The sequence below is a fragment of the Macrotis lagotis genome, chromosome 5 (assembly GCF_037893015.1).
Source record: "Macrotis lagotis isolate mMagLag1 chromosome 5, bilby.v1.9.chrom.fasta, whole genome shotgun sequence".
Lineage (NCBI taxonomy): Eukaryota > Metazoa > Chordata > Mammalia > Peramelemorphia > Peramelidae > Macrotis > Macrotis lagotis.
In genome coordinates, this window is record NC_133662.1 from 112,738,946 (window position 1) to 113,315,661 (window position 576,716).

General features: G+C 35.4%; 3 protein-coding genes and 2 pseudogenes across 6 annotated transcripts; 2 read left to right on the forward strand and 3 right to left on the reverse strand.

The window, feature by feature from the left end:
* The first annotated feature begins 25,975 nt into the window (after positions 1-25,975).
* Positions 25,976-169,963, forward strand: SLC16A10 (solute carrier family 16 member 10). 2 transcript variants are annotated; one of them, XM_074187372.1, is made up of 6 exons: positions 25,976-26,279; positions 101,679-101,823; positions 110,401-110,863; positions 144,731-144,874; positions 165,251-165,479; positions 168,618-169,963. In XM_074187372.1, the coding sequence occupies exons 1-6, from the start codon at positions 25,991-25,993 to the stop codon at positions 168,845-168,847; spliced, it is 1,500 nt and encodes a 499-aa protein (XP_074043473.1). In that variant the 5' UTR covers positions 25,976-25,990; the 3' UTR covers positions 168,848-169,963. The 2 variants fall into 2 exon arrangements, with proteins under 2 accessions (XP_074043473.1, XP_074043474.1); XM_074187373.1 differs by lacking the exon at positions 144,731-144,874.
* LOC141487856 (mitochondrial tRNA methylthiotransferase CDK5RAP1 pseudogene) lies at positions 61,980-75,629 on the reverse strand (annotated as a pseudogene).
* Positions 169,964-183,872: 13,909 nt separating the features above from the next.
* On the forward strand, positions 183,873-196,003 carry MFSD4B (major facilitator superfamily domain containing 4B). Its single transcript, XM_074187374.1, has 4 exons — positions 183,873-183,941; positions 187,546-187,714; positions 190,916-191,032; positions 192,463-196,003. Exons 2-4 carry the CDS (start codon positions 187,693-187,695, stop codon positions 193,728-193,730), a joined length of 1,407 nt encoding a protein of 468 aa, XP_074043475.1. The 5' UTR covers positions 183,873-183,941; positions 187,546-187,692; the 3' UTR covers positions 193,731-196,003.
* Positions 196,004-212,310: 16,307 nt separating this feature from the next.
* On the reverse strand, positions 212,311-456,452 carry REV3L (REV3 like, DNA directed polymerase zeta catalytic subunit). 3 transcript variants are annotated; one of them, XM_074187375.1, is made up of 32 exons: positions 456,314-456,452; positions 366,102-366,291; positions 357,162-357,236; positions 353,984-354,144; positions 348,994-349,090; positions 341,759-341,853; positions 340,233-340,337; positions 338,982-339,066; positions 338,745-338,896; positions 337,975-338,103; positions 332,249-332,486; positions 325,680-325,822; positions 319,750-323,947; positions 310,375-311,318; positions 305,516-305,598; positions 304,105-304,230; positions 296,319-296,511; positions 295,365-295,476; positions 286,209-286,324; positions 283,330-283,448; positions 277,566-277,684; positions 266,423-266,564; positions 260,940-261,184; positions 259,667-259,775; positions 256,984-257,190; positions 250,747-250,856; positions 241,795-241,909; positions 239,346-239,483; positions 237,696-237,886; positions 235,321-235,567; positions 233,515-233,724; positions 212,311-213,987 (listed from the first exon to the last, which is right to left on the reverse strand). In XM_074187375.1, the coding sequence occupies exons 1-32, from the start codon at positions 456,450-456,452 to the stop codon at positions 213,847-213,849; spliced, it is 9,474 nt and encodes a 3,157-aa protein (XP_074043476.1). In that variant the 3' UTR covers positions 212,311-213,846. The 3 variants fall into 3 exon arrangements, with proteins under 3 accessions (XP_074043476.1, XP_074043477.1, XP_074043478.1); XM_074187376.1 differs by having other exon boundaries at positions 212,312-213,987; positions 338,745-338,893; XM_074187377.1 differs by lacking the exon at positions 456,314-456,452 and adding an exon at positions 455,154-455,852 and having other exon boundaries at positions 212,313-213,987.
* Positions 412,891-417,477, reverse strand: LOC141487816 (ganglioside GM2 activator pseudogene; annotated as a pseudogene).
* Positions 456,453-576,716: the final 120,264 nt, after the last annotated feature.

Below are 576,716 nucleotides of genomic sequence, written 5' to 3' on the forward strand. Positions count from 1 at the left end.
TTAGTAGGTAGGGCACACTGAAGTGCACAGAGATGAGAAAACTAATTATACATTCTTGAGGGGCCCCCTGATGAATATGTAGTAGTTATCAATGAGTTCAGAAAGAAGGATGTTAATATTCCTTCCACAACTAGGAAGGAATGAAATGGTTCAGAAAATCTATTTCAATGTATTTCATTTCCATAACCATCTTTCCCTGAAGGTTTCTGAAACAGTGCCTTTGGGGTCTTGGTACTACTCTTCTCTACTCAGGAGACCTGATTATAGAGTCACAGAAACATATGATGTTAGAACAAGTTGAAAGGATCCTTAGAACCATCTAGTACAATGACTCCATTTTATAAATGAAGTAACTTAATCTGAGGAGTGTTTCCTCTAAGTCCTTTAGCTAGTTAATGGCTGGGTGGGGATTAGTTTCAGATTTTTCTGTCTTTGAGTCCAGGGTTTTTTTATCCTGGCTGTCTCCTGGGCAAGCCGATGATGCCCCAATCCACCACATAAATCTCTAGCCCCTCTGGAAGTCCAATGTAGAGTATGCTGAAGGGACCTGATCCAGGGTGTAAAAAAGTAGTGGGGAAAAGCATGCACGATATACTTTAATCTTCATTAACTCTTTCTCCTTTACTTTAAGTCAAAAAAAAATCAACAAAAAAAATAAATCCAAGCCTAGATTTGGTATCATCTTCCCACACTGAAAATTTGACATTTGACTCTATTAGTAGTATGAGTTGGCTCCAGTGTACTATTATCTGAAAGGTATTATTTAATCCAAAATATCTGTTTTTCTTCACTGACTCCTTTGACAATCTGCTAAAACTTCTGAACAACTTCTCAAAATAATGTTTTTAATATCAATGGTCAAAATTTTTCTGAAAATACCTGTTGGAAATTAATTCAATCTCCTAAGTATTGTCTTATTTAAATTTATGATTACATAATATGTTTGTTTCAACCCAGAACCCTTTGGTATTCTGGTGAAGTAAATGGAGCCTTTTCATGATACTGTTTTCATTTGCATAAAATAATATATATGATGGCAAATGAAAGTAATTATGTTTAAATAAAAAATATATAGATTTTTTTCCCCTATCCAATTTCTCAGGTCCATGGACATTAGATTAATGTTAATCACTGATTTTATCTAACCTTTCATTTAGGCTTGATATTAAAGTGACTGTACCTAGTATGTAACAGAACTGACTTTTGACTCTAAATCCAAGATTTTTCCACTCTTCCACATGATTTTGGAATTTATCTGTCTTCAAGGTATCCTGCAGGATATGGATGGACACCTCCATTCCACCCCTTCCATTCCACCATTACTACCTGTAGAGATAAGGAGGTTCCCAATATTCAGATTTTTTAAAAATGTATTTGTTAGTTATGCTGACTTTTTTTCAGTTCTTTTTTGTGTTTCTTAAAATACTATTTACTACATAAGATAACACTTTAGGGAGCAAAAAGCATACTGGGAAGAAACTATGGTGATGCTAAAAAAAAAAGACATCAAAAACTTTAAAAAACCAAACAACACAAAGTAACCTCTAGACTAGCAATAAGCTAAGTCTAATAACTCTTAGTTAAGTTAAATCCCATATGGCTTAAGCATTATCCTGCTTCAACTTAGCTAAATAAGTCTCCTTCTTTGCCCAGCAACTGCAATTTTATTATTTTGCTAGGGTGACTTTGATCTGTTTTAAAAGTCACCTGGTTCTGGATTATACAGTATTACCACAAATTCCAGATGGAGATGTTTGTTTTCCTTATGGATAGATGGAGTGGGCCAGGTGTCATGTTGAAGAGTAGGTAGTACTTTAATTTTTAAAAATAATAAAATAAACAAAATTCTATCCCTTTTCCTGAGCATACCAAATTGTCAGAGGTACATATGCCAATTCCCTTTTCCTGTGCAGAGGGAGTTTTATATATTTCCAGCAGAATCTGGCAGATAAGTAGTTACTTGGGGAGACCAAGTGTATGGGCGAAGAAAGTCTAGATGATGCTTAAAAAAAAGTACCAACTGAGGTTCATAAATTTGAGTGTATTTCCTCCAGCTTATAGAATCAGTTTCACTCATTTAAAGTTACACTATATGCATACCACTCTTATTAGCTTAAAATGATGTTAGCTCAAAACCCAATCCACCCCTACATAAAAGGAGAACTGTCTCATCCTTTATATTATATACACCTCATGCCACCTTTTCTTGTTCAGACTAGATTTTAATCCAGATGCTAAAATGACCTTGAACAAATGACATAAACTATTAGGACCTCAGTTTCCTCATTTGTAAAATTGTGAGATTAGACTGAAAAATTCCTAAAGTCTTTTCCAGCTGCAACATTCTCTAAATTTACCTTAAAATTGAAAGATATTGATAACTGCCATTCATATAAAACTTTAAATCCTGCAGGATGTTTTCCCTACATGATCTCATTTGATCCTAAAAACAACCCCATAAAGTAGTAATGAAGATATTATCACTCCCTCTTACAGATATGATGGCTAAGATTTAGAGAGGCAAGAACTGATTTGCCTTAGGTCATACAACTAATAAATTGACCAGCAAAGGATATGCAAAGGCAATTTGATGAGGAGATCAAAGCAATCCATAGTCATGTGAAAAATTGCTCTAAATCAATATTTATTAGAGAAATTCAAATTAAAGCTTCTTTGAGGTACCACCTCACACCTCTCAGACTGGCCAATATGACCAGAAAGGACAATGATCATTGTTGGAAGGGTTGTGGGAAATCTGGGACACTATTACATTGTTGGTGGAGCTGTGAATTCATCCAACCTTTTTGGAGAGCAATTTGGAACTATGCTCAAAGGGACAAAAATGTGCATACCCTTTGATCCAGCAATATCACTACTAGGTCTATAACCTGAAGAGATGATAAAGGGTTAAAAACATCACTTGTACAAAAATATTCCTAGCAGCCCTGTTTGTGGTGGCAAAGATTTGGAAATCAAGTAAATATCCTTTAATTGGGGAATGGCTTAGCAAACTGTGATATATGTATGTCATGGAACACTATTGTTCTAATAGAATCCAAGAGGGATGGGAATTCAGGGAAGCCTGGAGGAATTTGCATGAACTGATGCTGAGTGAGATGAGCAGAATCAGAAAAACACTGTACACCCTAACAGCAACATGGGGTCGATGATCAACCTTGATGGACTCGCTCATTCCATCAGTGCAACAATCAGGGACAATTTGGGGCTGTCTGCAATAGAGAATACCATCTGTATACAGATAAAGAACCGGGGAGTTTGAACAAGGACTAACTTTAATTTAGAAAAAAAAAACCTGTTATCTTATTGTCTGATCTTGCTATCTCTTATACTTCATGTTTCTTCCTTAAGGATATGATTTCCTCTCTCATCACATTCAATTTGGATCAGTGCATACCATGGAAACAATGTAATGACTGGCAAATTGCCTTCTGTTTCTGAGATTAGGGGAACAATTGTAAAACTCAAAATAAATAAAATCTTTAAAAAAAATAAATTGAAAAAAAATAAATTGACCAGGCAGAGACTCAAGCCCAGATCTCCTGACTTGAAATCAAGGTCTCTTTCCATAGTAAAATACTGCTATAAATAAATAATTATATTAACAATTCACATTTGTCTTCTCTCTTAAGGTTTATGCAGCATTTTCCTCAAATTCAATTGTGAAGCAGAGCAGGTGAAGTAAGGATCGCATTTTATAGATAATAGAAACAGCCTATGAGAGGTTGTGTGATGAGGGGGAAAGAATACATGTTCTGTGGACAGAGTATCTGTGTTCAAATCCTACCTCTGATGAGACTAACTCCCTGCGTGACTCTAGACAAGTCTCTTAGCCTCCTTGGGTCTCAGCTTCCTCAACTTTAAATTGAGGGAATTGGATTAAATGTTCTCTCAGTTTCCTTCTAACTCTAGATCTATTACTTACTTTTTCTCATCCCAATCCTAGGAAGAAAATTAAAAAAAAACCAAGAAACAAATTTTAAAAAGTGAAAATAGTATGCTTAGATCAGAGAGCCTGGATAAAAACCCAGGTTTTCTGACTCCAGGTTCCAAATTATGCCTTGCTACCTATAGTACTCAACATTAAAACAGATACCAGACTAAAGTGTCATTCTGGGAAGCAAATCAACCAACAAGCATGTATTTAAAATCTACTATATATGCTTGGTATTGTGTTGGTGCTAAGGACATGAAGATAAAAAGTGAAACAATCATTTCTTTCCCTCCAGGAACATATAATCTATCAGGGAAACATGTTCACATACATATATATATATATATACATGTATATGTATATATATATGTCTATATATAGGAAATAGAAGGTAATTTTTTTGGGGGGAGGGATCTCTGCAGGTGTGGTAGGGACAAGGCTCAAGAAAAGTTTCATAGAAGTGGGCATTTGAGCTGAGCTTTAAAATGTTTTTTTGGGGAGTATTTATTTGAATATTTATACTATTCAAGATATTTTGATTTCTCCTTCTGGTTTTCCTTTTTTGTTTCTAATGTCTTTTAGTTTTGTTTGGCAATAATTTCTGGTATATGCTCTATTCCTCAGATATACCCCAGAAATCAAACCCTCCCTTATGACAAAGATTTCCTATTCTTCTTTCTCTTGCATTTGCTACATTTTGAAACCTCTCCTTTCATGGTAAGTTGGAACCCATACTTTGCTCTTTGGATAGCATATCAATGGGTATGGCAGATATAAAGCTAATTCTTGAAAAGATTTAGAAAGTTTGAGCAATATGGAAATTATTGATAGGCTTATTTCACTATCTTTGAATCTGATGGATAGCTTGATAGATATATTTTTATTTTTAAAAAATTAATTTATTTTTTCCAATTATACGTAAGATAGTCTTCAACATTCATTTTTGTAAAGTTTTCTCCTTTCCACACTCCCCTCTGCTACCCTAAGAAAACACGTAATTTATATAGGTTATAGATATACAATCATGATACACATATTTCCATACTAGTCAATTTGTAAAAGAAGAATTAGAACAAAAGGGGGAAACCATGAGAAAGAAAAAACAAAAAAGTAAATTTTTAAAAGAGAAAATAGTATGCTTAGATCTGCATTCAGACTTCATGGTTTTGTCTCTGGATGTGGATGGCATTTTCCATCAAGTCTTTTAGAATTGTCTTTGACAGGTCACAAAAAAGGGTAAAAACCCACATGTACAAAAAATATTTATAGTAGTTCTTTTCATAGTGGCAAAGAATTGGAAATTGAGGGAATGCCCATCAATTGGGGAATGGCTGAACAAATTGTAACATATAAATGTGATGGAACACTATTGTTCTATAAGAAATCATGACGGGGGTGGCTAGGTGTCGAAGTGGATAGAGCACCCACCCTGGAGCCAGGAGTACCTGAGTTCAAATCCAGCCTGTGACACTTAATAATTACCTAGCTGTGTGGCCTTGGGCAAGCCACTTAACTCCATTGCCTTGCAAAAAAAACCAACTAAAAAAAAGAAGACTTTCATATTCTGATACTGAGTGAAGTGAGCAGAACCAGAACACTGTACACTCTAAAAGCAACATTGGATAATGATCAACCATGACATATTTGTTCATTTCAGCAGTACAATAATCAAAGACAATTCTAAAAGACTTGGGACGGAAAATATCATCCATATTCAGAGTAGGAACCATGGAGTTTAAATGCAGACCAAAACTTGCTAGCTTCAATTTTCAAAAATTGTTTCATATATTACGTTTTTTTCCCATTTCTATTTGATTCTTCTTTCACATCCCAATTAATGTAGATTTTGTTTTACACTGTTATACAAGTATAACCTATATTAGATTGCCTTCTGTCAGGGAAAAGGGGAAGGGAAGGTGGGGAGGGAGAAAAATGTGAAACTCAAAACCTTGCAAAAAATGATTATTGAAAACAATCTACATGGGGCAGCTAGGTGGTGCAGTGGATAGAGCACTGGCCCTGGAGTCAGGAGAACCTGGGTTCAAATCCAGCCTGAGACACTTAATAATTACCTAGCTGTGTGGCCTTAGGCAAGCCACTTAACCCCATTGCCTTGCAAAAACCTAAAAAAAACCCCCAATCTACGCATGTAGTTGGAAAAATAAATAAAATATTAAAATTTTAAAAATTGTCTTTGTTCACTGTATTGCTGAGAAGAGCCAAGTCATAGTTGATCATTACATAGTGTTGCTGTTACTGTGTACAATGTTCTCCTGTTTTTGCTAACTTCACTCAGCATCAATTCATGTCTTTACAGTTTTGGTGTGTTTTAGATGCTTTAGGACTATGTCTATTTTTTTCTGCCACTGAGATGCGTCTATATTTTTATTATGATATCTAACTGAATGAATACTTTCCCTTAGTTTCTAACTTCTACTTTGTTTTATGGAGTTTCTCTTAAAAAGCAAGAAAAAAAATTCTAGTAACAGCTAATGTATGACTCCAGTGGTAAATATTTCCTGCTAGAAACCATGGAGGAGGGGAGTAATGCAGGCTATATACCATAAGCAAATAAAACTGATTTTTCATGATGTAGTCAAGTCAGAGATCATTCTGAGAGTCAGAGCCAAGAACACTTAATTCACTCACACTCTGGCAAGGGCAAGATCCTTAACCAAGAAGCAGAGAGTTAATGTGTCTCAGGGGAACAAATCTGTTTTCAAAAGCAGGTGCAGGAGGAGACTAAGACTGCACTAAGGTTCCTACGGGAATCAGGAACACGTGTGACTGCACAAAGATGAGGAAATAGAAACTAGGTCCATTGAGGTGGGGGGTGGGGGACTCAGGAGGTCTGGCGCAGGATATGAGAAGGAAGAAGAGGGGAAGTCAGAATGAATACTGAAGATACCATAGAAACAACAAAAAATCTGTGACTAGAGATCTGGAGCTTGATCTGAAAAGAGGGGGGTGGGGAATATCTCTGAGATCTTTGGTGAGTTCCCCAAAAAGGTCAGATCTGAATCAGGAATCCATCTCCAGATTAAGACTAGATACTTAAAGTTGTTAAAGTTCCAATTCCAGCCCAGTAGTTCCCCGTGTGACCTTGGGCAACTTAATCTCTTTATGGTTAAATGGAATACTGTAACACTATCACTAGACGTCCACATCTGGATACAAGTTACTCTTTATATGGAGACTGTCACCCTGAAACATGGCTGTATTGCCATAATAGATACAAATTCCCAATTGCAAAGTACCTCAAAATCCCTCTAGGGAGAAAATAGATAATAGTGTTGAACAAACATTCCCTTTTTGTGGAGAATGTTGTCATCACAAATGAGAGCCACTAGTTAAATTATAACTATATACTCTGATGCTTACTTAGCCATGGTCACATGGGTCTCAGGACGGTACTGCTTCTCTTCCCCACTCTCCCCCTCACCCCACATCCTGTTTTCTACTTGTTCAGCAGTGGTAGCTATTAAACAGCGAATTCGTAGTTCAATTCATTACCTTGGGTGTCCCAAGAAGCTAAAGATAATCACAACAAATCTAAGCTCCATATCTGATGTCAGAGAACCTGACTGAGTCTGAACCTGAGTTCAGATACTACTCTTCTGTCTACTGTGTGACTTTTTAACTTTTTAGCCTCCCCAGTTTCCTCATCTGTTAAATGAGGGAGCTGAATTATAGGAGGGTTTCTTAAGAATTTATATGTAATGGTAATCTTTGGTAATCTCATAAATTTTATGGATCCTTTCTCAGGATAATAGTTTTAAATTCACAAAATAAAGTACATTGCCAATTATTTTGAAGCAACTATCCATAAATCTTAAATAACTAAATAAATTTACACATCCCAGTTTAAGAACCCTTGAACAAGGTGCTCTTGGGTCTCTTCTGTTCTGAATCCTATGAACTCCATCAGTTCTGACCATCATAAAGTGACTAATAAAATGAGCAAGTTCAACTAAGAAGAATTTTTTAAAAAGCCCTTCACTTGGTTTAGCGAATTCTTTACTACTGGCTAAGTCAAGTCAGAAATCTCAGATTGAGACGTAGACAAAAACCAAGGTTCAGAAGAATTTGTCAATTTCCTCAAGTCAGTAAAGAGGCAACATTTTATTTTTAAGGTGTTCATGTGACCATAATCTTATTATGATTATAACTGTTGTTCAGACCTAATAAGGGCTAGTGTTTCAATAATTTATCTGTATGAAACAAGGAGTACCTTAAGGTTTCCAAAATCTATATTCTCTATATATTTAAAAAAAAACTAATTTTAGGGTAAATGCAACTTGTTTTTTTCTCTCTTCTTTTAAAAGAGTAATTTTCTGGCACTAAGGGCATAATTTCCATTTTCAGAGACAGTATTCTTTCTAATTAAGATTGTAGAGTTAGGAGAGGGTCATTATTATTGTGGGATCTTAGATGTAGAGCTGGAAGGGAGCTTAGAGATCATTTAGTCTGCCCATACTCCCCCTCCCCCCATTTAAGACAAAAGCCAAGAGAAGTTAAATCATCTAAATGTTTTTATTTTGCAGATCAGAAAACTGAAGCCCAGAGAGGAAAGTAAATTCCTGATGTCACACTGGTTGCAAATGGCAGAGTCACGATTCACATCCTGGTCCAGTGATTCCTGAATGAGAACTCTTTTCCCCAATTTCCTGTTTCTCTATGTGTAGCATTCAACACAGGACATTCAACACAGGACAAGTATACCCAGAGGAGGCAGAGAATAAATGTTTGTTGAATGACTAAAGATATTTTTCAGTGTCACCTATCATTTGAAAGAGCTAACTCAAAATATTGCACTCAAAAAGAGGCCAAAGTTCACTTCTCTTGTCTTTAATCCTTGCAAATATGGGAAGTTTGGATTTTTTTTAGCAGCTCATGCATCAGTGTCTCTGAAATTACTTTGGATCTACTTTCAAAAAGTGTAACCTTAAAAAATTAGGAAATTTGGATAAAATTTCCAACAAACTGGAGCTATTTTCAGTTTAGAATAAGCCAGATAGTGCAATTGGTTAGGCTATGGTATTGGCTTCCTTCAGTGGAAAAATCTGTTCCATAGACGTTGGGTGAACATTTATCCCTGTTTGTTGAATCCATTCCACATCCTCTTTTTCCTCAAGGGGAAATAAAAGAGTAAGATGGTTTGGCATAAATAAGTCCTCACAACTGGAAAAACAGTATAGAATGCTAGAACATAAATCTTGGAAAGGACCATAGAGAAAATTGTCACATTTTATAGGTAAGAAAATAGGAGCACAAAGTGGTAAAGTGACCTGTCCAAAGTTACCCAGCTAATTAGTGAAAGAATCAGAATAAGAAACTCAGGTGTCTTAGCTTTCCATGACACTACAATGTAGATCCTAATCCCTTATACTACAGTTGTTTAATGCCCTTTATCCTACTTGCTTTTTCAATCATGTCTGACTGACATCATTTGGGGGGTTTTTTGGACAAAGATACTGGAGTGGTTTCCATTTCCTTTCCCAATTCATTTTACAGATGAGGAACTCAGGGAGACAAGGTTAAATGACTTGCCCAAGGTCATACAGCTAGTAAGTGTCTGATGCTAGATTTGAACTCATGAGGATGTCTTCCTGTCTCCAGGGCCAGCCCTCTATCAGCTAAGCTACCTAGCTGCCACCCCCCAACCCTTTTTTTTCTACAATGGGTCAATTACTTTCAATTTTATAGATGAAGAATAGCATATTTTTTAAGCTCCCATCAACATGAAAATGAAATACATGCATTTTTTCCTTTCTTAAAAAATTTCTAGTCTATTATTTCTCTTTATGACATTTTAGAGAGAAAGGAAAAGACCCTCTGTAATGTAGCCTTCTGAGCAGAATGTTCAAATATGTTGCATGGGGGAAACTTTATCTGTGCACTTAGAAGGTTTTAATATTATTATTACCTCATTTAGACATAAGCCTATGCTCATCTATTATTTAAGAGGGTTGACAATGCTGTTTGCTGGTGAGATGAGAATGATATTATCTTCCCAGCAATGATTTTAGCCTCTAATAGAATCCCTTCTACAACAGATGGTTTAGAATCAATCCATCAGCAAGTATTTATTGAGTGTCTCTCATGTGCTCAAGAGATTATTTATAAGTGATAAGAGGGAGTTCCAACCCCAAAGTAACATTTCAAATTAAAGACCATAGGATCAGAGATTTAAGAGTTGAAAGAGATGCTAGAGGATACCTAGTGCAACATATTAATTTTATAACTAGGGAAACAGGTTTAGAAAGATTAAGTGATTTTCTAGCTTGCCTAAAGGTACATGATCTTGTAACTATCAGAAGCTGGATTTCCCCCAAAGCAGTCTATCCACTCTGCTTCATATTTTCAAAATCCTTGGAATGAGCACTGAGCTAGGAACCAAGAAACCTAGATTCAAGTCTTGATTCTGTCACAAATTAAACATGTGACCTTGGGCAATTTAACAGATCCTGTATCTTTAGATGATGGGGTTGCATTGGACATTTGTGTGTCATCTTCAGGCTCTAAAAAAGCTAATATTGTCTTATAGGTAAAGGAGGATACATTCTTCAAAAAAGTTCATCTTTTAAAATTTTATTTTCAGTTTGAAGTTCTTTCCCCTTTCTCTCCTTGTCCCATTCATTAAGATGTCAAGAAATATGATGCTCATAATATATGGGGTTTTTTTTTGCAAGGCAAATAGGGTTAAGTAGCTTGCCCAAGGCCACACAGCTAGGTAATTATTAAGTGTCTGAGACTGGATTTGAACCCAGGTACTCCTGACTCCAGGGCCGGTGTTTTATCCACTGCGACACCTAGCTGCTCCTGATGCTCATAATATATGAAGTCATGCAATACACATTTCTGCATTAGCCACTATCCAAAAAAGCAAGGAAAATAAAGGAAATAAAAATTTGTTTCAATCAATACTCTGCTATACTCTAAAACCATCAGTTTTGTTTCTGGAGTTGGCTAGCATTTTACATCATGAATCCTTTAAATTGTGTGGATTACTGTATAGATCAGAGTTAACAACAGTTGATTAGCTTTATGCTATTTCTGTTGCTATGTAGATTATTCTCCTGGTTCTGCTCATTTCACTTTTTCATTAGTTCAGGAAAGTTTTCCTAGTTGTTTTTTTTTTTCTGAAATCATCTCTGTCATCATTTCAATACATTAATACAAGTATTCCATCACATTTATAAATCAAAATGTGTTTAATCATTCCCTAATTGACAAGTATCCTCCTCAGTTCCCCCCCCCTAAAAATAATGCTGCAACTATTTTTGTTACACATGGGTCCTTTTTTGCATTTCTTTGATCTCCTTGGGATACAGATCTAGCAAAGGTATTGCTGGGTCAAAGAGTATGCACAGTTTTATAATTCTTTGGGCATGGTTCCAAATAGTCATCCAGAATGGCTGGACTAGTTCACAGCTCTATCAATAGTGCATTAGTATACCTATTTTTCCATATCCCCCTCAGCACTGGTAGTTTTCCTTTTTGACATCTAGGCCAATATAATGGGTGTGAGGTGGTACCTCAGAATTGTTTTAATTAACATTTCTCTATTAGTTATTTTTCTTTAGGTTTTTTGTTTTTGTTTTTGCAAAGCAATGGGGTTAAGTGGCTTGCCCAAGGCCTCACAGCTAGGTAATTATTAAGTGTCTGAGGTCAAATTTGAACTAAAGTCCTCCTGACTCTAGGGCTGGTGCTCTATCTATTGTACCACCTAGCCACCCCTCTACTAGTTATTTAGAACATATTTTATACAACTGCTATTAGCTTTGGTTTTGGTTTCTTCCTCTGGAAACTGCCCATTCATATCCTTTGATCATTTATCACTTGGGGTATGGCTCAAACTTTTATTAATTTGACTAGGGGAATGTATTCTTAATGGTCCCAGCATGATGCAAGGGGAAAGTTCTAGATTTGGTTTCTGAGGACTTGGACTCAAATCCTTTCTCTTCTACTAGCTTTGTCTTCTTGAGTTTCATCTACCTTCTCCTGATATTTTTTCCTCATATATATTATGAGAGGGACTGGATGATTTCTAAGGTTTCTTACAATTCTAAATCAATGATCTTGTGATTTGATTTCACTTATTCACTAAATAAACATATTGTCTAAAGTTATTCCCCCTAAAAATAAGGGAAAAAATATGTCTGTGCACTCCAGACAGGAAAATCAGAATCAGTTATCTGCAAAATACTAAGTAACAAAGTTTGGTCTTAGATTTTCCTTTCCTTCCATGATTGTTGTTCAGTCATTTTTTGGTTGTGTTCGACTCTTCATGACTATAGGTTTTTCTTGGCAAAGATAATAAAATGGTTTATCATTTTCTTTTCCAGCTTATCTTATAGGCGAGAAAACTGAGGAAAATAGAGTTAACTGATTTAGGATTACACAGCTAATACATGTCCGAGGTCAGATTTGGACTCCAGGCCCAGTATTCTATTCACCACACCATCTAGCTGCCCTTTACTCTATTAGTTTACCCTATAACCATATGCCCCATTCTCATTCTGATTCCTATTGTTTCAAGGGAAAATTTTTTTTAAGTCTTCGTAAATAGTCCTATTTTTCACATTTTAATTGACAACTATCATGTTTGATTCATTTTTACCCTATTTCTGATCTGTTCTTTTTTGTTTTTTTTTTCTTTTCACTTTGTCATAGTAAGTTAGTAGCAAAACAGAGATTAGAACCCAGGTCAGGGGCAGCTAGGTGGCACAGTGGATAGAGCACCAGCCCTGGAGTCAGGAGTATTTGAGTTCAAATCCGGCCTCAGACACTTAATAATTACCTAGTTGTGTGGCCTTGGGCAAGCCACTTAACCCCATTGCCATGCAAAAAAAAAAAAAAAAAAACTAAAAAAAGAAAAGAAAAAAAGAACCCAGGTCACTACTTTTCATATTTATATGTTATTGTACTTTACATAGGAAATAAAGAATAAAGATCTAGATTATCATCTCAAGATTGACAAGAAGTATTACCACTTGTGTTAAATTCTGACATATTTTAAGAGGAAAGAGTAATATGTCCAGAGAAGGGTTAGAATGCGTGTAAGGAATCTGAACATCATCTCATTTGAAAAAATGGTGGAGAAACTAATAACATTTAGAAAGAAGTAGTAGAAAAGGAAGATCATTTTAGGTAGTTATCTTAAAAATATGAAAAACGAATTATTTTACTCAGTAGTGTTCAGAAGACAGAATTAGTATCCAAGTGTGGAAGTTATAAGAAGACATATTGTAGCTTAACATGAAAAAAAAATAAATCCTAAACCTTTTTTTTAATCAAGTAGGGTTCCCCACCAATGAAATGGGCTATCTAGGTAAAAAGTGAACATCCTTTCAGTGGAGATATTTAAGGAGGCCACCTTTAAGGTTACTGTGAGAAGAATTAGGGCATTGGTTCTGAGATCGGATTAGATGACATCTGAGGTTCTTTGGACTTTAAGATTTTTATGAAGAATAAGGGAATGTGGAAAAATATAACCATGGGCTAAAGACCAGAAACGGTTTTAATTCTTGGCAATGAAAATAAAATGTCAAATCTCTTGTCATGATGGATCTGATGATACGAGCTCTATTTTTGTAAAAAAGTCATGGTTTTGATAATCAGATAAGATAATATTTGTAAAGCAATTAGCAAAGAGCTAATTTTTTTTTTATGTTTTTGCAAGGCAATGGGATTAAGTGACTTGCCCAAGGTCACAGCTAGGTAATTATTAAGTGTCTGAGGTCGGATTTGAACTCAGATCTTCCTGACCTCAGGACTAGTGCTCTATCCACTGCCCCACCTAACTACCCCTATATAGTAGATTTTTTAAAGGTTTTTTGGCAAGGCGAACAGGGTTAAGTGCCTTGCCCAAGGCCACACAGCTAGGTAATTATTAAGTGTCTGAGACCAGATTTGAACCCAGGTATTCCTGACTCCAAGGCTGGTGCTTTATCCAGTATGCCACCTATATAGTAGATTTTTAATAAATGCGTGTCTTTCCTACCTTCAACCCCCCTGCTTTTTTTTTTTTGGCAAGGCAATGGGATTAAATGACTTGCCCAGGGTCACAGTTAGGTAATTATTAAGTGTCTGAGGCTGGATTTGAACTCAGATCCTCCCAACTCCAGGGCCAGTGCTCTATCCACTGCGCCACCCCACTGCTTTTTTTAAAGTGCTTGGTATAAACAAAGTACAGGATGATACACGTTCCAAAGAATAAATCTAATAATATTCATAGGAATTCAGACAATATAACTTTCTGGAACTGCAGGTCTTAAAAAATGTTCATCAAATCAAAAAAACAAAACAAAACATTGGTCCTATTTCCAGTCTGGCCCCCACAGCCATCAGCTAGGCAAGCAGTTTCTATGAAGAAAGGGCTAGTTTACTAACTACCAGCCTATTTCTACTCAAAGGGCTTTGGCAAACCAATCTCACTGGGAAAGTGAGGTACCTTGAAGGAAGGGGAGGAGGCAGAATGTGTTGGGCAATCAAACCACCCACAACTATCCTTGACCACTGTCTCTCCTCAGTCCTTGACAGAGGCATAATTAGACCTTGATCCCAAGAGCCATGGAGATAGCAGTGTTCCCCAAATCACCAGTCCTGCTTCCAACCTGCTGTCTCCAGCCCAACATCATTGAGAGAAGAAAACTTTGTACAGACAGGGTCTACTTTCCTTACTATCACCAGCAACAACTGCTGGTTAACTGCTACCAACAGATAGATAAGCATAAGAGCTCTGGGAAGAGTAGCACACTCTCATCCATATCAGTTCATGCAGCCATCATTTGGGCAAGCAAATTCTGTTGACAAGGTGTCAATCATATCTATCAACTGCCAAGCAAGTGGGAGTCAAGCTAGCCTGGTTAAAGCAGCAAAGTACCCTGAGGGAGAGACAGGAAGCAGCACATGCCAGAAAAGTCACACTACTATTACCTTGGCCACCATTTTTCCTTGGATCCTAATGAAGATAGTCCAAGATTCTGAGCCCAAGAATTTTGAGAATAATAACCTTTCTAGCCCAGTGATCTTAGCCTTCATCCTGGGAAGCAACCTCCCTGAAAAGAGACCTTATCTGTCTCTGCAGGTGTTACAACCACATCTATTGACGACCCAGAAAAGAAAGTTCTTGCAAATAAAGTATGTGGCACTGTTATATGGTCCAATGTCAGACACTGATACAATTTTATCAGTGGAAATTATGTTACATAGTATATTAGTATGCTTGTCCTTCTGTAATCCCTTCCAACACTAACTATTCCCATCCCATATTTTGACATTTTTTTTCAAATTTCTGGGTGGGAGGTGAAACCTCAGAGTTGTAAAGAATATCTAGCCAAAGCTAAAGTGAAATAAGTATAAAATGGCATTGTCATAACAGAAATATAGGGGGGTGAGTGTCTGCATGGAATCTAGAAAGTAAAGTATGCAAAGGCAAGAACTGTTTAGTGTTTATCTAATGCCATTCAGGGGATTATAACCCTTCTTTGATGGATTTGATGGGTTAAGAAATTGAGGTCCAGAGAGATTAAATCATTTATTCAACATCATTTAGGAAGTCACAAAGCTAGAATTTGAGTTTTGGTCAACATAAAAGAGTAACCTGACTTATTCTACATTAGACAAGTCACTTGAATATCTTTGGGCCATAGTTTACCTTTCTCTAAACTAAAGGCACCATAGTTGATAAAGGTTCTTTGTAGCTCTCACAATCTGTGATCCAGTATTTTAGAGGGCAGGTATCCCTGCCATTATCCTCCATTAGAGGGATATGTTGTCATAGCTTGATTGTTACGTTATTACATATGACTCCCTCGATACAACCATACTGACCTTGCTGCTCCTCACACACAGCACCTCAGCTATCCCCCATGCCTGAAAAGTTGTCCTTATCTCTCTGCCTCTAGAAAACCCAGGTTTTCCCCTCAAGATTCAGTTCAAGTATCCCTCTTCTGGTTCCAAGATGTTAGTATTTTCCTCTCCAAGGTTACTTTGCATCCATTTTGTTTATAGCTACATGAACACATATTGTTTTCTTCATGAGAATGTGAGCTCCTTGAATGAAGATAGGAACTATTTTTCTTTTGTCTTTGTATCTGCAATGCCCAACACAGTTCCTGGCGCATGTTCTTTTTCATTTTTTCAGTTGTGTTTGACTCTTAATGACCTATTTGGGTTTTTTTTTGGCAAAAATACTGGAATGATTCTCCATTTCCTTCTCCAGCTAATTTTATATATGTGGAAACTGAGGCAAATAGTTTAAGTGGCTTGCCCTAGGTCACACACCTAATAAATATCTGAGGCCAGATTTGAACCCATGAAAATTAGTCTTTCTGAATTCAGGCCTGGCACTTTATCCACAGTGTCACCGAAGTGCCTAGTAAACAGTTTTTGACTAATTAATTGACTGACTTTTGATGTGATCTGCTTCCTTTGCTCTGCCCTCAGGCTAACCAAATTAACTTCTGAAATTAATTTGATTTACCAATTCTCAGTTCCTTCTTCTGTATACAGGTTATACAATCACTTAAATCATTTGGAAGTTTTATTTCTCATGTAAATAAATTGTTATTCTGGGTTATTAATCACTCTTCTATTAACTTGAATTGGGTTAATGAGTTCCCTCAAATATTGATCAGCTTTGGGTAAAAAGTTCTTGAACTTGCAAAACTAAGATCTAAATTATTGTTCTTTAAGGAACTTTAGTCCAAACCTCTCATTTTATAGAAGGGAAACATGAGGTTCAGAGAGCTAAATCAATTTTCTTAAAGTCTCACATATAAGTAGGGAAGGCTGGGATTTAAAACCAAGTATTTTGACTCCAAATTCAGTGCTTTTCCTATCCTAACATGTTGCTTCCTTTGCCAAAGTAAAGATACCCAACCAGCTGATCTCTTACTTTTTTTTTCGTAATGCATACAAACTATAACATTTGGCACCAAAATGATGATGGAGAAACACACAGCAAAAGAACTGCGAACAATAATTTTTCAAGAAAAAAAAAGACCATTTTTCTGAGATACAAATTGTTTCAGTCTTTGAGGCTGATTAATTTGCTTGATATCTGTAGTTAGAAATGCTAACTGGGTAATGAATTGAAGGAATACCAATCAATTGAGGATTGCCTGAACAAGTTGTAGTATATGATTGTGATGGAATACTATTGTGCTATAAGAAACAATGAGAAAAGATTTACATGTACTGATGCAAAGTGAAATGAGTAGAAATAGAACATTGTACACAGTAACAGCAATACTGTAAAATAATCAACTGTGAAAGACTTAGCTATTCTTAGCAATTCAATGATTCCAGATAACTCTGGACTTATGATGAAAAAAATGCTATCCATCCTGAGAGAGTCTGAATATAGACTGAATTATACTTTTTAAATTTTATTTTTCTTGGGGCTTTTTTTAACCACGATTACTTTGGAAATATGTTTTTCATGACTACACATGTATAACCTATAGTAAATTGCATGCCTTCTCAGTGAGATTAGGAGGGATTTGGAATTCAAGATTTAAAAATTTAATGTCGAAAATGTTTTTATATGTAATTGGTGAAAAATAAAACACCAAATAAAAGGAAAAAAGAAATGCTAAAAGTAAAAGAATAAGACTGGTATCAAAATTGTAATCCAGGGATTGGTTGATGCAATGACAAACTTTTCTGGAGTTCTTTAAAATCATAATTTCATTCTCTTGGGATGGTTTAGGTTTAAATACTCCTAAAAGCTAAAGGAACTCATCTTTCAGTCTTATGAAAGAAAATAATAGTTAGTCTTTTGGCAGCAGCCATTTGAATTCTGAGGGAAGCTCTCATAGTTAACATCTCTCAATTGTAGTATTTTCTTTTAAAAGCGTGTTTTTTCCCATTTAACAAATATTCTCTGTATAAAGTCCTACTATTGGGTCTCCTTTTGACATGGAAGTGACCCTGGGCTTTCACGATTTATATCAGTGGAGCATAAGCTCTGAAAGTTTCCTAAGGGCTAGAAAATCTTCAAGTATTATACTGACGAGACTGCTCTCTAAAAAAAAAAAAAAATTGAAGCATAACGAGGCCCATCATCAAAAGGTTGGTCTGCTGTTGGTTAATTCTTAACTAAAGTAATTTGTAACTCAAAGAAAAATACAAAATGTCTCTTAGTCATATATGGGCCCCTTCCATCACTAAATTGTGACAGTGGCAGAAAAGTGGAAATTGGGCTCTTCTAAGAATTACTCAATTTCTAGACTTTCTTTTAAAGATCAAGTTGACTTTTAAATCTTTACTCAATTGATCAGTGAGTATATATTCTACTGGAAGAATGAAATTATAACAATCTTGACATTTGCTCTATATATGAAACCAGAAGCTATAAAGAAGTTGCAGCTAAACGGAAGGATGCCTCACAAATTTTCCTTGGTAAAGAAAATAAAGGAATTGGTATTATTTTGAGTTCAAAGGCAAGAATAAACAACCATTTTAAGGGGGCACTAGTTTATATTGTATCATAGTATTCATAATAAGCATTTAAGGAGGTAGGTACATCCTACCTCCAGCCCATCCCCAATCTTGAAGATCATTGAAGTTTGTGTAAGAATAGCTATTTCAGCAGATGAAGAAAAAGTTGGGAGATTGTATGAATTCAGTAATTCTTCCAAATTAAATTAACATTTACTTTAAAGTTCAGTGATAGAAGGGGTGGCTAGTTGGCATAGTGGATAAAGCACCAGCCCTGGAGTCAGTAGTACCTGGGTTCAAATCAGGTCTCAGACACTTAATAATTACCCAGCTGTGTGGCCTTGGGCAAGCCACTTAACTCCGCTTGCCTTGCAAAAACCTAAAAAATAAAATAAAGTTCAGTGATAGTGCAAATGTGGGCAAAAGTGAGAACAAAAATATTGGAAAATTTGGTTTAGGAGTAAGAAAAGGGACAGGTCAAATGCTTGTAGATGATAGAGAAGACTTTATGAATGCATCATTCAAGATGAGAGAAGAATCACTGAATAACATTACTCCAAAATTAGTTTTATTTTAGTAGACAAGAAATGTCTAGTAACTGCTCTGAATTAGCCATCTTTACAGGATCAGATCTTTGACTTAGAGCAAAAATTCACTTTAATTCAAACTAATACCACCCTGGAGGAAAGAATACAATTAAGAAGCTATATCAATTAAGAACCTTCAACCTGATATAATTAAGTATAATGTTGACACAGAAAAATGAGAATTTAACCAAAGATTAGATTTCAATACAGACTATGACCATTTTTAAAGGAAGCTTAACATATGCAAATCAAACATTTTTACAAAGCCTAAAAACTGCCATTAGCGAGTAGATATATGAGCTTGATAAACAAATGTGGTAGCCAAAGGCAGCACTGGTTTAAAATATAAACTTAATTTGTAAAGTCTTAAGGAGAAAGATTGTGGAATATTATAAAGAGTATTGCTTCTTTTTTTTTTTTGCAAGGCAATGGGGTTAAGTGACTTGCCCAAGGTCATATAGTTAGGTAAATATTATGTATCTGAATCCAATTTTGAACTCAGTGGTTCTCTATCCACTGTATCACCTAGCTGCCCCAATGGTAATGCCTCTTAAATCTATGAGAAGCAGTAGTTGGGAAAAAAAATGTATAGAAAGTTTAGTGAGTAACCCTTTTAAGTAAGGTAATTAAAAGGACAAAATAAACAAACATTGTAAAAGATCTGTGAAAATTTCTATAATAAATTTTCCCCCCATCAATGATAATGGAGTCACTAGATCATAGTCTCATATTTTTACATAAGGAAATAGAAATGATACTAAAATAATAAGATAGGAATGGTGCATGGATAAGATCAAATAGATACAGAGGAAGTCTGTGCTGGAGCTGTCACAATTTTGAGTGTTTTAAGGGAATCAATTCTCAATGTATCTTAAAAGAAGAGAGAATACCAAATACTTAGGAAGAAAATGTTGAGGAAAAAAGATAACATTATCAATAAGTATATAGGTACCTACTTTCCTATCTGTACAGAATTTTATTAGAATAATCACAGATCAAATATAGAACAAAAATAAGGAGTGAAAATTGTTTCCAGATAGCATTCTTTTGATGATGACATATTATATGAACTAAAAATACTCATTTTGTTTTTTACAGGGTTAAAGAGTTTGCACTTCATTCATATTTCAATATCCTATGAAGAAAGTTGGTAGGATTATACCAGTTTGTAAACTGATAAACTGAGATGTATTTTTTATAAACTTCCAAATTTGTCAGTTCCCACAAATCAATAGCAAGCCTAAGATCTCAAGATATACCCCCATTCCAAGGAGAAAAGTTATGGATTATACTGGTATATTATTTTAAAAACATAAGTTCTTTTCTAAAAAAAAAATAAGTTCTTTCTCTTCTACTTCCCTACCTCCCCCCCCCCAATTCTAACTACAATGTTAAATGTAGGAAAACTAAGATATATTTAATTAAAAGTACAACCACAGCAGACTACAGACTGGATTGGTTAAAGCTTTGCCAGTCAATTGATAAATGGTCAAAGGTTTGAACAGTTTTCTGACAAAGATATCAATGCTATCTATAGCTGCATGAAAAAGTGCTCTAAATCACAGTTTAAATCAAATTACAACAACTCTGAGATGATGAAAAAGGGTAAAAACATCACTTGTACAAAAATATCCATAGCAGCCCTGTTTGTGGTGGCAAAGAATTGGAAAGCAAGTAAATGTCCTTCAATTGGGGAATGGCTTAGCAAACTGTGATATATGTATGTCATGGAACACTATTGTTTTATTAGAAGCCAGGAGGGATGGGAATTCAGGGAAGCCTGGAGGGATTTGCATGAACTGATGCTGAGCAAGATGAGCAGAACCAGAAAAACATTGTACACCCTAACATGGGGGAGATGCTCAACCTTGATGGACTTGCTCATTCCATCAGTGCAACAATCAGGAACAATTTTGGGCTGTCTGCAATGGAGAATACCATTGGTATCCAGAGAAAGAGCCATGGAGTTTGAGCAAAGTTGAAGGACTATTCCCTTTAATTTAGAAAAAAAACCCAGATATTTTATTGTCTGATCTTTTTATCTCTTATACTTTTTTTGTTTCTTCCTTAAGGATGTGATTTCTCTCTCATCACACTCAGTTTGGATGTACAACATGGAAACAAAATAAAGACTGACAGATTGCTTTCCGTGGGGGTGGGGTAGGGGGAGGGAAGATTGGGAGAAAAATTGTTAAACAAAATCTTTAAAAATAAAAAAATTTAAAAAAAACAACTCTGAGATACTGCCTCACACTTCTCAGTTTAGCTAATATGACAAGAAAGGAAAATTATAAATCTTAGAGGGGATATGGGAAAACTGGGATTCTAATGCATTATTAGCAGAGTAGTGAATTGATCTAACCATTGTGGAGAGTAATTTGGACTTGTACCCAAAGGGCTCTAAAACTGTACATACCCTTTGATAAAAGAGATTAAAAAAGGGGGGGAAGGACCTTTTTTTGGCAGGGAAATGAGTTAAGTGACTTACCCAAGGTCACACAGGTAATTATTAAGCATCTGAGGCTGAACTTGAACTCAGGTCCTCCTGAATCCAGGGCACTCTATCTACTGCACCTCCTAGTTACCCCAAAAGGACCTATTTGTACAAAAATATTTATAACAGATCTTTTTGTGGTGATTATGGATTGGAAATCAAGGGGATGACCATTAATTGGGGAATGGCTGAACAAATTGTGGTATATGATTGAGATGGTATATTATTGTTTCTACCTATCATTTTTTGGTTTTGAATTTTACAATTTCCCCACACACTCCCTTCCCTTCCCTCTCCCACCAAAAGATGTTACATTATTGTAATATAAGAAATGATAAGCAGGATGATTTCAGAAAAACCTGGAAAGACTTACATGAACTGATGCAAAGTGAAGTGAGCAGAACCAGAACAATATTTACCATGAAGAACTGTGAATCAGTTATTATCAACAATACAATAATCCAAGAAAATCCCAAAGGACTCATGATAAAAAATAGTGTCCAATTTCAGGAAAAGAACTGATATTATCTGAATACAAACTGAAGAATTCTATTTTTCATTTTCTTTCTTTACTGTTGTTGCTTTTGTTTGAATCTTCTTGTACAAAAGGAATAATATGGAAAAGTTTTATAAAATTGCATATGTATAACTTCTATCAGATTGATTACCATATAAGAGGGGAAGGAACAATGTTAAAATTATTTTAACATATAAGTGGAGAAAAAATATTATTAAAAATAAAGACTTTCCAGTCTTCCTGACTTATGATTAGACATATAGTACTGTTATAGAAGTTCTGAAACTCTATTCAAGTGGACTAGAATGGGAGAATTTCTCCTCAAGAAATTTTCTCAGTCTCCAAGTAGAAAATAGTTAATATTTAGCTAGATGTAGATTGTCCTAAATAGGAACATTTGGCATATCTCAGTAAAAAGTCAACTAAGGATCTTTTAGTTAATAAATAATAAGATTAATATAAACTCTAGATGAAAAGATCTATATAAAGTATCATTGGCATTCAGAATAGATAATTATACTTATTTGTATTTCTATAAAACCTTTTATAAGATGCTCTTAAAGAAGTTTATGAAAAGACTCATTATTGTACACTCACATTGAGGTAGATAGATGAATATCTTCAGACTTTCAGATGAAGAGACAGGAGATGAACTAGTGGCCGGTATGGAAAAGATCTGTATTTTCTTTTTTTTTTATTTTGTAAGGCAATCAGGGTTAAGTGGCTTGCCTAAGGCCACACAGCTAGGTAATTATTAAGTGTCTGAGACCAGATTTGAACCCAGGTACTCCTGACTCCAGGGCCAGTGCTTTATCCACTATGCCACCTAGCCACCCCAATCTGTATTTTCTTGACAGCCAGATCCCACCATCCCCTTTTTTTCATTAATGTCAATAGTTAACTGAGATTTAGAAGGAAATGTATTTTTTTCATCAAAACACTGAAAATAAGAAATTCACTTTTATTTCGGTGTTTTTCCTCTTGTACACCAGAATCAGAAAAAATTAAAAATATAAATTTGTACAACTTTACTGTAAGTTATTACCAAGAACCAAATAGCATAGAAATCCATAGCATTTTCTATTTTCCAACTAAGATCTTTGAGGATATTTGAGGAAATAGGTAAAGCTAGAGAAGTCTAATTTTAAAACATCATTACTAGAAAAATGTATATTTATATAAATATATACATTATATATATTTATATATACTTTTTCTTTAGACTGGGACCTAGGCCTAGAGTAGCTTGCTCTAGAGGAATTTAACCTTACCAGTTCAAATTACAAAAGCTAGAGAGACTTTGTATCAGGTTTTGGTGAAGTGGTATCTGTTTCTAGCCCTAATCACTACTTAGAGAAAATGTATTGGAGAAATAAATAAAATTTATCATAAGGGATAAACATATAAAAATTGACCCTCAAAGAGTTATGTATTTTTTCTTAACTGAGAGTTTTGTGTTTACACAAATGATGGAATTTCATGTGTTAGAAGCAAGCTAGACAGTTTTGTTGGACCACAGAGTGAGCCTCATGGGGGAATAGTGTATAATTCTGAATGTTTGGAACCATTGTGAATAAGAAGAATAATATATATTAAATGACTCTAATAGGTTGAAATTATGTGAAGAGTTTTAAGTGCCAAGCAGAGGAGTTCATATTTGACCTTAAAGGTAGTAAGAGTCATTGGAGTTTATTGAATCATCAGTGGTAGGTATGGTCAGTCTTGTGCTTTAGCAGTATTATTTTGGCAGTTATTTAGACAATGAATTGGAGAAGGATTGGTGATTAGTGATATTGGCTATCTGGTGGTGATGAGCTTTTCCAAACTCAGCTAGGCTGAGTCCTTGGAAAACAAGCACATGATTCATTGCTACACCTATACTCAAAGCTTTTTGAGTTCGGCAGGACATGCCAAACACTGTGCTTAGCTGGCATAACTTTTGAGATCCCAGGATGACCTTCATGCCATAATGAGGCAACCCAGTTTGAAAATAAAGCATAATAAATTATAAAGATTGGGATCAAAGTTTACCTGTAAAAAAGAAAAAAAAGTTTGACAGTAGAATCTTTTTTTAAAATGATTATACAGAAATAATGTTTTGTAGTCTTAGAATAAACATGTTAAATATATGAAAATGAAACTTTATATATGTCAATATTATCACATTGATGCAGGTTAAGCTCTTTGTGAATTAATTTTTTCTATATATTAATACATTTTTCCTATAGTATATTCTGCAATTCAAGTCCTAAAAGTTATAGAATATTGCATCTAGAACTGATCTAATAGTTCAACTCCTTTATATAAGATAAAGAAACTGAGGTTTGGTGAGGTCTAATGACTTTCCCATATGCCATGTTTTTGGGGTTTTTTTTTAGGTTTTTGCAAGGCAATGGGGTTAAGTGGCTTGCCCAAGGCCACACAGCTAGACAACTATTAAATGTCTGAGGTCGGATTTGAACTCAGGTACTCCTGATTCTGGGGTGTGCTCTATCCACTGTGCCACCTAGCCGTCCCCCATCCTTTGTTTCTGAAGAACAACAATGACATCCTGAAAGTAATGTCTTGATTTTTTGAACAAATTCGATTTTGGTGAGGCAGAACTTCACAAAGCTGTCAGTCTTACTTTATTTTTCAGATTAATCGAGGTCCAGTGACAAGACAAAAGTTAAGATGACTGGTGATGGCCCAGAATGCAGTGAATGACCTTGTCCTTGATCTGATTTAGAGAATTCTGAGATGGAAAGAAAAGTGAAGTTCAGTACAACTCTTTCGGTCTTAAACCTGTTTAAAAAAACAAACTAAAAAGTTGTTCATTGAACCCTATAATTTTAACCTTGGAGATCATCTCAGCCAATGTTTCCTTCCGTATTCAATTAATCTTTTTTGTCGATCGGTAACATTTATGGAGCATTAGTTCTGAACTGATCGTTGCTGTAGCATCTGCTTGGTTACACCTATGTATCTGTTAAACTTGCTCTCTTCAATGCACCGGTGGGACTGATGTTTATTCACATTACACTTGAGCAGAAGGCAGCTGAATAAAGCACTTACTCAAGTGCAAAGCTTTCATCCTCACCTCCTCCCTATTTAGTAGACAGGTGGCATAACTGTCATTTTTACGCATTCTTATTAGTATAATTCAGTGAGTGCTCACCCCCCCCCAAATAAACCCATAAGCAAACCAAAACCAACCCACACCATCCCGTCAGAAAATAGTACTGGAACACTGTGTAGGTAGGTAACCTTTAGTCAAAGGGCCAGGAGAACACTGCTACTTAATGTTGCGGACGGTAAGTCATCCCTGGATCAAAGGTCATCCTGCTGACCTTATGCTCGCATGCCCGGGGCGCCTTTTTTGGGGTTTTTTGAAACGGACTAAGAAGTACATTCTGCGTCCCCCCTAATTTTCCCCGGCTGTGAGACTTGCCCGTGTCTGTCGGGGGTCGGGTGTCTCTGGTCGGCGGGTTGGGCTCGGGAAGGCGGCTCGAGGTGGCAGGGGGGCGTGCCGGAGGGGGCGGAGGTGGCACTGTCAGGGCGAGGCGGGGGGAGGGGTGCGTTCGCGCGCGCTTTTCGCCGCGGGTGGCCGGGGAGCGCGCCCCTTCCCCTGCGTGTGCGCGTGTGTGTGTGTGTCTGACCCTCGCTCGGCCACGCGCCCCCCCCCCCCGGCGGCAGGCCCCCTCGCGCCCGGCGGCCCAATCACAGAGCAGCACCGGGGGGCCCGCCTGGGCAGGGCCCCGCCCCCGGGGGGAGGGGCGCGCTGCCTATTAGAGGGCTGGCACTGGGGCGCAGGGCGCTGCAGCCGGAGCCGGGGCAGCATGGGGGGGGCCGCGCAGCAGCCGGGGCCGCAGCGCTGAGGGGCGCCGTCGCCTCCTCCCTCCGTCCCCGCGGGGCGCCCCGCCTCGGCCTCTGCCCGCCCGCCCGCCCGCCGCGGGGTCCCAGCCTCCGCCCGGGCCCCCCGAGCTCGCGCCTCCCCGCGCGCCGGGGCCATGGAGCCGGCCCAGGAGGAGCCCTCGCCGCGGCCCGGGCTGGAGGACGGCGCCCGGCCTCCGGGGGGCGTCTCCGCGCAGCCCGCCGAGGGCCCCGAGGCGCCGGGCGAGCCGGAGGCGGCGGCGGCGGCCGAGCCCCCCGAGGGCGGCTGGGGCTGGCTGGTGATGCTGGCCGCCATGTGGTGCAACGGGTCCGTGTTCGGCATCCAGAACGCCTGCGGGGTGCTCTTCGTGTCCATGCTGGAGACCTTCGGCTCCCAGAACGACAAGGCGATGGTGTTCAAGACAGGTGAGGCGCCCGCGGGAGCGCGTGTGCGCCGCGGGGTGCGGGGCGGGCGGGGCGGGGCCGCCTTTGTATGCGCCTCGCTCCGCCCGCCCGGACGGCCGCCCCACGCGCGGGCGCGGGCAGTGGGAGCCGGCGGGCCCCGCGGCGCCGCCGCACGCGCACTTTCCCTCCCTGCAGAGGGGGCGTGGAAGAGCGTCACCCTCAGAACCAACCGCAAAGAGTCTTTGCAGTTTTGGGGAAAAAAAAGAAAAAAAAAACCCGCACCACCTTGCAGCCAGCATCTCCCACCTCCTCTAGCTAGGGGTCACCGCAGACGTCGTCCTGCGCGTGGGGAGCTGGGGCGCCCGGATCCAAGGTCACGGCCAGTGCCGAAGCCAGAAGTACAGGGCGGGCGCTGGAGGAGCTGGCCGTAAACTGCGAAGAAAAAAGGAAGGCAGCTTTGCCCTTTGACCCTCCTTCCACCCCTATTCTTTTTATCATTTAATAACGCTAATGAAAATTATGTGGCTTCGGCCAAAAGAAAAAAATTTCTGTGAGCAAGTCGTTGCCCAGTGACTTAACTCGCTTGAGCAAAAGATGTGCAGAAAATATTTTTGCCTTAATCTCGACAGTTTTTCCCGGTTGAATTTTAATATCTCTGCCTTCAGGGCACATAAGTGCCAAAGTGAAGAAATGAGATAAAATGTCTTGGCACTGAGGTAAACTTTGAATCTGTCGTCATCCAGCAGTAGCTGTAGTGTGGGGTTGTTTCTAAGAGTTTTGCATGGGTCTTGAAACTGTACAAATATCTGCTTACTAAAGAATAGGCAGAGTAGGTCAGCTATGCATGTAAAAATAGGAATATTATACACAAGAATGATCCATTTTTTTTTTCTCTCTCTCTCTCTTTATAAAAAAGAGTAAGGAAAAGAACAAGGAAAGAAGTAAATTGTTGTTTGGGAATAGTTGTTTGCAGGGCTGGAGTTTCAATATTAGGATAAAGAGTTGAATTACAGAGACTACAAAGCCAACGTGATAGCATTCAATCCAATAACCTTTTGTGGGGCTCTTCCCTAACTCAGTTAAATAAAGTCCTCTGTCTTAAGGCAGTAGTCTGTGCCTGGGAACTAGAGAGAAGGATGCTTTTCAATGCAAATTCCTCCTAGAACAGGATAAGGAAAGGAGCCTGATTTAGTTCCATTTTAATCTGACACCCTACCCCTTCTAGTTATGACCAACATTTGCCTGTCAAATTTTTCTTTCAGTTCCATTTGTGTACATATATGTGAATACCTATCATACCTACACAAACCTAGAAACTTAACTATTTATATTGATATTTATGGGTTAAGAGCTCCTTTTTTTACTTAAAATAGATTTTTAAGTTCCATGAGGACAAGGATCTTGCTTTTATGTTCTTCACTTTTGATTCATAATACTCAGTACACTGCCAGACAGTTGTTTGTCCTTCATTCTCAAAGAAGACCATGACATCAGGGAGGTGATACCATTTCAAACAAATAAATTGAATTTAACTAATTGAATTTAACTTTGCTGTGCAAAGTCACCAGCTTCACTTTCTCCTCCAGACCCATTTGTTATAAAGTAGTAAATATTAATCAAATGCCAGAAAATACTGGTTAAGCTCAGCAAGTCATGAAGCAGCGATAGAATGTAACTTTTAAGTAACTGCTGTTAATGCCATATTCCATAGTGTTTCTTGCAGCACTTCATAACAGTAACTCAAAAAGTCTGATGATATGACCAAGTTGAGCTTTGAAATAGCTAAGTTTTTTTCCTTTTCATAGTGTGATGCTGAGTTCTTTCTGACTGAACATTTTGCTTCCTTCGGCTACCTTTCAAACAATAATATCTAGCAGAGAACTCAGTAAGTTTGCTTTGAATATAAGTATACAGATTACACATTTAGGAGGTAAATGAAATTTCCTAAAAGGAAAGAAATTTTTCACAAAGAAAAGGGAAAGCAGCTTGTTACCAAATGGGATATTTATTTGGAGTTCCCAACCTGTGGAGTGTCTAAAGATCTTCTGGAAAGTCTTAAAGTCTTCCTGAACACCTTTGACCTGCACACTTCCAGGGTCATGTATTCAGTCAAGTCAAAGGCCTTGTAGCTTTTGTCTTTGCCTATTCCATAGCTGTCCTCTTCCCTTTATGTATAGCAAAGTATGACTGAACTTGAAGACACTCCAATTTGTACCCATTGCCGGCTAAGTAAAATGGTAGTAGTTGATATTGTGGATGGTTTCTTTTCAAGTTATTGTGATAGGAAATTTACGTGCGAGTGTACACACACACACACACACACACACACACACACACACACGAAGAACAGAATGTGCTTCTGTAAACTTGAAATCCTAGACAACACTGGCACTAAACTTTCTCAGTTATATTACTTTCCTCCCCCTGGGCTTCTCTTCAGACACTTGAAGACCTTTTGACCTTTTCCCTAAAATAGTTCACTACTGCCTTACAAAAAACTATTGATAGCTTAAGGTGTTAACTTCACAAACCTAAATTTTAACTACATTTTAATAGGGTTCAGTTATATAATTAGCATTTATTTTAGCTACCTTTTGTAACAGGAGCCTGCTAGGCATTCAAAGAAAGGAACAAACAAGCCATACTTCCTACCCTCAAGGAGCTAACATTTTATTTTAATGGTTTATAACATGTAAATAACTTTGACTTACTGGATAAATACATTTATACAGTGTTAATGCAATGTAATCTCAGAGAATAAAAATCTAATGCAATGTAATCTCAGAGAATAGACATCTGCTGGGTGGGAAGCAGACAGTAGAATTAGAGTCCCAACTTGAGGGAAACTAGGAGTAGGCAGTGGGTTCTTAAGCTATTACAGCTGAATAAGGAGGGAGAGTGGGAGGTGGGGCGGAAAGATAGCACTAGCTTGGATTGGTAAGAACTCTGAAATCACCAGCAGCTTTCTTCACCTAATTTTTAAGGATAATTTATTTTGTATTTCTTCAGTCTGTATTTTATCGTTACAAGGGTGAGGAAAAAAAGGTAGGATAACAAGTAGCAGAAAGTCAGAAAAACCACATAAGGGAATGGAGAGGTACCATAGCTATGATATAAAACAGTCTGAACCCCAGCCGTTGCTGATGTGATGCTCTGTAATGAATGAACTTCAGGCACCTCCACCTGAGCATGAATAATTGAGAAGCATCTGAGGTAATGTGTAGAATCTTGGACTTGGCACCAAGAAACCTGGGTTCCCGATTTTTATTTCCTTAGGTGCCTTATCATAAGAAAGGTACAACCTCTTAGATTCTTAGTTTTTTCATCTGCAAAATGAGATAGTAATGATTTATGCTGCCCTAAATCAATGTAAATGTGCTATTTATTAATTTTTAGTACATTTTGAAATTATTATTCCATGACTTTTATAAAAGAAGTAATAGCAAAATAGAAATTTTTGTGGGTGAAAAAGATAATAAAAGTTTCTACATAACAAAAATTTACTTTTCTTTAGAAATTAAAAATTATCACAGCTGTTCTGGCCAGTACACAACTTCCTCTCTAATGAAATGAAAAACTTGGTTGTGTCTATTGCTTTTCTTCATAACACTTTCCCATGAACAATCCTTAGTATTTTACTAAACCAGTTTAGTACTCCTACCTGCTTTCTTCCAGGAACTTTGAAAAGTGGGAAATTTTGTTTTCTGAATGTTTTGTTTTCTCTGTCCTTTCTCTCTCCTCCTCCCACCTCCAAAAATTATGAAAATCATTTAGGACCATTTATGAATTACAATTTAAAGTAACTTTTAAGAAAAATATAAAATATGCCTTTTTTGATCCAGAGTTATCAGGCCAAGTACTATGCTTAATGGAGTTGTCCAAGACTTCGGAAATCAGTAAGTCTTTCATATAGGAAAAGTACTAGCAATTCATGAGAGCTGTAATACTTCAAGGACTCATTTTCATCACTGTGGATATTCCTTTTATACTTCCTCCTTGTATTATTAGTATTTATGAGTTATGACTGAAAAAATAATTGTCACCATGTAGCCAAACTTCTGGTGATAAATCTTACCAGAGAGGCAGCATAAAAGTCATGGAAAGAACACTAGTCTTCTTGTCAGAAGTTTGAGTTCTAATTTCTTCACTTAGTAGTCATGTGATCACACACTAATATCTCTGAACTTCAGTTTCCTTACTTGAAAATGGGACTGTTGATACTTGTATCACCTATAGGATATATGATCATTAAATCTTTCATGCTTTTCTATCTATTCTTTTCTATTCCCACTGTTAACATCCTAGGACAGGTTCACATGAACTTCCATCTATACTGTTATACTAACTTCCTGAATTCTTCCAAACTCTATACTTTCCTGCCTCTAGTCCATCTTTATATTGCTGCTAGATTATTTTTCCTCAGTCCAAGTCTGATCTCATTACTTGTCTGCTCAAAAACTTTCAGTGACTTCCTATTGCCTGTTGAATAAAATCCAGTTTTCCTTTAGCCTCCCATCCAAGGATTTCTACCATCTGGCAGTATCCTATTTCTTTATATTTGCTTTTCTCCATATTAGCTACACTTGAGCCAAACTGGACCCAACTCAACACCTGTCCCAAGAAGTCTTCTTTAATCTCTATTAGAAATTCATTCCTTGGACTTGGCATAACATTTACTTATACCTCTCTTGGATCTCTTATGTATTTTATTACTGCAGACCCTTAATTTCATGAGGATGGATATATATATATATATATATATATATATATATATATATATATATATATATTTCCTTCTCTGTTGTAAATCAAATCTTAGGGTCATTGATCTAGAACTAGAGAATCTTTGAGTCTAACCCACTTTCCCTTTTTTTTTTTCAGATGAGAAAATAGGCCCAGGAACCTTAGATTACTTAGCCAATACTGAATTAAGTCAGCTTATGTAGATGACTACCATATTCCATACAAGGGTGGTTTCCATCTCACCAGGTCTCACCTTCCTTTTCAATCAAATAAATGATTTCATTTATTTTAAAGGGACCTTTGAGGAAATTCTCTCCACCAATGAAGATCAACAACTATTCTATAACTTGGTTTTAATTGTAGACTAGTCTATTTCATTCAGACCACTAAGATGATTTGCTCAGGGTCACATATTCAGTATGGAAACAGGACTTGAACCCTTCTTCAAAATTATAGTTTATCTTTGAGAATCGCTCTGGCAAATATAAATCATGTGATAGAATTGTAGATTTAGAATAAAGTACCTTAGGGATCCTCTAATTCAACTTCTTCATTTAATAGGTTAGGAGATTAAGGATCAGAGAAGTGAACTGTTTGAATTCACAGTTACTAAATTGCAATCAAGGATTTCAACCTTATCCTCAGACTTCAATGTGGTATTCTTTCCTCAGGAGTCATGGTTGCTAATCTGAAGTCTCTCTCCAAATTTAGCTGACTTGGACCTTGGATGACAGATATGCAATCCATCATCAGGCCCTTAGTATTCATACATTTTTTTTTTGCAAGGCAAATGGGGTTAAGTGGCTTGCCCAAGGCCACACAGCTAGGTAATTAAGTGTCTGAGACCGGATTTGAACCCAGGTACTCCTGACTCCAAGGCCGGTGCTTTATCTACTGCGCCACCCAGCCACCCCTATTCATACCTTTTTTGAGTATCTACCTATCACTTTCCAGCTTGGTAGAGCTGTTTTGGAATATGTTAGAAGGAGGGCTGTTGTGGCAGAGACTTTGCTGTCTGTTCTACAAGAAGACAGAAAACTTAAGACCCTAGTTATATACCTTGCTTATGCACTTATAATATTTTTTGTATTATAACCAGAGGCAGTTAGATGTGCATTGGATAGTTATGGACTTGAATCAGGAAGACTTTAATTCTCATCCCACTTCAGATATTTTAATTTACAAGCTGTAGGATTGTGTGCTCACTTAACCCTTTCTTATCCTCACTTCCCTCTTCTGTAAAATTGGAATAATAGTAATGCCTACCTCCTAGGATTATTATGGGGATCAAATGAGATAATGAATATCTTTGCAAACCACAAAACTGTACTTTGTTATTCAGTCATCTCCAACTTTTTATGACCCCATTTGGGGTTTTTTGGCAAAGATACAGGAATGATTTGTCATTTATTTCACTAACTCATTTTACAAAAGAGTAAACTGAGGCTAACAGAATTAAGTGACTTGGCCAGAGTCACACAATTAGCAAGTGTCTGAGGCCAGATTTGAATTTATGAAGATGAATCTTCCTGACTCTAGGTTCAGAGCTTTATTACACTTTGCCATCTAGCAGCCCTCAAAACTATATTATAAATGGCATATTATCATTATTATTACTAGTTGGACTACTAATATAGTTATTTATATCTGCTTCTCACTTCTAAATGATAGCTCCTTGAAAGCAATGATTGGTTTAATCTTTTTGATATAGAAAGTTCCCAATGCCCAGTCTACTAGTTCATAAGTGAGTTGCTGCCTTGTTACACATTTACTAAGTAGTATAGTCAGGATTAAATTTCATATCTCTCTAATTCTTGGAGAGAGGAAGTATCTTTGTTTTTTTTAATTATAAAGATTTTATTTATTTTGAGTTTTAACAATTTCCCCCTAATATTACTTCCCTCCCCCACCCCTGAAGGCAAATTGCTAGTCTTTACATTGTTTCCATTGTATACATTGATCCAAATTGAGTGTGATGAGAAGAAAATCATATCCTTAAGGAAGAAACATAAAGTATAAGAGATAGCAAGATCAAACAATAACATATTGGGTTGTTTTTCCTAAATTAAAGGGAATAGTCCTTGGTCTTTGTTCAAACTCCAAAGTTCTTTCTCTGGAGACAGATGGTATTCTCCATTGCAGACAGTCCCAAATCGTCCCAGATTGTTACACTGATGGAATGTACAAGTGCAATCGAGGTTATCATCATCCCCCCCCCCCGCCCCCCCCCCCCCCCCCCCCCCCCCCCCCCCCCCGCCATGTTGCTGTTAGAATGTACAATGTTTTTCTGGTTCTGCCCATCTCACTCAGCATCAGTTCATGCAAATCCCTCCAGGCTTCTCTGAATTCCCATCCCTCCTGGTTTCTAATAGAACAATAGTGTTCCATGACATACATATGCCACAGTTTGCTAAGCCATTTCCTAATTGAAGGACATTTACTTGATTTCCAATTCTTTGCCACCTCAAACAGGGCTGCTATGAATATTTTTGTACAAGTGATGTTTTTACCCTTTTTCATAGACCCAGTAGTGGTATTGCTGGATCAAAGGGAATGCATTTTTGTTGCCCTTTGGGTGTAGTTCCAAATTGCTCTCCAGAAAGGTTGGATGAGTTCACAGCTCCACCAACAATGTAATAGTGTCCATATTTCCCACAACCCTTCCAACAATAATCATTATCCTTTCTGGTTATATTGGTTAGTCTGAGAGGTGGGAGGTGGTACCTCAGAGAAGCTTTAATTTGCATTTCTCTATAATTTCTCTAAGCACTTTTTGTTATAACTATGGATTGCTTTGATCTCCTCATCTATAAATTGCCTTTGCATATCCTTTGACCATTTGTCAGTTGGGGAATGGATTTTTTTTTAAATTTGACTCAGTTCTCTGTATATTTTAGAAATGAGTCCTTTGTTAGAAACATTAGTTGTAAAGGTTGTTTCCCAGTTTACTACTTTTCTTTTGATTTTGGTTACAGTGGTTTTTGTGTGTGCAAAAGCTTTTAAATTTAATGTAATCAAAATCATCTGGTTTGTTTTTGGTGATGTTCTCCATCTCTTCCTTAGTCATAAATTGCTTCCCTTTCCATAGATCTGACAGGTAAACTAGGACCTTCTAGTTTGCTTATAGTATTGTTTTTTATGCCTAAATCCTATATCTATTTGGATCTTTTCTTGGTATAGGGTGTGAAGTGTTGATCTAATCCAAGTTTCTTACATACTAACTGAGGAAGTGTCCTTGTGTAGATAAGCATAAATGTAAAGTTTCTTCTTTTAGGAGGTGCTAACTTCTCACCCTTTCAGAAAAATTAACACGAATTTATTAAAAGTTAACTATGTTCCAAGATTTGACTACAAAGAAAAAACAAAACAAAGCAAAAAAAAAACAAACCCTAGTTCCTTCCCTCAAGGAACTTACATTCTAAAGAGGGAAAAGTGATTGGATTGATGCTAACTTGTTTACTTTCCAAATAGTTTCTGTTAACTGTTCCTGTCCAATCTACAGGAGCTAGAACTGGCACTGACACTGAAATCCCTGAGCCAGCTAAGAAACTCAACAATGCAAAACCTGCCAGGGGACAGTTCAAGTACAAGCCTGTCAGGTAGGGCCAAGAAAGCAGTGTCATCTGAGGCCCCTGTACCTTTAGTTATAGATAGGCTGTCCTGGAGAGACAGTTATGAGCCCACTGCAGGACTATAAGAAGCAGCAGTCACCAGCAGTTCAATAATCATTTAGAGATCAAGTCATACCACATCAGCTGTTTTTTTGTTTGTTTTTTTTTTATGTTTTTGCAAGGTAAATGAGGTTAAGTGGCTTGCCTAAGGCAAGCCTTGTCTGAGGCTGAATTCTATTCCTTTAATCTTTTTTTTTAAGGTTTTTTTTGAGAGGCAATGGAGTTAAGTGGCTTGCCCAAGGCCACACAGCTAGGTAATTATTAAATGTCTGAGGCCGAATTTGAACTCAGGTAGTCCTGACTCCAGGGCTGGTGCTCTATCCATTGTGCCACCTAGCCACCCCTTACACCAGCTGTTTTTAAATGTTTTTTTTCCCCTAGCTTCTGCTAATCCGTTTTTCGTGGGGGGGTGGGAGTGGGGAGAAGATCACTGAGTTGAACTATTTTAAAAAAAGTTTTTATGATTCCTTTTTTTGATTTTGCTTTGTTTTTATGTCAGTCATTTCCAGATACACCCCCAACTCAATGACTCCCAGCAGTAATAACAAATAAAAATAACTAAGTTACATACACTGAAACAGGAACCACATCTGAAAGCATGTACAACATTCCACATCCACAGTTCTCCAAGTTTCCAAGGAAAGGAAGGATGTTATTTCTTCATCTCTTCTTGGAAACTGATTGATTTTACTGCCTTTCACTATGTTATTGTAGTCATTGTTTATATATGTTAATTTTTTATTCTGCATCAGTTCACACAAATTTTGCCATATTTCTTTGACTTCCTAATTTCTTATTTCTTACAGCACAATAATATTTCATTACCTTTGTGAAACACAATTTGCTTTTTGTTGTTGTGGCTGATCTGTTGTTTATCATGTCTGAGTTTTTGTGACCCCATATGGGGTTTTCTTAGCAAAGATACTAGAGTGGTCTGTCATTTTCTTCTTCAGCTTATTTTATAGATGAAGAAACTAAAGCAAACAGGGTTAAATGATACAGGGTTACATAATAAATATCTGAGACTGGGTTTGAATTCAGATCTTCCTGATCCTTCCCAAGTTGAGGGACATCTGTTTTTGTTTCTATTTTTTTTTTTAGGTTTTTTTTTTTTATAAGGCAAATGGAGTTAAGTGGCCTGCCCAAGGCCACACAGCTAGGTAATTATTAAATGTCTGAGACCAGATTTGAACCCAGGTACTCCTGACTCCAAGGGTGGTGCTTTATCCATTGTGCCACCTAGCCACCCCTTGTTTCTATTTTTTTAACCACAAAAAGTAAAGCTCTAATCTGTAAAGCCAGTAGGAAAATGTATTTCATGAAAACATTCAGGTTATTTGAACAAATATTTGGATTAGAATTAGTATCATTCCAGCATATTCACTTTGATATTTTGCTTCAGTTATCTATCAATGTGTAATATTTTTATTCATAAACGACAGGTCTAGCCATGTTGCTCCCATGTTCCAGAAACTTGAGTGCTCTTTCTTGCCTCTAGGATTTAGTCAAACAGTAAACAAGTACAATGTGCCAGACACTGCCCTAAGAGCTGGGGGTACAAAGAAAGAAAAAATGCAACAATTGGGAACAATTTTGGGCTGTCTGCAAAGGAGAGTGCCATCTGTATCCAGATAAGGAGCTGTGGAATTTGAACAAAGTGCAAGGACTATTCCCTTTAATTTAGAAAAAAAACATATCTTATTGTCTGATCTTGTTACCTCTTAAACTTCTCTTCTTTAAGGCTATGATTTCTCTCTCATCACACCCAATTTGGATCAAGGTACAACATGGAAACAAAGTAAAGTCTGACAGAGTGCTTTCTGTGGGGGGTGGGGTGGGGGGGAGGGAAGCAAGATGGGGCGAAAATTGTAAAACTCAAATAATATCTTTAATAAAAATAAATTAAAAAAAACAAAGGAAGAAAAAAAGACAAGTGATCTTGAAAGTGAACTGCAGAGGGAATGCACTAGGGGGATCAGGAAAGATTTCTTGTAAGAAGGTGGCACTTGGAGGAAGCCAGCGGGTCGGGATGAAGAAGGAGAGACTTCCAAGCTATGGAGAGAATGGAGAAAAAAGCCTAGGATTTTGGATATGGAATGAAGAACAGTAGTGTCAATAGATTACAGAGATTGAAATAGAGATGGGAGTGCAAGAGGGAAAATCCTAGAAAGTTGGGGAGGGAGGCAAATCAAAGCCCTTCTTAAACAAGAAAGAGTAGATTTTATATTTGATCCTGGAGATGATAGGGAATCACTGGAGTTTGAGAGGGGTAGACATGGTCAAAGCTGCCATTAAGGAAGATCTCTGTAATGGTAAGAATGTGGAAGATGGACTTGAATGGGTTGAGATTTTTGACAGTCAGACCAACCAGCAATCTATGGTAGTGTCCAGGCAGGAAGTGATGATGACTTGCATCAGGATGGTGACAATGTCAGAGGAAGGGGAGGGATATATGAGGAGATTTACAAAGGTAAAATTAACAGATCTTCGCAACAGAATAGATAGAAGGGTGGGTGGTGGATGGGAAGAGATTGTGGAGCCAAGGATAACACCTAAATTTTGAACCTGGGGAATTGGGAGGATACAGTAATAGGGAGGTATAGTAAAAGGGAAATTAGGAAGAAATCTTTGGGGAAAGTTAAGTTTTGGACATGTTGAGCTTAAGATATCTTAGGGATATTCAGTTTGAGATATTCAGTAGACCCTAGATTGGATGAGTAAATTCAGAATTGTCAGTACAGAGATGATAACTGAATCCATGGAAGATAATAGAAATCATCAAATGAAATATACACATATTTGAACATCCTTTATTTTAAAAAATTATCAATAATGATGTCTTGACTTACATTTTAATTGGATTTAAGTGAGGCAGAGTTGCACAGTCTTCACCCTCTCACTCTATCTTCTTGAGTCTTGGAAGTCCAGTGACAGAACAAAAGTCAAGAAGACTGGTGATGACCCAGGATCCAGTGGTTTTACCTATTCAAGCCCAAAGAGCACCACAGCACCAGTTTCAGGCACTGTCATGCCCATTGCAACAACTTGTTCTTATCAGCCCATTCCATTGGGGAAAGCCAGCCTTCACATGCTTAGGGTAGATGTCTCCCAACACCCAGATGAATTTGAGATTGGTGGGCTTACCTCAACCTGATTTAACCTGTCTGCACAGGTAGTTTTACTAGTTTTACAGTGGCCACTGTGCATATCACAGCTTCTTGGAGCCACAGGTGACAGTTGGGTGAAAGGACGGACACCAAAGATGAATAAGCAGCTCTGAAAAGGGCTTGGTAAGTCCTCACCCCAGAGGATGACACCCCATACAACCCTCCCCCAACACATTTATATGTAGAGAGGGAGCAAAGTGGGGAGGAGAGAGTTGGTGTCCCTTTAGTATCCCCCACTGTTAGTGGATGAGACATAGATAAAGATGCAGCAAAAGAAGCAGAAAGGAAACAGTCATACCAGGATAGAGTAGTGTCCTAGAAAAAGGGAAAATTATATCAAGGAGAAGAAAGTGATTGTGGCAAAGACTATAGAGAGGTCAAGAGGAATGAAGATTAAGGAAAGGACATTAGATGTGGCAATTAAGAGATCACTAGAAACTTTGGAAAAACCAGTTTCTATTGAACAAGGTCAGAACCCAGATTGCAAAGAGTTGAGACTGAGATGAAGTGGAGGCACCTATTGTTTATGCATTCTTTTTAAAAAATTTTTTTTATTTATTTAAGGCAATGGGGTTAGTTGACTTGCCCAATAATTGCAATTATTAAGTGTCTGAGGTCAAATTTGAACTCAGGTCCTCCTGACTCCAGGACTGGCACACCACCTAACTATCCTGTGTTTATGCATTCTTAAGAAATGCAGACTCCTCTTTTATAGCCCTTCACAATATGGCTCCAACTTATTATTTCAGGCCCATCTTGAATTACTCTCTTCCTCACATAAAGTCTCTGTTCCAGTCACATTGGCTTCCTAGGTTTTTTTTTTTTCCCCTTCTGTGTCATCCCATCTCCTGTAGCTGTGGCATAATAAAAGCAACTTAATCTCATTCTTGGAATGCTCTCCTATTTCTCCACTATCTAAATTACTTTGTGTTTACTTGTATATATACTTTGTATATATCCTGTAATTGTTTCATCTGTCAGTTTGTAAGCATGAGAGGAAACTTCAGTTTTGTTTTGATATTCATATCTTTTGATTAGTGTTGTGGAATAGTCTTTGCGGTAGAAAGTTTGCAATTCTTTTCTCCTGTTCATCTCCATTGACCACTTATTTGTTAGGGAGTGTCTTTGGTTCTTATATATTGAGTTAGTTTGATATCTGGTTTGGATATCAGACTTTTATCAGATATAAGATACAAAGATTTTCCTCCCAAATGACAGTTTCCCCTTTTTTTACCTTAACTTCTTAATTTTAGGTAATAAGACTATCTCTTTTTTCTTTTTAGGATCTCATCCATCCTTCTCTGAAGGACCTTGTCTTCTGTTGCATCCAGAAAGCAGGAAATACAAAAATTTCATTTAGCACAATACTCAATGATACATACATGATATATACACATTGCATTTGTTTCTGGCTTCATATAAGTTCTTAACTCATGTTGCTAGTTCATAAGCTAAGGATATTTTTTGATGAGTAAGTTTTGTAGTGAGAAAATCACAGGATGGGGGCAAAAAATCCCAAGATTTTTATAAATAAAGATTCTATATGATAGTAACATTTACTTCTTAGAGGGTGTTCATAATAATTTTGCTTTGTTTGGGTGAATTTTCCTCAACAAAATTTTTACAACAAACCTTGTAAGAATCATTCTCAAAGAATCAAGGAAGGTCAACTATGGAAGGCATGGACTTCTGAATTCATTTCTTTCACCCCTTCATTTTAGAATTGAAGATACTGAGGTCCAAGCAGATGAAATATAACTTGTTCACTTTCACAGCTTCTAAAAAAAAGTACATTATTGTTTGCAATCTAGGTGGAGTGAGGAAGAGAGCTTAACTTAAATAGGATTTATACTTTGTGTAATTTTAAGTGAACCTGACTGTAATACATAGTAGAAAATGGAAAATGTCATGTACCGTCTGTTCCTTCAAAACTTGGGCCTTTTGGTATTTTATGTTGGTTTATGGTAAAAGAATTAAATCGAGGTCATCTTGGGTATTTGAGGTAAGAAGAAATAAGCAAGTTGAAAGCAATGATGGCTACTTTGAAAGTTTAGGCATTTTTTCTTCAGATTCCCTCATCATTTATTATTAAAGTTCTCTACCTCCTCTCATCTGTATACATTTTTTTATTTTTCTCTCTCCTCCTCTTAGAATATAAGGTCCCTGAGATAGATTTTTTTTTTATCTTTATATCCCCTAGCACATTGCCTAGTTCATTGTAAGCACTACTACATCTGAGTTGAATCAAATAGAATTGATAGATAAAGAAGTGTGGATTTCAGGTATGGAAGGAACCTAAGAGTTCATCTAGTCTCATCCTTTCCTTTTGCAGATGAGGAAAGTAAGACCTAGGGAATTAAGGGAAATTGCTCAAGTTCATAAATAATTAAAAACTAAAATAGAAGAATTAACTAAAATAAAACATCATTTTGGAGCATTTTGAAATATTCTTATAATTGCAAAATATGCATTATCCATGGGTACTCTTAAAGTTTTCTTTGAGACTTTAGAATTACTTTTTCTGTATCCTGCTACATTGACAAACTTTATAGCAGTTTTTCTAGTTGAACTAAAGAAGTCTTTTCAGAAATGAATTGCTTGTGTTCATCTGAATATATCTTGTCTTTCCAACATTGTAAACTCCATGAAGGCAAGAACAGTGGTAGTGACTCAGTTACTGTTATTGTTCATTTTTTCCACTCCTGGGAATTGTTATCCCCTTCTTTCTTATAACTGATGCAATTGATCCAACTTATAATTGATGCAGTTACCATAAGAGTATGTTAGAATTTGTTTTGAGAATGAACTCAAGGTCAATTGGTCCTCAACTTTGGTAGTAACAGAATGAAAATGATATAACTATCTTTAAAATGCTAATTTTGGGGGTATCCTTTTTTCAATTTCAAATGATGAGTTGTAATGTTTATACTCAACTTCAAAATCACCATCTTTCTAACTTTTTATAAAAGTTTGCACTTAATGCTAAAATTGACCCTCAAATAGAATAAATACTTTGACTTTCTCTGGAGCTTGTTTCTACATACCTAGCTATTGGACAGCCTAAACTCTGTCTCTTTTCTAGAGTCATCCAAGATAAAGTAGTATTAGGATAGAATCCCCTTTGGACTTAATGGAATAAAGCTAGAAAATTACATTCGAACTAAAATAAAACAGTCTTTAGTAATTTGCCTGTCATGGCTCAAGGCCATTCTCTGGAATAGTGCCCATGCATATATGAACTCTCTTAATATTAATTGCTGCTGATTCATAACAAGAACTCTATTGTCTGCTGTACTGTGTTGCCAGAAATAAAACTAAAACCCTAAATCCCATATCCATGATATCAAAGAAATTTTTGGCTATACATTTGGTAAGAAGACATCATATTCAGATGAAGGCACTTAAATGTTGATGATTCTGTAATAAAGCATCTGGAAACAAAAGTACATTTTTTTCTCTTTGTATACAGGAAAAAGGAAAACTGAGAAGTACTAAGAAGAAAATTACTGCCTAAGGCCAAATCCCAAAGCCAGATTTTTTCCCTTACAATAAATGTCTATGGCAAAACTAATTGTTTACTTTTAATTTTTATTTGTAACATTAAATGTGACTAATGGCAAATGCTAATTTGGAATAATGTGTAACTGACCAAGTTCTTATTAATTTCAAATGTTTCCTTTTATGATAGTTGTAACACTTGTTTATGTTAGACTTTATTCTATAGACTATTCCTCATCCTTTTTCCTATCTCTGTCCACCAGACTAATACTTGACTGAATAAGCCTAGTGAAATCAAAGGAGTCTGATTTTCCTTGGAACCCCTACAGAACTTCTATTTCTCCCTTCTACCCTCCCCACCTCCCCCAGCCCCTACAGTATACCTGACTTCTGACTAAAACAGAACTCAAGATTTGGTCAGTATTTCAGTAGGATTATTATCTTCTTTGGTCTAAATATTGGATTTTTTTAATTTTTAAAAATTTATTTAAGGCAATGGGGTTAAGTGATTTGCCCAAGGTCACACAGCTAGGCAATTATTGTCTGAGACTGAATTTGAACTCAAGTCCTCTCAACTCCAGGGCCAGTACTCTATCTACTTTGCCACCTAGCTGCCCCTAAACATTGGATTTCTTATTCAGTTAATTACTTGCACTAGCTTCTTATTTGGTTTATTTGTGTTATATTGTTGATATATATTGAGTTTTAGTCCACAAACTCTTTGCTATATAGCAGATATTTTTGAACCTAAGAGACTTAAAATTTAATAGAGATAAATATAAGCTTGTTCATTTTAGTATATTAATCTAGCTTGTAGAGAAATTTCTGACCCATATTATGATTTCATTTGGTTTTAGTTATGCACTTTGAACTATGTCTCCCAGTTTGACCAATATGCTAGCTATAGCTTCCAGTTAATTGAATAGAAAGAGAAGGTGGAATCCACTAGGGAACAGTCCATTAGAGAAATTTCCCTAGGTTGCCTTGGATTTTTAGCCAACATCTTTTGGATATAACTGTCCAACCAGTTATGAATCTGGGATAATTAATTGTAGCTAAATTCATTAGCAATGTTTGGCAATACTAGTACAGAATCTGCCAAACAGAACTAATTTGACTATATTTTGATCTGTCATGATTAATAGGATGTGAATATTATTTTCCTATAGTTTGTATCAAGGATGTGAAGGAGAACCAAGAGATGCCAAACCTGATGACAATTTCCTACCTATGATGCTTTATGAGGAGACTTATTAGCTAGTGTCAAAAGGAGCCGAAAAAGCATTATTAGGGATTTTGAAATTTTTTTTTTTGTTTTGCAAGGCAATGGGGGCTAAGTGACTTGCTCAAGGTCTCACAGTGCCTGAGACTGGGATTTGAACTCAGGTCCTCCTGACTCCAGGGCAAAGGGATTTTGAAATACTGAACAATAAACTGAATATTTTAGGCCTTGTTATATTCTCAATCACTGTTGCCAGTAGAGTTTAGAAGGAGGTTCAGAGATGAAAGGCAAATTAGGGAAGTGATTAATTAGATGGTTAAGAATCTAAATGGGGTTACTGTTTTAAAACTAAATCAAGATATCTATCTAGCTTGAGAAAAAAAAGACATTTGCCTGAATGGTTATGAAGCTCATCATGATTGCTTTAAAGTAAAAATAAAAAGTGAAGGAAACCTTATACCCACAGAGTAGCAGGTATATTTCACATAGATATTTCACTTGATTTTTGTAATAACCAGTTGGGTGAAGCAGTTTTTTTCAAACCAAAGAAAGTGAAACTTAAGGAGTTTAAATGACTTACCCAGGCCCTGGAGTCAGGAGTACCTAGGTTCAAATCGGTCTCAGACACTTAATAATTACCTAGCTGTGTGGCCTTGGGCAAGCCATTTAACCCAATTTGCCTCGCAGAAACTTAAAAAAAAATAAAATAAATGACTTACCCAAAGTCACACATCCTTCCAAATGAAAAATAAATTGTCAACAAGATGAGCAGAAGTCAAGAAAAGATTGACAGTTTTTGAAGATGATACATTTTTTGCAAATTGCACCAATAACTTTCCAAAAAGACATAGTAGATAGGATCTTACTGTAGCAACAAAAAAGAAAGACATTTGATATGAAACTAATTGTGTTGAGGCTATTGAAGTTTGTTAATGTGGATAAATTTAATTCAATTTCATTTTTTTGGTCTGGTGACAGATTTTTTTCCCCTTAACATTTAAAATTTCATGCTGTTTTAAATACTCTTTCCATTAGCTTTGTTTGCAATTGCAATTTTAAATGGCAAAAGTTCAAAGGATTCACATTTATTAATGGTTATTTGAGCAAAGGCATTCCACAAAGGGAATTAAAATTTTAGTGCCCATGGGGGGCAGAGGATGCCTGTGTTTATTCTACAGCATTTTTATACTACTCTATTTCAGAAAGGATAAATTCTAAAAACAACTTCTTGGAGCTATTGGTACATTTAGAAAGTATATATTTACTATTCTTTTAATTCCAATATTCTTTAATAATGGAATATTAATCTTAATTCTGCCTAAGAAAGCAGAATGATTTGTAGGAGTTGTTGGAAAGGAATTTTGGGTGTGGATAGTGTTGAATGTCATCTGTCAGTTCTACAAATGATTTGGGTCCAGTTGAGAGAGAGAGAGAGAGAGAGAGAGAGAGAGAGATGCTCGACTCGTTATTTATTACAATAGCAGGTGTAAGTGACCAAGTCTCATGTTGGCCAAGGCAATTCAGAGCTGTCCATATTTACAGAGGTATGGGAATGTCTTATCAAACAACAGACAAAGCTGACTTACTGCTCCCTCTGGGAAATTACTCCTCAGGAGTGAAAGCCACAGACTTTATGGAAAGGATAAAGGATCAACCCATTAAGACTATTGGCAAGGCCAGATCATGGCTCCTCTTAGTCAAAGTCAAGTGAGTTTCCCTATCCTGCTCACCAGTCAGCCTCAGTGACCAAACTATATGATCTGGTCTGCTCTGGCTACAGTTGACTGATCAGTGGACAAAGTCGCAGGTTTTTATAAAATTTTAAACTGTGTGTAAGGGGAGGGGTAAAAGGTTTATCTGTAATGTACACAGGGTGAACTCAGCCCAGTGCCACACTCCCAGCTGAGCTTATCTATTTGAAACTTATGCCTATCAGAGTGTGATAATGCTAAATTTATTTGCTTCTTTATAGTAAATGTAAGATACCTTGTAGCTACATACACACATAATATGGGGGTTTTAGGAAAGTAAGTTGTGAAAATAGCTGACATGGCAATGGTCTCTGCTGAACCCATTTTCCTACTCTTCATCTCCATAGTCCCAGCCTCATAGATATTTTCTTGTCATGCTTGGTTGTTGATAATTTTATTGAGGGAGGGTTCTGGATTTCACAATGGTTATACTCTGCTTCTACTTCTCTCTCTTTAAAAACTGCAACCAGAAGGTGAAAACATTCCTCTCTCGGCACTGTCATTGACTCTCCATACTTTTCTACACTTCAGGAGCCTTCCCATCCTGGTATATCCTGATTGCCCTATCTTATGATTGGCGAGTTCCTTCTGGAATTTCTATTTTGAGGAGATTCTACTCCTATTTTCTGTTTGTTCTTTCAGCTCCTTCATGGTGTCAGTAATGTGGGTACCTTTTCCCCATCTTTTCATATCCTTAGAAAGTAAGCTTCTTAAAGATGGGGACAGTGCATAGGACAGTGATACATAGTAAATTATTAATCAATGCTTGTCAACTTGACAGTGTATTAAAGAAAACATATTAGTACTATTAGTACTATACTCTGCATTGTAGGCACAATTTTTTTTGCAAGGTAAATGAGTTAAGTGGCTTGTCCAAGGCCACACAGCTAGGTAATTATTAAGTGTCTGAGGTCGGATTTGAATTCATGTACTCCTGACTCCAGGGCTGGTGCTCTATCCACTGCGCCACCTAGCTGCCCCTAAAATTCTTACTAATAATGTGTTTTCCTAAATCTGGGCATCTCTAATTTAGAGAAACATCCAAACTAGTACAGAGAACCTCCTAACACCAAAACCCTATGCCCTTAGACATCTCTCTAGCAAAATAATTTGAAATAACATGTATAGGAATCTTGAATGTTTTTGGTTTTTGTCCTTCGTTTACAAAGAAGACCATATCATTGGGGAGGTGACAAGCACATGAATATTGCATTTGAGTAAGGAGAGTGCTGTGCTAAGTCACCAGCTAAACTTTCTCCTCCAGAGCCATCTGAGTCCAGTGGCCAAATATGAATCAGGACAACTGGAGATGGCCCTGGATGTAAGGAAAATGACAAAATACTTTTTGGATTAACATTCTACTCCATCTAATAGAGCAATAATCATTTAATATTAAGTTATTCATGTCTTTTTTTTTACCAAAGGGATGTCTCTCTCAGTTATGTTATCATCCTTTTATAATGGGGAAAATGAGTATTCTCATTAGATTCTATTCTATCTATTTATCTATATAGAATAGTAAATATATGTATATATATATTTTCTATTTACTATTCCAATCCTTTTTGTTCTGTCTTTTTTTTTTCAACTGCATCCTACTCTTCATAACCCTATTTGGCTTTCCTTGGCAAAAATACTGGTGTGGTTTGCAGTTTCCTAACCCCAGCTACAGATGAAGAAACTGAGGCAAATGGGGTTAAGTGATTTGCTCAGGTCACACAGCTAGTAAGCACTTGAGACCATATTTGAATTGAGGAAGATGAGTCTTCCTGACTTAAGGTCTGCTGCGGTTCAGCCTACCTAATTCTTCAGTGCATATAAAAGACTGTAATCTTATTTGGATTTGAGTTGTTTTTTTTTTCTGGTTTTGTTTTGTTTTTGTTTTTTTCTGACTTTGGTTACAATCCTGCATTCATTTCCCCTGCTCTTAGCTTTTATTCTTGACTTTTTTTTAGGTGCTTTTCTAAAAGAAAATGTAAAAGAAAAAATGTTCATTTCTTAATATTGGAAGCAGCTAGGTAGTATAGTGAATAGAGCACCAGCCCTAGAGCCAGAAGGACCTGAGTTCAAATCCAGCCTCAGACACTTGACATTTACAAGCTGTGCGACCTAGGGCAAGTCACTTAACCCCAATTGTCTTGCAAAAAATAAAAATAAATTTAAAATATTTTCAGTTGAACAAAAATAGAGGTTTTTTAATATGCTTTCACAAATAGAAAAAGCTTAAACTGGAGTCTGTAGACCTGGGCTCTAGCCTAACTTTATCAATTGTGTGACCCTGAGTAAATCATTTAACATCACTAGGTTTCATTCTCCTTATCTGTAAAATGAGGAGATTAGGTTAAAAGACTACTGAAGTACCTCTTAGCTATTGGTCTCTGATCTATATTCTTTGAGGAATAAATTGAAATATACATTTGGTTTAGTGCAAGTAATAGAACATGTGAAATTTTTTTGGTATTAAAGATTTTATTTATTTTGAGTTTTACAATTTTTCCCCCAATCTTACTTCCCTCCCCCCACCCCCCAACAGAAAGCAATTTGTCAGTCTTTACTTTGTTTCCATGTTGTACATTGATCCAAATTGAGTGTGATGAGAGAGAAATTTTATCCCTAAGGAAGAAACAAAAAGTATAAGAGATAAAAAGATCAGACAATAAGATAATCTGTTTCCCCCCCCCTCCAAATTAAAGGGAATAGTCTTTGAACTTTGTTCAAACTCCACAGTTCTTTATCTGGATACAGATGGTATTCTCCATTGCAGAGAGCCCCAAATTGTCCCTGATTGTTGCACTGATGGAATGAGCAAGCCCATCAAGATTGATCATTACCCCCATGTAGCTGTTAGGGTGTACAGTATTTTTCTGGTTCTGCTCATCTCACTCAGCATCAGTTCATGTAAATCCCTCCAGGCTTCCCTGAATTTTCCTTCCTCCTGGTTCCTAATAGAATAGTAGATCATATTAAACTTAAGAGGATATGCTTTCATGTCTAGTATTTTAAAAATAACAAGATATTGAATATAGTCATTGAAAATTCAAAACAGGCATTGAGGAACTAGACAAATATAAAATTTTCAAAATCAAATGGAATTGCCATCAACTATAAGAGATTATAGGTTTAGAAAACTACAAAGTTGTTTAGGAAATTTCAAATCTTGAATAAGTAATTTCACTTTAAAAATCCTCACATCATGGTGGTCTTTAGTGTTGATCATGTTAGTGGGACCATAGTCTCAGAATCACCTCCCCCCCCATTATTACTACTTGCCACCAAGAAAGCAAAATCCTCAGAAGTATTATTTAACCTCATGTTTTTAAGGAAAAAACATTGATAAACTGGAGAGTATTAGAAATGGGGATGAAAATGATGAAGGGACTCAAGTTTATGCCACACATGAAGTTTGGTTGAAGGTAATTGGGATGCTTAGAACAGAAAAGTTTTATGGTGGATATAATTGCTGTGTACAAGAACTAGAAAGGTTGTTCTGTGGAATGTGGATGAGATATTACAGGGAGGCAAATTTATGCATGATGTCAAGAAAACCTGAAAGAATTAGAGTTATCCTAATTAGAATGGATAGCTTTGGACTATAATAGGTTTTCCTTTTCACTAGAGTTCTTCAAGTGAAAGATGGACAACCACTTTGGACAATTAGAGGTAATACTTTTTCAGGTATGGATTGAATTGGATCTCTACAATGCTGTAATTTTGAAGATCTGGCTGAATAGACAAAAAAATGCTAAGGCTTGGAGACAACTAGGTGGAACAGTGGATAGAGTCCTGGCCCTTAATAATTACTTAGTTGTGTGATCTTGGATGAGTCACTTAACCCCATTGCCTTGTAAAAAACAAAAAAAAGAAACAAAAATGCTGAGGCTATGCTAATTTTTTTGTTCTTAAAATTTAGTTACAATGTTAATTGAAACCTCTAATATAAATACAATAATGTAGAATCTAAATAAATTTAAAAACCTATAGTGCAAAATTTTCTGTGAGTCTTATATTTTAGGTTAGCCTGAGGGTCATTTTATGCTTTGAATCACAGTTAAAGAACTATTTTCCTTTATTGTTTTAAGAAAGAATAAATGAGGGGCTGCTAGGTGGCATGGTAGATAGAACACTGGCCCTGGAGTCAGGAGTGCCTGAGTTCAAATCCGGCCTCAGGCACTTATAATTACCTAGCTGTGTGGCCTTGGGCAAACCACTTAACCCCATTGCCTTGCAAAAAACCTAAAAAAAAAAAGAATGAATAAATGGATGCTAAAAAAAGATTCAAATATACAAAAATATCTATAGCAGCACTTTTTGTGGTGGCAAAGAATTGGAAATTGAGGGAATGTCTATTAGGGAATGACTGAACATGTTGTATTTGAATGTAAAGGAATATTATTGTTCTATAAGAAATGATGAGCAGGTGAATTTCAGAAAAATCTGGAAACATACATGAAGTGATGCTGAGTGAAATGAGCAGAATCAGGAGAACAAACAGCAACACTATGTGTCAGTCAACCATGATAGACTGAGCTCTTCTCAGCAATACAATGATCAAAGACAATTTAAAAAGATTTATGATGGAAATGCTATCTGTGTTTAGAGAAAGAACTGTAGAGTTTGATTACAGATCAAAGCACACATACTATTTTCACATTTTTAAATTTGTTTTTTCTTTCACGTGATTTTTTTCCTTTTGTTCTGATTCTTCTTTCACAGCATGACTAATATGGAAATATTGTGCATGTATACCCCATGTCAGATTATTTGTTATCTTGGGGGGGGGGAAGGGAGGGAGAAAACTTTACAAAAGTAAATGTTGAAAATTATCTTTACATATAATTATAAAAATAAAGAAATAAAAATTAAAATTAGAATCTATTACTGCCAGAAAGAAGATGAATGAATAAGACAGTTATTAAGTGCTTACTGTATGTACTGTGCTAAGCACTGAGAATACAAATAGAAAAGCAAGAGACTGCTTTCAAGGAGCTCACATTCTAATGGTGGAGACATCAGTCACATGGAAACTTTGAACAGAAAGTCTATTAGGAAGGTTTCATACTCCTTAGAGCAAAGCAACAAAGCAGATGGTAATACCTCTTTAATATAGTTTCCACTGAGAAAGTGATATGAGTTCCTGATGTTGATGTTTTACAATGTTAAAGATGTTAATGAGAAGAACTTTCTTTTTCTAGGTTTTAAATAAATGTGGCTGTTACATTTGCAAGAGCAGTGGCCAGCTGGAAGCATAGTTATTTCCAGGCTCTTGGGTTGTGTCCATCAAGGTCTAAGGGGAGATGGTGGTCAGGGTGGGAATAGTGGTTTGACTTGCCTGGTACATGCTGCTTCCTTTATTTCTCTCACAGTGCCTTGCCGCTTCAGCTAGGTTGCTTGTTTGTCCTGTAAATAGAGTTGGTTGGCAGTTGGTGGGGATAACTGGCTCCCTTCCAAAAGAGTTGCTTCCTTGGTTGTTGGGCATGAGGGCTTGGCAGGAAGCAGCATTGGTGGTCTGAGCAATACTGCTATTCCCAGTATTTTTGTGCCCATTGACTGTTAGTTGTCACTAGTAGCAATTGATGCTGCTATGATGAGGAAAGATGGACCCCTTCTTCACAATGATGAAAAGTGATGATTATAACAAAAGTTAATACTCTATAAATAGGCTAGATAATACTTAAGCCAGAAATTAAGTTGGAAAGGATAGAAAATAATTTTGCAGAATAGAAATGAAATCTTCTAAAAGTCATTAAGTGAATCAGTAAGACAATAAGAATAAGGCCTTGAAAACTTAAATTCCACTGATTTGGAATGATTTACCATAAGTTTGAATTAAAGTTTACTGTTACATCATATTGTTGGTGATGGGGAAAAGATAGGATGGAAAAAATATTTCCTAAACAAATAATAATATAAGGAAAATTATTTAAGGTGAATGTTTAATCAACTTAAGGGACAAAAGTTTTCCAAATACTAGGAACAACAGTTGCTAATTATAACAGTAATGTCACTTAAAGAGAGATGAATTTCAGTGATATATCTTCTTGTAATAAAGGAATAATTTCATTACCAGAGATAGAAATAAGATAGAAGATACAGAGAGGTCTTCCAGGCAGGCATTTTCTTTCCTTTTAGGCAAGGCAGACTTCTTACTCTCTTAGCCCACAGAGAAGGGGCTGCCTTGAGCAGTAACTTCCTGTCCTGGAAACAATTACCCTGGTTTTTTCTAGTCTTATTATAGGATTTAGAGCTGGAAGGAACCTTTAAATATGATCTTCTAGTCCTGTCCCATCATTCTACAGTTACAAAAGTGGAGAAGTGATTTGGGGTGGCCCAGTCTGGAGTCAGGAAAACTCTTCCTGGGTTCAAACCTTGGCCTCAGATACTGGACAAGTTACTTGACCCTGTTTGCCTCAGTTTTCTCATTTGAAAATGAGTTAGAGAAGTAAATGGCAAACCATTCCAGTATCTTTACCAAGAAGACCCCAAATAGGGTCCCAAAGAGTCAAACATGACTGAACTACGACAACAAAGTATTATCTGTTAGAACAAGAATTCAAATCCATAGTTTCCCCACCCATACTTGTCATTGTCCCCAAAAGCAGGTAGAACAGAGTTCTCAAAATTCTGAAATTATAGAACTGGAATACAACCAACCTATTTTACTTGAGGACCCCCATTCTTTTATCCTACCTACTCCCCCCCAAGACAGCTCTCTGGAGCCCCCTTCTGGTTTTTCATTGCCACCATTAAAACTGAATTTCCCATTGTAGATGTGGAAAAGAATTTTTCTTTTTATCCATGCCTTACTATGAGCACTTTAGGGGAAATTTGTGAGGGTTTATCAAGAGAAAAATTTGGATTCAGAAATTTTAAGTTATTCCTGGTTCAATATTCAGGTAGCTATTATTTATTAATTACCTTTTATATTTTAGTCACTGGCCTAAGCACCTTAGATACAAAGAAAGTTCAAAACAAAACAAAAAAAAGTCGTTTCATAGATCAGTCTTTTCATGTTAAATAAGTGAATCAACTTCTTCATATAAACACATTTAAACTAATTAACCCTTTAAAATGTATAATTTGCTGTTCTATTCATTTTAATTATCCAAGAAAAGAGACAAAGTGTAATGAAGGTCTCTATGTGGACCCAGTGAGGAAGACTAAAATGCATTAGGAAAGATGATGCAGTCCATACATCATAGATTTAGATCAGATAAGAAGACAAACCTAGAGAGGCACGTAGAACAGACCCTAGCCTATAATAAATTTTTAGCAAGTTCTTGTGGATTGCTTGACCCTTTTCTGTGTCTTGGTTGTCTACTTCTCTTACAGGGCTTTTGTGAGATCCAGATTAGGATTAATGTATCCCTAAGAAAGTATTATCCTGGAGAAAGCTTTTTTTTTATAAGTTTTTATTATTGACAGGGGAAAAGTCCTTAGTTATACTCTCTCTCTCTCTCTCTCTCTCTCTCTCTCTCTCTTTCTCTCTCACACACACGCACACATGTGCACACACACACACACACACACACACATACACATACTCGTTTGTTCTTACCATGAGTTATCAGAACTTTCTGTTCCAAATTGCCCTCATGTGATTGAAGTCCAACCAAAGGTGCTGAAAGTTTAGTGACCTTTTACAAAATGAACCAGTAAATGCAGGGGGTGGATGAGAGGGAAATGGAAATTTTGCAAGGAAAGTAGGTGTGTAATTCCTTTTTTTAAAAAAAACTTGCTGGATGATTGTTTGACCATTATAAATTCTGTAGTCGACCATATTTAATTTTAAAATATTTCCCCATTAACATGTGTAATGCAATGAATTGACACAGTTTGGGCAAATCTAACTGTTAACAAGATTTTGGAGGCACTCCCACTCCCCTAATATACTTACATAAGAATGAAAGGAGCATGAGTTTTTTTAGAAAAACTGAATTTCGAAACTTTTTGGATACACCAGTGGTGAGTTTTTATTGACTTATTATTTTCTCAGGATAAGTAGAGTAAAATAGAAATAAAATTGGATTTGCAATCAGAAGACCTGGATTTAAATCCTGGTTCTATTACTGACTACCTATGTGACCTTGGATAAATCAGGTTAACTTCTACAGGCCTCAGTTTTCTCATCTGTAGAATGAGGGGATTGCTAGATGACTTCTCAAAGCTCTTCTATAATCTTTTATTTTTTTTTTTGCTCTTCTGTAATCCTAAGCAATATTTTAGTAACATGTAAGCTCACTGAGAGCAGAAGCTGATTCACTGTCTTATAATATACAGCATGTGAAGACTTCCCTAGTGGAATGGGTGGATAAGAACAGTTTGTTTCAGTGATCATGAAGGTAGCAGAGTCAGATGTGATGGAGTACTTGGAGTTTGATCAGAAGCAGACACCAAGGTCACCCACCATCTCCCGGGTCATCTTTAGTCATTTTCACTTGTCTTACCACTGGAATTCCATGACTCTAGAAGAGAGAGTAAAGCTCATGACTTTAGGCAACTGTCCCTCAACTTAAGTGCAATTCACACATGAGACAAGGCATTATCCTGTGATGTCATTACTCATCTTCGAAAATGAACTAACAACAGCTATAATTTAGGTTGTCACACAGCAATAATCTAATACTTATTTAATTGAATTAAATTTCATTGTACTTCACCAACAAGGCAACTCAGTGTCAAAGTGGCTAGAGCAGTGAGCCTGGAGTCAGGAAGACTTCATTTCAAATCCAGCTTCAGACACTAATTGGGTAAGTTACTTTACTCTATTTGAAAGAAATGTCAAATTATTCCAGTATCTCTGCCAAGAAAATTCCAAAAGGCTGGTCTCAAAGAGTCATACAGGTCTGAAAAATGACTGAATAATAACAATATACACTTGCAACAAATTGATTTTATAGGTAATTTATCAGTACCTTTACTCAAATATCATAAGTTTTCTTTTACTTGAATTTAGGGAATAGAAAACTAAGTCTCTTAAATCCTTATAAAGGGTTTCTCTTTTGCTAGGAAGGAAATCTGACAAAAGTAATTCTTAATCCAGTCAGAATATCTTCTTTCTCTAATTTGTCATGATGACCAATTGTCTAGCAGGAACTGGGAATAATGATCTTTGAGAAAAAAATCAAGGTGATCTAATCCGCATTATTTATGGTCACTTAAGAGGATGAATGAATCATTGGTCATTAATCTTTGATTACTCCTTTATTACTCCTTTGAGCTGGAAATCTCCTTAGCCCTTCTTAGTTCTCAGTTCTTAGAATTGCTTTCTAGAACTGTCAAAACTGATACATTATATTGTAAGCTTAATTATACGTGATTGGAATTGCCTTCAACTTTTGTTTTCTTTCTTATATATTTTGGAAAGCCTTCAACTTTTGTTTTCTTTCTTATATATTTTCTTAAGTCTGGAGCAAAAGGGATACACATATTAGGTGTTCTTACTTAAGACAATGAACAAGTACAACTTGGGCAAGGCTTTTAGTAAAGCCCTCTGACTTTGAACAAAAGTGCATTTTGTGTGTGTGTGTGTGTGTGTGTGTGTGTGTGTGCGTGTGTGTGTGTGTGTGTATTTAGTTACTAAAAGTGGATAACATAAAATTCATTTGAATATGTGCAATAGACAAGTCCCTTAGTAGACTGGGGAAATCCTTTGACTTTTCTGCTTAAATTTCATTCCACCAACAACTATTTATTAAAAACTAGTAAAGGGTAACTGAATTTGGAATAGAGGTCCTGATTTTGAGCCTCTGCTCTACCATTTCTCTTAGATCCTCAGTTTCTTCATCGAAAATGAGAGGATCAAATCTTTGAAGTCTCTTTTTTAAAACTGTAAATCTGTGAGCCTATTATACTGTGTGCTTAGAACCAGTTAATGTTTTAGGAAATGATGAGAAAGAGAGGTCAATATAAAGAAGATAAAGTTATGCCCTCAAGGACCTTACAGTCATTTCTAATTTTCATGAGGTTAAAACATTTATGGAAGATCAACCAACATTTTGGTTGATTAAAAGTATTTACATTATTGAAGGAATAAGAGGGATGCTGTGGACCTCAGAGAAATTCCTTATTCAAAAAGGTGCTTTGCTTTTAATAAGAGTAACTAAAATTGTGCCATCTTAAAAAAAAAAGCAGGGGCTACAGCTCTCTGTTATCTCACATGGAATGATATATCTCCTTGACAAGGTCTTTGGAAGCAATACAGAATTTCTCAACCTTCAGTTTAAAGCCAATCGAAAAGAATCTTTGGTCATTACACAGAAGAGGCAGAATCTGGAGACATAAATAGGACACTGATCTCCTTATAGCTCAAATCTGAGCTAGATTTTTGTGGTTTTGAGAAAAAGGCAGAACCGAACTTGCTTATTTTTTTTATCTTGTACTTGCATTTAAAATTGGTGAAGCACTTACCCCCTTTCAAGAAGCTAATAAATCTCTCAACTTGGGATGGAGGGGGGCAGGAAATATGTTAGTCAAGGTTAATGCTTGGTGCCAAAATTTGAAACAGACAGTTCACAGATACCTGGCAAATGCTGGCAACTGATAAGCTATTTATTTGTTCGTTTTTGGTCTTTGAAGACATCAATTTCTTCCCTTACCCTCCCCTGGCAGGAAGGCTATATAAACAAGAATAGGTTATCAGCAGACTGTTTGTTTGCAAAGGACTTCAGGTATAATATAATGAACTGCTGGATCAGTTTCACACAGCTTTTCCTCTGGTCAGATGTTCTAAAGGATAACTATTCCTCTTTGTTATGATCTGGAATAAATATCAATATATAAACAATAACTCTTAATCGAAAAATTCTTGAATTTTAAAGATTAGCTGGTTTTGTCTTAAGTATCAAGGCATGTTATGAAAAAAGTTCCTAGGAAAAGAATGAGAAGATACCAGAACAAGGTTCTTGGAATGAGAAGAGCTTTACTCTCTAGAAAGGAGTAATTTTTTGGCAATCAGAATTACTGAGAATAAAAATATCTAGGTCATTTAAACTAAATAGAGTGTCCCTTCAAATTTGTCCTATTCCTCTGATATTTCTGTGATGACTGTCAAATAAGACATTTGTAAAGCATTTCATACGGTGCCTAGCACATGTATTTATGATCCATATGTAGTGGAAATTGCCACATGTGTACCTCTGATGTCATTTCCCACCTTGGAGATACTGAGTAGCCTGTTTCTGGGATAGTATGATGAAAATGCCTTGAAGACACATTGAAGCATGCATAGATATTATGTAACTGATTCTCATCTGTAACCCTATGACTGGAGAAACTTTTTGTATTGGCTATATAGTTAGATTTTGGGGGAGTCTTTGAAACAACTTATATGAATTTCCTGAGCATTCATTCTGTTTGACTGCTTGCTCTTGTGGATCTCCTTGACGCCTTCATTCATGTCTCCAGGGAGAGCCAGAGGCCACACACCCTCCTCCTTCATAGGTTTTATGATCCTATGATCCCAGACCTGGATTCTTCCTTTTCTTGGCCCCCCCACCCCCCTTAACTGAAGGGAGAGTAGTGTCAGAGTTTTGTAGACAATTCAGAACTGATGCCCTGAGGAACTAAAAGTGACTCTGGGGAACCAGTCCAGCAGTAACTGAGTCAAAGAATTATCTGTCTGTGATGTTGCATTTAGACCTGAACTTGGAGGAACCAATACTATTGAGAAGCTGAGCTAAATTTGAGTTTGCCTGCCTCAGAGACTGAAATGGGTTAGGGAAGAAAACAGTCTTTGAGGGCAATCTGGATTTTTAAAATTAATTTTTCTTCAAAGTAAACAATCCTTTAAAAAAGTTTATTGATGTTAAGTGGTTAATTGGATCTGGGGAGTTAGTCACTGGCACCTGATTGAATGAGACTCACTCAGTTCCTGATTAAAGCAGTGACATTAGAGAATAAATAACCTCAGTTTCTCAAGATACCTTAGAACTCTGTGGGGAGGAAGATTCTAGTTGTGGGATAAGGGGCCAGAATGTGTATGTATATTCATGTGTGATATTCTTAATTGAGTAACTCAAGCGAAGAAAGGTAATAAGGGGAAAATTTTTGAATCTGTCAAATTCTCTCAATGTCCATATTGAAGAGGCACAAATAGGCATTTTTTGAGGCAAAAAAGTAAGAGGGGTGTGTGTGTGTGTGTGTGTGTGTGTGTATGCTTTTCTTCTGGAAAGTAAGAAAATGATTAGTAGTTTATAGCAAGCTTAATTTTGATATTGCCTTAAAGATTGTCTTGATTTTTAACAAACAGCTCTTTCAATCAAGAGCCTTTATTATATATTTAGCCAGTTTAAAAGAACTGAAAATTCTTTTAAAAGAAATGTTTGATAAATTTATACCAGTTAGCCAGTAAACGATTTTTTATATTGCAATGAAGAAGAGAATTTATTTTACTAGTCTTTCTGATTGGGATTATATGAAATAAGGTTAATTCAGATTATAGAAGCATGTCACATTCCCAGTGTGCAGTTAATTAGTAGGAATACAAAGTTGGCAGAAGTTACATATAAAGTTTAGAAGCTGTTAGGCAATTAGATTAACTTGATAGAAAGTGAATTAATCAAATTTGAGGCATGAAAGAATTTTAAACTAATTTATGTTCAAATTTCCTTTACTTTTCCTGTATTGGCACATAATAGTAATAATTTGCTTAGGAATCCTTGGGCCAAGGTGGGTTTTATAATCATGTATTAGTATTTGGGGGAAAAACAGAAAATAATTTAATACCAGTTTTTTAATCTTAAGTATATTTCCATATGTTTAAAAACAGCGTATTATTTTAAAAAAAAACAAACAACCTACTGGCTGTTGAATACTATGCTTATCTTAAGGATTGAGTCTAAATTTTCCTTAGTGTTGGAATGAATAATACCTTATATTTGTGAAGTTTTCAAAATTTTCAGTAAATACTCAAGGAATGAAGGTATACATTTAGTGTCAAATGAGTGGCCTTACACCAATTCTGTGAAATGGATGTTATTAGTATTACTTGCCTTAATTTCTATATATAAGGAAACCAAGGTTCAGAAATTTGTTTCCAATTTAACAATTTGTCAGAGCTGAGATCTATATACAAGTTTCTTGCAGTACTAAGAAAATATATCTTTCCACTATAGCTCTATCTCAGAATAAAGCTACATGTTCAGACAAATGTCAGTATGTCACACTGATTTAAGAATTTTTACCCTTCTCAAGTGCAGCATATTCTCTTAGATTGTGTGTCCATTAGTCCTCTTAACAGAAATATTAGAAAAGTATAAGTTGTTCTCCTTAGTTGTAAAATCAACAACTATCTAGTCAGAATCAGCTTGATAGTATGGTCATAGAAGAGATAAAATGTTCCAAATGTCTTTTCCTCCCTTCTTTGCAAAAAAAAGTGAGATACCATAGGTGTGGAATCTATTCAGCCTGAGTTTCCTCACTAACCCCACCTTCTACTCCCCCCCTTTTAAAAAACAATTGTTTTGAGGGATGACTTGTTGGCCTGGAGTTACATAGCTGGAAATGAAGGTGTAAAACCCAAGGATATCATTTTAAAATTAAGAATTTCATTCTAATATTTTCCCTTTGCGTTCAAGAATTAAGTAAATAATTGGCATTAAATTAGGAAATTTAACTGTATGAAAAGATTTTTTTTGAATTCCAGGTAACTGGAGTTTCAGTAATGTGAGTATCTCATATTTTGGCTAGGCTATCTCCAAGTTCTTTTAAGATATATAACCTTTCATTGATAATTCTTATATCAGACAATTGAGAGCTTGCATGAAAATAGGGAAGTCTTTTTAAAAAAATTATTTTTATTTTTTATTCTTGTAAGGGTTAAGTGACTTGCCCAAGGTCACACAGCTAGGTAATTATTAAGTGTCTGAGGCCACATTTGAACTCGGGTCCTCCTGACTCCAGGGCTGGTGCTGTATCTACTGCTCCATCTAGCTGCCCCAGAAAGTCTTCTAAAAACATTTAAAAACATTTTTTTTCCATTTTTTTAATTTTAGAAAGGTTTTATTTTTGAGTTTTACAATTTTTCCCCCAATCTTGCTTCCCCCCCGAAGGCAATTTGTTAGTCTTTATGTCATTCCCATAGTATGTATTGATCTAAGTTGAATGTGATGAGAGAGAAATCATATCCTTAAGGAAGAAACATATAGTATGAGATAATAGCAGACTTATGTAATAAGATAACATTTTTTTAAAAAAAATTAAAGGTAATAATCTTTGGTCTTTGTTTAAACTGCACAATTCTTTCTCTAGCTACAGATGGAATTCTCCATCGCAGATATCCCAAAATTGTGCCTGATTGTTACCCTGTCGATATGAACAAGTCCATTAAGGTTGATCACTTCCATGTTGCTGTTAGGGCATACAATGTTCTTCTGGTTCTGCTCATCTTGCTCAGTATCAGTTCATGCAAATCCTTCCCAGGCTTCCCTGGATTCCTGTCTCCTGGTTTCTAATAGAACAATAGTGTTCCATCACATACACAGTTCCATACACATACACCATTCCCCAATTGATGGACATTCCCTCAGTTTCCATTTTTTTGCCACCACAAAGTTGGTTCAATATTAGGAAAACTGTCAGTATAATTAATTATATCAATAACAAACCTATCAGAAATCATATGATTATATCAATAGATGTGGAAAAATACAAAATGCAGCACCCATTCCTACTAAAAACACTAGAGAGTGTAGGAATAAATGAATTGTTCCTTAGAATAATAATCATGTACTGTTTATTATTGAATTATATGCAATGGGCTTAGGCTAGAGGTATTGTTTTTACCCCAGCTACATGCAAAAGCAAATCTCAGCATTTACTTTCAAAACCTTGAGTTTCAAATTCTCTCCCTTCTTCCCACTCCACTCAGCCCATTGAAGAAGTGAATTGCTTGGTTTGGCTAAAAATGTGTAGCTGTGAAAAACATTACTATAATAATCATGTTGTAAAAGTAAATGTACCCCCCCCCATCAAGAGAAACCTCAAGTAAAATAAAGTTGGGGGGGGGAAGAGTGTGCTTCAGTCAGCGTTCAGACACTATCAGCTCTTTCTTTGGGGGCAAATAGCATTCTTTATCATAAGAACATCAGAGAAATTTCTTCAATATTTTTTCCCAATAGTTGCTATTGCTAGCTGTATTTCCCTCCATCCTATTCCCCCTCTCACCCCCATTTATTCTATTCTCTCTCTCTCTCTCTCTCTCTCTCTCTCTCTCTGTGTGTGTGTGTGTGTGTGTGTGTGTGTCTGTCTGTCTGTCTCTCTGTCTCTCTCTCCTTTTACCCTGTCCGTCCTCAAAAGTGTGTTGCATTTGACTTAACCTTCTCTCATGATCTTCCCTCTCTTCTATCACCTACACCCCACCCACTTCTGTACCCTTTCTCCCATCCCTTTCCTCTCCTATTTTCCTCTATGGTAAGATAGATTTCTATACCTAATTGAGTATGAATGTTATTTCCTCTCTGAGTCACCTCTTCTTCACCCTCTTCTACTCCTTTGCAAAAGCTTTTTTCTTGCTTCTTTTATGTGAAATAACTTATCCCATTCTACCTCTTCCTTTCCCTTTCTCCCAGTACATTCCTTTCTCACCCATTAACTCAATCTTTTTAATATATTATACTTTCAAATTAAACTCCCTCCTGTGCCTTGTCTATATATGCTCCTTCTAACTGCCCTAATAAACAAGGTTAATGTGAGTTATTAGTATTATCTTCCCATGCAGGAATACATGCATTTCAATACCATTAAGTCCCTCATAATTTACCCTTCCTGTTCACCCCTCTCTATGCTTCACCTGAGTCCTGTACTTGAAGACCAAACTTTGTGTTCAGCTCTGATTATTTCATCAGTAAAGTTTGCAAGTCCTCTAGACACAACCAGGAATTCTGATGAAGGTCTATAATTTCTAAAATATATAGAGAATTGCATCAAATTTATGAGATCACAAATCCTTTCCCAGTTGATAAATGGTCAAATGATGTGAAATAGACAGTTTTCAAATGAAGAAATTAAAGCTATATATATATATTATCATATAAAAATTATCCAAATCAATATTGATTAGAGAAATGCAAATTAAAACAACATTGAGGTATCACCTCATACCTATTAGATTAACCAAGATGAGAAAAAGGGAAGATGATCAATGTTGGAGAGATTGTGGGAGGATTGGGACATTGATGCATTGCTGGTGGAATTGTGAATGGATCTAACCATTCTGGAGAGCAATATGGAACTATGCCCAAAGAGCAATAAAACTGTTCATACCCTTTGACCCAGCAATTCCAATTCTAGCTCTATATCCAGAAGAAATGATAAGAAAATGGGACAAGTCCTACATGTTCCAAAATATTCATAGCAGCTCTTTTTGTAGTGGCAAAGAATTGGAAACTGAGGGGATGCCCATCAATTGGGGAATGGCTAAACAAGTTATGGTACGTGAATAAGATGGAATATTATTGTTCTATAAGAAACCATAAATAGTCAGAGTCTAGAGAAGCATGGCATGACTTATGGGATCTGATGCTGACCAAAGGGAGGAGAACCAAGAGAACAATATACACATCAATAACAACATTATGAGATGAACAGTCTTGTTGGAAGCAGCTCCTCTCAGAAGTCCAGAGACCTAGGACAACTGTATTTGACTGGCTATGGACTATATTATCCCCAACTAGAAGAAGAAAAACAAAACAAAATATATAGGGGAAAAAACCCCCTTCAAAATCTGATGAACACTTTCTAAAAATTATCTCTTATGTATCTCTTTCCCTTAATCCTAATTCCTCATGCCAAAAATTACTACTTTGTAAACATGTTTAACAAAATATGCATGTAAAATGCTAACTTGATGGTTCCCTGCTGAGGGGAGGGGGTAGGGTGGATAGAGAGAAATTTTGTAACTTGAAAGTATGCATGTACATATGGATGAAAATAAATTTTTTAAAAAAGCCCCTAGAAGTCTTAGAAGACACATATCTTAAATTTACTTTTTTTTTTTGGAGGGGTGAGGGTTTGTAAGGCTAAGTGACTTGTATCAAAGGCCACATTTGAACACAGGTCCTTCTGACTTTAGGACCCTATGTGCTCTATCCACTAAGCCACCTAGCTGCCCCTTTAAATTCACTTTCTGTCCTCACTGTACTCCTCCCCACTCCAGCAGTTTCTCTGTTGTCCTAAAAGGATATAATTTAAAAAAATCTTTTAAAAATATTTTTATTGATGTCTTTGCCCCCTTATATTCCTTCCCTTTCCTATCCCAGAAAGCCGTATCATAATAATTTTTTTAAAAAGGAAAAAACAGCAAAATCAATATGTTTTTAATGTATTTTTGTAAAATATATTCAATGTTCTATATATGTGGACATCCTATTCCCCCAAACTCAGCAAAAGAGATGGGGGAGGTGTTCTCATATCTTTTTTTAAGGGGCAAGTTTGATTTTTTTTGTGATTTGGCAATATCCATTTTCAATTGTTTTGTGCTTGCTATTTTTTTTATACTTAAATTTTTGAAGTCATTGACTATTGCTTTCTTGGCTCTACTTATTTCACTTTACATCAGTCTTATCAGTTTTTTCATGTCTCTGCATTCATCATATTATTTCTTTGAAAATTATTTTATCTTTTCCAATTACATGTAGAGATAGTTTTCTACATTCATCGTTCATAGCTTTTGAGTTCCCCATTTTTCTACCTCCTTTCTTTCCCTCCTCCCTGTCCATGACAGTGATTAATCTGATTTAGTTTATTCATGTACAATCATGCTTTATGGAAGAAGCAAAACTAAAGGGGGGGGGAATCACAAGAGGGGAAAAAAATGGGTTTTTAAAAAATGAAAAATAGTATGATTGGTTTGCATTCAGACTCCAAAGTTTTTTCTCTGAATTTGGATGGCATTTTCCATCACAAGTCTTTTAGAGTTGTCATTGATTACTGAACTGCTGAGAGGAGCTAAATCCATCATAGTTAATCATCACACAGTGATACTGATAATGTGTATAATGTTCTTCTGGTTCTATTCATATCACTCAGGATCAGTTGATGCAGGTCTTCCCAGGCTTTTCTGAAGTCTTCCTGCTCATGATTTCTTACAGAACAATAAGTATTCCATCACATTCATATACCACAATATGTTCAGCCATTCTCTGATTGATGGACATCTTCTCAATTTCCAGTTCTTTGCCCCTAAAAAAGGAATTGCTATAAATATTTTTGGACATGTAAATTTTTTCCACTTTTTTATGATCTCTTTGGGACACAAAATAGTAGTGGTATTGTTGAATCAAAGGGTATGAGTAGATTTATCATCATAATATTTCTTACAGCACAATATAATTCCATTATATCTACTTTGTTACCAAGTCTTTGCTGCTACAAAATACCACAAATGTTTTCATATATGTAGGAAGTGGGAACAATTGTTGGTTTCTCTGTTACCATATTTAATATTTAAGTAACTTTACCACTGAATATAATAAGTTGAGACAGGATCTTATTCTAAATAATAGCTGATATTGATACTTCACATTTACAAAAATTTACAAAATTTTTCCTTATGTAACTAATTCCTGATGTAACTAATTCTCTAGAGAGTCATGTATAATGGCTACTTTTTTCCCTACAGAGAGATGTACCTTGCCAAATTTCAAAATTGTATCTGATCTTAATTATTCCAGTATCTTCAGGTATCAGTAATATATGTATTTAGAAAGATCAACATTTCAGAAGGAATTAGGGTTTCCTTTATAAGATCATAGATCATGTTTCTTTAGGTTGGTCCCTGAATCTCCTTTCATGTATTTGTCTGATCTTCATTTCTAGCCTAGTTTTTGTCCTGATAAAGGGTTAGACCCTTTCTTTCTAGTATATTGGCTTTTTGTTGCCTTAGTTAATATCAAATAAATCAAATTTTGTCAATTTTGAATGTCAGCTAGAAGATATTTGAGTTTTTATATCTTCTACTGAATTATACTGTTTCCTTTCCTTTGTATTTCTGCCCTAAAGTTTCATCCACTTTTTCAAAGTTTGCTTGTCACAGGGATCTTAAATCTAGTACTAGAAGGGACCTCTGGCTGACTAATCTATATAATTTTATTAGTGTAGGAAGTGAGATCCCTTGAGTGAACCAAGTAATTTGTTCAAGATCATACAATAAATGGCAGAGGTGGAATTTGAATCTAGGTTTTCTGATTAGAGTCACCGCTTTTGCCAAAGATTATATATAATAACTTTCCAGTTGCTGATGGAAAATGAAATGATATTTGTTCTATTGGGGCCAGTGTTTCTAACTGTACCTTCTACCTATTGTTCAAACAAAGGAGACTTTTATGATATATGTGGGGTTCTCTTGGCAAAGACACTGGAATGGGTTGCCATTTCCTTCTCCAGTGGATTAAGGCAAACAGAGGTTAAACAATTTGCCTAGTTTCAAACAGCTAGCAAGTGTCAGAAACTGGATTTGAATTGTTCTTCCCAACTCCAGACCCAGTGCTGTATACAGTGAGCCACCTAGTTGCCTCCTATTGGCAATGTGTGTATTGATTATATGTTCTGCCTGGTAGAAAAAGTTACTTTAGTACAATTACCCAGAAATCTGAAGTAAGACTGGTAGGAGGATCAAAGCCAGAGCAACTTGATTGGCTTAAACTTTTGTACAACTGGATAAATAAAAGCTTTAGACTGCTCTTAGTTTTGTAAATATTTGATTTGTTTATTTTAAAGATATTTGTTTGTAATATATGCCATTAACATCTTTTACAGAGCCAAAGGGACTTTCTGACCCTAACCTAATAGAATCTTAATTATCATTCAGATAGAGGACTACTTGTTGTTGTTCAGTTCTATCCAACTCTTTATGATCCTATTTGGGGTTTCTTTGGCAAAGATACTGGAGTGGTTTGCTTTTCCTTCTCCAGGTCATTTGACAGATAAGGAAACTCAGGCAATCAGGGCTAAGTGAATTGTTCAGGGTCACAAAGCTAATAAGTGTCTTAATCTGGATTTGAACTCAGGTCTCCCTGATTCCAAGGTCAGGAGCTCTTATATACCATGCCATTTAGCTGCTCAGAGAACTACCCCTTAACTTCTAATTTTTGACTGTTGTTCACTTTTTTCATTTTTAAAAATTAAGGCCATGGGGTCAAGTGACTTGCCCAAGGTCACACAGCTAGACTATTATTATTGTTATTATAATAATTATTATTATTATTCTTTAGGTTTTTGCAAGGCAATGGGGTTAAGTGGGTTGCCCAAGGCCATACAGCTAGGCAATTATTAAGTGTCTGAGGCCAAATTTGAATTCAGGTCCTTCTGACTCCAGGGCTTGTGCTCTATCAAATGTACCACCTAGCTGCCTTCTCATTCTTCACCTTTAATAGTTGTAAGGGTTTTAGAATGGCTTGGAACCTTAAGGTTATTTGATTCAACAGCCTTCTTTTACAAATAAGAAAATTTGAAGACTAGAGAGAGATTTGTTCAGCTGGTTAAGTTTTGGCTAATGAAGTACCAAGATTTGTTTTATGTCAATGTAGAATTTGGATTGAAGTTCTTAAATCTCAAGATAATTATAGGGGGACCTGTGAATAAGTAAAGGGAGAAGGGAGATATGGACAAGAAAAGAGGGGGCAAAAAAGGAATAAGGAAGAAATAAAACCCAATGAGGGAGATTTCTAGTACTACCTTGTTAGGAAGAGCAAGAAGTCAAATTTGATGGATGTTTAATGTTAACAGAAACTAAAAATAGACTTGTTCTGATTAACTCCATAGGTCAGAACAATGAGTACTGGATGGAAATTGCAGAAGTGGATTTAGGCTTGATATAAGGGAAAAGCTCCCAATAATTTTAGCTTTTCCCAAAATAAAAATGGGCTATCTTGAAAGGTAATGGCCTTTCCTCTCACCAGAAGTTTTCAAGGATAATTGGATGACTACTTCTGGAGAATGTTGTAAAGGTGATTCTTTTTCAAGTCCAGATTAAATTAGGTCTCCTCTCCTCTAAAATCCCTTCTCTTTTTGAGATTTCTGTGATTCTATCAGCAGAAATGTCTTTACTTAAGGCTTGGAAGAAATATTTCTTTTTCTTCCATTTCTCTCATCTGGATCACACCATAGAATGGTGAAGAGAAATATTTTTTGGTTTGGTTTCTGCCTACAGGCCTTGGGTCACTGAACCCTGTTTTAGGGCAATGTTTTCAACCTATGCCTATGCCTATGCCTCTGTTGATTGGGCACATTGAATTGAGAACTTTCTACCACTGAAGAAGTTCAGAATTGGGATGACCAGTTGCTAGTAGAAGGGATTTTTGTATGGGGTGGGGGGAGGTTAAGCATAGTGACCCATTCCTGTCTTCCAAGTCTTACCTTGCTTTCAGTGATACTGGGCTATTTGAAGCCCTTCAAACCTGACCATCTCATTTCCCTTTTCTACATCTTAATATTAGTCAGTCAGTCAAATGACCATTTATTAAGCACTACTAGATACTGTGCTAAATCCTGGGGAATATGAAGAAAGACAAAAGACAATCTTATCTCCCAGGAACTTATTACCTAGTGGGACAAATATGCAAATATGTACAAATAAGCTATATGCAAGATAAATAGGAAATAATCAACAGAGAATGGGAAGTAAAAATGAGAGGAATTGGGAAAGGCTTTCTAGGGAAGATGGGATTTTAGTTGAGATTTGAAGGAAGCTAGGGAAGAAAGAGATAAGGAGGGGAAGCACTTAATGCATGGAGAACAGTCAGAGAAAATACCTAGAGTTGAGAAATGGAATGTCTTGTTCATGAAACAGCCAGGAGATCAATGTCACTGGACTGAGCAGGTGGTAGGATAGAAAGGTAACAATAGTGGAGGCCTTGGTTATCAAGGACTTTGAAAATCAAAAACAGAATTTTTTTTTTGGATTTGATTCTGAGTGAGATGGAACCTTTGGATTTTATTGAGTAGAGGAGTGATGGGACTCAACCTATCTTTAGGAAAATTACTTTGATGACTGACTTTCAGATCATGGCTAAAGTGAGGAAAGATTTGTGGTAGGTAGACTCCCTAAGCACTTGGTATCCCTTGGGCCTGAAATACTCTATTCCATCAATTCCCTCATCAGAATACGTGCTCCTTCAGAACAGAGATTATTTTGGGGTTTCTTTGTTTTTCCAGGGATTAGCACAAAATGAGTGTAATACAGTACTAGTCCTCTGAGACTTGATTACAACAGTTATCTATTCCACAAAATGACTTTCCTCATTACAATTTTGATATATCATGGGTTGGCAAAGTAAATGAGAATTTTTTGGGAGTTTTGCAGAAACTGTAGGTCACCCACAAAGATCAGCAAATACACAGAGCCTGAGACCAAATACTTATCCCAATTTTTGCAATAAGATACTCTAGGGTGACTAGGTGGTGCAGTGGATAGAGCACTGGCCCTGGAGCCAGGAATGCTTGAGTTCAAATCCAAACTCAGATACTTAATAATTACCGAGCTGTGTGGCCTTGGGCTAGCCATTTAACCATATTGCCTTGCAAAAACCTAAAAAAAAAAAAAAAATAAAAATTCAAACTTCTTTGACATGAAGGGAGGGCCAAAATCTTAACATGGATTTGAGGGCATTGCACCCCTAAGATCTGTGATATAGAAAGGAAAACTGGTTGATATTCTGCCATTAATTAATTCACAATTGTAACAAGTCTTTTCAGCTGTTTATTTTACTATGCTTATCTATAAAAAAGGAATATTAGTCCTTGGTAAAAATACTTTATGAAAGCAAAAGACTAATCCCATGAATTCAAGATATACACAACTATATTTGTGTGTGTGTTAATGAAATTCAAAACAAGTTCAATTTTTTAAATCCCACAGTATTCTTCTCTTTTGATACTTTGTTACTGTGTTACTACTACTCATCTATCAAATGCAACAAGATACTGATTAAACATCAGGATCTTAGTTTGTTAGAACAAGAAGATGTCTTAAAGATATTCAGTTCAGTTTTCTCATTCTATACTTTGTCAGGCTATACAAATGAACATTTTATTTCATACTGAATTCTTTTTATTCCGAATTTAGAACTGGGGGGGATTATCAGAGGCCATCTATCTGGTCCAACTTCTACTTTTTACAGACTATTTCATGGAGACAAAATGTCTTAGGTCTAAGCAGAAGAAGCTAGATTGGAACCCAAATTTTTCTTATTAAACTGTTAGCATATTTTCGCTTCCACTTGTCTGATTCCCATCATTAATCTTGGACAGCAGTTACTTGCTATCCTTTTCTCAAAATAATTTCACTCTCTGCTTGTGAATTTCTTGTACAAATGGCTTACGTTAAAAAGAAAAACCCATCGTTCACCCATGACAATTGAAGGGCTTATTCATTACTTTAAAAAAAAAAAGAGGAAGAAGACAGTAGCTGCTTTGTTTACCCACTAAACAAATGATGATTTTCAAAGAATCAGAGTAAGAAAAAAAATGAGTCAAGTGTAAAAAAAGATATAGAAACTTGCCACTAAAGAATAGTGGGTTTTTTCCTTTTTCTTTCAAACCTCCCTGGCCCAAAGCACCTGTTTTTAACCTTAAATGGAGTAAGTTTCTTATGTTTCATCTGGTTATCAGAATTGGGTAGTTAACTCATTCAGACCCCTCAGGAACTTAATGCATTAGAATCATCACAATCAACTTCAATTATCAATTTAATTGTAAATTTAGAAGTTGCAGGAAATTAGGGCTAAAACTGTCAACCCAAAAGCCTCATTTAAAAAAATGTTTCATTGATGTTTATTTTCTTATTGAATAAATCATTTGCTTTATTGTTGCCTCCTTTGCATACATATAGAGCTTAGACTAGATAATATAATTATGACTATCACTAACTCCTATCAAAAGCACCCCCCCCCCTTTTTTGAGTTTAACTGATTTGGCTAGAGCTAGTTGGTAGCTGAGATGGCACTAAAATTCAGGCCTGACTTAGGTCAGAGCTATTTCCATTATACCACATTATCTTCCCATTCATTAATTGGTTTAGATCTAGTTTATTTAGCCTTCTTTGTTAAAATAAGTCTGTGTCATTAGTGTCTTAGTCACAGTAATATCTATGGTACCAACATGTGCATTTTGCATGAAACGGAATAGTTTACAGAAATATAATTCTTTATTACACAACTAAATGTATTGAGCATCCATTAGTGACAGATTTAATAACAATATTTATGGAACAAGTTTTTAAAATATAATACCTATATGTCAATGAAACAGAGAAAACAGCTTCAATCTTGTAAATTCATCCATAGTAAAGTCTTTATAGGGCTTTTTGTCTCTGGGTCAGAATTTGACTTTTTTCTTGGATTTTCAAGTCATCTCATCTACAAGCAAACTAGTAATTCTCTATGTTTTATGAGCCACATCTTATCCCTGATATGCCTGAAGTTGGATCTAAACTAATTAATGGGAAGATTATATGGTATAATGAAATGAGTCCTGACCTGAATTAGACCTGAAATTTAGTCCCAGTTCAGCTAACTAGTTCTAATGTATCAGTTAAACTCATTGAGCCTGTTTCTTGATTTGTAAAAAAATATATAATAGAAAAAGATATTCTTTCTGTTCCCTTCTAGACCAAATATGATTTTAAGAATTAAGGGTCAGTTCCCTACAGGGCTATATGCATTTTTAACATAGCCATTTTAATGAAAAGTGTTACTTACTCTTGCTAGGTATAGTCACTATGTTGGTTGCTTTTTGCTAACTTTCTTTGTTCTAAGGTAGAGCATTATAAGAAAAGAAGCACACCAGGAAATGACTGGTATGAAAATGCTACAAAGGGCATCCATAAAGCTTATCAAAGAAAAGGCATCCACTTTAAGTTAATATGTAGAGAAACATCATTAGTAGACTGGTGGGAGTTCTTCTCTGGGATGTCCCTGACTTTGAAGTTTAGAGGAAAGAGGAAATAAAAAGAATAAAGGATCACAAAGAAGAAACAGATAATAGATAAAATTACCATAAGTGACTGTGTTATTGCTATATATTTTAGAATAAAAGCAGATTGATCTACTTTTAAATTCTCCATGGCAGAGTGGAAAGACACTGTAAATTTGTCTGGCTTTGAGTTACAAATATACTTCACATATTCACTTGTTTAATGTTGGCCAAGTTCTCCTTGTCCTCTGCCCCACAGCTTTCCCATTTTTTGCTTTGTTGTTTTCTTTTTATTATTAACTTAATCACAAACATTTAAATATACAAAGATAAAACAATTGAACCAAACTTCTGTTGTAGTTTGTTTTTTGCGGAAAGTGTATATTACATTTAATATTAAGGTAATAACAAAATTGTCCATTCTGAACTTTTTTTCAGTATATTTAAAAATTTTTTTGCTGTTCTTCTTAAACAAATTTTGTATCTCTATCAATTGTAATTGCCATTGCATAGAAGCCCTTTCCCCTGCCTTTCTGTTTTAATTGTAGTTGAATCATCCAGTAGTAATTCTTAGAGATTCTTTCATCTAGCAAGTGAATCCAAAAGATTTATTTTCCAGTTACCATAAACTTACTTCCTTTTCTGATAACTCTTTCCCAACAAAGAAATATCACTGCTATAACCAGTCACTTCTCCTTTTCTCTTTGGCAAAATCTACATTAGTGCCATTTTATCACATAATTTCAGAGCTGGAAATGACCTCAAGGAGTATCTAATCCAATCTGTAGCTATACAAGAATCTTCTCACAACTTCATTAACAAGTGGGCATCCAGAAGAACTTTTTATTTAAGTCAGCAATGTGCTAGGTACTCATGCAGAGATGTTTAGCAAAAAAGCAGCTGCTCTCAGGCTCTGGGAGTCAGAAGAAACAACCTTCACTAATACATGATCTCTTGACTGGACTAATATTAGGCTCCAAAAGTTAGTGTCATTTTCCATCTCTATGTCAGGGAAGATCACTTTGATATTTTCATTATCCTTCCATATAATCCAGTGGTAGAGTGCTTACTGTGCCCCTTCACAAAGATAAAGTGCGCGTGGCCAACCACAGCTATACTGGCTTCTGCAATACTTTTTTTTCAGAAGGCAGCAATAAGTGCTAGAACATCATCCTGTAACCTGTGACATATTCATATTTTCTATCTCATTTTTTTTGAAGAGGAAAAAATCTTTATTTTACTCCACTAAAAATGTCATTTAGCACCTATGTATGGGGGTAAGCTTCTCTCTAAAGTAAACTAATTGGAGCTGCCCCTGGGGTACCATTCCTGGGCAAGCTCTCCCTCCCAGGCTCTTATTCAGGAATCCTTGAACTCAGGTGCTCCCATATCTGTATTGCCATTAACCAGCCACTCAACAATCTGTGATTGAGAGCCATCTTTCCCCTATTCTGCTCCCATCCTCACCCCACACAACTACAATGCCAAAGCAAATATAATCATAACTTGTGAAAAGCAAGTAGTCTAGGTAATTCGATGTAACAACTGGGACTTTGGGGGTCTAGTTATTTCCTTTCTTCTTCCTCCTGTACCCACTGCCACCTGTCTTTGTTATACCTTACCTTAGGGTGATCCTTTTCTTTCTCTGAAATCCCCTGCTAGAAAGTCCAGAAGGGTTCCCAAACTGACACTGGTTTTATTGTCATTTTTGAGTCTGATTCTGATTTCACTTTTGCAACATTCACTCCCTTCTCTCTTCTGATTAGACTGTTAGAATAGCTGGTGGGGAAAAGGGGGAGTCTGCCTTCCTCAGTTCTCTCCCCACCCTATCACAGGTCTGATCATGTCACTCCATTCCTCAATAAACTCCAGTGGTTCCCTATTGCCTCCAGGATCAAATACAAAATGCTGTTTGGCCTTCAAAGTCCTTATAATCTAGCTCTTTCCAGTCTTCTTATACCTTATTCTGCAACATGTGACTCCCTTCTTCCTCCTCAATTTTGCCTATTGACTTCCCTGCCTTCCTCTAAGTACCAGATAAAATCCCACCAGAAACCTTTCCCAACCTGTAATTCCAATGCCTTCCTGCTGTTAATTATTTCCTCTTTATCCCGCATGTGGCTGACTTTGTATATTTTGACTGGCATGTGGTCTTCTCCATTAGATTGTAAGGACCTTGAAGGCAGGGACTCTTTTGCCTTTATTTGTATTTCCACCACTTCCAATAGTCCCTGACTGTGTAATCCAGTTCAAGTACTGTTTGTCTCAAGAAGCCCAAGGAGACACCATAAGAACAAAGTCTTGACTCCTAAATAAAATGTATTTCATGAGGTGGAGATGCACAAAGTCAGAAGTCTTACCATCTCTTCCAGAGTCACTGAAGTCCAGTAGCAGGAAAAAGGTCAGGACAGGATACAGTGGATGCCTTGGAAGTCTGACCAAGCTCCAAGAGCTTCAACAGCTTTCATTGTCCTTGAAACAATTAATTCTCTTCTGCCCATTCTGCCAAGAAAATTCTTCATAATATTTGTCCTGGGGGCTTTCCCTGGCCCTGGTGGCTCTTCATTTCTCTCTGTCCCCCTGCTCACTGCTCTCCCCAGGCATCATGCCCCTGAAGTGGCTTCACAAAGCAGAGCCTAGGTCAGGGAAGAGTGAGGCCAGAGGCCCTATCTATCTCATATTGTAGGCAAAAAGGAAATCCACATTATGGTGGATTTCTTGAAGCAAGGACATTGCCTAGAGATGATCTTCTTTAATTTCTCCACAGAATCCAGTAAAGAAATCATTGAAATTTTCTGGACAGGCATAATGTCGATATAGGTAGCCTTTAGTGGAAGCAAAAAATTAGCAGATTGCTGCTCAGAGTCATCTAAAGTCAGCAGCCAAGGAAAATCCTTGTTAAGCATCTGGTTCAGCCACAACATCCAATGATTTTTCCCCATGCAGCATCTCCTACTTCAATCTTTTGGCCATACCTAGAATCACAATTCAAAGAGGAACCTATGATTTGAGATGTTTGGACTTTACATATTTAAGTCTATTGAAATGATTCCAGATAGCTTTTTTAGTCTTCTCCATGATTGAACATGTGATAAGAATCACATCAGCTTCATGGAGGTTTCATCTCATCCATTATCTTCAGAATGGATCAAGCAATCTCTGCATCATTAAAATTCATTTAACATCCATAACTCTCAAATATACTTTTCTCCTTCCTACAAGGGCTTTTGCAGTAAAGATAGGGGGCTGGATCTTCTACTACTCTAGACAGTTTCTTCTCCCCTCAATTACATGTAAAGACGATTTTTTTAACATTCATTTAAAAAAAATTTTGAGTTCCAAATTTTCTCCCTTCCATCCTCACATCCCCCCCTCCCTGAGGGAGAAAGCAATTTGATACAGGTCATATATATATATATATATATATATATATATATATATATATGTATATAATATATTATATATAATATGTATATAAAATCATGCAAAACAGTACTGTTAGTGATGTTGTAAAAGAAGATACCTACTCAAAGAAAAAAATGATCTGCATTCAGACTCATCAGTTGTCTTCAATTTCCAATTCTTTAATACAACAAAAAGAACTTCTATAAATATTTTGGTACAATATAAGTCCTCTTCCCCCATCTTTCCCCACCCTTTTTTTTATTTATCTGCTAAGTCTGGCATACAGACTTAGCAGAATTGTTGCTAGATCAAAGGGTGTGCATGATTTGTTTACCCTTCAGGCATATGTACAAATTGATCTCTGGAGTTGTTAGATCAGTTCACAAGTCCACTTACAGTGTATTAGTGTCCCAATTTTCCTAGTCCTCTTTAATATTTATTATTTTCCTTTTCTTTCAGATAAATCAATGTGGCCCTTCAAAGTTGCTTTAACTTGCATTTCAAGAATTCATTAATTTTCAATTCAATAAGCAGTTATGACTTAGATAATTTTTAAATGACTATAGATGACCTGAAGCATTTTTTTACCTCCAGAGTATTTTCTTTTTTTTAAATTTTTATTAAAGATTTTATTTATTTTGAGTTTTACAGTTTTCCCCCTAATCTTACTTACCTCCCCCAATCTCACCTCCCTCCCCCCATTCCCCCACAGAAGGCAATTTGTCTGTCTTTACATTGTTTCCATGCTATACATTGATCCAAATTGAGTGTGATGAGAAATCATATCCTTAAAGAAGAAGCATAAAGTATAAGAGATAACAAGATCAGACAATATCAGTTTTTTTTTCTAAATTAAAGGTAATAGTCCTTGGTCTTTGTTCAAACTCTACAATTCTTTCTCTGGATACAGATGGTATTCTCCAGTGCAGACAGCCCCAAATTGTCCCTGATCATTGCACTGATGAAATGAGGAGTCCATCAAGGTTGATCATCACCCCCATGTTGCTGTTAAGGTATACAGTGTTTTTCTGGTTCTGTTCATCTCACTCAGCATCAGTTCATGCAAATCCGTCCAGGCTTCCCTGAATTCCCATCCCTCCTGGTTTCTAATAGAATAGTGCCTGAAGCATTTCTTTAAAAGTACTAGTTGATCTATCAGTCTGGAGCCAAATAGCATCTGTACTCTATCATCTTGCTGTTTCTCTAACTCTGAATATACTTTGCATTAACATGACTTGTTCTATGGATCCTGAGATCAGCTGGATTACTGAGGACGCTGGATTCTGCCTCAGAATCTGACTGGTTTCCAATGCATATTTTAAAGTTCACATGTTGGGAGCAAGGGATCAAAGAAAACCTGCAAAGACTTCCTGGCTTTATTTCTATTTATTTATTTTAGGTTTTTGCAAGGCAATGGGGTTAAGTGGCTTGCCCAAGGCCACACAGCTAGGTAATTATTAAGTGTTATGAAATTAAGTGTCTGAGTTCCGGTTTGAACTCAGGGACTCCTGACTCCAGGGCCAGTGCTCTATCCACTGCGCCACCTAGCTACCCCTCTTATTATCTCTTGCCAGAGAGGTGATAAACTAGAAGTAAGGTATAGGTCAATCTTGTGAAGCCTTGACTGTGGTCATTGCATTTGAATTAGGGTTTTGAAGTTTTTCAAAGTTGTTTTCCTTTACATTATTTTCTCCACTGATTTCTTTGGGATAATACTCATGGAACTTAGCCTAATGTCTGTCTCCTAGGAGTATTGTGGAGGTTTCACTTAATGAGTGTCAGAAAGGATAAGAGGGATTTATGGTTTCATAATATTCCTTTCTTTTTTTCTATTCTTTGCATATGGAAATACGAAATCTTTCTTTCCTTGTTTCATTATCACCCCTCATTTCTTTCTTTTTTTTTTTTTTTTTTTTTTTTTTTTTTTAAGGTTTTTGCAAGGTACATGGGGTTAAGTGGCTTGCCCAAGCCACACAGCTAGGTAATTATTAAGTGTCTGAGACTGAATTTGAACCCAGGTACTCCTGACTCCAGGGGTGGTGCTTTATCCACTGCGCCACCTAGCCACCCCCATCACCCCTCATTTCAAAACACTTCCAACTTCATCCCTGGTACATCAGAAACCCTTCTGAAAGACCACAGTTTTTTTGAGTTGCCCAACTTTCAATTAGACATTCCCAAGATTTAATAAGGTTGGGGAGAGACCCCCACCCTTGAGAACACTTGAATATTACTGTGGTAACCTGCTGAAGCTTCTTAATTAACCAAAGTGTGTGGGAATGATTCACATACCTCAAAGTATAGGTTTCCTTTCTTTATGCATCAGATCACTATTAGGATTGTATGAGGGAAAATGAAGGGGAAAAATAAGGTTTATTACAAGAATTGTATGAGGGAAAATGAGGTCATGATATCACTTTTCCTTTTCCTTATTCTACTTTTATGGATGAACTAACTCTTGCTGCCAGTTTAAGCCATCCATCAGGGTTCAATCTCTCCCTAGGCTCTCATATTGCATTGGAGTGATATGGTATGCAGAAAGGAAGGTCAGCCCAGGCCAGTCTCCCTCATCAAAATGGCTATTAATCAAGTAAAACAAGACAATATTTGTTTTAGAGACACCAAAGATTTACTTCATCAACAACCATTTTCAACCTGTGTTTCCTTGAGCTATCTCTGAGGATTTCTTGAAAGTGTGATATTGGGGGTGGCTAGGTGGCGCAGTGGATAAAACACCAGCCTTAGAGTCAGGAGTACCTGGATTCAAATCTGGTCTTAGACACTTAATTATTACCTAGCTGTGTGGCCTTGGGCAAGCCACTTAACCCCATTGCCTTGCAAAAAAAAGTGTGATATTGGCAACATATTTAATATTTGTCAGGCATATCATATCTCCTTTCATCATGAACACCTGCCATGATATTACCCAATCTTAGAACATACCCAAAGATACCTGAGGGCCTCACAGAAGCAAGCATCAGGAGGCTTTTCCTTGTACCAGCCTCCATTGCTCAGTTTCCGCCAGGTTTTAGAGGTCCCCTCCTAGTTGGATGCTGACTACACCTTTATCTCACTCTTCTTTGAGGTAACCCAGAATCCTCTTGAGCCTACAACCCCCCCACCACCACCACCAATAGTTGTTGGTCAGGAACCTTCTCTGCCATTCCTCCCAAAGGTCCACAGAGCCTTGCCATGGATACCTTAACCTTTGCCCTCTAGAATTTTGGGCATTTCCATTCCCTCTGAAATGGAATCCTTGTTGTCTTCCCTGATTAGAATATGAACTCCTTGAAAACGAGGACCTTTACACTTTTCTATTTAAATCAGCAGCTATTAGCACAGTATTTGACATATATTAAAAAGCTTATTAATTTCTTTCCATTTGCTTCCAGTCTTTGCTGGGTGAAAATGGGGTGGGGGGAGGGATAGGAATTTAGAACATGAAAAAAAAACAGTGAAAAGGATTCTATAAACTTAAGCTTTTGGAAACCTCAGTACTAACAAAGTTCCCTGATTGCTTTGGTTAAATTGAGGAATCACAGAATGTTGGAATCAAGAAGGGAAAAGAGGCAACCTCATGTAGTAGAAAACACAATGATTTTGAAGTTAAAACAAAGACCAAAATTCTGCTCCCACTTTTCCTTCTGTCTTTCTCTTCAGAAGTCACGGAGTACAGTAGATTTGCACCAGTCTTAGTACTTTGTATGAACAAATGCGTCTAACCAACTCTTATCCCCAGCATCTGTCCTTACAGACATTGCTATTTCCCTACCCCTTTTCATCTTTTGTCTTAGTTGGTATTTACCCTTATCTTATGGTTATTCATATGCAACCACATTGCTCCTGGTTCTAACTTTATGGAAAAGTTACCATGAGGGAGAACTGTAAATCTGAGTTCAGGTCCAGGTTCTCTTGCCCTTTATTTTTGGCAGTAGTTGAAAAATGTTCCCTATTGTCTTTCCTTCTGCCAATCTCATACCAGTCCTGATAACAAGTTATCAACCTTTAGGATATAGGTTCATCCTTATTTGAATGAGGTTTGAGGAGGAAGCAAAAAAATCGACTTTACTGCTTCCTTTAAACCACAGTTGCATTATCATACTTAATGTCCTTGGACCTGAGCCAGATCTGGCCCAGACCCTATCAACCTAAACCACAGCCATGCTATTCCCTTGGCCACCATAACATCACATGTTAACTAGCCATGTGATCCTTGGGCAAAGTTTTTGGGTCTTCAGAATTCTCCCTAAGGATTTTAGGCTTAAATCATCTTTAAAGTCTCTTCTAGCACCAGCATCCTCTTATCAGTTCTGTCTTGTAAATCAGTTAATACTGTACTTCCCCACCTAATATAAGTCTTGGAACAAACTGATAGAACACTTAAATGCTGGTCCAGATACATGAGGCTATACAATTTTGCTAGATTAAAGAAAATTGGGAGTAAAAATTATTTTTGTAATGGAAGATTGTTATACAATGTGCATTTTGACAGATATATAATTTCCTCTTTAAAATATTGGGAAGAAAAATATTACTAACATAATTTATTCCCTTTATAGATGAGAAAACCTTGAAATTCAGAGAAGTTACATTTTTTTGCCCACATGGTTAATAATTAGCAAAGTTAGAGTGACTAGAATCTAGATCTCTTGATTCCTAAGCTACAGTACTTTCTTCTATACCAAGAAAAAAAACAAACAAAAAAGTTCCCAAATCAGCCTTGAGTTTTTCTGGGTTTTGAACCCTTTTACAGTGAATGAAAATAATAATGCTCAACTAATGATCTACTGCTATAAACCACTAAGTTTGTTTAAACTAACAGAGTATTTGAAGTTAGTAGTAATAGAAATAAACTGTGAAATAAGGAATAAAGACTAAGCAGAAAAATAACTGTAGGTTGCAAGGAGTATAATTGTTCTTATTTTAAGAAGCTTATTTTGGGGATAGCAAGCTGGATTAGTGAGAGAGCACTGGCCCTGGAGTCAGGAGTATCTGAGTTCAAATCCAGCCTCAGACACTTAATAATTACCTAGCTGTGTGGCCTTGGACAAGTCACTTAAACCCATTGCCTCAAATAAATAATTTTTTTTAAAAAAGCTTATTCTGATAATTCAGAGACTTTCAAAGGGAATCTTGCTTCTGTGGCTTGCACTGCTGCTCTTGCAACATCCTAATCTTAGATTTTGTAAAGTATTTCCTCCTTTTTATGTTGATGATGTTTGCTTTAGATTACTGAAAATGAGCAAAGCAATCTCTTTTATGTATATACATGTAGATATATAAGCATATGGGATAAAAATGCTCTCAAGTATTTTTTAAATTAGGATAATCACAGGTAAATAAGCAAAATAATTACAGGAACCAGTTCCAGTTCTTCTTATTTGGCACCAGATTTGACATTCCTGCTTATGAATTTAATTTCCTTTGAGGATTGGGTGCTTTGAGGACTCTTTTCATGTTTGAAATAGACTTTTTTTCATATATAAGGAAGATTGATTCTGTAGCACAAGACTTAGTTTCTTTTCTTGGCCATCTTCTATCAGAAGAGTTAGAAAGCAGCAGGACCTATATATTATTTAGCAGCTTAAAATAAAGATCTCACATTATAGTGTTAATTATTAATATTTATACAAGTATATTTTATTGTAGAAATGTCACTGTAAATCATATCCTAATGTATGACACCTCCTGCTTACTTGAGTCAATTGTAAATCAAATACAATGTGTTCATTACTACCGCCAAATGTAAGACAGGTCTATTATGACATCAAGTCTAAGTTAGAGCAATTCTGTTATGATTATGCCAAATGTAAGCCCTTATCTAATTGAGGGTAGCAGGATTTTCAAATAAATCTTATTCTTGTTGCTTTGCAGGTTCTTTAGTCAGAGAGACCAAAGCAGTGCTGAGGAGGCTTAGAGAGATATACCTTATATATCTTTTTATTGTACACCTTTGGAAACTGTAGGGCCAAGTTCACACTTAAATCTATCTGCATAGCCCAGGTTTGCCTATCAGTTTCATTAGTTACTATTCGGCTTCTCCTGCTGTCTCCTCTCTGTCTGCCATTGCCTGCTCCACTTCAAAAGATCTGCTATCCATTCAACCTGTAAGCTCCTATCTTCATGGTCTGCTATGTCTAGGGACATAGAACAAAGCTGGCATCATGTCAAATTTAGGACATATATATAAGTATTACCAAGTATGAACTTATATAATGATAGCTGCTTCCAGCTTTCCCCCAAATAAGGACTATGCATCTAGACTAAGTGACTATCTAAATATGGACTTATCTGGTCAAGCTGAACCACTGTGATTAATGGAAATTAATATCCCAACTCAGGCCAAATGGTTTAACCTTGACATTTCATCTTAATAGATAAGAGACCTATGTAAATTTAGTTAATGTGAATCCTTTAAATAAATGATTTAAAATAAGTAGTTTTCTATCTTTCCTAATGCAAGATCCTGAAACAACATTTACTATATTTTAGTTATATTTTCCCATGAAGTCTTCTTTGACTTGACTATAAAGTGCCAGAAGTTTAGAAAAGTAGGTTAAAGTCAGGTTATGAAGGGCTTTAAATGCCAAATGGGAATTTTTATTTAATCTTAGAGGTGAAAGGAAACCTGGGGTATGAGTAGTGAGGTGACAGGATCAGACTTGTCCTCTGGGGAAAAACCAATTAAGAGACCTTTTAAGTGAGAATTGATGGGGATGTGAATTGGGGGTAGGTGGCCATATGAGTAGCGAGAAGTGAACAGGTAGGAGAGAGGTTATAGAGATAAAATTAGCAAGATTTAGCAACTTTTTAGATATGTAGGTTGAGGAAATGTGAAGAATCAAGGATAAAATACTTAAAATGACCACCTGTGGGGCTGAGGTAGGGTACTGTGGAGTGCAGGAATTAGAGTTGTCAACAAGGGAAAAGAAAGGTTTAGGAGAGTGCTCACTTTCTATAGCTCCATAGAAAGTGATGGAGTAATAGGAAGTTTTGGTCAGCTATTGGTATATTAGAGCTAGAAACTTGATATTTTTAAGAAGAAAAATATCGTCAACCATGTACTGATGCCTATGATGGATGAGATACAAAGTTTAGATAAAATATTGTGCTTGCCCTCAAGAAGTTTATACTCTGTTATTTGGGGATAAGATTTATTATAACTGATCCAGTTATAATATAGTGTTCCATGAGTGCATCAGAGAGTTTCCCAAAACAGTACTGTGGAAGAAAGCTGATAACAAATAGGTGCATGTGGTGAAGAATTTGATTTTTATTTGTTAAATAATGAGGAGCATGTAAGGATTTTGAGCAGATGAATAACTTGGATCATACTCATACCTAAAGAAAATTAATCTGGCAGCTATTTGTAGGTTGAATTGGAGGAATCAAGGCTGGAGTTGGAATCTGGTTAGGAAGCTATTGTGATAACCCTTGGTAGAAGGTAAGGAGGGGACTGTGCTGGGGTGGTTGTCAGTGGAAATAGAAGAGAACAGATGAGAACATTATTAAAGACTTGGAAACTAATAGGATATAGGAAGAATCTCTTGTTAACATCTGAGAGATACTGGTTTAGATTCCTGTATCAACATTGTACCAATAAAATGATCATGAGGGGTGGCTAGGTGGTGTAGTGGATAAAGCACCGGCCCTTGAGCCAGGAGTACCTGGGTTCAAATCCGGTCTCAGACACTTAATAATGACCTAGCTGTGTGGCCTTGGGCAAGCCACTTAACCCTGTTTGCCTTGCAAAACCTAAAATAAATAAATAAAAATAAAAATAAAATGATCATGAGGAAAGATCACAAAAGAAGTGCAGAACATAGGCAGAGGTGGAAGAATGGAATTTTCTCCACTTCATTATCTTCCTTATGTGATATTATCGTTGTCATTTAGTTTTTTACTTAATTCTTCTCATTACTAGAAAATTATTTTCTCTTCCCTTTCCTACTGAGGAAAAAAAAAACCCTTATAATAAATTTTGAAAGTCTAGCAAAGCTAATTCCTGCATTGACTGTATCCAAAAAGTATGTCTCAATTTGCACCTTCATTATCTTTTTTAAAAAACTGCACAAGCGCTTTGAAGTCCTAGGAAAAAAGTGCTATGAAAATAAAAGATTCTTTCACAAGATTTAATACAGACAGGAGCACAGAATAGAAATGTCCCTTTGCTTCATAGTTGCCAAGAATTAAGTGCTTGTAAACTTCAGGTGATGAAGTTTGGCTATGGGAGCTTAGTGGATCTTGCCAGTATAAATTTAGAGGCTTTCATTATAGCACCTTATTCTTGCTGAATAGTGCCTTTGTAAAGAATTTATTTATTTTGAAAGCAAAACATTCAAAACAAATGAACAGTATCCTTTTTGGGTGGTGGCTGGGAAGTGTGGGAGTTCGTATCAGACTTTTGATTAGAAAGAAACTCAGGGAAGAACCTCAATCTCTTTATAATTGAGATCCTTTGAAAATAGTGCAGTTCAGACTTTTTACCTTTATATTTTTTTGGCTCAGTTTAGTGAGAAAGTAGTAATAACTTTTAGTATGAATTTTCCCAAGATGCATAAATGTCTTTGCAAAACCCTCAAATAGGAAATATTCCTTTTGGAGCAACTGAAGGAAAAACAAATATTTACCAAAGTGCCTATCATTGTTTGTTCTTCCTACCTCTGTATTTCCATTAATAACTGTCAAAGGTTCCATTCAATGACTCAAGCAGACTTTGGAGTTCTCTATTAATTAGTAAGATCTTGAATTGGACTGCTGAAGCCTGTGTGGTCAGGTTTTTTGGAAGAAGCACATAATTTATTTTAATGCTGCTCTACCAATAATAGTGAAAGCTAATTAATGAGGCATAGTCATTAAAAAAAAATCTGCACCTGTTGTTTTAGTCTGAAAACTTTATTTTGGCTGCTGTTTTTAAATGGATTTTTCTAAGGGTATTTTGGTTTCCTTAATTTTCCATCCTCAAATTTATCAGCACTAAAAATAATGAAGTTTACACCAGTATTTTGATTTAATTTATCACATAATTAATTCCTGGGGTGGGCAGCTGTTTGAGATAGGGTCCCACAGAAGTGGAATTCTAGGAGCTGCCTTCTCTTTCTCTGAGACTGCTGAATTAAAGATAACTGGAAATCCAGAAACTGTTTGGGGTGAGCTGTTTATAATTGAAGCTCTCATTTTGGGATGCTTTGAGTAAGTACATTAACAACTATTTTGACCCTTTGTCCCTTAAGCTGCATTTCCAAGGCTTACCCTTCCTTCCTTCTATTGCTGTCAAACTGACTCTAAAGTTTTAATTCTCCTGTGAATTCCATCTAACCCCACTAGATCAAGGCTTACCCCTATAGTACTTTAGCTATACATGTGAGCTCCCAAATTAAATTTCCTCTTTACCTGATTCTCTAGCCATAAATGAAATACCTTGCTTTATGTACTCTTCTAAGTAAGCTTCCTACTCACAGAATCATAAAACTTCAAAAGGAATATACCCTATCTAGCAAAGATCTCTGCCATATAGAGTGCAGTCATCTGCCTTAGCTTGAAATCCTCCAATGCCTCAGAACTTCCTAAGGCATTCTATCTGACTTTGGCTAGGTCTGATTGTTAAGAAAGTTGTTTTTTTTTTAACCGTAGGTTTAAATTTGCCTCTTCTGCACTCCTAGTTGTGCCTTCTAGAGCCAAGCAAAATATGTTTAATCTTTTTACATAGAACCTCCCCCTTTTTTGTCCTTTTTTCCCCCTGCTCCATATATTTTGTTTTTAAAAAATAAAATGAATTCAAAGTTAGAGATAATTTATGCTATCAATTTACATAAGGACAGGATAGTTAATTCACTCACTATGTGCCTAAGACATTTAAATCTACACCTTTGTTAGAGGTAATATAGGGTATATAGTAGTATAGATTTAGGGTACCTTATTGGTCACTTAGTTTTATAGATCAAGAAACTGTGGTCCAAGTCTCTGCCTTGAGGCAAACAGCTAGTAAGTGTCTGGCCAGATTGTATTCAGGAAGATGAGTCTTCCTGACTCCAGACCTGGCACTCTATCCACTGAGCCACCTAACACTTCCCTGGAGTCAGGAGATCTAAGTTCAAATTCAGCCTTAGCTGTTTACTAGCTGTGTGATTCAGGGAAAGTTACTTAATCTTGTTTGTCACAGTTTCTTCATCTGTAGAAAGAGCTGGAGAAGGAAATGGCAGATCACTCCAGTATCTTTGTCAGGAAAATCACAAATGGGGTCACAAAGAGTTGAATGTGACTGACATATGAACATTATGTGTGTGTGTGTGTGTGTGTGTGTGTGTGTATATATGTTGCTTTGAGATGAAAGCTTGAATTGTGCTTAAGTAAATATTTATTTTTAAAATAGTTTTTATAAAAGATTTTTAAATGTCATTTTTTATCTCCTCTTTCAGAGTAGTATTCCTTACAAAAAGGAATTTTTAAAAAAGGGTAAAATTCAGTTATATGCACTGAATTAAAGGCATAATTACCCCACCCCTGCAAAGAAGGACAGGGGAAGGGAGAAGAATGAGATTAAAGAAGGCACCTTATACCTCACTCTCTTGAAGTAATGAGAGTATAACCATACTTTCATAGAGGAGCAGATTATTAAAAATAGACTGCTTTTGATTAATATGAGCTTAAAGCTAAGCAGGAATTCCTCTTATTAAGAATTCTGACTAGCACAGGAGATTATAAGAGTTATTTAGCTGATTAGCCTGATTGTTAGCAGCTGAACTGCATCAAAGTTAAAACTGGCCTTGGAGTGGCAGCTGCATTCTCTTTCAAGGCTGTAAAGGTGAAGTCTAAGGGAAAATGGAAAAAAAAGTATTATTTTTCAATTGATAAGAATTGACTGAACTGTTGAACTTGGTGTCAGAAAAGCAGAAATCAATATTTGATTTTAGTGACTAGGCAAGAAATCAGCATAAATAAGTGCAATTTCAATGTTTCAGATAATAAAATGGAAAATTATGAAAGTTGAGAGTGCAGGTATAAAGTACTTGCATAGCAAACTTTCTGTGATAAAACAGTGTTTACATTAACTTTTCAAGCTTAAAAGGCTTTTAAAGTTTCAAATCAGAAAAGAAGCATATTAATGTGATATTTATTAACATTTTTGTTTCTGGACAATGAATACAATCAGGGTCCTATGTAAGGATCAATATCTCTTTGGGTCTCTTGATCCTAAAGAGTCTGCCCCAGTGGGTCTACCAGAGTACTTCGAATTTCCTGATTATCTTAATTTTAGAAAAAAAGGGAATAAAGAAAGCCATGTGGAAATGTAGATAAATGTAGATGTTACCTGAAAAGGATAATACATAAAGCAATTATTATCATTTTAATTCAAATTAATCATACATATTGTTAATCAGAATTTTGAGGGATTGGAAATGGATACATTTTGACAATAAAGTATCAGAAAAATTTGGAGTACAGGAACCACATCGATTGGGAAAGGGATCCTTAAGCATCAGGATGTTGAGGATTTAGAAATGATGTGGAGATTAATGATAGGGCATAGGTCTTTGAAAAGAAATATTTTTTTTTGGTTTATATGTGTCCAGATCCTAGGTATTAGCTGAGAAGAATAGATGGATATGTTTCTGAAGACGCAAACTTATTTTTGCACAATGCATTTGATGATTGCCCTACATTTATTTTCTTTTTCTTTTTTCTTTTTTGCAAGGCAATGGGGTTAAGTGGCTTGCCCAAGACCACACAGCTAGGTAATTATTAAGTGTCTGAGGTCGGATTTGAACTCAGGTCCTCCTGACTCCAGGGCTGGTGCTCTATCCACTGTGCCACTTAGCCACCCCGATTGTCCTACATTTTCAAAGGTGACATGGGGGGGGGGTGATACCTTGACAAGCACACATGAATTGGATATTTGAATGAGAGGGTGCTGTGCTAAGGTCACCAGTCTCACTTTCTCTTCCAAAGTCATCTGGGTTCATGAATCAGGATGGATGACTGGAGACAGCCCTGGATGCAAGGCAATCAGGGTTATGTGACTTGCCCAAAGTCACATAGCTTGTAGGTGTCAATTGTCTGAGGCTGGATTCGAACTCCTGTTCTGACTCCCAAAGCCTGTACTCTATCCACTGTACCACCTAGCTGCCCCCATGATGCATTTAGGATAACAGGGAGCCATGGAGTAATGTTTATCATGTACTAACACAGGGATGCCAGCAGATCCTAGTGACTAGGGCCCCATTCTGAACTCTTCATCAGATGGACTAAACAGGAATGATTGGGGACAAATTTATCCTATTATAATTACACAACTTTTAAAATTCTGCTTGTGAGAGCAAAAATTTCAGAGAACCATTAGTTAACTATAAAAATATCTCTTGACAGGATTACTTTTTGAGTCTATCAGAAACTACCTCTCCTGATATATATATATAGTTAAGATGACTAAAATGCCTTTTCTCCCCTTAAATATTAAGTAACTTGTTTTTGAAACAAAGGGTTTTATTTGATTTAAGAGTTCCTACATTTAAAGTGGGTATGGCTAAATTTTAGAGTATCAATTGTTTGAATAAAGTCAAGTAACCTAATTTTCCCTATAAGATGCAAAATACCTCTAACAGAAACATTCATTTTCATTTCTTTAAGTGTTATGTTAAAGTCTTAGTATACTTCTTGAATACAAATTGCTGATGCAACATTTTCAATCACATGATGTATTTTCAAAGAACAAATTCAGTTGGTATCTATATTTTTAAAAAAGATTATTCCCTGAAAGAGCTGTCCCCATAAACACAGTGCATAGTATAGTAGATAAAAAGCTGACCTCAGAAAGACCTGGGTTCAAGTTCTACCTTATTATACATACTGAATGTGTGCCACTCACCAAGACACTCAACCTCTCATTGCAACTCTTAAATTGCAGAGCAACTATCACTCTGCTTTTGTAGAAAGTTTTTTTCCCCAGCAGTTCTCTTTAAAAAAGACATCATAAATTTGATTTAAAAATATTGTACTATCTTTGAATAGATTGTAACAAACCTAAAAATTAACATAGAAATTTAGTAGCTTATCATTTCAGGAAAATTTACTTCATGATTAGAAAGTTAGTTTGCTTGAGTCTGAATTCTTTGCTCAAGTCAAAAGTTGTATTGGAGTGTATCATCAGAAAATCAGAAACAGTAGTGATTTATGTAAAGTGCTTTGAGCTCTATAGATGAAAGCAATGTTGACATGTGACTTTTCAAGAGTTACACCAGATCGAGTTAGTCAGTCAGTGTTTATCTTTTTTAAAAAATTGTCTTAAACCTCTAAAAGAATTTATACAAACTAGGCTTCTAGTCTTTGTTTTACACAGTCTCACAAGCCTAGTGCAAGTTATAGGATGTAATAGTTTATTACAAATTAAGAGCTCTAATCATTAATCATACTAGTCATTCTTTGTGCCAGCTTTTAAAAACAATTTTCCTTGATATTCTAAGTTTCTTTTTTCTGTTGCCCATCAGAACTAAGATATTTGGCATACCTTGGAGTTTCACCATAATTAGTTCCTTAGGATCAATGTCTGTGTTACAAATTATGAAGCATGCATGATATGATTTCTCATGGGAGAAGATTCTCTCCTGTTATAGCATACCAGCATTAAAGATACACTTTCCATCGTAAGTGCTTATTTGGCAGTAGTTTGGCAGTTGAAACAGTCTTGGTCATCTATGTTCACTGATTTGGCACAGTTTAGTTTGTTGATATTCATAAAAATTGCTTGTTGAACCTTTTTTTTCCCCCTAGGTGGAACTTTTCCTTCTCCTTTTGTTAATGATGTTCCTCTATTCTCATTCTTCATTCCCCTGGCTATTGTTACATTGTAGATGTGATATTATCTTATACCTGATTAGTTGTTTCATAGCAGAACAAAAACAGGCTCCTAGCATAATAGAGTAGAGGAGACTGAGGGCTCCTTAAACAGATGAGTTCTATGTCCTGTATTTTAGTTAGTCATCTTCTATACTTTCCCCTAGCCTCCTAGCATAATAGAGTAGAGGAGACTGAGGGCTCCTTAAACAGATGAGTTCTATGTCCTGTATTTTAGTTAGTCATCTTCTATACTTTCCCCTAGCCTCCTTTGAAATGGACCCTAAATGTTGCCAATAAAGTAGGTATTATTATCTTAATTTCTCCATATAATTATATTAAGTTCTCCAAGTTCTGTTTTTAGTGTCTTCTCTAAATCTTCCACCTTCACTTGTCCCTATCCTAGTCCCTTAGAGTTATGAAAAAAAATTTTTCATTAGATTTTTGAAGAGGAATCTAGCAATGTGGAAGGAACTGTACGTTTTGTTTAACTCAGCAGTCTCATTTCTGAGACCATAGTCTAACTCTGTAAATAAAAAATATTTTTAGCTACTTTATTTGTTCTAATACTGCCTAAATTGTTGGCTGTTGTTACCAACTCTTGCCTTCCTTGCATCTCATATCAATCAGTCATATCCTTTTTAGTTCTGCCTCTATAACAGTTTTCTCAGCTTTATTCTTTCAACATAAATGGTCATCACTGTTTTCCAAACCCTCATCACCTCTCATCTGAAATATTTCATTTGCTTCTCCCTACTCCCAGTCTATCTCCTCTTGAGTATCTCCTCATAACTGCCAAAATTATAGTGCTCCCTTACTTGGCTAATGGCAATGGTTCCCTCTTGCCTCTGAGATTACATATAGAGGCTTTCACAATTTGATCAGCCTACCTTTCCAGTCTTATTGTATGTTATTCTTCTTTTTTAAATTTTATTTTATTTTTCCAATTACATGTTAGGAAACTTTTTCAACATTCATCCACTTCCATATTTATAAGTTATACATTTTCATCCTCCCTCCCTTCCCACCTTTCTCCCATCATCAGGGATTTAGTTTGATAAAAGTTGTGCTTGCACATTTGGGTTTTACATGTTTACATATTGCTCATTTGTGTATGAGGAATTAGAACTAAGGGAAATGAAAGAAAATCATGGGATAGGAAGAAAAAACACAAGAATAATTTTTGAAAAGTAAGTATAATATTCATTCAGATTCTGTTGAGGTTTTTGTTGTATTGTTTTCTGCTTTTCCCCCCTCCGGATATGGATAGTATTGTCTATATCACCGATCACTTTACTTTTCTTTCCACACTTGATGTTTCAGTCAAACTGGACCTGCCCCTATCACATGACATTCCCATCTTTTTACCTCTGCATGGGCAATCCCCTTTAAGTAGAATGTTCTCCTTTCTTATCTGTCCCTTAAGAGAATTCTAGTTTCCTCCAAAACTCAGCTGAAATACCACTTTTTATACTAGGAATCCCTCTTCCTCTCCTCAGTTGCTATTCCCTTCTCCCAGAAAAGACTTTTTGTATCACATTTAATTTTCTTCATAGATGTTTTTTTCCCTAAATAGAATGTGATCTCTTTTAGGGTATTTTCATTTTTGTCTTGGTGTTCTCAGTTACTTAGCATGATTCTTGCATATAGTTGGAGCTTAATAGATGCTTATTGAATTGCATACATTTTGGAATATAGATATATGAAAATATTATTGATTAATATAATCTCATATTGAGATATCTGAGGTCAGATTTGAACTCAGGTCCTTCTGACTCCAGGGCCTGTGTGCTACCCATTGTGCCACCTAGCTGCCCCGGCAATAAAACTTTAAAGTACACAAATAGATTTAGGAAGGCCATAGAACAAAAACATGCTGTTTTGTCAGCATTTTATATTGTTTTCTATAAAAGTGTAAATAGTTTAGATTTAAATATTTTATTTGGGGATTTATTTCATACTTTAATTATATTTCATTTAATCAATAAACATTTATTATATGCCAACTTAATATATGCCAGACTCTATACTAAGTGCTACAATTTTTTGAGTATTATTAAGATTATTTTTTATCAGACCTGTGATTTTCATAGGGAATATCTGCTAACACAAATCAGTACCTGCTCTGCTTTGTTACCCTCTTAGAGAGTTTCCTTGAGAACAGAGAAATTAAGTGAGTTGGTCAGGTCCAGTAGCCAGTTTGTGTAAGAGACAAAAACTCTTAACAAGTCTTCTAATTCCCATGACTGACTTTATTTCCACTATGATATATTATCTCTCATTATAAGGATTATAATAATAGTTGTTTCTGCATTAACATTTTAAATGAATGCTATTATTACTTCCCAGCTTTGGATCCTAGGAAAATTTGTTGCATTGGAGGGCATGTGAGTCAGCTAGGAGCTGATGTTAGGAAAAAATACTGTCCTAAGAGAATGGGTATAGCCATTCCTACAGCTGGATTTGAGGGAACTTGAAATGTGACGGGAGAGGTAGGTCCTTTAATTCCAGCTGACTAAAAAAATTGAATTGTGATATATTCTACATGGTATTTTCCTTGCTTTTAATAAAATCTTATTTCTTGTGACTTGCAGGTTGATTTTTGGGAACTAGAAAAACTAACAATTAAGAAAACAGTTTTTTTTTCTTCTTCTGATGAAGAAGGTGAGGGCAATACTGCTGCAAGTCATTGTTATCCTTAGCTTACTTTTTCACAGAATCACCAACTAGATGTAACATTTTTATTTTGGTTTATTCTGGCTTCATTAGAATAATAATAATAACTAGCATTTATATATGTATGGTACCACATAGTCTGGGAAAATCTATTATTATAAACTTTGAAGAGCATTTTACAAATACAATCTCATTTTATTCTCACAACAGCCCTGGTTGTTTGGTTTTTTTAAATCAGTGGAAGGTACTTTTATTATCCCTATTTTATAGAAGAAAAAATTGGAGTAAATGGAGGTAAGATCAACTTGCTGAGGGTGACAGAGTAGTTGTCTGAGACTGGATATGAACTCAAGTCTCCCTGATTTCATTTTGAACACTCTTTGTACTGTACCACCTAACTCTCTAAAAATTTCTGCTGTCCTTGGGGTATTGGAAAAAACATCTACAGCTCAGTGATACCACAAGAATAGAGGGACTTATCAAAGTTACCCATTATAATTAGATAGAATCTTGGAAAAGACTTTAGCTATCTAATCTTATCATCCTGTGTGCATGAATATACACTAAAAACGACTGAGAGTGATTAACTTCTGCTTGAAGAGATGGACGAATGCATCTTTTGATACAACTCAGTTCATTTTGGGGTACTTCTAATTTATATTGGACTAAATTTTTTGAGATCTCTATATTGCCTTGAAATCTGCTTTTCTGTTATTTATATACTCCTTGATACTAGTTTTTCCTTTTTTAACTTCACAAAAATAAGTATATTCTGCTGCAAAACTTCATCAGGTTTTATTATTTTTGGAGATGTAGTTAATGTCCATTCTATGTCTTCTTTTGTCTTGGCTATCTCTGGTTCTTTCAACTGATCTTCACAGGACCTGGTTCCAAGACTCCTCATCATCCTAGCCTCTTTCCTGGATCCTGTGAATATTCGTTCTGAAGGTCTCTTTTTAAAATGAGGAATCTGGAATTGAACACAAGAGTCCAGGTGGGATCTGACCAGGGCATGATAGTGTGGGATTATAATCTCCTGTGTCTGGAAAAGAAAGATGCATTTCGAGACAAGTTGGTTCATTTGCCCAACGCCAGCAGATATTTCTCAAGACCTTTCTAGTCATTATTTTACTGGTTATTTTTGAAGGCAATAATAGCCAAATTTCTGTCCAAGTTCTGGACTGCAAAGTGTCCTTGTAGTCAGTCTTTTTTTTCGTTGCACCAAAGTTCAGACCCAAATGTCACTGAATATCTGAAATGGATAAAGTTTGACCCAAATCTTGGAAAAGCTGAATATAGACAAACATATCGTAAACTTCATTGCTTTTTTTTTTGCATTAAACTTTTTTACTTTGATGCTCTTAAACTTTATGTATTCACATATTGTAATATTTGAAGACTTTCCCTTCTGCCAAGATAACATGTTACTCCTTTTTATAATAATGGATATTCATAATTTAATTATGATTTTTAAATTTGAATAAAATGGCATAGATAATTTTAGTTTGACCAGAGGCCCAATTTTCCTTCCTATCCCCCAGGCTTCTCTTCCCCTACCCTTCTGGTATTAGGGAGAGATGAGAAAACTACTTCTGGTAGCTTTTGTAGCCTGTCCTAACCATCTTCTGTCACTCTTAACTTCTGTAATTTTTGTAATATTTGATAACATGAATATTGTTGGAGAGATCAAGTCTATTGTTTCTGTATATTCCTCAGTGGCTATCCATGATATGTACACAATAAATTCTGAATGAATATTTGAATGGTCAAATTTTCATATTATCTGATATCAAAATGGGGAGAGGGAAGGGAGGTTTACATATTTGCCCTAAGTTCTTTAATTTGTTATTTGTAATTCTGCATGTATTACATTCACTCTATCTTAACAGCTTTAACTTTATCTGCTAGTTTCCTTCTACCCTGTAGTAAATAATTCCTTGGCAAAATTACTTTTTAAAGCACTGGCCCTGGAGTCAGGAGTACCTGGGTTCAAATCCAGTCTCAGACACTTAATAATTACCTAGCTGTGTGGCCTTGGGCAAGCTACTTAACTCCATTTGCCTTGGGAAAAAAAAAAAAAACCTTAAAAAATTACCTTTAATAAGAATTGCTGATATCAAAAGCATCTTTGTTTAGTTGGTGCATATAGTGCAGAAGGATTGTAGCTAGTTAGAAAGGCAGTAATTAATATGCGGAAGGCATTGGCTTCATTATGATAGAAATCTGTTTGTTAGGTGGAAACTTGACTGTGTAGGCTGATATTTTCTTGCAATATAAAGACTTGTTTGTGCCTGACATGTTTAGGATTAGGTTAGGTTCTGGACCACTTCTTGTTTCCATTCTAGGATCATTCAGAAGTTTGTGAGGAATAGGATGGGTATTTACTCTCTTTTTGGTTTAATATTTTAACCTGTACCTATGCTAACATTATTAGTTCTAAAGGTTTTTAGACTGCTCAAATATGCTGCCAAACTTTTAACAAGTTCTTATCAATCCAGGACCAAAACACACAAGCAAAGCACTATATAGCATTATTATGAGGGTCTTTTTTTATAAGAATTTTTGTTCAATTTAGCAGAGATTCTTGTAGGGAAAGTTAACCAATGTGAAAATAAATGTGTTTGCCAGTTCCAGTGGTAGCAACACATGGAAATCAATGGCAAAACTTTCCATAAAGTTAGTTCTAGATATGCCTTAAAGTATTTAAATCCAAACCAGTTCCATTGAATGGAAATTTAGTGATTTTTTTTTTTAGGTTGATTTTTTTTGGCCCATGAAGGGTGTAGGGGCAGGGTGTGGCCTCAGGAACTCTTTCTGTCACTCCCTAACCACTGGCTTGGATTTTTAAGTGTCTAAGGAAAATATAAACTTTAAAAAATTTTAGGGAACAGAGAATAACATTGGTAAGTAGATTCACAGCTAAATAAAAATTGTAAAAGATAAAAAGATATTCAAATATTAATAAAACTACTTTTTAAACCAAAGCTATTTTTAAATCAAATAATAATAAAGGGCATTTTAAAATCAATGTCTGACTCTCTTTGGTCTGGTCTTTATTTAGTCACATGGGAATCATTTATTTTGAATGAATGAATAATGAAGCAGCAATTAGAACTCTTTATTTAGCTTCTTCTGGCCAGTAAGAAAGGGGGAAAATTGGTTGCCTTTGTAACTGTTCCAAATCCAATGTTTCAGGACTCCCTAATTTCACCTACTTTTTTCTCAAATCTTTGAATAATCTCATGTTTTAAAGAGATTAAACAAAGACTCTTTTGTGATTTTAAGGGGTAAGGTAACCTTACAAGTTAAGGGCTAAACCAGTGAGAACCCTTCCAGAGCTACTTTCCTCAACTCCTACTTGTACTGGGAGGTTGAATCTTCAGAAAGCAGGCAACTGTTATTGTTTAACCCTCTTGGCTTGCCTCAGTTCTTCAACCTATACTTTCTTTGGTTTCTGATTGGTACCAAGAGTACATCTCTGAACCCTAACCCAGAATTTTAGACTCTAGTATTGAGATATAGAAAGAAGTCCAGATACAGACAGAACCAGGGACCAGACATTCAAAGTTACTGCCCTATGTAAATTGAACCTTTTTTTGTCCAAATAGCATTGATTTAATTTATTATTGTTTGCTTTGAAAATATAATTTGAATTCAAAATATTTTTTGAAAATACCTTTTGGAAATATTTTTGCAGGTATCCATGAACTTTCCTCTAGAAACTCCTAAAGGAATAGGTACTTCATTTTAGAGTCCCTGGTTTCTTTCAACATTTAGTTCACGTGCCATTTCTTACACAAGGTCTTTTTTGATTTCTCCTCCCCCCTTTCCCATTTTGTATTTTTAAAAATATATTTTGTATTATTTGTGTACATATTCTCTCCCCTGACAGAATATAATCTCCTTTTCATTTTTATGTCCCCAGTTCCTGGCTCAGATGCCTATAGGCTGATTGAATCTTACAGACTTAAAGATCAACAGTTTTCTATGAAATAGATCCTTTTAGTTAGATTTCCCATTATGAAATCAAATTATTTTGCCTTGGAAAAAAGTTACCTTATGCAGGTAATAAAATTTCATGTGAATCTTTAAGGTTCTATAATTTCAGAAATTCCATCATTGGTCTTTGACTTAATAATTCACTAGCTAGTCAAAACCACACCTCTTTATTTTACCAGTTCTCTTAAAAAAAAAAGAACAACAAGATAAATCTTGGAGAGGTGCCTAAGGCACATCAAAATCAGGAGATCTGCCCAGAGTGAAGAGCCAGAAAGTGACAGAAATGGATTTACACCCAAATCTTCTGGCAACAAGCCTGATACTCTGTACATTATGCCAAAATCTCTTTTTAACATTTTATTTAAGAATAGATTATATAGGATTAATCTGTTTTTTTAGAGTCATAGAGAAGCAATTCAATTAAGTAACATAGCCTGTAGATGTTTCTGGGGGAGCAAGGTCTAGACAGGAGCTAGCTAGAGAGCAGTATGAGATCAGGCAGAAAAATGTAGTTTTATGTGAAACTGATAAATTTCAGTTAAGTTACAATTAGAGACTGTTAATATATCAAACTGGGTAGATTGATGTCAACAGACAGATAACTTCCCCCCGGAGTAAGGAAGAATCAGAATTCAAATCTAACTTCAGATTTACCAACTCTGTGCCTTAATTTCCTCATCTGTAAAAAAGAAAATAGCAAACTACTCCATTATCTTTGCCAAAAATACCTCTAATGGAGTCATAAAGAGTTGGGCATGATTGAAACAACTGAACAACATTACATCAAACAGATATTGATCCTGACAGAGTTGTTGGGTTTTTTGGTTTTTCCAAGGCAATGGGTTAAGTGACTTGCCCAAGGTCATATAGCTAGGTAATTATTTAGGGTCTATGGCTGTATTTGAACTCAGATCCTCCTGACTCCAGGACTGATGCTCTATCCACTGTGCTATTTAGTTTCCCCCTGACAGTTTTGATGTTGGATTTTAACTGATTATGGGAATTCAGTTATCCAATTCTTTAAGCTCCTAATTTTTTCCTGTGAATTTTATGTTGTGAGATATACCTGTTAATTGTGAGTATACTGGACTGTCTTCTAATTCTATTTCACTTGGAAAGCTAATCATCTTTCTTGGATTCAGCTGTCATCTTTATGTAGATAATCCTTGGATTTTTATCCACCTCTAACCTTTTCAGCTGCCTATAGGACATCTCAAACTAGATGTTCTGTAGATATCTTAAAGTCAGCATGTCTAAAACTGAACTTGTTAGATTTTATCTTCCTTTCTTCTTAACTTTCCTATTATGCCAAGGGTTCCACCATCTTCACACCACCCAGGTTTGCTACCTTAGTGTCATTGATTCCTTACTTTTTTTGCTATCCCTCATATTAAATTTGTTGTGAAGGACTGTTGATTCTATCTTCCTAACCTTTGTCATATACACTCTTTTCTCTTCTTTATCACTGTCACACCTCTCTCTCTCCCCTTCACCCAAGGCTCCCATTACCTCATGCCTGGACTATTGCAATAATCTGCCAACTGGTCTCTCTGCCACCAGTCTCTCCACTCCAATCTCTTCTCCACTCTGTTGACAAAGAGATCTTCTTATGATGCTAGTCTAACCATGTCACCTCTGCAATTTAATAAATTCCACTGCCCTTCATAACCTGTCCTTTCCATCCTTCCATACACTTTAAATTCACCACAGACACTCTTCTGTTCTTTGTTCAAAATATTCCATCTTCTGAATCAGAACATTTACTGTAACTATCCCCCATGCCAGTATTGCTCTCCTTTCTTATCTCTGCCTCCTGATTTCTTTCAAGTTCCAGTTAATATCCTACCTTTGAAATGAAGTCTTTTCTGATCCTCCTTAATTCTAGTGCCTTTACTGATTATCTCCAATTTATCCTGTTTAAAGTTTGTTTTTACTTAATTGTTTGTATTTTATCTCTTCCATTTAACTGTTTCTTGAGCTGGGTCTATTTTATGCCTCTTTTGTATTCCCAGCACTTAGTACAGACTATAGCAAACAGTAGACACTTGATAAATATTTATTGACTGATAATGTAGATTTCTTTGATATTCACCACTATCCCATCCTGCCTCCAACTTCAACCTGTAAAATAGTTTACAAATAGTAGTTACTTGATAGTCTTATTGACTGTTAGACTTCCTAAATAAAAGAAATGTTAAAAATGAAATGTTCTCTTAAAAACTATCAAGAAACCCAATAGAAAAAATTTTTTTGTTCAAGTACTGAGATTTTTTGAGGTATTTGATAAAAAAGATTTGCCTTAAATAATATAAAGAATGTGATCAAAAGATTAAATTGTGACTGGATTAAGTTATTCAACATTAATTTAATACTGTCTGTCTTTTAAGTTTTTAATCTCTTGTAATTGTGTGGTATTACATGCTTGCTCTTAGGCCAAGCCATTTTTAATTTCATCTTTGAAGTGGTAAGAGGATAGATATTCTTTTCTTCCTTCTTCCCCTCCCTCCCTCCACCTTCCTTCTTTCTCATTTTTTCTTTCTTTCTGTTATGTTCAATGTAGAAGGGAAAATAGACTTCAAGATCTTTTTATTCTCCCTTGAGATCCAAAAGAGAACTTTGAATTGTAAATTGACAGTTGCCAACTATTACCTATAAATCATTCCTAAGGTTAAGATTTGTATTTTCCTTTGTTTTTACTTATGATAAGATTTTAGATCTAGAGTTAGAAAAGAAACCTCAGAATTCATCTAGTCCAGCTTTCTTATGTTACACATAAGTAATTGAGGTCCAAGGAAGGACAATCCAAAGTAGTAACAGAGGTAGAATTTGAACTCGGGTCCTCTGACTCCAAATCCCTCTTTCATTCCCTGCCTCATACTACTTCCCATTATTATGATTATCCTGTAAACTTGATATCTAAAATATGATTGCTTGGGTTGTTGTACCTCTTTGTTTTGTTGCAGGTGCTTTCACATCCATTGTGAAAATCTATTGAGATAGGGAGATAATTCAGTGGATGGAGTGCTGTTGCTGGAGTTAAGCTCCAGACACTAGTTGTGTGTTCTTGGTCAAGTCCCTTAATACCTGTCTTAATTTTCTTAACTGTAAACTAGGAATAATAACAGAACCTGCCTTCTCAAGTTATTATGGAGGTAAAATCAGATTAAATTTGTAAAGCATTTTGTAAATATCATATAAATATGAGCTATCTAGTGTTTCTATTATTACCATTTTCTCATTTGTTCCTGAAAACAGTGTAAAGTAGGTAGAACAAGCATTGCTTTCTCCATTATAAAGATGACTAAGCTGAGATACTGAGGTTAAATTTGAAACTATATCGCTTGTTAGTGTTAGAACTGAGGCAAAAATTAATATTGTAACACACTCCTATATCTGGGAGTATTTGAAGACATCTATAGGACAGGAAAACAATCTACAATATAATAATAAATAATAATAAACTAATAGATAATTCTGAATTAAGATAATTCATTACTTTGTCATCTAAGACTTTATATTGTTCATTCATTTATTCAATCAACAAATAACCTACTGCTTGCCTAGCTTCAATAATTGAGTATTACCATATTGATTGCAAGATTATGTAGTACAGAGTCCCTTAAGGAGCTAACAGTCTTGTGAATCATTGTCTTGTTCTACAAGTTTTTGATATTGTGTTGAAATCTGCCACCCTACAACTCTGACCCATAGATTACAGTTCTGCCCTCTGGAGCTACACAGACTGGTGGAAAAGAGATCATGTGGTATAATTGGATTGGGGTTGAAGAGCTAATTTGTGACTTTGGGCAAGTCAATTAACCTCTCTCAGTAAGTTTTCTCGTCTGTAATAGCCTTCTATTTTTGGAGCAGGTCTCTTTTAGGTTAAACAATCAGTTAAAATTATGCTATCTCCTTCCTTTTCTATGAGATAACTCCTGCTATTACATTTTTGTTAAAAAATTAAATGACTGACAGTAGCTAGTTAGTTGAGTTTTGCCATGAAAAACTGCGGAGGTAGTGCTCTAGCTGAAGAAGTAATAAGAGAAGATGGAAGGCTGGACTTTATAGGGCATTAAAAAACATGCATTCCCGCCCCCTCCCAGTAACTATGAGTAGTGAATTAAGGACTCTTTCTAGTTCAATGGCCACTTATTTATCCTGTAGTAAACTATTGAAGCCTAAATCTCAGATCTCATCACTTAAGCTTTTTGTGGTTATTCTCTTGTCCTTTCAGCTCCACTACCCACATTCTTAGATTTAAGTCTTGAATTGATTGTACCCTCCCCCAAAAAAACACAATTCTTCCTAATGGACAGGTCTGAATAGAATACAAACTGCTTAGCCTGGCATTCAAGGCCCTCTGCTATCTGGCTTTCACCCACCTTTCTAGCAGTTTCATATTACTCCCCTTCATATGCTGCATGCTGTCCAATTTGATCACTCATCTATTCTTCAAGCTTAATATGCAGTCATATATTTACACAAGCTCATCTTTGCCCATTGTAATTCTTCTTAATACAATATCATAAATCAATGACTGGAAGGGATCTGAAAGATCATCTACTTCAACCACCTTGTTTTGCATATGAGGAAACTAAATGCCCAAGTAGGTAAAATGATTTGCCTAAGTTCACATTGCTTAACTGTGGGACCTTGGGCAAGTCACTTAACCCTATTGCCTTTTTAATTTTTGTTTTTTTAATGAGGCATTGGGGTTATGTGACTTGCCCAAGGTCACACAGCTAGGTGATTATTAAGTGTCTGAGGTTGGATTTGCACTCGGGTCCTCCTGACTACAGGGCCAGTGCTCTATCCAGTGCACCACTTAGCTGCCCCCAAGAAATAATTAAAAAAAAAGAATTAGAACCCTGGTTCTCTGACCTCAAAAACAATGGTTTTGCATTGAGACTTACCTATCAGGAAGATTAGAGGAGTTCTAAAAGGACAGACAACGTCATGGATGTTTGGCAAAGGTGTTTTGGAAAGGGGAATCCCCTAAGCTAAATTAAAAATTTTGCCATTGCCATTTGTCATTAAAAAAAAACCCAAAACAACATAGCAACAACTCCCCTCCCAAAAACTGTTCCCTTTGAGTAGAGAATGGTTGGTTGTTACAGTATTCAAATATGAATGAAATATTTTTTTTACTCCTTTTTGATATTTTCCCTTTAAGTCAGGCCACTTCCATTATCAAAAAAAAGTAATATTTGGAAAGAATTTTATTTTACTTTATATAATTTCAGTATAAAGGTTTCCCACTAGTTGAATTTCCCACCTGATATAAATACCACTTCTGTACCATGTGTTTTTCCTATGTCTAGGTTGGATGGAGGAGAGGTTAGAAAATGTCTGGTTTTGGTTTACTTTCTGGTGCTTTCCATTAGAGACTGTTGTGAATGGGAGGTTAGAAGCAAAAAAAATCACATCATCTTCATTTGTTTTCTTTGGCAATTGTAAAGGTGAAAATAGCAGACTCAGCAATGGAGATAGGTGCGACTTGTTGACAGTTTTCACAGAATGTTTAAATATTGCCATCCTTATGGGGGGGAGGGGAGCCATCACTGCTACCACCCTGTAGTGTCTAAAAACTCTCGTTACTCTTTGTGTGTATGTGTGTATGACAACTTAGTATCCTTTTCAAAATCTTTGAAATGACAACCACGACATTCTAGAAAGATTTATTTAATCCTTCCATATGAGCAGCTTCCTGTGGCAAAATAATTGATCCTTAGAAATGTTACTGTTGAGAGAAAACTGAGGTCCATGGTGTGGAGAGAGTTTGGAAAGAGTTCATGGATACAAGTCCTCATATGTTAACCAGGTATTACCATTCTTTTTTTTTCCTAAAATGATGGCTTAAAAAAAACAGGTTTATTGGCATACTGAACTATGGGATTGAACCTATTTTTTTTTGCCAAGTACAGTCATAACCATGGTATTACCTGAGTGGTAAACCGAAATGGGAGCATGGGTTGGTGACACTTCTGGTCTTAGCCAAAAAAAAAGAAAAATCGCTCAGCTCCTCAGTATTATCAGTTTAGGAGTACAGTACTAGGCTTAGAAGGTGGCTTCTTTTTAGTTTGAAGATTTTAAAAGTGTCACTGTTCTTACAGAAATTGAAAATATATTCTGGGTCCTGAGTATGTAAGAGGTGATGATAATGATTTTGCAATATTTTAGAGGGGTTTTTTGTTTTTGTTTTTGTTTTTGCAAGGCAGTGGGGTTAAGTGGTTTGTCCAAGGCCATACAGCTAGGTAATTATTAAGTGTCTGAGGCTGGATTTGAACTCAGGTACTCCTGACTCCAGGACCAGTGCTCTATCTACTGGCTACCTAGCCACCCCGATTTTGCAGTATTTTAAATAGATCTTTATGATAAAATAAATTGGCATTGAAGGGAAGAAAATTTTGAAATATTTCCTATGTTTGATCTATTTTACATTTATTTTTGATTAACAAGACCTTAGCAACATCTTACAAAAAGAAATATTTACTTTTTTCCCCCCAAGGCAATATGATTAAGTGATTTGCCCAAAGTCACACAGCTATGGAAATATTAAGTGTCTGAGATCTGATTTGGTCTGGACTCTTCCTGACTACGGGGACAGTACTCTATTATTCACTGTGCCACCTAGCTGCCCCCCAAATACTTACATTTTAAGTGCTAGTCTCCTTAGAGTGAATTTCCACTCATAAATTAATGTTAGTGAAATCTGAATGTTAACATCTAACATTTTCAAATGTTATAAATGGCTGGAGAATACTGAGACCAGAGTGATTAAAATGGTTTTTATTGAGATATCTTAACAAATTGACACACCTCTCTCATGGTGGGAGAGAGGGGCAGAGAAATCCCAACATACAAGCTCTTTTATGCTCTTTGAAAGACCTTGTTCCTGCCCCTTCATGCCAATCATAGGCAGGGATCACAAATCTTAATTGATACATTGGTTCCTATATATTTCCCCACCCTGCTCATTATACTAATGAGCAAGAACAGATAGATCTCTTTGAGCATGTACAAAGGAGAAGACTCTAGGTTACTGTTGACCAGTTAAAGACTAGTTTCTTCTAATCTAGTTTGTCATTTTTGGAATAGGATTAGAACTCTCCCAGTTTTGTTATGACTGGGGCCATTCCTTCATTGTAATGGATTTCAAAGGGGCCCCCTTCACACCCTGTGAAGACCAACTGTGCCCTTCATTCCTCACACAAAAATGTGAATTGGATTTATCCAGAGAGTAGTATCCGGGTCTACTAATGGAGCTGCCTTCCATCCTCTGATTTATCCTACCTCACTGTCTTCTCCTTATCAACAACAGTTAAAGAAGAAGAGTGAGGTCATTATAGTGGAGCTGACATCATATTTTGTACTCTCATTTCTGTCTGCCCTTTCAGGTTTTACTTGCCCTTCATTTTTTTCCCCCTTTCTGTTGGGGCAGAAATAGAGTTTAAAGTATGATTGTTTGAATAAATGTATAGTTTAAGAAGAAAATATTTACTTGGAAAAAATATAAAATGTTAAAAAAAAATTAGGGGCATGCTAAACCCCCTTAATTTGGTTCTAATAATTGGAAATTTTTTGACTGTATGCAAGGATATAATCAAAAATTTAGCATTACTAAAGAAAATTTTTATTAATTCATAAATAATAAGATTCAGAACTTGTGAAGAGATCGAGAAGTAATTTAATCCAATCTCTTCACTTTACAAAATGGGTAAAATGAGTTCATCCAGGCTCAATTTCTATGTTCTCAGAATAAAATTTACAGTTAAGAGCCAGTGAAAACCTTTTTTTTTCACCAATTACCCTGAATTTAATTTCCTTTTTTTTTGGTTCTATTTTTTTAGATCCCTTTGCACAGATTTGTATTTGTTATCAACAGTTATGGGGGTGAATGAAGAGCAAATTTGACTTTGTCCCAAGTTGCCAAATTCAAAGGGTACTTAGAGCACTTGCAATCTTTCAGCAGAATGGAAACTATTGAGCTTAGCAATTAAAATAGGAAGCTGCCAGATGGCAGATTGTGGGTAGCCACACTGCTGCCCTGTCCTACCTCAGCTTTGCACTCTACCCCAATGACTGTTTGCAGCACCCATCTACTAGTGTTTGAAAATCTGTCTCCTCTACCCTACTTGAGCCAGTGTAGCTTTCTGCCCTACTTCCCCTAAAGAAGTATCTTTTTCTGCTGCTTGTCTTGTGTGTGAAAACCTCTAATAAGGACTCTGGCTATCAAAAACAGTGTAGGTTAGTACTCTTAATATTCCAGGGAGAATGCTTAACTTACACAAGAAAATAAATTTTTTAAGAAACCTATGTTTATAGAAACAATTGATTGCTATGCTAACAGTTAAACATTTCTGTAACAATTTTACTATTAGGTCACACTTTGTTATCTGTGATTTAGTTATTTTCATTGATTCAGTTTAGTGTCCCTTCTAAACAGGCTGAATTAGAAAGAATTGTCCATATTATATTTTACTGCATATGCTGAAATATTTGGTGAATACTATTGACTTATTTTGTTGCCATCTTTTTTCTCTCTTTTACAGCTTGGGTGAGTTCTCTGTCCATGGGAATGATCTTTTTCTGCTGTCCTATAGTGAGTGTATTCACAGATATATTTGGATGTCGCAGAACAGCTGTTGCTGGGGCTGCTGTGGGGCTCATTGGACTTATGTCTAGTTCTTTTGTAAGGTAAGGAACCAATCTTCTCATATTTGATTGTCAATAACTGTTTGATATCCTAAAGTCACTCATTTATCCTCAGCAACTGCAAATCCGTTTTGGAATTTTGGATTTCATTTTTTTCTTGTACACAGAAGGCAGCAAAAACATGTTGTTATCCTGATTTTCTAATTCAATCAATTAGAATTGAGTAAAGCAAATAATGAAAGGTGTTTGGAGTCTAAGCTTTTTTTCTAAAAATAGCAATTTACTAAGGCAGTAGTTCTTTGAATTCTTATTAATTCTTATTAACATAAACTAGAGTGCATACTTGGGAAACTGCTATAATAATGGGAGGATTATTCATTTTAAGGAGTGACAAAGCAAAGTAGAATTTTTAGCATTTTGCAAAGCAAATGGGGTTAAGTGGCTTGCCCAAGGCCACACAGCTAGGTAATAATATTAAGTGTCTGAGGCAAGATTTGAACCCAGGTACTCCTGACTCCAGGGCTAGTGCTCTATCCACTGCGCCACCTAGCTGCCCCTAAAGTAGAATTCTTAAAAGTCTTATCATTATGCTCATAAATTATTTAATATTTTCATCAATGGTATAGAAAGTATGTGGAAGTTCATTAGTTACTCCAATCCCAAATGGGATGATGTTGAACCTTGGTTGAAGGATCTGGACTTGGTCAATAGGTACATTGAAGAAATTCATGCTAAGAAGGGGGAAAAATAGTAAGAAGAAAATATCCAGGGAGCATTGAATTAGAATCAGTCAGTAGGGTGTGGCTAGGTGGCCAAGTGGATAAAGCACAGGCCCTGGAGTCAGGAGTACCTGGGTTCAAATCCAGTCTCAGACACTTAATAATTACCTAGCTGTGTGGCCTTGAGCAAGCCACTTAACCCCATTTGCCTTGCAAAAAACTAAAAATAAAAAAGGAATACTTTATTGAAATAAATCTAAGAACCATAAGACAATCTTTGCATTTTTTTGTAGCAATGCTTTTCCCCTCATGAAGGTTACTTTTTTAAATTGGAAGTTTCATATAATAATAATAACAATGATGATGATAAATAATAATAATGCCTCAGAGAGGCATGACAGTGGTTCTGAGTTCTCATAGACAATATCAGCAGAGCAGAAGTTCTGGCAGATCTTGTTTATTTGGAAAGGCTCTGGGTAATGGACTGTTGCATCAGTCATCCAGTATAGAAAAGTTTGTTTTGGGGTTATTTTGACTATACATAATGATGAATTTTATCAGCTTCAACCATACATGAAGATAATCTACTAAGATATATAACAAAAGTGTAGTCTGTATTAATAGATGGGAAAGGCTCAGAATTGCTAATCATGGATCTTTGACCTATTAAAATAATGGAGGAAAAACTATAGGTTTCCATGTATGAACAAAGCTGGGTAACAAGTACATTTTAATTGAGCCAGTGAAATTAATAATAGCATGAAATCTGATTTAAGAGAAATTACTGGTAATTGAATCCCCAATAAGAGGAGACAAAGTCAATGAATTTAGAATGGAACCCTTTTACTAGAGTATTGAGTTCAGTTCTGAGCTACACAATTGAAGAATGTAGAAAACTTGGAAAGGTTTCAGAGGAGAGCCATAAAAATTGTTAAAGGTTGGTGGGAAAGACCTATGTGGAAGGTGCAAAACTGGACAAGCATATAGATGCCATTGGCTAGATTTTAAAATTAAAACTTCTGTGTATTATTGTTTCCTAGAGGCTTTGAGCTATCCAGGTGATTTGACTTAGTAGAAAATCCCTGTGTATCATGGAGAGAATTCTTTTTCGCATTTAAAATATGTACATTTGGGGTGGCTAGGTGGCCCAGTGGATAAAGCACCAGCCCTGGAGTCAGGAGTACCTGAATTCAAATCCAGTCTCAGACACTTACTAATTACCTAGCTGTGTGGCCCTGGGCAAGCCACTTAACCCCATTTGCCTTGCAAAAAACCTAAAGCAAAAAAACAAACAATAAAATATGTACATTTGCAATAAGTTACATTAAAAAGGCTTGTGCTTTTCTGTGTATTGTATCCTTGGTCACTACCTACCAGTTTGTCTTGCCTTTCCCTATCCTGTTTTGATTCTGGGAAGGGATAATTGAAATTTAATTATTGAGAGAAAACTGAGAGGAGATGTAAAAGTTAAGTATGTAAGAAGAATCACTGTGAATAATAGGTTATTATAATGTATGTGGGCAAATACCTGAATTGTTTTTATGGTGTTAAAACAAGATACATGTCTGAGAAATAGAATAATACCAGGTATCTTGGATTTAGATAGCATTTTTCTTTCAAATTCCTCAGCTCATACAAGATTCCTAAAAATTCAATTTGGAAATAAATATTAAGCACTTATTATCTGCTAGGCATTGTGCCAAATAAAAAATATGAAGCAACTTCTACTCTCAAGGAATATTCTAAACATCTAAACAGATGTCTCCATTAAAGGTCATATTTCTTCTGTTTAAAGTACAATGTTAGGGGTGGCTAGGTGGCTCAGTGGATAGAGCACGGGCCCTGGAGTCAGGAGTACCTGAGTTCAAATCCGGCCTCAGACACTTAATAATTACCTATCTGTGTGGCCTTGGGCAAGCCACTTAACCCCATTGCCTTGCAAAAAACAAACAAAAAAAAAGAACCCTAAAGTATATTGTTCATATGTAAGATGATGAGAATGTGACTAAGGTGATGGTTTATTTCATTTATTGCCATATACTATTCTGGGTTCTGGGGATGTAAAAACAAAATTTAAAAACCTGAAATTATCTCTACTTTCAAAGAGCTTTCATTCTATTAGAGGAGACAGCATCTAAATATTTGTTATACATGGAATAAATTTTTAATAAATATAAAGTAGCTAATGAAGAACACTAACAGTTAAGGAATATCGAGAAAGATAAAAGGAAAGAAAGGCTTAGTATAGAATGTGCTTCTTATCTCTGAGGTACCACCTCACACCTCTCAGACTGGCCAATTGACCAGAAAGGACAATGATCAATGTTGGAAGGAATGTGGGAAATCTGGGACACTAATACATTGTTGGTGGAGCTGTGAACTCATCCAACCTTTGAAGAGCAATTTGGAATTATGCCCAAAGGGCAATAAAAATGTGCATACTTTTTTATCCAGCAATAGCACTACTGGGTCTGTACCCTGATGAGATCATGAAAAAGGATAAAAACATCACTTGTTTAAAAATATTCATTGCAATTCTGTTTGTGGTGGCAAAGAATTAGAAATTGAGTGAATGTCCATAACTTGGGAAATGGCTGAACAAATTGTGGTATAAGTATGTCGTGGAACACTATTATTCTATTAGAAACCAGGAGGGATAGGAATACAGGGAAGGGGGGGGGGGTTGCATGAACTGATGTTGAGCAAGTTGAGCAGAACCAGAAGAACATTGTATTCCTTATTAGCAATATGGGGTTGATGATCAATCTTAATGGACTTGCTCATTCCATCAGTGCAACAATCAGGGACAATTTTGGGGTATCTGCAGTGGAGAATACCATCTTATTCTGAGCAAGAATTATGGGGTTTGAACAAAAACCAAAGACTGTTACCTTTAATTTTAAAAAAAAACTTATCTTGTTATATAATTTTGCTATCTCTTATATTTTATTTTTTTTTCCTTAAGGATATGATTTCTCTCTCAAAAATTCAACTTAGATCAGTGTACAGCATGGAAACAATGTAAAGACTAACAGACTGCCTTCTTGGGGGGGGTTGGGGAGAGGGAAGTGAAATTGGGGGAAAATTGTAAAATTCAAAAATAAGTTAAAAATGAGATTCTGTAAGGTGAAATAAGCAGAAATAAAAAAAGTTGAAAGAAGGAAATCTTTGGAAGAAACATGAGTTCTGTTTTGAACATGCTGAGTTTAAGATGCCTCTGAGGCATTCAATTTGAAATGGCTAATGGGAAGTTGGTGATATGGGACTGAAAGCTCAGGATGAAGACTGGGGCTGGTTATGTAGATCTGTGAGTCATCTGGGTAAAGATTGTAATTACACTATTGGAGCTAAGTAGGGTGACAAGAATGCCTGAGGATAAAAGCATTTGAGAATAACCACAATTATGAAGGGTGATATCAAATTGATGAGCTATCAAAGGAGACTGAGTTGACCAGATGATGAGGAAAATCAGAAGAGAGTAATGTTCCAAAGTCCCAAAGAAAGTATTCAGGAAGAAAGATGATCAACAGTGGCAAATGCAGCAGAATAGTAAAGAAGAATTCAGAATGAGAAAAAGAAATAGCCCACCAAATTTGTCAGTTAAGAGATTCTTGTTTACTTTGGAGAGAGTATTTTCAGTTGAGTAATGCCAGAAGTTAGGTTGCAAAGTGATGGAATAATAAAAGTGGAAGCAAATATGCTGGACCCCTTTTCCTAGAAGTTTGACTGACAAAGGGAAGAAAGAAAAAAGATGATAGTTTGAGAGAATGGTAAGATCTGGTGAAAGTATTTTAAGTGTGGAGAAGACTTGGGCATGCTTTAAGGCACTAGAAAAAGAACCTGTAGTTAGTAAATGATTAAAGATTTTAGAGAGGGAATTATAGTTGAGGGGGCAGTCTGCTAAATGAAGACAAGGTGGGATAGGATTAAGGGCACAAATAGAAGGGGTGACCTTGACAAGGAGAAAGGCTATCAGTGTTATTAGAGACTAGAGGAAAGTAAGAGACAATAGATGATTGTGTCAGGGAGCTTTGAAATAAAGAGAAGGGGAAAAGAAATTCCTTAACAAATGACCTTAATTTTTAATAGGATAAGAGAAATAAGAAGGATGGGAGGCTTTATGAAGGAAAAGGAAGTTTAGAACAGCTTTTGTTGGAAATGGGATAGGGAGACAGTTATTTAAGAAGAAAGGATTATCATTTTACTTTTTGTAAGATGCATGTGATTCTGGGTAAATCACTTAATCTATTTTTGCCTCTGTTTCCTCAGCTGTAAAAATGGGGATAATAAATAATTTATCTTGCTAAGTTGTTGTAAAAATCAAATGATATAGTAATTATAAAGAACACAGTAATTGTAAAGAGCATAGTAAATACTATATAAATATTGCCAATTTTATTATTGTCATTTCTAATGCTACTACCTTTGTTGCAGTGAGGAACTAATCAAGGTGAGATATTTTAAATTTTCATATTTTTGGAGAAGGAACCATCATTCTAGCATTCACATCACTTTATATGCTAAGCCTTTCTTGAATGCTAGTGCCCTCACTTATATGTAGTGCTCCCATTCAGCAAAGATGTATGACTTTCTCAAACATCTCTACAGCAACAAGTGAGTAGGAAGGGGAAAAAAGTGAATGTTGAGAGTAATTCAGACTAGGATTTTGTCCAGGGGTATGCAACAGTAGGATTTAGGAATTAGAGATTCAAGAGAAGAGGGCAGTGTAGAATTGTATTATTATAGGTTTGAGATTGGGAAGAGAGGAAAGTGAAATGGGAGCAGGGCTCATAGGCTGAATTCTGTAGGGCAGAGGAATTGGAGGTCACAGAAAGGCCTAAGAATGGAGGGATAAGATATGGGGAGAAATGAAATTATAGATTGTAGATCCAAACAATTCTCTGAGATAAATAATTGTGCAAATATATCAATCACTTTTCTAACAATTTTTCCTATTCCTAATTCTCTTTAACAAATAGAAGCATGTTTCTATACAAAAGACAAGATTCTGTCTTTATAGCACTTCATTTTTATTTGTCATATGCTGTTTAACTGTGTTCATTGATCTTTTTCTTTGTAGTTTTCTATTTGCATTATTTTTTGATGACCTTAACTCAAATATATATGACATATCAGTATATATGGCATGCATAGCTGTATTAAGGGCTTTGGAAAAGTGCGAATGTAAAACAATTCAGCTTTATTATCTGTTTAGGCAAGCAACTTATGTAGTCAAGCAAGTCAGATCAATATAATTTCATATAAAGTAAATTGGTAAGTGCTAAATAATAATAGTTAAGATTTATATAGGGCCTTCTATGTATCAGACAACAATCTTATGAGATAGATCCTCTTATTCCCATTTTTACGGTTGAAGAAACTGAGGTAGACAAAGATTAAGTGACTTGCCTAGGGTCATTTAGCTTGTGTTTGAGGCTACATTTGAACTCGGATCTTTCTGACTTCAGACCTGGTGCTGTATATACTGAATATACTGAGCCTTACTATGTGTGCTTCTGTACTAATCCAAACACAAAATTTCCTCTAAATTTCTTAATTTAGGAAACACATAATTGCATTTTAGTTTTATAGTTTAGTAATTCATTTTTATAAGTCATTTAACTATTGGATTTTTTTTTTTTTTAGGTTTTTGCAAGGCAAACAGGGTTAAGTGGCTTGCCCAAGGCCACACAGCTAGGTGATTATTAAGTGTCTGAGACCGGATTTGAACCCAGGTACTCCTGACTCCAGGGCCGGTGCTTTATCCACTGCGCCACCTAGCTGCCTCTTAACTATTGGATTTCAATAGCAGCCATCTAGAATTCTAACTACAGATCTTGATGTATTTTTCTTATTTCCCCTCCCAACCTTGTCAAGAAAAGTTGTTAAAAACTCCTTGAGTTTTATTGAAAGGTTATTAATGTAAGAATCTTGATTCAGTAAGCTTTATGATATAAGAGACAGTGGGGGGGTTCTGCTAGAGAAGTACAGCAAAAGGCACAGCTCTGTTACAGTAATAGTAAAAGTAGAGACACTTGACAATTGATATTCATAATGATAACTTGTAGTGACTCAGAAAATATATACTGTATTCAATGTTTTTGCTTAAGAAAGCTAGGAGAACATTTTAAAAGTTATTGCCTTTTGATGACCTTAACTCAGATTAATTGCAATTCACCAGGCATGTGAGTACATATAGCATGTATAGCTAAAATGACTTGGAAAAAAATCAGCATCTAAGAATCTCAAGTCAGATGAATTCACAGAGATGGATAGCTTATTCTCTAATGCTAAATTAATGGGGTATTCCCATAAAAGTATTTTGTAGTTGTCTTAGTTTTATTTCATTAATGAAATTTTTAACTTCTTGAAACCAAGCAATATCTTTTTAAAAAATATTTCTTTTTGGGGCGGCTAGGTGGCATAGTGGATAAAGCACCGGCCCTGGAGTCAAGGGTACTTGCTTTCAAATCCGGTCTCAGACACTTAATAATCACCTAGCTGTGTGGCCTTGGGCAAGCCACTTAACCCCATTGCCTAGCAAAAAAAAAAATTATTTTTGTTTCCTGGAGGAATGGTTTGCTCACTAAATATTTGTTGTATGAACAAATAGCACAAAGTAAAGGAATGACTATTGTAGGGTAAGCTATATTAGGAAAAGTTTGTGGAAGCAAGGTTTTGAAGGGACTTGAAAGTACTTGAGAATGGACATGGTAAAAAGACTTGGCCACATGTATTTGTTGCTTTTGGAGAGCCTTCTGAAGTATTGATCAGCCCAGTACTTTGACATTCTTGTCTTTAGTCTTTCCATTTTGCTAGGAACTTGACCTAACAATTCCTCACATATAATAGGTGTCAGTAAATGCTTATTGAGTAGAATTGAATAATTAACGTCAGCCTCTAAGGTTTCTAACATATTCTCTGCTTTTGTTGCTTTTAAAATGAACTTTTTTAAAGTCTAAATAAATGCTGTTCACTAGCTTCTTTTTATTCTTGATCTATTCTTTTTATTCAAAGAATTCAATAAATTTTAAGCATTTTACTTTTTTATAAAATAAATGCTTACTTGGGCCAGTCTGCCATTACTATAAATACTTTATGATTCTTTAACCATCTTTATGGATTCAGGGCTAATAAACAAGAGCTATTTTATCTTAGTACTGTTGTATTATTTGCACAACCAACAGTAACATAAAGGTAGGGCAAAGTTTGATCCATAGAGCTTAGGTTAGGAAAAATAAGTCCTGTTTGCTAATGTTCTGGAAGTATATTAATAAAGGGAAATGCAATGAAATTTCTCTGTCAGACTATTTTAATATAGTGGATATTTGTTTATATAGTAGTAACATCAATGTTGAAATCTTTTCCCTCAGTGTGTTTTAATAAATGAAATCTAATCTGATTGTTTCACTGAATTTATTTGAAAAAAACCCAAATCATTCTTGACTCTATTAAACCTGATTCTATTTTTTCATTTTATTATATTTACAAATTATCAAAACCCCTCATGATTTCAAGTGAACTATTATAGTCTTCCTGAGTTCATGAAATCACTCTTAAGTCTTAAACTTTTATAACCATGACAAAAGACATTTATATACCTTCAGATTGTTTTTAGTGTAAAAATTCTACCTAAGAATAGTGGATTTTTCTTCCTTTTCTCTCTCTCCTTCTCCTTTCCAAACTTCCTTTTCTTTTCTCTTTCCTTTTCTTTTTTTCTTCCCTTCCCCTCCCCTCAGTAGTACTTATGGATAATATACATTGATTTTAGCATCAACAATTTTGAGGAAACAATATAATGGAAATTAATTAAATTTAATTTAATTAAAAATGGGCCAATCTCAGTCATTACAATAATCAATAGTGAAAATTATTTTCCTTTTCTTTCATTTTCATACAGCTCCATCGAGCCTCTGTATCTCACTTATGGAATTATATTCGCCTGTGGGTGCTCATTTGCATACCAGCCATCGTTGGTCATTTTGGGACATTATTTCAAGAAACGCCTGGGACTGGTAAATGGAATCGTCACTGCTGGCAGCAGCGTTTTCACAATATTACTCCCTTTACTTTTAAGGGTACTGATTGATAAACTGGGCCTGTTTGATACACTCAGAGTCCTGTGCATCTTCATGTTTGTTCTTTTTCTGGCTGGCTTTACCTACAAACCCTTTCTCTACCAGGAAAAATATAAAGAAAGTGGGAAGAAAGGAGAGAAGAAATTCTTTCTTTTTTCCAGGAGAAAGTTTAGTCCTCCAAAAAAGATTTTTAATTTCTCCATCTTCAAGATTACAAGTTATTCAGTCTGGGCTTTTGGAATTCCTCTTGCACTTTTTGGATATTTTGTGCCTTATGTTCACTTGGTAAGTGTGGTTCTTTGGCTTATTTTGCCATGTTCTGTTAATACTTTATAGGTGAAAAATCTTGGTGGATGAAACAAATAATATATTCATCTGAAGTTGATTTGGAACACTTTCCTGGTTATACTCCATGACCTCTTCTAATGAGAAATATCTGAGCTCAAGGCCAAATAACCATTCAATTGTTTTGGGGTTAAATTAGACCATCTCTAAATTCCCTTCCAGCTTTAAAATTCTATGATCCTAGGAACTGGGAAATACATCACTAATCATTTTTGGGCTAATGACCTATCTTCCTGCCAGATAAAGTAAACCATGGGATAAACTGGATATTGGAGTATGGAACAAGACTACAATATCATTGACTTTGTTTACCAAGATGATGGTTTTATTAATGACTTAACCTTGTTCAGGAATTTTTTAACTGAATCAAATGAAAGAACACATGACCTGTGGCATAGATGTAACAAATTGCCATATCCTGATCTCAACTATTCTCTTAAATTTGGTATTGCTTCAAGTGATCTAATACAGCGTCTTTGAAGAACTGGTCAGGAAAAAAGATGCCTCAACAGCAACATCTTCTTTAATTTCAGAATAAAACCTGAGAACTTCCATCCTCTCCTCTTAGATGGAGAATAAGATTACTTTATTTCTGCTTCTTTGAAATATATATGAAGAAATCTGCATCTAAGCCTTAAAAATACAAAATAACAAATTCTATGCTCAGTAACTACAATACTGTCAATAATATTAATGTGCAAAAAACAAATACTGGTCAAATACAGTGGTTAATTTTAGAATATCAGGGATTGATTTATTGGAGTGTCCATATATCATTCAGTCAATAGGCATTGATTAAGCACTAGCTACAGGTTCAGTGCCAGGGAATACAAAGTAAAGCAAAAGACAGTCCCTGTTCTCAGTTCATCATCTAATGGAGGGAAACAACTTTATACAAACAAAAGATACACAGAATAAATCAGAGGTAGTCAGCAAAGGAAAGGCACTTGTTTTTAATTATAACTATCATTTACATTTCATTTTTTTGTTCTATTTTGTTTTTGTTTTTGCAAGGCAGTGGGGTTGAGTGACTTGTCTAAGATCACACAAGTGTCTAAGGTCAAATTTGAACTCAGTTCCTCCTGACTCCAGGGCCAGTGCTCTATCCACTGCTCCACCAGCTGCCCCGGAAAGGCACTAGTTTTAAAGAATATTGGGACAAATTTCCTGTAGATGGTGCGATTTTAAACTAGTACTTGAAGGAATCTAGGGAAGCCAGAAGACAGAGAAAGGAGAGAACTGAAGGCATACCCAGAGTTAGGAGATGGAGATGTCTTCTGTTAATAATAGCAAAGAGGCTAATGCCATTTACTTTTTTTTTTTTTTTTTTTTTGGCAAAGCAATGGGGTTTAGTGGCTTGCCCAAGGCCACACAGCTAGGTAATTGTTAAGTGTCTGAGGCCGGATTTGAACTCAGGTACTCCTGACTTTAGGACTGATGCTTTATCCATTGCATCACCTAGCTGCCCTGTAATGTCATTTACTTACAGAAATTATGTAGTTTGGACAGGGCATGTAAGGTGTAAAAGAAGGGTCAGGTTATGAAGGACTTTGAACGCCAAATAGAGGGTTTTATACTTGATCCTACAGGTGATAGGGAACCATTGGAGTTTATGGAGAAAGTCAACATGATTAGACTTTTGCTTTAGGAAGAATTCTTTGATAGATGAGTGTAGAATGGACTGAAGCAGAGAGATTTTAGTCAGTGAAACCAATTAGCAAGCTATTGCATATTGTCTAGGCTGAAGGAAACATCCCTTTTTTAAGCACTGTCAGTTGGCAAATCAATTACTTTTCAGAAAATATACTTTGTGAATCAATTTGTCTGGCTAGATAATTCTTAGGAAGTATCTGCTAGGTAAAAATAAAATGTATTTTTAAAAAGTACCAGATATCCATTATTATGAAGGGATTGTTTCTTTTTGTAGGATTTGGGCATGGACAGTGAGACAACATTATCCCATAATGTGTGACAATATATAGTTTTAGTGTGCTGATAAATTTTATTGTCTTCTTTGGGAAAAAAATACTGCTTCTGGAGAAATTGAAGCATAAATTATCTTTTTTTAAGATAAAAAGTATCTTCAGTTTGCAAACTTTATATTCCCCAAATCTTATGAGCTCATGATAATATAATAAATTGATAGTTCTTTAATAAAATTTTGTCTAAGAATATAACTGTGCCACATAGCCTCCCCTAAATCCTACTTTTTAAAAAAAGAAATATATTCTATATTCTAATGATATATTATATTTTAAGATCTAAATTAGGAAGAGGAATTTGTCCTGATTTAATTGCAGTCTTTTCTCTGCCATTTCCTTACACTTCTTTCTTTCCTCAAGGACAAGTAGCTATGTAGAACATAAGGCTTCACATTTAAAACACCAGCAAACTACTGTAGAAACATAGTTCCAATCCCCCCTACCACCACCACAAGTTGGCATTCTTTCTCATAATACTCATAATAGCTCCTTCTTATTTTTCCTAACTGCTGCTCTATTTCAACCCAATGTATGCCTTGGCAACTCTATCCTTGGTGGTATTGTTCCAGAAGTTTTTCTGAAGGGAGATAACTGCTTCACCTCATCCTCAACAAGTCTAGGCATTGAATTTCTGTGCCCAGTCTATACTCCAACTATATTCTAATATTTATCCTACATATGATTCAAAAATATCACTCTGTACACTTATGCTAATTTGTTCTACATCTATATGATGAGGTTATGGATTAGATCTCTGTTATTATTCAATTTTTTAATATCTTGTGCTGAGAAGTCCATGAGCAGAAAATAGATTTTATAGATCAACAGGTTCTATTAAAAAAAAAGATTAAAAAGATCTGCTTAAGTTACATGAGAGCTAAAAAAGGACAATGAAGTATGTCAGAAAGAGCTCTGGGTTTGGAATCAAAGGACTTGGGTAAATTACCCCCTATTAAATCACATTACCCCTATTAGAGGGGATTCAGTTCCCTCATCTATAAAATTAGGTGTGGGATGGACTCATTGTTCTCTCAGTTTTAACTGATTTGTAGAGTTGATTTTGGGGGTGGATCTGACATCTCTTATAAATACTTTTATACTACAGTCTTAAATTTTTATTGATAACTCATCAGAGGCCAGTAGATTTTCTATAAATTGTGCTAAAAGGGTTAACTTCTAGGGCTTTTATAGAGCCCACTACCACTGTCTCAATTCAACAAAAACTGCTTTCCTCTATAAGCTCTTTTTAATTTTATTCTAAAGGATTAGGGGAAAACTTTTATAATCATGCTTTTATTTTGCTTTATTCACCACACATATGCAGTTCCTGAAACATATTAACAATAAAACAATGATTCATTTCTTGGAATCAGTGATACATATTTTATTGTCATGTTTTCAAAGAACAAGTCTTGATAATAAGCTTGAGGGGTGTTGCTTTTGTGGCAGATGGAAGTTGCCTACTCAGGAGAAACTTTGACCTGATAGAAAAAATATCATGATCTTGATTTTGTAACTAAAGAATATACATTTTAGCTGCTGACAAGGCAAAGCTAGTAGATGGATTGATTGCAATTTCAGTGGTCAGGAGCAGAGTTCATAGTATCTTAGAATCTAATTTGAAAAGCATCCCTGAGTCCATTTAGTCCAACCAGTATCTAAACAACTCCCTCTTCCATTTCCCTAATAAGTGATTAATCAGCCTTTGTTTAAAGATCCGCCCCCCCCCCCATGAGGATGAGTTAAGTGCCTTTGAAGGAAGCCATTGTATCGTTTTGTTAGAGATCTTAATTATTAGGAAATCCTTTCTTACACCAAGTCTTAATTTGCCTCTTTGTAAAGTCCGTCTATTGAATCCTAGTTTCTGCCTTCTGGGGCCAAGCCAAACAAGTAATTTCCTCTTCAATGTAACTGCTCATCAAACTGTCCATGATAGCCATCTTGTTCCATTTAAGATCTATAGTGATGTAGAAGTTCATAATTTACTGAAGCAATCGGTTCATTTTTTCAGTTACTCTTACTGATAGAGAAATTCTTCTTAAAATAGATTTCCTTAAATTGACTGGTCCCAATTTTGCTTCCTAGGGCCTTAAAGAATGCTTTAACCCTCTTTCAGTGACATCTCTTTGAATATTTGAAGACAGCTATCATTTTAGTTGTATTTTAAAATGAGAAACAGATTCTGATAGAAACAATAGAAAATTTGACCTATGGCCTAAGTGTTTACTACTCTATATAACATAAAATATTCCTGAATATAGCTGTCACCTTGTACCATTTCTTCTCACTTCCACACTCAGGCACAATAAGAACTATTAACAGGATATTGGTTGTCTCAGTTTATAGTCACTAAAACTTTGAGAGCACAGACCTTTTTCTGAAGTCTTGAGCATCTCCTACAGCAATTAGCAGGTGGCAATGACCGATCCATCATTTTTTCCTCTGGAAACAATATATTTTTACTATTTCTTCTTGAATTTAGGACAAGTATGAAGTGTCACTTCCCAATTGACCTCTGCAAACCCTACTCCACCCTCCTTAACTAGAATGGAAAGTTTTCCTGGGGATACTTCCTTATTGTCTCTAAAGACAGCAGCAGTTTTGAATAAATTCAATTCCAAGTGTTCTTTCAGTATGTTTTGATAGAAAAAAGCACTGCATTTGAAGTTGAAATCTTTAGGTTCAAATTCCAGTTTTGCCATTTATTGCCATTGTGACTTTGAACAGGTCATTTTTTTCCTTCTTTTCTTTTTTATTAAAGATTTTATTTGAGTTTTTGAGTTTTACAATTTCCCCCGATCTTACTTCCCTCCCCTCCCCCTCCACAGAAAGCAATCTGTCAGTTTTTACTTTGTTTCCATGTTGTAAATTGATCCAAATTGAGCGTGATGAGAGAGAAATCATATCCTTAAGGAAGAAACAAAAAAGTCTTAGAGATAATAAGATCAGACAATAAGATATCTCTCTTTTTTTTTCTAAATTAAAGGGAATGGTCCTTGAACTTTGTTCAAACTCCACAGCTCTTTATCTGGATACAGATGGTATTCTCCATTGCAGACAGCCCAAAATTATTGTTGCACTGATGGAATGAGCAAGTCCATCAAGGTTGATTATCACCCCCATGTTGCTGTTAGGGTGTACAGTGTTTTTCTGGTTCAGCCACCATAAACAGGGCTGCTGTGAATATTTTTGTACAGGTGATGTTTTTACCCTTTTTCATCATCTCTTCAGGGTGTAGACCCAGTAGTGGTATTGCTGGATCAAAGGGTATGCACATTTTTGTTGCCCTTTGGACTCAGTTCCAAATTTCTCTCCAGAAGAACAAATCATTTTTCTTAGTCTTGGTTTCCTTAACAGAAAAGAGAAGGAGTTAGACTAGATGCCATTTCTTTTTTTTCTTTTTTTTTAGGTTTTTGCAAGGCAAATGGGGTTAAGTGGCTTGCCCAAAGCCACACAGCTAGGTAATTATTATTAGGTGTCTGAGGTCAGATTTGAACCCAGGTACTCCTGACTCCAAGGCCAGTGCTCTATCCACTGAGCAACCTAGCCGCCCCCAGATGCCATTTCTAAATATGATCCTATTGTCCTGACTGTGGGAGTATCTCTCATTATAACATCTATTTTTGTCTGCAATTAGGGTTAAGAGCAAAAATAACTAGGATTATTTTTCAAAAAGGATGGGGCAGTATGGGTACAAGTTAGTCCTATATCTATTCTCTACTTTCTCACATGTCTGACTTTTTACTTCATGGCTTATGAATGTGAATGAATATTAGTGCAAGGGTGTCTCTGTCAATCTGGCCATTGTGAAATATTCCTGCTCTTTCCCTTCTACTCCTTTTCTGCTTGAATATGATTTTCCTTACCACAGTATGGGTTATAGTTCTTACTGTCAGTCAGGCTCCTGATTCAGCAGTATGTAAAAGGCATGCCAGAAAACTAAAATTTTATAAAAAAGAAATGGATAAATTTATCCCAAGATCTGCTCTATACTAATTTCCATGGAGGCAGCAAGGTCAAGTAAATGATGCTGTAGGCTTATAGTCAGGAAGACCTGGGTATGAAATTCTACCTTACATTTATTAACTGTTTGACTCTGGGCAAGAAACTTAACCTCTTTTAGTTTCCTTCTTTGTAAAATAAGGAAAAACAATAATAACATTTCCCTCACAGGAGAGCTATGAGTCTAAAATGAGATAGTGGCTGTAAAACAATTTGCTAATATCAGATAAAATAAATAGTAACAATTTAGGTAAATTGAAGTTGTTTCTATTTATTTTCTTGGAAGTGAGAAGGAAGTAAACTGTTCACACTTAGGAGTCTTGAGATATTGATGTATTGGTAGTTTAATGTTTCATTCACTTTAACTGTTAATTTGTAAAAACTGTTAACTTTATATTATATAGGAGTTTTATTTGAATAAAAATTTAGTTTAGAAGAATTTAGGTAAAATGTAGCCAAACAATATTAGTTACTTTCCATTTCTTTACCAGGTTCATAAACCTGCACAAATGGCTATGTCTGCAAATCTAGAACTTCAGTTTAACATCTTGATGCTTCCACACATCTGATATTTCATCAGATAGTTATTTCTTCTACTGGTACCTTATTTTGCCTCCTTATTCTGTTTAATCCTTGTTCATATCCTTCCAAAGAGGTTCTACCCAGTATGCTAGATGTTATTTTTTTTTTGTGGGTGGTTCAATGTCACTAGGAAAGTACATGAGATCATTATTTTTCTTTAATCTCTTGTCATTACTATCTCCTGAAAATACACCTCCTTTTTTGATCATACATTTCTTGGATTATACCTTTTTTTTTTTTACTACTTCTTTTGTGATCTTCAGTTTAAAATATATTGTAGCCTACTTAAATTTGCCATCTTTTCATTTGAACTCATGAAGCAAAATCAAGAAGATTCATTGCAAATGAACCTTGATATTGCTTTCAAGTGGCTATTTCTTCAAGTTAAGGGAAACTATCTAATCCAATAAATATTTATTAAGTGACTGGTACTGTGCTAAGTGAAAAGAATACAATTAAAAAAAAAAAGAAAGGCATTCCTTGTACACAAGGATTGTGGGCTAGACAGCACACAAAAGAAGATAGGAAGGGTTGGGAGGGATTAGTAGCAGGAACTTGACCTGGAACCATCTTGTTTCACAAAGTTGAAACAAGACTGTAGCCACTGGCTACTTGAGTTTGGATCTGCCAATGAAGAATAGGGTGGAAATAAAACAAAAATTTATTAAAAGAAGTTACAACACATAGGAAGGGCTAGGGGGAGAGAGAGAGAGAGACAGAGAGACAGAGAGACAGAGACACAAGACAGAGAGAAAGACACAGAGAGAGACACAGAGAGAGAGACACAGACAGAGAGAGAGTCTGTCACCACTAAAGTCCAACCCAGGTTTTTATGTTTTTGCCTCTCATCCAGAGGGCAAAAGGTGAACTCCCTTTCCCTTGCAGGTCCTGGGATTAGGTAGAAGGTGAAGCCTAAGGAGATCAGGATGCTAATTTTACATTAAAAATGGGGAATCTGGGCAGCTAAGTGGCTAAGTGGATAAAGCACCGGCCCTGGAGTCAGGAGTACCTGGGTTCAAATCCGGTCTCAGACACTTAATGATTACCTAGCTGTGTGACCTTGGGCAAGCCACTTAACCCTATTTGCCTTGCAAAAACCTAAAAAAAAGGGGGGGAGTCTCCACCCAATTTGACAAGATTAGTAGCCTTTAAGTTTACAAATTTTGTTTTGTTACAATCATAATTCTCTATATCTTTTCCATGGTAGTCAATTTACATCTCCTCCAATTTCTATATTCACAATTCTCTTCATCTTTTCCCTGCATCAAGATAAATTAGCAGATGCTAAGTGGAGTGAACTCAAAATTCATTTTCTATGCTCCATAAAGTAAAACATTGGGAGGGAGGAGTAGAAGTAGGGTCTCTAGAAATAAGGGTAGTTTTCTTACCTCCAAACTCTGGGGGTGGCGGGGGGGGGGGGGGGGGGGGGGGGGGGTGGGAGAAGAAGATGAGAGAGGTAGTTAAGATTGATTAAGCTTTGAGTTAGCAACCCAGTGATGTGTTTATCATGGGAGGAGAATCTTATTGCCTGGTGAAATAAAGCAAAGCATCAGATGCAAAGTAGACACTAAAAATATTCTTAGGAAATTAAACTCTTGGAGGAGAATTTTTATATTTTTATATCACTAATAATATTAATGAATAAAGCTTATTAAAATGAGTATTAACTGAACGTCATATTTGTGAGGACAATGAGAACCTGATGTAAAACAGGCTGAATTTCATCACTGCTGAAACTTAAATTTGTGGGAGCCAGAAGCAGATATTGTAAAGTTACTTTCTCTCTTAATGTAACTCTGGTCAACTAAAAGTGTTAGCTTTTTAACTATTTCATTTTGATAGATTTTTGGTACTGCTTGTTTCTTGAGAGATATCAGCAATTATTGCAACAGTTTTACTCTATTTCTTCACTGGATTTATTGGGAACCTCATTTTCAGGTTTATTGCTAGGTAGTTTTCCAAGGAAATATAAATTTAGGGTAACTTTATTGTGTTTTAACAGGAATGTTTTTTAGTCAGTAATGAGGTGTGATTATCTTGATGACTATATTTTTTATATAATTCATTGTAAGATTCTTACTAAGTATAGGTTCCTAATGAGAAATATTGTGCATTCTTAATGAGAAGTGAAGTTGTAACTATTGTTAAGTTGCTATTTAGAAACAATTTTTTAAAATGAAATGGGGAAAAGTTTTATGATTTGGCAATGGATTACTCTAATTATTACTATATAAATTAATCAAAAGATTTATAACTTAGTATGGAATAAGAAAATGTATATATGTTCTGTGTGTGTGTGTGTTTGGACTTTAACATATTCGAATTATCATTATTACTGTGCTGATTATTACTTCAGTAATTATTAAATGTTAAGAATATGGGCTGTACACCATCTTAACAATAATTAATCCTATTACCTTACTCTTACCTACACAGATTTTCTAATACAGATTTTTTCCTAATTTTGTTTTTAAATTAAATGGATGATTTGACTCTAGAAGACCAATATTACAGAGCTGTTTTTACACTTTCACTGTTGGGAATTTTTTCTGGTCTACTATTTCCAGACATTTGTAGTAATAGTAATCAGCAGTGCCTTTTAAAAGGCAAATACTGATTCTGAAATGAATACAAATTTATAACTTGAGCAGTATTGAATAATTATTAATTATATTATTAAAATAGAATCTGTGAAAAATAACTTCAGACTTTAAGAAATTTAGACATAGATCCAAAGTTTATAAAAAATATTTTCATTAAAATTTTTTTGAAGGACCATCATTTTTAGATATAAATAAATCTCATTTGATCCTCACAATAATCCCATGTGAAGTTGGTGCCTAGTATACTGTCTGTACCAACAGGGAAACTGAAGATGAGAGAGATTAACTGCTTTGTCCAGGATCACAGAGTTTCTGAGGTGGCATTGAAACAAGTATTTTTCCCTCCCAAGTCCAAAAAGTCATCATGTTACAGCTGGTAGAAGGTAGGAGACTACAGGTATGGAATACATGGGAAGATTTGATAGCTATTCTAGTTAGATTTGTTTAACTGCATTTTTTCCTTTATTATTCTTTGTTATGAGGGATGACTTACTGTTTAGAGGAGAAGAAAGGGATATATTAGGAAATAAAAATGATATAAAATGATATCAATAAAATTAGGCAAAAAACCCCACAAGTACAAAAGTAATAATGTGCGGGGGAATTAATCATATAAATAGCATTGTATTTTTTCAGCTTTAATTTTTATAGAATCAAAGATAGTAATTAAATTTATGTATATATATATATATATATATATATATATATATATATATATATATATATATATATATATGAAAAGGACTGATAGGTGTTACAGTGGAGTTCTTGGCCTGAAATCAATGACTCCTCTTGAGTTCCTACCCAGCCTCAGACACTTATAAGTTGTATGACCCACCTGTTTGCCTCAGTTTCATCATCTGTAAAATGAACTGGCAAACTATTCTGGTTTCTTTGCCAAGAAAACTCCAAATGGGATCATGAAGATTCATTCACAATTATAAAAAGACTCAAAATATAGGAAATGATTAATATTATTTAGATTATAACTAGATCATAAGCTTATAGCTGGATTTTTTTTTTAATTATCTTGTCCAATCCTATTTGATACAAAGCAGCAAAGTTGAGATTTGAATCTGTGTTCTGTGACTCCTAAGCCAGTACTTTTTCCAAGTAAAATGTTATTTTTCAAAACTGGCTTAATATTTTTGAGAAATAGGAGTTTAATTTTGAATATAAGTAACTCTATCTTGATTTTAATCAATTAATGAACTACTTTAGTTTTCTGGGAAAACAGAATTAAGCATTGATGTGTGAAGAACTCGAGACCCTTATACACTCTTTTTTAAAAATTAATATTTTATTTGTTTTCCAGTTATATACAATAGTAGTTTTTACCTAATTTCTACCTTTCTTACCTTCTGTAAGTTTTAAAGTTTTGCATTTTACAATTTTTCCTCCACCTCCCTTCCCTCCCCCCATCCCCCCACAGAAGACAGTCTGATAAACTTTACATTGTTTCCATGCTATACATTGGTCAAAATTGAATGTGGTGGGAGAGAAATCATATCCTTGAGGAGAAAATAAAATATTAGAGATAGCAAAATTATGTAGTAAGTATATAACACACTTTTTTAAAAAATTGAAGGTAGTAGACTTTGGTCTTTGTTTAAACTCCACAGTTCTTTCTCTGGGTACAGATGGTATTCTCCATCACAGGTGCTCTAAAATTGTCCCTGATTATTGCATTGATGGAATGAGCAAGTTCATTAAGGTTGATCATCACCCCCATGTTGCTGTTAGGGTGTACAGTGTTCTTCTGGTTCTGCTTATCTTGCTCAATGTACTTTCATGCATGTCTTTCCAGGTTTCTCTGAAATCCCTTCCCTCTTGGTTTCTAATAGAACAATAGTATTCCATAACATACATATACCACAATTTGTTCAGACATTCCCCATTTGATGGACATTCGCTCGATTTCCAATTCTTTGCTACCCCAAAAAGGGATGCTATGATACTTTTGTACAAATGATGTTTTACCCCTTTTTCATGATCACTTCAGGGTATAGACCCTGTAGTGGTATTTCTGAATCAAAGGGTATGCAAATTTTATTGCCTTTTGGGTATAATTCCAAATTGCTCTCCAGAAAGGTTGGATGAGTTTGCAGTTCCACCAACAATGTATTAGTGTCCCAGATTTCCCATATCCCCTCCAACATTGAACATTGTCCTTTCTGGTCATATTGGCTAATCTGATAGGTGTGAGATGGTAACCTTAGAGCTGCTTTAATTTGCATTTCTTTAATAAGTAGTGATTTAAAACAATTTTTTGCATGACTATGGATTGCTTTAATTTGCATTTCTCTAATCAGTAATGATTTAGAGTAATTTTTCATGACTATAGGTAGCTTTGATTTCCTCATCTAAAAATTGCCTTTGACCATTTGTCAATTGGGGAATTTTTTTTTAAATTTAACTCAGTTTTGTATATATTTTAGAAATGAGTCCTTTGTCAGAAATACTGGTAGTAAAAATTGTTTCCCAATTTTACTATTTTTTTTAATCTTGGTTACAGTGGTTTTGTTTGTGCAAAGGCTTTTTAATTTAATGTAATCAAAATTTTATCTGGTTTGTTTTTAATGATGTTCTCTATCTCTTTCTTGGTCACAAACTGCTTCCCTTTCCATAGATCTGACAAGTAAACTATTCCTTGATCTCCTAGTTTGCTTATAATATTGTCATGTCTAAATCCTGTACCCATTTTGATCTTACCTTGGTATAGGGTGTGAGATGTTGGTCTAATCCAAGTTTCTACCAAGTTAACTTCCAATTTTCCTAACAGTTTTTATCAAAGAGAGTGTTCTTATCCCAGAAGCTGGACACTTTGAATTTATCAAACAGAAGATTACTATAATCATTTCTTACTATCTCTTTTGTACCTAATCTATGCCACTGATCCACCACTTTATTTTTTAGCCAATACCAGGCAGTTTTGATAACTGATGCTTTATAATATAATTTTAGATCTGGTAAGGCTAAGCCACCTTCTTTTGTACTTTTTTTCATTAAATCCCTGGATATTCTTGACTTTTTGTTTTTCCATATGAATTTAGTTACAGTTTTTTTTCTAGCCCATTAAAGTAATTTTTTGGAAGTTTGGTAAGGCATTAAATAAGTAGATTAATTTAGGTAGAATTGTCATTTTTATTATATTAGCTTGGCCTATCCATGAGCAGTTGATATTTACCCAGTTATTTAAATCTGATTTTATTTGTGTGAAAAGTGTTTTATAGTTGTTTTCAATAGAGTTTCTGATTGGCCTTGGCAGGTAGATTCCTAAGTATTTTATATTATCTGAAGTTACTTTTGAGTGGAATTTCTCTTTCTAGCTCTTGTTGCCATATCTTGCTATTAATATATAGATATGCTGAGGGTTTATGAGGATTTATTTTATGTCCTGTGATTCTGCTAAAGTTGCTAATGGTTTCTAGTAGTTTTTAAGATGATATTTTAGGATTCTCTAGGTATACCCTCATGTCATCTGCAAAGAATGAAAGTTTTGTTTCTTCCTTCCCAATTCTGATTTCTTCAATTTCTTTTTCTTCTCTTATTGCTGAACCCTATATACTCTTAAATATAGCTGATATCTCCAAAGAGCTTTGTATATGAATCTTATATTTATTATGACAAACTCAAACCAATTACTTTAAAAATATTTGTTTTAAGTTAATAATAATATTAACAAATACAAACCCAGTTACATTAATATGAATAATATATTTTAATTAAAAACTAGTTTCAGAACAAAAATCAGAATAGTGGCATTGTATTACATATTTTTGTAAATCTCTTTATTGTTTGGCTTAATAGATGGCAGCTGGATTCTCATCTGCTTTTGCCTTCAATATCTTGAGATATTTTGGTTGAAGTATATAAAGAAAATCTGACCTTATATGCATGTGAAAGTAGAAAAGGATTTTTTCATTTAATAGGAAAATGGTAACAATGTTATTATTAAAATAATTTTTGAAATGTTTGAGAGAGTCTTAGGGACTCAACTTCTAGGGGTACTGGGACCATATTTGAGAATCACAACTAAAGTCATGTTTGAATAAATGTTCTTAACAATAGGTTAACCTGTAATAGACATCATCTATATTCTACTTTAATGAGCATGACAGCTGCTATAGAACATAAAGACTGACTTTTTCATGGGAAGTGTTTTTGACATTTCATAGTAATAATAATAATAATGATAATAATAATAATAACCATATTCTAGGGTTTTTATTTTGTTTTGTTTTTAGAGGTTAGCTCTTTTGAGTTTAGGCCTCATGTAATATAGTACCTTTATTGGAATCTATTCATTTTTGGGGTTTGTCCCTCAGTTTTTCAAATTTGGAAATTGAATGATTTCAGACAGAGCAATCAGACTAATTTTTGAATCAGTATTCCAAAAACTTCATTTGCCTATTCAACCATTCATTCTACCATTTTTATTACCATTGGTCAGTGAATCCCTTTTCTTTAGGATCTTGCTAGCTAGAAGGCCAAATGAAAAATCAAGATAGTAGAACAAAATAATTGTAATGTTGGAATAATAATGATGATATAATAGTAATAATAATGAAACAAGGGGTGGCTAGGTGGCACAGTGGATAGAACACCAGTCCTGGAGTCAGGAGTACCTGAGTTCAAATCCGGCCTCAGACACTTAATAATTACCTAGCCATGTGACTTTGGGCAAGCCACTTAACCCCATTGCCTTGCAAAAACCTAAAATAAAAAAATAATAATGAAACTTCTTTAGAATTTGCAAAAAAATTCTACATATTTGATCTTTACATACATACATACACACACACACACACATTTATCATGTTTGGAAGGCTGTGGTGGGATTTGGATTCAAAACTCTGGATTTCAGAAGTCCCTGCTCTGTCATTATGTGATCTTGAGGAAGCCTTTTTAGGTCTTGAGGAAAACTTTTTAGACCTAAGTTTTCTTAGTTGAAAAATAAGGGGGCTGGACTAGATGGCCTCTGAGGTCCCTTTTAGCTCTGAGTTGGTGAACATAAATCTGGAAGAAAATTGAGGAAGAGTATCATCTGGTAATAACTCATTTTTTTCATAGTTCCTTATCCTGGTAGGTTCCTGGCTTTTCCTACAAGTCAGAAGACAGTTGTTAAATACTTCCTTAAAACACTTCCCTGTTGTTCTGTCAGCACTACTTTATTATGTTCTTTTACTTGTTTAGAGATAGAAAACAGTCCAAGAGGGAATTGAGCCATTTTTGTTTTACTTGAAAACCATTTAGTGCTTATTCAAACCAAGTGGAATTTAGCTATTAGGGTTACTGAATAGATGAAATAATAGCGCTACTTATACCTTTTATTTTAGTTGTTTTTTTTTTTTTTTTTTTTTGCAGGCAAACGGGGTTAAGTGGCTTGCCCAAGGCCACACAGCTAGGTAATTATTAAGTGTCTGAGACTGGATTTGAACCCAGGTACTCCTGACTCCTGGACTGGTGCTTTATCCATTACCCCACCTAGCTGCCCCCTAGAGCTACTTATAAAACCTAATTATTTAAAAAACAAAAATCACCTATTAAAACAACCAGAAAACAGTAACAATAAAACTTGCAACTTTCCTTTCATATTTCAAGGTGAATCCTATCTAGGTGAATTCAAGGTGAATCCTTCCAAAAAAGTCAAGCATTAGTTTATTTAACCCTCTGTTATGTTTATGCTCATTTTAGAAGACTTTCACACAGTTTAAAAATGATATTGTACTTGGTGATTTGGTAAACTGTATGCACATCTTTTACTATAATGAATTCTAGCTGAGATATATTAGCTCCTAATTTGATTCGGTGATTTATTTAATCTTGAAACCAAATCAAAAATGAATGATCAAAGAAAGCAATCACTTATTTCTTCCACTTTGTTCTTCTCTATTTTTTTTTTAGGTTTTTGTAAGGCAAATGGGGTTAAGTAGCTTGCCCAAGGCCACACAGCTAGGTAATTATTAAGTATCTGAGACCGTATTTGAACCCAGGTACTCCTGACTCCAGGGCCTGGTGCTTTATCCACTGTGCCACCTAGCTGCCCCCTATGGAAACCTAAAGTTAAAAGTTTTCACCTCATTAAAACAGTATTACTAGAAGGGAAAGTTGGCTATTAAATACAAATCCTAGAATTACAGAATCACAGAATGTTAAAGCTAGAAGAGACCCTTAAAGTTATCTAGTCCAAGCTTATCATCTTAAGATAAAGAAACTCAGGCCTCAAGTGAGAAAGTAAGTTTGATTAAACTTTGATTAAAGAATTATGCCCTACTTACTCAGCCACTGAGTCTGAGAATGTTAAATAAATAAATATAAAATCTTATTAACTAATAATTGTCTGCTTCAATATAATCCCTTAAAATAACTAAATTTTCTTTTCTTACTTTTCACCATTAAGTATTAGAAATGATATTTCTAAAACTCCAGGTGTCAATAGAATTCCTTCCAAGGGAAATAAATTTTTCTACTGCCTCCTATTTTTTCTGGAGGAATATCTTAAGAATACTTTCACTCCCAGAATTAAGCAATATGCTTTTCTAGCTGTCCTACTGAAGGAAGGTATTTTCAGTATTGGAAAGACAATCTTACTTTTTAAAAAAAAAATTAAAATATATGTGCTGATTTCATACATAATAATAAATTATTCCTTTTGTTTTAGGATGTTGTGGTCTATATGGAATCACTTTTACTATGAATGGGAAATGAGATAATATATCAATGCATTTGGAATTGCATTATTCCAATTTAAATTGCTATATAAATGTTGATATTATTGATAAATTACTATATAAATGTCTGTTGCTATTGTTGAACCAGTAAAGGACCCATTATGACAGTAGACTATATAAATAGTAATAGAAGAATTTAGCTTATTTTTTATCATTTCAATCAACATTGTGGAAATAGGCAACAACCTATTAGTTTCTTAGAATGAAATTTGACATTTCAGAGACTCTACATTTTCCTAGACCTGTTTTCTCCTTGTTATAATGCCAGTAATTTGGATAGTTGCCATTAGGTAGAAAGTGATGCACATGTTTGGAACCTTAGAATTCAAATATCTGGGTTCCCTTAGCCTGGATGATTGAACCCTGGATTGTAGCTCATGAGATACATCAGCTCTGTCACTAACTAGTAGTGCAACCATAGGTAAGTCACTTAATTTTTCTCTTTCTCAGTTTCCTCATCTGCAAATTGAAAAGGTTGAAGCTGATATTTTCTTTAGTTTAGCTCAAAATTTCATGCTAATATAATATGTGATTGTATTAGCCACATCAATAATTAATTAAATCAAAAGAATACTGTTCAGAATCATCACCTCAGGAGGCTTATATAATTATTTCAAAAATACTACTTCTGGGGCAGCTAGGTGATGCACCTAGTTCAAATCCAATTTCAGATTCCTAATAATTGCTTAGCTATGTGACCGTGGACAAGTCACTCTTAATCTCATTGCCTTAAATAAAATTTAAAAAAATACTACCACTGCTTAAAACATTTTTTCAATCACTTCTTTGGCATTAGTTAGAGCCACTTTATAAACAACACAAGAAAACATAATATTTTTACAACCTGTTTTTAAACAAATTATAAATTAGATTTTAAAAATCTTATTAGCCAGCTTGATAATCAGAGTGGCTTCAATTTTTTTTTTTTGAGTATTTCTAAAAAATCAAATCTGTATTCAAAGAGAGAACACTTTCTATCCCTGAAGGTAGTTACAAGGGGATGTTTCAGTATCTGAAGGCAAGTGCAAAAAATGTATCAAATCATAGTAGTATCTTTGGCATATATATATATATATATATATATATATATATATTCTGCAAGGAAATAAATTGAAGGACAACATTGCATTTATTTGGAGATATGTTTTAATAAAAATATTTGTGTATATTATTATGTAATATATATTATATGTATATGTATACATATAATTTTGATCAGTTAATTATATAAATTCACACTTCTCAATCATGCCTTACCATCCAATGACTCATTAAAAAAATTTAAAGTCTCAGTTGCAATTATTAAAAATAAAATAACATACAAGTAAAACAAACAAAACTGCCATCTGGTATTTTTCTGATTAATTTTCAACCATTAACAATAACTATTTCGCTGGGAGATCTGTCTTTTAGTCATGTTTTGCCTATAATTAGCTTCACAGTTTTGGTAAGTAACCTATCTGAACTCAGTCACTAAAACTATAACATAGAATTTGGACTAAATGACGTCTGAGGTCTCTTCCATATCTGACTCCAGGGCCGGTGCTTTATCTACTACACCACCTAGCTGCCCCCTATTCATTCTTTTTTTTAAAAAAATTTTTATTTATATGTTTTCTAACAACATGCAACAGTAGTTTTCACCAATCACTTTTTGGTAGGGTTTTGAGTTTTACATTTTTCTCTCTCCCTCCCTTCCCTCCCCCTTCCCCCTGACAGAAATATGGGTGCTGCATGTTGTCTAATCTAATATTATTTCATTTGGAAGTAATATTTCTGATCTATATGTTTCTGATCCAAAATCTAGTTTTTTTATCCTTTAACTAATAGTTATAAAATTTCAGCATGTAAAAATGTCAATTGGTTATGTAAGGCCTGTCTCCTGCGACCCAAATGTTGACTTGATCTGTGTCAGCATTGCCTTGAAAACTCAATGATAGCATCATTAAATTGCTTTACTGGATCAACAAACCTCAAAATAAGAGACATCTTGGATTAGAAGAGAGCAAGCCTATTGTTATTTGTAAACATGTATTCTCTAGCTTAAGTGGAATTCTTGTCAATAGGAATTTTAAGCAAATACTATAAGATATGAGAGGATCATATAATAAAATCATGTGATCTATGTGAAATCTCACTGGTTACTTAACTCAGTTTCTATTATTCTTTGCCCTCTCTGTATAAAATACCTCCAAAATTTTGTACTAGGATTGGTATTTTTAAGGATGCCATCCATCCATCTATGGGTTTTTGGTAAGATCCTAGAGAATAAAATTAACTTCGTTATTTCCTTTTTAGTCTAAGAAATTGTTTAACATGTGTAATTATACTAAATATAGATTCATATTAATCTTGTTGGGAAAGAAGGATCAAATCCAAATGGAAGGAAAAAACATTAGAGAGAAAAAAAATAACTATATAAAACAACTTTTAAAAATTGAAGATAGCAAACTTTGATTTATTGATTAAACTCCAAAGTTTCCCCTCTGAATATGGATGGTATTTTCCATCACAAGTCTTTTAGAATTGTCTTTGATTATTGTACTGTTGAATTGAACAAGTCCATCATAGTTGATCATCACCCAATGTTGTTGTTGGTATGTATAATATTCTTCTGGTTCTGCTGTTTTCATGAGCAGTTCACATAAGTCCTTTCAGACTTTTCTGAAATCCCATCCCTCATGATTGCTTATAGAACAATAGTGTTCCATCACATTCATATGCCACAGTTTTATTACCCTTTGGGCATAATTCCAAATTGCCCTCCAGAAAGAGTGAATCAATTCACAGTCCACCAATTATGCATTAATGTCTCAGTTTTCCCACATTCTCTCCAACATTGATCATTTTCTGTTTTGGTCATATTGGTCAATTTGATAGATGTGAGATGAAATCTCAAAGTTATTTTATTTTGCATTTCCCTAATCGATAATGATTTAGCAAGATTTGTCATATTACTATAGATAACTTTAATTTTTTCATCTGAGAATTGCCTTTCCATATCCTTTGACCATTTATCAATTGGAGACTGACTTGTTTTCTTATAAATTTGATTCAGTTCTCTTTTTTAGAAATGTATATTTTATCAGAAACACTAGTTGTAAAAGTTGTTTCCAATATAATACATTTCTTTTAATCTTGGATGCATTGGTTTTTTTAAGTGTAAAAATTGTTCAATTTAATGTAATCACAATTATCCATTTTGTCTTTTATAATGTTCTCTCATCTTTTCTTTGATCATAAACTGCTCCTCTTTCCATAGATAAGACAGATAAACTATTCTTTGTTCTCCTAATTGGGTTCTGCTATCACCTTTTATGTCTAAATCTATTACCAATTTCTACCTTTTCTTAGTATAGGGTTTGAAATGTTGGTCTGTGATTGAAATGTTGGTCTGTGATTAGCTTCTACCATAATATATTCCAGTTTTCCCACCAGTTTTTTTAAAATCAAAGTATGAGCTTTTTTATCCCAGAAACTAGAATCTTTGGTTTATCAAACAGCAGATTTCTATAGTCATTTACTGCCATTTCTTTTGTACTTAGTCTCTTCTACTCTACCACTCTATTTTTTGTTTTTGTTTTTGTTTTGTTTTTTTAGTTTAGTTTTTTTTTTTTTTTTTTGCAAGGCAAATGGGGTTGAGTGGCTTGCCCAAGGCCACACAGCTAGGTAATTATTAAGTGTCTGAGACCTTATTTGAACCCAAGTACTCCTGACTCCAAGGCCGGTGCTTTATCCACTATGCCACCTATCCGCCCCTACCACTCTATTTTTTAGTCAATACAAAACAGTTTTGATTGACTGATGCTTTATAATATAATTTTAGATCTATTATGGCTAGACCACTCTCCTTTGCAATTTTTTTCATTAATTGCCTTGATATTCCTAACCTTTTGTTCCTCCATATAATTACTAATTCCTAGCTCAATAAAGTAATTTTTGGAAGTTTGATTGGTATGGCACTGATTACATAATTTGATCTAGGTAGAATTGTTATTTTTATTATATTAACTCAACCTACCCATGAGCAATTGACATTTGCCCAGTTATTTAGATCTGATTACATTTGTGTTTTCTAGTTGTTTTCATATAATTTCTGAATCTAGGAAAGTATTTTATGTTGTCTACTATTACTTTAGATCCCTGATTAGTTCTCTGCTTCACCCTGTTGTCTGTGTGCTGGCTCTCTGATCTCTGCTCAGGGGACACCCATGCTGCCTCCCACAACAGACCTCTGAGAAAATGTTTCACTTTGATCTTGGTGTGTTCTGCCACTGCAAAATATGTTGAGAGACTTGATTAATGTTGGTTCTGAGCAGTGGTGGGATTCAAATAAATTACCAACTGGTTCTCTTCCCTAATGACCATTTTAGGTATACAAAAAGATATACTGAAAGGTAGTTTAATATTTCGTGCATTTACTACTTAAATAAGAACAATAAAAGAGGCACACAAAACTAGATTACGCTATATTAGTCACAGTAAGCAAATGTATCCTTATGGAACAAAAGCAGCCAGGTGATCACAGCAACCAATGTGGAACATTTGTAGAACCAAAACTCATTCCATCTTTTTTTTTTTTAACTTCATGACTTCTGATATAGCAAATCTGATAAGATAACCCTTGAAATCTATTTCCTTTGATTCATTGTGCCCCGGTTTCCTATTGGTTTCACCTTTCAGGGAACATCAGTGTATTCATAATATCTCAGGAAATTTTGGGCATAACACTAGTGGAAACAAGTGACAACTTGTCACCCTCTGGTTGTTTGGCACTTTTTCTCTTTATATTATATATTTATTTATTTAAGTAACAAAAACAAGGGAATTAAAATGTAATATTTCATCAAAGGTATAATGAGTTTTAAGAAATGGATAAATATTATAAGCAAAGTTCTATCAATTCTTTTTCACTTTTTGGATTGAATGAACATTACTATGGGCACCTAGAAAATACTGTTGTGCAGATGAATGTTAAAAAAGAAAAGGGAATATAAATTTGTGATTTCTAAATTGGGCAGCTGCCCAGGCACCCACCTGAGAGAGGATCCTGATTACAAGTGTCATTTTAGCAACTAGTTCACTGAACTTAAAATATAAAATTAGGTTATTGGATTTGCTGAACTAGTGTGAACTGACTGAATCCCACCACTGGTTTTCAGGGAAACTCAGGAGCGCTTAAAAGAACTACTGTTTTCTCTCCACCATCTTGATCAAAAGGTTCTCCTTTATTCTTCTTCTTTTTTTTTAGGTTTTTTTTGCAAGGCAGTGGGGTTAAGTGGCTTGCCCAAGGCCACACAGCTAGGTAATTTATTACGTGTCTGAGGTCAGATTTGAACTCAGGTATTCCTGACTCCAGGGCCAGTGCTCTATCCACTGTGCCACCTAGCCACCCCTCTATCCCACTGCATCACCTAGCCGCCCCTCTCTCCTTCATTCTTTTTTTTTTTTTTTTTTTTTTTTTTTTTTTTTTTTTTTTAGGTTTTTGCAAGGCAAATGGGGTTAAGTAGCTTGCCCAAGGCCACACAGCTAGGTAATTATTAAGTGTCTGAGACTGGATTTGAACCGAGGTACTCCTGACTCCAAGGCCAGTGCTCTATCCACTACGCCACCTAGCCACCCCTCTCTCCTTCATTCTTGAAGAAGATCATGACATTAGGGAGGTGCCATGACAAGCACATGAATTAGATTGAATGAGGAGATGCTGTGCTTAGTCACTAGCCTCACTTTTTCCTCCAAAGCCATCCAGTGGCCAGATATGGATCAGGTTGAGATTGTCCTGGATGTGGGGCAGTCAGGGTTAAAGTGACTTGCCCAAGATCACACAGCTAGTAAATGTCAAGAGTTTGAGACTGAATTCAAATTTCCCTCCTCCTGACTCCAAGGCCAGTTCTCTAGCCATTGGGCTACCTAGCTGCCACATAATAGATTTAGAGGTAGAAAGAATACCAGAGGTTATTTCAGCTAACCTCCTAATTTTATAGATGAGGAAACCGAGGCCTAACACTGTGAAACATATTTGTGGTCACACAGCAACAGAGATGGGTTCATGATTCCAAATTCAGCATTCTTTCCACAATTGAACATGAACTTTTTTTTAGGGTTTTTTTTTTTGGAGGGCAAAAAAAGAGAGAGTTATAAGTCTGATCCTACCACATTATAATTCCAGAGTAATTTACTGCAAGAAATCCACTGAGGCAATATTCTTTCCCATTTTTTAATCTTTTCTCTATATTAGTTGGTACTTCACTCCTACACAAACTACTTTCTCAAGTGCAAAGTCCCATGTGTTCTGATATTACTTCTTTTTCTCCTTTTGAAAAAGGAAAGAAGAAAAATCATAACTCTCGGGCAAAAATTCCTAAATAATCTCTTTCTAATTCTCCTTAACCCCAGCTTTCTGAGCTTTGAGCCAGACCAATAGACAAAAATCTTAATTTACAGCCTGTGCTCAAGATTAACCATTAACCTTCCTGCTGGCTGTTACCATGTTTCCAAAGCATTTCTTTTTTTTTCTTTTTTAAGGAAGTTAGATCTTTTTTACATTCTGAACTTGATTTTGTAAAAAAAAATAGATTTCAAAAAGAAAGATATAGTAAGTATATAGGGTATAAAGAATTTATTGCTAGAAATTACATTCCATGTTTAAAGAAGAGATAAAACAGTCAGTGCTTAATCTCTGTGTAATGAATGATTTGTAAAAAGAATGTCCAGAACTCAGCACGAATGGGGGAAAGTGGAGCTATCACGTACATGGTCTTTTTTTTTTTTTTTTGCAGTACTTGTCCTTTTCTTGCAGTCTTTAACCTGTCTGTGAATTGTGTTGTTTCCTTTAACTATAGAATGTTTCAGTATCTGTAGAGTTCTTTTCTATATTAGAGAGTAATGAGATATTTTGAATTATATATGTTGGACTTTTTTAAACTAGCAAAACACCTCTAAAAATAACAGCATAGGGGTTTTACCTTTTTTATTTACAACTAAAATCAGCTTTGTTTCATTGTATGACATGTGGAGTATTCTAATGGGATATGTTTGGATGGAGAACAGGAGTAAAGCTGAAAGCTGCTTTCAAGGCAAGATCACCCCCCCCCCCCCCCCCCCCCCCCCCGACCAAGCTCAGCTTTCAAATTCCTCCATTCTTATCTGACTTGCAGTGTGCATGACAACCAGGTTTTTTCTTTTGAGGCAAGGATCAGAAAGAATTTCTTGAATAGGACTACTTTCTTTAAATTTAACTAGAACAATCAATAAAGCACTTTAATAATAAAATGCCAGCTATGATATACAGGTAACTTTCTTTTTCAAACCCTTTCTTTGTGTTTTATCATGCTACTAATACTGCATTTATAGTGTCACTTCATTAATCTGGTGCTTAGGATGGTGACTTGGTAGACAAAGCCAACTATCCAGAATACCCCTGAGAACTAGAAAGTAAGCAAAAGTGATACCATTAGCTCTGAATACCTTAATTGCAGGAAAGGCCAACAGAGCCCCACGAGAGCTTCTTAGTTACAGTTGGTTCTAATAAGCTTGGTTTTTAACCCTACTGCGGATTAGATGTTCCATATTTAGAAGTTAAGAAGTATTATTAGAGGAAGTACACACTGATCATTGCAAAGAGTGACAGATAAATGATAGATCAGCTGAATTCTTCTAATGTTCCCCTCCAAACAACTTTAAAAATAACACTTCAAATAAAATTCTAGAGTGGCAGAGCCAAAAAAGGTCAGGGTGTGATATTCTTTATAAAGAGAATCTGTGTCATGGGGAGGAGGCTGGCATGTATCAATAAAAGAAAAAGAGCATATCAGTGAATTGAGCATGCAACTTTAAAAATTAGCGAAAGAATAAATTAAAAATCCCCAATTAAATACCAGAATGGAAATCTTGAAAAATCAAAGGAGAGACTAATAAATTTGAAAGTAAAATAATTGAACTAATAAACAAAACTGGGAGTTATGGAAAAAATTTAGTAAACTAGATAAAATATTAATTTAATTTTTTTAAAAGAAGAAAATCACTAGTATCAGAAGTGAAAAAGATGAATCTTATCTTCACTTAAGATGAAATTAAAGCAATTGTTAGGAGTTATTTTGTTCAATTAAGTGCCAGTAAAACTTATAATCTAAGTGAAATGAGTGAATATTTACAAAAATGTCTACTGCCCAGATTAACAAAAGAGGAAATAAAATACGTAAATATCATCTCTTAGCAAAAGAAATTGAACTAACCATATTTGATCCTCCCCAAGGGGGAAAAAAAACCCCAAGACCAGATGGATTCACAAGTGAATTCTAGTAAATGTTTAAGGAACAATTAATTCTAATACTATATAAACTATTTGAAAATTAGATAAAGGAGTCCTAGCAAATTCCTTTTATGATGTAAATAAGGTTCTGATACCTAACGGGAGAGAAAAATAGAGGAAAAAAACTATAAACTAATTCCTTAATGACTATTGAAAAAATAATTAGTTTTTGCAAGGCGACGGGGTTAAGTGGCTTGCCCAGGGCCACACAGCTAGCTAATTATTAAGTGTCTGAGGCTGGATTTGAACTCAGGTACTCCTGACTTCAGGGCCAGTGCTCTATCCACTGCGCCACCTAGCCTCCCTGAAAGAATAATTTAAAATAAAATGTTAGGAAATTACAGTACTATATCACAAAGACAATGCATTATAACCAGAGTGCAGACTGACTCAGTATTAGGGAACTATCAGCAAAATCGACCAAAACAATGACAAACAGATTAAATCATATGATTGATTACATCAATAGATGAAGAAAAACCTTTTTGATAAGATAGAATGCTCATTCCTATTAGAAATATTAGAAAATATGGGATACAATGGAATCTTTCTTAAAATGATAAATAATATCCATAACCAATAGTAAGTGTTATCTGTGAAGAGAATACACTTGAAGCCTTCCCCATAAGATTAGGAGAGAAGCAAGTATATCCATTAGAATCACTGTTGTTACTCAATATTGCATTAGAAAGGCCAGCTACATAATAAAACAAGAAAAGGAAATTGAAGGGAAAAAACAGGCAATGAGGAAATAAAACTATCATCTTTTGCAGATGATACAATGGTTCAGAGAATCTTTGAGAATCAACTAAAAACTAGTTGAAACAAGTAACAATTTTAGCAGTTGCCAGATATAAAATAAACCCATATAAATCTTTAGCATTTCTGTATATTGTCAGCAAAACCCAACAAGAAAAGAAGAGAAATTCCATTAGAAAAACTACAGATGATACAACATGCTTGGGAATATACCTGCCAAGACAAAGCAAGGGATTATATAAACATAATTACAAAACACTTCATACAAACAAAGATCTAAAAAACTGGACGTATAATAATTGTTGATGTGTAGGCAGAGTAATTATAATTAAAATGACAATTCTGCCTAAGTTAATTTACTTATTCAGTGCCCTAGCTATCAAATAGCCAAAGAATTATTTTATGAAGCTAGGGGAAAATAGTAACAAAATTAATCTGGAAGAATAAAAGGTCAAGAATATCAAGGAAATGAATTTTAAAATGTTAAGAAAAGTGGTCTAGCAGTTCCATGTTTCAAAACACATTACAAAGTGTTAATCATCAAAACTATCTAGTACTGGCTAGGAAATAGAGTGATGGTAGCTCAGTGAAATAGTTCAAATATACAATATGAAGTTGTAAACGACCCTAGTATTCTAGTATTTGATACTTTAAGAGGTCAACATTTGACAAAAATTGATGGGAAAACTGGAAAGTAGTTTCGCATGAACCTGACATAGACCAGCATATACCAAGATCAGATCAAAAATGGATAAATGATTTAGACATAAAGAGTATATCCTAAATAAATTTGGTGAACAAGGCAAAATGTACCTGACAGATAGGGGAAGGATTTCTGATCAAACAAAGGTAGAGGACATTATGGGAAGAAAAATAGACAATTTGATTATGTGAAATATTTTTGATAAATATTTTAATTAAGTTTAAATGCATCATGAGAAAAGAAAACAAATGCCATTTACACAGCAGAACATAAGAGACTATTCAATATAAAACAATAAATTTCCATTTACAGAAAATCTATATGATAAATACTACATGTTGTTTTCAAAACTCCCCAACTTTTCTTGTCTTCCCTGTAGGTTTTCTTTTGTTCTGTGCTATGTACTTTTTTCTCCACCCTAAAGAAGACTATAATTAAGTGTGTATATTTACATATAAATATGTATACACACACACACACACACACACACACACGTATCTATAAATATGCACATTTATCAGGGCAGCTAGGTGGCGGCGCAGTGGATAGAGCACTGGCCCTGGAGTCAGGAGTACCTGAGTTCAAATCTGACCTCAGTCACTTAATAATTACCTAGCTGTGTGGCCTTGGCCAAGCCACTTAACCCCATTTACCTTGCAAAAAAAACCCCTAAAATAAAAGTATATATATATTTATACACTATATATATATATATACATTTATACACTATATATACATATACATGTATGTATAAATGTAAATATATATACTTAAACACATAAATGTATACATACTTATATACATTCACATGTGTATTTGTAAGAGCATATTGTGCTTATTTGCATTTGTCATCTGTTTCTCTGAAGTGAATAATGTCTTCCTTCATAAGTCCAAGTCTTTCCATGTTCTTTTAAATCAACCAACTCATTTTCCATATCATAGCAATATTTAATCTCAGTTACGTCTTATCTGAGAGATTGTTTAAGAAAGTTTCCCCCCAGTTGTCTGCATTCCTTCTATTCTTGGCTACATAGGTTTTATTTATAAAAGAAATTATAAATTTAAAATAATCAAATTTATCTATTTTATACTTGAATAACATCCTCATTTTATAATGTATTTTAAGATACTGCTTATATAGTTTATAGTTTAATATAGTTTTTTATAGTTTAAAATTCTAAGATACTAATACTGCTGAATCTTCCTTTGTACCTTTTTTTCCCTGGTTTCTTTGAAGTTCCTGACCCTTTGTTCTTCCAAATGAACTTTGTTATTATTTTACCAGCTCAGTAAGTTAATTTTTTTTTTTAGTAATTTAATTGGGATGACATTGAATAAATAGGCAAATTATCATTTTAAAAATTATATTGGCTTTCCCTACTCATGAATAATAAATATTACTTCCATTATTTAGATCTGATTTTATTTATATAAAAAGTGTTTTATGTTTATATAATTTCTGTTTGGGTAGTATTTTATACTGCTAGTTATTTTAATATTTTATTTTTCCAATTATATGTAATGTTAGTTTTTAAGCATTTTTGGTAAGGTTTTGAGTTTTACATTTTTCTTTCTCCTTCCCCTCCCCACAGAGAGCAATCTAATATAGGCTATTCATGTATAGCCATGCTAAAACATAGATCCATATTAATCTTGTTGTGAAAGAAGAATCAAATCAAATGGGGAAAAAACACTAAAGAGGGGAAAATACCCATAATACCTAAGACAATTTATAAAAATTGAAGATAGGAGACTTTGGTCTTCATTTAAACTCCACAATTCCTTCTCTGGCTATGGATGCTGTTTATTTTCTTCCTATTTTCCCTCACTATCCTTCTCATCCTATGTGTCCTATCCCTCCTCCTTCTTCAAATTTACTCCTGCTACCTTTATGTCTGTCCTTTAACCTATCCAGCCTTGTAAGAGTCCCTACCTTATCCTCCCTCACCCATCCTATCACCTTGCCTTCTTATTTCTTTCTGAATTTAGAAAACTTATAGACATACATATACATATATATATACACGAGTGTGTTTGTGTGTTTGTATATATCTGTGTATATATCGTGTGTGTGTGTGTGTGTGTGACTTGCATTTCAGTCAGAAAGGAGGGTGAAAAGAGAAGGTGGCATAAGTAAGTCTCAGGTAGAACAGCACTTAACTTTTCTTGTGCTATTATAGTCAATTGTTTCTCAAATCCCATTGTCCAGATTCTGCATTCTAAAGATTCTCAGGTCTTACATATTTCTTAATTTGTACACCCCCCCCAACAAACTAAAAACCTGTTTCCTTCCGCTGAAGGACTTCATTTAATCATACAAGTCTATATTCTTTTTTGAGGGCAACAATTGGTTTTCATTTAAACATAATTTGTTGGCAATCCTTCATGTTCTCTTAATGTAGGAACTTAGCGTAAAATTGGATCACCAGTGAAAGATACTTTCCAAAGTTTATGAAGTAGAGCAGGTGAAAAATCAACCACTAATAGAAGGTAATTATTTTTCAAATAACAGTTTGGCAGCCAGGTGCTCCTAGTCACATCAAAGGAATGAATAGTAATTCAGTCTGTTGCCAACATTGAAGAATGTCTATTAAAAACTTAAGAGAATACATACTGTGAGTGCTCCCAGAGGTGGATTAACACATTAAATGGAGTTAGGATTTAAATTCCAAATAAATTCTCTGAGTCCATAAAATTACATCCCACATCCCTCCTTTTTAGGTATTTATGGTTTGTCTGGAGCCTTTTCCATTCATGCCCATATCCTCTGAAACAGTAGTAAATCCATTACTCAGTGGAAATAATTCAATCCTGAGCACCAATGGTTGTAACTGCCACAACTCTTTAGCCCTGGGTTTTCACTTGAATGCATTTGATATAAGAATTATTCAACATATAATTGAATTAAATTAATTTGTTTGATATCTTGGTAGCACAAACCATGACACAATCAACAGACTGATATAAATAACTTATGGTGTTTCTTTCTATTGGCATTTGCCCTTCTTTTCTGTGCCTGATTTTACTGCCACCAACTACAATGTTTGCTGTACCACCAGACATTTTATTCAACCTATACCTGCAACTTCTTCAAGTCTGCAATCTTCTACTATACTTGGAATAAAAAATGCTGATTCAAATCTTAGCACTGATACTTAACATGTGACCATTAGACAAACCAGGGCTTCAGTTCCCTTATCTGCAAAATGTGGAGTTTGAACTAGATGATTACTAAGATTGCTTCTATCTATAATTCTGTACTTTTGTAATTCTCTCTCTGGATTATGTTTTCACTTTCTTATTAAACTGCTTTATTAGTCCATGACATACCTTTTGCTGATTACTTCCCAATTTGCCTTTATCTTCTGTTAACAAACTACTGACATTGCTCTTTGTGTGCTCTATATGGGCCTATGTGACTAATAGGCAATTGTAAATTCTTAGAGCATTTATTAACTACTTATTTCTTACTGTAGGGCAGCCCTATACTAAGTACTAGAGATATAAATATAATAAAACTATTCCTAGTCTCAGGGAATTCCTAGTCTTTCAGTCTAAAGAGAAGACAAAATATACAAGGAAACTGAAAAAGTGAGAGAGAAAAGAGGTACCCTGAGGGGAAAGCCAAGTTGCAGGTTAGAAAGTAATCTGGAAGTTTCTTATTTAATAACTTTGGATATTGTAAATAGTAAGATAGGAATATTGTAAATAGTAAGATAGGAATATTGTAAATAGTAAGATAGGAAAAAAGAGGGATCAGTAAGACATGGTTCCTGCCCTCAATAAGTTTATGATTTAGCTATGGAGAAAATGTATCAGCACAGAAATTTAAGTAACACTATAATCCAAAGCTGGCCAAAGTACCTATTAAGATAGTTTCTATGGATCCTAGGAAGTGAAGTTGTCATTTCATCATCATTAACAATTATACTGGGGAAAAGTGGAGGCTCAGAGATGATTAGAAATGATCTCTTGGGATGAATAGTAATGGTAATGAGAGAGAAGATAGATTTTTTTTTTAGATTTTTTTGCAAGGCAAATGGGGTTAAGTGGCTTGCCCAAGGCCACACAGCTAGGCAATTATTAGTGTCTGAGGCCGGATTTGAACTCAAGGTCCTCCTGACTCCAGGACTGGTGCTCTATCCACTGTACCACCTAGCTGCCCCAAGCTAGATTTTCTTAAGACTTTTTTTCACTTTTATTTTTGTTCCTGTAGTCTTCCTGTTACCCTTCCCAGATAACTATCTCATATAACAAAGAATTTTTTTAAAAAAAGAAGAAGAGGAAAGTGAAAATACCCCCAGCGAAACCAGTCAAAATATAGAATTTTTTTTTTACTATATGCAGTGTACCATACCTGTGAACCATTCCATCCCCACTCCAACTCCTGCAAAATGATAAAAGGGAATGTCTTCTCCTCTTTGGGACCAAAATTGATCTTTTGTAATTTTGCAACATTAAATTAGAAAATATATTTCTATGAATGACTTGGATGAAAGCATACTTAGCAAATTGGCAGATGACACAAAGCAGGAGGGATGGTTAAAATGGCTAAATCTAATAAAATGCAATTCATAGGGTTAACTAGAAAATTTTAATCTTGAATTCAATACAAGATGGGAGAAGCATTTTTAGAGAGACATTCCATGTTGGGCTTTTAGTATCTTGAAAACTCAGTGTAAATCAGCAGTGTGACATGACAACTAAAAAATTCAATGGTCTCTTAGACAGCATTGAGAGAGAGAGAAAAAAGGTCAAAGATCAGGTCACATGATTATGGGACCACACATCCTCTATTATGTTCAACTCTGGATATTGGTAATCTGGAGAACATCTAATGGAAAGCAAGCTAGGATGGTGAAAGAACCCTTGAGATCCTACAAAAGGGGAAATGATGTAAGGAACTGCCAATATCTGCTGATTTCACCTTTATAACATCTCTAGAATTCTTCGCCTTCTTTTTTTCCTCTGTTTCTACCAATACTGGTGTAGGCCCTATCACCTCATACCTAGACTATTGCAATAATCTGCTAGTGAGTCTGCCTGCCACAAATTTTCCCCTCAACTCCATCCAACTTCCATCCATCTTCTTCCAGTCTAAATGTCACTCCCCTGCCATATCCATTGCCTCTAGGATTAAATACAAAAATCTCCTTGATATTCCAAGTTCTTTATAACCCAACTTCAGCCTACCTTTCTAGTCTTTTTGCACCTTACTCCTTTGCCACATGTTCTTCAATTCAGTGACTGTTCTTCAAATGTACCAAGAAAAAGATGCTCCATATTATGACTTAGGTCATTTTCTCTGACTGTTGCCCATGAGAGCATATTCCCTCTTTCCTCTGCACCTACTGGCTTTCCTGGCTTCCTTCAAATCCCAAGTAAAATTCCAATTTCTACAGTAAGCCTTCCCTAATGCCTCTTCATTCCAGTGCTTTCCTTCTCTTAATTATTTCCTACTTTTCCTGTATTCTGGAGCAGCTAGGTGGTGCTGTGGATTGAGTACCAGTCCTTGGGAGGATCTAGGTTAAAATCCAGCCTCAGATACTTGAGACTAACTTTATGTCCTTGGGCAAGTCACTTAACCTTCACATCTAGAGCCATTCCCATTCATCCTGATTTCATATATGGCCAGTGGACCTAGGTGACTCTGAAAAAGAAAGTGAGACTGGAGACTCAACATCATCCCCCCCCCCCCCCCCAAGTTCAAATCCAATTCATGTGCTTGGCCTTCTCTGAGAATGAAGGACAAGCATCATCATCCCCATCCTCATCCTTTCGCTTTTTGTTTGCATGTTGTCTTAACCCATTAGACTGTAAGTTCCTTGAGGGGAGGGTTGCATCTCTTTTTTGTGTCCCCAGGATTCAGTATAGTGCTAGCTAGCTAGCACTGTGGTTTACTTAATTATGTTTATTGATTGATAATTAGCTTAGAAAGAAGAGAAGACTTAGTAGTGTGCATGCTAATTCTTTTCAAGTATTTGAAAAGTTATCTTGGAAGTAGCAATGGATTTGTTCGGTATAGTTCTAATAGGCAAAATGATGAGCAATAGTTGGAGGAAATTTAGGCATCATATAAGGGGAAAACTTCAAAATAATTTTTTCTAATAGAATAGAAGCTCTACTTGAAGAAATTGTTTTATTTTTGCCCTTGAATCCCTAGAACCTAACATAGTATATTGCACATAACAGGCACTTACATTCATATGTCAAATTAGATTTGACCAAAAATAGAATGGGCTGCCACAGGAGATGGTAGGTTCCTTAGTTTTCTTTTCCTTTTCCTTGATGGAAGTACAGTAGTTATTTATGGTTCTATCTTACTAATAATTCACAGAGCTTTGCTCTGCTCAGGTTTTAAACTGGACCAGTTTGTCCCTTGTTGGGCATCCTGGTAGCCATAGGGACCCCACCATATTGATTCTAAACTTAGTGAAGATACCTGATTGGTCATAGTCATATGAAAAAATGCTCTAAATCATTAATTATTAGAGAAATGCAAATTAAAGTTTCTCTGAGGTACCACTTCACACCTCTCAGACTGGCCAATATGACCAGAAAGGATAATGATCGTTGTTGGAAGGGTTGTGGGAAATCTGGGACACTGTTACACTGTTGGTGGAGCTGTGAACTCATCCAACCTTTCTGGAGAGAAATTTGGAACTATGCCCAAAGGGCAACAAAAATGAGCATACCCTTTGACCCAGCAATAGAACTACTGGGTCTATACCTGAAGAGATCATGAAAAAGGGTAAAAATATCACTTGTACAAAAATATTTATAGCAGCCCTGTTTGTGGTGGCAAAGAATTGGAAATTAAGTGAATGTCCTTCAATTGGGGAATGACTTAGCAAACTGTGGTATATGTATGTCATGGAACACTATTGCTCTATTAGAAACCAGGAGGGACGGGATTTCAGGGAAGCCTGGAGGGATTTGCATGAGCTGATGCTGAGTGAGATGAGCAGAACCAGAAAAACACTGTATACCCTAACAGCAACATGGGAGTGATGTTCAACCTTGAAGGACTCGCTCATTCCATCAGTGCAACAATCGGGAACAATTTTGGGCTGTCTGCAAAGGAGAGTGCCATCTGTATCCAGATAAAGAGCCATGGAGTTTGAACAAAGTTCAAGGACTATTCCCTCTAATTTAGGGGAAAAAAACATCTTATTGATGGATCTTGTTATTTCTTAGACTTTTTGTCTCTTTCTTAAGGATATGAGTTCTCTCTCATCACACTCAATTTGGATCAATGTACAACATGGAAACAAAGTAAAGACTGACAGATTGCTTTCAGTGAGCGGGGGAGAGAAGTAAGATTGGGGGGGAATTGTAAAACTCAAATAATATCTTTAATAAAAATAAATTTAAAAAAAAAAGAAGATACCTGATTAGTATAGACCAGTACTACTCTGAACTCCTGAGGTTAAGAGATTCCCCCATCTCATCTTCCTTGGTAGCAGGAATTATGGACATAGAACACCACATCCAGCCTCTCTTGGGATTTTAAGGAAAAACTTGGCGACTGCTTATTAAGTATAATATACAAGAGCTTCTTATTCCAGTATACAGTAAACTAGGGTATCCACTAAGGTCTCTTCTAATTCTGAGGTTCTGTGAGATTGAGAATGAGCTAGATCTCCTCTTAGTCATAGTTTGGGAGGGAATTCATGAGTCTTACTGCCTCTTCTTCAATTTTTGTTATCATATGGGCTATCTTTCATGTATATGCTTGTGGAATAATAATAGTTAACATTTATTGTAGCACCTCCTCTCTGACAGGCACTATACAAAGCATCTTCAAGTTATTGTCCCATTTGATACAACAATCCCAAGAGGTAGGTGCATTATTACCCCCAATTGTTTGGCAAAACCAAACAATTCTTCTCCTTTGTCTGAGGAAAGGTTAAATGACTTGCCCAGGGGTACACAACTGGGAAGTGTTTAAGATCAAATTTGAACTCCAATCTTCCCATCTCCAGGCCTTGCCTTTACTCTATTTTTCCACTATGGAAATAATTGAATTTGAAGGAGTACATGTAACAGTCTGAACAAATAACATGTGCAATGGCACACTCACAGAGGATTTCCTGAATTTATTGACTGATGTTTTTTTTTGTACCTATAGATAAACCATATAAAAGAAAGATTTGCAGAAGAATCAAATAAAGAAATAGTCCTCATGTGCATTGGGATCACTTCAGGAGTTGGACGACTGCTCTTTGGCAGAATTGCAGACTTTGTTCCTGGTGTTAAAAAAGTTTACTTACAGGTATCTTATTTTTTATTACTCACAAAAACAAAATTATCCTTTTTGGTCAATATTTAGCAAAATGCCATGTTTTTCTATCACTATTAAAATGTTATTTTGAAAAATTTAAAGTTCTGCAGACTTTGGAGATAGCTTACAGAAACTTAGTTTTGGTTTTTTTTTTTCAAACTTACATGGTTTTTTCCATGGACAAATCAACTTAGAAGTTAAAAGATCAAACAACATTCTCCTTTTCTCCCAGCTAAAAATACTTCAGAAACAAAATGCTGTCTTTGCTTTATGATTTTTCAGGAAAGGGTAGTTTATTTGACCTGATTTTTAATATCTTGTATAGATCCTGTGCTTTTTACCTTATGAGTTGCTTCTAGTAGTGTTAATGGTTGGATGAGAACTCTTGGGGAGTAAATGGCTAGTTTTGGGTTCATTATTGATCTCTAGTCCATAGAAATTCACATGAATTAATTCAGCTTCTTGAAAGCATAGGTTCTTACACACAGTAGTTACTTAGCATATGTTTGTTAAATTGAATTTTAATTTGATTCTTGAATCACAAAAATCCCTGGTAACCCACCATTAAGCAACTTCACAGAGCCAGAAAGACTGGGTTTGAGTCCCAGCTCCCCTGCCTTCTCTGCTTATTACATGTGTAATAATGGGCAAATTATTTAGTTTTCATAGTTCTCAGTTTTCCTTAATATTTGATTTTTATTAACTATTAATTAACTATTGTTAATTAAGCATTTATATAGAGGTTCAAAGTTTTTGCTAAGTGTTTTAACATATATTTTCTCATTGGACCCTCATAAAAACTGGTAGGTAGGTGCAATTATTTTTTCCACTCTACATAGGAGAAAACAGACTAAAATAGATTAAGTGATTTATCCAGTCAGGATTTGAATTTAGGTTTTCCCTGACTTCCTGAGTTTATTGTAATATAAAGTTCAAAAGATACAGTAATCATTTAGAAACCATAAAGTGCTATAATTAATCATTTGAGATAAACGTTTTATCCACATATTTTTGCTAACTATCTGTTAGGAATAGATTCATATATCAGTGACCACACTTACATGTATTTTAGCCATTTAACCAATAGCAAGGGAGACCTCTAATGGTCATTTATAATTGTGCATACATTATGCTTGCAGATGGTTAGTTACCTGCCTCTCCCAATAGAATTGTAGACATTTCAATGGATTAGAATGTCTTTTGACTAACTTACAGTGTATTTTAGAGTTTTAAAAATTGAATTTTATTTCTTTTCATTTAACAAAAACACTGGCTTTTTTACAACTATTTTGCAATGATCATGATAATTTAAATTTTTTCTTTTTTAAAATTTTTTGTCACCTTAATTTTTGAACATGTGTCTCTCCTCTATCATCCCAAGGAAACTATCCCTGGTATCAAAGAATAAAAAAGGAGGGGGAGTGGTTTGGCAAAACCAAACAATTCTTCACCTTTGATAACATCCTGTAAACTTTGTAAAGAAGGAAGGGGAGGTCTGTTTTTTCAATTTTTCTGGAGCCAAGATTATCCTTTGTAATAGTGCCCTACTCAATTTGATTATTTTGATCTGTTTTAATTTGCTTTTCTTTAATTATATTTGTTGGTTCTTAGTGTAATAACAGTACATTACATTCATGTGGTCAAGGCAAAAAACAATAATGCACCAAAATTTGTTTAGCCTTTCCTCTATCAATGGCCTCTTCTTTGCTTCCCAGTTTTTAACTACAAAAAAAGGAGCTGCCATAAATATTTAGATATTTATATTTATATGGGACCTTTTTTCTGTCTTTGACCTCCATATTGCTGAACAGTATAATCCTTAGGTGTTTAAAAAATACTAGTGAAACTAGGGGTAGCTAGATGGCCTAGTAGATAGTGGGCTGGACCTAGAATCAAGGAGGACTGAATTCAGATTTGGCTTCAGGTAGTTACTAGTTATGTGACCCTGAGCAAATCACTTAATCTTTGTTTACTCCAATTTCCACATCTATAAAATGGGAATAATAATAATAGTAATAATAATAACACCTACTTCTCAGGGCTTTTAAAGGATCAAATGAAATAATAATTGTAAAGTGCTTACCATAGTCCCTTGTACAGAAATGCTTTTATTTATTATTATTGTTATTATTAGTCTCAGATATCTTCCCAAGACCTTCCATACTTGATCAGTAGTAAATAGAGAACTACTCTATACTGTATGTTTAATTTTGGCTAAAATTGTTACTCTCAGCCTTAACTTCCTTCACTAATTTCTGATGAACCATGCATAAGATTTTTAGACTACATACTGAGCCATGAAAAGATTTCACATAAGCCAGAGCATTTTTTCATATTTATTAAAGATTTTATTTATTTTGAGTTTTACAATTTTTCCCCATCTTACTTCCCTCCCCCTCACAGAAAGCAATTTATCAGTCTTTACATTGTTTCCATGTTGTACATTGATCCAAATTGAGTGTGATGAGAGAGAAATCATATCCTTAAGGAAGAAATAAAAAGTATAAGAGATAACAAGATCAGACAATAAGATATCAGGTTTTTTCCTAAGTTAAAGGTAATAGTCTTTGGTGTTTGTTCAAACTCCACAATTCTTTCTCTGGATACAGATGGTATTCTCCATTGCAGATAGCCCAAAATTGTCCCTGATTGTTGCACTGATGGAATGAGCAAGTCCATCAAGGTTGATCATTGCCCCCATGTTGCTGTTGGTTCTGCTCATCTCACTCAGCACCAGTTCATGCAAATCCCTCCAGGCTTCCCTGAATTCCTGTTTCTCCTGGTTTCTAATAGAGCAATAGTGTTCCATGACATACATATACCACAGTTTAAGCCATTCCCCAATTGAAGGACATTCACTTAATTTCCAATTCTTTGCCACCACAAACAGGGCTGCTATGAATATTTTTGTACAAGTGATGTTTTTACCCTTTTTCATGATCTCTTCAGGGTATAGACCCAGTAGTGGTATTGCTGGATCAAAGGGTATGCACATTTTTGTTGCCCTTTGGGCATAGTTCCAAATTTTTCTCCAGAAAAGCTGGATGAATTCACAGCTCTATCAACAGTATAATAGTGTCCCAGATTTCCCACAACCCTTCCAACAATGATCATTATCCTTTCTGGTCATATTAGCCAGTCTGAGAGGTGTGAGGTGGTACCTCAGAGAAGCTTTAATTTGCATTTCTCTAATAATTAATGATTTAGAGCAATTTTTCATATGACTATGGATTGTTTCGATCTCCTCATCTGTAAATTGCCTTTGCATATCCTTTGACCGTTTGTCAACTGGGCATTTTTTAAAGGCCCTCTTCAACATGCCTAGGCTTAAAATGGATATGTTTAACTTACTTTTTTTTTACTAGTAGAAAAAAATTTTTTGACCCTGAGTAAGTCACTTAACCCTGTTTGCTTCAGTTTCCTCATCTGTGAAATGAGCTGGAGAAGGAAATGGGAAACCACTCCAGTTTCTCTGGAAACCCCAAATGGAGCCACAAAGAATACAACATGACTAAGTACACCTGAATACTATTTAGTATGCTTATCAAAGAATTGGCATTCCCAACCAATAGAGATAGTGTAGCTCATGGAGGACTTGACTTTGATCATCATTATGATTGTCATGCTATTCATCTGAACAATAAGGGGGTCAGACTAGATGGCCTCTGACTTTTCATTGACTCTAAATCTGACCTTATGAAAAGGGAAGAGGATGGGAAAGGAATAAATATTTGTAGCAACTACTAAATACTTAAAGCACTGTACTAAATGCTTTTTACAAAGATCATATTATAAACAAATAATAAAATCAAATATAAGCTAAAAATTTTCCCTTCACTAAAGGGCCTTAGCACTTGTTGAGTATTATATAGAGAGAATTCTTCTTAATCTGTGTGTTGGATTAGGTGTGACCTCTGAGGACTCCTCCAATTCTAAGATTATTGAAATTTTTTGATTTTTTTTGTGAACTCTTTAACTGAAATTTCAATATTAACATTTTTATTTAATAGACTCTTACACTGGTTGTATAATCTTGGACAAGTCACTAATGACATGTCAGGTCTGGATCAGAAAAAAGGGGGAAAAACATTAATGTGCATTTAATAAAATTAAAATAAAGCAAAAAATGCTTTATGTTACTTTCCAAAATGATGTATATAGGCTTATTTCATTCCTTTTGTCATTATTTCTATGTGTTTATACACATGTGACTATCAGTTTTTATGCTATTTTCTTCTGACTGCATTTTACATAAATTTATATTGCCTTTCATATTACTCTTGCTCATATTTAATAATAATAATAGCTAATATTTATGTAGCACTGTTATATGCCAGGTACTTTGCTAAGCTATTTACATTTATTACTCATTTGATTCTCATAATCATCCCGGGAGATAGATGTCATTATTATATTCTTTTTACCAATGAGGAAATTGAGACAAACAGAGGTTACATGATTTGTCCAGGGTCATGGAGCTAATAAATATCTGAGGCAAGATTTGAACTTAGCTCATTCTGATTCCAGGCTTGGAATTTTATCTATTGTGACACATACTTGCCAGTATATATTAAATTGCATTAACAATAGCAATAATTATATGTATTAAATTTAATTTTTTTTGTTTTAAATCATGGCACATATAGGCTTAAACAGTCCATATTCACTCTTCTCTATGATATAATCTCTCTTTGGTTCATTTTTCCATCCTAAGAATTTCTGAGAACCTCAGAATATAGTCCATGTTTTAAGTCTTAAAAATGTAAAGGGAATCACTTCAGTGTAAATATTCAAAATAACTATCCAATCTGTGGCCAAGGCCTATTTTGCCTTTGTAACATTTCTTTGCACACACACACACATGCACACGTGCACACCGTGTGTGTGTCTGTGTGTGTGTGTGTGTGTGTGTGTGTGTGTGTGTGTGTGTGTCCCCTTCTGTCTTCAAACTGTTGAATAGTTTCAGTTGTGTCCTGCTCTTGTGACTTCAGTTAGGGCAAAGATACTGGAGTGGTTTACCATTTCCTTCTCCACTCCCCTGATACTTCCAGTACTCTGTTGAAAGTTGTTATCCTCATGTCTAGACTATCAGTTTCATTGCCACAGGCCTTTTTTTTAAGGTTTTTTTTTTGCAAGGCAATGGGGTTAAGTGGCTTGCCCAAGGCCACACAGCTAGGTAATTATTAAGTGTCTAAGGTCAAATTTGAAAGCAGGTACTCCTGACTCCAGGGCCGGTGCTCTATCCACTATAGCCGCCCCTACAGGAATCTTTCTCTGCTCCAATTCATCCTTCACGCCACTGTCATTCAAAGTGATTTTCTAGCTAGCCACATCATTATTCTACTCATCCAGTGGCTCCCTAGAACCTCCAGAAACAAATACTCTGTCCTCTGGCATTCGGAACCTTCCATAATTTACCCCTACCCATCCACTTTTCCAATAATTTTAAACCTTACTCCCACACCCCCACCGCCGTATATTCTATGATTCAGTGACATCTCTTTGTTCTTTCTCCCCCTAAGATAGTCTATTGCTGATGGGCATTTTCACCCCCATGATCTCTCTCCTTATCTTTGCCTCCTGGCTTCCAGCTCAAAGCCTACCTTTGAAAGAATACTTTTCTTAATACCCTTTAATTCTAGTGTCTTGCATCTCGATTATTTCTAATTTATTCTATATTTAATTAATTTGTACACACTTGTTTATAGTTTGTCTCTCCCTTTAGATTGTGAACTCCTTTCTCCATTCCCAGAGCTTAGCTCAGTTTCTTACACCTAGTAGGTGTTTAACAAATGCCAATCAATTGATTGGTATTGCATAAAATTTCTTTTATCCCACAGAAAAACAACATAAAGATCTGAGAGCCAGTATGCTGTGGTGGATAGAAAGCCATTCTCTGTATCTATAAAACCTGGGTTCAGGTCCTGCTTCTGACTTTGTAGCTACAGGGTCTAAAATTGTATGACTCATGGTAATATTTTAACTTTTCTGTACTGCAGGTGACTGCCTTAAACTATAAATTGCATATCAGTCCAGACCTGATTTTTGCTATTGATGTTATGATTTGTTTTTGGGATAGGGTCTCCCTAACTTTCTGCCTAAGCTGGAAATGCAGCAACCATTCATAGTAGGCTTGATTGCAGATTTGATTGGGAAACTTTAACTTATTCCATTTTTTTCTGATCTGAATCTCTTTGCCCTTTCCTTAGGTAGCCATACTGTTGCCAGAGTAATGTGGATTCCCAGTCAGGGGATTTAACACTGCTATAGCTTAGAATTTCCAGATTCAAGTGATCCACCTGCCTTAGTCTTTCTAACACCAGGGACTATATTGTGGACCCTACTATTCAGACTAGGACCAGTGTTTTTTTAAAAAAGTGCCATCTTTTAAGTCCGGAGCTTTACAGTACTACCCTGAAGGTTTGGCACCCCTTTCTGCCTCCCCCCCACCACCTTAAGTTTTCCTTTCTAGGAAGGCAACTCTTTGTCATTTTGGTGTTTTGCATCTTTACCACAGGAAGCTATACAAAGCCTCTAGTCTTTTAGAATTACTCTAAATACACATAGAGTCTAAGGGGTTAGGGAAAGATTAAAACGAATGAACTTGGGGTTGCTAGAATGTTAACCCCCTTTCCCATCATCTGTACCATAAGAATAATTCAAAATAGGTCTGAATAGCAAAATCCAGTGTTTTGTGCCTTTATATGGTTTCTCTATCTCTTGCTACTTACTCCAAGAAGCCTATACTGCTCACCTATACTACTCCCCCTTTCTCTAGGACTTGCATCCAGAACTTTCCAGGAGCTGGGAGGTATTGCTCAGGAAATCCATTTTTTAGTCAGGATTCTAAATAACGTGACTTCATCCTTTCCTGAGTCTCTGTGGTTGAGAGCCTCTTATTGCCCCCCTCCTGGATTATGAGCAAGAGCATGCGTGACCCTATGTGCTTCCTATAAGAAACTAGGAATGAAGCACCATTCTTACCTCCTTACCCCTTAGAAACATGGCACTTGATGGGTGAACTTCTCCATCTGCCTGTAAACATGTCCCCTAATCCCATTTTGAAGTCCTTCCATCTCCATCAACTATCATCCTATCTTTTTTTGTCTATTGAAGCTAAGCTTCTTAAAAAGGCCACCAACTGGAGCTGTGAACTCATCCAACCTTTCTGGAGAGAAATTTGGAACTACACCCAATGGGCAAGAAATATGTGCATACCCTTTGATCCAGCAATACCACTACTGGGTCTATACCCTGAAGAGATGATGAAAAAGGGTAAAAACATCACTTGTACACACATTATTAATAGCAGCCCTGTTTGTGGTGGCAAAGAATTGGAAATCAAGTAAATGTCCTTCATTTGGGGAATGGCTTAGCAAACTGTGGTATATGTATGTTATGGAACACTGTTGTTCTATTAGAAACCAGGAGGGATGGGAATTCAGGGAAGCCTGGAGGGATTTGCATGAACTGATGCTGAGTGAGATGAGCAGAACCAGAAAAAGACTGTACACCCTAACAGCAACATGGGGGTGATGACCAACCTTGATGGACTCGCTCATTCCATCAGTGCAACAATCAGGGACAATTTTGGGCTGTCTGCAATGGAGAATAACAGCTGTATCCAGAGAAGGAACTGTGGAGTTTGAACAAAGTCCAAGGACTATTCCCTTTAATTTAGGGGAAAAAAAAGCTGATATCTCATTGTCTGATCTTGTTATCTCTTATACTTTATGTTTCTTCCTTAAAGGATATGATTTCTCTCTCATCACAATTAATTTGAATCAATGTACAATATGGAAACAATGTAAAGACTGATAAATTACCTTCTGTGGGGGGAGGGAAGTAAGATTAGGGGAAAAATTGTAAAACTCAAATAAAATCTTTAATAAAAATTTTTATAAAAGTAAAAAAATGGCCACCAACATTAGATGCCTCCACTTTCATTCCTCACACCCTCTTTTTGATCCCTTACAATCTGACATTCAACTCATCATTCTACTGAAATTGTTTTCTCTAATTACCAGTGATCTCTTAGTTGCAGATCCATTAGACTTTTCTCAGTCCTCATTCTCCTTGACCTTTCTGTAGCATCTGATACTTTTGATTCTTTCCTTTTTGATACTCTCTTTGTAGGTCTTCAGGACACTACTTTCTCCTGCTTCTCCTCCTATCTATCTGGACCCCTCCTTCTGTTTTCTTTTCTGGATCTTCCTCCAGATCACACTCTCTAATTGCTGATGTCTCCCAGGGTTCCATCCTGAGCTCCCTTTTCTTCTCCCTCTCTACTATTTCACTTGATAATCTCCAGGGATTAAATTAGCACCCCTATGCTGATGATGTCTCAATTTCTCTGCTGACCTCTAATTTCCATCTCCAGTTGCCTTTCAGATTTCTTAAATTGACTATCCAGTAGACATCTTAATCTCACTATGTCCAAAACAGATATTTCCCTTAAACTATCCTCCTTTCCTACCTTTCCTAGTGCTATAGAGGATAAAATCATCCTCCCCGTTTCTCACTACTTAGGAGTTATCTTGACTTCTTCACCATCTCTCACTCCCTCCCTGCTTCCATGACCCAATCTATTGATAGATTAGTAAAAATTATCAATATCATCTTTACAGCAACGATGGACCATGGGGCATATAAGATCTGTGAAATCATTTGGGCTGGTGCTTCCATGGCAACTTCAGGCAGGACTGAAAATTCAATGAATCTAGCTCTTTCTAGGGGTGAATTAATTAAATGTTTGACTAAATATAACAGGCTAATTCTTAAATTGATAATTTTGTTTGGTCCATAAAAGATATTATAATTATTCAAATGACCCTTGACAGAAAAAAAGGTTCCATATTCTTGCTTTATAGTATCTATTGAAAATTACCCCTTCTCTCTGACACTACCATCACTCCAGAGCAGACCCTCATTACCTAACTGAATTAGTGCTATTTAGCCTATTTGTGGGTCTGCCTGCCTCAAGTCATTACCTACTCCAATCCATCTTCTATTCATATGCTAAAGTGATTTCCCAAAAGCATAGGTTCAATCATTAATAAACTCCAGTGGCTTGCTCTTACTTCCTGGATTAAATTAAAAGATGCTCTGTTTGACATTCACAGCCCTTCAATCTAACCTTTTCTACTTTTCCAGTTTTCTTGCACTTTACTCTGTCATGCTCTTTGACCTAATTATACTGGTCTACTGGCTATTTTTTTTTGCAAGGCAGTCAGGCTAAGTGACTTGTCCAAAGTCACACAACTAGGTAATTATTAAGTGTCTGAGGTCGAATTTGAACTCAGGTTCTCCTGACTTCAGGGCCAGTGCTCCATCCACTGTACCACCTAGCTGCCCCTACTGGCTATTTCACAAACAAGATAATCCCTTTCTTAGTTCCTGATATTTTCTCTAACTATCTTCTATGCCTGGAATGTTCTTCCTCCTCTACTCCAACTACTGACCTTCTTGACTTTCTTCAGAGCTCAACTAGAGTCCCCACTTTTCTACAGGAAGCTTTTCCAGTGCCTCTGTATTTCATTTATTTAATTTTTAATTATTTTCTATTTATCTTGTATATAGTTTGCTCTGCATATATTTGCTTGCATGTTGTCTCCTCCTCCTCCATTAGACTGTAACTCCACAAGGGCAGGGACTGTCTTTTTTTCTTTTTTTTTTCTCAGCACTTAGTGTTTCTGAAACAGTATAGGTGCTTAATAAATGTTTATTGATTGATCTTGCTGGGAACCAGATCTCCCATCTCATTTCTTAGGCATCTTTAAGCATGCTACCATTTGGATCCTCCCTACCTTCCAGTTCCCCTCTGTATATTGTCTTCCTTCCTTAGAATGTAAGCCCTCTGAAGTCAGGAAATATCTTGCATTTTGTGTGTGTATAAACATATACATATATATGTATATATATATATATATTTATACATATATATATAATATGACATGCCATGTAGTACATAGGAAATATATTTTTCATATATGCATTCATATATATATATATATATATATATATATATATATATATATATATATTCCCAAAATTTAGGGTAGTGCCTGGTACATAATGTGCCCATAGTAAATACTTTCTAATAAATAGTCTTCAATTTATGCTTGAGATACCAAAAGAAAACAGATTTGGGATTCTGATTTGGTCTTAGCTGTAGTACAATTCTTTCTTTCTTGTCGTCATTATGTGCTTGTTCTCTCATTGAACATTCCTAGATACTGACACTTAATCACTTATTATTTATTTCAAAGTGTGAATAGGTCAAAAAGTATCCAGATTGACATGTCCTCATTCTTCTCAATAAGGTGTTAATGGACATGTCTCAAAGAGAGATTATCAAAGTAATCCAAATAATGCTCCTATCATTAACTTCATTCATTCAAGGTTTCCTTAATCAAACTTTTATATATTGTGCCAAAATATTTTTATATTTTTTATGAAATATTTATATATTGTAAAAAACCCTTCCCTTTATAAAACTTGAAAAAGTTTTAGTGAAGTGAGCAGAACCAGAACACTGTATATAGTAATAGCAATATTATGCAATGATAAACTATGAATAATTTAACCATTCTCAGCAGTAAAATGATCTAAGACAATTCCAAAGGACTGATGGTGAAAAATACTATATTTTTCACTTACTTTTTCATGTTTTTTTTTTTGGAAGGGTGATCTGTGTTTTGTTTTATAACATGACTAAATATGGATATATGTTGCATAATTGCATATGTATAATCAGCATCAAATTGCTTACTCTCTCAGGAAGGGGAGAGAGAAGAGAGGAAGAGAATTTGGATGAATGTTAAAAAATTTCTCCAAAGAGAATTCCAAAAAAAAGTCCAAATTTCTATAATACTAAAATTTTCTTAGAAATATTTTTAATTTCTTTTTTCTACTTTTAAATATATATAAAATTTTGTTTTATATTTATTTTATTTTATTTTTTCCAACTATATGTAAAAAAATTTTAAACATTTTAAAAAATTTGAGTTCCAAATTTTCTTGGGAAGGGCTATTTTATTTTATTATATTTTTGTTTATTTTATATTATTACATTAATTTTGTTATGAGAGTAAACATAAACCCCACTCCCCCTCCCAAGAAGACGAGAAACTCAAGAATAATGAGAGGAAAAAATGTACTTCTGTCTGTGTTCAGATTCCAATGGCTCTGTTTCTGGGATGAGTTGCCTTCTTTCTCTTTAAGTCCATCAAAGAAGTTGCTTCAATATTTTTCCCACAGTTGCTATTACTGGCTGTATTTCCCTCTAGTCTTTTCCTTCCCACTCTGATTTCTTCTATTCTCTCTCTCCTTTCACCCTGTCCCTGTTCAAAAGTATGTTGTATCTGAGTACCCTCTCCCACAACCCTCCCTCTCAGCTCTGGTTGTTTCAGTAGGAAAGTTTGAAAGTCCATCTTTTTCCCTGAAAGAGGATGTCCAGATTTGCTGGGTAGTTGATTCTTGGTTGTACACCAATATCTTTTGCCTTCCAGAATATTATATTCCAAGTCCTAAGAGCCCTCAATGTAGATGCTGCCAGATCCTATGTAATCCTGAATATAGAACCACAGTAGTTAAATTGTTTCTGGCAGCTTTTAATATTTTCTCTTTGACTTGGGAGTTTTGGAATTTGGCTATAATATTCCTGGAAGTTTTTCTTTTGGGATCTCTTTCAGGGGGTGAGAGATGAATTCCCTTAATTTCTATTTTACCTTCTGCTTCTAGGATCTCAGGGCAGTTTTGCTGTATTATTTCTTGAAAAATGAAGTCTGGTCTTTTATCCTGGTTGTGACTTTTAGGTAGCACAATAATTTTTAAATTATCTGTTCTGGATCTGTTTTTCGAGGTCAGTTGTTTTTCCAATGAAATATTTCACATTTTTTTTCTGATTTTTGATTTTTTTTAGAATAGCTTTATTTCTTATTGATTTCTTGTAAAGTCATCAGCTTCCTTTAGTTCATTCTGCATTTAAAGAAGTTATTTTCTCAGAGAGCTTTTTTTATCTCCTTTTCTAGCTGGCTAATTCTACTTTTTATTTGTTTTTGTTTTTGTCTTTTTGGCAAGGCAGTGGGGTTCAGTGACTTGCTCAAGGCCACACAGGTAGGTAATTATTAAGTGTCTGTGGTCATATTTGAACTTGGATCCTCCTGATTCCAGGGCCAGTGCTCTATCCACTGCGCCACCTAGCTGCCCCCAATTCAGCTTTTTAAGGCATTCTTTTCATCATTTGCCTTTTGTGTTCCTTTTTCCATTGACCTAAACTGGTTTTTAACATATTATTTTTATTAACATATATAATATTAACATATTATTTTCTTCAGTATTTTTTTATATTTTTTTCACCAAGTTGCTGATTTGGTTTTCATGGTTTATCTGCATCTCTTTCATTTCTCCTCCCAATTTTTCCTCTACTTCCCTTAATTGCTTTTCAAAGTCTTTTTTGTGCTTATCTATAGCCTGAGCCCATTTTCTATTTCTCTTGGAGGTTTTTGATACAGAAGCTTCGACTTTGTCATCTTCTGAATCCTCCATGGGACCAAAGTAATTTTCTGTGGTCAGATTCTTCTTTTCCTTTCGTTTGCACATTTCCTCAGCCTAAGACTGATTTACCACACTTCTAAGGCTTTGGGGGGGGGGGCACCACACTGGGACTTTAATTCCTCTAAGGTCTTATGAGAAGTTCTGACTGCTCTCTTGCCTGTGCTTGGTATGTGGATGACACAGGCCCTCCCCTCTGCCCTGGAGCTGTGAGGAGAGTTCCTGCTCCACTATGGTGGTGTTGTGAGGGCCTAGACTGTAATCTGGATTTGGGTGTGGGCAATTGGCTGAGTCTTGCCCCAGGGAGAGCAGAGGGACTTCTGCAGTCTCCCCTGACCCCCTTACTGTCTGTGGACTTCACTTTGGAAGTGCAGGCCAAGTTCCCCGATTCCCACTGCAGGTTTTCATGATCTGGGGGCCAGGAGGTCTGAAAACCACCACCCCCCCTCCACAGACCTAGGTGCCTCCAGGGATCTAGGTACTTGGCCCAGCTGTGCTGCAGCTATGAGCTTTTTCCAACCCCCAGTCCCAGTGAAACAGACCTTTCCCACAGAACTTCTAAGTTGTCTTGGACTGGGAAATTGTATCACTTAGTCTTTATGTGATTCTGCCCCTCCAAATTTTGGCTAGAGTCATAATTTGTCAGCTTTCAGAATTTTGGGGGGAACGAGTTTCTGGGAATTCCTGCCTTCATGCTGCCATCTTGGCTGTACCTCTAGAAGGCAATATTTTTAATTTCTAAAATAAGCCCTTATACTTTGTCTGTCCTTTTTGGTGGTTATGTATAGCTCACTACCTATTCTATCTTCTCTTCATTTTATCTTTTGATAGTAAAGCAAGAGAAGGTTGAAGGCATCTAGCATTGAGGCTGCACGTGAGGACATGCAAGAGATAGAAGTAATTGCTGCTTTTCCATCAAAATCAATCAGATTTTCCCTGCTTTGGTATTTTTCCCAGTTTTCTCCAGTCAGTTTGATACCCAGATTTCCTCTCTATTTCCTTCTCTTTTAAGTATTTGTCTCTGGTATTGTCATCCCAACCCCACTGTCCACCTTCCCATAATGAGACTTAAAATATTAAATCAATAAACCTCTGTTCCTCCATAAGCATTTTAATTCTCTTGAAGCCAGTTCCTGAGCCAGTAGTAGTGGAAGAATTGGCATTTAAAAACCCTCACCGGATTCTACCATCCCATATCTCCATCCACGTCTTGAGAAAGCTACCTATTCTTAGTGTTTCCACTTTCATCATTTGATTAAAATTCCACTTGCAAAGTTACCAATGATCTAACAGCCATCTCAATCCTCATCATACTCGATTTCTTTGTATTTGATATTACTGATCACTTTCTCTAGGTTTTCTCAACATTGCTCTTTGCTAGTTCTCCTCCTATTTGTCAGATTTCTCCTACTTGGCATCCTTTGCTGGATCATCATTCATGTCATAACCATTAACTTTGTGTCCTGGAAGAATATTTTTCCCCTTTATATTATCTCACTTGGTGATCTCATCAACTCAAGGATTCAAATATCTCAACATACATTTTCTAAATCTATGTATCTAACTCTAGTCTCTTTCCTGAGCCATAGTTCTACATATCACCAATGTTTTTAGAACATCTCGATCTAAATTTCTATAGGGATATGAAATTTATCCAACTAGAACTAATATTTTCCCTCAATCCTTTTTATTTTCCAAGCATTCATGTTACTTTGGATGATACCACCATTCTTCCAGAACCCAGGTTCACAAATTTGGTATCATCTTTGATTCCTCACTTCTGTTCAACCCACATATCCAATAAGCTGCTGAATCTTGCATCTACTTTCACCACATCTCCCGTATCCACCCCTCATTCTCTACCAACACAACCACAAACCTAGTTTAGGACCATCATCACTTCTTACTTGGACTGTTGCATTAATTGTTCTCCTTTCCCCAAATCTTTCCCCACTCCAACATCCACACAGCTTGCCAAAGTTACTTTTCCATAGCAAAATTCTTCCCAGTTCATTCTCCATGGCTTTCTTATAGTCTCTAGGATCAAGAATAAAGTCTTTTGTTTGTCATTTAAAGTTTTTCACACTCTAGCTTCTTATTACTTTTTCAGTCTTGTTATAGTTCCCTTCTATATATCCTATAATCCAGCTTACTACTTCTCTTCTTCTTCTTCCACCTCCCTTCTCTACTATCCTTTTTCCCCTTCCTCCCTATTCCTCCTTCCCCCTCCCCCCCTTTCTTCCCCACTCTCCCTTCCTCCCTCTTCCCCATTATGGGAGGGTAGAGAGTAGGGTTGGGAGTGATGGTGCCAGAGACAATATTCTTAAAAGAGAAGGAAAAAAGAGAGGAAACCTGGCAATTTTATAATTGTAGGGATAGTAAGAATCTGCCAGAAGTTAAGAAGTTCAAGGTCTGTTGTTATCTGAGTTTAACTTAGAAAAGCACTGTCCTATTATCCTGTGTCTTCTACTGCAGAGTCATGGACTCAGAGACTCTAGTAATATAATGAAAATGAAGAAGCTCATAAGAACATTAGCATCTAATGAACATCACTTTTCCAGATCTGTTTACCTCATGAAATGTGTGTTTCTTGCTCATAGCCAGGTGAATTATCTGTGTTTTTTTCTTAAATTATAATCAAGCCTCTGGGCAAGATTTAAGACTGACTGACTTCCTTCCAAGAAGTGTCTGTTCTCTGTGATAGAAGTAGAAAAGTCAATAATAAAAAAAATATTTTTATTCTTGGCTCTAGAAACTGACTCCAAGGTGGTCATTTTCCCAGAACCTGAAAAATATTATGACTGGAGATCTTGGCATTCATGGTTTAGGAAACTGGAAACTAAGACAATCTTATTTTTATCCTCCCAAGCTGTTCTATATTCTCCATGATGTACTTTTGGAAAAAATCTATTCAAAATTTTCTGGAATGCAAGAAATCAATATTTAAGGGATTAGTATTTTCCTTATTGCTCATTTTTTGACTTCTCAATATAAAATAGCTTATAAAAATCTTTTCATAAGAGAGTTTGTGCCAAAGTAAGCAGTTCTGTGTACTGCATGTAGGAATAATTGTGCTACAAGGAAAGTGAATCTTGGCTTAGCTAGATTTTATACAGTAATGTCTACAAGTAAAGAAAAATTGCTTTGCCCACAAAACAAGTGAGGATAAGATAGCTAGAAGCTAGTTCCTTCCTCAAAAGTGATAAAGAAATGGAACTGAATATTTACATGGCATTCAGATTTCATCAATTCAGTATGGCATAAAACAGAAGTGGAAACATTTTCTCTCTTTTTTTAAAGAAAAGATTATGCTGCATGAGGGAGATTAAACATTTCCTTATTAAGGTAACATGGATAAATCCTAGTGATGTGATTGGAAATAATCTGGTTCATATCATATGACTGACCTATCACAAGATTTCCTGAACAAAGTCAAAATTTTCAAGTCTTGGTGGATTTTGTGGACAAAAGCAGTTTTAACAGTTAAAATTTTGAATATATTTTTATAATTGTAAGGCTAGTAAGACTCTGCCAAAAGTTAAGAACTTAAGGGTCTATTGTGGCTATGTGGGCTATGAAAATTATAATCTCTGATTCACATACATATAGTTTTTAAAAATTTACATGTTCACATGGGTTCTCTATATTATCCATTTTTATTCTAATGCCCCATTTTGCAGATGAGAGGACCAAGAGTAGGTGTTTTTCCTCAGACCCACACAATGAATTATTTCCAGACTGAAGACTAGAACCTAGGATACCCGACTTCCAGCTTTTGTTTTCTTTCCATTACATCATCTTAACAATACCAAATGTGGATTAAATATCTTGAGGCAACTTTGGCTAAGAAATAGTGAATGTATTTCTTTTCTTAAAAAAATTATGAGCTTACCTAAGTTTACATCAAGCATCATTTTCAAAACTTTACAATAAGAAATATACAATAGATGATAACATGAACCATTTCCTCTAAATCCCCTTTTGATGATTTACTAAACATCTATATATAAGTAACAATATTATTTACTAACAGGTCAGCTAGGTGGCACAGTGGAAAGAGTACTGGAGTGCCAACCTTGGAGTCAGAAGGAACTGAGTTCAAATCTGGCCTCACATAGTCATGTAGCTATGTGATGCTGAACAAGTCGCTTAATCCTGTTTGCCTCAGTTCCTCATTTGTAAAATGAAGAGAAAGAATTGGCAAATCACTTCAGTATCTTTGCCAAGAAAACCCCAACTAAACAACTGAATTAAATTAATTTTTTAATGTAATTAGAGACTATGTGTATATTTGTCCTTCTAGTTCAGTATCTGTCGGATTCTGTATTTCCACATTTTTTTATCCTTCATTTGACATTCTTAATGATGCTTGATGATGCTATGGTTGTTTTATATGCATGTTACAACTATATTTGCATAGAGAGCCGTTTGCTGTGTACGGTCAGTAAAGAACTGAATCTGGAGTCAGGAAGAAAGCAATTCAAATCCACATTCAGACACTTACTAGCTGGGTGTGATCCTGACCAAGATATTTCTGCCTAACTCAATATTTTCAACTACATAATGAGTATAATATAGCCACTACTTAAGGTTTTTGTGAGAATCAAATAGGATAATATCAAACATTTAATTTAATTCATTGCCTGGTACATATAAAAGATAATATTTATCATTGCCTGGTACATAGTTGATACTATTCAAATGATTGCCTTTTCCCTTCCATTTCTTTTAAATTATTGGGGAGCATATTTTCTGATAATGGAATCATAGGATCAAAAAAAGGAATAATCAATTTGATGATGTTTCTTGTGTATTGTTTTCAGAAAGATTTTATTAATTTGTATTGTGGAATTTTTTAAAAAAAATTTGTTATCTTTTTTGTTGCCTAAAAATTTCTCCTGTGTCCCTCCTCCTATTCTTCTCTTCCAGAGAGACATTCTTTTTGATTTTTTAAAAAGAAAAACAATTGGCAAAACTAACTGATACAGGAACAGCTAGGTGATGCAGTGGATAGAGCACCAGCCCTGAAGTCAGGAGTACCTGAGTTCAAATCCAGCCTCAGACACCTAATAATTACCTAGCTGTGTGGCCTTGGGCAACTCACTTAATCACATTGCCTTGCAAAAATCTAAAAGAACCCCAAAAAACTAATTGATAACATCAAATAATATGAAAATATATACACTATATTTCTTGTTTGTCAGCCTTCCACATCTCTAATGTAATGGGAGAAGTGGGGGGACAGTTTCATCTTGTTATCTCTTCTTTCCAACTATGCATGTTTTTTGTAATTTTGCAACATTTATTTATTTATTGTGATAATTGTTCTTTTCATTAATATTAACAGAGTTGTGCCTATTGTTTTCTTGGTTCTGACTTATATTGCTTCATGCAAATTTTTTCATGTTTCTCTGTTTTCATCATACTTGCTGCTTCCAACAGTACAGTAATATTTTATTATCCATTCAAGAGTCACGAATTTAGCTATTCATCAATCAATCAACCAACATCCACTTTATTTCTTGTTCTTTGCTAACACAAATAGTACTCCTATAAATATCTTGTAGGTGGAGACTTTCTTTTAAATCAGTGACTTCCTTATAGTATCTCTCTGCCAAGTAGCATCTTTAAGTCAAACGATATGGATATTTTAGTCCCTTTTTTTCCAAATGGTTATACTGATTCAGTTTCACCAGCAATGCATTAGAATGCCTATCTTTCCATAACCATTCCAGCATTGACCATTCCCATCTATTGTCATCTTTGCCAATTTGCAGGGTACATGGTAAAACCTCAGGGTTATTTTAACTTTCATTTTTCTTACTATTAATGTCTTAAACCATTCTTTCATATAGCTGTTAATAGTTTGCAGTTCTTTGGAGAACTTTATTCCTATTCTTTAATCACTTGTTTATTAAGGGATGATTTTTAGTCATGTTTCTTCTAGATGTTTCTACATTTTGGTTAATAAGCCCTCATAAAAATATATTTTATACAGAAATTGTTTTCCCAGTTAATCACTTTCCTGGAGGTATTAATTTGGTTTACATAAAACCTTTTCAATTTGACATGGTAAAAATTACCTATGTTATTTTTAAAAAATTGCTTCTATTCTTTTGGTTAAGAAATTTGGAATTACCCCCAAAAGGTAACAAAAACATGTATACCCTTTGATCCAACAATACCACTACTAGGTCTATATCCTGAAGAGATGATGAAAAAGGGTAAAAACATTACTTGTACAAAAATATTCATAGCAGCCCTGTTTGTGGTGGCAAAGAATTAGAAATCAAGTAAATGTCCTTCATTTGGGGGAATGGCTTAGCAAACTGTGATATATATATATATATATATATATATATATATACACACACACACATATATGTATATGTCATAGAACACTGTTGGTCTATTAGAAACCAGGAGGGATGGGAATTCAGGGAAGCCTGGAGGGATTTGCATGAATTGATGCTGAGCGAGATGAGCAGAACCAGAAAAACACTGTAACACCATAACAGCAACATGGAGGCGATGATTAACCTTGATGGACTCGCTCATTCCATCAGTGCAACAATCAGGGATGATTTTGGGCTGTCTGCAATGGAGAATACCATCTGTATTCAGAGAAAGAATTGTGGAGTTTGAAAAAAGACCAAAGAATATTACCTTTAATTTAGAAAAAACAAAACCAAACCCTGTTGTCTTACTATGTAATTCTGCTATCTCTTATACTTTATTTTTCTTCCTTAAGGTTATAATTTCTCTCTCACCACATTCAACTTAAATCAGTGTATGCCATGGAAATATTGTGAAGACGGACAAATTGCCTTCTGGGGGGGGGGAAGCAAGATTGGGGGGAAAATTTTAAAACTCAAAATAAATTAAATAAAATAAATTAATATTAAAAAAAGAAGAATGTACTCCCTAGGAGCAGCTAGGTGGCTCAGTGGATAAAGCACTGGCCTTGGAGTCAGTAGTAACTGAGTTCAAATCCAGCCTTAGACAATAATTACCTAGCTATGTGACCTTGGGCAAGTCACTTAACCCCATTGCCTTAAATTAGGAAAAAAAATGTGCTCCCTATCTCTAGTTGTAAAATGTACATAATCTACAACATTTTTATGGCCTGGTTTTTAATATTCAAGTATTTTTAAATTAATTCATTGGAAATATGTTGTAAGGTATTGGTCTAAGTCTAATTTCTGCCAGATTACTTTCTAGTTTTCCTTGTAGGTTTTATAATTATGACATTTTCATGTTTGGAGGATTATTAAACAGTGTTATTGAATTTTATTGTTTTTGATATTTTCCTCTCTAGTCTGTCCCATTCATTTTCACTTTATTTTAATAAATACAAAATGTTTTTGATGAATACTGCTTATAATAAAGTTTGAGAACTGAAAGTATAACAATTGTAGTACAGATGTACTTGAAGAATTTTTTAAAAAATCCTTACTGAGGTGGAACTGAAAAATATTTAATTCAAGAAAAGATGGAGGGGGGCAGCTAGGTGGTACAGTGGATAGAGCACTGGCCATGGAGTCAGGAGGACCTGAGTTCAAATCCAGCCCCAGACACTTAGCAATTACCTAGCAGTATGACCTTGGGAAAATCATTTAACCCCATTGCCTTGAATAAATAAATAAATAAATAAATAAAGAAGAGATGGAATAGTAAGGACAAATCAAAGACATAATCTTTTGGAATGTCATTATGAATGTTCATCTGTATTTCCAGGATTTAAAGCTACTCCTTGAAGATAATATTTTCTCATTCTTGTAATTACCAGTGACATTCTGTTTTTGTTCCTAGGTTATCTCCTTTTTATTCATTGGCCTGATGTCTATGATGATTCCACTGTGTAGTGTCTTTGGAGCACTCATAGCTGTCTGTCTCTTCATGGGTCTCTTTGATGGATGCTTCATTTCTATCATGGCTCCCATTGCCTTTGAGTTAGTTGGTGCCCAGGATGTTTCCCAAGCCATAGGATTTCTGCTTGGATTCATGTCTATACCTATGACTGTGGGCCCACCCATTGCAGGTAAATTTAACATGGTATTTATTTATCTTTAGAAAATGATTTTCTATTTTTTCCTCTCTGCTAACATCAATATTTTTCTTTTGTTTGCCATTATCTTAATACTCTTAGAAGGACTAGAAATAGAGACAGATAAATTTTAGTTTTGCTCATAATCCCCTAGACATATTCTAGTGGAATAGGAGAGGAGAGACTCTTAAGGATTCAGGGGAAGCAGAGCCACAATAAATTTTTGAGACCCCTAGTCATAATAAGTAATTATTATTACATGTAATACCTGAAAGTAATTGAAAACAATATGACATCAAAAAAGTGTTCTGTAATTCACAAATGCTTTTCCAGTCCTTTTCTGTGTAATGCACTAGTTATTGATGAAAATATGGATTTTAAATAATGTCATAATTGCCAAGGAAAGTTCGCAAGCATTTATTAAGGATTTAATATGTCCTTGATTGGGCAGCTAGACTATACAATGGATAGAACATTGGTCTTGGATTCAGGAGGATGGGAGTTCAAATCCAACCTCAGATACTTGCTTCTTACTAGCTGTGAGACCTTGGGCAAATCACTTAACCCTGATTGCCCCACATTCAGGGCTATCTCCGTCATCCTGATTCATATCTGGCCACTGGACCAAATGGTTCTGGAGGAGAAAGTAAGGCTGATGACCCCTCCTCACTCAAATCCAATTCATGTGCTTGTCTTGGCATCACCTCCCCTGATTTCATGGTCTTCTTTGAAAAATGAAGGACAAAACATCAAACTATGTCCTGGGCATGTGCTAAGCAGTAGGGATACAAAACAAAACTTTCCCTCTAGAAGCTCATAGTCTGAGGAGGCGGGTAACCCATAAACACTTGTATATAGATAAAAGGTGTATTTTTATATGTATGTGCATATATATATATGCACAAATAGACATCTATATACATGTATACATGCATAAAGTATGTAATATTAAATATAATAAAATAATTTTTCAAAACTATTATGTCCTATAATTTTTTAAAAAAATTTTGGTCCAAGTCAGTATAAGGAAGTCTTAAATTGGGAAACTTATTTTCCCAATGCAAATCAGCAAATGCTATAGGACATTGAGAAATTAAGTGATTTGCCTTTAGTCAGATAACCAAGAATTCAGGGTCAGGACTTGAACCAGGATTGTTTTTGAACTCAAACCATCAAAGACTGATATTTAGTAGTCCCTACTATGCCACGCTGACCTCTTGATAATTTTTTACCTGCTAAATTTCAGGAGATCTTTGAGCTTGAAGGCCAGGTCAAACAGCCTTCCACAGTAATTTATCCTATTAGGGGAGATCTTACTTATTGTTTCATTCTTGAAAGATGAGTATTTTGAAAAGTAAAAAATATCCTTCATTTAAAAAAACAGAAATATCTCATTGACAAGGACATATTTAGTGTGTTTGAAAAGTATAATTTAGCTCAATATGTTGCAATTCCATAAGTTGAAGGTTTTGTTCTATTTTGAACAAAATAGTTTTCATGTGATGCTACTTTAAAGGCAAAGTAGAATAATATCTCATTTAACAATAGATAGTGAAGTTTAACTAACTAAACACTGCTAAGGACCAGTAAGTAACCAAGAAGAGGCCTTTCATAAATTAAAGTCTTCTTCACAAAAAAGTACACTCAAAAATTTATGTATCTTACTTATGGGAGAACACTTCATGATCTTACTCAAAAAATATTAAATCCTATTTTAAATCACAATTTTAAGTCCACAGAAGATTACAAAGCAAATAATACAACAGGGCAGATATTCTATAAGTACATCATGAGAAATTATGAATGAGATATTGAAAAGAAGGGAGAAGATAGAAAACCTATAATACAGAGTGAAAGAAGGTAGGAGAGAATTTGTAACCAAAAATGAAAATTAAAGATAATAAAAATTCTATAAAATGTAGAAGCAAGAATTCAAGAAGTACTTATGGTTGGGGCACATGTAGTTTAGGTATAAATAGCACTGTATATATGAATGGGTTCTGTGGGGGCTTATCATGTACAGTACAATAATAGGAAAAAAGAACAGGACCTACAAGCTATGGACTAGGGAAGATAACTTTAATACTTGACAAAAGTCCAAAAAATAGTTTGGAAATATATGGAAAACGAAAGATGGATGACAGCCCTTTTATGTGACAGCCCTTCAAATACTTGATCTTAGTCATGCCAGACTAAACTTATTTCCTTTTTGACTGAGTTGCTGAACTGATAAGGGGATTGTGGAGATGGGTTATTCAGGTTGAATGTCATTATTTTGGGAGACATATAGTTCTCAGAATTGACCTTTTTGCATATTTTAAAACCTTAGAATATTCCTTTATTTTTGTTTCTTTTTCTCTCCTTCCCATAACACTTTCAACTCCTATAATTGCTTCTACCATGATATTTAGAGTAAAGAGATTACACAGTAAAAAATAATTCCTTTCCTTGAAAATGGAATTATAGGGGCAGCTAGGTGGTGCAGTGGATAGAGCACTGGCCCTGGAGTCAGGAGTACCTGAGTTCAAATCTAGCCTCATACACTTAATAATTACCTAGCTGTGTGGCCTTAGGCAAGGCATTTAACCCCAATGCCTTGCAAAAACCTAAAAAAAAAGAAATTGAAAATGGAATTATAAGATATAATGGACTGAAGAAATGCATTAATATTTCTTGGATGTATTTTTTTTTTAATCACATAAAAAGTGAAACTGTATGTGATATGCAAAATAAAGTTGGCATGTTCTTAGTCTATAGGCAGGGGTTTCTTATGATATTCTACTATCATGGCTATATCAGCTACAGGCACTTTTTACATAGTGAAAAGGCCAAGTTCCTGAAAATTCAAGATATAAGACTTTTATGACAGAAAGATAACAGATTTTTTCCCCTTTCTTATATCAGTTAAGACTTTGCAGTTCACAATCTCTTCTCAAAAAGGTGTTGTATTTGATTGAAAGTCTTTTGAGGGCAAGAAAGAATAAATGAAAATTTAAATTATCACCAAGATATTAAGATTTGAATCCTTCCCTAAAAGCTACAGTGAGAGATGTCTGGACTAGATGACTCTAAGGTCCCTCCTAACTCAAGTTGAAAGATCTATTTCTTGATGAGAACCTCTTTTCTTCCTAGGTTTACTCCGAGACAACCTAGGTTCCTATGATGTGGCCTTTTACCTCGCTGGGGTCCCACCTCTACTGGGAGGAGCTGTACTTTGTTTAGTCCCATGGATCCATGAAAAATGGAAACAAAAAGAAATAAGCACCGCAGGGGAGAAGCTGGAGAAAATGTTGGAGAACCAGGCCACCCTGCTCCCGGGTCCATCTGGGATCATTAAGAAAGACTCTGATCCTGTTATTTAATGCTCCGGGCTTCTGCCAGACTGGACTTGCTTTCCAAAGTTACAGCAAGTTTTCTTTTTTATGAATTGGAAGTTTATTTGTTTTTTTTTAAATAACATTATAGGAATAGCACTAGAATGGTAAAACAAGATCATTACCAAGACAGAACCCTTTCTTATCACTGAATAGCTTTCTGACATTTCAATGCCTGAGGATAGGGGCTTTGGTACTAGAAAAACATGACTTGAAATCAAATCACACTTGCCTATGAGAGAAAAATCCTAGACTTCACAAGAAAACCAAATTCTGGAAATTGTGAAAGTTATTTAGCATGTGTAAAGATTATAAAATACCTCAAGCTACACTGAAAGGGTTGTAGTCTGATTAGGACTGAAAATGTTGCTTGGTTTATAAACCATGATCAGTTCTAGTATCTCTGTTTTTAATTTCTTATGCTATGTTAAATAAATTTTTTAAAAAAATAAAACATAGATCTTAGACTTCCCCTTAAATTCTATGCTTTGCTGCTGATAAGTTATGAAATGTGTTCCCATAATATCCTGAACTTGTTCCAGTATGGATTCCTGTTTTTAAGCCAAAAGAGGCCTTTCCTTAGGCAGGCGCTGAAATGTATGCACATTAAATATGTGTGAGACAAATGTCTCCCATGCTCCTAGGAGCAGAGCAGTACAGAATTCAGCCGTTTCTTCCATTTTATATTCCCCCACGGTGGGCCTACAGTGTGTTTTAACACTTGGAATAGCCTGTAATTTGCAGGGTCTAAAAAAACAAACATACCCAATCTAAATTAATTAAAGACTTTGAATCAAAATTCTAAAGTATACTAGAATACATTAGAACTTGATTACTTATATTTTAAATTCTTTTGCTGTTCTGGGTCTGTTAGATCCAAAAAGCTAATTTTTTTTTTAAGATGCATGTTAGGCATGCACCAAGCTGCAGTTATACGCACAAATAGATAAAAATCTTGTATTCATGTAGACAGTCTCCATTTCAAATAGAACTAGTTGCTTAAACTCTTCTCTATGAATGTAACAAGTCTGCTGTGACTCCAAATCATGTATCAAACAATCTCATATATCCTTAGTGTCTGGGAAAAATATATTCATAATTATTTGTTGTTGTGATTCCCTTTCTGTTAACATTCCTATCACTTCTGTCCTAAAAATAAAACTCCAACTAATTCATCAGTATTCCCATTAAAAACAGAAACTTCCCCTCAACTTCAGAATTATTCTATATTTTTGTTTTTGTTCCAGTTGTTGCAAATTAATGTACCTAAATTCCAACTCTGTATGCAAATAATCTTGGATATATATTAAGATCTTCCATAGAGATAGCTTTTGCACACCTGGAGAGATTGCTTCTGTATGTTAGATGTCTTTCTTCCATTTCCAAGTACCATTTGGCTCTTTCTCTTTCTAAATATTTCCCAAATCTTTTGTCCATCTTGGGACTGAAGGAGAGGTTAGGAAGGGAAAAAGTAAGATAGGACAGAGGGAGTCAGAAAAGTGAAAATGGCTCCAATTTTTCTTGCTTCTCAACCTAGGTACTAAGAAGGTATGTTGATACTAGAAAAACATGGCATGAAATCAAATCAAACTTGTCTATGACAGAAGATATATTATTATATCCTCACTCTGCTTCTGGCTAGGAGAATTATCTGAGAGAATGATAATTTGTATGTGTGATTCGTTTTTGGGGGGGAGGGGGGAAGGGGTGTGGTTGCAAGTTGAAGTTTTATGAAAAATCCAGTAGTTTTCTTTTTTCTTTTGTTTTTTTTTTTGCAGTAGTTTACTTGCTATTTGGCAACTTGAAAATTCATAGTGTGCCTATTAAATATGATGCTTTGTTTCATTAGGATTTTAAATAATTTACAAGGTAATAACATTCTCTTAGTTGTTTAAGTTGAAACTTTCATTCCTATTATATAATTATTTAGTTATATAATTTGTCTATGCAAAATTCTGTTAAATATCCTGGTTTATTTCTCTTTTTCTCTAGGTCTTTATATTTCAGTTAAAAAACAACCAACCAAACATGCTTTGGTCATACTGCCCTTTGATACTTATAGATAGATATTTTTTCATAATTACACTTAATTGCATAATAATGAACAATCTTTTTATTCATATCTTGTTAGGTTTCTTTGGCAATATGAAGTGATACTTTTTTATTAAAGAAATGTTTTTGAGAGGTCTATAAAACCACACACATGATCAAGACAAACTGTATGGGTTGCCAATGTAAACCTTATTTTACAATTACCATAAGATTTGAGCACAATCCAAAAAAGTTTTTTATGAAGCAAGAGTTCTTTCTGGTCAGTTTTTACAAAGTAATTCAGTATCTGCAAAATAGAAAATTCACTCCATTAGAGCTTCAAAACCTTTTATTATTTTACAATTTGACTGGTTTTGGAGATATAGTGATTAAAATCTGAAAAATGGACTTTTATTTTTTTGCCATTTTCCATATTATAAAACAAACTAAATGATTTAAATGTTCATAATAAAAATAATAAATTTTCAGCAATGTCGTGTGTTTGTGTGTATATTGCATATATGTAGTTTTTGATATCATGGCATTAACTAAAATGGAAGTATAACATTAATAAACTCTAGGTATTTTTAAGTTATTGCTATCAGTGTATAATAAAAGTTATTGTTCATTAAAGAACAAAAGCCACTTTTATATCATTTTAAGGACTGCTAAATTCTACAAGGAACAACTTAGTGAAAGAATATGTAGAAAGCAGACTCAAGGTCTCATGGTCCAAGATGCAAGGACTAAAAAAGTTAAAGGCTATGACAAATGGAGATAAATTCTTTATGAAAGTTTCAAACTAAGAGATATTATTTTAGGATTTCCCTCAAAACAAATGCTTTTTAATTTCTAAAGTGGGGCAGAATAACGCATTGCATCAAGATGACCTGCTGTGGCCTGGTTTGTTTTGTTTTATCCAGAAACAGTTTTATTTAGGAAAAGGTCCAATACTAGAATGCTTTACTGTTTTGTTCTTTCCTTCCAACTCTGATAGGGTAGCTCAAATGTTCAAAGCATATTGGGAGGTGGAGAAAAGAAATTCTTTGATTTTACTCAACAATAACTTTGAGTCCAGGTTCAGGATGGTAGAAGTCAAAGGAATATCAAAATTCTTTTACTGGATTAGAATTTTGTTTTCATGATATCTTCAGAAATAGAGACATGAATTTATCCAATTTAATTTCCATTCATCACAAAAAATGATTCACATGTTGTTTTGTGTTCACATGTATAATCCTACAGATAAAAGGTTTCTTCAAGTTTGTAGTTAGGTTTAACACCACTCACAACCATAAGGGTTTGTGTATTAACTTTGACCTAAGCCAAATATGGTTGGGAATTAAAATGTCTTTCTCAGTAATAAAAATATGCCTTTTTAAGCCTGAAAATTACTGATATAAAATATCAGTAATGATTTATTTTTCTAGGGTATGTGTATGTATGTTTTTTTCCTATTTTACTCTGAGAAATGAAAGGAGGCTTGGCATATTGCTGACCTCAAAGCCAGGAAGATATGGGTTCATGGCTGCCTCTAAACATAGGAGATATGCAATCCTGGACAATTTAACTTAAACCTTTTGGTACTTTAGGCAACTCTTTAAAAAAAATTTATTTTCCCCCAATTACATGTAAAAACAATTTTTAACATTCATTCATTAAAAGTTTTGTGTTCCAAATTCTCAACCTACCTCTCTCCTTTTCTTCTTCTTCTTTCTGCTTCCTACATTGAGAAAACAATTCGATATATGTTTTGCATATTAGACAACTGTTTTAACAGTATAAATTATAGAAAAGGGACTGACTTTCATTGATAGAGTCCCCTAAACTATTGAAATCACAGGTCTAGTCCCTATCCTCAGAAACACCTCCATATTTATATTTCAAATTTACCATTGATAGAATATTTTCATATTTCATCTAGTTTTGAATAAATGTAACTTTAAAAAAATGTTTAAACAAAGTTCATATGTTTTTTTTTCTGAAGCAGTTTCCCCATTTAGCCTGTAAATGAGGCAGAATGTTATCATGGGAAGTATGACTAGATCTGAATGTTCCAAGGAGCTAAGTTTCAATCCCAGTTTGGCTGATTTCCTTCTCTCTGGGTAACCTCAGGCAGTCATTTTACCTCTCTGGTCCCTCACTTTGTCATTCAGGAAATGAGAGGATTGGATCAGGTGTTCATTATTTGTTTTTAAAAAATATTTTCCAACCTCCAATATAATTGATTTTCTTTGTACTCTGATGTGTATTATTTTGTTCACTTAAAGACATTAATCTGATGTTGTATCCAGAGGTTTCAACAGTCTGCCAGAAGGGGTCATGATACACCAAAGATTTAGAATTCTTGTTCTAAATATTCTCCAAGGTTTCTTCCATCTCTAAATCCTAGTGATGATGCTGTGAATCTCTATATATTATTCCCTTTGTCAATATTCCATTTCCTACACTTATATATCCTATTAATAATAATAATACTAGCTCCTTGGAAAGTTGAGTTGTTGTTTTTTTAATTGAGTAGACTTAATTTTAGGCACCCTGTAGTAGTGAAGCTGCTGATGGTACACTTTTTACCATGCATACCTCTCTTTCCTCCTTTCTTCTGTTGATAAGTGAGCATTGCTTATTCTCCATTACTAAAAACTCAAATTTTGAGGTTTCTAAGCTTGCCTTGGATTACCTAATCATGATAGAGTTTGCTAGAGGATTTCAAAATTTAACTTACAGAGATTTGAAATCAATAAGAAAAACTGATCTCTATGTAAACTGGTCTTATTATCAGAGAAGCTCTAATATTAAACCATGAAACTGTCTGGGGGAAGGAAAGACTGAGATTGTGTTAACATTTTTTGTTGACCATATAAGATAGGAATTTTATTAATTTTTGAAAAGTTTCAATATTACATGGTTTCAGCATTTCATTTAGTGAGAGAATATATTCCCATTGTACTTTTTTTGCTTTTTGTAGCCTCAATGCAGCCTGGTATAGCAGGAAGCTAGGTGCATAGTGTATAGAACCCCAGAGTTTGAGTCAGGAAGACTTGAGTTTCAGTCATACCTCATGTATTTATTAACCATGTGACCCTGGGCAAGTCATTTAATCTCTGTTTCCCTCAGGTTCCTCATCTGTAAAATGTACCTACCCAGTAATTGTGAGGATAAAAAGAGATAATATTTGTGAAGTGCTTTGCAAGCCTTCAGTATTATTATATATCATTGCATTCTCATTGTGAGAAGTTGCCTGCTTTTATCAGAAATCAGAGGTGTGTGGGGCCCACGGTTAAATCTGGGTTCTACTACTTGTTACACCTAGGTGACCTTGAGCATTGCATCACTTAAACTTTTGCACCTTTATTTTTTAATCTGTAAAATGAAAGATCTGGTCCAAATTCCATAGCCTATAACCTTGCCTTCTTCATGCTTGACATGGGAATACCTTAGAATAGATTTTGACTGTATCAGTAACTATGTTTGAATGGAATCCCAGATGGGTGGAGCTTATGCTAAATTTTATTCCAGAGTGAATGGATGTCTTAGTGTATCATTAATATCAACTCATTTATTTTTCTTTTTTTAAATGTTTTATTTAAGGCAATGAGGTGTTAAGAATGACTTGCCTAAGGTCACACAGCTAGACAATTATTAAATGTCTGAATCCAGATTTGAACTCAGGTCCTCCTGACACCAGGGCCAGTGCTCTATTCACTGTGCCACCTAGCTGCCCCATCATTTATTTTTCTGAAGAACAAATTATGAATGATCAACTTGACTTAAGATTTTAGCAATTCTTGCATAATAGAAAAATAAAATTAAATAAAGCTTTAAGTTACTTTGAATTTTAAAAAGAAATATGGTAATTTGTAACACTTGAATCTTCAGTATTATTGGTATTCAAATTAGAAGGCAATTTTGTTATCTTAGAATTGTATTTTTGAAGAAGAGAAGGGTGTGGACTTTGTTTTTCTTGTGTTCTCAATTAGGGCTGGTGTGGGAAATTGAAAAGGTAGATCTTGGTTGATTAAAACAAAATACTTTTCAAAAAAGGAGTTTTAAATTATAATTTGAAAGAATCAGAAAGACTATATTAGAGTTACCAACCAATTTGAGAGTTTCCTCCAAAGTAGTACTGACAACAAAAAAGCATCATCTTCATTTGTTTAAAATTCATATAGTATAGTGCTCAATTCTAGGAAGAAAATTTCACTACATTACTTGTTTGGTAATTATTTACAAACATTATTTTTGGATTAACAGGTGTATTGGTAAAGATGATTTTTTGAATAGCCAGTAGCCAAAATTTTAGAATAGTTTTGGCATACAAAAATAGTGATTGATAGCAGTGACTGGTACTATTTGATTTGCAATTGTATTCATCTCTGACAGAAATAGTGCACATTCCTTGCCATTTTATATTATTATATTAGAGGTTAATGTTTTGTGGGAAACTAGGTCAAAGAAAATGTTGCTTTGCCTTATAATTTTCAGCAACAAAAGTGAATATTCATAGGTATTTCCACTGCTGACATGCAAATTACATAATCATACAATGACAGATGCTAGACAATTCTTTCTGAGAAAATATTCAGTGTTACACTTTTATAGCATAAATTTGATTTAAAACTTGGTTGTTAGAAAAATAAAACATAAGCTTTGGTTTTACAAAGAACATGGAAAACTTGCTATTTTTAGAAGCATGTGGTTTTATGGTAGTAGGAAAAAATACATTCAGGGATTCTAATTCATCCCTTTTTATAGTCTCATATACTTCACCTCTGGAGACAGTTCTTTTTTTGGAAAAATTGCCTTAGGTTTAGCATTTTAAAGACTAACATTAGAAAAGAGTAAAAATTTACCTCATTTCTGAAAGTTGACCTAGTGCATTAGAATGCTATTTTTTATCCATTTAGAAAGCCATTGGGACTTAAATGTAATCTTTTCTCAGCATTTAATCACTGACAATCATTAGCGACTACTTCAGCTTACAGAATCAAGCTGACACTATTTCATAAGATTTGACTTCATTAGAAGAGATTCTTAAAGAGTTTTGCATTTTGTTGGACAATTTAAGAAATGTGGAACAAGGGTATTGCATGCCCTTATTGTCACCCAGTATTCTTTGTTTTATGAGTGTTTGTGACTGACCCATTTTTGGTAAATGAAAATAGGGGTCAGGAAAGGAATATAAACTACCATGGCCCTTGAAATTAACTGAAAGAGAAAGCTAATCAATGAAGGTAATGTATTAGTGGCTCATTAATAAAACATGTATTGCCAATGAGAAAATTGTAAATGCCAGACTATGCTTGGCAATTTGTTATCCTTTGTTAGGAGATTAGAAAGGAAGTGACAATGGTTGTGCCTTATTGATATTTTGGGGTCTCCCTTTAGGAAGCAAGCACCCCCTTTCTCTAGGTGGGCCAGGAATCATGAATGTCTTTAATCCTGGTGCCTTTTTTTTTAAAATAACTATTAGAAAGCATGTTGTATTTGGGCAGGTGGTGGGAGTCCCCATTACTCAATTAATTAAGGAATTCTCATCTTTCTATATAAATGGGATAAGAAAAATAAAAGTTTCTTTAAAGTTCTGAAATTTAGTAAGAATCTTTAGTATTAGAATGAGAATAAAAATTTGCTTACAATCAAATTAGTTCCAAATATCTCAGAGCATCTAATGAATGATTCTTAGATGATATGATATAAAGAGGGTTTCTGTTAAGTATTTGTAAATGTATTAAAATACTTAAAAATCTTATGTACTTCTCTGATACATGTGCTAACATGTCAGTGATGGATCCAAATAACACCTTTCCAATACAGTTGGTATTAACTTACTTCAGGGAACAAAGGTTTATTATAGTATTATATTTTGACTAAAGAATTTCTCTGCAAAAGCAGAACGAAAATTTAATCATGTTCTCACTGTATGTTTGGCATATGAATGATCAAATTTTTTTTCACCAAAGAAGGATTCAATTAAGTTTGGTGCTGAACTTAAATGTTCCTTTTTAAATGTTTTACTTTGTATAATAGCACAGAATTAAGCATATGAGGTAAAAATACAATTCTAACCAAGTATATAATCTTTGTATTGTATTTATTGTATATTCCCACCTATAACAGACTTGAAGGAAGCTTCAACTACAAATTATTACTTATTTTTAGATTTATGTAGATTCCTATGTAATTTTCATTGGTTTTAAACTATGACATAGATTCACTAGGTGGACATTTTTAAAAATGATGTATGAACTTTCCTTGTGGTCAAATTGTGCTCAAATGAATGTCAAGAAAAAAATCTTGTGCCAGAATAATAACTAAAATTGGTAAAGTGTTGGTACAAATTTGACATTTTAGTGTGATAAAAGTTGAAAAAAAGGTACTCTGTGTGGGCTCATGAAATGACTTTTTGGCTTTCTATATCCCTTTAAAAATATATATTTCCAAGAAGGAATTAAAAATACTTTAGTATTTATTCCCCAAATTTGAACAATTGTGTTTTTTCTCATGAGACTAGAGGAATATTGTTATAATTACAATGTCCCTATTGATGGTGTCATTTGTTACCTGTCCTTTGACCCTTTGATTAGTGGTAACTACATCAAGTTAAGGATGATGGTCAACAGCTTTCGGGTTAGTGATCACTAAGATCTGTTGCTGGCTGTTTCACCCCCACTGACAATTGTTGATGTCAGTCTAATTCCTTGGGTTGCCTCAAAAACCTTTAAGGTCAATCAATAAGCATTTATTAAACATCTACTGTGTTCACCCTGTGCTAGGCTCTGGGGAAACAAAGAAAAGCAAAAAACAGTCCCTGCCCTAACAAATGCCTAAGTGAAAGATGTGTATACATTCCATATTCTCCATATTCCCAGGCATAGAAAGGGCAAATCCTCCAAATTTGGGCCTCCATGTTTTAGCTTAACTAGTTACTATAGTAGTAGTAACTAGTAGTAACACTGTATGTGGAAGGGAAAAACAAGACTTCTCAACCTCATGATGCTAATGACACCAAACACTACAACTTCTAAATGTATAACAGCATAGAACATGCTTGGATGAAAGTGTATTTTTGTAGTTCTGCCTCTTTAACTCAAAGGCTAAAGCTAGAATAAATAGAAACTGCAGTATTAATTAAAAATAGCTTTGCCTTTAAATGTTTATTTTAGATTATTTGTACAATGCAAAATTTTCATATTGGTTATCTTCCTGTTTTGTTATATTATCTGAGAATTTATTTTTTTTCTGTCTTCAAATTAATCAGAAAATTTGACCATAGGAAGTCATCAAAGACTAATATTCCAGATACACATGCTGTCGTTGGCAGTACAGCCCAACTTCTCTCACTGCCTATATAGGATGTTATTTTGGGCTTAATTGTTTAAATATAGATCACTATGCTCAATTATATGCTGGATTTGATCCTAAATTACTCAGTAGTTTAATATTTGCTAGTTTACATTTTTAATAATTTTTTTAAGGATATGATTTGTAACCAATTTTATATGCAATTGAATGTAGATTTGCAACTTTTTAAAACAATAAACTTTTTAACAATTTGAAGGTTAATGTACTTCAGAGGAAAAATGTGAAGCTTTTCGGTCAATGCAATAAAATGTTTTAAAATTAAGTTGTCTCAAAACTGTGAATTTGTTTATAAATTCCCTCGGAGAACAAAGAAGTGGAGCTTAAATAAAGGAAATAATCATATGTTGCACAAAAGACATAAAATTGTCCTTTATGAGACATATATTCCAAATACGTTCAGGTAAAACTGTTTCTCAAAGGAAGAGCATGATAATGCAGATCAACACAAAGTATTGGATAAAAAAGCACTTATGTTCTGCTTTATGAACATTTTGATTTTCATTGTTGCAGATTTACCTTCCTGATTTATTATTGATAATGCCAAAAGGAACTTGTGGAGCCACTGTGAAAACAAATCAACTAACAGCTGGGAGAGGGGACCAAGTGCTGAAATTTAAAACTGATTTGTGGATTAGCAAGAGCTTTTTCATTTTCCATATGTTCACCTAGTTTCATTCTTCAGTTGCATTAGGATGACTTTGAATTCCACTGTCATAGAGGAATCTAGTGCAGGGTCCAAGTTGAAGAGGAATTCCTTATACATTGTGAAATCCTCCAGATGAGTCAGAATTGTAACAAGCCCGAGGCACAGCCTAGTGAGCTGCAACACTTTTTTATGCAGTGTGAACGAAATGCAAGGAAGGCCCCAACATGTTGGGTGGACCCAAAAATCACAAAGGATAGGCAGGCATGAAAAGATTGTGATCTGAAGAAAATCCCACCTCAATTAAATCAGCAGAATTCATTATACAAGAGTATTGGAAATATTTTCCTAGCTTTCAAAATGTTTTCACATCTATTATCTCATTTAATTCTCATAGAAGTCCTATGAAGTGGTTAGTACAAATAATATTACACTATGCCTTTTATAGGAATCACCCTCAATGTAAGAAAACTGAAGTTCAGAGAGGTGAAGTCCATTTTGCCCAAAGTCACACTCTTAACTGAACTGAATATAAAGAATATATAAAGAAATGAAATAAAACTTGGGTCTTCTGCCTCTTATTCCAGTATTCATTAGCATTACCCTTTATTGCTATTTCTGACATCTCTTCTAAAATACATTCCCCAGTTCACTCATGTGTATGTGTGTTATGGCTTAGCAGGCCAGATTGGGCAATAGAGCCAAATAACTGCTTGCCCTGCCCCTTGATATAAAGCCTATGGAAATACATCACTTCAATTCTGTCACATAATCTAAGATATCAGATGAAACACACTTCAGTTACCATGAGGGAACAAAAAGCAAATGTGCTAAATAAACAGATAAATTATAGGATTTAGAGTTAATAGGGCTCTGGGAGATTATCTAGCCAAAGCATTCATCTTATAGTTAATATCAGTAACTTTAAAAAAACATTTTAGGGTCACATTGGGAGCAGGATTCATTTGTTTTTGGGTCTCATACAATTACATCTGCAGGAATAACTACCTCTAAGTCAACAGTCCTCTATTATTATTATCAGGCATGTCACAAAATAGGGAGCCGTATACTGCCAAAGGTAAAGTTCTTAACATTTTAAACAACGTTCTTATACAAGGTGTACCAAAAAAATCTTAGTGCAGTTTCAAACTCTTGATGGCAGAACAGCAAGTCCTCCAGTCGTTGAGAAGTAAGTAGAACATAAAGAAATATCAACTGGAGGCAAGCAACATCAGTGGAGGGCTGATCTCTCTGGGATTCCTCTGACAGGTTCCCTTCAGTGACTTATAGGAAACAGTTTTCACCTTGGGTCTGAAATACCCATGATACTGAGTCTGAGACCTGGGGGAATAGGGGTTTGTACAATTTATGTACATGTGTGGATTTATTGATTCTTCTTTTCTTGAATTAAAACTTTAAATACGTGGCTCCAAAACCTTAGCATTATCTTCCTTTAATGCTCCCTTAATGTGTATCCACTTATTCACTCAGCACTTAGCCTAGTCTAGTCCTTTGCATGTGTAAAACTATTAAAAAGTCATTTCTACCTCCAAACTCTCATAAAGACCCTCCTCCCCACCTTTCTCTCTAAACCCAGAGCCTTCTAAAAAGTAATTCCATTTCTGTATCCTCAGTTTTTCAGTTGCTCTCTCTGCCATATAAAGTTAAAATTTTCAGAAGCATCGGAAGGGACCTCGGAAGCTTTCCAGGAGAACCAAGGCTAATTTAAATAAGAATTCCCTCTAGAACATGTCTAATAAATTTCTGCTTGAAGACTTCCATGAGGTGGAGTCCACTAACTCCTTAGGCAACCTTAAGTCACTTAGAAACTTAGTCCTCAAAATAAGTCACTTTTGGATATGACAGTGACATAGTCATGTTGGGGAAACCCTATTTATTAGGAAATTCTTCCTTACAAATCAAAATTTTCTGCTTTGCCAAGTCATCAACAAGCATTTATTTAGTGTCTACTGTGTGCCAGTTAACATACTAAGTGATGGGCATATAAAAGCAAAAACTATCCTTACCCTCAAGATCAGTTTAATGAAACAATGTGAAAACAACTATGAAAGAGGTATATTTTGGTTCCAAGGGAACCATTAAGATTAAAGATTACTCTTTGTTCCCTGTATATGCCTCATTACTTCTTTGCCTTTATCCTATTACCTATGTCTGGAATATTCTCCTTTCCCTTTTTTGTCTTTTAGGATATCCTACCAATGAAAGCCAACTTAAATGCTATAGACTCCATGAAACCATTTCCCCTTGGAAGTCATATAGCACTTTTATTTTTTTTATAAATCTCTAATCATCATTTGTGTATCTTTTGTCCCAAGTTTATCTTTCCTTATCTGTAAGCAGAGATCTCTGAATATATTAGGACTTATGAAATGCTTATTGAATTGACTTGTAGAGGACAGATGATGCCAACTTCTAGGCTGTCAAGACTGTTTCCCAGGTTTCAGGGCAAAGGTTTGAGTTGAAGAGATATATGCCCCCCAAATTATCTGGGCTCTGTGGGCCATGACATCTCTGATGGACTGACACATTAGTGGTGATATTTTTATGTATAGGACTTGGTTCCAATTCCAAACTTCTCTCATGCATGGTCTGTGTAGAGAAATTACCCAAGAGGACCTTTGCCAAAAATAAGGGAGCCTTCATATAAAGCCTGTCATCTTCTCTCAACAAACTCCACTTGTTAAAAGTTCCAAACAAATTCTTTGAACTAGGGATTCTTTTTTTTTTTTTAAGATTTTGCAAGGCAATGGGGTTAAGTGGCTTGCCCAAGGCCACAATTATTAAGTGTCTGAGGTCCGATTTGAACCCGAGTACTCCTGACTCCAAGGCTGGTGCTCTATCCACTGTGCCACCTAGCTGCCCCCTGAACTAGGGATTCTTTTACCTTATTTGTAGAGGCACATTCTGACCTGGGGAAAAAAATGATTCAAATTCTGATGTTCTGAGGGAAAGGTTGGGTGGTAATCATTATTCAATTGAGATTTGTGAGACAGGATCGATTCTGTACAAATCTAGACACTCAAGTCTTTAGTTTTGATTTTTGAAATCATAGTTGGTTCTGTCTAGGTCAAGATCCAGAAGACAGGGAGAAGTGAGGTATGTGAGATATTGTTGGACCCAGAGTTAAAGACCTAGGTTTGAAACATGGTCTTGGTATTAATCTCTATTAACTTTGATTTCATTGTTTGTAAAATGAAGAGAATAATATTTATACATTTCACAAGATTGTTTTCAATCTTTTTTTTTTTTTCCTGAGAAAACTGAGCTTCAGTGTAATATTACCAGTAAAACCTTCATAGGGTCAATATTCCTAATGAAGTCCTCTGTATTAAGAAAAACCATCTATTATTATTGGACTCTGGAGAAGCTCATGAGCCACCTGCTTTCTGATAAGACTATTTTTGCAAACTGGGAGGACAGTCTAACCATGGACATTACTTCATTACCTCACCTTCTGATGGCAAAATTATCATGAAAACATTTTTTTTTCCCTCTTTGCCTATTGCTGGTGGAGATTTTCCTCCAATCACATTGTGCCTATGCAGACCCAGCCAGTGGGTGACAGGAGAAGGTGGTTAGAGAGGGGGGCCCAGCTTCGGACCTATATAATCTTGACTGCCCTTTAGGGTGAAGCTCTTTGATCCTGTCTATCCTTCTCTCAAGAAAAGCAAATTCTTTTGCTCAGAGTAGTCTCTGAAAATTTTCTTTAGTGTATTTTTATCACACACACACACACACACACACACACACACACAAGCATGTTTAAATGATTGCCCAATCTCATACCTAAGACTGGCTTCTCTTGGGTAGACTACTATAATGTAAAGACCTTTTATCTGTCAACATGAACATCATCCAGCACATACTACATTCCAGATCCAGCTGTTATGGGAGAAGAAATCTCTTTGTGATAATGTTTTAGTGACAGTGAAAATGATAGAACCATAATTTGAGCCCAGTCATGACTCTATATAAAAACCCCATTTCCCAGAGGAAGCCTTTCCTCGCCCCCTCTTTTAATTACTTCCTATTTATCCCATCTATAGCTTTGTAGATATTTGTTTGAACCTTGGCCCCCCCATTGGACTATAAGGTTCTTTTTTAGGTTTGTTCTTTTTGTTTTTTTGGTAAGGCAATGGGGTTAAGTGGCTTGGCCAAGGCCACATGGCTCGGGTGCTCCTGACTCCAGGGCCGGTGCTCTGTCCACTGCCGCCTGGCCGCCCCGGCTATAAGGTCCTCGGGGTAGGGGCTGTCTTTTGGCTGTTTTCCTGTCCGCACATGGGAGGAAGCCGTCTGGTCCAGGGGGTCAGGCCTCCCATTTTATAGAGTGGTTTGGTTCCAGTCCTCCAGGACGAGAGGGGGGTGAGCCTGCACCCCAGCTGTGTCCCTGGGCATCAAAGCTCAACCCTTCGGGCCTGACTCCAAATTGCATGCCTCAAGGCGGAGCTTTAAGAAATCGGCTGGGTGGCGCAGTGGATAGAGCCCCGGCCCTGGAGTCAGGAGGACATGGGTTCAAATCCGGCCTCAGACACTTAATAATGACCTGTGTGGCCTTGGGCAAGCCGCTTAACCCCGTAGACTAGCAAAAACCTAAAAAAAAAACAACCCAAATAAATAAAAAGAAATGTTCCTTCCATGGAATTGGGTCGGGAATGCACGGTTCTCACCTCGGGCCGCGCATGTCCGCCTCCTCCGCCCGCCGCGCCCACGCGGGCCGGGGCTCTCCCGCCACCCTCGGCTTCCGGTAAGGGCGGGGCGGCAGCGCGGCGCCTGCGCCTGCGCCGTGGGCCCGCGGGCCGAGGGGCGGCCCGGGCGGCCGGGCTTCCCGCGGAGGCGGCGGCTCGGCGTCGGGGCGGCCGCTTCCCGCGCGCGGCAGACCTGGAGGGGCTGGAGCCGGAGGGCGGCGGGGCTGCGGCCCGGGCCGGCCGGCGGCTGCTCGGGGCGGGGCGCCGCGCGGCTCCGGGCGGCGGCGGGCTCCGCTGCTTCACCTCCCTGCTGCTGTACGCCGGCTTCCTGGGGCTGGTGAGAGCCGGGCGGGCGGGCGGGCGGGCGGGCGGGCGGGCGGCCGCGAGCCGGGGAGGCTGCGCCCGGGACGGCCCGCCGCCGGGCTTCCTCCGCGGGAGCCCTAAGGGCGGACGCTCCGCTTCTCAAAAGCCACCTTTTAGAAGCCTTTTTGGTAAAGTGATCGTTTTTCATCGGTATTGGATATCGATGAAGTGGGGGGTTTTGGGCTAAAGTATTACTGAGAGCAGCTCCGAGCAGCATGGTTCGTGCTTTTTGAGTCAAGGGAAAAAATGTATCTTTTCTGGTTAAAAAATAATCTTTCAGTGACCCAGAGCAAGATTTTCTGCGTACAATAGATGGGAATAGAGCCCGAGAAGGCCCGCAGCGGCCGCTTGACAGGTGAGGAGGTGCGGGAGCCGAGGCTCAGGAAGGACCCGGCCCCAGGGCGGCCCAAGCGGGCTGCTGACCCAGGCCCCGCGCCCACATCAGTGCCGCCTCCCTGGCATGGTGCCGACTCCCCAAATGATGCTGCCCTTCAGAAATACAGCAGGATCCGAGACCGCGGCCAGCCTTTCTGGAGAGCGGTTTAGAACTATGCCCAAAGGGCAGCAAACATGTGCCTACCCTTTGATCCAGCAATACCACCCCGGAGAGATGATGAAAAAGGGGAAAAACATCATCACTTGTACAAAAATATTCATAGCGGCCCTGTTTGTGGTGGCAAAGAATTGGAAATTGAGTGAATGTCTATCTTTTGGGGAATGGCTGAGGAAACTGTGGTATATGTATGTCATGGAACACTATTGTTCCATTAGAAACCCGGAGGGGCGGGAATTCAGGGAAGCCTGGGGGGATTTGCATGAACTGATGCTGAGTGAGATGAGCAGAACCAGAAAAACACTGTACCCCCTAACAGCAACATGGGGGTGATGAGCAACCTTGATGGACTCCCTCATTCCATCAGTGCAACAATCAGGGACAATTTGGGGGTAGCCACAATGGAGAATATCTGTATCCAGAGAAAGAATTGTGGAGTTTGAACATAGACCAAAGACTATGACCTTTTATTTTTTTTAAAAACCGTTATGTAATTTTGCTATCTCTTATACTTCATTTTTTTCCCCTTAAAGATATGATTTCTCTCATCACATTCAACTTGGATCAGTGTATACCATGGAAACTACCTAAGACCAACAGACTGCCTTAAGATTAGGGGAAAAATTGTAAAATTCAAAATTAATAATCTTTAAAAATATATGTATATAAAGTAATACAGAAGTATCTGTGGTAAAGCATTTATTCATACAAATGATTATTTATTTTAAATTTTTTTTTATTTTTTAATGTGAATATTATTTATTTTTTCCACCCAAATGTAAAGATAATTTTCAACATTCATTTTTCATAAGATTTTGAATTCCAACAAAGTAAAGACTGACAGATTGCTTTCCGTGGGGGGGTGGGGGGAGGGAAGTAAGATTGGGGGGAAAATTGCAAAACTCAATATCTTTAATAAAAATTCATTTAAAAAACGATTTTGAGTTCCAAATTTTTCTTCCTCCATTCTCTTCCCTAAGATGGAAAAATATCAGGTTATACATGTATAGTCATGTAATGCATAATTCCATGTTTTTAATGTTGTGAAAGAAAAACTTCAAAGTGGAAAAATTTTGTATAAAAGAATATGAAGGGGCAGCTAGGTGGTGTAGTGGATAAAGCACTGGCCTTGGAGTCAGGAGTACCTGGGTTCAAATCCAGTCTCAGACACTTAATAATTACCTAGCTGTGTGGCCTTGGGCAAGCCACTTAAACCCCATTTGCCTTGCAAAAACCTAAAAAAAAAAAGAAAAAAGAATATGAAAAGAGTTTGTTTCCATCTGCATTCAGACTCTAGTTCTTTCTCTGGATGTAGGTAACATTTTCTGAGTCCTTTGGTATTGTTGTGAACCATTGTAACTTTTTTTTTTATCCAAATAGTATTTTATTTTTTTCCAATTACTCTCTTCAGTCTCCAAGGCAACTGATATAGGTTGTATGTGCACAATCATGTTAAGCATATTTCTGTATTAGTCATGTTGTGAAAGAAGAATCAGAACAAAAGGGAAAAACCATGAGGAAGAAAAAACAAAAACTGTTTAAAAAGTGAAAATAGTGTGCTTTGATCTGCATTCAGACCACATAGTTATTTCTCAAGAAGAGAATGGTATTTTTTCATGAATCTTTTGGAATTATATTGAATCATTGTATTTCTGAGAATAGTTTAAATCAATCATAATTACAAATACAGTATTGTTATTATGTACAATGTTCTTCTAGATCTGCTCAGTTTACTCAGCATTAGTTCATGTGAGTCTTTCTAAATTTTTCGGAAATGTTTACTCATCATTTCTTATAGCACAGTAGAATTCTGTAACAATCATATACCAGACTACCTTCAATTTTTAAAAAATTATGTACTACATAATTTTGCTATCTCTAATTTTTTTTCTCAAGGATATGATTTTTCTCTTAACACATTCAAATTTGATCAGTATATAGCATGAAAACAACATAAAAATTAACAGACTGCCTTTTCTGGGGGGATGGGGGAGAGAAGGGAGGTTGGGGGAAAAATTGCAAAATTCAAAACATTACAAAAAATAATAGGTGGAAATAATCATATACCATAAAACTTGTTCAGCCATTCCTCAATTGATGGGCATCCTCCTCAATTTCCAATTCTTTGCCACAAGCTTCTATAAATATTTTTGTACATGTAGGTTCAGGATTAACAGTTTAATAATAATACTAAAACTAAAATTTTATTTTTTATTTTATATATACATGTGTGTATATATATATACACACAACTGCATACACACACAGTTATCACATGATCCTAATTTTTAAAAACTTAAATCATTGAGAGAAGTAAAAAAAAATGTTAGTTGAGTCCTAACCTGTAGTAGAACTTTCCTTTGAAAACAAGAAATTCTAACTTAAAGAGTTTCCTGGGACACTGAGAGGTTGTAACTTTGCACCATGATCTTTTGGCTAACGTTATCAGAGATTTCAAAGGCCAGGCTCCTGTACTCTACACTAGCTGTTTTAAAATTAATGAGCAGCCTGCCCTGCAGCTCAGTCAGTATTAGAACTCTTAGAAAAGTTTTAATAGAGATTTTCATTTTTAAGTACAGTACTATTGTTTATATGTATATGGAAGTGTTTGCTTTATATTTCTCTTTGTATCTCTAGTGCTTCATACAATGCTTTGAACATAACTTAAATGCTCAGAAAAAACTTTTTTATTCATTCAAATAAATAAATATATATATATATATATATGTATATACATATATATATATACATATATATATATATATATATATATATATATATATATTCTGAAAGACCAGCTCAGTGGGCATCATCCATTTGCATAATATGGTTTTCGAGAAGAGGAACATTATTCTATTTAGGAACTTCCTACATAGGATTCACAATCACTCCAAAGAGGTCATCCTAACAATTCTCATACAAAAAGTCTAGTAGTGAAAAAATGGTGATTGTCCAGACTGCACAAGTATACGTTAATTTAATGATGGTAAAGTTTCATATTTTATTGTTTTTTTTTAATTCCTAGGGTCTGAGTATTGCTATAGTAGGACCCACATTGCCAGACTTGGCTATAAATGTGAACCAGAACATCAGTGATATCTCTTATATCTTTGTGGGCCGTGCTTGTGGGTATCTAAGTGGTTCTGTGATTGGTGGATTTCTCGTTGACCACATGGATTATAATTTAATTTTGGGTAAGTAGAGTATCTCAAATAGGTTATGTTGTGATGTTTCATTAGATAAAACATTTGTATTAATACCTTTTAAGACAGCCTCAGTCAATATGACCTTGGTTCAGCCCTGTCTCTGACACCTGCAGATTGTGTGACCATAACATTAAACTCAGAGCCCAGGAAGCTCTCTTAAGGCCATAAATTGCAGAGCTGAACTCAGTTGGTAGAGGTAGTTTTCTCATTTGGAGTTCCCTATACCAGTGAAACAACAGATCCAATAGAAAAATATGAAATTTTTAACATAGGAATTGATAGTTATCTCTGAATATATATGTATAGTATTAAGGAATTGTGTTCATTTATTTAGCAGTTAATGAGTAGCTTCTGTGATTCCAGCATATCTACCCAGAAACCCTCTTTTACCCTGGGTACTATGTAGAATTCAAAATCTTTTAAACCAGGACTATACAGCTTCTTAGAATCAGAAGGCATTTCAGAGATTATCTAGTGTGAGTTAGAAGACCTGGACATGATTTGGCTCAGTGGTGTCCCCAACAGGTTCCTACCCAGCTTCCACTTGAAGATACCTCATATTAATCTACAAACTTGTGCTGTAGCAGTCTGTTATATTTCTGGACAGCCCTAGTTGTTAGAAAGTCTGGTTTTCTGCACCATTTACCCATTATTCCTAGTTCTGCCTTTTTGGGACTACGCAAAGCAAAGTTTTAATTCGTTTTTCACTTAATAGCCATTCAAGAATTAAAGTCAGCTATCTTGTTCTCCATAAGTCTTCTTCGGGCTAAATAGGTTGATATGGTGGATTGCTTTAGATCTAAAGAAACACCTGGATGCCCATTCTGGCTCAGACCACAGGGCTGGCTCAGCAGTGGATTGTATTTGGGGACTGATGCACTTAGCTGTGATAAAAGATGCATGGGCTTACTTCTTTCCATAATATTTCATCTGTTTTTATAAAATCAGACTTTTTTTTTCCACCTTTGAAATTTGTGGTGAAACCTTTTTAATTTAGTAGATGATGCATACTTCATATTTTATGGGGAATTTTAGTTCTGATAAATCTACAGCAAAATGGTAAGGTACTGTCTATTGAATTTAACAGTTAAAACAAAATAGAAATTCCTTTTATTGAGGTTAAGACCAATTTTTCTTCCTAACTGATAAAAAATATTTGAAAGTTAAAGAAAATCCTATTAAATTTTTTTTTTCGGTTTTTGCAAGGCAAATGGGGTTAAGTGGCCTGCCCAAGGCCACACGGCTAGGTAATTATTAAATGTCTGAGACCGGATTTGAACCCAGGTACTCCTGACTCCAGGGCCAGTGCTTTATCCACTACACCACCTAGCCGCCCCTCTATTAAATTATTTTTAACCAAAATTAATTTTAAAAGTCATAATTTTCCCAGAGATGACTGTTACTGTAGAGTCAGGACTGATTGAAGACTATGGTGCTTTTATGCCCAAGTTTATCCTTGGCCTTTTGAGTGAAGCTGAATAGGTCACTTAGCCTTTTTTTTCCCCTCCTAGTAAAATGTGGAGGCTGAAATAGTTCACCTTTTTAAGTATCTTGCAGCTCAAATTCTATAATCCTAAACAATCTCCAGTACTATTATGAAGTCTAGTTTTTGTGACCTTAACAGTAATTCTTTAGTTGGGGGGGGTGTGGAAGAATTTATTGCTTTTTTTTGATTGATTGATTGATTTTTTTTTCCAAAAAAAGAAGTAAAAGATATAAAATTGAATGAAAAAGGTTGAATGGATTTAAAACAAATTGTGAAATTTCCTCTTCTGTTAAACAATATTACTTATAAAGCTCTATTACATGTTCTATGATTATGAACAGTAGAAGTATACATGTTTGGATGATTTTATATTTTATAACTCATGAAGATTAAGAAATAGTATTTTAATGAAAATAACCCCTTTTGTTGAATTTTGGGTCATAAAAGTTAATAGAATCAAATCTTCGAATTAAAGTGACCTCAGACATCATTTAGTCCAACTCTTATTCAAAATGTTCAGTCTACAATGTTTCTGATGGATTGGTCATTAGTATTTTGCTTAAGGTTTTTCATTAAGGACTAGCTCACTACCTAGTCCATTCCAAATTTGGACATTTCTAAGTGTTAGTTCTTCCTTATGCTAAACTGAAATCCTACTCTCTAGAATTTCTCCCATTGGTCCAGTTTTGCTCTTTTGGGGCCAAGAAGAATAGGTCTGACAACTTTTTCAATATTTGGCTAATAATGGTAGTTCATATTTATGAAGAGCTTTACATATTTCATTTGAATCTTCACAATAACCTTGGTAAGGTTCTTACTGGTATTATTTCCTTTTTATAGATGGGCCTCACAATTATTAAGTGTCAGAGGCATGATTCAGGTTCTTAATTGTCTTGACTTAAGTTCACTGCTCCAACCACTATGAAATTTCTCCTCTAGGCTGAGCAACCCCATTTCTTTCAAATGGTCTTCATGCTGCAGTTTGAATTCCCTTTGTCATTCTGAAGTTGCCCTCCAGATTATTAATATGACAAGATATATGGGATCTGAACAGGGCTCCCAAGCCTGTGTTTTAATTAATGGAGCCTTGATCTTGTGATGCCTGTTAGTATTCCCTGTATTATCTATTCAGATTGTGAACAGAATTTGTTTCTGCTAGTGAATTTTCTTGAATTAATTTTTTGAAGCCTCTTGACATGTATTATAATAACTGTATATCGAATTAGGATTCAGGGCTTGCCTCATAATTTTAATACTCTTCTTTCACCTCACCCCAAGTCTCCCTCTATTTTATACATTCTTTTCTGCTTTATTTTTGTTCTTATTATTTCTCTAGCTTCATGTGTATCTTCTCTGCTCTCTGTGTTCATACACACGACCTTTTCCAAGTTCTTTTCTCAAACAATTAGAATTATTTATTCTTTATTTTATTTTATTTTTTAGGTTTTTGCAAGGCAGTGGGGGTTAAGTGACTTGCCCAAGGCCACATAGCTAGGTAATTATTAAGTGTCTGAGGCTGGATTTGAACTCAGGTACTCCTGACTCCAGGGCCAGTGCTCTATCCACTGCGCCACCTAGCTGCCCCATTATTCTTTATTTTATAGAACAGTTCACTTTGACCTAATTTAGGGATTTTATATGAGATTGTTTTTATGATGACCTATGCAAAGGTATTTTGTATCTAATTTTTACCTTTCTTTCAGGTCTGTCAATGCTGGGGACATCTATTGGTCTCTACCTTATCCCCTTTTGCAAGAAAGCTATATTACTGGTTATTATGATGGCAGTCATGGGTATTTGTACTGGAATTTTAGACACAGGTGAGTGAATAATTTATCATAATTCCTGAAAAGAAGAAAGGAAGGAGGGAAGTGAAGATTGCTTCTTTTAGAAAACAGCAAACTCTGTTTTTTAAATTGTCAATTAGTTTACTCTCCCATATGGCACTTGTGGCAGTAATCTTTGCCAGGTATGATGGGGTTGAGTATGGGGCTACTGTTTGTGACTTGTTACTACCCTGCTTCTTAAGCAATAGGTGTTAGGATCCTCTAGGGAGGGAACTCTTTGACAATAGTTAACACAACAGAATGTCAACTTTCATTTGGTAGTAAATCTTAATTACTATGTTATAGAGTGATTATTCAAAACCCAAACCAAATTTGGACCTAGAGCAGATTAGATTTAGTGACTATTTCCAGATTATTATTTAATTTGCCTATTATGTTCAAGGTAGGTATTGAATACTTGTATTGGAAGGGATGAAAAAAGTTATGCGAGCTAAATTGAAATCTATTCCTTGCTCTGCCTATCATTTTTTTTTTCCTTTTCTCTGAGATTCCTGTGTTCTTTCACTAAATTGCCATTTAAGGTTGTATGTTTATAAACATATATACAAATATATATATATATATATATATATATATATATATATATATATATATCCTCAAATGTACATGCACACTCACAAAATTCTTTTGGGGTTGTTAACCTTTGAATGGTTGTAGTTTTTGATGGGTTGTTATCAGCACAGCAGTAAAGGCTTGAGACATTTACTTCCTTTTGTCTCCCTCTGTGACCAACCCACATCCTTTTTCTGATCGTATATGTGTTTGACTATGTCTTTGATGCCACTTCTTGTGGATCAGTTGTTGGCTACACACTTCAGACTACTGCTACCCATTCTCTGTCTCTCCATTGTCCTTTGGGTAATTTGGTCACTATGATTCTTTAAGGTGTAATTTTATAATTACATAGGTTCACTGAGGAAAATATTGAGATTTACTATGTATGTAGAATTCATTTCCAAAACTTACATGATACAAAAGTGCTCCTTAACTTTCAGATTCCCTGAGTTTGAACGTAGGTTAGCAGTATTTGATTACTTAGCCTTTTATGAGGTAAAGGGTGGCACGAGGTGAATGTTGACCTGTGGTTTCATTGGTACAATAAATCTTAAATGCATATTAATGACTATTGTGCAACATAAAAGTCTCAGAGTGCTGCCCAGGTCCACATGACCAGTTTGTGTCAGAGACAGGACTTGAACCCAGATCTTTTGAACTCCCAAACTGGTTTTCTGGCTTCTATGCTAGATTTCTCTTGGCTTAGTAAATTATAGTTTATATATACATCTTCTATACTATTTCTGATACCTAAACCTCTTCTGAAGATAATTTCTACATTGACTTTCAAGATATCAATGGCATGCAGAATTTTTAATACAAAAATTTATTTCTTTTTATATTTGTAGGTGGCAATGTCCTCATCCTGCATATATGGAAAGGTAAAGCAGCCTCACACCTTCAGGCCTTGCATTTCACTTTTGCCTTGGGGGCCTTCTTGGCTCCCTTGCTGGCCAAGTTGGCCTTTGGCAATACTGTGCCCTCTGAAAATCAGGTGACAGCTGACATGTCAAACCAGTCTGAGCTAGCTGACATGTCAAACCAGTCTGAGCTCACACCACCTGCAGCTGACTTAGAAGTCATATTTGGAGTACCTGCTAATGAGAATTTGCTCTTGGCTTATGTTGTTATAGGAACTTATAGTTTGGTGATATTTTCCTTCTTTATTGTTTTATTTTTCAAAAAAAATCCAAATCAAGAGAAAACAAAAGAAGCTCCTCAGAGATCTCGCACTGCAAAATATCAGGTTGCCCTTCTTGTTCTCCTTTTTATATTCTTCTTTTTTTATGTAGGAGCAGAGGTCACATATGGCTCTTACATTTTCTCTTTTGCAACGGCCCATGCTGGCATGAGTGACAGTCAAGCAGCAGGTTTGAACTCTGCCTTCTGGGGGACATTTGCCATTTGCAGGGGCCTGGCAATTTTTTTTGCTGTATGTCTGAGGCCTGGGGCCATGATTGTGATAAGCAATGTGGGCAGCTTGATTTCCTCCCTGCTTCTTGTGATTTTTAGTAAGAACCACATTTGTCTATGGGTGGCAACTGCGGTGTATGGGGCCTCAATGGCTACCACATTTCCCAGTGGCGTTTCTTGGATTGAACAGTACATGACCATTAAAGGCAAATCGGCTGCTTTATTTGTAGTTGGTGCTGCCCTGGGAGAAATGATCATTCCTGTGGTAGTTGGATCTCTTCAAGGAAAATACCCACATCTTCCTGGGATTCTGTATGTTTCATTGGGGTCAGCTATTGCCACAGGCGTTTTGTTTCCTATCATGTACAAACTGGCCACCGCACCTCTTGATAGCAAGATTCAGGAAAGAAAGAGTGAAGACCAGAAAGCACTACTCTCTACTTCTAGATTTAATGAGGAGGATGAAGATGATTATGGAGAAGATGGTGCTGAAGAAGAATGGAACAAAATCGACTTTGAAATGATTGAAATGAATGATACTATGAGGAATTCAGTAATAGAAACATCTAGGAAAATTTTGAGGGAATCTCCCATAGAAATCTCTAGTCAGTTATTGTCCAATAGCATACCATTCAGTTCCTCTTTAGTTATTACTAGCAACTCCTCTGTGAAGCCCCTTACTCTAGACAGGGAAAAAGAATGACAGAGTAAAAGATGAATTAATTATTGATTCCCTGAAGCAAGCAATTGGCTTTAAGGAGGCAAATCAGAGTAGATCATTAACATCTTTAAATAGGATTTGGCACTTCTAACTCTGATTATCACAAATTGAAAATTCTGGTGTGTCATGTCAGCCTAGCATGTTTGACAGCAAAAGGTGAGTTCAGGTGTGGCTAGTAAAGTGTGAAGTAACCCTAGGCCTACATTTACAGGATGCAAAGATGGCATAGATACTTAAGATGTTTTCTATTAGCAGAAGTCACATAAAAGAGTGATGATGAAAGGAATAAATTAACAGAATTCAAGAAACTACTGGTAAAATTAGTAAATAGCCAACTCTACTTGGTATGAGTTGGTAAAGCCTCACGAAAGAGTCTTCTTCCTTCAGAATGCTTCTTTAATCCGGACAGCAATTGTACAGACTCTTTCTTGGAGCAAATCATGATAGCTTCTGATTTCTGATTCAAAGTATTTTTCTGATAATAATGAGAAAATATGATGTCATAGAAAGAACCTTGGGAGTCAGGACACTGGTTCCAGTTACAACTTTTACCACAAATTGACTCCATGATATTGCCTAGATCATTTAATTTCTCTCTTTTAGTTTTCTTACTTATAAAAATGAGAGTAATTTGACTTTGATTGTTAAGATCTTTTCTAATTCTTAAATTCTTTGTATGGTAATGAAATATTTTCCAAAGAGTAAAATGCACTGACTTGAGTTATATGGGTTGTTAATAAAGGCTGTTCCCTTTTTCCAAGAAAGAAGGAAGATTGTGAAAAAAAGAAGTAGTGGAAAGAAATGAGATAGCAAGGACAAAATCTCTTTTAAAACCATACTTTTTTTGGTTTGTTTTTGCAAGGCAATGGGGTTAAGTGACATGCTCAAGGTCACATAGCTAGGTAAATATTATGTGTCTGAGGCCAGATTTGAACTCAGGTCTTCCTGACTCCAGGGCCAGTGCTTCATCCATTGCGCCACTTAACTGCCCCTAAAACCCTACTTTTGATAATGAATTTGGTGACCTGAAAATTCCTTACACTTTGAATACTTTTGAGTCATCGTCTCAAGAGGACATCCTTAGAGGAGTTTATACTTAAAAGAAAAAAAAACTACTGTTGCTTATCATTTTTCCCTTTTAAGTTTGATGGGGGCATTTATATATCTAAATTTTTGGTAGTTAGACCAATAGACAGTGACCCTTCTAAACATCCTTTACTTATACAAATTCGTTTCTAGGCTTTGCAAGGCTAGAAACTCAGTTATAGCTATCTATTCACCTAAATTTTGGTTGATTGCCACATTCACAAGAGACTGAGTTTTTAACCCAGAGTGCCAATTCAGTCAGAAAAGGGGATTTGCCTTTTCAGTGTTCTGTGCTCTTGTTGCCTTTCCAGTGCAAGCTTCTTCTGTTGTTGCATACTCAGGAAGCTGTTTGTGAAGATCATATGTGATGTCAGGCACACTTAATGTGCATCTTCATACATATTTCTTTATATTTTTTCCCCCTTAGATTTCAAGATCGATCACACTTTCTGATTCTGTATTTCTGCTTTAGTACAACATAGTCTTTTCTTATCTATTTCTTTTGCTCCTGGGTGGTACACCTGTGCTCATTTCCCAGTGAACCTCTGGTGGTCTTAATGTTCAAAAGTACATCCTTTTCAACATTTTACCTTGTTTCTAAGACAGGCCTTTGAGTTTTGGAACCCTTTTGGTTATTTACTACATTAGGTAGTAACCTTAATCTTAGGCAAAAGGGTTCCAAGGGGAAGGAACCTCCAAGCATACAGATGCTTCTTTTACTCCTTCACTCTACAGGTCATCTTGTGGGATGTCAGATTAATAAAGCAATATATACCAGCCACTGACAAGAGAGGGGCAAGCTGTGCTGGAAAATGGAGGTTATTACATCTTTTTCATACCTCTTCTTAGAGGAGGGTGAATGGCATAATTGACTGGCATAGGAAGAGATGGGGGATGCCAGGAGAAAGAGAGAAAAGTACATAGAATTCTCTGAAGAGCCATCACAGGCTACATTTTGGGTAGCTATACAAGGTTTTATATATATAGATAGATAGCCAGAACTAGATTGTAGTTGCCATATTATTAAGAGAAGAATTAAATATTTTTGAGCATTAGTGATTCTAAGGTCACCCTTGGGAAATGGGTCATGATACCCAACATCATGTATAATCAGAACCTTAAACAACTTAGGAATTCAGGATGTTCAAAAGAATTGAAGATTAAGTGGAGTAATTAAGATGCAGTAAACCATCCTAAACACCCATAACTCAGTTCAAGAGTTACTATGAAGGATTTTCCCATCCTTCCAGGTCATAAAAAAATGATGTGGAAGAGGACAGCCTACCCCCAACTTCAGCTTCTTTTAGTTTTATGCTTTTATTTAGAGATCCTTAAGTATTAATTTTAAAAATTACCAATTTATATGATAATTATGAAAATTTTGTTTTAAAAAGTACATTTTCTATTAACCCATTATTTAAGAGCTTTATTCTTAAACATCTAATCAAATATTATTTTTTGAAATTTCAAACATTTTTCACCGAGTTTGGGGAAAATATTTTTCTCCTATATTTATTCTATTTAAAGTAATTGGAGACTATTATTTACAGTGTGTGTGCTGGCACTGCAGTTGATTACCTGGCTGTTAAACTAGATGGAAAATTTGTGGATAGTAACATCCTTCAAGCAAACAAACCAAAAAACACCAACCACCCAAATCAAGAGCATAAACTACAAATGAAAGAAAAATGTTTCTAAGAGGAAAGTGCCAAAAGCTCAGATCTTTTTATCTCATGTGATACTTTTGCCAGGGATATTTCTACTAAGTACATTAGTTGATCAGGAAATTTCAATTAACCAGAACAAGCCTTGATTCTCTATACAAGGTTATTGTAATATAAACCCTTAAAAAGTATATGATTGAGGCATTGCATCTGTAGGAGTACTTTGACCTCAACCTTTTAACTTAACTACCTATATTGAAGTTAGCTAAAAATTTATTGATCCTTTGCTAAGTAGCAATTAAATCAGTACCTTTAATTTCATAGTGTTTTTTCCCCCAGAAGTTGTACAGAGTACTAACTTAATATTATTTTCCTCTCATTTGTCAAGGAACAAGTATATCTATTTTCCAAATAGAAAAGCAGAATCAGAGAAAAATGACAGTTCTGGTCAATCTGGAACCTAGAGATGTAATGTGAGGGAATATCTCTCAACCTTGTGGGATTCCATGTTAATTTTGGGAGTATATTTAAAATCCTCCCCAACTAACCTCTAAATAAAAGTGTCAGGGGGAACTTTATTTAGATGAAGAAGAATTTGAAATTACTGGTTACAGAGAATCCATGACCCTTTTCTTTCTTCCCCTTTGAGTGTGGGTGTGAAGATGTTCATGCTCATCTGAATGCAATTAATGTAGAAACATCATTTTTTTTGCAAATATTATAATTTGTGGAGTTTGTTAACTGGGACTCGTTTTATCTGAACATAAATAATGTTTGTTTTTTTAAAGATTATTATGAAATTAGATTTAAATTATAAATGTGTTAGGATTTATTAATCAAATGAGTATATTGTTTCCATTTTTGTCTCATCAAAGTATTTGTGTTTTGCCATATGCAGTTTCTAAATGTGGAACATTTATGAATGAGTTTATTTGTATTTTTTCCTCTAACTTAACATTGATCAGATTTTTATGTGTTTATTCACATAAGAATTATATAAGAGGTCATGAACTTTAATAGTTTTCTAAAGGGAAGCAAATCTAGAATTTGGAACAGTAATTTGAGAATTGTAATACCATTTGACCTTTATCCTACTGACTTTCCATGTCCAGATTTCTTCTTGGGAAAAGTATATTAGCATGTTTAAAAAAAATACAGAAATCTTTTTTAAATTAAAATTTATTTTTCAATTGTTAAACATTTTTCTCTCTCATGCACCCCTACTTGGAAAAAAGCCCAAACAAACCAAATCCTTGTTAACAAGATAAGCTTGAGGGGGCAGCTAGGTGACTCAGTGGATGGAGCACTGGCCCTGGAGTCAGGAGTACCTGATTTCAAATCTGGCCTCAGACACTTAATTACCTAGCAGTATGGCCTTGGTCAAGCCACTTAACCCCATTGCCTTGCAAAAATCTAAAAAAAAAAAAAAACCCAAAACAAAAAAACCCAGATAAGCATGGGCAAGCAAAACAAATTCTCAGACAATATCGAAAAATGTGTAATCTGTATATTGTCCATCCCTTCTTTGGGTGGTTTGATTGTTTGATTGATCAAGGTTTTTAAATCATTCATATTATTTTTGCAATATTGATGTAATTGAAAAAATTAGCAAGCTATTAATGAGAGCAAAGTGAGATTTAAGGAACAGAAATTTGAACTGAAGTTTGGTCTAAGTTTGTATATGTATGTATTATATGTAGTATGTGAATGATCATCTGATCATCTAAATAACTTAATTCAGTCCTTTTTTGGACATTTGCATTTTGAGTGAGTTTTCATTGAAAGAAAATTATTTTTTTTTGTGTGCTAGGTATTTTTTTAAATAACTTTGACTTTTAAAGAAAGAAACTGCTTCTATATTGAAGAATGTCCTTGGAATGTCCTCAACCAGATAGTATTTTAAATATACTGAATTTAATGGAGTCCAGTTTTTTCATTTTAGTAAACTTTAGAATTGGGGCATCACCTTTAGAATGTTGTAATTTTGTAGTTTTTCATAATCAGTACTATTTTGCTAAAATAAATTATAAAAGTTCTTGAAATTTTTTTAGATCAATTTACATATTTCCCCCTTATGCCTTCCCATTCCTGCTTTGGCCATTCTGCTTTTAAAGTCTACAATCCAGCACCTCCTTTCCTGCCAGTTTCTTATAGTAGGTGTGTTATTTTACTGTCCTTTTACTTTATTAGAACATAAAACAATAAATTTGGACTCATGATCTCCAAATGGGTGTATTGTTCTCCTCTAATACCATTTGGTTGTTACTGCATAAGCAGTGGAAGTTTGCTGGATGAGGTAGGTGGCTTTAGAATCAGACTCAGCAAAGAGTGGAGATTTGTATAGTTCTGACTTATGATGGTTTTGCTTTTATTTTTTTCTGATCAAATTTTTTTCCTCCAGTAGAAATTGGATTTCAACAACTATATTGAGAGCTCAGGACTCTAGACAAAATTTTCAGCCACTTTCAGTTCCTTAATATCACATGTAGATTTTCAAAATATGTGTTTGTCTCCTCTGTAGATTCAAGTTGGAACAGATTGTCTATGAGTTTAAGCACTTTTTTTTTTAGGGAGACTTGGTTTCCATATTGCTGCATCACCAAAGGAAATGTGTTGGTTCATATGAAATGAATTTTTTCTGTCTGCCTTTTATGCAGTATATGAAATATCCGACCTTACTGTGGCTGATGGAGTTAGTAGGTGCTGCCATCTTGTGTTTTAGAATTTTGATCACGATGTTCTGCAAAATAGTGGGTAAAATATTGTTAAACAGAATTAAGGAAAGTGGCATGAGAAGTCTGGGGTGTCCTATGTATTTTAAGCAGTTTCATTGAAGCCCTTCTGGGGTTTATCTCCTTGATTTCATTGGGCATCATAGGTAATGATTTGATTTCTCCTAAGAAAAGATTCTCTTCAGGCAGAGTCATATCCTGTGGCATTTGCACATCATTGAGATACAGTTGAAATCCTAATTTGGAGAAAAGTGAAGGAGACCTTCAGGGTGTTAGGAAAACTTGTGGAAGATCATTGACAAGAATTGCACTGGATGGGCAGACAAGGCTTCTATCTGCTCTTTGGGAGGGAACATCCAAATAAGATAATCACTTCTTTCAACTATATCTTTTTTTTTACATTCTAATGGGTCTAATAAATGGATTCAGAACTAAAATTGTTAAAGCACAGAAAGATTTTCAGGTCTTCATCAATTAGCCTTTTTTTTCTTAAAAAGCAAAATATATGATAGAATTCAAGCAAATATGAAAGATCCTGAACAGTCTTTTGAGAGTTTATTGTATAGGATTTAATCTATACTATAAAAGCTAGTGAGGAAAATCACTGTAGTGATTTTGTGCCTTGTGTTTATGTGGTTCAGGTTTTCTGTATATGTGTGTGTATCTGTGTTTTATTTTCCCCTTTGTACAATCTATGTGACAACACAATGCCACTTTGCACTGTGCTCTTTGCTGCTAATATAGTGAAACCTGTTTAGAAAGACTGCCTTGGGTCTGTTTCTAGATCCAACATGCATCTGACATGAATTGCAGGAATGTTTCCCTACACACATACACTCCTAGACAGGTTTTTCTGCAAGTATTTTAAAAAATTATTTTCAGTAGATAATGGAGGGGAGGGAGTATGATTGAATGAATTTATTACATTGGAATTTGATTAATGTGTATGTGACTTTGTTTAAAAATGAACATTTATTGAAATAAAATACTGATTTAGATGAACCCTTGGATTGCTATTTATTTTTCTCCTTGTTTAGGTGTTTCATTTTCTTAAAAAGTATTTGAAATCATGTTTAAATGGCAGTCCATATCATCAACTATTATCTTATGTAATTTTGCTACTTCTTATACTTTATTTTTTTCCTTAAGGATATGATTTTTCTCTCTCATCACATTCAACTTAGATCAATGTATACCATGGAAACAATGTAAAGTTTAACAGACTGCCTTTTGTGGGGGTGGGGTGGGGAGAGGGAAGAGAGATTAGGGGAAAAATTGTAAAATTCAAATTAATAAATAAAATTTAAAAAATATCAAAAATTTTGACATCACATATCTCAGTTAAGTCTAAGATAGAGACTAACAGAAAAATATGCCTAAGAGCCATTCTCTAATGGCTAAGTGGCCAAGAGGAAATGAGCCTTTTGAGTTCTGAGTTTAAAAAAAAAATGCAAGTTACCAACACTATCAAAAAAGGTTCTAAACTGGTAATAAAAGAAATGCAAATCAAAACAACTCTGAGGTTGTTAGACCCATTAGAATGTAAAAAAAACAGATATAGTTGAAAGAAGTGATTATCTTATTTGGATGTTCCCTCCCAAAGAGCAGATAGAAGCCTTGTCTGCCCATCCAGTGCAATTCTTGTCAATGATCTTCCACAAGTTTTCCTAACACCCTGAAGGTCTTCTTCACTTTTCTCCTGTTGTCCCTTGCTCCATGGCCTTTCCACCTTTTGTTATTTTGTTTTTCTCTGACATTTTATTCCTGTTCTTCAGAATCTCATCAGTTATATGTTGCCTGTTCATATCCACCCTGTGCCTTTTTTGGATACTCACTTTAATTTCTTTGGAGATGTGTGTTCCAAGTCTTGTAACCAAAGGGTGATAAAAATTGGAAATTGTGTTGCAAAGACTGTGGGAAGACAGCCCCACAAGTAACCCTAGATTTTTAATAAAGCATATTTGAAAGTTAGTAAAAGGAAACACATAGGATCCTGAAGAAGGATATCTATGTATATTCTAAGATAAGCTCTCAAAAATGAAATTCTGATGAAGAAATGAACTGCTAGATATAAGTACAATATAAGTACATTGCTAAATTTTGTTATATATCACCATTCTCCACTCACACAGCCATCTGCCTAGTCCAATTGGGGGGTGTGAGGTGGCACAGTAGTTAGAGCAGTGGGCTTGAAATCAGGAAGACTCATCATCTTGAGTTCAACTGAGGTCTCAGACACTGTGACCCTGAACAGATCACTTAACCCTGTTTGTCTCAGTTGCATATCTATAAAATGAGCTAAAGAAGGCAAACCATTCCTGTGTATCTTTGCCAAGAAAATCCCAAATGGAGTCAAAAAGCAATAACAGTTCAGATCCTCATCACCTCTCAATAGCTTAATTGGTCTCCCTGAGTCAGGTTTCTTCCCCAAATTCAAATCCATTTTCCACTCAACTGCCAGAGTGATTTTCATAAAGTATTGATCTGACCACATTACTTCTCTCGCTAAAGAAATTCCATTAGTTTTCTATTACATCCATTGAACCTAAAACATGTTTGCAATCTGCCTTCCACTTCTTAGTTTAATTCTACTTCTTAGTTTCCCAGCTAAGTAAATAAAAACATAGAAAATCGTAATAACAACATGGGGGGCCTGGGGAGAGGGGGTCTCATAGCCTATATGTGGGAGGTAGCCTTTGAGCTTGTTGAAGCAGAGATCAGGAGACAGAACATTACAGATGCAAAGATGAGAAGGAAGAGCAAGTTGATCAGTTTTGCTGGAATGTGGTGAAGGCAAGTGATAAGGAATCACAGTATAGAGATAGGTTTGAGTCAGAAAACTATATATTTTGGTATTTACTTGTTTGTGGATATGTTTTCCCCCAGTAGAATGTAAACTTTCTGAGGGTGAAGGCAGTTATTTTGTTTTTGTTTCCACAGTGTGTGGGGTGTTCTAGTTGCTTGACAAAGTGCTTAATAATACTGAGTAATAAATACAATTCAGTTGGTTGTATTTTTTTTAGCTCTGAGTCAATGATCACAGGAAGGATGAGACTTTTTTTTGGCAAGGCAATGGGGTTAAGTGACTTGCCCAGGGTCACACAGCTAGGTAATTATTAAGTTATCTGAGGCCACATTTGAACTCAGGTCCAGCTGACTCCAGGACTGGTGCTCTGTCCACTGTGCCACCTAGTTGCCCCAGGATAAGACAGACTATTGATGGATGTAGAGCTTCTCTCTATATATCTATATCTATATCTATATCTATATCTATATCTCTATATATATATATATATATGTATATATACTTTGTGATCTTAGCCACTATGAATTCAATGATCATCTCTATTAATATGACCCCTGAATCTCTTTATCTTCAGATCTTATTTCTCTCCTGAGTCCTAATTCCAATAGTCTGCTGAATACCTCTGCCTGAATATCCCAATAATATCTCAAAGCAATGTCTAAAATGGAACTTAACTGCTCTCTCCCTCCCTCTTTTGCAACTATCCTCCAAAATTACCTGTTTGAGGACCTATCCCTTGGTAATTGAACTACTAAACAAAAAAATCCCTGAATGAATTTATTTGCTCATTTATCTTACCAATAGCATGCTTTCAAATCTAGTGGCTGGTTTCAAAGTTGAGCCATGAAGAAGTTAGCACTTTTTTCTTTGCCAAGAAGTTCATTATAAGCTAATGGGCAACTGGTGAAGTAGCCTAGGGTTCCTTGGTTCTGGGAGACTTTCTCATAGTTGGACTGGATTGGTGGGAAGGTTTATCTGACACTGTGGACCTGTATGAGAGGTGGAGCTAGTGTTCAGAGTAGAGTCTTTACTACTATTTGGGGGTGGGGGAAGAAGGGAGAGGGAGGGGAAGGGAGGATGGAGAAGGAAACCTGTGGAAAGATATATAAGTCCGAGCTGGCTATTCTTCATTCAGCCTGGTGTTGAACTAGAATTTATTTTATCTGCCCCCTCCCTTCAAGTATTTTTGGCTTAGGGGTATGATTTTGGTGGTGATGGTGGTTCCCCAAAGCAAAAGCCACTTCCCTTGCTGTTCTGAAGATGTGTGTAACGTTTCTGCCTTACAATGACCAGCTTAATTTTTTGCCACCAAATGCTACCCAAAAGAACATCACAAATAATGGAAACTAAACCCAAATTTATCTAAGCAAAGGGCAAACAAAAATTAGAGAAGTTACACAGATTAGAATATACTGGAAACTTCCCAAGAATTATGAGCTCTTTAGAAAGAAGTGAGATAAGATCTTGCTCTGCAAAGACTAAAGCTCTGATCTTCCCCAAAGGGAAGTCTGAAGTCTCTTGGCAGGTAAATTTGGAATTGGGGATATGAAGAGGAGCAGGCTTCCCCTAAATTCTCATATCTTCCTTATGTAGCACAGAGCTATCTCTCCACACTTCTCTTGGGTTGAGCTGGGTTGAAACCCAGGGTTATAGCTGTCCTCCTCAAATTCTCTTGTATTCTCTTTTACACGTATAAGTAACATCCTCCACAAATAGCAGATCAGCTCCTTGTATCTTGTTTTGGTCTTTATATTTATCTTGTAATTAATAGGTAATTAATTTAATACTGAATTGAACTGAATGAGATGAAGACATGTGGTTTATATAAGAATATAATTAGTTGGATTTCTTCCTGGTTAAAAGACTGTATCTATCAGTAATAATCAATGATGGATCAGTGCCAGCCCAGAAGGATGACATTTTTCAAGTACCTGAGGGAGCCTTCCTTGATCCTTTTCAATCAATTGTTTTAATAAAAAACTTACATAAAAGCAGAGATGCCACAATTGGTAGACAATTGGGAGGTTATATCTAACAATGGGTGGCAGAATTAATGAATCCAAAAATATCTCAACAAAATTCCAATCCAGAATAGAATGAGGTGGAATTTAATAGCTTTAAATATAAAATTCTCTGGGAAAAATTAGTTGCACAAGTACAGACTAGGGAAAGAATGACCAGAAAACAAATAGTATGGGAAAAAAATAGAGGCAGCATAGGATGGAGCAAACGATACTGAATTTGGAAACAGAGGTCCTAGGTTCAAATCCAGATTTTGCAACTTTCTGTGTAAACTTGGAAAAATGACTACTTCTCTAGGCTTCAGTTTTATTTATGAAGTGAGGAGTTGGGCTCAATCATCCAAGATACCTTCAAACTTTACTCCATGATTCTGTGGCTTAATAAGATCCTAGGGGTTTCATGAACCAATTTGAGTCAGCATGGCTATTGATCATTATTATTATTGCTAGTTCAAGCTAGGACAGAAAGCTAGAGATAGAGACAGAAAAGAGTCAGAGACTGACAGAGAAGGGAGAGACTGATAGAGAAGGGAGAGACAGCCAGAGACAAAGGGGAGCTGGAGAGAGATTATAGAAACACATAAAGGTAGAGAGACAGAGACACAAAAAGACAGAAAGGAGACAGACAAAAAGATCTAGAGAAAGCAAGCATTTTGCTAGGGAACCCCTGGGAAAGGTCTCAGAACTATAGGAGAAAACTATTGATTGAATTTTATAGTTTCCTAGGACAGAGAAATTACCTGTACTGGGATCCCTGAGCCAAATGAACAAATAAGGAGGGTTGGGGGTGACAGGAATATTGGACTGGAAGAGAGTTGAATGAGATTTGTGATATTTATAATAGGCTCTATAAGATGAAAGCTCTCCCGGTACAAAGGAGGAAGCTCCTAGAGATTGTCTACAAAGTCATGACCTCGTGTGTGTGTGTGTGGGGGGGGGGAGCAAGAGAGTGGTTTAAGAGTAAGCATAAGTAAAAGTTGTTTCTCCAGCACTGCTGTTAGATCTTGATAAAGCTGCTTCTTATACGAAGGTACTGAGGTACTGGTGGTCCCAGAAACAGTGATATAGTCTTTGTGTATCATGGGGGAAGGTGTTCAGGAAGCTTCCATGAACTAGTGATGTGGCTTCCACATCACTATTGGACATCATTGGTCCTCTTGGAAAATAAAGGATGAACAGCAACAGTGGCAAACCATGTCTGGATTCTACCTGTCCTTACCTGGACTCTGCTCCTGGGACCACTGACTTTGATAGGGGAGCTTTTGTCATATTAATCTCCATGTCACTTCCATGTCATCCTTCTGAATGAGGACCACTCCCTCCTTCTATCCTTCTATAGGGTGTTCAGACATTTCAGTCATATCCAACTCTAAATGACCTTTTTTGGGGTTTTCTTGGCAAAGATACTGGAGTGATTTGCCATATTCTTCTCAGCTCATTTTATAGATGAGAAAATTGAGGCAAACAGTTATCTGTAAAATGAAATGCAGAAGGAAATGGCAAACTACTCCAGTATTTTTTGCCAAAGAAAACCCCAAATGGGGGTCACAAAGAGTTGAATATGACTAAAAATGACTGAATTTCACAGAATCATGAGGATCAAATGAAATAACTTGTAAAGTGCTTTGTAAACTTTAAAGCACTATATAAATTGTAATTATTATTAACCCTTCATATTAGGAGGCTGTATGAAGCCAGTATGAAGAAAAACCAAAGGTACTATTTTCTGTCATTTTACAATAACCACTTATTTGGAGCTTAATCAAGATGTGGCAGATGGGGAAATATATAACCAAGAAAAAGATAAAAACAATACATTTCCACCTCTCCATGATGCTTTTAGAGTTTAGCTGATTTTTGAAAAAATAAGTTTTTATTGATATGGTCTGTTTTTTTATATCATTGTCATTCTTCTCCCCTCCCCTCCCAGGTAGCTATCCCCATATAACAAAGGGGAAAAAAGGTCATTATAAATTGATGAATATGTTGAAAAAATTTAAAAACATGTGCAATGTGTAACACCTATGGATCTGCCACCTTCACAAAAGGATGCCCTCTCATCTTTTTAATTAAATTATGTTTCATCTTTATAATTTTGATACATTCACTTTTGATTTTTGTGTGTATTCTTAACCCTTTACATTGTATTATTGCTTGTTATTGGTTTCCTTGATTCTGCTTCTTTCACTTTGTTTTATATATATATTCCTCACATCTCTCATTTCTTATAGCACAGTAGTATTTAATTCATTCATGGACTACAATTTGCTTATTTCCTAGTTGATGAGGATTTATTTTGTTTCAAATTCTTTGCTAGCACAAAAAGTATTGCTATAAATATTTTGGTGTATATGGAAACTTTCTCCCTATCAATGGGTTTCCTTTTGGTTTAAAACTAGTAATAAAATTTTGGTTCAAAGGGCATGGATGGACATTTTAGTCACTTAATTGCATAATTTCAAATTGCTTTCTAAAATGGCTGGACCATTTTATAGTTGTATTTGTAAAATATACACATAGTTTATGTTAGGGTTATCCAATCTTACTTTTAAATGGTTTTATTGAAACAATAGACAATATCTTTTGATTTGCCATTTTAGTGAAAACTTTGCTGTAGCTTGGTTTCGTTTACTAAAGCAATTAGTAAAACCCAGAGGGGGGCCCCTGCATAAAATCAAACTGCAGGTGGCATGGGCCAGTGGACCACATTTTGGCTAGCCCTAGTTTATGTCTTAGATATCAAATCTTGATTTATCAGAGAAATTTGAAATAAGGCTTTTTCCCCCTCCTTATTCTAGATGCATTAATTTTGTACAGAATTTCCTCAGTTTCATGTAATTCGTTATCTATTTAGTTTAGTTAAGAATACATTTCTTAGGGGGCAGCTAGGTGGCACAGTGGATAGGGGACCAGCCCTGGAGTCAGAAGGACCTGAGTTCAAATTTGACCTCAGACATTTGATTCTTATTAGCATTTGATACTAGAGACCTTGGACAAATCACCTAACCCTATTGCCTTGCAAAAAAGAATACATCTCTTACTCAGATCTGTGAGAGGTATATGATCTGCTTCTTTAATTTTCTTATAGTCTGATTTTTAATTTTTTTTGTAAATAGTATTTTATTTTTTCCAATTACATGTAAAGATGGTTTTTGATATTTTATTTAAAATAAGATTTTGAGTTCCAAACTTCTCTCCTTCTCTCCCTCCCTTTTCTCTTATGAGGGAATCTTATATAGGTTATACATATGCAATTATATTAAACATATTTCTATATTAGTCATGCTGTGAAAGAAGAAGCAGAATAATGGGTTTTGAAAAACCACAAAAACAAAAAAAGTGAAAATATGTACTTCGATCTGCATTTCAAACTCCATAGTTCTTTCTCTGGATGTGGATAGCATTTTTTTCCATCATGAGTCTTTTGAAATTGTCTGATTTTCAATATTAAGAGTCTTATACTTATTTAGAATGTATTAGGGAACATGGTATAAGGTAGTTTAAGCCTAATTTCTGCCAGATTTCTTTCCAGTTTTCCCATGTTTTTCATCAAATGAGGAATTATTTTTCCAAGAAAAATTGTTTCATACTTTATCAAATACAGTGTAATTAAGTTCCATTATCCCTGATTTTTTTCCTTATCTGCTCTATTCCATTAATTTCTATTTCTTAACCAGTACCAGAGGTTTTTTTTTTTTTTTTTTTTTTTTTTTTTAGATTTTGCAAGGCAGTAGGATTAAGTGGCTTGCCCAAGGCCACACAGCTAGGTAATTATTAAGTGTCTGAGACTGGATTTGAACCCAGGTACTCCTGACTCCAGGGCCAGTGCTTTATCCATTGTGCCACCTAGACACCCCTATCATCCCCACTTTTCATCATTTCTCATGATATTCTAGGTCTTTTATTTTTCCAAATGAATTTTGTTATTATTTTATCAAATTCTATAAAGTATCCCCTTGCTAATCCAATTGATATAATATTAAAAGTGTAAATTGGCATTGGGGATATTGTAATTTTTAATTATATTGGCATGGTCTAGTTCTGACTACTGATTATTTTTCCTATTATTTAAGTTGTTCTTTATTTCATTAAGGAGCACTTTGTAATGGATTCTATAGGTGTGTTTTGTTAGGTCTCTGCCCAGATAGTTTATTCATTTTGTGGTTATTTAGAATGGGGTTTCCCCTTTCTATGGTTGTTCTTGGGTTTTGTTATTATACAGAAATGCTACTGATTTTGTAACCTATAACTTTTGCTGGAGCTATTGTCTCGATTAGTATCTTTGTTGATTCCCCAGGATTTTCTAAGTAAATTATCATAACATCAGCAAATAAGGATAGTTTTATTCCTTCTTTATCAATCTTTATGACTTCAAGAACTTTCTTTTGTCTTCCTCCTGTTGTTAGCATTTCCAGAACAATACCAAACAATAGGGAGAAAGTGGGCCTCCTCACTTCACTTCTGTATTTCTTTGAAAAGTTTTTAGTGTATCCCTGTGGCATGTGATGCTTGCCTTTGATTTTAGATACTTTTTTATGATATTAAAATATGTCATTCTATACCTATACTTTGAGGGGATATTTGGCACAAAAGAAAGCTATACATTGATTGAAATAATCATGTAATTTAAAATATTTTGGTTTTTAATATAATTATGCTGATTTATTATCTTTATGTTGAACCATCCTTGCATCCTTGGTATATTGATCATAATGAATGATTTCTTGGGTAAATGACTATAGGCTATTTAACAGGATTTAGTTTAAAAATTTTGATTCAATATTCATTAATGATATTGGCCCATATTTCTTTGTTTTATTTTTCCCTGGTTTAGGTTTTATGACTATATTTGTCTCATAAAAGGATCTTTTGCAGGGTGCTTTTTCAATTGAGAATAATTTGTGAAGTATAATAACTTGTCTAAAAGTTTGTTAGAAGAATCTATCAGGTCTGGGAGTTTTTTCTTTGGTAGTTCCTTTACAGCTAGATCTAATTTTTGCCTGAAATTAGGTTATTTAAGATTTCTGATTTTTTTTAGGTTTTTTTTTTTGCAAGGCAAATGGGGTTAAGTGGCTTGTCCGAGGCCACACAGCTAGGTACTTATTAAGTGTCTGAGACTGGATTTGAACCCAGGTACTCCTGACTCCAGGGCTGGTGCTTTATCCACTACGCCACCTAACCACCCCTCTGATTTTTTTGATAGTTTTTATGTTTTGAAAGTATTCTATTTTTTGTGTTTTTAGTTATGCTAGTATACAACTGTTATATGTTCTGAATATTTTAATTTTGTTTCTTCCTTTATCTATAGATCTGACATTGACAGGTAACCAAGGGGCGGCTAGGTGGAGCAGTGGATAGAGTACTGGCTCTGGACTCAGGAGTACCTGCATTCAAATGTGACCTCAGACACTTAATAATTACCTAGCTGTGGGGCCTCGGGCAAGCCACTTAACCCCATTGCCTTGAAAAATCTAAAAAAACAAAAACAAAAACAAAACAAAAAAATACAGGTAACCACCTATTTTATGCTTCCCTCATCTGTTTATATATCCCCCTTTATGTCTCAATCATATACCACTTTGATTTTATCTTAGTATATGTTGGTCTACACCTAGTTTCTACCATATGACCATATGAGTGGTCTTTTCAAGCACCAAATCTCCCACACAACACTCAACATAAGGACCCTCTCTCCCTTTGCAGAACATTGCCATTATAGGAACATTCATCAGGGAAAGTGTCTTCATCTTCCAAAACAAGACCCTCCTCTTTCTACCTCTTTTCAGTTCCACCCTGCTTCCCTTCCCCACTCTCCTGTACTCTTCTCTTGAGAAATAACATTGCTCACCTTCCCTTCATTACCTGTCTTTAACTTAACCTGGCCACATCACACACTTGCGGGCACCTACTCCCCTCTTCCCCATCATGTACCCTCCTATTTTCTGATTTAGTCCTCCCCCAAAACCCATCAATTCATCTGTGGACCACTGGCAACAGACCTGCTGCTTCACTGCTAATTCCTTCACCTCATTTCCTTGTATACAGGTAGAAAGAAATCTCTTACCGATCCCTCTGCTGTCATTCCCTTGCTGTTCCTTTCTATGGCTGCTGCATTCTTTATTCCCTCCTGCATTTCTGCTGTCTGTGGTGGTTGTGAAACAAGTAATCTCCTCAGGTCTGGCTTTTGTTCTAAGAATGTTTGACTTCTTATTATCTAACATCTATCTTTTTTTTCCAGTCGTGATTAAGCTCAGATTTGCAGGATAGTTCACCCTGGGCTGCATCCTAAGTTTATTATTCTTCAGAATACATTTTTACATTCTCTCCAGCATTTTGAGTTGAATGTAGTCTTGTATAATTTGAATTTTCATTCCTTTGTCTTTGAAAGTTTAATTACAGTGTGGTTTGGAGTTTGCAGCATTGGGTTTTCTGGAGATAATCTATGAATTCTTTTAATTAGCATTTCATTTTCTACATGCAGAAGTTTGGGCAGTTCCTATCTCTTGCACTGTGATAAGTAGGGTTTTTTGCATTTTGTCATAGTCTTCTGGAAGACCAGACTTTCCTTGGGTTGTCTCTATTCATCCTGTTATTTTGCTTAGATGATAAACATATTTTCTTCGAGTGTTATTTCTTGCTTCCCTTCTTCTAGATTATCCTTCAGTTGCTGTGTTTGAATTCTCAGTCAGTTGTTTAGTTGGACACTGGATCCTTTCTCTCAGCCTTAGTAGAATGCCACATAGTAGGGTGCTTCCCCAGGCCTGGGGAGTCCTATTCTCTTTTCCTTAATTCTCTGCCCCGGCAGGACAAAGGGCTAACTGCTGGTGCCTCTGTGTGTATGTGTGTGTGTTGGGCTGCGGTGAGCCTCAATTTCTGACATTTGGAGACTTCAAGGCTCCAGGAGGAGGGGTATGGGAGTGAGGTCTACTTGAAGTCAGATAGGTCTACTTTCCTGTTCCCTCTGTTCCTTTGCTTCCTGCGGAAATCCATGGATGCTGGTCACTCAGGCCCCAGCAAACTTCTACAGCCTGGGGTCCAGATTTTCTCACCCTGGGAAGTGAGAGGAGGGACAAGGATGTAGGGTTGGGTTTTGTTGTAAACTGTTGAGTTGCCTTTCCTGACTCTTATGTTGAGTCCCACTTCTGGAGTCCTTCAATCTTCCCCAGGCAAGCATTGGAGGGTCTGGGGACAAGGATTACAAAGGAGACAAGTACTCCATCAAGATCTCCAAGTGCTCCATTTATTTACCAAAACACCAGTGCTTAAATACCTTTCCAGTCTCTAATCCACTTCCACTCCTGAAGACTGGTGTTCAAGGACACCAGGTGAAGATAATTTACAATACTCCCATATACAACGATTCCCAAAAGTAAGCTTTGGGTCAGGTCCATGGCTTGGCTTGTGCAGCCTAGTTGCATGACAACTAGGGTCATTATGGGTAATTTCTACTCTACCTTTATCCAAATCCTTTGCAGTTTTGAAAAGTAAGAATCTTAAGATTATTTGAAGGGGACTTAAGGTTAGTGGGCAGCTAGGTAGCCCAGTGGTAGAGTGGCATGTTGAGTTCAAATCTGACTTCAGACACTTACTAGCTGTGTGACCCTGGGCAAGTCACTTAACCCTGTTTGCCTCAGTTTCTTCATTTGTCAAATGAACTGGAGAAGGAAATGGCAAATAACTAGAGTATCTTTGCCCAGAAAAACCTCAAACTGTTGTTAGAAGTCCAATGACATCACAGGGTGATGTCTTGACTTCTGTGTGAATTGGATTTAAGTCATCAGCTCCACTCTCTTTCATAGTCCTTGCAGTCCAGTGGCAAGACAAAAGTGAGGATGACTGGCAATGGTCCAGGATGCAGTGGGTGACCTTGGTCTTTCTAAATTAAGGTCTTCTGAAATCCTAGTTTGTCTGAGGCAACATTCATTCAGTGATAAAGTGCTAGGTAAGAACTGAGACAAAAGAATCACAATTTACCACCACAAAAGAATCAATCAACCCTTCAAGAATTTCTAGTAAGAACTGAAAACAATTTCTATTTACACTCATTTATTAGCCGTCAAAACCCAAATAAATGAGCAACAGAGGCAAGGGCTGGAGCTTGTTATTGACCATTCAATGAAAACCAGAGTGGTTGGGTTTAAAGCTACTCAGGTAGCTCTATATGAATCACAGCATAAATAAAAGCCTGTGTTTCAAGAGCTATTTAAAAAAAAATCATAAATGATAATCGTTCCAGCTTTTTGAAAATAAATAAATAATGGGAAAAAATACAAGTTATAAGCAACCAAAAATTATTTCCCTTTGGATAAAGCACCGATACATGAAGTATGCCTTAAGTGGATAGAGAACATGTGATGAGGGAGGAGGAAGAAGAAAAAAAATAAGAACAGAGGACAGCTACTATTCCTCACAGATCGTTATTTGTCCTACCATCTTTATGAAGACCAATGACATCATGAGGGTGATATCTTGATTTGCATATGAACTGGATTTAAATGAGGCAGTTTCAGGTCAGCAACCTCACTCTCTACTCCACTCATTGGAGTCTAGAGGCAAGACAGATCAAGATGCCTCAAAAAAACCTCAGAAGGGTCGTGGAATAGTCAGACAAAACTGAAACTGGATGATGATTTTTTGACATGTAGGTATGGAGTGGAGCCATGTCTTTGTTTATGGGCTGTTCTAGAGAGTTCCAGCTCTCAAATACAGTATTTCTGTGATTATGGGAAAAAAACTGAGCCAGCTTCAGAGTTTAAAATGCACTAATACCACTCAAAGCCAGCTTAAAAAAAAATCACACAACCACCTTTCATCTTTTATTCAATTTTAATATGGTTTCCATTATTAACTTTTAAAACAAAATGATTTCCAGTTTAGAAAACAATGCACTGACCACATAATTCCTTTCTCATTTTATACAGTTATACAAATATTCTAAATACACATTTTATGTTCAAGATGATGGCAAATAAGATTAACTGTACAGTACATAAGGAAAGAAAATATTTTAAGCATATTTAGAAGCAATAGAAATGTCTATACAAAACAAGCAAAAATGGAATAAAATTTCTTATATTTAAAGTATTGCAACAGGCCCACAGGTTTGTAACAAAAATGTCTTTGCACAGTTCCTCACAATGCCCCATTAATAGCTAAAGCAAGACAGAGATTTTTAGAAAATAATGTTTCAAAATGCTACACATGGTACTATTGTTTGCACAGTTTGATCAAAATAACAAATCTACTTTTGAGTCGAGCAAAACCTAGAGGAAATATACCAAACAACTTTAAAATTATCTGTATAAAATTCATTGCACATTATTTTACTCAGTTGTTTGAAAAGTAAAAAAGTGTATTTACAAAATATTTCGCAGTCAAAATTATAAAGTGAATGAATAATATATCTATAGGTAACACATGTTTCGATACTGACAGTTCAAGGAAAACACACTAATGGTTTTTCTTTAAGAGGTTTTCAGTGCTCCTTCCACAAGGAAGTAAAACATGACAGATTCAATGGATTTACAAGATGTTACACATACATACTGGAGCTAATTCAACATCTGCAATATAAAACAGAATGTTAAAAACGTGAAAGGAGGAATTTATACATCTTAAGAAATGAGCTATTTAGAGATCCACAAGTATAATCTTTAGCATAAAGGTCTTCATAGTCTTCAGACAATGACAAGTCCTTGACTTGATGAAAGTTGGAAAAAGCACCATGCACAACAGCTCCGTGGTAAACAATGAAAAAATTAGCACCTGGAATCCTGTAATCTTGATTGTTTAAAATTGGTCTAGCAATTGGCGGAGATACGGCGCCTTGGACAGTTCTCGACTCACTCTGGAGAGTTTGAAAAGTATTGGGCAGTTCAGGGAAACACACTGGATCTGCCGGTCCCAGCAGCCTGTACAGTTCTTGCATATCTGAAAGCACAGGAAAAAATTGTGTAAAGCCAGAAGAACATTCTTTGCAGCAGACTTCTGAATGTAAACTCCAGGGAAGGAGGGGGGAGGGGGAAGAAGGGGGAAAAATGATTAGTCAATTAGCAAAGTATTTTCCACTTCTGTGGTTTACAAAATGTTAAAAGAAAGAATGGGGGCAGCTGGGTGGCACAGTAGATAGAGCACTGGCCCTGGAGTCAGGAGGACCTGAATTCAAATTCGGTCTCAGACATTTAATAATTGCCTAGCTGTGTGGCCTTGGGCAAGCCACTTAACCCCATTGCCTTAAAATAAAATAGATATATAAAAAAGAAAAGAATGTAGGCATTAACCAATTTCCCTTTATGGCCTCAGGGTAGCCCTCCTCAAACCTGTGCCTTAAGAGTACCTTGTTCTCCTTAAAGTTCAACTCCCATGAATTCACCCTAGAGGAGGTTCCCTCCCACTAGGGGCAGGGCCCCAACATATGTGTTCTTTTCCCTCACTCCGAAATGAAGCTTCTCTTTGATTCCTGACTCTCCTCCTCCAGTCTGCTTGGGTCATTCATGGGTTAGAAGCCAGTTCTGTCTGACTGACATTGATTGGTATCAGAGGAGGAAACTGGACACAGACCTGGTGACACCCCTAACTCATTCCTCCCAGCTCTTGCCTTGGCTGAGGCTTGGTTCTTTGTGAGTAAACTCTGGGGCCCCTCAGGGTCCCAGTTTGGTTCAGATCACTTTGGTAAAGATATCCTTTATTTATTTTTCCAACAACATACAAAGATAGTTTTCAAAAGCATTTTTTGCTAGGTTTTGAGTTTCACATTTTTCTCCCTCCTTCCCTTCTTCCCCTCCCCCTGACAGAAAGCAATCTAATATAGATTATACATGCCTAACTATCTTAAACATAAATCATATTAATCATGTTGTGAAAGAAGAATCAAATCAAAATGGGAAAAAACATAATATATGACAACTTTTAAAAATTAAAGACAGTAAGCTTTGGTCTGCATTTAAACTCGAAGGTTCCTTTCTCTGGATATGGACGGTATTGTCCAACACAAGTTGGCTTTGATCATTGTTCACTATTGTTAGTTGATTATCACCCCATGTTGCTGTTAATGTGTATAGTGTTCTCAGGGTTCTGTTCATTTGATTCAGCAAAAGATATCCTTTCTTAAACTGCACACTTCTATTAACTGGCTGCTGCTATTTTAAAAATGTATTCCTCAATCTGACCTCAGACACTTCATAATTACCTAGCTGTGTGACCTTGGGCAAGCCACTTTAACTCCATTGCCTTACAAAAACTAAAAAAAATAAATGTACTCCTCTGTACAACTGCATGCTTCAGGAGTAGCTATGCATCTCTGTAAAATTGTGTGTTTTATTATTTGACTTGTCTATGTCTGTTTCTAGCTTGTTATTTTGTCTGTTTGTATCTTTGTAAAATGTCAAATGTTTATGTCATGTCTGTGATGTGAGCTAGATTCTGTTACCTTGAAAGATGCAGCTAGACAGAAAAATTTCTAAGGACTGTAGCCAAGAATTTAAAACACCGAGAAAAAAATGAAAGAACTTTCAAAGTTGAAGCAATTGTTCCAGTAAGCAAGACTAACTCCTGAGGCTTTCCTCAGGAGACTAGGTTATAAGAAAAGAGAAAAAGAAAAAGAAAAAACCTACAAGACACTTTTTTCCTTGTCATTTCAACTTTGCCTATATTGAAATGAAAAAGATAAAGTTTAATGTATCTCCTAAAAACATCTTAGCAAATTAAGGAAATTGAAGATTAATCACTTCAAGATCGCAAAGCAGAACTATGGGAATCTCAAGGGGTAATTCCAGGAACTTATTCCCTTCTGAAATATCTGTAAGTTTTGAAGTGCCACTCTATAGAATTTGTTTTAAGGAAAAATAAGGATTAAATTTTATACAAGTTTTGAAAGTAAATGGCAAGATTAAATCATTTCTCTGGAGCAATGAAAGAAGTCAGCTTAAGTAATCCCAGAGAAAAGAAAGAAAAAAAAAATTAGGTAAATGGTTTTCACTTGATAGCAACTTTTTGTTAACCCTTCCTTGAATGTCCATTTAATCCAGACATCCCTTATGATTCCCCCAGAACAGATTTCCAAATACAGATGTTGAAAAAAATTCTGGAAAAAGAAAACTTCAGTTATGTTCCTTCTGCAGAAGTTTATTAGTTGTATAATCTTAGACAAGTTATTTTATGTTTGCTGCAGTTTTCTGATCCATAAAGAGAAAAATAAAAATACTACTACTCACTTCCCAGGGTTATTGTGAAGATAAAAGTAATATAACGATTGTAAAGTGTTTAACATAGTGACTAGCATATGCTAAGCACTACATTATTATTATTGTTATTGTTATTATTATTATTATTGTTGTTTCTTTAATTGTCCATATCTGATAACTTTAAAATGGTTAAAATGTCAAAGGTAATACATTTATTTTTTCAATGATGATACATAAAGATAGCTTTCAAAATTAATTTTTCACCAATCTTTTTTTGCAAGGTTTTGAGTTTTACATTTTCTCCCTCTTTCCCTCCCCCTAACTGAAAGCAGTCTAATATAGGCTCTACACGTATAGCTCTACTAAACACAGATCCATATTAATTATGTGAAAGAAAAATCAAATTCAAATGGAAGAAAAAAAATAGAGGGAAAAAAATCGACTTTTAAAAATTGAAAATGATAAGCTTTGGTTTTCATTTAAACTTCACAGTTCCGTTTCTGGATGTGGATGGTATTTTCCATCATAAATCTTTTAGAATTGTCATTGATCATGTATTGCTGAGTAGAGCTAAGTCTACCACAGTTGATCATCACAGTGTTGCTGTTACCAGTATAATGTTATCCCAGTTCTGGTCACTTTTATATTTGCTAATTGGGAAATGCAACTGATGTCATCTTGGTTTATTGTTTCTCATCACTGTATTTCTAAATTCTCTTATATTGTAAAAATTAAAGAGACCACTGTAACAGAAATACTGTTAGACAAAAGTTTTAAATCTATATGCTGTTACAAATGAATTGGGCTATTAAGAGGATGTGATAAAATTAGGTATTTGAAAATGCTTAACTAAGGAGGTAGATTTTTGTTATAAAGCAGAAAAATAATACATAATAGTAAATTTTCATTTGAAATTCTTGATTATTATGAAAGTGTATAGGGTGGTTTAAAAATTTAGCTTTAACATATTAATGATCAGTCAACTACCATGTATTTACTAAGTCTGAAGTTGAAGAATATGGATAGTTTTAATTTTTAAGTAAAGGATAAATGAAATATTAACTGTTAGGGAAACATCAAGAAAGATATTCAAAAGCAATCCATAGTCATATGAAAAATTGCTCTAAATCATTACTTATTAGAGAAATGCAAATTAAAGCTTCTCTGAGGTACCACCTCACACCCCTCAGACTGGCCAATATGACCAGAAAGGATAATGATCACTGTTGGAAGGGTTGTGGGAAATCAGGAGCACTATTACACTGTTGGTGGAGCTGTGAACTCATCCAACCTTTCTGGAGAGAAATTTGGAACTACACCCAAAGGGCAACAAAAATGTGCATACCCTTTGACCCAGCAATACCACTACTGGGTCTATACCCTGAAGAGATGATGAAAAAGGGTAAAAACATCACTTGTACAAAAATATTTATAGCAGCCCTGTTTGTGGTGGCAAAGAACTGGAAATCAAGTAAATGTCCTTCAATTGGGGAATGGCTTAGCAAACTGTGGTATATGTATGTCATGGAACAATATTGTTCTATTAGAAACCAGGAGGGATGGGAATTCAGGGAAGCCTGGAGGGATTTGCATGAACTGATGCTGAGTGAGATGAGCAGAACCAGAAAAACATTGTACACCCTAACAGCAACATGGGGGTGATGGTCAACCTTGATGGACTCATTCCATCAATGCAACAATCGGACAATTTGGGGCTGTCTACAAAGGAAAGTGCCATCTGTATCCAGAGAAACAACTGTGGAGTTTGAACAAAGACCAAGGACTATTCCCTTTAATTTAGAAAAAAACCCTGATATCTTATTGTCTGATCTTGTTATCTCTTATACTTTATGTTTCTTCCTTAAGGATATGATTTCTCTCTCATCACACTCAATTTGGATCAATGTACAACATGGAAACAATGTAAAGACTGGCAAATTGCCTTCTGTGGAGGGTGGGGGGAGGGAAGTAAGATCAGAAGGAAAAATTGTAAAACTCTAAATAAAATCTTTAAAATCTGAAAAAAAAAGATATCCAAGTCCTAAATTTGCATTTGTGAAAATTTTGCTATATAAGGTAAAAATTCCTGATGATAGATCTGATTATCTGAATTGTCATGAAGTCAATAATAAAAAATGCCATGTGCTGCTGCTGGGAAGTGCTACAGTGCATGGAAAGTTTGGGGCATTTCCCCATTGTGCTATTTTCTTTTTTGAAAAGGAAAATTCCCTTCCTCATTTATCCTGAGGCTTACTTTTAAGGCTGTCACATATGTTGCATGTGTAGAATCAAATAGAGCAAGGAGAGTTTTCCCTGTTGCTATAATACATGACATTGTTATAACTATATATGACTATGATGGAGCAAATATGAACATTTTTCTGATAGTTTCAATCTGTATCAAATTATAATATAGGGGTGATATCCTCCTAAGGGGGAAATGATTAGATAAGAATACAACAAAGATGTAAAAAGTTTTCTAAATAAATGGAGTAAAATTCGAGAAAATAACAGGATTGGACTATTTTCTCTAAGAAGAACTATATGTAGATGTACAGAATTGGTTTCCAAATTTATCTGTCATGGAAAATCAGGCTCTGAATGTGTTTAGTAATATATCCTCAAAATTGGATTAAGGATCTTAAACATAGTTTATATTGATAATGGTAAAGGAAATGAAATTATTTTTTCAATTTTTAAAATACCGGTCTGATAATTTTAGAGAGCGGAAGAGTTCATTTTGCAGTCAGACCTTCATAATGTTTTTTTGAAAAAGATTCTTATATGAGATGGTGGAAGATTTAGTTAAGTATGGAAACAACAAATGGCATTCAAACTAAAATTCTCTAAAGTTTCAAAATTGAAGAACAAATTTAAATGATATTACCAGCAGAATTATCTAGGAACCCCTCAGATTTGGAACCAAAGTAGCTAAGTCCCTTTTAGAACTGTCCTAAGAATAAAACGCATTGACAAGAAAAGATATCTAGGGTCCAAATAAACACATGAGACATCTGGGACTCAAAAACATGCTGATTAAATAAATGGGCATTGAGAGTGGGTTACTAGGATACAAGGAGACTTGATGCTTATTAGCACTCGTGAAAATTATTGTATTTCTTTGCATGGTTTATGTTTTCTTGGTTTACCTTGGTGACATGCAAATCTCCCTTCTCAAAATAGTCTACTGTGAACCCTCTAAATAGCCTGATCTGTATTTGACTTAACATAATTATACAATGATAATGAATTTATGAGAAACCTTATTGCATTGTCTGAGCCTAGGCCTATGTGACTGAAAAACATAAAGATAATCTCTATGTGAACTAAGAACTTACGCTATCCTGACCAGAAGGCTCAGATTCAAAGTGATGCCACGAGTTTTCTCTATGGCCACTCTCAGGTTTTTCTGACCCCTCCCCAAGCTGTCATACTTGTGGATGTAGACCCCTGGATCATGAGTGAGCAGCAGAACCTTCCAGAGACCTCAGGGTTTGTCTAGTAAGGATTCAGAAGCAACCGACACCCAGACAGGCCAGGTCCAAGTCCTGGGGAAGGGCCAAGTACACTGTTATATGCCTTGGGCATCTGGATCCAAGCCTGTGATGGCACCTTCTCCCTCTACGTTCTTGCCCCCTATTTTAGGCTTTCAAGCAGACAATGATAGCCTGGGATAGCCTGGGACCCAGTTCCCCTCAAGTAACTAACCCCTGGCTCATACCTGCTTCTCCTTTACTGGCCAGAAGGGGCAATGGCAAGATATTAGGAGACATCCTGCTTTCCAGAGCTAAGGCCCACAAGCAGACTGTGCCCTGAGCTCTAACAAGGACCCTCTGGATGATCTCAGCCCCAGAAAAACCCCAGAAAGGCTTCACATTATTAGAGTATTGCTTTGACCAGCCCCAGGTATTCTCTGAGCTCAGACAGCATCTACTCTAGCCATGAAGCCTGTGATGAATCAAACCTGTCTCATTGTTGCTGTTACCCCTTGCTGTCATAGGCATAAATCCTGAGATTTGGCCCCCAGAACAGGACCCCCCAACTAGGGCTGGGCACCAGCACAGGTGTCCTTGCCTGCAAGCTGGGTCCCTCACCTTGAAATTAAACTTCTGAATGGGAATAGAAAGCAGCATAGTTTTTTTTACCACTATAAAATTTGAGCATGTACTAGGGCATAGAAATACAAAGAAATGCAGATAAGCAGAAATATTAAATGTATCTTTTTCAGAGTATAAGGCAAACAAATTATATGAAATAAAGGGTTTTGAAGCAAAAAGATTAACAATAACAAGTCAGCTAGGTTAAATAGCAGGAAATAAGAATGCTGGGCAGGGACTCAGGAAGACCTAAATTCAAATCTTAGACTGAAGAGTGATTGTCTCAATTTTCTTATCTGTGAAATGGGGATAATAATAGGACCTACTTTCCAGGATTGTTGTGAAGATCAATTAAAATTATAATTGTAAAGTGCAAAGCTTAAGCATTATAGCAATGTTAACTATTAATTAGCTGGAAACTACATACCCTAGTCCTAAAGACTGAGAGGGTCAGAGAAGAAATAATTTCATTAAAGATAATGATAATGATAACAATAAATCAACATGCTAACATTTATTGTTGCCAAAGTAGTATTAAGTGAAAAATTTCTATCTCTAAATGTTTACTTCAGTAAGAGACCCTAGAAAACCAACAAGTTAAACACCTCCAATTAAACACCAAAATAGAAATCCTGAAAATCAAAAGAGATGAACATTGAAAGTTTAAAAACAACAACAAATACGCCAAAACTAAAAATAAAACTAAGAGCTTTTCTTTTTTTGGACACAAATTCCGATAAAATAGTTAAACCAAAGGCTAATTTAATTTAAAACAAAACTAAACTAAATAACCAGGATTAAATTGAAAAAAAAAAAGCTAAATCCATAACCAATAAAGAGAAATAAAAGCAATGATTAGGAGTTATTTTGCTCAATTGTATGCCCACAAAATTGACAATTTAGATGAACTCGATGAATATTTACAAAAATATAAACTGTCCAGATTAAGAGAAGAGGAAATAGAATACTTAAATAATCTTATCTTAAAAAAAGCAATTTGAACAATCTATCAATGAGTTTCCCCAGGAACAAGACTGATTTCCAAGTGAATTATACTAAACATTAAAGAATAATTAATTCCAAAAAAACTTAGTAACTTATTATTTGATAAACCAAAAGATCTCAGTTATTGACTGGAGCAGGAACTCACTATTTGATAACCGATGGGAAAACTGGAAAGTAGTCTGGCAGAAATTAGGCATAGACTAAGACCTCACACTGTATATCAAGATAAAATGAGTGAATGATTTTTGACATAAAGGGAGACATGAGCAAATTAGTGGAGCAGAGAAGAAATTATTTGTCCGATCTATGAACAGGGAAAGAGTTCAAAATCAAATGGGAGGTTTGGGGAAGGTAAAATAGATAATTTTGATTACATAAAATTAAAAAATCTTTGCACTGACACATGCAGATAAAATAAGAAAAGCAGGAAACCTGGAAAAAAAAATTTTGCAGCAAGTTTCTCTGAAAAAGGTTTCATTTTTTTTTTTGCAAGGCAATAGAGTTAAATGATTTACCCAAGATCACATAGCCAGGTAATTATTAAATGTCTGAGACTGTATTTGAACTCAGGTCCTCCTGATTCCAGGGCCAATGATCTATTCACTTCAACACCTAGCTGCCCCAGGTTTCATTTTTATTCCCCAAACTTTTATTCCCTTTTTATTTATTATCTTTTTCAATTACATGCAAAGGTAGTTTTCAACATTCATCCTTTTGCAAACTTTGAATTCCACATTTTTCTACCACCCTTTCTTCTCTCTTCCCCTTGCCATGGCATCAAACAATCTGGTATAAGTTGTACACGTACATTCATGTTTAACATATTTCCATATTAGTCATGTTGTGAAAGAGGAATCAGAACTGAGGGAATAAAAATAAAGATTCCATTTCTAAAATATATAGGGAACTGAGTCAAATTTACAAGAATAAGAATGATTTCCCAACTAATAGATGGCCAAAGAGATGAAATAGGTGGTTTTTCAGTTCAACCATTCTTAGAAAGAAATTCTGCCTCTGATCCTAAAGCTATTAAACTAACCCTATTCTTTGACTAGCAAATTGCTATTATGGCTATACCCTCCAAAAAAATCAAAGGAGAGGAAATAGACCCACATATACAAAAAATATTATAATTGCTCTTTTGTTATGGCAAAAAATTGAAAACTGAGGGTATGTCCATCATCTCTTCCAACATTGATCACTGTCCTTTCTGGTCATATTGGCCAGACTGAGAAGTATGAGGTGGTATCCCGCCCCCCCCCCCCATTCTTGCTTCTATCCAATATCACTTTTCATGGAATTTTCACTGGTACATGAGAAATAATACTTATCACTGTTTTGCTATAGGAAATGATGAAGGGGATAATTCCATATCATCTTGGGAAGACCTGAATGAACTGATGCAAAGTGAGGGGAATAGAATCAGAACAAGCTATACAATAATAGTAATTCTGTAAAGATAATCAACTTTACTCCTAACTCCAGGGCAGGTCCTTTATCCACTGTACCACCTAGCCACCCCAAAAGTTCCCTTTTCTTGAAGGACTTCATAGATAATGAGATTACATTGACTTTCCTCAATCTTGGTGAGATCCCCCCAACCCCAACCTTGCAAGAACTTTTTTCTAGGGTGGGAAGTCCACTGAGTTCTACTCAAGTTTGGATGGAGACAGATTTTTGTGTTTAGATATCTAAAACTAGGAGGGGTCTGTACAGATATTTTCTCTTATCCAGAGGTGAAAAGAGGTTGGGCTGACATTAGCCTTGAGAGACAGACAAGTGAACATCCTTTCATTAATGACCTTCTGATCTTATTAATAAAATGATTAGATTACCCAGACTATGTCTTTTTAAATGTCACAACTTATAATAGGTTTTGTTTTTCTTGCTTTCTCATTGTTTTAGCAAGAAGATAAGGGAAGGGAGAGAATTTAGAATTTTAAAAAAAGGCTCAGTGCCATAAGAAAATAAAGGAGTAGCAGTGAATAAGCACTGGCCCTGGAGTCAAGAAGACCTGAGTGCAAATTTGACCTCAGACACTTAATAATTGCCTAGCTGTGTGAGCTTGGGCAAGTCACTTAAGCCCATTGCTTTAAATAAATAAAAAAGAAAAGACAAAAAAGAGAGTTAACGAACTGCACAGGACCCAATTTATTTGTTTTATTTAATTTTTTTTTAAATTTTTTGTAGGTATATTTTGGGGCAAGGCAATGGGGTTAAGGTGACTTGCCCAAGGTCATACAGCTAGGTAATTTTTTTTCAGGTGGATCACATTTTTTTTCTTTTTTATTTCTTTGTACAAATAATGCTTTTTTATATCCATTAATAAAATATTCTTGTTTAAGAGTAAACAAAATACCACCCCCCTCAAAAAAAAATAGGCTTGCTTGAGCAATAAAGTAAAGGGGAAAGAAAATATTTAAAATTAAAAAAATAATGCTAATAATTGTAGGTATGGACAGGTGGTGCAGTGGACGGAGCACCAGCCCTGGAGCCAGGAGTACCTGCGCCCAAATCTGGCCCTGTACACCCAACAATCACCCAGGTGTGTGACATGCAAGCCACCCCAACCCCACTACCCTGCAAAAAACCTAAAAAAGAAAAATAATAAAGACCCAAAATAAAATAGTAATAATAGTAGGGGCAGCCAGGTGGTGGACAGAGCACTGGCCCTTGAGCCAGGAGCACCTGGGTCCAAATCCGGCCTCACGACACCAAACGATCACCCTGCTATGCAGCCCCAGGCAGGCCACCCAGCCCCATTTGCCCCGCACCCCCCCAAAAATAACAATAATAATAATAAAAAAATGTGCTTCAGTTTGTGTTCCAACACCACCAACTCTGTTGCGGGTGGATCACATTCTTTATGCTAAGTCCATCACAAAAGTTACTTCCATATTTTTCCACCATTGCCATTGCTGATCGCAACTCCCTCCTTTCGTATTTCTCCACTACCATGTACTATATTTTCTCTCTCCTTTCACTCTGACTCTGCTGTAGGGTACCTGAGTGGCGCAGCAGACAGGGCCACAAGGCCCTGAGGCCCCATACCACCCCTTACCCAGCATCCACCCGGCCCTATGGTCCCAGACAGGCCTTCCAATCCCAGCCCCTTGCAGGAAGTAAAAAGAAAATGCGTTCTATCTTACCACTCTCCCCCCCATGGTCCATCCTCTCCTCCATCACTCACATCTCCACCCCTTCCCCCTGTCCCCCCCTCCTTCTTACTCCAGATGTCTATACCCCATTGAGTACATATGCTGTTTCCTCTCCTAGCCACCTGTGATGAGAGTGAAGATTCCCTCATTCCCCCCTTGCCTTCCCCACTTCCATATCATTACAATAGCTCATCGTAATAAAGAAAAATCTTATTATATGAAATATCTTGGCCTATTACCCCTCTCCTTTTTCTTTCTCCCATTATATTTCCCTTTTTTCTATTCACTCCATTTTTACACCATATTTTATCTTCAAATTCAGCTTTCTCCTGTGCTTCATCTATAAAAGCTCCTTCTACCTGCTCTGTTAATTGAAAATGTTCATATGAGTATTAACAGTATCATTTTTCTATACAGGAATACATGTAGTTCATCATCATTAAGTTCCTCCTATTTTCCCCTTTTCCTCCAATCTCTATGCTTCACCTGAGTCCTGTATTTGAAGATCAAACCTTCTGTTCAGTTGTGGCCATTCCAACAGGAACATTTGAAATTCCCCTGGTTCATTGAAAGTCCATCTTTTTCCCTGAAAGAGGACATTCAGTTTTGCTGGGTAGTTGATTCTCGGTTGCATTCTAAGCTCTTTTGCCTTCGGGTATATTATATTCCAAGCCCTACAAGCTTTTAATGTAGTTGCTGCTAAGTCCTGTGAGATCCTGATTGCAGCTCCATAGTATTTGAATTGTGTCCTCTTGGCTGCTTGTAATATTTTCTCTTTGACTTGGGAGTTCTGGAACTTGGCTATAATATTCCTGGGGGTTGGCTTATTGGGATCTCTTTCTTGGGGGGATCTGTGGTTTCTCTCCATTTCTATTTTGCCCTCTGCTTCTAGAATATCAGGGCAATTTTCCTGTTAGTAATTCTTTGAAAATAATGTCAAGGCTCTTTTCCTGATCATGACTTCCAGGTATTCCAATAATTTTTAAATTATCTTTCCTAAATCTGTTTTCCATATCAGTTGTTTTTTCAATGAGATGTTTCACATTTTCTTCTAATTTTTCATTCTTTTGGTTTTGAAGTATTGAGTCCTGATTTCTCATAAATTCAGCAATCTCCCCAAGTTCTATTCTTTGAAGGATTTGTTTTTCTCAGAGAGCTTTCTTATCTCCTTTCCCATCTGGCCAATTCTGCTTTTTTAAAGCATTCTTCTCCTCCATAACTTTTTGAACTGTTTTATCCATTTGACCTAAGCTGGTTTTTAGCATGCTATTTATTTTTTTGGATTTCCTTGACTAAGCTGCTGACTTCATTTGCATGTTTTCCCTGCATCTCTCTCACTTGATTTTCAAAGTGTTTTTTGAACTCTGTCATAGCCTGAGCACAATTTCTGTTTTTCTTGGAATCTTTAGATGTAGGAGCTTGTGCTTCCTCATCTTCAGACTGAATGTTTTGATCCTTCTTGTGCTCGCAGGCAAAATATTTATCAATGGTGTTCCTCTTGTTTCTCTGCTTGCTCATTTTCCCAGCCTAAGCCTATTTTTGGCGTGCTTCCTGAGCTTTTGGGACACTCCCACAAAGATCTCAGTGTGTGAGGCTTGTCCTCCCTCCTGGTCTGTGAATGACCATATGCACCCCCTTCTGCCATGGGGCTGAGGTGGGGGGAGCTGCTGTTCTATGGGGGGGTGGCTAGACTGTGATCAGGATCTGAATGTCATCAGAACCCCAGAGTCCTATTCCAGGGGCAGAGGACAGAGCTGGGCAGTCTCTCTCTTCACTCCCCTCCCTAGGTTCAATGGGCTCATGCCCTGGGGGTTACTGCTTACTGGCTCCGCCTGCTCCTGTTTCTTGGATCTGGACTGCCTTGGCCACACTGCCAGCTGTGTACCCTGAGGGCTGGGCTTCTGCTCGGCTCTGGCAGAGGTCCCCCTCTGTTCCCTCAAGTTGGGCCTGGTGCTCCCCGGGGTGTAGGTCAGGAAACTCCCCAGCCCTGGGGCTGCCTCTGGGAGGTTGAAGTTCTTTCGCTCTGGTGGGCCACCCCTCTGGCGGGCCTCCCCTCCAACCCTGGGGAACAGAGCCTTTCTGCTCTTTTCTAGGTTACCTTGAGTAGGAGAACTGCCTCACTGGGTCCCTCTGTGGGTTCTGTCTCTCAAAAATTTAGTTTAGTTTAGAAGTTTTATGAGAGAGCGCCTAAGAGAGGATGCTCTCTTGTCGTCATCTTGGCCCTGCCCCCTGAAGGACCAGCTAGGTAATTTTTAAGTGTTTGAGGTCAAATTTGAACTCAGGACTCCCTGACTTCCAGACTGGTGCTCTATCTACTGTGCCACCTAGCTGCCCCAGGATCTAATTTCTATACAGAAGTATATAGAAGTGTGGACTGAATTATACTGGGAGAGAATCCACTACAATGGCCTGAATAATATTCTTTTTAGTTGTTAAAAGAACCAAATCTTTTTTCCTCTAAAAAGCATAGATATGGAAGGGTCGCTTCTTTAACATAATTAAAAGTGTATATTTGAATAATATGTGATATGAAGCTGCCAAAACCCTAAATTCTCTTTCTCTTAAGTGACAGAAAGGCACAAAGCAGCAGCAGCAGGCCTTGTTTGTTTTGCCATTGAAAAGCAAGATTGTGACAGCATGTGTGTTTGTTTCACTGCTCTGTAGGAAACATGAGACAGCTGGTCCACGACAAAGGCTTTTCTCTCATTTGAGCACTGCCTAGGGACTCAAATCTACTCCCAAAGATATAATTCCTGTATTGCTGAGCTCTATGTTGCTACCTGTAGGTGCCAGAACAAATCAATAAAGATTTAATTAAACTCTCTATGCTTCCTTGATAAATATGGAATTAACTGCTTCACTGAATTCAAAGGAATGTTCAATTTTAAGATTTTTGCTGAAAGATTTAGTAAATGATGTGTAGTTGGACTAAAAAAGCTCATATTTTAAAGTGGTTACCACTATGATCTGGCAACCTAACTCAAATTTATGTCTGAGCCCAACACACATTTTAATGTTCTCCTTTTAAGGGAAGCCTCTTCTTCTCTCTTTTTTTCTTTTTTTTTTTATTAAAAATATTATTTGAGTTTTGCAATTTCCCCCCCTAATCTTACTTCCCTCCCCCCATGGAAAGCAATCTGTCAGTCTTTACTTTGTTTCCATATTGTACACTGATCCAAATTGAGTGTGATGAGAGAGAAATCATACCCTTGAGGAAGAGACACAAAGTCTAAGAGATAACAAGATCAGACAATAAGATATCTGTTTTTTTCCCTAAATTAAAGGGAATAGTCCTTGAAATTTGTTCAAACTCCACGGCTCTTTATCTGGATACAGATGGTGTTCTCCATTGCAGACAGCCCCAAATTGTCTCTGATTGTTGCACTGATGGAATGAGCAAGTCCATCAAGGTTGAACATCACCCCCATATTGCTGTTAGGGTGTACAGTGTTTTTCTGGTTCTGCTCATCTCACTCAGCATCAGTTCATGCAAATCCCTCCAGGAAGGAAGCATCTTCTTTAAAGGCCTCCCTTCCATTCTTTTTTTTTTTTAAGATTTATTTTTACAAGTTTTCCTCCTTCCTCCCCCAAGGTAGTCTGTTAGTCTTTACAATGTTTCCATGATATACACTGATCTAAGTTGAATGTGATGAGAGAGAAATCATATCCTTAAGGAAGAAAAACATAGTATAAGAGATAGCAAAATTATGTAATAAAATAACATTTTTTTTTTCTAAATTAAAGGTAATAGTTTTTGGTCTTTATTCAAACTCCATGATTCTTTCTCTGGATACAGATGGCATTCTCCATTGCAGATACCCCCAAATTGTGCCTTATTGCTGCACTGAAGGGATGAGCAAGTCCATCAAGGTTATCACCCCCATGTTGATGTTAGGATGTACACTGTCTTTCTGGTTCTGCTCATCTCGCTCAGCATGCAATTTAGGCTTCCCTGAATTCCCATTCCTCCTGGTTTCTAATAGAACAATAATGTTTCATGACATAGATATACCACAGTTTGTTAAGCTATTCCCCAATTGAAGGATATTTACCCAATTTCCACTTCTTTGCCACCACAAACAGGGCTGTTTTGAATATTTTTGTACAAGTGATGTTTTTACACTTTTCCATCATCTCTTCAGGGTATAGACCCAGTAGTGGTATTGCTGAGTCAAAAGGTATGCACATTTTTGTTGCCCCTTGGGTGTAATTCCAAATTTCTCTCCAGAAAGGTTGGATGTGTTCACAGCTCCACCAACCATGTATTAGTGTCCCAGATTTCCCACATCCCTTTCAACATTGATCACTGTCCTTTCTGGTCATATTGGCCAGTCTGAGAAGTATGAGGTGGTATCTCCACCCCCGTTCTTGCTTCTATTCAATATCACTTTTCATGGAATTTTCACTGGTATATGAGAAGTAATACTTATCACTGAATAAAGATTCTTTTTTTTCTTTCTTTTTTCTTCTTTTCTTCTTTTTTTCAAGGCAATGGGGTTAAGTGGCTTGCCCAAGGCCACACAGCTAGGTAATTATTAATGGATTTGAACTCAGGTACTCCTGACTCCAGAGCTGGTGATCTATCCACTGTACCACCTAGCTGCCCCCTGAATAAAGATTATAACCAAAGCAATGGTATAAAAAGAACCATTTTTAAATTAAATCTTCCAAGCAGATAAGATCAGAAAGTTCAAAGGGCTAGAAAGATATCATGTACTGCTGCCTCTGAATTCCACTGATCTTCTTGGGGGTATTGTATCCACTCAAGAAGAATATTTATTTAAGGCTCTATGGATGCTCATTATGATATTGTTTTATAGTCTAGTGGAGGGGCAGCTAGGTGGTGTAGTAAATAAAGTACTGGCCCTGAAGTCAGGGAGGATCTGAGTTCAAATCCGGCCTAAGACACTTAATAATTATCTAGATGTGTGACCTTGGACAAGTCAATTAACCCCATTGCCTTGCAAAAAATCCCCCAAAACAAAAAAAATAAAAAGAAAGTCTAACAGAAAAAATAAACTTGATTTTGTAATCATTAACATTAAATTAAAACATATGGCATAGTGTCTATGAGACTCTTTTGCAGAGATTGATAACAAGAAAATATTTAATTCTAGTACCACTCGATGCCATGAGACATCAAGAAATCTTTCACTGAAAGCTGGTCAGTTACCATAAGACATGGCATAAAATTACTGATTATTGTGATACTGAAATGAAAACTATATGACAGTGCTTTTTACATTTTCAATGAATCATAAACTTGAAATCAATAAAACCTTAGACCAAATGGTTGTGTTGATATTCCTGGCCACTGTGTGAAAGAACAATCTCAGTGACAACTAATTCTTGTAGTTGAACTTTCATTCTTCTGAAAGTTCTAGAATTTTCAGACAGCCACTTTGCTTCTTTCAGGAAGTTTGATGTCCCCTCAAACACCCTGGCTTCCCAATTCATCAATCTACCCACAACATTCATCTTTACTCCACATAGTCATATTCAGGGATTTTATCACAAGTATTTGACCATTATGATATGCAGAGATCTGAAAATCTGAGCAAATCTTCCTGCTCTTTGCTCTCCCAAGATAGATATCTTGCCCCTTTAAAATGCATTCTTTGACCTCACCACATCCATTTTCTCTACCTCATCAGACCCAAAGGCTCCAACCTGAGGTGAACTTGATGTTTGATGAATCAATACCTATAAATATCATATCATCACAAGTACCGGCCACGTTGTTCCCCTCTCATCTGGGCGCATTCTTTCACCCTCCCTCTCTTCATTAGTGTTAAACTCCTTGAAGGTAGGGGCATTCTGTTTATTGTTTTTATATTACCAGTATTTAGCACATAGAATACTACTACCTGTCCAATCTGTCTAACTATTCTTTTCAATGCCTCCATTCTCTTCTCCTTTGCCTACAGTTTTGGAGGAGGCTCTTCCCTCCCCCCTTCCTATTTATACTCTTGATTCTAATGCTTTCTTGCTTCCGCCAATAGTTTGCTCTTTCAATTATTCCTTCTTTTTTTTCCCACAAGCTACAAACAAACTCAGAATCTTCCTCGTCCTTAAAAAATTTTCACTTAACTATTTCATCCTATCACTTGACTGAAATTACTGTCTCCAAAGTTACCAAAGAGTTCTTAATTGCTAAACCCAATGGTCTTTTCTGGGTCCCCCCCACTTTAAAGCTATATATTTTTTTAAAGTTTTTGCAAGACAATGGGGTTAAGTGGCTTGCCCAAGGTCACACAGCCAGGTAAGTGTCTGAAGTCAGATTTGAACTTGGGTACTCCTGACTCCAGGGCTGGTGTTCTAGCCACTGCGCCAAGTAGCTGCCCCCTAAAGCTACTTTTTTAAAAGTTACTTTTCTAAAGCTACTGACCACTCCCTCCTGAATATTCTCTCCTCCCTGGGTTTTTGTGACATTACTTTTTCTAGATTCACTTCTTTCTTAGTCTGCTTTATTGGATCCTTATCCTAGTCCATTCCCCTATGCATAAGTGAACTCCAAGGCTATCTTGGTCCCTCTTCTCTTCTTTCTCTATAATGTTTCTTTGTGATTCAGATCTGGCCACTGGACCTAAATGGCGCTAGAGGAGAAAGTGAGGCTGGTGACTTAGCATTGCCCCCCTCACTTAAATCCAATTCGTGTGCTTGTCATGACATCACCTCCCTTTTGTCCTGCTCTTCTTTGAAACTGAAGGACATGCAATTGGGGAATGGCTTAGCAAACTGTGGTATATGTATGTCATGGAACACTATTATTCTATTAGAAACCAGGAGGGATGGAAATTCAGGGAAACCTGGAGGGATTTGCATGAACTGATGCTGAGAAAGATGAGCAGAACCAGAAAAACACTGTACACCCTAACAACAACATGGGGGTGATGATCAACCTCTATGGACTTGCTCATTCCATCAGTGCAACAATTAGGGACAATTTTGGGCTGTCTGCAATGGAGAATACCATCTGTATCCAAATAAAGAACCATGGAGTTTGAACAAAGTTCAAGGAATATTCCCTTTAATTTAGAAAAAAAAATCTTATTGTCTGATCTTGGTATCTCTTCTACTTTTTTGTTTCTTCCTTAAGGATATTTATTTCTCTCTCATCACGCTCAATTTGGATCAATGTACAACATGGAAATAAAGTAAGGACTGACAGAGTGCTTTCTGTGAGGGTGGGGTGGGGGGAGGGAAGTAAGATTGGGGGAAAGATTGTAAAACTCAAAATAAAAATCTTTAATAAAAAAAAGAAAATGAAGGACCAACATTATTTATCTTAGTGATCTCATCAGCTTTAATGGGTTCAATCATCTCTATGTAGATAATTCCCAAATCCATAGATCAAGTTTTCATGTTTATCTTGACCTAGGTTCAGCATCACACACTTCCTGTTAGAAATCTTCATGAAGACATCCCACAGGCATTACAAATCCAACATATCCAAAATGGAATTCATTACCATAGCCTCCACCTCTCTTCCTAACTTCTCTATTTGTGCTGAGGGCATAAATATCCTTCCAGTCTTTCAGGTTCACAAGACTGGAATAAACTTTTGACTCTTCAGTATCTCATCACTCCTCCACCACAAATAGCTGCTTAATCTTGTTGCTTTTAACTCCACAACCCTTCACAAGACTGCTACTCTAGTAGTCATCATCATCTCTCTTCTTTAACAGTTTCCTAAATTGCTTCCATGTGAAATTATGAAACAGGTTAAGTTTTCTTTTCCAAGATAGTCTGTGGATCTTGTATGATTTGCCATAATGTGATTTCAAAAAATTAAAAACATTTTGCTTATTTAAAAGCATTCTCTTTAACCGATTTTCTATTGTGATACACTTGATATACAGCTATTCTATTGCTGAGCCAATTAAAAATCTGTATGTTTTATTCTTCAATTCAACATCCACACATGCCAAATTAATATTCTTAAATTATAAGTCTGACATTGTGATTCTCCCACTCCAGAAACATTGCTAGCTTCCTACTAGGCAATGAAAGAATGAACACAACTTTTCTTTTTGCAGTTTTGAATCCATCAAAATCTAGCTCTGCTTTATATTTTTAGACTGATTTCACATTATCCATTTTATAGTGGAGGCTTTAAAGTACAACTTTTCAACTCCAAACCATACAAAAATGCTTAAATGTAAATATTTTCTGTATACATTGTAAATTGGGGATCATTTTCCATCAGATTACTACTTAGTTTTTATTAATGTTATTTTTCCAAGCTACTGACCTGAAAGATTTTCTCTGTAGAAATATGGCCTAGTGGAATTGCTATCATTGTATGTTTGAAGTAGTTCCCCAGGAAAACATGTGCAGTGATGCACATGTTGAATTGGAGAGGGCAATTAGACCTTTTTTTTTGAATTATTTCAATTATTGTGGTATGTTTGGGTAGATACAAAAATATTTTTCTTAAATGTGGAACTCAAAAGCTTGCAAAGAGATGAATGTTGAAAATTAACTTTGCATGTGATTGGAAAAAATAGCATTTAAAAATATTTTTCTTCAGTGACAATATACTCTAATACTGCTGCTGATAATAAGTAATTTCACTCCAAGTTCTAGGAATTAATATCATTCTATTTTCTTTCTCATGAAAATGGCTGCTAATTAAACTACTACTTATATTTAAATTCAATTTTGAATACTCCAAACACACAAAGTTTCCAATTTAGTCCATTCTTCAAATCATGTTCATATCCTACTCCACTGTATCCTTCCAATGTGACTTGGGGACCCCCATGTCTTCATATTAGACTTGTGCTCTCCTCACTTGAAATTAGTCTGTATCTTGTATTAAATTTTTTTAACGTACACGTATCTCTCATAACTATTTACTCTGAATAGAATTTAAGCCTTTTGGGGAGCACTTAACATAGAGCCTGGCATCAGTAAATGCTTATTAAATTGACTTAAGTATCCTAGGTGGTTTTAATGAGTTCATTCGGCTGCCATGGAAGAAGTGCTTACTTAAAATTCTGGATCTGTTACCTTTACTAGCTGTTCCTGTTGACGTTCCCACTCTCGAATTTCTTGATTGAGAACCACAGCCACATGCTGGGGTTGGCTCCTACATTTACTGCAGATCCCATGCTGAGTTAGTTCATCACACACAGGACAGTGCAAGGTAGTGAAATATTGTGAGATGGTGCCTTTTCGGCCATCATGTTCATTGTGGGAGGAGGTGGTGACTTTCTGAATCTGAAAACAGATAAATTCCCGAAATGAATAAATTTCAACCAGTTTCACTAGTGAAGACCAATAGTTCTAATTCTACTTGCCAGTTTACCAGTCATGGTAGCACCAGATTCTGTAAATCTCTAGAGTCTATAGTTTTCTGGATCATCAGTTCTTAAACTTTTTGATCTCATGTTCCCTTTACACAAAAATATTTTATGTTGGTTATATCTATCAATTTTTACCATATTAGATATGAAAACATCTTCTGTTATTATGAAAATAGTTTTTAAACTCACAGATCCCTGAAACAGTCTTGGGGAACCCTATATCACATTTTTCTGAACCACTACTCTAGACTAGATGGTTGCTTGTTATCAGATTTCATGGTTGGGATATGAAGGCATATGTCACATTGGAGAGATGGTACTCCTAAGAGTGTCTGAATATTTACAGAAGTTCAGGAAAGGTTGGACTACTGGGAAAAAAAAAACAAGTAGAGGGTAGGGATTTTCAGACTCCTCCTTAAGAAATAAGGGACAAAGGTTAAAATTTAATTTTAAAAACTATGCTTGGACAAGCCTAATCTATTTTAAATTTTAATTAGCAGTAGTGTTACTTGTTTTTATATAATTAATACTATGCATTACATAATACAATAATTAACACTGCTTTTACTTTTCTTACAGTTGAAAATAATATTTCACTAACATTAGTAATATCTTTCTTGACTCTTTTTAGGCCTCTTAGCAAATGCTTGCAGATGAGTTTTGGGTGGATCTTCCACCAATGCTGTCAGTTTTATGTGCACGGCAGTGACACACTTGAACTAACACTGCTGAAAGATCAGTATCCACCAGAGAGCAATGTGATCTGAAGCAATCATCTGCAACCTCTTATAATGACCACCTCAAATTTTTGTCATACAACTCCAAACAAAACTTTCAGTTTTATTCTTATACCTTAGATTGAAAAAGTTAATGTGATCTAGGTTCATCATCAGTCTGCTTCATTCCATCTACTTTTTGTAAACTGATTCACAGAAGCCTGGGTCTTTAGAAGGATGGTCAATCCACAAACATCTTCTAAGCCAAATGACTTGGCATAATTAATATAGTCTTATTCATTAGTTAAAAAAAGGTCAAATCTCAGTGTTACAGTGTTTGACTGCTATGAAAATCCTTTTTTTATTTTCTTACTCTAATGAGCATCTCAATTAAGATTGTCTCCTTTTCCATCACAATACTTTACAATGAATACGACACATTTTGCCTATTTAATGGTATTTTCTCACTTCTATATTATTATTTTCTATTACTAAAAAACTTTACGTAGCTATTATTACCCATTTAGTGAAGCTGTCTTATACTAACATTTATGTAAGCAAGACAAATTGGAAGAATCTGAAAAGGGATTTGTAGAAAATTTCAACTTTATTTTTTTAAAAAAATTGGATATATGTATCATTATTTTCATTTACATGATTAGAATTCATTAGAATTTGCAAAAGGTTTATCTGCCTTTTCCTGTAATTCAGATAAAGATCACTTTATTTTTATAATAACTTCCAGAGGTGAAATCCTTTTCTGATAAAACCCGAATAATACCCAATACACTTACCCTTGGTAACTCATGGTACCAACCGAAGACATCAATACCAATAAGTGAGAATATTCTTGCCAGGGGTGGAAGAATCTGCTTTGTAATATAATAAGTTGCATTCAGTCTCAGACTGGAGTCTTGTAGGACCTCAACTGGCCGCCTCACCAACTGGATTAGAGGTACCCCTGGTAGGCCGTATACGATGACGTATGGCACTCGTTCTCCCACTCGTGGCTCAGAGCGTCGATCATAAGCAAGCATTTTTCTATTTAAAAGAATATACAAATGTATAATCTGCCTTGCAAAAAGTACTAAATTTAAATATGGGCACTATGGCAAAACATGAAGCTGTGGTATCTTAGAAATGCAAACTCTGCTGATGCTACCTCCTAAGTTAGAAATTTGACTGAAAAAATTTACACAATGAACTAGGAAGTAATCTGGGCTATTTCCCTTTGCACTACCTCATTCTTAATGTTACTGAGTAGTATCCCAACCCTTTGGGGCTTACTCTTTATGTATAAATTGTTCATGTCACTTTATTGAAAATCCTCCACCAGTTCTATTATCTAATGAATAATGTTCAAATTCTTTTGTTTCATCTTCAAGGAATGTCATTCACTTATCCCTTATCTCATGTCACTTCCTTCTGGGTAATTTTTATGCTCCAGCTAAATTCTCCTGCCTTTTAAAATTATGTTCCCTGATCCTAAAGTGACCTACAGACCTCTATGTCCTTTAAACCCCATCTATGATGGAATGGAAAGAACCCTCATCTGGAATTGGGAAGCTTGGTTCAAATTATGGCTTTGACAATGCCTGCTTTTGTGATCTTGGGCAAGACACTTGTCCTCCAGGTTCTTCGATTGCTCATTTGTAAAATGACAGGGTTGGACATGATCAATGGTTCTTAAAGTGTGGTCTGGACATCCGTGGCAACTCTTGAGGTCGAATCTATTTTCCTAGTCCTACTAAGATAATTTTGAACACAGTTAAGTATCAATAGCTATCATCACCAGATAAAAGCTTTTTAGAATCCTCAGTCTTTTAAAGAGGATCTTGAAACCAGAGTTTTTTTTTAAACTGTAAAAAAATTAATTTATTTGAGTTCTGATATTTTTGAAATACAAATTTGGTTGTATTTTTAAAGCTATGATTCTTGTCACATTCTGTGGTTAATTTTGAAACCAGAGTTTTAAAACTGTTGGACTAGATGTTTCCTAAGATCTCATCTAGCTCTAGATTCTATATCCCAGTCATTTCTTTTCTATCCAACCTCATTAGTGACTTTTTCCCCTCAGGATTTCAATACAATACTTTTCTGTACTCTTCTTTGCATCTATCATGTATTATCCTATGCTCATACTTAAATTTCTTTTTGGATTTGAGTTTGTTTCAAGGCATGATGTTGTTCAGTCATTTCAGCTGTATTTGACTCTTTTGTATTTGTTCAATCATTTCAGTTGTATTTGACCCCATTTAGGGTTTTCTTATCAAAGATACTGCAGTGGCCAGACATTTCCTTCTCTGGCTCATTTTACAGACAAGGAACCTGAGGTAAATAGGATTAAAAGATTTGTTTAAGGTCATATAGCTAGTAAATATCTGAGTTGAGATTTGACCCAGGAAGATGAGTCTTCCTGACTTAAGGCTCTCTCTCTTCTGTGCCAACCAGCTACTCTCCCTGAAAGGTGTGACTATCTGTAAAATAAAGCTCTACAAAGAAATCAAAGTTTACACTCTCAATTGGCTCAAAACATGTTAGTCAATGATAGGATATTAATGATATTAATAGTAAATTTCATACATTAAACATAGTGATAAATGTCAACAGAGAAATTGTCCTGTTTAACTCAAATGAGATGAGGTAGACCTTAAAATGCTATATAAATATTGGTCCCCCTCTGCCCCACTTATTTCAGAAAACAAAGCAACCTTTCTCAAATACCTTAGTAGAGAAATTTATACATTGGAGAAAGTTTAAAAATGGTCAAGCTATTTTGTTATGAAGTATATGAGAGAAAGTTTTATATCAGCCTACAAATTACTTACCTTCAAATTCAGCATGACTTGCCATAGGAACTTAGGCCTAAATAAAGAGACCACCTGTGCAATGCTTTTTTAGACATTATAAAGTAAATGTATAAGTAGAGTGGGAAGCTATTCCTTTTTTGGAACTCAGACAAAATGGTGAGAAGATATTTTTGCTTATACCTTCAGAGTCTGAAGGACTTTTGATACCTGCTATGAAACACTAACCTTTAGATAGGAATTGTGCCCATTTATTTAGGGCCTAAGAGAAATACTTGGTACTGTATTCAGCTGGTATATGACACTGTCTTCTGAGATAAATGGTAATGGCTATTCTATCCCCCACCACGTATAATCATTACCTTGTAAGCTCAAGAGCTGGCACGCAGGCTCCGGGTTTGTAAGAGAAACTCCCTCTGTATTCCTTTGCAAAGATAACATCTTGTAGGCTGGCCTTCCCTTCTAGTAGCTTAATACATTGTCGCTGAACATACTGTTTTATTTGACTTATATCTCTTGTTTCAAATAGCAGCTTGATAGAACGTTCAAGTATCTTAAAAAGAAGATAAATGTGTGATGACACTATTTCATACTTTTAGATGGGAATAAATTCTTCTTCACTATATATCAATTATAATTTCAACACCTCAGTAAATTGTCAAGTTACTTAATCTGTCATACATACTATCTGTATAAAAATTATTAGAATTTTCAAAATTTGTGACAAATTCTGACAAAAATAAATACACAATTTTTCATAAAAATCATCCTGGAATGCAATGTCTGTTAGAAATATTCAGTGTGATCAGAATTAAAGCCTGAAAAATGAAAAAACTCATAGGTTTTTCTAAAAGAGACATAACGGAGACACAAGGAGTTGGGTTTGATTTCATACATTTGCATTTCTTCTATCCTGCATCTTTCTACTGGTTTTACTCTAACATTGAAAAGTATATCAAATTCTATTACCTCTTAAATCCCTTTAGCAGGCTTGGAAAATTAGTACTATGGTGAAGGCTTTTGAATTGGACATATTTTTGGTGGAAACTAACTGAATTTATTTCACACAGAACAATAGCTCACTGAATAATACTAGCCTTTATTCATAGACCTGGATTAAGTTTAAACCAGTATAAATGAAAGCTTCTGCATCTTATTACCAAGTCTTGGGGCCTGTTAATATTAAAAATGTGGGCTCATTAATTTATTCAGGGTTTGTGCACATATACAGAAGGTATGGGTTGGTTTAGATTAAGATGTAGTTTCAAATCCAGAAAGGAGAAAGAATAGATGATGGTTTTTAATGAGGGAATTTGATTAGATGGATTTTCAAGGTCTCTGACATTGTTCCTCTTATATTTAGGGTAAATATCTTCTAGCAACTAAGTTTGACTAAGCTATTGAACTGTATCTCACCTCTACACACTAACAAATAAAAATGGCTTATATTTCAGTATGCATTTCATGTAACCTGCCATAGCTAGGACAACAATTATTAGAACACCAGCTTAACTATTCAGAGACTAAGCTGGATGGGGGGGAAACTCAAAAGAAATTAAGTTTTAAAATGAATAATTTGTAAAGTTTTAGTTGCTGTAGTATAGTGATCTTATTTACAGCTGCTAATGAAATACAAATACACAATCAGTTCTCAAATGTTTGGGGGCTGGGAATACTTTAGGTCCCATTTTCTCTTTTTTTCCTCTTTTATAGCAAGATTTTAGACATTTTTGCTATTCATTAATCCTTCCATTAATTATTCCATTAATCCATCCATAGGCAGTGAACTATGGAGTCGTTTTGCTATTCTTTAAGCAATTCTAATAAAAGATGAGTGTGGGAGAAAACTGAGACTTAATGATTAAAATGAAACTTGGATTGATTCAGTGATCTTGTCACTTGTTACTTCTAACCAAGAACAGAGGAAACAGTGCTTGGGCTTTCACAAGCAAGTTGTAGAAGTCTGCTCTGCTGCATTATCTTTACAGAATGAGAAGCTAGCTAGTGTTTACCTTAGAAACAGCAGGGCAGGAATCTCTTCTAACTGTCTCAATTCCTTTTGCATCAAATACCGGGTCCTTTTGATCCAGTGTTTCATACATGTAACCCACATACCTCTTTTTAGTTTGCAAGACACAGGGCAAATATACCTGCAGGGAAAAACAAAATGCCTTCTGACACTATTCTCTTTCCATTCGAAGTCATCTGTTTAAAAACATGTTTCACTTTTATCACACAAGTATTTAGTACCCGTGTGACATTGGGTAAGAAGACTTCTGAGGTTTCTTCTAGTGTGGATGGCAGTCAGGGGCATGCTCAGCAGACTGCCTTACAATCAAGTGTCACAAAATAAGCACAGCAGTGATCACTCTGAAGTCTTTGGGAAAGTCAGTTAATAGTTAAATCCAAGTATCTAATTCTTTTTGGCTTCTTCCTACAGAACTTTATTCTTTCAATTATCCTCTCCTTTCCTTCCTTCTGGTCTCTGCCCACAGATCCCTTAACTCCCCATATTCCTTCAACTCTCTCACTTCTTCAAGCTATTGTGCTGTCACTTTCTATACTTTTCACCAAACTTGCCCGAAGAATACTAGTCACTGCCATTTTCTCAAATACTAACCTTGGTCCTTGAAATCTTGACTTCTGAGCTCTCATGAGGCTGACACTGATCTCTCAAAGGACACCAATAACCACCTCATTGTTAAACTCAGACTCTTCTGTTAAGTCATTCTTGACTTCCCTTTATCAGCTGATATTGCTGATCTGTCCTTCTTTAAACTGTTTCTTCCTGTGGCTTCCCTGACATTCTTCTTGTCTTAAAAAAAATCACTTTTTACTGTATACTTTTTTTTTAACATTATTTTTCTCTTTCTGCCTCTCCAATGTGATTCCTCACATTATGCCCTTAGGAATCTCTTATATCTGTGTACTTCCCCTCTCTTCCTTCCTTCCCCAAAGATATTACTCACTCCTATGGCTTCAAGTATCACTTTTTGGGGATGGATAATTCTACTATCTTTAGCTTCAGATCTGGCTTTTCCTCTCATTTCCAGGTCAACGCTGACAACAGATGCTAAATACCTCTGTCTATATTTTGAAATCCAAGATGAACAAAACTGAATTCCTTAACTCCTAAAATAGCTCCTCTATCATTACTGCCCCATTTCTATTAATTATCCTAGTTTATCTGGCTCAAAGCTTGAGGATAATTTTTGATTCCTTCCTCTTCTTCTGCTGATTTTTCCTTAGAAATGTTTTTCTTCATTCATTCCTTTCTTTTTAACTGTTGCCATCACTCCAGTTCAGCTTCTTATTGCTTGATTCCTGGATCATTCTGTTTTTTTTTTTAGGTTTTTTGTAAGGCAAACAGGGTTAAGTGGCTTGTCCCAGGCCACGTGGCTAGGTAATTATTAAGTGTCTGAGACCGGATTTGAACCCAGCTACTCCTGACTCCAGGGCCGGTGCTTTATCCACTGCGCCACCTAGCCGCCCCTTCCTGGATCATTCTAACTAGCTTCCCTAGCTCCTGCCTGGTCATTTATTCCAACCCATCCTTTATCATCATGACAATCTTCCTCATGTACTGCTTTGAACACGTCATTCCCTTGATCAATAGTTCATTTTTAAGGGTTCCTCACTGACAAAAAGTAAATTCTTTGGCCTTCAAAGAATTTTTCCTTCATAATCTGGCCCCAAGCTTTCTAGTTTTATATTTCCTAGTTTTATCTCCCATTCTTCCTCCACAGAAACTAGAGCCTTTTTGGAGTATTTGCTCTTCTCCAATGGTTACTGCTTTCTTGTCTGTAGTCATAGTTTAATCTTCTTCCTGGAATACCCTTTGCCTAAGCAGTCTTTTCCCAAGCAGAGGAAGGATTGATTTTAGTCCACTGTAAATTACTGAAATCCTAGCCACCCTCATGGCCCAGTTCCCTTTCCATCTGCTTTCCCTGATTCCCCCATATCCCCTGATAACCTCAGCCTATTATGATTTGTATTTCCCTTTTCTGTTTGTACCTTCTGTTTCTCTATATCACTCACATGGCATTTAACATACACTGTTCTATAGAATGATCACTTGTAGAAGTGTCAATCTGTTCCTAGATTATATGGTCCCTGAGAGCAGGAAGTGCCACTTTTTTCTCAGTGTTGTGAAAACCTTAAGATACTATAGAAATGTGAGTTATTATTAAGTTTTGTGCTCAATAGAGTTTTTTTGGTCACATTCACATTAAGCTTTAGTTCTAAAATGTGATTTTCACTCTCAAAGCATCATTGAAATAATACTGAGAAAAACTATATATAAATTTTAAAAGGGTTTTCAAGTTTTAGAGATACATATGAATAATTTTTCAAGTTTTAGAGATACATATGAATAATCCCAAAACTTGGTCTATTAAATTAGAAATCCTCTGAACAGATGTGAACATTAGTAGTATTGCATTAGAACAGATTTCTTCTCACCTTTTCAAACTTCAGCTTTACTGGCTTAGGGTTGGTAGCGGTAACAGCTTCAGCAATCTCCTGACCAATTTTAAAAGACTGCTCCTTAGTGGCTCCTTTCAGTAGTACAAACATACTGAGGGGATTAAAATAGAATAATATAATTAGAAAATAATTGTTATGAAAAATCTTATTGAAAATGACATTTCTGGAAAACAGATCTCCTGTCCTTTTTTTCAACAACTTTTCCCATATGAACTTTTAAATTTTATCATGTCTTTCCTGCCTCTTTGTGGTATGCCATTTGGATACAGATCTATAAGACAATGAATATTTCTATTTCAGTCACACAAAGGTCAATTCAAATATCAGAGCAGAATCTGAGGAGAGTCATTAAATATAAAGTTATGGCTTTGGATATACATAGTCAAGAATCATAAAGATAACTAAGTATGAAGTATAAGATTAAGGAGAAAAGGTATGAATCTAAGGTCATAGATTAAAAAACTATTTATAGAAAATCACAATGGCTGGTTTTTGTTGATCTGCAGTCCATTAGAAACAGAAGTGAACCTTGTTCTTTCACATTTATAGTCCATGGTTTGGAACTGAGAGGGATGTGGTAAATTACATGGATAAACTCAATGATAAAACTCCAATGCAAAATTAACTGGATTGTATCAAAGAAAAATATCAAGTATTCTATTAAGGTGAGGGTAGTAGGAACAGATAGGAATAGGTGATGCTGCCTAATAGTTAAGAAATGGTTAGAAGAGATGTTAAAAAATGAGATACCAGGTTGATTTCACTTTGGAAATAGTAGTGCCTTGAGCTGAATTCTGTAAATCATCTTTTTAGCCAGAAAAAAAAAAATCACTTAAGTTTATTTCTGATGTGACAGCAATGTCGTGTTAAACCCTTAGTTGCATCAGGTTTATTTAGTCACTTAAATATTTTTAAAGTTATTTCCTCTCCCAGTATAGAGGGCTTTTCTTTCTCCCTGTTTTGTATCAGTTTTCTGATATTTCTGTTTATTTTAGTTCTATGTTTTAATTTTTTTTTAGGTTTTTGCAAGGCAATGGGGTTAAGTGACTTGCCCAAGGCCACACAGCTAGATAATTATTAAGTGTCTGAGGCTGGATTTGAACTCAGGCATTCCTGAATCCAGGGCTGGTAATCTATCCGCTGCGCAACCTAGCCGCCCCTATGTTTTGATTTTTTTTTAAACAGTTTTCATTGCTTCAACTGGTGACTAAGCTACTTGGAAAATCTTGAGAAAAAACTTTTCTCACAGAAAATTTATATCTAAATACGTGTTATTTGAATAGATTTTAAAATTTTGTATGCTCTCCCCCTTGAAAACTTTTGTTGATTATGGTCTTAAGTAAACTTTTAATAGTTAAAGCATTAATGAATGTTTTCTCTTGTGGTCTTCCAAATAATGGTATTCCTTCATTCCAGAGTTATGGCATTTTACTACATATCAATATTACTCCTTAGTGGACTCTATATCTTAGTACCCTACTGACTTCAATGAGAAATAAGGAATGTTCTTCATTTTCTTTTCTCTTTCAAATTTTCCCCTTCCTCAAATTTGATATCAGTTTCATGACTATTACTGCCTTTCACATTCTCTCAAGAATTTCCAGTATGAGAGCTTTCAGATTAAATCTGTTAATGTGGGAAACCTCTCCTCCCAATAGTGTGTCCTTCCCTGCAACAGGCTACCTATATATTCTTGAGTTTTTTCTTTCCTCTTATATAATCGGTATAATCTTGTATAATCTGTAGTTGTTCATGGTGAGGCAGTTATTCTGTGACATAGGTTATAATAATAATAACTTTGAAGGAATACAGTCATAGGAATAATGATAGTTCACTGTAAATGGTTTTAGAAATGGAGTGAAAATTGATTTTAGACTAGTCAGATACATATTTAACCTAGACCAACTTCTGAAAGCTTGCAAAAAATCTGGAAATTATTCAATTTAATTACATTTTTAACTCAAATATAGTTACTTTAGGAATCACAATCTGAATTCTGTCTAGCACAAGAAAATTAGTGACTCTTCTCTTAGTTATCTTTAAGTTACTGTAGACTAATCTGTATATATGCAATGTGGTTAATGACTAGAATCACTAGTCTCATTAAAGATCTCCCTCTTTGGTAGCATTTAATTATAATATTCAAAATGATCCTGGATGAAGAAAATTATGATTTCATACAGTGTCTCTTGAAAATTAAGATGGCATTGTTGGTGGAGCTGTGAACTCATCCAACCTTTCTGGAGAGCAATTTGGAATTACGCCCAAAGGGCAATAAAAGTGTGCATACCCTTTGATCCAGCAATACCACTACTGAGTCTATATACCCTGAAGAGATCATGAAAAAGGGTAAAAACATCACTTGTACAAAAATGTTCATAGCAGTCCTGTTTGTGGTGGCAAAGAATTGGAAATTGAGTGAATGTCCATCAACTGGAGAACGGCTGAACAAATTGTGGTATATGTATGCTATGGAACATACTGTTCTATTAGAAACCAGGAGGGATAGGAATTCAGAGAAGCCTGGAAGGATTTGCATGAAGTGATGCTGAGTTAGATGAACAGAACCAGAAGAACATTGTAAACCCTAACAGCAACACAAGAGTGGATGGTCAACTTTAAAGGATTTGCTCATTTCATCAGTGCAATAATCAGGGACAATTTTAGGGTATCTGCGATGGCGAATATTATCTGTATCCAGAGAAAGAATTGTGGAGTTTAAACAAAGCCCAAAGACCATTACCTTTAATTTAAAAAAAAATTATTTTCTGTATTATGTAATTTTGCTATCTCTTATATTTTATTTTTTCCTTAAGGATATGATTTTTCTCTCAGCACATTCAATTTTGACCAATGTATAGCATGAAAACAATGTAAAGACTATCAGACTTTCTTCTATGGGGGTGAGGGGAGGGAAGCAAGATTGGGGGGAAATTGTAAAATTCAAAAAGAAAATTAATATGGCAATGAATTATGTGTGATAAGGACCAGTTTAATTTGTCACCTTTTCAAATGCATCAAAATTCTACCACATAAGAGGACAAAAATATTATAATTCAGTTGAATCTTTAAAAAACAAAGGGCATTTAAAATACTATGTTTTATATTTCCAGTTCAAAATAATAATATTTGTATTAGTTACTGTTATTGGAAACTCTGAAAATTTAAAATGGGTTTAGATTTTTAGAGGAAGCATGAAATCATGTGCATCTTGAACTTTTATGGACCTATTTCCTGTAGCTCTTGATTAGCACAAAGTTATACACTAGTTTCTTTTTAAAGGCCATAAAATGATATAGTATAAAACCAGCAGTGGGAGAAGGTGGTTACAGTGACATATGTATTATTAACAGTTTCTGGGAGAATAATTTTCAAGAATAAATTGTGTTTAATGAAAACAAGATAGGCATATGGTATAACTAAACTTGGAATGATTTCTGGTGGGTTATTAGTAAGTACAAGATCCTTGTGATATAATTCTTAGAATAATTATTTGCACATATTCTTTGCTCTGAATCTCAAATTCCACTGACCAAAGATTGAGGAACCTGCATCAACAGGTAAAATTTTAAGGAAGAAAAAACCTAATAGATGCATAAATCATATCTAAACCCACTTCAAATACTTTTTTTTTTTTAGGACTTTTTCAAGGCAAATGGGGTTAAGTGGCTTGCCCAAGGCCACACAGCTAGGTAATTATTAAGTGTCTGAGGCCGGATTTGAACCCAGGTACTCCTGACTCCAGGGCCCGTGCTTTATCCACTACACCACCTAGCTGCCCCCCTAAATACTTTTAATAAAGTGATGAGCAGTCCTTTAAAAGTTCATATATGAGGGGCGGCTAGGTGGTACCTACTGTTGTTCCTGCTACCACTTTGTGCTATCACACATGAAAATGAATCCATTAGTTGATTTTTTAGTACTAAGCTATTCATCCAGTCAGTATGAATTTATTTTGTTCTAAATATACTTTTTTTTCCTGTATCTCCTGTGACCAAGAACCTATGTTAGTGGTTATGGAACCGAATAAAGTTAACTGACTTAGGAGAAAATTGGAAAATGTTATTTAACTTCCTTTAACCTGTTACTGATATCTGCTCTTGTACATAAGCCTTTTCTTTACCTTTTATTGCCTTTTTGGCTCAAGACAATTGCTTTTCCACTGTAAATATTAAAAGAGGTAGAAACTGTCTGAAGTTCTAGGATGTCTTATGACTGTCATAACAATAGTGATGAACACAGGACATATATATTTTTAATTGCAATTACAAAGTAATTATAACAAAATATAACAAATTTCAAAGGACTGTTAGAATTTTTATGCAGTACTTGAAAAGTTATGGTGTTGAATACATGTCTCAGAATATGGTAAGACTGTGAGAAGGAGAAAGTTGTTTAGATATAAGTAGAAAGCTAGATACTATAGAGAAGGGGTATGGTGTAGGAAGACGAGAAATATTAGAAAAGCCCAATATTTACAGAAGAAAAAAAAGTAAAGTAAAAAGAAGCTAATGATAAGAACATAATCTCATAATCCATATATAAGTGTATAAAGTATTAATAAGCAAGGCAAAATAGAGCATAATTTGACTGGGACTTGATGGATTCCATGACTGGAATACAGTTACAAAGATATCTAATCTCAAGGAAACAGAATAGGTGAAAGAGGAATGGGAAAGTAGACTAGAACTGTATATTGATATATATTAATGTAAGTAATCCCAGGAACCAAAGGGAAAAAGTATGGTAGAAAACATTTAAGTGACATTCAACTTAAGGAGAAACTGAATTGATAGTTTTCTAAAAATTCTGCAGACCAGCTGAACAGAAAGAAGAGTTTGGGAAATTTTTTTTTTTTTGGCATAGGGGGAAGTTAGTGGTAAATGGGTTGTACAGTGGAGAGTACTAAGCCTGGAGTCAGGAAGCCCTGAGTTCAAACTGAACACTTACTGTATGATACTGTGTTAGCCTCTGTCTGCCTCAGTCTGCCTCAGTTTCATCAAATAAAATGAGGATTAAAATTACACCCACTTCTCAGGGTTGTTGGGGGGATTAAATGAGATAAAATTTGTTAAGTAATTTTCAGTGTGGGGCACATAGCAGGTGCAGAATAGTTGTTCCTGCCCTATAAAATGATGAAATACATCAGTTATCTTTCAATTGTGGACCCCATTCTGACTAATAAGTATATATATATTGGTTATTGGGGTAGAAATATTGAGAAGTGGGGTAGAAAATTATTGCTTCATTTTAGAATTTGTAACAAGAAAGGAAAAGTTAGGTTGATTTGGGAAAGCAAATTTCTAGAGAATAAAGGGTTAAGTAAGATCTGATCACTTAAAATTTTTAATTCCAAGAATGAAATTCTGAAGATAGAAAAAACAACTTGAGTAAGACTAAAAGGAGATATATCTAAAAAAAATCTAATGTGAATGCAATGGAAACACATTAACCATATTATATTTTAAAAGACATACTAAAGAGCAAAGCAAGGGTAGCTAGGTGGTCCAGTGGATGGAGTACCAGCTCTGGAGTCAGGAGGACTTGAGTTCAAATGTGACCTCAGATACTTAATATTTAGCTGTGTGACCTTGGAGTCATTTAACCTCATTGCTTTGCAAAAATAAAAAAAAGATAAAAACAAGTGGTTTGTATAGGATAAAGAGGAAAATGATATGGTATGCTAAAAAAAAATGATACGCATACTAAGTACTGCAAAAAAAAAAAATTTTTTTTTTTGAGTATCAGTGATGGTGGTAGGAGTTGAATGGGATAATGATATGGGGAAATGAGGCACAGCTGTTTAACTTTTATTTTGCTTCTATTTTCTCTGCCAAGGACAATGATTGTTGAATTAGAAGGGACAGAATAAAAATAGCCAACAGGATACCCCACAAAGGACATAGTAAGAAAACACTTAGCTAGCCTCAATAAGTTGAAATTACAAGTCCAAAATAAACCATACCTATCAAAGTAGTGAAAGATCACTGTGACTGACAACTGATCATTAGTGCTCTCTGAGAGTGTAGGATAGAAAAGATATTGGAAAAGACTGGAAAAGAAAAATATTTTCCTGATTTACAAAAAAAAGTAAATATAGTTTGCAAATTATATACCAGTGATTTTGACTTCAAATTCTGGCAAAATCTATTATTATAAAAGGAAGCCTAGTGAATACCTAGAAATGGAAGTACTTATTATAAAGAGCCAACATAGTTTCAACAAAAGCAGGTTAAATCAAACTAACGTCATATTCTTTTTTGTTAGAATTTCTAAATCTGGCAAATATGGACAATATTCTAGATAAAAGTTTACCTAAATTATTTTACAAAAATATTAGATAAAGCTCCCCAGTTATTTCTGGGAAAAAAATGGAGAAATGTGGGCTAAACCATCAATATCAAATATACAGCCCTAAACAGATTAAAATATAATTGGGAAATATTTAATGAAATACACAAAATACAATGGAACATAGATGATATTAAAACTCTGGTTTTCCAAGTTAACATATAGCATATTTCCAATTTGAATTTGGGCTAAAAAAAATTTGGTCTAATGAGTTAAATAATAGGTGATTTTGAAACTTGATTGATGGTCAGATCCAAAAAATACTCAGTAATAGTTTTATAGCAACTTGAATGAAGTCCATGGGGAGTAGTCTAGGGATATGTGTTTAGTCTTGTTCTATTTAACTTTTTTAATCAATGACTATGATAAAAGAAAATGATATTATAGACTCTGAGCTGAAAGAAATTTTGGGATTCCAGCCCAAATTCTTTCAGTTTTCAGAATTGGAAATTGAGGTTCAGATAGTCTATAAATGACTTGCTCAAGATCACAGGTAAATAAATGTCACAAATCAGTTCCAAACACAAGGTACTGATTCCAAACACAGTGTTCTTGTTAGTGCACTCTGCTGTCATGCCCCTCCACTCCACAAATGACAGAATTATGGGAGAGAGTTACTGAGTGCCTTAAGAGTCAAAATGCAAAAATACTTTCACAGGCCAGAGTGTTGAGCCAAACTGAATAAGATGAAATTGAATAGAGATGAATGTAAAACTGGGGTTCTTAATTTTTTAGTGTCCTGGGCCTGTTAGGCAGTCTGGTGAGGCCTACGGATATCTCTGAATAATGTTTTTGAATGAATAAAATATAATACATGGGATTACAAAGGAAACCAATTTTATGGAAATATAGTTCTCAAAATATTAAAAAAAAATCAAGCTTATGGATCTACTGAAATCTATCCATAGATTCTCAAAGAGGCTAAGAACCTCTGATATTATCGAGACAAAACAAACAAAAAACAAAAAGAAAAAACTAATAAAACGTAAATAGTAAAAACCAGAAGCATAGGGCCTCAGAGGGGCAAAAAATAAGTCAGCCCCCCTATGACACCCCACGAGCCCTTGTCAGTTCACTTCTGGGATGCTGTCCTTAAATTTGGGCACCACATGTGTGAAATGATACTGACAAGTTGAAGGAGGAAAAGAAAAAGGTAAGCAGAATGATAAAAGGCCTTAATCCCAAACCATACAAGGATAGTATGAAGGAACAAGAGATATTCAACCTGGAGAAGAGAAGATATGGTGAAAAGCATTAAGTCTTGTTCTATTAGGATTATTCAACATTTGAAGTTATCTGAAAATGAAATAAGCTGCCTCCTTTACCAGTAGGTCTTTCAAAAGTTTAGATCAGAAGTATAAAGCATAAGGGCTCACTGGGTTGGCCTGCCTGAATCAGATATAATTGAGAAATATTTAACAAAATAAAAATACAATAAAAATATTTCTTGAGGAATTTGTGTGTGTGGAGATGGCTATGTCCCATTGTATATCTGAACTGAGAGTGACTTTTGTGTTCCTTCTGCTGGGTGGGGTTTGCAAAAATTCCTATTTTCTGCACTGCTGGAAATTCTAAAAAGTGATTTTCTAACGAGCAGAATGTCAATTACTTTTGGACCAGTTTCATTTTTGTGTATTCCTAATACCTAACACCAGTGGTGTACATAGTAGGTAGGTGCTTAGTAAATATTTATTGAATATCTATCTATCTATCTATCTATCTATCTATCTATCTATCTATCTATCTATCTATCTATCTCTATATATATCTGTCTTAGAAATAGCAAAAAAATAGGGGAATTATTCACATTATAAACTGATTCTTTTTTGTAGGTATTTCATATTTACAGGGTTTTGGATGAGACAGATTCAGAGGAAGATTGTTAGGTAATATTTACAGAACAGTTGGAGAGGTTTTCCTGAACCTGAAGAGGAACAAGTATCTGTTCCTATGCAAAGTGTATGAGTGATCCCATCAGACTTCCTCTTGGTTTCAGAAAATTTCTAAGTCTAAAGGCTATATACAACACCATTAAAATGGTAACTGATTATTGTAAAACTATTACCATTGCTGAAAAAACAATCCAAAGCACATGCCTTGTTAAATGAAGGTCAGAAGCATTGAAAGGAAGTATATTACTTCTGTGGTAGCTATATTTGCAAAATGATTCTGTTTATTTTGGATTATAAAAAACAACATAAAGAGTGTGACCATTATATGAATAAACATGGTATATATAAGGATTTATGATTTTTCTAGCTGATTTATTTTATTTTCACATTACCCTGAAATTGGCATAAAAATAAATAGGCAGAGAGGGTTCTTTGGTATCACTTACTCAGTCTAAAATTTTCAGTGAAATATTAGTGGACTGTTTTGCAGGTTAACTTCATGCCCTACTAGTTCTATTTTCCAAATGATAAAATGAACCCTGTCAAATTACAAAAGGGACCAATTCCTATTACAGGATTATAGTGCTAGAAGGGACATTGATAGGTCCCTCTTTTCAGAAAGACCTACCTTAAATCATTTCAAACAGATGAGTACTTTAAGAGACTTATTTTAACAAATCATTACCTGTCAGTATCACCATATACAACTCTTGCTCCCCATTTCTTCGTATCATTCACCAGTTTTATAGCTCGTTCCAAGGTTTCTCTAGCTTTGTGAATAATACTATCACCAAGCTGAAAGTACAAATATATTGGGATAATCTGTTAAAATATAAATATATTTAAAATAAGTTAAAATATAAGTGTATTTCAGATAAGTCATTGGTATTTTGAGTAAAAGCCAAATCTAAGTGCTTTAAAAAAGTTGAGACATGAAACCAAATAACTGTCCTCATTCAGCATAAATTAGATAAAAAAGAGAGAAAAGTACACATTATTGATGTCATCAATGAATAAAAATTTTATTTTACAAGCAACAAGGATATCCAACATTCATAAATTTTACTGCACTTGCTACCTATTGTTTCTAAAGTCTATTATATATGCATAGTCTTTCCTGTACCTCTGTGATATAACATCCATTTTCAGACAAGAAATCTTATCACTATTTCAATCTATCATTGTGCTAGCTACTATATAAAATGCCCTCTTTTGCTGCTGTTCAGTTGATTCAGTTATTTCCAATTCTTGGCAAAGATACTGGAGTGCTTGTCATTTCCTTCTCCAGTTCATTTTTATAGATGAGGAAACTGAGACAAACATGGTAAACTCACATGCCCAGGGTCTCACAGCTATTAATTGTTTGGGACCAGATTTGAACTCAGGAAGATTAATCTTTCTGAATTTAGGCCCTGTGCCACCTAGCTACCCCCCAAAATGTCCTCTAGGAACTCAGAATCTAAGACAAACAAAAAAGACGTTTCCTTTTTTAAAAGAAACAAACACTAAAATAAAATCACTAAACAAGTTTATAATTAGATAGTAAACAATTAATATCATGTACCTAATGGGTAAATAAAATTTAGGTTGAAGGACAAAGATAAATATAGTCTGAAAGTGAAAAACCAAACATCTGTTCTCAAATCTTTTTAAAACTACTACTTTGGAATGCAAATCGTCACCCAACAAAAGTCTAAGATTTAGCAAGCTGAAAAAAAAAATGGGAAAAAAAATCAGTTTTCAAAGACTATTTTAATTCAATTATAACCAATGGTCAGTTCAATCAATCAACAAATAATTAATGAATTTCTGGGTACAGAGTACTGAACTAAGTGCTCTGGGCAGATATACAAAAGAAACAAGACACACTCTCTGTTCTTAGTTTTGTTTTTTTTTTTAGGTTTTTGCTAGGCAAATGGGGTTAAGTGGCTTGCCCAAGGCCACACAGCTAGGTAATTATTAAATGTCTGAGACCAGATTTGAACCCAGGTACTCCTGACTCCAGGGGCCGGTGCTTTATCCACTGAACCACCTAGCCACCCCATACTCTCTGTTCTTGAAGTGATAACAATCTTTTGAGATGATGAAGCAAGCATAAGAATTGCTTACCATAAAGATAGCATATCAGCAAAGTACAAAAGAACAAATAAAACCCTCAACTAATTTTAATGCTTAGGAAACAGAGTGATTTTAAAAAAATCCTCACTTGTAAACAGAAACTCCTTTTTTGGTCCTTTGTTGATAAAAATCTAACTATAAATTACTAATCTGCCTTCATGAGTTATGAAGCATTTATGTAATGAAAATCTGAATTAGCAGTATGGACATATGGCTAGAGGAATGGCCTTAAAGTAAGGAAAACTTGAACTTATTTAAATCTTACTCCTGACAAATTAGCATGGACAGGCCACTTGACTTCTCAGTATCTCACTCATCACTTTCTGAGAATGTTATACATAAACTGATAATCTGCATAAGTGGAGCTATTCCAAATGAGAATTTCTCACACTTGACAGAATCATAGCTCTTCACCCCCTTTCGAAAAACAAACAAACAACACAAAATGCAAAGCATCTTGTAGTACAACAGGAGATGGAGTAGCTGCTATTACTACAATGCTGCTGATACAGAAGTCCTAAGAAATTGCCTAAAATCCAAATTGTACTGATAGCTCTTAGAAATATGTATATGTATACAGAAACACATTCTAACTATAATTTTATATAAAACAGTGTATGTGTAAAATGGAATAAGAAATTAATCTCTTTTGTTAAAGTTTTTGTATTAAGTCTTTGCAGTTTCATGCATATTTTGGTTGTGCAATACTCACTGCACACTTGGAAAAGTTTAATAAACATTTTTGTGTCCATGTGTATAAATTGGTCACAGGAACAATTAATGTCCTATGTGCTTAGTACATACAAAGACCTAGGGAAAGTCCAATGAATGAAAATCCATTAATAGTCCTAAAAAGAAAAGTCAGAAAAATTTACCTTTTTTTTTACTTTATTTTTTCCACTACTTTTAATGAAACCTAAGTTCATGGGATGACACCTAGCAATTAACACATACCAGTTATCTGAGGAATAATATTATCAAGTATAAATAAGCATGAAGACAATAGTAAAATAAAGTAGAGTCAATTAAAATTCTGTATCTGTGCTGATGAAACTTTTACATGCAGCCATATTGAACTAATGCTAAAATTCCACATTTGTAACATTCAGTATAAAGAGGAATTTAAAAATTTCATGGAAAATATAAGTGCCTTATATAATCTTTATCATTTAGGCATCACCAGTCTCTCAATTCCTCAGGCTCACAGTCCATATGTCCCCTTGACTCCATTCCAATCTCTGGCCAAAGTCTGTGGATTTCACGTTTGAAACATCTCTTGAATATCCCCCCCTTCTGACATGCCAAGCTTCTGGAGTGGGCCTTCATCACTTCTGCCTGGACCCTGGCAACAGCTGCTGGTGGGTCAGCCTGACTCAAGTCTCTCTCTCTCTCTCTCCACTCTAATTCATCCTTCATTCAGTCACTAAAATGAGTTTCCAAAGGGCAGGTTCAATCACATCACCCTCCTACTCAATCTACTCCAGAGGCTCCCTATCACCTCCAGGATTAAATCCTTTGGCCTTCAAAGTCTTTTCTAACCATCCTAGCTCCTGTCTTCCCTGTCTTCTTACACTTTAGTCTCTACCATGTACTTTTTCACTGATACTGGCCTCCTGGCTATCCATGAATGAGATACTTTATCCTTCAGATCTGGGCATTTTGGCTGTTTTCTAAGCTTGAAATGATCTCTCTCCTCGTCTTTGTCATTGATTCCACTGCCTTTCTTTATATCCCAACTAAATGCCTTTTTTCAAGCTTTCTTAAATTCTAGTGCCTTTCCCTCTCTTAATCACTTCCCACTTATCTTGGAGATAACTTGTCTGTTTTCTTATTGTCTCCTAATTAGATGATGAGTTCCTTGAGGGAAAAGGCTATCTTTTACTTCTTTTTGTATCACTAGCACTTAGCAAAGTGTCTGGTCACAGAGTGGGTACTTCATAAATGTTTACTCACTGACTAGTGTGGGGACAGCCTCTGTGAGCACACTTCATCAAGTGCCTGGTCACTCTAACAGCCACATAGCCTTAAGGGCTTTTGCTTCACTTGCTTAGGTGGAAAGGGAATATTGATCAAGTGTCTGGCACTGTGTGGAATGGCTAGTGAACCTATTTTCAAAAAAGTTTTCAAATAGAAAAATTCCTTACTCCTTATCCAGGCTTTATTTTGAAGGAAAATGGGGGTTAGTGGACTAGAGAGTGTAGGTATAAAGGCTACTTTGAGGAAAATTTGTTCTCTTCAATTCTAATCTTATCCATCTCTTGTATCATTGGATGAACTATCCTAATTGCTTTGCATTTAAAAAAAAATCTAAAATAAATAAATCCCCCTCTTTAACCTTATGTTTCACTTCTACTCTTGCTCTACTTTTCTGTTCTTATAGTATGTATCAAGTTCTAGGACTCCTTTGTCCCAAAGTGGGGGCCAGATAGGTGATGGGCTGGGATTCTTGACTTTCAGTCCCATGCTATGTTAGCCCATTTGCCCTTTGTATGGAATGAGACAAGTACGTGATCTATCAGATAAATATAAAAAAAAGAAAGCTTCATTAACTGATTTTAGTGCTAATGACTCAATGTCAATATACTTGTAACTTGAAACACCCCAACTGTTTCACTTATACATAAAAATCAGAGTTCATTCTCATAGCATAATCTGATCTAAAGAGTTAATGTTTATAAAACAGTGGATTGATCGGATTAAAGGTTAATAGATGAAATCAGCAATAAATAAGCATTATGCTTATGTAAGTACCTTTCTTCTAAGGGCTCAAGGCACAAGCTATTAAGTTTGACTAAATATAAAGTTTCGAACTTTATGCCTCTCTTCACACAGAATACTTGGAAGCATGAACTTTTCTTGTTATTCTCAATGACTTAATCTTATCTGTAATTATTTTTAATTGCCTTGCTATTTAGAATCAGATAAATATTCCCACAGGATAGTTCTATTAAGAGAAAAAAATTGTCAGAAAAAAGTGTAAAATTTAATTATATAGCACAATGAATATAACATGCAGGAACTTTTGAAAGCAATATATTCAAGGATGTACCTTCATTCAAACCAGAATCTCTCCAAACCAATTTGTATTTACATTCAAATCTAGGAAAGTTGTAGGACACCTGATTATGTTTGAAAATATTATTCACTAAGGAACCTTGGTGATTAAGCAGTTCAATTCTTAAGATAAAATGACTTGTGTAAAGGTTATAAGACTGGCTGAGTACTAGTACAACTAAAAATGTCCTGTTGTTTTTTTCACAAAGTGCAAAAGGGAATTTTCAAAAAGATCATGTTCCCTGGCATTCCGTGATAATTTCTACTATTATAGGTAAAGATAATGCTGAAAATGAGAAATAAGTGATAGGAGTTGGTTGTTTCTATAGAAGGCATTTTAATATCAGAAGTATCTCACAAAAGAATATAATTATACAAATTTAGCATACTGAAAAAAATGTACAAAGAAATACAAGATTTATATTATTAGTGTTGGAACCTATGCTACATATGCATCCTGGCACAATGTTAGTACTTAATGAGCAATAACTTTAATGATTATGACAGGGCTTCACATTAAAAAATGATACTGTACCTTAGAAATATACTAATCGAAAACACAATAATGAGGCTTTGATGACAAGTAAATTAAGGAGAATATTAATTTTCCTGTTCCAGTTCTAACAATCATTAAGTCTGAGATGTGGGAAAAGTTGCTTTATTATATTCTACAATAATAGAACATATCTTCCACACTGTTCTTTTTCTTTTCTTTTAGGTTTTTTGGCAAGGCAATGGGATTAAATGGCTTGTCCAAGGCCACGCAGCTAGGTAATTATTAAGTGTTTGAGGCTGGATTTGAACTCAGGGACTCCTGACTCCATGGTGCTCTATATACTGTGCCACCTAGTCGCCCCCTCTTCCACACTTTTCAACAGAATTATTTTCTTAAAAACGCTTTCACATGTAAATCAAACTTTAAAATATAATTCTTCACATTATTTTAAGTCACACAAAGAAAACCTTTGACATTTTACCCTAAAATTTAAATTAGATTGATTTCAGAAGTTGAGAATTACTATCTTGTACAATATTTTAAATGCCATTTTCATATTGTTTTATAATAGGAATATTAAATATAGTAACAAAGAATGAAACAGAATCCTATTTGAGGATGTCATGTAAGATCATAAATTGTAATTCCATAGTTTGTAAGGATTTAGGGTTGTAGACATTTAGAACATGTACAGTAATTAAATTTTAAATCCTTTTGTAAATTTCTTTGAGATCTTAATAGAATTATTTATATAAAGTGTTCTTTGAACTAGCTACTTGATGTAGTTTACAATTTATATCTGCAAAAAGTTCATCTCTTCAAAAAGTTTACATATGGTGAGATGACATGCTAATGATGCTTGGATTTTAAAGATATGTGTCAACATAAAGTGTTAAAAAGTATTTATAGCCACTAGAAATATGCCAAGTCTGAGTATGATTCAGGAAAAAGATCAGAGTGGTAACTTTGTTGATTCTGCCACCTTGTGGCACCTGCCAGCCTGGCTCCTTGTGGGTAAACTTACTCATAGTGGTCCCAAATACACTGAAAAAAGAGGGAAAGAAGGAAGAAAAACAAGAAACTGGAAGTAGTCTAAGGTGCATTTCTGCTTCCAAAGTATGTGCATCTTTTCTTCCTCCTCCAGGGAAGAGGAACAGAAATCATGTAAACTGATAGATGCAACTGTTTCAGCCACAAAGGCTCATTTACAGATTGTTTCTTTTGAAAAGGCATCTCCATTTCTCCCTCACTTACCTCAACACATGGCATTCTCCCAGAATAGTTAGCAGATGTATAACCAAAGGTGACATTTGCTATGAGCTTGAGTCCAAGCTGTCTGGCGTTGAGCATTCGGGAAAGAGCTCTGTCCTGCTTGTACGCTTTCATCGATTGCTTCACCATGAACCTAGTCTTTAAAATTTCTTCCAGCATTCTTGGCAGTACCCCTTTCCTGACTGAAGGCTATCATAAAAGAAAAAAAATTAAATACCTTACATTACACTGGCTTAAACAATTAAATAGAGAACATAAAGTATAACAAATAGCTAATGCTCTTGAATAGGTCATATGTAGCCACAGTACAGTGGCAGCAGGACCAGTAGTGTTCAATATAAAATAATTACATTATACTTCTTTTTGAAGAGGACTTTGTCCTTAAAGGAATCTACAAGCATACATAAAATGTACTTAATAATATTATAAACAATGAAGCAGCCTCCAAGGGGGTGGAAGGTGGCTTCAAGTGGGCAATAGTTTATATATATATTTTAACAAGGGCAAGGGGTAGTTTTATTCAAAAATTCTGGGAAAACCCCCATTCTTTCATAAAGCAACATGGGAACTATACCACTTGTGCCAAACCTCAGTTTTAAGTTCTCATTCTAATGATCCCACACAGTGATCTGCATGGAACGCCATTTATCTACCTTGGAAGAATGAAGAGCTGGGTTGACTCTGCTGACATTCAAACCTGCAGTTCCAGGGACTCTAGGTATTTCAAATCTGATGCTTAGATCACTAAGCCATCCCCTCCGGCCTATATTTATTAGCAATCTGGAAGAGGGGATGAATAGTGAGGTGACAAAATTTGCTGATGCCAAAAAATCATTTGAATTAATCAAGACTAGGGAGAATTTATGAAAACTCCAAAAGGAATGAAAAACACAAAACAATATTAATGGTGAAGATGAGATTTAAGAGATACGTGCAAAGTAATGCATGTTAGTTTTAACCATTCAAACTAAAGGCACAGGAAGATGGTTCCAGAATTACAAAATTGTTCATTTTTCACTTTTAAATAAAAAAAGTCTACATTGGGTAAAATAACAGGTTCAAGTTTTCAAAAATACTGTTAGAAAAGAGGCAATACGTGAGATTCTTAGAAAGGCTACATAAAACAAAACTCTAGGAGAGATTTTTAAAGGAATCCACTTCTTGCTTATAAGTAGATCACATTTAAACCAATTCAGGCAATTCTCTCCTTGATAGTCCATAGCAGGGCTGTCCAACCTTATTTTTAAAACTTTTCATTGAAACAATAGACAATATATTTTGATTTGCCATTTTAGTGAGAGCTCTGTTTTGTTTACTAAAGCATTTAGTAAACCCACGGGGGACTGCATAAAATCCCACTGTGGGCCTTGGGCCACATTTTGGACAGCCCTGGTCTACAGGAAAGAATACACCATGTTTTTTTTTTTTTTGGTATATACTACAAGTTAACATACTTTATTAGTTTTACTGTAAAAAATGTCAGTAAGGGATTTCTTACTACCTAAGAATTCCTGATGCTTAACCTAAATCACTAAGTTTAGGATGCTCTCACTTCATTGTTTCACTGAATGAAGCTCCCTTCTGGGCCTGGCTCACCTATAATAAGCTCACATGGTCTTGGAAGCTGAGGCCAAACCAGCTTCTAAGGCCTCTTTGAGGTCTCACATTCCTCAATTATACCTGTGCATTGCACCAATTAGGCACCTGATGTTTTTTTAATTGTACTGAATTGGAGGGAGGTAGGCCAGATTAGTTTTATTTTTTTTTTGCAAGGCAATGGGGTTGAGTGGCTTGCCCAAGGTCACGCAGCTAAGTATGTATTAAGTGTCTGAAGTTACATTTGAACTCAGGACTGGGGCTCTATCTTCTACACCACCTAGATGCTCCAGGTCAGATTATTTCAAAGGTTCTAACCCAGTTTTAAAACCAACAACCTTATGACTCAATAAATAGGGAACAAGTGGAATTAAGTAAAGTAGAATAAATTTTAGGGGTAGTGGTCTCAAGTCTCTTAATCATTTGCTTTGCTGTTATCTGAAGGGCCACACAAAGGAGATTCAGGATTTTATGAATAAACTGCATTTCTCAATTCTATCTCACTCTATTTACTCTATCTCTAATTCTGCATTTCTTTATGAGTAAAGATTTCTATTCCAAGAGTGATTTGTATTTTAAATCTATAACAAATAAACTAAATAATTCCAAGATAATTTTTAATTTAAATTATCAGAGTAAAGAAGTGGTAGAGTAGACATTAAATAATCTTATGTGCACCTTTTATAATTCATCAAGTACCCCTCTGTATGTATATAAATATAATGGATTCCAGTAAAGGGAAATAAAACATAAATTTAGAGTTGAATCCACAAATTATTACTTTCATCGGAAGAAACAAATTTATCTTTCAAAAAATCTATTATTTACACATGCAGAATTTAGTGTTACAGTATAGAAAAAAAAGAGCCTTTTTTTAGGTGGCCATTTTAAAGTTACTGCCCTGTTTAGGGGAGTCTTAGATCTCTGACTTGTCTTGGTCCTTTGCTGAGACACAACTCTCAGGTCAAATCTATTGTTTGTTTTTTCATATAAATTCAGCAATATCTGTACATTAGCTGTACATCAATTTAGTTTTGGAAAAGATTTATTATTTACATGCCAAAATTACCTTGACGAAAGCTACTCCATTTGGTGACACTGTGATATCATGCCTAATCTGGTAAAGTAAATCTGGAGGCACTCTTAGAGATGTACAGCCAAATTTAAATTCATCAAACCTGGAAAAAAATCAAAACATAAAACAAGTGGACTCATATCACAATTATAATTGAGAATTTAAAGGTTCTATTATTAATCCTACTGGAAATATTTTTCAACCATCTTGAAATACTAATGCATTTTAACAATTAGTGTATATATCAAAAGCCCTCTAATAACAAGTGTTTCAAATATCTAAAACTTTATTAATTGAAACATTTCTCATGATGCACATGTAGGAATAATGGGCAAAATCTACACTGAAGTTCATTTATTTGAAATGTTCAAATTCAACTCAATATAAGATTGTGTTTTCTTCATAAATCATTATTTTTAAAACTTATTTTATATAGAGAATATGAAATACACACTGTACCTTTCCATATTAAATACAAAAAAATTATATACAACTTCTTAAATACCTTATTCTAGAGGTTTCAAATAAGCTAAAAAAACCATTACTACTCCCACAGATGCTTCTTTTAAGGGATAAAGACAATTATATACAAAACAATAACTAAAATTCATAACTGTATAGAAAGAGATAATACTGCTTGATAAAGAAAATATTGATGGATATTCTGAATTGTACAATTTGTTCAGATTACATATTTTATTTTAGATGAATTAAAAGAACTAACCTATTGTAGATATATTTTTCTAAATCTTAGAAAATGGCTGATTAAAATAAAATCTAAGATTACAACATCAAAGTTCTCAAAGTTTTCTATTATAGTTTGATTTAGTCTTACAAAGGAAATAAATGCTAATTATCAAAAACACCGTCTATCCATGGTGATAGCTTCCTTCAGCTTCCTGAGAGATAGCAGTCCTGGTAGCCAAAGTGACCATGAAGTAGTGATGTCAAATGTTGGACATTTTTATTTTAGTCCAAGCTGTGACTACATGAGTTGGGAATTTCCTCTACACATGCAGAATGATTAGTCATTAGTCTTTGAAAGATTAAGTGATTTGTTCTTAGTAATAAGAGTAATATGTGTCAAAGGTAAGATTTGAACTGAAATCTTCAGGTGAGAATATAGATAAAACAAATGGATTAGACTTTTTATAATCTGCTAATTTTATACATAAACAACAGTCATAGCTTCAAATATGAGAAATGCTCAGTGGAAGTCTATCAAATTTTAGATACACAGATTACATTTTAAGCTCGGGAAACTTACTTTCCTAAATTTTCCACATGTCCAAGACAGGTGGAAAAACAGTAGTTATATGCAATTACAATGGAAGGATATAAGGACTGGAAATCCAATACAAGAACGGAGTTGCTGTAGAAACGAGATTCAGGCTCCATTATTAGGGGAACACATTGTGGAGCTCTCATTTGAACTCTCTGCTGAACACTGGGAGTCACAGGGATATAGTTCATTGGTTTAGCAATACGCAGCATCATTGATTCCACACGATACTGTAGGAGGAAAAAGGCAATGAAACACATTTTATCACATTCTATTTTTCAAGTAAACACTACTTGCTAAATACCTACTGTGTAAATTAGTCAATCAATACATAATTATAAAATATAGACTTTGTGACATAACTCTTAACAGGGGTCACAAGTACAAAGAATGAAATAATTCCTATTCACAAGAAACTTGCAACTGAAAGGAGACAATAAGTACATATAAAAATACACAAAGCATAAATAAAAAAATGGAAAATACAAACATATGTAAAATAATTAAAAATAAGAGAGTGTGGAAGGGAGGACACCAAAAGTTGAGGATTTAGGAAAGGTTTGATGTGAAAGGTGTCTTAAGAAGACAGACACTTGGTGATGGAAGTAAGGAGGGAGTGCCTTACAGATACAGGTACAATGTTGTGAGGGAGGAATGAAAGAATGCAAGTTTGGCTGAATTGCAGAGTGAAGCAGTAATGTTCAGTAAGACAAAATTTGGGCATTAGATAGTAAAGGACTTTAAAAGCTAAACAGAAGAGCTGCTTCCTAGAGGCAACAGGAATATTTCAGATTAGACTGAGATTACAAGATTTTTTTTTAATGTGAATACCTTGATATTCACAAATTTGTCAACTTAAATTGTTTAGAGAGGGAGATTTTCAAAGCCCATCAATGCAAATTTACAAACTGAAAAAGCATGAGATCAGTTTGTAAGAATATTTCAAGAACCGCTGATTTTTTCCACAGGGTAGTATTTAATCTGACTGAAGTTGTGCTATCAATAGGCAGATGTAGAAAATGTTTTGATAATTTTCGATATTCAATATAGAGCTGGTTAGGGAACTATTACAGTAATCTTTGAGAAATCAAGGAAAATAAAGAGACGTTCCAGAAGCCTAGAGATGGCCAAATGTTCTCTTGTTTTTCAAAGAAGGTGAAAAATAGTTGATTTTTAAGATACCATGAGTTGGTAAAATTAGTGCTGATAACCAGTAGAATTATATTAAACAGATGGCTTAATAATGGAAAATAAAGAATTGATCATTTGAAGTTAATATGAATGTTAAAGAAATGAAAGAAAAGGGAAAAAGATCCATGTGGACAAAATTATTTATAGTAGTTTATGGAAGCAAAGAACTGAAAATTGAGGGGATGTCCATCATTTGGAGAATGGTTGGATAAGTTTTGATGTGATGGAACATTGTGTAATAAGAAATGATAAGTAGGATGGTTTCAGAAAAACCTGGTAAGACTTATATGAACTCATGCTACTTGAAGTGAGCTGAACAAGAACACTGTATACAGTAATAGTAAGATTATATCCATTGTGAAAGACTTAACTACTCTGATTAAGGCAATGATCCAAGATAATTCCAAAGTATGCATGATGAAAAATGCTATCCACCTCTAGAGAGACGACTGATGAACTCTAAATGTAGATTAAAGCATGCTTTTTTTTAAACTTTATTTTTCCTTGGGTTTTTTGTTCTGTTTCTTTTGTAACATGGCTAATATGGAAATAATTTGCATGACTTCATATATATATATATATATAATTGATATAAAATCATTTGCCTTCTCAAGGATGGGGGTAGGGATAGAGATAGAGAATTTGGAACTCAAAATTTAAAATGAATGTTAAAATTTTTTTAAAACGTAATTGAGAAATAATGAAATAATATACATATATAAATATGTATTTTGAAAAAAGAAAGCAATATATTTAGAAAATGTTCATATGTTTCATTTGACCACAAATAGCAAGCCAAAAATATGATAAAATTGCTAAAAAATCTAAGGCTACCTTAGGCTATGGTAATACAAACAAAACGTCCAGATTAGAGGAGATCTAGAAAGCCTCCAGGAAAAAATTGTGTGCTATAATGGAAAGGGTAATGGCTTTGCAGTCAAATGACCTGAATTCAAATTCACTTCTGCTATTTACTACCTATGTGACTTACTACCTATGTAAACTCTAGGCTCCAGTTTCCTCATCTGCAAAATGAAGGGGTTAGTAGATGATCTCTAGCTCTCTATCAATGATAAAGGTGCACAGGATGGTGAGAACAACTGAAGAAAATAAGAGATGTTTTATTTGGACAGAAGATTTAGGCAAGCCATTACGAACAGTATTGAAATAGGTGAAGTGTTATATTTTGGAAGAGGGAATAGGTTCAGTTTTTCATTTGAATAAAATATTTTTATACCAGAAATGTATAAATAGAAAAGAACTACTCTTCCTCCTTCCCTTCCTCCTGCCAGGTATTGAGGGGGATGTGGACAAGAGTTATACTTAATGAGAGTGTGAATGCTTTGCAATCTAACCCAACTCCTGCCCAGTTGAAAGAAAAAAACAAACCAACAAACCCATATATGAGATTTGCCTCGGTCAGGCAAAACAAATTCCTACAGTGGCCATATCTGAAAATGTGTCTCAGTCTATACCTCTCTATCAAGAGGTGGATAGTGTGTTTCATCACTAATCCTATGGAGAATTCCAATTCTATCTACCCTCCTTTCTCTTATTAGGTCTATTAGTTAAAGTATGGGATAAACTGAAACTGGGAATGTCAAGAAGTAAAAAAGCAGCCTTTCTTTGCTGTTGCCATATGGGCTCTGAGAGGTCAGAGCATCTTCAGATACATTGACTTCCACTTCTCCAGAACCACAAAAGTTGTGGCACATAACAAGAGGTCTCATCACAAGTAAAGAGATGCTGTGTATACTCTAATGGCTCAGAGGGTGAGGAAGTGGTATAGATCTGGAATCTGTCAGGTAGAGCCCTGGAAGGCTACCTTGTGGTATTAGAGAGGCATAGAGATTAGGAACTGGAAGGTTTAAAAATCAACTGGGAAACTGTGTTCTTGGCAACTGCATGGCAAATAGAGGGAGAAGACATGAAAGCAGTGTCAGATTTTCATATTTTTGGGCTCAAAGATCACTGCAGATGGTGACCGCAGACATGAAATTAAAAGCTGCTCCTTGGAAGGCAAGTTATGGGAAATTTGTACAGTATACTAAAAATAATGAGTTTTTTAAGGAGTTACAAGAATCTAATGCTGGAGAGGTGACTCTTGGTTATAATGTGAACTCCTTTGCCTTCCAAAATATTAAATTTTCAAGCCATCTAGGACATTTCACTTTAGAATCTCTTTCAGGAGATGAATTATAAATTCTTTCAATTTCTATTTTAAGGTCTGGCTCAAAACTATCAGGGAAGTTTTCCTGTTTAATTATGTGAGAGATGATGTCTATGCTCTTTTTTTTTTAAAATCATGGTTTCAGGGAGTCCAATAATTTTAGGTTTTAGTTTTTACAAGGCAGTGGGGTTAAGTGACTTGCCCAAGGTCATACGGGCAGGCAATTATTATGTGTCTGAGACTGGATTTAAAATCAGGTCCTCCTGACTCCAGGGCTGGTACTCTATCCACTGTGCCACCTAGCTGCCCCGATTCCAATAATTTTAAAGTGAGTTCTTCTGAATCTATTTTCCAGGTCAATTGTTTTTCTGATAAGATATATCACTTTTTTTCTGCTACTTTTTCATTCTTTTGATTTAAAAATTTTTTTTTAAAGGTGTTTTGAATTTATTCTTAAAAATGGACAGGACTCCATTTAAATATGTGTGTGTGTGTGTGTGTGTGTGTGTGTGTGTGTGTGTGTATGAACTGTCACTAAGCCTGAACTACAACTTTTAATTGGTTCTTGATGTTTCATGAAGTCATTGACTTCTACTTACCCAATTCTAATTTTTAAGCAATTATTTCCTTCAGTGAGTTTTTGCATTTTCTTTTCTATTTGGCCAATTCTATGTTTTAAGGCATTCTCAGTGAATTTTTATGTCTTTTCCATTTTGACTATTTCTGCTTTTTCCCTCATTGAATCCTCACTGGATTTCTGAACCTTTTTTTTTTTTTTACCCATATGAGCTAATCTGTTTTTAAAGATGTTATTTTTTTCAGTACTTTTTTGTGTCTTCTTTGCTGTTGACTCTTTTTTCCTGATTTTCTTCTGTCACTCTCATTTTTCTTCCCAATCGTTCCTTTACCTTTCTTACTTGATTTTAAAAATCCTTTTTGAGTCCCTTAATGACCTGAGAAAAAAATCATATTTTTCTTTGATGCTCTGGGTATAGTAGCTTTGACTTTGTTGTCTTCTGGTTGTATATTTTGATCTTTCTTGTCACCATAGTAAAAAATTTTTCTATTATTTGCTCACTTTTTTCAGTCTATTTCTGGACTTTTAACTCTGCTAAAATGGAGCTGTTTCTGGAATGGGGGGGGGCACTGCTCCAAACTTTAGGGTTTTTTGTGCAGCTGTTTTCAGAGACAATTCTAAGAACCTATAAGTTTTTGGTTCTTCCAAGGTTTTGGATAGGTGTGATTACCACTCTCCTGACCTGTTGTCTGAGAGCAATCATAGACCTCCTATGTTCCTCCTTGCCTTGAAATTGCCATCTAGGACTGTGACCTGATACAAGGATGGGCAAAGCAACCAGTGCCAATGAAGATAACTGTAATTTCCTGCCTTCCTCCATACCACCTGTGGGTTGAGGACTCTGGGACAGCTATTAACCACTGCTGATTCTGTCATTCTCAAGACCTGCTGGTGTGAACTGTACTCCACTCTCACCTCAGAGCAACAAAACTTTTCTGCTGACTTAATTGTCTTGAGCTGAAAAATTTATACTTGTGTGGGTTCTGCTGCTCCAAATTTCACCTTGAGGCATTATTTAAAAGTATTTGGGGGGAATTTGCTGTTTGAATTTTTAAAAAGGATATTTGTGTTATGTCAAAATTTTATATTTTATGAATAAGTGAAAAAAAGTAAGTTCATAATGTTGGGATTTTCTGATCACTTTTGACTCTGGTACCTCTCGACCCCAAGTTGTTCAGTCATATGTGATGATGAGGGTACTCATAATCCCTATTCACATGAATAATCAGCTGTGACAACTTCAAAAATTGCCCTCAGTATCTGGGATGGACATAAAATTGCAAATATGGTTTAAAAGAAAATTAATCTAGATGATAATTTTCTAGAATAAACCTTCCTTTACAAGATAATAAACAAATTATCTAAATTAAATGTCTTAAGACCTGAGCACGTGTGTAACACAAAAACATTTAAAAATGCTTATTAATTTGAATTATTAAATGAAATGCTTGTTGACTTTTTAAAAAAGAGTAAATAAAAACTTAATAGATTATACATATCTAAAAAGTTTAGAGACATTTTTCATCTTACCTGTGACCCCCTGGTCAAAACATGTAAGAACTGAATTCCAAAAAGCCTGGCCATTTCACTGGTTTTCCCAATCAGATCAAGCTGTTCTAACATTTGGAGATTTCCACGGACCCGGCTAACATAATGATCAACCATTTTCCATCTGTTGAAAAAAACAATGTTATAAACATTAGTGACTCAGGAATAATTTGGTCACTCGAAAATCAAGTGATATTAGCATTTGATGAAAAAGTATATTTGTAAAGCTACAGTTTGTGTCAATTATTTGGGACAAGTAATGTTTTAGATACGATTATTTTGTGACAGCAATACTGTGATAGCAGCGGTTACTGATTGGTTTACTCAGAATATCTTACCTTTACCAGAAGAAACTAGATTGAGATAACTTCCTCAACTTTAGTTAGTCATATGTCAGTTGAACACTAAGCTTCATGCCATAAAAATGTGTTTCATTGCTTTCTGTTGTGCTTTTAATTCTACAGTTTTTAAAAACAGCAATTACTTCAAATTGCCTTGTAAAATTTTTTTTAAAGCTTTTAGAACGCATTTCAATGTATTAGAGATATTGCAGAGGCTGTTGGCCTGGGAAAGTCAAGTGATTCAAGGATTATTCAAGTTCACAATGAAACAAGATCAATCAAACTAAACTGCAAAGGAAAGTACAGTTGAAAACTTCAAAAAATGTCAAGAACTGTAAAACAGCCCAATCTTCAAAAATTCAGATTTAAATGGAACTGGACTCTTAAAGGGACAGTTCCTAATTCCTCCTCTTCAATGGTATACAGACACTCAAAAAGAAATGCTCATTATGGGTCACATATAAAATTAGAAAATTATTTATTATTTATACTGTATTATATTTTTATTTATTTTGTTAAACATTTCCCATTAACATTTTAATCTTCTTCAAGGACTTGGGACAGCAACATGACCATGACCTTATACCATGCAGGTCACCGAAGATTTAAGAAATTTATCCAAGAGATCTAGATAAATAGCTTTAAATTCCCTAAGAATTCATTTGATTTAAACCCTATTGAAAATTTTTCAATCAAGGCTAGACTTGGAAAAAATGGATCATACGTCAAAGGCATGGCAAATGTCCATTATGATAAAGATGTGGTTTCATGATGAGGATTTAACGACAATGTTAAAATCTTGTGAACTCAGTGTCAAAGTGGGTATTATCATGTGACCACAACTGGACATACTACATATTAAAGGGTTTTTTTTAAATGTAAGTAAAAAGTTTACTGCATAAGTCAATGTTTAATGATTTTGCTTTGTCCTCGTTAAGTTGAACACTATTGTAGCCTATTTATTAGTGACTATGAAGCTCATTTTGGATTTTTTCCAAATGTCCTGAGGTTTGCCACAATCAGCATGTCATCTATTAAGAGGAATTTCTTTCATTTCTTTAAGAAAAATTTTATTTATTTTGAGTTTTACAATTTCCCCCCATCTTGCTTCCCTCCCCCCACCCCCCACAGAAGGCAATTTGTTGGTCTTTACATTGTTTCAATGGTATGCATTGATCTAGTTGAATGTGGTGAGAAACAATATCCTTAAGGAAGAAACATAAAGTATGAGATATAGCAAAATTATATAATAAGATAACATTTTTATAAAGAATTTCTAACAGTAATAACATATTTATATAGCATTTATCAGCATAGTGTTAAAAGGTTTTACAATTATCTCATTTGATAATCACAATAATTTTTAAATTATCTTTTCTGAATCTGTTTTCCAGATCAATTGTTTTTCAATAAGATGTTTCACATTTTCTTCTAATTTTTCATTCTTTTGGTTTTGAAGTATTTTGTCCTGACTTCTCATAAAGTCAGCAGCTTCCCTCAGTTCCATCATGCATCTGAAGGATCTGTTTTCCTCAGAGAGCTTTCTTATCTCTTTTTCCATTTGGCCAATTCTGATTTTTAAAGCATCCTTCTCCTCAATAACTTTCTGAACTGTTTTATCCATTTTGACCAATATTGGTTTTTTAACATGTTATTTTCTTCAGCATTTTTCTGGATCTCCTTGAGTAAGCTGCTGACTTCATTTTCATGTTTTTCCTGCATCTCTCTCATTTCTTTTCCCAATTTTTCTTCTATCTCCCTTACTTGATTTTCGAAATCTTTTTTGAGCTCTGTCATAGCTTGAGACCAATTTGTTTTTCTTGTAGTCTTTAGATGTAGGAGCTTGTACTTCCTCATCTTCAGATTGAGTATTTTGATCCTTCTTGGGATCATAGACAAAGTATTTCTCAATGGTGTTCCTCTTTTTTCTCTGTTTACTCATTTCCCCAGCCTATGCCTAGTTTTGGGGTGCTTCCTGAGCTTTTGAGTATTATTGGGACACCCCACAAAGGATCTCCGTGTGAGAAGCTCTGTCTTCCCTCTTGGTCTGTGAACAACCACAAGCGCACCCCTCTGTCATGGGGCTGAGGTGGGGGGGCCCCCTGCTGTTCTATGGGGGACCCTAGACTGCGATCAGGATCTGAATATGGTCAGAGCCCCACAGTCCTGTTACAGGTACAGAGGACAGACCTCAGAAATCTCTCCGCTCCCCTAGCTAGGCTGAGTCCTCATTTGATAATCACAACAACCCTTGGAGGCAGGTGCTATTACCACCCCCATTTCACAGAAGAGGAAACCGAGGCAAAAAACTTGAGTCATTTGTCCAAGATCACAAGGTATTTGAATCATATTTGAACTCAGATCTTCCTGACTGCTGGCTCTACCCACTGTGCCAACTAGCTGCCCCCACTGTGCCACCTAGCTGTCCTAAAAAACAATAAAAAAATCACCATTTATAGAGAATAACTTTCTGACATACATTTTGCTCCAGGATAGAATCTTCTCAGAAATGGTGAGCAGTTACTGATATTTTCATTTGCTTGCTTTATTGCAATTTTCCCCATACCTCTGGAATGTAATACCTCTGATAACCTGAGAATCAATCCCTTAATGCTCATCAAGTATTCAGGAGTAGTACTCAGGTGTACACAAGAATATTTCTCTGAGTATACTTAGTCTAGTACAGTGGTTTTCCTCATCTTTATTTTCCTCAGTGTCATTTCTGCTTCTCCTTAAGTATTTCTTGGATTGTGACATTAGAATCCCAAAGAGGTGACTCAAGTGTTCTTCCTAATATAAAGTGTTTTTTAAGAAAATCTTTGTATGTCTTTTTCCATTTTTTTTAGTTCCGTTTCATCTTTAAATGTCCTTGGGATGCTGGTTTTCTTTTACTTTTTTGTATTTTTTTCTTTTTGTAAGACAATGGGGTTAAGTGACTTAACCAAGGTCACACAGCTAGGTAATTATTAAGTGTCTGAGGTCAAATTTGAACTCAGGTCCTCTTGACTTCAGGGCTGGTACTCTATCCACAGTGCCACCCTAGCTGCCCAGGGTGCTGGTTTTCTTAGTAAGATTTCTTTACACTAAAATTGTCCCCTCCCTTGCTTCTTGCTACCTTCTGAGGTGATATTGCTCAGTCTTTCACTATAGGATTTTATAAGAAAGTTTACATTATAAACTGGTGTTATCCTTAATTGCAAGATCTTCTTATTTGATGAGTGCTTATGGACCAAGGTAGTTTTTAGATTCTTTTGGTATCTTCATTATGGCATTTATTTTATTTTGAAAACTATTTCATGAAACTATTGTAATCAGTATATTTAACCTTTTTCCAACCATTTCCCTTTTATGTTAATAATTCCTTTATGTAGTTCAATTTGGAGATATTCTAACTGTATCCCTTTCTCATGTTTTTTTTGTAACTTTGTCTTAATTTTTATCTTTCTTCTAACAAGTCATTAGAAGTACTACATAGTGGCTCATAGAGTAATGACTTCCACATTAGTAATGAAACTTTTACTGTCTGTTAATTCTCAATTTTTGTGATATTATTCTATGTTTGCCTGTCTAGCACTTTATAATTCTTTTCCTTAAGAAAACATTCCACATATGTATACATGAGATTTGGCCTATCTTATTCATAACTCCTCAACTGGATTTCCCAATCTATCTTTGCCAATATTGCCTATTCTCATTTTTGCTAAAAGTCACTGATTAGGGGTGGCTAGGTGGCGCAGTGGATAGAGCACTGACCTTGGAGTCAGGAGTACTTGAGTTCAAATCCAGCCTCAGACACTTTATAATTACCTAGCTGTGTGGCTTTGGGCAAGTCACTTAACCCCATTGCCTTGCAAAAACTAAAAAAAAGAAAAAACATCACTGATTATCAAAGAATGGGATGAGTTAAATTAGAGGGTCTTATCACAATCTTGGAAGATTTCTTCTCTCTCTCTCTCTCTCTCTCTCTCTCTCTCTCTCTCTCTCACACTCATGGTACAATTATTTCCATGGCGATCATTTTGCAACTAGTTGCCAAGAACAATAACCAAATATTTTCCATGAAATGATTTTTCTTGTTGCCTTTGGATACACAATAAAACTAGCTCTGCAAGTTCTTTTATTTATTTCTCCAAGGAATATCTATGTTGTCAGTCATCTTTCTATATGGCTATCTTTTGATACTGTTTGTAGTAAAAGAGTTAAGACAGAATTCCTCCAGTAGCAGATCCACTAAATGCACTGGTCACAGAATAAACCACTCATTTAATTAAAAACCAATGAGTCGGGGTGGCTAGGTGGAGCAGTGGATAAAGCACTGGCCCTGGAGTCAGGCGTACCTGGGTTCAAATCTGGTCTTAGACACTTAATAATTACCTAGCTGTGTGGCCTTGGGCAAGCCACTTAACCCCATTTGCCTTGCCAAAAAAAAAAAAAAAACCCCAAAAACCCCAATGAGTCATCCTATCAGTGATGAGCCTCTCTCTATATATAGCATTTAGAAAGCTATCTGACTGGGATTATGCTCAAAAGTCTTTCCAAGAATATGCTAAAACTTGCATTCAAGTGGCATAAACTTTGAGAATATAGGATCATCTTCATACTATAATGAGGCATTAGGGTATAAGAAGTGTGATATTTAAAAATGAAAACTATACCTAATCTTTGAGATATTAATTATATGCTTTATGAAGGTTACATGATCTGTAAGAATTTATTTTTTAGACACATAATTGGTTAAATTGAGTCTGTCATAAAGGAATTTGTTCAAAGCAAATTATATATCTTTTCATGAACATGGCGTGTTTATGTGACAAGTTAAAACAAAATGAATTTGATGACAAATTAGTCAAACATTTGAAAGGAGAGAACTTGTTTATGGTTATATGTGAAGACTACAGTTTAGAACTATTTACTGTTAGCTTAGAAAAATTTAAAAATTTTCTTTTAGTCAATAATTTTTCTACCTTGTGAACAAAGGTACCAGAAAAAGAATGAAAAAAATTATGATAAAAAATAGCAAGAGACTAATCTGAGTAAAGAGAATATAACTCATAAGATTGAATGTGTTACAAATGATTAATTTTTTCATATCAAATCCCTTCATTCAGCAAGATTCATTCATCTCTTCAGTTTCTAATAAAGTTTCAGTTGTACTTAAACTGATGTCACTTGATAGGAGTGTTTTTCCCCTTTCGCCTAATTGAGTAATAAAAACAAATTAAATAAATTCTAGGATCTTTCATGAATAAGTCAGTTTATGTATTTCTGCACAAATGTATGTTTGTAAGAGAATGTTTTCCTGTGAGCTGTTGGCTACTAACAGAAGAGCAAAAAAAAAAAAATCAGATCTAATAAGATTTATCTTTGTTCATGCCAATTTTATTAAAATACTGAATTATTATTTTTTTAGGTTTTTGTAAGGCAAACGGGGTTAAGTGGCTTGCCCAAGGCCACACAGCTAGAAAATACTGAATTACTGATACCACTTTTAAAATAAAACCTGATCATATAGTAACAGAAAATTATAAAGAATGAAATACATCATTTAAAAATATAATAGGTTAAAAAGAATCAACATTAACTGTTAGGAACTGTTGTGTGTGGGAGTGCTGTGAACCTTCATCACCTGGTGTCTTTGAGCACCACAGCCTTGTTTTACTAAATGCCACAGGAGCGAGAGTGGATTAGGGAATGGAGAGGATATTTAAACACTTGTATTTGGTTCAATAAATGGAGACCTTGGAGACCTTGGTGTATAAAGGGAGAACTTGTCTCTTCTTCCATCTCCTCAACGCTCGCCTGGGGAAAGGTTAAGGGAGTCCAGAAAGGGACTCAACAATTAACATTTTCAGCAAATGTTCATTTTTTTGACTCCCAAATGAAGCAAACTTAGGTGTTCTTAATGGTTTTAAGGAGTTAACATTCAGCACTCATAGATATTTAAGCCCATTACATGTCTGTAAGAGCTCTATTAAAAGGAAAAAAATGTAAAGCCTGAAAAGAACATTAATTATAGGCTGCAATTAAATTTTTTGTAAGTTAGCTTTTGGGGGGAAAAAATGTCACTGAAGTTCATGTTGCTACTAAGTAGTGAATGAGGATAAAATACTCTTGTATCACTGCTATTTGATTATATTAATTTAACTGCAGTCTTGATTAGTTTCAGTGTATTAGACTCAATCTGAGTAAATAAGAAGATGTTTAATATAAAATTAGAGTGAATATGGGAAAAATTTCAGGGTTGTTTCTATTCAGTCTTTAAGAATAAACAGGAAAATTTTCAGAGATATTAACATGCTAAATGAATGACAAAAATTCAACCAACCAATTTAATTGTATTAGGTACCAAGCCCTTGTTTGTCAAATAGCCCTTGTTTTAACACTGTATCTAGGAAGTCAACATATTTACACTTATATACAAAATCTGTGAACACAAGGGAATTTTGATTTGGTGGAGGCACTAGAAGAGAAGGGGAGCAGGAACAGTTTTATGTAGGAGTGGCAACTGAGCAGAAATGTGAAGGAAATGAGGGATTCCAAGAGAGAGGAGATAATATATCCAGGCCAAGCAATAACTGGTACAAATTCATGGAATTAAGAAATTGACTTGTATTGTGAGTAATAGGAGATAGGAGGCCAGTTTGCAGTGGATTATAGAGTGGGCACCAAGGGGAGTAATGTACACTGCATCTAGAAAGATAGACTGGAACCAGTTTTTGGGTTTTTAAATTCCCCAAAGAGGTTTTATTCCAGATCTAACTGGGAGCCACATAACATTTTTTGAGCAGGAAAATGACATGGTTAGAACTGTGTTTAAAGACTATCACTTTGGTCACTGTGGGAGATGGTTTTCAGAGGTGAGAAATGAGAAAGTAAGACCAGTTAGGAGGCTAGAACTATAGCCCAGCTAAGTAGCAATGAGAGTCTGAAATACAGTGGTGGCTATTTGAATAGAGAGAGTAAGGATAGATGCAAGAGAGAATAGAACAATTGCCCAGTCTAGTGACCAAAATAAATGCCTCTATCACTTGCAAACATTAATTATAATCAATAAACATAGATCTGAGAAATCATCTGGTGCAACTGACTCATTTTACTGATGAACCAAATAAGGCCTTGAGAAGTGAAATGATCTATTCAAAAACAAACAAACCAGTGGTGGAGTAAAGAATGGAGTATTTACAGACTGGTCAATATGACCAGAAAGGATAATGATGATTGTTGGAAGGGTTGTGGGAAATCTGGGACACTATTACATTGCTGGTGGAGCTGTGAACTCATCCAACCTTTTTGGAGAGAAATTTGGAATTATGTCCAAAGGGCAACAAAATTGTGCATACCCTTTGATCCAGCAATACCACTACTGGGTCTATACCCTGAAGAGATGATGAAAAAAGGGTAAAAACATCACTTGTACAAAAATATTCTAGCAGCCCTGTTTGTAGTGGCAAAGAATTGGAAATTAAGTAAATGTCCTTCACTTGGCTTAACAAACTGTGGTATATGTGTGTCATGGAACATTATTGTTCTATTAGAAACTAGGAGGGATGGGAATTCAGGGAAGCCTGGAGGGATTTGCATGAACTGATGCTGAATGAGTTGAGCAGGACCAGAGAAATTTTGGTGCGGGGGTGATGATCAACCTTGATGGACTTGCTCATTCCATCAGTGCAACAGTCAGGGACAATTTGGGGCTGTCTGCGATGGAGAATACCACCTGTATCCAGAGAAAGAATTGTGGAGTTTGAACAAAGACCAAGGACTATTACCTTAAATTTAGGGAAAAAACCTGATATCTTATTGTCTGATCTTGCTATCTCTTATATTTTATGTTTCTTTCTTAAGGATATGATTTCTCTCTCATCTCACTCAATTTGTATCAATGTGTACCATGGAAACAATGTAAAGACTGACAGATTGGTTTCTGTGGGGGTGGGGGGAGGGAAGTAAGATTAAGGAAAAAATTGTAAAACTCAAAATAAATAAAATCTTTAATAAAGAAAAAAATTAAAAAAAGAATGGAGTATTTACACTAAAGTTATTTAAATCTATAATTAAAAAAATTATTGATCTATTTATTCTTTTACAAAACCAACATTCCTTCCGGTGTTCCTTTCCCCCTCCCCACCAAGAACTGTCCCATATAACAAATATTTATCTTAAAAAAAAAACACTGGAAAAAGCTCAATAAAACCTCCTACCAATATTAAAAAAAAAAACACAAACCAAACAACTGAACATAAATATAATGTTTAAATATTTAAATTATATGAATTTTAAAAATCTCATATCTCTGATAAAAAGAGAAAGGACATAAAATTATGTATCAAGGACTATGAGAAACAACTAGGAGGAAATAATCCCTACTTGATATGTTTGCTTGGGTAGGTAAGTGACTTATTCAAGAGTCAATGAACATAAACATTAAAAAAGATTAGCTTAATATATATTGATATATTCCAGTTGAGTAAATTCTCCTAGAGGACAGAGAATCTTTGTTGTAGGATAAAATACAAAATCCTCTGGTATTTAAAGTCAAACACAAGTTGGCTCCAAAATATCTTTCCAGGCAAATTTGACATTACTTTCTCTAATGCACTCTGGATTTCAGTCAATCCCACTGTTTAATTTTTAGGCAAAAAGAAAATTTTAAAAAAGCAAACATTTGTAATTCCTCGTATATGATATTCAATTTCCTGCCCTTTTATACAGGGGAGTCTTATTGCCCCTGTTTAGAAATATTCCCTCTTTATTGTTTCTAGAAATTCTTAGCTTTCCTCTTTCACATCTCAGTCTTCCTATATGAGGCTTGTCCTAATTTACTTAGATGTTGGATTTTTCTATCTCTTCATTCAAAATTATATTGTATTTATTTTAAAATATTTTAGACTTATTTGATTTTATGTTGCTCCCCACTCAAAATATAAATTCCGTGTTGGGCATATAACTTAATAGATTCAATTAAAATAGAAGATAGGCTGTAGTGTAGAACTTCTGGTCAAACCAAACTTTTTTTTTCATAGCAACTCTTGATGACTATCTAGCACTTATTTAATGACAGATGAAGGGATGGAGTACCCAAACTGACATATATGTGTGTGTGTGTGTGTGTGTGTGTGTGTGTGTGTGTGTGTGTGTGTGTGTGTATTACCCCAAGCTCATTACAAAATCTCTTCGCTCAGAGAACAAGTATACTTGAATAAAGTCCAACCTATATAATACAAATGACTATTAGAGATCTTTTCAATCCTCTTCCATTTCCTCTTTTTGGTAACATCTTCAGGCAAATTACTACCATAAAAATGGGAGTGTGGGAGCTTTTCGTAAAGAAGTTTTAAGTTAGGGAGAACCTTTGGGGTCAGAAATGGTGAAAGATTAGAAATTCAGGAAAAATAACTTGAAGTTGCTATGGAATCTTCTTCTTTCTTTTTTTAGGATTTTTGCAAGGCAAACTGGGCTAAGTGGCTTGCCCAAGGCCACACAGCTAGGTAATTATAATTAAGTGTCTGAGGCCGGATTTGAACTCAGGAGTGGGTGCTCTATCTACTGCGCCACCTAGCCCCCCACATGGAATCTTCTTTTTTTTTGCAAGGCAAATGGGGTTAATGGCGTGCCCAAGGCCACACAGCTAGGTAATTATTGTTTGAGACCAGATTTGAACCCAGGTACTCCTGACTCCAGTGCAGGTGCTTTATCCACTGCACCACCTAACCGCCCCCTCCAAGGAATCTTAACAAAGTCTTTGCTCCCATTGCCTAGGGCTCAGGCCAGCTGTAATAATTCTACAAATTTGGGCATAAGTTTTGTGAGCTTTTGTGGACCAGTCAAGAAACATCTCTAATAATAGTTCTATGTAAAAAAAAATCATCTGAATCTCAAACAAATTTTGACTTATTAAAAAAATTAGAATACAAATACATTTAGAAATTGAAAGGCATAGAGATCCATAAAAAGATAATTGTGGCAATCATCTGCTATACAAGATACAGTTTTTTGACTAGCAATTTTCTTTGGTATACTTCAAATAACAATTTACAGACAACTTTTTTTTATAAAACTTATCAGGTGAATAATTGTATAAAGCAAAGAAGCTTCTGCATTCTAAGGAAACACAAAGTAGGAAAGAACACAGAAGGGCCACAACTAGTCACCGTATTGCCAATGTGCTAAAAAAAAGGTATATGATCTCCCTGTGTAATGTATTACAGCACCATAAAGTCAAATGGTCTTCTACTTCCCTGCTCAATTTTTAATTTAAGCCTGTTTTTTGATATTATCATTTCTATAAATAGAATATACTCATTATCACCTTCTGTTCAGAGACACTTAGAACTGATATTTAATTCTGGAACACATTAAATCATCACAATGCTGTCAATCATCATTTTTATATTAAATGGCTTCAGGTTGAACTTCTGTTTTTATTTATTATTGTCATTTGGGTTCCCATGTTTGTATTTCAATAATGAATTCATGTGAAGACTTTTGTTTCTTATAATTTTGCCTTAGTTATGGATAGCACCTCAGAGATATAAACATCAAAGAAAGGAAATATCAAATATGTAACTTTCTGAGCATATTCAAGTCTTATTAAGGGATCTTGGATCTCTCCACCCTGAGGTCTCTTGAAATTTAATAAGCAGATTTCATTCACTTCAAAATTAGGTTCCCATCATCTTAGCAACTTTTTCTCTGTAGTTAACAAACATAGCAAACATTTCCTTAAAAAATTTAATATAAATGACAAAGACAATATTCTCCCCAAAAGAAATGAAACACATTACCTGTATAGATCTGTCTTGTTATCAAACCAATCAGACAATACACGAAATGTGAAGAGAGGAAAACGTTGGTGAAGAATATGAAAACTCACATTTTCAAATGTATAGTTAGTTAGAGCCACCTGGAAAAATTAAGTAATTATTACAATGTTTCTATATTTAAATGGATATTTAAATGTCATATTCAATCTGGAAGGTTTCATATACTGCTTTAGTGATAGATTTAAAAATCACATTTAACAGTAACTTTGTATATCCCTGAAACAAATTCAAATAAAATTCAAATCATATTCTAATTAAAATAATGTTTAAATTAGAATAAAAAGTATTTCACTCCCAAATGCCATTAAGTTATTTTTGTATCATTTCCAGGGTTGTTTTCTTATGGTATTAGGAATTAGATGAACTTTTGAGATGTGCCAAATAAAAGTGACTTTGTTCCGGAGCTGCTTTAGTAACCAGACCTCTAATTTTGTGTTTGATTTTGTTCTGCCTTGTTTTCTTAAGACAAGTAAGGAAGAAAATGTCATCAATATCTAACCACTTGTAAAATGTCCAGATGAAAGGTGGATTGATGTTGAATGATTTGTTAACCTGCCCTTGAAGAGAACATAGGGATGACAGTTGTGAAGAAGGCAGCTGTTTGGAACTATGACAAAGAGGGCAAGGCATGTCCTCAAAGGAAGGTGAAGGAGAGGTGGTATTTGGGAATATACTACAAAAGAAGGCTCAGTCACTGGAGCACTGTGATAGGGAGTTATTGAGGCAGAAATAGCAGGGAAGCAAGAGGCAACTGGGATGGGGGACTTAGTGAAGATATCTGCTGCAGGTCTCTCTGTGTTCATATCAGATTACCTAAATTCTTGATTTTCCTTTTTGATAATTTCATCTTTCAGAAAGTAAAGGAAACAAGGAAAAAGAATCACTAATCTGAATTTCAGTCTGATCCATGAAGAAAAATAGTTTGGCAAAGTGAAAATTATGAAACGTTCCTTCAAAAGAGGAACATTAGATTTTTTGGAGAGCAGATCTTAGAAGGTTCAGGGAAAAGAGAGTGTTGAGTTCTTGGTACAAATACTGAAAAAAAAATTGGCTCTAAACAATGGAATTCTGATAAAATCATAGTAAGTATTCTGATAAGATCATTTTAAGATGGTCTTAATGAGGAAAACAGAGGAGAGGTATTTAAAGAGACTAATGGGAACCATAGAGCACTCAGATTTTAAAAGGTCAAAAAATATGAGTGTGGGCACAAAACATTGGCACAGTCCTACAACATATTAGGAAGACCAAGTCTCAAGATGAGCCAGTACTTTGAACACCACTATCAATAATTTTTTAAGGAGGGGGTAAGACCAAAGATAGATTTGCCCTGATATTTGGGATAACAGGTGAAAGAAAAGAAATTTTCAACTTCAGTAATTTCTGTTTTCTCTATTAAAGAGAACAATCTTTATACCGAAAAGGCTAGGACAATGGTTATGAGGGAACTGAGCAGATCAAAAAAGAATGACCAATTCACTCTAAGTTCAAGATACCTAAGCTGAATAAACTATTTCCAAAGAATTTGAAAGAATTTGCAGACATTATTATTGAAGCTGATTATCTTTGAGGCATTTTACAAAATGTGAAATGTGTTACAAGACTAAAGAAAGACAATGCTCTAATTTTCAGGAAGAGGGAGAAAATTCTCTAAGCTATAAGCTGATGAGTTTGATTTGTGTGTGTGTGTGTGTGTGTGTAAAAATTGTAGAATAGATCACTGAACAAATGTTTTGCAAGCCAAGTAGGTGATAGCTAAGAGTCTATGGGTGAACCATTTTACATCCAGAAAGGACCTAGAGAGCCTTTTCCTACTCAATGCTTTCTCTAGGCTTGAAAAGCTTTGACTCCAGATGATTCCTGAGTTGAGATCCATTAAAGATCACTACCCCAAGAAGATCCAGAATAGCAAAACTGTCTTCTCTTTGTTCCTCACATATGACATCACATCTTCCATCTTTGTGATTTTTACAATGGTTCTCTCCAAGCCTGGAATGTATTATCTCCTCACTGATACAACTCAGGCATCACCTTTTTGAGAAGCTTTTTCTGATCTCCTCACCTCCTAGTGAATTCTCTCTCAAAATACCTTTTATTAATTACTTTGCATTTATCCTTTATATACACACATATGCATCTTTCTTGTCTTCCTCATTAGAAGTGCCTTGAAAATAGGGTTTGTTTCATTTGTTGTATCAGCCCTAGCATATCACACTGGGTGTGACCTAGTGGTTGACTAATTAAATACTGGTTGATTGACTCACTGATTGATACTACTAGGTCAACTCCCACTATGTTCAAAGGGGAAATGCCAAGTAGTTTGAAGGATTTTTTGCTACTGTGAAAACTGTCAATCTTTTTTAGTGATTCCAAGAAGAATGATAATTTTTTAATTCCCAATATTCACACATTTTTTTGATGTTCCACTGCTGATAAAGACAAAGGAATTAATTTATGTCTGCTGTTTAATAAATTTGTTTATGTATTTTTTCAATTATATGTAAAGATAATTTTCACTATTCATTTTTGTAGTTTTCTCCCCCCCTTCCTTTCCCCCCCAACCTAGGAGAACAAATAATCTGTTATACATTGTACATTGTTACATATATATTCCATAACAGTTGTTATTTAAATTGCTCAGGAATATTTATTCTGACTTTTGATATTCCAGAAATTCCTATGAAAAGTCCCAAGTTTTTAAAGCTCTTTACTCAATGATTCAATAACCTGGGCAAAATTTGATATAAATGACCTAGCTTGTTGCATTTTGCCTCAAAGCAAGCAAAGAATCCTTTGATAAATTGCTCAGTTCTGTTGTCATCAGTAATGCATGTGTTCATTCCAAGGAATATTTTAAAATTATCACAGCTCATTATGTGCAATTGGAGACTATGAACAAAACAATATAATTCTGCTATTTCATCCCTCAATTTTTTTATAAATATCTTTTTAAAAAAATAATTGAGTATGGTTCTGTTTTGAAATCTATTAAAATACACTGAATCATAATAAAGTTATCTATTCCTTTGGATTCTCTTTCTTCTAGTAGTAAAGAAAATATGTGCCAAATGCAAATGGAAAAAGGAGATGCTTCTAAGATATAGATTTGGAAGAGATCAAACAAATTAAATGCATACTTCAGAAAGGGGAAAAAGGGGGAAAAGAATAGAAGCCAAGTAGGAGAAAAGAATAGAACAGGTCTTTCCTATACAGACAAATATAATTATCATGCATTCTCACTCAAATGAAAGGCATAATTCTTGAAAAGCCAATTGTTCAGTATGTCTCAGGATAGTGAGTTTGCTATTTATTTGAAAAGCAGTTCGGGGTGATTGTATGGGAATTGAAGGGAAGGAAAATGGAAGGTAATCCAAGAATACTAGAAAGAAAAAGATACTAAAAATGTGTGCTTCTGCATATCAATGTTTTTAATTGTTATCAACAACACCGAGGGCATTTAGGTCAGGAACTCAATCATTTTGAACAATGAGAATTTTCCACTGAAGGTATTTCTTACTTCATGTGTATAACTAATATAATTTAAGACCTAATCATTTGAAATTTTGGGAATTCTTTATTCTGTCTCTCTCTTCTTTCTTTCTCTTTAATTTTCCAAAGTGACTGGTTAACAAAAATAAGAATATAAGAAGACAAACAATTTTTGAATTCATGCAAAGTATATGCAATTCTTATATATGACAAAGATATCATAAATGGAAAAATTTCTAGGAGTAGAGATGCTCTACTTTGTCTTAACAGAATGCTTTAGTACTCAAATACTCTCACTGTTTAGTTCTTGCTGAAAACAGTTTATAATTTTCAAAATATAATGAAATGAGAAGGTCAAGATAACTTGTCTGGGTTGCTATTTAAGGAGTGCAGTACTATAGAGTAAGAAAAAAGGAACATGATGAAAGTTTAAAATATTTGTTATGTAATAAAAGCACACAAGTTCTACAGACTATTTCTAAGATACTTCAGAAACAAAAATTAGAAATCAGTAAGAAAATGAAACTCAGTTCACCAGTTGACATGCATCATGAGAATGCTTATAAATATTTTAGAATATATAGGTTCCTTTCATTTTATTCTGGAAATACTCCTAGTAATGATATTGCTGGGTATAGGCAGTTTAATAATTATTTGGGCATAATACCAGATTGCACTTCAAAATGTTTAGATCGATTCTTCCAATAATGAATTAGTGTCTCAATTTTTCCACATCCCATCCAATATCTGTTGGTTTCTCTAATTATTTTAGTGAATCTGAAAGGTGTCAAATGATATTTCAAGATAGTTTTAGTTTGCATTTATCTAATCAATAATGATTTGGTTTGATTTCTTCATTAGAAAACTGCCTATTCATGTACTTTGACCATTTATCAATTGGGGAATGACTGATTCTTATAGATTTGACAAAGTTCTCCACATATTTGCAATATGAGACTTTTATCTGAGAAACTTTCTATAAATTTCTCCCCAATTTTCTGCTTTCCTTCTAACCTGGACTACATTTGTTTTATTTGTACAAAACCTATTTAATTTTATGTGATTGAAATTATCTACTTTATATACCTCATTCTACACTTTATTTCATTTTGTTTATTCATAAATTGTTTACTATTCATGAGTCTGACAGGAAACATATATCTAGTTCTTTTTCAAATTTTCTTGTAATATCTTTCTTTATATCTAGGTCATGTATGCATAGTAACTGTATCTTGAAGGTAAACAGTGTAAGATATTGGTCTATGTCCAATTTCTGCCCAGCTTTCCCATTAATTTTAACAAATAATGAATTCTTATCCCCCAAACTTAAGTCTTTACACTTGTCAAACACAATGCTACAAGTCATTTCCTGCTATAAATTGTATGTCTACTGTTTTCCACTGATCTACCTTTCTTTTTCTTAGCCAATACCAGATAGTTTTGAACTATAGTTTTTAGATCTGGTATTGCTAAACCTTCCTTCTTTACATTTTTTTTCATTAGTTCCTTTTATATTCTTGACCTTTTGTTCTTCCAAATGAATTTTGCTTATTTTTTCTAACTCAGTAAAATAATTTTTCGGTAATTAAGTTTAGGGATGGCATTGAATATGTAAATTAGTTTAGGTAAAATTCTCATTTTTATTATATTGGCCCTGCCTTCCCATGAACAATTAATTCCTCCAATTATTTAAAACATTTCTTTTGTATAAAAAGTTTGTTTCATAATTTTGTTCAAATAGTTCTTGGGAGAAAAAAGTTACATTATAACTTTATCAAATATTTAATGGGAATAGCACGTTGAGCATATTAGATTTAGTTTTATGTGTGATTATCTTTTTTTCTTATTCTACTATGTTATGGAAATGCTTATTTTAGTTCTTAAGCTCAGAAAAAAAAGAAAATGATAGTCTAAGTGTAATTTTGCAATACTAAAAGTAATATTATTTGTACATTTTTTGGGGGGTTTTTGCAAGGCAAATGGGGTTAAGTGGCTTGCCCAAGGCCACACAGCTAGGTAATTATTAAGCATTTGAGACCAGATTTAAACCCAGGTACTCCTGACTCCAGGGCTGATGCTTTATCCACTGCACCACCTAGCCGCCCCTTATTTGTACATATTTTTAAAAATTCCACTTGAACATGAAAAAAGCATAAAAGTTGCATACTCTATACACACACACACAAAAAATTTTATTGTAACTTTTTAAAGTTAATTTTTAGATAAAGCATTTTACCTCATTTCTCATGATTCTCCAAAGATTTAATGTGATCCGCCCAACAATGTTTATCTCACTCATTGTATCTGATCCATACTCATCTCTTTCAGTAGCAAATCTGTTCTCTATTTTGTCATCTACAGAATTGAAAAGACACTCCATTAGGCCATGTTCAAGCAAAAAAGTCATCCCCAATAGAATTAGGATAAATTTTTAAAATGTCTTTGGCTGGATGCAACCAATAAACTATTTCTGAACAGAGGATAGTTTACTTCTCAGTGGAAAAATTTCTGCTTAACCATGGAAACTATAATATGCAAAAATTTTATATAATTTTTTATACTCTTAAAAACAGAACCTTTTTTCTTTTACTTCTGGTCATTTTCCTTGCTTCTTTATACTCACCCCAAAATGTAGAAGTGTTCTATTTTGATAATTGTTAAATAATAATTGCTCACATTTATGTTGTACCTACTACATGTCTTAAGGTCCTGGGTTAAGTAAGCATTTTATAATTATGATCTCACTTGATGCTAACTACAAATCTGGATAGTGAGTGCTAGAATTATTCCCATTTTAAAGGTAAGAAGGCTGGTTTTAAAAAAAACGTTACATATACACACAATGGTTTATAATTTTTTTTTTTTTTTTTTTGGTTTTTGTTAAGGCAATGGGGTTAGGTGACTTGCCAAGATCACACAGCTAAGTAAATATTAAGTGTCTGAGTCTGGAGTTGAACTCACTCAGGTCCTCCTGATACCAGATTGGTGCTCTATCCACTGTGCCACATAGCTGCTCCAATTCATAATTTTTTAATGTGTATCTGCACAGATAATTTCATTTTATTCTAACAGACTCATGAGATTGTTAGAATTATTAGGTTTTTTTTGGCATATGAACAAACTATATAAGTCAAGGGGACATCAATGGGAAAAATGCCATTTAAAAATGTTTTTGGAGCAGAGACGATTTAATTTGCTTTAACCAAATTCTCTAGTGCTTATTAACCACTCTCACTGTTAGAAGTTCTTCTGTTAGAGAAGTAATTGCCATCAAAGCTGTAAGACTAATATGTAGAAGAACAAAGAATGGAATCAAGGTCCGTGTTCTTGGCAAATTGATGAGGTCAATATCAGGAATACTGCTCTGAAATCTGGGTAAAGATACTTCAGGAGACACATTTTCTGTAGTGAACTGAAAAGGGGAATAATTCATCTCAATAGAAAATAGAGTTCTGCATCTGATTTTAAGGAACAGAGATGCTTTAATAAAGTTTTCCTTCTTGCCACCAGTGTTAGTTAACAGTTAGATTTGTAATAGCACCTGGAAAACTGATAGGGCAGAAATGGAATCCCTAGATTCACTAGTAGTTATTGAAGGGATTAGCATTAAGTATCTTCACTAACAGGAGATGCTCTACTCTCCCTTAATAGGAAATTCTAATATTTAAACTATTTTAGTATCAAGGACGCAGTTCTAATTCAATGTGAAGAATCCTGTATCATGTAGGAAGGCTCATTTCATATCCTTCTTCCCAGTTAGGAAAGAAGTAAAAAAGAGAGGTTGCTATCAGGGTCAGAAACGGTGTACTTATTAAGGAAAAAATTTGAATCACTGCCTTAAGTTTTTTGATTATTAAGTTATAACCTAAGGAAAAAGGAGTCAGAATTGGATACCATCATATCTTAACCAAGATCCTTAATTTTATTTCTGATACTTTTGCCTTTCTATCACATTCATTCTGAATATTCATCCCTTGCCCCCATGGAGTGAACTGTTTGTTGCAACAAAGATTAAAAAAAAAATTCAGCAAAGACAACCAACACACTCAGCCTGCCAAATATATCCAGTACTAGACAATTCAAAGCCCCACCTCTGGGATCTTTTTGTAGTAAGTGACTGGAGTGAGATGTGAACCCAGGTCTTCTTGCTTCCTGTTTCTTTCTGCTTCAGCTTATAGAAGTCTTCTCATGATCTTCTGAATTCTTCTGATTTACTGCTTCTTATATTACAGTGATACCCAATACATTCATGGTCTATAATTTCTTTAACCATTTTTCAATTCATGAACACCTGTTTCCTTTCCTAGATCTCTGCTAACACAGAAAATGCTGCCATGACTATATTGGCATATTTTTTGTCTCTGACTTCCTGGGGGCAAAGGTCTAAGTTTTGTACTTTTTCCAAAGTAGTTCACTTTGTGAGGTGGAAAGTGTAACAATTTTTGTGCTCATTTTACAGACGAAATCATGGTTAATAACCAGCCCAAGGTGAAATAGTTATGGAAGTGTAAGAGCTAGCATGTCAACTCAGGTTTCCTGACTCTAGTCTGGTGCTTTTTTTTCACTACACTAAGCTTCCTTCTTTTATAATATGTGGTTGAAGCAAAACACCCATCTTCTTGATTCAAAAAAAATTCTATGATCAAAGAAAATTCTGATAGCAAAATAAGAAATAGAATTCATTCAATTCAATAGAACTGGCTTCTCATGAAACTCAGAAGTATTTGCTATTCTAGATTTTTACACTCACCAACTTTTCTTGTTTTATTGAAGTCATCTCTTCTCTAATTCCTATCAGAGACCAGTTTTATTACCAATTCAGCTTTTCAACCTGTTTTCTGATCTCCAAGGAGTATCTACTCTAATGTGGCGTATTAAAAGAAACTTAAATAAGTTTGATCAGAATTAGGACTTCTGAGAAATAATCTTCAAATTCAGATATTCCTTTAGACTGGTACATGAAAATAATACAATTTATGGTGCCTTTTTTTTGCCAATAGAACAAAGTTGGGAAACAGGGAAAATTTGATTTTAAGCAAAATGGCACTTTTCAATTTCTTCTTCTATTTACCTTTTAACTTGTTATACATCTAAGCTACCATAGATTCACAATACCTGGAACACGGGAGATCATCTGACATAAGTCAACACTTAATGCAGCAGCCCTCTGTAAGAGGTAGCCCCAGGAATGCATCTGAATTTCATATCCTAACAGAATATCAGGATCATACCTAAAGAAAAAGCAACAAATTATATAGGAATCAAACTAATTTAATTCTAAATATGCCTTGTATAAGAATCTGTTAAGTTCAACAAAAACTTGACTTTTACAAAATTCTGTTAAGTATAATTTTCTAGAATTTATGTACTGATAAGAAATGCTAATTATCTATGTTTTAAAATTAGGTAAACATGGATGCTTAGAGCCTAAAGAGTTACAACCAAGAACAATATTTTGCAACTGCGAACAATTCTACAGGGAAACAAACGTGCCTTTCATCCAACAAAGGATTTTCATTTCATTTCATTTTATTTTTGGTTTTTGCAAGGCAACGAAGTTAAGTGTCTTGCCCAAGGTTCAGAGCTAAGTAAGTATTAAATGTCTGAATCTGGATTTGAACTCAGGTCTTCCTGACTCCAGGGCCAGTGCTCTATCTACTGTGCCACATAGATGCCCTTAAGAATTTCTGATAAAAATGTAAGAGATGAATAAGAACTATGGGGTGAAAAAAAAAGCATCAAGAAATCAAGAAATCAAGAGAAACCTTGAAGGGTTGCATGGTAATATAGTGTAACATACTAAAATACAATAAAAGGGGGAGAAGAAAAAAGTGTACTAGGCGTTATTATCTTTAAGGTTATTGAGAGAGTTAAATTAAGAAAAATATAAAGTCTGAAAGGAGGGAGTGGGTTGGTTATTTTCTGAGAATTTAAAGAGGTGAAAGAGAATGGATGATAAAAGGAATATACTACTGTAAAAAAGAAGAACAAGTAGAGCTCGCCATTTCCTCTTAATTGGGGTTCATGAGAAAAAGGGTATACAAATATGGGGAAACAGGTATCAGAGATCACTCTTAACTGAAATGGACAAAGGAGGGCTAAACACACATTTCATGTAGAAATATGACAAACAACAGAGAAACATGTTGGGATTGGGGGGAAACAAGGAATAGGGGCGGTTTTAAAATATTGATAATATTTGAGAGGAAATAGTTGCAGGCAAAACAAACTTCTTTATTCTGAATCAGGGGAGAGGAATCAGGAGAGGGAAAGTGCAGAAGAAAAGCAAAGAATCTGAGAAAGTGTCCATCAACTGGGGACTAGCTGGACAAACTGTCATACAGACATGTTATGAATATTATTGAGCCTTAAGAAACAATGACAAAGATGATTGTAGAAAATCTTGGCTAATACGATCTGATACTGATTTGAGTGAGCAGACTCAAAAGAACTATTTTATACAAGGCAAACAACTCTGCAAAGAAAAACTTTGAAAGATTTAAGAACTTTGATAAATAAAACAAATAACCATGTCTCCAGAATACTTAACATTAAGTGTATTACCTACCTCCTCAGAGATGTGATGAACCTCAAATTGAAGAAAAAGAAATAATTTTTGGACATGGTTACTCTTTAATCATACTATATCCTATGCTAAACATCATTACCACATCCCTTTATTTTCCAAATATTTGATGCTTTAGAAAGAGAAAAAATATTAACAATTTTATTTTCACTTCATTTCAGAAATGTCCATATTTTCATATTGAAGAATAAATTAAAATTGTAACTAGTCCGAAGGGATGATTGGTTATGATAGAGTTAAGTGAAAAATAATAGGAAAGGGAGAAAGTCAGGCACTGAAACAGTTGAGAACAAAGATTGATGTGGGCCCTTGGGAAGGCTAAGGTGACAATAGTTATAAAGAGAATTCTCTGTTAAACTTAAGGCAGTTCAGCTGTGCTTCTCTATCTGAAATTCCCTTGGAAATTTCACACTAATTCTGACTTAGGTTTGAAGAATTCTTATTTTTTTAAAGGAAGACAAATTAAATGTTATAAAAATTATGTATTTTTGTTAAATTATAAGCTCAAAAGAAAGGAAAATATTTCCACAAAAGGAGAGATTATAGAATAGAGTCCACCTTGAATTAGATTTTATAATACCTTCAACACTCAGATATATTCAGTATATTTATTCTATACAGCAATTTGTTGGTGTGGCAGGTTTAATTTGGTTGCTGAGTAAGTATCTGATTGTAGGCAGATCACCAGATGATAAAATGTCTATTACACAATGTATTAAGAGGACTTATAGGAATATTAAAGACATTGTTGTAGTTGTTTAAACATGATTCTTTTAATATCAATCACTTAATATTTGAATCTTAAAAATGCCTTAAGTATTGAAGTGTCATCTTGGCTTTATTTAACTCTAATAAGAGGGACCCCAACATGAATTTTAAGAAAATGAGTATGTAGATGTGATTAGATGGCAAATTATTTCAAAAGAAAAAAAATTCACTTTTATATAAGTTAAAATGATAATTGTATAAAGTCGAGAGCACAGTTGTATTATTCAATAAGCATTTACTGAGTGTCTATCATTTGAGGGGCTTACCAAAGGAAAAGACAATGAGAAGGCAATAGAACTATGATTTGTAGGACTCTAAGGACTAAACATATTAAATAGAATCTACTTTAAGAGGGTGATTTATTGCATTCATCTTCTTTGAAAGAACCTACTGTCTGGTTGTTCATTCTTGCTTCTGACAGTGAAACTGCTTCTTTACACCAATCAAGTCTCAAAATGTTGCATTTCACTTCACTTATACTTTGTAAGCCTTCTTAGGCTTTGCATCTACTACTGAGACTTCTGTTCCCAAAATAATAAGAGATTTGGTAAGGTATAGGCTGGGTTTAGTGAAAGAGCAAGGATGATGAATAAAGCTCACACATTGAGAATGTGTTTCAAAGTGTCAGAATAGAGATCTTCCCTTACAGTTTGGTCATTTACCTCTTTCTTCTATTTGTTTTTAGGCCCAGGGATCTCCAGGTCTTAGGATACTATGGCAGGGCCTACAAAATCCTGTCTGATATCCACACCCCACCCAAAAAAAGCTAAAAACAATGACACCAGAGATTAAGCAGATCATATAGAGGCATATCTTAGAGGCAATAGACCAAACCAGTCAAACTGTTAGATAGTTTCTATGTTTTATATATATCTAAAAATTTAATGAATTAAGTTCTAATCCTTTCAGGAATCTTTACATGTAATGAAGCACTCCCTGGTCCCATGGTGGCTCTTCCATTGCCACATTACTTGCTTCCCTGTGTTTGCCCTTTGTCACATAAGGATTATACGTGGGAATATATATGCCTTTTAGCAAACAGAACCGAAAAGTTAGTGGAGGAATTAACATTTTAATACTTACATTTTTTCATCTCTTTCAACTATTCATAAGGTATTTGTCTGTTAATAAGAGCCCAAAGCTCCTTTTCACAATTTAGATTTGCCATATTTTCTTAATCACTGGTATAATTTGGGTTCTTAGAGAAAACATTTAGGAAAAATTTTGCACCTGAACAAGATAGACAGAATTCTCAATTCTGGAAGATATTCCTTCTATTGGGAAAATGCCTAATCAGAAAGGAAAAAAACTATACAACTTCTAGTGACTTTAATGGGCATATGCTGATGCACATACACATTGGTATTGATTTAAGTTCTTATGTGCCTTTGGCTAGTACTGTTGGCTGAAACAGGAGTGTGGGTACTGGAAATCTTTATATGCTGCAGACAGCTTCTCTGAAAAAAATGAAAAGCAGTGTGGATACTGTGAAGAATTCAACACAATCCTATAGCTAAAAGAATGTTACTTTAGTCTTTTTTATAGAATCAATGGATAGTAACAGTTTTGATGTGTCATTTAATTCAATTTATCATTTTGCAGAAAACACTTCTCTTGGTTTTCAAAAAAATATTTTTTTAGGCCATATGGCTCAGTCTAAGCCCAGCCCCCATGATATTTTTTTCTCTGTGCATAATACCACTTCGGTATTTTTCTTTTTGGTGGGAAACTATACTTTAAATATAACCAGATAAAGTATAAATAAGCTAACTTTAAATAGTTTAACTAACTAAAAAGCAATCTAAGCAACTTAAGGTAACAAAATGCTTAAGCTAAAGTAATAATTTAAATAACTTCAGCTTCTAAGGGGGTATTTTCCAGTTTGTCTAAGGTTGTTAAATGATTAAATGTTAAACCAAGGAATGAAGAGAAACCTTAAATTAATGAACAATGGAAGGGTTTTTTTTTTTAGGATTTTGCAAGGCAAACGGGGTTAAGTGGCTTGCCCAAGGCCACACAGCTAGGTAATTATTAAGTGTCTGAGACTGGATTTGAACGCAGGTACTCCAGACTCCAGGGCTGGTGCTCTATCCACTGTGCCACCTAGCCACCCCCTAGAATGGAAGTTTTAATAAAGACTTGAGATGTCCAAGATTAGTAAGAATTATTATCTTGATTGGATTTGAGGAATGCCTATCAATTTGGGGATGGCTGAACAAGTTATGGTATATGAATGTTATGGAGTACTATTGTTCTTTTTTAAAATGTTATTTATTTATTCATTAATTCATTCATTAATTTATTTTTGCAAGGCAAATGGGGTTAAGTGACTTGCCCGAGGCCACACAGCTAGGTAATTATTAAGTGTCTGAGGCTGGATTTGAACTCAGGTACTCCTGACTCCAGACACGGTGCTCTATCTACTGCTCTACCTAGCCTCCCCTGGAGTACTATTGTTCTATAAGAAAGGTTGGACTCTGGAGAAACATGGAACAAGTTACAAGAACTGATGCTGAGCGAAGGGAGCAGAATCAAGAGAACATTGTACATTAACAACACTGTGAGATGAACAACTCTGAGGGATGGAGAGAGCTAGGACAACCCTAGGAGACCTCTTATGGACAATGCTATCCATATCCTGAGGAAGAAAAACCAAATTAAATCAAACCAAAAAAAACCCTACAGAATATGAATGAACATTACATTCACTTTTTTTTTTTAAGGTTTCTGCAAGGCAATGAGGTTAAGTGGCTTGCCCAAGGCCACACAGCTAGGTAATTATTGTCTGAGAACGGATTTGAACCCAGATACTCCTGACTCCAGGGCCAGTGCTTTATCCACTGTGCCACCTAGCTGCCCCTACATTCACTTTTTAAAAATATCTCTTATGTTTTTCTTTCCTATCATTTTTTTTTATTTCCCTTAATCCTAATTCCTCAAACAGAAAATGACTAATCTGTAAACCTGCAATACACAAATATATATATGTACAATATTCACAAAATTGTTTGCTGCTGAGAGGGGGTGGGTGGGTATAAGGAAATTATATAACTTAAAAATATGTACATGTGTGTGGATGAATGTTGAAAAACTTTCATAACATGTAATTGGAAAAATAAAATATCAATTAAAAAAGAATTACAATCTTGGAGTATACATGGTTATTTTTATTATCTTCCTCGTGTTTTTCTGTTAATAACCATTAACACAAACTATTAAAGTGAAATATTGTATTATAAGAGTAAGTTTAACAAATATAGATCATACTGCTGATGGAATGCCTCTGAACTTATTCCACTCATTTTGGAAAACAATTAAGAGCTATGCCAAAAAGTCATTAAAATCTGCATATCCTCTGCCCATGAGATACCTCTCTTACTAAGCCTATAATAACCCAAAGAGATCTATGAAAGAAGAAAAAGACCCCCTACATACACAAACATATTTATAATCATTTTTTTGTAGTGTCAAAGAAATGGAAAGCGAGAGGATGTCAATCAAGTAGGGGAATGGTTGTATAAATTCTGTTATATGATTGTAATGGAATACTACTGTGCTATTAGCAATGATAAAAGGGATGAATTCAGAGAAAACTTGTATAAACTGATGCAGAATGAAGTGAGCAAACCAGGAAATAATTTAAGCAAAAATGACACTGTAAAGCTACAAAATTTAGAAATACTTAAAAATTCTGATTGGTGCAATGAACAATCATGATTCTGGAGGACTAATGATGATTTATGATACACACTTCCTAAGAGAATGATTCAAGATGTAGAAGGAAATATATATTTTTATACACGGACATTATGGGAATTTGTTTTGCTACAATGCATATTTGTTAAAAGGTATTATTTTTCTTTTTAAATTGGGACTGGAGGGAGAGAAAATAAATGTTTGGTAATTTGAAAAAATAAAAAAAAAGAAAACCTGCGAGAAATAGCCATTTGTAATAATACTTCATAGACAATATACAAAAACTCTCCAAATTATAAGCAGGTTATGGTCTAATAATTTGTAAATTGGAGATATGGCATTCAGAATGCATTACACATTAGAAAAACTTCATAAAATACTGGTTAAATACTTATGTTAATCTTTGTTTAGTTTTCTACAGAAGTTTAGAAGAAACAACAACAACAAAAAAATCAATTTCTTATTGAATCTATAGGAAAATGAATAGAGTCCAAACTGAGAAATAAGAAAGTTTAGAAATATCTCTTTCCCTACACCATGAGACTCAGGCTTGTGTCCTTGTGCCTTTACTCAGGAAATATTAAGGATTCTTGTGTTCCTTGTTCTCCAGACAAGCAGAGACTCTTTTCTTTTCTCATTACAAAGGTAGGAGGATCTGACTTTAAACTCCTTTTACTCCCCCCCTGAAAACATATTCCACTCCTCTTCCCATTTCTCTCCAGAAGTCATAGAACTTTAGCCATATATGGCATTTGTCTATAAAGGATGTTAGTGAGTTGGATGATTTTTTTTCATGGTTTCCAGGATTATTTAAATTTGATAGAATACTATAGATGCCAATTGTTTTAATCAAAACAGAAATGAAAAATACAGAGCGAAAAAAATTAGATGTTAATTAAAATCTTTTCACAAGATTGCTGATTAAATAGTAACCAAATTGAGACTGAATTCTGAGCAAGGGAAGTTTTGATGCTTAAATTTAGTAGAATTGTTTTTATTCCTTAGAAGAGGTGGCATTTCTTGAATAATTAAAACATTTCTAGACAATGTTTAGAATTTTTTCTGTTGCTTCTGCAAAGCATTCTTTAAGAATCCTTCATACAACTTTTGCTGCCATCATCTTTTCTTTTAGGCCTATTGGATACTTTGTGATATATGTAGAAAGCACTGTCTTTTTAAGATGGGAGCAGCAAAGGCTGCTGAAAGGGACAAAAAAGTACTTTTCCATAAAAAAGGATGGAATAAATTAACTTGGGAAGGGTACATTACTCCTTTAATGAGTGAATAGGCTAGTGGCTATAAGACACAGAAAGCCACCTTTTGTTTAATTAAAACTATTAAAAATCCATATGCAGAGTGTCGTGGTCTCAGAAAATATGTAATTTGTTTATTAGAAGGGGCATAAAATGAAAAAAATTATGCAAAAAGCTGCTCCTTGCTTATGTGAAAAGTTTTATAACTAAAAGGGACAGAAAAATAGTTCTCATAGACTAGACATTTATAAAATGCTAGTGTATTTCTGTGGGGGGGAGGGAAGTAAGACTGGGGGGGAAAATTGTAAAACTCAAATAAAATCTTTAATAAAAGAAAAAAGAAATATAATGCAAAACATACGGAAAAAAAAAATACTAGCGTAAGGAAGCCCAGAATGTTGACTGGACAAGTCTGAGGACTGAGAAATGGTCAAGGATGTAGGGCTTCAGAGTCCCTCATTGTCTCTGCATGTAACTGTTTTGAAGGCTTTCTACAATGCTAAAATTGTATTTTATTTAAATAATAAATCAAACAGCTATTTGGAGACTGTGAGATGACCTATAAGGTGTATTAGTTTTATAACAGAAAGGGAAATTACTGAAAACCAGGAAGATGTGATTGAAGCCATTAGAAATAATGAAAAGCCTGAGTGGGCAGTGAAGAGAAGGCAAATGCAGAGGCCAGAGGAAAAACCGAGCTGTGACAGGAAAGCCAGAGCACAGCGCTCTGCAACAGGGACTGTCAGGAGGAGCCAGATGACAGGTGAAGTCGTCCTGCTCATTTCAGCCAGTGCCCTCTAGCACTACCTAGAGTTGGAGAATGGAGAAGCCTTTCAGACAGGCACACTGCTCTTTATTGTCCTCTATGGTTTCAGAGAAAAGCAGAAAGGAGAAATGAAGGTTTTGAGCTGCTATTTCCTTAGACCAACCGGCTGGTAAGGGACAGGATGCTGCACAAATGTGGTGAGTGGGAGAGCTGGCTAGGTTTGTTTGCAATCCCTGAGAGAGTCTAGCTTAATAAACTTTTTTTATTCTTTGGCTTAAAGAATGGTGAGATAAAAGAATTTGAAACTGCTGTATCAGATTGAGAGAGGGTTTGGCCAGTGGCAAAGTGAAGACAAGAAGAGAAGGCAAAAGAAAAATGGTCCTGGAGTGCACAGACCAATGACATCACAGGATGCCGTTCAATTACAAATTCTCCTGAACACGCGGGTTCTTCTTATTTGGGTGCCTCCCTGCCATATTTCTCTAAGTATGTTTCTCTTCTACTGGACAGATACTATGTACATTTGTGGATGTGGGTGACCCAGGCTTATGTGTAGATTGCAATGTATTAATTATTCTTGCCTTTACTTTATAGTGAATACCCGTGATAGATTAATTTGTGATTTTCCTTACTGTTAAGAAAATAATTACACTTAAGATTTAATGTCAACATCATTGTGAAGGGCTGGTTTTGTATAAATGGAAGAGCCCAGTGGAGACTTGAGAACCAGAATGGTGAGGTTAGGGGAGGGGAGGAAGGTATTCCACTCCAACTGGGAGGAAGACTTATGGTGTTGGGGTTTTTCTCTGGAAATATAGACTTGCCAGTCTGAGGAAAGGTTGGGGTGAGTGAGTCAGCTCAGAGAGTGAGTGCAAGGCCCACATCCTGGGAAAGGATTTTATTATGAGGGTTTGGTTCAGGGATATATCAACCATGCATTACTTGTGGGAAGATGAGGTCCAAAGTTGGTGGTTTTTTTTTAAAATGGCTTATGTACTTTTTAGTGCCCTCAAAACAATGATGACAAGTCAGAAGAGAAACAGAACATAGTAATAGTCTTATTCTGACACAGGCACACTGACTGTCTGGGAGATAAGTTGAAGAAAATAATCATAACATACATTTTTCAGATTAACAAATATTTTTTCAATAAGAACCTGACAGAGCTATTCATAAGACAAGGGTAACATCTAAAACAATACCTTTTAATTATATTTACTATCTCTTGGAAAAGTGCCTTTTCATCAGCAGCATAGGTGACTTCTAATTTTGTAATTCCAGAACGAATAAGTAATGGAGTCTGGTTTCTGACACCTGGAAAACAAATAAAATATGTCACTTTGTAAGTTCTTTGAGATTTACTTTAAAATAAAATTACCAGAACCTCCTCATTTTAATAATCTTTTCTAAAATGAAAATATCCATTTAAACAAAATTCTTAATATATGCAATACTATATATTTCTAATTCTATGAAAACAGAATTCTATGAATTCATTATTACATCCATTTTACATATTTTCCTTCCTATTGAGTGAGTGCAGTGGCTATACAGATGGTATGTAACCAATATGTAAAACTGTAGAGAAACAATTCAGTGCTCTCCAAAATAATTTATAATGTAGATAATGTGTATTTAGACTTAAAATACATATTTTCATGAAAACATGAAAAAGATAACATATTTAATGAGCTTTTTATAGTAATTTTCAAAACCAGATTATATAAGCAGCATAATCCAGTACATAAATGTATTGTGTGATATAAAGCAGACAAATAATACTTTAGTGGGTATAGTATGTCATCTGCAGGCCCTAATATTCATGTATGTAGACAGGGATACAGTGTTTTCAATTTGGATTTTTTATATAGTATTTTTAAGTAATCGGTTACATAGTCACTCTACTAAAATCTTAATATTCTGAAGTTCTCTACCTTTACTAATAATTAAATAAGCATGCTAAAATTGTGGCTTAAAATTTAATTATGGGCGTCTAAAAGCACAAATTTTTCAATTAGCTTACCATTTTAAAGGGTAAGGAGCAGATCTTCAACAGTGAGAGTCCCTCCTTTTGGGAGTCCTTCTAAAATTCAAGTATTGCTTAGGCCATATTTTCATATTTCTAAAGTTATGCAATAAATTAAAGTTAATAGTACCTTGGCTGGAGATTGTGCTGTCTTTATCAATTACGATTGCACCTGTGAGTTCTGTTTTATCTGTATCTGGAAGTGCTGTATCTGATGAGACAGAATAGAATAAAGCACATATAGGATCAAATTCAGGATCTGGCTCCAGGTCTCGTCTGGTTCGAGCATGCAACTCCACACTGATGAGTGTCAGATTTTGGATCTACAAAACAGAAACAAGAAATGTGTTCATCACTAAGTCATACTGACATGTTGAAAAATGTTGATGGCGTTGAAAAAAAGGCATATAAGAAGAACTGAGAAACCCTAATATACTATTTTTGCATTTTGATTTATATATATATATATATATACACAGCATGTATTTGTTAATTGTTAATGTATATAAAGAGCTTTGCAAATTTTTAATTGTTATATAATAGAAATATGCACATATACCCATAATTCCTTTTCCCCTACTCCCCCAAAATGTCCATCCCTTGTAGCAAAGAATAAGAAGGAAAACAGCAGCTTAATAAATTAACCAGCATATCAATTGAGTCTGATATTATCATATTTTCCCCAAAATAAGACTGTCTTACATTAATTTATGTTCCAAATGACACATTAGGGATTATTTTTAGGTAATTTCTGGAGATACCATTATTTCATCTATTCTTCTCTCTGTAAGGATGCTCTTCATGTCTTTAGAGTGGTCAGTGCTGGCTGAATCCCAGACTAGCAGACCTCTCTGACCACCACACAAAACAAGTGGCAGCATTAATCCAACCCCTGTCCTTATAAGTGCTTGTGAACACCAGGCTTCTTTTGGTTTCAAGAACAAATGTCTGAAACATGTTCAATCTTTCTTGCCCTTAGTGATGATTAGAGGTGGGTTTTTTCCCCAGACTTATTGGGTGCACATGTTCGATCTGTTCTCTGGTCATTCAGCAATAAGTTTCAAGTTTAGCTGTAAGTTTCAAGTTCAGCTGTTTGCATAGACAAAGGCAACCACTTGGGTATTTACAAATAATTATAATTTATATTATCATTTTAAGTATTAATGTCAATAATATTATTTATTTACATGTGATTATATAGTAATATTATTATTTTATAATTCAATACAACCATCGTGTTACAACAGATGTACTAAATGTGTCCATCTGGTTGACGATCTTAACTGAGGTTTAGTTTTGGGGTAGGGCTTATATTATGAACATTCTGGGAAAAAAAAAATCATGCTAAGTCTTATTTTCAGGGAAATATTCTATACTCAAAGATCCTTAGCTCTGCAGAGGAAGGAGACTAGTGCACTCTCTTATTTTTATTCTGGGACCATAATACCTTTGTTTTTCAAGTTGTTTCTCTCTTCTCCTTCCCAGAGAGCCATAAATATTATAGATTTTTTTTCTTCCAGTTTTTGCAGGGTAATGGGGTTGTGACTTACCCAAGGTCACACACACACACTAGACAAGTAGTAAGTATTTGTGGTTGGATTTGAACTCAGGTCCTCCTGACTTCAGAGCTGGCAATCTATCCACTGCTGCTACCCAGCTGTTCTAACCCATCACTATTATAAAAAAACTTAAAAAATTTCAACAAATCAACATAAAAACTTTGAAATCATATACCAAGTTTCCCACCTCTGCAAAGAGTGGGGGGAGGTGTTTTCTCATTTCTTCTTCATACCAAAGTATCTTCTTTATAATTTTACAATATTCATTTTTTGATTATTTTATAGTGGTTATTCCTTCCATATACATTGTTTTAGGCATTATATATAGTTTATTTAGCCCTTTGCTTAATTCATGTTGCAATAGTTTATGAGGATCTTTTTATATTTCTCTACTTTTATCAAATTCATCATTTCTTATAGCATAGTATTAGTTCTTATTTTTGTGGACGATAGTTATTTAGTCATTCCCCATTGACATTTCTAATTCTTTGGGACTACAAAAAGGGTTACTATAAAAATTTACAGTATGATTTTCTTGAGGCACAATCTGAGTCAAAAGGTATGGACTTTTTTTTGTATATTTATTTGCATAGTTCTGAACTACTTTCCAGAAAATGACTAATTCATAGTTTCACAAAATGCAATAGTGTGCCTGTCTTTCCACAATGTTTCTTTTATTTTTGTTTTCTTTGCTCATGTGCTGGATGGGGTTGTTTTGATTTATATTTATAATTTGGAGCATTCTTTCATATGGTTGTTAATACTTTAGAGTCTGTCAAGACTTTTTGGTTTTATATATTGGTTTTAATTGCTTAAATAGAACAAACCCTTATCAGAAATATTTGATGTAAAGGTCTTTTTCCCTAGTTGATTACTTTCCTTTCTTATCCTAGATGCATTTAGTTTGTGCAAATTCTTTCTGATTTCATGTAATAAAAACTATTTTGTCTTTTGTAATTGCCCCTCTTCCTCATTTGGATAAGAGTTGATTTGACTCATTGTTGCTAATGGTATATAAACTGCCTTTAAAAGAATTTAATGGAATGTGTTTAAAACAAAAGACAACATTTTGATAAATGTGATATAATTGTCAAAAAAAAGTAATGTGAACTTAGGTTACACTAATATTTAGTGTGAAATGTCCTGAGTAATCTAGATAATAATTCATTTTCTCTGCAGGTGGCTCAATTCCTCCCAGTTTTATTTTGATAGGGACATTAAAAAGCTAGATTATGTCCAGAGGAAGGTGAACAGAGAGATATCTGAGAAATAGTTGGAGCTATTGATATTTAAATTGGAGAAAAGACTAAACCACTGGTTCTTAAAGTCAGAAGAAAAAAGGGAGAATATATGCTAAGCTCAGCTCCTTATGTGGGAGGAAAGTAGGTGGAAAGAGCTGCTCCATCAGTTCCTAAATCTGGCCACTAGGTGCCTCTTAGATGATGTTCTAAGGGCTGTCCAAAATGCAACTGCATGGTGATTTTATGTGAGGGGTGGGGTGGGAAGACCCTATAGGTTTACTAAATGCTTTAATAAATGAAGCCAAGCTACCACAGAGCTCTCACTCAAATGACAAATCAAAATTCTACTGTCTACTGTTTCAATAAAAACTTTTAAAAGTAAAGTTGGATGGTCCTGTTCTAATTAATACTTGAGGAAAGAACCAAAAAGTTTTCCCTAGTAAGGTGGACAAATATGTATAACATCTAAATTGGGATAATGAAAATTGATAAAATTAACAATTAGATATGAAAATGAAAAATTAAGTTTTTAAATAGGAGGAAAAGCAAAAAAAAAAAATCTATGCCAGGGTCCAGTTGGCCAAAGGGAGATAAATTTTGTTAGATCAGTATTCAGTACTTGAACAAATACACCGTTTAGTTTTGAGTTAGAATTATAAGCAAAAATGTTATGATGACCAACGGATTCAATGGTTCTAGAATTTTAAATTCTAAGTGGGAAAGAAAACACATTACAGGAAGCTGTATAGTACAAATAAATATATAGTCAAGAAATATGGATTCTACTTTCAACTCTACTGCTTGCTACTTATATGAATTTGGCTAGTTACTAAGCATTATTTGGCTTTCAATTTCATTATATGCTTAAGACAGGTCTCATATAGATCTATGAAAAAACTGATCACTAAGATTTTTTTCCAGCTCCATTGTTCTATGGTTTCAAGTTCAAATATTAAGTTATAAATGAAAATGAATCTGATGACTCCCTTATAAATTATTTATCTTCCTTGTTTTTTTGAAGATTGGTATGACTCCAGGAAAAACAGTGAAACAAAACCAGTGCCTTCAGTTCCATCAGATCCTTAATTCAAACTAAGGTGCAAATGGCTAATAACAGAAATATATTAACATCCCAAAATATTTGAATTTTGCAGGGATCACAGTATTAAGCTAAAGGGACAAAGCCATAACCAGCAAGGCATTAGTGAATCAGTATAAAGTAAGGGGAATTTTTCAAATTTGGTCACTTGTCCAGCACTTCTAAAACTTAATCTGTCTATACTTTTGGGGTTTGTGTAAGATGGCTGATGAAAGCCCCAATTATATTACTACACATATATTAACAATTTATTGTTGCTATCTGCTTGAAATCTACTCATAGTACAATAGCTGATTGAGTGGCTGTTATAGTGATCAATTAGAGGAAATCTACTCAGGTATTTTAATCTAATTCCTACAATATCTAATAACAAATTTGAAAACTAGATTTAATGTGCTGGACTTGGATTTGTTGACTGGATTTAATGTGCATTAACAGAGTGATCTTAATCTATGAAATAGAACCTGACTTGGTGATCCTGAATCAGTAAAAAGGTGTTTATTACATACTTATGTGTACAAACCAAAAACAAGGCAGTTCCTGCTCTTAGGAACTCATATTCTAAAAGGGGGAGACAACAAGTTTCAACAGCAAATCAGATGGAAAAGCCTGGTGCTACTTGGGGTACAACACCAAGAATGGAAAGCATTATTCTTAAATGTCAGTTCTCTGAACAACACAGATCTATTTCTGATACTGAACAAATTGATAAGGCTGACAACTTTGGTGGTGACCATCTATGGAAGCTGAGGAGGTGAGAGGGTGTCAAGTGATATCTCCACCAAGGTTGTTCCTTGTACAGTGGCTATGGCAGCTGGACTGATGGCACAAGGGCTGGTGGTCTGGGGGTACTCCTATTCCTGGGATTGTTGGGCAAACTTGCACATTGGTGGTAGTTGGTTAGTTGCTGGCATTTGTAGTATCTGGGATGCAGGGTCCCTTTTGAGCTTGCAAGGCCCAGCCTAAACATACTATCTCACTAGCACTAGGTTCCAACTTTGGAATAAATAGATAATAATTCTAATGTAGAATGCCCACTAGGGAGTTTTAAAATGTCATTTAGCTTTTTAACATATTTTAGTCTTTTTAAATTGGTTTTAGTAGTGAAGGATTCATCCTTATATGACAGTAGAATCAATCCATTTGGACTCAAAATTTCAAGCTCTATCTTGTTAAATCAGGCAACTTAAAAATGGAGTCAGCAAGAACAGCTAATTCGGACCCTAAAATCCAGATAAGACACTACAAATTTGTCTCAACAGTGAAATACTGCTTCTAAGATGTTTCTCTTTTAAATATGGATTCATTATAATAGTAAGGAGTATTCTATGACTTCACTGACTAGATATTGCCTCCAAAGGTTTGGACATGAAACTCATCTGTGAAGTCTAGTCTCTATCCATCCATAAATCCTCCCTATATGAATTACACATTGGGTTTGAGGTTTTCCTTTAGTTTTTTTGACTTTCTATGGAAACTATTACTGGGATAATGCCTTTGCTCTTCCTGTATAACTAACTCATCTCCTTTTCTTATTATACATATGTGCATATGCATGCTCTGGATGATAAAGTTAGCACTTCTTGAATTCACTACTGTTCTACTGTTGGTAATATGCTATAGCCTTCTCCAACTACGCATATCTCCATTGCCTTTGGGATTGCCTTCAATGTTGATTCTTTTGAGAGTGTTATGTTTAATACGTGCAGCCATTTCAAACCACTGCATGAATATTGGTATTCAAATTAGGTTTTAATTTCAGGAATATCACAGAAAATGCAATTTTCCAAACACAATCCCATTTATTTCCATTTAGGCAATTTTGGGTCAAGTTCACTTTCTATTTAGTTCCAGTTCATACAGATATGCTAATAGATTGCTCATTCAGATATATGTCAATAGCCAGAACACCAGATACTCTTTCTTTGTTTCTCTCCTGTGTGGATGGTTAGGCAAAAATAATTTTTAGTGGCCATAGATTTTTGTTATTAAGGAGGTCCTGCAGTATTTTAGAGCCTGATGGAATCAGCACAATATCATCCCCAAAGAGAAGTATTTGGAGGACTTTCATCACCTACAGAAAATTCTTCCACTTCAACTATGCACAGGATACAATGAATGGTCGTGGCTAGTAACTTGAGTTTGCACAGACCTCCATGTCTTTTGATTTGTATGACAGGGATAGACAGGAGATCAATAAACAAAATTATTTCTATGGTTAGATTTACCAAGGAATCTTAGATGATCTTAGTGTATTCAAAAGGCATACCCTGTCAGAGGACAACTTTTAAGAATGCATTTTGTTTTAGCAAGTTTTGCCTTAACAATGAACAATAAATAACAGTGAAATCTACTATGTTCTCTTTATTTTATTCAATTATTTGATAATTAAGATGTGTGCTGCCGTAGAACATCATTTGTGAAAATTTGCCTCTTTCATTTTCGTATTTTCACTGAGAATATCCTGGATACATATATAGAGAAGATTCTCCTAAGAATTTTATAAATGAGAAATAAAGCATAGTGATGGGTGTGTCTTGAAAAATTATTCCTCTTCTACTGTCAATGCTTTCCAAATTGTATTGCCTTCAGCATGGATTTCTTCTGCGTCCTTGTTCTGGTTCAGGTACTCTTGTTGACTTCATTTTCTCAAGTGACAATTCCATTTCCTCATTTAACACAATTATAGATTAAAACACTAAAAGTCCTTTATGATCTGGTTATAGTTGGGCCTCATTCTAAACTTTATGTAGATTTTCTTTCCTCTCCACTATGTCTTGCTGTTTCATATAGTTAGATTATTAATAATCTTTCATTATCTCCCTCTGTAATATTTTGTAAATGAGTTTATGATCTAAATCTTCTTTGACTGTCATGTCTTTTTTGTTTGGAAAGGAGATTAAAGTGTTTTCAATGCTAAGGTTGTTTGTATGTTCTTTTTGCTTTTGTGTTGTGGTGATTATTTTATGTTAAGCTAAATCAAATGTTTAGAACAATTTTTTTCCTTTATTCCTTTCCAATATCTTTTTTACTTTACTTCTTGACTTTTACATCTACTCATTAATAAGTCCACGGTCTGAACCATGAATGCAACTGACTTGGAAATGACACTGATATTGATAATTAGATGTTTAAGAAAATGGTCTGTTTCCTTTGTTGTGATATTGCTTGAAGCACCAACTGCAGTACCTTCCAATCTTTTTTCACAATATATAGAGCGACGTTTCTGAATAGTCTAAAATCTTCCAACTCCTTTTTTTCTTAATTCTAATCTGAATTTTTCATGTTTTTCACGATCTTTACTATATTCACCTTTGCCCAGAATTCATTAATTTGGAAGCTCTTGTTCTTCAAAGAACATTGAACTACTTCACCTTATGAAAAAGGAACTAGTAAATTACGATTATCATCATGGTGGTCTTTTTGCTTATGTTTATATCAAGAGCACTGAAAGATGAGATAACCAAATAACTAGTGAATTGTCTTGTTGCTTTTATCGACAAGTTGGTCATAGATAAAGATCTCATATTTAAAGCTGTTGATCCAAAACTCTATGATTCCTAGTTACCTCAGCCCCCTTTTATAATATTTTGCTACCCAAAACAACAGAAGTAGAAAGGGGCAACTCATGGCCATTTTGCATTTTCCTTTATTTTAGTTTGTCATGGTCAAAGAATTCACATTGTGATAATTACACCAGTATGGTGGTAATGATGAGCCCATCTGTATTTAGTTAGGTTAGTTCTTGTAAAGTGAATCCAATCTATCACTGGAACCATAATTAAAACCTTTTCAGATTATTGGAACTGGCAGAGCTTGTGGTTCATTGAAATTGCTTTTAAGGAACCAGATCATCTCTATGCCATTATAGGCTCTAAAATAGTGCTTTTTTTTGAAGGAACAGTTAAGTATAAGAACAAAAAAAATACAGACCAAAAAAGACAATCTCATATTACCATATCCTTCCTAAAAACAAAAGAAAACATGCTATCTTACTTAGTATTAGGAAAAAATTACCTCATGTAAGGCTTTTGCTTCTTGTAGGTTTTGCACACTGACTTTGAAACCATAAGTATTGTTTAAAGTTGGTCCTTCAATCTGGGAAGTTTCTTTCTTTGGGGTGTTTACAGCTGTAAACTGATTCTATCAAAAGAAATACATACAGCCAGAAAAAATAATGTTACTTTTAAAAATGACCATTTTTATGCTCTTTGTATATTTAATGATATTATTGACTGAAGTCATCCTTTAAGTCATCTTTCCAAGAAGAATCCATCTTTGTTTTATTAACAACCTTTTAATGTTAGTAAATTCAGATACCAAATTTGGGCATGTCCAAAAATGTTTGATATCATCTATGAGCAAAACATGTATTGTTATCCCAGAAAACAATCCAAAAACTAAGTAGTCTCATTTGAAGTTGATATTTACACATCACAAACATTCATCTTGACCTTTTGAGAAGCATAATAATCGAGTCAATAATTTTGCATCCAATTTTTGTCAGAATAAGGAAGATTAAATGATGCTTTTAGTCTATCACAGAATGTTACCTAAAAAGATTATTTAACCAAAGCATTAAAAAAAAATTCTTAGAAATCTTAGGATTTTTTGATTTCTTTAAAAATAGATTCCTTAGCAAATCATTAAGCCTCATAATGCTGTGACATATATGTATGTGTGTGTGTGTGAACATATATCCATAGCTCTCATTTATTTCTAGAATACAGAATTTATATATACTTCAGAAATAGCAACTTTTGTCATCATATGTCATTTTAGTAAATTCTGTTAAAAATGTTTCAAAATTTCAAAACCCAGATAAGACAAAATCTATTGTGATATGAGAAGAGAGATATGGATGGATAAGTCATTTTTGCAGTGATTCTTTATATTCCAGATGATGTCTAATATTTACTTACTTCACCTATCTATAATCTTTCCCCTTAGCATTAAGTACTAATATGTATTTGCTATTTCTATCTAAATACTCAAGAATTTCACAGAATAAATGATAAATGCTTCTCTCCTATATATTATGAAATATATTTAACTAAAAATAATTAATAGAACCAAGAAAAAGACAACTTTCTACTGGAGGGAAAAAAGCACTTATGCGAGTTCTGATGTCATGGATTACCGATTCTGCCAGAAACTAATTAATTTATTTGTATACCAATAATATATATTTTGACTATCAATTCAGTTTCTTTGTATCACTTGTATTTACATATAAGAATCTTTGAGATTCCAATAACAAAAGACAAAAAGCAATTTTTTGCTGTTAAAATAAGATGAAATGACATAGAATGTAAGTACAAATAGAAATGTTTCTAATGAGAAACAGGTGTATACAGAGAAGTTAACTTATTCTAATAGAAAGGAATGGCTTTTCTACTTGTCTCTGAGTATATTTTGGCATAGTTACCTTAGCTTGGGCTGTTAAAAGAACTCTTCTAAGAGAATCAGGACTATTTCCTTTTCTGTGAGTCAGTTTCTGGGTTTTTGGTTCTGTAAAATGAAATTTAATATTTAGAATGTGGGTCAAAACAATTTACTTATGCTTTCTTCTCAAATCCTTTACTAGGAAGACTAATTTGACCCAAACTACTCAAAACTCTAGAGTTCAAAATTTATCATTCAACTCCACCCTTTCCATTTCCTCAAGTCCCTAAGGAACAGGTGCTCCCCCAGCTAGTTAACCCTTGCCCCAAACAGTAAGATGGCATATTTTGAATTCCCTGTAAGAAAGGGAGTGGATGGTGATATGGAATATTGGCAAAAGTCTAAAGGTCTTGTTAATAGTTCTATCTTGTCTATCTCCTACCTACTTCTTCTTCATCTTTTTTTTTTTTTTTGCCAAGCAAACGGGGTTAAGTGGCTTGGCCAAGGCCACACAGCTAGGTAATTATTAAGTGTCTGAAACCGGATTTGAACCCAGGTACTCCTGACTCCAGTGCCAGCTTTATCTACTATGCCACCTAGCCGCCCCTATCTCCTACCTTCTTTTGGAACTTGTTATTTTTGCTTTTTCTCCAAACATGAACACCACATATACACCTACTCTTCAATTCTTGTTAAGTCATTTCTGAGGTCTGCTAAAGACATCATGACAACTGAACCCTCTGCCTACCAAATTCAAATATGCTCCCCATTCTGTTTTTTTCTTTTTATTGACTTTTATTCTTTCTGTTGACTTATCACATTTTCCAAAGAATCTCTTTTCAAATAATTTTCTTTTTTCTCAACCTTCTATCTCCACCCTTCTTCTTCTCCTTCAGTAGATGACTTCAATTCTTATTTTTTTTTATTTTTGCAAGGCAATGGGGTTAAGTGACTTGCCTAAGGTCACACAACTGTCTGAGGATGGATTTGAACTAAGGTTGTCCTGACTCCAGAGTGGGTGCTCTATCCACTGTGCCATCTAGCTGCCCCATAACTCTTATTTTTGACTAAGATCATCTAAAGTTGAATTACTTCATCTTCCTCAAAAATTCCCTTCAGTTTCAAAGGATGTGACTTGCTTTCTTTCTCATATCAAATGCTACTTATCCCATTTCTTAGCATTTCTTTAAGCTCTTGCTTCATCAATCACTTGAACTCTCACTTTAATCTCTCACCATCTAGAAGCTTTTTCTTCCTGACCTATAAAGATGTTCTTCTGTGTTCTTTATCCTTAAAAACAAACCCTCCAATCCAAAATTTCTTTTCTCCTTGCTGTCCTTTCAATTGAGTTTCTCCTATCTCTCCCACATTCTTTATTATTAAGACTTAAAAGTAACTGCAAAGCTTCTGATAACTATTTCCTTAACTCTCTGTACTTGTGTTTTCATTGCTCCAGTGAAACTGGTTGTTTCAATGTCCAATCCAGTTCTCAGAAGTATATGATACTGCCGATTACTTTGTAATTTTCCTGACAGTGTCTTATTGGCTTCCTTTAGTTGGCTGTTCTTTCCTCCAATGTCCTCGGCCCTCTTTTTTTCTAAGATTTCACTCATTGCTTCAATTACTGCTTCTATGGAAGTGATTCACAAATCTCTCTTATCTAGAGCTATTTTCCTGAACTACTGATTTTACATGAATCATCTTCTCTTGGACATCTTCTGAAGGCATTAAACTTCACCTCTGTTCAGAATTAATACCCATCGCCTTTCTGTAGTAAAAACAAATAAAGAAAAAACCAAAACCACCTGCCCAACTTTCCTATTTCTGTTGATGGAGACATCATTTTCCTAATCACATAAGCTTAAAACTCTCAGGTCACTTTTATTCTTTCTCTTCCCTTTACTGAACCATATGCTAAGACTATGGGTTCTATTTCCACAATATTTCTTCCATTTTTTCCATTGCTTACTAAAGTAGCTATGGAACTCATTACTTTTCACCTAAACTTTTAAAATAGTCTTTTAAGTGATCTCCATTTCTAATGTCTTCTTTCTGATCCATCCTTTACTGCTAAAAGCAATGTTATTAATGAACAGAACTGACCATATCACTCTCCTTGATTTTCCTATTGGCTGTGATTCTGCCTATGGACTTGGCTAACAGTGTATTCTCACCCTGGAACTCCCAACAGCAGCTGAGGCCTTCCCATTTTGGAGGGTCTCAATGGTCCCCTTCTCCCAAGGTGAATTACTTCTGATGCTCAATGCAGGCTGTGCTTCCAACTCTGGCTTTTGCCACTATGCCCTTCCTTGGTTTCCTTTCCTCCATTCTCCCAGTTCAGCATTCCCTTAATTGGTTGTTTTTCTCCAGAAACTGTACTTTTTTTGCTTTTATTTGTATCCCTAATGCTTAAAGACAGCTAGGTAGCACAGTATAAACTAGCTAGTTCAGAAGACAAAAGTTCAAATCTGGCCCCAAAATCATCTAGCTGTTTGACTCTAATCAAGTCATTTAATTTGTATTTGTCTCAGGTTCCTCAAGTGTAAAAATGGGGATAATACCGACACCATCCTCACAGAGTAGTTACCAGGATTAAATGAGAACATATTTATAAAGCACTTAGCACAGTGGCTGGCACATAGGAAGCACTGTATCAATGTTTATTCATTTCTTTTTCCTCCCCATCTTTCTTAGCACATCATAAGCATAGGTTTTGTTGAGTCCTTTTAATTGTCTGACTCATCCCAGGCCCACTCGGGATTTTCTTGACAAAGATATTGGAGTGATTTACCATTTTCTTCTCCAGCTCATTTTACAGACTAGGAAATTGAGGCAAATAGGGTTAAGTGACTTGCCTAAGGTCACACAGCTGGCAAGTATCCAAGGCTGAATTTGAATTCGAGTTATTCTAACTCCATCACCTGATTGTCCAGTAAACATTTGGTAAATGCTTATTGCCTGTCAACACACAAAAACCTTCAGTGACTCAAAATTACCAATTGAATCAAATATAGATTCCTTAGCCTGATAAGGCATCCTGAAATTTGGATCCAATCTCCCTTTCCCTTCATTTTAGATCCCTTTCAAATATGCTATGTTCTGGCCAAACTGGAGTACTTAGTCCTGACATTTCTGTGCTCAAGGATTGCTTTCATCTCTCATGTATGGAATGAGTTCTGCCCCATTCTGACTTAGAAATGTTGAAATTCTTTTCTTCACACCCAAGTTTAAGAGCCATGAAGACTTCCTTGATTAAACCAGCTAGGAGTAATTTATAAATCTTTCATGACACTATGCCTTTCTTATGCAGTTATAACATCTTATTAGTTATTTGTCTATGTTTTATTTATCCCATTATATAATTCCAGAAGACAATAAATATGACCTCTTCATATTTCCAGAATCTAGTATTATAATGCCTTGCATGGTGGGCATTTAAGAACTTTAGGCTCAAAGAATCACTGAGTTAGATTTACTGACTCCAAGGTCATCAATACCCATAGCTGGAATACTTTCTCTGATGCCTTTAACAATAGTGGAAAGAGTACTAGTTTTGATATGAGAAGTAGACTTGAATTCTGAATTTGTTCCTTATTACCTGCATGGCCTAACCCATGTGGGCGTCAGTTTCTCCATCTGTAAAATGAGGTTGGACAATATGGTCTTGAAGATTTCTTTCAACTCTCTGCAAATAGTTATCTAGCCTCCAGCTGAACACTTTCAAAACCAGGGAACTCACTACCTAGTGAAACTGTCTATTCTATTTTTGTCCAGTTTTAATTTTAGAAAGGAATTCTTGATATCAAATTAAAATCATGGCTCTAACTTGCATTCAGCAGTCCTATTTCTTCATCTTGAAAGCTAATTAAAAAACCCCACAAAACAACAAACTGATTCCATTACCACATGTCAACCCCTCATCTACTAGAAAACAAGTTATGGCTTATATTGTCTCCCCTTCTGACTAAATTTAAACAATTTATTCAACCTATCTTTTATCACATGACTTTCTACTGGTATGGTTTCAAGTCCCTTCATTATGTTGGCATCCCCACATGGGCATACTCTAACTTAACAATAATCTTCCTGAAATGGAATATTCATTCTGAAGGTTGGTTTGAATCCACGCTCAAACTATTGGTAACTTGGAATATTTACAAGACCTGAATATTTTGACATTGAACCTATTAATGATATTGGGCAGAATATATCTATATTAACATTCCTTGAAAACTTCTTGGATGATAATCCACTCCCACATACTTTTTATTTTGTTTCCTACAGAGGAAAATGTTTTCCCCTGACATTTCTGCCCAATGAAATCTTTGCCACCCTTCAAAACTCAGTTAAAATGCCAAATCTTTCCTGAAGAACTGTTCCTCCAGGTAAGTGCATGTTTCATGTCCCCTGTTAATTTTGTTTACCTGAGAGTGGTGTTTTCTATTTTTATTTATATCTCTGGCATTTAACATAGTGCCTTGAAATGAATTCATTAAAAGTTCCTGGTTTTCCTCCTTCACAAAATTTCTTTTTCTTTTTGCAAGGCAAATAGGGTTAAATGGCTTGCCCAAGGCCACACAGCTAGGTTATTATTAAGTGTCTGAGAACGGATTTGAACCCAGGTACTCCTGACTCCAAGGCCGGTGCTTTATCCACTACGCCACCTAGCTGCCCCTATAAAATTTATTTGTCATACAAACGAATGTATTAGGGTTTTAATAAATATTTTATAAGTCACTTAATAGTATATACTAACTGGATTTGTAAAAAATAATTATGGCCTAATTCAAGTGGGCTAAACTCTATGAAAAGACATTTTTGATTCCCATTAAATAATATACATTATTATATTCTTATCCATTGCAAGAAATATTGGGGCATACCTTTTTGATTTAAACTTACCTCTTGATAAGGGACTAATATCAGTTGCTTCGGGTAGCATATCCAGACGTCTTCTTTGTATGATGGGTGTACTATGAAGGCAATATGAGTCACATTTTCCATTTTTTGTTCTAATTTGACAGGGAGATTGAGTTTGAATCTCCTGGGCCTCACTGTAGGGGCTCTCCTGTATGCCATTTTTAGCTGGTTTTGGGAAGTTTTCCATAGGCAGGGAACTCAATTCTTCTTTTGGTGATGGGTTTGTGTTGTGTATCTTACACGACTTGTCATCTATATCTAACAATTTGGAATCTGGAGATGCTGCTTGTTGCCAGGGAGGAAGTACTGGAGAATCTGGGGAACTATAACTGACATAATAATCATAATCTTCATCTTCATCCTTTTCTGGCTCCCTTGCTGAAGCCATGAGAGGCAGTGTCCGACTTTCAACTTCAGTTCTACTACATTCTATGGAATTAACCTCTGAGGTTTGTGTACTAAGATCAGAATTATCTAAGTTTTCCTTGATCTCTCTTGTGGGAGGGACTACATGTAAGACAGTATCATTTTGGGGAGGCACCAAAGGTCTGTCGTCTTGGTTAACTGGATAGCCCAAGTTCTCAGTGGATTTTACTATTTCAGTTAGCTCAATTTTAGACAATTTCTTGGAGCGTTCACATTCTTCTTTGGCTTGAAGCCATGCTTGAACCAGTTGGGGGCTTGGGGCACATTTACAAGGCATAATCACAATTTTTTTATCTTCTACAGTTCTATGGCTATTATTTGATCCTTTATTTGCCACTGTCTGGCCATTACGAGGAGGTGATCCTGGTCTTGGATTCTGAGTCATTGCTGAGAAAGCTGTTTTCCACAGTCTCAATCCTTCAAGTGAAAAATCTCCTTCAAATTCAGCCAGGTCATTTGGCAGTCTAGTTTCTACCATAAGAAGTCGTCCTCCAATTTCCCTGAAATGAAAGCATTTTAGTGTTCTGTAGTAAAAAAAATATTAAAAAATTTCATTCCGTAACTGTTGGGAAGGACTCAATGAAATCCTCTAAAATTTTCAGTTTTTCCTCAGATATTCTAGAGTCTGTATGATCAATACACTTTTTAGTTCTCAGTACAGGTATATGAATATTGGAAAGAATCCTTTATAAAACATTACCTGTCCTTTGTGGAAAGACTAAATGTATTGCAATATCCTCATAATTTCCAAAATAATTTATATTTTTTGTCTATGTATTCTACTAACTTTTGGAGAAATGGGCTACCACCCAAGGGAAGGTTCAGCATTAGGTTCTTTCTACTACTTCTTTAAGTTATTTTTTGCATTTATCAACTAGGGCTTTAAAAAAAAAAGAAATTTTAGATCTACTGCCAGTTTTTACATATAATTGTTCCCTACTCTCTTCCCTTCTCTAGTAGTGATCCTCTTTTTAAGCCCTCTTAATGACTACCTATCACTATATCTAATCAATTAATTTTGCTTAGGAGGAAATTTCAGGATTTAGAGTATGAGGTGGAGATATTAGATACAGTCTCAAATTTATTCAGAGTTAAGAGTCAGAAGAGAACTTGGTTGCATCTGATGCTCTGCCCAATTTAGGAAAACCATGACTTAATAGCAGAGTTTGTAATCTGATGTCCATAAATTTGCTTTAAAAAAAAAACCTGGTAATGCTATTTTGACATAGTTTCCCTTGTAATCCTATGACTTTTATTTATGTAACTTAAAACATTTTTCTGAGGAAGGCTGCCAAAGGGCTCCACAGCACTAAACAAGTAAAGAACTTTTGCATTACAGCAATCTGTTTGAATATTTTCAGTGGGGATCTGAAAATGGCCTGCTTTCACTGTTGAGAAGCAAAATGTTTTTAATTATTTTTTTTCCCCTTTGTCCAGACTGCTCTCCTTGCCAAGTTCTAACTTCTAACCATACTGTGATTCCCTGCTCAAATTCCAACTCCTTTAAGGAGCCATTTTTTTCTTTTTTCTTTTTTAGGTTTTTGAAAGGCAAATGGGGTTAAGTCGCCTTCCCAAGGCCACACAGCTAGGTAATTATTAAGCGTCTGAGGCTGGATCTGAACTCAGGTACTCCTGACTCCAGGGCCGGTGCTCTATCCACTGTGCCACCTAGCCGCCCCTATGGAGTCATTTTTGATAGCTCTGGTCAGAAAAAATCTTTTTCTCTCTTTTGAAGTACTATAGAGCTTTGTTCTTTAACATTATTCTACTTTTAGCATGTATGAACCATCTTTCCCCATGTATAAGATGTACCCTCTTTTTGTAAAATTTGGGGTCTAAAAACTGGGAGTATCTTATATAGTGATTATATATCATTTTACTTGCATTTGCCACTTATCTTTGCATTTGTTACCTGTATGTTAGGTTACCTTTTACGATGTTTTGCTCAGAAATGGTTCAGAAGAGATTTTTGAACAGTGCTGAATTCAAGTTCAAAGTGATCCAGTTTGCAAAAATGAATGGAAATCATGCTGCTAAATGTCAGTTTAGTCCTCCTCCAACTGAGAAAACAATCTGAGACTGGCTACGATCAGAAGAACACCTACTGAAAATGCCCCAGCAGAAGACCATGAGAGGCAAGGCAGCCAAATGGCCTGACATAGAGAGGGAATTGAAGAGCAAAGGGCAAGCGGAATTCCTGTGTCAGCAGGAGGCAAGAAGAATTGCTGATGAAAAAGAATGGACTAAGCATGTATGTGTCCATGCACTGGACTTGCCCAGGTAGTACTTGTGGTCAACCACAGAACAGAACACAGGCAGGACAGGCAGTCAGAGATTCTCCTAAGACAGTGATTCGGCATCAACACAGATGAGGATGAGCTAATGGATGGGAGTTTTGTCAGTATTGAGGAGTTACGTGAATTTTATGATGAATAAAACTTGAGTTCAATAACTTTATGTAATTTTTTTTTCAATTTTTGGGCCCCAAAATTAAGGTGCATCTTATACAGAGAAATATGGTAATATATAATGAAGTTCCTTCTATCATTTCCCATCTCAGTTTTCTAGACCTCTTCCTGTTCTGGTTTGAATATACTGTCAATTCTACTTCTAGTCCCCAAATTTCACTGGTTTTAAATAGTTTCTTTTTCGATATGAATGCAAGATTAATGGTTTTTGGCTTCAGATTTCATCCTGGCCTTTGCATATAACAGAATCTAAGTATGGTTTTGTTTTTTTTTTTTTGGAGAAGATGGTAAGGGAAAAATCTGGTAGATCTAGTTTTGTCTTTCATTTTTTTGAAAGGCAATGTAGGGCAGCTAGGTGGCGTAGTGGATAGAGCACCAGCCCTGGAGTCAGGAGTACCTGGGTTCAGATCCAGTCTCAGACACTTAATCATCACCTAGCTGTGTGGCCTTGGGCAAGCCACTTAACCCCATTTGCCTTGCAAAAACCTAAAAAAAAAAAAGGGCAATATAGTATAATTTAGAAATGGTTTAGGAGTCAAGAAGACCTCGGTTCATGCCCTACCCCTGAAATTATCATTTGTGTGACCCTGAGCAAATCAATTAACTCCTCTATAATCTATAAACTTTCCTTTAAGTGCAGGGAAAGCACCGATTTATGCGGGAAGAATCCTCATCAGGATTTTCCTATACCAATTAAATAACATTTCTAGTCAAAGTGATTTTTATTTTACTGGTTGTTGTTTTCTCCTCACAAACTTAGTTCTTAAATTTCTAGCAAGCTGTTCAACTAAGCTTCTCTATTCTAGATCAACTGATTTTACATTCACCTAACATTATGAATTCTTTTTTCATAGTTTTTTCTTTTATTCATATATATACCTCTTTTATTGTGCTTGCTCAATCCAAGTGACTCCTACTGGTCTTGGTACTTAAAAATGATTCCTGCCTATACGTAATACTAGTTTTTATTATGCATTTTCTCCAGTGCAGTTCTTTTTTTTTTGTGCAGGGCATTGGGTTAAGTGACTTGCCCAAGGTCACACTGCTAGGTAATTATTAAGACTCTGAGGCTGGATTTTAACTCAGGTCCTGCTGACTCCAGGGCTGGTGCTCTATCCACTGTGCCATCTAGCCCAGTGCAATTCTTGAAATCTCCGAGTTAGAGGAAACTGGAGCATCTATCTGGCCCAATTCATACATGAAAAGAAATCCCATTATAATCAGATGACAAATGGTCATCTAAATTCTTGAGGACTTCCAAAAGGGAAGAAGGGAATACCTATTATTTCTCTATGTGGTCCAGTGAAAAACATACAATATTCAGTTAGTGATGCATGGCTGAAGCACAGGAGAATAAAGGACTATCATTTGAACAGTGGTGATAACAACTTATGGGAGCTGATGACATCTCAAAATTAGAGACTGTAGAAATATGAGGAGTTAAGAAAGAATTTAGAGGAACATCAACAGTAAAGGGGTATGATATACTTGATGATGCAGCAAAAGAAACAGAGATAATACAATTTAATTGGACAGATAAGGGAAACAAAAGAGTTTTGTTACTAAAACAGAAGCAAATATCTAAGAGGAGAATGTGGTCAACAGTACTGAATGCTATAGAGTGAGGTCAAGAAGGATGACAACTGACAAAAAACTATCAGATTTGGCAATTAGGCGTTTACTGGTAACTTTGGAGAGAGAAGTTTCAGTTGCATGGTAAGTTCAGAATCCTAATTGCAAAGGGTTGAACAACTAGAGGACAAATTGAAGATAATGATATAGACAGTTTCATTTAAGAGTGGCTTAGAAATAGAGAGCTATAAGATGAGAATTAGAGTTGATGGTAGAATCTAGTGAAGTTCTCTTTTTTCCCCTCATTTAATGCTGAATAGTGACAGCTGACATTTATATTGTCTTATATTTTACAATAATTATCATAGATTTTTCACAGAATTTCTAAGTTGGAAGGGACATAGACAGTCATTTAGTACAACTTACTGCTAAAAAAAACTCTCTTTGTCACATATCTGACAAGTGGTTACCCAAGTTTTACCTAAAGACCTCCACTGAGGGTCCATTAACATATTCCATTTTTGTACATCTCTGTTAGGAAGTTGCTTTCTACTGAACCAAAATTATCCTTTCTGAAACTTCTACTCATTTTTTTTTTTTGCGTTCTGTGGCCTCAAAGAACAAGTCAAATCCTTCCATATGACAAAACTTCAAAAACTTAAGACAACTATAATTTACTCCTAATATTTTCTTTCCCCCAGTTTCTTCAACTGGTTTATTACAGTAGTTCAAGGTCCTTCCATCATCTTGTTTGAACTTCTCTGAATACTATCTGGTGTGTCAAAGTTTTCTCATAAAGTTTTTTTTTTTAAGGAATTGGGAGGATAAGGTCATGTATGTGGACAGGAGAAAAAGAAGCAGTGGATGGAGAAAGATTGAAGATTACAGAGAGAAAGGGTATGATTATGGGAACAATTTGATGGAGAAGATGGAAGGGATGGGATTAAAAATATATGTACAAGAATTAGATCTTGGTGTGGAAGATCAAGACATCAAAGACTGGAGTAACAGAAACTACAATATGGGACAATTTTAGGATTTTATGAAATATAGAGAAGTGGAGAAGAGGGCGTTCATGACAAATGGTGCTGATTTTCTTTGACAACCAAAAACTGTAAGACACATCAGTTCCCTGGAATTATATTAAATACTTAAGACATAATGCAAGGATTCCCTGTCTTCTACTTTAACATATAGGAATTCATGTTTTTATCCAATACTTACAATGATTTATTCACAGCTAATCAACATTTTCAATAAAATAATCATAGAAACATAGAATCTTAATATTTGAAGGGATCTTGCATCCCATCTTGTCCAGCCGCTATTTGAATAGAATTTTCTCTGTTCCTAAGAAGTAATCATCCAAACTTTAAACAAAGACTTCCAAAGAAGCACAATCTCTTTTTAAACTGTTGATTTGATTTTTAGAGAACTAGGAGGACATTTAGAGAACTTAAGGACATTTACTCTTTACTCCTAATTCTTTATAATTTTTCTCTCAGATATGATACCATATTCAAAACAACTTGTATATGTTCTAGTTATAACTTGTGTTTTCCTGCAATGACTGCCATTGCAATGCCATCTCCTCTTCACCTCTTAAAAATCTCATTTTGTTGGGGTTAAATAAAAATAAGTAAGCGTGACAAGAGGCCTTTGGATATAAGAAATGTAATCATTGCATCCCTCCCTAGTCCTTCAACCTTGCTTGGTTGGAAACAGGCATGAGAAGATACCTCCCTATCTCCAGAGCTCCATGAATATCCTGTTCTCCTGGGAATAGTCTTCCCTCTGGTCTGTGGAGGCTCCCACAAGTCATACTTGCTCAGTTAGATCATCCTTTCATCCCTTTCCCCTGGGACCTTAGCAAATCAAAGACCTTTGCACCTAGACATCTGGGGAGGAGGGGAAGGACTCTGAATCTTCTATTTATAACAGTCTGCTTTCCCAATGGCAGGCATGTGACCTATACTAACTAATAGTTTCCTACTACTCCTGGGCAAATTTATAAAAATCTTGCCTTAAAAGGGATCCTTTCTTCTGATGTGCATTCTCTCACAAAACTGACTCCTAGAGACCCCTGGAAGGGGGAACTTTTAACCACCCTTGGTGGGGGGGGGGTCCATCTGGCAAATAGCTACAATTTCCTTCAAAATTCAGCTCAAGTGTCATTTAATACGAGGCCTTTCCTAATCCTACCCCAGCTACTTGTGCATCCCAAATTACTTTGCACTTACCTATATATTATTTGTATTTTTTAATAATGTGTATTTGCTGTTTCCACTGAGATGGGCAATATGGTACAGAGGGAAAAACAATGAAAGAGTTACTTAATAGAGAATCAAGAACTAAACATATGATTTCTTAGACAAAGGGAATGAGAGGACCTGTTCTGTTACTTAACACTTATTTGAATTTGGGCAAATCAGTTAACCTCAGTTTCCTTATCTGTAAAGCAGGGCATTAGAATATATGTCAGAGATCCCTTCCAGCTAAATATCTAAGACCTTGAAACAGGATGAAAACTTCTTGTGGCCAAAAATCATCTTGTTTTTGTATTTGTATCCCTAGTATCTAAACATGTTTAAAATAAAGGAGGTATTTAATTAATGCTTGTTGATTTGCTGATGGAATTTACACAGCTCTCTTAAATTTCTTATGTTGTAATAAATTAATACCCATATTATTATTTACCCATCTAGTTTCTTAGATTAAGAATGAATATGCTCGGTAACCATCCTTGCTATTATGTTTCAGTACAAAGGTACCAAAACCTCAAAGTTTCCTTATATAAGCAATTCCTTTAAAATTCAGCCTTCTTCTATTGTCCAGATAGATTTTTATATAATCTGTTAATAAAATGCCTTGGGATGATATTCAAGGTAACAATAATAAGGAATACATGATGATAATAATGGGTTTCTTGGTTGCCTGGTATAATAAGTCTCTGCTTTTTTTAAAAAAAGAATATGCTTATTTTTTAGTTCCTAAGTTTGAGAGAAATTTTGTTGTATTTTCTAAAAGTTTATTATCTGTCTTTGCTCATTACTGAATTCTCTTAAAGTTCTCCAAAGTCTCAAGTTTTAGTTCTTGATATTGTTCTATATTTAGGATTAGATGGGAATATTGTGGTAAGATTAACTCACACATTGCTCACTTATTATTTTTGTTTATAACTATTTATCTAATCATTCTTCTCATTTCTGGTTTTTGAAGTTCACTAGAATGTTACTTCCTTTCTATCTTACAGTCCATTTTGATCAATATATCTTTTTCTGTTTGTAGTTATGCATATCTAGTTATTCAACTTTACCATTAACATGTGTGAACTATCTTTGTTCATCAAACAAATCTTGATTTCCATTATATCCTTAATTTAGTTCTATCAATGAAAATAAGTCACTTTACATGTAAAAATGATCTCTACAGAGGCATTAATAAGTGACCAACAGCTGAATAGGCAATTCAATAGATGAATAGGCCAAGGTGATCCAGATTAATTTAATTAATTTAATATTATTTAAAGATCTGTTAAGGCTCATTGTGAAGTAAATTTGAATTGTAAAGAATATTCCCAAGAACCATTTTTCCCTTGTACATTTTACATTGTGACCAGATGTCGGTCCTATCATGGTCTCTATGAAAACCAAAGCAAATCTTTCTGTGTATGAAACTATGTCCCAGTGTTTACTGAGTAAGAAGAAATGGAGAGGAGGATATTAAGATCAAAAAGTCGTTCCATTTGCATAATATACAGGGACCCCACAATTCTGAACCAAATAGACCAGTAGTTGCTGCAGAAACAAATAACCAGAACCCCCCCCAAAAAACCAAAAAAAAACCAAACCCCAAAACTCTTTTCTTAAAAGTGTATCATTTCTGCATCATAAGTTTGGGAACTCCCTTAGGGAGCTGAGACAGAGGAACTATGTTGGACGAAACAGAATATGTTAACCTCTTTCAGTATGTCAGAAATCTTTGGGGTTCTTCATGGAAAAGTTGTGCAGGAGGGTAGTATTAGAGATGAAGAAGGATAATCAAGTACACACTGGGGCATTCAAATATATGTTATAACCACAAATGATTTTAAAAATAGTTCTTAAAGTTCATGCTAGTCTTGTATGAGTTCTCTTCAGTAGCATCATTTTCTTCCATAGTACTTGCCATTAAAAAGTACTGCAATATAGGGAGTTAAGATTTGGACTTCCAATTCATCTATCATTGTCATCATCATCAAATGGAATTTACTTAGTGCTTCAAGATTTGTAAAGCACCTTATAGAATATTTCATCTTAATCTCACAACTCTCTATTAATAACCATATTTCATATGTACTATATTCATGTCAGAGACAGAAAGCTAGATGTGTGACTCTGGGCAAGTCACTTACCCTTGTTTGCCTCAGTTCATCATCTGTAAAATGAGCTGGAGAAGGAAATGGCAAACAACTTCAGTGTCTGTGCCATAAAAAGTGCAAATGGGGTCATGAGGAGTTGGACACAACTGACTAAACAACAACTGTAAAATATCCATCTACAACATTTGAAAATTTTCAAACATATTTTATAATTCAATATTAGAATGGTTTATGTTTATGTTTCATTTTTATATTTTTGGTCCAGATCTGTGACTTCATCAGTGTGGGGACTCCTGATAAAGGGAAAACTCTCTTTAAATACACTAGGCCAGGGAACTAGACCCTGGGAACACAGGCAAAAATGAAATATTCCTTTTCTTCAAGGTCCTTATGAATACCTATTCATAGTGATAAGATTAAAAAGATTGAAATAAGAAGACATACATCAAATGACAATGAATGTGATGTTATAAATTACAGTTATGCATGTGTTTACATCATGATTCTTTTGAAAAGGCATTACCATATTACCTGGGTTTTTGTGGTGCATCCGAAGGATTACTGCAAAATGGTTCTTGGTAAGTAGTTTCTGCAAGGTCATGATCTAATAAAGTTGCCATAATTTCTTCCCGACTTGGTGGGGACATAAGTGGTTTCAGAATATGAGCAGTTCGAGATGTGAAACTACCATTTTTAGATTGTGAAGGAGAGCTGGTGGATCTTGGTGAACTATCTGGAGTTGGTGTTAACATCTCATTATTTCTTGAAACATATAATTCTAAGTCTTCTGAAGCTACATCTACAAGTTCACCATCTGGAGAGGATAATATTGCAGTAAAAGAGGTATTAATGGAATCAAGGGACTGTCCTGTGTCAAAAGAAGCTTCTTTCTTTGTGTGGTTTTGAATCCAATCTGAATCTCTTGGCTGTGGAAGGCTAAGAAACACTTCTTTGCTTAGCGAATTCCTATTCATTATAGACTTTTCATTTACACAGTCACCTGGCTGCTGGACACAGAAGGAATCCATTATTGAATTAGATCGTGATGGTAGGGGGTGTAAACTGTTTTTCCACTGATTGTGCCGATGATTTTCATTGCTTTCTATGGGTGGCTTATCAAAAAGTTCAGGACTTAAAGTACCAGATCTAATCCATGAGGTTGGATCTGCTGAATGATGCTTATTTTCATCACAGTTCTGATTATCATGACTTAAAAACTCATTTTCAGTGGTTTGTGCAGGAAAAAGATCTTGAACTGCATCACTCAGAAACTTTTGTGGCAAGTTCTGATCAGCTGGGACAAACTGACTTCCTGAATAGAAACTGCAAAATCCGGTTTGCCCTATGGTATTAATATCAAAATTATAATTATGTTCTGGTGAAAGACTATCTTCAAGTGAATAGCAACTTTCAAAACCTGGATCTGAAAAAAAGACAGGACTATCATCAGAAACTGAGTGGTCCATCTGACCTGTGTTTTGTAAATTTAAAGAATCTAACTTTAAAAGTTTTGGAATTTTTTCTTTAGGTTTTGTAGTTCTCGGAGTTCGAGGTTTTCTTGGAGATGCTACTGATCGTGATCTTTTGACTGCTTTATTAGGCTCAAGAGAACAAGAAACACTTCTGTTCATTTGAGGTTTACTTTGTAATGGATCTTGCATAACATGTGCATTTTGTGCTTTCTGCTGTCTTTTTTGGAGTAATTCTTTCAGGACTGCTAATCCAGATTGTCCTTCCCCAAATGTAGAAGCTGATGCATTTCGATTTTTACACTGAGAAAGAGCCTTGGTTTGTGAAATTGCTTCTGACAGTGAGCGTTGCTTTATTCTTTCAGGTTTGAAACTGGACATATCCAAAATAAATCCCCTCTGTTTTTGTTCCCATGTTATTTGTTTTATTGGACTTCTCAAGGAAGTTACAAAGCAATTGTTAGGCAACTGAAGAGAGCCATGGTTTTCTTCAGAAGTTATATGTATAGGGGAATAAGGATCACTGTGCTTTGATGGGTCTGGCATGCAAACAATGTGCTGCTGACTATCTTTGCAATGCAAAAAATCAGGAGCATGGAGTTGATCTGATTTTATTGAATCTAGGGAACTATGATGTTCATTTAATTTTCCCACAGATGACAAATTTTTTTTTTGTGAATGTGCAGTTTCTTCTGTCTTTGTAGACATCATACCCAAGGATAACTGTGTATTCTGTGTTACCTGAGACAAATGATTGGAAAGGTCAAATATATTACTTTGAATCAAAGTTGATTCCTTTATGCTAAAAATAGCACTTTGATTATGAGACCTTTGAGCATTAATTTTTGATAATTCCTTTCCAGGACCTATAGATGTAGAAATTACTGATGAACATAAATCATCTTGTGGAGAAGAAAATGTTTGCAAATCTATGGATTTCTTATTTTCTAAGGAAGAAGGAAAGCAACCTGGTGACTTCTGTTGTACATTAACTATTGAAGGGAGTGGAGTTGAGAGGGGATGTATAGTGGCAGGGCCAGCAACAGATACATCTTTCTGCTTATGAGGTGAATGGGAACCTCCGAAGTTGTTTGAAATCTCAGAGAGATCCTGGTGTTTTAGTACAAACTTAACTTCAGCATTAGTTTGTGTGTTTATTTTTTCATCTTTAAATGTAATGTGTTTTTTTGGGGTGCTGCCTTTTTCACTTGTTTTTTGTTTTTGCTTTGCTCTAGGTTTCTTCCTTCCATCCTCTCCTGGCTTACGAGTTTGAGTTCGTTTATTCCTTTTCTTAGTAACTACAGAGGGATTAACAAGTTTTGCTTTTGATCGCTTAACCTGAGCTTTTGTTCGACTATTTTTTCCCACACTGGAATTAATAGTCTTGCTGTTATATATATTAGGACCCTTAAAAAGCAATGCTTCTTTGTCTGAAGCAGCTATAATTTCTTCAGCTCTTGGATCTGTGGGAGACCAGCAGCGAGGTGGAGAAGAATTCACAGGACTTGTGCTTCTCTCAGAAAGAAAACCAAGTTTAGACATAACATCGCTATAATTCAAGTCACAGTCTTCAGTTTCAGCATTATAAGATGGTGAGGGAGGAGAAAGAATAGCATGTGACCGTTTTTTCCTAAAAGACAACGTTCTTTTGATACTTTTATTATTTGTCTTCTGCTGTTTACCAGTTTTTTTCTTTGCTGACTTATGTTTTGCTTTCCTTCTATGACTTTTCTTTGGTGTTAATGGATAAATGGGGTATTTGGTTGCAGGGGAATCAGGAACTTTTGGCCAAAAATCCTTCAAAGGTGCAAGCTTTTTATACAGGTCCATTTTTTCCTCTGTAAGTACTACCTGTTTTTCTTTAGAATCTATTTTTCCTAGCTTAACAAGCATATTTTTTCTCCCTCTAAATCTATTAATAATGATATACTTAATAATGACAGGTGGCAGTTTTTTAGACATTTTCCTCCGTTTTCGAGATTTTAGAGATCCATCTAAGCTTTCACCAATCTCCATGGACTGAGGTAGGCTAATTTTTGAGTTGTGTGTGACAAAGCTTGACTCACTATCTTCAGTCTCATAATTTACTTTACGTTTGGCTCTAAGTGTATATTTATTTCCAAAGAGTCCAAAAGACTGATCAGATTCCAAAGTTCCATCTCCAAAGTGACAGTCAATACAACTATCAGCAGGTGTTTTATTTTCAAAAGTTTCACGACCAACTCTAATTACATCACTGGATAGCGCATCATCTTTCTCAGAATTAGTATTACAAGAATTACCTTGCATAAAACAACTTTCCTTTGTGGATCCAATATCACTGATACTGGTAGGAGTCTCCTGATGATCTATAAGTTTCTTTTTATTTAGTTTTAACCGGGACTGTTTGTTGCCAGGCTGCAGTTTATATGTTACAGGGGATAGTTTTTGAGGTCTACTAAGACAATTAGAAAGAACAACACTTGGAAAAAACATATAATGTGCTGCTTGCTGACTGAGGCTTGGTTTTTCAATCTTATGTTCTTGAAATTCTTCATATCTAATTTTAAGTTTATTGATTCCACTTTCATCATTGGCACTTTCTACAGAATGCACCATAGTTCTACTCTCCCCTGAGCAAGACACTAATTCACAATTTTCAGCTAACGATGAAGGAAAAAAATTATTCAGAGCCGTGCTGCTATTCTTCTCAGTCCCTTCAGAGGATAGCTTATTTTTTGAGTGACTCAAATCAGAAAAGTTGAAGTTTTTTCCTAATGTACTTTCATTAATGTGGCGACTCATATGCATAAAAGAAGCATCCTTTTCTATCTTTCTAATGCTAGTATACTTTCTACTTGGAATTGGTCTATTCAAAGACGAAATATCTTCTTCATAGTCAAATATACTACTTTCACAGGATGAAACTGCAAAAATTTCTTTCTTGCTACTTTCTTTATGAGAGTTTTCAGAATGGATAGTACTGTTTAAAGATCCTGGGTACTTCATGGAATAAGTGCTTTCATTTGTAAGAGAATGGACTGTGTGGTCAGGTCCTGTCTCTATGTTGTTTGGTTGTGAAAGGTCTTCTATTAAATCCTCCTTATTCAAAACATGGGAAGAAAGGGCACTTGTGTGTTTACATGGAAAGGTAATTTTAGCAGAAGATGGGGGTTCTAATGTAGCAGCATCTTTGTGAAAGATGGAGGTCTTAACTGACATTTTGCTTGTTGCAATGACAGAGGAGTGAGTTCGGGAACTTTCATTGTCCAATGGATTGTCTGCAATAGAAAAGAAGTTAATTATTTTTATTTTTTTAGGTTTTTGCAAGGCAAATGGGGTTAAGTGGCTTGCCCAAGGCCACACAGCTAGGTAATTATTAAGTGTCTGAGACCGGATTTGAACCCAGGTACTCCTGACTCCAAGGCTGGTGCTTTATCCACTACTCTACCTAGCCACCCCGAAGTTATTTTAAATTGTCCCTCTTTCTAAAGATTTAAAATACCTTTTAACAGTTAAATAAAACTTACAACAACAAAAGATCATTCACCACAAAGGTCAGCTTTCCTCCTTGTGTAGCATTCTAAGTGTGAATATGCTCGGAAAATGTGAACTAATTTTAATATTGGGAAGGTAAAGCTGCCAAAGGATTGTCACTTAACCTTACCCAGGGACAGGAATAAATTATTTTTTATTATTTGCTCTCTGAGTTCATTGTTCTTCATTGCCTACTTAATAAAGATGCTTACATCCTATAGGGTAGACAATATGAATGTATAAATATACAAAATGAATACAAGGTAATTAGAAGACAGAGAATAATAATTGGGAGAGGGGTCAGAAAGGGCTTTTTGTAGAAGGCAGGGCTTGAGCTGAGTTTTGAAAGAAACATGATTATAAATAAGGAGGGGGTGCATTCCAGGAATGGGGGGAAAGTAGGTGTAAAAGACACATAATTTAAAGTAAGCTGTGTTAAATACTATCATCCTAATGTTTTTGAATGTAATTTGAGGATTAAGACAATGAAGGGAGAAAAAGGAAAAACATTCCATTTACTTGTGAAACTTAAATGACCATTGATCAAATCCCTAGAGTTGGAAGGGATCTCAGAGGTTCTCTAGTAAAGTTTCAGATTTGGGGGGGGGGGAGGTGTGGGGTATGGTTTACATCATTGTAGTCATTTTGTATTGCTTTTTTTTGCCTAATTTATTCTGCACCATTCCATACAAATTTTCCTATGCTTCTTGGAATTCTTCATTGTTTAGCACAGTAATATTTCATTATATCTATGTACTAAAATTAGTTTAGCCATTTCCAATCAATGATCATGCAATTTATTTACAGTTCTTTGCTACTATTAGCTCCTACAGAAAATGTTACTATGTGTATTTTGGGACTTTTCTTTGTCTCTGACCTCTTTGCGCGCGTGCGCGTGTGTGTGTGTGCGCGCGCGCGTGTGTGATTTAGTTTAACCTCCTCACTTAAAATATATTTAAGAAACTAAAGCCAAGGGAGGTTGAGTGACCTGTCCAATGTCAAATAAAGGTAGATTTTTAAACCATGTCCTCTGACCCTAGAGTAGATAGAGCCAGGGACTTTTCTACTGTACCAGGCTGAAAGTACATAAAGTCTATAAAATGTAATTAAGGACTCACAAAATCATATACATTTTAGAATTAAAATGTCAAGTATACAATCTCTTCCAAAGGAAATATATTCAAGAGATAGAAAAATTGTATATAAGATAATCTATACATTTTATTTTTTTAGATTTTTCAAGGCAATGGGGTTAAGTGGCTTGCCCAAGGCCACATGGCTAGGTAATTATTAAGTGTCTGAGGCTGGATTTGAACTCAGGTACTCCTGACTCCAAAGCCAGTGCTATCCACTGCACCACCTAGCCAGCCCCAATCTATACACTTTAAAAACTAATTTGCAAGTCTAGTCTTAGTGCTAAAGTCCAAAATTTTTTTCTTAATGTCAACAAAATTAAAAATAGCTTTGTTCACTTACCACTATTTTCATCTGCTGTTCCATCTAACTGAGGTATAGAAAGATTAGCCAGAAGCAAATTATTACCACTCCATTCCATTTCTTCCTCTGAAGAAGAATCTTCCTCTTCAGTTGAACTTCTATGGATGTTTCTGCATGGTGACCTTGAGAAAATTAAGATTTATTCATTAGTATGACCACTGAAAAAAAATTTACACTTCAGATTCACAGAAAATAATTTACCATACTTAAATGGTATTCAATTCAAACAGAAGTATGAAAATTTCAATTTTTAAAACAAATGAGGATAGCTTCTGTGAACTTCATTTGCAATCACTTTAAATCAACTTATATCAACTTTAATCACTTTAAATCAACTCATAAAATGAGTGTATTCTAAAAGCAAAGAAAATATTTTATTTTACCCCCCCAATTACATGTAAAATAATTTTAAATATTTTTTTAAAAAAGTTTTGAGTTCTAAATTCTATCCCTTTATTTTTCCCCTTTCCTCCTTGAGAGGGTAAGAAATATGATAGGTTATACAAATGCAATCATGTAAACATATTATCACATTAGTCATTTTATGGAAGAAAATTGAACCAAAAAGAAAGTATTTTTCAATCCTAATTCTTTATCCAGTTTTATAGCACTCTCTCCAGTTCTGTGTCATCTGCAACTGAGATAAACAAACCATCTATGCCTTTATAAATTCATTGATGCTTTTGTGTTTATATACTAGATGTATTTCAATAGTTATCCCCACTGCTCCACTGAGGACACCAAATTCCACTGTTTCAAAAACATTTAAGCAAAAACATCAGTAAAGTGACAGAACACAATAATCTGTACCGGCAATCCTCTACCTCTTTTGTATTTGGGGTTGGACTGAGTGGCAAGGCAGGGAATGGGATGAGGAGTAGAAAGGGAGGAAGATTCTCTTTACATCTGATCTCTGATATCTTTACTGTTTTTTTTTTTAGTTATTCAGGGCTTAACTTTCTTTTAGTGATTTTTTTTAATTTATCTTGTTGTAGTTGTAAACAGAAATACAAGCCTCATTTTAAGGCCTAGGAAGTTAAGGGAATTTCCCAAGATCACACCCTTGGTAATAAATAGAGATGGGATTTGAACCTTGGGCCTCTAACAAGAGGACACACACACACACACACACACACACACACACACACACACACACACTTCAAGTTTTTGCTCTATAGCAGTTCATAAAAATCTTCTTACGTTTCTTTGAATTTCTCATATTATTTCTTACTGTACAGTAGTGTTCTATTACTATTATGTTTAGATACCATAGTTTTTCAGTCATTACACCCAATGGATAGGCACCTATTTGTTTATACTTCTTTGCTACCACAAAAAGCACAATGAGGAATATTTTGATAAATATTGGACCTTTGTTTCTAATTCTTTTCTTCCTTGGGGTACATAATTGATAAGGAGACTACCCAGTCAAAGGATAAGTAAGGACAGTTAAGCAACTTCTACAAAATTTCAAATTGAAATCTAGAATAGTTGTATCATTTCAACAGGGTCACAAAACAGTACATTGGTATGCCCATCTCCCCATAGCTCCTCTAGCACTGAGTGATTACATCTTCTTGTCTATGCAGTATGGGACATATTAGGCACAGGACTGCCCACCATGGTATGCCCCTATCAGAAAGGGTGCGTGCTCTATGGGCAAGGAAGAATGGAAACAGCTCAAAAGAACTGGAGATGGGTAAGTTTAGAATATCCCCCATCCCTCATATCATGTTCACATGGACTATTTGTATCTGACCTGAGATAGAGTATTCTGAGCTCATATTGGTTTGATCAGCCACAGTCAGACATACTGTGACTGACACTAACACGGGAATGTCATCTTGGTCTTCTTCAGTAATAGATAAGAATCAACCAGTGTGGGCAACTTGGTGGTGTAGTGGATAGAGCAAAGCCCTAGAGTCAGGAGTTCAAATATGGTCTCAGAGCCTTAATACATACTTAGCTATGTTATCTTGGGCAAGTCACCCCATTGCCTTGCAACCCCCCACCCCCAAATCAGCCAGTGATGAGTCATTTACAACTTTTGAGTTATTTTGAAAATTTAACATGCTTTGACCTCTTATCTATTGTTATCTTGGTGTTATATTTTTATGTCAATTCCCTAAAGTTGATTGCCAGATTTTATTGAACACCACCTTCTAAATTAACAATCATTAATGAAAACTTTTGGAAACATTCAAAGAATTTTTTGAATCCATCTAGTAATATTTAATTCTAAATTCTTCTATCTGTTCCACAAAAATAATAAGAAAGACTATTAGAAATAATTCACAAAAATCTGGGTAAACCATATCCACAATGAACTCCTCATTTACTAGTTTAGTAATCCTGTCAAAAAAGAGATTAGTTTGGCTTAACCTGTTCTTGATTAAGTTATGTTGGAGCTTTGTGAACATCACAGCCTTTTATAGAAATCTATAGGATTATTGAGACAAATGACAAAATAAAAGAGGGAATCTACCTGTGGCAAAAGAACAGCATTTAAATGATATATGGATACTGAAGTCTTCCATCAGTACATAGGATGTTTTTCTGAAACTTCTTATCCATGTTCTATCCAGATGATCTGCTGTATATACTGCACTGACAGCATTGCTTCTATTTCTAATTCCACTGGTCATTAACTAAATCTCTCCAACATACTTCCCTCCTCTAGTTCTAGGATTTCCTCAAATGAATAGGCATAACTTTTTTTAATCATACAATGTTCTCCTGTACTCCTTCTCTATTTTTAACTGTCTTGTTTTTTTTGAATAAGACGTCTTTTTAGGTCCATTTTCTATTCACAAGTATTATCTCAAATCTCAGTGAGACCCACAAGGTCAAATTCCTTCTTGTTTTAAGATCTTTATTTCATCTTGCTATTAGCCATATTTTATGCATTTGTGTATAGGTATCAGATGCTCATTAGTCAACTGAAACTATTATTTTCAAAGTTATCAATGAGCTCTTAATTGCCAAATAGGCCTTTTTCTCAATTCTCATCCTTCAGGAAAATCTCTGTAGCATTTGACACTGTTAATTATGTTTCCTGTCTGTATTTCAATGACACTGTTCTCTTGTGATTTTTCTACTTGTCTTATTGTTCTTCTCAGTCGCCTTTAATGTCTCATATCCAGTCTTTATCACCCAGTTGTCTACTTGATGTTTCAAACTCAATAGTCCCCCCCCCAAAAAAAGAATGTGATATCTTTCTTCCAAAAACTCACTCCTTTCCCAAACTTCCCTACTTCTTTCAAGGACATCTCCATTCTTCCAAGTACCTCAGGGTCATGTCATTCCTGATACTTCATTCTCTCTTATCCTATATTTCCAGACAATTTCCAATTCTTGCCTTTATCTCCAAAATATCTCTCAAATCTATCTCTTTGAACAGTTAGCCCCCTGGTTCAGGGTCTACTTACATCTTGCCTAGACTATTTCCATAGCCTTCTAATTAGTCTCCCTAATTTAAATTTTTTTTTTTTTTAGGTTTTTGCAAGGCAAATGTGGTTAAGTGGCTTGCCCAAAGCCACACAGCTAGGTAATTATTAAATGCCTGAAACTGGATTTGAACCCAGGTACTCCTGACTCCAAGGCCAGTGCTTTATCCACTATGCCACCTAGCTGCCCCTGATTTAAAACTTTGCTCATTAATCTAGCTTCTACAGAGGAGGTGATTTTCCCTAATGCACACAGCTGAACATGTGACTGCCACATGATTTTTAGAATTAAATATAAATTTCTATTTGATACTTTTTAAAGTTCTTCACAATCTGAAACTATTCTACCTTTCCAGGCTCATTACGCATTATACCACTTCATGGACACTACAGTCCAACCAAATTGACCTCCTTCCTGTTCCTCATAAAGATTACTCCATTTTCTCTTTGTGCTTTTGCATTGGCCCCAAGCCTGGAATGTACACCTTCCTCACATCTGGCTCTCAGTTCCTTATATATATATCTGTGATGTAATAAGAATAATGATCTATTTCAGTCTTTCAATCAATTGAGTTGTCAGTTTCAGGGCTTTAGCTGACTGTCAGAAAAGTTAACAGTCTTAGACTGTATTAATAGCATAATGTTTAAAACAAAGGAAGCAGTCGTTCCACAATACTTTGCATTGGTCCCACCACATTTGGAATAGTATATACAATTAAGAGAGCTAACTTTTAGTTAATTCATTTTTGGTGGAGTACTGGCAGTCTGGATTACATGTAAGAAAGAATGCCTAGAATTATTCTAGAAACCATATAAGAAATAGCTCGAAATGCCCCACCCCTAAATAGGGATAGGTAGTATAGAAAAGGGAAGATTTAGAAGGGGATTGACTTCTGTTTTTCTTTTGGATCAAATTATTTTCACATAGCTAAAATGGGCAGAATTAGGTCTTATTTTATGACTATGAATTATGGAACACCATAAAATCTGAAGAATTAAAGGTAAGTACAACACAAAGTCACATGATGAATGTACAAAGACTGCAAAAAGTTAGCACTGTAGAATTGAACAAGAAAAGATTGTAAAGAATGTTATCAGAGATATATGCCTGGCAATGGAGAGAAAGAGATAACTGATGCACAGCTCACATGCTCCTTAAGGTGAAATTTATGCAAAAGAGACTTTGGCTTAATAAAGAACTTCTTAACAACTAAGAAGCAGGCATGGCCTGATGAAAGAGAGCTGGTCTTAGGGTCAAGATAATCTGGGTTCCATTTCTTCCTCTGACATACTGGTTCTTTAAAACTGGGCAAGTCACTTAACCTTTTGATACTGCAGGCAACTCTCTAAGAATATAAGTTGCTGGAAAGATGCTAACTTGCATTGGTAGAGGAAATTCCTGTCTAGGAGCTTCCTATGTCCATGAAATCACTAGAATAGACAATAGCCATAGACTTTTTTTTTAGGTTTTTGCAAGGCAAATGGGGTTAAGTGACTTGCCCAAGGCCACACAGCTAGGTAACTATTAAGTATCTGAGGCCAGATTTGAACTCAGGTACTCCCAACTCCAGGGCCAGTGCTCTATCTACTGTGCCACCTAGCTGCCCCTCATAGCCTTCTTAACAATTACAAGTTGCCTGAAAATGGAATGGCAATGCTTTGTGACTTTATAGACCTCCACCTCTGTAGTCTTTTTATAGGCAAATGATCAAATATTATAGGCAAACATAGTAAATACATACAGTGAAAACAGGAATGTTCTGAAAATTCAACTAATTTTCACCTCAACTTCCTAATAACATGAATATGCATGAAAAAATAAATGCAAAAATGAAATTTTGGGGGAGAGTACCTAACTGGTCCTCTTAATCAGAGTGTCCATCACAATTTTTCCTAGTTTTCTTGGAGAGGGATGTTCAAACTTTTAGCTCTTCTGGGTCCCAACACCCAAAAAACCACAATATTATCAAACACAATAATCATAAATATTATATTCTGTGGCCCTTGACAATCATTTGTTGGTCGATGGAGCCCAGAAGAATTAAAAGCTTGTACACTCCTGTGTCTGAAGAGTTTTGGGTTTTTAAGGCTAGCTCAACATAATCTTCATTTACTTTATCTGAGAAGGAAACAGTACCTATTTTCTAATTTTATCCATGATTTTATTTTCACTTGATTGGCATTGTGTTTTATTATTAAGAGACTTAATTCTCTGACTTTTGAATATATAATATTACCTATTTCAGAGAGAATTAGTATCTGATTTCCTGATAAATCCGACAATCTCTTATTACAATATCCTTTTTTTTGAAAATATTCTGACTCAATAAAATTGAAAAGTTATGCTAGCAGGCTTATAAAATTTATTTTGTCTTTATTAATTAAAAATCTGTCCATGAAATTTGTGAAAATTCCTGCCTCATCTCAATTTTTTTTTGAATGCACGTAAACCCCAAAGATTTACCCAACTGCCATCACAATTTCTATACATATTTGCAAATAATATACTTTTTTAAATATACATTCCATTTTCTTCCAATACCTTAGAGAGGCAAGTATAATGAGAGAGTACAATCAGCTTTGTATGATAAAAGATTAGGAAAAAGCCAAAGTAGAGTAGAAAATGAAGTCCACGCTTCAGTGAAAAATAGTAAGAAAGATAGGGAAAAAATGACACAAGAATATAGAAAAGAGAGTAAGTAAAGTACAAAACCTAAAGCCTGGCAAGAACAGAAAAGAATGCTAAAACATTCAATTTATTACAAAAATGGATTGCATGATATAACCAAAAAAACCCCCAGTGGTTTGAGGTTTACTGTCAACAGACTGGTCTCTGCTGTCTTTATATTTATATGGTAAAGAAGAAAGATAATAGCTCAATTTATATAGTGCTTAAAATCTGCAAAGCACTTGATATATGTACTATGGGTATATGTTCTAGGCCAACAGCATATGCTTGTCACTCATGAAGAATGAAAGTCACATAGAGAAGAAGTCTGAAGGAAGAGAGGGCGCATTAGAGTCAAGAAATAATTTGTAGTCAAAAGTAAATCATTTTGAGAAAACAGAAAATTAATATGTAATAACTAAGAAGCAAATTACCTTTTCTCGGCACTGTGTTCTTCAATATTGCTGTCCCACCTTTGGGACATCAGCAAACTAAGCTCCATTTCTTCTTTTTCTATTTGTGGTTCATTTTCTTCATCATCACTATTCTGGGGATTTCTAGAGCTTCCAAAGGAAAGATGTGAAGATGAAATGCCATGTCTTTTGCCTTGATATCCATCACTCTCCAAACCAGCCAGAAGATGCACCAAAGATTCATCAGGACTGCTGTCCACTACAAAATAAAAAACAAAGTGAATATCCATTACAGTAGTTTTTATTTTCCAAATAGTCCTACATTTTGAAACTTTAGAAAACTCAGAACAAGAAAATCTATAAGAAAGGTTTAACTTTGAAAAGTATGAATGAACTAGGAATGAAATTGAAAGAGGTTAAAAGAAGAATTTTCTAACTTCATTGCTTTAAATCTGCTAAATATATAATATCCAACACTAATAAAAGTTTCTATTAACTGATTAAAGGAATTTCTTTGGTAGATGAATCAGGAATAGGTGAAATAATGAAATGTTTAGAACTTCAAGTTTCTTATATATTTGAAGACTTCCACCCTAATCAACTGATCTTAATGTCTGGCTGCTTTGAAATCTCAATTCAAACACTATTTCTCAAATGATTCCTAAAGTGTCTGGCACATAGGAGACCATTAGAAATGCTTCTCCCTCAGACATGAGGGCTTTTTTTCCTCCCCAAATACTATTGTTGCCTTCCTTTCCATTCTCCTGAATTATACCTTGTATTTATTCTGTAAATGCTTAGAAGCAGACATGTTGCCTTCCCCAAAATTTGTGGGAGAGGACAGTTTCATTTTTTGTCTTTTTATTCCCAGCATCTGGTACAGTGACTGACATATAGCAAGTGCTTACTAAGTTCTAAGATTGCTACTTTGAAGGAGGGATCTTGTCCAAGGAGGAAATATATTGCTGGAGTTGCAGAGTCATGGAATTACTCACTATAATGAGTAGATGCTAAACCAGTCTAAAGAAAGACTTCAGAAAAAGCAAACTAAGTCACTCTAAGGGATTTATTAATAATGATAATGGCTGGTATTTATACATTATTTGCAAAATACTTTATATATTATCTCATATGATTCTCTTACCAATCCTGTGAGGTTAGATGCTATTATCTCCACTTTAAAGATGGGGAAACTGAATCTGAGAGACATTAAAATTACTTGCTCAGGTTCATATAGCCGGTAAATGTCTAAGGCAGGATCTGAATTCAGTCATACTGCTAATCTCTCTCCTTACTAAGAAGTGATATAAATTATTATTTTTTTATATAAATTATTTTTACAGTTACAAAAAACTTAAAAAACTATAAGGGTCTTAAGCACAAATCTAAGAGGTTAAAAAGGTTAAATCTTTACAGAGATTTTAAAAACTGAAGATTTTTGATATACACTTGGATGGATAAAACATAGAGCTGGTATACTTGTATAAGTATTTCTCAGAAAGACACTGTGCACAGACAATTTCTGGGCTAAGAGAAAAGGAGGAGGAAGGAAGATTGCTTTTGAAATATTACTCAGTACTTTTCATGACCTCAACTTCTCCCTGACCCAAAGGCACAGCTTTTAAATACTATTCTTTTGGTTGTGAATCATGGAATAGCATAACTCTGAACTTTGAATTTAAGTTGAAAGTGATTCAAAGAGCAATACAGTGATCCACACTGCTCCATCAAGTGTTCAGAAGCATCAGTGAAGGGATGTCATTAGAAAGATATGTGTGGATGGAAAAGATGGACTTGCAATGGGGAATGTGGGAGAGATAGTTGAGCAGAATCTTTGAGTACTATCCCTTTGTAGCCACACACCAAAAGGACAAAAGGAAGGCCCACTGGAAAGCTAGGTGCTCCCTGTGGAGGTGTCATATGAAGAGACATGCAGAGGTTTATCGAGATAGAAAAGGCAGGGATATGTTTCCACATGTGTCACTATTGATGAGAGAAATGCAAATTAATTCTGAGTCACTACTTCACAACTATCAAATTGGTTAATATGACAGAACAGGAAAAGGATAAATAATGGAAGGGATATGGAAAAATTGAGTCACTAATATACTTTTGGTGAAGTTGTGAATTAGTTTAACTCTTCTGGAGAACAATTTGGAATTACACCTGAAGAGTTATAAAACTGATACCACTACTGGGTCTGTATTCTAAAGAGCTTAAAGAAGCAGGGAAAAGAACATATTTATAAAAAAATATTTATAGCAGTTCTTTTTGTGGTAGCAAAGAATTAGGGGGATGCCCATCAATTGGGGAATGGCCGAACAAGTTACGGTACATGATTATAATGTAATACTGTTATGCTATAAGAAATGATGAGCAGGGGCAGCTAAGTGGCACAGTGGATAGAGCAGTGGCCTTGGAGTCAGGAGTACCTGAGCTCAAATCCAGCCTCAGATACTTATTGATTACCTAGCTAAGTGGCCTTGGGCAAGCCACTTAACCCCATTGCCTTGCAAAAAAACAAAAACAAAAACAAAACTCCAAACCCTAAAAAGAAATGAATGATGAGCAAATAGTTTCAGAAAAAACTGGGAAGACTTCTATGAATTCATACAAAGTGAAATGAGCTGAATGAGGAGAACATTGCACACAATAACAGTAATGTTTTATCAAAGATCAACTGGTGAATGCCCTGGCTAAAGCACTGATCTCTGACCAAGACAATGATCCAAAACCATTTCAAAAGATCCAGGAAGAAAAATTTTAATCACCTCCTGAGGGACTTATGAATTCTGAATGCAAATTAAAGCATATTTAAAAATTCTTGTCTTGGCTTTTTGGGGTTTTTTTTTGCAACCCAGTTAATGTGGAAATATATTTTGCATGACTTCACATTATAATAAGAAATGGGGTCAAATGAAAAAGAAAAAGAGAATTTGGAACTCAAAAATTTTTTAATAATGACTTCAAAAATTTTTAAACATGTAATTGGGAAGTTTACTTTGGGGAATTAAAATTGAGTAACATCAAAATAAAAACAGATTAAATAAAAAGTACATGTCAGAAAAAGATGCTACCATGATAGAATAAAATATTTAAGAGAAATCTAGTAAAAAGTCTAAAGGTGCTAATGAATGCTTTGAAGCTAGTAATTAGGAGTAATTGTAAAGAAACTACTAGAGTAGCAGAAAGGTACTTTTTTAGAGTCAGATGATAAAGGAGTTGACAGGTAAAAGTGATGAGACAGTAAGGGTACTCAACAGGGAGCAGTATATGCTGCCTCTAGCCAGTGTTGAATAGTTTTATAAGAATTTAGCTCGAGAAATTTCTGCAAGTCACACAGTAGGGATACAGATCTAGTTACAGTAGTCTCTTATAGTAACTCACCTTTAGAATTGCACTGATCAAGCAAATGTTTTTTCCCTTCTTTTTTGTCTCCCCCTAAAGCAATGATTCTTCCCCCAGAAATAAAAATGAATTAAAAAATAAAGGGAACCTTTTCAAGTTTCTATAAAAAAGCTTTGCAGAAAATGAAAAACAAAACTGACTTAAAGACCACATTTTTATACTTAACTCAATAAAGAAACATTTGATAGTATTTAGAGTTCACAATTTATTTTCACATATATGATCTTGTTTGGTCTCTATAATAACAATGTGAGACAGGTAGGGAGGAATCATTATTCTCATTTGACAAATGGAAAAATCACAGAATTTCAGAGTTGGAAGGGTCCCTAAGTGGCAATCTGGTTCAACTCCAACTAAAAAATATCCCCACCATAGTATAACCCACTGTCTCCAAGGAAAACCTATTCTAATGTAGGTGGTTTGGGAAGTTTTCCTTATGTTTAAGAGAAATCTGCCCTTTGGAGTGAAACAACATAAATAAAATTGAACTTGAGGCATATTACTATTCTGACTGGACACCTCTGAATCTTCTCCAGCTTATAAGTATACTTGTTAAAGTATGGAGCCTAGAAGTCAACACAATGCTTGCTCCTAGTGTGATCTAATAGGGCAAAGTAGAACTGAATTATCAATCAATCAGATACTTACTAAGAGCTTCTTAACTCTTAAGCATTTTGCTAATCGTTAGGTATTGCAAAGGAGGCAAAAACAGTTCCTGTCTACAAGGTACTAGTGGCAGTGAAGTCAGGAAGACCTGAGTTCAAGTTCAGTCTGAGACCCTTATCAGCTGTGTGATCCTGGCCTAGGCACCTAACTGTTGTGTGCCTCAGTTTCCTTATCTGTAAATGGGAATAATAACAATCCTATCTCTTGGAGTTGTTATCAGGCTCAAAAGAGATAATATCTGTAGAGTGCTTAGCACAGTGTCTAGCACATATTAATGCTTAATAAATGCTTATTCCTTTTCTACCTACATTACGTTGAGAATAAATCAGGACATGTAAGTTATATACAGGTAGAAAGAAAGTAACTTTAAAGGGAAAATCTTGAAAAGCCAGGGACATTCAGATCAAATCATGTTCAACTCTTCATGACCCTTGTGGACCATAAATAAGACTCCAATAATGTCCATGGCGTTTTCCTGACAATCTTCAGCAAACTGGCAAACTGAGGTTAAGTGACTTGCCGAGGAGCACAGAGCTGGCCAAGAAGTGTCTGAGGCCAAATTTCAGTTCTTCTTGGCCCAATGTTCTATCCATCGAGTCGCTTAGCTGCCAGGAGCTTATTCCTCTCCTAATGCTACATAAAATCACAATGGACTTCTTGGTTCCCCCCGGGTATACTGCTGATTCCTATTGACTGAGCTTGCAGTCTACCTAGAATCTCATCTTTGTTTTTTTTAAGTTTTTTTTGCAAGGCAGTGGGGTTAAGTGGCTTGCTCAAGGCTACATAGCTAGGTAATTAAGTGTCTGAGGCTGGATTTGAACTCAGGTACTCTGGACTCCAGGGCCGGTGCTCTATTCACTGTGCAATTTAGCAGCCCCAGAATCTCTTCTTTTTAGTTTTTTAGTTTTTTTAAATTAGTTTTTGCAAGGCAATGGGGTTAAGTGGCTTGCCCAAGGCCACACAGCTAGGCAATTATTAAGTGTCTGAGGCCGGATTTGAACTCAGGTACTCCTGACTCCAAGGCCAGTGCTCTATCCACTGAGCCACCTAGCCACCCCCATGCACCAGAATCTCTTCTTTTAACAGATAAAGTGTAACCCAATCATCTCTTGTTCATAATATTATACTTGTAATGCATTATTTTTGAACCCATGTGTAAAATTTTGCATTTATTCCTAATAAATTTCATCTTGTTTGATCTAGTCAGTGATACAATTTAAGATCTTTTCAGATCCCAATAATAGTATTTAAGGAACTGAGACTTAAAATTTCACAAGTTGGCTTAAATCACAATGCTCATAAATGGATCTTAAATGGAAAACTAATTGCATTCTCAGCTATACTGCAATGATTTTCACATACCACTATTTCACATGTACATAATATTTCATAGGTTTCAAATCTGTGAAATAGGCAAATTAGATATCAGTAGCCTTACATTAAATAAGAGAAAACTGATTTTAGCAAGTTAAGATCAAAATAACAGTATAAGAACAGTAGTCCGACTCCTGACTGCCAGTTTACTCTTTCACAGTTTTATTATGCCAGTCTCTTTGGGCTAAGCTTGTCTAAACAAAACAATTAGAAACACTGTTTACAGAAATCTAGAAAAAATGTTCACATAAATCTAAAAGTTGAAATATGAATGGTCATTGTGGAATTAAATTACTTACTGAAAACTGGAGACTGACTCAGTCTTTGGGACAGAGGCTGGAAGGTCTGACTTGTTTCCATGAGGTTCAAAATTGCTTCTTCATTAATAAGTGCTTCTTCCTCTTTAAGAAAATTCTTTCTTAAGTACTCTTAAGATAAAAACAAGGCCAATATTCAGTTATGCCATCCTTTAAAATTTAAACTTTCAGAATTTTAAAATCTAGTGAGCATTTAAATAGATTTCATTCAATAAAACCTTAAAATTCTGCTATCTGAACAAAGTTAGTCATTCCTGTTTTGAAGGTAAATAGTAATAGTTACTTATGATGTCTGATAAAATAACATATAGTCTCACACAAGCACTTAAGTTCTATAAGTTTTCAATTCAATATTTTGATATGCTCTATAAACTTAACACTTTCCTACTGTTTTAATGAGAGTCTATGGTACAATCAGTACATTAAGGTTCAGGCAGATATAGGACAAAAAATTCATTTCAACTTATACTGCAGCAAAGAAGTTGAATGCAGCACACAATGAGAGGTGAGATTGTTTGTTGATGGAAAGTATCAAATGACAAATAAGACTAATAATGGTGGGTTACTCAAAACTTTATATACTTCTTACCCTCTCCATATACCCTACCAGACTGAAACCTAATTTCTAATGTTAAAATAAACAACATTAAAAATGTCTTCCAACATGGAAAACAAATAATTTAACAAAACAGATCATATGACTACTTTACTGAACACTGTACAATCCAAGGTGTTGTTACTAAAAAGCTCACCTTTATTCAACTCATTCTCTTGATGAACTTCTACCATATTGGCTGGTGAACAGGGAACAGCGTCAGTAGACAGAACCTCAGAATGTAACGTTAACTCAGCAGAGAACTCCTGGGATCCATTACTATAGTCCACAGATCCTGATAATGTTCTGCTTAATTAAAACACATCCTTTAAAACTAACTAGATTATCAAGGGAGAAAGGTCAGTTCAATGAACTGTATTAAATGACTACTTACACAGAGAAATCATTCTGCTTAAGAACTTCTTGAAGTTTCTTCTGAAACATTTTTTCACTCTCTGTTGCTGGAACACATCCACGATCTTTAAATTTAAAATGTGCATTCAAAAAAGGAAGAGGACCTTTTTAGGCAAATAGCAAATGAATGAAATATTTTGAAACAACACTAAGCTTATTTCCTCAAGGAACTTTTAAAAGTAATAATAACTTACCAACTTTTGTGAAACACCTTTATCTAAAAGCTGTTCTCTTATAATGTCAAACAAAATTAAAATGGTTACCCATGTTATGATGTTGGGAACTTGAAGTCAGTTCAAGATTAAATTCCATAATTATAACCTGCATTTAGGGTAGAAAAAGAACATTTCCCTTAACCTATCGAGAGGTATTATGTTCCTGAATGCAATGGGGGATTCTAGTTTACTCACTTCCTTGATAAACAACATTATTATTTTAAAACTTATATAAGAGGCATTCAAATATAATAAAAATCATTTGTGTCTTAAATATTAGAATGAACTTCAGTAGATATTTTTAACTTCAAAATTTTCTGAGAGCTACAAGAAATAATCTGAATGAGAAAGTACCTAAACTACCGACAAATCATTTTGGGGCCAATATTTAATGGTCTAGTCTTCCACAACTTAGTGATTACAACCAATGTTTCCTAAAGTATATTTCATAATCTCCATTTGGGGAGACAAGAGGATCAGAAGATATTAATCAATGAGGAAAGAGCTTGGATTATAGTGGAATAAGAGGACAAAGTACAGGAAAGTAAAAACTGAGACTACAGGAGTAGGAACATTAATGAGCAATAACCACAAAAGGGGAAAACGGTGAGATCTATCTTCTTTAAATGTAAAAAAATATTAACAATGGGATATCAACAGAGGGGGAAATTTACACAAAAATTGAATGGAGATTTGTGAAATTCATTCTGATGTGAGCAATAATAACAATTTACAAATACAGATTACAGGGCACAAATATTACTATTTTCATTTTACAGGTGAGGAGACTGAGGCTACGAGATGCTAAATGACTTGTCCATGACTTCAGAGTTATTAAGTATCTAAAGTGGTATTTGGATCCAAGTTTTCTGACTTCAGGTCATATGTTATTTCCAAAATGCCATATTCCCTTCTGACAAATTGTATGGGGAGTCAATAATTTAGACTATAAATACATGTTTTGTATTTTAGCATTTAATAAAAAAAACAAGTAGCAGTATGCTATTAGTTTATACCTTGTGATTCAGGTTGGCTAATTTGAGAGGATTCATTTCTGTTTCTCCGGCGTTGTTTTTCATCTTCCCATATGGCTTGTAAACCAGGGTTTCCATTAATTTGAGCTACAAGTTAAAACAAATATTTCCAAGTAAAGCAGTGAAAATAACTTTTATTTAACAGTGGACATTTTATTGCTCTTACCCCTGCCCAATAACTTAACCTTGAATTACTTACTTTGTGTACTATAAGAAACTTGCAAACAGTTTCCAGAAACAAGCCTACAAGATGTCCTTAGCCCATTCTGTATTTGACAATGTTTCTCCTTTGCATTCTTGATTATTCTTGCTTCTTGTCCTGCTCCCCAAATCACTAGCCTAAGAAAACTCAAACATTTAACTGGACAAAAATACTTAGGAATCCTTCACAGACTTTTATGAAAACTGAACAAGGGAATGAAAAAGGAAAAGCAGAATTAAAGTGCAAAAATTTCCTTTAGATCCACTAACCTGATTTTCTGTTGTCCTACCGATTTTCAGTCTATGGTTTAATGTAATATAGCTATTTCTTCAATAGCAAATGAATGATTACCTACCAGATATATAGGAACAAAAGGAATAACAGTCTCCTCAAATATTTTCCAGTATAATTTTTTTCCAGTGTTCTTTATTGGATCTAAAACTAACACTGAAACTACCTAATTTACAACTTTTCTCAATTCATCCACGCAACTCAAATTTCCTGTCAATCTGCTGTGTGGTTTGGAGTGGCTCTCCTCACTGCACTTTACCACTTGACTCTAACCAAATCTAAACCTGACTCTGAACAGCCTGCTTCATTGCTCTAGGGTCCAGACACCTAGGCTTATTTACTGTTCCTTGGACCCAGGATACTCTAGCTCCTATTTCTACACCTCTGCTGAGTCTGTGACCGTACTTAAAATGTACTCCCCTTTTCACCTCAAATCTCTCAGAATCCCTAATTTTTCCAACTCTTCTCCCAATAACCTTTTATTTATGTATTTATTTTATATGTATATGTTTATAACACACACAAACATAATTTGAATATACCTGAAAAATACTTATATGTGAATATTGCCTTCCTTGAAAGAATGCATTCATTTTGAAGGCAAGGACTGTTCTTTTTTTGATCTTTGTATTTCCAAAATCTAGCATCATGCATTTACTACTTAACAGAATTGTTCTTTGCAGAATAAACTACTGGGGAGAGGAAAAAAAATCTTCTACATCAGGAGAAAAAGATTTCAAGCATGGGCCTCATGATGGAAATATATTGTGTTATCTGAAGATGAGCCTGATGAGCCTAAGTTCAGAAACAATCATCATCAAGAAGGCCAGCAACCAGGAGAGTGTTCTTTTTGACTACAGTACCTTATTAAAGAGGATATTCAGAGGTATTTTCAACATATACTAGTAGAAGGAATTTCTATATTAATTAAATTACGGATTTTTCAAAGTTTTTTTTGACATATCAGACATAAGTTTGGGCTTTTTAGAAATGGCATAAAATAAAACACACATGCCTTCAATCTCCAGTCGATTTAAAATATCAGCAGCTACAGCATCCACTTCTAATTCACAGGTACTTTGTGGTTCAACACCTTCCAGAATTAAAGAACTGTAATGAAATGAAATTACAAAAGAAAATGAGAGTATAGTTTATGAAATTTTTATATGTATAAAGTACTTTTTATTCATTTTGATTCATAATTGGAGTGACTATCAGAAAATCCTTGCAAGAAAAGCTACTATATTAGTTAAGTTCACAATAATTAGTAATTACAGTGTTAGAGTATGATTTGTTTATTTTTAAATGATATCAATTGGGAGAAAAATATTAGTAAATACTGTAATCTGATATTATTTAGAATGCATAATATACAGCTCAGTTGAATAGTCTACAGATAGAGGATGTAAAAAATTTTCTTTTAAGTAAGATTATTTGTTCTAGGGCAAAAAGCAGATTAATAGGGCAGCTCTAGAAATCACTTATTCCAGATATATGTACCCAAGCAGTCTGGGTACATTTTACCTATAATATTTGGTAAGAAATATGAAAAGATTTCTAAAAAAGAGATAAAAGAGTGAACATTAAATATGAGAGAAAAACTAATCAGAATAGTGAAATTGAGGGGAAAGCAAAGAAGGAAACGAGTGGCAAGTAATATTAACTTTCTTCCCTTCCTATATTCAATGAGCTAAATTTTGCTTAAAAATATGGACAAACTACAACATGGAAAAATCATGCTGAAAGCTCTACAAGGAAATCAGAAATCATAAAAAGCAAAAAAAAAAAAAGGTAACCATTTTAACCTTATGAAAATTACACTGTACCACTTGACACAAGAATATTTCCTTCAGTAGGTCAGAGAGATTATGAAGTTGTCAAAGTTGTCATTGGACTGAGTTAACAAACATCTGACCATCATAAATCTAGACTCTTCACAAACTGACACAAATGTAAATAGGTATATTCTACAAACTTGGCATTTTTAGGTACTTAATATCCTGAATATAAAGAATGACTTGAATATACATATACATATATACATATATGTACAGTCTCCAGGAAGTGTAAATGAAGACACATTAAAAACATTTCACAAACACTTATCACTGTCTTAAGAAAAAAATATTAGCAAAACTCTCATTTCAGAAAGCTATTTGAAGAAATCAATTTGTAAGGACAGAATTTCATATTGTAACTATATTTAATTCTATTGCTGTTGGTGTAGAAAGGAAATATTAGCCAATACATCAGAGCAGCCTATCCCTTAACTCTTTTTGAAAATGTAAAGGAAAGTTGAAGCTCCATCACTATCAAAGGAAAAAGGCTGAGAGGATCTCAACTCAACAGTTCATCTGAAATTTGCTCCCTTTAACATTGCTACATTCTTTAGGAACATACCAGAGTGCCACCATGGGCTCTGCCAAAATCTTTTGTGTATACTTAAAGCCAAAATCTTGTGGCCGAGTGATATGGGCCATTTTGAAACTGTGTTGATCATGTGTTTTATGATATGATTGTCTAAGTTGGTTCATATGAAGAAATGACACTGAATAACTGAAAATGAAAAACGAATTGGAATGATTTTAGGGAAAAGATCAATTTCAGATTTGAAATAAAAAGGAGAGAATTCTCAGGCCTTAAAAATTAAATCAAGATAAGAAGATCATGATCACAGTATCTTTATTCTAGGGTTGGAAGGGCCTTAGGAGTAGTCTAGTCCAACACTTTAATTTTACTTGTGGAAGCTGATGTCCAGGAAGTTTCAGTGACTTGCCCAAGGTTATACAGGGAAAAAGCATCAAAAGCAATACTGAATCTATTATAATATACAGACCAATAAATGCTAGAGAAAAAAATAATACTTGATCTTGAAATGCAATTTACTCATTGGCTTTTAGAAGAAGTGACACAGGGGGTGGCTAGGTGGCACAGTGGATAAAGCACCGGCCTTGGAGTCAGGAGTACCTGGGTTCAAATCTGGTCTCAGACACTTAATAATTACCTAGCTGTGTGGCCTTGGGCAAGCCACTTAACCCCATTTACCTTACAAAAAAAAAAGTGACACAGGCTCTGTATTAAGGGGAAAAAAGTTTTCAAAAATAGTCTAAGTTTGAAGATATACTTAGCAACTTAAATACCTAAACTAAAATATAGGTACTAATGATTTTGTCTAAAGAGCTCCCTCATTCTAACATCTCTCTCTCACTAGGCCTTTTCTTGATGTTGAAAATTTTATTATGAAAGAAAACTTGGGAGAGTAGAGGTAGGGAAGTATTTAGGAGGTGATTCTTTCAAAAGGAAAGATATTCTTAGAAGGGCTATACTGTACCAGGAATTTCAGTGGTATGGTAGAAAGAGTGCTAGAAAAAGAATCAGAAGACTTGAGTTTGAGTCCCATTTCTATCAATATAAGCCTTGTCACCTTGGAAAAACTAAGTTTCAGTTTTCTTATTTGTAAAATTGCCCTGCTTTCTTTAAATGTTGTTGTGAGGCTTATAAGATAATGCATGTGAAAGCATTATTAAGGCATTTAAGGTATTGTTACTGTTTTCAAATTTACAACTACCTAAGAGCAACTCTTTATAAAATAAGACACACTTTGGGCATATGTTTTGCTGGGGTAAAGCAAGGGAACTTATAGTACCTACAAATATGAGACTATATATATATATATATATATATATATATATATATATATATATATATATATATATTTAGGTTTTTGCAAGGCAAACGGGGTTAAGTGGCTTGCCCAAGGCCACACAGCTAGGTGTCTGAGGCTGGATTTGAACCCAGGTACTCCTGACTCCAGGGCCAGTGCTTTATCCACTACGCCACCTAGCTGCCCCTATTTTTATTTTTTATCTTTTATTCCACCCTCCAAATTTGTCATTTTTCTTTTCTTCCATATTAGGCATGGATCATTTTATTTATATGAGGTCATTTTCTTGAAGAAATAGTATCCCAAGTGCCACACTATAGTTTCCATAAAATAGTTTAAAAAAAAAAGAATGTCTTTAATACTTAGAAAGACAGAGACAATGACAAGAAACACAAAAAATGAGAAGGCATAGATTACTTACAATTTGTGTAGATGAATTACAATGGGGGCAAAGTATATAACAGCAAGGGAATGGGGGGGGTCTTGAGGAAGTTAAGGAATAGTATAAAGCAACAAATGAAATGTGGGAGTATGATAAAAAGCAAGTGGCCTACTTCAGAAGCTTTCTAGAGTCTCCCCCCTCAAATAATTCTAACCAGAGGGATCAAAAGTCAAGTCTATGTTTGGTTTCTGATATATTGTTCATTTTTGTTCTTCAAGCTGATTCTGGGGGGGAAAAATATTATTTTTCATGAAGATTATTTTACTTTATGGTATCATGTGTTATGCTTTCAGATCATGAAGCAAATCTTGAATACAATTAATACTACCACAATTAAAAAATACCTGAATAACTATTTTTCTTATACTATATATCTTATAAAAATTAGTTAATTTATAGAATTGTTCCTGAAAAAAATTTCAAGTTAATATGATAACTATGAATTCTTTAATTTTTCTAATTATAGATAGCAACTAAGGCTGGTTATGTTGAAAGTTAAAATTAAGATTTTTCTTCTTAAAACATTGTTGCTTCATAATTTATAAAATAAAGAATAGGACAACTAGAACTCAAGGTCTTCAAGGTCCCTTTCAGCTAAAAATCTAGGTACTATGTTTCTTTTAAATTATTATGGCCTTGTATAAATTTTAAAAAATGGACTTTTAGATGAAGTATTTTTAGTGTACATTAAATAAAAAGTAACCTTACTGAGGAATAACTTCTGGTAGGCCCAGAATCACACTGGTATCTACAATATTAAAAGAAATAAAGGTGGTTCCCACTAATTGTATATATTCTTTATAGAGAATTTAAGGAAGATATGGACAAGAATGACAAGGGAGAGACAGTGGGAAAGGGTATATATACATATATATATATATATATACATATATATATGTATATATATATATATATGTATATAAATGGGAGGATTACTTACTGGTATATCATAATAAAGAAGAGGCTTTTGATAGAACATCTGAAAATGCTGATTTAAGATAAAATATTCTCTCATATTAGAGAGTTACAACCATTTCTTTACCTGTGTATTTCAGTTGCCTTACACGTGTTATTTTTCTGACTAATTTAGACACAGCTTTCCTCAGGTGCTAAAAAAAGTGAACAGATCGTGTATTTATAAGTACTTATAGTATTTCTGTAACCTAACATGTTTTGAAGAGAGGTCATAAAAGAAATGAAAAGGTAAAGGGAATAGGAAGGGTTGGGTGGGTTGACTGTCCAAGATAGGAACAAGACAGGGTATAGAAATGAGTTTATGAGCAAGGCATAGAAAGATGTCTTTTTATGAGGGTAATGATCTTTGTTCTTCAGACACAAGTTGGGATGAGACAACAGAACATTCATAAAACTGACATATTGAGTAGATGATAAAATTTTCAAGATGTTTAATAACCTTATTACAAAAACAAATATGTTAAGATATAGAAGAAATAATGCTGGCAGGAAAAGTAGTTTGTATAGCATCATCTATTTTGTAGATGTTTTTGATGGTAATGATGTGCAGTTATGTATTTAAGTACTGTAGGCTCTAATTTGGGTCAACTAATTTGAAAATAATCAAAGAATGTATTATTTTTAATATCTGAAGTGATTTAACCAGAAATTTTGTACTTATGATACTTTATAATATAATGAATCACTATGAAAAACTATATTTTTAATTACTTTATTTTAATGTTTCTAAGATACGATCATTTTATTAATTTTAAGAACCATTCACAGTAAATAAATGCAGCTATTAAGTTTCTATTTAACACTGTTTATAATATAGGCAAACAGGGTAAAGTGACTTTCCAGTGGTCAACAAGTACATGTCTGAGGTTGCATTTGAATTTAGGTCTTCCTGACTTCCAGGTTGATGTTCTATTCACTGTGTCCCCTAGCTGCTTTGTTTTTAAGAGTGTACTCTTCTTAAAGAGAACAAAATAGTCTGTCCTAAAAATATTATACAAATTAAGATTTTTTTGCTAAAATAATCAGAGTTCCTTGTTTTACCTTCATTCCAACTTAATTAAGGTTCATTGTATTTTCTGAAGAACTAAAGAATTTAGAAAGAAGCTTGGCTCCAAAAGCCTTCAAAGTATAATCAATATACTAACCAATTTTAAATAACAATATTGAAAACCCTATATTTCTTAGGTGCACAAATATAGTCTTAGGCAACTAACGGAAAAGTTCATTAGAGCACTTGGATTTAGAATGATCAGATATCAAGATTCAAATTTCACCTCTAATTCTTACTAGTTGTATAACTTTAGACAAATGAATGACATGCTCTAAGTCTGTTTTCTTCTCTATAAAAAGGTACAATATATCCAAAGGACCTACCTTACAAGTTGTTTTAAGGATCAAATGAGTATGTATTGTATACATACACATATTTATTCACAATCGACAGAATGTATATATTTATATGTAAATACATAATAATATAAAGACATTTTTGCAGCTTTTTAAAGGTTAGAAAATTATATCTGACTATATATAGATAGCTTTCTTACAAAGTTATATGATTTTTCTAAAGTGTTATAACAATTTTTTTAATTTTCTACTGTTTAAAATGAGTTTTTTCCTACTTAACTTTTAGATGTCTTAAAAGAAAGAAAATTTTATAGTAATGAGATACCATGTAGTTCATTAACTCAAATTTTTCTCCTTGGTCAATTAGAAATCAAAAACTTAAATGCAAGCTTTTTAACTGAAGAGAGGGGCGGTTTTGGCAATGTCATAGTGGTGAGGTCAGCTTGTTCTTGGTTTTTTTTTTCAAGGCAATGCAGTTAAGTGACTTGCCAAGGTCACACAGTTAAGCAAGCATTAAGTGTCTGAAGCTGGATTTGAACGCGGGCCCTCCTAACTCCAGGGCTGGTGCTCTAATCACTGCACCACCTAGTTGCCCTGAAAACTTTTTTAAAGATAACTGCCATTTTATGTTTCATAATGCTCTCTCTATCTCTTCTGGTCCTAAATTTTCCCTTCTCTATAGAGTGGTTAAGAATTAGAAACTGAAGTGACGCCCATCAATTGGAGGATGGCTCAGCAAGTTATGGTATATGATTATAATGGAATACTATTGTGCCATAAGAAACAATAGGCAGAGTGATTTCTGAAAAACCTAGAAGGACCTACCTAGAAAGAACTGATACAGAGCAAAGTGAACAGAACCAGGAGAACATTTGCATACAGTAATAACAACCATGAATGACTAAGCTATTCCCAGCAATACAATGATCCAAGACAATCCCAAAGAACTCATGCTTCAGCATGCTATCTAACTCAAGGGAAAGAACTGATGATGGCTCATTATAGACTGAAGCATATTATTTTTCATTCTTTTGTTCAATTTTTTATGCACTAATTTGGAAATGTTTTATATGATTATACATATATAATCTATACCAGATTGTTTACTGTCTCAAGGAGGAAGGGATAGAATTTGGAACTCAAAACTTAACTAACGTTAAAAATTGTTTACTCATGTAACTGGGGGAAAAATAAAATATCAAAATAAAAAATAATTGCCACATTTTTTATATCTTCTATGAAGTACTTATTACTGTGCTATGAGTTTTAGCAGATGAAGAATAATAACACCTTCCTTTATTTGAATTCTAGAATTTACTGTACTTGGTGAAAAATAATTTAATCCAGTAAAGGGAAGTATCAACTTATATTTACGAATGTATTTTCTTATCCCCTCATTTTGTATTCTCTAAAAAAAAAACAAAACAAAAAAGAAGCAGATGAAACACCTGAAATACAGAGAAGATAACTGTTGCCACCTCAACTTTGATGGATAAGAGAAAGACCAGGAAAGCTTAGGTGCTACAGCTCAATAGACCCTCTCTGGCCTTTTGCACTGAAAATCCATAAATTGATCATTCAAAAAACATATCAGCTTTGGACTATGGCACTGAAAAGTCATTAGAAAAAAATTTCTCAATCAAATGCAGTTAAAGAAACATCAAATAATATAACCCAATTCAAAAAATCTTGTCATGTTAAGTCTTCGATTTTCACTTTTGACTGCTAGGTGGTGAAATGGGTAAGAGAATTGGAGTTGGACAACCTGGAAGCCAATAAGATCTGAATCCCACCTCAAACTTCTTTTAAAGTATTTGCTAACCTTGGTATTTCATCCTCTTCCCAACGAAACAGAGTACCAGTAAGGGAATTTCCTGGTAAATGATCTTTGTAACATCCAATTCCATGTAATGTATCACCTAGGAGTAGAAAGGTAGAAGAAATGAAAGCATCTTTTTATTTCTATAATGCTTTAAATTAAAATTCAAAGCCTTATCACTCCTATGAAAAGCTCTAAAATTATTTACACATTATAAATCTATGCCAGTGACAAAGTTTATGTTTTAAAACCAAAAAAGAAAGAAAGGATTCACAATCGTGTGTGTGTGTGTGTGTGTGTGTGTGTGTGTGTGTGTGTGTGTATGTGTGTGAATAAATGTGCTATGTGGTAGGCAAACTTAAATAATCACATTTTTAAAAATATATAAAATGTTTATTTGTGGCCTCTAATCTAAATTCCCCAAGAAACTTATGCCTGTGGCTTTAAGAGTCCTACAAGAAACTGGATACTACATCAAATTTAAAATACAATTTAGCACTTGTTCCCCCAAACTGAAAGAGAATACACAATGCATTCCAGATGCAAGAGCAATGAATGAAAAATCTGCAGATGCAATTTGACCTGCAGATGACTAGGAGACTATATGTGTTTGGTTCACAAGTTCTTAGTTTAAAAAGTGTGATATGGGATCATGCTTCAGAAGCTGCCTCTGAATATTTACTACTTATTTCTACTTGGTTTCTTTCTAAGATTAACTCACTGTGTGCAGTGAAGACTGAGTAGAGAAAAGAAGAAAATATATAATACTCGGATTTATACACTAAACTCACAATTTCTTCTTACAATTCTTAATATTTGCATATCATGTATCCATAACAGGAGGAAACTGTCTTTGCTACTTATGACCTTTTGAATGAAATATTTGGCAAAATGATAAAGATTATCATGGGCTCCCGTGAGGAATCTTTCTCTCTGAGGATAATGATCTTTCATGAATAAAAGGACAACATTTTATTGACTCTACAAGTAACTAAGTCAGTTTTCATTGAATGAAAATGTATGTTTTTTTCCTTGAATGTGTTCTATGTGAATTTTCTATCAAAAGGCTAAAATACACATAGGAATCGAATTCCTAATTGAAGGAATAAGAAATATGAAAAAAAGAGCTACAAAGTGCCTAAATTTGGAATTAAAATATCTTTTAGAAAACTCACATTATGGGTTCATAAGTACACAATTCCTATTAAATGATCTATTTCATCTACATACTTCTGTAAAATTCATTTTTAGTTAGTCCATAATTTTGATCTCATTTTATTTTTTACTTAGATTTCAACTAAATTCCGTCTAATACACATTATTAAAGTACCTATCTCATGCAAAACTCTGCTAGGTGATACAAAGATAAGAAGAAACAACTCTATGCACCTATGATTTACATTCTAATATTCAAACACTACTACTTTTACCTAAAGTACAAAAATAATCATATTCATAATTTAACCTGAAAATTTTAATTTTATTTTGAAACTATTTTCAATTATGAATTAGAAAAGTGTGTCATAGATTATATTTTGAACCTAAATGAACTATCATAAAACACAAATCATTGTGTCTGAACCTCCCCCCATGCAAAAATTCAAAATGTGTGATTTCCAAAAAGGATTTGTGATAGAATTCAACAACAAAACAGTAATCGACATTTCTTTGTTTAGGGTAATAATAGAATATTAAGGGTTCAATTTCGTGCACATGGAACTTAAACCTCCCTTCCTTTCTTTAACATTTTTAATTTCTATATTATTTGAACCTTCTTAAAAACATTTAAACATGTTCCCTTTATCCCCCCCACCCTCCAAACTATCAGTGGACTGTTATTTTTTCTTTCTACTACTATATCATTTCTATCATTCATGATTAAACTTCTTCAAAGATTTATCAATGCTTACTCCCTCACATTATTCACTGTCTGTCTACAATTTGCTTTTTTTTTTAATTACTAAACTTCACTAATAATATTTTAAAGGGGCGGCTAGGTGGTGCAGTAGATAAAGCACCGGCCCTGGAGTCAGGAGTACCTGGGTTCAAATCCGGTCTCAGACACTTAATAATTACCTAGCTGTGTGGCCTTGGGCAAGCCACTTAACCCCATTTGCCTTGCAAAAACCTAACACCCCCCAAAACAATATTTTAAAGTGTTGAGGCAGTTTGGTGGAATAGTTAGAAAGATGGGTTCAAATCTAACCTCTGGCACATACTGGTTATATAAACCTACATAAATCACTAAATCTCTCACTATCCAAAGGAACCTTGAAGAAAAATGACAACAACAACAAAAAAATCTCCCCCCCCCACAATTATCAAATATTCTCTCTCACTCTGCCTGAAAATACAAAACAAAACCCTTTAAAATAAAACATTCCCATATTCTGCTCATTAGTTCATCCCCTCTTAAGCCAGAAAGAAGGATAGTAAAGTGTATCATAAGTCTTTTGGAATCATAATTGATCACTGATTTGATGTCTTATGTCTTTCAAATTACTTATTTACAATGTTGTTTTTAATAGCATAAATTATCCTCCAGGTTCTGTTCACTTTACTGTATCAGTTTGACAATTTGCTTTCAATTTTTAAGACTCCATTCACTCAAGTGATTTCTCAAATTACCAATGATCTCATCCATGGTCTTTTCCAGTACTAATTCTTCTTGTGAAGTAAGTGTTAACACTAATGACCAGTCTATCTTCATGAAAATCTTTCTGGGTGTCTAGACCATTATATTCTCTCAGAGGTTTCCTTTTGGATGGTACTTCTTCTGTTCCTTTCAGACTATCCTCAGTATCAGTCCTTCCTCTTTTGCTCTTCTGTATCCATATTTGCTTCCTTCAAAAGCTGATTCATTCTCATACCTTCAATTATCACCTCTATAAATTACTCTCAAATTACATTTCCCATAGCAGTTTTACTATCATCTTTTCAGGGTTTTATATTTCATTGCTTATATGTCATTTTCAATCAGCAATCAAACTAATGTCTAAAATGTAGCATTTCCCAAACTAATTTTTTTCATAAATATAATCTCAACTTTTTTTAAAAAGAAATTTATTATCTTTTGTTTTTATATCACCTACATTTTCCTGCATATTTTTTCCATGAATCTCTTATTGGACAATGAGCTCTTATAATAAAGGATAAAACAAGAGGAAAAAGAAAAGATGAAAAAAATGAACTAAACTAACCATCAATGTTGAAAGTCTGACAATGGATTCAGTATTTCATATCCATAGTCCATGACTTCTGCAAAAAAAGTGGCAAGAAGTGCTTTCTGATCTCTTCTTTCGAAAAGTCAAATTTGATCATTAAAATTCTGTGACATTATTTTTATTATTTTATTCTTGTTCATTTACATTACTATAGCCATTGTATTTGTTGTTTATTGGGCTCTATCTTCTCAACTTTTAACAGCACAATAATGTTCTCGTGAATTCACTAGACACTGCATCTTCAAGTATTATTTTTACTCTAATTCCTTTCACTTGTTTCTCACAACAACCAAGTAAGTACTGAGACATACTTTATGTTTAGCATTATGCTAGGTACCATGGGGTACACAAAAATCATTAAGAATCACAGTTCCTTTACAATCAAATTGGCTACATTAAATAAAATTAACAAAATATAAAAAACTTTCGATTTCAAATCTTGTACATATACAAATAATGCCCTAATTCTATCCTTTAATTTTACTCTAAAGTCAGAGACCAATATTATCACATAACTGCTATTAAAACTCTATTAATGAAAAAGATCTAATCCAATAATCCAATAATAATCTAATACAATAATACAAACTGTAATGAGAGTTAGAAATAATATAAGAAATGAAAACGAGTTAAAGAAAGTCAGAAATAGGAGTATGTAAATATAGTTTAGGTGATAAGTATGTAGCACTGAGCCAGCACTTTGATGGCTAACTAAATAATAATCCATTTAACTCCTCAGGCATGCCATTGATATACTATTGACCACTGGAACATACATTTTGATCTTTCAGGGAGCATATTAACTGTGTATGTACATAATATATGTAAAAGTAATTAGAAAACTCATTCTGGATAAGTTTAATATTTTAGAAGTTGAAATTATCCAGCTAAAGTTGGAACAGGGAGGTGGAATCTAGTGATTTGAATAAGGGAACAGAAATTACCAAGAGTGAGGGGTGGAATAGACAGAGATGAATAAAAAGATTGCCAATTAGTAGTAAAAGCAAAGTTGAAGACATAGAGCATGAATTTGTACTGGGTCAATTCCTGCACTGTTGTGTCTTTAAATTCAAATCTAATTCAGTTTAATTCAACTGAAAAACCCCCATTTATTAGGCACCCTCTAATTTCTGGGGATAAAAGGATGGAAGCAAAGATCTTATCTTTTACTGGAGAGAAACAATGTGCAGATTAAGTAAATACAAAAATGAATAAAAAATAAATTTCAGTAGTAGAGTAATTCAATGGGGGAATTAGGAAAGTTCTTTTATTGGAAGTGGTATTTGAACTAAGCTTGAAGGGTTCCTGTAGCACTCCAAGTGCCCTGCTATGTTCTCTCTCCTCCTTAACACTACACCTATAATATATACCATTTTCAAAATACAGTTAACAACTCATATCTTCCAGAATGCTTTTTATGATTATGAACCTCTATTTTCAATTATTCTTTTACTTTTGTACTATTTTTTGTTGATCTGTTGTGCAATACTGCATTTGATAATGTATATTATGTTAATCCAAATAAAATATAGGCCCCTTTAAGGACAATCATCATAGTGACTGTTTTTCTTTTTGTATACTTTGGGGCCTATTACTTAGTATGATACTTGTTGAATAATCACAAAACAGAAAAACTAGTAAATTTTATTATTATTATTAAGCTATTTCTATAGCCCTTCTGTTGTTATGACAAAGATTGTTATAGAGAAACACAAACATTTAACAACTTCATAAATAAATATAATTTAAATTTAGAAAATAAATCTTACTTTTTCTTTTCACTTTCCGGAACCTGACAGCAGCCAGGTTAATTAAATTCATTCCATATAGATTGTAGTCAATGAAGAGTTGGAGGAGGTAGGGAATATGCGCTTCATGAGGCTGGTAATATTTATTCATTATGGCTCCACTTTGCAAAAGTTCACATATCCTAAAGTGAAGAATAAAATACTTACTTACAACTGAAAACCTTAGAGTTGTGGATTCAGACCATGAGAAATCTTAACAATTATCTCATTTAACTCTCTTATTTTGTAGACAAACTACCTGAATCTGAGGAAGTTTAAGTGATTTGCTCAAGTTCCTACATTCAATAAAGAGGAAAACTGAGATTTAAACCCAAATTCTGTTTTCAAATTCAGTGTTCTTTGAACTGAAACTCTCTTTCTGCTTATCCTACAGTAAGAGAGTTGGAAGATACCTCAGAGATCATCCTGTTCAGGCCATACATGAAGAAAAATCCTAAGGAACTATATCACCTATTATAGTAACAGAGCAATTATGTGAACTCAGAAAAAATGAATATGGTACATGAGCAATCTCTGTGTATTTTTTTAAGCATTTTACTATTTTTATTTAATGAAAAGTGAAACTTTATTAAACAAAATAACTGCATTTCCAAAAAGAATTCTGTTTTTGAAAGGAAAAATCACTTTCAGTTTTTAAAAAATTTAATATGTATTTTTTGTATAAGACTGAAATGATTATATAGAAACCATAAAAAAAATAACAAAACACTCAGCTGATATTATTCTTTATTTTCAGCTAATAGATTTTACCTTGGAAGAATCTGAAACAATATGTTTAGCTTGGCTAACTCAAAAAGAGTTTCTTTCCTTAATTTAAGAATTTATAAAATCCTTTAAAAATGACTTAATGAATCTTACATGTAGAAATAATATAAACCCTAGAGGCTAACAAAAAAGGAAATGGTACAACCAGTAGTTTTATAATGCAACCTTAAAAAAAGACTACTATTACCTCTCTTGTCTCAAAGTAATTTGATCTGAATGGTTTTGTTTACAAAAAAAAAAAAAGGAGCCCTCAAAATTAAGAAGATATACATAAAATCACTTAACTCCAGAAGTTATTTATAGCAAATGAAATGTTATATAGTACTTTATTTCAGAGACTTAAAGAAAAAAATTGTTCCCCAACCACTTTTGCAGAGCAAAAGAATACCTATTCTCCCCCTCCATTCCATTCCTCATTTCTAGTCGCCTCTGAGGAAAGGAGAAATTAAAAATCCTCATCATTTTAAAGGGAAAAATAACTTCTATTACATTTTTAAAAAATTACTTTTTTATTATATACCAAATGAAGAATAAAGAATTAAATTTTAAATTCATGCCAGGAAAGAAAATATAGTCAAAACTGCTATTATAAACATAAACCGGCTCAGGAGGACTTCCTTTTTAGACCTAAAGATTATCCAGAGAACTAGAGCTCTAGTTCATAATCTCAGAAATGATGAATATCTATCATGTTAAAAAAGCTTTGAAATGTAGCCAGGCTAAAGAGCAGAAATAACTGTAAAGAAGAATGTGCCTATTCACCCTAAGCTAACTTCCAGACTGGTCCCTTGGGCTTATTTTTTTTAAGTTTTATTCATTTAAGGCAAAGGGGTCAAGAGACTTGCCCAAGGCCACACAGCTAGGTAATTATTAAGAATCTGAGGTCAAATTTGAACTCAAGTCCTCTTGACTCCAGAGCTACCTAGCTGCCCCCTTCCCTTGGACTTATTTTGCTTGTTTGTTTTATTTAAGGCAATGGGGTTAAATGACTTGCCCAAGGTCACACAGCTAGACAATTATTAAGTGTCTGAGACTGGTTTTGAACTCAGATCCTCCTGACTTCAGGGTTGGTGCTCTATCCACTGTACCACCTAGCTGCCTCCTTCCTTGGGCTTATTTTAAGAAACACCAGGGATAAAGCCTAGGAAAAGTCATTCTAAAATTTAACAATATGAAGTGGAAGGAGTACTTGAAACAAACATCAAGGACAGTAATTTTATTAACCAAATCTATTTGCCTCAAACTTTCTCCATTGTTTAAAGTGAGTAAACTCTGGATTATTGGTCCTTGAACATTATGGTGTGCTCTCCATTAGACCGTGAACTGCTTGAGAACAAGATATTGTTTTTTGCCTTTCTTATAACCCAAGCACTTAACAAAGTCCTTGGCACATAGTAGTAACTCCAATGTTAGTTGACCAGTTATATGTATTTGTAGATATAAGATAGACAATAAATAAAATGACATGCAAATATGTTAATTGTTGCTATTCATTAACAATGACAGAGCCCATGGTCTTCCTTTAAGGAGACCTAGTTTCTGGATAGGGCTGGGCTTGGCATCAACCAGGCAGTAAGCCTTCCTGAGGCCCTCCTGGGTGTCAGGTCCTGTGCTCAGCACTTGGAATCCAAAGAAATGTAAAACAGGCCCCAGTCTCAAGGACAAGCTGATGGGAAAGAGAATGTGCAAACGATGATGTACAAATGAACTATATAAAGGATAATTGAGAAATCATCAACAGAGGAAAGGTGATAAGAAGGGTGATAGGGAAGATTTCTTGTAGATGAGATCTTAACTATGGCTTCAAATAAGTCAGAAGGTGGTGATGAGAATGAAAAGTATTTTATGCATGGAGAAGAGTCATTGAAAATGTCTGGAGTCTGTAGATGGAGTGTTAAAACAGCAAATACCAGTGTGAATGGATTGCAGAATTCATGGTTCAAGAGGGAGATGGACAGCTAGGTGTTGCAGTGGATGGTGCAGTGGACAGAGCACCGGCCTTGGAGTCAGGAGTACTTGAGTTCAAATCCGGCCTCAGACACTTAATAATTACCTGTGGGGCCTTGGGCAAGCCACTTAACCCCATTGCCTTGAAAAATCTAAAAGTCAAAAACAAAGAAGGAGATGGCAAAGGTGTCAGGAGGTCAGGTTGTAAAGGATTTAAAATGATTGAAATATTGCCTATGACATTAGCTTTGTGACTATAGGCAACTTATTTAACTTCTTTTGAACTTCAAACTCTCTAAGATTATAAACTGCAATCATAATGACATCTGATTCAGTGGAAAAAGCTCCCATATGAACAAAGTAACAGTTTCTTAAATATTAATATATTATTAAAACTATTCAGTTTCTAATTTCACTATTTCTGTACCTTTTCACCATTGCAGGATTATAAAGGTAAATCTTCATAAAGTGTCTCTCCTTCTCATGATAACCATAAAAAGGCCTGTAATAGAAGAAAACAGACATTTAAATTATTTTCATTATAAAATAATGAAGAAATATACTTATCACACCAGGGAAGTTTTATTCTTTTTTTTTTTTAGGCTTTTGCAATGCAATGGAGTTAAGTGGCTTGCCCAAGGCCACACAGCTAGATAATTATTAAGTGTTTGAGGCCAGATTTGAACTCGGGTACTCCTGACTTCAGTGCTGGTGCTCTGCCGCCCCGAAGCTTTATTCTTTCCAAAGTCTTTTACTGACAGTATAATATACTTGATAAGGCCTTCCAGTTAAGTATCAAGTATCAAATCTACAAATGTTTTGTTAGTATGTGCCACATCAGTGGCAAAGTAAACTTTAAAAAAATTTATTCCTGGCATACTATATAATATGAACTATTAATGGTGTATTTCTATAGTGCATTTAATTTAATAAGAAAACCCATACAAGATTCAAACTAACAAATAATTATAAATAAATATTCAAATCGGGCTTCTTACATAGTCTGCTGTTTCTACTACTTATTGTTTCAATTTTTTCACCTCCTGACCAGTGGTCTTCTCTCCCTAGGGATGTCTCTACCCTCCAGTCTTCTCTTCTGGTTGGGCTTACTCTCTTGGCATGGGCTTACATTTCATAGACTGCTCAGGCCATGTTTCATTCCTGGCTCTCCTCCTCACTCTCTGGACTATTCTACCTCCTCCCCAACAGTTTTTTCCTCCTTTCCTTCTTCAATCCACTGTTCTTCCCGATCCTCTCCAGTTCCCATGTATGTGTTGTCTTCTTCCATTAGAACATAAACTCCATGAGGGAAGAGACTTTTAAAAAAAATTATATTTATATTCCTAGTGATCAGCACAGTGCTTGGGACAAAATTAAATGCTTAACAAAACCTTAATCTATCTGTACTAGAGCCAAGTTCTCTACATGTGCCCTTTCCCCACCAGTTCTTTAATTATTTTTTTCAATTCTACATAATCTCTCCTGTGATGCCCAGGAGATCACAACTACAAGAATATCCCTTCTCTCCCAAGGCTTTAACCTCTCTCTTTACTGTTTTTTTCCCTACTCCAATCAATCAAAACTATTTATTAAGCATCTACTATGAACTAGGAACTGTGCTAGATACTGGGGATATGGAATGAGGCAAAAGACAGTCCCTGCCTTTCAGAAGCTTAGACTCTCAGGAGAAGACAATATGCAAACAAATATAGACAAAGCAAATTACAAAAAGTATAAACAAGTCTAAGTCTTTTTTATCTTTCTAAAACCTTTATCAGACCCCAATAATATCTATAGGCTATTGTCCTATAGTCCTTTTGCTCATAGTTAAAATCCCAGAAAAGATAACTGATAGTCATTGATTCCCCTTACTCTCTTCTTACTCCTCAAGCTTTTACAATCTGGCTTTGGGTTTTATCACTGAATTGAAATTATTCTTGGTTGTATGTCTGCATCTATTTACCTTGTATATTATTATAATATTATAAGATTATTTTTTATCCATTATGATAGTTGCTATATAGGCTTGTCTGGTTCTACCTGCATTTCTTTGGTACTTGATCCTTTTCTTTATGACTTCTTGCACTATTTTGTTTTCCTGGATATTTTCATTTGAGAATTTGTTCAAGAACTGGTGGATTCTTTTTGTTCTAATTATGTTTTCTGGTTCTAAAAATATAGCAATTTCATTTAATTTCTCAAGATTAAGATGTTTATAGATCTTTCATTTCAACAGACAGTTGGAGATAGACACTGGAAGTCAGGAAAGATGTAAGGACTAGATAAAATGGATCTGGGAATCATCTTTGAGATGATAATTGAATCCATGGGAGATGATGAAATCTCCAACCAAAAGAATATATAGAAAGAGCAGAGCAGCGAAGCAAAGAGCAGAGAAGAGAGAAGAGAAGAGAAGAGAAGAGAAGAGAAGAGAAGAGAAGAGAGAAGAGAAGAGAAGAGAAGAGAAGAGAAGAGAAGAGAAGAGAAGAGAAGAGAAGAGAAGAGAAGAGAAGAGAAGAGAGAAGAGAAGAGAAGAGAACCCAGGTCAGAGCCTTGGCAATACCCACATTTAGCAGATGTAATTAAATGAAGAATGAGCAAAGGAGACTATATCAAGGAGAAGAGTATGACTGAAAAGTGTCGAAAGCTGCAAAATACTGGATTAGTATGAGAACTGAAAAAAAGACCTTAGATTTAGCAATAAAAAGATTGATGGTAACTTTGGAGAGAGCATTTAAATGATGAGGTCTTTGAGTTCAGAAGGAAGGAAACAGAGTCTTCTGAATAGTTTTCTGAAGGAGTTAAGCCAAGAAAATAGAGCTATAAGATGAGTTATCTTGGAAACAACCAGTGATAATTTTTTTGAAGATAGAGGGAAGACCTGCATGCTTATAAACAGCAGGGAAACACTCAGAAAACTGACAGATATATAAAGATTAGTGAGAGGCTGTAAACAGTTGAGTGAATAATCTTCTGTAAAAGAATAGTTGGAATGGGATCATTTGGTAAATAAGGGGCCTTGACAAGAAGGGCCACCTCTTCATTTAAGATAAAAGTGATGGAGGACAGTAGCAAAAGAGATCTGACCACATGTGAGATGAGGTGACAAAGCCTCAGTGAAAGGATTAATTTTTGCTCCAGTGAAATATGAGAAAGTTCTTAGCTAGGAAGGGAAATGCTAGGGAGGAGTGGGAAATGGGAGGTTTGAGGAAGATCAAAAAAATTCGGGGGAAAGGTATTATGGTGAGTGGACGATAAAATCTCTAAGAAGTGAATAGAGCACTGACCTTGGAGTCAGGACGATGGGAGTTTGAATCCAGTCAGATTCTTCTCTTGACTTGATACTTAGTGGTTATGTAACTTTGGGCAAGTCACTTAACCCTGACTGCCTCACATCCAGGGCCATCTCTAGTTGTCCTGATCCATAGCTGGCCACTGGACCCAGATGGCTCCGAAGGAGAAAGTGAGGCTGGCAACTTAGCATAGCACCCCCTCACTCTAATCCAATTCATGGTCTTCTTTGAGGACGAAGGACAAACATCATCACCCAGTTGAGATTATCATCATGGTTTCATGATTGTCTCCGGCTTCATTCAGGAGCATTTTTGAATAAAGGCAAAAGATGGCAGGAGTAATCCAAGTATTGGGCTTGGCAGGGCAAGATTGGGGATCGTGGTCAAGGCACTGAAGAAAGGAAGAACGTATAGAGCTGAACTGGATTATTAAAGGGTCAATATGTGGAATGGAAGAGAGAGTGGACACTGCAAGAACTATAGGATTGAGAGACTGGAGCTCATATGGAGGACAAAGAACAGCTCACAAAGGAGTCATAAGAAAGAAGGAAAGATGATTAAAAAAATTATGTCAGGGGAGTTTTAGAGTTCAGAATATGGAAACGGAACAAAGTATGATCACCTCTCTGGGTAGCTGAGGTAAAACGGAGTGGGTCAAGGAAAATTCCTGTATCAAGGAAGAAAGTAATTAGGGTATCTGAGTGAATATCAATGTGTATATGGAAATCCCCTAGCACTGAGACAGGAGTTGGGAAAGACAGAAAGACTGTTAGCCAAGCATTGAAATAATGAGAAAGGATGGAGGAGAGAATTCTGGAAGTTGATAGAGATAACAGTCACCAGAATTTCATTTGAATGATAAATATGAATTCAATGAACCTCAAAAGGGAGGCTACTGAATGAAAGTGGCAGAAGGAGAATCTGCAAGTAGCAGTGGGGAGAAATGAATACTTATTGTCTCCTTGTTCATGACCAGTGAATTAGGAAATATGAGTGAAAGAATTAATCAGGAAAGGGTGATGCTGAGTCATCAGTAGGGAGACATCTCAGTGAATGCAATGGAAAGTTGGAGAAAGGAAAAAGATTAAGATGAAAGTAAATTTGTTATCTATAGAACAGTTATTCCAGAAAGCACAGTGGAAGGGGTAGGTAGATTTTGGAGGTAGTTTGCAGTGTGGGGGATGGGAACAAGGTAGCAGGCAGTAGATGGGGAATGGGGTTTCTACAATATTTTGAAGGGGGACATTATGAAAGAGTAGGTACATGTTAATCACTGATGATTGACTATCTTTAAATCTTTCCATATGATTACAAATAATTTTGGATTACAAGTAATTATGCATGTCAATCATTTAAGTGAAACCTATAAAGTCATTTCAATGATCTAAGCAAATACCATAAGTAAATAATCACAGTAGATTTAGAAGGGTATTCTATAAACCTTTTGCTATTCACTTACACCCCACTGAAACCTGAACTTCAACCTCTGGTTCTGATTGGTGAGCTTTTGCCTTTTTTGCCTTTGTCTGGCAAGGGTCAGACCTCAAAGACACTTTATATCTCCATATCACCATTACCACCCCCATTAGAATATAAACGCCTTAATGGCAGAGGTCTTGCTTGCTTGTTTTTGTGGTCTTAGAACTTAGCACAATGGTTGGCACCCAGTAAATGTTCAATAAATGCTCTGTCTTTCTATCTATCCTTCTTTATTCCTGAACCATATTTTAGAAATTTTTTTGTTATCTTCCCCTGTGTCTACTTTAAAGTCACTGAGTCATGAGGCACACACTATTCTAATTTTGAGGGTCTAATAGAGTATTTCATAAAATTTCCCTACCTCTTCATCTTTTGTAACCAAGAAAGGAAGGATTATGTTAGGTACAATTATTTTCAAGATGATCCTTCTTGAAAACATTTATCATGAACAATGTCATGAAATGCCTCATGAAATGAAATTTCTTAGTGCCTTAGGGATGGACAATAAAATCTACTCTACCAATTTCTTTATCTGCTTCTCCAGGAAGAGCCTGGAGTCATCCTCCTGTTTAACTACATTATCCTTTTGCCACCTGGATTTGTTTATAGAAAAAAAAAAAATCAGATTGATGTGACTAAGTTCCTCTGATAGTAACACTATTGCTTATTAGTATGATAGTTTGCTTGGCTGGTCCTTGAAAAGTAGATACAATCTGTGATGTGGACCAAACTGCTGATCTTTCCAGCATGGAAAAATCTGCCAAAATCTGTATTCTGTTGACAAAGTCTTTGAGAAGTTTTCCTCCACTTCACAGTGAAGAATCAGTTACAGTATCATTAGTTTAGAGTCCAAAAAGATCTTAGAGTCTATCAAGTCCAACCCTTCATTCTACAGATGAGGAAACAAAAGACTCAAAGTGATAAAATGATTTGCCCAGGACAACAGAGCTAGTACAAATATGAGAAAGATTCAAACCAAGGTCTCCCAAATCTTATTACAGTGTTTAGGGGGGATAAATCATGTTCAAAAATAAACATGATACAAGGTAGAACATGATAAGGTCATCTGTGTTCTATCACTCCCTAATGTCTGTCCTCTGCCCTTTTCTATGTGCTGTTCCTTCTGGAATTTGCATTATATCATCAACAAATCACCATGCAGCCTAAACCTTTTCATCCACAATCTTTCCAACTGAAACTTTGCTTTCTTTAGAGGATATGTGATTTCTGGGTACCTTCCCCAGTATTAGATAGATCTTTCATACCAACAAAACACCAGGAACTAGGAGGAATAGTCATACTTCTTACTTCTAAGTGCCACTTCTAGACTCTTTCTTTGTTATCATCCCTAAGCAGAACCCTTGACCTTTCAGTTTCTTTGATATCACTCTGTGTTGGTATCACTTCGCCTAGAATATGCATCTACCAGTCTTCAGATCATCATGCCTCATTTCTCAGAGTTCAGTATCTGACTCAGTCTTCGTCACTTCTTTCTCTCTCCTGATCTGCTTCTTCACTGTATCTTAGCTTTTCATGGGGATGATTACACCTTAGATACAGGGCCAGCAAACTATGGCCAATCTCGTTCCCCTGTTTGATAGCTAAAAAAAAGAGGATTTTTGGCCTTTTCAAACTAAATTTTACTACATTTAAAAATGTAAAAACTATTCTCAGATCATGGACATGCTAGATTTGGCTCTCATTGTTTGCCAACCCTTGATCTTATATGTCATTATCACTTACAACAATACTACCTCCTTGATTCTAAAATTCCTTTCATTCATTATAACTTCCTATCCTTTCAACTCTCTCCCTGCTTCCTAAACTAATTCATTGTCATAGTGACCTCCAGAACCTATAGCTCAGTTTTCTCCCCCTTTCTCCTTTGTGCCATTGCTAATTATGTCCTGCCAAATTGTAACTCCTTATTCTCCACAGTATCTACTTTCTGCAAGTGACTGTAGGAAGTCACTAACTCTACTACTGACTAGTTCTGATACACATATTTTCTACTCTCAGTAGAACATTCATTGCTGCACTTGGATCTTTTTATTCTTCCTGATGAACTCTGTAATATTCCCCAAAAAAGTTTCTTCTAAAACTTTTTTCCCCTTTTCTCAAGTTCCTTATATACTCCCTTCTACCCTTTTCCTCTCAGAAGGAGCTACTTTCTTATCACTTATTCTATATTTCAAAACACTTTTATGATATTCCTCATTTTATCCTTTTATTCCAAATGCTAAATAAGGTGAATCACCTCCTTGTCAAAGACTAAATATCTCCACTTTGTCCCTTAATCCTATCTCTTCCAAACTCCTCTGAAAGCTTGTTTGATCAGTCATATCCTCTCATCTTTAATAACTTTTTTTTATCTACTAGTTTTTTCCTAGCTGTGTACAAATCTGTCCAGAGTTCCCCATTCTTAAAACAAAATCCTTCCACTAGATTCTGCTATTCCATCAAGTTATAATTCATTCCCTTTTATGGCTAACCTCCTAGAAAACAGCCAATCTACTCTTTCATCTCCTGCTCACTTTTCAATCTTGCAATCAGACTGCAGACCAACATTCAACTCATATTGTTCTCTCCCATGCTCCCAATAATTTCTTAACTGTTAGATGCTGCATAGAAGCAGAGACATCTTTCATTCTTCATTCACCTTGACTTCTAACAGCATCTAACACTTGACTACAACCTCCTGAAAACTTCTGCCTTCCTTGGCTTTTGTGATACAGCTCTTTCCTGATTTTCTTGACCACCCTAACTCAATCTCCCTGGCTGAAATCATCATCATCATTTTTCACTTGCCCATCTTAGTGTGAGTCTGTTACAAACTCTTTCCTATTTGTCTGCTTCTCTTTCTTTTTATACTATATCAGTGATTTAATTCAATCACATGGTTCCTCTTGACTGGTAGTCCTTTGCACTGCCCCTTTCCAGTCTCTTGTTGGGATGATACCATTAGGGTTAAGTTCCCTAATTCCTGGCTCTTCATTTCTTATTCCTTTTTTAGGTAATTTAGAAAATATTCTTATTTTAATCATCTTCCAGATGAGAGATAGGGGCGGCTAGGTGGTGCAGTGGATAGAGCATGGGCCTTGGAGTCAGGAGTACCTGAGTTCAAATCCGACCTCAGACACTTGATAATTACCTAGCCGTGTGGCCTTGGGCAAGCCACTTAACCCCACTGCCTTGAAAAATCTAAAACAACAACAACCCCCCCCCCACAAAAAACAGAGGAGAGAATACTCTCCTTGTGATATTAGCCATTTTATCTCAAACAATATGTAAGTCTGACCCAGGTGTAGCCCTCTGTAGGCACTTACACTACTCATAGAGACTGTTCTTGCAAGCAGTCATTCATCTCCCTCTGTTATGTCTGTGGGGACTGATGCTTTGCATCTGGACCCTCCCACTCCAAAACACTATTGTTTCAATTATTAACTCTATGCAGATAACTTCCTAATCCTTAAATATGGTTTAAATTTCTCTTCTGAACTGGTGTGACAACTATGAGTTATAGTTTTCTATTGAATGTCTCTTTAAAAGTCATTATGTGCAAAATTTTATTCATATGAGGGGGGGTAGGGTTAAAAAAAGCAACTTGGAATGATGGTTTGGATTCAGTTTGAAGAGTCTTAAAATCTAGGATAAGGAACTTTCATTCTTTATATGGAATAAGATATCACTGAAGTTTTTTAAAAATAGGGTAAGGACATAAGCAAGTGAGCGTATTACAATATTAGGAAGATTATTTTGGGGAGATATATTAAGGAAAGATTGGAAAAGAGGGAAGATTGGAAGCAGGGAGACCAAATATTAGAATAAGATAACAAACAAGGCAAAAGAAAATGAAGGCTTGAAGCAGGATAATGTAAAATAAAATTTGAAAACACTTTTTCTGATAATCAACAGCTAATTTTATGCTACTGGTATAATGGATAGCAGCAATCAACATGATTACACAATTAATTTTTTTTGGGGGGGGGCTGGGTGGTAAGGCAATTACAGTTGAGTAACTTGCCCAAAGTCACACAGCTAGCAAATATCAAGTGTCCAAAGCTAAATTTGAACTCAGGTCCTTCTGACTCCAGGGCTAGTGCTTTATCCACTGCACCACCCAGTTGCTCTCATTTTTTAAGTAAAGATCTCAAAAGAATTCCTAATTATACATACTGATTTAAATATAACTAAATATACCTATGGATTTAAAACAAGAGAAAATGAAAGGCAGTGATCAGATTTAGAATCAAGATAATTGTTGGCCTCATGAGATCATGATAAATCTTTATTCTTTCTGTGCTTTGTCTTCTAAAATCCATTGCTCTGATCCCAGAAAGCAAAACAAAAAGTGAAAGAACAGAACAATGCTATCACTTCACTAATTATAATTTCTGCAACAAACAGAAAAATCACAGCAAAGAGGGCAACTTGCCAGATTTGCCCTAGAGGTGACACACAAATACCAGTTAAGAGTAAAACATTTTGTAACCTTGAGCCTAAATTTAAATTGAAAATAACTTCTTCATAAAAAAAAAAATCACCATAAATATAGGTCAACAGAAGATTTTAAAAAATGTCCAATAGATACTTACATTCCAGATACTAAAGACACTTTGAACACATGCTGTATGGTGGAAGATGGGTTGCCTAAAGCCACATTAAGTGCTCTGTCTATACTGAAAGCCATTTGACGGAGATATTTTTCTGGCTGCTGTCCGCATCCATCATATGGCACATAGAGGTAAGGAAAGATGCCATGCAAATGAAGACAAGTCTTCTGGCCTAAAATGAAACATAGTAAGAAAAAACAAGTTTGAGTTATGGGAAAACTTCAAAGATCCTAGCAGCAGAATTTTGATGATTAAAGTAGGCAGAAAGATACAGATACAAAGTGAATTAGTGTTTAGTGGTTATATGTACCACCTGTGTATTTCATAATACATAGTGGAAGGCTCAAGTACTTCCAAAACACAGAACTGAAGGGATGGAAGGTACCATAATGGTTACCTAGCCTAACCCATGCACAAATAATTACCCTCTATAACACACTCAGCACATGATCATCCAGATTCTATTTGAAAATGCTTAATGAAAAGAAATTCAATACCTTTTGAAGAAGCTTATTTTATTTTTGGTAGCTCTAATTTGTTAGATTTTTCCTGACATCAAAATTAAATTTTTCACTTTTTTTGAACCGTTTCCCTATTACTCCAACTTTGTTCTTGAGGGCCAACAAGAACAAATTTAAATCCCTCTTCCATGTGACAATCATACAGATACTTGAAAACAACTCTCATGTTTCCTTTGATCTTCTCTGTTCTAAGCTGCAGTTCCTTAAACTGATCCTCATATGCCATAGATTCAAGTCATTTCACCACTATGATTATTCCTCTCTGGATGTTTTCTAGCTTATCAGTGAACAAATAAAAGGATTTCAAAAGGCAGTCATAGTTTGGAAACATAACTGTTCATAGTTTCACCCTAGTAAAACAATACAAAAATATTCCTATACTACCTATCAAGATTATTGCAAGTACATAGTGACACTCAAAAAAAATCTACACAAAAAACCCCAATATATATAATTATCTTAGAATAAGTGTTCTAAAAACTGAATTGGGAAAACAGGATGAAAAATAAACAGGTATTCTTTGCTAGTGGGCAATGTAATATGGAATTTTGCTTCTAAAGAACTACGAAATTGGGAGAGCTCAATAGATATTATTGTAAATTCTTCCTCCTGAATTTTTGAATGTCTAAATCTAAATCAGATAATTGAAGAATACATGTTCCCTAGGAAACTGTAAGAATGGATTTAAGAGTAAAAATCATACAACAGGAAAAAAAAGGACTAGAGGTTGCAAATCTCTGTGACAGGATGGCAAAGAAGTTCCTTAATTTTAGATGATCCTGTAAGAAAGTATAAATGAATGCATGTATGTCATATTTCACAAATAAAATCATTTGAGAAAGCATGCCATACACAGAGATTTTATCCTGCACACAGTATCCCGATTCAAACTACCAATCCTGACATACTTCTGCAGAATTATAAGTTTTACTTCTCTTGGAATAGCTTCAGTTTCCATTTTTAATACAATAGATAATATTAATCTTTATAGCTGAGAAGAAAATTATTAAATCATTTGGATTTTTTCAGGTACAAACTAATTATATCATTGATGCTCTTCACATAAAAAGACCTCAACTGTAAGTGAATGAATAAATGAAAAGTGTTTATTAAATTCGCTAAGCAGAGTCCTAAAAGCTGGGAATACAAATATGTATATCACACATTCATTTCATTTTAATGGGTCAAGGTAAGAGTTATAGAGAAATGGTGGCAAAGAAAATGTATTTTAATTTGGAAAGTCGCAGGGAGGGAGACCAGATAAAATCAAAATATTTACACAGAAAAAATGCAAATCCTATCAAAACTGGATAAAAATGAAAATTCTTTACTCCTGATTTTAAAATATTATATAAGATAGTTTTCATTGAAACAATTTGGCACTGGAGAAAAGAAAAATAGATCAATGGAATAGAAGAAAATCACAGAAAAACAAATATACACAAATGGTTACTGTTTTATAAATCAGTAGACATTAAAAATAAGGAAATAATTTCAACTAGAAATGTTATCAATGCTATGAACAAATAGGTAGATTTATCAATTGCTAGTGGAATTGAAAACTGGCAGAATTTTTTTGAAAAACAGGCTGACATCACAGAATCTCAAAATTATAAGGGGAAGCAAATAGTGGAAGGAGACCAAAGTGACAAAATATAACACAAGTGCTAAAACAATTTGCAAATTCTCTTATGATTACAAATTAAGCATTAAAAAATAATCAAAGTTATCCAAAGTTCATACTCAACTGAATTTGAAATAAGCTTTTTGTTATTGTAAATATAGAAAGGAAAATATTTCTCCAGATGTTCACAATGGGATGAATTTTCAAACTGTACACTGCGAGGAAGCCCACACAGGATAGTACATACATATACATTGTCATAAATCTTTCTATCCAATCTTGCACTGGAAAAAAATCTATCTTGGAAAAAATGAAAACTGTTAATGATATTTTTAAACAGAATTTCTAAGAAAGATATTTATTACATCTTAGACAAAAATAATCTTTTCTTTAAAAAGATTTCATTAGATTCTCATCTTTGAGGCAGTGAGGGATCATTTTTATAGTATTTTAAGTTTTTCTTAAAATAAGCTATTATTTAAAATCAAGAATTTTCTGGTATATTGTTGAAAAATATTTTAAGAAATTATATTAGTAGCTCATCAAGTTAAAACAAATTGGCTCAATAATCTTTTAAACAAGAAAAAACTGGCTAGAAAATCTGAAGAATAATTTACCTTTAGCTACTAAATTATGAATTTACAAAGTAAAAATAACAATTGTAAATATAACATAAGGATAAATCACATCAAAATCTAAGGTTTAAAAAGCAGGTCCTAAATTTCAAGTTTAGGCTATTAAATGGTTTTTATTTGGCTAATTTTATGATTCTCTTCTCCATTCCATTTCCTTAAAGTCCTATGATAGTACTGGATACAAAGTACCCTCTTGATAAATTGTTTATTTGATGTAATTCTGTGATCTAAGAGCATTACCTATGCTTAGGAACTGCAATTTGATGATTCGCAGTTTCAGAAAACCTAAAAGGTGAGTTTTAATACGAAATAATGTAACCAGGACTTGTCTCTGTGTAATAAAATTTGGTTGAGTATTTGGTCTCATCCCTCAAGTCCTCCTCTAACAGGAGACTGATTTTTTTTTCCAGACCACAACTTTCTGCAAGGAAGATCAAGGAGGATCAAGGGAATGACCTTCCCTACTTTACACTGGCACTTTCTGGGAGATCAGAGATTTGCTATGGGCTAGGTTTAGCTTTAGCATGGGGCCAAATTGTTCTAGATCATATGATTATATCTATTATCTCAGCAGCTAAAAAATAAAGGCCATGAAAATCATCATTATGAGATCCTCTCAACATATATGTTGTGAAGTCTCCAGTTAAAGGAAAAAAAAATCTATTATGAAGGACAGATATTTAAGGACCCAGCCTGATTAAATTTTCTGCATTAGCTAGTGGCACCCTTCATTTCCCTTCCCAAGTACAGAATGAATATACAGACATGGAACAGAAAGCAAACATGATTTTTTATGTGAAAAAAAAAATTAGGAAATAGAAATAGAAACAGAAAATATGAGAAAAATCATATAGAAATATCTGCTAGCAAGTACTTAATAGAAATAGTTACAGGGGAATAAAATGTTTTGTAGTTTTCTTAGTTCTTAAAAGTGTCAGTCCAGACTGTGGAAATCAGATTGCTATATTTAGCCCTAGTCTAGTCCCAGAACTCACAAGGGAAGACATTTGCAGGGACCTGATGACCTGCAGTAACCGCCTGCCCCAATGCAATATCATTCCCTATCCTGCTCCATCATCTTTTTTCACCAAATCCCGTCCCCATATGAAACATCTTTTCCCATGGACTTTCCTTAATATTATGGAAGTACCTTAATACTATTCCATTCCCTCTTTCATAAAAAACAAAATCTATTTCTCTGGAAATGGAGAATAAAACACAATCACTAGAATGAAATAAAAGGACTGGCTTCTCACAATAAAAAAAGAAAAGCAACCAAAATATTCTTCTCTCTTTTTGGTGCCTTTTAACTACATTCTCACATTTCCCTATAAAGGACATGCTTGGTATTTTGATCTAGAATTCAAGAAACAGAATCATAGAATTATATCTCTTGCTGTTATTTAAATAGATCAGTAAGCTTATGATCCTCCTCTTCTCCTGTATTCCTACAACATCTCCTTAATCCTAGGATGACTGTAAGGCCAGGAAATTTGTCTCTGGCTAGACTTGAAAGAAAAAGAATATCTCAAATACAAACACTGCCTTTCAATCTTTTGCAAATCATGTCAGTTTCTCCAACAAACATACTGTTGGCCTTAAAAATGTGCTGTCTTGATTAAAATAATCTTTCATTTTGACCTGTACTTCCCCCCCTTCCCCCCAAATAGAAAGCATTGTTAAAGGAAGAGGTGTTGAGTTATGCATTATAATTAACATGCTACTGATTATTTTATATCTCTGGGTGAAATTTTATTTTTTAGGACAGGAATCTCAAAGATTAATAAAAGCTTCAAAGGGAAGAAATGTTTTATATTTAGAAATAGGCTGAATAAATATGGTATAACTTATTTCTATTCTTTAATTTAAAAAATACAGTTTTGAAATACTATAATCCTATTTTTCCTATTTAGTCCAAAATGTTTTTTAAATTCTGTATGCTGAAATGCTGATTATTATTTCTCTCTTTAATTCAAAACAGTTTAAAGATGAATTAAAATATTTCCCTCAACAAAGGGTAGGACATTTTATTTTATTACATATATATACATATATTACATATATGCAAAATAGATGATTCCTTTTTTAGATGTATTTAATTTTGTGGAGTGACTTTTCATACACATCTTAATTCACCTTGGAAATAAAAAAGACATTCATTGACATTGAATGCCAATCATTATCATCATCATCACATCTTTATCATCATTATCAGCAGCATTGTTGAAGAATGTTTATTAGTACTGTGACAGGGAAGCGGAAGAGGGCAGGCGTGGCAGGTGACATGTCAGTTCCAGCATGGCAGCCCCGAGGCCATTCTGACAAAACATCATCAAGATAGTCTAAATGTACAAAAACAAAACATAATGTCATGTGCAAGATTATGTTTAGGGAAGGGTATTAGATCCTAAGTGTCTGGGGGGTTGGATGGAGACCATGGTCTGGGATGGCTCATATGGACCATGAAATTGCTGTATTTGCCTTCAAAGAACTTATAATCAAGGAAGAGGGAACATGACACAAATGGTCCAAGTTCAAGATATAGCTTCCCTTTGATCCCACTCCCCAATATCCAAACAATTCCTAAGTAATGTTAACTCTACTTCCATAACATCTCTATCTCATTCAAGACCAGCCTAGTTCAGTCCTCATCATCCCTTACCCAGATTCATAATGGCAGAATGACCTCATTATCCTACAAGCTCTCAATCAGCCTTGGTGCTCTATTTCCTGGCTACCCCCTGCCTCTCATTGGAGACTGAGGCAATGAACTGTAAATTTCCTGTTAGGGACAGTTCAGACATCTTATTTCTCACCCAGCTGCACTGTTTTGGTACTTCTATGACTTCTTCCTCCTCTAGGCCCCCTACATGGGTCACCTCCTCCCCAACCCTCCACTTTTCTGGTTCCTCAGGGAAGGGATTGTCTTTCTTTTTTTGTATTTGAAACCTCAGCCCTTAGTAGGTACCTAATAAGAGTCTCTCCTCTGTCTCATTCTTTTTTTAAAATTTATTATTTAAGGCAATGGGGTTAAGTGATTCACCCAAGGCCACACAGCTAGGCAATTATCAAGTGTCTGAGGCTGGATTTGTGCTCAGGTACTCCTAACTCCAGGCCTGGTGCTCTATCCACTGCACCACCTGGTGGCCCCCCCTGTCTCATTCTTACCCTATGTGAGTCACTTAACTGCTCTGCCTCAGTTACCTCAACAATAGAATGGGGATAACAGCCCCACTCTCACAGTATTGCTGTGAGAATTAAATAAGAAAATATTTGTAAAGTGCTTAGCACAGCTTGCACTTAGCAAATGCTTGTTCCAAACCTGCCTCCAATCCTCCATTCAAGTATCAACTTTATATTCCTAAAACACATTACTCTCTCAGGAAGCTTCTCTAGGTAAGTATTTAAACTCAACTGTTTGGCACTTTCTTTTCTTTATAAAAGCCTCAAGAATGCTCCAGTTCACCCAAACTGGTCTATTTGTTCTTCCCAAGTAGAGAGATTTTCTCTCTCAGCTCACTGCCTCAAGCTGCCCTCAAAGCTTAGAATGTTCTCTTGCTTTCCTTTGCTTCTGGAATCCTTTGTTCACTTCAAGGTTCAACTCCAGTGCTGCCTCCCGTAAAAAAATTTTCCTATTTCCCTTTATTCATTTAACAAATTACCTTTTTTTTAAAAAAAGTTTTGTTTATCTTATATTCCTTATCCCTGCCCATTCTGTGCCTCCCTCCCTGCACTCCAGGGAGAACCAAGCACAACTTGGAAGATGAGCAGGGAGACCTCTGCCAGAATGAGCGTGAAGCCCAGGCCCTGAGCACGGTGCTGACAGCAGCCCAGATCCAGGAAAGAGGAAGCAGGCCTGTGGAGCCTGCAAGCAGGAGCCTCTAGGCAGCTGCACCCTGAGTACTCAGCCACCCAAGGTAAGGGAGTGGAGTGAGACTTCCAAGGTCTCTCCTCTGTCCCTGGAACAGGATTCTGACCACATTCTGACCTGACCACATTCAGATTCTGATCGCAGTCTAGGCCCCGCCCCCCAATAGAACCTCCCACCTTCAGCCCTGTGGCAGAAGGGTGAGCTTGTGGTCATTCACAGACCAGGAGAGCAGTCAGAGCCGCAAACACTGAGATCCTTGTATGTGGGGGTATCTCAATAATACTCAGAAACTCAGGAAGCACCCCAAAACCAGGCACAGGCTGGGGAAATGAGTAAACAGCGAAAAAAAGGAAGCTGACCATAGACAATTTATGATCCCAAGGAGGATCAAAATACTCAATCTGAAGATGGGAAAGTACAAGCTTCTGCATCTAAAGACTCCAAAAAAAAAAAAATGGAAGTTGGGCTCAGGCTATGACAGAGCTCAAAAAAGATTTTGAAAATCAAGTAAGGGAGATAGAAGAAAAATTAGGAAAAGAAATGAGAGAGATGCAGGAAAAACATGAAAAAGAAGTCAGTAGCTTAGTCAAGGAGATCAAAAAAATGCTGAAGAAAATAAAGGAAGCTGATGGCCTTATGAGAAATCAAGACATAATACCTCAACACCAAAAGAATGAAAAATTAGAAGAAAATGTGAAACATCTCATTGAAAAAACAACTGATCTGGAAAATAAATTCAGGAAAGATAATTTAAAAATTATTGGGATACATGATGACAGTCATGATCAGGAAAAGAGCCTTGACTGCATTTTTAAAGAATTCTTCCAGGAAAATTGCCCAGATATCTTAGAAGCAGAGGGCAAAATAGAAATTGAGAGAGTCCACCGATCTTCCCCAGAAAGAGATCCAAAAGAACCAACCCCCAGGAATATTATAGCCAAGTTCCAGAACTCCCAAGTCAAAGAGAAAGTATTACAAGCAGGCGAGGAGGAATGAAGGAGTCTTCATTCTTATCAGAAATGGCTCAAAGAAGAAATGGCATGCACACTTAATAGGATATAGACATCTAAGAGTAAAAAGGAGAGAAGGGCAGGGGGAGAGGGGGAGATGTGGGTGATAGAGAAGAGAGTAGATCATAGGAGAGAATAGTCAGATATAACATATTTTCTTTTTTATTTTTTGCAAGGTGCTGAGATTGGACAGCCTATCCTGGCCACGGGGCTGGGTGATTGCTGGGTCTCTGGGGTGGTATGTGGGCTTGGGGCCTCTTGGCCCCAGGGCTGGTGCTCAGTCCACTGTGCCACTCAGTTACCCTACAAAACATTTTAGAAGAGAGATAGAGTGAAAGGAGAGAGAAAATATAATATAATATATGGTAGTGGGGAGGAATGGATGGAGGGAATTACAATCAGCAACAGCAACTGTGGAAAAATATGGAAGTAACTTCTGTGATGGACTTATGATAAAGTGATCCACCCAAAACAGATCAGGTAGTATCAGAATACAGACTGAAACACATTTTTTTTCCTCTTTCTTTTACTTTGTTTCTCATTGGGGTTCTGTATTTTTGTGAGGGAGGGGTTATTGTGTTTGCTCTTAAACAGGAATATTTTGGTAATGTATGAATAGAGTCATACTGACCAAAAAAGGGAAGAGGAAAAAAAATGGAAACCAGGAGGGTTGGGAATTCAGGGAAGCAAGGAAGGATTTGCATGAACTGATGCTGAGTGAGATGAGATGAGCAGAGTGCACACTGTGTACCCTAGCAGCAACAGGGGGTGAACATCATCTTTGATGGACTTGCTCATTCCATCAGTACAACAATCAGGGACAATTTTGGGTTATCTGTGATGAAGAATACCATCTCTATCTAGAGAAAGAATTGTGGAGTTTGAACAAAGGCCAGAGACTATTACCCATAATTTAGGGGGGAAAAAAACCATTATCTTATTATGTAATTTTGCTATCTCTTACATTTTATTTTTCTTCCTTAAGGATATGATTTCTTTCTCATCACATTCAACTTAGATCAATGCGTACCATAGAAGCAATGTAAAGACTACTATAGATTGCTTTCTGTGTGGGATGGGGGAAGGGAAGCAAGAATAGGGGTAAATTTGTGAAACTTAAAAATAAATAAAATCTTTCAATGAAAAGAAAATTTTTTTTAAAATTTTTTTTAAAAAAGAGGAGGGGATGAGGATTGAAGAATTCTAGGCCTGAGAGACAACTGGTGAAAATGAAAACTGGAGCCAGAAGATGAAGTGCCTTGTTTGAAGAACAGCAAGGAGGCCAGTATAACTGGATCACAGAGACCCTGAAGTATAAGAAAATAAAACTGGAAAGGTGGAAAGGGCAGGAAGGACAGGTGATGAAATGATGTAAATGCCAAGATTTTTTTATATTTGTAGATGACAAGCATTATCAAGTAGGAAATGGTCAGACTTGTGCTTTAAAAAAAATCATTTTGAGACCAATCAGGAAACTACTGAAAAAATCCAGGCATGAGGGGATGAAGGTCCGACACATGATGCAGGCAGTATCTGGGAGGAGAGGGCACATAGTGCTTAATAAATGCTTGTTGAATTGAATATAGGAAAGATATAGAATTGCTGTTCTAAGTCTGTGATCATGTCACCCCTACACCCCACCCCCAACATTTTTACAATGGATATATATCTGTAAGGGACCTTTCTGAAAGTAGGACAATACTATGGTTATTTAAGACACATAATACCTTTCAGCTGCCAAATTAACACCCAAGTTAAATTCTGCACATCCATTATAGCAGAGTTCAATGGATGGGATTTTCTTAATATATCTCCTAAACTCACAGGAATAGGCAGTGGAGAGGTCTGACAAAAGTGAGATCCAAAGGAGTAATTTTTTGATATTGAAAAGAGAAAGCTGTTAAAAAGGAGCATTTTTGAACAATAAAAAATTAACATAAATTCACATTTTTATTTCACTTACCTTCTAACTTTATAACAGAAAACACCTTGAAATTTTAATCAAATGCTAATGATCCCTTTCTTCCCTATCAGTTTTGTCAATACTCTGATTCAATGTTATTATGTCATTGTCACTTCCCAAAGACTTTCCTTGATCTCCATCCCCTAAATAATCCTCTAAGCAAATAAATGTAATCAAACAAAACAAATAAACACAACTGATCATATCTGAAAATATGTGTCATTCCACAAATATAGCCTTATCACTCCTCTAAAGACAGCAGATATGCTTTACTATTATACCTTTAAAATTAAGAATGGTTTACTCACTTCATTGACCACAATGTTGAAGTATTTTCTTTAATATTATTGTGGTCATTCTGGTTAGTGACAAATATCTTTGGCAAGAGTATCTCGTTTTATGCCTCACTTAACATTAATAATCAGAGGGGCACTGAATAAAATTACATTTTTAAGGAAATCTTGTATGATTTTGATATGTGCATGGCGGGGGGGGAAGAGTACCTTGTTGAAGGTCAGCTTTTAAAATGGACTTCTGTATTATAACATATCAAATGCTTTTTATAGTCAATAAGCAGTAAACACAGTAGGACCTTGCATTCTCTCTACCTGTCAGTAAATTGTGGGATTAGAAAGAGGTGACCTGCTAAAGAATAAAGTTTGTGAAATATTACCTATCTCATTCTCATATATTAATTAATAATGTCTTCATTACATGTTTATTCAATAGATATTCCCATATCAGTTTACTCATATTTAACTTGGCAGTCCACACAATTCCCCAGATCTTTTTCAGGCAAACTGCATGTTTTTATTTAAAATAATCAATTTTTACACATAAGATTTTATATTTGTCCTTATTATGTTTAATCATATTTAATTCTATCTGATATAATCAATTTCTAAAAAAATCTTGTCATCCAGAGCAGCTAGGTGGCGCAGTAGATAGTGCACTGGCCCTGGAGTCAGGAGAACCTGAACTCAAATCTGACCTCTGACACTTAATAATTGCCCAGCTGTGTGAACTTGCAAGTCACTTAACCCTATTGTCTTGCAACACCCCCCCAAAAAAAACATAAAAAATCTTGTCATCCACTGTATTACAACTTTGTGCCATTTGAAAAATTCAATGAGCATGGAACATTTTTTAATGCCAAAACTTTTCAATTATCCCATATAAATCTTCATCAGTATTCTTTGTTAAGTCATTTATTCCCATTTGCTATTTTTTTTATACTCAGGGCAACTTAGCTGGAATGAAGAAAAAGCCTTCAAGATGAAGTAAAATTTTTCTAAAACTCCACTGAATCATTTGCTGAATAAAGAGAGTGCTCATTAAGAACTTGAGGGATTAAAGCAGGATAGAGAGAAAATACAATTTCAGTCCTAATTACAAGGTACATTTAGGTTTTTTTTTTGTAAATTGGGGCAAAAATTTTTCCATTAAATCATTACCTGAAACAGGAGTGTACACATGAGAAATGAGAGAAAATACATGCTTAGTTAGTCCCAATCTCAAAGTACAATTAGCTGCCTGGTTGGCTGAGTTAGTGAATTATTTAGAATTACAAAACCAGCATGTTTACAACCCAGTTTTTTTCTGGTTCTAAGTATTGCATTCTTTTTTTCCCCTTTTTGAAGTATTTTTGCAAGGCAAATGGAGTTAAGTGGCTTGCCCAAGGCCACACAGCTAGGTAATTATTAAGTGTCTGAGACCAGATTTGAACTCAGGTACTTTAGACTCCAGGGTTGGTGCTCTATCCACTGCACCACACCTGGTAGCCCCTAAGTACAGCATTCTAGTAAATACTGTTAGTTACTCCTTTAGAGAATTCATGAGAATACATCTGAGTAAAAGGTTATTAATAAAAAAAATATATACTATATATGGGTACAAATAAGACAAACTCACCATCTCAGTGACAATGAACTTAAGCAAATAACTTTCTGGAAGATGTACACAATTTTAAGAGAAAGAAAGATTTATGTTATTAAAAATCAAGAAAAAATATACGTAATTTTAGACAAAAAATTCAAATTCAAATAGTAGCCATTTCAGACTACTTTCACAAAATAAAACCCTGCTCAATACACAATAGTCAAATTATTTGTGGGCTGCATATTTTTTAACAAGGGCAATCCTGGGAAATATTAAATTTATTGATGGTTATTTTAAGAGAAGAAGGAAGAAGAGAAGAGGGAGGATGATAAGGAGGACTTGAAAGATCACATTGCCCAACACAGAGCGTCAAGGGACACTCAAGGTTATATAGCAAGTTAATGGCTGGATACAGAATTCAGACTTTCAGTCCAGTGCTCTTTTCACTACATTATCTTGAATTCACTTTAAAAGAATTCATCATTTCAAAATACTTATTTCCTCAGTAGTTGGAGCCCCTTCTTCCTAGGGCCCTACAATACATAGAAATAGAGAATATTAAGGGATTAAGAAGATTTTAGAAATCATTTGGTCTGATTTCTAATAATTGTTTTGGAACAATGATTTTAGGAAATGATCCTAAGCAGGGTCTCCTAGAGTAAAGGTAAAATCAGTCCACTGTCCTCAAGTTAGATAACTGGATAAAAACAGAAAGAAAATTGCCATAATCCTAAACCTAAAGCTGATTTTCATAGATACAAAACTCCAGGACATACCAGAGTACAGGTCATATATCAGGCAAACTCCATTAGAGATAAACCAGTCTTGATCAAGTCCTTTCAAAAATTTACCTTCTAAAATAACATAATTACCAATTGCAATCGTTCTATAACCAGTTGTGTTTTGGGCAATTAACAGAGCTGTCTGGATTTTGATTGAGAAGTACCTATTGAATATAAGCACAAAAAGTATCCTTAAAAGGAAAAGGGGAAAATCTACCATCTTCCATTGTACATACTTTCAGAGGATCAGTCTTAAGACTATGTTTATACTAACTTCTGGGCTACTTAAGTAATGTAAGCAATTTTAAACATGTAACTTGGTCAAATTCAGCAGGTTTTTCTCTTGGAGGATGGGAAAGAGGCTAGGAGAGAAAGGGGAGTTAGAAAGTTAGGGGACCTACACATAAATGAATCAAGTAGTAAGAAGCCCTGATTTATGACATGACTTGATGAGAATAACAAATGTGGGGCATTTTTGAGATGAAACTTTACTACAAAAAACCCCCTAAATTAAAATAACCCTACCACCATCTTCCCCATTTGCATTCTACTTTTAGATGAAGGAAGTTAATCAGAAGGAAAGAAATTCATAAAAGAGATTTTTTGATTCATATTTAGAGGATACCTTGAGAATGTCCCATCATGTTTTATCCTGGGCTTTTTAAGATTCTTTTAAGCAAAAAAGACTTTGAGTTTAGGCCTGATAATAAACTGGATCTCTATAGTCTAAAGACATCATGTTAAGAATATAAAGGCTTATTATCAGGTTAGCCACAGGGTGGTGCATATTTTGGCCACCGAAACTTTTGAAGAGTGGCTCTGAAATGTTATTTTGGTTGTAATCTGTCTGCAGTTGAGTATCCATGACAAAGAAAACGCAAATCCTGCAATCAGCTGAATGTACACATGCATCAAAACCTGTCATTTTGACAAAGACTGGATAATCTTTTACTTATTGTCAATAAAATATGAATAACAATTTAGCACAATAATCAAACATCTTTTATGGACTATACACATAACTATTTTAAAATGCAACAAAATCACTAAAAATCATTACTAATTCATACTAATTTTTTGTTATTTTGTTTTTATTCACAATCAATGAATACCAATAATATATCCTTTATTACTTAGAGTTTTCCTACTTGAAAGGCTTGAGAAGCACTATAGCTTAGGATTTCAGAATTACTTGCAAAATAGAAAGTTTGAATTTTTAGATGGAATATTTTAGTATTGAGATTACTAGGGAAAGGTATCATAAAGGCTTTTTTATTGTTGTTCAGTTGTTTCAGTTACGTCTGGCTGTGTGACCCCATTTGAGGTATTCTTGGCAAAGATACTGGCATAGTTTGCCACTTCTTTCTCCAGCTCATTTTACAAATGAGAAACCCGAGGCAAAAAGGATTACTTAACTAGTAAGTGTCTGAGAGGCCAGATTTAAACTCAGGAAGATGAGTCTTACTGATTTCAAGCCTAATACTCTATCCACTGTGCCATGTAGCAGACCAGTTTCTAAGGTAGAATTTGAATCCTGGTCTTCCTATTTCTAAATTCGATAGTCTATTCATTATGCCACTTAGCAGAGAACAAGATCTTAATTCAATAATTACAGAGTTCTTACTATATATAAAATATTCTGCTGGAACACATAATCCTTGCCTTCAAGGTTGGAGTTAAACTCAGGTCTTCTTGATTCCAGGCCTAGTACTCTATCCACTGTGCCAAGTCACTGCCTCTTTCAGTCTTCTTACACTTGACATACCTTCACATATTCTACATTTCAGATACTTACTAGTTATGTGATTCTGGATAATTTAATCTATCAGCCTCAAATTCTTCATCTATAAAACTGGATATAACAAAAGCACCTTTCTCCAGGGCTATGGTGAGGATCAAATGAGATAACATATTTAAATGACAAGCTTTTGAAAGAGGGAGAAAAGTTTTGAGATGTGGAAGAGTGTAAGGAAACCACAAAAACTCTGTAGAATGAAAGAAAAAATTCATCTGAGAGGATTAGGGGGTAGGATTGGCTCCAGGGGGAGCTTGAGTCAAGGAGAACCGGCACAATGCTTTGGAGAATATGATAAAGAAAATAAGAATAAAAGAAATTATCTTGCTAAAAATGACAATATAACAATTTTTTAGTCAGAAGGTAGGAAATTTTTAATCACACACTAATGGATCTGGTGGATAGGTACTGACCTTGGAGTTAGAACATTGGAGCTTAAGTCTTACTGGTGACACATGTTAACTATCTGACCCAGGGCAGTTCTTTAAAACAATTAAATTACAGTTAGTTAGTAAACAAGCATGTGATAAGCATTCATATACTAAATATGAATGCATGAATATTCATGCAAATAATACATTCACATAAATAAAAAGAATCACAGTTTACACATACATGGTCATACAATCTTACCAATATACACAGTATCTATACATTTATGGAAACTTGTCAATAAGACATATGAATGAAGGAAATCTGTATACTCAGGGAAACTCAGAATTCTGGAAATGTCTCTTTTGGGAACTGTCTATAAAAGTTCACTGATAAATGTAGGTTCTATTAAATAAGAGATTACTAAACTGAACTGATGCATGCTTAACTCATCTATCACCTCAATGGTCATGATTGTCTCAAATTGATCATCACCTCACACCCGGACTATTCCAACAGCCTTTAGATTGGTCTCCCTTTCTCAAATATCTTCCTATTCAATCTACCCTCCACTAAGTTATCAGATGTTCCTAAAATATAGCTATGGCCATATCACTCCTCCTCTTCAATAAACTCCAGTGGCTTCCTACTACCTACAGGATTAAAAATAAAATCTTCTATTTGGTTTTTAAAATCCTTCTTAACCTGAACCCTCCCTGCCTTTCCAGTCTTAGTTTACTTCCTCCTTCCCATACTCTATGATCTAGTGACAGTGGCTTTTTGGGTTCCCTGCACAAGATACTCCATATTTTGACTGAATTTTCCCTGAATATCTCCCATATTTGAACTTCTCTCCCTCCTCAATCTCTACCTCTGGGCTTCCTTCAACATCTAGCTAAATTAATCCCATTTTGCATGAGAAGCCTTTTCTGCTGTTTCTTAATGGTAGGGTCTTACTAATTATCTTGGCATCTATTTTCAGTTTATCTTGTATGTATCTTGTTTTGTACATAGTTATTTGCATTGTCTCTTGTGAATTCCTTGAAAGGACAGAGACTTTTTTGGGCCTTTCTTTGATTCCCCAATGCTTATCAAAGTATCTGACACATAATAGGTCCTTAATAAATATTGCCTTGATGTAACTGACTTTTTTGATTCCTTGCTTTGCCACATTTACACATCAGCAACAACTGGAATATTTAAAACTTCCTACTTCAAACATAGCAAATGCAGTTCTGAAATCTGCCCTGTCAACCAAACAGTCCCAAACAACTCTATGAGCAAATGTTTTTCTTTTCTCTGAAAAGGTTTAATTGTAAAAAATTTAAAAATACAATGCATCACACCTTTCCTCAAAACATACTTTCCCCCTCCAGTAATGGAAGGAACAAAATCCAAACAATAGAGTTCCATATAATACATGAGGAAAATAAAAATGGTATAGTATTACTTTGTAGGTGTATGGTTGTCAGGTATGTCACTTTCTTTTTCTATACTTGAGATTTCTCTTTTGCAAAATGAATGAGATGCTCTCTAAGATTCATTCCAAATCTAAAATTCTAAATTTTGTAAAACTATTTCTTCCTATTTTAAAATAAAACTATCAGGGGCGGCTAGGTGGCATAGTGGATAAAGCACCGGCCTTGGAGTCAGGAGTACCTGGGTTCAAATCCAGTCTCAGACACTTTATAATTACCTAGCTGCGTGGCCTTGCCACTTACCTAGCCACTTAACCCCATTTGCCTTGCAAAACCAAACAAAAATCCCTCCCCCAAAACAAAAACAATTAAATAAAACTATTCAGTCTGATTCTCCATGATCCCATCATCACTCTAAATTACACATAGCTAAAAATCAAAAGGAAATTATCTCCCTTTTCTATTTCACCCATTTCCAGACTCTAATGAAGACATTGATTTTTCCTTTCAATGTTTCTCACATCCACCTTGTTATTCTATTCCTATTGCTACCAATTTAATTTAGGACTAGAATTGGGAAAATATCTCATAATTACAGAATTTTAGAACTGGAAGGAACTTTACAACACAAGCAGTCTATTGAACCCAAAGATCTTATCTTTTTTTTTTGGTTCTACCAGTAAGATCTTAGGAATTCTCTTTCAGATGCCTTCATTTGGGTTCTCAGTGCCACCTCATCTCCACTAAAATGGGGTTTCCAACCGACCTTACTGGTGGGAAAAGAAAAAGGATATTTCCTTTCATTAATGCCCTCTCAGCCTATTTGCTTCTTTGACCCTGTATTTTATTATTACTAAGCCCTATAAGCTAAACTTAAATAATCATCATGGAAAATTTTTTTTAAACCAGAGGTGACTTAATTATTCCTGGTTCTATATATATAGATGTACAGGAATTAATAGTAGTAGCTACAATTCAAATAGCTTTAAGTTTTCCAAAAATATTTTATTTATGCAATAATTTTTCCAACTACATGCAATGGTAACTTTCAACAATCATTTTTTTGCAAGGTTTTGCATTTCACATTTTACTCCCTCCCTCCTCCCCCGACAGCAATCTAATATAGGCTATACATATATAAACATGCTAAATAGATTCATACTAATAACATTAGCAAAGAGGTTATCACTTGAATCTCAAAACCATCCTATGGGATAGATGCTCTTATCTCCATTTTACTGAAAGGGGAAAATAAGGTTTAGATTAAAGAAACAGGTCTTCAACTTTGCTTTGTTCCTTTCCCTTTTCTTGGTTTGCTTTTAATTCAGTCTCAGATTTAGAATATTTAATTAATTATCTACCAAGTGCAAATTTGGCTTGGTAAAATAGCTGGTGTCTCAGACTTTCTAGAATATTCTTCTTCAACTTTAATTCTGGGTAAGAGTTACTATCCTTCCACCTCTATTTCTACATCCTTAGCCTTCCTTCTCCCTAGGTTTTATTGTTCATGGATATTTGAAAGTCTATCATTGTTCCTTGATTCCATTTAAGTCAAAGACAGTAACTGGTCTCCAAAGATTACCTCCCCTTGATCTCTCAGTCTTCTTGAAGCTAGTCAAAGGCAAAGAGATACACTTAATAATTACCTAGCTGTGTGGCCTTTTCAGGAAATGACTTATTACCTAGAATATTGAGTATCTAGGGTAGGTGGGAAAATTGGGACACTAATGCACTGTTGGTGGAGTTGTCCAACTGCTCCAACCATTTTGAAAAGCAGCTTGTAACTATGCTCAAAGGGAAATAAAACTGTGCATTCCCTTTGATCCAGTAATACCATTACTAGGACTCAATCCTAAAGAATCATTAAAAAAGGAAAAAAAGACCCACATAAACAAAAATATTTATAGTGGTTCTTTTTGTCGATTGAGGGGAGGCCCATTAATTGGGGAATGGTTGAATAAATTATGGTATATGAATGTGATGGAGTACTATTCTTCTATAGGAAATCATGAGTGGGTGGACTTCAGAAAAGCCTGGAAAGACCTGCATGAGCTGATGCTAAGTGAAGTGAATAGAACCAGGAGAACATTGTAAATATTAACAGTAACATTGTGTGATGATCAACAATTATGAATTTAGTTTCTCTCAGCTATTCAGTAACCAAGCACAATTCTAAAAGACATGTTGGAAAATGCCATCTACATCCAGAGAAAGAATTATGGAGTCTGAATGCAGACCAAAGCATACTATTTTCACTTTTTAAAATGCTTTATATTTTTTCTTTTTCTCCTGATTTTCCCCCTTTAGTTATGATTCTTCTTTAATAACATGACTAAGATGGAAATATGTTAAATATGATTGTACATGTATAACCCATATCAGATTACTCACTATCATGGGGAGGGAGAAGGGAAAGTAGGATGGTAGAAAACTGTGGAACTCAAAAACTTTCAAAAAGATCAATGTTGAAAATTATTTTCGCGAGTAATTGAAAAAATAAAATAGTATTTTTAAAATGAATGTTAAAAGTTGTCTTTACATGTAATCAGAAAAAATAAAATGCTATTTCTCCTAAAAAAAAGAATACTGAATACCTGTTGCAGGTATGTGAGGGGATGTTGGGAATGATCTGGGACCATATAGGGGCAGGTTTTGAATAGCAAGTTAAAGTGTTTGGATTTTATTAACTAGGGAACTGGAAGCTATTATATATTTCAAACCAGGAGATTGACTAATCCAAGTGGGACTTTAGGAAGATAAATATGATGATACTCTGCAAGGTGAACTGACTGAAGGCAGGATACCAGTCAAGAGGATACTGCAATCTAATTATGAGGAAATGAGACTATGAAGAGGGTCTGAGACAGTGGGAAAGGAAGGGATGAGATCTGAAAAACATTACAAAGAACTAATGGGACCTGGCAGCAGTGACTATTGAGGATTAGAGAAAAAAAGAGAAGAGACAAAGGCTTCTAGACTGGGTGAACTGATTAATGGTGATGTCATTGGCAGAGTTAGAACTGGTCTGGGGAAGATGATCAGTTTTGTTTTATTGAGTTGGGGGTGTATGAAACATCCACATGAATATAATTAGAGAGAGTTTAGGATTGGCAGTATGGATTTAGAAACCATTTAGCCAAAGGCATATGAATGATTCTTGAAACCAGGGAAATTTTATTTTTTAGTTAAAGCAGATCCCAAAGGCTGTATTATAGAATTTCATTATCTTGGGTCAAATTACAGAATGTACTTTAAAAAATTTTGTTTCGAGAAATTTATTTTAAATTCAGATTGGCTTCTTCCCTAATTAATATAATTAGTGGGTTTAGTTATATCTTGAACTTAAAGGAAAGCTTGATAATTAGACTATAAAATTCCCAGATTCTATTCTGAGGCTTTGAAAGCATTTCTGCATTCCTAGGATCATCAACAAGGTAGGCAGAAGCCTAAGGAATGTGTTATTGTTTTATCTAACTGTAACAAAATAACAGAGTCAGACTGAATTTTCAGAGAGAGGAAGCTACAGTATTAGTGTATTATTAGAAACTAACTCACATGTGCATTATAGTTTAAACTTTTCAAAGTACTTCCTCAGAAATAAGTTCTGAGGACAGGGATTGTTTTATTTTGGTTTAGCTTCACAGAAGGACAAGAACACAATAGATGCTTAATCAATTCTTGAATTAAGTTGATCCCTGTGAAGCAAGTAGGATAAAGGGTCTGAGAATTTAGACAAGCTACTTATAGTCTAACTGTTATTGATTGAAAGTAGTATGTGAATTCAGGTCTTTCAAATCTATCCACTACAAACTGTTGTGTGTCTTTTTTAAAAGTAATTGATGAGCATAAATACTTTAAGATTTGGAAAGCACTTTACATATATTATCTTGATGCTCACAACAAATGTATCAGATAGGAGCTAATGGATAATCATTATCCTTATCTTACATATCCCATCATACAGATAAAAAAGTGTGGATCAGAAAAATTAAGTTATCTGCCTATAATCACAAAACTAAGAGACACTAGGGGTGGCATTTGAAACCTGTCTCTGCTGACCGTAGTAGTACCCACAGTTTTTACTCATTTTAAAAAAATCATTTTTTAAAAACACTTTTGGGTTATTTTAATTCAATTTTATTTATAACTTATATATGTGAGGCAATTAAATTTACAGGAAACAAGTCCAGGAAGTCTTTTTCAAAGACATCTGTAGCAGCAGCAGCAGCAGCACCACCACCAGCACCACCACTACTACTACCATCAGCACCAGCACCACCAGTGGAAAGCTCCAGAAAAGATCCTTACATTTTTAACAAGGACTCATCTATGAGCCCAGCCCTTATGTGCACATGCAGAATATTTGGCTGATGCAGTTCTCATCCTAACTCTGGAGAATGCATAGTGAATGTTCTGTAATTCGTTCTGGTCTGTTAACTACATAGTGAAAAGGGGCTTCTTGAACTATGAAGTCATTACCAGGTGTATTAAAGGGCACTAGCTGATCAAAACTTCTTTCTCTTTCTTTTATTAAGAGATAAGAAACTGTGCTCAGTAAGGGAAGAGGACTCAGGCCCTCCCCATGCAAGGTGGAATCCAGGAATATGGGATTCAGTTATTTACCTAGCATTTGATCATTTAAAAGAAGGAGATTGGAAATGCGAAGTCTAGGAGTGAAGCCCAGGCTGGGACTCATTCAGGAGTAATATCATATTTGGACTTGAACTTGGGGAGGTGGGGATGGGTGGAGACAAATACTATGTAGAAGCGCATTGAGTCTGAGTCCACTCTTCCCAGAGACCATAGAGAAATAGGGGGGAAAATTTGCCCCTTAGGTATATATGTGGAAAATATTAATCGATCTGTTCATGTGATATCGAAGCAAAAACTGCTTTGTAAATGCCAGCTGGTGTTGATTAAATGGAATTAGGAAGCTAGACATTGGCAGCTACTAATAGGGTAAAATAATCGAATGGGAGTTCTACCAAAAGCATTAAAGAAAGACATCTTCAGCTCTTCAGAGATATTCTTAGCAAGTCCTGATTAAGCCAAACTTGCTCTGGAAGAAAGAGAACTGTTACCACCATTGCGGGTTGTGTGGAAGAAAAGCCCCTCTTCTCTCTTCAGGAGATCCTTTAAAACTCCAGTCATAGGGGAAAGTCCCATGTTACCAGTCCTGTTATTTTTATTTCATCCTATACTGGTCAAAAAATATAATCCCCAGGGCTTCAGTGCAAGCATCGTCAAGAGGATTGTTCCATAATATTACAAAAAAGTTAAAATTATTCTGCTTAGCTCCCATAGCTACAGAACAAGGTCTAAAAGTCACACCCCACTATCTTTCTACTTATTAATACAAAAGGAAGATTACTTGACAACATGATCAGGCAATATTGTTTATAAAGGTTCATACTGAATCCTCTGCACGAGAGATGAGTCACAGACTGTTACTATAAAGCTTGGAATACTGAAAATAACTGCCTCATCTGGATGGCCATGTCTCTCTAACCTACTGAATGAGGTTTACCTTATTTAATCCAACTATGTCATGTCATTAGGCACAAATGTGCCTAATATAGGGTTGAACAATGCCTGTGAGGCCCACTAGCAAAGTAGACTAAAGGTAAAGGAGAAAGAATTAAAGTATGGGATGGGGGTAGATAAAAAGAAAGAAAAAAAGTTAGTGGAGGCAAAAATGAAAACAATATAGAAAACATAAAGGATGAATAAGGATACAACTAGAAATTCCTTTAGATCTAGTCTGTCGGTATCATGACTCCCGAGGTCCCTTCCAGCTCCAAATCCTTGATCAGTGATCCATAAGTACTAGGTAGATAGAACATGGTCTTGGAGTCAGAAGGATGGGAGTTCAAATCCAAACATTTAACACTTACTAGCTGTGTGACCTTGGGCAAGTCATGTAACCCTGATTTCTTTGCATCCAGGGACATTTCTAGTCATCCTCATTCATATCTGGCTGCTGCACCCAGATGGCTCTAGGAGAGAAAGTGAGGCTGATGACTTAGCATAGGATCCCCACCTCACTCAAATCCAATTTATGTGCTAGTCATGGCATCAACTCCCTGATGTCATGGTCTTCTTTGAGAATGGAGAATCAACAACAATATGTGTGAGCATGCATGCTTTTATATGTATGTATGCATGTATGTATGTAGTAGAATACACAGAGAAATGGGGGTGGGGGAAGAAACAGTGTAAATGGTGTGAGGTCTGGACTTAGAGGTAAGAGTCTTGGGTTCAAATCCCTAGACACACACACACACACACACACACACATCATTCAGGCACTGTAAGCCTTGGTTTTCTCATCTAAAAAGTGGTATAATAAAATTTGTATTACTTATTTCAGAGCATTTGTAACATTTAAGAAGGAAAGGGATATTAGAAACCATCTAGTCAGTCCCTCTATTTTATAGGAGTAGAAACTGAGGCATAAAGAAACTAAGTGGCAACTTAATTCTCATCTACCTTTCTAGGATTTGTTATATCTTATCTCCTCCCTTCATGTACTCTTTGGTCTAAGAGGCACGCAGACCAAATAGGAGGCTACAACAACATTCCAGGTAGGAATTGATAAGAAGGCATGACTTTTAAATAGTAGTTATATGAGCAGAGAGGTAGTGATTTATGAAGGGATGCTATAGTCCCAGACTTGGCAATTTACATGAATTGAGAGTGAGGATTTGAATCAAAGTGACAAAAAAGATGGTGGTAATCCATCCTAACTAGAAATAAGAAGTCAAGAAAAGAGTAGGGTTTGGAAGAAAAATGAATTTTGTTTTGGACATATTGTATTTGAGATAATATGGGTTTCACTGAGTAACCAGAGTCAGGATCACAATTTAGCAGCTACCTATATCAAGAAGCAGGAAAATGATTTTTCTGAAGGAAAAGTTTATATAAGCTTATAGACATGAATAACTTACCAAACGAAAATGAATGTAATACTACAGAGACAAAAATAGATCTTAAATGAAAGAGAGGACTCCCAAGAAATCCTGATGAAAACTGTGGATGCATAAAAACTCTCAAGTCCAGAGAAATTAACAGTAGAGAGAAATGCAAATTAAAGTATCTCTGAAGTACCACCTCACACCTCTCAGAATGGTCAATTTGACTAGAGAGGATAATGATCAATGTTGGAGGGGATGTGGAAAACTGGGGATACTAGTGCATTGTTGGTACAATTATGAACTGATTCACTTTTTTTGGAGAGTAATTTGGAATTATTTCCAAAGGGCAATAAAAATGTGCAGACCCTTTGATCCAGCAATACCACCAGCAATACCCTTGAAGAGATCATAAAAGGGGTAAAAATCCCACATGTACAAAAATATTCACAGCAGTTCTTTTAAGTAGTGGCAAAGAATTGGAAATTGAGGGGATGCCCATCAATTAAGCAATGATTGAACAAAATGTGGTATATGAATATGATAGAACATTTCCATAAGAAATCATGAGGGATGGGATTTCAGAAAGGCCTGGAAAGACTAGTATGAACTGATGCTGAGTAAAATGAGCAGAAACAGAACATTGTGTACTCTGGTAGCAACATGGGGTAATGATCAATTATGATGGACTTATTCATTCCAGCAGTGCAATAATCAGAGACAATTTTAGGGGACTTGTGATGGAGAATATCATCCATATCCAGAGAAGGAACTGTATAGTTTAAATGAAGACCAAAGTTTATTATCTTCAATTTTTAAAAGTGGTCTTTTGTATTATGTAATTTTGCTATCTCTAATGTTTTCTTTCTTCCTTTTGGATTTGATTCTTCTCTCATAACACATTCAATTTTGATCTATGTTTAGCATGGTTACAAATGTAAGGCCTATATCAGATTGTTTTCTGTCCCAGGGAAAGGGGGAGGAAGGGGAGGGAGAAAAATTGTAAAACTCAAAACCTTGCAGCAAAAAAAAATGATTTGTAGAAACTACCATTTTATATAGATGGAAAAACAAATAAGATATTTATATAATTGAAAACTAAGTTAAGAGTAGCATAAAAGGGTTAAAAACAAATGAATAATTATAAGGGGCCATAAACAAGTCAAAAATGTGAAGTTGTACCATATTCTTCCTGAACACTAACTATCACTATTGGTTCTGTTATGCCTGAGAAATGGCTACCTCATTCAAGGAAAGCAGTGGGTGCACAAATTACTCATTCCTGACTCGGGGAGGTAATAATGAAAAATAACAATACAGGACTCTTTCCAGGCTTTGTAATTAGAATGAGTACACTTTAACAAGGATCCACTGGAGGGTAAATCTGGGGCAGCAGCCTAGGTAATTCCACCTCCACTAGCACATATTAAAGTTGTAGCAATTAAGACAGTTCATAGTTGGATCTTGGGATTAAATTGACTCCCTGCCTCCTCTTGGTGCCGCCCTCCATGCTCTTAACTGAATGTCCCTTGGGGTATTTTGAAAAAATTAGAGTGTTCAAAGCAGGCCCAAGCTACCTGGATACTTCAGCTAGGGAATGATATAATAGGACCCCAGTTCTATTTTGCTGGGTTTCAGAATTGGGGTTATAATTAAGAGGGTTGGCCAGAAGGGCACCTGTACTGTGCTGCTGGAGATAAAATTATTGAACCAATGCAAAATGGACCAGACAATTTGTCAAGAATGTTTTCAGTAATCAAGAATGTAAGTCAGCTGTTCAAAGATGATCAGATACTGTCACAGTTTTAACCATAAATGATAACTACAAGTAATCTGGTGACATTATTCCCAGGACCCACTGTCAGCTTCTGGAAAACCAACATCTTTGGGTTCCGGGGTGGGGTGGGGTGGGGGGGTAAAGTTGCTGAGCTGAGTAGAACTTACTGATGATTAGACCATCAAAAGACAGGTCTACTGTATATACTGTGCTGTTGCAAAGTTGTGGCTAAAAAATCACCATGCTGGTGGTCTGCCCAGCATTGTTAAAACATGCTCATATGGGAAGGACCCACATCCACAAGGCCAAGGACTTCCACAGATCTAGGCCATCACCAAAAGTCCTGTTTCCTACTAAATCAGGTTGGTGATAACGGTTCTGGAAAAGTTGGTGAGAAGGATGTCTCTGCACAACACTCCCCTCACTATAATCAACATAATGTGCTATCATTCATTTTTTAATTTTTATTTTTTAGGTTTTTGCAAGGCAAACAGGGTTAAGTGGCTTGCCCAAGGCCACACAGCTAGGTAATTATTAAGTGTCTGAGACCAGATTTGAACCCAGGCACTCCTGACTCCAGGGGCAGTGCTTTTTCCACTACGCCACCTAGCCGCCCCATGTGCTATCATTCATTTGATATCATTCATGGTTTGCTTCAATTATGAAGGACAACAATCAATCAAGATGATCGTATGAGAAGAATGAAAAGAAAAGATGAAAGGAAAAATAAACGTTGGGGAAAATTTATCTCATAACCAGCATATACAAATAGACATTTATACCAACAAAGAGAAAGAAAGAGGAGTAGCTAACACTTGAATCTCACTCTCATCTGAACTGGTCAAAGTCAGGAAAGAATACACCTATACCCACACCTACATGTATACAAATGCATTTTATTCAAAAGGCAAATAAGGGGGAAAGGGGGAAAGGGGGAAAGGAAAATTTTGAGGGAAATCAGATCAAAACCTTAGTTCTAAACAAAAACAAATTCTAAGGATATATAAAATTATTTCTAGCTCTTTGTGGGTGGTAAAGGATAGGGATTTGAGAGGGTACCTATAAATTAAGGAATGGATGAACAAGTTATAGTGTATTAGATGACAAATAAATGTGATATAATACTTTTGTTCTATAAGAAATGGTGAAGAGGATGGTTTCAGACACTTCCAGGAACTGATGAAGAATAAAGTATACAGAACCACAAGTACAATTTATACAGAGAACAATAAGATAAAGACAAATAACTGAAATAATTGAAGATTCTGATCAGTATAAGGGTCAACCCTGATTCTAGAACTTTATTGATAAATCATCATACTAATCTTGTAATGAGATGAAAAACTCAGAATACAGAATACAACATATTATTTTGTGGAGATGGTCTCTGCAGAAATTTGTTTTGCTTGATTATAAATGTTTATACCAGAGAGTTTGTTTTTCATTCCTTCTCAATTAGGGTATGGATGGATTGGGATAGATGGAAAAGAAAGAGAATTTTAAGCTGAATGAAAAAAAATTCTTAAGGAAAAAAGGTTCCAAATTGTGTTCTCCATTGTAAGGAATCTCAGTAAATCTTGTAATGATTGGGAATAGTAGTAGCAACTGGCTTAGAGATGTACCAGTTAAGGTTTCAATAGCTATAGATGGATTCTAATAAACTGGTTAATGTTAGAAAACTGGTTCACTATAGTCTAGATTCTTCTAACACATTGGATAGAAAGTGAAGGAGTATTCAGTTTTTTAAATTTGTCAACTGCCTTCAGGAAAACTGAAATTATGGGCAAATAAAATAAAAAAAAATTGGACAATACTGAATGATTTGGTGACTCAAATTTATTTGAAGATACCTTTGTTTTCCTCATAATATTATTTTCAGGTTTCCTTCTACTTATGTTTTCTATTTTTGAAAAATATAGTTATATTTAATATTAATATAAACCTCAGGGTGGGAAAAGAAATACTTATTAAGTTCTTCTCAAGGAAATTTCATCTTCCCTATCTAGATCTAAGGCTATCATGTCCCTATCTTCAGTGAAGGACTGAAAATATCTGCACCTAAGGGAAAAATAGCTGTTATTACTAAAGTAAGCTAGCAAAATACTAGTTTAGATCTAGAATACCTCAGAATGGACAGTGTTTTATTTTATCTATCCTAAATCAGTATATGCTAGAACTGCTGAGAATTTTGGTTGGTTTTCCTCTTTAGAATGGAAAACATGTGAACAGCAGCTATTGAAAGAATTTTTTTTTAAACTCAATTTGTGAGGTTACAGAGAAAAAAGATGAGGATAGAGTAAAAGCAGAAATGTAATTACATCTCCTTCCTAATTAAAACATATTACGTATTTTTTTACTAAATGAACAGAGTAAAAATATTTCTCCTCTGTACAATTTTGGTAGTTCTTTTATAATATACATTTTATGAAATAAAGTATAAAAATAATGGTTTGTATCTAAAGTCAATATAGTTTTAGGAATAAATTCTAAATGAAATTTGTCCAAATTTGAATGAATGCCAAAGGTACATTTTTCTCACCAAATTTCATATTAGTAATGAATAAAAAAATGCTTCTTGAAAAGACCTACTCTGGGGAAATGCTCTTCTAATACTATAAGCACATTCATTTAAAAATAACTACTTTAAATTTTTTTTTCTTTTTTAGGTTTTTGGAAGACAAACGGGGTTAAGTGGCTTGCCCAAGGCCACACAGCTAGGTAAATTAAATGTCTGAGACTGGATCTGAACCCAGTTACTCCTGACTCCAGGGCCGGTGTTCTATCTATTGCGCCACCTAGCCACACCTTTAAAAATCTTTATAAAAAACACAGTGAAAGATCTACACAAGGTATTATTTTTCTAGGGAACAAAATGAAAAAGAATGCTGCAAAGAAATATTTGACTGCTCTGAATAAAAAAAACCTTCCAAGTATGTTGAGATTAAGTATATAATTAAAACCTTTACTGACATTTCTTCTATCATGGCCTTTTTTTTTAGCTCTTAGTCTTGCTTACATTATCAAACAAAATTAATAAGTTCCCTCTCTACTCCCTATAGTTGTTTTTTTTTTAAGTTTGGCACAACAACTGCTATTAAGTTAGTTTTGATTCTATCTGGTAAAGTTCTGGCCACTGAAATCCTTGGCATTATAAGTGGTTCAATAGAGAAATAAATATGATGCTAAAAATATAAATAACATTAAGGAAGATTTAATGAATGAATTATATTGTCTTTAATTACTTAGATGGATCTATATTGTGGCTATACCCTTAGGACCATTTTTGATCTGGCTTTTGATCTAACTTGCAAGGTAAATTTCCTATTTGTCTTGTTGGTACAATGAAACCAAGGACTACATAATAATCACTTAATAAGCTCATTTATTCTCTGACTCATAAGATTAGAGAAGCATAGATTTAAAGTTTGAAAAGACCTTAAAAATGATTCAGGAAAACCTCTTCACTTTACAAACAAATCTCTAACTAAAGAACAAATCTGTTGGCTCTCCTCAATCCAAAACTTATTTATCTGTTTTTCTGCAACCTACATTCAATGGTTTCTTTTCAAAACAAAATAATTCTGATATTCATCAACTCCACTCCAACATTTAAAAATGTATGAGAAACATGTTGTAATAACCATTAGATGCCTCACAGGAGACACCTAGGAACACACTACTTTCCCTAGTGGGAGTGCCAAACTGCAAGCAGTCCCTAGTCTGGAACATAAGTATTATGGCTTGAATTGAGAAAACACTGGTAAGACTCCAAAGCAATGTAAGGGAATAATTAGGGCATTTGGGTGGTACAGTGGATAGAGCATTGGCTTTGAAGTCAGTAGGCCAGAGTTTGAATCCAGCCTCAGACACTTGACATTTATTAGTTGTGTGACCTTGGGCGCCCTGTGTGATTAGGGTACTTAACCCTGATTGCCTTGCATCCAAGGGCCATCTCCAGTCATCCTGATTCATATCTGGCCACTGTACCCATTGGGTCTGGAGAAGAAAGTGAGGCTGGTTACTTAGCATTGCGGCCCCCCCCCCATTGAATTCAATTCATGTGCTTTTCATGGCATCACCTCCCTGATGTCATGGTCTTCTTTGAGAAGAAAGAACAAACAACATGAAGGGAATAATGAACATAATGACCTTTGAGTTGGGGGTGAGTCATCCTGAACTGGTTATAAATAAAATTGTATCACAAATATATCTTCTCTCCCCACACTTTATTCCTACTAAAGTGTTTTAAGGTCACAGACATTCTCTTTCTAATTTAGGGTCACTGGTAAAGGTATTACAAAGCTCTAGCAGACAGACAACATAGGTTAAAAGGACAGGAGGTTCCTTCTTTCTTTCCTGTTCATGTTGTAATAACACAATCCTATTATTCTAAAAAATGCAATTTATCTAATAGAACATTCAACCTGAATGACCTGCAAAATCTTTGAAAAACCTTGTTCCTCGATCTAAAGGAAAATAATTCAGAAAAATCACATAAAGTAAATGAATAACAGTTAAATCTATGTCTGTGATATTTTATCCACAGGGAACTGGAAAGCAAGATGTTTATCACATGGATAACAAAAAAGAACTATGGCTCCCTCATGTGTTGGATTAGGATATCCTAGTAGCTTGAATTAGCTATTTAGTTACTCTTAGAATATCAAATTTGGAAGGAACGTTAAAAATGATCTAATCCAATTCTCTTCTACCTATAGAAAGAGAAACTAAGACCCAGAGAAGTTTAACGAATCATTACAAGGTAGGATCAAATCACAGTCTGGCTCTTTTATTTTACTCCAACAGGACTGCATGAGATGCTGATATTTCCTCTGTCTATTTTATTCTAGTTTTTCCTTGCTGCTGTGCATATTTTGGTATATTTGCTGTATTTCCCCAGCTGCTTTTGCATATTTTGGTGTATTTGGAAACAATCTTCCTTGGGATATATATCTAGTAATGGAATTTTTTTTTGGTCAAAGAATAAAGATATTTTAGTCATCTTTAAAAATAATCTTAATTTCAAAATGCTTTTGAGAATTTGATCCCATTCTGGAGAACAATTTGGAACTATGCCCAACAAGCTATAAGACTAATGCATATCCCTTGATCCAGCAATATTACTACTATATCAATATCCCAAAGATCATAAAAATGGAAAAGGACCTACATGTACAAATATATTTACAGCAGCTTTTTTGTGGTGGCAAAGAAATGGAAACTGAGGGGAAACTCATCAACTGGGAAACAGCTCAACAAGTTATGATATATGGATGTGATGGAATACTATTGTTCTGGAAGAAATCATGAGCAGGCAGATTTAAAAAAAAAACCTGGAAAAACTTAAACGAGTGAAGTAAGCAGAACAAGGAGAACACTGTATGCTGCTGTATCAACAATGTGTGATGATCAAATAGATTTAGTACTCAACAATACAGTGACCAAAGACAATTCTAAAAATCACATTCAGAGAATTAACTATGGAATCTAAATGCAGCACAAAGCTACTATTTTCACTTTGTTTTTTTGTTTTTGCTTTCTCATGGTTCCCCCCCTTTGCTCTGAGTGTTCTTTTATAACATGACTAATATGGAAATACATGTGACAAGAATTACATATATAACTTATATCATATCACTTGCTGTCTTGTGGATGGGAAAAATGTGGAACTCAAAATCTTACAAAAATGGATGCTGAAAACTATCTTTACATGTATATAAGAAAAAGTAAAATAAAAAAGAGAATGTTGGACTAATTCTCAGCTCTAACAATAATGGGTCAATTATTGTTAGATATTATAACATACAGTTTTGTGTACTGTAAAACACTGATTTGAAGAACTTTAGTTCTAAATACAGTGAAAATGTGATAAAGTGGTGTTAGGTGAAGCATATGACAAAGGATTCTGAGTGTGGCTAGGTTTTAGTAATTTTTTATGTTATTATTTGAATTTGTAATAACCAATTATTAAGTAGAAAATAGTGTTCTATTTTCAAATGAAATTTCTATGTAGTTTTAGAACACTAACACATTCTCAATCTGTTTCATATCTATTTCCTAATCCTTGATAGGATTCCTCAGTGTTTTAGATTGTGATATATATCAGTGAAGGGAAACCCATATTAATGAAATTAAAGATCTTTCACATATTGATCAGTGAAGTGTTTAGCTAATGAGAAAATTCTACTGTATGTTATTATGTTTATGAAAAACCTATTAATTTATAAAGTGCTTTAGAATTTACAGACTACTTTTCTCACAACAATTCTATAAGAGAATTATTATTGCTATTTTCAGATAAAGAAGAAGATATTCAGAAGTCAAATAGCTACTATCAGGAAAAGGACTTAAAACTATGATATCTCTGTCTTCCAAATCCTGAATGTCACCACACTCATGTTGGGGAAACTTTGAAAGAAAATTATGGTTAGAATAATTTATACCTAAAAGATGCTATTTCAGTAAATTATCAAATGATGTTTGAAATCAATTGGTTAATAAATACATTCTCTTTTATCCTAACATACATGTGAAGTTATAATTAAGGTTAGATACTAGGCAGATGCTCTTGCAGACATTATCTTAGACAGAATTGGTCAGGGTTTTCCTTCATCCCATTTTATAAAAAAGTTGATAGAAAAGCCTTAAAGAACTACATTCTGGATTTCTTCTAATACTGGAAGAGATTAAATGCATGTTTAAACCAATTTGTTCTATATTTAATGTTTTGTGACCTCAGAACTGCCCTTATAAAATACAGTACTTTGAACTAATTTCTTCATTTTATTTTCTATGCAGGGATTCACAAAAATAAGGGGATGGATTAAATGATCAATGATTTTTGTTATTATTCTAAAATTTTGAGATGGGGAAGTTCTCTCATTAGTTTCAATATTATCCACAATATCAAAAAGACTGTGTGATTGTGTCTATGCATACATACATGTGTGTGTGTGTATGTATATATATATATATATATATATATATATATATATAGAGAGAGAGAGAGAGAGAGAGTGAGAGAGTGTTTAGAAATTGTACTCACTTTCCAAGAGATAATCCATTGTGAGCTATACAGTTCATATAACAACTTGAGTCAGCCTACTTGCTTTTTCAGGCTTCTGAAATCACATGATAACTTCTTTTCTTGATAGAATCAATGCAATCAATGTTCCTAAAGGACTGGTGCAAACTGCCCCTCTCTTCAGACAACATTACCATTTTAAAGAAATTAAACTTAGAAGAAAAATCAAGATAATAAATAACACTTCCACCTTCTTTCTCAAAGTACCAGTGCCACCTTGAAAAAATTGATTGAGTGTTTCTCCTGCTAAATTTACTTCAAAGAACAAATTTTAAGAGGATATACTTTCCTTTTTTTTGTGTTTTTTTTTTTTTTGCAAGGCAGTAGGGTTAAGTGGCTTGCCCAAGGCTACACAGCTAGATAATTATTAAGTGTCTGAGACCCCATTTGAACTCAGGTATTCCTGACTCCAGGGCCAGTGCTCTATCCACTGTGCCACCTAACCGCCCCTATACTTACCTTTTTAAAAAATTAATATTTCATTTGTTTTCAAACTATATACAATAGTAGTTTCTACCTAGATTTTACAATCTTTCCTCCACCCTTCCTTCCCTCCCCTATCCCCCCCCACAGAAGGCAGCCTGTCTTTACATTGTTTCCAAATTGAATTGTGGGGAGAAAAATCATATCCTTGAGGAGAAAATACAATGTTAGAGATAGCAAAATTATGTAGTACATAACAATATTTTTTTTATAAAAAAACTGAAGGTAATAGACTTTAGTCCTTGTTTATACTCCACAGTTCTTTCTCTGGTACTCTCCATCACAGGTGCTCTAAAATTGTCCCTGATTATTGAGCATATATAATGAGCAAGTCCAATAAGATTGATCATCACCCCCATGTTACCTTTAGGGTGTACAATGTTCTTCTGGTTCTGTTCATTTTGCTCATCGTCAGTTCATGCAACAATTTTGGGATATCTGCAATGGAGAATACCATCTGAATCCAGAGAAAGAATTGTGGAATTTGAACAAAGACCAGACCTTTAATTAAAAAAAAAACCCAAACAACTCTTATCTTATTATTATTTATTATTAATCATTGTTTTTATCTTATTTTATCTTATTAATTTTTCTATCTCTTATACTTTAATTTTTCCTTAGGGATATAATTTCTCTTTCATCACAATCAACTTAGATCAATGTATACCATGGAAACAATGTGAAGACTGACAGACTGCCTTCTGTGGGGGTTGGGGGGAGGGAAGGGAGATTGGGGAAAAATTGTAAAATTCAAAATAAATACATAAATTAAAAAAATCAGTTCATGCAAGTCTTTCCAGGCTTCTCTGAATTCCAGTCCCTCTTGGTTTCTAATAGAACAATAGTGTTCTATAACATACATATACCACAATCTGTTCAGCCATTCCTCAATTGATGGACATTCACTCAATTTCCAATTCTTTGCCACCAAAATTAGAGCTGCTTTGAATATTTCTGTACAAGTCATGTTTTTACCCTTCTTCATGATCTCTTTAGGGTATAGACCTAGTAGTGGTGTTGCTGGATCAAAGGGTATGCATATCTTTATTGCTTTTTGGGTGTAATTCCAAATTGCTCTCCAAAAAGGTTGGATGAGTTCACAGCTCCACCAGCAATGCATTAGTGTCCCAGATTTCCCATATCCCTTCCAACATTGAACACTGTCCTTTCTGGTCCACATTGGCCAATCTGATAGGTGTGAGGTGGGACCTCAGAGAAGCTTTAATTTGCATTTCTCTAATCAGTAAAGACTTAGAGCAATTTTTCGTGTGACTATGGATAGCTTTGATTTCCTTATCCGTATATTGCCTCTGCTTATCCATTGACCATTTGTCAATTGGGGAATGGCTTGTTTTTTTATAAATTTTACTCAGATCTCTCTATATATTTTAGAAATGAGTCCTTTGTCAGAAATACTAGTTGAAAAATTGTTTCCCAATTTATTACATTCTTTTGATTTTAGTTACAGTGGTTTTGTTTGTTCAAAAAGCTTTTTAATTTAATCAAAATTATCTGATTTGTTTTTAATGATGTTCTCCATCTCTTCCTTGGGCATAAACTGCTTCCCTTGCTATAGATCTGACAAGTAAACTATTCCTTGATCTCCTAGTTTGCTTATAATATTGTCTTTTATGTCTAAAGAGGATATACTTTCTATAATTGACAAAGATGTTCTTAATTTGTGAATCTGAAGCACAGCAAAACTAGAACTACTCCAAGTAGCTAAAACAAGCATTAAATAAGTGTAAATCACTGTGTTAGGAGGCATCAGTAATAGAAAGAATACTTAAGACAAGCCCTTACCTTCTAGAAGCTTTTAAAAGAATAGGTAAGACAGAAATTAGAATATTGATAAGAGGAAGAGGTTCTAAAATTCTAAGAAAACTCTGAGTAAGGAAAAAAATTAATTGCAGCTTGTGTGACCAGGCAAAAGTTTCAGGCAGGCCATGGCACCTGGGCTGTTCAAGGAAGGGAAGGATTTCATTGGTAAAGACTGGGGTGGGAATACAGTCCACATTTTTTAGTACTTCCTTATGTCAAGGATCAGAGAGATTTGTGGAAGATAATCAGAGAGAGGACTGATAGAAAGATAACCAGAACTATATGCCTGACCCTTTTAGCTTGTCCAAGGAGGAACTGACACTAACCAAATGGAAAATGAGAAATCTGAAAGGCCTATAAGCAGGAAAAGGGACCTTAGAGCACATTAAATTTACTTATAAAGGTGATTCCCTATCCCTCTAGGTCTGAAACTGGAACTAAACTTCATGAAATTCATAATCAGTATGAATTACAAAGTTTCTTTCTATTAGTTTTCACAAAAAAAAGAAAAAGAAAAACGAATGCATTATTATCTGCTTTGCTGGCTAAGGACCCATGGACTTTTCCTTCCGACTTACAACTGAAACTTCTTTGTGTTTATTGTCCTCATTAGAATGTGAGCTGCTTTAAGAGCAGAGATCTCTTTTCACTTGTATCTCTAGTGTTCAGCTCAGTGCATTGCACATAGCATTTGTTTATTCAATAATTCTGAAACAGGGCAGATAGATGGTATGTAGTGGATAAAGTCCTGGTCTTGGAGTCAGGATGACAAGAGTTAAAATCCAAACTCAGATACTTACTAGCTGTGTGACCTTGGGCAAGTCACTTAACCCTGACTTTCTCACACTCAGGGCCATTTTCAGTTGTCTGGATTAAAATCTGGCCACTGAACCCAGATGGCTACAGAAGAGAAAGTGAGGCTGGTGACTTAGCACAGAGGCCCTCCCCCGAATTCAAATTCAATTCATATGCTTATAAATGTATCACCTCCCTGATGTCATGGTCTTCTTTGAGAATGAAAGACAAACAGTATTATTATTATTAATTCTGAACCAGAAAAATATTTTTATTAAGTGGTTAATTTTTTTTCTTAAATTTAACTTACCTTCTTTTTGGAAAATCAAGGAATATTACTGTCACTCAAGGGTTTAATTTATATCATCTGTACTATCATATCCAATAACTTATCCACATTCAAGAGATGTAAGGTAGCAAAAGTTGAGGCAAATGATGCAATATTATATTTTAACAATAGAATGGAGTTGAGAACTTTGTTATAAATATTTCAATTCAACATTTATTATTAAACTTATGGCAAGACATAAGCAAGGCACTGTACTGAGTGTTAGGATTATAGTCAAAATCTAGTCTAATAACATTTCCCTGGACTTATAAAGGTCCAGGAGAACTAAATATGTACTTAGATAAATATATGGTAAATTCAGTAGGGAAAGAACACTAAAAAAACTTGGAGTGAGTAGAGAGAGATGGTTCAGAAAAATCTACCATATTTACAAAAAAATTGGTATCTGGAGCAGAACCAGAAGAACATGGCTCACACTAATGGCAACATAGGGGTGATGATCAATCTTATTGGACTTGCTCATTCCATCAATGCAACAATCAGGGACAATTTTAGAGTACCTGCAATGGAGAATACCATCTGTACCCAGAGAAAGAACTGTAGAGTTTTAACAAAGACTAAAATCTATTACCTTCAATTTTTTTTATAAAAAAAAAATACTGTCATATACTACATAATTTTGCTATCTCTAACATTTTATTTTCTCCTTAAGGATATGATTTCTCTCCCAACACATTCAATTTCGATCAATGTATAGCATGGAAACAATGTAAAGATTACCAGACTGCCTTCTGTGGGAGATGGGGTAAGGAAGAGAGGGTGGAGGAAAGATTGCAAAATTTAAAACTTTACAGAAAATAATGGGTAGAAACTACTATTGTATATAACTGGAAAATAAATAAAAAATTAAAATAATTGGTATCTGAGCCCTGAAGGAAGCTAGAGGTTTTGTAACTAAGGCAAAGAGGAAATAATTTTTTCCTAGCCACTTTTGTTAGTAATGATCTTACTAATAATCTTAGTAATAAAAGATCAGTTGTCAATAACTCATAAGTCAGCAAATTTTTGTTTTGTTTTTGCAAGGCAATGGGGTTAAATGACTTGTCCAAGGTCACATAGCTAAGTAATTATTAAGTGTCTGAGGTAGGCTTTGAACTCAGGTCCTTCTGATTCCGGGGCTGGTGCTCTATCCACTGCACCACCTAGCCGCCCCCTAAATTTTTCAAAAGTTAAAAAGATTTATTCAAATATGTAGTCAGAGTGTCAATTTCTGTGATGCAGGCACATATAACAAAATAAAAGATCACATCACCACAAAATGGTCACCCTGAAAAAAATAAAACAATTCCCAAAGCTACTACAACAACAACAAATTTATTATTAGCATAGCTCTCAACCAAGAATACAATATTATTTTAGAACTCTAATTAAGGGAGATAGTCTCCAAATATTTTTTACTATAGTACAGGAAACCTATATATGATCATTGTAGAGGCTTCAAAGTTGCTGCATGATGACACTGTTAACCTCTTTGTTAATTATGGATACTAATGATGGAACTAAATAATTTAAAATTAACCTTATTCTGTGAAATTTTCTTTTGACTATTCCATCAGTTCCATGATGTTTTAATTAAATTCAAGGGATATTTACAAAATACCTAATGTAGATTATTTGAACAAAAATGAAATGGTTTTTGTTCTCAAAAGAACAGTGAAAGCCTCTGCTCTCAACAGTCTACTAGTCTATAAACATAAATTAATTTTGGAGGGTAGAGAAAAGTTTCAAATAAAGAGAAGCCTTTTGGGCTTGGGCTTCTAAGGTCACCATGAAGAAAGAATATATTTCAGACATGGGCAACCATCTTTGCACTGGCAAAGATGGAGTCATTATTTAGAATGTTAGGGGGACAGAAAGGAGGTCAAGGTTGGCTGATCTACATGGGAGTGAGTAAAAGACGAAAAGTGGACAAGTGCCAGATCACAGTCATATTAAACATTAGGCTGAGAAGTCTGTACCTTATCCCAGGGGCAAAAGGGAACCACAGGTGATAATCATGGCTACTCAGCTGGAGAATGAAAAACAAACTATTTGTACTAAGAAAAAGCTCTTAATAATGTGCTGTTGTTTTAATAATAGTTTGTGGGGTTCATCTTGCAGATGGGACATTGAAAGCTCATGATAATTTTGATTCCTTGAATGAATAAATCTAAAAGTATCTTAAAATTTAGGTACTTACTAAACATTTTTAGGTGTTTTTTTTTGCAAGGCAAATGGGGTCAAGTGACTTGCCCAAGGCCACACAGTTAGGTAATTATTACATGTCTGAGGCCGGCTTCGAACTCAGGTATTCCTGATTCCAGAGCCCATACTCTATCCACTGTCCTGATACTTACTAAACATTAGAAAACTACTTTGTGTACTTTTTCTTATTCTCCAAACAGGGTATCACTCTACAAAAAGTGTAGGAAATGTGACCCAATGTGATTTTAGTAAGAAAAAAAGTGTTTTGATATTTCTTTAATGAAAAGCCCTATTTTCCACTTGTTTTTGTTGAGCTACTAATTATGTGTATTGGCAAGTAAGCACAAGAAATCCTTCCTGATAGTTACTAGCAAGCCATGTGACACAGGAGCAAGTCAATTTACTTCTCTGGGTCTCTGCTTACTTTAAAATTAATATTATTTAGGTTACTTATCTCAAAAGGCTGTTGGGTGGGGGGAAAGGATGGCACATTTAAAATACGTTCTCTACTTGTGAGATAAGATAATGTTATATTAAAATCAATGCTTCTAATTTAACTAGCCCGTGGAACATAACCCTAAGGGGGCCCTGGTTAATGAAAGTTCTTTTGTTTTGTTTTTCAAAGGAATATAGTTATTCCTTGTCTTACCATAGACTGTTTAACCAGAGTCATTTCCAAGGTTCAATCCAACCCAACACATTATTAGTGGTCATATAAAGAGAATTGTCTGTGTAAGAGGACCTTAGTTTAAATTCTACCTCTGATCTTTATTACCCATGTGACCTTAGGAGGCCTCTTAATTTCTCTGGCCTATTTCCTGTAAAATAAGGGAGTTGGAATAGATATCCTCTGAGAATCAGCTTTAAATGTCTGATTCTCTCTCTCTCTCTCTCTTTCTCTCTCTCTCACACACACACACACACACACACACACACACACACACACACACACACAAAACACAAAGTTTATATACTATCCAGAAGCTGAGATCCATTCACGTTAGGTAGTACAGTGGTCTGAAGCCAGGAAGATCTAGGTCAAATCTAGTTCTGATCTAACTTCTGATCTTACTAATTGTTCTGCAAGAAGTTCCTTCATCTCTGCCAGTTTTCTCAGTGGGAAAATGGGGACAAAAATAGCATTTACTGCCCAGAATTACTATTTTGATCAAATAAGGATACTTGTGTGGAATTTATTAATAAATCATTCCTTCTAAATATAATGTAGAGGGCATTTTTTTTTCAGGTATATGTTGAGTTAGAAAGTATATAAGATTTACTCAGCTTCAAAGACTTTAAGTCTATCTTTGGAGAGGCAGAGAAGATGACAAAAAGAAATTCTAGCTTTTCGTTAGCTTCCACAAGCCCCTATCACTACTATACTTGAATGGCGAAAGGTTAAAAACAGAAGTGGGGGACCTGCAGGGGCAAGAATTAAATATATATATATATATATTTTACATATACATACATATATATAAATATACAGACACACACATATATATGCTTAAGACGTCTTAGCAATATCATACAGGACAATTTAGAGAGAAGAAGATACTTTAGGTCTGTTTCTCAAAGTGTTGTTTTGTGGATGCCTGTTGGTTCCCAAGAACTTTTTAAGAGTTCTATGAGGTCAAAATTATTTTTGAAATAATACTAGGATATTTTAATTTCTAATATGGTAAATATTTTCTTTTGAAAGATTTCATTTATTTTTTAGTTTTATAAATTTACCCTTTTTTTTGTTTCCCCCCCCCAGAAAGCAGTCTGTTAGTCTTTACATTGTTTCCATGCTATGCATTGATCTAAGGTGAATGTGATGACAGAGAAATCATATCCTTAAGGAAGAAAAATAAAGTATAAGAAATTGCAAAATTACATAATAAGATAACTTTTTTTAATTAAAGGTAATAGTGGTCTTTGTTCAAACTCCACAACTCCCTCTCTGGATACAGATAGTATTCTCCATTGCAGATAGCCCCAAATTGTCGCTGATTGTTGCACTGATGGAATAGCAAGTCCATCAAGGATGATGATCACCCCTATGTTGCTATTAGGGTTCACAACATTCTCCTGGTTCTGCTCAGCCTGCTCAGCACCAGTTCATGCAAATCCCTCCATGTTTCCCTGAATTCCCATCCCTCCTGTTTTTTTTGGTTAATATGACTTTCTTTATACATTACTAAAATATTCTTGTTTAAGAGTAAACATAATAACCCTCCCCCACAAAAATACAGAGAACCTCATGAGAAATAAAGTAAAAGAAAGGAAAAAAAATGTGTTTCAGTCTGTGTTCTTATATCATCAGCTCTGTCTCAGGTGTATTACATTCTTTATTATAAGTTTATCACAGAAGTTACTTCCATAATATGATAAATATTGATTGCTATGACCTACATAAACACAAGTTATTTAGAATCCTCAATGATATTTAAGAGTAAAAAAGGAATCCTAAGACTAAAAAGTATGAGAGCCAGTGGTCTAAAGCAGAGGTTAGAAAATTATACAGACCAAATCCAACCCACTTCTTGTTCTGTATGGTAACCCATATAAACAAAAGCTTTTTAGGATACTCAATAACATATGAGAATTTAGAAAGCCTAACATGAAATAGTTGTAAATCATCTAGGAATGGTGTGCTGAGGACCTAGATTGAAATGACATTCATGAGGGTTGGAAGGGATCTCCAAGATCATTTAGTTGAACTTCCAGATGAAACCACAAAGAGATTTTCCCAAGGAGGTATCGAAGAAATGTGAAATAAAAGAAACTGTGAAATAAAAAATAGCAAATCTTCCTGGTGACAAAAAATAAATGTAAAAGAAAAATAAACGAAACATTGTTATAAAGTTTCTGGTTTACTTAGAAGAGGATGAAGGAGAGGAAAGATAGGAGGTAAATTCAAACAAGTACAATTACAAGACTGGATTTGGAAGTAATTTTTGTAATTTTCATTAAATTCAATCTTCCACTGAGTAAACAGTCCATACTGGAGTAATCCTGGAGTAGACCCTTCAGTTTTTGTGTCTATAATATTCATTAAAGAGGTCAAAACTTTGGAGACAGCTTATTCCATTGTTGGGTATTAATATTTATTAGAAATTTCTTCCTAGTATCAGATCCAAATCAAATTCTTGAAATTTCCATCTGTTAGGAATAGTTCAAATTATTAGACATAATAGAACATGGTTAGTTTTCCCTATATGTTGTAGTCTATCAAATATCTGAACACAAATTTGTTAATTTCTTTAAATCTTGTTTAGTCTAAAGATTGTTTATTTTTCTTCATTCCTCATAATTCAATGAAACAAATTTTAAAATGCCTTATATATTTGTTTAACTCTGACCTAAGTGCTAGAGATACTAGTATTAAAAATGAACTAGAATCTGTCCTTAAAGAAGTTAAGAGGTTGAGGGGATAGGGATGTCAGGATTCTGACAAGGAAATAGAGGGAGATAATTCCCACTCAATGCTGCAGCAGTTCATCTTAAAAAGAACTAGGTTTTTTAATTGACTAAAAGTCATTTATTATGTCAAAAATGTCACACAGATCAAGTACCTCTCTCATCCCAGGGCATATACCACTGCTTGTACAGATAGAAGTCCAGGCTCTCCTGCTATTCCAACCAACTTTCACTGCTACATTTAGCAATACCTACCAGTCACAGGATAGTCCTTGACAGGTTGAATATGAACTTTTGAAGGTATCCCTTCTACTCTAACCACTGGACCTATTATATTTTTGGTAGAAGGCTTGGCCTGTCATTAGTTTCCAATGTCCTTGGAACCTTGCCATCTATATTGCTAAGTACTACATGTGGTCTTTCCATCTGCCATGAGCATAAGCTTTCCTCTATTTTTTTCTTTCCCAAATAAAATGTGAACTACTTGAGAGTAAGGATTGTCCTAATTTTCTATTTTTATTTCCGCATTTAACATAATGCTGTACCCATGGTAAGGATTTAATAAATGCTTTTCCATTCCATTGCACTTCATATGGTAGTCAAGAAAGCTAATGTAACCCTTTGCATTTTATCATTCAATCCCTAATTCCTCTTTTTTCTACTAATTTCTTATTCTCATTTCCATTAAGCCCTTCTTCACAAAACATCACTCTATAGCTATGCCTGTTTCCCTTTCCATTATGATCTCTAAAATGCCTGCTTCATAAGTAACAAATTTACTTTCATCTTAAATCTTTCCCCTTCTCCACTCCTTCCTGGTAACCCACAGCACTAACTACAATTTCACTCATTCTTCTTAACTACTGGTCAAAGTTGAGGAATTGAAATATTCTTTGTTCCCCAGCTTCTCCTTCTACCACCTTCACTCAGCAACATCTTCTCTGTTGAGGTCTATTCATTCCATAACTGTCATCCAATCAAAATTCTGGTTAGCTTTTTCCTACCAACCTCTAGGACACTCTCCTCCTTTCAACATTATTTCAATAGTCTTTCTTTCTTCCCTAATTCCTGACTTCATATTAGAGGACTTCAACATAAATGATGATTGATACATTGCTCCAACACGCTAACTGCAGAGGTCCTCAACACACTCATGTCATATGACATTCTCTTCCACACTGTCTCAGATATACATAAATAAATGGATCATATCTGACCACAGTCTATTTTTATTCTACTTCTGTCTTCTAACCCTAAACCCTGTTCATTCCCACTATGATCTCCAATCCCATGAATGACCCCTCAGTACTTTCCTAATGACCACACTCTTCTTGTTTCCCAATCTTGGTCACTTGGTGAATGAGTTCAACTCTACACTGTCTTCTTCTCTAGAATCTTTTGTCTCCTTATGGTAACAGTATGGTTCCCTCATCTTGGGATCGTTCTCATTATCTGCTGCTTTTATTCTTAGACACACGCCACTAAACGATACTGGAGAAAAATCACAAAACTATGCTGACTGGCTCTACCACAAATTTATTTTATACAACCTCAACTGGGTTCATTCTGCAAGGTGACCCTTTTATACCTGCCTATTTGCTTCAATGTCCCATTTGCCACAATAGTTCATCCAAACCTTTTCAGCCCTCCTCAAACTTTCCTCATTTTCTCATCCTCTACTGAGAATCTTGCCTCATATTTCACTGAAATGAGGCCATTTGCCGAGAGCTGCTACCTCTCCCCTCCTCATATCATTCATATGCATTTCACCATTATTTCCTTCTTCAACTGTCTCATACAGAGAGAAGGCCTTCGACTTGCACAAGTGGTCCTATTCCATTCCATCTTCCACTGTTACATGTTCATAATGGACACTTAAGGTACCTCAACATACTCTGTCCGGTGCCCTCTTTTACACCATTTCACTTGGTAATCACACTAGTTCCCATTATTCTAGTTATCTAGACCCAACCTGTCTGCTGATCTCAAATTTCCAGCTACATCTTAAACTTAGCATTTCTAAAACTGAACTCATCATCTGTTGAGGGCACCATCATCCTCCCAGTCCACCCAGGGTTGCAACTTGAATGTGATCTTCAATTTCTTACTTTTTCTCCCAGATCCAATCTGTTCATAAGGCCTATAAGTTTTACCTTTGCAATATCTCACACATGTCCCTTTTTTCCTCTGACACTGCTACTATTCCTATCCCTCATTATCTCATACCTAGACTATTATAATAGTCTGCTGGCTGTTCTCATTGCCTTAAGTCCTTCCTCACTCCATCCATCCTCCACTCAACTGTCAAAATGACAGGTCTGAACATGTCACCCTGCATCCCTATTGAATAAACTTACTATCATCTTCAAGATCAATCATATAACCCTCTATTTGACATTCAAAATTCCTATTTTTCCTGCCTTTCTTAGTTGACTGAATATTTTTGCTTTTAGAAATAGTACTGGAGATTTTAATGCATGTTTAAAAGTAATTGAATTGTAAAAAATGTAACCAATTAACACTGAGAAGCTACTTCCCTGAAAATGCTCAGCAATAAGGCTCATTGATTCATATCTAATGAAGTTAAGTGGAACTTTTTAAGTGAACTGTCCAGGCAATAAAAAAGATTGTCACTTATTCTGTTTCCAGGCTGGGGCACACTGTGATTGTCACCTATTAAGTAATACACTTGTCAGCTCTCTTACATCAATGAGGTGAGAGATTTACAGAAGTCTAGGAAAAGAGTCATTTTAAACTCGGGAAACACTTAGGTGCAACTGGTAGTGTTGTCATACAAACCTAAAAAAATACTATCGGGGGCGGCTAGGTGGCGTAGTGGATAAAGCACCGGCCCTGGAGTCAGGAGTACCTGGGTTCAAATCCAGTCTCAGACACTTAATAATTACCTAGCTGTGTGGCCTTGGGCAAGCCACTTATAACCCCATTTGCCTTGCAAAAACCTAAAAAAAAAAAAATACTATTAGGTTTCCAATTCCTAAACTAACAACAGAATCTTTAAAAGGGTAAAGAATTTTTTAAAATGGCAAAGAATGTAACTACTAACATTTGCCAATCTGAAATAATCTTTTCTTCTATATCCTCCTATCCAAAGAGAATTTCACAGGTGCTTTTATTAATTCTGGTGCTAAACTTTTCTTCTTCAATATTTTCAAGTCAATCAGCACTGTCACTTAATGCCTTGTGACTCTAAGCATCTTTTCAGGGCTCCAATTTCCTTAACTTCAAAAGGAAGGGTGGACTACCTGACCTCTAAGTCCCTTCCACCTCTAAATCTCTGATTCCATGATTAAGGACTTACTATGTTCAAGTCACTATGCTGGGCACTGGAGACAAAAGACACTAGCAATCACGTTGCTCATAGAAGAAACAATTCTATGTATGTTCATATGTAAATATAGAATATATTAAAGCATATAAAGTATATGTGCATATATATGTATACTGCCATATATAATATATATTTATATATACACACACAAAAAATAATTAAGAGGGATCAGAAAGGTTTCATGTAGGAGTCAGAATTAAAAAGAAGAGAATTTCAGAAATGGGAGACAATCTATGTAAAGGCCCCAAAGTTAATTAATAATAGGCAGTTTTCTGGGATGAAAGGGAGAAATATGAAATAAATCTGGATAGATAGGTTGGAATCAAATTGGGAGGGTGCTTAAAGGCCAAGCATTAGTTTCATTTTGCCTATGAAGCAAATGAAAGCCATATAGATCCTTGAACAGACAATGGAAGAGTCTGGAAACAGGGAGGCCTACTGCAATAGACAAGAACACAGTCAAATTAGAGCATGGAGACAATGATGCAGAAGGAGACTCAGTAAGACCCAGCAAGTGACTGAATATAGAAGGATGATTGCAAAAACTGGGTGACTGAAAGAACAGTGATATCTTAAACAGAAATAGGGAAGTAAGTTCTATTTTGATCATAAGTTTGAGACACCCACAAGACATCCAAGTAGGGACAGTTCAGGGGGCAATTGATAATATGGGAATAGAGTTCAGGAGAGAGATGAGGGCTGAAGCTGATTTGACAGTCATTTACAGTGAAAAAGAGTGAGAGATACTTAGATAAGAGAATATAAGGATCTTTGTTTCTTAAAGATAACAGATTGGCCCAATATAATGTAAAATAAAATACCCACTTAACGTCCATATAGCTCTCTCCTCACAGAGAATCTGATACAAACTTGCTTCTCTGAATACAAAACTTTTATTTAAGCTACTCTATCATCCATTTTATATTTGATTATCAGAAAGTAAATTTTAAACCACAAACAGAACTTAAGTTTTTACAGAAAGATAAAGTAATTTCAAATCAAATGTCTAAACAAGTCTTTTTTTTGGGAAAAGATCTATGTTTTCCATTTTTTATATCTATCATATAGCATATTAGAAAATACTCTCTTACTCAAGAAGCTCTTATATGTTTATGACTGCTTCTATGATCATGTGAGACAAATCAGCTACACAAAGTGTGTGCTTGAAATAGCATTTTGTGATCTAAAGGCACTTTCCAACACCACAGCTATGATCATATGGTAATCCCATGCTCTGGGATCAAGTCATCTAGATGGGGGGCAGCTAGGTGGCACAGTGGATAGAGCACAGGACCTGAGTTCAAATCCAGCCTCAGACACTTAATAATTACCTAGCTGGTAATTGGGCAACCTTGGGCAAGTCACTTAACCGCACTGCCTTGCAAAAAACAAACCAAAAACAGTCATCTAGATGCTTGCTAGTTGAGAAACCCAATCCCTAACCTAGAATGTCCAAGCCCTGAAGCTCTCCCACAGCTTTCTATGATGCTACAAATTTAATCTCCCTGCCACTAAGAAAAAAATGGTGAGTGCTTGTATTGCCTTCTTGGCTGTGTCCCACAGCCCTTCCATGGTGAGATTCCTGGCAAAGGACCACACATGGGAATTTGACTACACCCTACCCCACCCTCCAGCCATGACATTCCTGTAGCCTCATGACAAGGTAAAAGAGCCAAGCTTCAATCCCAGTCTCTCTCTATTCCTATAAATAACTGCAAATGCCACTAAAGTCATTCTTCCTGATCACTTAAGTCATTTCCTTTCCTAGAATCCTGAAATAGCTATCAAACACAAAAATCAAGCTCTTCAAATTATGAATTTCTAGGAACAGAGGGAGCTTGCCTTAAATAAATGTATAATTCTGTATAATATTTACATGTATACACACACACACACACTTTTAACTTAACTCTCATAATTTATCTCTGACCATGGCTGATGTGATGGCATAGCTGGATCTTCCATGCTTTTATAGGGAAGAATTATTATTTTAAGTCATATTATCAACTAGAAGAATAGGGGATGATGATGGAACAGGGCAGGTTACGGTTAGGGATGAGGATAGTGTCTTTTGGATCATCATCAATATGCTTGATTTATTGGAGATTTTTGTCTTGAACATAGTTCTACTAATCAATTAAATTTTTTTTTTTGTGGGACAATGGGGTTAACTGACTTGTGCAAGTCAATACCCAAACCACTGAGAACTTTCTACCACCAACCAACAACACACCATTATTTTCCTTATTTACCACTGATTTTTATTTCCTAAAACTAATGTTAACTGGAGATAGAGTCAAGTTCTAATTGATGAGAAAAAGTAACAAAATTAGACTCTGACACAGTGTAGTGAATTATGTATGGGGTGCTGGATTTGGAAAGAGAAGACTAGATTTCACATTTAGTCTCAGATACCTATTAGCTGTGTGATCCTGGGCAAGTCATTTAATCTCATTGGGTCTCAGTTTCCTTAACTATAAAATGAGGGAATTAGATTTGATCATCTATAAGGTTCCTTCTGTCTCTAAATCTATAAACTTATGACCAAATCATTTAGTAGTTGTTTCAATATATTAAAAAACAACCATAGTAAAAATTGTTAGGGGTCATTTTACTGACATATAATGGTTTAAAGATGACTAGAGTTCATAATAAAAAGTCAGATACACTCTAAGGTTCTAAAATGTCCTATGAAGCAAAACTCTGAATACAGTTCAACAAAGGTTGTCGAATACAGTTTCTTAAATGTATTTTATTGTATTCTTTGAAACTAGTAATCTGCACACAACATACTTTCATGATGTTTAGTTAGCCCTCAGCTAGAACAGTTTGTTCTCTAACCATGCTGGTGAAGTTTATATTGAACTCAGTTTAATGTATAAGAATGGCATGTGCTTTATGAAATAAAAGTACTTATCACCAGTCAAAAGATGCTCCCCTTTCAAAAATTTCCATAGCGTTCCAAAACTAACCAAACACAATAAAATATTTATGAAGTCTACAAGAAACCTCCAACTTATGAACACACTTGACTTACAAATAATTCAAATGTTGTAAAAAGATAATAGAGGTCTCTCAGTCCAAAACAGCTGTACTCCTTGTATAGCCTTTATTTGCAAGTGTTTTAAATCAGCAATTACTGTATGCATTATATTTCCATGAAAATAAGACCAGATCTTTTTTTTTTTTAATAGAAGCATAAATATAGATTTCTTTTTAGTCCAGGTTTGGTTTACTGTGATCCCTTGGGATCACTACTGATCCATCCACCTCAGGATTCAGGTTTCCCCCACCCCTGTACACATCCCTATCCCCTACAAGTGGGTATTGGTAGACTTGGGGGCTTGTCTTTTATCTTGGGAGCTTTGGCAAATGACATATACCTCAGAGCATCCTAGGTTCCTGCAGCAAACCTAGGTCCTCCCAGGTCACTTGCTACCAGGACTTCGTGACTGGATTGCCAATTCAGGAACTTCACTGTCCAGGAAGACTGAAGTCCTGGGGACTCCACCCCACCCCTCCAGAAAGGGTCTGAGGAACCTACGGTTACTGCTGCTTTTCCACAAAGCATGAAAATAGATTCACTCAGTTAGAAACTCCCCTCCCCCCGAAAAGGGTAGGGAAAATACAAGGGCACTGTTGGGAAAACTGGGATAAGCTTGAGGAAGATCAATAAAATGAGAAAATATATGTAAAGGTCCTTGCAAACTATGTAAATGTTAGCCATTTTTTTTTTAAACATTAGTTCACTACTTTTAAAGATCCTATGCTAAATGGAGAAATAATACTATCAGGAAGGTTCTTTCTGATACTAAAAAAACAAATAGGCCAGTCCTTTGAGTTTCCTCATGGGAGAAGAACCCTGGGAACTCCTCACTTTAGCTGCTTCATAGACCCTAAGTCTGGAAAAAAAGAGGAAGAGACCTGGGCTATGTAGAAAACAATAAAACCAGCTTTTCCTAGCTGTTCTAGGAATGAAGAAAACCAGGAGACCCAATTCAAGCGGCTAAAGCTGGATTTTGGATCCCTGGCTAGAGAAGGTGAGGCTGCAGACAATTTGTGGCTAGGAAGCAAAACCATTCCCCAAGAAGGGGGTTGGGGAAGGATGGGGAACTGGGAAGGCAGGTCAGCTTTGCCTGCCACTCAATCCAGGCATGGATCACAGTCTCTCATTTTACTGCAAGAGAGACACTGATTTTGAAACAACCTAGATGCATGTTGTCCTGGCTTAGGAAGGTCTGAGCACAGCAGTTGCCACTGCTGAAAGAAGGTGGCAGCTGTGTGGCAGGTACTTGGAAACTGCTCTTGGGCAAGGAGTAGGTACCCTTCTTAAAGGGACAGTGACAGGGTAGGCCATTAAGTATGCAGAGGCTTAGAGCAGGGTTGTCCCAGGTGGAATGAAGGAATCAATGGTCTCACATATATCTCTATAGGCGCAGTTTCCAATCTTTTTAATACAAGGGAATTGCAACCAGAACCCAGGAGTCATTTCTTTCTCCAAAGTTACCACTGCCTTCAATGGAGAAGTGAGAGGAACACTGGTCTTGGTCTCCATGGCAATGGTTACTTTTCCAGGGATGGTGATAGGAAATGGTTCTACCTCTAGGCTGGTGATCACTACTGGGTCGTGCCCACAATCACAGTTTTCCCATGAAAAACTACTGATCTTGTTGAGGAGGGACAACTCTTCGGCGGGAGTAGGCCATCACAGAGACATGAACAAAAGCACATCTAGAACAAGGGACTTCATGGTGTCTGACAGTCAGCAGTTGCCAAGACCAGGTCTTATATTAATATTTGCTCCAAAAGACACATTAGGGTTTACTTTCAGAAATTTTATTTTTACCCATGTTCAACAATCTATGTTTATTCATTTATTCCTGTATAAAAATTTATGTCATCATCATCTTGTCATAACTCTCCAAACCCCAAATTTTGGCCTGAATTTCTTTTAACTCCTTTTTCTGTAGAACCATTGGTCCCAATCTTTCAGCAAAGAGCTCTCCTTAAATGAACATTTCTTGGCCATGTAGTCAGCTCATACTGCATTGGCAACACAGCTATCAGGATTTTAATCCCATTGATTTTTCACCCAAGTCATGACCCCTTGCAGAATATGGTTCAGAGTTTCCCTGATTTCTCTGCATTCTATTTTCAATATAGTCATTGATTTCCATGCATAAATGGTCCTTGAATGGCTTGTTTAATGCAAAATCAAGAGTCTGGAGATAGGCAGTCATTCCTGCAGAAATTATTTGATATCTTCTCTCTGCAAATAAGTTCTTTCTCTTTCTTTCTCTCTCTTTCTCTCTCTCTCAATGCTACCTAGATAAACCTAAAAATATGTAGCAGAAAATAGCCTAACCACAAAGCTGTATGTTTCTCAAACATAATTGTCTCTTGCCATTAAGACAATTTTACATTCTGACAAAAGCAAAGTCAAGCTTGGGAATTGATACAAACCACTGGGAAAACACATATGGGATGTTATTTTAATGTAAATTCTTATTCTTGGTCATTATTTTTAAAATAACAAGGGACTAAGGTTCTTTTGACTAACAATTATTTAACATTTAAAGCAAAGTTCTCCCAGAGGAAAAAGCTATATATGTTTTCAAGCAAGCAATCAATCTGCATGATACAATTTTGTCTAACTTTTAAAAATTTCTACTTTTTATATTTATATTATACATTTATTATATAGTTATATTATAGTTATTCAAATACCAATTTCTGCCATTTTGATGATTGTATTATAATTTGGCCAATATAATATAATACCTTTAGACCTATTCCAATTATTAAGAGTCTCTGATTTTTGTATGACCAACATAATTAAATTTCAATCATACTCACTATAGTTTCCATAACTTAAATTTGGAGACAATATTATTTAAAGTGATAACATTCTTAATCTACTTATGTTATCAAGTACTTTGACAAATTTGGAAATTTTAAGCAAGTTCATATGTTAAACTATATTTGAAATGACTTAAAATCTTTATGAATAAATGCAATCTTGAGGTACAAAAAAAAAACTATGGTAATAGTGGGGAAGAAGGGAGCAGAGGAGAAACACCTGAATCTTCTTCTCATCAGACTTCGCTTAAAGTCAACCTACACATACTCAGTTAACTTATAAAACATCTAACCTTTCAAGTATTAAAAGGGGAAAAGGGGAGGGGGGATGGAGAAAGGGAAGGGGAGGGGGGAAATAAGGGGAAATAATAAAAGGAAGGGAAGGGAAAAGGCTAAAAGGGAAAGGTGAAAGAAAGGGGAAGGTGTGATATAGGAGGGCAAACACACTGCAGGGGGTGGTTTTCAGAAACAAATGACTGGGGAATATGGATAAAGGGGGGGAAGGGGGAAAATACAAACAGAGGGAAGATAGCACAGAGGGCAATAAAGAATTAGTAATCATAACCTTGAATGTGAATGGGATGAATTCTCCCTTAAAACATAAGCAAATAGCATAGTGGATTAAAAACCAGAATCCTACAATATGCTGCTTACAAGAAACTCATCTGAAGCAAAGAGATACATATAGAGTAAAGGTAAAAGGTTGGAGCAAAATATATTTTACTTCAGCTGAAGTAAAAGCAGGGGTAGCAATCCTTATCTCAGACAAAGCAGCAGCAAAAATAGATAGCATTAAAAGAGATAAGGAAGGAAACTACATCCTCCTAAAAAGGTACCATAGACAATAAAGTCATTTCAATATTGAATATATATGCAACCAGTGGGACAGCATCCAAATTCTTAGAGGAGAAGCTGAAAGAATTACAGGAAGACAGACAGCAAAACTCTACTAGTGGGAGACCTCAACCTCCAGCTATCAGATCTAGATAAATCGAATTATAAAACAAACAAGAAAGAAATTAGGGAGGTAAATAGAATGTTAGAAAAATTAGATATGGTAGATTTATGGAGGAAACTGAATGGGGATAGAAAGGAATATACCTTTTTCTCTGCAGTACATGTAACTTATACAAAAATTGACCATGTACTGGGACATAAAAACCTAATGATCAACTGCAGAAAGGCAGAAATAGTGAATACATCTTTCTCAAATCACAATGCAATAAAAGTCATATACAATACTGGCCAAGGAGATATAGACCCAGAAAAACTGGAAACTGAATAACCTCATTTTAAAAAATGAGTGGACCAAAAAACAAATTATAGAAAGAATTAACCATTTTATCCTAGATAATGATAATAATGAAACAACATACCAAAACCTATGGGATTCATTCAAAGCAACTCTCAGGGGATATATTATAGCTCTAAATGCTTATATGAATAAATTGGAGAAAGAGGAAATCAATGAAATAAACATGCAACTAAAAAAATTAGAGAAAGAACAAATCAAAAATCCCCAATTAAGTACCAAATTAGAAATTCTAAAAATTAAAGGAGAAATTAATAAAATTGAAAGCAAAAAAACTATTGCATTAATAAATAAAACCAAAAGTTGGTATTATGAAAAAACCAATAAACTTGATAAACCTCTGGTCAATTTGATTACAAAAAAGAAAGGAGAAAACCAAATTGCTAGTATCATGAATGAAAAAGGTGAACTCACCACCAATGAGGGGGAAATTAAAGTAATAATTTGAAATTATTTTGCCCAACTCTATGCCAATAAATATGATAATATAAGTGAAATGGATGAATATTTACAAAAATATAAGTTGCCCAGGTTAAATGAAGAAGAGATTAAATACCTAAACAACCCTATCTCAGAAAAAGAAATGCAACAAGCCATTACTGAACTCCCTAAAAAAAAAAAAAAAATCTCCAGGGCCTGATGGATTCACAAGTGAATTCTACCAACCATTTAAAGGAACAATGGGTTCCAATTCTATATAAACTCTTTGGAAAAATAGGGAAAGATGGAACTCTGCCTAACTCTTTCTACGAAACCAATATCGTGCTGTTACCTAAACCAGGAAGAATTAAAACAGAGAAAGAAAATTATAGACCTATTTCCCTGATGAATATAACATGGAAAAAATCCTAAATAAAATCTTAGCAAAATGATTACAACAAGTTATCACTCGGATAATACAGTATGATCAAGTAGGATTTATTCCAGGAATGAATATTAGGAAAACTGTTAGTATACTCAATTATATCAACAACAAACCCATCAGAAATCATATTATATCAATAGATGCTGAAAAAGCTTTTGACAAAATACAGCATCCATTCCTATTAAAAAACACTAGAGAGTGTAGGAATAAATGGACTGTACCTTAAAATAATTAGCAGTATCTATCTGAAACCATCAACAAGCATTATACTCAATGGGGAGAGGCTAGAGGCATTCCCAATAAGATCAGGGGTGAAATAAGGGTGCCCATTATCACCACTACTATTCAATATTGTATTAGAAATGTTAGCATCAGCAATTAGAGAAGAAAAAGAAATTGAAGGAATTAGAATTGGGAAGGAAGAGACAAAACTCTCTCTCTTTGCAGATGACATGATGGTCTACCTAGAGAATCCCAAGAAATCATCTAAAAAACTAGTGGAAACAATTAGCAATTTTAGCAAAGTTGCAGGTTATAAAATAAACCCTCATAAATCCCCAACTTTTCTATATATGTCTAGCAAGAAACAGCAGGAAGAGCTAGAAAGAGAAATCCCATTCAAAGTAACCTCAGACAATATAAAATATTTGGGATTCTATTTACTAAGACAGACTCAGAATCTTTTTGAAAACAATTATAAAACACCGTTCACACAAATTAAATCAGATTTAAATAACTGGGCAAATATCAACTGCTCATGGATAGGTAGAGCTAATATAATAAAAATGACAATTCTACCAAAACTAAACTATCTGTTTAGTGCCCTACCAATCAAAAATCCAAAAAATTACTTTAACGAGTTAGAAAAAATTGTAAGTAAATTAATATGGAGAAATAAAAAGTCAAGAATTGCCAGGAGCTTACTGAAAAAAAAGTGCAAAAGGAGGTGGCTTAGCCCTACCCAATCTAAAATTTTATTATAAAGCATCAGTCATCAAAACTGTTTGGTATTGGCTAAGAAAAAGAGTGGTGGACCAGTGGAACAGACTAGGTGTAAAAGCAGGAGATGATTATAGTAATCTGCTGTTTGATAAACCCAAAGAGTCTGGCCATTGGGATAAAAACTCCCTCTTTGATAAAAATTGTGGGAAAATTGGAAGTTAGTAGGGAAGAAACTTAGATTAGACCAACACCTCACACCCTTTACCAAGATAAGATCCAAATGGTTACAGGACATAGACAAAAAACAATACTATAAGCAAATTAGAAGATCAAGGACTAGTCTACCTGTCAGATCTATGGAAAGGGGAACAGTTTATGACTAAGGAAGAATTGGAGAACATCACCAAAAACCAATTAGATGATTTCGATTACATTAAACTAAAAAGCTTTTGCACAGATAAAACCAATGTAACCAAGATCAAAAGAAATGTAGTAAATTGGGAAACAATCTTTACAACTAATGATTCTGACAAAGGATCATTTCTAAAATATACAAAGAACTGAGTCATATTTTTAAAACAAAAAGCCATTCCCCAATTGACAAATGGTCAAAGGATATGCAAAGGCAATTTACAGATGAGGAGATCAAAGTAATCCATAGCCATATGAAAAAATGCTCTAAATCATTAATTATTAGAGAAATACAAATTAAAGCTTCTCTGAGGTACCACCTCACACCTCTCAGATTGGCCAGTATGACCAGGAAGGATAATGATCATTACTGGAAGGGATGTGGGAAATCTGGGACACTATTACACTGTTGGTGGAGCTGTGAACTCATCCAACCCTTCTGGAGAGCTATTTGGAACTATGCCCAAAGGGCAACAAAAATGTGCATACCCTTTGACCCTGCAATACCACTACTGGGTCTATACCCTGAAGAGATGAGGAAAAAGGGTAAAAACATTACTTGTACAAAAATATTTATAGCAGCCCTGTTTGTGGTGGCAAAAAATTGGAAATCCAGTAAATGTCCTTCAATTGGGGAATGGCTTAGCAAACTGTGGTATATGTATGTCATGGAACAGTATTGTTCTATTAGAAACCAGGAGGGACAGGATTTCAGGGAAACCTGGAGGGATTTGCATGAACTGATGCTGAGTGAGATGAGCAGAACCAGAAAAACACTGTACACCCTAACAGCAACATGGGAGTGATGTTCAACCTTGAAGGACTTGCTCGTTCCATCAGTGCAACAATTGGGAATAATTTTGGGCTGTCTGCAAAGGAGAGTACCATCTGTATCCAGATAAGGAGCTGTGGAGTTTGAACAAAGTACAAGGACTATTCCCTTTAATTTAGGAAAAAAAACAGATAGCTTATTGTCTGATCTTGTTACCTCTTAGACTTCTCTTCTCTTTAAGGATATGATTTCTCTCTCATAACACTCAATTTGGAACAAGGTACAACATGGAAACAAAGTAAAGACTGACAGAGTGTTTTCTGGGGGGGGGGGAAGGAAGCAAGATTGGGGGGAAAATGAAAAACTCAAATAACACATTTAATAAAAATAAATTAAAAATAAATAAAAATAAATGCAATCTTTACCTATTATTACATTGTATTGTAAGAAAAGTGCAAAACTACAAGTTATTGAAAGTATTGTGTTAACATGAAGGAAGAATGATCCATTTCATTCTTCTTTATTACATTTTCTTTAATCTATCAATAATTAGAAACTAAAGAAGAATTTGGCACATATTTATTAAATTCTTACTTCATGCCATGCCATTGTAAATAAAAAGACAATGAAAAAAATCGCTGCTCTTAAGGAGTTTTAGGATCCTAGATTTAGAGCTCAAAGGGACCTCAAAGACCTTGAGGATATAGAATCCAATCCCTTCATTTTACAGATGAGGAAATGAAGACCCAGAGAGGTTCAGTGATTTGCTTCAGGGTTCAGAATACACAAAGGTAGAAGCAGAATTTGATGTAGGTCTTCTAAATCCAAACCCAGTTATCTTTCTACATTATTCCACTGCTACCTCCAATATTTGTGTCATTTTAAAAGTTCCTCCTCTTTGATACAGGGGAGAAAACGGTTTTTTCCCCCTCCCATTTTCAAATCACAAGAACCAAGGCAGAAGCAAATATTGTTGCCAATGGTGATAGGAACTGGTTCTACCTCCAGGCTGGTGATCACTACTGGGTTGTGCCCACAATCACAGTTTTCCCATGAAAAATTACCTATCTTGTTGGGAAGGAACGACTCCTCTCTCCCCTGGGTACTTAGGCTGCAATGGAGATTCAACACATAAACAAAAATTGTTCAGTTCAGATTTGAGTTCAATTTTAAAAACATATACAATAAGCCTTTATTCCCAAAAAGGAACTGCTTCTTCATCCTTTTATCTAGCTATTCTCAAATATCAACTTATAATTTTTCCTATTCTAAAAAAACTGGTAACTGGAAAATATAGGTGGATAGAAAAAATGCTTTCTTTTCTATGAAAAAGTATGATGTGCTATAACAAGAGATTCTTTTGGTTAATACAGAACACTAAAATTCTTTTGTTAGGCTATTTCTCCCATAATATATGTTCAACAGTTTTCAAGTTTAAGATGCTGAATCCAAATAGAACATTTAAATGTTTAAATCATCATCAATTGGAATGAAGTATATGGCAATACATTAATTTACTTAGGAATTAAAATACTGACACGATTCACTAATATTTTTCAAATAGAAAAAAGCAACTAGATAATGTCTAGCTTTAAAAAATAGTTCTTATACAATCTATTACAGTTCACTGCAGCAGTCTAGGGACTCGTAAGAATAAAAAGAATCAGACAAATGACCCCCTCAAAAGCAAGGGGAATAAAATGAATAAACATCAACTGTATAAATGCTAGCATTTAACTGTACTAGAATATTATAGAGGTATAAGAAAGTCAGGTGAAATGAAAAAAAAATCACTGGAAAAACTGTGATGGAATGAAGAGAGAAGAAAGCAAAATCAAGAGAACATTTATATGGTTTTATAACTACATCTATTTGTATATACACATATCATGACTACAATAACATAACCAATACAAAACTTGAAAAGTAGTCATAGTCTAATAAAGTATATAACAAACAAATATCAGTCCTAAAAAAACTGATAAAAGAAATTCACCTTCATCCCATTAGTGGATAGGTAGGGAACTTCAGATGTTTAATGCCTTTATAGACTGTCAACCAGAGTTGGTGTTTTGGTTGGCTTTGTTTGCAAGTTTTTATTTGTTATAAGGAATGGTTCAATGCCATGGGAGAGTAATTAGTGTTGATTAAAGGAAAATGATATAAAATAAGATAAAATAAAATAAATGAACATATAATCAGGTCAGTTAGACATTATTTACAAGAGAATCAAGACGATTCAAAGCTTAATGAAATTTCAGGAGGATAGGAATATCTGAACAAGACTTAAAAAATCCATACATAGCACATAATAAGCATTTAACAAATGTTTAAAGACTAACAAGATAACAAAGGGAAGAATATAACCAAGATGGGTAAAAGGTAACAATGATGATTGATGATGATGGTGATAATGGTAGCAGCTAGCCTTTATAGAGGGCTTTAAGATTTGTAAAGTGCTTCACATCTAATATAAATCATTTGATCCTCACAATCCTGAGAGATAGGTGCTATAATTATCCATATTTGGCAGACATAGGTTAAGTGATCAGCTCCCCTTCCTCCTTCCTTTCTTACAGGTACTAAGTATCTGAGCTTGGTTATAAACTCAGGTCTTCCAGACTCCCAGGGTCCAGGATCTAACCCACTGTATCCCCTGCCTATACTTTGTGAACCAGGATAGCCCAGAAACCTCCACTTAGCATCTCAGAAAAGATATAACCAAGTACAGATGAGAGAACAGAGACATGTTTTGTAAGAAATGTGAGTTCTTAAAAATATCTGACTGGTCCTTCATCTCTTATGTCAAAAGCATGGGAGGATTAAGGGTGAAGTAAAAAACTTTTTTCACATAACAAAATCAAAAATAAAAATTTTTATTTATTTATTGCTACAGAGTTTCTAGAACTCTTTCACAAGTATTATAACAGTAGATCATCATAGCAATTATATGAAATAGAGAATTATTATTTCCATTTTATAGCTGAGAAAGCTCTAAACTTCAGGGAACTTAAAAGATTTGTTTAAGTTCACACACAGCAAGTAACTGCAACCACGATTAGAACCAGATCTATAGATTCTTGATCCAGTACCCTTTAGGTTCCAATTATTAGTTACAATACATTAAAACATCTGAATGAATATATACTGGATTAAATAAGATTTTAAACAAATACAAAAAACTTGGAAATATAAAAATTTCAAATTAGTTTTTATTTAAATTATATAATAAAAATCAAATACTTAGAATGCATAATTAAACAGGATGACAAGTCCAAATATGGTTGTTCTATTAATTTTGAGAGAAATAATTTTAGTTTTGTACCAATATCAATTGCTGAGGACAATGTAGAGAGACATTCTACAAAGAATCTGTTAAGATCCTCCAAACCAAGTAAAATATATTTTGATACTTGTTCACTTCAATGCATAGGTGGGAAAAATATGAAGATGGGGAGAAAGATAAAGGAAAGCATGGTCTAGGGAGAGGGAATAAAAGAGGTCAAAGATGTGTAAATTACACAAAAGGCTCCATTTTTTTATGAAGAACATTTTCTCTGGGGAAAAAAAACAACAAAAATTTGTAGGAACCAAACATGGTAAGCACCAATAAAACCCTAAAGAAAAAAACATTTTATTTTAACAGGCTTGTTGCTGGCATGGAAATTATCCCCTGGGAAAGTTGTCTATGCAAACTAACCACTGATTTGTCACATTTAATATTAGAATTGGTTGGGAAACATTTTTAAAAATACAGAAAAATATATTTGGCATATAATAAAAAGAATTTAACTTTGAATTATATTAAAAATTACAGCACATAAAATAGGAAAAGGATTTTTTAAAGGAATAAAGGAGTTTCTACTTTAAGAGTTATATTATTTACATTTCTAAAAGAACACAATTTCATGTTACTAAAAAACACCTAGATCTAGATATTTCAGACACAACTATGTTTCAAATCAATAACTGTATTTCAAATCTGTTTCATTCTATACAAATCCCATGAAATAATCCTAAACAAGATACCCAAACTTTATTATTTAGAATATAAAATTCCATTTTAGTTCACATTCAGAATTTCACCAAAGACACTGATATCAGGGGCAAAAAACGTCCAGTTGTTTGGTCTGGCATTTCCATGGCTCTCTAAATTCAATATATCTAGGAATTTTTAAGGGGGTGAATTATTTAAATGATTGACCCAACATAGCAGGAGAATGATGCTATAAATATCTAAATGGCCTTAAGCAGAAAAAAAAAGGTTCCCCATCCCTGATAGGAGAATGCATTAGATTAAAATTCTCCTAGAGGTTAATTATTAGAAGTAGGTAAGTGGTTTGAGACAGATAAAGATTGCCTGGTCTAAAATTAGGAAGACCTTGAACAAGCCACTTAACTTTGCCTCTGTTTCCTCTTGTGTAAAATAAACTAGAGAAGGAAATGATCAACCACTAAAATATCTTTGCCAAGAAAATCCAAAAAGGAGTCATGAAAAGTCAAACACAACTGAAAAACTGACAAATTACAATTTATGACAGATTCTGGACCTAAGTTTCCTTGTAGGTAAAATGGATAATACAACCTCCAACATTCCTTCTAGATTTAGACTCTCCCTTCTCATCTATGTATGTAAAATGTTTTTAAAATTTAGATTTTTTTTAACATTTCCCTTTCAAATATATCTCTCCATCTTAATTATCCAGGAAAGTCTACTCTGCTTAATTAATTTTGTATCAATTGATGTCTTCCACACATTATCATTCCTTATAGCACCAGACTTCATTATATTAATGTAGAACAACCTGTTTCATCTGAAATGAAATTCACCCAACAAACTCCCAACTTCATAATCACCATTAAGAGTTTAATTCACTAATATTAAAATAATTCAATGAAGATGTTAATCTCCTTGAATGGATGGATCCTTATCCTCTCTTGGCATAGGTAGAAATCTATCCCATGCCCTCTCATTCTGAAATTCTTATTCATGCTCTGGCAATGTTTCTCTAGGTCAGTGGTTCCAATTTATTGGTTCATGAACTCCTTGGAGTTTATGATGCTCATCAGAAGGGTTCTATGCACATGAAAATTTTTAATGTTATTTGAAGAAACAAATAATTGCCTCACATCTCATAATATCATAATTTTCTTTTTCTGTCATATTAGCCAAAGTTGGAGAAGATGTAGGAAAACTGGGACACTTATGAATTGTTGGTGGAATGGTGAAGTGATTCAACCATTCAAGAGAGAAATTTGGATCTATGTGCAACAGGCTATAAAACTGTGCATACCCTTTATTCCAGTAATACTACTACTAGATCTGTAACATAAAGAGATCATAAAAAAGGGAAAAGGATCCATATGCACAAAAATATTTACAGTAGCACTTTTTGTGGTAGCAAAAATTGGAAATTGAGGGAATGTCCAATGGCAGAACAAATTATGATATATGAATGTTTTGAGAATTCTATTGTTCTATAAGAAATGATGAGCAAGTGAGCTTTACAAAAACCTTGAAAAACTTACATGAACTGATGCTGAGTGAAGTGAGTAGAACCAGGGAACACCATACACAATTACAACAATAATGTGTGATGATCAACTATGATGAATTTAGCTCTTCTCAACAGTATAGTAATCCAAGACAAGTCCAAAGCACTCATGATAAAAAAAAAATGCCATGCACACCCAGAGAAAGAACTATGGAGTGTGAATGTAGTTCAAAGCATACTATTTTCAGTTTTTTTAATTACTTTTTTCCTTTTCATGTTCTTTTCCCTTTTGTTCTGATTCTTCTTTCATAGCATAACCAATATGGAAATATGTTTAACATGATAGTACATGCATAACCTATATCAGATGGCTTATTGTCATAATGAGGGAAGGCAAAAAGGGAGCAAGAAAAATTTGGAATTCAAAATCTTACAAAAATGAATGCTGAAAAAATCTTTACATGTAACTGAGAAAAATAAAACATTATCAAGTACAAAAAATGAAGTAAATAATTGTTCGATTATGTTATAAAATATTTTTCATCTGTGACAAGCATGTTCATCTTTGAAGCATTAAAGATTTCTGCAGCAATTCAAAACTATCCTTTGTGCACAATAATTTTGATATTTGTGCAACAATTATATCAAACTATTTCTAAGCATGAGCTTGCAAATTGTTTCCAAGTTACCAAAATGGTTTGACATTCTAATTCTCAATGAATAATCAGATGCATGTCCATACTCGTATTTTTGTTCTAGGCCAAACATCACATCAACAGAGTAATTCCTAATTTTATACCTTATCAGCTGTATAATCATGTGATCAATATGAATATTTGTGTTCTTGAATCAAAATGTCAGGTTGTTTGAAAACCACAATAAGTCATGCACATAACAAACTATCTTCAAATCAAGGACCATCACAACAGCTCTGTAAAAGTCAATCTTATTTAGCATCTCACTGCAGTGTTAAGGCTATTTATTAGTTTAAATCTGTCCTATGCTTATATTACTATTCTTCTGACAAGAGAATTTTTAAATTAATTGGTAAGCAAAACCAGAAAGTCTTTCAGGAGATTTTTCTGAGAGTGCTGCCAGTGTGCCCAAGGCAGAAGAGAAGAAAAATCACTTTTCTGTAAAGATTCTTTTCTTACAAAGGTTAGTTTATACATAAATATTATTTAAAAAGAAATGATACATATGATTGTGCTTTGCTTTAAATATATTTATTATTTGATGAAATACTTGTCATTAGTAGAAAAATATATCAAAACTAGTTATTAATTTTCATCATTTGGTTAGTCAACTAAAAATAAAAAATGAATTTCCATTTCTCAGCAAGACAGATTATAAAAACCTCTCCTATCATATTTAACCACATGTTTGCATGAACAAACATTGCCATTTTATTCTTGTTTCAAATCAAAATACAGAAATAAAATTGATGTAGAACCAGATTTAAGACTATTTATCTAGTGTTAAGCTAAATACTGCAAACCTTTGTTCATATGACAGAGTCCAACTTTGAAATTCTGTATGTATGTGACTATTATGTTATAATCTTCCAGGTTGTAATTTACTTTATTCAAGTTTTATTTACATTCAAGTCCTGCATCACCTACTGCCTTTCAAACTGAATGCTCTTGGGGGCGGCTAGGTGGCATAGTGGATAGAACAGCAGCCCTGGAGTCAGGAGTACCTAAGTTCAAATCCAGCCTCAGACACTTAATAATTACCTAGCTGTGTGGCCTTGGGCAAGCCACTTAACCCCATTTGCCTTGCAAAAAAACCAAACAAACCCAAAACCAAAAACAAACTGAATGCTCTTAAGACATCTCAAACTCAACATGTTCAAAATGGAATTTATTTTACCTTCCCTCAAACCCATCTTTAGTCTTCCCAAGTTTAGAACTTTCTAAGTTTTCATTCTAAACTGTTCTAAACTACTACTAGGGAGCACCTTAAGGTTTGCTAAGTGCTTTATATATTATCCCATTTGATCCCCACAGATGATGTTATTACTTCAATTTTACAGTATGAAGAAAAATGAGGCTTAGGGTGGCTAATAGATTTTCCTAGGGTCACAAGGCTAATAAGTGCCTGAGAGAGAATTTGAATTCTGATCTTCCTGGCTCCAAACTCAACACTATATCCCCTGCATCTCATAGATATTTCACTCTCCCTACATGTCAAAGCTGTTGCCAAATCTTGGTATTTTAACCTCCATACTACCTCTCATATATGTCCCATATAGAGCCACTTTCCTAATTTAGGATCGCATTACCTCTTGACTGGACTATTGCCAATACCTTCTTATTTGGTGTGTCTACTTTGAGTCTTTTCTCATCCTTTTCAAAGTCATCAAAATAATTTCTCTAAAGCACAGGTCTATGTTATCCCTTTAATAAATTTCACTGTCTCCCTTTTATCTCTAGGCTCAAATATAAACTCTTCTGTTTGGTATTTAAAGCTCTTCTCAAGCTTACCCCTTCCTAGCTTTTCAGATTTCCCCTTAATCCTCCATCCACCCCCCATGAACATTCTAGTATAGTCATACTGATCTCTTTGCATTTCTAGATCTCTAGTCTTTGTTTTTGAAATAATCATACTTCTTAGATTCTCCTCCTATCTCTTAAAATCCCTGGTTTCCTTCAATATTCATTTCAAGGGCGAATTTGCAGGAGATACTAGTGCCTTCTCCTCTAAGGTTACATCTCTCTCCTGTGTTCTTATACATATGTATATTGTCTCTACCATTAGAGTGTAAATTCCTTCAGCAAAGGCATTGATTCAGTTCTCATCTTACTGCAGAGCTTAGCACAGAACATTACATATACTAAGTACTTCATAAATGCTTGCTGGTTGATAAAATTTTGTTATGTAAGCTAATTTTTTATATGTATTTATGTGGTAGAAGGGAGGCAGTTAAGTGACTTAGTGGACAGAAGGCTACATCTGGAGTCAGGAGACCTGAGTTGAAATCCAGCCTCAGACACTCATTAGCTATGTGTGACCCTGGCAAGTCATGAACTTAATCTCCTGGAGAAGGAAATGGCAAACTACTCCAGTATCTTTGCCAAGAAAACTCAAATGTGGTGGCAGAGAGTCAGTTTCAACTGAAGAACCAAACAACAAAATTGTGGTAGCACGCTGGACTTTTTAAATGAATTTATTTTAAACTTCCTATTACATATTAGATACTGTCAAATTGAACTAGAAGTTCTATACTCAATGTATCAGTGACACAATCTAACCTTTAAGACTACAAGGAAACTTCTACAAACTAGATGATTATGATTTGCAAAATAAGGATTTCTCTTAGCCACAACAAGTAAAAGTAAGCAACTGTTCAGCTAAGCCCAAGTTCTGTCACCTCATAACATAGCCAAGGGCAACTAGATGGTGCAGTGGATAGAGCACTGACCTGGGAGTCAGGAGGACAGGAATTTGATTCCAGCCTCAGACACTTGCCACTTATTAGTTGTGTGACCTTGGGCAAGTCACTTAAACCTGACTACCTCACATCCAGGGCCATCTCCAGTCATCCTGATTTATATCTGGCCATTGGACCCAGATGACTCTGGTGGAGAAAGTAAGGCTGGTAACTTAGCACTGCACCCCCTCACTCAAATCCGATTCCCTGATATCATGATCTTCTTTGCTAATGAAGGACAAACATCATCATCATCATCATCATCATCATCATCATCATCATCATCATCATCATCATCATCATCACAAGAGATTTGGCAAGCTTTCCTGACATTTGAAAACCAGTAGAAAGTAGAACCAAAGCCAAAGAAGAGTTTGAATTAAATGGTCCTCTCTTTCCTTGTTTCATCTTCCAGAGGGTAAAAACTATTGTGAATCCAATAATCCTCCATTTTTCTTTTAAACATTACATACTTTATTTTGTTAATAAAAGAAATTTGCATTAAAGCCTCTTTTTTTATCAGGTTCAAATAAGCTTTTAGGAAACAATTTTAACACTTGCATAGTCCCCAGCTTCCTATTCAATTGCCAACTTGCACAAAATTGTAGGCTATCATGGCATAAAAATTAATTGGTGTAGTCTTTTGCTCTAAGGAAATAGCTCAATCGCAAATGGACAAATAAAATTATTTTTTTAAAAACCTTTTCTGATCAAATCCCATCAAAACCAAAAGACTTTTCTAAGGCCCTCCTAGTCCTAGTCTACTAGTGCCTTCCCTCTGAGATTACTTTCCATTCACACTGTATGAATCTCATATATGCATGCAATTATTTTCATGATGTCTTTTCCATTAGAATGTGAGCCCCCTTAGGGTCTTTCACTATATTCCCCCATGCTTTTTAGCAGTGTTTGGCTTACAAAACTGTACTTATTGACAGACTGATTATTTTTTTTCCTTTTAAAGTAGTACACATCAGTCATTATTGTTTAGATACTGGTAAAGTACTCTTCAAAATATTCATGCATTTTTTTTTACAAATCTTTTATAGTTTAATAACTGTATCAAATAAGAGAAAAAAGTATTTGGATTATTAAAAATTATCTTTCAGGTCCTAGAAATATGCTGCTAGGCAGGTTCAGGAACTTGTTCCCGGACAATAACTTTAAGTATTAACCTTTTCTCCCCTAATCCATAATATAGTTCTTCCAGAAATAAACCACCTGGTATGCTTCTCTCTCCCTTCATCCTCACCTACTTCCTCCCTACAAAAAACACCCTGGAAATAAGGGCTACTCCTCTTTTATATCCTATCAACAAACAAAGCAATTCAGATTAAAGTAGTTTTATAAAGAATAGATATATGATCCATTTCATTAGTGAAGAAAGAATCTTAGATAATATTTTGCATACTGTCTACATTCAAAGAGTAATGGAAGAAAAGTTCAAGTTAGAGGATGAAAATTATCACTTGAGAGGAGTACTTTGGTCTCATGTAACAAGGCAGTCATATTAATAGCATCACAGAGTAATACAGCTACACATATTTCCCTGCAAAATTCTGAGGAAGGTCTCCTCTACTAGTCTACATGAAGGCAGAATTCTTGTCTTACAAAAAACTGATGTTTACCTAAATATTTGTCATAGACTTCTACATACAAGAGGTGCTAAATAGCTGCATGTATTAAAACTCAAAATAACTGGGGTGACTAGATGGCACAGTAGATAGAGCACCAGCCCTGGAGTCAGGAGTAGCTGAGTTCAAATCGGACCTCAGACACTTAATAATTACCTAGCTGTGTAGCCTTGGGCAAGTCACTTTAAACCCACTGCCTTGCAAAAACTAAAACAAACAAACAAACAAACAAAAACAAAGAAAGAGACAAGATTTAGGATGTGGTCACAGTGAAGGGACAAAGGAGCAAGGTGGCACAGTTTGGTCTGAAATCCTCAAAAACCAAAGTCTGAGAAGAATTCTGTTGATCCCAGAACTAAAGTAAAAAAGCTTCATAGCTTCTCCAGACTGCTCCTAAGGCTTCAATCTTCCTGACTGATATCTACAGAACTCCAGGTGACAGATGGCAATGAAACTTTACCTTTTACATTCAACTTTGAGTTCCAAAGCTGTAGTATACTCCTCTAGATATGCTAAGGGAATTCAGGTCATTAGTAGGGCTTAGGTTATAATCTCCCTGGAGTCTATCAGGGAGTCTAACAGTTATCAGAAAAACACATTTGTATATATATGAGAAAAGAAGATAATTCTACTTTATCACCTCAAGATATTTACATTGTTTTATGTATGTCAAATGCTCCAAACTACTAGACTGATGACTCTTCCATGATCTAGGAATGATGAAAGCTGTATTTTTGAAGTTACAAGCTGTTATTTCTAAATAATTATCCAGAATTAAGGGGCGGCCAGGTGGTGCAATGAATAGAGCACCAGCCCTGGAGTCAGGAGTACCTGGGTTCAAATCCAACCTCAGACATTTAATAATTACCTAGCTGTGTGGCCTTGGGCAAGCCACTTAACCCCATTTGCCTTGCAAAAACCTAAAAAAAAATAATTATCCAAAATTAACTGTCAAACTTTGAACTCCAGTAGCAAAGTACCCAGATATTTCAGGTACTCAGATACATACATTTCCCTTCTGTTAACAATTGTCAAACTACAAAAGTGCAAAGCAGTTTGGGGGGTAATGCAATTTCTTTTCTTTTCTTGTCTTTCTTTCTTTTTTTTTTTTAGGATTTTGCAAGGCAAATGAGGTTAAGTGGCTTGCCCAAACCCACACAGCTAGGTAATTATTAAGTGTCAGAGGCTGGATTTGAACCCAGGTACCCTTGACTCCAGGGCTGGTGCTCTATCCACTGCGCCACCTAGCTGCCCCCGGAATGCATTTTCAAGGAAGTGTTTAGGGAATACATGAAAAAAATGTATCAGGGATGTCTGGACCAAGATGATGGAGTATAGGCAGGGACTTGCCTGAGCTCTCCCCTAAACCATTCCAAATACTTTTAAATAATGACTCTAAACAGATTCTAGAGTGGCAGAACCCAAAAAGACTGAGTGAAACCATTTTTCAGCCCAAGACAATTTTGGAAGATCTTTGGCAAGTGTTTCTTGCGCTGGTGTTTGAAAGGACCCGGAGTGCAGCCTGGACTGCACTAGAGTGAACCAACCCCACTGATCCAGGAACAGACTGCAGCACAACTGGGTCAGAGGCAGTGGTGGTGGTTTCTGGATCTCTTAGTCCAGGGATTACCAAGGACAACTTGAAAGATTAGCAGGAAAATTCTGCTACTGTAAGTGAGATTGGAGCACAGGTCTCAGCAGCACAAATCCCCAGGGTTTCCTGGGGTCCCAAGAAGAAGAGCAGAAGCATAGCAGAACTAACTGCTGTAGTAGAGCAGGAAATCAATCATCTTACAGTTCCAGGGAAGAAAGGTGTGCTTGGGGTCATCCACAGACCAGAGCACAAGCCAGCAGAGCAGTCAAAATCTCTCCTTAGATGATAAGACCTTGGGAGAATTGAAAACTTGAAGGTCCCTAGAAAGTATCTCTAAAAACAATTGCAAAAATCCTCAAAATCTTGGGATAGTGTGTCTTCCACACTGAAAGCAGAGTCCTACCTTAACAAAGAGTGAAAATCAAGTCATAGACTGGAGAAATGAGCAAACAATGGAAGAAAAAAATCATTAGGAAGATCAAAATACATTCTCAGAAGATAAAGTCAGAACTTCTATATCCAAAGCCTCCAAGAAAAATATGAATTAGGTTCAGACCATGGAAATGGAGTTCAAAAAGAATTATGAAAAATCATATAAGGAGATAGAGGAAAAATTGGAAAGAAAAATGAGAGTGATGTGGGAAAATCATGAAAACTGGGTTAGTAGCTTGGTAAAGGAGATACAAAAAATACTGGAGAAAATAACATCTTCAAAATCAGACTGAGTCAAATGGCAAAAGAGGTCCAAAAAGCCAATGAAGAGAAAAATGCCTTAAAAAGCAGAATGGGGGGGGGGGGGTAGCTAGGTGGTGCAGTGGATAGAGCACTTGGGCAAGTCACTTAACCTTGTTGCCTTGAAAAAAACTAAAAAAAACCACAAACAAACAATAGCACCAATCTTGGAGTTAGGAGGACCTAAGTTCAAATTTCTCTAGCTGTGTGACCCTGAGCAAGTCACTTAACCCCAGTGCATTGCAAAAACCAAATAAAAAAAAGCAGAATTGGCCAAATGGAAAAGGAGATATAAAAATTCATGGAAGAAAATAATTCCTTAAAATATAGAATGGAACAAAAGGAAGCTGATAACTGTGTCAAGAAACAATTAAAAACAACCCAGAAGAATGAAAAACTAGAAGAAAATGTTAATTAGCACATTGGAAAAAATGACCTGGAAAACAAATTTAGGAGAAAGAATTTAAAATTTATTGGACTACCCAAAAGTCATACTCAAAAAAAGAACCTAGATATCATTGTTCAAGATAGGAAAGCTGCCCTCATATTCTAGAAGCAGACAGCAAAATAAAAAAAAAATCTACTGATCAACTCCTAAAAGAATACACTGATCACCTCAAAATGAAAACTAGCAGGAATATTACACTCAAATTTCAGAGTTCCCAAGTCAAGGAGAAAATATTGCAAGCAATCAGAAAGAAACAATTCAATTAATTATCACTGGAACAACAGTCAGAATAATGCCAGACATAGTAGCTTCAACATTAAAGAATTAAAGGGCTTGGAATATGATATTATGGAGCGTAAAAAACCTTGAATTACAACCAAGAATCATGGTGGTACTGAACTGCAGAGCAAAACTGAACCTATTTTTTCAGGATAAAAGATGGATATTCAATGAAATAGGGGACTTTCAAACTTTTCTGATAAATAACTGGAGCTGAACAGAAAATCTGATCTTCAAATATGAGATTCAAGCGAAGTATAAAAAGGTAAACAGGAAAGGTAACCATAAAGGATGCAATAAAGATGAACTTCTTTTATTCCTTCATGGAAAGATGATTAAGATAGTTAGAAGGAGCATATATAGACAGAGCAGAAGTGGGAGTTGAATTTGAATGGATAATATATTAAAAAGACAGAGTTGATAGGTCAGAGAAGAATGAACTGGGAGAAGGGGAAAGGGGGAGGTAGAATGGGTTAAGTTATTTTGCATAAAAATGGTAAGAAAAAAGTTTTGCAGTGGAATAAAAGAGTGAGGAGGTGAGGGGGAGTGAGTAATCCTTAACTCTCATTGGAATTGGCACTGAAAGGAAATAACTTTCATAACTCAATTGGGTATAGAAGTCTATCTTACTCTAGAGTAAAGTAGGAGGGGAAGGAGATGGGAGAAAAGGGAATGGTAACTGAAGAGGGGGAAATTGTAAAAACAAAGCACTTTTAAGGAGGGATAAAGTGAAAAGAGAAAGAACAGAAATGGGGGTATGGAAAATAGGATGAGGACAATTCAGTCAGCAATAGTTACTGTGGGGAAAAAAACATTTGAAATAAGCTTCTTATAAAGACCTCATTTCTCAAACACAGAGAACTGAGTTAAATTTATAAAAAATGAGAGCCACTTTCCAATTGATAAATGATCAAAAGATTTGAACAGTTTTCAGATCAGGTTATCAATGCCATCTATTTAAATTATTTTTTTAAATGTCCTCACTATGTGGTATATGTATGTCATGGAACACTATTGTTCTATTAGAAACCAGGAGGGATGGGAATTCAGGGAAGCCTGGAGTGATTTGCATGAACTGATGCTGAGTGAGATGAGCAGAAACAGAAAAACACTGTACACCCTAACAGCAACATGGGGGCAATGATCAATCTCGATGGACCCGCTCATTCCATCAGTGCAACAATTGGGAACAATTTTGGGCTGTCTGCAATAGAGACTATCATCTGTATCCAGATAAGGAGATGCGGAGCTTAAACAAAGTTCAAGGACTATTCCCATTAATTTAGAAAAAAACAAATATCTTATCATCTGATCTTGTTACCTTTTAGACTTCTTGCTTCTTCTTTAAGGATATGATTTCTTTCTCATCACACCCAATTTGGATCAAGGTACAACATGGAAACAAAGTAAAGACTAACAGATTGCTTTCCGTGGGGGGTGGGGGAAGTAAGATTGGGGGGAAAACTGTAAAACTCAAATAATATCTTTAATAAAAATAAATTTAAATGTCCTCACTATTTGTTAGGAAAAATTCAAGTTGGAACAATTCTGAGGAACTACTTTATAGCTACTGGATTGAGTAATAGCACAGAAAGAGAAAATGACAAATGTTGGAGGGGATGGAGGTAAAATAAGCCATTAATATTCTGTTGGAGGAATTGTAAAATGATTCAATCATCCTGTAGAGCAATTTGGAACTATACCCAAAGGGCTATCAAAACATACCTACCCTTTGACCTAGCAGTGTCCCTATAGTTCTATATTCCAGAAGAGATGAAAAATAGGAAGGAAAAGGACCTATATCTATGTATAAAGATATTTATAGCCATTCTTTTTCTGGTGGCAAAGAACTAGAAATTGAGAGGATGTTCATCAGTTGAGAAACAGCTGAAAAAATTGTGGTATATGATTAAGATGAAATGCTATTCTGTTATAAGAAATGATGAAAAGGATACTCTCAGTAAAAAAAAACTTACATAAAAAATACAATGGGAAATGTTTTATAATGCAAAAGGTTCTTTAACCCTAAGTTATCTAGAAAAATTACATAGAATCAACCTAGTATCTCCAATAATCCCATAAAAACTTAACTTGACAACACTTTATATAATTTCAAAACAAAATACCCATCAATAAGTATTACATATAGTCTAGAATATTTTCACTTATATTATTATTTGTTATTTCACTGTAATTCATGAGTTCCTAAATTCTACTGGGCAAAAAATTATATAAGTGACAGACCTGGTAATGAATAAATTTCCCTTATAATCATTGCAAGGTCTTATCTCATAAACTTCCAAACTTCCAACTGTCCTCTAAAAGACAGACAAAATAATCACTTTGAGGGGAATATGGGAATAAGCAGTGTATGATTGTTGCTGACTTCAACACAAATTCTACTTCAGGTCACTGTTCAGATACACTGATCTCTTATTAGCAGAAATATTTGAAAATGTTTCCCCTTATTTGTTGACTTCATAATTTTCTTTTTTTTCACCAAATAATTACAAATTTAATTTCTTCCTAAGAGTCAGAAATCTATGTCTGAGTTTATCAGAACTGATAATCAACTGATGATCAAATAAATTCAACAATTTATTTACTTATAAAACACTATTTCAAATTAGTGATAATGATTTCTGAATAGAAACTACAGCTGCCCTTGAGTACCTTTGTAAAAGTTTGGAAAACATGACACCAAATTCCTTCAAATAATACAAGATACAGATCACAATGTGATAAACAAATTTTTTTTATTTATAACACATGTTTCTAAGTCTTAACTCCTATGTATTTGAAGTATAGTTTGAAGTTTTCACACCACAAAAATATTCTCAGTAGTAGGATGGAAAATATACAATATGCTACTTCCCTGACATTCAAATATCCCGAATCTTGATTACCTAGAATTGCTGCCAACTTAAGATACATCAGAAGAAAAAAAGAAACAAAAAAAATAAAATGAAAAAATCAGTAATCTAAGACATTAAAATTACATATATATATGTATAATGTTTGATCAATTTGTCAGCTACAATAAGAGTCCTTTCACAATGGCTGATCAAATCCTGCTGGTACCAAAATCTAAAATGAAAAACAATAGGAAAAGGAAAGAAAATAATAAATGAGAAGAGAAAGGAAGAGGTCATAAAAACTGCAAGTGAAACAAAGAGAAGTAGATAAGCGGCAGCCATAAAAAGATCAACAATTTAGGGAAATTCAATGTACAGGACCTGAGTTCTATATACTTCTAAAACTTTAGAATGTCTTACTATATTTTAATAACTAATGAACAAAATCATGGCCCTGAGACCCTGGAAAGCTTAAATATACCCCACACATTGTGTTCTCTAATTAAAGTCCTACTCCCAAGTCTTCAGTATAGGATGACCAAGGTTATTTAAGCTCTGGAAGATCCTTTCCAAGCAGAGGAGACTCTTAGCATAGCCCTTATGCTTGTTACCTGGCTAAATTTAGAAAGGCTTATCAACAGACTAACAGGTGATGATTTGTTTTGTTTTTTCTTCCTGGTCACAGCAACTCAGACTGTCTATTAAGATATGATGATTTTCAATATATTTTGGTAGATGAAGAGTCCACACAAAAGATTCCATGCATCTTTTCAAGTACTGAAGTATATTCTGTATAAGATGACAAGTAAATAAGGGAGATGTTTTAGAAGGAATTCTACCCCAAATAGCTACAATTTTTAAAAGATGGATTTTAAAAGATTAATTATCTGGAAATATTATGTAATTTCCAAAAATCTTTTTTCCTCCCTACTATAAGCAGTGTTCCCTTCAGGATAAATGAAGTTTTAATATAGTTACTTGTAGAAACACATTAACACATGAATGCATGGTCCATACCTAAAAATTCCTTAGGGTAGAAGTGTATTACATTATGCCCATCTTCTTCCAAGACCAAACATACAGTATCTAATGCACATTCTGCCTCTCCTCTACATCTTTCCCAAGCTTCCCTTCAGGAAAGGAACATCAGTTAGTCAACAAAATTTATTAATGCTTACTAAGCAATAAAGATACAAAGGAAGGCAAAAACAGCTCTTGCCATCAAGCAGCTTACATTTTAATAAAAAAGACAACATGCAAATAATTAGGTGCATACAAATTATATACAGAGCAAATGAAGAAGAAATGCTTTAACAGCTGGGGTAGGAGAGAATAGTGTATTGTAAAAGATGGACTTTGAGCTAAGCACTTAAAGAACCCACTGTCTTAGAGTACAGCATTTTAGAGTTGGAAGAGACTTCAAAGGAGAGCTAATGTAATCAACAGCAGAAAAAAGGATCTCTTACCACAATAACTGACAAATTTTCATTTTGCCTTTGCTTAAGAACACTGAAAGGAAACCATCTACACTTAAGAGGCAACATTTTCCACTTTTGAATAGCTATGATTTTTAGAAAGGTATTCCATACCAAAGTCTAAAATTGCTCCCTTTGGGGCGGCTAGGTGGCGCAGTGGATAGAGCACCGGCCGTAGAGTCAGGAGTACCTGGGTTCAAATCCGGCCTCAGACACTTAATAATTACCTAGCTGTGTGGGTTTGGGCAAGCCACTTAACCACATTTGCCTTGCAAACAAACCTAAAAAAAAATTGCTCCCTTTGCAGTTTAAACTTACTACCCCTAGTTTTGTGTTTTATAGCAAGTACCCTTCTTCTAAAAATATTTGAAGACAACAATCAAGTCTTCCCTTATTCAGTGGTAATTTAGGATTGAAGTTAGTGATATAAGCCAAAATATTATTAATATTTCATCAGAAATCAAAATAAATTGGTTTTGTTCTAATATAGGATTCTATGAATATACACTAAACAATTTTTGGTCATTTCGAAACCATGATATCTTCACTCTGGTTCTCTTCTTCACACTGGAAATTGCATTCTATACCTGGGATCTTAGCCTTTGATAGCTGAGCTTTTTTACCTTATCTTTCCTGGAACCAATTCACCATGCCACTTTTTCCCATTGCCATAACCCCCCCCCTCCATTTTTCAACCTAAGTTCCCTTTTAGGTTCTATCTTTCCCTATTATAATGTAACTTACTTGAAGTCGGAGACTGTTTTGCTTGTTTTTCTTTCCTCAGCATTTAGCACAGTGCCTGACACATAGAAAATATTCTTTAATCTATTCATTTAAACATAACAGAACAGATGAGTATGTAGGATGAAATGTTATTAGGCAAAACTTATGGATCATTAGAATTACAGTCTTGTTCTGACTGCTTTTTACCTCCCTGCATTAGCAATGATGGATGAATAGGAAATTAGAAACTGTAAAATAGTAACACTGTGATTAATAAATAAGAATCATTATGTTACTTTGATAAAACATCTCCAAAATGCCTTTAAAAATAATTCTTTGGGTCAAAATGAATTTTTTGTCATTGCCACCACAAATAATGGATATTGCAAGATCTGAAAATACACCATATGTAATAATTCAGATTATTTTCCTTTGTTAACAATCAAAGAAAAAAGGAGAATTACAGAAGATTTTATATATATAAAATAAAAAGATTTAGCACAAACAAAACCAATGCTGCTAAGATTAGAAGGAAAACAGTTAACCAGAAAAAAATTCTTCATAGCAAGTTCCTCAAACAAGTCTCATCTCTAGCACATATAAACAATTGATTCATTAAAAAAGAATAGAAGCCTTTCCCCAAGTGATAAAATATCAAAGGAAATGAAGGCAGTTTTCAAGGGAAGAAATTCAAGCTCTCAAAAGTCATATATAAAAAAAAAGATCCAAATCATTATTAGAGCAATGCAAATCAAAATAATTCTGAGGTTCAACCTCACATCCATCATATATATGAAATAGAACAAAAAAAAAAAAGGAAAATGACAAGTGTTGGAGGGACAAAGGGAAAACAGGTACATTAATACATTGTTGATAGAGCTATGAATTTTCACTGTCATTTTAAAAATCAATTTGTAGCTATGTCCAAAAAAGTCTTAACTTTTTGACCCTGTTATATCATTACTAGTCTTATAATCTAAAGGAGAACAAAGAAAAATGGAAAGGACCCATATTAAAAAAAAAAATTGAGCAATTCCTTTTAAGGTGGCAAAGAACTGTTAATTAAGGAAGCCTATCACCTGGACAATGGCCAAACAAAATGTTATGTGATGATAATGAAACGCTATTGTGTCATAAAAAATGACTAAAGGGACAATTTCAGAGAAACCTGGGAAGACTTATAGGAACTGATAGAATGAAGAGAGAAAAACCAAGAGAATAAATTATACAATAATGACAATTTATTAAAAAAAAAGATTAACTTTCCAAGATTTAAGAACTTATTCCACAATGCTATCCATCAACTAGAGAAATAATGGACTCATCATACTGAAACAGACACATATTTGGAAAGAATGCAGTCAACTTAGAAATCTGTTTTGATTGAGGGTGTATATTTATTTTAAAAGTTTTGTTTGGGAGTGGGGGGTGGGGTGGAGCCAAGATGGCAGTGTAGAGGCAGGAATTCCCAGAAACTCTCTTCCAAAACAATACCTTAAAATTATGACTCTAACTAGATTCTAGAGTGGCAGAACCACAGAAAGGCCAAGTAAAACAATTTTCTGACCCAAGATAACTTGGAAGATCTGTGGGAGCTCTGTTCCACCAGGCTTAGAAGGGGCTACAGAGCAGACAGGACTGTGCCTGATAGAGGCTCCAGCCTGCCAGGAATAGCCCACAGGGTTCCTGGGTCCCTTGGGGCACCTGGATTCCCAGATCTCCCAACCCAGGGATTATCAAAAACTACTGGGAACATCAGTGAGAAAACCCTGACAGAGTGAACTTGGAGCCCAGTATAGCTTGGGCCTCAGTGCAGATCCACCCTGGAAACAAAAGCAGGTCTGTGGAGTCATCCAGCAGCTGCTTCTGGAATGTTCGGCACACAGATGGTAATGGGATGGGGGGAGACTGTTGAGGGAACAGGACTCTGTCACTTTGTTCATACTCAGATCCTGGTTGCAGTCTGGGGACCCCCATTGCCATAGCAGAGCAGGGACCATCCTCACAACTCCAGGGCAGAGGAGAGTGCTTGTGGTGGAGCACAGACAAAAGAACAGTCAGAGCCTCTCATAAGACCTTAAAGGAATTGAGGTCTTTGAGGGGAGAGTATCTCCAAAACACTCAAAAAACCTGGAAGTACATTAAAACCAGGTCATAGGCTGGGGGAATTAGTAAACAGAAAAACAAGAATCTGACCATAGATAATTACTTTGGTCCCATGGAGGAACAAAACAGACACTCAGAAGATGATAAAGTCAAATCTGTATCCAAAGCCTCCAAGAAAAATAGGAATTGGTTTCAGGCTACAGAAGAACTCAAAAAACATTTGGAAAATCAAGTAAGGGAAGGAGAAAGAAAAATGAGAGTAATGTAGGAAAATCATGAAAACCAAGTCAATAGCTTAGTGAAGGAGATGCAAAAAACTACTGAAGAAAATATTTGTTAAAAAAAAAAGTTTGGGTCAAATGAAAAAGACAGTCCAAAAAGTCAGTAAGAAGAATGCCTAAAAAGCAGAATTGGCAAGACAGGAGAAAAGGAGATGAGCAATCTCTCTGAAGAAAACAACTCCTTCAAATGTAGAATGGAGCTAAGGGAAGCTGATGACTTTGTGAGAAATCAAAATATAATAAAACAAAACCAAAAGAATGAAAAACTAGAAGAAAATGGGAAATAGCTCACTGGAAAAATAGCTAACCTGGAAAACAGATCCAAAAGAGATAATTTAAAAATTACTGGGCTACCTGAAAGTCTTTACCAGGAAAGAGCCTAGACTTCATTTTTAAAGAATGTCTCTAAGAAAACTGCCCTGATATTCTAGAAGCAAAGGATAAAAAATTGAGGGGATCCATTGATCACCTCCTGAAACAGAACCCCACCCACCCTCAAAAAACTCCCGGGAGTATTATAGCCAAATTACAGAACTCCCAAGTCAAAGAGAAAACAGCCAGAAAGAAACAATCAAACATTGTGGTGCTTCTGTCAGGATTACACACGATTTAGCAACCATCTACATTAAGGGATTTAGGGCTTGGAAAATGATATTCTGGAAGGCAAAAATCTTGAATTAAAACAGAATCAACAACCCATCAAAATTGAACATCCTCTTTCAGGGGAAAAGATGGACATTCAATGAAATAGGGGAATTTCAAATTTTCCTGTTGAAACCAGAGTTGAACAGAGAATTTGATTTCCAAGTATAGGATTCAGGTGAAGCATAGAGATGGTGGATGGGAAGGGCAAATTATGAGGGTTGAACTGCTTGTATTCCTGCTTAGAAAGATGAAACTGATAACTCATATGAACATTCTCATTTGTTAGAGCTATTAGAAGGAGCATATATAGATAGATAGACAAGGCACAGGAGAAAACTGAATATGAAGGTATATTATAAAATTGGAGTCAATGGGCAAAATGGAATGTATTGGCAGAAAAGGCTAAGATATTTCATATGAGAGAGTCAGGAGAAAGCTTTTGCAATGGAGTGGAAGGAAGGTAAGAAGGAATGAGTGAGCCTTCATTCTCATCAGAAATGGCTCAGAGAGGAAATAACATACACACTCACTAGGGTATAGAAATCTATCTTACCTGACCAGGAAAGGAGAGGAAAGGAATATAGAAAGAGGGTGGGGGATGGGAGCGGGTTGTAAATGATAGAGGAAAGGGAAGATAGTGGGAGAGGGTAGTCAGATACAACATACTTTTTTTTGTTTTGCAAAGTGGTAGGATTGGGTGGCTTGCCCAAAGTCACACAGTCTGTTGAGTGCCAGAGCTGGATTTAAGCTCAGGTCCTTCCTGGCTCCAGAGCTGATGCCCTGGTCTACTGTGACAACTGGCTGCCCCACAACGCACTTCTGAGGAGGAACAAAGGAAAGGAAAGAGATAATAGAATAAATGGAAGTGGGGAGGAATAGATGGAGGAAAATACAGTTAATAATAACTACTGTGGGAAAAATTATTGGAACAACTTCTCTGGTGGATTTATGATAATGAATGTGATCCATCTCAAAGACAGAACTGATGGTATCTAAACAGGACTGAGGTACAATATTTTCTTCCTTTTAATTTCACTTTATTTTTTCATGAGGTTTCTTTATCTTTGCAGGGGCAGAGAGGATTATGTTTACTTTTACAATAAGGCTGTTTTAATAATGTGTAAATAAACAAATTAAAGAAAAAATAAGTTTTGCTTCCTTTCTAAATGGGGACTAAAAGAGTGGTGGGGAAGAAAGAATAAATGCTTATAATTTTTTAAAAAAGAAATTTAATTATTAAAAAAATTACTTCCTTTATGTATACTATTCAAAGAATGAAGTAATCAAGATTATGGATAACCCAAACAACTCTGCAAGGAGGGGCACAGTGGATAGAGAGATCCAATCTTAAGAGTCAGCTGGCTAATATGATCCTAGATAAAATCACTTTACCACCCAACATTCTTGGCCAGTGGAATGGGCCACTAATTCATACATAAAGATTCCTGGGGCTGCATAATAACTTTGTTTTAAAAATGTAATATTAGTTCTATTTTACAGTATTTTGATGAAATTTTCAAAATTGTCTAATCTGCAACCAGTGAGGCAGAACTCCGAGTCAATGACACTTTATTAATGGGTCCATAATCCCTTCTAATGAAATGGACCTCAGCTCTTCCTCACAATTCAGATAAAGTAGACCAAAAAGTACAAAAATTTGTTGACAGATCATGATCTTGGCTCTATAGGAGGATCTACATTAAATATAGAATCCCATTGATTGACAAATGGGGTAGTGAGTAGACAGTTAAGATCTATTAAAGACCCATTTTGACTTTTTAGGAGGTCCTACCAAGTTTATGAGCAGGCTTATGGCGCTGGGCTCGTAAGCAGATGTAAAAATTCTCTATGAGCTGACAGTCCAAAAGAAGGGCAGGCCACAGTCTGGCAACCAGGATCACTCATTCCCTGTATGCTGATGTTCATCTTTCCATGTTGGGTAATGGAAGAGTAACAAGGAACAGAGGTAGTGAGGAGGGAAGGAGGACAGAAAATAGGTGGAAGACTTCCATGTAACTTTATCACCTCAGTCACAATAGGCTTTGTCACCACAATAAAGAAAAAAAAAAAAGAGTAGAACTCCTCTAGGTAGCTTCCTATAATAAAGCAAGTAAATTTACAATATGCAGTTTATAGCTCTGAGATCTATTATCAGAATTTTAAACCACTACTCTTATGAAATCATATCGAACTGATAAATACCAATTGGAATTAAAATCAGGGTCCAATAAATCATCTATCACAATTTTTATTTATTTTGCCAAATATTTCCTAATAACCTCTTAATCTGCTTAGGGCAGCACTCTTCCAGTGCTGTGGACTGGTGTTTGACACATATTCCCAGGCCTCCAGAATTCTATCCATTGTTAGTTCCACTGTATAACTGTTAATGATATCAGGCTTCATTTTAAGAAAATATACATTTTTACTTTTCTATTACCACTGGTACAGAATGAATGATTATAAATACTATTAATATAATTACTATCTGCTTAATAATTAACTCCTTATCTTGTTACATGTCAAAAGTAAAGCAAGATTTGAAATAATTTACTAATATATAACTTTTTTTCCTTTTAAAAACTTTATTTATTTTGAGTTTTACAATTTTTTCCCTAATCTTGCTTCCTTCCCCCACCCCACCCCACACAGAAGGCAATTTGCCAGTCTTTACATTGTTTCTATGGTATACACTGAACCAAATTGAATGTGATGAGAGAAAAGTCATATTCTTAAGGAAGAAAAATAAAGTATAAGAGATAGCAAGATTACATAATAAGTTATCAGGTCCCCCCCGCCTAAATTAAAGGTAATAGGCCTTGGTCTCTGTTCAAACTCCACAATTCTTTCTCTGCATACAGAGAGTATTCTCCATCGCAGATACCCCAGAATTGTGCCTGATTGTTGCACTGATGGAATGAGCAAGTCCATCAAAGCTGATCATCACATCACCCCCATGTTGCTGTTAGGGTGTACAATGTTTTTCTGGTTCTGCTCATCTTGCTCAGCAACAGTTCATGCAAATCCCTCCAAGGTTTCCTTGAATTCCCATCCCTACTGGTTTCTAATAGAACAATAGTGTTCCATGACATACATATACCACAGTTTGCTAAGCCATTCCCCAATTAAAGGACATTTACTTGATTTCCAATTCTTTGCCACCACAGGGCTGCTATAACATATTACTCTTAAGGAACTAAACTTACTTCAAAGCAGATTCTAATCATCTAAAAATAGCATTCCAATAGCCCCCACTTCCTTGTTTTGCCTAAAAGAGAAGTCTGGTCTTAAAATGAATACAAAACTTGGATAGAGGGGGAAAAAAATTAAGTTACTTTTTTGAATTAAAAAAAATTATGTATAGTTCTAAAAGGTAAATCCTCCCAATATAAGTTAGGCAATGACCTTTTCTTCACAAGCCTAACTCTGGCTCTGTCATATACTATCTGTGTAACCTTGGGCTGTGGTATAATCACTTGACCTCTGTGGACCTTATTAAAAATTACTATGTGTGTGTGTGTGTGTGTGTGTGTGTGTGTGTGTGTATACATACATACATATATATATATATATATATAAATTCATCAAAAACACTAAAATCTCAAAGAGTCAGGCATAATAGTCCAAATATGTCTAACTTTTATATTAGTATATAATCTGACACAAAAACAAAAAAGGTCATTTAAACAAAAAGACAATATCTAAATTAAATGAGACAAGCTAAAAATGAGACAAAGAATTTTACCAATTTTTAATTCTGTATGCTTGAAGTGTTAAAAATAGTTATAGCAATACTGCTATGCAAGATTATATGGAAGACTTTTTTGTTGTTTTGGCAAGGCAATGGGGTTAAATGACTTGCCCGAGGTCACACAGCTAGGCAATCTTTAAGTGTCTGAGATCTTCAAAACATTTTGATGAGGAGAAAGTATTGGTACCGTCTATTTTTTTAAAAAACATGAACAAAAAACAAAAATAAAATCATAAATATTTCTTTTTTTAAACAGTCTATTTTCTCTTTTAAAAAAATACATAATAGTGTCTTTTTAAAGCTCCAATAACCAAACTGCTATACATAAAACAGAATAGACTCCTTTCAGCAAGATTAAGTTATCAATTCAAGAATATATAATAAAAAATGTAGCAATAAGATGGCCTGAGAAGATTGACTGAGGTTTCAAGTGACAGACTTTGTCACTTTGGTTTACTTTCGATGATACCAATGATGCTTAAAGATAAAAGATCTCATAGAACTGAATATACAGTTTTTTGGATAAACCTATCCAAAAGTATAATAAAAGAAAAAAAACAGGAAGGGAACAAATGTATCCTATTGACATATAACCTTTATCATGATTTGTAGCATATACATTACATTACATCCTATTTTTAAGTTTTTTTTAATTAAAGCCCACATTTTTTGATCTAAAAAAAATCAATTTTTGGCCACAAGACAGACACAAGATGAAAAATTATGTTTTCCTAGTAATGAATTTTAGTTTTTTTCTTAAAGTCAGTTCAGACTCTGATGGGATAAATAATATAGTTTTCAATGATATTTAATACTTAGTTCAATCCTTAGACTCTAAGTATACAAACCATAATGACAACTATAACATTATGGTTAATTGATGTGGACATGTGCTCATAAGAAATAGTAATCTTAAAAAAATAGTTCACATAAGCTCAAGCTTTAACATTACTAAAAGTTCATACCAAACCAAATAATGCTTTAAGGACTTAATGGTTTAAGACCTTGCAACTCAAAATGTATATAGACTGTCAGTTTGGAGGCATATCTGGAAGTTGCAAAAGTTTCATTCATAGTGCTTTGCTAATTTCAATGTATTTAAATTTATGGTGTCAAAAATAATGTATAGTTTATAGTTTGTTTGCTTCACATTGAAAAGAGCAATATTGAGAGAAAATATTCTCGGATATATTCATTGTTTAAAAATAAATAATTTGATAAACATTAAATTTTCAGGCAGCTTTTGAGAACATGCGGACCTATTTGGCCTATACCTCCTGATAACTATTCAAGTTCATCTCTTCAAACAAAATAAATATTTAAGTTATTTAAAATATGAATATATGTAAGGCATTTCTATGAGTCAAGTCTTTGTGTTTCTTTTGATGAACGGGGTAAGAGGAATTCTATTAAAAAATATCTTATAAGGAATTAAACTTTAATGACATTTTTTGCAGCAACTACCTTTATGATTTAAATCATTTGTATGCCATCTAATAAAATGCTAATTGGGCTTAGGAAAAATTGAATGAAGACCCTCAAACAAAACCAACTCTGAATAAATACTGAATTTTTCCAAAGCAGGCATCATATAAATACAAAGTAGAACTAAATGGAGTTGCCATGTCAATGGCTGTTCATAGCTGATACATTCTGCTTGTACACGGTCCATTTTAACGTGCCTTACTAAATTGGTTCCTTGAATTGAGGCATAATAACATTAAAGTATCACTAAACAGATAAGTAACATCATTTAAAGAAATGTTGGACAACCTAAACTATAAGATTAACTAAAAAGAATCAGGATATCTGGAAAACTTGAAATGATTAAATAGGGTTGATGTACATTGGCTAATTGATTAAATGAGGGGTTGTTTCTATGTATACTCCAGTTTTGTTCTTAGAAAGATGATACAGTAACATTTTGTTCAAATACTCATGTTAACAACAAAAGGTGCATACATTCATACAACAGACACCTTAATTGGAAATTACAAATTATCTCTAGTACCAAAAAAGATATTCAAGTTTAAAAGTTAAAAAGATATATTTATCTCCAGCTGAAGATTATCACCCTTCATTTCTGTATTATTCTAAGTTAAGAAGGGAATGAAGTATTCAAATGACAACCTAGAAAACAAACCTTATTGGGCAAATTTTGAAGTCTTTTTTTCCCCCTAAACTTGTTTTTGTTTTATTTTTTTAAGTTTTGAATTCCGAATTTTATCCCTTCCTCCCTTAGATGGTAAGCAATCTGATACAGATTGTTATTCTCAGTCATGTTAAACATTTCCATATAAGTCATTTTGTGTAAGAAAACTAGAACAAAACAAGGAAGAGAGGAAAGAAGGGAGGGAAGACAGAAGAGAGGGAAGGAGGAAAAAATAGTTTGCTTCAGTTTGTGTTCAGACTAATAGTTCATTCTCTGAAGACAGCATTTTTTTCATGAGTACTTTGGAACTCAGCTCATTGTATGACTGAGAATGTGTTAAGTCATTCGCAATTCATCATACAATATTGCTATTACTGTACAGTGTTCTACTGGTTCTGCTCACTTTACCCTCTATCAGTTTATGTAAGTCTTTTCAGGTTTTCCTACTTGTCATTTCTTATAGCACAATAATATTCCATTACAATACTATACCACAACTTGATGAACCATTCCCCAACCTCAGCCGTTACAAAAAGAGCTGCTATCCCTGCCCCCCCCCCACCTTATCTCTTTGGGATACAGACCTAGTAGTGACATTGCTGAGTCAAAGAGTATATATATACACAATTTTATAGACTTTTGGGCATAATTCCAAATTGTCAAAGTCTTTCTTTAAAAGATCTATGGATATTAGGAAGTTTCTAAAATTTAAATAAACCTGCATCACTTTCCATTCATTTTAGTCTTAACTGATTAAGTTCAAATCCTACTGGAAGTAAAATGTAAAGAAACTATTAACCTTAGAATTAGAGTGTCTTGAAATGCCATGTAATTAATTCTAATGCCTTTAGCTAGGGGTGAAAAACCAGTTATATATTAAAAGCCCTAAAATTATACAAGCACCAGAAACATCTGTCATAAAATTCTTAGTCACATGCAACAACAATCTCTCTTGTTGTAGTATCAGTTCACTTTCACCTCCTCAATCTTTACATTTTGGGTCATTATCCATCATAAAATAATTTCTCCTGTAGTCCTCCTTGTCTTATCCTTAAATTATTTTTCATATCCCAAAGTTTAGTCCCTTAATAATTTTATGAGTTTTATTTCACTCAAACTTTTTTTCCCCAAGTTGTTGAAGTAGTATGGTAGAAAGAAAAGATCTGGGTTTCAGGCTTTTCCTCTATATGGCTGTTTTTGTTAAAATAGTATTTAATTTTTCCTCAATCACATGTCAAGCCAACATTTAACATTCATTTTTTAATAAGATTTGGAGTTCCAAATGTTTATGCTTCTTCCCTTCTTCCAAAAATGGTAGGCAGTTATAGGTTATCATGTGCTATTATGAAAAACATATTTCCATATTAGTCACAGCTGCAAAAGGAGAAAGAAAAAACATGGAAAAGACAGTACTCATTAAGTGTATAATGGTCTTCAACTTTTGGGGAATTGATATCCAAGGTTTTGTTTTGTTTTTGCAAGGCAATGGAGTTAGGTGACTTGCCCAAGATCACACAGCCAAGTAAGTATTAAGAGTATGAAGCCAGGGTGGTTAGGTGGCACAGTGGATAAAGCACCGTCCCTGGAGTCAGAAGTACCTGGGTTCAAATCTGGTCTCAGACACTTAATAATTACCTCGCTGTGTGGCCTTGGGCAAGCCACTTAACCCCATTTGCCTTGCAAAAACCTAAAAAAAAAAAAAAGTATGAATCCACATTTGAACTCAGGTCATCCTGACTCCAGTTTCAGTGCCCTATCCACTGTATCACCTAAGCTGCCCCCAGTCCAAGGTTTTTAATATATCAAAGACCTTATCCTCCACATGAAAGAAAAATCTAGTATATTTTCACTATTTATTTACATTACCAAGACATTTTGTTGACTTGATGTAATTATTTTAAAATCCAACTCATATACTCCATTTAAACATGCTTGCAATGGTGTCTGACTTGTTCCATTCTTCAAAAACCTTCACCAGATCCTACCAATAAATATCTCTCCTCCTTTAACCCAAATTCCTTAATAAATTTTCTTGCTACTTCCACTTTCTCCCTTCTCACTTCTCAATCTTCCACAATCTGGATTTTGACCTAGTTACTCAACTAAAATGGCTGTTAATAATGATCTCTTAACTGCCAAATCTAAAATGCTTTATTTAGTTCTTACCCTTCTTGATTTATCTGCTGTATTTTACTGACCACCTTCTCCTTCTGAATGATTTTTGTTCTCTGGGTTTTCACATTTCACTGTCCTGATTCTGCTCCTTCTTTCTGTCATATGCTAGTTCATCATTACAGCTCATACACTCACAATTCTGATTGTTCCCCAAGGTTCTGTCCTGTGCTCTTTTTTATACTCTCTCAGTAACCTCATCAGTTCCCATGGATTTAACCAGGAGTAGGTACATTTTCCGTTAAAGGACAGACAGTAAATTGTTTAGGCTTTGTGAACTAAGGGGGGGGGGGGGGGGACGACCATGGAGAATATTATGTATTTAACAAATTTTAATTGATAAATTAAAAATACAGTGGTGATGATGGTGGTGATGGTAGTGGTAGTAACAGCAGCAGTTGTAATAAAGCATAAATTTTTGAAATTCAACTCTGCCAATGAGAAGAATGGAATTCTTTTGGAGGAATAACGTTTGCTTAATTGAGGCTTAAAGTTAAGTGTATCATCAAAACTGACTAAAAATATTTATCTGTCAATCTGATCTGCAACTAGATTTTACAAATTTTATCTTTGAAAATTTATTTTGAAAGAGATAGGGGTACTGCCAAATACTGATAAGAATCTAAGAATATATAATTTTAATTAAACACATGCATTACTTAAAAGGGCATTTATGGAATTCTTTTGGATTCTTCTCTTGATGTTTGTTTCTAAACATGTCATTACATTAAAGAGTAGCATGGATGGAGCACCTAGGTGGCACAGTGGATAAAGCACTGGTCCTGGAGTCAGGAAGACCTGAGTTCAAATGCGGCCCCAGAAACTTAACAATTGCCTAGCTGTGTGACCTTGGGCAAGTCACTTAACCCTATTGCCTAAAAAAAAAAGTAGCATGGAGATGATAACTGATCTCACCAATTGAGAAAGGATATAAAGATAAAGAACCCAGGACAGAGCCTTGAGATATCCACAGTTAGTGGTTGTGACATGGAAGCTCTAAAGGAGAAGACTTCTCTGAGAAGGAATTTTCAGACAGATAGGAGAATCCATAAAGATTTGAAACACGAAAATCAATGGGGTAGTATTCAGGAGGAGAGGGTGGTTAGTGGTGTCAAATGCATCAGGAATTCAAGAAGGATGAGGACCAAAAAAGACCACCAGATCTGGCAATCCAGAGATAACCAGTAGCTGTGGAGAGAGCAGCATCAGTTGAATGTTAAGATGAAAAGTCCAATTTCAGAGGATTTCAAAGAAATGTAAGTGGAGAGGAAGAGCAGGCCCTCCATATAGACAAACTTCTCAAGGAATTTGGCTCAAGGAGAAAGATAGAATGTCGGGTAATAGGAATTGCCGGAACTAGTGAGGGTAAGGATGGAGCACTTATGGGAAGTAGAGGAATCAATAGAGATTAAGTTTGAAGATTAGAGAGAGATGATGATGGAGAAAGCAATCTGATGAAACTAGAAAGAGAACATGATCAAGGTGCAGATAGAAAAGTTGGCTTTGGGTAGGAGAAATCTGACCACATCAATGCCTCCTCAATAAATTCTAGTGGCTCACTATTACCTCTAAGATCAATACAATCTCCTCTATTTAACACTGAATTCTAACATATATTAAAAACCTTATTATATAATAATCCCCTTCATAATCCAACCATTTTGCCAGTTTGACCTTCTTACCTTTCTTTCTTTCCTTTTTTTTTGCAAGGCAATAGGGTTAAGTGACTTGCCCCAAGGTCACACAGCTAGGTAATTATTATATATTTTAGGCTGGATTTGAACTCAGGTCCTCCTGACTTCAAGGCTGGTGCTCTATCCAATGTACCACCTAGCTGCCCCCTTCTTACCTTTCTTAATACAAGGGACTCCATTTCTTTTCATCCTATCTTTGAACTGGCTGTCCTCCATTATCTTTCCTCCTCCTCCTCCCTCCTCCCTTAACCAAATACCACCTTTTACACAAAGTTTTTTCTGGTTACCCCCACTGCTGGCACGTCCTTCCTCTCGCCTTACCATCTTATATCTATTTTGTATATTCTTATACATATATATGTTATTTCACCAGACAGAAGATATATTGTCAAATCTCGTAAATTCTAGCTGTACCATCTCTCTCACATTTGTCTCTTTCTCTTCAATTACATAAATTAGTAGTGGACCCATTCAACATGGCACTATGATTTCCCTCTATTCTAATGTAGGCCTTCTTCAGTTCTGGCCTAGACACCTACAATAGTCTAAAAGCTCTCCCTATTTGTACCATTTCCTCCAAACATCTTTCACATTCCTGCCAAACTGCTATTTATAAAACCTAACTAACCACATAATCACACACCTTCCTTGAAGATAAAAATCTTCACTAGCTCCTTTTTTCTAGAATAAAATACAAAATTTTCAGCCTAGCATTTAAAGCCCATCACAATCTTGCTCCCATCTATCTTTATGTTTTTCATTTCATATAATCCCTTTCATGCAACTCTCAAATAGAGTCAAACTAGTCTTCCATTTCCAAACATGCTCTGTCATCTTTTATCTCCCCAAGCCTTTACATAAGTGGTTCCTCAAGTTCCTTGAGTCCTCTTCAACTCCATTTTACACAACTACTAGTCACCTATTATAGACCTTAATTAGTTGTCTCTCCTCCTACCCCATAATTAGCATACTCACTCTAGAAATTAAGAATACTGTTTTGCATTTACTTAATGGCATATGCATATATCTCCCAGCAGAAAAAAAGAATGTAAACTCCCTAAGGGGGAAGAAGTGTTTTGTTTTTGTCTTTTCTTTTTCCCAGAACCTGGCCTTGAGCAAAATAGACATGTTAAATATCTGGTTTACATGGTTCACAGAATCAATAATATTATACTTTTATTATACAATAATGATCAAAGATCCAAGAGCTGGAAACAAGTCCTATAAGGATCCCTTTTTTCACCTAACACCTTCAGTTTACAGAAGAGGATACTGAAACTCAGGGAGGTGAAGGTCAAATGAATTCTAAGTAGCAGCAGAACTAAGATTGGAACCTAAGTCATTGGATTCCATATCCAATAATCTTTCCATTTCAATCAACAAACTTTCAGAAAATGAAGAAAGATACTCCTCCCCCCCCCCCCCAAAGGAAGGGCTTCTTCCTCTATTAACGGTTTGGTCTACTGTACTTAAGATCCTTACTCAGTGGATTGAACACCCTCTATTGGCTCTTATTTGCATCTCAAGTTCAAAGCCCTTTCAAAGGATATGACAGTTCTTTTGAACCTGGTGTTAAGAAGTCACTTTTCACATGGCCTGAATTATATACCAAATTAACTGAAATGGGTTAGGATATGAAAAAGGGAGAGTATTCCAAGGTCATGAGGCTTCAATATATTATATCAAAGAGCTTTGGGGTTAGAGGGACCTGAAAAATTACTTAGTGCAATTCCTTTTATTTTACATGATCAAGAAACTGAAGATCATACTATCTAGTTTGTAGGCTAGTCAGGGCTGGAACCCAAGACTTCAGACTCCAAATGTAAGTCTCTTTCCATTACCATGCATTTATTATTTAAATTTCCAGAGCAAGTATTTCTATATTCAAACAAAACTGAAAACCACTAGCTCTACTTGTAAACATTTCCATAACTACTTTCGATAATGGAGTTGGCAGAGTTTTCTAAAATGTCAAACCATATAACAAAATAAAACTGTTAGAAAAAAATTAGTGTAAAGAAAAGTAGAGTAGGACATTTTTTAATAATACTTTCACTCAAACCAAGAAAGTAAAAATGATTTTTTTAGGCATCAATAGCCTCATTTGAACAACCACTTTTATATACTATCCAAATTTAATTAGTTCAGGGAATGTAACAAGATGAATTTATTTTTGAATCAGGACATCTAATTGTTTTTTTAGGTTATCCATATTACCTATTTAAATAGAACCAAATGAATTTAAAGTAAACCAAACTACATTACTTTAAGAAAATCTGTTTCCATGCATTAGTACAACTGGGCATAATTTATTCAGAATCTACTCATTTAGGGGGCAGCTAGGTAGTGCAGAGCACCAGCCCTGGAGTCAGGAGTACCTGAGTTCAAATCCGGCCTCACACACTTAATAATGACCTAGCTGTGTGGCCTTGGGCAAGTCACTTAACCCCACTGCCTTGCAAAAAAACTAAAAAAAAAAAGAAATAGAATCTACTCGTTCAGAAATAACACTTATTAAGAAAAAACATTAAGACAATTTATTTGTCTGAAAATGTTCAATAACTGATTTGTCTCCATACTTATTCTGTGTATAACCTTGGGCAAATAAGACATTTAACTAAACTCCTTGGTCTCAATTTCCTCATCATCTGGTCTCTGAGGGTCTCTCTTCCAGGTTTAGATTTGCAATTCTGTGAACTCAGCCTACAAGTCAATAGTCCCCCAAGTCAAGTCCATTAACAGTTAATTATTAAATGTTATACTTGTTTGTGGCATATATAAGCGGATTATGAATTATAATCTTACTTATTCACATTAATAAAATTTATATAATGTAAATATTTCACTAAGTCTGGCATCAACATTTAGAAGACTGAGGTTTTACTCTACTGCATGGTCAAGATTTCAACCCCAGATTTATTTTTTTTTAGGTTTTTGCAAGGCAAATGGGGTTAAGTGACTTACCCAAGGCCACACAGCTAGGTCATTATTAAGTGTCTGAGGTCACATTTGAACTCAGGTACTCCTGACTCCAGGGCTGATGGTCTATCCACTGCACCACCTAGCCACCCCTAAAAATAATTTTTAAAGATAATGTTGTCACCAGTATGTACATACATCTAAAGCTGAAAGAAAACTGATTGGTCAGTTTATCCATACCTCTCCTTTACAGCTAAAGAAACTGAGTCCAAGGGCTGATGTGACTTGCTGAAGGTAATAATACCAACCTTGAACTACACAGGTTATCTGACTTCAAATCCAATATTCACTCTGCTAAAAGGTGCATGCATGTCTGTACTTAGTCTTTTATTCACTGAGATTTTCTATTAATCCAAGTTTTGGACAAACTCAAAAACTATACATTTTTGGATGCTTACAAAATTATAATCGCTTTATGAATGATCCCATCAGAACAGGAAAAATCACATGGGGAAGGGACGATTAAAATGAGCTGCAGGGGAAAAAAATGCAACAAAATATTAAAATTATAGTATGCAGAAATAACACCTGAGGCCTAGCATCTGTGTAATCATTTGACTTCTGAATGTACAAAGCTATGTCAACTTCAGGATTTCCCCTTTTCATTGCACCTGAAGAGGGAACAAACAAGATAATAGAAATTCCAATTAGGAACAAAACCAGCATCCATCCCTTAAATGAAAAAGTAGAGAGAACCTATCTTTTCCAGCCCTTTATCTGTCCCCACCATGTTCAAAGTTTCAAACAGTGTAACAAAACCCTACCAGTATAAAAAAATGCTCCAACTCAAAAGGTATCAACACCTCCTTTATCTGTTCAAAGGAAAAAAAAAGAAGCCCAACAACTGACTACTGAAGTGAGCTGCTCCTATGAACGTAGATAATTTTTAACAAAGGGAATCCACGCTAAAAGATGAATGCCTGTGAAGAAATTCAGCCTTTGGGGAAATGGTATTATCTTGGTAGTCTGCAGGAACCGGAATCCAGTAACAAGATGAATGGTGAGAAGGGCAAGGAGCATCAAGTGGGAAATACAATTGAAAACCCCGCGGGACAGCGGGCAGAGCCGGAGGGAAGGGCATCCCGGGAGGGGAGCCGCGCGGGCCGCTCCCGCGGGCCATCCAAAGGCGCCTCGGCACGAGGGGCGCCCCAGCACCCTGCCCGTTGGGCCGCCGTGCCCGCGGCCGCGGCGGCTCCTGCAGGCCCGGCCGGGGTCACCGCCCCCCGCGTCCTCTCTCCTCTCGGCGGCGGTCCTGCGGCCCAGCGCCGGCACGGGCCGCCGCACTTCTGCCTCTGCGCCCCATTGTGGCCCCCCGAGGGGCGCCCGGCTCCGAGCCGCCGCTGCACCTGCGGGCCCCTCCCTCCGCCTGCCGCCCCTCGCGGCCCCGGCAGGTGACCGGCCGGCCCGGGCCCACAAAGAGCGGCCCGGCCCCCCCCCCCGCGCCGCACACGCTCGCTCCCGGCCCGGCGCCGCGGAGGAAGGTGCCGGCGGCGGCCGCGGCGCGCGAGCGTGGCCCCCGGGGCCGGCGCCCCTCCCCCGCCGCGGCCGCGGCGCCTACCTGCGGGGGTCGCTCCGAAGACTCGCACGACCGGCACCTTCCTGACGGGGGCCCGGGTGAAGGGGGCCTGGCAGATATCCAGCCCCTGCAGCGGGCTGGCCATGTAGTAGTCGGCAGTCACGATCCGCACTGAAAACATGTTCGCCGCCGCCGCCGCCGCCGCCGCCGCCGCCTCTCCCTCCAGCAGCCGCGCAGCGCAGCAGTCCCGCAGCGGCGGCGGCGGCGGCGGCGGCGGCGGCGCCCCCTCCCCTCCCGCCCGCCCGCCGGCCGGCCCGACCTCCTCTCTCGTCTCCGCACCCCTCCCAGACACCGCGAGGAGGAGCCGGAGTGGCGGCGGCGGGGCCCGGGGCCGGGGGGCGCGCCGCCGCTGCTGCCGCCGCTGCCGCCTCAGGAGCGCCGCGCCGGGGCCGCGGCCGGGGGAGCCTTCGCGCCTTGGTCGCCGCCGCTGCTCCTGCCGCTGCCGCCGCCGCCGGGGATCACACAGGCTTCTCGGTCCCAGGCTGCGGCTCTTGTTGCCATGATGATGATGTCACGGACGCAACCACCGGGGGGAGGAGGGTGCGCGTGTGGGGAGCGCGGGAGGGGCGGCCGGAGCGGGGGTGTGGCCAGCGGGGAGGGGGGTCACGGCGAGGGGAAGGAGGGGGGAGCGCGGCGAGGAGGCGCGCGCGGCCCCCCGGGCCGGACCGCGCCGTGGGGCGGGGAGCAGGGGCCGGCGCGGGCTCGGGGCCGCCTTAGCGGCTGCGCGGGGTTGGCCCAGGCCGCAGCATTTCGCGGGTTTTGTGTTTTGTGTTTTTGGCCTCAGACCGCCATTTCGTCTCCTGCAGCGAAGGCGGAGGCGGCGCCCGTCGCCTCCGCCCGTCTGCCGAAGGTAAGAGAAGCCGGAGCCGGGGGGGGGGAGGAGACGGGCGGACGGAGCGCCGGCCCGCCAGGTAACGTGCGGCGGCCCTGCGCGTGGCGGCCCTGCGCGTGGCCCGGGGGCGGCGCCAGGGGCGGGCGGGGGGCGCCGGGCTGCGCCTCAGCCTATAAAAGGGCCGCCCTGGCGGCTCCGCTCCGCGTACGTGCTGGCTGCCGCCGGCCGCCGCCCCTCCCCCGCCCGCCGCGCTCCCCTCCCCCACGCTTTGCTGCAGTGTGCGCGCCCCGCCTGCTAATGAGGCCGCCTGGAGCCGGCTCGGCCCGCCCGGCCCCGGCCCCGCTCCGCCCCGGTCCGCCGGGACTCGGGTGACACGCCCCCACCCCCCCTTTCCTCCCCGGTCCTCCTTCCCCCCACTCCAGGCTGCTCGTTTTCTCCTCGTGGCCCCGGAGCCGCCGCCTCTGTCTGCGCGTGCCTGGGCTTTCCGTGTGTACCAGCCTGGCCGCCCGTGACCTTCCCCCCGCCCCCCGGCGGAATGCAGAATGGAAAGACTTGGCAAAGCGAGTGAACGGGGCCCGGGGACCCCCCCCCCCCCGGACCCCTAATAGGCCGATAGTACCGTGCATTGGACACGAAAAGCAAGAGTTTGAGTCGCAGGGCTTTACGGAGGATTTGAGGAAATTTGGAAATAGGAATGCAATAGGAAGGGAAAAAAAAAGTCAGGCGATCTAGGTTCTTGTAACCTCGAACGACTTCATTCGGATCCCCGGGCCTTAGTTTTCTTGGCTGCAAGATGAAAGTGATGCACTTTCAGTTGTATGAGATTTAATAATTCTCTGTGGTTGGAGACAAGTTTCCCAGGCTTTTTTTAGCCCCAAACGGACCTTTATGGCCCTGTACAATCCTGTTTGACCTAAGGCTAGAAGCCTGGAAAGTGGATGGGAGAATTTAGAGCTGAAAAGAATCTCAGAGGTCATCTAACCCTTACAAGAGGAGAGAGCTGGAGAGGGTGCGCGCCTGGATACTAAGTAGCAAAGTTGATTCAGAAATGTCAGGGCCAGGCCAGGTTGGGGAGCTTTTTATCAATGGCTGCTTAGCGGTTGTTAATTACAGTAAGCTACTATTTGGAACCAGCCTCATTTTAGAGACTTGGAAGTTTTAGAGTAAACTAAACCCTTCGGAGAGGATCACCGAAAATACGATCGTGAAATTTTAGAATGTCTACAAATGAGGAAATTGAGGCCTAGAGAGTTAATACTTGAAGGTCAGGGAAATAGTAAATGACAAAACCGCGATGACCCCCGGTCTTTTTCCTTCTACTTCTTTTCACCACAATCTAACAATTCCATAAGGACTTAGAGTCACTAAGAATCTTTGCAGCATGGCATTTGAGATAGAACATAATGGCAAATTAGCTTACACTCATTGATTTTAGTATACATGGTAGAATTCCCTCCATTAGCAAGCAAATACTTAATAAATTCTTAGTGCAAAATGTTACAGTTCAGTTCCTTATACTAGGTAGTTAACATAGATCAATAAAAAAGGCTTCTTGCTTTCATGAAGCTTTTAATCTTATGAGAGGGTATAGCTATCCTGGGTTTAATAAATATGCAGGTAGACAAACATCTTAGGTATATTAAAAACAGCTTTTAATCCCTCCCATCTCTTTAAGAGATTAGTTCTTTGGTGGCATGAATTCACCTGAACCTTCAAATTCCCTTTTTACCTTTTTTTTTAAAGGTTTTTTGCAAGGCAAATGGGGTGGCTTGCCCAAGGACACACAGCTAGGTAGTTATTAAGTGTCTGAGGTCTGACTTGAACTCAGGTACTCCTGACTCCAGGGCTGGTGGTGCTTTATCCATTGTGCCACTTAGCCACCCCCCCCCTCCCTTTTACCTTTAACACCACTTTTAAGATAATTGATCTACACCCTTGAATTGAACTCTTAGATTTGGTCTTTAAGAAGAAGTAAATGACACAACCTGAGAGAATCAGAAAGATATTCACAGAGGTTTTAAAAGGTTTCAAACATAAAAGAGCTCCCAGATTTGTTCAGAAATGGAGTAAAGAATAATGTCATAGGGGAAAACTGGAAGTTGTGTTAGGAAAACATTGCAGTAGTCCAGGACAGTTATAATGCATGACATCCATAAATTATAGAAAACTTCCCCTTCTCTAACTTCTTATCTTTACTAACTTTTGTCCAGAATTTCATGTAAGGGATTCAGGAATCATGAACCAATTTCAACCCCCCCTCTGCTGTTGTTTCTGAAAGGAGCCTATATCACACTATTCCCTTATGCTCCCACTTAGCATCTCTGTAACTTTCAGAACCAAATATTCCCTCAGAATGTCAGCTCTTTTCCAGCAGGAACTGTTTTTTTTTCTTTTATATCTGTATCCCTAGGGTTTAGCAAAGCATAATATTGTAGGAACTTAATTTATGCCTTTTCAAATTTACTAATTCATTCTCATGTCCTTGTCACCGCTCACCTCCTGCCATGTTTTTAGACTCCATTTTGAACTGAAACTGCTCTCTGCCAAGGTCCTGTTATTTATTGCCAAATTCAATCTAGTGGGGTTTTTTTTCAGTCTTTATCCTTTTTACCTCTCTGGTAGCCATTCTGTCTTTCCTGACTTTGATAATACTCTCTCCTAATTTTTGCCAGTCAGATGTCCTCCTCTTTATGTCTCTGTCTTGGGCCCTCTTGTCTCTCTGCACCATTGATGATTTGCTCTGCTCCAAATGACTCCCATATCTATAAATCTAGCCCTCATCTTTCTCCTTCATTTCAGATATGTGCCTACCACACATCTCTACCTCGTTGTCCCTTAGGCTTCACATGCTCAGCTATCCAAAACAAAATGCATTATCTTCCCTCCTATACATACACACATACACACACACACACACACACACACACACACACACACACACACCGGCAATCTCTACACCCCCTGTTTTTTGTTTAGAGCACCACATTCCTCCATTCTCCCAGACTTGTAATTCTGATTTCATACTTTTCAATCCAATCCAAAAAACATGTTTGAAGTTTCTATATGGCAGGCACTATGTTCATTTTTATAGAGCTGGGGATACAGTGAATACAAAGACAATCTCTGCTCTCATAGAGTTTGCCATCTAACTGGAGGGGACAGGAGGAGGGGTAAGGACAGGGCACCAGGAGACATGTCTTGTTCCTGGAATTGAAACCAGACGAAAGCTGGTACAAATTGGAGTGAGCTGGGAGCCCAATCTCTGCCCTCTTTAAAGGAGGTTATTGGGAGGAGTTAGGTATTGCACTCTCTAGCCTTCCCATCAGAGGGGAAAAGAAGGGTTTTCATTAAGGCTTGAGTATGCAGCAGGACCATGAGATTAGAAGTGAAGCCCTCTCCTGGGAGAGGCTTTTTGTTCCCTCCAGCTGAAAACAGGCAAAGCAGAAGTTGCAAAGTAACTCCTCAGACTCACTCACCCTACATATACAAATCATTTGCCAAATCTTATCAAAAGTTTCTCCACAACATTCCTTGGATCTGTCTCTTCACACCTCATACCACAACCATCTTAATTCAAGTCGTCATCATTCCTTTGGTAATAACCTCCTAATAGATTGCCTGCTTCCTCTTTCCCCATTTTGTCCCTCTACCAAGTTGCCAAATTGATTTTCCTAAAACATAGGTCTAACTATGTAACTCCTGCTTAGAGAACTCAACTGGTTTCATATTGCCTCCAAGATAAAATGCACACTTCTCTTTTGGCATTTAAAATACTTTAAGAAGCTTAACCTTCCAGACTGATTATGCATTATTTCTTCATATGCACTCTACATCCCAGTAAAATTGACTTACTTGTTGTTTCATCTCCTATTTTGTGCCTCTGCCAAGCAGGTTCTCCACCTCGATTCTTTCTTCCACTCCTTGGAAACTACTTCCATTTAAACCTCAGCTCAAGTGCCACCTTCTTCAAGAGTCTTTTCCTGATTTCCTCCTATTATTAGAACCCTGCCTCCCTGTATAATATTTATTATAACTACACCTACATAAAAATATGCACATGTATTCATGCACACATATATATTATCTGCTTATCTATACAATATTCATATTTTGTTTTACATCAGTAGAATACAGTCTCCTTTTAGGTCTTTAAAAATTTTTGTCTTTGCATGCTCAGCACCTAAAAAATAAATACTTGTTGAATCAAATTGAAAAATAAAAGAGTTTGTGGAAATAGAATTAACGGAACTGCTAATTGACTTTTCCTCCTGTCTGACTTCCTAAGATAACCCTGAAATTTTGAGTGCAGGTCAGTAATGATACGGTCAGTAGAAACTGGGAAGTCAGAAGGAGGAGGAGTAGATTCTTAGAAGAAAAATATTAAGTTCAGGTCTAATAAGTGTAGAAGTTTGAGATATTATGATGATGTTCAATTGTAGAGGGATAACGGTAGGCAATTGGAAGGCTCAGAGAGAACAGGGACTAGAGATAGATTTGGGATTTGAAGCTCTGAAAATGAATGAGATTATGAAAGAAGAAAATGAGTTAAAACACCCTAGAACAGAATTCTTGGGAACAGTACTATTAATGGACTAAAAGCCAATCATAAAGACAGAAAAAAAAATCAGATAAGAACAGGAAAATGAAATGCTGTTGTAGGAGCTGAAAGGAAGAGACTATGGGGGGGGGGGGGTAGAAGAGATAGTGTTAACCGGAGTCAGGTACTACAGAGAGATCTAGGAGGGTGACTACTGAGAAAAAAAAAACTGTTAGATTTAGCTATAAAGGAGATAATTGGTGACCTTTAATAACAGTTAAAATAGCATTATGGAGACAAAGGCAAAACTATCTGGGGTGGGGTGAGGAGTGAGTGGGTAAAGTGGTATCTTGAGGGAGAAATCACATTTTAAAAACAGGAACATTGTGCTAAAATAAGACTGAAAAATGCTAACAATTTTCTGAACAAACATGTCCAAATGTAACATGTAGTAAAGTAAATCCATAGTGTTCAAATTATAGTATGCCTAGGTAGGAAAAAATGAGAACTATCAAATTAGTGGTTTAAGTATTTTTGAAAGAGGAGAAATTTTATTCTGCCTCTTAAATCAGTAGCATTTGAAATGTTAATAAAAGGAGAATTTAGCAATTCATACCCTTTTTGCAATTCTAGTCAAAGAACACTCACACCTTAAGACAATTTCTTAGCCATTTTCAACATGGTTCTATTGTTTCATTTGACTTAAATTGATAGCACAATACTTGTAACAGATTGAAAACTTGATAATACCTTAATTCACTAGTATCAGTTGTGTTTTAAAAAAACTTATGTCCAGTTGGTATATTGGCATTTGTTGTTTAGCCCTTTTTCAATTGCATTTAACTCTTCATGACTCTCTTTGACAAAGATAAGGTTTTGCCATTTCTTTCTTCAGTTCATTTTACATATGAGGAAACTGAGGCAAATGGGGATAAGTGACTCACTACTGAATGTCTGAGTTCAGATTTAAATTCAGGAAGATGAATCTTCCTTATTCTAGCCCATCTTTCCATCTACTGAGCCATCTGGGTTGCCCATATTGGCATTAAAAACTTTAAATTAACTGAGCACAAGGAATTAATAACAACTTATATTTATCACTTTAAAATTTGGAGAGGACTTTATATAACTTCTCATTTTCTCATATCCTGTGAGGTATATAGTGGAAGTAAAAATTCTGGAAGCAAATGATCTAACCCTTAGGTTAGGTTCTTAACATTTTTGTGTCATGAGCTCCTTTGGCAGAGTGTGTGTGTGTGTGTGTGTGTGTGTGTGTGTGTGTGTGCGTGCATGCGCATTATATATAAATACATATATGTGTGTGTGTATACACACACACACACACACAATTACATGGAAATACTATCAGAGGGCAGCTAGGTGGTGTAGTGGATAAGGCACCAGCCCTAGAGTCAGGAGTTCAAATCCGGTCTCAGATACTTAATAATTACCTAGCTGTGTGGCCTTGGGCAAGCTACTTAACCCCGTTTGCCTTGCAAAAACCTAAAAAATAAAAAATACTACCAGGATACTTTTTAGAGATTTTTAAAGATTTTATTTTTCACAGATTTCAGGTAAAGAGTACTTGAGGGGGGGGGGTGGCTAGGTAGCCCAGTAGATAGAGCACTGGCCCTGGAGTCAAGAGTCCGGAGTTAAAATCCAGCCTCAGACACTTACTAATTTCCTAGCTATATGGCCTTGGGCAAGCCACTTAACCCCATTGCCTTGCAAAAGTCAAAAAAAAGAAAAAGAGTATTTGAGTACTCTTCATTTCATAGATGAGAAAACTGAGATCATGTAGAATGAAGTAACCTATTTGTTGTCACACAGATAGCAGATAAACAAGACTTCAAACCTAGGTGTGGACCTCAGCCTCAGTGCTGTCCTCATTTTACAGCTGTAGAAACTAAACATTACAAAAAAAAGTAACTTGTGAAAAATCATGTCTCATTTATGGCAGAGCTAAGACTTAAACCTGGGTCTCCTTACTTCAGACCCATTGCTTTTTGCAGTATATTATCATCTCTTAATAAATGTGAGAAGAAAGGAATAGGATTGGGGCACATCAGCATGCAAGTATTGAACCTAAAGAAATAATCCAACATCATCCAACATATTTAATTTTCTTCCTATCTCTGTGCTCAGCACTGTACAAAAATGGTTAGTACCTATCCTTTAGTAGTTTGTAATCAAAAAACAATGACTCTTTATTGGGGGTGTGATCAAATACTGGTTTGCTTAGATAAAATAAAGTATAATGAAGTCAGTAATGACTTCAAGTTCTCTTGCCCCCTTGAAAGGTCAGTGATGTGATCACAATGTAATGGAGTGAGACTAGTGAGACTATATTAGTAGCCTTGCCTTTTCTCTATTTGAAATGATACTAAGGCATTTAAGAGGGAAGTTCAGTGATAAATGGACAAATTTGTATGCCATGTGGTTATAGATGAGTCCAGGTAGATGGCATTTAACATTGCTCAAGCTTCTGATGAGTAGTGAAAGGGCTGAGAAAGAAAGAGCAAAGGTGGGGGGCATCGTGGCTTCACATTCCATAGTTAGTTGCCAAAGACTAATGAGCCTCCTGAAGAAATGCTGTAGGAACAACCAGAGAGGGTACACCTATGAAATCGATGTCACAATAAACTACAGTAATTTGTGGTTCAGTGAACTTAATATTTTTAAGGTTAAAAATCTTAATGTCTATCTTTCAAGAATATCAGCATTATATGTTTTGCTGTATGTGTTGGTAGATAAACATGTGCTTATCTTGTATCTCTATCTTTATCTGCTACCACCATGTTAGAAAAATCAGTTCTGTTTTGCCAAATAGCCTATCTCTTCCTCAACTCCCAAACCAATTTTTTGTATTCCTCTTTAACCTATTCAGTGAATATTTAACATGATTCATATTTTTGCTGATTTCTATTGTTTTGCTTTCCTTTTTTTTCCCCGTATTGAATTCAGTAAAGTTCAAATTTATTTGTCCCATGCATTACCTTCATCATCAGTAAGATCATAGAATTCAACTTCCTACCCACTATTGATGATTCCAGCTAAAGAGAATATTTGCTACATCTAGTCAGAGGAGATCTTTGTTCAAATTCTCAGTTTTTATCCAAACTTTAGAAAACTAAAAAGCTTTTTTGGTAACTTCCATGAAGCAGAAAAAGTCCCCTTTCCAGAAGGATTTCCGAATTTTTGTATTAAATATGGAAGAATCTGAAGGCAACATCCTTTAATTTTGTTTCTTCTCTAGAGAGTTAGCACTTTTTTTTTTTTTCCACAAAGGGAAGTTAGATTTGGACATTTTAATGAGAGATATTTACTAAACAAAGATCCTGGTTTGGGTTTTTTTTTTTTTTGGCAACTTTGCAGTGTATTAGGCTTCACTGTTGTGAGCATCAAATTTTTTTTAAACTGTCTTTTTAATATTGCTTCTAGTGATAATCTTTTCTTAGAGGTGCTAATGAAGGAAAGTGATGGAAGAACAATGAGAGAAATTGTGGTATCTACCCTGATTGATAAGGTGTAGTGTTTGTATGTGGGTCCGGGTGTCTGGATTGTAAACAAGATGCCTGGAAAGCAACCCTACCTCCATCCTCCAAGGTTAAGTCTGAACCATTTCTCTGTAACTTGAAAGGGTAGGGAGGAGAGGTATAATACTAAAGGTTGTTCTTTTTGTTTGTCCCAGAATATTAAGGGTATCACCATTCAATCAGGGAGAATTGGAGACAAAAATTTGGTGTGAAAGCCACAAGACCCAGCATTTGAATAGTATGAGGTCAGTTTAAGAGGGAAATGAGTGCTAGAAGCCACATAAATGAGTTCAGTTCTTGGGAAAGCATCATGACAGCACAGGCTATTGGGCTTCATTACCTCTAGAGAAAAAGGGACACAAATGCCAACTTCATTGATAAAGGCAATGCTGACCTTTGCAAGCAGCTAAAAGAATTGTTTCAATCTAGGTCAGAGAGAATAGTTCAAAGATAGTGGTGTTTTCTAAGTCTAGAGAGTTGATTTCTTAAAAAAAGGTAGCAGGATGGTAATGAGGGGGCTGAGGAAGACAACTGTCTACAAACTCTTTGTGGAGAGAAAGGAGTGTTCTTTAAAAAGGGAAGAAGGAGGTGATAAAGAGGGTGCTGTCTTCCTTTACCCAGAGAGTAAGTACAAGGGATTTAGGGTTAGGAAGTAGCCTAGGGGCAGCAAGATTATGCTGAGGCTTTTCTACCTTTAGCTAAAGGTTGGAAGTGTGTGCCAGAAGGACTAAAACACACAGGACTGCTTAACTGAATCCATTCATTTTTGTAACTTTTGTCTTTAGATTTATAATAACCCTGTTCTTTTTCTGAAAATCCATTAAAACACCTAAAGAAGGTTGGTAGACTATTTTCAGGGAATAGGAGAAAGAAAATGCCTGCATGTTTTATTGCTAATTTACAAAACATCTGCCTTTTATTCTTGATAGGCAAAGAATTAAAGCTGCTTCCTTAAAGATGTTTCCAGTACCTTCTCTGTCCTAACATTTTATATCTGTTTCAATGTCTAATGTGCCTTAAGAAAAAAAATATTTTAAAAATTTTTTAGATTTTGGTCTACAGTTTTGAAGGATATTGTTCATTTATCAGTCATTCAAGAATCTATCGAACACCTGCTATATACCCTCACATTCTAGTAAGAGAGACAATGCTCATATACAATCTGGTTAGAGAGATCAGCTGAAAATACGAGAAGCAATTAGTGCCTCACATGAGAAAATGAATGAATGAATAAATCATCTATTAAGTTCTTACTATGTACAAAGCACCATGCTTAGTGCTGAATATGCAAATAGAACAGTAAGACAGTCTCTGCTTTCAAGGAACTACCCCATTCTATGGGAAAGACAATACATATGGAAGATTTCCGCTATAAGTCAAATGGAAAAGTCCATGGTCCTTAGGATACATCTGCAAAGCAGATGTTAATGCTGCTTAAGTCATTTCCATTGATAAAATTATATCAGTTTCCAATGTTAAATCATTTGATAGTTTCTTGACAGCTCTCAGGGGCAAGAATTTTCTTTTCTGGGTTTTCAGGAGCTTTCTTGGTACCACTTACAGGAGCAATTAACAATTAACATTGGAGTTACTTAAGGTTCTGGTACTAGAAGCACTGCTATTCCCAAGTCTCTTAATTTTAGGTTTCTGGGATGTCCACATGTGAGTCTTTGGGGAGATGGAGGTTAAAGGGATGGTGATTATTTGACTTACCTGACACATGTTGCTTCCTCTATTTGACTGGATGGTTTTCTATTCATCAAGACCAATTTGCCTGTCTTTTATGTGGTAGTTACTCAGTGGTTTGTGAGGATGGCTGGCCTCTTGGTTTGCCACTTCTGCCAAGGAGGAACTTCCTTAGTGGTCTAGACTGGAAGTAGGAATGATAGAATTTCCCCACTCTCAGGGCTCTTGTACCTATTTTTATATTGGCAGTAGTTAGCAGTTGTTACAAGTGATGATGAGGAAGGTAGAGCCCCTCTCCATAATGAATTCTCCCCTCAATGATAGCTGTGGGGGTCTGAAAGCAAAACTAGTGGTTCTGGTTTTCCAAGGCTCTTGGGTTCAATATTTTGAACTTTGCCTATGATGATCTGAAGGAAGATGGTGATCACATTTGTGGTACAGTTTGACATGCTGTTCCCATCTTTACTCCAGAAAGCCATGCTGCTTTTATCCAGGTTGGCTGTTCTGCCCACTTATGTGTGACAGTTGGTTGGCAATAATGGTTCTGGCCAGCTCCTCCATAGAAGGTATGTCCATCAGTAATAACGGAAAGGATGGGCTAGGTGCATGGGAGTGCCACTGCTCCAGTGCTCCTGGGGCTGTCTGCCTCTTGGTGGCCTTGGGTCCACATTTATTGCTGAGGGTGAATGTGAATTAAATACTAGCTATGTAAGTAGACATTAAAAACATAATAGAGGTTCAGTAAAGGGGGATATCATCAAAAGTTGGAAAATTCAGAAAAGATTCCATGGAGTAGCCAGAGTTGAATTAGAACTTTGAAGGGTCGGAAGAGGCACTTCACCACTCCAGTCCCCAGTTTTTTCATCTGAAAAATAAGGGTGTTGGATTAGAATGGTCTGAAAGCTTCCTGACAGCAGTGAATCTACGATTATATGAGTCTGTGGCTGTGCCAAACTTTCAACGTATCCTATCCAAACCTTTTCTGTAGATATCAAAGAGTGCATGCTGACATTGTCAGGCTAGAATCAGACCTACCATAACTCAAGCTCAAGCATGTCTGAGCTCTCTAAAGTACTCCTTTCCCTGAGTGATCCACAACTATTATGTGTACTATTGTTTTTGAAACCTAATTATGTTATCTTGTTTTCACAAACTTGTATATTTATATATTTTCATCTAATCATGAACCATGAATTTGAAAGTAGCTTATTATTAAGGAGACCCTTGTTCTAGGTACTGTAGTACACAAAAAAGTACTAAAGCCATGACCCCTACTTGAATAAACTTAAAACCTTAGGAGGAAAATAAGGGGGGGTTGTAAATAATGCATACACAAATAATGATGCTTGTCTTGTTAGTATAATGGTAAGTATCCCTGTATGGAGAGATCATGGTTCAGTTCCCCAACAGGGAATATTCTCATGCATTCCTTTGAGAGGCAGTATGGCATAGTGGAATCAAGAAGACCTGGGTTTGAGTACCCCCTCAAACACTTACCAACTGGGTGATCCAGAACAAGTCACTTAAGCTCCCATGGCTTCAGTTTTTTAATCTATAAAATGAAAAGTTGGATTCAATCACAACTAAGGTGCCATACAACTCTAAATCTATTACCCTATGATATGTAATAAAGGGAGAATGTCAGAAGTGCAAAGGAGATGTTTAGATAAAATGTTCTGAGAAACTTCACATGGAACTCAATAATCCAAATTATAGTATTTGATTGCCAATTCGATTGCCACTTTTTAGTGCTTCTCTTTGTAAGAGGTAAACTATGTGAAGAAAAGAAATGCTACCTTGTTAGAAACCTTTACTGTATATGAATATCAGCATATCAGAGTTAGAGTATTTGTAAAACTGTGCCCTAGCAAACCAAGTATTCTAAAGCTGAGAATTGAAAAGTATTTTGAGAGACCTGCTTTCACACAATGTAAACAAAAAGTGGGGATTTCTTGCATGAATTAGCAGTGAATCCACTAATTTCTCTACAAACTCTAGCAAAGATAGAGCCTCATGATAAAAAATGTACATGAGAAGTTGTAGTATCAGTTTGGTAAAGATGTTTTGCTATGTTTCTCTGAATTCAGGTTTTCTCTGTTTTTAGACAGGGATTTTCTGGGGAACAAACACTTCTTTTTGTAGCCATATAGATCATTAGCATGAAAATACTTAAATATCTTAAGAATGATTTATGGTATTTTTCTTCTCATAAAAAGTCCTTTCTACTTAAAACAATTTCTTTTAAATACATACATAGGTACATGGAACATATATACACATTTATATTCAATAAACAAAACTTTTCAATCATTCTCTAACTCCAGCTCCCCCCACCCCACCCCCACACACTTGATAACCAAAGAAAACAAACCACATAACAAATATGTATAGTGAATCACAACAAATGCCTACATTGGCCATTTTTTTAGTTGTTTTTTTTTTTTTTTTGCAAGGCAAATAGGGTTAAATGGCTTGCCCAAGGCTACACAGCTAGGTAATTATTAAGTGTCTGAGACCAGATTTGAACCCAGGTATTCCTGACTCCAGGGCCGGTGCTTTATCCACTGCGCCACCTAGCTGCCCCTACATTGGCCATTTTCAAATGTCCAAAAGAAATTATTTGTCTCAGTCTGCCCTTTTGGTCCTTTACCTTTACCTTTCTATTGGGGGTGAGAAGCATCATGGTTGTTTCAGTGATCAAAATTTCTAGTTCTTTCAGAGTTATTTGCCTTTACCATTGCTGTCATATAAATTTTCTTCTGTTTTGTTTATTTCACTCAATGTCAGATCAAATAGATCTTAATTAGATGCCTCTGAAATCATTCCCTTCATTCTTTATAAAACTGTCATATTCCATCACATATAACTTGTTCATCCATTCCCCCAAATTATGGGTATCCTTTCTGCTTCTCATTCTAATTGAACTCACTTTATATTCCCTGATGATGTTAGGGCTCAGAAAGGATACATGTATCTCCCTTTATTAAAACATAAACAGCTTTCCTTTTAGTCAATTACCATTCTTCAGTTTTGTTTTCCATTTTATTTTTCTCTTAACTCTTATATTTGAACTTCAAAGTTTCTTCAGGGTCCTGGTCTCCTCCTCAGGAATACTTGGAAGTTCTCTATTTCATTAGAGGTCCATATTTTTGATGGTAGAATTATACTCAGTTTTTCTGGATACTTTATTCTTGCTTATAAGATCCATATCTTCTGCCTTCTGGAATATCATTTTTCCAAGTTTTTTTATTACTTATAGTGGGTAATTGCTGAATCATGTGTGATACTGATTGATTCCTTAGTATTTGAATTATCTCTTTTAAGATTTCTTTAAGTGGGATGTCCAGGCATTTTTATTTTTGTAATGATATTCAAAAGTCCAGTTACTCTTAATTTTTTCTTCGTGATTTCTTTTCTACATCAGTTGTTTTTACTGTGAGATTTTCCTGTATTTTTGGTCTTTTGACTTTTAATATTTCTTGTAATCTTGTAGTAGAGTCATTGGTTTCTATTTGGTCCATTCTAATTTTCAGAAAGTGTGTTGTTACCAAGATTTTGTACCTCCTTGCCATGCTGCTAATACTTAAATATTCTCATTTTATTTGCTTAAACATTTTTTACCTTTCTTTAAATTCTCATTTCATGAACAGGATTTCTAGTTGAGTTTGTCTAAGATGTATTTTTTTTCTGAGATATTGCTTTTAGATAATTTGGAGTCATAACCTTATGTGTTTGTGTCTTGAGCATCTTTGCCATCATGATAGCTCTTTATGGTGGGGTTTCTTTGTCCATTCTTCTGCCCTACTTTCTGACTTTAGATTTGATGTTAGAGCTGGGATCTGTAAAACTTCTGAGGTGAGGCTCAAAGCTGATCTTATTGCTGTTTCCTTGAGATATTGGGTATTGTCTTATTCTGTGGTCTCATGGGGCTAGCTGGGGACTTCAAGCTTTCAGTAGGTTCTGATTCAGGGTATGGTCTAATTGTTGCTCCCCTGGTATGAGTTCTGTACATTCTTGAACCAGGGTTTCAGTTAGAGCAACAGTAGATGCCACTAGACTGCCAGTATCAGCCAGTTGGAAAGCTCTGTTGGTTCACAGAGATAGAACTTCAAGGTTCCTTTTGATCTGGGTTCCTGTCCTGGTTATTCCTGTTGCAAACTGGGATGGGTATTGGAATTGAAATCTTACTCTGTGATCCGTAGTACTGCTCCTAGCTTCTGAGCTTTCTCTTTCCTCAGGACACAGCCCAGGGCCTTCCCACCAAGGGATGGCAGGTGATCTTGGGGCAAACCAGTGAGTTCAATAAAACTGCCAGTCAACATCTGTCCCAGTCGTATATACCCTGGTTTAGGACTTGGAGTGTCCTGTTAATGGTGCTGTGGCCTCCTCTTTTCCTATGTACAGCTTCTCTCTGGTTGTTGGAGTGCTCTTGGGTGATTGTACTCCTGACTGGATCCAGTCACTGATATCTACCAATCTCTCTCTACTTATTTAGACCTGAACCAAACAAAGAACTTTTTCTGTATTTCTCCATCAGAATTTTGTCTAGTATATTTTTTAACTCCGTTTGGAGGAATTGAGGATTTGAGCAGGATTTCTGCTACATCACATCCTAGTACTCTGCTATTTTGTCTTGGCCCCTCCTTTGTATATATCATTCAATGTAATCCTTATAACAAACTGCCAGCCATCAATGAGCTTGCATCCTGTTCCACATCATACTTTTTTATTAGGTGCCTCTGTCAGCAGCAACAAAGTTGGTTTGTTGCATTGTGTTCTAGCTACCCTAGGCCATTCCAGAAGAATTCTCTTACTGTAATTAATTCTCTAACTGCCCCAGGCCATTTCAGAAGAAATGAAAGGAGGACAGTGGGCTAGGAAGCTATAGCCACTTCTACTAATAGCACACAAGATCCTCCTGAGGCCAGGACTTTTTCATTTTTGTCTTTGCATCCTCCAGAGCCTTGACACAATGCCTCACATATAATTGATGTCTAATAAAAAATGTGTTGATTTGAGTATGTGCTGCAAGTATTATTCCCATTTTCCAATAAGAACTCTAAGACTCAGCTAAAATATTTAATCACATTTGTACTCATGTATATCACAGCAAAAATACCCAAATCCAACACTCTTTACATGATACAATACTATATCATATATAATTTATCCATTCAATAATTATGTATTAAGCACTTACTTTGTAAAGTAATAAGGTGATATTAAGATAATGAAGTCCTTGCCCTTGTTTCGCTTCTAGTTTTAATAGTGGGAATAAGCTCTAACTAAGATAGGATATGCAATATTATGCATAAATGTGAGAAAGAATTGAGTGTTTTGTTTTCCACAAGAATGAAAGAGGATATTGCAAGAATCTCACAGATATCTGTGAGGATAATACATTAAAAAACAAAGGTGTCTGATCTTTGTATAAACTAAAAGATATAAGCTTGTTTACAGCAAGGGGGAAAGTTAGACAAAAGGAAAGGTGATTAAAGAAATTACTTTGACCAGTTGGTGAGTTGAATGAAACCCCCTTGCCAGATATCAAATTGCCTTACTAGGGGGAGGTCAAAAACTAGTTTCAACTAGTCAGGGGTTGATCTAGGGTCTGAGTCCTTGTCCTTTGCACCTGCTCAAGGAACTTCATACATACATACTACTACTGCTCATTCCCCTGTGCTCAATAGTATAATGACCAGGGCAGGGGAAAACACATAGGGGTGAATGCTTCAGTTAGATTGTGACCTTGACTAGTGATTGGCACAAAGGAGAGCAACACAACCGTTCAAACTGCATATAAGACTGGACATTATTTTAATTCAGGGACTTATTTCGTTAGACGAGGAGGTCCTTCTTTGCAAAGAAGAGTTAACAAAAGTCATTTTTAATCATTTTGGACTAAGTATTTGTGATTAGGAGCCATTGATAACTATAGTTCCAGACATTAAAAGAATAGATATAAAGTATTGTTTGAGGTTTGTGGCAAGTAATTAACTTGCCTTGGGCCCTTGAACTGTTGTTAACACCTTGTATAAATTATCTTTTTAATCTGTGGATTTGTGCCTTATCCCTCTTCCTCAATTGTAAGCTTCTTGTGAGCAGAAATTGTTTTTAATACTTATTTGCATCTAAGTACTAAGCACAGTGTATATAGAAGATACTCAATGAATATTTGTTGATTTTATATCCTAAATTATGTTGATTATAGAGAACCAGGAATGAAATAGATTAACTGTTTTCATTCAAAGAGTAAAAAGAATTTTTAAATTTTAGCCCTTGCAGTGTACCAAAGCTTCATCCTCACATCAGTCAATAATAGCTGTCATGTTGCCAGTATCATTTGATCAGAATTCTAAAACCAGGCGGTGAACAGGAACCCTAGGGACAACCTGGTATAATATGGATGGATTTTGTACATTTAGGAATGGTTAAGAGCAACCACCTCATCCTTCATATAAAATAACCAATATATGATACTGGACAGTCAGCTCTTCAACCAAAAAAAGAATTGAGCTCACCTGACATTTCATCTCTGGCTAAATCATAATGTACCAACCAGGCCTTAAGACATGCATATTAGTTTATGATGATTTCTCCTCTTTTCTGTCCATCTGATAGGATAGTTCATCTGCAAAAGCCATAGCATATTTCAGTGGTGAAAGATCAAAAAAGTGAGCCCACAGTTTAAAGGAAGATAGCAATGGAGGCAAATGGAATGCAAAGCTGTTTATTGAAAGAAGGAATGGTGGGCTAGGTCAGAACAGTCTCCAGCAGTGGGTAATTGGGGAGCACACTTTTCATAGGGTTTGTGCTATAGGAAGGCAGGGTGTTGTGGTTTCCATAGGGATTGAGAGCCTTTTGGGGTGTCCCTGAAGATTGCAAGTTGTTTGAAGTTTCTATGGAGATAAGGATTTGTTTCTCAGGTCTCTACTGGGCAAGAGTGAAACTTAGGATCCAACATTACAGACTTTTTATTTTAATTTTATAAAGGGGGATTTGAGTCAGAGGTCAGTTCTTCTGCAGTTGCTTCTAGTTGAAAGGTGGGAAGGGGTGATGATGTATCAGGTACAGCAAAGGGTGGAACTATTTGGTATCCTTGGGCCAAAAGTGGCATCATGAATTTAGCCATCTGAGATGTTGCAGTGTCTTGTGGATGAAGGATGTAAGCATCTGGAACAAAGGAGGACCTAAGAAGAGTGCCAAAAAGACCATGATTAATGGGGTTAATATGGGGAGGAGCCAAGGGAGTATGTGGGAAGACTGTAACCAACTAGACCAGGTGTTAGTTGAGTTTTTCTTAATATGTGAGGCTATATAAGGCAGTTTTTTTTAGCAGTGCCCTGACCAATCCAGACTGGTTATTATAGAAACAGCTTTCCTCATCTCAGAGGTCAGTAGGTCCAGGCCCCATCTGTTTTATAAAGTTACATATGGTGGCTAGAGAATATAGTTTTATTTTGAATCTGTCAGAGTCTTTTGACTGTATCATCAAGACTCTTGTGACAGTTGTTGGAAGATATTTGGAGAAGTTGAGTTGTCTCCTACCCCTGTGCCCACTCCAGAAAGGATCTCTGTAGAAACTAAGAAAGGAATGAGAGCAGGGGCCCTTCATTATCTTTAAAGTCATTCACTCCTACCTTCTTTGTGGCAAAGAACCTTTAGCTTGTGAACTTAATTTCTACCTTAAACTTTTGTATTGTATTAAACAATAAAATTCAGCCATAGAATGAGAAAAGTAATTTTTGGCATAAAACTTTTTAATATTGAGTACATATAATGAAAGACTTTCTTCATAAAGTGGATCACGAACCAAAGGTTATCAACTGATTAGAAAAATGATAAATTTTGACAGTTTACAGGCATTTTAGTATACTTTTGATAGAATTGTAAGTTGGTCTAGCCATTCTCAAAAGTAATTTGGAACCATGTTCAAAAGTTAATCAACTATGCATGCTTTGACCTAGTTAGCAATCCTACTAGTAAGCCTGTACCCTGAAAGAATCGAAGAAACAGGAAAAGAATCTATTGTACAAAAAATATTTATAACAATTCATTTGACAATAGTCAAAAATTGAAAATTTAAGGGCTACCAACCATTAGCTATACAAGTTGTGGTATTTGACTTGAAGGTATTTAAATATTGTGCCATATGAAATGACAAAAAGGGTCAATTTCAGAGAAAACTGGTCAGATATCTGTGAATAGATTTCAAAGTGAATAGGATTGAAACAGTTTATACAAAGACATAGAAAAAAAATTTTGAAAGATTTTAGAACTCTAATCATTGCAATGACAAACAGCAAGTACAGAAAATTAAAGATAAAATATGCCATCTCCTGAAGAATGAACTAGACCCACAGGGAAAAAGACATATATTTTGGGGCATGGCTAACATCAAAATTTGTTTTATTGGATTATGTATATTTATTATGAAAGTTTTATTATTATTTTTGTTGTTATTCAGTAAGAGGCAAAGGGAAGGCTAGATTAAAAACTGAATTTAACAATAAGTAATTATTTTTAAAATCTTTGGTTATCTAGTTTAACCCCTACCCAAATAAATCATAAACCTAGTCTACCATCATTGATTGAACAGTCCTTACTTATTCAGTTTCTGTTTAAAAAAGAACTCCTTCCTACTCCCTGCCCATGTAATTCATTCCTAATCCCTCCCTCTGATTTCTTTTGACATCTCCAAATGTTGAGTGTTTTCCTTATGTTGTATCAAAATGTCTCACTTTAATTTCTTCTGATGTTCCTTATTCTGCCGTCTAATGCCAAGTTGAGCTCTTATTCCAAATAATAATCTTTCAGATATTTCAAGATTGTTATGTCTCTCTAGGGCTTCTTTTCTGCAAGTTAAACATCCCTAGTTTTAACTCCATTTCCTAGTTTTTCTTCCTTTAAACTCTGTGTGTTTTCCAGGTTGTCTCCCCTCCCTTCTTTTTTTTTTCTATTCTTAATTGTCTTTATTACAATAATAGCTGACATTTGTATGGGAGTTGAAAGTTTGCAAAGCACTTGATATGAATTCTCATTTGAGCTCACAATAACCCCATGAGGTTAATACTGTAACTCTTATGATCCAGCACTCAGCCATGGACACAATACTCCAGATTCATTGACCTAAGTAGAATACAGTAGACCCTATTACCTTTGTTCTGGACAGTATATTGCTATTAATGCTATCTGTCATCACATTAGTTCTTTTGATTGCTTCCTCTCACTGCATACACATTAAACTTATACTCTTCTACAATACCTCAATGCTTTTTACATGAGCTTTTATCTCTATATGCCTCCCCAGCCCCAGTCTTTTACTCATATAGTTAATATTTTGAACTTAAATATAAAACTTTAGGTTCATCACTTTTGAATTTACTTTAGTCTTCTTTCAAGCCTGTTTAGATTTTTTATTATGGTTCTATTATCTAAACCCACAGCTTCATGTTAGCCATAAATTTGATAATCAGAGCATCTATATTAATCAGTTTATTTCATTCTCATCTAATTTTATCAGTATCCACATTTCTCTGTCTCCCAGTGTATCATGGGAAAACTCAAAGAATCTTGGTAAAATTCAAATTAAGTCAAACAATTGGCACTTATTAAGAGCTTGCTATTTTCCAGATATTGTGTAAAGCAATGAGTATATTTGATAATGCTGTGTGCATGGCTTTCTTTGGATATACTGATCTACTAAAAAAGTATGGCATGCGTTGTTCATAATGAATCCATTCTAATTCTTAGAGATCACCTTCTTCTCTATCCTATCACTTAAAACAATTTCTATAGTATTATATTTCTCAAAACAACAGTATTTAATATTACATGGTTCAAGTATTACTAACTCCATTTTACAGATGAAGAAACTGAAAATGAATTGTCTATTGTCATGCTGTCAGGGTCTCATATTTAAACTCAAATCCTTACACTACAAATCCAATGCTTGTTTTATTAAACCATGCTGTATATGGTACATAATTTTAAATATATATATATATATATATATATATATATATATTTTAATACTTTGGATCTCTCAGATTCTATTACTTTTTTCTTCTTTCTGTGTTCTAGTTTGGCTATAATTGAAATTTAATGCATTAATAATGTTTCTTTGTTATTAATAATTGAGGAAATAATGACTGACATCTTGTCTTTGTGCAGTTATTTGTCTATAGATAACCACATTGGAGACTGAAAGAAACAATGTTATTTAAATGTTTGATTTATTAAATTTGGAGTTTTGAAAATATTTTAAAAGTTATTGATATCTTTGTTTCCTCATCACCTTTTTTACAAATAAATCTCTGCTCCTTCCCAGTGATACATCCTTTGTGACAAAAAATTTCAAAATAAAAAGGGAGAAAACATTCAGGAAAATTAACCTGAATCTATATAGTAATTTTAACCTATAGTCCTTTGCCTCAGCAAGGATCTGAATCATAAAATTTGAGAGTTGTGTCTTAGACCATTTAGTCAATCCATATTTGAAAAAAATATATGAACTATAAAATACCAGATAAGCGGTCCCATCTTCTGCTTGAGGACTAACCTGTTCTGCTTTTGTACCTTACTTGTTCAGAAATTTTTCCTGATATAGCCTAAATTTGTCTCTTCATTTTCTATTTATTGTTTCTAAATATGCCTACTAGGAATAGCCAGTATTAGTCCAGTTTCTACAAATGACAGTCCTTCAAATACTTTAATATAGTTATCATATACTCCCTGTGTCTTTTCTTCCACAGTTCTTAAAACAGTTCTCATATATGAACTCAAGACCCTTCACTCTTTAGGTTACCTTCTTCTGGAAATTCTTGAGTTTATCAAAGTATTTCTTAAGTTATGCTACCTAGAACTGGACATAGAAATTAAATTTGAGGTGAGACAAGGGTGATGATGATGATGATGTTTGTCCTTTGCTCTCAAAGAAGATCATGACATCGGGAAGGTGATGACATGACAAGTACATGAATTTGAGTGAGGGAGGGCTGTGCTAAGTCACCAGTCTCACTTTCTCTTTACAGAGTCATCTGGGTCCAGTGGCCAGATATGAATCAGGACGACTAGAAATGACCTGGATGTGAAGCATTCAAGGTTAAGTGACTTGTCCAAGATCACACAGGTAGTAAGTGTCAAGTATCTGAGACTGGATTTGAACTTTAGTCCTTCTAACTCCAAAGCCAATGCTCTATCCACCATGGTAGAAGGAACTATCACTTTGTTATTCCTGAAAACTATGCTATGTGGTACAGGGTCACATTGGTTTGTTTTGGCTACCACATCCAACTATTGACTCATTGAAATTTGCAGTCCAATTAAAATCCTCAAATCTTTTTCCGAAAAAACAGCTATCTAACCATGCCTCCACTCATTCTGTATTTGTAAACTCAAATTTACATTTAGCTTTTATTTTTATATTCATCCTCATTGAATTTTGTCTTACTAAAAGAGAGGAAAGTGCATTTTCTCATCTCCAGGTCCAACCTTGGTAGTGATAATTACATAGTATTCAGATTCATTCTTGTGTTGTTCTTTGCATTTATATTGCTATAATTTTCCTTTTTTATAAATCATAATAAAAGGATAATATTTAGACTTGAATGGAAATCAACTAAAGCATGTAGATTAAATCTGTCTGCCAAATGGTTCCCATCTAATCTTTCCATTTTTTCTATTATGAATTTTGTGATTTTATGTCTTACATGTTTTGTGACAGAAATGATTTCCCAGCCTGTATATTATAAGTAGAAGGTAGTAATAAATAACTAAGGTGAAATTTTATTTTTTATTGATATTATTCATCTTCAGTGTACTTATTACTATATAACTATTACAGTGTTTGAATATGAAATATTTAGTTTTGGCAGTATGAAATTGACAACATTTTTGCTCACATTTCTGAAATAAAATGTTATAAAGCTATGTTTATAGTCACTTTATTGAGTTTCTTCGGTATGAGATATAAATACTTATTGAGCATCTGAGAAATTTTAAGTTCTAATTAGTCTCTGGGGGAAGGGAATAGTAGATGTTAGAGCCCTCACTCAAAAAGACAGTGCTCTTAATATTACACTGAACTTGGTGGTATGTGATGAATTCCACAAATATAGTATCAAATGCTTCTCTGTTCAAAGAATGAAGAAATCTCTTCATGAGAAAATTAAAAGGAGGACAAAGGAAAAGATATGGTGAGGCTTTGTGGAAGATGTGAAATTTGAGCTAGACCTTTAGAAACAATAGTATTCTAGTATTTCAGCAGAGTGTATTTAGGAATATGGAATAGTCTGCTTTAGTTGACCACAGAGAAATAGCAATAAGTCAGTTCACTTTGGGGGCGGCTAGGTGGTACAGCCCTGGAGTCAGGAGTACCTGAATTCAAATCCAGCCTCAGACACTTAATAATAATTACCTAGCTGTGTGGCCTTGGGCAAGCCACTTAACCCCGATTGCCTTGCAAAAAAAAAAAGTCAGTTAACTTTGGTTTTTATTTGAAATTCTAAGAGAAGTTGGAAGTTTTTGAGAAAATTAATCTGGTAGAAATTAAAAGGGGACAAGACATAGAAAAAATTAGAATGCAATTATAAAACATGAAATATTTGTTGTAAACCTCAGCAAAGGAACAAAAAGAAAATATCTTATTGAAAAGGCAAGTAATTTGAAGTGAAGGATAATTTGGAAGAGGAAAGCAAAAAGCAATTTACACTATAAGAAAGCACACAAACTTAAACATTGATATCAGAATTATAGGGCTCCCAGAAGAATGTATAAGTAAAAATACCATATTACAAAATCAAAGGGCCAATCCAAAGAATCTATTACCTCCAAAAACTTTTAACACATCAGTAAACTTCAATATTTCCATTGAAAAACAGAAAAATTCTTTAAGTAACCAGGATAAAGATCTTCAAATATAAAGAAAAGTAAATGAAATTCAAATAGCAAGACTTTTCTGCATGTACCAAGCACAGGGGTTCAAGAGGCAACCCAGAGTACCATACTCTTTAAATCAGAGCTTTACATAAGTGAGAAAGATGGTCAATTAAAAGAGGCATTTGAAACATTCCTAGAAAGAAAATCAGATTAGATGAATTTGTTTGCTTCTCAAATATTTCAGACAGGCAAAAAGGAAAAAAAAAATTAACCAAAGATGACAAACCTTGAAGAGACTTCTAAAAGTACATAAGACAAGAGTAAAAGCTGAAGACCTGGTGGAGTTATAGGTATGAAATATAGACTAAATCTCACATTACCATCATGTGTATAGGTGTATTGTTATGTACCCTAATCAAATCAAAGGCTAACAATGAAGGGAAGATAATTCCTGATGTGTCTCAGGAAGAAGAGAACCTACAGTAGAATGGTCAAGGAGGCAAAAAAAAATTGAAATGGGGAAAGAATGGAGGAAATCTTGTTTTAGGGATGGAATGGAATCTCACTGAAGAATCATCCAAGAGAAGAAGAAGAAACTATAAAGGAAGATAGAGACATTACAGTGAGTATAATTGGTAAAATTTTGGTACTTTAACCACTCATTCTACCTCTTGAAGAGACTCATCAAAGGACCTAGGGGAAACTGATAACCTGAGGAGAGAGAGAGGGAATGAACCCAGGGAAGAGCTTTCATGGCAAATGGGGGAAAAAAAAATAATCATTGAGGAAACAAAGGATAGTAATGAATTGCTCTCAGAACATAGGAAAATTCCTACAAAGGACCAATACTGTTTCTTATTTGCTGATTTTTATAGTTCTAAGATTTAAATATAACAGAAAAAGGGATTTAGGGCAAAATATAAAGGACAATAACACAGAAATTGTTTAAAAAGAGAGAATCCAGCCTAGGGAATCTTAGAAGTTTTAATTCCATGAAGGATAGAAATACTAAAGAACAAAAAAGTATAATGACCATGAATCAAAGAATAAAAGTCTAGAACAGAGAAAATAAATATCAGAGAATGAGGGGAAGAAATTCTTTTTTAGGAAAAGTTTCAAAAATGAACTTGAAAAACCAAAATTGAAGGAGGGCTTCTACTTGATGATTTGAGAGGGGAATAAAGAAGTGAAGATAAAAAGGAAAAGATAAAAGCAAGAAATAGAAAATAAGTAAAACTCCTAAATTAGGAGAAAGGATGACAAAAGAGGAAGGGCAAGTGTTAAAAAAATGGTTGGAATAAAGTTGCCATAAAGTAAATTAAGCTAAAGTAACTAAAGAAATACAGAAAAGACAAAAAAAAATCTGGATTTTTTTGGGGGGATGATGTAGAGCAACATTAAAAGTGCAGAAAAATATAAAACTAATTCCAACTTTTAAATGGATTAAATAATAAAATAAAGAGTACGATTCTTCAAGAAAATAAAACCCCCTTTATCTGTTGCTTAAAAGAAACACACTCTGGGGCAGCTAGGTGACTCCGTGGTTAGAGCACCAGCTCCAGATTCAGGAGTACCTGAGTTCAAATCCGGCCTCAGAGGCTTAATAATTGCCTAGCCACGTGGCCTTAGGCAAGCCACTTAACCCCATTTGCCTTGCAAAAAAAAGAAAAGAAAAGAAAAGAAACAGTTTAAAAACAGATTAAAAATTATTAATTTAAGGAAAAAGTACTATGCATCAAGTGAATCCAAGAAAGCAGGTGTTACATTCTATCAGATAATGCAAACATTCAAACCTAAAAAGCATTAAATGAAGCTAAAATTGCCTGAAAGGAACTACAGACAATAAACTATAGATAATATCAATATTTTATTCATATTCTCACAATACCTTAACATTCATGAAACTTTAATTGAACTGCAAATACATATGTGTGTGTGTGTGTGTGTATGTGTGTGTACTCAATAATGAATGGAGACTTCAATGCCCACTTGAGTTTTGGACAAATCTAATAAAGGGGTGATAATAGAATCGAAAAAATTGATGGAAAATTAGAGCTAAAAAGATTTTGATAAAGGGGCAGCTAGGTGGCGCAGTGGATAGAGCACCGGCCCTGGAGTCAGGAGTACCTGAGTTCAAATTTGGCCTCAGACACATAATAAATACCTAGTTGTGTGGCCTTGGACAAGCCACTTAATCCCATTTGCCTTGCAAAAAAAAAAAACTAAACTAAAAAAAAGATTTTTATGTGAAATTACTAAATAATACATGTGTTTCAGAGCCATATAGAATTTTTTAAAAAATTAAATAGAATGGTACAGATATTACAAGAAAATTTTAAAAAGCCAAAAATAGTAAATATATTCTTTAGGGTTTTTTGTTGGGTTTTTTTTTTTGCAAGGCAATGGGGTTAAGTGGCTTGTCCAAGGCCACACGGCTAGGTAATTATTAAGTATCTGAGTCCAGATTTGAACTCAGGTACTCCTGATTCCAGGGCCGGTACTCTATCCATTGTGCCACCTAGCTGTCCCAAATATATTCTTTATAAGTGATAAAAATCATAACCATTTTTAGGACTACAGAGGATAATGTTCCAAAAAGAGACTTGATAATGAAATTCTAAATGATGACTGGGTCAAAGAATAATTATGTGAAATAAAATTATATTGATGAAACAACATACTAAAATTTCTAGGATGCATCCAAAATATTTCTCAAGAAGATCATATCCTATAGACATCAAAAGTTTAAAAAAGATTAATCAATTAGATAACTTTTAAAATTCAAAATGAACAAACTCAAAATATGTACTAAATTAGAAGTAGTAAAAATAAGAGAAAAATAGAGAAATGATAAAAGTTGGTTTGTAAAATTGATAATAGTTTTGCCATTCTGATTCAAATTAGACGATGGCAGAAAAATCAATAAAATGGCAAATCAACAAGATGAAATCACAGCAAAACCAGAAGCAATAAAAAAAAAGAATAATTAGAATCTATCATGCATAGTTAACTCCTAGTAAACCAAACTTGAAATAGAAGGTTGCCTTTAGAAATATAAAATACTCTAACTGATACAAGATCAAATAGAATTCTTAACCCAATCTCAAAATGAAGTAGAGCTAGATGTCAAGGAACCACCAAAGAGAATAATTATGTCAAATATCTAAAAACAATTAGCATGTCATACTACACATTTCTCAAAAACTGAGAAAACAACCTACTAGAATCCTTTTATGAGACAAATTAGTAATACTTAAAAGCAGGAAAGGATAAAGCACAGGAGGAAAACTATAGACCTATAGATCCATGCTATTAATAAATATTGATGAAGAAATTTAAAATAAAAATAACTCAGACTTCAAACAGTTTACTCAAGAAATCATTATGATCAAGTTGTTTTTTTCCAGGAATGAAAGGATAATTCAACATTAGAAAAACTACTCAATGTGATATTAACAATAAAAACCATTTCAAAACAATACAATTATCTCAATATATTCATTTATTCATCAGATAATAAACCATAGAGTTACAAAAAGAGGCAAAAAAACAGTCTTTGCCCCCAGGGAGCCATAATTTAATGGGGAAGAAAACAAATATAGTATAGACAAGTAATAAAATAAAAAATGTTTGTCCTTCATTTTCGTTTGTTTATTTTTATTTATTTATTTATTTTTAGGTTTTTTTGCAAGGCAATGGAGGTTAAGTGGCTTGCCAAGGCCACACAGCTAGGTAATTATTAAGTGTTTGAGGCCGGAGTTGAACTCAAGTACTCCTGACTCCAGGGCCAGTGCTCTTTCCATTGCGCCACCTAGCTGCCCCTTGTCCTTCATTTTCTTTTTTTTAATTTATTTTTATTAAAGATATTATTTGAGTTTTATAATTTCCCCCCCCCAATCTTGCTTCCCTCCCCCCCACCCCCCACAGAAAGCACTCTGTCAGTCTTTACTTTGTTTCCATGTTGTACATTGATCCAAATTGGGTGGGATGAAAGAGAAATCATATCCTTAAAGAAGAGAAGAGAAGAGAAGTCTAAGAGGTAACAAGATCAGACAATAAGATATCTGTTTTTTTCCTAAATTAAAGGGAATAGTCCTTGCACTTTGTTCAAATTCCACAGCTCCTTATCTGGATACAGATGACACTCTCCTTTGCAGACAGCCCAAAATTGTTCCCGATTGTTGCACTGATGGAATGAGCAAGTCCTTCAAGGTTGAACATCACTCCCATGTTGCTGTTAGGGTGTACAGTGTTTTTCTGGTTCTGTTCATCTCACTCAGCATCAGTTCATGCAAATCCCTCCAGGGTTCCCTGAAATCCCGTCCCTCCTGATTTCTAATAGAACAATAGTGTTCCATGACATACATATACCACAGTTTGCTAAGCCATTTCCCAATTGAAGGACATTTACTGGATTTCCAATTCTTTGCCACTACAAACAGGGCTGCTATAAATATTTTTGTACAAGTAATGTTTTTACCCTTTTTCTTCATCTCTTCAGGGTATAGACCCAGTAGTGGTATTGCTGGGTCAAAGGGTATGCACATTTTTGTTGCCCTTTGGGCATAGTTCCAAATAGCTCTCCAGAAGGGTTAGATGAGTTCACAGCTCCACCAACAGTGTAATAGTGTCCCAGATTTCCCACAACCCTTCCAACAATGATCATTATCCTTCCTGGTCATATTGGCCAATCTGAGAGGTGTGAGGTGGTACCTCAGAGAAACTTTAATTTGCATTTCTCTACTAATTAATGATTTAGAGCAGTTTTTCATATGGCTATGGATTACTTTGATCTCATCTGTAAATTGCCTTTGCATATCCTTTGACCATTTGTCAATTGGGGAATTGTCCTTCATTTTTTGTTTAGGTTTTTGCAAGGCAAATGGGGTTAAGTGGCTTGCCCAAGGCCACACAGCTAGGTAATTATTAAGTGTATGAGACCGGATTTGAACCCAGGTACTCCTGACTCCAGGGCCGGTGCTTTATCCACTGTGCCACCTAGCCGCCCCAAGAATTGTCCTTCATTTTCAAAGAAGACCATGGCATTAGGGAGGTGATACCATGACAAGCACCTGAATTGGATTTAAGTTATCAGCCTCACTTTCTTATCCAGAGCCATCTGGGTCAAGTGGTCAGATATGAATCAGGACAACTGGAGATGGCCCTGGATGTGGGGCAATCAGGGTTAAGTGACTTGCCCAAGGTCACACAGCTGTCTGAGGGTGGATTTGAACTCCACTCCTCCTGAATCCAAGATGAGTGCTCTATCCACTGTACCATCTAGCAACCCATTCAAGATATATAGGAAATAATTAACAGAGGTAATGCATTAGAATTAATCTCATTGTTGATGGGATTTTAGTTGGAACTTAGTCCTAACAATTGTTCTTGAACAACAAGAGACCAATGTCACTGAATGGGGAAGTACTTGACTGAGTTAGTGAGATGTTTGATGTCAGGAAAGGTAGAAGGAGATAAGGTTATATAGGTTTTTGGATACCAAGCAGATTTCATATTTGGTCCTACAGGTTACAGTCACTGGAATTCATTGAGTTGGGGGGTGACATGGTCAGACTTAACAAACTTTAGTGACTGAGTAAAGAATAGATTAAAGTTCAGAGAGACTTGAAGTATGCAGACTCAACCACCATGCTATTGTATTAGCTCAGGTGTGAGATGGTGAAGCCCTACATAAAGACCCTACTAAGTATAGTCATAGAGGAAGTTTTTTTTTAATATCAGAAGTAATTATCTAAAACCAAAAGCAAACATCATAAGCAGTGTGAATACACTATAGTCTTTGCCAATAAATGTAGGGATTGGTCAGTAAACATTTATTAAGTTCCTATTATATGCCTGGCACTGTGTTAAGCTCTAGGAATACAAGGAGAGTCTAAAGACAGTTTCTGCCCTCCAGAAGCTCACAAATTAATGAGGGAAGACAATACATTTAAAAAGCCAAAAAGTGGGGAAAATATACTTGGGAAGTTCGTGATAAAGTCCAGGAGTACAATTGGGTGGAAAATGATGAGCAGGCTGCCCTGGACCCCTTCTTTAAATGGATTCTGGGAGGAACTCTACATTATCAACACTCCACTCTCTCCAACTGGAAGGTAGGAAAATCCTGAGGGACAGGAATACTGAGGAAATATGAAACTCAGGGTTGATGTGATCTTGCAGGATGATGAAGTCCAGGAGTGTATCTGTTAGGAAATGAGAAGTTAAAGTAATGGTGCTCACTCTCTCCACTATTATATAATTCTATAATTCTCAGTTACAATAGAAAAAAAGGTATAAATATCAGTAAAGATAAAAAAAATGTCCCTATTAGCTAATGATGTATTGGTAAACTTAAAAAAAAACCTAGGGAATCAGTAAAGATACTAATTAAGGTAATAGCTAGCAAAGTTGCTTGCTATAAAAGAAATCCTCAAAAAAACCAACTGCAATGATAAAAAGGGAAACTGAATTCTAAGTAAATACAAAATGCATAAAAGTAAATGAGGATCAATATAACAAAATATCCAAAACATTTATAGATTCAATACAAAAGTGTACATTAAAGAAATATAGAATAGAGAGAAACGAGGAATATTCTTAAGTTTCTCAGGAACAGCATTAAACTAACTCTAAAAACATCCTGAAGCAATAGAAACAGATCAAAAAACAAGAATGGAGTATTTTCCAACAAGATTTGTCTTGGATGGAGCAGAAGTGTGTCCAGATCATGGAACTGAAACTAGAGCTCATAGATGGGGTGAGGAGGGGACCATCCAGAGATTCTCAGGCATGGGAGAGATCTGGAGCAGAGTCCCCTGGAGCTCAGCAGGTCAATGACATAACAGGCCAGCTGGGAAGGCTTCAAGATAAGTAACAACACAGGTTCCACTGCCTTGACTAGGCAGGATGGTCCAGCCCAGTGAACAAGCCACTGGAATTCTCAACACAGATGCCCCAGGCCAGACAGCAAGCCACTAGTGGTGGCAACCTGGGACTTCAACTCACTGAGAAACTGCTGGCATTCTCAATGTGGATGATCCAACCCAATCTTTAAGGTTCTCAATCAGAAAGTCTGCTAGCAGCCCCACACCCAACACAAGAAGCTTGGGACAGTGCCCAAACAAAACTCAGAATGAGTAAGAAAAGTTGAGAAAAGTTAGTACTACAGAAAGTTGCCTTAGAGATAAGAATGAGAAAAACACCATCTCAAAAGAGGATGGCAGAAAAAATACTGCATGTGAAGCTGTAGAAAAGAATAAGAAATGGTCTACAGCTCAAAAAGACTCTTGGAAGAGCTCAAAAAGCATTTAAAAACCAAATAGAAAAGTTGGAAAAATGCAAGAGAAATTCAACATCTTGCAAGAGGAAACAAAAAATTGAGTGAAGAAAATAAATTCTTTAAAAACACAATTGGACAGTTGTAAAAAGAAAATAATTCCTTTAAAAATCTAATTGGACAAATGGAAAAAAAGATAACAGCTCCTTTAAAAATAAAATTGATCAGGGGGTGGCTAGGTGGCGTAGTGGATAAAGCACCAGCCTTGGAGTCAGGAGTACCTGGGTTCAAATTCGGTCTCAGACACTTAATTACCTAGCTGTGTGGCCTTGGGAAAGCCATATAACCCCATTTGCCTTGCAAAAACCTAAAAGAATAAAATAAAATTGATCAGGGTGGAGCCAAGATGTTGGCAGGAGAAGAGCCTTTCTTAGATGCGCTCTCCAAAATATTTCAAAAACCTTAAAATTATGACTATCTAAATTTTCGAGAGAACCCACAGAAAGATCCAGTGAAGCTATTCTCCAGCCCAAGGTAACTTGGAAAATAGTGGGGAAAACTGTGTTCCATGGGGTTGGAGGGGGTGGCACTTGCAAGAACAAGGAACTTAAACCTCCTGAGAACAGCCCCAGGGTTCCTGGGAGTGCTGGCTCCAGGCAGCATAAGCAGTTTCCTGAACTGCACCCCAGGGAGCACCAAGCACAACTTAGAAGATCAGCAGGGAGACCTCTGCCAGAGTGAGCACATATGGATCCTGCACTCAGAGCAGCCAGGGCAGCCCAGCTCCCAGGAAATGGAAGCAGGCCTGTGGAACTGCCCAGCAGGAGCCTCCAGGCAGCTGTGCCCTGAGTGCTCAACACACCGAAGGAAAGGGAGTGGAGGGAGACTGCTGAGGTTTGTCATCTGTTGTTGGAGCAGGGTTCTGGGCTTTGACCACATTCAGACCCTGTCTCAGTCTAGCCCCCCCCCCCCATAGATCAGACCACCACCACCACCACAGCCCTATGGCGGAGGAGTGAGCTTGTGGTCATTCACAGACCGCAAGAGCATTCAGAGCCTCACACACTGAGGTCCTTGCTGGGGGGGGGGGGGGGGATGCGCATATGCGTAATAATACTCAAAAGCTCAGGAAGCATCCCCAAACCAGGCATAGGGCTGGGGAAATGAGTAAACAGAAAAAAAGGAACCTGACCATAGAAAATTACTTTGGTCCCATGGAGGACCAAAATACTCAGTCTGAAGATCAGAAAGTCCAAGGTTCTACATCTAAAGACTCCAAGAAATATAGAAGTTGGACTCAGGCTATGACAGAGCTCAAAAAAGATTTTGAAACAAGAAAGAAAATTGGGAAAAGAAATGAGAGAGATGCAGGAAAAGCATGAAAGCAAAGCAGCTTAGTCAAGGAGATCCAAAAAAATGCTGCAGAAAATAACATGTTAGGTCAAATGGATAAAGCAATTCAAAAAGTTATCAAGGAGAATAATGCTTTAAAAAGCAGAATTGGCCAGATGAAAAAGGAGATAGAAAGCTCTTTGAAGAAAACAAATCCTTCAGATGTAGAATGGAGCTAATCAAAGCTGATGACTTTGCGAGAAATCAAATCACAATAGCTCAATACCAAAAGGATGAAAAATTAGAGGAAAATATGAAAAACAACCAATCTGGAAAATAGATCCAGGAAAGATAATTTTAAAATTATTGTGCTCCCTGAAAGTCATGATCAGGAAAAGAGTCTTGACCTCATCATAAAAGAATTTCTACAGGAAAATTGCCCTATATCTTAGAAGCAGAGGGTAAAATAAAAATTGAGAGAATCCACTGATCTCCCCCGGAAAGAGATCCAAAAAAAACCCCAACCACCAGGAATATTATAGCCAAGTTCCAGAACTCCCACGTCAAAGAGAAAACATTACAAGCAGCCAGAAGGACACAATTCAAATATCTGCAGTCAGGATCACAGAGGACTTGGCAGCAACTACATTAAGGGCTTGTAGGGCTTGGAATATAATATTCTGGAAGGCTAAAGAGCTTGGAATGCAACTGAGAATCAACTACCCAGCAAAACTGAACATCCTCTTCCAGGGGAAAAGATGGACTTTCAGTGAAACGGGAATTTCAAATATTCCTGTTGAAATGACCAAAGCTGAACAGAAAGTTTGACCTTCAAGTACAGGACTTAGCTGAAGCATAGAGAGAGTGGATGAGAAGGGTAAATTATGAGGGACTTGATGATAATGAACTGCGTGCATTCCTGTATGAAAAGATGATATTGAACCTTCTCATTTAATAGAGCAGGTAGTAGGACCTTTTATAGATGCGGCACAGGAGAGAGCTGAATTTGAAGATATTATATATTGTAAAAATGGAGTCAATAGGTGAAAGGGAAATAAACTGGGAGAAAGAGAAAGGAGAGGTTGAATAGGCTAAGATATTTCATATAAAAGATATTGCATGTAACTTTTGCAATGGTTTGGAAGGGAGGAAGGCAAGGGGGAATGAAGGAACCTTCATTCTCATCATGAATGTCTCAGAAAGAAAACAGCATACACACTCAATAGGGTATAGACACCTAGAAGAAAAAGGAGAGAAAGGGGATGAGGGAGGGGAGAGGGAATGTGGGTGATAGAGGAGAGGGTAGATCATAGGAGAGGATAGTCAGATATAACACATTTTCTTTTTTTACTTTTTACAAGGTGCTAGAATTGGGTGGTCTGTCTGGGCCATGACTGGGTCATTTCTGAGTCCCTGGGGTGGGATGTGGACTTGGAGCCTCCTGGCCCCTGGGCTAGTGCTCTGTCTACTATGGCACTTGGCTGCCCAATAGCACATTTTTTTTTAGGTTTTTGCAAGTCAATGGGGTTAAGTGGCTTGCCCAAGGCCACACAGCTAGGTAATTATTAAGTGTCTGAGACCGAATTTGAACTCAAGCACTCCTGACTTCAGGGCAAGTGCTTAATCTACTACGCCACCTAGATGCCCCCAATATCACATTTTTGAAGAGGAACAGAGTGAAAGGAGAGAGAAAATATAATATATGGTAGTGGGGAGGAATGGATGGAGGGAATTACAATCAACAACAGCAACTGTGGAAAAATATGGAAGTAACTATGATGAACTTAGGAGAAAGAAATTGATCCATATAAGACAGAGCTGATGGTATCAGAACACAGACTGAAACACGTTTTTTTTCTCTTTTATTTTATTTCTCATGAGGTTTTATATTTTTGTGGTGAGGGGGTATTTTGTTTACTTTTAGATAAGAATATTTTAGTAATGTATAAATAAATTAAAGAAAAAGAAAAATTTAGAATAAAAAATAAAATTGATCAAATGGAAAAAGAGATGCAAAAGTTAACTGAAGAAGATAAGTCCTTGAATAATAGACTGGGGCAAGTCAAGGCTAATGATTCTATGAGATAGCAAGAATCAGTCAAGCCAAATCAAAAAAATGAAAAAAATAGCAGAAAATGTTTTAAATAATGCAGTGGAAGGGGCAGCTAGGTGGCACAGTGGATAAAACACTGACCCTGGATTCAGAAGGACCTGAGTTCAAATCTGACCTCAGACACTTAATAATTACCTAGATGTGTGACCTTGGTCAAGTCACTTAACCCCATTGACTTGCAAAAAAACATTTCATTGGAAAAACAACTGACCTAGATAACAGATTCAGGAGAGAAAATTTAAGAATTATTGGACTACCTTAAAGCCATAATAAAAAAAAATAGTCTGAATAAGATCTTTCAAGAAACCATCAAGGAAAACTGCCCTGATATCCTAGAACCAGAGGGCAAAATAGTCATTGAAAGAAACCATTGATCACCTCCTGAAATGGATCCCAAAATGAAAACTCCAAGAAATATTGGAGCCAAATTCCAGAATATCTGATCAACGCAAGCAAGCAGAAAGAAGTAGTTCAAATACCAAGGAGCCACAGTCAGGATTATGTGGGACTTGGAGATATCCACCTTAAAGGATTGAAGGGTCTGGAATATAATATTCTGGAAGGAAAAGGAGCTTGAATTACAACTAAGAATCAACTACTAAAGCATACTTTTTCAGGGGAAAAAGGTGGTCATTTAATGAAATAAGTGACTTTCAAATTTTCTTGATGAAAAAAAACGAAATTGAACACAAGGTTTGATCTCCAAATACAAGACTCAAGAGGTACATAATAAGTTAAACAAGGGAAAAGAAAGAGAATGTTTATTATTCAAAAAGACTAAACTGATTACTTTGCTAAATTGGAGGATGGTATTCATAACTCGAGAACTATATAAGAGGGAGTATACTTAGACAGAAGGTGGGGGCATAAGTTAATTTTGATGGGATGATTTTTTAAAAAATTAAGAAAGTTATAAAAAAAAAAGATTGTACTGGGACTTGGAGAAAGGGGAAGGAAGAATGGGGTAAATTACAGCACATGGAAAGACACAAAGGACTTATTACAGTAGAAAGAAGGGAAGGGCTTGAGAATTTCTTGAATTTTGCTTTCATTGGATAAAAGGGAATAATACACTAAGTTGGGATGAGAAATTGATCTTACTTTTCATGCAGTAGAAGGGAAAAGGGGAGGAGGGAAAGGAGGAACTCATAGAAAGGATGGAAGAAAGAAGGTTAAAAGTAAAAGGGGAAAGAAAAGAGAAGGGGGGGCTGATAGAAGGGAGGCAGGTTAAGGGAGGCAGTATTAAGAAGCAAAACACTGATGAGGAGAGATAGGGTAAAAGAAGAAATAATAGTACAAAGGAAGGGAGATAGATTAGAGGGTAATAAAGAGCAAATTATAACTGAATATGAATGCTATGAACTCTCCTGTGAAATGAAAACACATTAAATACCAGAATCCTACAATAAGTTGTTTACATGAAACAAATTTAAAGCAGAGAGATACACACAGAGTAAAGATAAATCTAGAGCAGAATATAATATGCTTTAACTGAAGTGATAAAAGCAAGTAAGCAATCTTTACCTCAGACAAAGCAAAAGCAAAAATAGATCTCATTTAAAGGGATAAGGAAGGGAACTACATCTTCCTTAAAACTTACCAAAGACAATGAAGAACAGGGATTTCTGTTATTCAATATTGTATTAGAAATGTTAACTTTAGCAATAAAAGAAGAAAAAGAAATTGAAGGAATTAGAATAGGCACTGAGAAAACATAACTCTCATTCTTTGTAGTTGATATATGATGGAATACTGTAGAGAATCCTAGAAAATAAAATTAAAAAACTACTTGAAACAATGAACAACTTTAGCAAACTTGCAAGATATGAAATAAACCCACATAATTCATCAACATTTCTATATAATACTAATAAAACCCAGCAGCAAAAGATAGAGAAATTTCACTTAAAGTAACTGAAACAACATAAAATACTTGGGGGTCTACCTGGCATGACTATGAAAACAATTACAAAATAATTTCCACTAAAATCAGCTCTAAATAACTGGATAAATGTCATTTGCTTATGGTGAGATAGAGTTAACATAATAAAAAATTACTTGTTCAATGTCATGCCAATCAAACTCCCCAAATTTATTTTATTGAGCTGGAAAAACTAATAACAAAATCATATGGAGAAACAACAGGTCGAGAATATCAAGGGAATTAATGAAAAAAATGGAAAAAGAAGCTGGCCTATTCATACCAGTTCAAAAATTATAAGGCAGCAGTCATCAAAAATGTTTGGCCCTGGCTAAGAAATGGAGTGGTTCAATAGAATAGATTAGGCATAAATGAAACAGTAGTAAATGATTATAGTAATCCCAAAGATACAAGTTTCTGGGATAAGAACTCACTCCTTAACAAAAGCGCTAGGAAAACTAGAAAGTAGGCATAGACAAACATCCTATACAAAGATAATTTTGAAATGGGTACAGGATTTAAACATAAAAGGTGATTCCATAAGCCAGTTAGGAAAACAAGGAATACTTTATCTGTCAGGTATATGGAAAGGAAAGGAGTTTATGTCCAAAGGAAAAATAGAGAACTTTATAAAATGCAAAACAGATCATTTTGATTACATTAAATTGAAAAGTTTTTTCACAAATAAAACCATTGCAACCAAGTTTAAAAGGAATACAGTAAGTTGGGAAACAATTTTTACAACTAGTATTTCTAATAAAGGACTCATTTCTAAAATAGAGAGCTGTGTCAAATTTATAGGAATTTAAGTCATTCCCAATTAATAAAAGGTCAAAGAATATGAGCAAGCAGTTCTCAGATGAAGAAATCAAAACTATTTTTAGTCATATGAAAATATGCTCTAAATCATTACTGATTAGAGAATATAAATGAAAACAACTCAGAGATACCATCTCACATCTATCGGATTGACCCATATGACTAAAAAGAAAAGTGATCAGTGGTGGAGGGGATGGAAAACTGGATCACTAATGCATTGTTGGTAGAGTTCTGAACTGATACATCCTTTCTGGAGAATAATTTGGAACTACACCCAAAGGGCAATAAAACTGTATATACCTTTTGATCCAGCAATACCATTACTAGGTTTGTATCTCAAAGGGATTACAATAGAGCAGGAAACACATGAAAACCAAGTCAGCAACTTATTGAAGGAAATACCAAAAATACTAAATAAAATAACATCTTCAAAACCAGACTGGTTCAAATGAAAAAAGCAGTCCAAAAGTTCAATTATGAGAATGCCTTAAAAAGTAGAATTGGCCAGATGGAAAAGGTAATCAAAAAGCTCACTGAAAAAATAATTCCTTAAAATACAGAATGGAGCAAAGGGAAGCTGATGACTGTGAGAAATCAAGAAACAATAAAACAAAACAAAAGAATTAAAAAACTAGAAGAAATGTGAAATATCTCATTGCAAAAACAACTGTCCTGGAAAACAGATCGAGGAAAGATAATTTTAAAGTTATTAAACTACCTGAGTACAAATTCAGTTTTCAAGAAATTATCAAGAAAAGCTCCCCTGTTATTTTTAGAAGTAGAAAGTAAGATAGAAATTGAAAGAATCCATCAGTTACCTGCTAAAAGATTCCAAAATAGAAACTGGCAAGAATATTATAACCAAATTTCAGAGTTCCCAAAACAAGGAGAAAATATTGCAAGACTACCAAAAAGGAACAGTTATCATAGAGCCACAGTCCATATACACAGGATTTAGCAGCTTGAAACATTAAGGTATTGTAGGGATTGGAATATGATATTCCAGAAGGCAAGAGAGTTTAGATTACAACTAGGAATCAATTACCCAGCAAAATTGCCTCTACTAGATCTATATTCCAGAAGAGTTGAAAAACAGGAAGAATAAGGACCTATTATATATAAGGATATTTTTAGCAACTTTTTTCTAGGGAAAGGAAGCCCATTGATTGGGGAATAACTAAATAAATTGTGTTATGTGATTATGATGAAATGCTATTCTGTTATAAGAAATGAAAAATAGAATGCTGTAAGCAAAAAACTTATATGACCCAAGAGACTTCGGAAAGACCTAATGATAAAGATTAAGACTAAAGACAGAGATGATGGTGTCTAAATACAGAATGATGCATACTTTTTTTTAACTTGATTTTTGAGGTGTCTCCTTTTTGGGGGGGAGGGGTTATATTTACTTTTACACCATGACTGTAGTGGTAATGCTTTCCAAGACTACACTTTTTAAACCTTATATCAAAAATAACTTGCTTTTTCAATGAGGGGGTTCAGGATGGGAACACGGAAGTTTTGAATTATAAAGATTTTATTTATTTTGAGTTTTGTGATTTTTTCCCCTAATTTTACTTCCCTTCCCCCACCCCCAGAGAAGGCAATTTGTCAGTCTTTACAATGTTTCCATGGTATGCCTCGATCCAAATTGAATATGATGAGAGAGAAATCATATCCTTTTTTTTTTTAAGTTTTTGCAAGGCAAGGGGGTTAAGTGGCTTGCCCAAGGCCACTGGGCTAGGTAATCATTAAGTGTCTGAGGCCAGATTTGAACTCAGGTACTCCTGACTCCAAGGCCAGTGCTCTATCCACTGTGCCACCTAGCCACCCCTGAGAAATCATATCCTTAAGGAAGAAATATTAAAGTATTAGAGATAGCAAGATGAGACAATAAGATAACAGATTTTTTTCCCCCCAAATTAAAGGTAATAGTCTTTGGTCTTTATTCAAACTCCACAGTTCTTTCCCTGGGTACAGATGGTATTCTCCATTGCAGACAGTCCCAAATTGTGCCTGATTGTTGCACTGATGGAATGAGTGAGTCCATCAAGGTTGATCATCGTCCCCATGTACGGTGTTTTTTCTGGTTCTTTTCATCTCGCTCAGCATCAATTCATACAAATTCCTCCAGGCTTCCCTGAATTTCCATCCCTTGTGGTTTCTAATAGAACAATAGTGTTCCATGACATACATACATATACCACAGTTGATTTACTTGATTTCCAATTCTTTGCCACCACAAACAGGGCTGCTATGAATATTTTTGTCCAAGTGATGTTTTTACCCTTTTTCATCATCTCTTCAGGGTATAGACCCAGTAGTGGTATTGCTGGATCAAAGGGTATGCACATTTTTGTTGCCCTTTAGATGTAGTTCCAAATTACTTTCCAGAAAAGCTGCATGAGTTCACAGCTCCACCAACAATGTAATAGTGTCCCATATTTCCCACAACCTTTCCAACAATAATCATTGTGCTTTCTGGTCATATTGATCAGTCTGAGAGGTGTGAGGTGGTACCTCAGAGATGCTTTAATTTGCATTTCTCTAATAAGTAATGATTTAGAGCAATTTTTCATATGACTATGAATTGCTTTGATCTCCTCATCTGTAAATTGCCTTTGCATATCCTTTGACCGTTTGTCAATTGGGGAATGACTTTTTTTTAAATTTGATGCAGTTCTCTGTATATTTTAGAAATGAGTCCTTTGTCAGAAACATTAGTTGTAAAGATTGTTTCCCAGTTTACTACATTTCTTTTGATCTTGATTAGAGTGGTTTTGTCTGTGCAAAATCTTTTTCATTTAATGTAATCAAAATCCTCTAATTTGTTTTTAGTGATTTTCTCCATCTCTTCCTTAGTTATAAACTGTTTCCTTTTACATAGATCTGACAGGTAAACTACTCCTTGATCTTCTAGTTTGTTTATAGTATTGTTTTTTATGTCTAAATCCTGTATCCATTTGGATCTTATCTTGGTATATGATGTGAGGTGTTGGTCTAATCTAAGTTTCTTCCATACTAACTTACAATTTTCCCAGCAGTTTTTATCAAAGAGAGAGGTCTTTATCCCAGTAGCTTGACTCTTTGGGTTTATCAAACAGCAGATTACTATAATCGTTTCCTGCTATTGCACCTAGTCTATTCCACTGGTCCACCACTCTATTTCTTAGCCAATACCAGATAGTTTTGATGACTGATACTTTATAGATCAGAAAGGGCTAAGCCACCTTCTTTTGTACTTTTTTCATTGAATCCCTGGAAATTCTTGACTTTTTATTTCTCCATATGAATTTACTTACAACTTTTTCTAACTCATTGAAGTAATTTTTTGGAATTTTGATTGGTAGGGCACTAAACAGGTAGTTTAGTTTTGGTAGAATTGTCATTTTTTTATTATATTAGTTCTACCTATCCATGAGCAGTTGATGTTTGCCCAGTTATTTAAATCTTATTTAATTTGTGTAAGAAGTGTTTTATAATTGTTTTCATAAAGTTTCTGTGTCTGTTTTGGCAAATAAACTCCCAGGTATTTTATATTGTCTGAGGTTACTTTGAATGGGATTTCTCTTTCTAGCTCTTCCTGCTATATCTTGCTAGTCATATATAGAAAAGTTGAGCATTTATGAGTGTTTATTTTATATCCTGCAATTATGCTAAAATTGCTAATTGTTTCCAGTAGTTTTTTGGATTATTTCTTGGGATTCTCTAGGTATACCATCATGTCATTTGCAAAGAGTGTGAGTTTTGTCTCTTCCTTCCCAAATCTAATTCTTTCTATATTTTTCTTCTCTAATTGCTGAAGCTAACATTTCTAATATGATATTGAAGAGTTGTGGTGATAATGGGCATCCTTGTTTCACCCTTGATCTTATTGGGAATGCCTCTAGCCTCTCCCCATTGAATGTAATGCTTGTTGATGGTTTCAGATAGATACTACTTAATTATTCTAAGGAACAGTCCATTTATTCCTACACTGTCTCTGGTTTTTTTTTAGTAGGAATGGGTGCTGTGTTTTGTCAAAAGCTTTTGCAGCATCTCTTGATATAATCATATAATTTATGATAGGTTTGTTGTTGATATAATTAATTATACTAACAGTTTTCCTAATATTGAACCAATCCTGCATTCCTGGGATAAATCCTACTTGGTCATAATGTATTATCCTAGTCATAACTAGTTGTAATCATTTTGCTAAGATTTTATTTAAGATTTTTGCATCTATATTCATCAGAGACATAGGTCTATAATTTTCTTTCTCTGTTTTAACTTCCTGGTTTAGGTATCAGCACTATATGGGTGTCATAAAAAGAGTTAGGCAGAGTTCCATCTTCACCTATTGTTCCAAAGAGTTTATATAGAATTGGAAACAATTGCTCCTTAAATGTTTGGTAGAATTCACTTGTGGATCCATCAGGCCCTGGAGATTTTTTTCTTAGGGAGTTCAATGATGGCTTCTTGAATTTCTTCTTCTGAGATCAGATTGTTTAGTTATTTCATCTCCTCGTCATTTAACCAGGCAACTTATATTGTTGTAAATATTTGTCCATTTTACTTAGATTGTCAAATTTATTGGCATAGAGTTGGGCAAAATAATTCCTAATTATTACTTTAATTTCCTCATCATTGGTGGTGAGTTCACCTTTTTAATTTATGATAATACCAATTTGGTTTTCTTCTTTCTTTTTTTTAAATCAAATTGAACAGAAGTTTATCAATTTTATTGTTTTTTTCATGAAACCAACTCTTGATTTTATTAATTCAATAGCTTTTTGCTTTTGCTTTTATTAATTTCTCCTTTAATTTTTAGAATTTCTAATTTGGTATTTAATTAGGGGTTTTAATTTGTCCTTTTTCTAATTTTTTTTAGTTTCATATTTAGTTCATTGATTTCCTCTTTCTCTAATTTATTCATGTAAGCATTTAAAGATATAATATATCCCCTGACAGCCACTTTGAGTGAATCCCATATGTTTTGGTATGTTGTTTCATTATTGTCATTATCTAGGATAAAATAATTATTTCTTCCTATAATTTGTTGTTTGATCCACTCATTCTTATATTGAGGTTATTCAGTTTCCAATTAGTTCTGAGTCTATATATCCCTGGTCCAATATTGCATATGGTTTTTATTGCACTATGATCTGAGAAAGATGTATTCACTATTTCTACCTTTCTGCAATTGATCATTAGGTTTTTATGCCCTAGTACATGGTCAATTTTTGTATAAGTGCCATGAACTGCAGAGAAAAAGGTATATTCCTTTCTATCCCCATTCAATTTCCTCCATAAGTCTATCATATCTAGGTTTTCTAGCAATCTATTTATCTCCTTAACTTCTTTCTTGTTTAATTTTATGATTTGATTTATCTAAATCTGAGAGCAGGAGGTTGAGGTCTCCCACTAGTAGAGTTTTGCTGTCTGTGTCTTCCTGTAGTTCTTTCAGCTTCTCCTCTAAAAATTTGGGTGCTATCCCATTGGATGCATACCTATTCAGTATTGAAATCACTTTATTGTCTATAGTATTTTTATGAGGATTTAGTTTCCCTTCCTATCCCTTTTTTAATGCTATCTATTTTTGCAGCTGCTTTGCCTGAGATAAGATTGCTACCCCTGCTTTTTTCACTTCAGCTAAAGCAAAATATGTATGTATCTCTAGGCTTCTAATGAGTTTCTTGTAAGCAGCATATTGTAGGATTCTGGTTATTAATCCACTCTGCTATTTGCTTACATTTTAAGGGAGAGTTCATCCCATTGACATTCAGAATTATAATGACTAACTCTTTATTGACCTCCATGCTATCTTCCCTCTGTTTGTATTTTCCCCCTTTTCACCTTTATCTGTATTACCCAGTATTTTGTTTCTGAATACTGCCCCCTTCAGTGTGTTTGCCCTCCTATATCCACCCCCCTCCCCTTTCTTTTCCCTTTACCTTTTTCCCTTTTCCCCTTCCTTCTGTTAGTTCCTCTTTTTCTCCTCCTCTCTGTCTCTGTCCCCCCCTCCCCCTTTCCCCTTTGAATACTTGAAAGGTAAAGTGTTTTTAGGTTAACTAAGTGTGTGTGTAAGTTAACTTTAAGCCAAGTCTGATGAGAGGAAGATTCAGGTGTTTCTCATCTCCTCCCTTTTTCCCCTCTATTACCATAGGCCTTTTGTACCTCTTAATGTAAAAATCCTTAGGCCTGGCTTTTCTTTCTGGGTTTTGTTGATAGAATTTCTGTTAAGATGTTTGTTTCATATCATATATTGGGGAAGATCAGGAGATTTTAGAACTGTGCCTGTATTCTCTCTGTCATCTTGGTCAAAAGTCAAGAAGGGAGTTTTGAAAGTGAAAGTTGAAACTTGTTTGGCAGGTAATTGGACAAAAAAGAAAATTAAAAACTATATTAACAGATATTAAGACATATATGATCAAAAGCTGTACCCCCATGGACATAGATCAAGGGACTATCAATCAATTTAATGGGCAACTAGATAGTGAACTGAATAGTCTTGGAGTCAGGAGGATTGGAGTTCAAATCCGGCCTCAGATACTTGATACTTACTCACTGTGTGACCTTGGGCAAGTCACTTAACTCTGATTACCTTGCATTAAGGGTCATGTCTAGTTGTCCTGATTCATATCTGGCCACTGGATACAGTTGGCTCTGGTGGAGAAAGGGAGACTAGTGACTTAGCATAGCACCATCTCACTCAAATCCAATTCTTGTACTTGTCATGGCATCATCTCCCTGATGGCACGGTCTTCTTTGAGAACAAAGGACAAACATTATTTTCATTAATCAGTGAACATTAAACATCTAGGGGCAGCTAGGTAATACAGTGGATAAAGGAGTCAGCTGGACCTGAGTTCAAATCTGGCCTAGACACCTGATACTTGCTAGTTGTGTGACCTTGGGCAAGTCGCTTAGATCCTTTGCCTTCCAAGAAACCAAAATAAAACAAAACAAAACAAAAAAAGCACCCATCATAGCCAAACATGGTGCTAAGTGCTGGTCAAAGAATATAAACAAACAATTCTAAAATGAATTGCAAACTATTTATAAAAATATGAAAGAATCCTCCAAATCACTAACAGTACTGTAAATTTTAGTCAAAACAACCCTGTGGTTTCAACTCACATCTTCCAAATAGATCAAGATGACAAAGTATGGAAATAAACAAAGTTGGGGGAATTTTAAGAAGAAAAGCATACTAAAACATTGTTTGTAGGTTGTGACTCAGTTCTACCATTTTGGAAAGCAATTTGAAATCATGCAAATAGAGAGAGTAAAATGTTCATGATCTTTCAGGTAGTAATTTCCTTACTAGGCATATACCACAAGAAGGCCATTGATAAGGGCAAAGGCTTCATGCACACCAAAATATTTATAGGAGAATATTTTATAGTAGCAAAGAAATCAAAAAGCACATATCCATTAATTGGAGATGGCTAATTGTGGTGCCTAAATGTAATGGAATATTACTGTGCTGTAATAAATGATAAATATAATGAATACAAAGAAGCATGGAAAAATCTACATGAAGATATAGAATAAAATAAATAGAGCCAAGAAAATAATATATAATGACTACAAAAATGTAAACAAATACAAAAATCAAGACTGAATGCTGCAAACTCCCAACCCGCCTTTTGCAGAGGCAGGAATTCTAAAAGTGCTGCACATTTGACATATTTTCATACTTTGAGATCTGTTGATCCGTTACACCAATTCCCCCCCCCCCTTTTTTTAACCTTTAAAAATATTATTTGTTATAGGGGATGACTTTCACAGGAGGAGGAGAAGGGATACTGTTTGTAAAATTAAGGATAAAAAAAAGATATTCAATAAAAACTTAACTTCAAAATAAATTATTTAGACGAGTCCAAGAAATCTAAAATTGTGGTAGCACTGGGAATGAAAAAGAATGGACAGAGAAAGAAGGAAGTATTAACAATATTAACCAACTGATTAAATGACTGGGGTGTAAGAAAGTTGGAATAAAAAATGATTGAGGCTTTGAATCAAAATGAGAAGTTACATGGCACAGCAGTTAGAATAGAGTCTAGAGTCAAGAAGACCTGAGTTTGAATCCAATGTCAGACACCAACAGTGTGGCTTCAGGTTCCCCATCTGTAAAATGTGGATAATAATAGCATCCACCTCTCAGGGTACTTTTGAAGACCAAATGAGGATATAATTGTAAAATGCTTAGCACAGTACTTCATGCATAGTAAGTCCTATGTAAATATTAGCTGCCATCGTTATCATTGTTATTATTAGCAAGGAAATGATGGTGCCATCCATAGAGCCAGAAAAATATGAAGGAGCTAGTAGGGTAAGTTTCAGAATGGAGTCTAGGGTAAATGATAATGAATTTAGTTATGGACATGTTGAGATAAGTGTCAGGAGTTAACAGCATATCCAGTTGGAAATGTCCAGCTAGTTGTTAGAAAGATGGGATCAGAAGCTGTATGTTATAAATTTGGGAAGTATTTTGCATGGGTGTGATAATTGGAGAGAGAGAGAGAGAGAGAGAGAGAGAGAGAGAGAGAGAGAGAGAGAGAGAGAGAGAGAGAGAGTTAGAGACGGAAACTGAGAAAGAATCTTTGGAAATGTCTGCATTTGGAAAATGAAGGAATCAGTGAAAATAGTAGGAATAGAGTAATGAAAGAAATGTAAATGTTCCTCATTTTAGAAATGAAAGAAATGAAAATGTTCATCATTTTTAGAAGCCAGAGAGAAAATTTTTTAAGAAGGAAAGATGCTACTGTAGAAAGGTCAGGTAAGATAAATGAGTAGTTAAAAATGAATTTAGTGATTAGAAACTGGAGATCATGTGATGATTTCTGAAAAAGATAAGTATTACTGAGTTTTTTTCAATTAACAAGCATTTTTCCCCACCTTACTGAAAAGAAAAGAACAAGCCCTTTCAACTAATATGAATAGTCAAGCTAAACATCCCTGCATATTGGCCATGTCCAAAAAATATATTTCTTATTCTTCATCTTGAGTCTGTCACTTCTCTAACTGCATTTGGGTAGCCTACTTCTTTATCAGTCTTCGGAAACATAATTGCATTGATCAGAATCATTGCATTGATCATACTATTTGATTCAGAGTTTGTCTTTACAATGCTTTTACTAATATAGAAGTTATCTTAGTTCTTATTTCATTCTGTTTTAGTTAATGCAAATCTTCCCTTCTCTTTTATCATTTCATTACATTCACATAGCATAATTTATCCAGCCATTTCTTAATTGAAAACACCCCCTGAGTTTCTAGTTAAGTAATATAAACAAGTTTGTATTATGGGACCTTTTTCTCTTTCTTTGGAGCCTAGACCTTGTAATCCTAGCTTAGTGATATGTGGGGCATAGTTTCAAACTGCTTCCTTGAATAGGATGGACCAAATTCGTAGCTTAAGTAACAGTGTAGTAATTTGCCTCTTTTCCTGTAGCCACATAAATATTTCTAATTACCATGTTTATCATCTTCAAAAATAGCTGTAAAATTATTATTAAAATCATGCAATGACCTTTGCTCTATATAAATTTTCTTGAAGAAAATATCATTTACTTGCTTTTAGTTCAAAGTTAATGTTTCTTGATATTTAACTTGCCCCTCTCCATCATGGTTGGTTGGGTCCTCAGTTATGTTTTTACCTATTAGCAAGTAGAGATGGAGTCTTATGTCACTCTGACTTAAATCCAAGTCTTTATACCAACTCCCATCACAGACTTTCCATTTGCCAGTGACTTCTGGACCTCAAGGATCAATTATGATGACCCACTTCTTTGGCAACACCATAGATCAACAACCACTACAATAAACCCCTGCTTTCCAAAGGACACAGTCCAACAAACATGTATTAAGTGATTGCTGTGTGTTTAGCACTAAGCAGAAACTTAGGTACTAAATATAAAAATGAAAGAATACCTACCTTTAAGAAGCTTCCATGTTATTTTGGAATGCAATGGGGAGAATATAAAATGAATGAGGCAACAGGAAGAGCAAGTGAGTATCAACTCTAGGGAGATCAAAAAGATCTATGCTACACTTTGATCCAGCAATACCACTACTGGGTCTGTACCCTGAAGAGATTATGAAAAAGGGTAAAAACATCATTTGTACAAAAATATTCATAGCAGTCCTGTTTGTGGTGGCAAAGAATTGGAAATTAAATAAATGTCCTTCAATTGGGGAATGGCTTAGCAAATTGTGGTATATGTATGTCATGGAACACTATTGTTCTATTATAAACCAGGAGGGATGGGAATTCAGAGAAGCCTGGAAGGATTTGCATGAACTGAGGCTAAGAGAGATGAGAAGAACCAGAAGAACATTGTACACCCTAACAGCAACATGGGAGTGATGATCAACCTCCTTAATAGACTTGCTCATTCCATCAGTGCAACAATTTTGGGGTATCTGCGATGGAGAATACCATCTGTATCCAGAGAAAGAATTGTGGAGTTTGAACAAAGACCAAAGACTACTACCTTTAATTAAAAAAATTATCTTACTATGTAATTTTGCTATCTCTTATACTTTATTATTCTTCCTTAAGGATATGATTTCTCTCTCATCACATTCAACTTAGATCAATGTATACCGTGGAAACAATGTAAAGACTAATAGACTGCCTTTGGGGGGGGGGGGAGCAAGATTGGGGGGAAAACAAATAAAATCTTTCTTTTATTAAAAAAAAAAAAGAGGTGAAATAAACAGTCCTGTCCTGAGAGAGAGCACAAGTCACTGACAGAAGAAATTCTTACAGATAAGAGAATCAACCATAACTGCAGAGGTTATGGTTGAGTTCCTTCAGAACACAGGCTTGCCAATCACACTGGAGCAGTTCAATGAAATTGAGACCATCAAATATTTGGAGACTGAACTAGAAAAAAGGTGATATCCATCTTCTGGTTAGAAAAATCCATCAAATGAATGTAAACATCACAATACTAGTGTTTCCGATTAAGTGAATTTGCCCTACCAGCACTCCTGCTATCATATTTCTTAACTGTGGCTATTTTGGTGATCTTCTGTTTTTATGACTATCAGCTAAGGAGGCATCGATGAAATCAGATCCAAACTCATCAAGCTAGATACACTTCTTAAAGTATGTTAACTGTGTATTGCCAATGGCCAAGGCACCAGTGTTTTCCAGAATACAACCATACAGTAAACTTCGAACTCTTCAGTTATCAAAATTTAATAATAATCACAAATATATGGGAATACACTAAGAAATCCCAGGCTGCTACCTTTCATAGCATATTTTCTGTGTATTTGGAGAGAGTTTTAAATAAGTCTCATGATCTGAGTATTATGAACACTTTCAGGATTAGAAAAAAGAAAAATTTCTGAGTGTATATGAGGGTCCTTTTTAAAATTCAGAGATTAGAGGTCATTTTCATCTCTAGTAAATTGTAATATACTTCATTTAAATATATTCATTACCAGTTAAGTATTTGTACAGTCTAAAGAATTAAAGTAATAAATTCAGATTGTGATGATGGTTTTTTTTTTAAAATATTCTATTCTGATAAGTGTTGTGTCTGATGGAGCCATATCCTAATATTCTTCAGTTAAGATGGGAGCACATATTACCTTTAAATTTAAAGTTGTTGGTTTGGTTTGGGGTTTTCTTCTGCAGTTTATTGAAAGGAAAATTATAATACCTAAGACATAGCTATCTTTTCATTCCCTTAGGAAAATATACATAGGGATTAGTTCTAACAGGAATAATTCCTGTGGGCTCTGCTATTACAGCAGGTCAGAGAGGACAAAAACTCAACTAGGGAATTTGAGGTTCCTGAAATGTATGTATCTTGCTTTCTAGAGAGCTGAACACCTATCTGACATACACTGATAGTAGGGCCCCCAAAATATTTTTATTATCTTACTATAAACATTAGTTTTTCTTAGCTTGAATTTTTGCAACAGAAACTTTAGTATAATTTTGTAAACTTTGTTATGAGAGTATTAATTCACTTTGGTGCCTGGAGAGAGAATGGAGACTCGGGTAAACATCATCATCTGTGCTTTTAATGTGTGAAAATAATGTCTGTTCTATGTTTAAATGAGTTTTTTATTGAGTGGTCACAGTCTTTCATAATGTTGACTTAAATGCATTCTTTATCTTTAAAAGGAAACAGAATTGTATCATTGAGTAAATCACATGTGTTCATAGTCTTGTCTGTTGTAATCACATACTATACAAACACATTATTCTATAGTTAGGAGTTTAAAAGGACATTTGAAGCAGGAATTGCCCTTGCAAAGACCTTTTTTTGTTTAAAGAATTGTACAATAAAAGACCACACAGATGATAACAGAAAATACCTTCCATCCCTTCCCCCACCTTTATACTTTTTCACTTTTTTTTGTTCCCTACAGACTTGTGTTGTAATGGTTATTGTGGATAAATCATAAGTACATACTAGGAGATATATCATATTTCATTTATTATTTTATGTTTTATAATTATTAGTCTTTTAAATATCACTATCGATTTTAAAACGTTCCCTTTGCTTGTAATAGATTATTTGAATATATTGAATTACAGTTAGTCATTTGCACTCGGTAGGAATTACACGAAAGCAAAATATATTTCCACTCTGAGTTTGTTCATAAAAATGCATTTTTTTTTCCAGGGTTGAATTGGGCTTTGTTGCCAAGCTGCACTGTAAGGAGATAACAGAATGCTTTTAGGAGAGATGGTGGTTATTTTGTCAGATAGCTTTAATTCTTCTCTTTTTGTTATTTGTAGTGACTTTTCTGAAAGAATACATTTTTTGGTCATCAAATTAAAAGAGGAAATTTTGAAAGTTTTGTTTACCAATGGTAAAAAGTTATATTTTTCCAATTGATTAGGATTATATAGTCTACCTCTTTTTGGTTCTAAGTTCTAATAACTAGTTTAAACAAATCATTAAAGTTGAATTAAGCTAAAATGTAATTTAATATCTTAGTTTAATTAGCATATAATCTTATTAGTGATTCACAAAAAACACTGTATTTTGATTTTTGAATCTTATTTCCTAGCAAGAACATCTTGCATTCAGTTTAGGTATACAGAGTAGAATTTTTTTTTCATGCCAAATTGTAATGTTTGAAACACATAGTACTCATTGTAAATAACAATGTCTAAATGTAAGAAAGTGGAAAAATATGTTAATCTTTTTCTTATTTTGACTACTCTGGACATCAGTAATTCTTTTCATGTGGATACTATGGAATTTTATTTAAAATACATTTATCCTTTTAATATTATTAATTTACTGAGGGTAAGTTGTCTATGAATTTAATTTCTTCTGTTAATAATAAATTATATCATTTAAATTATATTATGATTTATGCTCCATGTTTTTCTCCTAGTTTGCCATTTCTTATCATTGGGGATTTTTGAAGCCTGTTTTTTGAATTGTGAGTGATATTTTGGTAATTATGATTGATGCATATATATATATCAATACACACACATAGACCAATTATATGGTATATGGTATAAATATACCTGGTATACTTAGATGTCAAGTATTGTTTATTAGAAATTGTATATAAATAATATTTTTGTATGCTAATTTTCTTAGTAGAGAGCTTCCAACTTATAAATGGATTTTAGTCCAAAATTCTATCTGTAGTCAGTTGTTTGAAACTTGAAATGCATTTTTCCCCCATAAATAATGTTATAAAATGTTGGGTGGAATTTGAGGATAACTCACAAAAAGCACATTTAATCTATAATAGAGTATTGGTGACTAATGTACCAGAGAGTTATAGGGCTTTGGTAGCTTTTGGAATTTAGTCAATAGGAATTTTCAGAGAGAGTAAATATATCAAGGACTTTAGCAAAAGATTGCTTAGATATAAGTATTGTCTATCCTAGTCATCTGAATGTGGTTTTTCTTTTTTTATTAAGGAAGATTTTTTTGAATTATCCTTTATAAATGGATAATCTTTTTGTAAAAACAAATAATCACACTCTAATTTTTCTTTTCTAAAATTTTAATTTTGAAAATTCTTGAACATGTTATCTTGATATGAAATTCATCCTGTGTTTTTGAAGACTGTGCTAAGATGAAGTCCTGACCAGTTCTACTATGCTAGAAAGGCTTCAGTTATAGTCCCAGCAATAAATTTAGTCTACTTTTTTTGTTTGTTTTTGAAAGGCAGTGGGGTTAAGTGACTTGCCCAAGGTCACACAGCTAGGTAATTATTCAATGTCTGAGATTGGATTTAAACTCAGGTCCTCCTGACTCCATTCCCTGCTCCACCTAGCTGCCCCAACTTAGTCTGCTTTCTAAGGAACAGACCAGCTAAGTACAGAGGAGGGTCAAATCTACTAGACTTATCACTTACTGATGATTTCTTTGGCTATGATGATCCTTGGGGGGGAAAATGACTGTCAGTCATTTGTAATGCTAAGACAATTTTAGTTTTTTAAACTCTTTGTAAACTTTAGCTTGCTGTAAATGTGAGATGTTTGTCTAGGTTATCAGTAAGTGGACATGTGGACATGTTACTGAATGAAGGAAAGGAATCATAACAATCTTGGCATTCTTGCTAGAAATGAAACCAATAAATAAATATATAGATAAACAAACAAAGAAATAAATAAAGATACTGTGACTAAATTGAATGCTGTCATGTAGGCTAACTTTGAAAGTTAAAAAAAAAAGGAATTAGTGGAATTAGTTCTATTGTCAATTCTTCAAAACCACCATAAACCATTATTTGGGTTAGTATCATCTCATATTTCTTTGCTTATAAATAATTTTAAAAATATGAAAAGTATAGTTTTATCCACTAATATTCATTTAAGAGGATGAAAAGGAAGAGAAAGTCTACAAGGTCAGTAGGATTGTCATTCATTCAACATATTTTAAACTATGACTCAAATGTAGAGGTAAAAATAGGTGAGGATGGCCAGAAATGTATTGGAAAATGAATCAAGAATAACGCTAGAGACTTGTAGACTACCCATTTAAACTGTCTTAAGAAGATTCTGAAGATTATCTGGCAGGATAGGATACTAGACACTGAGGTCCCTTCTCAAGCTTAACTACCAAGTATTCAAACATTACTGCAACTCCAATGATCTGACCGCACTGTTCAAATGCCAAATGTATGCTTGCCAAAAAGACTATTTCATGGAGAAGACATACTGGGCAAGCACTCACCGTGACCTCTGAAGAAGTAATGCAAGCATACTCTCAAAGTCTCTTTAAAACTTTAGAACTGATATGATATGCTGCATGGGAGATACTGGCACAGGACTGCCCAGCATGTCTCATCTGTGAGGGTGCTGCACTCCATGAGCAAGGCAGAATTGAAGCAGCTCAAAGGAAACATAAGATATATAAGTTTAGAGTACCCATCCCAAGTGTTTACATGGACTATTTGTGCCCCACCTGTGGTAGAGCATTCCAAGCTTGTATTGATCAGCCACAGTCAGACATATGATAACATGTCTCTAACATAGTGATGTCATTTTGGTCTTCTTCAATAATGAACGACGAGAACCATGAAGGCGCTCATAATCTAATGCTTGGACTATTAACAGTAACCTGTTGGTTGTTCTTCCTGCCCTAAGTCTCTCCCCATTCCTCAAGTCTGTCTCTCTACTAAGCTGTCAAATTAATCTTCCTGTAGATTTGATTAGTTATGCTACCTATTCAGTAAACTTCAGTGGCTCTGTATCTCTATTTCTCTGGATTTGAGCTCCAAGATCAAATATAAAATGCTTTGTTTGGTATTCAAAATCCTTTACGACCCAGCCTCTTCCTACCTTTCCAATCTTATTATACTTTACTCTTCCCACATTGTCTTCATTTGAATGAAACTACCTCTATCTCCCAAATCCAGGCATTTTCACTGGTTCTACTCTATATCTCCTGGTTTCCCCCAGTTTCCTTAAAGCCTCAGTTAAAATCCTGCCTTCTCCAAGAAGCCTTTTCTAAGCCTCCTTAGTGATTATGCCTTCCTTCAGTTAATTATCATGATATCATGTAAATATCTGGTTTGCACATACAATAGGTATTTTTATTAGACTGTGAAAGCCTAGTTTCATTAGGCTTCAGAGAAGACTTTTTGGCCCTTAGCACTTAGCACAGTTTCTAATACTATATCTAATAACACTGTGCTTAAATACTGACTAATGAAATGTTTAGGAGAGTATAAATAGCTAACACTTTTATAATATTTAAAGGATTACAGAGTGCTTTATGAATATTATTTCATTTTATGACAACAACCATTACAATATCCCTATTTTACAAATGAGGAAACTGAGACAGAGAGCATTTAAGTGATTTACCCAGTGTCACACAGTAAAACCATCACAATATCCCTATTTTACAAATGAGGAAACTGAGACAGAGACCATTTAAGTGCTTTACCCAGTGTCACACAGTAAGTATCTAGAGCAGAATTTAAACTCAGTTCTTTCTCACTCCACGTTCAGCATCCTTTTTCATCCTGCCACCTATCTGCCTCATAATTGAAGATATTTCAATTTCTAAGAAAAAATAATAAATTCCTTTATCTTTATGTGGAACTTTCTCAGACACATGAGTTTTAAAAGAAAAAGAAGAGAAAATGAAGAAAAACTATAAGAAATTCAACTCGATGTAAAGACATGTCTCATAAAATATCAAGATGACTTCTCTGGTTTTTTATTAGTACTTAGTAGAAAAATCATAAAAGCACAATTAGTGTGCTTGTAGTATCACCAGAAATTCTTTAGATTTATAATTTTGGTCTTTAGCACATTTATGACACAATTTAGCATCTTCATCTGGGATGATTTTATTTTATATTACCTGTAGGCAGTGTATAAAGTACAACCTATCTATCTTGTTCACAATTTTCTGCATATCAAATACTTATTAGGTAAGCTTCGATGAGTTTTCAAAAAACATTTCTAATATTTCATTGCCTTGAAATAGTAAACTTTCCCCATATTTGACATTAATTTGGTCTTTGAAGTTTTCTCCTTTAATTTCAATCTTGGTGTGGACAGGCAATACACTAACAAAAGGCATATTTCAATTTAAAATGTACTGAATCTAATTCATAATTCCATAATGCAAAAGAAGAAGGAATGAACATAAAGGAAGGATTTTCTAGCATGATGACTGAGAAAGATGTTATATATAAGCTCAGCTTCCCCTAAAATATAAGAAAGGGTAAGGGAATGGTATCTACAAAGGAGCTCCTAAAGGGAAATTTTAAAAAACAGCCAGCAAAAAAACTGAAAAAAAAAATGAACAAAAAAATCGTCATTACTATTATCTTCATAATCATAGTATTTATATAATACTTCAAGATTTATAAGACCCTTGTTATATATTATCTCATTTGAACTTCATAAGAACCCTGGAAGATAGGTACTCTTATTATCATTTAAATTTTTGTTTTAAATTTAATGCAATGGAGTTAAATGACTCGCCCAAGGTCACATAGCTAGGTAATTATTAAGTGTCTGAGGTCAAATTTGGATTCAGGTCCTCCTGACTCCAGAGCCTGTGCTCTATCCTGTGTGCCACCTAGCTGCCCCCTATTATCCTCATTTTAAGATGAGAAAAATGGGGCAAAAAGAAGTTAAATGACTTTCCCAGAGACACCCAGCTAGTGACTATCTAAGGCAGGATTCAAATTCAAGTCTTCCTGATTCCAAGTCTGGCATTCTGTATATACTAAATAAATAAAGAAATGGTGTGGATAAGAGAACTCCAATATAAATTTTTTTTTTCTACTGACTAAAATTAGAAGCTTAGAAAAGAAAAAGAAAATGACTGCAAGAATTTTTATTGTGTTTGGGAGACCTCATGAAAGAAATGAAGGGGGTGGTAAATGACTGCTCTTAAAGAAAAACTTGAAAGGAGGATTCTTAGAACTGAAGATGAAAAACCTTAGCAAAGTAGTGGATACCCTGGGGGTGGATGGAGAAATGGTATAAATGAAACTCAAAATTTTAATTAACCAGAAATATCTGTGAGAAGTTAAAGACAGAAAGTAAAAGAACATGTGAAATATTTATAATCAAAAGCAATTGGTCTATTAATTAGTTAATCTAAGATCCATAGGACTCCCGTGGAGAGATATTGAAGAGAAGCAACCTGAATTTTTCTGTTTCAGTAAATCATAAAAGTAAATTGCTTAGAAATATTGAACCCACTTGGTAAATTGCATATTAATCAGATTAACAAAACAGCAACAGAGAGGAAACTTCAAAAAAAAATTTTTTTTAAGGCAGTGGAGTTTGAGTAACTTGCCTGAGGTCATATAACTAGGCAATTATTAAGTATCTGAGGTTGGATTCAAACTTAGGTCCTCCTGACTCTAGGGCCAGTGCTATATCCACTGTGCCACCTATAGGAACACTTTTTAATGCATTCAAGTTTCACAATTTCCAGGTCAAAATATTGCAAGTGGCCCAGGAAGAGACACATCATATAATAAAGAACTCTACTCAGAATTATGTAGTAACTCTCACAATAAAAGAGAATTAAGAGGAAAAATTAGAATATGCTATATCAAAAAAATTAAGGAAAATAGTTTACAATTAAGAAAAATATCCTCAAAAATTAAATGTAATTTTAAAAAAGGAAAAAAAGGTGGCTTAATTTTCTAAAAATAATTTAATGAATTACAGATATTTCTTTTGAGAAAACCAAAGCTGTCAGAGCCTTTGTAATGTAAATTCAGTAGAAAAAAGAAAGTCACCTAGAGTAGTTTGAATAATTCAATAGGGTTAGGGGTTTTAGTGATTACTTTCTGATTGGGAAAGAAAACATTTTGTTCCTTTGAAATACCACCTTGCCTAAAAGTTATTGAGGAAACTAAAAATAGTCAAGCTCTGAGCTTAATACTCTAAAGAAGGAAAAGGAAGAATAAGACTGAACCATATTTCATGTAATAAAGATACAATAAGCAAAAGTTAATCAAACAGATTTGAGTAATGGGGGTGGGAGGTGGGGGATGTATATTAGAACTCTACCTCTACATGGTCAGATAAGAGAAGTATAAAAGAGTAGTAAAAGTATACTAAAGTAAGGATGGAATTTGACTATGATAGGGAGGGGGAGAAAGGAGCATATTAATCTGAAAATAGGGGAGGGGAGGGGAGTGCCTCATGCAAAACAAGCTAATGTTATAGAGGGCAAAAGAAAAGTTATCAATATGAATAGAAGGGATGATAAAAATAGATCGTTATACAAATACAATTAGAAAAGAAATATAAGTGCAGATAATTATTGCTTTTTTGCCTTATTAGCTCAAGCCAGGAATAGATTGTATGTGCCTCAGCTAAATCTCCAAGGCCAAGAATTGTAATCAAAATCTCAGCCAAGGCAAAGGTATAAGTGATAAGACAAGAAAATGAGTAAAGTGAACAGTAATCCTTCTGGAGGACCCCCCCCCAAGTAATATTAGGTGGTTAAGCGTTTACTAATTCAGGTACTTCCTGAAACTATAACTCATAAGCTCCCACTGATATTTTTAATAATTAGCCAGTAAACACAATTAGTTCATAGCAGAAACATTAAGTAAGTTGGCATAATGAGAACAATAACTATAAAACGTTTCTACCAAAAATTTGGAGCAACTTTCCCACTAAAACAGTAACAAGAGTGAGTGCATGCATAAAATACACTAGTAGCACTGGCCCTGGAGTCAGGAGTACATGGGTTCAAATCCAGTCTCAGACACTTAATAATTACCTAGCTGTGGGGCCTTGGGCAAGCTACTTAACCCCATTTGCCTTGCAAAACCCTAAAAATAATAATAATAAAATAAAGTACACTAGTAGTGAGTATACATATAAGGAATATATGTGACCAGAATCTGGCACTGCACCTCCCAGTGTCCTTTCTCTTTTTGCTGTGTCCTCATGCTACTCCCCCTTTAGGTGGGGGGGCCATCTCTAGTCCTCCTGATCTATATCTGGCACCTGGACCCAGGTAACTGCAGAGAGGAGAGTGAAGCTGGTGATTTACTCTGCCCTTCCTCACTTAAATCCAGTTTCCAGTTCACTTGAAATCATGGAATCACCTTTTTTGATATCATGGACTTCTTCCAGAGTGAAGAACAAACACCAGTCATCCCTTTGGGAGAAGTGTCTCTGCTGGACAAATCACTTGGCTGGATTCCCTCTGTGTCCTGTTCCTGTGTAGACAGCTAGAACTAATTCTCCTTTAAATTTGTAGTTATCTCTCTTTTCTGCTGTCAGGGGACTTGGTTATAGGAGTGGTCTCCTTTGAGTCTACTCTGGACATGTTTCTTGCTTGATACAGCATCCCATCTTGCAATGTCTCCATCATAAGATAGCACAGCTTATGAAGGAGGAAGGAGAGAGGAATCCTTCCCTGCCTTTTTCTTTCAGCCTACTAGTAGAGGCTAGGGGGAAAAGGAAATAAAATCCCTCTCCTCTCTCAGGACTTGGATTCTTTTTCCATAGGTGACTCCTTTCTAGATTGTCAGAGACATGCTGCCTACCTCTTGTCAGAGGGGTGATGAACTGAAGATATGAAATAAGAAATACATTTTTAGACATGGCCTATGTGGGAATTTTTTTCTTTTGACTATGCATTTTTCTCATAGGACTTTCTTTTTTTTTTCACCTCATTTGGAGGAATAGCAGAGAAAAGGGAATAGAGATGGTATAGTTTAAAAAAACACAGAAGATCAGAAAGAAGAGATAAGAACTTTGAAAGTTACATGTTGAATTTAATATATATTTAAGCAGAAAAGCAAATATGAAAAGTTCACAGGTTAATGAATAGTATTCTTTTTCCTTACATATGGCAACTATATGGAAATGTCCATTTTACTTGATGTTTAAGTTCAGAATGAAAAAATAAATTTGAAAAAAAAAGCTGTGAAGTTAATATGACCAAATTTAGCCCCAAAGAATTTATATGAGAAGATACCTCTTTAGCCTTAATGCAGAAGTGAAGGACCCTGGGGTTGTAACAATCCATATAATCTATTTTTTTCAATGTTAGTTTTGTTGAACTTTCCCCCCCCCCCCCCGCGCTCTTTTTTCTTTATTATAATGGATGACTCTGGGAGGGATAGGGAAGAGATATATTGGAAAATGTACATAATATAAAAATAAAAGATTAAATAAAATTTATTTTAAAAGCAGAAAAGATATTGCTTGAGGAAGAAATATATATATAAAATACACACACACACACACACACACACAAGATAAAAATTTGGCATCCAAAATCTGTAGTACAACCATATAGGTTTGAGCCATTCCCCGATAATCAACTGGTTAAAGGATAAGAAAGTTTTCAAAAAAAAGAAATATAAAATTGCAAAATAGTTGTTTCTATCTAACCTCTTGAGATCAAAGACCTTTAAAAATTGAATTATATACCAGATAGAATAATTAAAACTGAGTCCCTAAATAAGAAGAAGACAGAAACATTGCATAAAGCAAAACAAAACAAAAATCAACCCAATCCTATGAAATAATATCTGAAGACTTAAATACTTAGAGCTCACATTCAATGTCTATAATCCTCCAATCCCCCAATCCACTCACCAGATGCAGTGAACTCAAGCAATATCATGAACTTTTCTTTTAGGACTTGGTAATTGCTCTTCCCGGCCCCCCCAGTCCCAAATGGTGATTTTGTCTAAATCACCCTTCTCTATATACATAAACACACCCACACCCACATCTCCCCCACCTAACCCCAGCAAGAAGCAATAGACATTGATTCTGCACATGATAGAAAGGGGAACAACTTGGCATGAAGAATGGGATACTTCTTTAGCTAGAGCATAGCACAGAGCTAGCTGTTCTTTGTTCTTCACTCGGGAAGAAGACCTTGGTATCAGGGAAGGGATGCAATGATAAGCAATGCTGAGTCACCAGCCTCACTTTCTTCTTCAGAGCCAACTGAGTCCAGTGGCCAGATATGAATCAGGAAGACTGAAGAAGGTCCTGGATGTGAAGCAGTCAGGGTTAAGTGACTTCCCCAAGGTCACACAGCAAGTAAGAGTTAAGCATTTGAACTCAGGTTGTCCTGACTCCTGGGCTGGCGCTTTATCCACTGCACCACCTAGCTGTCCGATCTGACTAATATTCTTAAAGCCTTTTCCCTTAATCACTCCTTTGTGCCTATCATTACTTCCTTTGAATTATACATATCCATGCACCCTCTATCCTAAATCAGTAATATGAAATTGTCTGTGTTCCCAGAGGCATATATAATTTCTGTTTTTATTTCTCTAGTTTCTATCACAGAGATTTTGTATGTTTTTTTTTTGTATTTATATGTAGAATTGAATCTTTGGATCCCTGCTAACATTAAGAAAAGGTGATCAAAAATATTCTTTATTTTACTGAAAATTCATTTGTACTACCTGAAGTTAAAGTTTTAAACCTTCATTCATTTTTCCTTGTGGGTCAACCTATAGAAAAATAATATTTCAGAACCAAAAAATTAGCCACAGATATTTCTCTTCTATTTGTACTACTTTATGCTTCTGATTAAACATATGTTCTTAAGTCCACTGTAAAGATAGCTGTGCATTTTGATTGAAGGTCAACCATTCACCTAACTGTTGGATTTGTGTTGACTTTTCAGGTTTTATAAACTGAGAATATTTTTAGTCTATGCTGTTGAAGTCCTATTATTTTAAATATAGTATGCTCCTGGATTTAGTCTAGTAATTTAAATGTGACTTTCTCTGACAAGCTCAAGGCAGATTACCATGCTAGTTGTGAAATAATTTCTTTTCATGCCAAAGATTATTTCAGTGAATCTGTACCCTCACTGATGTGGTTTTTCCATCAGTAAATTGCAACTTGTTCACGAATTCTTATCATATGCATTTTATTATCTTCTCTCAAATGTCCTCCCTAGCATTTCCACCTAATGTGTTATAATATGGCTTCCTCTAGCTATTTTTTCAATTCTTGATTCAATCCTTGGATTGTCTGTCTTGTTTTTTGCTACATGAGCAGCTCATCTTTTCTGAACATCTTTTTAAAAATGAAAACACCACTTCTTATAGGGCAGATCCTTATTTGAAATATGTTATACCCTATTTATGCCCATCCATGTATAACTCCATTGCCCTTTGGGTTATCCACACCTTTTATTCCTCAGAGATTATAGGGCTCCAAGAATTACAACCTGATAATCTTGTCAGGAGAACATATGAGTTAAAAAAATGTGTGTGTATTTGTGTGTGTGTGTGTGTGTGTGTGTGTGTGTGTGTGTGTGTTTGTGATTTTTGGTGACAGAAATAGGAAGCACTGAACAACTTTGTAAATTCATTCATTATGCCTCTAATTGCTTTACCACCTAGTTCCCCTTTACCTCTGCTTAAAAATCCTTTGAGTTTCTACCAGATTTGTAAAATGTTATTTGTCTTTTACACAGCTGCACATTAGCAAATTGCTTGATTGTTTTATGGACTTATATTGCAACTCCCATTAAATATTTAAAACCTTATCTCTTGAGCTCATAGAGTACAAGTATTTTTGATTCTACCAATTTGAACAGTTCAACCATAAACATCATGCAAACAGTATATTTGTCTTCAGTGCAAAACTAGCATGCTAGCCAAAATATTTCATAGAGAAAAGCAGCTCAACCAAACACTAGGAAGTTCTGGTCTTCTGGTCTTATGTTTTTAATTGACATACTAAAAATGTGTGTGGTCGTTCTCACCGAGAGATTCCAAACCACATTTGCTCCCCCCCCCTTAACAAAAACAATCTATGGAAATTATATTTATTTGCTGGTAATCCAAGGGAGCAAAGGTTTTTTTTTTTTTTCCTGGGGAGAGAAACTAATAAAGGCCTCATGATTTAAGGACTGCTTATCAAATAATTTTTGTGGGAAAAGAAGAAAAACAGCCTACTAAAATTCAGTAGGTTATGGAACTTAACCTGTTCCTTGTGTCTTGAAATGACACATGGGTAATTGGTACCCTTTTCTGATTTTTGATATGTAACAGTTACACAATTTTGTCATTTAAGCAATTAAAAGCATGCTGGTTATTTAACTGGGACTAAATCCTGCAGGAGAAAATTCTGTACTAAAATTAGAACTTGCAGCTGGTCCAACAGCAGTATAAGGAATCAGAATTGTGTAGGACTAAAGAGGCTGTTAGTTCAAATCAGGACACTGGAATGTGAGAATATAAATCATACAACTCTACCAAAGGCAGACATAGTAGCAATCACCCAAGTTCCATTTATTCCTTTCTAAAGTTCATTTGATTTGACTTTTTTTATATATGAAATGATTCTTTATAAAGATGGACTTAAATGATTAGAAGCCAGAGGATTTTCTTACCCCAGGAGATTGTGACTTGCCCAAAATTATATAGGTAGTAAGAGGGAGAGGTAGATCATTGATTGAATCATAAAATATTAGAGCTGGAAGTAACAGATGTGGTAGTCAAGGAGAGAGAGAATGTTAGATTATGGAAGACTCAAAAATATTGAAGAAAAGAATTTGATAATTATCTTTTTTCCCTTTTAAATAATACTTTACTTTTTCTAATTACATATAAAAGCAATTTTTAACATTCATTTTTTGGGGGGAGGGGGACAAGGAAATTGGAGATAAGTTACTTGTCCTGGGTCACACAACTTGTAAGTGCAAGTAACTGATTCCAGTTCTCTATCCACTGCATTGCCCAACTGTCCCTAACATTCTTTTTTCTTTTTTTTTCATTTTGAGTTCCAAGTTTTCTCTCTCTCTTCTTTTCTCTCTAATATGGCAAGCAATTTGATATAGGTTCATATGTATGTATATACATATATATACATATTATTAAAACCTATATTAATCCTATATAGTAGTTTTGCTGAATTTTTTTCTTTTTAAATGATATTTTAGTAAAGGATGGCTCTGTAGAAAAGAGAGAATGAGGAGATATGGGGGGGAAGGAAGGGAAGGGAAGAAGCATTTATTATGTATCTACTTCAGTATCACAATCATTTTTTTTTTGGAAGACAGTGGTGGTAAAGTGACTTGCCCAAGGTCACATAACTAGGTAATTATTAAATGTCTGAGGCTGGATTTGAACTCAAGTCCTCCTGACTCCAGGGCCAGTGCCCTAGTCACTCACTGCACCACCTAGCTGCCCTTCACTTTACTTTTGGAAAAGTTGTCTTCTTGAAGTCAGATGAGCTGTCCTGTTGATAAGTCCTAATAGGTTATCATTTTTCATTTAGTAGCTTCTGAATTTCCCTAACATTTTCATCAAACCAATCCTGATTTTTGCAAGTGCTTTGGTCCTGATAAGCAATTCCCCACTCCTTTTTGCTCTACTTTTTCTGTGCTAATTCAGCTTTCCCTCAGGTCAACAATGAACAGTTCTTGCTTAGAGAATTGCTCTAATATATTGATAGTTGAAACTCTTGACAGTCATTTTGCCTTAGGACCATATTTGGTTGAATGTGATATATAGCAAATATTGCACTCTGTGCCATACATCACTTTTGTCACTCTCATATCCTTTATAATGTCTTCTCCTTACAATGATATAGGCTATTGAATGTTAGTACTGGCTGCAAGGGTGTGTCCCCAGTGTTGGTGGTTAGGTCTCAATGTAACTTCTAAGGCTGAAATGCAATAGAGTATGGATCAATTCTCTGCTATTCAGGCTAATTTTGACCTGAAAACACTAACACCAAGAGAACAGAAGTTTTCCATCAGCCAGCACTGCATCATATGTGGAACCATTGGAGAAATTTTGAATGCCATGGATAACTTCATTTACCTTGACAACTTTTCAGGGCTATGCACACAAATGTTGAAGTTGATGTAGATATTGTCATAATTTGCTCAGCACTTGGAAGGATTTTTAAGACAGTAGGGGATAGAAGGTGTTAGGCTGCTTACCAAATTAAAGGTCTATATATTTTCTGTGCAAGCTTCACAGTTTTATACTACTAAACCTAGACAGTCCATCCACTAAGCTGGAAAACTGAACCACTTCCATTTAAATTTTCCTAGGAAGATTCTTAAGATTACCTGACAAGATAAGGTACCAACTAAAGAAGGTACCTCAGGGAGTGCAACTCTAATGGTTGGCCATTATTGCCTGAATGCCAAATGCATACTTAACCAAAAGACTATTTTATGAAGAACTTACACAAGGCAAGTGCTCATATGGTGGTCAGAAGAAGCAGTACAAAAACATCTCAAAGTTTCTCTGAAGACCTTTAGAATCAATTGTGAGATGTGGGTGATCCAAGAACAGGAACACCTAGCATGGGTCCCTGAATCAAAGAAGGCACTACTCTGTTCTACTAGGATTCTTTGCTCGTGAAGGAAACATGAACTGTAAATATCCAGAGACATATCCATCCCAAATGTCCTGAAGACTTATTTGTGCCCGACCTGTGATAGAACCTTCTGAACTCATAACAGACTCATCAGTCACAGTCAAACCCTAATTTTGGAATATCAGTGATTCTCTTCAAAACTGAAGGACAAATAACAATTTATGTTCCAGACACTATGCTAAGCATTTTAGAAGTAAAATCCCTTTTGATCCCTCACAATAATCTGATGAGGTATGTGTGAATTATAATCTTCATTTTACAACTGAGGCATACAGTGGATAAATGACTTACCCAAAATTAACAGCTAAAGAGACCCTCCAAGTCTACCCATGTATCCATTGAGCTACCTGCATGTCTCTAGGGGGGAAATCTAGTTGATATAAAAACAAAATACACCAATAAAAATCCATTAAAATTATTGGTAGCAGGTTTCCAGTTGTATGGTTTAGTTAAAAGTCATATATACCAAGGAATTTAGAATTGAATAAGAGGAGAGGAAATGTAATTGATAAATATACACAACTCTTGGAATTCTAACTTGAAGAAGAAACAACAAAGAATGACAGCTTGGAAAAACAGCAGGGTTGTATGACTGTTCTTTAAGGATAAAGGAGGCCTGTACAAGTTTTTAAGAAGCCAGTAGATAAGAATTTTAAGATGAGAGAAAGTAAAAGAATGAAAGAGGGAACAGATTACTGGGAGAAACAGGAGAAACAGCTCAAGTAGAGGCTAGAAGTATCACTACTCTCTTAAGAGACTATAGCAAAGAAGGAAAGAATAGGTAATGATTAAGAGAGGTATTGAGGAATAGAGTTGAAGAGAGAAAGAAGAACATGAATGTCCTCAATTTTGAGGGGTTGGTGGGGAGGGGAGGAAAAGCTTCCCTGCTAAGAGGTAGGGTACAAAAACTGATAGAAAAATAGGGGAGGAAAGAGGTTTGCAATAGATGCTATAGGGTCAATCAGAAAAAAACAAATGGATTTCTCAGTGACAGTGAAGGTATAGTTGAGATTAGATGACAAATTTTTAGTGAATTCAATAAGCATGACTTCAAGACATATTCCAGCACTATTTAATAACACATAAGTAGAAATAGTAAAGAAAATTGATAGGAACAACTTAAGGCTAAAGTTTGGTAAGGTGTGACTGGCAATAGAACAAAATATTCAAGAGTAATTGAGAGCTTATGAATTGATATATGGTTTTGGCAATATCCCTATAAATTTTTATATGAATTATTTGTAGTATTATTTCTAAGGTAACCTGTTTTTTTCTTTAATTTCTTCCTTAAATCCTGCGGTGTTTAATTAGACAATTAAAAAAAAGTTCCTTAGACCAACACCTGACCACATTATCACAATTGCTTCAAAGTTTAATACACTATGTTCAAAAATTGAAGCATTTAAAATTCCTGACATTAAATTTATCTAGAGTTTCTCTGTGACTAAAATATAATGAAGTTTTTTGGACCTTCTATATGTAAGTGAAAAAATGTATGTTTATAATTTTCTCTATATATTTTCTGGGGATATTAAATCCAATTTATTCACTGCTCTGTTCAATCATGTAATTTCCTAATCATAAATCTTTTTTTATTTACCATATTTTAGAATGTTGAAATATTCTATAATTCATTTTCTATTCTCTCCTTGAAAGAAGTTTTCCTTTACTAATTTAACTGCTCTATTATTTGTTTCATATATATATATATATATATATTCAAAATCCACATTCTTTTGTATTTGATAGCACTTTTCAGCAGGCTAGCATTTCTTTCTCTCAATACTTTCTAAATTAGATTTTACTCTTGAGCCAAGCATTGATTAAATTTTGTGCATTTTGTTATGACAATTCAAATTTTCTTATTCTGCAATTCTTATCCCAAACTTACAAAAAGAATACTAAACAGAAGTTTTTATTTTTGCAATTAACTATTTTTAAAACTCTATACCTCCCTACTATGTCAATGGTAAAAATTTCACCCTGTTAGCCTTATTTTACCCAATGTCCCATTTATTTATCTTTTATTTTTAACCTATGCTTTAGAATATTGCTTCAAATTTAATTTTTAGACCAAGTGTATCATTCTATAATGAATATAATAAAGTAGCTATTTTTCTCCTATCTCCTACAACTACATGTTTGTGGGATAGTGAAGTTGTAAACTTATCTGTAACAGAGAATGTATGACAGATAACAATAGGGAATAATATTAAAGAGGTAACATGTCTCAGAAGGATAACTTGGACTCTACACTGGATCTCCTTCATTATACTGGCAAAGCCCTTTTGGCAAACACAAAGATAACAGTTTTGTGCCTTACCTGATGATAATCAGAGGATCATTGAATTATACTATTTCTGTTGATTTATCTTTCAAGAAATCTTGAATGATTTTGATTTATGGATGGAAGACACTGTTAGAAAAGGGCTCTCGAGGCAGTGTTACTGTACCAAACCAAATGCTTTTTCATAACAAAAAAAAGTACACAATGGATATTATCTTCTTTAAATCTTTGCAAAGCTTGCAAAAACTGTTTGTTCCCTACTAATAACCTTATGAAGGATGCCCTCAAATTGCATTTCTATGACTCTCATAAAACTTTTATATAGATGGTAAAGTAAAAACATAAGTAGGTAGATATTGATCTTATTTTTTCATTTTAAAAAATATTAGTAGATTTGAGATTTTTTTTCCTCTATGCTTTTGATTATGTTCTCTTCTTTCAGATATTTTACAAAAAGGTACTCTAGGGCTTTCACAATGATGACTTCTCTAGTATAGATCTCTCTACATATTGATTCAAGGAAGTAGTTTTTACCATCTTTGTTATCTTTAATATGTTAACTTCTTTTATAAGTAGTTACAAGACTGTGATAGCTACATTGATCCTTTTGGTAAAAACAGTGAATTATAGTAATCTATATAATTTTTTTCTGTTTTCTTCTACTTATAATCCTTACATTTTCATCCTTAATTGTCCTTGGGATGACCTAGTGGGATCTCTTGACAATCTTTCTTTAAATTGGTTTTGCTTTCCCCTGTCACTCTGATTTATGAAATGATACTGATTAAAGCTGTCCATCTTTGTAAGATTTTAAAACTGAATTTACTTTGTAAGCATAAGCATATCAATCAACCAACATGTATTAAGTACCTACTATGTGCCAAATCACTCTGGCTTTCAGGAATGGCGCCCTAATCCAAGTCTCTGTGGATAATGATTTAGGTTTTGATGGTTTAGATGAGTATAAATGACAATTGTTTTTTGTTCTGACTATAAACTATGAAGGTCTTTCCTTACTAGATTGATATTTTTGAGATGGTAAAATAGTCTATATTTTGTCTCAATTCTTTTTTTTTTTAGGTTTTTTTTGCAAGGCAAATGGGGTTAAGTGACTTGCCCAAGGCCACACAGCTAAGTAATTATTAAGTGTTTGAGACTAGATTTGAACCCAGGTACTCCTGACTCCAGGGCCAGTGCTTTATCCACTGCACCACCTAGCCACCCCTGTCTCAATTCTTACTAAGGATTTCATCATTGAATGGGCTTTGACTCAGAAAAAAATGAGATGTTTTTTAGGGTTTTTTCCTTTTTTTCAAGGCAATGGGATTAAGTGGCTTGCTTCAAGGCCACACAGCTAGGTAATTATTAAGTGTCTGAGGCCAGATTTGAACTAAGGTACTCCTGACTCCAGGGCTGGTCTCTATCTACTGCACCAACTAGCCACCCCAAAAAATGAGATCTTAATGTAGAAAAACCAACATCACCCATCTGAGGTCATAGCCAATTGTCCTGACTTTTGTCTTAACACTGGATTTATTTTTTATTTTTTCCAATATACATATAGAGATAATTTCCCATATTCAATTTTTGTAAGATTTTTAGTTCAGTGTTTTTTCTCCTTCCCTCAATTTCCTCCCCCCTTCTCAAAACAGCAAGTTATCTGATATAGGTTATACATGTATAATTATGTTAAACATGTATCCATATTAGCCAAATTGTAAAAGGAGAATCAATTTAAAAAGCACAAGAAAGCAAAAAACCCCCAAAATAACTTTAAAAAGTGAAAAAGATGTTTTGGTCTACGTTCAGACTCCATAATCCTTTCTATCGATGGCTTTGGTATTTTCCATCACAAATCTTTTGGAATTGTTTTTGATCATGAAATTGTTGAGAAGAGCTGCCTTTCATAGTTGATCATCACACAATGTTGCTGTTGCTGTGTACAATCTTTTCCTGGTTCTGCTCGCTTTACTTAGCATCAGTTCATGTAGGTTTTTCCAAGTTTTTCTGAAATACACCTGCTCATGATTTCTTACAGAGCAGTAGTCTTCCATCACATTCATATACCACTATTTGTTCAATCATTCTCCAATTGATGGGCATTCTCTTAGTTTCCAATTCTGTGTCAATGCAAAAAGAAGTCCTATAAATATTTTTGTAAATGTGAGTCCTTTTCCTTTTTTTTAATGATATCTTGGGGATACAGACCTAGTAGAGGTATTATTGCAGGATCAAAAGGCAAGCATGGTTGCCCTTTGGACATAGTTCCAAATTGCTCTCCCAAATGGTTGTATCAGTTCACAATTCCAACAACAATGCACTAGTTGATATTGAATTTCAGTGATCCTGGAGGAGAGATTAACGCTGATGAATTCTGCTTCACTTAAATCCAATTCATTTGAAAGTAAAGACATCACCCTTGAGATGTTTCTGGTCCCCTTTGAGAAGGAAGGACAAACAACCACACTTATGATCCTCACATCTTTGTGATAAGTGCTGTATCATTTTTGTTTATGTCTGAAGAAACCAAGGAAAGCCAAGGCTAAGTGACTTGCCCAGAGTTACATGACTAGTAAGTATCAGACACTGAATTTGACCTCAAGTCTTGCTGACCCCAGGTCCAGCACTATCCACTGCACAACCTATCTGTCATAAACAGCTGATTAAAATATAACTAACTTTCATGTCAGTTAAAAATGAGATACAAGAACAATCACCAGGGTCTCTCTGAAGAACTTTAGAACTGATTCAAATGTGAATTCAGGTCCTTCTGATTTAAAGGCCAATACTCTCTGTCCACTGTACCACCTAATACTCTTATCAATTTTTCTTAGAGTCCTCATGATAGAAATAACTGAAGCTTCTGTGTAGTCTATAAGTCTCTGGCTCCTCTTTTGTTATCTGCACCTTTTCCCACCTTTTCATTGAAGTCAACTGTGCATCAGAATATATACTGATTTAATCTGGAGGCTATTTTGGGCAGATTGTAGGATCAATAATTTGGGGTTTGTTTTTATTTATTTTTTGGTCATGGTTTTGAAGTTTGACTACTATAACATAACTGGATGACTTGGATGTTTACATCTATCCTCTTGAGGTTCTGTACAGTATTACTTATTTTGGGTAGTTCTCAAATTTACTCATGTGATATCTTTAAAGATAATGATCTCATATACACACACTATATATATATATATATATATATATATATATATATATATATAGAGAGAGAGAGAGAGAGAGAGAGAGAGAGAGAGAGGATTGATATATGTTTTACATATATATGTAAAACCTATATCAAATTGCTTACCATCTTGGAGAGAAGTGAGGAGAGAAAGAAAACTTGGAACTAAAAATGAAAAAAAAGAATGTTAGGGACAGCTAGGTGATGCAGTGGATAGAGAACTGGAATCAGTCACTTGCACTTACAAGTTGTGTGACCCAGGGCAAGTCACTTAACCCCAATTGGCTTGTCCCCCTCCCCCCAAAAATGAATGTTAAAAATTGCTTTTACATGTAATTAGAAAAAGTAAAGTATTATTTAAAAGGGAAAAAGATAATCATCAAATTCTTTTCTTCGATGTTTTTGAGCCTTCCATAATCTAGCATCCCCCCCAAAATATGACATGTCCTGCACTTATGAAATCACTTTCCAGCCTCCTACTCCCTCACTTCTCCACCTCTGCAAAGTAGTGGATGGAAGTGTTTTTTTATGCCTCTTCTTTGGGTTCAACCTTCTTCTTTAGAATTTTGCTTCATTTACATTTGGTTTGTTGTTAATTTAAGTTTGTAGTCATAAAATTTGTTATATTCTTGCCTCTACTTACTTTACTTTGTATCAGTTCATGTAAGTCCATGATTCTCTGTTTTTATCATAGTTGTCATTTCTTACATACAATAATATTGCAATTACTTTCATGTACCCCAGTTTGTTTAGCCATTCCCCAATTAATTGGCATCTACTTTGTTTCAGGCTTTTTGCAACCATACATACACAAAATATAACTATGAAGATTTTTATTTATGTGAACCTTTCTTTTTGTTTCTGACCTTATTTGGGGAATATGTTTACCAGAAGAATCTCTAGGTTAAATGGGTATGAACATTTTATCCACTATATACATAATTCCAAATTGCTTTTTAGAATACTTGTACTAATTCATAGTTTTGTCAGCCATGCATTAGTATGTCTGTTTTTCTACACCTCTAACATTAATAATTTCTATCATTTGTTACCTCAGGATTGTTCTGACTTACATTTTTCTTATTAGTGATTTGGAGCATTCTTCCACATATTAATAATTTGAAATTTTTTGAGAATTTTGTTCAGATCCTTTGACTCTTTGCTTATTGAGAATGTCTTTTGACTGTATGAGTTTTTGTTTGTTGTCTTTATATCTTAAATAGCAACTTATATCTGAAAGATTTGATGCAGAGATTTCCCCCCAGCCTACTGCTTTTTTTATATCCTACATGCATTAATTTTGTTTCTGTAAAAGCTTTATTTCAGGTAATTAAAATTATGCACTTTATCTTTTAGAAATACATTTATTTCTTGTTTAGTTAAAAAATTCTTCTATCCATAGCTATGAGTGGTAAATGATTTATTTCTCTTATTTTTTTTGCCTTTTAACATTTTATTTCTTTTCCAGTTATATACAATAGTAATATGTACCTATTTTTTTGTAAGGTTTTGAATTTTACAATTTCCCTCCTCCCTTCCCTCCCCACCCCACAGAAGGCTGTCTGATAGTTTTTACATTTTTCCATGCTATCTATACATTGATGTAAATTGAATGTGTTATAAGAGGAAACATAAACCCCTCCCCCCTCAAGAATAGAGAGAGAGGGAAAAAATTGTACTTTAGTCTGTGTTCAGATTTCAATGGCTCTGTTTCTGGGGTGAGTTGCTTTCTTTATCATAAGTCCACCAGAGAAGTTGCTTCAAAATTTTTCCCACAGTTGCTATTACTAGCTGTACCTCCACTCTATTTCTCCCCACTCTCATTTATTCTATTCTCTCTCTCCTTTCATCCTGGCCCTGTCCAAAAGTGTTGAATCTGAGTACCCTCCCACTCGATCTTCCCTCTTTTCTATCTCCTATTCCCCCCTTCCCTCCCCCCCATTCCCCCTTATCCTGTCCCTTCTTATTTTTCTCTAGGGTAAGATAGGTTTACTCACCCTATTAAGTGTGTATATTATTTCCTCTCTGAGCCATTTCTGATGAGAATGAAGGCTCACTCATTCCCCCTTGCCTTCCCCCTTTCTACTCTATTGAAAAGGCTTTTTCTTGACTCTTATGTAAAATTTCTTAGCTTCCTCTTCATCTCCTTTTCCTTCTCCCAAGTACTTTCCTTTATCACCCATTGACTTCATTCGCTCCTTCCTATGTCCTGTCTATATATGCTCCTTCTAACAGCTCTTATATATTATAAAGTTCATATGAGTTATCAATATCTTCTTCCTGTGGAAGAATATAAACAGTTCAATATCACTAAGTTCCTCATAGTTAGTCCTTCTCTTCCACCCCCTCTGTGGTTCACCAGAGTCCTATACTTGGAGATCAAACTTTATGTTCAGCTCTGACTGTTTCAATAGAAAAGTTTGCAAGTTCCCTGTTTCATTGAAATTCCATCTTTTCCCCTGAAAGAGGATGTTCAGTTTTGCTAGGTAGTTGATTCTTGGCTGTAAACCAAGATCTTTTGCCTTCCAGAATATCATATTCCAATTCGTACGAGTCCTTAATGTAGATGCTGCCAGATCCTGTGTAATCCTGACTATGGAGCCTTGGTAGTTGAATTGTTTGTTTCTGCAGCTTTTAGAATTTTCTTTTTGATTTGGGAGTTTTGGAATTTGGCAATAATATTCCTGGAAATTTTTCTTTTGGGATCTCTTTCAGGAGGTGGCTGGTGAATTCTCTCGATTTCTATTTTACCTTCTGCTTCTAGGATCTCAGGGCAATATTGCTGTATTAGTTCTTGAAAAATGAAGTCTAGGCTCTTCTCCTGATCATGGCTTTCAGATAGCCCCATAATTTTTAAATTATTTCTTCTGGATCTGTTTTTGAGGTCAGTTGTTTTTCCAATGAGATATTTCACATTTTCTTCTAATTGTTGGCTTTCTTTGGAAGAGTTTTATTTCTTCCTGATTTCTTGCAAAGTCATCAGCTTCCTTTAGTTCCATTCTGAATTTGAAGGAGTTATTTTCTTCAGAGAGCTTTTTTTATCTCCTTTTCCAGCTGGCCAATTCTGCTTTTGAAGGCATTCTTCTCCTCATTTGCCTTTTGTTTTGCTTTTTTTTTTTCCATTTGCCTAAACTGGTTTTTAACATATTATTTTCTTCAGTACTTTTTTGTATATATTTCACCAAGCTTTTGATTTGGTTTTCATGATTTTTTCTGCATCGCTCTCATTTCTCCTCCCAATTTTTCCTCCACCTTCCTTAATTGCTTTTCAAAGTCTTTTTTGTGCTCATCCATAGTTTGAGCCCATTTTCTTTTTCTCTTGGAGGTTTTGGATATGGAAACTTCAATTTTGTCATCATCTGAGTATATGTTTTGATCTTCCATGGGACTAAAGTAATTCTCTATGGTCAGATTCTTCTTTTTCTGTTGTTTATTCATTTCCTCAGCCCAAGACTAATTTACAGCACTTTCAAGGTTTGGGGGTTTTTTGGGGGGAGGGACACCCCACTGGGACCCTTATTTCTCCAAGGTCTTATGTTCTTTTGCCTGTGTTTTGATATGTAGATGCCCCCCCCATTTCCCTCTGCCCTGGAGCTATAAGGAGGATCCTGCTATCTTAGTATGGAAGCCCAAACTGCAGCCCGAATCTGTGTATAGGCAAACAGCAGAGACCTACCAGGAGGGAGAGCAGAGAAATTTCTGCAGACTTCCCTTACTGTCTCTGGGGGTGCAGGCTACTTTCCCCAGATTCTTGCTGCAGATTCTGTGGCCAGTGCTTCTCACTCCACACTCATTCTAGTGTAGCAGAGTTTTCTCCCTGCCCCTTCAATCTGTTGCCTGTTGGACTGGACTGTGCTGTGCTGTTCTGCACTGCACTGTGGCCGTGGCTTTCTTCCAACCCCCTGTCCTGGTGAAACACACTTTTCCCAGGAAACTGCCAAGTTATCTTGGACTGGAAAAATGTATCACTCAGTCTTTCTGTGATTTCTGCCCCTCTAAATTTTGGCTAGAGTCATGATTTGTTTGTTTTTTGGAGTTTGTGGGGGAAGGAGTTCCCTGGGAAATGCCGCCTTCATGCCGTCATCTTGGCTCCTCCCCTCTCTTATTTTTTATGGTATGATCTCTAACAATCAGGTTTATGCATTTTATATTTATTGTATATGATATAAGATACCAGTTTAAGACTAATTTCTGCTAGATGACTATCAACTATCTCTTAATTGCTAAATACAAAGATCTTTTCTTAGTCATTCTACTTACCTCTTTGCTTTTGGTCCTATTTTGATCCTGATTGCCTCCCAGAGCCATCTCCAGTCATCCTGATGCACATCTGGCCACTGGAACCCGGATGGCTCTGGAGGAGAAAGTGAGACTGGTAACTTAGCCCAGCACCTGCTCACTCAAATCCAATTCATGCGCTTGTCAACACCTCCTCCTGGTTATTCTGCCCTTTTTTGACTTCTATGAGATTTCAATATTTGGCCATTCCCTTATCATTCTTTTTTTGCTGGTTCATCCTCTTGTCACTAGGACTTTGTGTCACTTAAGTCTCTGTTCAGAGCTACCTTTTCTTTTGTTTATGCTCTTTCCCTTAGCCATCTCATCAGCTCCTGTTCAGGTATCAGCTTTAAGCAAAGGACTTCCAAATCTATATATCCAACCAAATTTTCTCTCCTGAACTCTAGTCCCATATTGCCTTATGAGCATCTCTACTTGTTTTCTTCTAGGTATCTCAAACTCAAATCATATCCAAACATAATATTTTCTTCAAAATCCACCCTTCCTCCAAAATTTCTTATTTCTATTTAGTTCACAATTGTCCTTCCAATCACCCTACTTTAGAACCTTTCAGGCATCCCTAATTCTTCCCTCTCCACTCCAATATGCAGTTTCCAAGTCTTGTCAATTCTACCTCTCATACATCTTTTGCATTCAGCAATTCTACCTCTCTACTTGTACTACCTCTACTTTGGTTTTTAATCACTTGTCACTTTGCCTACTGCAATAGCTTCTTATCTCTGCTCTTGGTCTCTCATTTCTCTAAACTATCAGATTGGTAGTCCTCAAATACAGATCTAATCTTGTCACTCCCCTACTCAAAATTTTTCTGTATCTCCTTATTGTTTTTAGAATAAGATATGAAGTCTTTAGCCTGACATTTGAAGCCATCCACAGTATGGTTCCTGATTCCCTTTGCAGTTCTCTTACCTTATGCTTTTCCAGTCTTCCTAGATGTTCTCCATATATATAAAATTCTATCTCTTACTTATATGTTTTTGCCTACATGAAGAATACAAAAGTACTTCTCAATTATCACCCACTTCACAAGACTTTTCCTGATTCTCCCTCCTCATTATTATTATTCTCTCTCTTTCTTTTGGAATTAATTTGTATTATTTTGTATAAATATCATGCTGATTGTAAGATATTGGAGAAGGCTTTATATTGTAGATTGACTTGAAATGAGCTTTGAAGAATTAATAGAATTTTGCTAGATGTATATGCCAGACAAGGATTCAGTGTGAGTATTAAGAGTAATAATCATATGTATGGGAACCATGAGGAAACTTGCCTATGCCTAACGGAGAAGTGATGGGTAACTTTTGGTAGATAATATTAAATAGGAAAATTGGATCCAAATTATGAAGGGACTTTGGTGTGATGAAGTGGAAAAGAACATTGAATTGGGAGTCAAAAAGATTGCATTCAAATTCTAGCTTCTTTCTTATTACTTGGTGGTGTAGTACATAGAGCATTAGCCTTGGAGTCAGGATCAGTTTGAATTTTGCCTCAGATATATTAGCTGTGTGACCTTGAGCAACTCATTTAATCATGATCACCTCACTTCCAGAGCCATCTCCAGTCATCCTGATTCAAATCTGGCCATTGGAACCCAGATGGCTCTGGAGGAGAAAGTGAGACTGGTGACTTAACCCAGCACCTGCTCACTCAAATCCAATTCATGTACTTGCTATGGCATTATCTCCCTGATGTCATGGTCTTCTTTGAGAATAAAGGACAAAGACAAAAAAAGACTTAAATTCTCTGGGACTCAGTTTCTTCATCTCTAAAATGGGGGTATTGGCACTTAGAAGTTATGGAAAATTATAGAAATGGAAAGTGATGTTACAAAAGCAGTTCTTTATAGGAAAACAAGTCTTGATCATGAATGGCATAAATTAGAAAATGGACTCATATATTACCCTTGTTTTATTGTTTGAACAGTTCAATAAAATAAGTTTTTAATTCTGAGATAGACTGTTTACTCCTTGAGATTAGGATGTATTTCTGATATTTGCTACAAGTTTAGTAAAATGCTAAGTTCAAAACACATGCTCAAAAACCTATTTATTTCACCCTTGTCATTTATTTAGATATTGCAGTCCCTAAGGTATAGCACTGAATAGTTGCCACAATCTCGACTCGCATCAACTGATGACTTGGCAAGTAAGTCATGAAAACTGACCAAAGAAGGAGAAGACTATGCCAAAAGGTATTAAAAATGATCCTTTCACCCAAGTCATCACAAATGCAAATTGGATGGGACTGCATCTCCTTCCTCCTGTATTCCTCAGGTGACATGTGTCTATTTAAGTGATTCTAATCTGATTTTATCATCATAAAAATGTTGGGGCAGGGTCACAATGGGCCTATCATGTTTCTAAGTGATGACTGACTTCTAGATGACAGAAATAAGTATTTTCAGGATTTATTATAGAAAGTGTTAAATGCCTACTTTGAAGTTATAGAATCTACATACCTAGTTGAAAATTAGCTTCTTTTTCAACTTAGCTCCTCATCTTATTGGAAAGTTGGAACTGCTTTTTCAAAGTCAGGTAGCTTTTTGATCAAAGAAGAATTAAAACCGAAAATATTATCTCTAGCAAGAAGATGAAACCTAAGACAGTTCTCCAGAATTTCACAATTCTTGCTACTTCATGCTAATTTGACCAAAGTGTCATTTTATATTCCTGTAATGGCCTATTGCAATAGACTGCACTTTTAATTTTAGCTATGATTAGTCATGAAAGTGGGATAGTGATTGACTATGAAGGGGAATAGATTAGAAGGTGGGCTTTGCATACAATTCTATATCATTGTTTAAATATTTCATTTATTTGAGTTTTTACCCAGAGATGGACTTGCTCATCTATATACATGACAGAGTGGTAGTCAGATCAGGGTAAATATTTCATAAATATTAGAAAAACAGTTAAAACCACAAGCTCTGATGATGAATTAGAGTCAATGGTATCAAATTTATGTTAATTCTATAATTAAATGAGATCAGTAATATTGTCAATGTTTATAAATACCTAATTCATTGAATATTAGTTTTTGTTATAGAGCAGGTGTATTCAATCTTTTAGCTGTTCTGGGCCTCATTGTCCAACAAAAACCACTCAAGATTGCATACAGAATTGCCTGCAGTGTGTAGTGTAACCCACACCACTAGTTGGATACACCTATTATAGAGTCACAAGATGTGAGAACATCATCTAGGTCAACCTCCTCATTTTAAGGTTGATAAAACTGATACCCAGAGGTAAAATTGAGTTATACAAAATCATACAGCTTAGATGGTGGCAAAGCCAGAACAATGACCAGCTCCTGATGACTACCAGTCTGTAGTGATCTTCTTATAGCATAGTGACTTTATTTTAACCTTAATTATTATCTCCATATAGATGACCTAATTTTAGAGACCAGATCTGTTTCAGGCCAGTCCGATGCTTCAGAAGAGGAATTGATACAAAATGAGACATTGATTGACCATTTTGACATTTAAAAAAATATTTAGCCATGGCATGGTGCATTGATCTAGCCTGAGAGAAAACAAACAACTCCTGCCTGATTGGGGGATGATTTCTGTACTTAAGTCATCTAGAAGCTGTGCCTGAGACCTGAGCCCTAGACCCCTTGAGTCAATTAAGTTTTAAGGACAGTTTCAATATTTTTAAAGAAAAACTATTCTAGACTGTGGCAAATATTGATTCTACCATGCTACCATATTTACAAATCTTGCCCTCTTCTCTCTTCTGAACTCCATTTCCATTTACAAATTGCCTATAGACATCAGAGGGATGTGACAAGCTAAATCTATCTAAAATAGAACTAATTATCTGTTCCCTAAAATCCATCCCTTTTCTGAATTTCCTTTTTGCTGTCTAGGACACTGCCATCCTTCTAGTCACCTTGAAGTCATCCTCAGATTCTTCCTTCATTTTTTCCAACTACTTTCCAACCCTATCCTCTACAAAATTTCTCATATCTGTTTCTTCCTTTCTAATCTACTTGTTATCCCTTTTTCTATGTTATTATAGAATGGTTCATCAGTCACCAGGCATGCCAAGAATTTTGCTAAGTGCCAGGGATTTAAATGCAAAAAATGAAATCCCCCTGTCTTCAAGAAGTTTGCCTTCTTTTGGAGGAAAAAAATATGCATGTAAATCAGTATTTGTAAGATAATTTGTAAGAGGGATCACCAGGAGTAGCAAGGGGAGGATCTGGAAGGGCCTCAAGTAGGAGGTAGCAATTAATCTGACTTTTCAAAGAAGCTAGGAATCTCAGAGATGAGGAGGAAGTGAATTACAAGTATAATGAGACAGTCTTTGGAATTTGCATGGAGATTTGAGGAGTAGAATCATGTGTAAAGAACAACAAGAAGGCTAGTTAGACTGGATCATAAAGTTCATGAAGAAGTTTGTATTTGTGAAAAGCTTTAAATGCCAAACAGGTATTTATGTTTGATTCGGGGAAGCACTGGAATTTATTTAACAGAAAAGGACATAGTCATATCTGTACATTGGAATTTCAGATAATCTTTGGTGTTGAGGATGTGCTGGAGATGGCAACAGAGGCAGGGAGCCAGCTAAGAGGTAATTGCAGTAGTCCAAGTTAGAGATGATAAATGTCTGCATTAAAACAACCAACCAAGGATTTGTGTTAATATTAAATATTAATTGGACAGAAAAATGTAATTCCTCTGTATGCTTGCTTCTGTTCCAAAGCAAAAGAGACATAGGCAGAAGAGCTGTGCCCAAGAACCTAAACATCTTTCTATCTCAGTTTCCTTCCTTTGCTAGATTTAGTCCTATCTCCTGTCTCTATTTGTTCTTTTCTCTTTTTTCTCATTTCTTGTCTTTCTCCTTTATCCCTTTCTTGCCCTTTCTGATGCCCTATTTTCCTTCTGGTGTTCTCTGAACTTTCTTATCCCTAACCTCCCATATTTCCTGTGGTTTCATCTATCCTCCCTAATCTCTCTTTCTATTTAATATTTTATTTATTTTATTTGAGTTTTACAATTTTTCTCCCAGTCTTACTTCCCTCCCCCAACCCGCCCCCCACAGAAGGCAATCTGCCAGTCTTTACATTGTTTCCATTGATCCAAATTGAGTGTGATTTGAGAGAAATCATATCCTTAAGGAAGAAACACAAAGTACAAGAGATAGCAAGATCAGACAATAAGATATCAGGTTTTTTTTTTCCTAAATTAAAGGAAATAGTCCTTGGTCTTTGTTCAAACTCCACAGTTCTTTCCTCGGGATACAGATGGTATTCTCCATTGCAGACAGTCCCAAATTGTCCCTGATTGTTGCACTGATGGAATGAGTGAGTCCATCGAGGTTGATCATCATCTCCATGTTGCTGTTATGGTGTAAAATATTTTTCTGGTTCTGCTCATCTCAGCATCAGTTCATACAAATCCCTCCAGGTTTCCCTGAATTCCTGTCCCTCCTGGTTTCTAATAGAATAGTGTTCCATGACATACATACATACACCACAGTCTGCCAAGCCATTCCCCAGTTGAAGGACATTTACTTGATTTCCAATTCTTTGCCACCACAAACAGGGCTGCTTTGAATATTTTTGCACAAGTGATGTTTTTACCCTTTTTCATCATCTCTTCAGGGTATAGACCCAGTAATGGTACTGCTGGAACAAAGGTTATGCACACTTTTGTTGCCCTTTGGGTGTAGTACCAAATTGCTCTCCAGAAAGGTTGGATGAGTTCCCAACTCCACCAACAATGTATTAGTGTCCTGGATTTCCCACAACCCCTCCAACAATGATCATTGTCCTTTCTGGTCATATTGGTCAGTCTGAGAGGTGAAACTTTAATTTGCATTTCTCTAAAAAGTTATGATTTAGAGCAATTTTTCATATGACTATGGATCACTTTGATCTCATCTGTAAATTGCCTTTTCATATCCTTTGACCATTTGTCAATTGTATCCTCCCTAATCTTAACACAAACAAAAGATCCAAAATCTATTAGGCTCCTGCCCCAAGTTCAGTATGCCATTTTTGTAGGGTTGTTTTGAATATACTATAATGTCCACACAATATAAAACTGAACAACTTTGCTTCTACATTGTGAGGCCAGATTATAATTAATCTTTAGAGGGAAACCTTCCACAGGGTTACACTGATGGAGCAGACTTGTATTCATTCTTAGATGATTAAAGAGACTTTCCTTGAGGTAGTTCTACCCAACCTCCCATGGGGTACTTCGAAGCTGTGTGAACCACTCCGGCTACTCTCCTTAGTGCCTAATAAAGTGTCATAACTGGAAGCAGCGGAGAGAGCAATTTGTCCAAACTGAAAATAGGCTCCTCTCCAGGGAAGAATCTAGGAGATAGTAAAGTCAGTTCCTTTGCCCAAGATGCTTAGAAATTAGCTTTCCTTTGCCCAATGTGTTCAAGGCAACTCCTTCACCAACTCCACTCCCACTAATATGCTGATACCATCCTAACATTTGGAAGCAAGGAATATTGAATTTTAGTGAGGAGTCTAGGAGGGAGAAACTGCCTTTTTTTCTTCTGACATTATTACTTGCTGTTTAAAACAGCCTAGCTGTGAAAGGAGTACCTCAGCACCTTCCTTTTTACCTGGATCTTTATTAACTATCTGCAGAAAATTTTCTATTTATTTATGGTATGAAAGCCATTCTTATATGTATACATATATAGCTAATAGAATATTATGTGTCATGTAATGGCAATGATATTCAACCTAAACATGATCCAAGTGATGCACTGATACCCTAGAGAAACAAGTAAAATAAAAGTAAAGGCTTCATTGGGCTGACCTTTGTGAAATTTATAGAAAGACATAGATAAGAGAATTTGTGAAAAAATACATATGATGAAAAGTCATAGAAGGACTGTGATCTATATCAGTGTATAACTAATATCACAGATCACTCAAAATATTAGAATAAAATATGATGAACTATTTTGGTTGTATTATGATAGCCTTTTTTATAAAACCAAGATTTTATTTATAATTTAAAAATAAAAATTCATCAATAATATTGTTCTTTTATTTCTTTCTTTGTCCTTGCCTGGCTTATCTATTAGAACTATATTTGCCTCATAAAATAAATTTGGGAATGTGTCTTCTTTTTCAACTTTTGAGAATAATTTGTACAGAATAGGTATTATTAGTTGTTTTAAAGTTTGATAGAATGTAGCTGTAAATCCATCTGGACTAAAAGGGCCTTTTTCCTTCTTCCTTTAGTAATTTCTTAACAACTAGTTTGATATCTTGTTCTGAAAACATATCATATAAAAGTTTCTATTTCATTTTATGCTAATCTGTATATTCTACATTTTTATGGCTTTTTATCCCTTTATTTTAAATTCTTAATTTTACTGACAGATAATTATCTATAGTAGTTTCTGATAATCATTTTTATTACTTCTCTATTAATATTTTACTTTATTATATTTAATATTTGTATCATATAGAGAAAGCAAGAAAAAACATAAATTATCCATAGCCTTTATTATTTAAATCAATTTGTTTCAATAAACTGTAGCCCATAGTTCACAATAACATGAATTGCTTCAAAAAGTGAGGCCTTCAAAATATCATTGAGTTTGATTATATAAAGGTCAAGATTTTGCACAAAAAGGAACAGTATCTTTAAAATTAAAGTAATAGAAATCAGTTGAGGAAAATATGCAGTAAATATAACTAATAAAGCTCTGACATCCACAGTCTATAAGAAATAATGTCTACTTCCCAGTGATCAAAGCATGTAAATAGTTTCTGAATGAATGAAAAAGCATTTAACAGGATCTTATTACAAAACCTTGTGTTAAGTACTGGGGATACAAATAGAAAAGTATGACAGTCCCTTCCCTCAAGGAGTTCACATTTTAATAGAAGAAGACATATTTAGGAAGTTTCAGCTGCTTGTCAGTTGGAAAGGCCCTATGGTTCTTAGGTTAATAAAACAAATGGTTTTACATCTTTTAGAAATGTCATTCGACTTATAAAAACATTTTTTTCTGAAGTTGAATCATTTGACAGTGACTTTATGGCAAGAATTTTCAACACCTGCGAAGACAATTGACAGATCACATCTTCCTTAGATGCCTGAAGGTACATTCCTAGAAGTAGGGCTCTCTTTCTTGGAGGTATTTCTTTTCCCTGGGCTCTTGGCTTGTAGGAGGAAATATATAATGATAAAAATTATGTGAAAGGATGATCAAATTAGTTAATAAACAGAGAAATTCAGATCAATAGAAACGTACCTTTAGAATACCAACAATTAGCAAAAACTGATAAAAATCTAAAGTTGTTGGGGCTATCCAGAAAGAGACACCACTACATGATTGGAGGGTCTGCAGGCTGGTTTAATGTTTTGTAGGGCAGTTTACAATAAGAGTCCTAAAAATGCTAATTCTTTTTGACTCAATGATCCCATGGCTAGGACTCTATCCTAAACAATTTAGAAAGCAAAGTCATCTGTAAGAAATATTCAAATTGTAATGACAAAATGACATTGCAGTGACAAAACCCAGAATAATCATATGTTCAATAATTAGTGAAAGGTTGAATAAATTACATGTTAATATAATGAAATATTATGGCATCATAAAATAATAAATGTGGAGCATATAAGGAATTATGGAAAGATCTATATGATGAAATACAGAATAAAATCAGCAAAACTAAAACTCTATGAACACTGATTAGAACTATGTAAAGAGAAAGTTAAGAAAAGAGAGAATGAAGGATGGAAAATAGGACCAAAGAAACATAACATGGGGAAGACCCATAAGTGGACACTGAACAAAAACTTGCTTGTTATTTTTTTTTTGGTTCTGTCCCCTTTTCATAGAACAATTGTCATTGATATTTACTGTTTTTGCCATTATGCCTGCACAATTTTGACTGAGTGTTATTTCAATTTTGATTTCTCTTATAAATGAATCTGAACATTCTTTCATGTGATAATTAATTGTAATTCTTGTGAAAACTATTCACTTCCTTTGACCATTTTTCTACTGGAGAATAGCTTTGGGTCATATATATATATATATATATATATATATATATATATATATATATATTTCAATAAGTTGCCCACATATCTATTGAATATCAGACGTTTATCAAAGATATTTGATTCAAAGATTTTTCACCCCAATTTTCTAATTCTCTTCTTATCCTATTTTATGTTAATTTTGTTAATGTCTTTTAATTTAATGTAATTAAAATAATCTATTTTATCTTTTGTGATTGCCTCTATTCCTTATTTGGTTAAGAATTTATCCCTTAACCACAGCTGTAAAAGACAGATGATCTGATTCCTAGTTTTTATGATATGACCTTTCATATTCAAGTCACATATGCTTTGTATTTATTGTAGGATACTATATGAATTATTATTCTAAGTCTGATTTCTTCTAGAAGCTCTGCTTTATTAAAGATCTTGCCCCTCATTTTGCTTATTTGATTAAGAGGGTTTTTTGATGATCATTAAATTGATTATTTTTAAAAATTAAAGGTAGATCTTAAAAAATTCTCTACATCTATAAATCTAACAAATATTAATCCACACTTCTTATTTTTCTGACTTTCCTCACAAATTCAGATTTTTTTCACTGTCCTTTATTATTTCCTGACCTGTCATCCACCCCACACCTCTACCATCCACCTCTATCTCTTCCTCCCAAATCCAATAAGGTACCATCTCTTATATAAATTTTTCCTTGATATCTCAAGCAGAAAGAAATCTTTCTTTTCAAATTTCTCAATCTGAACATTTCTATTGCTCTTAGCAATTTTCTCTCATTTCATAGTTATTTGTGTATGTATCTTACTCCAAAATTTTTTTTAAATGATCGCTAAACTATATTTCTTTTTTGACACAATGAATACTACCTAACAATAGCACAAAAATATACTCTTTACAAATGTGTATGTCTTTACTCTGATTATTACTGAAAGTTGCTTGAAAACAATATCTGTGTGATATTTCCTGTGAAATTTCTCACAATAACTCGTATTTATATAAGTGCTTTACAAGGTTTAGAGACAATTCAGTATGGTGATGAAGAACCAACCTCTAAGTCAGGAAGATCTTGTTCTGGTCCTTCTTCTCTACTAGCCTAGTGACCCTGAGCCAGTCACTTAACATCTCAGTACAGCTGTTTTTTAAAGCTATAACTTCTGAGCTGTTTAATTAAGACTAATGCAGAGAAAGTGCTAATCTGCACTAGTATAGAATATTTCCTACTCCAGGAACTCCTCATACCAAATAAATCACAGATTCAGGTTACTTTAAAAGTATTTTACATGAGGGCGGCTAGGTGGCACAAAAGATAAAGCACCAGCCCTGGAGTCAGGAGTACCTGGGTTCAAATCCGGTCTCAGACACTTAATAATTACCTAGCTGTGTGGCCTCGGGCAAGCCACTTAACCCCATTTGCCTTGCAAAAAAAAAAAACAAACTAAAAACTAAAAATACTTTACATGAAATTCACAAAAGTCATGTGAAATGGATATTATTATCTTAATTTCCAGATAAGGAAAATGAGGCTTAGAGAAGTTTATCCAAGGAAGGATTTGAAACCAAGACTTCCCAACTCTATATCAGTCTCTATCTACTAAACCATCCTGGCCTTCCTCATGCCTAGCCCTTAGTAGATACTTAATAAAATAGATGTTGATGAGTAAACTATAGTAGATTGTTTACAATCTCAGGGAAGGAAGTGGGGAGGAGAAAGGAATAGAATTTGGGACTCAAAATTTTCTTTAAAAATGTTAAAAGTTGAGACTGGAGGAGGGAGGGGAGTGAATGGGGTAAATCTCATTACACTAAGAGGTACCAAAAAAACCCTATGGTAATAGAGGGGAAGAAGGGAGCAGAGCAGAAACACCTGAATCTTCTTCTCATCAGACTTGGCTTAAAGTCAACCTATACATACTCAGTTAACTTATAAAACATCTAACCTTTCAAGTATTAAAAGGGGAAAAAGGGAGGGGGGGACGGAGAAAGGGAAGGGGAGTGGGGGAAAAGGGGGGAAATAACAAAAGGAAGGGAAGGGAAAAGGGAAAGGGGAAAGAAAGGGGAGGGTGTGATATAGGAGGGCAAACACACTGAAGGGGGTGGTATTCAGAAACAAAATACTGGGGAATATGGAGAAAGGGGGGGGAGAAAGGGGGAAAAAATACAAACAGAGGGAAGATAGCATGGAGGGCAATAAAGAATTAGTAACCATAACCCTGAATGTGAATAGGATGAACTCTCCCTTAAAACATAAGTGAATAGCAGAGTGGATTAAAAACCAGAATCCTACAATATGCTGCTTACAAGAAACTCATTTGAAGCAGAGAGATACATAGAGAGTAAAGGTAAAAGGTTGGAGCAAAATACATTTTGCTTCAGCTGAAGTAAAAAAAGCAGGGGTAACAATCCTTATCTCAGACAAAGCAGTAGCAAAAATAGATAACGTTAAAAGAGATAAGGAAGGAAACTTTATGCTCCTACAAGGTACCATAGACAATAAAGTCATTTCAATATTGAATATATATGCATCCAGTGGGACAGCATCCAAATTCTTAGAGGAGAAGCTGAAAGAATTACAGGAAGACAGACAGCAAAACTCTACTAGTGGGAGACCTCAACCTCCAGATATCAGATCTAGATAAATCGAATCATAAAATAAACAAGAAAGAAGTTAAGGAGGTAAATAGATTGTTAGAAAAATTAGATATGGTAGACTTATGGAGGAAACTGAATGGGGATAGAAAGGAATATATACCTTTTTCTCTGCAGTACATGGAACTTATACAAAAATTGACCATGTACTAGGACATAAAAACCTAATGATCAACTGCAGAAAGGCAGAAATAGTGAATAGATCTTTCTCAAATTGCAATGCAATAAAAGTCATATGCAATACTGGGCCAATGAGATATAGACCCAGAACAAATTGGAAACTGAATAACCTCATTTTAAAAAATGAGTGGACCAAAAAACAAATTATAGAAAGAATTAACCATTTTATCCTAGATAATGATAATAATGAAACAACATACCAAAACCTATGGGATTCATTCAAAACAACTCTCAGGGGATATATTATAGCTCTAAATGCTTACATGAATAAATTGGAGAAAGAGGAAATCAATGAACTAAACATGAAACTAAAAAAAATTAGAGAAAGAACAAATCAAAAATCCCCAATTAAATGCTAAATTAGAAATTCTAAAAATTACAGGAGAAATTAATAAAATTGAAAGCAAAAAAAAACTATTGAATTCATAAATAAAACCAAGTTGGTATTATGAAAAAACCAAAAAAATTGATAAAACCTCTGGTCAATTTGATTAAAAAAAGAAAGAAGAAAACCAAATTGCTAGTATCATAAATGAAAAAGGTGAACTCACCACCAATGAGGAAGAAATTAAAGTAATAATTCAAAATTATTTTGCACAACTCTATGCCAATAAATTTGATAATCTAAGTGAAATGGATGAATATTTACAAAAATATAAGTTGCCCAGGTTAAATGAAGAAGAGATTAAATACCTAAACAACCCTAGCTCAGAAAAAGAAATTCAACAAGCCATTGTTGAACTCCCTAAAAAAAAATCTCCAGGGCCTGATGGATTCACAAGTGAATTCTACCAAACATTTAAGGAACAATGAGTTCCAATTCTATATAAACTCTTTGGAAAAATAGGGAAAGATGGAACTCTGCCTAACTCTTTCTACGAAACCAATATCGTGCTGTTACCTAAACCAGGAAGAATTAAAACAGAGAAAGAAAATTATAGACCTATTTCCCTGATGAATATAGATGCAAAAATCCTAAATAAAATCTTAGCAAAATGATTACAATAAGTCATCACTAGGATAATACAGTATGATCAAGTAGGATTTATTCCAGGAATGCAGGGTTGGTTCAATATTAGGAAAACTGTTAGTATACTCAATTATATCAACAACAAACCCATCAGAAATCATATCAATAGATGCTGAAAAAGCTTTTGACAAAATACAGCATCCATTCCTATTAAAAACACTAGAGAGTGTAGGAATAAATGGACTGTTCCTTAAAATAATTGGCAGTATCTATCTGAAACCATCAACAAGCATTATATTCAATGGGGAGAGGCTAGAGGCATTCCCAATAAGATCGGGGTGAAACAAGGGTACCCTTTATCACCACTACTATTCAATATTGTATTAGAAATGTTAGCATCAGCAATTAGAGAACAAAAAGAAATTGAAGGAATTAGAATTGGGAAGGAAGAGACAAAACTCTCACTCTTTGCAGATGACATAATGGTCTACCTAGAGAATCCTAAGAAATCATCCAAAAAACTACTGGAAACAATTAGCAATTTTAGCAAAGTTGCAGGTTATAAAATAAACGCTCATAAATCCTCAACTTTTCTTTATATGTCTAGCAAGATACAGCAGGAAGAGCTAGAAAGAGAAATCCCATTCAAAGTAACCTCAGACAATATAAAATACTTGGGAGTCTATTTGCCAAGACAGACTCAGAATCTTTTTGAAAAAAATTATAAAACACTTCTCACAAATTAAATCAGATTTAAATAACTGGGCAAATATCAACTGCTCATGGATAGGTAGAGCTAATATAATAAAAATGACAATTCTACCAAAACTAAACTATCTATTTATTATCCTACCAATCAAAATTCCAAAAAAATTACTTTAATGAGTTAGAAAAAATTGTAAGTAATTTCATATAGAGAAATAAAAAGTCAAGAATTGCCAGGAGCTTAATGAAAAAAAGTGTAAAAGAAGGTGTCTTAGCCCTACCTGATCTAAAATTATATTATAAAGCATCAGTCATCAAAACTGTTTTGGTATTGGCTAAGAAATAGAGTGGTGGACCAGTGGAATAGACTAGGTGTAAAAGCAGGAGATGATTACAGTAATCTGCTGTTTGATAAACCCAAAGAGTCCAGCCATTGGGATAAAAACTCCCTCTTTGATAAAAACTGCTGGGATAATTGGAAGTCAGTATGGAAGAAACCTAGATTAGAACAACACCTCACACCCTTTAGCAAGATAAGATCGAAATGGTTACAGGACTTAGACATAAAAAACAATACTATAAGCAAATTAGAAGATCAAAGACTAGTTTAGCTGTCAGATCTATGGAAAGGGGAGCAGTTTATGACTAAGGAAGAGTTGGAGAACATCACCAAAAACCAATTAGATGATTTCGATTACATTAAATTAAAAAGCTTTTGCACAGATAAAACCAATATAACCAAGAGCAAAAGAAATGTAGTAAATTGGGAAACAATCTTTACAACTAATGATTCTGACAAAGGACTCATTTCTAACATATACGGAGAACTGAGTCATATTTTTAAAACAAAAAGCCATTCCCCAATTGACAAATGGTCAAAGGATATTCAAAGGCAATTTACAGATGAGGAGATCAAAGCAATCCATAGCCATATGAAAAAATGCTCTAAATCATTAATTATTAGAGAAATACAAATTAAAGCTTCTCTGAGGTACCACCTCACACCTCTCAGATTGGCCAATATGACCAGGAAGGATACTGATCATTGTTGGAAGGGTTGTGGGAAATCTGGGACACTATTACACTGTTGGTGGAGCTGTGAACTCATCCAACCCTTCTGGAGATCTATTTGGAACTATGCCCAAAGGGCAACAAAATGTGCATACCCTTTGACCCAGCAATACCACTACTGAAGAGATGATGAAAAAGGGTAAAAACATTACTTGTACAAAAATATTGATAGCAGCCCTGTTTGTGGTGGCAAAGAATTGGAAATCAAGTAAATGTCCTTCAATTGGGGAATGGCTTAGCAAACTGTGGTATATGTATGTCATGGAACACTATTGTTCTGTTAGAAACCAGGAGGGACAGGAATTCAGGGAAGCCTGGGGGGATTTGCATGAACTGATGCTGAGTGAGATGAGCAGAACCAGAAAAACACTGTACACCCTAACAGCAACATGGGAGTGATGTTCAATCTTGAAGGACTTGCTCATTCCATCAGTGCAACAATCAGGAACAATTTTGGGCTGTCTGCAAAGGAGAGTGCCAGCTGTATCCAGATAAGGAGCTGTGGAGTTTGAACAAAGTTCAAGGACTATTCCCTTTAATTTAGAAAAAAACAGATATCTTATTGTCTGATCTTGTCACCTCTTAGACTTCTCTTCTCTTCTTTAAGGATTTCTCTCTGATCACACCCAATTTGGATCAAGGTACAACATGAAAACAAAGTAAAGACTGAAAGAGTGCTTTCTTGGGGGGGGGGAGCAGGATGGGGGGAAAATTGTAAAACTCAAATAATATCTTTAATAAAAATTAATTTAAAAAATGTTAAAAGTTGTTTTTACATGTAATTGGGGGAAAACAAAATATTATTTTTAAAAATAGGGGTCCAAGGGGTCACTAGCCACCTACTCCTGTCAAGACTCAGTGCAGCCTCCCAACCTACAGAAAATAGTATGTGACTTCAAGGCCATGTGAAAACATGCAGTCCCAAGAATCTGAGTTCAAATGTTACCTCAGGCATTTGATATTTACTAGATGTGTGACCTTGGGCAAGTCATAACTCTCCCCCCACCCCAAAAAAAAGGAAAAAAGGAAGGAAGAAAAAGAAAACATATAGACATAACAGAAAATGCAGCAGGACTCTGTGAAATATTTTACTCAGACCACAGAGAATTATAATATAGAGGAGGACATAACAATCCATAGACATCAACAAGGAATTTGATAAGTAATACAATCACACCTATCCCCGTGTTGCAGGTGGGAACTTGGGCAGTTATGTGACACATGAAACTAGTCCATTCATAGACTTCTTTCTGAATGAGTTGAAGATATTTCTACTGAAGACAATAAAAAGGATGGGGGCGGGGGTTGGGAGTGAGCTGAGAAATGAAGAGCATCAGAGAATGGATAAAGACTGAAATTTGACACAGATGGGCTGATGATAACTAAAAAATATATTTTCTGTGATATCAACCTGCACTTAAATGTATAGTCTGTACCTGGTCACATGTGTTGTTGTTGTTGTCAATTGTTGTCAATCTGTGTCAGAGCACATCTGACTGACCACACATTTCTTATGTGTATGAATCTTCTCAATGCCCTATATGTATACACTTCTCACCATTACTGTATACTTTGGTGGAAGAATATGCTCAGAATTATAGTGAAAATATTTTATTGTTACTCATCTTACTATAGGATTTCAGTAAATGCTTTTGTTTTGAACTAATCTTGCCCTTTGATTGAGTATTAAAAATAAATACATCAGTGGGCATTTGTGATCTGTAACTCTGAGTGAATGCAAACCCACATAGTACTTTGAACCTGAGCTGGGGTTTAGGGTAATTAGGAGTTTGCCCCCAAATGCTACTATAATAGCTTACAAAGTGCTTTTCTGACAACATACCTCTAAGGTTTGAAGGGCAATTAGAGTTCCCATTTTATAGACAAAGATACTAAGTCTCAGACAAAATTGGAGGAAATAAAAAATTAGAGACCAAACTCACTGCCACATTGTCTCATATATTAGGGATCTCAGATTCTACCAGACTGACTGGTTGTGTTAATTCAGTAGAATTAAGCATTAATATTTGCTGTTAGTAATAAATACATTTTAAGCAAAAAAGTAATTAGACTAATAAGTTTCAGGGCCTAGCTATACAATAAATGATATATTAAACTAACTAAACAATAAGGGTCCATAGAGAAGGAAGATGGAGAAAAAAGTGGATAAGATTAAGGATGATTTAGAAGGGGCAGCTAGGTGGCACAGTGGATAGAACATCGGCCCTGGAGTCAGGAGTACCTGAGTTCAAATCTGACCTCAGACACTTAATAATTGCCTAGCTGTGTGGCCTTGGGCAAGCAACTTAACCCCATTGCCTTACAAAAAAAAAAAAAAAAAGAATGATTTAGAAGGAAACAAAGAATTCCATGAGAGTCGTAGAGTTCTACCACTGGGAAGTTAAGGAAAATTAGACTATAGGAACTAGAGAAGCTGTCATGGTTAATCTGCAACTTTCAGTATACAAGAGGGTTGATGAAATCTCAACTTAGACCTCAAACTGGGTGAAAGTAGGAAAAGAATGCATCCTCCTCAGATAGCGAGGGGGGAAAAAAAACAGTATCCAAAATGAGTTGGTCTTGGGTGACTTCACAGAGATATCAGAAACCTGGAGTGAAAAGAACTGAATTTGAATTTAGCTTTTAAATTTTATATCTGTATGACCTGGGGCAGATACTCTTTGTGTTTCTGTTTCCTCTGTTATAAATGAGATGGCTAAGAATAGAAGACCCCCAAATTAGGGCAGTTCAGTGGCATCAGGTTTGGAATCAGGAAGACCTGAGTTCATATCCAGCCTCAGTCATTTATTAGCTGTGTGACCTTGGGAAATCAATTTACTTCTGTTTACCTCAGTTTCCCCAGCTGTAAAATGGGGATAATCATAGTACCTAGTTTCAAATTTCAAATTTGTGGAGATTAAATGTAATAATAATTGTTAAACCCCCTAGCTAAATGCCTATCACAGAGTAAGCTCTATATAAAGGTTAGCTGCCATTATGAACTACCTTCTAGCTATAAGTATGTGATACTATTATCCTAAGTTGGACCTACAGCCACACACTGATAATTGCTAACTTTTATATAGGTTGCACCTAAGAAATTCTTCTACCTGTGGTAAAGTAGTTTTTATGTACTCTATTTTTATATATGCTACTTATAAATGATTCCTTTTTAAAAACAAATGTGGCTATATTTACTGCCAGAAAATTATTCTCCACATGGTATACAAATATTTATTTTATGACAAATCAAGTCCTACATACTGCAGTGAAGACTGCAAGCATCCAGTGGGCAGAAATGCACAATTCAGTAAAGTTAGGAAATCACTTACTCTGAACCCTATGCTACAGTTCCCTCTAAGGGAAACTTTAGGTGGGGGGGGAGAAGAATTTGCTTTTCCGGCAAGAATACCTGAACTTATGAGCTTCAGGATAAATGGCCATTATGTTCTTACAGTTGGAACATGTGCTAGAAGCTAAACAGCTAAATCCCAGAAAACAGAGGCAGGAGGTAGTTTAAAAACTCTTAAAGTTAAAAAATTCTTAAACTCTGGAGTTTTCTTGACTTCATTAAAAGCAAATCAATGAATCATTGTTGTTCAGTAAAAGTGCCTAACTGGTTACATACTGGAATTCCCATTTTTTTTTTGACCTGTGTGTGGAAGCCTTGGTAGATGCTGCCACATGCAAAGACTTAGAGACTTCAGAGCGGAAGCCAAAACTGTCCCACTGACAACTACTCTAGTGAGGGGAAAATCACTGCTAGGATAATTAATATGTATGTGATCTTTTTTTCTGTCCTTAATATTCAGGGCAAATTGGGAATGATCTCAAAGAGCATAAGGAAGATTGGGGAAGACTTCTTGCAAAAAGTGGAGTTTTAATTGAGACTTTAAGGAAACCAGGGAAGCCAGGAGGTGGACATGAGGAGGGAGAGAATTCCAAACCAGAGAGACAGTCACTGAAAATGCAGTCAGGAAATGAAAGGTCTTAAGTGAGCAACATCAAGGACAGAGTCACTGAATCCTAGAAAATATGGTGGTACAAGTATAAGAAGACTAGAAAATTATGAGGGAGCCAGATTTTTGAAGAGCTTTAAAAAACAAAACAAAAGATTTTATATTTACTGCTAGAGGCAGAAGTCTATTGAATTGAAGAGTGACAAGGTTAGATCCAAGCTTTGGGAATATTACTTTTTAATTTTTTTCATTTTATTTTTCCCAATTACATGTAAAGATAGTTTTCAACATTAATTTTTTGTAAGATTTTGAGTTCCACATTTTTCTCCCTCCTGTCTCCCTATGACAAGTAATCTGATAGAGGTTGAGCATGTAAAATCATGCCAAATATATTTCCATATTAGTTGTTTGTGAAAGAAGAATCAGAACAAAAGGGGAAAACCATGAGAAAGAAAAAAAATAACAAATTTTAAACAGTGAAAATAGTAGCTTTGGTTTGCCTTCCAATGCCCTAGTTCTTTCTCTGAATTTGGATGAGAAAAGCTAAGTCTATCATAGTTGATCTTCACATAATGGTACTATTAAGGTGCACAATGATCTCCTGGTTCTGCTCACTCCACTCACTAAGTATGGGAAGATTACTTTGATAGCTACATGTAGAATTAGGAAGAGACTTGAGGCAGGGAAGCTAATCAGAAAGCTATTACCTAGAACAGGCAAGTGTTGATAAGGGCTTGTATCAGGGTACTGGCAGTGTCACAAGAGATGTTGCAAAGGTAAAATGTACAGGATTTGGCAATAGATTAGATATGGGAGAAATGAGTGATGAGTCAAGGAGAATGACTGGACTGCAAGCCCGGGTGACTGGAAGGATGGCAATATAGAAGTTCAGAAGGGGAAGGAGTTAGATGAAAAGTTTTGAACATGTTTCATTTAAGATGTCTACAGAACATCCAGTTTGAGATGTAAACATTATTGTTTCTACTTCTTGGAACTTTTATTAAAAACAAACAATTGAGAACCTTAGATCCTTCTTCTAAAGAAACACAAATTGTTAAAATTCCCCTTTCTCCTTAGGTGACTCCTGCTGAGGATGGGGGAAGTAAGCTAATAGGATGGCATTCAAATTCTTTCTTTTGTCTTTTAGTGTTGCTCCATCCAGTATGAGTTCTCATATTCACTATTGGGTGAATTATGGACTTAGAGGGAACAATATGGTGATGTAATGTGATCATGTAATTTTCATTTGTAGATTGTAAAAATATGGAGTCTTTGAGATCCATTTCTAGGGATAGGTGGGCCAAACTTGGGCAACTAGAAGTTATTTATTCCCATGACTTGGAACTCATAAATATTCTTTCACAGGATATAAAATTGTTAATAATTAGGAAAAACTTCCTAATGATAAGAACTGTTCAAAAATGGAATGCCTTGGACCTTGGTGAATTATCCCTCTTTCTAGATCTTCAAACAGAAATTAGATGACCATTTGTTGGGTATGTTGTGTTAAAGATTTCCTTCATGTATGGGTTGGAGCAGCTGAAGTTCTTATCATATCTCAAATCTTGTGATTCTGTGAATTGCCCTTGGGATAAAGAATGGACTAGAAAGTTTTGGAGCAAAATAGGGTAAAATGAAATCTTTTTAAATAAAAAATCACTCCATATAAGTATTTTAATACATATATAAGTATTTTAATGCATATATAATTTCATATATAATATTTAAAATATCACATTTCAACATTTTTTTCTCATGGAAGCCCTATTTAGCCAAGATATATATATATATATATATATATATATATATATATATATATATATATTCTGTAGGACATAATTCAGGAAACATTGAACTCAGTTATTTCCATGTTCTTTTTTACCTATACAATAATTTTCATAATTCTGTGAAAATTTGTCCAACTCTAAACCAGCCATAATCTCTGATTTTGCAACACAGGAGAAGTAAACTCTATGAGGACAGGAACTGCAACCAGATTTGTGTTTCTGTGCCCCCTTTAATCTCTCCCCCCAGCAAAGTGTTTTGCCCATTGTAGGGTGTTTAATAAATATTTTTAATGAACTGAATACATTTTTCAGTCAGTTGTCCCATTGAGAAGTCATAGAGTAGAAAATGCTCAAGCCTTGGTTACAAGGATACCATGGGGTGGGTGGGGGGAGTTATAAAAATACTATTTTAAAAGAAAAGACAGATTTCAGAAAAACCTGGGGAAAATTGTACAAATTGATACAAAATGAAATGAGCAGGAAAACATTGTATACAGCAACAACAATATTGTGTGATGATCAACTATGAATGACTTGATTCTTACCAGCAACACAATGATCCAAACAATTACAAAGGACTCATGATGGAAAAGGTATCCACATCCAGATCAGGAATTGATGGACTCTGAACACAAATCAAAGCATACAGCTTTCACTTTTTTTCCTTGTTTTTTCCTTTTGGTTTATTTTTTCTTTTACAACTGTGACTAATATGGAAATATGTTTTACATGATTGCATATATATAACCTATATCAAATTGCTTACTTTTAGGAAGGGGGAGGAGAAGAAGGGAGGCAGAAAAATTTGGAACTCAAAATCTTGTAAAAATTAATGCTAAAAATTGTCTTTATGTATAATTGAGGAAAAATTGAAATACTATATAATAAAATTTAAAAAAGAAAAAACAGACAGCTGACTGTCATGTAGATTGTAAGCTTTTCAATTTTTAAAAAATTTTATTTATTTAAGGCAATGTGATTAAGTGACTTGCCCAAGGTCACACAGCTAGGCAATTATTAAGTGTCAAGCTAGATTTGAACCTAGATCCTCCTGATTCCAGGGCTGGTGCTCTATCTACTATGGCACCTAGCTGCCCTAAGATTTTCAATTTTCAAACCAGTTGAATAGTAGGGAGCTGACCAGATTCTTAATTGTCTGAGGCAGAACTACCTGTCTGAGGCAGTTTGGTATAATAAAACAGAGCACTCTACGTGGAATCAGGATGACCTAGATTCAAATCTCACTTCAGGTACATAATAGCTGTGTGACCCTGGACAAGTCACTTAACAACTCTGGGTCTTTAGTTTCCTTCTATGTTTCATAGAAATTATTGATCTCCCAGGGTTAAGTATAGATTCCTTAAGGAACTCTACCTTGATCCTCTCAATATGATCATTTAACCAGTTAAGAATTCTTTCATACTAACCATACCACCATCTAGTCAACATCTCTTTATCTTATTCACATAAATAGAATGAGACTTTATAAAATTGTTTTTTAAAATCTAGGTATGTCTTCATTATTCCCTTAATATTGTAGTATTGAACTTGGTTCAGACCTGTGATTTTGGTGTGAAAACACCCAGTACAAATGCAGATGAGCAACTTGTTCTCTACCCTGTATCTTAGAGAATTTAAATGATTTGCCCACACAGTCAGTATATTCTTGAGATAGACCTTGAACCAAGATGTTTTTTACTCTGAGACTGACTATCCACCAAGAGACACCTTGTTACTTTATTGTAAGAAAAGAAAGAAAGAAAAGAAAATTACTTTTACATGAATTGTTACTGATAAAGTCATACTGGCATTTAATAGTCACTACTTCCTTTTTTAAAAATCTTCAAAAACTATTTTTTAATGTTATTCTGGGCTGAGTCTGACAGGTTATTTTCCTGGTAGTTTATGTTGGATGTTAGAATGAAATGAGGGGGCAGTTAGGTGGTGCAGTGGCGGGGGGGGCGGCTAGGTGGCGCAGTGGACAGAGCACCAGCCCTGGAGTCAGGAGTACCTGAGTTCTATTCTGACTTCAGACACATAATAATTACCTAGCTGTGTGGCCTTCCGCAAGCCACTTAACACCATTTACCTTGCAAAAAACCTAAAACTAACTAAATAAGAAAGAATGGAACGAGATATTTACACATCATTCTAAGGGAGATTGACTTAGACAAGGCAGGAAAATATTTAACAAGATATACATTGAGGGTACCCTGAGTTGATTTAGATAACTGAAGGTTGCCCCCTGTCAAAAATTGCTAGTTGTTTTCCACAGTCAAGCATCTGGTGGCAATAGTTTGAGCTTGTTTCCTAACCCTAAACAAACCAATCCTGAGGATGCTTTTCAGTGAAAAAATTAGCCTAACTTGCATAAGGGCTGGGATTTGAATAATGCTCCCACCACAAATGTGTTCTAGCCTTTTTCCAGGAATTTATATACTAGTTTATATACAAGTTTATATACTGGTCTATAGTTTTTGGACTACACTTCCTTTTTTTCTTAATTGAGACCTTCACAATTATCTAGTTTTATTTTATCTTATTCATGCTTCATGAACTTGCAAAGATTACTGACAGCATTAAGCAATCAAATTTGCCAATTCTTTCAGTAGAGAACTCCATCTATTATACCATACATACTTCTAAACCATAAAGTCCTTAACCAGGTGTTTCGGTTGGATCAGAATGTACTGGAAAGTACACACTAAAGTTATTCCTCTACCTTTGGAGGAAGAAAAAGGACTTTATAAAATTAACTTTATTCTTGGGTAATATATTCCAGCAGTTAGCAGAAAACTAACATTAATTTTAGTAATGTGAAAGTCATTTGAAAACTACATCTAAATTAACTTTGTTCAGTCATATCAAGTGTCAAAGTGGTGGTTAAAAACTAAAACCTATGTTCTCACAAGACTTATTAGAAAGTTAACATTTGCTTACATGAGACTTTTTGATGACAAGAGAAATAAAATCTGGGGTAGTGAAGTAATATTTGATATGAAAATAATGTCTATCTAGGGTGACAGAATATCCTTATTTCTTGAATTTTTTTGGTTTGATTAAGGAATTTCAATTTCCCACCTGAATCTCTACATAGAGAATAAACTTCTCTTCCTTTTCACCCTTTGTAAGATAAAGAAAAAAAACGAAAATTTTAAATGTTGTACTTCTGATTTTTCAACTTAACTCATAACAAGAATTGGTGAAGAGCCAAAATTCCTACAATTCTCAGACCTGATGAGACATTTCCAGGTCCAGAAGATGCCTTAGCTCCATGCCTAAAATGGAAATGCATTATGAACACTAAGTCTTGTATTGATCTAAGGGGAGAAGTTCATCTGTGAGCTTACTTTAAAAAAATATTTTGATAGCCACATTTTGTTTTCTGCTTTAAATTCAGTTTTATATTATTTCAGTTCCAAATTCCCTCCTTCCCCTCATCTCCTTTTATCTATTGAGAAGGCAAGAAAAACATAATCCATTATGAATATGTATAGCCATGCAAAACAAATTCCCACATTAACCATATCCAAACCAGTTCATATTATAGTGAAGTTCAAATGAAACTCCCCACTCCCTACTCACTATCCTATTTTATTGCATAAACTCATCTTTGGTTTTTTGTTTTGCTTTTTAAAAAGATTTTATTTATTTTGAATTTTACAATTTTCCCCTAATCTTACTCCCTCCTCCACTACCAACAGAAAGCAATTTGCCAGTCTTTACCTTGTTTCCATTGTATACATTGATCCAAATTGAATGTGATGAGAGAAATCATATCCTTAAGGAAGAAACATAAAATATAAGAGACAGCAAGATCAGACAATAAGATATCAGGTTTTTTTTTTCTAAATTAAAGTCAATAGTCCTTGGTCTTTGTTCAAACTCCACAGTTACTTCTCTGGATACAGATGGTATTCTCTATTGCAGACAACCCCAAATTGTCCCTGATTGTTGCACTGATGGAATGAGTGAGTCCATCAAAGTTGATCCTTGCCCCCCATGTTGCTGTTAGGGTGTACAGTGTTTTTCTGGTTCTGCTCATCTCACTCAGCATCAGTTCATGCAAATCCTTCAAGCTTCCCTGAATTTCTGTCCCTCCTGGTTTCTAATAGAATAATAGTGTTCCATGACATACATATGCCACATAAACTCCTCTTTGTGCAACTCATTTATATGAGATAATTTTCCCTATACTTCCTTGCCCTTTCCCCTTCTCCCATATCATTCTTTTTTTATCCTTCCGTTTTTTTTTTAGGACAATCTAAACATAATAAAGTCATACTTAGATCCTCTAATTAGATTACCTCTGAGGCCTCCATTGATAAAGTTCTGAGGGGTTACATGTATCATCTCCCCATATAAGAATGCAGATAGTTTAATCTTTTTTAGTTCCTTATGATTCCATTTATTTACTTTTTTATGCTTTTCCTGATTCCTGTATTTGCATGCCATATTTTTTACTTAACTCTTTTTTCCCCACCAGGAATGTTTAGAAATCCTCTATTTCATTGAAATTCTCCTGCAGTATTAGCTGGGTAGACTATTCTTGTTTGTAAACCTAGATCCTCTGCCTTCTTCAATATTATCTTCCAAATTCTCTGTTTCTTTATGGTGCTAACTACTAAATCCTATGTGATGCTGACTATGGCTCCTCAGTAGTTGAATTCTTTTTATTTGACTGCTTGAAATATTCTTTCCTTCACCTAGCTGATATGGATTTTGGTTTAAATATTCCAGTAAATTTTCATTTGGGGGTTTCTTTTAGGAAATGAAGGATGAATTCTTTCAATTTCTACTTTAGTTCTAAGCTATTTAAACAGTTTTCTTATATGATTTCTTGAAATGTGCTGTCTAGCTCTTTTTCATTCATGGTTTTCTTGTAGTACAATAATTCTTCAATTATCTCCCCTTGATCTGTTTCTAAGTTAATTGCTTTTCATATGAGTTATTTCATGTTTTTGTCCTTTTTTTATTCTTTTGACTTTGTTCCATTGTTTCTTGATATCTCATTGGCTTCTATTTCACTAATCCTAATTTTCAAGGTATTTTTTTTAGTAAGATTTGCACCCTGCTTTGTTTTTCTAAGTTGTTCACTTTTCATATTTATCTTCCCTAGTTCTTGTCTTTCCCCCCAATTCTTTGCTATTTCTTTGTTTTTTTAGTTCTTTCTAAAACTCTTATTATAGTTATTATAAATTATTATAAATATTATAAATAAATAAATGAATAATGAATAAAAATTATTATAATTCCTCTATAATTCCTCTGAGAATTCTTATTGAATTTGTATTTAAACTGAATTTTTCTTTAAGGTTTTTGCCTTTAGACTTTCCCAAGGTATTCTTTTCTTAATATGTCTTGATTTCCCTCCTATAATAATAATAGCTCTTTATGGTCAGATTCTTACCATATTTTTATGCTCATTCTTCCAACCTACTTCTTGACTTTATATTAGTACTAGATTCTGTGTACTTCTGGGGGAAGATGTCAGATCTGACCATCTGTGCTCTTATATCCTTCTGAATATATAAGGAAATTTTATTTGCAAAATTCCAAATTGCTTTCTAAAATGGCTATATTGAGTCACATCTCCACCAATAATGCACTAATCTGTCTGTCTTCTATAACTACTCCAACATTAACTATTGTCATCGTTGCCAATTTGCAGAGTATGAAGTGAAAAATCTGGATGGTTTTAATTTGTATTTCTTTTTTGTTAGTGATTCGAAGCATTCTTTCATTTGGTTGTTACTAGTTTGCAATTTTTTGAGAAAAATTATTCATAAACTTTTACTACTTATCTTTTGGGGAATGATCTTTGACTATATATTTACAAATATATCAAGAATGAAGGGGGGGCAGAGCCAAGATGGTGACAAGAAGGGATCAAGTCTTAAGCACTCTCTGATAAAACTTGAAACTAAAGACTCTAACTAAACTTTCGAGAGACAGAACCCACAAAGGGACCCAGCGAGACAGTTCTCTTACACAAGGTAACCTGGAAAAGAGCAGAAAGGCTCTGCTTCCCGGGGTTGGAGGGACGGCCCACCAGAGTGAAAGAACTTCAGGGTGCTGGGAGCCGCGGCTCACAGCAGCAGGGGAGTCTCCTGAGCTGCACCCCAGGTAGCACCGGGCACAAAGTGGGAGAACAGCCGGGGACCTCTGCCAGAGCGAGCATGTGGAGCCCAGCCCTCAGGGCACAGAGCAAGCAGCTTGGTTTTTCTGCAGCCCAGATCCAGAAACAGAAGCAGGCAGAGCCGGTAAGCAGGAGCCTCCAGAGCATGAGCCCATTGAGCTGAGGGAGTGGAGTGAAGAGAGCACAGAGCTCTGTCCTCTGCCTCTGGAACAGGACTCTGGGGCTCTGACCACATTCAGATCCTGATCGCAGTCTAGGCCCCCCCATGGAACAGCAGGACCCCTCCCCCACCTCAGCCCCGTGGCAGAGGGGGGCGCTTATGGTCATTCACAGACCAGGAGGGAGGACAGAGCCTCACACACTGAGACCCTTGTGGGAGTGTCCCAAAAGCTCAGGAAGCACCCCAAAACCAGGCCCAGGCTGGGAAAATGAGCAAGCAGAGAAATAAGAGGAAGACCACTGAGAAATATTTTTCATATGAGCCCAAGAAGGATCAAAATACTCAGTCTGAAGATGAGGAAGCACAAGCTCCTGCATCTAAAGACTCCAAGAAAAACAGAAATTGGGTTCAGGCGATGACAGAGCTCAAAAAAGATTTTGAAAATCAAATGAGGGAGTTGGAAGAAAAACTGGGAAAAGAAAGGAGAGAGATGTAGGAAAAACATGAAAATGAAGTCAGCAGCTTAGTCAAGGAAATCCAAAAAAATGCTGAAGAAAATAGCATGCTAAAAACCAGCTTAGGTCAAATGGATAAAAGAGTTCAAAAAGTTATTGAGGAGAAGAATGCCTTAAAAAGCAAAATTGGCCAGATGGAAAAAGAGATAAGAAAACTCTCTGAGGAAAACAAATCCTTCAGACAAAGAATAGAATTCAAGGAGATTGATGAATTTACCAGAAATCAGGAATCAATACTTCAAAACCAAAAAAATGAAAAATTAGAAGAAAATGTGAAATATCTCATTGAAAAAACAACTGATATGGAAAACAGACTTAGGAAAGATAATTTAAAAATTATTGGAATACCTGAAAGTCATGATCAGGAAAAGAGCCTTGACATCATTTTCAAAGAATTACTACAGGAAAATTGCCCTGATATTCTAGAAGTAGAGGGCAAAATAGAAATGGAGAGAATCCACCGATTCCCCCCCCCCCCGAGAAAGAGATCCCAAAAAACCAACCCCTAGGAATATTATAGCCAAGTTCCAGAACTCCCAAGTCAAAGAGAAAATATTACAAGCAGCCAGAAGGACACAGTTCAAATATCATAGAGCTGCAGTCAGGATCACACAGGACTTAGCAGCAACTACATTGGAAGCTCGTAGGGCTTGGAATACAATATACCGGAAGGCAAAAGAGCTTAGAATGAAGCCAAGAATGAACTACCCAGCAAGGCTGAATGTCCTCTTCCAGGGAAAAAGATGGACTTTCAATGAACCAGGGGAATTTCAAATGTTCCTTTTGGAATGGCCAGAGCTAAATAGAAGGTTTGATCTTCAGATACAAGACTCAGGTGAAGCTTGGAGATTGGAGGAGAGGGGGAAAATATGAGGGACTTAATGATGATGAACTGCATGTATTCCTGCATAGAAAAATGACACTGATAATACTCATATGAACCTTCTCAGTTAATAGAGCAGGGAGAGGGAGCTTTTATGGAGAAAGCTGAATTCAAAGATAAAATATGGTGTAAAAATGGAGTCAATAGAAAAAAAAAGGGAAATGTAAAGGGAGAAAGAAAAAGGAGAGGGGGAATAGGCCAAGCTATTTCATATAATAAGATTTTTTTTATTACAATGAGCTATTGTAATGATATGGAAGGGGGGAGGCAAGGGGGAATGAGGAAACCTTTGCTCTCATCAGAGGTGGCTAGGAGAGGAAACAGCATATATACTCAATGGGGTATAGACATCTGGAGTAAGAAGGAGGGGGGATAGGGGGAAGGGGGGGGATGTGAGTCATGGAGGAGAGGATGGACCATGGTGGGAGAGTGGTCAGATATAACACATTTTCTTTTTTACTTCTTGCAAGGGGCTGGGATTGGAAGGCCTGTCCAGGACCATAGGGCCAGGTGGATGCTGGGCCTAAGGGGTAGTATGGGGGCTCAGGGCTTCTTGGCCCCAGGACCAGGGATCTGTCTGCTGCGCCACTCAGCGCCCCTACAGCAGAGTCAGAGTGAAAGGAGAGAGAAAATATAGTGCATGGTGATGGAGAGATAGGAGAGGAGGGAGTTGCAATCAGCAATGGCAACATTGGAAAAATATGGAAGTAACTTTTGCCATGGACTTACCATAAAGAATGTGATCCACCCATGACAGAGTTGTTGGTGTTGGAACAAAGACTGAAGCACATTTTTTATTATTATTATTTGGAGGAGGGTGCAGGGCAAATGGGGCTGGGTGGCCTGCCTGGGGCCACATAACAGGGTGATCTTTGGGTATCTGAGGCTGGATTTGGACCTGGGTGCTCCTGGCTCAAGGGCCAATGCTCTGTCTGCCACCCAGCCACCCTTACTGTTATTACTATTTTATTTTATTTTGGGTCTTTTTTTTCCCTTCTTTGTGGTTTTTGCAGGGCAGTGGGGATTGGGTGGCTTGCATGTCACACGGCTGGGTGATTGTTGGGTCTACGGGGCTGGATGTGGGCTCGGGTGCTCATGGCTCCAGGGCTGGTGCTTCGTCCATTGCGCCACCTGGCCATACCTACAATTATTACTTTTTATTTTAATTTTTTTTCTCTCCCCTTTATCGCCCAAGCAAGTCTATATTCATGAGGGGGAGGGGTATTTTGTTTACTCTTAAACAAGAATATTTTATTAATGTAAAATAAAACATTTGTACAAAATGAGAATTAAAAAATAAAATTAACAAAAAAAGAATGAAGGACAAACACAACAGCATACATATGTTAATTGTCTATATATCTTTGATACCAAACCTTTTTTAAATAAATTTGATACAGAAAAAAAAATTTTCACACTGAGCCACTTACTGTCTTATCCTAGCTGCATTGAATTTGTGCAGAAACTTTTCAGATTAATGTAAACAAAGTTAGGTGGTTTGTCTTTTGTAATTGCCTTTTTGGGGGTAGCTGGGTGTGCTCTGGGACTGAAGTCAGGAAGACCTGAGTTCAAATGTGACTTCAGACACTTAAGTAGCTATGTGACCTTGGACAAGTCACTTAACCCTATTTGTCTCCATTTCTTTCTCTGTAAAAAGAATTGGAGAAGGAAATGCAAAACCATCTGCTAATTTTGCCAAGAAAACACCAAAAGGGATAACAAAGAGTTGGACATAACTGAAAAACAGCTAAATAACATGACAAATTGCCTTTATTCATTGTTTGGTTACCAGACCCATAACTATAAAAAAGAAGCACTTTCAAATACATTAATTCATTTGCTCCTCATAAAGCCTGAGTTCCCCTTCAAAGGCTACCTTGAAAGCAACATCACGTTCAAGGAATGCTTTATCTACTTTATCTACTCGTAATCACAGCTCACCGACCCCCCCCCCCGTCTTCTTCTTTTTCCAGACCAAACCAGAAAGCACATTAATTTAAATAAAATATATATTTAATTAATAGCAAGATAAATAGCAAAAGAATTTACTTATACACAAAGGGGCATACACTCCCCCCCAAATTCCCATATCAGTAGTAGTGGGGGAGAGGGAACATGCATCATCAAGGCATCAAGAGAGGAAATAAACGTATCGATCATGTTTATACATCTGTAAGGAGCATGAAGATGCAAAGCAACTTGGACTCTTGAGGCAGCCAGTATTGCAGTGGACAGAACACTGGGCCCAGAGTCAGGAAGACCTGACTTCCCATCTAGCTTCTATAACCCTGGCCCAGTCATTTAACCTGTTTGCCTCAGTTTCTGCTACTGCCAAATAGAGATAATAACAACATTTATCTCACAAGGTTATTGTGAGAATCAAATGAGAACATATTTGCAAAAATCACTCAGTGCAGTGACTGGTATATAGTAGGCACTATTTAAAAGCTTATTCCCTTCTTCCCACCTAGGGATATATATATTCCAGTTGGACTCTTTTTTGCCTCTGAAGGTTCTGTTTGCCGCTTCCCCACACATCTGTTGATGTCATCTGCTGGATAGCTTTCTCCATGATGCTATTGTGTTGCCCCAAGGGGTAATTGTTTTAACTCATTTTATGAATCTAGTCCATGGGCTCAGGGTAATTTCACCTCTTTTGTGAGTCAGACCCACAGCTGGAACTCAGCCAGTCAGCACCACTTGGTATCATCTGTCATTTGAACTTTCTTTTCTTCCCAACTCCAGCTTATTCATGCCTGCCTGCTCTTTGGCCTAGAGTGAGAAAATTCTATTTAATTTCCATCAAGTCCCTGACTATTAGCACAATGAGGGTCCTTACAAATTACCATGGACTTTTTCTTACTTAGCATGACTGAAAGAGCAATGTGGAGCTGGCAACCTTTGCCCTTCATTTCTTCCAGTAACAAAATCTGATAGCTGTTCTTGCATTTATAAAAGCCCAGTGAGCTATATAGGGCTGTTTCTTTGTGGAAAAACCAAGAATGCTTAAGTGATTTACCCAGGTTCATACAGTTAATGAACAACTAATCTTTTCTTCTTGGTGCCCCATCTATCACCAGTTTCATCTTTTCAGAATAGATTTTTCAATCTATTAAAAGTTTGACTGTGGAGATAACCTCCTTGTCTTGATCTCACTATAGTTGTCCAGAACATGATCTGAATAAATTCACTTTGCATTCACCCATATGGACAAGGCTTCTTCATTTAAACTGGTAAATATTCCTCATATTTTGTTTTATGCTTCCATGTAAAAACAATCAGATTAGCATATTACTAGACAGGTTGGCATGTCTCTTTTTAATTATCTCAACAGCTGTTGTCTATTTGCCCCAAACTTAGAAGCTGAACAAAGAAATTCTTTATTGCTTACAATCTTACCCCAGTGCAACCTGTCTCACTGCTGGATGATTTGGCATCTATAATTCATCATTTTCCTCTGTTATTAGATGCAACGTCCTTTAAATCATTGCACAGCAAGGTGAACACAAGTCAACCGTGTGGAGTTCTGGAACAAGAATTATAAAGATTCATTAAAAAATAATGAAAGTTGATCTGGTATAGCATACAACATCAGGGCTACCCAGTTTTACAAATTTAATTTTTCTAAGCCACTTTCAGAAGCTGCCACCTAAGATTCCCCTTTTGACAGATATCAGAGAGGATGCCCTATAAAAAGAAAAAAATTCAAAATTGAAGTTATTTAGACTTAAGTTCTAGAACTGACTGAAGCTCTGTTTTGACCAATATATTATTTTAAAAATGCGAATTGCAGTTTTCCCCATCCAGGAATGTGGCTTTGCATTTTCTTCCTGTAGCCTGAATCTCTGGCTTTATGAGAGTGAATTTCCTTTTGCATACTAATTTCCCAGAGAGGTTCTCTCAAGAGTATTTGGAGGGATTTTGCCTTGACTATCTTTTAACTGTACTTACTGTGATTCAAGTCTCCAAAAGAGGTAGAGGGAAATGCAACTGAGGGTGAGAAAACAAAAGTACAGATTGACCTAAAGATAGGTTTCAGATTGGATTATAGGTCTGTAACATATGGCCTCATTGGTGGTTGGTTGGTTCTTGGCCTTCATTATTGAAGAAGATTAAAATGACATCACTATGTTAGAGACAGGTGTCCAACTTAGCTGATCAGACCAATATATATATATATATATATATATATATATGTATAGATAGATAGATTGGGCACAAATAGTCCATGTGAATACATGAGGTGGTTTTGCTAAATTTATGTTATTTCATATTTTCTTTGGGTTGCTTCCATTCTGCTTTGCTTATAGAGCACAGCACCCTTCTGATGAGGCATGTCCTGCTGGGCGGTCCTGTGTCAGTGCCTCCCATGCTGCAAAATTGATTCCAGAGTTTTTAAGAGAGACTTTCAGGATGTCCTGGTATTGCTTCTTCTGATCCCACTGTGGGCATTCTTCATAAAATAGTCTTTTTGGCAAGAGTAAATTTGGCATTTGAACAATGTGACCAGTTCATCTTATTTATACTCTCTGTTGTAATGTTTGAATGCTTGCAATTTAACTTCAGAAAGAACCTCATTGACTGGTACTTTCTCCTGCCAAGTGATCTTCAAAATCTTCCTAAGACAATTTAAATGGAAACGATTCCGTTTCCTGGCATGGTGTTTCTGTGCATGTTTTCATGTGTATCATATGCATCTGCCTATATGTGTGAACATTTAACATAATATACACTAGGACTTGATGGAGCAAAGGATATGGCTAAATGAAAGTTTCCAAGTTCTTACCCCTACTCCATTTAATTTCTTTGTCTACTCCACTTATAACCAGTTACCTTGCCCTCCAAGACAGGAGGAAAGGGAGAAAGGTTGTAAAATGAATAATAATATCAGCTAACATTTTTATCTTGTTTTAAGGTTTATAATAGGCTTTATGTAAAAAAATACCATTGAAAATGAGATTTAGAGCAGATTAACTAACCTTGCCTTGCTATGACTAGAAACATATAACTTTTAAAAAGACCTTTTTTTAAAAAGGGAATGGCCAGAAAAATCCACAGAGAAAGGATTTCAATTAGAAATAAATTAGATGGGGTGGCTAGGTGACACAGTGGATATAGAGCACTGGCCCTGGAGTCAGGAGTACCTGAGTTCCAAGGTGACCTCAGATACTTAATAATTACCTACCTGTGTGGCCTTGGGCAAGCCCCTTAACCCCATTGCCTTGCGAAAACCTTAAAAAAAGAGAGAGAAAACGAAAAAGAAAAGTAAGAAATTAGAAAATTGGGCACTCTGCTGAAAAATTAAAAAATTAAACTATTTTTCTTTAATTAGCCAGAGAAATTGACTCCTACCTCCACCATTCTGACTTCTGATGAGAACAAGTAAGTTCTGACACCCCAGGTTCTATCAATTGTGGCCAGGCCTCATCCTCTCAACAAAGTACAGCCAGGACTCTTCTCCAAGGGCTGCAACCCAGCATCAGAATCAGAGTTGGGAATGAACAAGGACCATGATGACATTCAACATGCTTTATGTATTGCTGATTTTGAGTTTCACTCACCAGATAAACCTTTAGTAGTTATTATTAGCACTTGTTTAAGTTCTATCAACTTGGACTTGTAAGAGCCTTTAGTTTTAGGTTTTTCTTTTGTGTATAAGAAATAAAAAACCAGTGCTATATCTGATTTACATGGTATGCTTAGTACATTTTACTCCTTCCTTTGAAGAGATTTTAGACCTGAAGAAAAACTTAATCATTAGATAAATCTTCTCCAGGTGCTGGGATTAGAGAGTATAACAACCAAAAAAATGAAAGAATAGTCGGACCTTTCTTTTAAGTGAACCTCCCCTAGGACTGAACCTGGTCCAGGCTGTGTAAAAGAGGTTGAGAAAATATTTGTGGGGAGAGAGAAGTTACAGTGCTCAAACCCTTTTGACCAAGCAGTGGTTACAGTTGTAAGTAAGTAAATAAAAGACATATACAACCAAATCAAGTAATTTTGGGAATGGGACATTAAAATCTGGGGGAATCAGGAAAAAACTCTTCTAAGAGGTGACTCTTCAGTTGAGTCTTGGGAGGAGGTAGACATTCATAGAGGAGGGAGTGAAGAAAGAGAGAATTCCAGGCAGAGGGAAGATTCTGGCAAAGGTATAGAGATAAGAGTTGGTTCACCCTGTACTTGGAATGGTGAATATACAAGTTTGGTTGTAATAAAGAGTATGTGAGTGTAATAAAGAGTCTGTGATTCATACAGAATCAATCAATGTGAAATAATATTCAGAAGCCAGATTTACAAGGTCTTCCTTTAAATACCAAACAGAAGTTTGTATTTTATTATACAGATAATAGGAAGTTGGGGAGTGGCCTTTGAGTGAATAAATGGATGAAGGAAAAAAACTAATTAATTTTTTTTAGCATTTGACTTTTTTATTTTATGTTACAATAATCTTGTTGTGACAGTAATCATAAACTCCCCTCCCTCCAAATCAGGATGGGAAAACTCAAGAATAGTTAGAGAGAGAGAAAAAAAAATGTACTTCAGTCTGTGTTCAGATTCCAGTGGCTCTGTCTCTGAAATAAGTTGCCTTTTTTATCTTAAGTCCACCAAAGAAGTTGCTTCCATGTTTTTCCCACAATTGCTACTCTAGCTGTATTTCCCTCCACCCTATTCCTTCCCACTCTCATTTTTTCTGTTCTCTCCTTTCACCTTGTTCCTGCTCAGAAATGTGTTGTATCTGTGTACCCTCTGCCATGATCTTCCCTCTCTTCTATCACTTATTCTCCCCTTCCCTGCCCTGTTCCTCCTTATCCCATCCCTTTCTTCTCATTGGAAAAAAACTAATTATAAAGCACTCATGTCCTAGGCCCTGTTCCAAGTCCTGGGGATACAAATAATAATTTCCCCCAAGGAGCTTACTTTCTAAAGGGGATTCAAGGGAATGGTGGCAATGAAAGATATTTTGGTCTTGGAAGTGTCAGGGATGGTGAGTAGAACAATAGGGTAGTTGATTTATATATCTTTTTCCCGAAGATGTCCATTTGATTTCAGTTATAGTTGTGTATTAGAAAGACAGATAACTGGGGTAAGGAAGCATGGTGGAGTTTGGGGCCAGCTAGCTGCAGGAGGATCATTCTGGTTTGGAGGATGGAGCAACAGCAGCAGAGTGGAAGATGGTCTATATGAAAAAGCAGTCAGGTTTAAGGCCAGATAGATAGGCTTTTTTTTTTTTTAGGTTTTTGCAAGGCAAATGGGGTTAAGTGGCTTGCCCAAGGCCACACAGCTAGGTAATTATTAAGTGTCTGAGGTCTGATTTGAACCCAGGTACTCCTGACTCCAGGGCCGGTGCTCTATCCATTATGCTACCTAGCCACCCCCTAGATAGGTTTTTAGTATAGGGCAGGGTAGATATAGTAGTATGACAACAAGGCTGTTGTTTGTTCTTAGTTCTCTTGAAGATCATGACATCAGGGAGGTGATACCAATGCAACTGCATGAATCGGATTTAAATGAGGGAGGATTGTACAAAATCTTCAGTTTCACTTTCTCCTCTGGAGTCATTTGGGTCTAATGGCAAGATATCAATCAAGACAACTGGAGATTGTCCTGGATGCAGTGAAAGGCCTTGGCTTTTTAAGCCAATCTTTTACAGGTTTCAGTTTGACTGAGGCAATGCCCATTCAGTGATTAAGGCTAGGTAAGAAATGAGGTAGAAAAAGGACCTTTTATCTATTTAAAAAAAAAATCCATCTAGGGCAACTAGGTGGTGCAGTGGATAGAGCACCGGCCCTGGAGTCAGGAGTACCAGTCAAATCCAGTCTCAGACACTTAATAATTACCTAGCTGTGTGGCCTTGGGCAAGCCACTTAACCCCATTTGCTTTACAAAAACTAAAAAAAAAATCCATCTGGGAGAAAAAGACCCTCAGAGTTTCTGACCAAAACAGAAACAATTACTATTTACATTCAGTCAGAACCAGATAACAAGACTGACTTAAAGACATAATATTGTAGTGGAAGGATTTCAACTATCTAGACATCCACTGGAGGTCTCTATGTCTTTGTCATAAGGAGAAAAGGTTATAATTTCTTGATTTACCTTAATGAAAATTTCATGTTTCAAATGATGGATGGACTTTTGGAAGGAACTTCTGTTCTGAATCTTTCACCAATATTAGGAACTGGATCCTGAAGTAGAAATGGAGGAAACCTTGAAGGGAAGTAAACATTCTATTTTAGAAATATAGAGAAGAAAAAGGAGAATTGTCCACAGGAGTCAATTCAGATACACAGGAAATTCACTGACCAGCTTAAATTTTATGAAAACATGTACAGAAGGCAGAAATAAAACCAGGTAACTGAAGGATGAATACCAAAAAAGGCATGGTGAGACCTGTAAGAGTCAACCTTAAAAAGTCAAAAAAAAAAGCTAAGAATGGCAAAAGGCTATAAAAAGTTTTTGTTTTATTTTTGTAGCTTTGTTGAAGGAAAAAGGAGGATGAAAGAAGGATAGGACATTTACTTGGAGATAATGGTAATAAATATTGGATATTAGACCTTTTGAATTACTATTTTGCTTCTTTCTTTTCTCTGTTGACATGATGATCTTTAGATTGGAAACAACAAAGGAAAATTGACTAAGAGGGAGTTAGCCTCAAAGGTAAACAGTTGGATATCAAGCAATCACCTAACTTCTCTTGATGAATTCAAGCTATCAGGCCTAGCTGAATTACAACCTAGAGTACTTATCAAGAGAACTAGCAGAAACAACTACTTAACCACCACAATCTTTGAAAGACTCTGAAAAACATAAGAAATACTACAATTTTAGAGAAGAGAAAATATTCCAGTTTTTATAAAAAAAAAAAAAGAAAGAGTACTAAGTCAGCAAGCTATCACTTGATTTCTATTCCTGGGAAATTCTAGAATTTGTTTTCAGTGGGAGGTTTAGTGATCACAAAGAATCACAATGTTATGGTCACATCAAATCTTTTCTTTTTCTGATACTGATAGATGAAGGAAATTCCACAGATAGAGTTTACCTAGATTTACCAAGACCTTCGAAAAAGTATTTCATGCTAGGTAAAATTAAAACCAGTTTAATGGCCTGACTCAAATATTAGTATCAATGACTTGAGTCAACTTGAAGACATAAAATGGTGTGCCACAGAAATCTGTGCTAGACCTTTGGCTGTTTAACATTTTTAATAATGGTTTGATAAAGGTATAGTTTCTATGCTTATTAAATTTGCAGATGACACAAACTGGAATAGCTATCTCAATGAATGATTATATCAGGATTAAAAAAGATCTCCATGTGCTACAATACTGAAGTAAATCTAATAAGATGGAATATAATAGGAATAAATGTAAAGTCTCCAATTTAGTTAAAATAAGTTTGGGATAGATAGCCATTCATCTGAAAAAGATCTGGGAATTTTGGTAGACTGCTAGCTCATTATGAATCAGCAAGATGATCACAAAATCATGGATTTAGAGTAGTGGGGGATCTTAAAATCAGACCAATTCTTTCATTTTACAGATAAGAAAACTAAGGGTCAGAGAGAGATTTAGTGACCCAGTGGAGGTGATGCAAAGACTAGCATGTGGAAAAGAGATTGAATTTTTTTCTGCTTCAGTCTAGAAGAAGCAATAGGTGAAAGGTAGAAAGAAGCTAATAGGATTTGATATAAGGGAAAACATCTTAAAAATCAGAGTTATTGATAAGTACAATTGACTTATTAGAAAGTAGTAGATTCATCCCACTAAAGGGCATAAATAAATGTAATTACTGGGGTGACCATTTATCTGCTATGAATTAAAGGAGTTATATTAAAAAGCCTCAAAAGTACCTTCTAATACAGAAATTCCATGATTTTTCTTTCATTTTATTGTTGTTGTTAAAGAGTCTACAAACTATGGCAGCAGCCCCAACACCTGTTTTCATATGACCTGAGAGTTAAAGAATGGTTTTGACATTTTTAAATTAGGCTTTATTAAATAGGAGGAGAAATGAGAATGATGCAGAAAAATCATGAAAACCAAATCAATAACTTGGTGAAAGAAATACAAATAAATACTGAAGAAAATAATATGTTAAAAACTAGTTTAGGCCAAATGGAAAAAAAGCAAAACAAAAGGCAAATGAGGAGAAGAATGCCTTAAAAAGCAGAATTGGCCAGCTGGAAAAGGAGATTAAAAAGCTCTCTGAAGAACATAACTCCTTCAAATGAAGAATGGAACTAAAGAAAGCTGATGACTTTGCAAGAACTCAGGAAGAAATGGTACTATTCCAAAAATACCCAAATTAGAAGAAAATATGAAATATCTCCTTGGAAAAACAACAGACCTTGAAAACAGATTCAGAAGAGATAATTTAAAAATTATTGGGCTACCTGAAAGTGATGACCAGGAAAAGAACCTAGACTTCATTTTCCAAGAAATAATACAGCAAAATTGCTCCTGAGATCTTAAAAGCAGAGGGTAAAATAGAAATTAAGGGAATTCACTGATCACCTCCTGAAAGAGATCCAAAAAGAAAAACTTCCAGGAATATTATAGCCAAATTTCAAAACTCCCAAGTCTAAAAGCTGCCAGAAACAAACAATTCAACTATCATGGCTCTATAGTCAGGATTACACAGGATCTGGCAGCATCTACACTAAAGGGCTCATAGGACTTGGAATATGATATTCCAGAAGGCAAAAGATCTAGGTTTACAACTATCTAGCAAAACTGAACATCCTGTTTCAATGAAGCAAGGGACTTTCAAAATTTGCTATTGAAACAACAAGAGATGAACAGAAAGTTTGATCTCCAAGTACAGGACTTAGGTGAACCATAGAGAGGGCAGACAAGGACTAACTGAGGAACTTAATGATGTTAAACTACTTGTATTCCTGCATGGGAAGAAGATACTGTTAACTCATATAAACTTTCTCATTTATAAGAGCAGTTAGAAGGAGCATATATATAGACAAGGCACAGGAAGGAAGGAGCTGAATATGATGATATAATATAGTAAAAAGATGGAATCAATGGGTGGTAAAGGAAAGTACTGGGAGGAAGAGACAAGAGAGGAAGAAGGGGCTAAGATATTTTACATAAGAGTTAAGAAAAAGCTTTTTCAATGGAGTGGAATGAGGGAAAGGCGAGGGGGAATGAGTGAGACTCCATTCTCATCAGAAATGGCCCAGAGAAGAAATAACATACACACTTAATAGGGTATAGAGGGGCAGCTAGGTGGCACAGTGAATAGAGCACTAGCCCTGGAGTCAGGAGTACCTGAGTTCAAATCCAATGTCAGACACTATAATTGCCTAGCTGTGTGGCCTTGGGCAAGCCACTTAACCCCATTTGCCTTGCAAAAACCTAAAATAATAGGGTATAGAAATCTTATCTCCCCCCTAGAGAAAAATGAGAATAAAGGAATGGGATAAGGGGGAATAGGGAGAGGGAAAGGGGGAATAGGTGATAGAAGAGGGGGAAGATCCTGGGAGAGGGTGCTCAGATACAACACACTTTTGAACAAGGACACAGTGAAAGGACAGAGAGAATAGAATAAATGAGTGTGGGAAGGAATAGAGTGGAGGGGAAAATAGCTAGTAATAGCAACTGTGGGAAAAACATTGAAGCAACTTGTTTGGTGGACTTATGATAAAGAAAGAATCTCATCCCAGAGACAGAGCCATTGGAATCTGAACACAGACTGAAGTTTATTTTTTTTCTCTCACTATTCTTGAGGTTTCTCATCTTTTTTTTTGGGGGGGGGGGAGGTTATGTTTACTCTCACAACAAGATTATTGTAATAATATAAAATAAATAAACAAAAAAATTAAGACAAATAAAAAAATGGGCCAGATTTGGTTCTTGGTCTGTAATTTGTTGATCCCATAGTTAATCACCTTATACAGATAGGGACATCAAAGTTACTTAACTCCTTTGCAACAAAGAAAGGAGTTGAGTAATGTTGACCCATCCCATGACCTAATAAAATACTGAATCCTGTAGTTTTGGTGTGTGAGAAAAAAAAATTGATTATTTTATTTAATCTGAGTTCAAATGATCTTTAGTGTTATTTTTATTTGTATTGTTATAGTTATTATATTTATCGCTTTTCTAGTTTTATATTCTCTTTCTGCATCAATTCATACATATTTTTCCATTTTTTGAGTGCCTGATTTCTGTTCTAAGAGATGATTGTTCTCAGTTCTCTCCTGTTCTTTTTGAATGTATGAATGTTGCTTTTCCCTCAAGTCCAGCTTAACAGTTTTTTTTGGTGAAGCTTTTCCTGAAAACCATACCTCACATCAACTCTCTTTTCTCTGAATTCCTACAGCACTTGTCTGTCCTACTTATTTTCTATTTAATGACATATTTTAATTGGACTATGTGTTATTCATATACATTTCATCTTCCTAAATGAATCATAACCTCCTTAAGGACAGGGACCATATCTTAGGCTTTTTTTATACCTCCCTCATTCCACATATGCACAGCACCTAGCAATGTCAAGGTCATACATAGAAAATCCTTAGTAAATGCTTCGATGATTTTATAAAGTTATAATGGATCTTGGGGTTCATCTAGTTCTACTCATTTATTTTAAATTGCAGTGAACTGACATCCAGAAAAGTAAAGTGATTTTGCAACATCTTACAGGCAAAAAGTACTAGACCTAAGATTAAAACTCAGGTCTTCTGACTCTAAATGTAGGGTCTCCCCTCCCTACTCTACAATAGTCTTTCTCTGTAGAATTAAATTAAATCAAATCCCTTTCTTTTTTCTGATTCTTATCTGTTTTTGACTTCAGTTTATTTTATTTTGTCCACTGTAATTTTGAATTATAGTGAAAAGAGCACCAGATTTAGAGTTAGAGGATCTGGGTTCAAATACTAGTTCTAACTTTCTATCTTTGTTGACTTTGAATAAGTCACATAATCTCTCAAGATCTCAGTTTCCTCATCTGTAAAATGAGGAAGTAGGACTGGATATTTTCTAAGTTTTTTAAAAGCCCAATTCTACTATTATATTATCCAATCCAATAAATTATTATTAAGGTACTTTGGAGATTTCAAAATTAAACTTGTATTCTCTTCTGTGGCCTGGAGTCAAGGAAAGAATGTTAATAGAAGAGTCCCAGAAATTGACTGGATTTTCGTTGTTTGGTTAAAGCTATGGAAGTAGTGAAGAAATACATTATTCCCCTTGTAATTTAATTCACTTAGCAATTCCCAACAAAGTTTCAGAGGCAGATAATAAGCTATTCAAGTGAAGAGAAAAGACAGGTAGAAATAAGAATTCATAATGAGAAAAAGAAAAGACAAAGGGGCAGAAAGCTAGAGGTCTTATTTTTTGTATCAATATGTAGTATTTCTCTATCGTTTTTAGGTATAAAAGCTATAAAGCATTCCAAAAAACCCACTTTTGTATGTTCTGTTTCCCATCCAACTAATGTTTGCTATTGGGAGAATCCTATGGGGAAACCAGCCATTCTGAATTGCGGAAGAAAAAAATGTTTCCTTGGAGGGGAAGGCACAAAAGGAGGTGCCTCTGAACACTGGAGCTTTGTGCTTGGTTGCTGAAAATGACAGTTCCAAATGAGGAAAAATCCTCTTTTACGCAACCAGCTTGTTTGGAGTCCACAATGATTTCAGGAGTCTTAGCATTTTGTAGGGTGAGCTTCCCACTGGCAGCAACTAAAGAAGCTTATTATACCCCATTCCCCACGTGATCTACTCCATCAACCAAATGGAACTGGGAGAATAAGTCCCCCTTACAAGGTCCTTCAGTGTGCTCTTCACAACGACTTGCAGATGTCCTCTTCCTCCATGGGCACACAATGAGTTTCCTTGTCCTGTGCCCTGATAAAGGAAATGCATTATCCCCATCTCAAGACAGGCCTGGGAGGGGAAGCTGAACCACTGGAGGAGCAGCACCCCATAAAATGAAGAGCATTGCAGAAACTTTTAGGAGGAATCGCTCTGGATTTATGAGCCACCCTGCTAGGGCTGGCTGCAGTTGGAACATCAATTCATTAGTAATGTTAAATGTCCACAAAGGGAGAGTGAGAGAAGTGAGGCAAAGGAGTGCAAACCTTGGGAACCCTCATCCCAAAGGTTGTTAATGCAGTTTGTTTATGTCTGGCTCTGGCTCTCTTTGACCAGGGACTTCATCTCCAGTGGAGTTCTTGCTCCAGCGACTCTTGGGGCCTCCTTCACAAGTTTCTTACCAGCAGTTACATAGCTTTAAAGCAGACAGGGACTTTATTAGAGGTGATCTCATCTAATCCTCATTCATTTCACAGAAAAGAAACTAGAGACCTAAGGTCACAGAAGTAAGAAATTGTAGGATATGAATTCTAAGCCAGGTTCATTGACTCAAATCTAGGACTCTTTAAAGAAAATTGATGTTTTTCGTTTTTGCATCATCTTCACATCCAAATTTATTCCTCCTTTTTTCCCTCCCAGAGAATCATTCCCTGTAACAGAAATTTTAAAAGAAAGAAGAAAGTAGTTCAGCAAAATTAACCAGCTTATCAGCCAAGTCTGACAGTGTTCTATACCTGTAATCCCCTACCTTTGATGTATATTGTTTTCCTAGTTTTGCTTATTTCATTTCCATTGGAGACCAATACACATACACAGGTTTTTAATTATTTCAAACAATATTTACTTCATCTTGAAGTAGATGCCTAGAAATGTCAAAGTTCACATCAGGTAAAAGGATTACTGTTTGAGGCCAAATTAGGTCTTCTAACCTTCCAGGAGGGGGCTGAACCTGTCTGTTGGTGACAACCTCTGTCTGTATCACTAATTTTTCCATTTCCAACAAGTACCTATGAAATTCTTCTTCAAGAAGAATAGTACATTGAGAGAATGCCTGAGTAACTTTCTAAACTTGAATTTGGCTTTACAAGAGAACTTCTACTACTCAAAAACTGGACTTCTTAAGTTAAAGAAAAAATAAGAGATCTTAACCAACTTCCTTCTTCTTGGATGCCATCCAATTCAAAACTCCTTTAATTCTCCTAATATTCATCAGCTTGATGTTAGTAGTAAGAAAGTTTGAGCTCATGTTAAAAGGAGAGTTATAGAGAAATAAACTGAAGCTATCTTAGATGTCTCTGGAGAAAAAGGATAGAGTATATTGAAATATGGAATTGAAGTAAGGGGATTGATTGGGTTTCAAATCTTGCCTCTGAAACTTGGTAGCTGCAATCCTGGTTAAGTCACTCATTCTTGCTAAAATTCCCTTTCCTTATCTGTAAAATGGAGATGACAAAAATTCCTGTACTATCTACTTTACAATGTTGTTGTGAGACTCTGATGAAATAATTCTTTAAAAAACCAAGTTATAAAACAATGATAAATATATTATTAGATATAGGTATAAAGCCAAACTGCACAACCTTACTTATAAAGGTTTTTATTGAAACAATAGACAATATATTTTGATTTGCCATTTTAGTGAGAACTCTGCAATAGTGTTTACTAAAGCATTTAGTAAATCCACAGGGGGTTGCATCAAATCACACTGGGGGACACATGAGGCCATGGGCTGCATTTTGGACAGCCCTTAGTATAAAAGATGTATAAATAATAAATAAAAATAATACTGTAACACTCCTTTGTAAAATTATATCCCTTTTTTCTGAGCTTTCAAGTGTGATAGCTCATTCTTTTGACCATTGTACAATAAAAACTAGTCCAATTGGTCTTCCAGCCAAATAGAATTCAACCAAATGTCACTCCAGCAAAGTCCCATAATTGACAGACACTAAAATTCTGCAAATTCCTGACACACCATAAAAACAGCTTCAGCTATGGTATGAATATTTGTAATATTAATGTATTTTATTTGATGTTGATAGTTTGAATTTTATGCCCCTAGGTAATAATAGCCAATATATCTGTAGTGTTCTAAGTTTTGTAAAGCACTTTACACACAGGATCTCTTTTTGAGTCATAACATATTCATTTTATAAATGAGAAGTCACTCTCCTTTTAAACCTTATCTCATGTTACTCCCCTCCACAAACTGTACACTCTTAGGTTGCTGTATGCTCCTTCAGCAAGCTTTGACTTCTGTATCCAAAACTCTTTCAAACTATTCTTTATACTTTATATGCCCTTCCCTGTCCATCTCACTCTTACCTGAATTCTTTCTCATCTTTAAAAGCCTAATTCAAAAAAGAAAACCTTCCTTGATATTTTTCCTATTGGAAATTGCACCACCCCACCCAGCTTCATGTAGCACTTTGGTTTGTACGTCTAATGTCATTATTCTCCAACATTCCAACATTACCAATTGGTAAAAGATCTCTGGATCACAGTGGAATATGATCTTTATCCCTTTGAGCATTCCTCCAATGACACAGATTCCAAACATTCTGTGTAGTTTTTCTGTTTTTTGACATCATCACATGGAGTCCACCCACCATGCTGAAATTCTTTCTCATTTTCTCATAGTATGACAAGGATACCAGGTGAGAATGCCAGCTCAAGTAGCTATTAGCTATCCTTTGTGCTTGCTCTGTGACTGACCCATATAATATTAAGATATGTAGAGTTTATAAGCTCTGAGATATCCTTATCCCAACTTCTACCCTCACTGATGAGTCTGATACCTGGGAAGACTGTATTTTTTTCTTCAGGGTACTAAGAATACCCTGAAGGCTAGGACCTTATTCTTTTCTAATGCTATTGTTTTAAGTCTCCCTATTCTGGTAATTTTCCTTCTAATTTTGGAAATTCCTATCTTGATAACCTTCTCTCCAGTTGATGAAGTACTTCCATTTGAGGAAGTACCCACTCCCACCATGTCTCCAAACTCAACTCAGCCCAGAACTGCCTGGATTACTTCATCTCTACCTCTGAGGCTTTCCCATGACAGCAATACCGTCACCTCCATAGCCTTTTACTCTGATTAGTGAGTTTATCTCTGAAATTTCAATTTGCAGAAGCATCATCAGGCAGACTGTCTTCAACCCTGCCTCAACTCACAACTCTCCAAACTATTTTCCCCCTGTAGGCTTTTCATTTTCCCCTCATTATAATGTATGCTCCTTCAGAACAGAAACTTTCTTTTTTGCTTATATTTGTATACTAGCATTGAAAATTAATAAATGGTCTCTCTCTCTATCTCTGTGTGTGTGTATGTGCCTGTCTCTGTGTCTCTGTCTCTGTTTCTTTCTCTCTCTCTCTCTCTCTTTCAGCCCTTAATGAAAAGAGTCACCTCATACTTAAAGCATTTCAATGAGAGACTTCAACTTGCCAAGTTCATTTCTGGTTGCTGCATAGCTAGTGATATATGAGAAAGTATTTATGCAGTTGTTGGACTGGATCAAGCCAATGGGTCTTCAGAACCTTAGCAGCTAGCTTATCCATGTTTGTTGTATTTGTTGTTGAACTGCTTTAGTCCTAACTCTTTGTGACCCCTTTTGAGTCACATTTGCCATTTTTCTCCAACTCATTTTGGAAACACAGCTTACTCTCCAATTCATAAGGAAAAAGCACACATCAGCATGGACTTCTGGCACTTGAAGCTCATAAGATTGTACCTAGCTCCAACATTCTTTCTCTTAGCCAAGAACAAAAAGAATAGACACAGTAGAGACAAGCAAGTGTAGAGCCATATTTTCACAGGTCATATAGTGGCAGCCCCTATGGGAATCCCTCACCCCAGTTCTGGCTTAGCAACCAGTTAAAGGATTCCTCATTCTTACTTTTTAGTCATCTACAGCTTCAAGGCCTAATTTGCTTGCCTCTTTCCTTATACCCCTAAAGGGTGGGACTGTATTCTAGAGAGGCATCCTCTTCAGGTACAGAAAACTCCAAAGGGTTTGCCTTGGCATCATAAGGGGCTTTCCAGATCCCTCCACACTCTACCCACTCTCAACTTTCTAGCCACATATGACAGCCTGAGGTTCTTGGACCACTCCACCCAAAACTGAGCCCTATCAGCAATGATAATCCAGCTGAACTTATTCTTCAATAATTAATTTAATTTTACCCCACTGTACCCACTCTTTTCCTAGATTCTAAACTCTTTATTACCATTTTTCAAGCTCTGCTTTACATTCTGTTCCCTTGTTTCTATTCCCTTCAAGCCAAAATCCCCCTCCTAGCCCCTAATTAAAAGGTGCCCAGCATTTCCACTTTGTTCTCTGGAATGCCTGCTTCATCTAAAACCTTTTCTTGCTTGTTCCATCTTTTTTGGGGTGATGACATTTTTGCTCCTACCTCTACTTCTGCTCGCCAGTCATGGTAGGGCAATTGGATTACTTCTTGATCCCTAAGTGTCACTTCCTTGCTTTCCCTCTACTACTATCACTCTGTAACCCCTTCTTTGAGGTTCATTCCATCCAGAACCTAACATATTGTTCTATTGATAGTAGGTCTTTAATATGTTTATTGAATTGAATTAAAATTGAATTATTATGCAATATTGAAGTACCATGGTGATAATGTACTATATAGGGAATAGGAATCCCTGGATATGCATCCTAGTTGTAACACTATATCATGTTGGGAAAATCACTTTATCGCTCTCAGCTTCAGTTTCTTTAATTCCTGAGTCAGAATATTTCCTCATGAACATGAACTAGGAGATAGAAAATAAATGGGAGAAAGTTCCAAGGAACAAAAGAAATAAAATTGACAAAGCACAAATCAAAATCTTTATTTAGCACCTACTATATGTTCAGCACTGTTGTAGCTAATAGGGGAAACACAAAATTTAAAGATGGTCCCTATCCTCACAGAGTTCACAGTCTATAATAGACTGTAGAGTCCACTTAATTTTTTCTTAAATGGCCAAATTTTTAAACTCAGCACATGTTAAATGTTTCTTTAATCCTTCTACCTTTTATTCTAAAGGAATGTCCCCTCTAGGAGCAAATGAACCAGTTTTAAAAAGCAAAAAGGCAGGCTCCTGGCATTCCTGATGCTGGGATGGAACTAGAAAATTCCCCTGGCTTTTCCCAGCCCTCTCACCAAAACAAAAACCACTGATTAGCTTGACAGAAAACAACGAGATGAAAGTTTCTAAGTAGGAAGTCTCACACACTGGCCTTCCCTAATGCTAGCCAGATGGCCAAACAATGCTTTCAAGCCCCCTCTTCATTTCTTATTAATGTTCTGGAAGCAAACAGTGTCATTAACTACAATTACAGAATGGGGCAACTTGCCTTTACCTCACATCGTGTTACTGGTGTGTGGGGGGGAAGCTTTTCTAGTTGCCTTTCCAAAAAAAAAAATATGATGTTCCAAGTCCATATAATACTTTCTATAAATTAGACCCCCAAACTTCAAGATATAGGATATATTAAATAA

What these genes read in the sequence shown, in the direction of transcription:
- SLC16A10 (XM_074187372.1), top strand. Translation starts at nt 25,991, where the DNA reads ATGGAGCCGGCCCAGGAGGAGCCCTCGCCGCGGCCCGGGCTGGAGGAC. An exon ending in ATGTCTAGTTCTTTTGTAAG is followed by an intron (nt 101,824 to 110,400) that starts GTAAGGAACCAA and finishes ATTTTCATACAG; the next exon opens with CTCCATCGAGCCTCTGTATC. An exon ending in TGTGGGCCCACCCATTGCAG is followed by an intron (nt 165,480 to 168,617) that starts GTAAATTTAACA and finishes TTTTCTTCCTAG; the next exon opens with GTTTACTCCGAGACAACCTA.
- MFSD4B (XM_074187374.1), top strand. Translation starts at nt 187,693, where the DNA reads ATGGATTATAATTTAATTTTGG. An exon ending in GGATTATAATTTAATTTTGG is followed by an intron (nt 187,715 to 190,915) that starts GTAAGTAGAGTA and finishes CCTTTCTTTCAG; the next exon opens with GTCTGTCAATGCTGGGGACA. An exon ending in TACTGGAATTTTAGACACAG is followed by an intron (nt 191,033 to 192,462) that starts GTGAGTGAATAA and finishes TTATATTTGTAG; the next exon opens with GTGGCAATGTCCTCATCCTG.
- REV3L (XM_074187375.1), bottom strand. Translation starts at nt 456,452, where the DNA reads ATGTTTTCAGTGCGGATCGTGACTGCCGACTACTACATGGCCAGCCCG. An exon ending in GTGTCTTTAGTATCTGGAAT is followed by an intron (nt 357,237 to 366,101) that starts GTAAGTATCTAT and finishes CTTCTATTACAG; the next exon opens with GCCTTTTTATGGTTATCATG. An exon ending in TAGCCAACCTGAATCACAAG is followed by an intron (nt 339,067 to 340,232) that starts GTATAAACTAAT and finishes TTAAATTTAAAG; the next exon opens with ATCGTGGATGTGTTCCAGCA.